Source organism: Hippoglossus hippoglossus, chromosome 16, assembly GCF_009819705.1.
Source record: "Hippoglossus hippoglossus isolate fHipHip1 chromosome 16, fHipHip1.pri, whole genome shotgun sequence".
In the NCBI taxonomy this organism is placed as follows: domain Eukaryota; kingdom Metazoa; phylum Chordata; class Actinopteri; order Pleuronectiformes; family Pleuronectidae; genus Hippoglossus; species Hippoglossus hippoglossus.
The window spans coordinates 25611053-26087785 of NC_047166.1; the positions used below are offsets into that span (position 1 = coordinate 25611053).

Genomic DNA, 476733 nt, shown 5'->3' on the forward strand with positions numbered 1-476733 from the left:
AAAATGTCCGGTATTTCACAATTAATTGACAGCAACATATGTATTATCAAAACAGTATGGATGTATCAAACCTACAGATACACAGTTTGGGCACTCAAACTTTTTGCTTTATTTGACAGAATAAATGCAGACATACTAGGTGCATACCAGTGCCTTTAGAGAATACAGTTCACATAGACCTACTTTTTCCTTTCACAGTATCTGATGTAAAACCTTTGTCTCCTTTCCTCAAACTTAGGATGCGAATGGCAGAGAGAACCTGCATAAGCCTCCTTTTATCAAGTCTGATCTATTCCACCGAGGCAGAGTGAAGTCGTTTCAAACCCTCTCCCTGCCTGTGGTCACTGGTGCAATAAACAGCCCTCTCAGGGACGCAGTAGCAGGAATTCAACAGAGAGCACTCACTTAGTGGCATTGATTTCAGTTTAAAGAATGAAGAGTCATTTGATACAAGTCTGCTTCGACTCTAAAAAGTAAATACTTTTGTCATTTCGCAATTTGGTACAGTCAAGTACACTTAATTTCAGAGCTTTAATATAAAAATAATTTTATTTTGAAGCCAGTTGTTAAAATGAGAAACAACCTTTTTTATTATGTGGTGAATCTTCATGATTGTGTTTGGAAAAACACCATGGCAGAATCTTCTTCATTAAGTTTTCTGTAATTACAGGTAATTTATACATTGATATCAGTTACTTAAGTAATCAATCAAACTTATGTGATTCATTCACCAAGGGACAATTTGAAATTCATTGTCCCCAGTTAAATATGTGTAGACACTAGTATTGTTGAACAGGCTTAAATTAATCAAAAACTATCTGTGAATACCAACGAGCCTTCGAATCTACATACAACAACATACAATATTAGAATAAGAATAAAAGAGTGGCACATAGGTCGACCATTACTGTATTACTGGTGGTTTTCCAACTGTATTTCTGATGAGGTCATTTGAAATAATATTTATTCTGTGAGGCCGGTTACATCAGTCTCTCATTGTTTACTCCCGATCCTTTTTCCCAGGGGGCAAATCCAGGCCACCACAGCAGCAGCAAAGTAACATGGTAATAAAATCAGCAGATTAGTTCACAATAATAACAGGTGATATTTTAACATGTCAAAAGAGGCATACCCCCCTTCCCACCAAAGAAAAGTAGTCAATCTTCCCCATCTTTAGGAGAGCAAAGTAATTACAGAATTTGGGGAGAGGAATCGAAATGTACTTTAAAACTGTACAGTAACAAGATTAGTGGATTTAGCCAAAGTCAGGGCTTTCTATGTGTGTGTGGGTCTCCGTAACTCCTGAGGAGGAAGACGGAGATGCCTGGCCCTACCACAGCCTTCCCTTGGCTTGATGTATCATTACCCTGTGACTGTGATAATGGATTTAAGGAATGCCTGAGGACAGATGGCAGTTCAGATCATCAGAGGAAGGCCATGGTTGAAGAAGGCTATATGCTCTCTTCAATTCCAGTGTCCAGAAGTGCTTAAACCCAGTCCAATATTAATTTTTGTCATCAAGACTAACATTTTTGAGTCATCATGCAGAAAGAAAAAGGCACATTGGGAGTATTTTTTCAATCATCAAAGCTTTAGAGGTGTACTTGATAATTAGGGCTAGTTAAGTTAATTAATGACATCAAATGTATTGTGATCTTGGTAAAGTTGAAATAAAGTGGTTCCTTTTTCATCTGTTGTGAACAAAGACAAGTGAAGAACAACATGAAAATGTGGGAAAGATACCAGGCTTATTAATGCAGGAATTGCATGACAGGAATAGCAACTTCATGGTGTATGTGCTTCCATGTGTGTGTTGTTGTGTGCTCTGTACACAAACATGGCAGACAGCGTGTCTAATGGGGAACTTATTGAAGCTGGCAGCACAAGCGTCATCTCCAGTCTGTTCTGTATTGCTGATATAAAACTGTTACTAAGCAGGCGTTCAATGTTGTAGCACATTACCATCTGTTACTATCGCTTTGCTTTAAACTGTGGGGGAAGATTTTATATTTTTTCTTGTCAACCCCCCTCCCCAGACACACACACAAACACACACACATACACACTCTCTGCCTCCTACCAGCGTGTATGATCGCTGAACATCTCCAGAAATAATCTCTAATTGCATGGATCATAGCAGAGCTAATTATCACCTACAGATCTGATGCAGAATGCAGGTAATGTCAAACAATCATGGCTGATAAAAAAATAATTACAAAGTCTATATCTGAGTGGAGTCAGGGTATACTTGTCTTTCCACATGGCTTTTGCATTATTTACCATTCTGGCATGTTTATTTCTGAGTTAATACTTTAATTCTAATGGGTATTTCTTTGTCTTATGAAGATCAAGACATTTGTGCTGACCTGCCACCACTAAAAGTGCAAGGAATAAAATAAACGATATATTGGATAGAAACTATCCTCAACAAGACTCTGAGTGCACAATACAGCCCAGCGGTGCTTTGAGCTAAATGCTAATGTCAAATATTGACATGCTTACAATGACAATACTAACATGAGTTGTTAACAATGATAACAAATTGATAATTCATACAAACGTGAAAGTCTGCACCAACCGTATCACTCTTCTACACCTAAATTGGCAAGTATATGCAGGTTTTTGAAACACAGGTAAACCTGCCAAAAAGTATGCCAGTAGAGGTTTGCGTTCATGTCTAAACCTGAAACGCTCTCTCACTTGCTGTTTGCCAAATTAGAGCTGGAGTCCGTAACACAGTCATTTGACGTGAAAGTGAATACCGATTGAATCCTCTCCTATTGCAGACAAAAGCCAGAAGGTAATAGTTTTTTTGACCAGTGGAAAAGAGGCATTATATACAGTCTGTACCTTCATGACAATGCATGCAACATTTGCACGAGAGGAAAAGTCGGCGATCACCAGAGTCTTCAGGATTCATCCTCTAGGAGACATGAATGTCCCTACAAAATGTCATATGACATCGATGATCAGTCTAGACCAAAGTGACGGACCAACCAGCTGACTAACATCCTTATTGCCTCCCCGCCAGCGTGGCTAAAAAAATCTAATTTCATTATCTCAGGACAGGATTATCTTAGGGTTAGGGTTAATAGGGTTACTTTTCTTATGTCTTATATTGGGAGTACCTAAGTCATAATGTTGCAGTTTATCAAATATCAAATGAAATACTGGCTCAGACTAAAAGCATGTCACCGTGTGGGAAGCCTCCAGCTGTGTCACCAGAAAACCTTCACAGGCACCAGTAGGATCTGATAGAGGATCCACAGAGATAGATTATTTTTGGATTTAAATCACCAAAGTGGTCCCATAGAAGTGTAATGTGCAGCAGAAGATATATTATTTTACTATTGTTAAATTGAAAATGCAGATCCCGTCCATTTTAAATGGTCTAAAAGGCTGGAAAGCGTTTTTGTTCTCAACAGCCGAGAAGTGCAATGATGTACTTTGGCAGTTTTTTGGGGGGATGGTAATGAGAAGAATACACTCAGCCTGTATTTTAGGACTTTCTAAATGCAAGTAGCTGGGCTGACTCACTCCTCAGTAATTTCACGAATCTTTACATCCGGGAAGACTTTGTTGCCCCTATAAACTGTAACTATATATAACACCTGGCAAAAGAAGGCAAAAGCCTGGCTGTTCTCAGCTGCTTAAGGGATTTACAGTAAGTGACCATCAATGCTTTCACAACAATCAGGCTTAAGTTGTTGGATCAATCATGTGGTGTATTGAGAATATGTTTCCTGCAGATCATTGAGAATGATTTTGATTAAGATAAATTGAACTATAAGTATTTCTCACTACACTGCTGCTCCCACCAGTGATACAGAGTCAGACAGACTTAGATTAGATCCATTATTACGCTTGGATGGGTGGTGGTGGGGGGGTGGGGGGGTCAAGACAAGAGGACAGACACAATCAGACTTTTCCTAAAGTGAGAGGAGCAACGGATTGGAGATGCACACAGATCACTGCTCTGTCAGTCTATGTGTGATGGGTTATGGTGGCTACGTATTTGCATGTATATGGAGTTTGTGTGTGCTTGTGTGTGTGCATGTGTGTGAGTGTGTCATTTCTTCCCTCCTGAATCAATTTTCTCCAGGATGTGCCAAGGACAGCAGGGCAGCAGTTTGATTTGTAAAGCCTTAACAGGAGTGTGTCTGAGAGCCTTGGTGGAAGTGCACCTGAGCCCGGTGGGATGACGATAGCAATACCTCAATAAAACCCTGATATCTCAAGGTTTGCACTTTTAGAAAAAAAAAACTAATATGTGTTCTGCAACAATAATACAAGAAATATGAGTGAAGGTAGAGGACTACCGAGCTACCTTCAACCACGAGGCCTGTGACCCTGCAGAGTGTGATGAAAAAATGTCTGCATGATGCATAGAGGTGGCGATGATATTGTTGTAGTTTAAGGACAAGAACATAAATGGTGAAATAATCTACATCAGTTAGTGCTGAAGGCTACAGAGAAATACATGTTTTGTTGCCATTCATTTGAAGACTAAGCAGAGAAAAGATGAGAGAGTTCAGATGCTGGATCAAAAGAAAATGCAGCTGTTGACAGGATTTGGGATCTGTGCAGTTGTCAGGTGACACCACACACACACACCATGTGAGAGATAAAAATGTCTTGCAAGTAGCTGTGGCTGTAATAACATATTGTGAGACATGATGGGAATATAATATCATAATGACTCATTTCTGTTTCATAGAGCTGCAGTCCTACTCCCGTTTTCTCTTTCATTCCCTTTACTCCATGGATTTTTCTTGATTTTCAAATTAAGAAATAGTGAGGGCTACATTCATCGCCCTGTAGCATTGGGGAAGGGTAATAAATGCCCAATTTGTTATAATTGCAGTGCTGTACCTTGTATGGTGTGTTTTATTGTCTTAGAGATCCACCTGGTGTTAGAATTATACTATGCTGCAGCTGCTCCGGGGGGACCACACTGACTAAATGAAACTGATTATGGAAACAAATTGAGCTTCACTACCCTGCTCTCTACACTCCGTGCGTCATCCCTGTGTTTTTCATTTGAGTTAATCTCAGGTTAGCCTCTGGTGGAGGCGGTCTGTGCATAAAGGTGGAGGTGCCTGCTCTTTCTACTGACAAATATGATACATGTTGGTCACTACTTGTGGTTCTCAGTCTGTGTGTTTATCTGCAGGCGTAGCCTCTTGATAAACAGCACTAGCCAGTTACAGTTAGGCAGAAAGCTTGTATCACTCAATTAAAAGGTCATTCCAAAAAAGGATTCCATCGGATTTATCAAATGGTTTTATCTTGTCCTCTTAAACCTCATAGGAAACTGATTGATCTGAGGAAAGTGTGCAGTAGTCATATGGTGTCCCTAAACTGAATACCAGTCAGTAGTGGAAAAAATGTTAGAGCATATCTGGTGATAAGATAGGAAGCCATTTCTTTTAATTAGTGATTAGAATGGACTATTAGGGCCATATTGAAAATTAAATTTTGAGATTTTGAGAATAAATTAATATTATGAGAATGAAGCTGTAATATCACAAAAATAAATTCTTAATATTATGAGAATAAAATCATAAATTACCAAAATTAAGTCATTATTTAACAAGAAAATACAAAAACAAAACTTTTTTAGGAAATAAGGAAATAATGCAAAAATATATGAAATCTCCTTTGAATATCATAAAGATGTACAATAAGCAATATATCCTTTTACACAAAATAGGCTGTTTTTGTCTTTCTTCAGAAGGACAGTTTCTTGCCTAATCTTTTCAAAGTCCTGATACTTCTCCACACTATTTATTTTAAAGCAGGCGACAGGCTGATCTTATGATATTTCCCCTCTGAAATGACATGTTCACAGAGAGGGGTGTGTCTGTATGAACAGAGATAAGATTAAAAAACACAAAGAAGGCTTAAATTAAGAGAACTGGAGGAAGGAAAGAACTAAAGCCATTAATACAGATAGAGTAAGAAAGTCATCATATTGATTAAAGACGAAAAGATGTTCTGATTTCAGGCAATGGGATTCACTCACTGAATGTAGGTGATTCAGCAACCCCAGATGAAAGAAGAGCCATTTGGGAGACGCTGCCTCTCTTCCATCATTATCGCACTGGAGGCAATAGGAGTGTGAATCTCAAAAAACAACTGAAGTATACAGATGGATGTCTTCCCATTACGGGTCATTATAGCTTCCTGTGGGCCAAATATCTACTAATGTGAGTGTGGAATGGAGCTGCGAATTTCTATTGTGCTTCTGTTACAAAAAGTTGTGTAAGTGGTATTATGTGGTTGTTCAGAACCATTACGTCTGTTTAATATTTTATATTAAGATAAACATATGAAGCTGATCACAAGAGCAACAATCATATCATTTAACTGGAATGTAGTCCCCTCTGCAGTGAGGACACGGTCACAAGTTTAAAATACAAACTTCCAAGCTCTGTCACATCAAATAGAGTCAACGATGAGGAAGAGAAAGAAGCAATGGAGGGAAAGAGGAATTTGCTCACCGCAGACACTTCTGATCTATTAGTCTTGGCTACACGTCAAGTTCAATTGAGCAAACACACCTAAGACTCCATCAAGTCCCACAGAGACCAGCACCGCTCTGTGTGAATGAATCTGAATATACATTATCTGCTTCTCAATGAGGTGTCTGCTAGCAATGTATCTGGATTCCAGACACATACAGTATGTGTGTGCAGCTATGAACCGACCCGCCACCTTTACTCCAGGCTGTGCAGAGGCTTATGGAAAACGCAGTGGAGTGAAGACATGACAACAGGACCTCCGCGCTCCGTAAAACAACCCACCTCTGGGGGGAATCCCATGATGCTTCGCCTACACACTTGAGACCTCAGGAGGAAACTCTCATGGCGATTGCTTTCTGGTGAAATGTCACACCAATATTCCTTGTGTAAAAGATTAGTTTCCTCTGTATCTCTCAGAGCCACTGGGGACTGATGCATCATTTGGAGGAGCTCATTACTCTTTCATGGACAGCTCTCACAGCACTCAACACACACGCGCACACACACACACACACTAACACACACAGAGGCACTCTCACACATTCACTCATAAGGTCACCAGTAATTAAGCTTCTCACAGCAGCGGAGATGGATGGTTAATATTTCCTCAGAAAGTACGCTCTGTTGTGGATGCCAGGATGAGGCTTTACGACATGAGTCAGCCAGGACTTAGATTTTCTTTTGTCTTAAGCTATGAACCTATTTGCTTGTGTCTAGTGGTGTCACTGCACTGTTAAAGACAACAAAGAGAGTGGACTCTGAGTGGATGTGGAGTTAATGGCATTCTGTCACTGCTGATCAGGAGTTGACACCATCAGGGACACATCTCCTCCTATATTCCTAAAACGAAAAAAGTAGAAGTTACATTCTGCTATCATTTAATTCCTTTTTCGTCTTCCCTTATCTGTCCCTCATACACATAAATGTAGAATATATTTTGTTCCTCTCTTCCTTCCTGTTACTGCCTTTCATTATCTATCCTATTTGGCCCCAATGTTTCCATCCTCCACCAAAAACCTTCTTTTTGTGAATAAATGAATAAACATGGACCCAAATAGAAATGTGTCCATGACACACCACTGTCTTTTCTTCTACATGTTTGTCTTGAATGTCAGAGGTCTCCAATAATACAAAATAATAATCAGTGAACAGCACCGTACTGCACTGTTTTTGAGACAGGCCATCACTTTGCTACTGATTATACATTTTATGAAGTGTAATCTCATTTTAATAGTTTTATAGTATTGTATAGTTGTACAGTCTGTGCTTTGTTATGGCAGTGAAGAGTGGGAGTCCCTGCAGAGATATGCAGGGATCTTTTCATATTCATTTAGGCAGAGGAGAAGTGCTTTTGATGAAGTTGTAACTACAATGATTGTTGCATACATATCATTTAAAATATTCGTGACTTTAATGAGTACAATAATTATTTCTGGACCTGACTGAATCACTTTGAGCTATCCTGCCTCAGTCTTTATGTTTTAAGAGGATGTTTTACCATTTCAATTGCATTAAATTAATTTGTATAGCACATTATCTCAAGGCAGTGCTAAGCCATAGCTCTGTGCAGCTAGGGAAGGAGGCCAACCATAGCCCCACAACTCTTGCTGGGACAAGTGGCTTAGCTTGGTGGGCCTTAGCAATGTGAGGGCTTGATCCACCAGAGGGAGCTGCCCACAGGCAAACAGCTCTTTTCCATGCATGTTTGAACTCTGGCATGCTGCTGACCACTTGTCTCTGGTGACAGGTTCTCAAAAGTCAGGAGAGGAAGCGGATTTAGTGCATGGTGTACCTCTACATCCCTCTCAAACTGAGAGGTGGAAACCATGAGGTTTTGAGAGAGGATAATTGTTATGTCCCCATCTGCAAGCTAGGGGATGAGGGGGGTAACACATAGACTAAAAAAAACCAGGAGTAAAAAAAGCAAAGAGTGTGGAGGAACGGAGTGTTACCAGCAAATAATATAATTTGTATTTAACCAAAACAAACTCCAAAAGTGAAAAGGGTGGAACTTAAAACTACTTCCTGAAGAAGAGAAAGCAAGATGGTTAGTTATTTAATAACACTATTAACAACAATTGACTATTTTAGGCCGGGGCATAGGGGAGGGCCGGGCTGCCTGCCAGGGCCCTAAACACTCCCTCCATCCCTTTGAATCTTGTCAGTCCTCCTCAGGGTATTTAGAAAATGCAACTGCCTTTATTTCTGATGTCCTTGGTTAGGGCTGACCTTCCTTGGCTGAGAGGAGACTGGTGAACCTGCAGGGAGACAGACACTATTTTAATGTACTATTTTTAGCATCTCATTGCCACACTTGTTTGCAAATAAACACAAAAAAAGCTAAAGTTGCTGGTATCTAATCAGCCTATAAAAGGTTGTCAGCTTGAACAAACTTGAAACTTGAACCCTACCCTTTGATTGAATGTTTGATGCTCTACCGACTACAAAGGCTTCTGCTTTGAGACTGCCGGCCATCTTAACTGGCGATACGCTGGTATAAGGAATCACAGCTCTCGTAACAAGGAGGCAGAGAAACTGGCTGGTGAGGAAGTGTGTTAGCTCATGTAGCCGTAAGCAATATGCCAGAACGGGGACTCAGCCAACGGAACCAGGAAAGGAAGCACAGTGAAGAGAGAGAGAAAAATCCTTGCTGGTAACAGACAGATAAGGGAAACAGCAATCCAGGGAGGGTACCTGAAGACAGATGCCCAATCAAATAACAGGTAAGTGGTAATAATGCTGTAATGCACATGCTTTCATACACATTCTCAAGGGATTCCATGCCAAAACAGTTTTTTTGGGGTTAACCGCTCTTAAACAAATATCCACACACCTTGACTGTGGGGGGGATCATTCCCTGCACATATAATCTTGATACCATAGAGAACACTGTTAACAGTGCATTTGTTTCTTTATTCAACTTGCACGATGAAAATTGAACAAGAAAATTAGGAGACAGAGACAGCTCACCTTCAAAATAAAAGTTTTGGGTTGTGAGGAGTACTGGCTGCGCAATACTCACCTAAAGTGACATTTTCAATATACATCATAAAAACTTCAGATGAATTATACTTCATGTAGGGACTAATAAACCTGGGGAAACAATGTTAAACATCAGAGATACTATTCTCAAAATCTTATAAGTTGTCTTCAGAGTCTTAAAAAAATAAAAATGGTGACACAACAACTTTGTGATTCCAATGCCAACTGTTTATTGTACACACAGGTTCAAAATATATATATTCTCATAAAACCGGTAGCTGATGACGTTGCAGTTTTATATAGTAATAATCACAACTTCTGAGTCATTTTGCCCAAATCACCTGAAAACAAAAAGTTGCTTTTAAGCACAATTGATCAGTGAAAATCATAAAATGATCCTTGACATAGGCTCCTGGAATATAATTACCTGATTATCATACAGGGACTTTAAAGTACATATCTAAAACAATTAAGTGGCGTGGCAAAACCATAACCTTACTCCACCTAATTGAAGAAAGGGGATGTATTCACTATACTTGCTCCATTGCCAGGCACTGTGTGTATTGTACGAGTCAACTGGCTGCAGCTCTTTCTGCTTCCCACTCAGATAGTGGCAGCATTAGCATATCATGAGTAAAATGTGTTTTTAAGACTTGTTTTGTAAGGCTGCATGTTAGGGGTATAAAAAAGGACATCTATGCTGTTTTTCTATTTTGTCATATATGCAGTCAAACCTGGAACATTCAGTACAATTCAGTACAGTTGCTTTCAGTAGTGTAACATGTAACTGCATTTACATAATGTCTAAAAAAATAAAGAGTACTATATTAGATATTTTCTTGAGTTTTGTTGTTACATTAATCGAAAATGTTTCTGTTAATTTTCAATCCCACAGAAATTCAGAATTTCCTTTGACTTAATGGTTAAATTAGGTTGTCAATAGCGTCATATTTTGGGCATGTATCAGCATCTTGGTTGTCTCAAAAAGGGTCAAAAGAAACTTGCTGCTCAAACCCTGTTTCCTCTGCTTTATCTGAACGTTTAGCAGGGCAAGTAAATCATTTGCAGCAGGAAGTCATTAATCATCACCCATCTGATGCTATTGAAACAATTCTTTGAAATAACCCTCAATGACAACTACTGATACTTTGATCTACTCTAAGTTTCCCTGGTAACAGCAAGAAAGGGTCATGCATTTCATTCATTATAAGTATCTATAATTTATTAGACTGTTTTGTTGGCGACTAACAACCAGGAGCCTAATTCAACATCAAAAGACAAATGATAATGAATTCATCCTCAACACATGAGAGTTCTGCTCCAGTGGAGATGAGCAGGTGCAGTAGAGATGCATTTAGACAGAGGCTGTTGACATAAGCTTGTCATCCTTCTGTGTGTGTGTTTAATGTGTGTATATATATATATATATATGTTGTAAGTAAGTGGATTATCAGCATGACAAGATAAGGAAAATCCCCAGAGGACATTAATTGCAACCTTGTGTGTTTTTTAGGGACTGTTGTAGGATTGGTCTTGGATTAAAATTAATAGGTCAGTATATGTAAATTGTAAATACTATATATTATCAACTACTCCCAGTGGTGTTCAGCCATGTGGACAGTTTTGAATTTATTGGTATAGGTTTTAAGATATTCATCTCTGAGCTGTTCATATTCAACGATGGAGGTAAATTAATTTGTTTGTCATGCTCAAATATTACGTTAAAAAAAATCAACAGCAGTAGATTTTTTTTCACTCTTGATTATACTAGAATTGTCACTGCAATGCAATTCTCACAAAGGTACATTTTTTAAATAGATGATGTTTTTAAAAAGTTTACTTTGATATATCAGCTCTTGGCAACTAGAGTATGGTTAAGGAGGATATGGCATAATAATATGGATAATGTAGCAATAAAGATATTTATTTTAAAATCACTTCTTTGTGTGAAACGGCTTCCTTACATTACAAAAGCTAAACATTGATACACCTCTCTATTTATGTCAGACGCTGTCTTTCTCATTGATGTTGTTAATATTGTTATTTTGAATGTTATTTTGTTCAGCTTCACGTGGCATCTATTGCACTTCTGTCCGTCCTGAGAGTCCTCACATGTGACTCTCTAAGGTAACTATGTCTTCTTCCCCCTTTTTATAGGTGTTTTTTGGTAGTTTTTCCTTACTCTTGTTGAGGGTTAAGGACAGGGCATGGTGCACCTTGTTAAGACCTATGAGACAAATTGTGATTTGTGAATATGGGCTATACAAATAAAATTTGATTGATTGAATGTCTGTGACTGACCAAATAAAGTTAAACCGTAGTAAACCGGGGAGCGTTTACAGTCAGCATTCCGAACCCATCGTAACATCTTTCCTGCTAGATTTACAGACTTTTCAAACCCTGTTAGTAGCTTAACTTTTGCTATACCTTCTGGAGAAGAGTCTAATTACCAACTTTTCAGACAAACTTTAGCTACTGTTCATTAAAAGTAGTTCACAGTGTTTCCACAATGGTTTTCATCATTGACCTCAATTTTGCACAGTTGACCTGTATCAAAGTTCAAACTGTCATCTGATCAGTGAACCCATAGACCAAAACTCAATAAATAAACCTTTTATTAAACAGGGTAGATTTCCTCTCCATATTTTTCTCTCTAGTAGCAGAGTTTTCACAGTGCATCTCTCATGCATCACAGGCTTTTGGCAGTTAAAAGAGGCACAAGAGCCAAAAGAAGCAAAAGAGCCAAAAGAAGTGTGACCATTTTTCAAGTGTGCTGTGGTTGAAAGCTGCTTGATAACTTGGCAAATGAAGAAAAACAGTGTGTGTGTGTGTGTGTGTGTGTGTGTGTGTGTGTGTGTGTGTGAGTGTGTGAGTGTTTGTGTGTACTGTGCCATATGCTTGGATGGACATCTCAAACTGGTCAAGTACTGTATGTGCTGGCAGGTAATTGGTTTCTTATTGAAGGGGGATTCGAATCTCTCTTACGCAGGTCACCCATCCCATCTCCACTTGGTTTCTAGTGAGTCAACGAGCACCCATGGCTCTCACCCTGGATCTCTCCATTATCTTTGGCTTGTTGTCAATCGCTCTCATTACTTCAGACTACATCAAGCCTCTGACTCCTCTCACAAGCTAATTACAAGCACTATCATCTCATCTTCAAATTTGATGCAAAGTGAGACAATGGACAAGAAGATGGAAAGAGGGGTGGAGAGAGAGCTGGAGTAGCATTTCAGTGGAGAGAAAAATAGTGAAAGGATGTTTGAGAAGCGAGGGAGGGAATGAGGATGAGGAATGGGCTGAGCCATGCAATAATTCAAACAAAGGGATTCTGTAAAAGGAACTGTACATGGCAGATAATTGCAGCCACAAGAGCCAATTTGTGAGACAGCTGACAATTGATGCTGACATTCATTTGATGTGCCACCCACCAACCTATCTGCTTGGGTGTTTCAAGATACTGTGTCTTTAATGTACCTCTGATTTATATGACAGAGACAAGACACTGTTCTCACAAACCCTTCTCATAAAATGAATTTATTACAGCACTTTCATTTTTTCATGTTAAACTAAGAGTGCACTCTCATTTGCAGTCAGTGAATAAGGAATCCCAGCAAACATCAACAGTATGGCTACATAAAAGTAGTGAACTGTGAGCACCTAGAGAACGTTAGTTTAGAGTACGTTAAAATCAAATGTAATCTCAACAGAAGAGGTGCTATCGTGAAAAAGATTTTGAGCGTCATTTAAGTATCAAGCACAAACCTCTCATATTTGGGGTTTTGTTGACTTAGACCTATGACACTCGCTGGACTCTCATATGGAGATTCCTGTAATCCGCTCTGCAGCCACTCTCCTCACTAACCTAAGAGCATAATACTGTGTTTAACACTGTGGTCTCTCTCACTCAGAGGACATTAATGCAACTCTTAAAAGTGTGAGACTAGGTTGAGGGTGACCTATGGTTCTCTCTTAGGTGTTATAAAACAGTCGTGTGGGTAGACAGGCGAGGCCTGGCTGCCACAGCTCTATCACAGAGCAGCCTGATGGTATTACAGGGATTTTACTTGAAATAAAATCATTTTCTAGCTAAAGCCCCAATGTGTCCCCAGCCATAATGGGCCAGATATTAAATACTGCACCGACCAGGGAAAATTTATTTTTAAATTAGTTTTAAAAACTTTAATATCTGATGAAATTTGAAGAAATTGTGAGATTCTAGTTAGATTTTAAACATTGTTTACTTGAGAGACTTTGGTATACAGCAGGGGATGAATACATAGTTTGGGAATAATTATGCTTTTACTTAGCCCACTTTTTCTTTGTTTTTCTTATTCCTAATGCCTGGGCCACACTGCCGGGCATGATCCGTATGGTTCAGCAATGGTTCAGCCACGGTAGCAGTGCTGTTCTTCTAGAGATTCAAGGTCTCGACTGTTTTCTCACTGTACTAGTTCACAGCAAAATAGACAGTCAAAATTATCTTTCACCACAGTTTCAATGTTTATCTGTTGAATATGTCAAAACATAAATATTTGCAACACTTCCTGTACCTGTTTTAAAGTAAAAGCATTCCAGTATTTCTGTTGACTGAATCCATTTGCTTGTTATAAAAAAGTTGAAACAACTGCAGCACGGCTGTCACGTGCCACTCATGCAGTCAGTGTGGCCCATGCGTTATATTCTCGTTTCTTTTGAAATACATTGGTCCTGATTGGAATAGTCCGGTGTTAAGTGGTAAGGTCAATGTTAAAGATTCAGGACCCAAATTGCAGACACCCGACAAAGGCAGGTTGGTGTGATAAAGATGGTAATTTAAAGTAAATACAGAGTTCCCTATCGTATTGAGGTTATCTGTCCACAAGATACATATTCAATATACCTGATGTGGTATAATTATTTAATACATACTAGCAGTACTGGCATGCACTAGTACATAAACCATAGTTCAGTCAGACAACTCACGTTCAAACGTTTATTGCAGCAGTAGAACAGGTTTAGTGTTTGGCGTCTAGGCTCCAACTTAATCACTCCCCCATAATTACACAGGAATGATGGGAGTGATGAGCAAATACTTGTAACCCCCCAAAACTGCACGAAATTGGAGCATTATGTATTGATCGGTATCTGTTTTGTGTGCGCCATTCGCCGCCGCAGTGTGGCCATCCTCCGTAGGCGCATTGGCCTGCAGGAGACCTACTTCCTAGTGAGATTGCTATGTGCGCGCCATTCACCGCCACGGTGTGGCCATTCGCTGTAGGCACATTGACCTGCAGGAGACCGACTTCCTAGTGAGATTGCTATGCGCGCATTTTCAGAGGCAGTATCAGAAAGATGCTCTATATGAATATTATTTAAAAAGCTTTCACATGCAGATTTATCCAAAACCAATCTCTGAACTGTACAGGTCCTCGTAAAAAGATGTAAAAGACAAGTTCACACTCTTGGGATTGGTAAAAAACGGACCATCCTTGACTTTAACACTAAAAATATCGGAGAAATGTTCATTGGTTCTGTGCATGAGAAATTCTGAGTGGCGCCTGAGAATGTAATTAATTTCCTTTTTAATCAGTTCTTTTTGGAGGGAAACATAGTCATTATAGCTACATTGTAAAATAGCATCAAGGGCATCGTACTTTAGTTCTAACGCTTCCAATTTAGCTATGCGTTCCTTATTTCGGACTGATGTATACAGTGTAGTGTTGTTTCTAACGAAGCCCTTCACTGCCCCAACAATAACCTTGGGTCAGAAACCGAGTCCCTGTTGAACTCTAGAAACTCGAGGAGTTTAATCCTGAATTGTGCCTTGTATGCTTTGTCACCAGACGTGACCTCCAAGCGCCCCCTCTCCTGCATCACCGATAGAAAAAACAACAAAACAAAAACGAAAATGAAAAGAGTAGAGCTTGGTGAAAGAGCAGATCTCAAAAATTCTGAGTTAACCTGACTGTGGCCGAGAAAGATTTACTTTGAAAGTTCACTGGCCAAGAGTCTAGTAATTAAATAAAAACGGCTGCTCAAATCATTGGTTTCCATGGAGAGAGGTATAGCAGGCATTTAAATGTTTTTGATGCACTGCAACGCAGAGTTAAGCACCTCCTGGATCCATAAAGGAGAGCACAGCAGGGTATCCGATTCCGAACGGGATCTTGGTCGCATGAAGCAGCTGTTTGCATTCAAGGAATGAGTGACATCGATCCTGAGCAGCTTTTGAAAAATCTTGGTAGAAGCTTATTCTTTTACCCTTCCAGCGTACATCCCCGATTTCCCTGGCCGCATTTCTCGAGCTTTCTTTTTGCTGGAACCTTAGGAAATGTACGATCAAAGGTCCTGGGGGAGCCCCAGTCTTTATTGCAGCCAATGCACTGTGAGCGCGCTCCACATCCAGACCTCCTGGAAAGTCGGTTTTGAAGAATCTTCTGGAGTGTACCCCTTAGAATTGATGTAGCGTCCTTGCCCTCGGAACGCTCTGGGAATCCATAAATGCGTAAATTCAACCGTCTTTCCCTGTCCTTTAATTCGACCAGTTCTGCACTTAACTTCTCAACTTCGGAGGCTAGAGCCAGCGGGCAGTCCCGGCGCTGTTTCTCCCCATCCTCCAGCATGTCGAGTTGGGCTTCTGTGCTGGATATCCGAGTGAGCACGTCGGCTAATTTCTCCTCAACTGCAGAAACGACCCTCCGCGTTTCCAACAATTCATTACGGATGTCCTTGAAGTGTCTTGCTTGGTCCTCCGACAGCTTATGCAGAAGCTGCATTTTAAATGAAGATGGAATGACTGCTAAGTCTGGTGTTATGTTAATTAAAGTGAAGTGTCACAGATGTCAAGAGAAAAAGGCATAATAATTGGTAATGACGCTGGAGCCCCTCTTTCAAGCAGCCATCTTCTCCGTGACGCCCAATCTAAGGCTGTTCTGTCAATAGTTTTCTAAAAACAATAAATATAGCAACTTCTGATCAACCCATATCCATGTCAGGCTTAAAACACAAACGTCCGCCTTAAGCCCCGCCCACTTCAGATTTAAGTCTGAGTACGGATACGGATACGGGTAATTTAGTTGGTTGAACAGATACAGATACAGATACAGATAATGGTGTACTCGCTCATCCCTAGTTACAATGTAACCTACATATTTACAGATGCTCTTGTTGGCAGGCAGAAATTCCAAACTCGAAAATACTATACAGAGGTATAGACAAACTGACAAAGAGGAACTAGGAGCACAACGACTAAATGCACAACAATGGCAGGGATAATTGGTCACAGGTGAAACACATCAGAAAGTAGACAATGACAGGAGGTTAAATCACCAAGAAACAGATCAAGAAAGTAACTTCAAAGAAAAAAAGAAAATGATAATAGATTGAATTCAAATAAAGATTTCAAAAGTCGCTTTTGAGTTTTATATATATAAAGTTATATATAGTTATATATATATATATAAAACTCAAAAGCTAACAGCTGTTTTACTCTCATGACATGATCCAAAACTGTAAATCCTGAAATGATTGTCTGTCACAACAGTAAAAAAAACATATTGAACTTATAATTATAATGTAAGTATAATACAATATCATCATCAGATGTAAATGAATATAAATATCATCAGAACTAAATACAAGTATAAAATTTGTAGACACGAGAGACATAGCGACAGATAGTGAGACAAGCAGACCATATCCAAAATGATTTGAATCACATTTCCCCAGAGCATTCATCTCGCTCCGGTGAATTAACGGTTGGTTGACTTACAATTAGGTGACTCAACATTTAAATGAAGGATGGCAAGTAATGCTTTGGATTTACGCCACATACGAAGGATGTTAGGAAATTCAAAACAATGCACGAGAACAGATATAGAATATATATATATATATAGAAGATATATAGTGACATAGTGGTGGCGGACAAAGAACAGAAAATGGCATTAGTGATAGATGTGGCAGTCCCAGTGGACAGTGACATCAGGAAAAAGGAGCATGAGAAGATTAAGAAGTACCAAGGGCTGAAAGAACAGCTAAAACAGATGTGGAAGGTGAAATGCAATGAGATCCCTGTGGTGGTAGGAGCATTAGGGGCTGTGACCCCAAAACTGAGAGAGTGGCTCCAGCAGATCCCAGGTACAACATCTGAAGTCTCTTCCAGAAAACCACAGTCCTAGAAACAGCTCAAATACTGCACAGAAGGCTCAAACTCCCAGGCCTCTGGTAGAGGACCCGAGCTTGAGAAAGACATACCACCCCATGGATGCGAGGGGAATTTATATATATATAAATTGTGACACAATCAGCTGGAAGCAACGTGCTTAACACGTTTAATTGATTATCACACTATCAGCCAAAAACACACTTTCTTCTACCAATGACTTTAACAGCTCATATTTTTATGAAGTCACTTTTATATTGTATATGCACATCTATACATATATGTATATGTGTAATGTTTCAGTGGTGGAGGAAAATCTCAAATATTTTACTAGTCAAAATAAATAGACAAAAATGTCAAAATCAGTTCCACATTAATTGTATTTTGCTCAAGTATTAAACGAAAAGTACTTGCCAAAAGTAGCTTATATCTTAATGCAAGACTCTACTACATCTTATGGCTGAGTCTCGGTGGTGGTCTATTCTGAATCCAATTAAGGTTGAAGTAGGAGAGGGAGGGTTGAAGGAGGCGGGGTGTAATGTTACCTGCCTGCTCTGATTGGTTCAGTGAATCATTCCCCTATTGTTATTGATGACGTTTGAAAATATAAAAAACAATGTAGAAATGTAACTCAGTGTATTGTAATGTAGTGAAGATATTTCATGATATATGTGATGGAGTAAAATTGCCCACTAAATCTACGTTTGATACAAATAAATAAACATTTTACTTATGTAGAACAAGGTAAATGTACTTTGTTTCATCTCTTCACTGTAATGTTTTACATATATTTGTACTTGTTACCCTCAATGTTTATACTAATGTATAGTGTGCATTGGACTTCTGGGGTTTCATACTACTGGACTACTTGGATTAAGGCAAAGTATATTCTTTAATAAGCTTCTCTGCTAGATTACTATTGTATCTGCTGTCTTAGGTTAACTAGATTGATAGTTTGTACTGTTTGGTCTTACCTTGAATTGTATGAGCTAGGATTTTGTTTATTGATTTTGTTCATAGTTTCACTCAAGTGAGTGAGAGTTAAAAGGGAACCAGCTAAGGTTAAAGTGCTTGATTTTTATTCCAATTCTGTTAAGGACTAAGTTCTATTTTACTTTCTACCTTTTGAGGAAAATAGTCTTTGTCCATAATCGGTTTTTGGCAAATTAGGAGATTTTGTGAAACTCACCTGATCACTGATTAAAGTGACAAGTTTCTCTTGTGTTGAACTCTGCTGAGTAGCTATTAGTGGGCCATTACCACCTGGTGCCTGATTGACTCATGAGCAGGGGGTGTGGTCAGCACAGCTGTAGCCAACCATCATCACCTCTGGTTTAAAAAGCATGAATTGTTTGAAGCGTCAGCGTCTGTGAAGACTCATCGTATGAAGACTCGGAGGATAAAGACAAAGGAGTCTTTCGTTGGAGGCTGAGGGGGAGGCAGAGCATAAAGCTGCTGTTTCTTTTTATTTGAATATGTGTATACTTTCCGTGCGCATTACTACTCGTAGATACTATAGGCCTTGCACTCGTTCACACCAATACCGTAACCTTTCCTCTCTTATCTATCCCACCCGTTCCACACATACCCAACATCTTGTCACAGGGGGCCTATGGAACTGCCAGTCAGCTACCCGCAAGACAGACTCCATCTCTGGCTTTGCTACACAGCAATCGCTTGACTTCCTTGCTCTCACTGAGACTTGGATCACACCGGACAACACATCCACCCCAGCTGCTCTCTCCTCTGCCTTCTCTTTCACCCACACACCCAGACCCACTGGTAGGGGTGGTGGTACAGGTTTACTCATCTCCCGCAAATGGAGTTTTTCTCTCTACCCGCTTCCGCTTTTTACCCCAACATCTTTTGAATTTCATGCTGTGACAGTTACTCATCCGGTACAATTAACTATTGTTGTTCTCTACCGTCCACCAGGTTGTTTGGGAGATTTCTTGCAGGAATTAGACGTCCTCCTGTCAAACTTCCCAGAAAACGGGCCTCCGCTTATCCTTCTGGGTGACTTTAACATCCAGACAGAGAAGTCATCTGACCTGTTACTTTTACTGTCTTCTTTTGCTCTCTCACTCAGTCCTTCCCCTCCTACTCACAAAGCCGGTAACCATCTTGACTATATTTTCACCAGAAACTGTTCAACATCTAACCTCACTGTAACCCCACTTAATGTCTCCGACCACTTCTTTATCTCTTACTCTCTCCCACTATCTCAAACTGACAACCCTACCACATCAACAGACTCTGTACCTGTCCGTCGCAACATTCGTTCCCTCTCTCCCGCCTCTCTAGCCTCCTCTGTTTTATCAGCCCTCCCTTCCACTGACTCCTTCTCACTCATGCATCCTAACTCTGCCACAGACATTCTCCTTTCTACTTTGTCCTCCTCTCTTGACTCTCTCTTTCCTCTTACGTCACGACAGTGCCGTGGTTGTCTGACTCGTTGCGTGCCGACAGAGCCACTATGCGAGCATCAGAAAGGAAATGGCGGAAATCTAAACACCCGGACGACCTGCTCACTTATCAGTCTCTTCTCTCCTCTTTCTCTGCCTCTTTTTCCACAGCCAAAAGCTCTTTTTACCTAACTAGAATTCAATCCTCATTTTCTAACCCCAAAAAACTCTTCATCTTTTCCAACCTCCTTGACCCCCCCAGTCCCCCTCCGCCTTCCTCCCTTCTACCAAGCCACTTTGTCAACTACTTTACAAAAAAGATAGATGACATACGCTCCTCATTTTCTAATCCTCCTTCTATAACTACACTTCCATCAACTTCATCTTCATCCCCTTCGCTTTCTTCTTTCACCCCCCTGTCTCCCAATCAAGTTCTTACCTTGGTAACCTCCGCCCGCCCGACCACCTGCCCCCTTGACCCCATCCCATCTCACATTCTCCAGTCTATCGCTCCTGACCTTCTTCCTTTTCTCACCCATCTCATCAACACTACCCTGTCAACTGGCTGTTTCCCTAACTCTCTGAAGGAGGCAAGAGTAAATCCTCTCCTGAAAAAACCCACCCTCGACCTGTCTGATGTAAATAACTACAGACCTGTCTCTCTTCTTCCCTTTGTTTCCAAAACTCTCGAGCGCGCTATCTTTAATCAACTCTCCTCCTATCTTAACCACAATAACCTTCTTGACCCTCACCAGTCTGGTTTCAAGGCAGGCCACTCAACTGAGACGGCCCTCCTTGCTGTCTCTGAGCAACTTCACACTGCTAGAGCAGCCTCTCTCTCCTCTGTCCTTATCTTTCTAGACCTCTCTGCTGCATTTGACACAGTGAACCACCAGATCCTTACTTCCTCCCTTCAGGACCTGGGTGTCTCAGGCTCTGCTCTCTCCCTGCTCTCATCCTACCTCAACGGCCGCACTTATCCGGTAACTTGGAGAGGATCTGTGTCGGAACCTTGTCCTCTCACTACTGGGGTCCCTCAAGGTTCCGTCCTGGGTCCCCTCCTCTTCTCTCTGTACATCACTCACATGGCTTTTCCTACCATAGCTATGCTGATGACACCCAACTAATCCTCTCTTTTCCCCAATCTGAAACACAGGTAGCAGCACGAATCTCTGCCTGTCTGACTGACATCTCTCAGTGGATGTCTGCACACCACCTGAAAATTAACCTTGACAAGACTGAACTACTTTTCCTTCCAGGGAAAGACTCTCCCACCCATGACCTGACTATTAACTTTGACAACTCCGTGTTAACCCCCACTCAGACTGCTAGGAACCTGGGTGTGACACTCGACAGCCAACTCTCCCTTACTGCCAACATTACTGTAACAACACGTTCCTGTCGATTCATGCTGTACAACATCAGGAGAATACGCCACCTTCTCACTCAGAAGGCGGTGCAGGTTCTGGTCCAGGCCCTGGTCATCTCACGCCTAGACTATTGTAACTCCCTCCTGGCAGGTCTACCTGCTAGTGCCATCCGACCTCTGCAGCTCATCCAGAATGCAGCAGCTCGACTGGTTTTTAACCTAAATTCACTCACACTACTCTGCTCCTCCGCTCCCTTCACTGGTTACCAGTGGCTGCCCGCATCCGTTTCAAAACATTAGTACTTGCGTACCGTGCTGCGAACGGATCAGGTCCAGTCTACATCCAGGACATGGTCAAACGTTACACCCCAGCCCGTTCACTCTGCTCTGCTTCGGCCAATCGGCTTGTTGCTCCCTCACTGTGAGCTAACCACTCATCAAAATCACGACTGTTTGCTGTCCTGGCTCCTAAATGGTGGAATGAGCTCCCCATTGACATCCGGACATCAGAAAGTCTACACATCTTCCGCCGCAAACTAAAAACACACCTCTTCCAACTATACCTTGAATAACATTTTTAAAACTAACAATTTAGTAGCACTTAAAATGGCACTTACTTATAGCACTTTGTAGTTTTGCTTTTTTGAAGAAATTGTACTCTCTCTATTCTTGTTGTTCTGGGTTTGTACCCTCATGGTTGAATGCACTTATTGTAAGTCGCTTTGGATAAAAGCGTCGGCTAAATGAAATGTAATGTAAAAATCAACAAAGTAACACTACCTATCTTGCTACAGGCCTTTTTAGAGTGGCCCCAAAATAAAAACCCATGGAAGCCAGAGTTTTAACATTAAGGAAATGACCTCCAGATCTAACAATGCTACGAAATGCAAAACAGTGAAGGCACAAACATTAACACCAGTGGCTTCCAAATGCACTAAACACTGTCGCCTCACAGCTAGCATGGTCCCAGCCAGTACGTATCTTGGGTTAGCCAAGGTCTTTCTGTGTGCAGTTTGCATGTTCTTCCAGAGTTTGTCGCACAGTCCAAAGACATGTAGTTTACGTTTAGGTTCATCTGTGATTCTAAATTGACTTTGGTGTGAATTTTATTTGCCCTGAAATATGCTGGCGACTTGTCCATTTTTTAAGTTGTAGCACATGTTTTTTCTTTGTGAGTATCGGGGGCCACTCTGTTTGTCACCATCATGGATTTGAAGTGTGAGAAACCACAGGTTAATTTAATAATTTTAATAAGGATTACACTCCATTTGTATTTAGCTTTAGGGTCTTGACACTGTGTGTGTAGTATTAAATTAAGAATCTATTTTAGTTTCGAGGAAAGTGTCAGATCAATTAAATGTGTAATTTTGTCATTGTGGAAGAGAGAGAGAGTGGCAGAGAGACGGAGAGGGAGAGCTGCAGTCTTCCATGAGAGCTCTGCCAGAGTCAGATAAGTCATACATGTATAATCCTGCAGCTTTAATCACAGCAGCCCGTCAGTCTGCATGCCAGACAGTCAAAGCAAACAGAGCAGCCACTCACTGACATGACACGCTGCTGCTTCATTAAAATCTTGTGACAGCAGATTTGATTCCTGTGCAAGTCATGGGGATTGAAGACTATAATTTGCACACAGGTAAGGTCTGGTCTGATCAGATCTGTCCATCTGAGCAAACTCAGTTTATAACTGTTTTAAATTTCAGCCCATCAGTAGCTCGGTTATGAAAAACTGCTGAGAAAATTGAATAAGGGAAAGATCATGTAATTATTAACATGGTCAATTTGTGCCATGATCAAAATACTTTGTTTAACAGTGGCAGATGCAGCAGCCTGCACGCAAACTGGCCACATGCTGTTCATGAAGGTGTGCCAGTCACCAACACATACAGTTACAACAACAACAAGTCCCTCCAGTGCTGGCCAGCAAACAGCAAGCAAGACGGGCACAGACGAATTTTAACAGCATATTGATTCCACAACCTCATCAAGCATCTCTTCCTCAAGTGCTTCTTTGGAAAGCACTTGAGGCAGGCACCCCTCTGTCTGGATCTGAGAGAGAGAGTTTCCATCCTTTAAGTCCCACCACCCTGTATAATTTTCCATTTATCATCCATCCAGTCCTTCCCTCCTATCCCTGAAGGCTGAAACTCTGCATCGTGTTCATGTTGATAAGATCAATAATAAATGTTCAATAATTACTGCATTTCCATTGACCATTTTTAACCAGACTTCCAGTGGCTGATCTAGGATTTTCTAAATTAGGGGCCATAAAGGGGCCACAGAGGGGCCAATTATAATTCCAATATCCATGCACAATTCGTGATTCAGTAAGGTGCACATTTAAGTCAGTCCTTGTTGCTCTACAGCTTTGAGCAAAGCCAAACATCAAATATATTTCGTTCCTTGTCCATGCACATTGTTAACTTTAAAAAAGCTTGGACAAATATTGTACAGATTTTTATATCTATTGTTATTGTTAGTAAGGCACTTATTTACAAAAAAAAGTACTGACAGGAGAGGGGCCCCTTCTGGGGCCAATCAGATTTTAGCTGGAGCCAGTGCCCCGTGGCCCCACCCTTGGATCTGCCGCTGCACACTTTCCATGCTGTGATCATCAGTATTTGTAATTTTACCTACTCCAATTACTCAAATATCCATTATTTGATTAAATACAATTTTTTTTTTAGATAAAACTCCTTTATACATTTCAGTATTATGTGACCGCAAAAAAAACTTTGAAAAAGACTGAAAATATTCCTTTCACGCTCATATTCCTGCATGCTTCCCTAACCCCCAGCGAAACAGGTTTCCCTACCTGACAATATTAAATCTTCTCAATTATACGGTTGGGTTGCTGCCGGCTGCTCGTCTGGGAAAGCCTATTGTTTTGATGAAAAATGTAATCAAGATACTGTCTCTTACTCTCTGCAGTGGCCTCTTGTTACATCCTCTTATTGCTTCTCTGCCCCCACTGATAGTTCAACACACACTGGCACACATCTGACTTTTATGTGCTGTATTTGTGTACAGAGCCTCATTCTACATACTCAAATGTAAGTACAACTGCACAGGCAAGTGTACAACCTATTGCACACATGTAAACCTATAAATGTGCTGTAGTGGAGTCGCTTGTTAAGAAAATGTTTTATACAAATTCAGATGTGTCTTTATCTTTGTTATGATGCAGATAAAATAAAAAGCCAGTAGCCGATGCATTTACACAATGTGTAAATCCTCAAACGTGATTGGTCAAACTGGAAACAGAAATCAGGAGGATTCTGGCCCCAAAATCTTGTCCAACGTCTACAGATTCTGTATAATCTGTATTAGAGATTATACTGAAAGTAGTCCGTTCTCCGAACGTTGTTCCAGTCCACACAGCAAGTCATTTATTGTTCCTTAGCCTCTCTGCAAGATGGTTGCCAGCATTTGCATTTTCATATCTAAATTGCAAATCTTCTTTAGTCGATTTCACTGGCACATTATCCACATCTCAAGCTTTGCTGAACTGATGCCAATGAAAAAAATAAGTAGTAAATCTTTGTGCAAAGTCGGTGCGGAGAGCAGTCAGTTTGTCTTACTTTTGAATTGTAGCTCTTTAAAGTGCCAAACTTTTAAAGTGCAGTTTTAAGGGGCCTGTATTTAGAACTGCTTGTCAAAGGGTTGAACAGTTTCAAAACCTCCTGAAGTACTTAAAACATTTTTCACCCTGAAAGTCTCATGGTAGAGTAGTCAGCTGCATGATCTTTCTTGCTCCACACAAAGACATTGTTTTCCATGCACAGTGAAATTTCCCAAAGGTGATGAGCTGTATGTTTCAATTGCAGTATTAGTGCTGTATTTTAGAAAAAGAAAAAACTCCCTCATCAACTGGAAAAAACCTCTAGAACCAGACTCCATGTGGGCGGCCATATGCCTCTGTTAGGACCAGGTTTTCCACCTCTTTTTGTGCTCTGTGTTTTCCCTTCCCCCACTTGTTTCTCCTTTCCTGTGGCTATACCTGGAGCTTGGCGGGGCCTCCTGTCGAATACCTGCGCAACTGAGCTTCATCTTCTCATCACTCCACCTCTCAGTCTACAAAACCTCAGCTCATCTCCCCTGTCATCGCCAGATCGTCCGTTCACCAGTGTGGTAACATATCTCGGCTTTGTGATTTCACCTCTCCTGCTTTTTGCTGCTTATTTACCCTGTGCTCCCTTTTTGCCACAGAACCAGCTGCGCACCATTCGTTTGTTCACCTTTATCTGCTCCGGCCTCACCCTGCCAGGACCTTTGGATCCCCACTGCCTGCCACCACCACCCCAGCTCCAGCTATTGAACAATAAACCTTTTTGTTACTACCATCTTTTTGCTGTGTTTGTGTTCTGCACTTTGGATCTGCAAGAAACAGATCATAACAGAACGATCTGGCCAACATGGACCCAGCAGACACACACCTGACTCCACCCAACTACACCACGCCTTAACCAGTCAAGGATTTCTTCTCGGACAGCATGAACAGCTTCTCCAGGCCCTCACGGACAATAACCGCTCTCTGGTAAATCAAGTTTCAGAAATAAGTCTCATTACTTACCTCTCTGTGTGCCTCATCAGCAGCTGCTGCTTCGCCACCTAATCCTGCTCCCCAGCCCCAATACCTCCTGCTCCTACTGCTAGTCAAGATTCCCTGGTTTCCAACCCCGAGCCCTTTGCTGGAGATCTGAAAACGGTTTTGGGGTTTCCTGCTCCAGTGTGGTATGGTTTTTCAACAACGTCCCTCATTGTTTCCAGCTGACTGATCTAAGGTACATTATGTTTTGGGATTGTTGAGAGGGAGAGCTTTGGCGTGGGCAGAAGCAGTGTATACACCTTTGTCTCTTGCTACAGTGACTTAAGAGGAATTTGTTTCTAATTTAAAAAATCTTTGATCATCCTGATTGCCATGGCTCTGCATCCAAACGTTTAGGTGAGGTATTTAGCAAGGACAGAGCACTTTCTCTACCCTCTCATAGACCTTATGATTGTGCTATTGACCTGCTCCTTGGTTCCACTCTGCCCGCTAGCCGTTTATATAATCTCTCGCACCCTGAACGAGAGGCCATGGAAAGTTATATTAAAGAATCCCTAGCAGCTGGAATAATCCGCCCATCCTCTTCCCCTCTCTGTGCTGGTTTTTTCTTTGTCGAGAAGAAGGATAAGACTCTCCGCCCTTGCATTAACCTGAATAACATCACTATCAAGAACAAATACCCCCTTCCACTAATCAGCTCTGCTTTTGAACCCCAATGCAATGCTTACCATCTTGTGCGGATTCGGGATGGGGATGAATGGAAGACGGCTTTTAACACACCCCTAGGGCATTTTGAATATCTTGTTATGCCTTTTGGGTTGACTAATGCTCCAGCAGTTTTTCAGGGACTGGTGAATGATGTCCTTCGTGACTTCCTTGACCGTTTTTTTATTTATTTAGATGACATCCTCATTTTCTCCAAAGATCTCAGTGAACATGTGTCCCATGTCCGGCTAGTTCTCCATAGACTATTAGAAAATAAGCTTTTTGTCAAAGCAGAGAAGTGAGTTTCACACCAGCTCTGTCAGTTTCCTGGGGTACATCATCGAGGGTGGGCAGGTGAAGACGGACCCAGAAAAGATCAAAGCAATATCTGAGTGGCTCACACCCACTACTCGCAAGAAATTGAAGAGCTTTCTTGGTTTTGCAAACTTCTATCGCAGATTCATCAAGGGTTTCAGTCAAGTGGCAGCTCCCCTCACTAAACTAACTTCTTCCTCTGTGCAGTTTTCCTGGACACCGGAGGCAGAGGCAGCATTTTGCAAGCTCAAGAATCTCTTCATCTCTGCTCCGGAGCTAGTTTAACCAGATCCCTCTCTGCAGTTTGTAGTGGAAGTGGATGCCTCGGATACTGGGGTAGGAGCAGTTCTATCTCAACGTTCTGGTCCAGATCACAAGCTTCACCCATGTGCCTATTATTCTCGTCGCTTATCTCCTGCTGAAAGGAATTACGATGTTGGGAACAGGGAATTGTTAGTTGTCAAGTTAGCATTAGAAGAGTGGAGACATTGGCTGGAGGGGGCGGAGCAACCATTCGTGGTTTGGACTGATCACAAAATTTAGAATACATTCAGTCAGCTAAGAGGCTAAACTCCAGACAAGCTCGGTGGGCTTTGTTTTCAGTCGTTTAAATTTTTCACTAAGTTACCGCCCAGGTAAACGAAACACCAAGCCGGATGCTCTCTCCCGACAACATGAGTGAGGTGTCCAATGCAAGTTCAGAAACCATCCTGCTCCCTCCTGTGTTGTCGCAGCAGTCAAATGGGAGATTGAAGCAGTGATCAGACGGGCACAACAGAATCAACCTGATCCAGGTACAGGCCCACCTAACCATCTTTTCGTCCCAGATTCTGTCCGTTCTCAGGTCCTACAGTGGGCTCACACCTCTAGGTTTGCCTGCCACCCTGGAATTAGCTGCACTCTCTCTCTCCTGAAGAGACACTTCTGGTGGCCCACAATGGATGAAGATACTCGTTCATATGTTGCTGCCTGTTCTGTGTGTGCGAGGAGCAAGGCGTCCCGCCGGCCTTCTGCGTCCACTTTCGGTTCCTAACCGTCCCTGGTCACACATCGCCTTGGATTTTTTCACTGGTATGCCTCCCTCACATGGTAACACAGTTGTTCGTACCATTGTGGATTGATTTTCCAAGGCTGTCCATTTTCATGCCCTGCCCAAGTTACCATCTGCTCAGGAGACTGCTAACCTATTAACTAACCATGTTTTCCGTGTACACGGCATACCAGTTGACATCATTTCTGACAGGGGTCCCCAGTTCATGTGTGGAAGGCATTTTACCAGGCCCTTGGAGCCAAGGTCAGCCTATCTTCTGGATTCCACCCACAGACCAATGGACAAACTGAAAGGGCTAATCAGGACCTGGAGTCTGCCCTGCGCTGCATCTCTGCACTCAACCATTCAACCTGGAGTTCTCACCTGACCTGGATTGAATATGCCCAAATACCTTAACCAACGCGGCCACAGATATGTCCCCTTTTGAGGCTTCTCTGGGTTATCAACCACCTGTTTCCCTCCCAGGAGAGCGATTTGGCTGTACCCTCCGTGCAGCATCACCTTCGTCGCTGTAGGAAGGTCTGGAAGGACACCCGCTCAGCTCTCCTTCGCTCTGTGGAAGCCAACAAACGCCTCACTGACATACGTAGGATTCCTGCTCCTGCTTATAAGCCAGGTCAGTCTGTGTGGCTTTCCTCCAAAGACATTCCCTTGAAGTCAGTATCCAAGAAGTTAGCCCCTCGTTTCATAGGACCATTTGTCATTGAAAAGATAATTGATCCCTCTGCTGTCGAAGCTGCCCAATACTTTGAGAATACATCCCACCTTTCATGTTTCACAGTTAAAACCAGTTTCCTCTAGCCCTCTGTGCCCTCCAGCCAAACCCCCTCGACCCGCCCGGATTATTGACGATCACCCAGCTTTCTCCGTGCGTCGCCTTCTGGACGTCCGTCGGCATGGCAGAGGCCTGCAATATCTGGTCGACTGGGAGGGTCATGGTCCCGAAGAGCGCTCCTGGGTGCCCCGGTCATATATTCTGGACCCTCAAATGATCAGGGCCTTCCATCGTGCCCATCCGGACAAACCGGGGGGGGGGGGGTCGCCATTAGGGGGGGTTACTGTTAGGACCAGGTTTTCCACCTCCTCCTGTGCTCAGTGTTTTCCCTTCCCCCCCTGTTTCTCCCCTGTGTGGCTTCTACCTGGAGCTGGGAGGAGCCTCCTGTGGTATACCTGCGCAGCTGACATTCATCTCCTCATCAACCCCACCTCACTCTATAAGACCTCAGCTCATCTCCCCTGTCGTCGCCAGATCGTCCGTTCACCAGTGTGGTAACTAATCTCTGCTCCTTGTGACTACATGTCTCTTGTTTTGTTATACTTATTTGCCCCGTGCTCCCTTTGCCACAGAATCAGCTGCGCACCTTCCGTTTGTTCAACTTTATCTGCTCCGGCCTCACCCTGCCTGGACTTTTGGATCCCCACTGCCTGCCACCACCACCCCAGCTCCAGCTTTGAACAATAAACCTTTTTTACTACCATCCACCAGCTGTGTTCGTGTTCTGCATTTTGGGTCTGCTAAGAAAACAGTTCATAACAGAATGAGTCCTCAAGCTTGTTTCTCCTGCAAAGATAGATTGCCATCTTTGCTTGACCCAAAACAAAGTTCAAGAGTTGACATTTTATTTTAACTGTTGCACTTGTATCCCAGGATGAACATTTGATTTGAGAAAACTTCATCAAACAAGTGAGACAGAAACAGTGAAGCGAGCCGGCCACACTCCAGAAAACAATGAAAAACGGTCTCCCTCTGTGGACAGAAGGGACAGGTAGCAGCAACATCTGAATTGATAACAGAAACAAACGCGTTTACAGCAACAACTCCGTGTAGAACCCTCCACTGTAAGTCACCACCCCTCTTTGTCAACGGTGGTTTATAAAGTGCTCTCCACTCAGGCCTCTGAGCCTCTGTCAGGGCCAGATGAGCCCTCCATGGAGAGTCACTTCGGTCTTCTAGTCCAGTGGTTCTCAACTGGTCTGGCTTCGGGACCCACCATCACCCCTTAATGACAAGCCGCGACCCAAATGGAGGAACATTTTCAAATTCTCAAATTTATTTAATGAAAAGATGGTGCAGTTTGAACCTGAGATAGTACAGATTATCACAGTATGCCAACACAAAAAAAAAATTCATGATAAACCAAAACGACCAGCAGAAGGCGATGCTAGAGAGGGAAATATTCCCTTTTACACTCAATTAGCTGCATTTTAATTATAAACCCAAAAGTGCATCTTAAGGACACAAGGTAAAACAACATACATAACAATTCAGTAACTTCAGCCTTTTTTAACAGACTCAACAGTGCTTTCATGCACAAACTTGAAATAAAAAAGTCCAACTACTGAGAAGTAGTTTAAAAAAGACCCAAATTATGTAGCTTTAGCTAAGAATACTCACTCACTGAATCTATGACAACCAACAAAACTGATCCTATTCACATTCCTTAACAAATACTGTTAAGGAGTGAATAGACGGCAGTCCGCTGCACAAAAAAATCCCCTTCAAAATAAAAGCACAGGATTTTTTTTCTTAACATTTTTTTTTGCACCGTTGAGAATCACTGTTCTAGTCTGTTCTAGTTAAGAAGTTTAACTAATAGATAATACATTGTTTTACCTGCCATGGTGCTCAGTGTGTTATAAGAGGCATTTTTTAACTTTAACAAAAAACCTTCACATTTAAAGACAGGAAAAATGTTTACATCAGGAAGAGGATCATTGATGTCAGGCTGAATTAGTCCATCACAGTGAGCAGTGATCAACAAAAGTTCAGGGTGTGTTAGCTGCTGTTTCCAGCCTCTCAGCAGGAGGCTGACCACCCTGACTGACCTGATCCCCAAACGTGAGGCCAGACCTGCAGCGTTGTCCAGGTGAGGGCCACACACCTCCACCACATGGCCCAGTGTGAGGACTTTGGCTGTCCTTTGTAAAAACCTGGAAGGTTGTCCAACTTACATCCATTTGTATTCATTAGAAACGACTCAACGCCAGGCCCAGCCCACCACACCGCTCTAGTATGGCAAAGGCTACGGGTCTCCAGACCAGGTCGCCAGGTCCAGTTAGGAGTCTTTTGACAAACTGGAGCCTGAAAGCGGCCCCCCTGCTTGCCGAGTGGACAAGTCCATGTCCCCCCTCCTCCTTAGGCAGAAAGAGGACACTCTGTGGGACCCAGTGCAGACGGTCCCAGAAGAAATCCACCATCACAGCCTGTATTCTGGCCAGCAGACGTGCTGGGGGGTCCACACATGCCAGTCGGTACCATAGCATGGAGGACACCAGGTTGTTAATGATAAGGGTGCGGCCTTTAAAAGACATGTGTGGGCGAAGCCACTTCCATTTTGTAAGTCGTCCTTCTACCTTCTCTAAAACATTGTTCCAATTTTTACTCATGAAGGTTTCATCCCCAAGATAAATACCCAGATATCTCAGACCTTCTTTATTCCAGGTCAACCCCCCAGGTAACACAAGCTCTCTGCTCAGCTCAGTTCCCACTGCTAAAGCTTCACTTTTTTCCCGGTTAGTTTTTGCAGATGATATTTTGCCGAATTGATTAACAGTTTCAACTAGTATATCGATGTCATCTTGTTTTTTAACAAGGACTATGACATCGTCAGCATAAGCAGATACTTTGAAAGCTTGTAGACACCCTGGGAGATTTACACCTGACAGCTGTACCCTCAGTTTGTGCAGGAGTGGCTCTATAGCTAGAGAGTACAGCATGCCAGATAGGGAGCAGCCCTGTCTGATTCCTCTCTGAACTTTGAAAGGAGAGCTTAAACCACCATTAATCTTTAAAACGCTCTCAATGTCACTCTACAATGTCCGGATCATGGCTATGAGACCAGGGCTGAACCCAAACACCAGCAGCATCTGCCACAAGTATCTGTGTTCAACCCGTTCAAAAACCTTTTCTTGATCTATAGAAATAAGACCAAGTTCACAGCCCAATGAACCAGAGAGGTCCAAAATATCACGAGTCAGAGTAATGTTATCAGATATCAGCCTGCTGGGCGCACAATAGGTCTGGTCTACATGAATGACATGCCCCATCACTTTTCTCAGCCTTGTGGCCAACACTTTGGACAAAAGTTTATAATCAGTGCAGAGCAGAGCTACTGGTCGCCAGTTCTTTAACTCCTGAAGATCTCCTTTTTTAGGGAGAAGGGTGAGGACCACTGTCATGCAGCTCAAAGGTAGCTGTCCAACAGCAGATCTCTTCCAATCACAGGCCAGAAAACTTTGTAAAAATGCGCAGGAAGTCCATTGGGTAGACCCCTGAAGAACGCCTGTGCCACCTCTGGTCTTTCTTGGAACTCCATCTTGAAAAGTTTCTCATAAAAACTGACAGCATATCTGCAGACTCCTGCAGCAGCTGCCCTGTGTTGGACCGCAGGGAGTCCATGAGTCTTTTTTGCCCATTCTTATGTTCAAGGCCAAAGAAAAAGTGAGAGGGAGCATCCATCTTGGCAACATGCTGGAACCGGAAGCAAACCAGAGCACCTTGAGCAGAAAAACCCAACAGGTCTGACAGAGCTGACTTTTTGTTTTTGAGAACATGTGTTCTCCGTCTCAGGTGGATTCTGCTAATTCTTGCAGATCCACTATTTCTCTCTCCAGAGCTTTCATAGACCTGGTCATGTCCCTTGTGACATTGAAAGTGTACTGTAGGCACAGATGCTTAATTTGACCCTTTCCTATATCCCACCACTGTTGTAATGAGGTGTAGTCAGATTTTGTTCTGGAATAATTGTTCCAAAACAAACTGAAAGAATTTTGAAAACATTGTCTGAAAGCAAGGCTACATTGAAATGCCAGTAACTACTGCTGCATTTTATATTTTTGATAGAAACTGAAACCTGAACAAGTAAATGGTCTGAAATGCCAAATGGGTGTATGGAACAACTCTGAAGAGCATTGGCCTGATGTTTGAAGCAGTAAAATCTGTCCAGCCGAGCCATAGATAGCGTGTTGTCACTAGTATGGACCCAAGTGTACTGACGCTGAGTGTGATGAAGAAGCCTCCAGGTGTCACATAGATCATTTTGTTCAATCAGGTTGACAAGACACCTCCTGGAGGCTCCATGAGGTTCTGCATGGTTTCTGTCCAGAGTTGCATTAGCTGTACAGTTAAAGTCGCCACCCAGGAACATGTGCCCTTCACCACTACACGAGTTAACAACAGAGTTTTAAGTGTTTAACAGAGTTACTCTTTCTGTGCCTACAGTCGGAGCATAAACATTAATAAAGGTTATTTTTACATTTTCAAACACAGCTTGTATTTTTAGCAAGCGACCTTCTACAATTTCCTCTGTAGCAGAGGAAACAGGTAGAAAGTCTTTGGAAAACAAGATGGCCACTCCACCACTGTTACTGCTCTTATGGCTGAAGAAAACCTCCCCATTCCACTCCTTCCTCCACGCAGCTTCGCTCTCAGCTGTGCTGTGTGTTTCCTGGAGAAAGACAACATTTAGCTTCCTGATCCTACACAGACTGAACAGAGCAGCTCTCTTCACATCTTCTCTGGCACCATTTATATTTAAAGAGCCCAGCTTTATGTCACACATGTTGAGGATAAGGCTGAAGTTAAACCAAACGTAGAGGATCACACAGACAGAGGAGAACAGACAGGGTTTAACCATCAATGGCCATTTGTGCTCGGCCTTTGGACATTCATTTTCTGAGGCTGAACACTTCCTGATCAGTAAAGGTTGGTTGGTCGTTACCTTCTGTGTTTCTCATAAAGACTCTGAGTTAAGGAACAGTTTTAGATCTGGGAAGAGGCAGGGGGCTCGGTGCGGAAGCAGCGGAACCACCACCGGCCGAGGCAGGCGGGGGGCCCACTCCGGAGGCTTCACTTCATCGTACCTGATGTTACATACACAGCGTAATTGAATTCATCAATTTTAAACCTGGAGACGGGGGCACATTAGAGATTATGACCTTTTTAACAGGATTAGCCAGTGACAACACAGGTGTGAAAGAGCCCTGAATCACAACTCCACTTTCCAGTAGCTGGTTTGCTTTGTCTATGCTGTCTAGAAAAATCACCACAGTGCTGTTCATTCTTGAAGCAGACTTCACGCTATCATAGTCAACAACCTCACCTACAGCCAGACTGACCTCTTCGACAGAGCAGTCCACAGCCGGACACAGTTTGATGCCGTGTTAGTTTGTGGAGGCCGAAGCCTCCACCTGCAGCAGCCATGCTGCACAAACACACTGGCAGCTACCAACTAAACTGCTACTACACACACTTCTACTATAAGGAAAGAAGGAAGAGCAAAGAAAAGGTAGAAAAATCTAACAAACTGACCTGTTTTCCCCGACACTCACCCCCAGCATGCACTCTGACACACACACACAGAGACAGACAGAATTTTGAAAACAACTTTATTAGGTACTATTTTCGACAATTCACATTGAAACACCTAATAAATTATTTTAAATTACACATTTAGCTTTAAATAAATAAAAGAATCACACAAGATAATCAGCACAAACGAGTTCTCGACTTGTCACAGAACATAAAACATCTTGAAAACACCACAGATCATTAAAAGAGTCCAGGTCACCTGCTGCTTTATAAAAACTAAAATCAACTAACAGTCTGGATCTAATCATGTTGACACAGACAGGGACCGACTCAATGTGGAGGTTCTGCTCTACCTTCCTCTTCCTGGTTATGTACACCGACTTCCTGGTTATGTACAGCCTGCCCTAAAACAAAGTTTAAAAGCTGGCTTTTTTGTTTTTGTTTGCGAGTGTATTTAAAACCATAGATAAAAACCTCTTTAAAACTGGTAAAAACAGAAACAAATCAGAGAGACGGTGACACTCATAAAAACAGTGAAAGATTGTTTCCTTCGCACTACAAAATGGGCATTTGTCTTCCACTGTGTCCTTGATTATGGAGACAAAGGCGTTCACCGCCGTGATGCCGTGGAGCAACCTCCATTGGAGGTCCCCATGTCTCTTACTCAGTGGAGGTTTATACAATGACCTCCACTGAGGTCCGGTTTTTTGGGCTTCACCAAAATAGCTCCTCCAAGGAGTGTCAGTCCGTCCATTCAGTTTTTTTATGTTAAGTGTTTTTACCATTAGCCCATAAAGAGTTTTTCCGGAAGCTCCCTCCAGGGAGACTGGGCGAGCTGGCTGCACCAGAGGTCCAGAAAAGTCTTTTTCATCCAGTGCCAGGAAAGTGGCGGGGAAAGGGTCCTCCACATTGGGGGAAATGGAACCATCTTTAAAGAGTTTAAAAGCAAGATGTCCTGATCTGCCAGTCTTCTCCTCCAGTGGTCAAGTACCCTCTCCATTGTTCTTTCGGATTTAATTCCCAGTTTGTTGGCCAGCCCTGTGGGGTCTTCTAGTCCAGGCCCGGCTAGCTCCACCACCTGGCCCAGCGTGGAGACCCCCGCAGCCTGCAGCACTCTGGACAGGGTGACTTGTGCCCAGCGGGGCTGATCTAAAACGGTCCCATACAGGACAGGCTCCTGCAGCAGCCAGTGCAGGGAGTCCCCCTGTTGCCTTCGCTCTTTTTTTAACAGGTTCCAAACTTTAAAAACACTCTTGTAAAAACCAGGAAGAAATGGTGAGACTATCTTGTTATCGTTCATTAAAAACAGAATAAAATCCAGACCCAGGCTGTTAGAATGTTGCAGGATGCACCGGGATAGAGGTCTCCACAGAGCGTCCCTTGGCCCGGTCAGCAATCTCTGGATGAACTGGAGGCGGAAGGCAGCGCCCCTGCTGGCCAGATGAACCAGGCCCTGCCCCCATTCCTCCTTAGGAAGGAAAAGGACACTCTGTGGGATCCAGTGCATCCTGCCACAAAAGAAATCTATTAAAACCCGTTGTACCTCTGCCAGGAGAGAAGGTGGAGGATCGACACAGGCCAGCCGGTGTCACAGGGTAGATGAGACCAGGTTGTTCGCTATTAGTGTCCGGCCTCTATATGACATCTTGGGCAACAGCCACTTCCATTTTTTCCAATCGACCTTTAACCATCTGTAGGACATTGTCCCAATTTTTACCAATGTGGGTCTCATCTCCCAGGAAGACTCCGAGGTATTTGAGTCCTCCTTTCTTCCACACCAGACCTCCAGGCAGCCTGAGCTGATTCCCCAGCCTTGCTCTTCCCCCAGTTCACCTTTGCAGAAGAGATAAAACCAAAATTATTTACAGTGTCAGATAAAATATCAATGTCTTTTTGTGTATTTACGAGGATGATGAGATCATCTGCATACACAGATAATTTAAAAGATACACTGCACTGGGGAAAACACACACCTTTTAAAACCTTCCTTAGCTTATGGAGCAGAGGCTCGATGGCCAGAGAGTACAACATACCAGAGAGAGAGCAGCCCTGCCTCACCCCCCTCTCGATGTTAAAAGGAGCACTCAGCCCACCATTTATTTTCAGAACACTTGCAATGTCTGTATAGAAAACCCGGATCATGGCTATAAAGCCTGGGTTGAACCCAAAAGCAGCCAGAGTCTGCCATAAGTACTGGTGCTCAACCCGGTCAAAAGCCTTTTCCTGGTCTATGGAAATAAGACCAGTCTCTATTGCCAATGAACTGGAGAGGTCCAAAACATCTTGAATCAAAATGACTGTCACTTATGAGCCTGCCTGGCACACAGTAAGTCTGGTCAGGGTGGATGACGGACGCCATTACCTCCCTCAATCTGAGGGCCAGAGCTTTGGACAGGATTTTGTAATCTGTGCACAACAGAGAGACCGGCCTCCAGTTCTTCAATTCTTGTAGGTCTCCCTTCTTCGGCAGCAGGGTGATGACGGCCCTCCTGCAGCTCAGAGGTAGCCTTCCATTTTGTAGACTGTCATTGACTCCCTCGAGCAGATCCTGTCCTAAGATGTTCCAGAAGGACTTAAAAAAATCAGCAGGAAGGCCGTCTATCCCTGGAGCTTTGCCGCTCTGCAGGCTCATGGTGGCTCTGTGCAGCTCTTCCATTGTTATATCTGCGGCAAGCTCCGTGTTGTTGCTCCTGCTTACCTGAGGGAGACCATTCAGAAAGCTGCTGTGCACATCTAGATTACTTGACCACTCACTCTTAAAGAGGTCTCTATAGAAACCGATAGCACACTTCCTGATCTCAGACGAGTCTGAGACTTCAGAGCCGCTACCCGTTCGTAAACAGTGAATGGTCTTCCTTTGTCCATTTTTCTGCTCCAACCAAAGAAGAACTGGGAGGGGGCATCAATCTGTGAGATGTTCATAAACCGTGACTTGACCAGAGCTCCCTGTGCTGAGACGCCCAGCAGGTTGGCTATAGCCGACTGTTTGGACTTGAGGGAGTCTAAATGCCCTCGATTTCCTGTAGAAGCTGCTAAAGACTGCAATTCTTCTACCTGTCTCTCCAGATCCCTCATTGTCCGGGTTAAATCTCTGACATTGTGAGTGAACTGCTGGCAAAGTTGTTTAATTTGTGTCTTTCCAATATCCCACCACTGCTGAATGCTACTGAAGGCAGACCTGCTCTCTCTGTGGGAAAATCAAAACAACTTAAAAGCATTTCTAAAAGCCTATCGTTTAAAAGGGCTGTGTTAAAATGCCAATAGGCGCTCTTTAAACAAACATTTTTGATAAAAATGGAGCAGGAGACTAAACAATGATCAGTAAAACCCACAGGCTGAATAAAACACCTTTTAAAAATATTTAAATGGTATTTAAAACAATAGAGTCGATCCAGTCTAGCCAGGGATAAAACATTGTCTTTTCAATGGCTCCATGTGTATTGTCTGTGATTGCTGTTAAAAACCCTCCACACATCAGACAGCTCATGTGCCTCAGTCAGTTGGTTCAGTCTGAGACATGATGCGGGATGTGGCTCTAAGTGATTTCTGTCTAAAGTGGGATTTCCTGTGCAGTTAAAATCACCTCCTAAAAACATAAAACCATCACCACTACAGGTTTTAACAGTATCATCCAAAATGTTTAAAAAGTCCATCCTGTCCACCCCATTAGTGGGCGCATAGACATTTAAAAACACCAGCTTGACATTCTCATATTCAGTTTGAACCTTTAATGAAACACCTGGAATGATCTCTTCCACATTAAAGGAAAGTGGTAAAAAACTCCTGGCAAAAAGAATCCCCACCCCCCCACTGCAGCTGGACTTGTGGCTTAAAACAGCTTCCCCATTAAAAGCCCTCCTCCAGTCACTCTCATTGTCTCCGGTGCTGTGGGTTTCTTGTAAAAACATCACATCTATTCTGTTAATATCCATGAGTTTAAAAACAGCCGCTCTTTTAAAATCAGCTCTGGCTCCATTCACATTTAAAGTGCTGATTTTAAAATCACACATGGATAAAAGAAAAAGAAAAACAGTCAGAAAACAGGTCAGTAAAAGAGAAGAGTAAAAAGGGCTTTTTAGAACTCGTCATCGTCGTTTAACATTTGGCCTTTAACTCTCAGCACGAGTTTCCTGAGTCTGTAGATCTCCTGGTCCGTTAAAAGCTCGTCGCTGCCTGTTTGGAGGACTTTAAAAACAGTTTGAGGTCAGAGAAGTGGTCCTCCACCGAGGGCAGCCTCTGGCCTTTAGTGGTTTCTAAGAAGGTTTTTATGTCAGAGGGGGGGTAGAGACCGTGCGCGTCTTCCTGAGAGGAGAGATCGCTCCCCTGGCTGCACTTCCCCCCGCGGCTTGCTTTGGCCTCGCTGTGCCCAGACCCTGAGTTCTTCCTCTTCTGGGTCATTGTGAACAGTTCATCATCACTCATGTCTTCATCCAGCCCCTCACACATCATTTCAACACTGCTCTTTAACTGATTCTCCTCAGTAACGTTCTTTTCGCTCACTTCATTTACGGTTACGTTTTTTTCCGCAGCCGGAGCTGCCGCTGCCGCAGCCGGCCGCTGCGCTCCACCCTTCCCCGGGCAGGAGCGCACCAGGTGCCCCTCCTCCCCGCACTCAAAGCACTTCATTGTCTCTGATGACACAAAAGTCATATAGTTGAACCCTTCTATTTTGAAAGAGAAGGACAGGTTCAGATCCCTGGTGTTGTCTTTTAGGACCATGAACACCTGCCTTTGGTGACTAACCACATGTTTCAGTTTGGGGGATTTACTCCCAAGAGACACCATCTTGATCTGGGACACGATCTGACCGTATCGGGACAGTTCCTTCATCAGAGTCTCGTTCTTAATAAAAGGGGGTGCGTTGGAGATCGTCACCCTCGTGGCTGGGTTAACAAGTGGGAGAACAGGGTTAAAAGTGTCGTGGATCACCACTCCTTTCTCCACCACCTCGCTCACCTTCGCCGTATTGTCCAAGAACATGACGATAGCTCCATTCATCCGGGCGGCCGACTTGACCGAGTCACACCCGACCACCTCCCCCACAGCCAGTGCGGCCTCTGCCACACTACATGCCACCAAGGGGGATCACCTTGATGGCATGCCGGCGAGTCAGCCTTTCAAAATCGGCTGCCACAGGCATGCTGCATGGTAGCACACACACACACACACACACTCACTCCGCAAACTAATCTAAACAGAAAAACAACAACTAGACAATTAAGGACAAACAAATAAACCTAAACGATCAAGCTCAGTAAAGTTTGTATTAAACTCACTATAACTTCCGCACTCACACACAGCTCTCAGCTCCACGCACACTCCGCCATGACAGAGAGAGAGAGAGAGAGAGACTTTGGGAGGGAAGCAAGATGTTCAGTATGTTCTTATCTGGGATAGTTAAGCTTTATTTCTGGACAGTGGGAGGAAGTTGAGATGTGTCATCCATCTTTAAAAACAATCTATGATATATATACACATGTAAATAAACAGACACATTCAGACATAAAACCGCTGGGTTTGTCACACTATGTTTTCCTTCATCTACTCAGCGTGTTAGATTATATTTTATGTCAGCTTTTAACATTAATCATGCTTGCTTTATTCTACTCAGAGCTGATTAAGGACTTTCAGAGCAACACTCAGAGTTTGACTCTGGGAACAATTTAGAACTCTTCAGACAATCAATCATATATAAATTTTTGTCTGTATTTTTGCAGCCCTTGGAATGCTCAGTCATCCGAGGCCTGGATTTCTTGCCTGTAGTGCTAAAGAAATGGCAACGACAACATGGTTTGTTGCCACTATGTTTTTTATCACAAAAACTAAAAGCTAGTAAGAGAGGTTGGAAATATAAATATAAATTGTCTTCTGCTTATCAGGGCTTGTCCCTCTCCCTAGTCACGCTCTTCAGTTCTTCCTGGGGCATCTCAAGGCATTCTTAGGTCAGATGGGATATGTAGTCCCTCCAGCAAGTTCTGGGTCTATCATCCAGAGGTGGCAAAAGTACTTACATTGTTAACTTAAATAGAAGTACAGATACAGATAATGATACCCCTTTACTCAAGTAAAAGTAGGAAAGTACAGGCTCTGAAATGTACCTCAGTACAAAAGTCAAAATGAATTTTTAACTTCAATGATACACGATGCCTATTTTGATAACTCGACAAAACGTCCCTGCCGGACCTGCGCATCTCCCGAGGCAGGGGGCACGCGAGTGAGCGAGAGGTGCGCCGTGCGTAAAAGCACACGGTGCGCCAACCTTTACTGCTAATGCAATGGATGGGGAATGTCTTGCTTCTCCGAATCTGTTCCTTCGTAATCGGCAATGTTTCCTGGTTCACTGTCACTGCTGGTATTTTTCTCTGTATCAAAAACTGTACACTCACTCGACGCCTTTTCTCTGCAGTTGACGTTCCCTCTCTGTGTTGTTACGTCTTTTATGTCGTGACTTCATCCGTGGAGGTTGAAACAAGTAACGAGCCAGTTTTGAGAATGTAGGGAGTAAAAGTAAAAAGTCGTCAGGGAAATAAATACTCAAGGAAAGTACAGATGAAAAATCGACTTAAGTACTGTAGTGGAAAATTCAACTGACCAGTGTCTAAGGTATTGGAAATCCCCCTGACCAGGTGTCTCACTGCTGTGATACTGTCTACCTGACAGGATGGAACCCTTATTTGGCAGTGTCTCACTGCTATGACCTTGATCAACAGGGTGCATGCCCTTATTTGGTGATGTTTTTCTTCCAACTGCTACAGCGGACGGACAGACACAGATGATCTCATGTCTTTTTTCATATTATGTTTTATGAAACGCCTCTTTGTATAAGTTCTGGCTTTTGTGAACTTGCGGCCAGTTCCATTTTGAGCACCCGTGCTTGTTGTGTAACCTCTGCAGAGCTTACTATTATAAAGACTCAAAGGCAACTCCAGTCTGAGAATTTCATTATTTCAAATCTCAAGATGAATTTCCATCACAGTAAAGTAGCGAAGTATTTGTACTTCGTTACTTCCCACCTCTGCTATCATCAGTCTCCTCCTGGTTGGGCGTGCACGGTAAACCCACCCAAACCACCTCAACTGTCCCCTTTTAACATGAAGGAGCAGTGGTCAAATTCAGAGCTCGCTCTGGATGTCTAGACTCCTTGCCCTGCATGCAGGCTTAATGCAGCCGTTCTACCGGACAACCCGTGGGTAATGAGTAAAATAAGGAGGTCGCAAATACAAGGGGCTGAAATAAGTTTTCTCCATCGGCTGGCTGGGCTCAGCCTCAGAGGTTGGAAATATTAGTAAATAAATATCCATGTAAAATGCTACGAGTATCAGCAAGGAATGGGTCTGTCTCCGCCACTGTTTAAATACTCTTCTTACACTGCTCATTTGTGGTGTGACACAATTTTTGTTATGTAATAATATTGAGTAATTATCTAAAGGTTCAGTGTGTAGAATTTAGTGACAACTAGTGGTGACGTTTCGTGTGGCAGCTGAATACCCTTCACCTCATGCTTGCCTTCCAAGCATGAAGGAGAACCTAATGGTTCAGTTGTCATAAAAACTCAAAAGCTGTTTGTCGAAGTCTGGGCGACACATAGCGTAAAAACATAGCGGCCTCCGTACAGAGACAGACATTCTAGGATAAAGAAAACAACAATTTGCACAATTTAGATGATTACACACTAGGGAAAATATCACAAGGATTGTTTTATAGCAATTTCTTTCAATAGATCCCTTTCTCCTAAATCTCAGACACTGGACCTATAAGAGAAAGAATCATTGACGTTAGAAATGTCATTTTTCAGGCCCTGCTGCTGATCAAGGTCTGATTTGATAAATTAACCCTTATCATTAAATACAGTGTGTACTGCATACGGATGCCAAGGTGAACTAAGAGTGGATTTTGTTTAAGAATAGGCAAAATCTTGTGGCATAAACAACTTTATTGTCAGACCAACATATTTTGGCATGCGTCTGTAATCAGGGTCATTATGAATCACATTACAAGGTGCATTGAAATGTAAGTTTATTTATGGCGTCATCAGCCTTGCAGCTGCTATTGACAGAAAAATACTGCAAAATGAACATTCTACAAAAGTGACTTTGATAGGTTGAGTTGTTCACAGCCCATTCAACAAATAGTGCCCCCTTCAGTATGAGCTGTAAAATTGTTCCCTTTAACCCCACAGGACATCATTTACTTTAAAACTACACTGTCAGGTATAGAAGCTGTATCAAGCTTTCTCTGTTTGCTTTAGTTCAGGTTTATCATACTAGAACTCCTGACTCCTGACACTGAAATTATTAAAAGTAAACCTATATGTTCTACAGAAAAACTATGGCTGAAGGGTTTTCCTTCAACTAGAAGGTCGGGTGTTCGATCCCCATTCTTCCCCGTCTGCATGCCGAAGTGTCCTTGGGCAAGACGCTGAACCCCAAATTGCCCCTCATAGAACAAAACAGTGCTGCTAATAGATGCACTGTATAAATGTGAATGGGTGAATGGCAATCAATCTAATTTTATTTGTGTAGCCCATATTCACAATTAGTCTCATAGGGCTAGTGCAACATCCTCTGTCCTTAACCCTCAACATGAAAAAAACAAGGAAAAACTACCAAAACAAAACCCCTATTAACAGGGGTAAAAACGTAGAAACCTCAGAGAGATCTACGTGTGAGGATCCCTCTCCCAGGACGGACAGATGTGCAATAGATGCCATATTTGTGTGTCCTCCAACTGATCAACATACATGGGACTCATCAATTAATCAGTCTGTCTCTCTTTTATGAGCTTCGCTCCTGCTGTATCTCTTCCTCTGGAGGCTCCGCTGCTGCCTTTTGAATCCAGGGTGAGTTGATTGGCCAACTAGTCTCAGCTGATCCAATCCCCTCTCCCTGGTTCACCTGGAGGTGCTCACTGAGCCTCCTCCACATATATATTCATGTATATTGTAAAAAGGAAAAGGACAAATAATTATATTGCACAAAATATTTCCCTTTAATACTTAAAGATCGTTGTTAACATGCTAATCAAGCCTATTATAACTGAAAAAATACACTTGAGGATAGTCTTAGTTTGGTTAAACAATAATGTACAACAGCTCGGACAACAAGTAACTGACCCAGTGACTTCCTGTATGACTCATTATGGATGGCTGACCAGGGAGATAGCTGACCCAATAAGGTCAGGCAGCAGACGTCTGTCCAGCAGCAGACAGTGTGTCGATAGTCAACGCAGAGTGTAGCCACAATGTGCCATTTTTAGGTCGATAATGCTCTAGATCTGCATGGACTCCCTGTGATCAACTGTTCCACAGTTCTACCTTAATGAGCCTGTGTGTGTGTGTGTGTGTAGGGTGGACAGGCTCTGCGAGTGTCTGTCTGTTCCTCTGTCGGTGTGTGAGGGTGACTTTGAGTGTGTGTGTTGTGTGGTCCCACATACAGTGTGCGTGTTTTCAATCTTGTGTGTCTCACACTGCTAATTGTGAATTCTTGTACACATTCTGCACCCTTTACAGACAAGCTAATAACCTTTTCTGCCCCATGACCCCCATTACCAAGTTCAAAACATTCTCATGCACACAATTAATAAGTTGTCAAGTTGTCACAAAAGTTTTAATAAGGCTAACCTTTGTACTCTATTTTAAGTCATGAAAATATCTCAAACCTTATAAACCACATGCCATCAGTTTTAAACATCTCCAACTGCATGTCAGGTGACCTCAAGTGGGGTCTTGACCTCAAAGTTGAGAAACTCTACACACTATATACTGTTAATTCTCAAAATGTAATGTAGGTCTTACATTTAATAACACACAGGTCTTGCAAGAGCAACAACAAATCACTTGAATTATCTACAGAGGATGTGAGCAGTTAGTCTGAGGTCTGACATGAGGTAAAGACGAAGGTCAAAGTAATCCACAGAGATGTCTGAAGTGGTCATCAAGTGATTTCTATTAAGTGCAGAGCAGAAAACCACAGCAGGGACAACCTGACAGAAATATGTCACTATGATAATAAAATATGGAATTCATGAATCATGAATGTTAATGCTGAGTCACGCCTGGTGTCTGTGTTGAATTTCAGTGTGACCAGTACAAGTCCCACAAACCTCAGAGCAACCCCCCTCTGCATCTTAGAAGTGTGGGGAGCCCATGATAGTGATCTCTTCCATCAGTCTCACTGCTACAGCTTTATTATCATTCATTCTTTGCTTTGGTGGTTTGACCCCTCTGACCCTGGACGACGTGGATCTATTCTTAGCTCTGTCTTGCCCTGCATCCAAAGCATGCAGGGAGCAGATTTTAATTATATTGATCACAGAGAGGGGATATTGTCTGTCTTGCGTGATAGGAATCCAATTATTCCCTGTGCCCTTCAGCTGAAAATTAGCATTGACAGTGTGACTCACTTCATGACCCCTTTTGATGGCCGCACTGTCAAGAGACACTGTATAGGCATTTATTTATTCTTCTACTTTTTAAGCTTGACAGGCTGCACTTTCAAAAACTGCCTGCCTCACTTTCACTTGGTACTGATTATCAAAAATGCAGAGCATTTTTTCCAAATCTGGTTTTGGGACTCTGGGGTAAAGCTTTTTTTTTTCAAGAAACCAAGTTGGCATTGTTTCCAATTATCACAAATAACAGTTAATCAGCTGCTTAATCATTGACTGTAGACAACTGGTTCCACAGCAGGAGGAATTCCTTTACAAATAAAGTGGGCTGTAATAATGCCCGACACTGTGTTACTTTTGTGTTTCTTCTCTGCAAAATTTAAGTGTGTAATTACGATAGAGGCGTGTGGCAGTAGACCATGCCACAGGGCTCTCACCACAGCAGCCAGAGACAAACCATTCGGTTCTTAACATCTTTTATTAATCCAGACACACACTTCAACAAACATAAATACACGTAAAGTGACTAGCTCTACAGCTCAGTCCTGCCTGGGCTCTTCGTGAGTCTGCCAGTGTCTGGTGTGTCTCAGTTCCTGAGTGTTCTCCCGAGGCAGCTCACACGCTGCCTTTTAAGCATGAGGACCAATCAGCTAACAGCTCTCACCTGTGCTGATTGATCCTCTGTGGTGCAGGTGAAGGTGCTCTCCCAGCCCCCTCACCTCCACAAGGCGTTTCAGAAAAATCCTCTGCAGACAGCAACAGAACATAATGTGACCACTCCAATGAAAACCAAATTGTGAGGCTTTCTGCTTATAGTATAGTATTATAAATGGCATGTGCCAACAACCTAGACATTTTTTTAGCACCAAATGTGAATAGAGCATTCCTTTATCAGCACAATCAGAGTTAAAGCTTATAGCTTCGATGAAGGAAGGAGATATAACTGTCAGAATAATCACCTCTGATACAGGTAGCCTCTTCTCTAAGGCCCTGAAGCAACATCCTCTCTGTCACTAGAAACAGGAGGATATAAGGGAAACTTGACCTTTATAGTAATTTGGAGAAATTCCAGGTCTAAAAGATAACACCTTTGTGAAATAGGCAACCAGTCTTCTCATATGCCATCTTTGTTTGTGTTATTCTACAGCCACGGTATCACAATTAATTTGACAGTAATACTATAGAGGCTTAAGTTAATCTTTTACCTCTTTTACCTCTTAATTAGCACTCTGTGCCTGGGAAGAAACTTTTACTACTTGTGACTTGCATTTTTTCTATTATACAGATCTAAATAAGTGTTGCGAGTAGTTCTTTGTTGTTGCCATCCAAATGTATGTGTCCACTAGGAGGTGATATCATGAATCTGACAGATTTTTCATTGGGATTACAGCTGCTGTGTTCAGAAGAATGTTCTTATCTTCTCACTGATTAGAGCACGACAGCAGACCCTGCACACACAACAGAGTTAGAGGCAAAGCACATCACATTTAAAACTCTGACATCAAGCTTTCATCTGTATAGTTTCACAGCTTTGTAATGGATAATGGCATGGTAATTAAAGTTTAGGTTGCAAAAAAAACAATGGGTTAGGGTCAATGGTCAGCGGCCATTGAATTAAAGCCGTTTCCGATAATTAGTTATTATTTTTAAAGTTTAAAGACATTTTGGAAAGTTGTGTTTTTAAAATCTTCTTTATGACAAACACTTGATAAACAGCAAAACATTTTACAAATCTGAGGGCATTACATTACATTACATTTCATTTAGCTGACGCTTTCATCCAAAGCGACTTACAATAAGTGCATTCAACCATGAGGGTACAAACCCTGAACAACAAGAATCAAGTAAGTACAATTTGCTTCAAAAAAGCCAAACTACAAAGTGCTATATGTAAGTGACATATAAGTGCAACAAAAATTTTTGTATTTGATTTTTTTTTTTCGGAAGAGATGTGTCTTTAGTCACAGACAGTCGTGATTTTGTTGAGTGGCTAGCTGTCCCTCGCAGTGAGGGAGCAGCAAGCTGATTGGAAGATGCAGAGCGGAGTGGACGGGCTGTGTTGTAAAGTTTGACCATGTCCTGGATGTAGACTGGACCCGATCCGTTCACAACATGGTACGCAAGTACTAGTGTTTTGAATCGGATGTGGACAGCTACTGGTAACCAGTGAAGGGAGTGGAGTAGTGTGAGTGAACTTACAGTAGTTTGGATGAAGACCAGTCAAGCTGCTGCATTCTGGATGAGCTGCAGAGGACGGATAGCACAAGCAGGCAGACCAGGCAGGAGGGAGTTGCAGTAGTCTACACTGCACGAAAAGCCGAATTTTCGCCACTGCAAACACCTGCAAACTCGCCTAATTCGTGGCAGTTAGTGCCCGTTTACAGGATGCGAATTCCGCGTTCGCTCTGTGACACAAACGGGCAGAAACATACCCCCGGTGTCGCAGTGGTGGGGGCCGGTGTAAAGGTGTGATCTAATTAGCATATGAATCGCAGCGAAATCGCTTGTGAGAACTTATCTCACTTCACCATTGGATGAAACCACAGACCTTTGAAACGAAAAGTCACTTGTGATTGGCTGGTAGATCTGTTGCTATTGGTCACCCTGGGTCATTATAATACACACGTGGGTAAACCCCTCCCACACAATATTAATAATTAATATAGTTATTATTACTAATAATTTATATATTCATATATATTATTAATTATTAGTAAGCCTTTACCAAAAGCACTGCAGTTACTGAAGACTATACATTCATTCATGTGATGCTTGATGTTACATGTTGAACATATTGTAGAGGGAAAAAAACATTAACCAGGTATATGTTGAGTCAAAGCTTTATTTACATACAGCACAAATAATGTAAAAACACAACTGGCCTAGCCAGTGAAAAACTAATCAGGTGAAGCTTGAAATGTCTCTTTGCCGCCTCTGGGTCATAACTTCTTTGTGGGACTCTGTCTGAATCTGCTCCAGTGTGTAGACGTCTGTGGTGTGTAGCTGTGAGATTCAGTGTAGCTTCTGGTCTTCTTTGAAGTGTGGCACACAGGTCGGTGAGCTCCTGGCTGTGGAAGGATGGATCCATGTCATCTGTCCCGCTTCAATCAGCTGTAAACACAATCAGTACAATTAGCACAGTTCAATGACAATTAGCACAGTTCAATGACAACATACACCTATACATGTAACTGAAAAATGATCTAATGAATCTAATCTTACCCTCTTTCTTCTCTGTCGACTCCTGAACTTCTCAATGCTGCTGCAAGAGCTGCAAGGTCCGGTTGGATGTATGGGAAGTTCCTTCATACTGGCTCATAGTACGTCTTAGTAAATCATAGTACAGGCAGCTGGAAAACAACATGAGTAACATGAGTATATTATTAATAAACGGAAATAGCCTCGCTACATCACCGTTGGAAGATCCACAGCAAAAAAACACAATTACTAAACAGTTACTAACATACAATGGCGTCATTTTCCACACTGCAAATCCGGACTTGCAGCGAGAGTCTCGGCCAAATGTGCAGTGACTGCCTCGTTGTGTGTGGGGGGGAGCTCAGGCTGTGAAAACACAATGATGAAATAGATCAGATAAAGTAAGCTCTTACCATAATTTTGGGATTGTGCGCCCGTCTTCTCCGCCTCGACTCGTCCACACTGGGCCCGCGGCTTTACTTTCCAACGCACTCATCCTCTCCTCCAGGGAAACAGTGTCGTGTCGACTTCAGCAAGTTTTTTACACCGAAAACAGAGTCAGTCATCGGACCACGCAAAACACGAGCCGCTAGTTTCTTGTCTGCAGGAGACAGACGCTTAATTCACGAGGCTGTGATTGGACCAGCCCCAACGTGATGACGTTAACGACTGATGTGGCATGTAGCTGAGTGTGACGTTTTCAGAGTAAAACTTCACAAATTACCTTTTCACTTTTGAAGCAGCGGTTATAACAGTTTTTAAATTGTACTTTACATTTATATGGGATGAGTATGTGACTGAGGACCAGTTTATTCTTTCTGGTGTTAAGTTAATGTACTTACATGATTCTTGCTGTTCTGTGTTTGTACCCTCATAGTTGAATGAACTTATTGTAAGTCACTTTGGAAAAAAGTGTTGAGTGTTTTAATGGAATACTGAGAAAGTTTAATAACAACGATAGGACAATTGAAGTTCAAAATATGAGGCAATTTCAGCAGAGTCAACTGCTTAGTATGCCATGGACATGTAAATATGGTGCTGAGTTTGCCAGTATTTTGGGAGGACAAATGGTTGGAACTTTGACACAACTGATATGCTTTATGTGAAGCACAGTGTTTTGGTGTCAGCAGAAAGACTTCTCTTAGAAAACTGTACAGTGGTGCCACTCTCTCCATTCCAACATATTATCTTGGATGAGGTTGATAGACAAATGTTGAAATAAATTGCACTGTTTCAAATTTTTTTCATAGCATTGACCTTTGCTCATGGTATACAATGTAATTCATTATAGCACACTTACTTACATACAGGTGCATCTCAATAAATTAGAATATCATGGAAAAGTTCATTTTTTTCGATAATTCAATTCAAAAAGTGAAACTCATATTATATAGATTCATTACACACAGAGTGAAATATTTCAAGTGTTTATTTCTTTTAATTTTGATGATTATGGCTTACAGCTAATGAAAACCCAAAATTCTGTATCTCAGAAAATTTGAATATTACATAAGACCAATAAAACAGAGGATTTTTTATACAGAAATGTAAGCCTACTGAAAAGTATGTTAATATATATGCACTCAATACTTGGTCGGGGCTCCTCTTGCATGAATTACTGCATCAATGCGGCGTGGCTTGGAGGCGATCAGCCTGTGGCACTGCTGAGGTGTTATGGAAACCCAGGTTGCTTTGATAGCGGCCTTCAGCTCGTCTGCATTGTTGGGTCTGGTGTCTCTCATCTTCCTCTTGACAATACCCCATAGATTCCTGTGAACAGCCGTCAACCTGAAATTCTACCGAAATTTGCAGCTACACTAATTGACACAAATTCTTCTTTTCATGCAGTGTTATGTCTGTCTAAACACTTGTAGATATAGATCACTAAAAAGCCAACCGAACAGCATTACTCTTAGTTTCGATGCTGGTAATATAATCCTGGTAAAACTGTGATTTGCATACAAGAATTTTGATGGAACAATTACTTATTTCATCCACCATGAATAAATCCAAGTTTGACTTGCAGTGATGCTGATTGTTTATTTAAAACTGTAGATTGGCCCATCTTTTGTAACTGCTCTGGATATACTGGGGAGTAAGTATCTTACAGCAATAAAATCTATAGTGAAGTGGATGTTTATCTAGTAAATTTGAGCAATGCTATAGATGATTCATGTTTTTAAGATACCTTATCAGTTTGTGATTTCCGTCGATATGCCATAAACTGTTCGGTGCTGGTACAGAGTAACTACTGCGCCTTTGTGGGTTCAGCTGAAGTGTGCGCATCAAAACACCATTAGGATCTGTCGTGTTCTTTTATCCCGAGATATGAGAAGAGCCGGTCTCGGTTTGGTTCAACAAGTATTTATTCAGAAGCAATGAAAAGGTACAGCATAGCTATGTGCACATAGCTATGGGCACTCAATACACAGCCTCGGCTTTCTAGTAGCACGGGGTAGTCAAGAGTCGCCCCGAACGGACGGCGGGTACAGTACTTATAATAGTAGGTATAACTTCATTGGTCAATAACGAGGGGGAGTCACCATGGTTTAGACCTTGGCTCTCCCTTGCTGGTGCGCAGGCGTGGTCCCAGCCTCTTGGCACTGGAATCCGCGAATGATGAGGAGCCGCTCCCAGGTTCGCCCCTCCTCTGACAGTAGCTGGGAAAATCTTCACATTCTGACAGTGTTTGGTTTCATGTTTTACAGACAGGCCTTCAGCTGAAGCCTTGTGGGTCTTCAGTATTTTTGCAGATATGGTGTTGTTGTTCATTGGAGTGAGAAACCTTGTTCCTGCGTTATCGGCTGTATGTTCTGTGTGCGTAAGCATGCGCATTTTCTAGACAAAACAACGCCTTTCCTATCTGTCCTTCAGACCCTAGTGGCAGCTGCTTGAATTCTTTCTAAGGGTATGTCACAGTTTCTTATGAAAACAGTGCATTCATGTATGTGTGATGTTTGAATAAAGCTAATGGAGTTTAGGCTGTAATATAGTAAGTTAGGTATGAGAACAAGTTAAAGTACAGTGTATTGTATGCCACAGATGTACAGTCTCCACAACAGGCATTATCAGACAGGTGCGAGACTGAACTGCGATGTGACGCACACACACACACTAACCAACTTCAAGATTAAAACCAGCCAGCAACGGCTACTAAAGGTCACTATGTGAAGGCCACACATTCAGCCCAAACTGCCCCTGCCCCCACCCCTGTCTAACATAGTGCATTTGTTTAGAGTTCAGTTTCATTGCCATCTTCACAGACACACACACAAAGAAAAACATAGATTTTAGTCTTAACAGATCCACGTGCCTCATGGATTCCTGAACACGTTGTCCTATATACAGGACAAAGCACAGATAAGGTGTACTCAAAATAAGTTAACCATTCCTGAATCTGGCAGTAAAATCACAAACAGCCAAAATCTGGAATAGCAGTCTAAAAAGCAGCTTCTATTTGACATTTTGAATAAATCAGTAGGCCAAATCCCAATTTATTGGTGAATAATCCCAGAACAAATAAATGGGTAATGACTACTAACACTTACTTTGTATGTGTATGCCTTGTGCATTCAGGTGCCCAACCATCATTTTGTATCCAGAGTTGGGATGATGCTGCAGAATTCGGGTCACAATTGCATCCAGATCTTCAATGGAGTTAATAAGTCATGGACTCTGACCATCCAAAAGAACAAGAAAAAAGTCAAAAGAGACAACAAACGACAACCTGCTGTCTAAGGATCTTTCCCATTGTATGAGTTTATAAATGTCAAACTAATTCAACTGTGCTTAATAGGTGTCACATCTGCCTTTTTTATGTTTCACTCCAGAAATAGTTTATCTGACAAACTGAAGAGGCTAATTCGTGGCAACCATGGTCCATGTGTATGAACTAACGCAGCAACATAAAGTCGCTAATCGCAAGGAAGAAATAAATTCAGTCTTCATTCAGCATTATAGGCAATTAGGACACTACTTCATTCATCAAAAACTACCACACACACACACATATATATATATATATATATATATATATATATATATATATATATTGTTGTGCCATAATGCATTAAACGTGATACCATAAAATGGTGTGCCTTTCGGCATTCAATAAATTTGGTTATCAAAATAAAATATTAAATATTAATATTAGATAATAACTTTAATTGATTAAAGTTACCTCGGGGCACCACCCTTCAAAGGAAGGGAAAAGATAGCCAATTTATTGAATAAGTCTCAAAGGTTCTAACTACAAATTTGGAACTCTGATTAACAATTAAATTAATAACTATAACCAAAATTACCATATAGATAGTTAGCTAAGTTGAAGGATATGGAGTTTTTGACAGTGTAGAGGTTGGCAAAATTCACTTATGCGACATTAATGAAAAACATTTGTGAAAGAAAAACATTTATTATGAATATAATAAAGTATAAAAACACAAATTACTAACGGTCTAATTGCTAAACAAAGATAGGTATGTCTGTGTGAGGCAGCGGGCTTTCGAAATGGTGGCTGGCCAAAGAGATAACACCCGTCCCCCACCTATTGGAATGTTTACGACCTGTAGAGATAATGAGGTGAAGAGTTATGCGTGTGTCTGTGTGTGTGCCAAGTTAGAGAAAGTTACTTGATTGGATGCAACGAAAGACTGTGAAGAGCATAACAGACTAACATTACTTTCTCAATAACTTGTACCCAAAATATCACAACACCACAAATCAAACTTATAAACCTCACACAGAATCGAATAAACAGTCTTGCTTAGCCTAGTATAATTATTAAGCCCAGTTGTGTTACCCGTCCGCGGAAAGGGGAAAAAGGAAGTTGCTGTGCAGTTCGCAGTTTTGTGTCATCTTGCTGGTTTCTGTTGAGTTCAGTTGCTGTTTGAAGTTCTTACAGCAGGACATCGAGTCGCTGCTTGAAGGGTTGGCAGAGCTTGGAGTGCAAAGAGGTTTCCTTGGTAAGATGAGCTGGAAGCTGCACCTTGGTGCTCCTCTCGAAGAGTTGGATGGGAAGACAGCCTTCCCTCCTCTAGAAGGATTGTAGGAAGAGGCAGGAAGAGGCTCGACAGCCTTCTCTCCGTTGAGGGAGTGTAGAAAGAGAGAGAAGAGCTCGAATAAACAGTCTTTATATTGGCCCGGTGACCTCACAGGTCATGGGGTCCAGAGTGACCAATGGGAGTTGAAACCTGTGTCCCTGGGGGGGGGGTTTCACCCTCTGTGTGAAGTTGATGCCCTCTGGGAGACTGAGTTCCTTGCTCTGGTTTTTGATGGCCCCTGGGAGACTGAGTCCTGGGGGAACATGCGGCTTCAGGCTTTGATGGCACATGTAGGCCGAAGTGTGGTTTCACAAAAAACCATGGCCCAACAATATATATAAGACCATTCCTTATATAAAGAGTTAATATTGTAGGGGTATAATGTACAATGTTACAATTAAGTTAATACTAAACGCAGTACAATTACCTTATCCCATACTGTGCCATCCTCCAACGAATAGTTCTCTCGCTCAGACTGAACAGGTGTGTTATGTCCCCAGCAGTGTGCCCCAAATGGAGGTGAGCTTTGATAATATCGTGGGGCAAAAAAAATAACGGACGTCCAAAGGTTGCGTCTTCTTCTTCTGTCTCTGAGAGGATGCAGAGTTGGCGGGCAACTTCTTGAAGACTGTCCAACACTGCTGGGACAACTTCCACATCCATTTCAGTGTTGAGCTGAGCTACATCGTTCACCAATCTATCCAGACGAAACTGAATATAGTCCTTGGGTGCATGGTTCTCTACATCGTTCGCTAATGATTCTTAAACCGTTTGCGATGCCTCGTAAAAAAGACGACATTTATAAACTGGTCAACAGTCAGCATTGAAAGGCAGAAGTAGTAGAACTGGATCATCACTTTCCTGTGACCAATCCTGCATGAGACTGAGGTTAGGACTGCCTTTCTCATTAGCATACGGACACAGAAATAAATAAATGTGGAAATATATTTAAGACATTTATTTATTTATTTCTGTATTTATTTATTTCTGTATTTATTTATACATTTATTAATTAATTAATTTATACTTAAGTCATGTATCGTCCTCCATACAGGAGTGAGCAATATTGACACCTGAATAACAGAGGCTCCTGTGAGCCAACCTGAAAGGTAAGATACCAAAAGGGATTTTCTTAGTTGCCTCATTTATAGACAAACTACGAAAGCGTATTGCATTCACTTGAGAAGAAAAGAAAAAAACTCTGTGTTACGACCCTGAGGTCGTGTGAAAGGTTCTATACATCGGTGTATGTGCTGTTATCTACTGTGCCTGTGGTGTGGATCTCTCTCCCTCCCTCTCTCTCTCTCTCCTATGATGCTTGTTGTGTTTCAGGTGTGTCTGGCTCGATGACTGACTGAGTGGATGAGTGACTGTGAGTGTGTAGGTTTGTTTCCAGGGAGCTGATTGGTTTTAGCCTCCAAGCTTGCAGGATAAGAGGACGGTTTCCCCCAGCTCCTGCGGTCTCTCCTTTTGCCACTGCCAGCCAGGCCTCCAGCCTGAATTGCCTTGTAAAGTGTCTTAAAATCTGTTGTTAGTGTACCAGCCCGGTTTGGTAGGGGTGGGTAGCATTTCTGTTTAACCCATGTTTTCTCCTGTATTTGGATGAGGAGATAGGTTAGTAGCATGACTGGGTTTTCTCCTGGGCGGGGTCGTATCATGAATTGGATGCTCGTCCGTTTCTTTTTTTGGGTGCATTTTCGTTTCATTCGATAAGTTGTGGCAGATAATATGTGTTCTTCTGGTTGCCAGTTTTTTTGGTTCAGATTGATAGGATGGCGTTTCAATTGGATGATTTTGCCACAGATCCCTCTGTAAAAAAGATGGATACATGTAAAAAAGCTAATTTGTGGATTGTTGCCGATTTATTCGAGGTACAAGTGCCTTTAAATGCAAAAAAAGCAGATTTAAAATGAATTTTGGTTAAAAAACTAGGGGAGAAGGGTGGGTTTCCTGAGTGTCATGTGGCTACTGGGGAAGATGTGGAGGGCAAAGCGATGCCACGTTCCCCACCTCACCATGGATCCCATGATTAAGGCTGGCATGACGGCCGAGGAGCTCCACTTGGTGCTCCGTATTAAGGAGGTGGTGCTGAGGAACAAAGAGTTGGAGCGGGAGGCAATGCACCTGCGGGTGCGAGCTCTGGAGTTGGAGTGGGAACCCCCGTTTGCGGTAACATCACCTACCCTCTTCCATCAGGATAGCTTTGATGTCAGCAAACATGTGGCACTTGTTCCTCCGTTTAGAGAAACAGAGGTTGATTCCTACTTTTGTGCATTTGAGCGTATTGCATCTGCTTTACGCTGGCCTAAGGATGTTTGGCCAATATTGTTGCAATGCAAATTGGTAGGTAAAGCGCAGGAAGTCTGTATTAGTCTTACTTTAGACCAGAGCCTAGATTATGAGGTGATAAAATCTACCGTTCTTCGTGCATATGAATTAGTTCCTGAGGCTTATCGCCAGAAATTTAGGAACTGTAGAAGAACTGTCAACCAAACTTATGGTGAGTTTGCACATGAAAAGAGCACATTATTTGATAAATGGTGTCAGGCTACTGAAACTAAGGATTTTGTTCAGTTGCGTGAACTTGTGCTTCTTGAGGAGTTTAAGAAATGCTTGCCTGAAAATATTGTGGCGTACTTAAATGACCAAAAGGTGTTGACCTTATCGCAAGCAGCAGTGTTGGCCGATGAATTTGCCTTGACGCATAAGAATGTGTTTTCCTCATCTGTGCCCCGTGATGGGGCAGTTGTATGTGAAAGACGAATCACCTCGGAGTCCCAGGCACCAGTTTCCCGTGATAAGCGTGCTTGTTTCTACTGCCATGAAAGTGGACATTTGATCGCTGATTGTCCGGTGTTAAAGAAGAAGGAAGAGATTAAGAGGTCAGAGAGTCCCTCCGCTATCGGGCTGAATCAAACAATGCCTAGGGTAGCTCAGATAGAACAGGAGGACGAAATTGACGCTGACTTTAAACCGTTCGTCTCAGATGGTTATGTGTTTATGCCAGAGGGTGGAGCTAGCCCTGTGCCCGTTAAAACATTACGAGATACCAGTGCGAAACATTCTCTCATTCGTGCTGGTGTGCTACCCTTTTCGAAGCAAACGTACTCTGGCTCAGATATACTGGTATGGGGTGTTAAAATGAGTGTTTTACGTTTGCCTGTTCATACTACGCAGCTGTCCTCTCCCATTGTGTCTGGCCTTGTACGAGTTGGTTTGCGATCCCAGTTGCAAATACAGGTGGTTGACTTAATTCTCGGGAATGATGTTGCAGGAGTAAAAGTGTTCCCCTCCCCCGAGGTTGTTGAAACCCCCACCGTGGTTACGTGTGACTCACCCTCCATTTTCCCTGCGTGCTCCGTTACGCGTGCCAGGGCTCGTTAACTAGGTGATGTGGTGCATCTTTCTGATACTTTCATGGTACATGATAATGTTGTGGTAGATAGTTCTGTTTTGGGTGACGCCCCAACAACATTGGAAAACACGTATAATCACATGTTGACGACTCCAAAGTAGAACTAATTAAGGCCCAACAGAGTGACTGTACCTTAGTAAGTAGTTTATCTGCAGCTTTAGAAAACAGAAAGGAGCGGCCTGGCACTTACTTCTTTGAGGATGGTGTCCTCATGCGGAGGTGGTCTTCTGGGCCTGACAGTGACCACAATACAGTCCGACAACTAGTTGTGCCAACTCCCTTTCGTGTTCAAGTGTTGAGTTTAGCCCATGATCATAGTCTGTCAGGACATTTGGGGAATTGCAAAACGTATCGGCGCATCCTCAGGTATTTTTTCTGGCCAGGGTTAAAATCCAAAGTGGCAGTGTTTTGCCGATCATGTCATATTTGCCAGGTAGTGGGAAAACCTAACCAAACGATCCCTCCTGCTCACTCACACCCTATCCCTGTAATGGGAGAACCGTTTGAACACATGTTGATTGATTGTGTAGGACCACTTCCTAAAACTAAATCCGGCAACCAGTATATCCTCACTGTGATGTGTGCTGCCACTCGCTATCCTGAAGCTGTGCCCTTACGCATGTTAAAGGCCAAGGCTATTATAAAAGCACTAGTGACATTTTTTACCACATTTGGTATACCTAAGCATATCCAAAGTGACCAAGGCTCCAACTTTATGTCAAAGATCTTTGCTCAGGTAATGTTCCAGTTGTCTGTTAAGCACCGTACTTCCGGTGCTTATCATCCTGAGAGCCAAGGGGCGCTGGAGAGATTTCACCAAACATTAAAGTCCATGCTTCGCAAGTACTGTCTCGAGTCCAGTAGGGAATGGGATGAGGGCCTGCCACTGCTGCTGTTTGCTGTGCGTGAAACCACGCAACAATCACTGCGTTTTAGTCCGGCTGATCTTGTTTTCGGACACACTGCGCGGTCCATTGCGTTTACTCAGGGAAAAGTGGCTGGCTGACAAACGAAATGTGACTCACAACATTCTAGATTATGTCAGCTCTTTCAAAGAGAAGTTGTACCATGCTTGTGAAACAGCTCGACAGTCTCTTGCCTCTGTTCAGTCCAAAATGAAAACAGAAAACTGTGTTGAGAAAGTTCCAGCCTGGTGATAAGGTTCTGGTTTTGTTACCAGTTAGTGGTTCTGGCCTGCAGGCTAAATTTGACAGTCATTTTATGTGATTAAAACCCCCGATCGAATCAAGTAATCCAGAGTATGTCCTGTAAACATGTTAAAATGTTATTTCTCACACAACACCAATCTGTCTCCCATAGTCTCTGTTTCTGTGGTTGTGGCGCCACTCCCCAGCAGTGAGGGGGATGAAGTGAGTGAGGGACGAGTTTCAGTTCCCTGTGCTCGCCTGAAGAATTCAGACATTTTGTCCAAATTGGATGAGTTTCTGTCACATTTGGCTGAGCCAGCTCCTGGCGATGTGGTAAGGCTTATTCATAGTTATTCTAACATTTTTGGTGATATCCCCACAGAGACCCATGTCCTTTGTCATGATATTTATGTTGGTGAGCACCAACCCATAAAACAACATGCTTACAGAGTGAACCCTACCAAACGAGCGATAATGCAGCAGGAAGTTGAGTATCTCCTCCAGAATGGATTTGCTGTGCCTAGCTCCATTGCGTGGAGTTCTCCATCCTTGTTGGTGCCAAAATCTGATCAAAGTTTCCGATTTTGTAATGACTTTATAAGGCTTAACTTTATCACCAAACCAGATTCCTTTTCATTGCCTACGGATTGAGGACTGTATTGATCGTGTGGAACCTGCAAAATTGTAACAAAACTTGACCTGCTTAGTGGATTTTGCAGAAACTTTGCTGATATTGTTGCTCCTCTAACTACCCTGTCCAGTCCCTCTAAGCCCTATGTGTTGACTTCTTTTTGTCAGGAAGCTCTGGAGTCTGCTGAGACTCTTCTTTGTAACGCATAGGGAATATGTGTACGATGGCGCCGAGGAAGGCTGCCGTGTCTCAAGCTCCCCCACAGCTCTGCTCTTTTTTCAGTTTTTTTGTTATTTATTCTACTTTATTTTGCATTGTGCACTCTGACAAAGCGAGCCCTATCATAAGTTATGATAGAGAACAACTTCTGCTCATCGGGTTGATGGTGAAAAACACTTTTTCACCGCCACCAGCAAACAAAGGAGAATACCCATGGCGCTGTTTACCTGGAGCACGGAAGCGACGAAGGAAACAAGGGTCGCGGGCCGGCGTCCTAGTCTGGCTGAGGAAACGTGAGAACCGGCCTCCACTACCAAGTATTCTTCTGGCTAATGTTCAGTCTCTGGATAACAAGCTGGACGAACGTCGGAGCAGGATGGCTTTTCAACGGGACATTAAGTCTGCGTTTATTGTGGCCGGTGATTTTAACACCAAGATGAGGAAAGTCCTGCCGCGATACCATCAACACATCAGCTGTCCTACGTGTGGAGCGAACACGCTTGACCATGTTTACACTCCCTTCCGGGATGCGTATAAGGCCCTCTCTCGCCCCCCATTCGGCAAATCGGATCACGTCTCAGTTCTGCTGCTGCCTTCCTATAGGCAGAAACTCAAACGTGACAGGCCGGTGACTCGGACCATTCAGCGGTGGACAAACCAATCAGACTCGGCTCTACGGGACTGCTTCAGCACGACGGAGTGGTGCGTGTTCCAGGATGACAACATCAACACGTACACGGTCATCTGCTACATCAGCAAATGCATCGATGACGTCGTACCCAGGATTACTGTACGAACATTCCCAAACCAGGAGCCCTGGATTAATGGTGACGTCCATGCAAAACTCAAAGCACGGACTGATGCCTACATCTCAGGTGATCTGGAGGAGTACAGGAAGTCCAGCTACGCGCTCCGGAGTGCTATTAGCAGTGCCAAGAGACTTTACAGGGACAAGGTGGAGTCTCACTACAAGGGCTCCAACACAAGGAACATGTGGGCTGGACTCAAAACCATCTCTGACTACAAAGGAAAGACCAGCAGTGCTGATGTAGTGTCTGCATCTCTCCCAGAGGATCTGAATACTTTTTATGCACGCTTTGAGAGCAACTCCCTGGCTGTGGAGATACAAGAGGCCCAGGAGGACCGCTGCCCCCATGTAATATCCAGGGCAGACGTGTGGAGATCTCTTAACCGGATCAACACACGCAAGGCAGCTGGACCTGATGGCATTCCTGGCCGAGGTCTCAAGGTGTGTGCAGATCAGCTGGCAGATGTGTTCACAGACATTTTCAACCTGTCACTGCTCCAGTCTGTAGTCCCTGCATGTTTCAAGGAGACCATCATCATCCCTGTTCCCAAGAAAACTAAAATCCTCTGCCTCAACGACTACCGCCCAGTAGCACTCACCTCCACCATCATGAAGTGTTTTGAGCGGCTAGTCAAACCCTTCATCACCTCCTCCCTCCCTGACTCTCTGGACCCTCTTCAGTTTGCCTACAGGCCAAATAGGTCGACTGCAGATGCCATCTCCCTCACCCTTCACACTGCCCTCTCCCACCTGGACCAGAGGGACACATATGTGAGAATGCTGTTCATTGACTACAGTTCAGCATTCAACACCATCGTGCCCCTGAAGCTCGTCACCAAGCTCAGAGACCTTGGGCTCAACATCGCCCTCCGTGAGTGGATCCTGAACTTCCTGATGGGCAGACCACAGGCGGTGCGGATAGGCAGCACCATCCTCCACCCTGACTCTAAACACGGGTGCCCCCCAGGGATGCGTGCTCAGTCCTCTCCTGTACTCTCTGTTCACGCATGACTGCGTGGCCACCAACAGCTCCAACACCATCGTTAAGTTTGCTGATGACACGACTGTCATAGGCCTGATCACCGGCGACGATGAGAAGGCCTACAGAGAGGAGGTCAGAGCCCTGACATCTTGGTGCCAGGACAACAACCTCCATCTCCATCTGATCGTGGACTACAGGAAGAGACAAGGAATAGAACACACCCCCCTCTCCATCAACGGGACTACGGTGGAGTGAGTCAGCAGCTTCAGGTTCCTTGGGGTCCACATCAGTGATGACCTGACCTGGACCAACCACACAGACTCCATCAGGAAGACGGCCAGACAGCGGCTCTTCTTCCTCCGCAGGCTGCGGAGGCTCAACATGGATGCCAGGATTCTCTGCAATTGCTACAGGTGCACCATAGAGAGTATCCTGACTGGCTGCATCACCGCCTGGTATGGCAGCTGCACCGCCCTGAACCGTAAGGCTTTACAGAGGGTGGTGAAGTCTGCCCAGCACATCACCAGGATGGAGCTGCCAGCTACCATGGACCTCTACACCCAGCAGTGTAGGAAGAAGGCTGACCGGATCATCAAAGACCCCTATCACCCCAGCCATAAACTGTTTTGCCTGCTGCTGCCTGCCCAGTCTGTTTCTTCTCTAAGAAGTTCAACAAACATCAACTGAATTACAGTACAATTGAGAAGGAAGCTTTAGCTTTACTCCTAGCCCCTTCAACACTTCAAGGTCTATGTCGGTTCCACTCCCCTGCCTGTGGTTGTGTATTCAGAACCACAACCCCTTAGTATTCCTGTCCCAAATGCGTAACAACAACCAGCGTTTAAGGCGTTGGCCTCTGCTATTGCAAAACTTTAATATTGAAATTCGGCATAAGAGAGGGAAAGATAATGTTATGGCTGATGCCCTTTCGCGTTCCTGTGACCTGTGAAATCGAACATTTCTTTGGGGGAGAAATGTTCGATCTTTAAGGGGGGAGGTGTTACGATCCTGAGGTCGTGTGAAAGGTTCTATACATCAGTGTATGTGCTGTTATCTACTGTGCCTGTGGTGTGGATCTCTCTCCCTCTCTCTCTCTCTGCTGTGATGCTTGTGTGTGATGTGTTTCAGGTGTGTCTGGCTCGGGAGACTCATGCATCATGTTGCGACTGGGTTTTCTCCTGGGCGGGATCATAACACTGTTTATCTGAATTAATGACATGATTATCTCGGAAATTCCGGGAAAATTTTTCATGGAATAATTTTTTTTAAATAACGATAGGCTACCTCAAAATCCTGAAAGAGGCTCTCATTTGTTGGAGACTTGGTGTTCGTGGTAGCAACAATGTCCCGTCTGTTTAATTTAATCCAGTTTTAGGCTTGAGACATTGGGAGATACTTGTGTCTCTAAGTAATATAGATGGTATTTTTATTAGTTTGTCGACTTTGTGCAGGCACTCAGGACTCTGCGGTCATTCAGACAGAAAGAACATTCTGATCTGCTGGACATTGCGGATTTCCTCCAGGATCAGTTAAACCAATATGGCATGCTTCACGGATACAAGATGATGCATCTGAAATGCATTCAGGCCGGCGCAAGGTGACTCAAGAGACAACCAGGCATTTGCTGAAAATACTGGATCCCCACGGAGTGCAACTGAGACGCCAGAATCACCTTCGGTGACCTTTGTATCAGAAACCAGTGTTCTACTTTTGTCCGGGGGGTGACCACAGCGGGGATCCAATGTCGGTTTAAGTGGTTGACAGAGGTATTGTCTTTAAGTAATGATTAACAGATTAAATTGGATTACGTTCACTGGATTACCAAATTGTGGATCCCTGATGCCGAACTGACTGTGGTGAGACTGTGCGTTTCGATAGCGCGAGTATCGTGGTTTCTCCCCTGTTAATATTATTTCGCCTTAGTTTGGACAATCATTCAGTGGACTATTTCATTTATAAATGTTATTCTTGTACTTTCTGTTAACCCGGTGAACTATTGTATTTTTTTGTGACCTGTTTTGTTTTGTTTTGTATGAAATATATTGCTGGTTGGCCTTGGTGTTAAAGTGTCAGGTGTGAATTAATTTGTGTGGGACTTAATATACGGTGTTTACCTATCAAACTGTGTTTTTTCGTCAACTGAGAATTTTGCTTTAGTTACTGCGAGACAAACACAGGTGTTTTCTCCATACTTTAGGATTTGGTGACCATTTTGTGTCTACTGTCTAGTGTTTTCTCTGTCAGCTGCTCAACATTTTCTGTTGTGTTTTTCTGTTGCTTGTCTGACCTCATTGCGTCTGTCTGTTTATCAGCTCCCTGTGACGTATAATGTGTCTTCGACCCCAGAGCACAACGCAGTATGGAAAGTTCAAGTGTGTTTATTTCTCTTATAACGCTGGATAGAGGATGCGGTGTACATGACGGAGGGAGAAAGATATATCTCCATGATGTCGCCATTGGTGAGGGAAGGCAGGAGGACCGGGGAGTTGAATCCTGGAGGCACAACGAAAAGAACAGTGAGAATACAGTCTTGAGTAACACAAGGAAACTAACTCTGAATACACAATGCAGAGTGGCCAAGAACAAGTGACTACCACTGTAGCGTTGAAGACGAACTGGCAATGACTGGGAGGACGACCAGGTTAAATATCCTGCCGGTGATCAGCGAATGAGCTGCAGGTGAGGTGGTGAGCTGTCCCTGGCCGCACCTCTGCAGAGTCATCAGAGGGAGATGGCACACACCTGCGGAGGGGAGACAAAACAGGGGAAGGGGAAAAACACTAGGAGAGGAGCTGTGACACTCCCCCTGCCATTTCTGTGAACATGTCATCTCCATTGGTCAGATGCTCTGTGAACAGGTAAAATCTTAACACTCCCACTTTATGTATCTCATAGAGTTCTCCCACACTAATACAGCCATCAAGGTATGCTTCCTGAAAGTCAACAATATCATGACTAAACTCCTCCCACTTTCCCTTTCTCGATTTCTCATTGGGAAAAATAGCCTCTTAGCATGTGACAGAATGTCTTTTTTTGTAGCTCTCTTGGAAATATCAAGAAGTCTGGTTCCTTCACCATTGCGTTTTCTCACCTGTCTCTTATCATGCATCCACCCAACTCTATTTTTCTTGTCGTCTTCGAGGCCCATTTATTATTTCATAGATGCATCTTTGTCGGTTGCATCATTCCTCAGAATCTTGAAGTCTGTCTTCGTAGCTTTTTGTGTCCATTTCTCTTTTTAGTTTTCAAACAAGGACACTCTTTTTTAATCAACTCTTGTTCCACTTTTTTCCATACAGAAACGCCTTCTGGCAATCCTATTAACATATGCTGGAATTTAAGCAGCCATAGTGGCATCATCCATTTCTTCTACTGAGCTGTAAATCTGAAATGAAAACGAAACAACACATTAAGACATAATGGTTAACTTAAATCTAAGAGACTGGCTTAAAAATATATCTGTAGTATAACGGATGATGATAGTATGATGATATATCAGTGGTTTAAAGTCGAAAAAACTGCTGCAATGTGTATTTCCATTACCTCTTGTTGTGCATATGATACATTAAGCGTGACACCATTAAATGGTGTGCCTTTGGGCATTCAATGAATTTGGTTATCAAAAAAAATATTAATATTAAATAACTTTAATTGATTAAAGTTACCTCGGGGCACCACCCTTCAAAGGAAGGGAAAAGATAGCCAATTTATTGATTAAGTCTCATGACATAAGTCTACAAATTTGGAACTCTGATCAGTAATTAAATTAATAACTATAACCAAAATTACTATATAGATAGTTAGCAAAGTTGAAGGATAGAGAGTTTTTGAAATTGTAGAGGTTGGCAAAATTCACACTGCAACATAAATGAAGTAAACATTTGTGAAAGAAAAACATTTATTATGAAGATAATAAAGTATAAAAACACAAATTACTAAAGGTGTACTTACTATATAAATATGTGTATGTGAGTGTGTGTGTGTGTCTGTGTGTGTGTGTCTGTGTGAGTGAGTGGGCTTTCGAAATGGCGGCTGGCCACTTTGAAGACAGGACCCCTGGTGATGTTTACAACATGTGGCTGAGGTCAGAGAGATGTGTGGGGAGATATGTGTGTGTGTGTGTGTGTGTGTGTGTGTGTGTGTGTTGGGTTAGGGTTAGGGTTTGGTACCAGGTTAGAGAAAGTAGCTAGTTGCATGCAAATAAAGACTGTGAAGAGCATAACATAACTAACATTAACTTTCAAATAACTTATAACCAAAATATCACAGCAACACAAATCAAACTTCACACGGAATCGAATAGTCTTTGCTTAGCCTAGTATAATAATTAAGCCCAGTTGTGTTACCCATCCATGAAAAGGGAAAAAAGGTTGATGTACTGTTCGAAGTCCAGTGAAGTCGTCTTGCTGGTTTGTGGCTCTGGTTTTGTGGTTCTGCTGTGCAATGCAGCTCTTGTGCTGAGGTTGTTAGGCAAGCTCTCGCGTTGCTGCCTTTGGAAGGTTTTTAGCAGTCTGTTCCAGGCAGGCCTGCTTGAAGGTAGTGTTGGGCCATGGTTTTGTGTGAAACCACACTTCGGCCTACATGTGCCATCAAACCCTGAAGCCGCATTAAAAACCAGAGCAAGGAACTCAGTCTCCCAGCAGGCAACAACTTCACACAGAGGGGTGGAAAACCCCCCCAGGGACACAGGTTTCAACTCCCATTGGTCACTCTGGACCCCATGACCTGTGAGGTCACCGGGCCAATATAAGCCAGGTTCTCCAGCTTCTTGCTCGATCTCTCTTTTTCTACACTCCCTCCAAGGAGAGAAGGCGGTCGAGCCTCTTCATCCTCTTCCTACGATCCTTCCACAGGAGGGAAGGCTGTGGAGCCTCTTCTCCAGCTCACATCTTCTCTTCCCATCCAACTCTTCGAGAGGAGCACAAAGGTGCAGCTTCCAGCTCATCTCAGCAAGGAAACCTCCTCGCCCTTGTTAAGACTAAAATCTATGTTCTTCTTTGAATATGTGTCTGTGAAGATGGCAATGAAACTGAACTAAACAAGTGCAGTATGTTAGACAGGGGTGGGGGCAGGGGCAGTTTGGGCTGAATCTGAATAGGTGGGAAAATGTGTGGCCTTCACATAGTGACTGATAGTAGCCGTTGCTGGCTGGTTTTAATCTTGAAGTTGATTGTTGTGTGTGTGTGTGCGTCACATCGCAGTTCAGTCTTGCACCTGTCTGATAATGCCTGTTTGAGAAGACTGTACATCTGTGGCAGACAATACACTGTACTTTAACTTGTTCTCATACCTAACTTACTATATTACAGCATAAACTCCATTAGCTTTATTTCAAAAATCACACATAGATGAATGCACTGTTTTCTTAAAAAACTGTGACATACCCTTAGAAAGAATTCAAGCAGCGGCCACTAGGGTCTGAAGGACAGATAGGAAAGGCGTTGTTTTGTCTAGAAAATGCGCATGCCATACTGAAAGCTCACAAGCTGTCAGCCGATTCAAGGCTTGTTTTAAAACACCAAACCAAACACTGTCAGAATGTGAAGATTTGTCAGCTACTGTCAAAGGAGGGACGAAACTGGGAGCGGCTCCTCATCATTGGCGAATTCCAGTGCCTTGAGGCTGGGACCAGCCTGTGACTCCCCCTCCTGCTGAAGTTCTACCTATTATTATAAATATTGCACCCACCGTCCGCTCGGGGCGACTCTTGACTTCCCTGGCGGTATTAGGCGGCTTGCGGGTTGTACGTTGAGTGCCCATAGCTATGTAGTAGCTGTTCATTGCTTCTAAATAAATACTTTTTTGAACCAGACCGACTCTACCATCTCTACCTAAGGAAAAAAGAACACGACACCCTCCAAGCTCTACCAACGTCCTAGCAGCGATGCGATGTCCTGCAGGAAAACTTCAGCCAGCAACTGAGCTATACCGCTCAACCGAAACCAGCAAGACGACACAAAACTGCGAACTGCACAGCAACTTCCTTTTTCCCCTTTCCACGGACTGGTAACACAACTGGGCTTAATAATTATACTAGGCTAAGCAAGACTGTTTATTCGATTCTGTGTGAGGTTTATAAGTTTGATTTGTGGTGTTGTGATATTTTGGGTACAAGTTATTGAGAAAGTAATGTTAGTCTGTTATGCTCTTCACAGTCTTTCGTTGCATCCAATCTAGTAACTTCCTCTAATTTGGCACACACACAGACACACGCATAACTCTTCACCTCATTAGCTCTACAGGTCGTAAACATTCCAATAGGTGGGGGACGGGTGTTATCTCTTTGGCCAGCCACCATCTTGAAAGCACGCTGACTCACACAGACACACACACATGTATACACACATACCTATCTTTGTTTAGCAATTAGACCGTTAGTAATTTGTGTTTTTATACTTTATTATATTCATAATAAATGTTTTTCTTTCACAAATGTTTTTTATTAATGTTGCATAAGTGAATTTCGCCAACCTCTACACTGTCAAGAACCCCATATCTTTCAACTTAGCTAACTATCTATATGGTAATTTTGGTTATAGTTATTAATTTAATTGTTAATCAGAGTTCCAAAATTTGTAGTTAGAACCTTAATCTATGAGACTTAATCAATAAATTGGCTATCTTTTCCCTTCCTTTGAAGGGTGGTGCCCCGAGGTAACTTTAATCAATTAAAGCTATTATTTAATATTAATAATAAAATATTAATATCTAATATTTTATTTTGATAACCAAATTTATTGAATGCCGAAAGGCACACCATTTTATGGTATCACGTTTGATGCATTATGGCACAACAGTAGGTAGAGCTTGGGTAGGGAGGAAGTTTCCCTCGCTGGGTGAGCTGGAAAGCTACATCTCTCCTCCATGGAGAGTTGAGTCGAAAGAGGAATAAGAGAGGGGGACCTGGGCTTATATTGGCCTGGTGACCTCATGGGTCATGGGGCCTAGAGTGACCAATAGTGGTTGACAGTTGTGTCCAGGGCGCGTTTTAACACCTCTGTGTGAAGTTGAAGCACCCAAATACCAGGTCCCAACACTCTCTTCTGCCTCTCTCTGGTGCTCCAGATAGAACAGGCTGTTTTCGCCTGCCTCTTTAATTATTTACAGAGTTTCAATACGGAGTTTTAATATGGAGTAACGTAGACTTTACTCCGTATTGAGCACACCGACACGGCACGTCAGAAGAAATAAAGCGTAACCGCTGGTCTCAAACAGTAACGTTAGGAGGAATGTGCACGGACACATTCTCTTCCTTGCATCCCTCCACGCTGCAGTGTTTCTTCAGTGTTGTTTGTCGTGGTTAGCCTGTGGTAGCTAACAAGCTGCTAGCTCAGCAACAAGTCTGCTTTGTGTCGCATTCGGTGTGGAGGGGTGGTGGTGGGGAGCGGGGGTGGTGGTTTCGGAGGCTGGACTGGTACCGGCCAGGTGGGGCTGAGAGACAAGTGCAAACCCATATGACTCATACAGGAGAGGAAGTACGAAATGAGACGTTTCAATAACATATTTCTTAGAATGGACTGAGTGAAAAAGTCCGCGGAGTGACTGTTTTCATACTTTGAGGATCCCTACTGACCCCTTTCCAGTAATTACGGATAGTAAAATCCCAGAAAATGTATTTTACATAATATGGGCCCTTTAGGATGGTCATCTGAAAATTCAAAAGTGCAACTGCTTTAAATATCTCAAAACTGCAATCAGATATTTCATATAAAAGCATAAAAATATAATTATGTTTTATAAATACTGCAGACCATGATTAGTTATATTTCATATTATGAATTTCATGGGGATATGATAGGTGAAGGAAATATATTAAAATTTGTTGTCCATTATTCAAACATTTTGTTTGTTATTCTTTTGTAGTTCACTGCTATTTATACAGAAGGCGAGTATGACAGTTTTGAGTGACGCAATACATCATGGTGCTAATACAAGAAACGTTACATGTAGCACGCTGAACAAGGGCTGTATGCGAAACGGCCAAAATGTAACTTCATCAAAATACTAGACAGGTTTATATATTATGCCTAAAGGGAGACAGTTTGCTGTGACTGTCGTTAGCTCTCTTTTGAGAAAAACTTCCCTTTCCTGTATTGACACCGTAGAACTTGAAATCATTTAGCACTGTTGCAGGGTCAGGCTGATGCAGCAGCCACCTTACTCCATGCAGGTGAGAGCTTCTGGCAGGACTGAGGTAACGTGTTAATTCAGAAAAACAGCACTTTTTTCTTTCTCAAGTGAATGATATATGCTTCCGTAGCAAACACTTGCTCTTACTGATTACCCAAAGATTGTCAGTATTTGTAATATATCATCTATGTAATTAGCTGGGTCTGGGAGATTAAGTAAGAGATGATACACATAAAAAGGATACTCGATGTTCCAGCTCTATGGATACCATTAAAGAGTGGGGAGGATTTCAGAGCAATGGCTATAGCAAAGAGCAGTGGAGAGAGGGGGGGGGCCTTAACCCTCACTGTGTTCCTTTCATAAGAGGGAAGTAGTCAGACCACTGAGAATTAGTTGTCACACAAGCAGTGGGGGCAGAGTAGAAAAGTTCAATCTAAGAAATAACCAAATTTCCCCAAAACAGAAAACAAATAGTCACACTCAACCCGATCAAAGGCTTTCTCCACGTCCAATGATAATGACTGTTTTAGCAGCCTGAGAAGTGTCAGGAATAGGCACAATATGTAAGAGCCTTAGGACAGGATTTAGATAATGAATGCCGCCCTCTAGCAAAACCAGTTTGATAGGGAAGCTACCTAACTAGGGTAAATTTGGGTAATCTGTGTCATGTTTCTCTATTTAGACTTCTGCGATTTATTCTGTTTTACAGATACGATCAACATATTATGACAGGGACAAAGGACAGGGTTGCTTGCACGAAAAAAAGATCTATGCTGGACTCAGGCAGGTAATGTCTAAAATTCATGTGATGATAATCTTATGTTGGGCTTGTGTACATGGATGGATACCTGGTGACACTTGGTTAATTTGGTCAAAGTTAAATATTTGTATTAGCGTCCCCCACCATTATTCCATCTCTACCTTCTATGTAAAGTCCCTTGAGATCATGTATATTACGATTTGATGCTATACAAATAAAATCTAATTGAATTTAATTAAACTGTAAGACCACACTTGAAAAAATATGAAATGAATGTACTGCATTAAATCATAGCTCACTTCCTCACTGCTCGCTCTCTATCCATAGTGAATGTATATGCAGTTATATGATGTTCTGTCTGTGTAACAGCAACATATCAAAGGTAGAAGAGACGTCATCGTCCGTTGCTTAATGGAGTAACTTGGAGAGGAACTCATCAAGGCCAACTTTTTGATTGGTATAGTCAATAGTTAAAAACAGTCCATAGTCCAAAGTCATCTGATTTCAAATGTTTTTGACATCATTTCAGCAAGGAAGCCAAAGAGGACTTCTCTCAACCCTGACTATGTCGGTCAAAAAGAGGTTCTTGATGTGTGTTGCAAATGTTTACCTTTTGCTCAAAGGCCTAAAACAACAGAATTTGTTGGGAATTAACTTATTGCATTTCTATTCTGTATTTCTTACAAAGCTATTGCACTTTACAGTGATACTTCATTGAAAATGTAATCTCTGCAGATGTACATGTTTGTCTCTTTAGTCAGACTGTCTGAGTGATTTTCTGAAAGCTCTTGAAATTGTATTGAAACAATCGTATTGACAAACGTAGCTCATGTTAAAAATGCAACAAATCCATAGTATAATAGTGCTGTAAAGTAGGTCAAATAATATGTAAATATTACTTAGAAATGTCTGGATATAAAGTAAATAAAAGCTAGTTAATTTCAATACTTTCTAAGTACAATTTACTAGCAAAATGTGAGTACATTTTATACCTAAGGGTGAAATTTGCCAGTAAAATCTACTTAAGTATTCTTTATCTACCAAGTCTTACTAGTAAGTAAACTTTACTTGAGGATTTCCCAATTAAAAATTCCAAAGAATTTCTGCGTGGAAATTATACCAAGCTTTTTTTAAGTAAATGTCACTCCAAATTTTTTTCAGTGTAATTGTGGTAAATTTGTAAAAACTGAGGGCTATTGAGAAAACATTCGAGGCTGCAGCCCCAGAATTCACCGCCTATGTCGGCCCCTGCCACAGTATGGTCATTTCTGCATATTATTATATATAATGCAGTAATTGCTAATTCAAGGCTTCTGCAAATTCCTTGAAAAATGACATTTTCACCAGATTGGCTATAAGATTGACATTTGTTAAGTTATTAGGGGAATAAATTGATTTATATTTTGCTACTGTTACAGCTGGCTCTATGCTGCACAAAGGAGGGGAGATGCACGCCTTCCTAACTTAAGTAAAGCAATAGAAATCAGGCAGTTTTAACAGTAAAAATAATCATGGGGTTTGTTAAACAGTATCAATGTTGTGTGAGACTGTGACAGCGACCTCTGACAACTGAAGATCAGTTTATAACCAGGAAGTCTGTCCAGGTGCTCCTAGTTAGAATTTCCCCCTTCGCTCCTCCCAGCCAAGATCCTGAAAGAGACACAAAGCAGACCCAGTACCAAGGCCGAGACTATAATCATACTACCAACACATGTGACACATCCGCTGGTACTGAGTGGGAGGCCTTTATAGTATACTTTCCTTACAATTCCCAACAATTGTATATCTTTCTTGTCTTTTCTCCCTATTTAAAACATAACCTGGCCATTGATGACTTGATTGAGCCAACCATGTATTCCATACAGCACCAGCATTGTTCACAAAATGTTGTGTTCCGACCTAATCAAAGTCAAAGTAAACGTAATTCTGCCGGATTTACATGTAATTTGCTTGTAAGATAAGATGTGAAAAAAAGGTGAACCATCTTTTTATGTTGATGGGTCACAGAGGGAAGTGAATGTGAGAACTCTGCACTGTCATACTGCATTTACTATACTTTAATTAAATTGCCTCAAAATTAAGATTCAATTAGTCATTGGTCAATAGGTTTTAAAAAAGGGCCAACCTCTTGCAAAATATGGGGATGGAGTCATGGTAGCAAGGTCCTGGCCAAAACATGCCCCCCACTCATCATGAGTCAGTCTCAGCTGTCAATCATGACATTGCGCCTTATAGATTTAAATATGTCAACAATGAGCACTTGAACATACGTCAGTGTAATGAGAGAGTGTAAAGGGACAATAACCATTTTTAGAAAATATTTTCTGATGTGTACTTTAACAATTTAGTTTGGTCCATGTCCCATCCACTTACATGCAGGAGGCATGGTTTATGACCTTCACTGCAGCTAGCCATGGTGATTGAGACCTTCTGAAGGTGGATGTCTGATGTAAGTTTGATTATTACTTTTACCAGGACCAACACATGCTTGTGAACTATAACACAGAAAAAGCTCAAAGCTTTTCCCTATTTATTTAACAATTTAGTCAAAAGGCATCCAGTGTCTTTTCAGGAGGCAGTGATGGAAGGAATAGCCTTTTCACTTCACTTGTACCTCACTTGTCTGTTTCTCTACACTGTTTATTCAAGAACAATGTAGAGAAATTGAGAGATGGCGCAGGGTCAGCCTGATGATCAGGGGCTGTGGCTTTTCCACGATTCAAAGACTATGTAATGTAACTACTCAGACAGTTTGTTTCTTTTGAAGAATACATAAAGGCAGAGATGTTACACAAAAGTACCAAGTGAACATAACAGAGGCAAATGGCCATTATACTGCATAAATGTATAAGATTGTGTGAGCATAGTCTATACAAAAGGCTTAGGGTTAGGGTAGATACATAGATTATACATTTCAATACTGACAAATGTATTATCTCATATTGTCTATAGAGTCCAAGGAGACAAATTTGAAACATAATGATTTGCAGCTGCTTAACCTGTTCTGTGTGTGTTTGGCAGAACTATAGACTCACAATAGTGTCACAATGACATTTAAAGTCTTAAGATGTTATGACACAAGTGGACATTACATGCTATGAAAATGTATTCCTTAAAACAAAGAAGAAACACAGTGTGTGTTACATTTCCCATTGACTAAGAAGAGTTTTCTGTCTTTCATTTAATTCATCAAATTATTAAAATAATTGTGCTTCAGTGACAAACTATTTTTTAATGAAATTATTGTGGCATTCAGGCTAAGAGGATCAGGTTGTGTTGACAACAATTACAATAGGAAGATGTCTGATAAATGCAAATTTTAACTTAACTGATTGTCAGTTCAAAACACGGATTTAAGACTCCCTGAGTCTTACATTGTTATGTTCAACACTCAGTTAGCAGCAGACCTGTGAGAGGTCAATAGATAATAGCATGTCTCGTTACTGCTCGAGGGTTGGCATTAAGTATGCAAATCACCATCTAGAAAGCAGAACTTAGAAACCTTAACAGCTTTGTCAGCTCAAAACTAGAGCGCACATTTGATCAGGAAAGGATGATAAAGTGTCTCTAATAGCATAGATTCAGTCCTTGTAGATCTGTGATTAATAAAGAATATATTACAAGTGCAGAACAACAACATATTGCTGCAATGGACATAAACCCTGCGGACGTTTTCCAACTTAATGCTGCATAAATTTAGCTTGTTTTGGAAACAAAAGAGAATCCTGCCAAGCAGATTGTAGGTGTATCCTCAACATTAGAATAATATAAATGTTCCCCAGAGAGAATTAAGGTTACATATAGCTTATAGGGATCAGTAAAAAGAGCTGTTGGCCTAATAGCTTTCTGCACAATTTTAAAATGATTTCAGGATGGCATGGGAACATGATTGATATAATTCAAGGAAAGGTCGCATATCTATTCGAGGGAATATACAGTATATAGTTTCCAATTTCACTCCCACATCCTACCTACTGTTTGACCTTATTTTTAAAGTCTAGTGGTTTTTGTTTGTGTGAAATAAGTTGGTCTGCAGTGAGCTGTACTCTTTTCAGCAGGGGAGGTTAGAGGACAGCTGTCATGACTCACCTGTATTTATCTCAATGCCTCCACCACTGGCCTATTCTATTTCCTCAGTCTTCAGCTCAGATACCTCTTCCAACATTTGTTCCAGTGGCTCTACTCGCTCTCACCCTCCCCCTTTCTTGATCCCTCTCCTCTGTTGCCCCCTCTTGATGTGCCTCCTCTCCCTTTCTGAACCCCACATTTTCCTCACTCTCTCTTTATTTGACTTGATTTATCTGGAGTCTTGTTTTTGACCCATCAAAAACCTTTAGTTTCACTCTCCACAAAGCCTCATGAGGGACCTAAGCAGAGGATTTTGATTGAAGTGAATAGTGAAGTGTGTGTGTGTGTGTGTGTGTGTGTGTGTGTGTGTGTGTGTGTGTGTGTGTGTGTGTGTGTGGATCTGTTCAGTACTGTCAGGCAAACACGTCATTTTCATTCTCAAAGACAGAGAAAACCACCTGTGAACATTGTACAAACCTTTAATATATAAACCCAAAAATGGATGCTTGTCAAGTTTAAACTAAAGCAATTTCCTTTACCTAGAAAGCTGTTATTTGGATTATACATGCAGGGGTTTCACCCAGCACCTCAGTGTGTCACCAAGACAAACAAATGGATTTGAATGTCACACTTTCTAAGAATCCTCCAGACCATGACAGCCATTGTTTAGGTGTATTATACTCCCTCGATGGGGAGGGCTTCTTCTTTTTTTATTCTCACTCACGTGTAGCTCTACAAAAGGGAAAAGCCACAGCCACTGTTCTTATCTGTGATCGTCTTAGGTCTAGAAAGACTAAATGCCACGGTTATAGACAGGTTTCAGTGTAATGCCATGTTGAAATGTGAACTGATACTGTGGTGAGAAACCAACCAGGACTGAGTGAGTATGATAAGATTCATATGAAGATGTTTCTGTGCCTTAAACTTCAGGAATCATGAAACAAATCACAAAAAGGAATTAGGGAACCTCTGGTTCAGGCCATGTGTGCATATTTAACTATTTGGTTACAGCCTGGATTTGGTGAAGTAGATTCCACTATGTGTTTAGAGCTGTTTTGAAATGTGTAAAATTTGTCCATGCCTCATCGCTTTCCTTTTCAGTTGCACATGCAGCATGTTTGGAGTTGCAGTGTGTAACTTGGTGTTTTTAGAAAACCACGCACCACAAACTCTTTGCTCGTAACTAGTTTAACAGAACGACATGAGAACCTTCAATTGCTAATAATGTTACTGTTTTTGCAGCAAACTTCACTTGTCTGTGCACTTGTTGTCATTAGCGTTTTTACTTCATGTTGCTGCCACTTCTAACCAGAATTCCATTTGTCATGTTAACTGACTGCAGCCAACAGAAGTCAAACAACATGAGAGTAGCAAGTGGTTTTGAAAATGAAAGGACATGTGCTGCACACAAAATACACTTTCAATAATGCACTGACTTGATTACAGAAAATAATTTGAAGTCAAATGCATGAATGAATAATTACACAGTAGAATTCAATAAGATAAGATAGATAAGATAAAAACATTATTGATCACACTGCGAGGAAATTCTGTTGTTACATCAGCAGACAAGTCAGAATGAGGTCGATAAGAGAATGAAAAATATCAAAAAAAGGCAATAGAATAAAATAAAATAAATTGAAGTAGTTTGTACATTATATACACCTTTCGCGCCAGTGGTTTGTATAGAAATGTTATAAAGTAAAGTGCAGTGGCAAAGGATAATTGCACGAGCAAGTAGAAACGTTTGTACATAAGAAAATAAATGTGTACTTAAGAAAAACTGTTTAAACACAAATGTGCAAAAAGTTATTTTCTATTAGAATAGTGCAAATAGTATAAGTAGAGTGACATGAGTGCAGAATTTTTATTTCATTTCGGATGGTCTTGTAGAGTCTGAGAGCAGTGGGAATAAAGGACCTGGAGAAGTGTTGCTTCTTGCACTGTGGGTGGAGCAGCCTGCAGCAGTCGTGTATGGGGTGAGAGGTGTTCGCTTATATCCTCCTCTCACCCACTTCCTCAGTGAAATCCAGAGTGCACCCCAGGACCGAGCTGGCTCTTCTAACCAGTTTGTTCAGTCTTTTTCTGTCCTTCTCAGTGCATCTGCACACCCAGCATACAATGGCGTAGAACACTGCAGAAGCCACCACAGTGTAAAAAGTCGTTAATAGTGTCCTGCTATTTGTATCTCTCATGCACAGCAGCATTAAGATCCATTCTCCATCCAGACTGCCTCTGACCTTGGCTTAGAGATCAGTGTTGGAAAGCAACCATCGACTGTATATAAAGAAAGCAACTCATGAAATGGATTTGTTTCCAGGCCCATTTGTCAACAACAAACTATCTATTCATTTCTCTTTGTGTCAGCGGGATGTTCTCTGTTTCTCTGAGTCAAGTTCCTGAGATCATGCCAATCTCATGCAAGTAACGTGACTTTGTGGTAAAACTCTGCTCATTGCAGTCTTATGGTGGCTTATGGTAGAAAAGATGTTAGTTCACAGACCACCAGATCACTCTTGAAGGTACAGAGACATTAGTTCCTTAGCAGCCTGGCACAAGCTCCTCAAATGGTGACTTGGACCCAGAGGGGCATACAGGCAGTGCAGGGCTCATGGTGCCTCAGCATGAGCAGAAATTTATGTACAGCTGTATGCACACACGTTAAGTCAAGAAGAATGGGTAGGGACAATAGGGACCGATGACAATGTGTTGCTGAATTAACCCTGCCAATAGCAACAGCATCAGTTGTAAGCAGCAGCAATGACTTGTCAGATTTGTGTGTTTTCTGCTAAATGTTATAATTAAGAGTGAAAGCCCAGAGTATATGGGGAACTATGAACTATGATTTGGCAAAACTCAACTTTAAACTGCATTATGAATTGACCAGTTATAGCAGTTGCAAAAGGGCCTCATAGGGGAGCTGGTGATGGTCAATGTGAAAGGGTGAGTTAGTCTGAAGATTTCTAGTGTCACATAATTGAAAATGTTTTCATTGGACAAAATTTATATCAGCTGATGTATTTGAATTCCACTGGTTGAGACAAAATGAAAACTGCGACTGAAGTTAAGCGTGAGTTTGAGCATCGCTGTGACTCTGTCATGAAACTGTGCTTGTTGCCGGAGTCAAAATAAAAGAACAGAGCTGCAGAATCTCACATGAGATTTGAAAATTGCTGACATAAGAAGATTTTCTTGAAGATCTATCACTTCAAAATTTCTATTTCTAGAAAAAAATATTTATATCAGTTATGAGTAAGTAATGATACAAGTCCAGTTTCAGGAAAGTCACAGCATATTTACAAACACATTCAATAAAACTTTCTGCAAGATCGGGCTCTAAATGTGTTCATGTGTTTGAACAGATGTGCATATGAATAGGAAAAAAGAGATAAGGAACAAGTGTGTATGTCATTTTAACCATCTGACAAAAAATGCACCAGCCAATGATAATCTGCCCCTTGTAAACAGTCACCAACACACAAGGTGTAAATCCACAGAATGCTGTGTCCCTGGCACTCAGTATATATTAAACTTACACCAACATCTCCTCAGTGATGCTTGAAAATAAGATTTAAGGAATGAACGATGTAATAAAAATCCCAAACATAATGTTGTTTTTAATTGCAGCATGGTCAGCAACTTGACTGCTGACAGTCATCAGTTTTACCCTCTCTACCTTCTCCTCCAGTAACTACTAAACCACACTGTCAAAATGCACTTCACACTGTTGGAACATGAACATAGAAACTCAAACTGAAACAAAGGAATACATTACAGCTGAATAAGATCTGCCATGAGCCAAACTATCTGCCATAAAACACCAGCTTCATTCTCAAGGCCGCCTGTGTGTGAAAAACCCATTACTGTAAACAGTCCAGCTGGTAATCCATTCAGAGGCCCTGGAGCTTCAGTATGTATCAGCGCAGTGCAGAGCTGAGTTGCTTTAACAGGTCCTGTGACGCTTGTGAAGGTCTGAAAAAGTCCATCACCTTGATGTAATCAGCCCGAGATCCCTCAAAGTCCCTCCACTCCCCATGGATGGGCTATTTTTAGCTATGCATGCTGTCGTCATGGAAGGCAATGTTGAATTCTCAGTCTCTCAATCTCTCTGACATGTTTGGCTGCATTCCCAGCAAATCTGGTAAAAATTAAGTTTGGTAGGCTTGCTGATACCTTTGTCTCCCAGAAGATGAATTATGAAATCATGGTGATTCCCGGACATTATAGCTCTTACAGCATTAACAGCAGGTTGAAATTTTCATTTATCCAGCCAAATATCTTAACATCTACCAAATGGAAAGACAGATCTTTTTTTATGTAGAGACATTAATGCTTCCCAGATGATGTATCCTAAAGACTTCAGATATTCATGTAACACCACCGTTGTGAATTCTGTGAAATGTCTTAACATCTGGAGAACTAAGCTTGCTGTTGAATTTGTGACACACATTCATCCCTCATGATGAATTCAAATAATTTGGTGATCCCTTTATCACCATCTGGGTCAAAATCTAATTTGTCCAATACCTTAGTTTGTGACTGCAACACTAAGGACCTTTCATCTGCCTCATCTGTACTTTGTATTAAGTGCTAATAGCAAATGCTAGCATGCAAACAAGCTAAACTAACTTACTCAAACATCAAAACTGTGAACCTGTAACTATGTTGACATTAATATTTCGCTCAACGCAGCCTTATAGCATGGCAGTAGACCTTTAGTCTTGTTTCATTGCAATTCGTGTTTAATTCAAAGACCTGCTATACACACATCTATCAAAATTATAGCATGATGACATAAACCAAAATAATCAAATAAGCCTATGATGATATAAAGTATCTGTTCGTCCTGGGATCATATTCCTCCTCCAAATGGTTCATGAGTCTTCAGAAGACACTCTCCCTGCCACAACTTTCATCACATTAATTGTTAATTGTTAATTAATTGTAAGAAACCAATTGAGATGCGTCATCTTGTTTTTTCGAGGGGGTTCCAAACACTTTCATACAGAATAGTACAAGGCACAATAACATGGAGCACAACAGTTATGAAACAAATAGATAGATAACCTTTATTTAGACAGGGTATAAACCAATTGAGAGCAGAGCTCTCGTTTACATTGGTGCCCTTACAATACAGTACAAAAATTACAATACAGAGGAGTAAAAATGTCTTAAAAAAGGGATGGGATAGCCACATCAAGAAAAAGAGGAGCATTCATCAACTAATACTTCCTTTAACAAAAACGTAAACTAAAGGTTAAAAAACGATCTAGCCTAATTGAGTCCTGTAGTTAATTCTATATATGAGGAGCGTGGTATCTGAATGCAGTTTACCCAGTTGTGCATGTAGGGTTTGTCAAGAGTTATGTGTTGTTGAAAACGAGTGAGGTGATCCATATTTCTAACTTTTAAAAGGGATGATAAATAAAATGATAGCTTATTAAGCATAACTTTGTAAATATAAATAAAACTGTGCTGTTCCCTACGTGTGGCAAGTGAAGACCACGCTGCTTTCTGGTACAAGGTACAATGATGGGTCGGATAACTGTCACCTGTAATAAACCTTAGGGAACTGTGATATAAAGCATCCAGTGGCTTGAGAGTATTTGTAGCAGCATGCATGTCAATCACATCTGTGCAGTCTAGCACTGATAAAAATGTTGCCTGCACAATCTGCAATCTATTTGTGAAAGTAAAACACTGCCTATTTCTATAAAAGAAACCCAATTTAGATTTCAGCTTCTTCGATAGCTCATTAATGTGAGTTTCAAAAGATAGTTTGTCTTCCAGCCAGATACCCAGATATTTATAATTTTGAACTCTTTTAATTTCAACCCCAGTTTTTGTACTGATATTTAAAATCAGGGTTAAGTTATGACACTAATTTTGTCAGTGCTTTGTCAATGGATGGCGCTGAAGAGTATATGACTGTGTCATCGGGATAAAAATGAATGGAGCTATTAATGATTGATGCTCCTAGGTCATTTACATACAGTGAGAACAGCAAAGGACCTAAAATGGAGCCTTGTGGAACTCCTTTTATTACATCAAGGAAGCCTGATTTATGGCCATCTGCCACTATTGCTTGAGTACTGTCATTAAGACATTTAAACCAGTTACATGCCTCTGTGTTAAAACCAATTGCTCTAAGTTTGTCTAAAAGTCTGATCCACTGTGTCGAATGCTTTAGATAAGTCATTCACCAACTTACATGCTGCTGTCAAAGTGCTGTGACCAGGTCTGAAGCCAGACTGATGATGCTTTAAAATTCAATGCTGAGATAAAAACTTACGCAGTTGAGTATAGATGAGTTTTTTTTAGATAGGGTGGTAATTATTTGGATCACTGGAATCACCGCCTTTGTGTAGAGGCAGTACATGTGTTAAATAACAACAAACAAGAGAAAGAAATAAGGACAGGAAGAACAAAAGACCAAAGTTACAACCATAGAGTAGACACAATCAGAAGAGAGAGAAAAATATCCATCTATAAATAGATAAGGAATTCAGGAAATTGTGGCAATGTCCGATTCCACCGGGGTCTCCCAAACACCGCCAGAGATGAAACTGTTGCTTTTCAGCATCTTTATTCAATAACGTGACCAAACATAAACTCACAAAAACTAAACAAAACTTGCCAGATATTTAAGTTGGCGTCTCAGCTTTTCAGCTCCGCTCAACTCAGTCTCTGTCATGAGTCTCTCCCGTGTTCCTCCCGAGTCTCAGTCCTTCTGTGTCTGTGTCTCTCCCTCTGGAGGCTCCGCTGCTGCCTTTTTATTCCAGGGACAGTTGATTGGCCTGGAGGTGCTCTCTGAGCCTTCTCCACAGAAATACAATAAATCATGGAACAGTGACATCATTACCGAAAACATAAGCAATTTCTTTTACGGTGAGTAAACAAAACATTTTTTAATAAGCTAAATGGTGAGAGAGAGCGGATATTTAAATGTAACTTATCACAATCGGAAGGAGCACGAAACACCAAAGTTAATTCTTGCATGGTTTCATAGATAAGAATGTCGTAGGGTTATCACCACAGACTGTATATAAAGAGGTCATCACTTAGTCTTCCCATTGACCCCTGACCAGCCCCACTCCCTGACACTTTTACCTGGCTGGTCATTGAGGTCTTTAGCGTAGCTGTCACTTTCCATATAAGGAGAACGCCTACGTTGCTGATTCATTCATTAAATGCCCCGTGGTAACACGCATTGTAACGCTGCCCTCTACTGGTCATGTCGGAACCTCTCTGTCATTCCTTTGGTATGTAGTAGTCTAAAATTCTCACTAGTGTTAAATGTGGCTCTTTAGCTGTATATTCATGTCGCCACCTGTAAACACCAGGTACGATCCCCCTGAGCATTGTTTGGCATAGACAGTATATAAAGTTCTTTCTGCAGAGGTAGGCACCACTGCTTGGTATTTTAATGCCTGTTTTGATTCTGGTGTCGAATTGCATATACAATGAAAACAAGATGGGTCATTATGTGGGACAACACATAATAGAAGAGCGGAGGAGGACACACAATTATTGATATGGACTTTAAACAACCTGTCAGATAAGTATGAAGAGAACCATTTCAGAGCAGTGCCAGAGATACTGACCCAGTTTCGTAATCTGTCAATTAGAAATGCATGATTAATTGTGTCGAAGGCAGCAGATAAATTAAGAAGAATTCAAATGGAGAATTCACCTTGTCTGCCCTCATTAAAATGTCATTAGCAACATTAGCCAGGTTTAAATTTGTCAAATATGTTATTTCCCTCCACTAGCTTGAGCAGCTGGTGGGCAACGACCTTTTCAAGAATATTTGACAAGACTAGAGCTCTTAGAGACTAGGGCTCTGTGGGATAAATAAGACTTTTTTAAAAATGCATTAAAACATTCATAGCTTTCACCCAAGTCTTTCAGATGCAAAGGAACATGTTGTCAAGCTGTCGCTCATCATCTAAAATTAGTTCATTCCACAAACAAAAAGAACAATTAAGTCATTGTGCACCAAACCTCACAGTTTTATTATGTGGGCCTATCTGAAAGCGCAGTTGTGGGTGGCGTTTTTGAAGGGTTAGGTAATTTTTGTTTTTTCCTAAGAGAGAGAAGGGGGCAAAGTAATCATGTTCTCAATGTTACACAATACTTGTAGGGATACACTACTTGGCTAAATGGTTAATTTACTCCTAACTAATGCTTTGCTTCACATGTAACTATTAATAGAGACTCCTAATGGGGATTGTCTACGGTGCCAGCAGCGAAGGGCCAGTGTGCAAGAACAGAGCGAAAGTAAGCATGATTCGAGGACAGCTGAAATGTTTCTGCTGCTCTTTCTCTCTGTTTCCCCTCTGCACACTTCTTCTCGTCCTTTGAGATCGTTCACTAAATGTACTCTGCCTCTTCCCTCTTCCATTCCCTTGTTTCTCCCCCATTCCAGCATCACAGCTTTTTTTCTCTGTTCATACTGTGTTTTGTTTTGTTATCTTCAACACCTTGCGACTGAACAATAAAGAGGCCAATCACAGTCAATTTGAAAAGTGAACTCCCTCCACCTCTTATTACAGAGGCAGAGGGAATGCAAGAGAGGGGAAAATTTGAAAACAGCTGGTGCAACACTTACATCTAGTGGTGGTACTTTAAATGGCAACTAAGAACCACGTAACCCATGCACACATGGTTTAACCATGACCAACCCTCTCAGTGTCTGAGCTGTTATAAGAACCCATCTGTCCAGGATAAGATGATGGCATTCACAGGGATAAAGCAGCTATTTAGAATCACTTAAATAAGTCAAATGGGCCATGGAAAGGCAGCAGTGACTTTTCCTCCACTCTGTATACGTAACCATGTCTGCCTGTCCTGACCCCTGGCTGTCCTACTGTGGGATGTTCCAAAATAAGTTCATAACATGGCTGTTCCCTCTATATATCTGCGCTGACTCGTAAAGCTCATCAAGGTCCATTTTTCTCTGAACTCATCAGCCTTAACCGCTGTCGCCAGTGTAACAACTGCTTCATCACTCTGTCCCTGTTTGATTCAATCTGAGTTTGTCATCGTGTTTTTTACTGTGTGTGCTTTTGTGAATCTCATCCTCAAAAGAACAAGGATCTACAACTTCATTGCACACTCACACAAAATGCTACTAGAAAGTTACTCCAATCCTCTCTCGGCAATACAAGTGGTTGCCTCTTCTTTTCCTTTGCCGTGCATAATTTAACACAAGTTACTTCAGCCCCCTCAGGACCAGCTTTTGCACATCTTTCATTCTTGTTTTGTCAGTCTTGCTTTTTTCTTTTTTCTTTTTTCTTTCATTCCACAACTTTACTCACATGTTAACTGTCTTTATCACAGATTTAAAGCCTATTCTCTCCCAAACAGCAGTGGTAAGACATGAGCATCACTCTTCTTTAGAACCAGAGGAAGAAGGCTGACCAACAACATCAACACCAGGCCTCCATTACTCTCCTATCTCTCTCATGGCATCCACAAGCCTCGCTCTAAAAGTCCTCTTTGGGCAGGGGGATTTCTGTTCTCCTAAATACACGTGCAACAACACGATTCTGCTGACAGCTGTTTGAAGTTGTTCCAAGGCGAGGGCTACTACTGCTGCTGTGTTTAGGAAAAAACATTTAAAGGACATTAGGCGGCTTGGATCTGACTTCAAATGGAAACTCAATCAGGGTGTGAAAAGCCTCTGACTGTGCAGCAGCTCGCACTATTCGCTGTTACTTTGAGGCTGGTTCTATTTGAGACAGACGGCCAGTAAAAGGCCATCGAGTTGTGAGGATCGACCTTGTAAACATTCGATTTGTGGTCGAGACAAGTGGTGGGAGATGTTTGCTGTTGGTTGGATTTCATGTGCCAAGTTCATGATTGTAAACCCGACCTGAAATGTGATAAATAATCAGGGTGAGATGAGTTGAGGTGGACTAGAGGGTGGGCTAGAGTGCACGAAACTAAAGGTTATTATGTACTAGAAGGTAATTATTAAATGGGTGAAAGAGTTAAGATGACTACGTTTGTTTTGGACTGAGTTGACTTGAGCTGAGACAGTCTGGCTGGGCCTGTGCTGAGTTGGGAGGAACTAAAAACTGCTGAGTTTTGCTAAACTGGTATGAGCTAAATCTCTCTGGTTTGGGATGGCCTGGGTAATGCTGGCTGGGCTACATACAGCTGGGGTGATGAGATTTTCACCTCTTTTTCAGGGATGAGAGCACAAGCCTGATGATGTCATTGTCATGGTAACAGCAGTCACTGTTTGAGACTACAGATTCAGACCTTGCACTAGTTACAGGAAGCTGCAGCAATCCATCAAAACTCTAAATCCTTTATTATCATACCCTGGGGATGATAAAATCCTACCTCCTACCTCCTATGCATTCATCCCGTCATTAAAAGACCTAAGGCTACTCCACAGGTCTCTGATGTGCACGTGTATATAATATATACATGCATATTGCATATACATATATACGTGTGTGCCTGTGTGAAATCATGCATGCATCAGTGTGCATGTCATGACTGTATGTGTAAGAGAGATGGAAGTAGGAGATTTGCCTCATTACCTTCGCCACCAGCCAGAATCCCCCTTGTGCTAGACTCACAGCCAGATGCTGGGGGCCTGGTGGCCCAGGTCCTGACTAGACAGCTGCCTGCATAGATGCCTGACACATTCATGAGGACTGGTGGCAGTAGATAAGACCAAATTTCTTCTGCCCCTTAACTTATCTCACATACACAGACGTATGCATGTGCATATGAAGTTGAGCAAAGGCTGACCTGCTACAGTGATCCTTGATATGTGATGGTTGTACAACATGTTGAACCAGTCTATGAATGTTTTTAATAATGTGATTTGTTACAGAATCATTTCACTCTTTTAAGATTCTTCAAAATGCAACTCAATCCTCAGTCTGAACTATTTTTTGATTCTTTCATGGATTTATTGTCTCACATTGTGCTTTCCTTCTAAAATTGTCTTAAATTGGGTCACAAATTCAATATTGTGCATTTTGACCTCAACTTCATTTGGATGACAGGTCATAGCATCTGCTATGTTGTAACTAAAATGAAGGGAGACTGTTCTTGAAAAGGAAACAGAGGGACTGAAATTACATCCCATGCAGATTTGCGCAGCCTACACTGGATGTGTGGTCACTAAAGATTTGTTCAGACACACAATCCGCTGCCAATAGCCAAGGGGGTAAAGTAATCAATTAGGTTCACATGGTATTGCAGTAATTATGTACTCCAATTTACTCCTGGAGGGTGGAGAAGGGAAAGAGACGGGAAAGGGGGTTGGGGTGAGGGAGGGGGGTTGGGAATTTCATGCTACTCCAAACCACTTCCATCCATGTATCTCTCAGATCGTATCACATTATAGCACCAGTACACCAATTCAAACTGGCACGGAGGAAACCAGGTCCATATTACCTCCTAATTGGTCATTTCCAGGGAAAGCCTTGGTTTTCAAAACCTACTTCCAGGACAGGGCTTTCTTAAACAAGCCAGGGCTTAAGACAGAGGCTACATCTGGGCGGCAGGCAGCCCGACAAGCAGGCTTTGATTGGGTTTGTCCCAGTAGTAAGTGGACTGATTGCAGGGTAGGCAACACATTACATCAGCTTTTAGTTTCCTATTAAGCTTATTTCTGAGGAGAAAGGTATATGCTGCAGCAGCTTCAAAATGAATGGGGAGACAGACAGGCTGAAGGCATTTCAATCACAGTGTCCTTGACTGTGAAACTACACAATTCACTGGTGCTACTGATTATAGGGCTTGCCCCCCTAACATAAGGTCTTAAGTGAATAGCACAATATAGTGGAATATTTTGTAATGGGGAAAAAACTGTATAACGCTTAGCTTACCACAGTTTACTTGCCTGTATAACTATCTGTTGATTACAGGCATAGACAACAGGTCATAGAAAGACATTCTTTGCTTTCCCTCACACATATAGATGCAACAGAGGAACCTAAAAATAATTAATAAAAAAAAAAACAGATTTCATGCAGAGGGGCCTTAATATGTAGTAATATTTAACACGGATATATCCAGTGCAGCCGTTGTGCAGAAGTATGCACACGTAAACACGTCTCTGCTGGGCATCCTGTGCTGCCAGATTTTAATCATATAACTGGCTATTGAATTTCTAGCTGCAGGTTACGGGTGATGAGCAGATCCATATCTAATAGATGCTAATGTGTAATTCCTGTGTGACTTCTCAGTGTGTGTGTATGCATGCATGTGTGTGTGTTTGTGTTCAGGTGCTTGGTTTGGTGTGTGCTATAATGACTCCAGGGAAATATGAGGTTACAGTGGTGATTGTCAAACAGTCAGTGAATCAGTGAACAGTAGGTGAACGTGGATCTTATTTCAGCCATATTTTATTGGCACAGGGACATGCTGAGCACTGGGGGGCAGTGTACTGTAGGACTGAACTCACCCAGCCCATCACATTCTACATGGGTGAGCAGGTCTAACAATAGACTGACTGTTACACTGTTAGAGCCCGAGCTCTCCTCACCTCCATCAGCGGAAATCACTGACGGAATTTCTACAACTGGCCAAACACTGAGTGAGGCAGCCTCAGTGCTAAAATCCTCAACAGTAAAATCCATCCACTTCACAGAGTTACACCAGTGTATGAAGAATTAAAAGGTTAACCAAACACATGTGAGCCTGGACAGCGTGTTTAGAAAGTCACACATCACGCAGAGCATAATGAATTTCTCAAATTAATTAAGTACAATGTGACCACACTAGGTCATATAAGGCAGTTTTGTGTAATTTCTTAGAAACATGAAGTCAAGAATATGAATAACTGTCCGAAGTTGTCATGGGTGTGTACATATGTGTGTTCTTCTGGGTACAGCTCTACTGTAATAACATCGGCAGGTGGCCCAGCTAGCCTTTTACCCACCCCATCCCCTCTGCCTTCCTCCCACTGCTCCACCGCAATGGAAAGCAGGTGTCCGACCCTGGTCTGGGGACAGAATTGAATTAATGTGCGAAAACAAATTACTCCATCAGCAGCGTCTAGAGGGGCCACAGTGACAGGCCTGCAGTCTGGTACAGCCCAAAGCTGAGCGTGCTGTCACCTGACACTGGGCCGACCAGGCTAATATCCACACCTATTACACAAGGATTCATGGGAAAACAACAGCTGGTGCCAAAGGTGAGGATGAGAAAGAAGGGAAAAGAGGAGAGCGGGGAGGAGAGCGGAGGTTAGGGAGGACAAAGCTATATTCTAAAAATCACCTGGAGATCTCATTTAGCACATAGCTGCCTGTTTGTCTGTGGTGATCATTGAAAAAAGAGCGATTATCCCTCTCGATCTGCTAGGCTTTGAGGAAATGTTTTGTCTAATTGGAAGCGACGGTAGTCAATACACAGGCGGGATCCTTCCCTTGAATGACATGCCCAGCTCTAATACTGTCTCCAATTTCAGGATTACCCTGATAATAACTGAGGCAGCCATTTCCAATACACATACGCACACACTCACGGACAGACTCACCATACACACAGACAGTTCTGGCACTGACTCTGTAGCAGGGCACACAGAGTAAATGTCTGAAATCATTAACTGCATTGCCTCCAATGAGGCTCTGTTGGCAGGGTGCTCATGAGAACCATCTAGAGGAGCTGTAAAAATGACAAAGTCAATATTGAAGATGACCGCAATTACAGGCTTTCAGGGGACTGAGGAGTCGTTGGTTTTCCTGAGTGAGAAGTGAGTCTGAATGTGTGCTGTGAACCTTTCTTTATCGTGTCTTTTATTATGGGTTAGCCCACATTTTGTTCTTGGATTAAAAAGTTACAAATAGCACTTTTAATCACAACATGTACAAATGAAATGTCCAGTGTCACTTTCTGGCACATTGTATTGTCCTCTGTCTCATTATCCTGTCTCCACACAGTTCATGCTCCCCGTTCACCATTCAAATAAAAAGCCTGCTATCAGCAGCCTGATCTAGAATGCAGGATGGCTATATTTACAATTGTTTCCCACTGGTTTCTAGGCAACCAAGGGCTTTCCCCCATGATGAATGCCAAGCTTTGAGATGCCCCCCCCACCCCTCTCAATCCTTGCTCTTTTTCACCCCCACCACCACTGCAGCTACCACTAACCCCTGGTAATCATATCATCTCATATTATTATACCCTTTTCCCCCGAAATAAAGCAGCTGACCAGAAATGACATCCATGAGACTCTCTCGCCCTTAACTCGCCCTCTGAAAACTCTTTTCTAATATTTAATGATTTGTAACAAGCCTACAGTTCCAACTCAACTCAACTTTCTGTCACCTCAAATATGAGCCAGGGAGATGGATGGGTTCAGACAGAGGCCATTGTATCCCATAAAGCTAACAGCCAAACTTTGATATTAAAGATTAAGCTCCCTTCAGGTTGGCACAACATGGCAGAGCGGCCCCATAATTTCAGCCCCCTAATTTGTGAAAAAATGTGTGGAATGACATCAGCAGCTATCAAAACAAGAAAGAGCTGGGGAGGGGGGGATGGAGGGTGTCCTGGGGATTCTCGCTGGCCGACAATGACTGATTGAGTCAGGGTGTGGTGGTGATGAGCTTTAATGTTGGGATATATCTGGGCTGCAGTTTGACCAGCTCAGACAGACATGGGGGTCCAGGGGATCGGTGGGGATCAGGTGAGAGTTGGGGGTCTCTTTAGCATCTTTGTCCTCCTTTTCCCAACCGGAATGTAGAAGATGTTTGAAAATCAGTGGTTCAACATGCATGAGATGCCAGGGGGTCGAAGTGAGGGGGGAGTAAGGGGCAGTTATCAGCTCTGATAGCATTATCTGGGAGCAAACAAGGAACGCACTGGGTTGTGATGTATAGGGGTTGCAGAGGTTGGACTGTGGTGCGGAGTGGCCTAGCCACTGTGTTACGTACAAGCCTGTCTGCATTTTCAGACTAATCTAAAGTTATCAGCACCGCACCTACAGTCAAATCAGTCATAATACATGCTCGACACAGAGAGTTCATCTGCTGAGTTGAGTAGATCTGTCTGGATCAGTGGGGAGGACATCAACAAGTAGTGGACATAGAGTTTTTAAAGACGCCCTTCCTCTTACTTGACTATCAGGTCAAACACTACCAACTTTATTTAATTTGCTGTAATAATAATAATAATAATAATATAGGATCACAGTAACACTTTAAGTTGTAATCACTGTTACTAGTCATACAGGAAAAAATCAAAAGTTTTAACCAAATATAAAAATGAATTCTTTACCTTTTCAGATTTCTTGAGTGATTATAATGGTATTAGCATTTGGAAGTATTTACACGAAGGAAGGATTTGATAGATCACCAAACTACCATCTTTTCATTTCTCTATCTGTGTTGCTCCTACTATCTCTCATCACTAAATTTATGTCCTCCCACAGAGGTCATCAACAGGGTTACACGTTTGGCATTCCCAACAGTGATGAAGTAGAGGGAATGAGAGAGAAGAGGAGGGGGGAGTAAAGGGAAAGAAAAGAAGTGAATAGCAGGTTTAGGGTGTGAGGGAGAATGAGAGCGCAGGAGGGAGAAGGAGAGATAACAAGTGGGAGAAAAGTGCTGATGGCCGTAGGTCAAATGCCTGAAAGCAGGAGTCAATAAAATGGAGGCCCACCTTAAAATGTGATAAGGAATTGCCCTAAGTGTGGACTATATATCACAACACCAACCCGGCTCTAACTGCCATGTTTTGACCATTGATGGAAGTTTTCCACACACGTGGCAGGTGTTTTTCAGCTTTAAAAAGTGCACATTTCATTCCCTGACCAGAGATCAGGTTAGTATTCTGGTCCTGCAGCTAAGGATCATTCATCATTCTGACCAGTGAAGATTAAAAGTCGGTCTCACTTCTGTTGATAGAGAAATGTCATACAATGAAACACAAGAATGTAATAGAAATAACATTATCCTCAATTTTTCAAAAGTCAGATTCAGTCAGTGCATATTTATCTATGCAATGCATCTTTTCTAGAACTTAATCCAAAGTTAACCCACACATAACTACGGAGGGAACAGGGGCACAACTGTTTGGCTTTCATTTCAAAAACCCCTCTCAAAGCCCTCTAATCACCGACTTACATCAAAACATTCAGGAGTCTGGCTTAATTAGCCAAAATCAACTGGGGCTAAACTGCATTTCTGTGCTGAACATAGTGGAATTCACATTCCACGTCAGGGCAAAGAACAACACCACACAAACTGTCAGGCCACATCAGCTTCCCCTGCTCTGTCTTTAGTTTAAGTTTGTTCCATTGTTTCATATTAATCAGAAACACCACAATTAATTTGATCAGCTTAATCATCCTCATCAGTAAATACTCAGAACTGGATTCTGTTGGCAAGGCTGTTCCTGTAGTATGAACAAAGACATTACAGGGAAGGGAAACTGCATTGCACTCATCACTACCATGACTTACACAAACCCCATGGTTGTTGCCTTTAGCACATCAGATTTGCATGTGATTTCATTAAAAAAAAAGAAATTTTTCCACTGACAACACTGACTTTATTTTCAGTTCCTGGCGCTGTGCTGTATGTCAGCTCTCAACTTGAGACCTCAGAGTTAATTCAGATTGAGAGAGAGGGCCCCAGGGGAAGTAATAGATATCTCAATGTGGTATCAGTTGTTCTTTTGTGGCCAAATACGTCACAAGTTGACAGATGTTCGTTGCTCGGTTTGCCTTTGTTGTGAAGGATGTGTCAGGTTGTTGCAGAGGAACTACAGGGACTCAGAGGTTTGTCAGACAAATACATCATCAATAAATGTGATTGATGATGCTATCAACAGACCCTAAAGTGAATGAATTTATTACTGTCGTATCACTCAACCTCTCAGCCCTCAGCTGAACCACACACAGCCAGCCCTCCATGCACCTACCCATACGCATCCTCCCACACATGTACACACACAAGAAGAAGAAGAATTGTAACTCTCTCTCACTCACATACGCCCAAACAGATTTACACTTATGCCCCGAGCACACACATATTAATATAGTCAGGTTCACATACACACACACACACATACTTTAGCCTTGAACAGGAATCTATTTTTCACCAGAACCTTTCTTCAACAAGTCACCAAATTTGTCAGCCTGCAGCTTCAGTGTCCAGAGGATACACTAAGGGACTGTGAGAATGTGCCTACAAGCAAAAGAGCAGTATGAGAAACATACATATGGGTAAGGTAAATACAGAAAGAGACAACGAGAAGACAGAAAAAAGTGCAGAAAATATGAACACTTGGCCCCTGAGGTCCCAGGCAAATAAACACTCTCGCTGTTCGATCCCTCCAACTCTATCATACTGTAAATCTAGTGAACAAATTTAAAGGGCTAGGGTGTATGTGTGTGTTTAAGTCTTTGTGTGCGTGTGGGGCAGTCTAGTATTTCTACCGTGACTGAGATCCAGGAAACTGCTCCATCTGCTACCAATGTAGCCACTTCCATTAAATTTCCTCCCACAAAAGGGCATCACAGAGAGCCCATCACTTCTAAGTCTTTATCTTTGGCCTGCTTAAAGCCTCTCTGGAGGCGCCCCCGCCCCCCACCCCTCCAACTCACTGCACAACCCAACACGTATCTCCATCAATCAGATGAAAACCTATTTATTCTGCATACAAACACCAAGGGAGCAGTGCTTACAGCATTTTGCCTCTGAGAACACACTCGTAGGCAAGCACTCAAGGAAGAGTGCACACATATATACACACACACTCAGGGTTCAGAAAGTTGCCCTGCTCAAAAGACAAGAAAAACACTGCAGCTCGACCTGGGAGATACATAGAAGATAAGGTTCTCTGCTACTAGTAATGTTGCAAGTTTCAGCTCAGGTTGCTGCACATTGGACTCATCAGATTTAGTGCTATTGTCGGTTGATATCTGACACCTTGAGGGGTAGAAAACAACTGGAGACTGGAACTTTGATAGAAAAGTCTGCTGAAAGGTCGTAACCTCAACGTCAGGGCAGACAGCCTGCACATGACCCATTTCTCAAGTTCTGGGTGAACAGCAGTTCACTTATTTCAAAAATAGATTTTCATCGTGTGGACATGAAGCCAAACTCTGCCCACTCTGTCACTAACATTTTTGGTTCCGCTTCGTGGAAAGGAAAGACGGGGTGAACATTGACAAATAAACACCACTCAGAATAACAGACCCAGACTGAAGAGGCCAAGGCAGGCCCTCCTCCTCCTCCCTGCCCTTCTAACATTTATTCACCTCCTCAGTGGAAAGAAAAACAGGCTGTGGGTGAGGTCCATTTGGTGTAGGTGGCTGAGGAGGGCTAGGCAGCATGGTGACTGTGGAGCCCCAGCATCACTTCCTCACATCTGTACACTGTTAGAATAGAGAGGGGATTGGGAGGACGTGGGAGGACAAGGAGAGACAGACAGAAGACAAAACAAAGTGAGTATTACATGAAGGATGAATAGCTAATGTCTGATGGCAAGACAAACCAAACAAGCATTTAACACTTGGAAGAAAATGTGATGGCTACACCAAACATACAGTTTCCTAGTTTCAAATGTTTGCTGCAATTTAAACTTGAACTCCATGGCTGCTTCATTTGGCCCAGTAGTAACTCTGGCTCAGACACCTCTGAAGAATGTCACCCATGTGGGTGAGGGCGGCGGGGCTCAGCCAGGATGGATGGATGGCTGAGCAGTAGGGACTGAAATAGCAGAGGCATTTAAACAAGTTAACTAATCAGCGCTCATTATAGACGATGTCTAGCCAGAACACAAACAGAGGCTCAACGAAGGCTCAGGGTGAACTGACACTCTGCAACAACTGAGCAACTGAGGTTGTTAGCTGAGCGGGCACAGGCCGGGCACAGGCCGGGCTCAAGCCTCACTCGGTAAAAACTTAAATGGTGGCTATTAATAATATAGTATGGTACTGAATGTTTCAAGAACTTGCTCTATGCTGTTACAAGTGACGTTGGTTCCTTAAAATGTCATGGCAACATGAAAATATCAATATGAATATCTCTCTGAATCCATCCTAAAATAGAAATCACTGCATTTTTCCCTATGTGTTTCTGAGTGAATACTGTTTTTGGCAACAGTCTTTCAATATTTTTCAGTGTTACTACAGAAAACATATTAATTTTTAATACATGTGGGTTTTCAGTCATGAATAAAATATGTTACACTGAGCTTTTGTCAATTTTTTCCATTACAGTTACATTTTCTTTTGTATCTGCCTAATTCCAAAAATGTCTGTCATGGTCAGTCCTGGGACCAAATTGAGTTTTCTTTTACATCCTCGGATAAAATAAGTCAGTGGTCTGCAACCACCTTGGACAGAACCGGGTGCAGCGGGTGCTGCCTACAATCATGGCAACCACATTCTCAGAATCACTTCCGGTTGGCAAAAGTGCAGCATTTGTTTTGTTGCTGCAACGGTTTATATAAAACTGAATAACAGAGCTTTTATTTTTGAAATTTGTGAACTTGGGTCTGAAGATTGTGTCGGTTGCTTGAATACCTCTGAAATAGCCGACATTTTATGTATTAAAAAATAAATCATTCAAACATTTATAAGCCACAAACATCAAGAATAATTAAGAAAATTCAGTTTCATTTTATGAAAAACATTAACTACAAAATCTTCATTGCAGATAAACCAGGTAGGATTTCTAACTTCATTCTGAGCCACAGACTGTAAATTAAAAACATTGCACACAACGTCCAGCCTGCAAACAATAACAAAGTGACAGTATATTGTAGAACTGTTTTAGCAGGGCTCACTAATGACAAGGAATAACTCTGAAGTAGACTAAGGAGCATTACCACAGGCCAAACTGACAGCCCCTCCCAAAACAAGGTTTGGGACGGACATCGCACTAGTTTATTGAAGTGTATGGCAAAGTATTGGTCAGCTGGTCAGTTTACCACTTTTGTCCATAAATATTCAGAAGTATCTTTGAAACTACTTGATGGAATTCCATGAAGTATCCTTACAAACACTCATGGCTCCCAAAGGATGATGCTTATGGACTTTGGCCATCCCCTAACTTTTACTATTGCATCAACACGAGGTTCTCGTTTGTGGGTTTAATTTGAAATGTCTCCACACCGACTATTTTAGAATATAGGACAAGATGGTGAATATACATACGTTTACAGGTCTTCTGCACAATTTAAGTTTTTTACATATTTTTTAAAATTATCGAATATAATTTTCTCTCTATAAGTTACGCATTTTTGAGCTCCGCTCCTAATACCCTTTGAGCCCCACGTGACCTTTCTCCTTATCTTAAAAGATAAAGAAGATAATGAGAGATTTCCAAACAAGTTTGGTGGCCAGGTATCAGGACTCTGGGATTGATAAAAAAAAATCATAATGTCTTCATTATGTAGCAGTCCATGGCTTCCAGAAAATGAAGACGGGTGCCAATAAACGTCACCTTTGTACTGGGCTGTCACTGTGAGCGTCGCTGATGGCACAGGCAGAAATGAGAGCAGGATAAGAAGAACATTTGAGACTAAGAAGCAGAACATACTTACAGGAGGTTCCACAAGGTAAACAAGGTGGCACAGGACGCATTTTGAAAGTATAGTTTATGTAAAAGATTGACTGTGGAATAATAAATGAAGGATAGCTGTGAATGTGAACAGTAAAGGATGACAATCCCTCCTTTGGCACAAATGTCATCAGCACGCAAAGGATTAGGGAGCGACTGTTTATTGACACAACAACCTGCCCTTATCATATCACAATCAATATTATATAGCTTCAGCTACATCACAGAGTAGTTAAACAGGTGTACTTTATATTCTGATCCCTCTTTGTCCACCACTTGCTCGTGCTGCAGGCCTCATTGCTCTAATTGACCTGTTAGCTCTTCTGTCATCAGCACTGGACCATTGGCCGATGGTGACTATGAGATGTCGAGGTCAACACGTTGATGTGGAAGCCAGATACCCTCCTTATCATTATCTTATCACAGGCACCTGCTCGCACAGAGGATGTGCTGCCCTACTCTGCTGTGGTGCTCTTTGAAAGCCCATAATGACAGCCATAACCTGAGGTGGTCATCGTTCAATCGACTATGGAAAATGCACATATCCATCACTGTCCCACACTTACATAGTGGAAACACACAAATTCATATCAACTGTGCCCACATGTACACATGCATGTAGACAAGCGGATGCACCCATACAAACACATTAATGCTCAGTCTCGTACATCTGGTGAAAGTGGAGATGTTTAGAGTCAACAGAGTGCAGACAGTGAAGCTACACAGCTGGCTCCAGTCTGGAAGAGAAGCTGCTTCGATGATATGAACTCCACCAACATACAAGTATACACAGTGCAATGTTCAGGCAGGAGGGAGGAATATACGTTAGGTCTCTATTGACACAGTACAATAACTGAAAGATCTATGTTTTCTGTCTAGGTCGGCACATGATACGGATTCATATGCACTTTTAGAAAGACCTAGATTGATTTTACTACCCCTGTTTACAACCCTTTTTACAAATTTTAAACATTTCCTCTTCTTTTCTCCTCCTACATTGACCAATGAATAAATCCAAACTATAATTAGTGCTTTTTACCAATAACCACTGCATCAGTTTACTTTATAAAAATCATCTAAAATCCGTCCACAGTACAAGCCCTACCTCAACAAATGGCTCAAAAGTACTGAATAAAATAAAATAAATCTATGTAAATATTCCTCTGATCCTGGAAACAATGGTTAAACTAGAAGCTAGAAGATGCTATTTAATAGCGATATCCTTTAATTCCATTATATAAAACAGGGTCAACATAAAGTCTGAGCAGCAGTGAAATGCTGCAGTTGTTGCTTAGACTATTACAATCACTCTTTTATTGGGGCTTATCTAATGACACTGATAAAGCAATCGACAGAGGGGAAACAGATTGATTTCATTGAGTAGATATAGACTGAGCAGGAGACATTTAATCAGGAAGCCAGAGTGAAAAGAGGTTCAAAGTCATTCCAAGATGCAAATATGCAGTAGCTCTGATAACACCTCACAGCTTCATGTTTATTTGTTTTCAGGAGTATTCACCATTAGAGGGCACCACTGGTACTGTTTTCTCTAAACAAGTCAACATGACAGGCTGACATGCAGCAGATAATACTGAGGACATGGGACAAAGTCTCTCCAGTGGTGTTTCTATTGTTGGTTAACGAAGATGAACTCTATTTTGAACTCTTTTGTGTACATCCATCTCAACACCCAACACCCATTTGTATTGCCTCACTGCTTCTGAACTTGCAGATACATACAGCTATTATCTGAATGAACTTGGGTGAGGACAGCTAGACAAGATGTGTGATAAACCTGTAAGATATGATAAGAAACTACCATGCTGACTGTGCTGTAGGCAGATGAAGATGCACAGGATTTTTTGAATGCTCATGTTTTATTGCATTTGCTCACAGCTGAAAGACATCTAGATAAAGAACCACTTTCGCCTCCCTCTGTGCATCTGCCGCAGTATTTGCTTCCAAACTGTTCGTGCAGCCCCAGAAATTCTGGGGTTGCACAAGGTTAATAAAACTTTTTGGGGATTTTTTTCACATATTGTAACAATTTTGACTGTAAAGCCCAGATGGCGTTCTATTTTATTAAACAAGATTCATTTTCCACTCATGAGTTGACGTGCTAGGAGGCCGCTCTCTGTCCAACTATGACAGGTTGTAGTGTGTTCAGCTGGATTAGCCATGGCATTTCATCATGCTGATTTATGCCTTACATAAAGAGACACTGACACGGATTCATCCTGACAAATGTACATGTATGTAATAAAGATATAAGTCTAAAGCCATAACAGGATTTCCTATTCCACGGAACTACAAAATAGACAAATGCTTGCCAGTTTAATGATGTTTACAGTCACAGAAAATAATTTTTAACAATCGCCAAGAAATGTGAGGTATCCTGGATGAATTATGGATCATGTTTTTCTTTAAATGCTCTTTAACATACTGTAGTCAGCCTGCACATACACTCTACAAATCATCACACATACTGTACAGTTTATCTAAACATCCGTTGCAGGCAAAATGTGTGTGGCTTACAACGTGCAAGACCCCAGCACTGGCAAACGGGGAAGTGCTGACAACGCTTCTTTGTGACGTAACAATGAAAACTTTGTGTGTTTCACCTTGAAAACATCATCTACTCAGGGTCGAAGCCCACTGCCACTGCCCCTGTCTGTGCTCAAAACAAAAAACCTTGAGTAAGAAACATTTCAACATTTAAAGATAAGAGTCTGTGAGGATGAACCGAGCCAAGAAAGTAAATGGTGTCCTGCTTTTCTGCACCTACCCTCCTATCAGGCCTAGGATGAGCTCCAAATAAAACAATCTTCCCCCTGCCTGGAACGCTTCTTAGGCTTTATTGTGAGCAAAGGTCTGCAGCAGCTGGCACTGAGAGGTCCGACACTGAAATAATCTTATCTGCCATCAGCTATAAATATTTGACAGAGGAGGGGGAGAGGAAGAGATGAGGACTGACGAAGAGGCATAAGCAGCAGTGCAGGCAGAGGCGATGGAGTGGCAGTGCTGTGTCCTTCTGGAAGCCTGGTGACAACTGCGTCTGGGGGACTCCTAACAAATTAAAAGTCAGACCAAACTGTGGATTTACTCGTCATTTCAGAGCAGGAACAAATTAAGATGCATGTCTTGGCTGGCCAGTCAAACGAGCAGCACAGCACACACTGTACTTCCTTTACACCCTGTGTTCCTCATCACTGCCACAAGTTCATTCTTCTGTATGGAAACACAGGTGGTACCACAAATAAACACTATAAAACTGTCTGGACAGCTTATATTTGTACAGCACTCCCATAACACTCCTAATCAAAGGAAACAACCACCAAAACACATTTCAGGTGGTCCCTGTGCGTGTGTGTGCGTGTGTGTGTGTGTGTGTGAGAGAGAGAGAGAGAGAGAGAGAGAGAGAGAGAGAGAGAGAGAGAGAGAGAGAGAGAGAGAGAAACTGAAGGGGTCACTCTATTCTTACATCCAGCTACGTCATATTGTTCTTAATTCATTCCATACTACGTACCAACCCGTTCTGTTTCCCTCTACAGCTTGTGCTCCAAACCCTCACACAAAAGAAGAAGATTATAGGAAGAGTGGAAAAAACAAAACTAATTACCCAAGGTATTTCAACCAGCCAATGCTGCTTAAAATGTAATTACATGGGTTTAGAGCTCTGGCTGAGGCTAGGGTGGCTGCAAATCTCACATAGGCAGACGGTGTCCCAGTGTAAAATCGGACTGCTTCTGAAAATGACAGCAGGAGGGAGACATGGGGTGGATGAGGAGATGAGTATCATGACACTGTCGACAACTTGAAAGGAAGTGGAAAAGAAGTCAAGGCTTTCTGAGCTTGATCGACAAATGATCACTTTTACAACTGGAGAGAACATTTAAATGAACAGTTTCACATTTTGGGAAGTTTGCTAATTTGCTTTCTAGATGAAAATATTGAGATGGATGAATGACATCAGCAGTAGCTTATTAGCTCCACCTTCTAGCACCTGTAAAACACACTAATAACAAGTTATATCATTTATTTGATGTGTAAAAGAAAGTTTACAGTTTTACAAGGAATTTATGTGGCAAACTTGGTTAAGAACAATAACTTACTGGAGTCGCTGCACGTAAATTCCCCATAAACCAACAAATGAGCTATAACATGCTGATTAGTGAGCTTTACTGGTACAGACCTAAGTTAGCTGTTTCCCCCCACTTTCAGTCTTTATGCAAAGCTAAGTTAACCCTCCACTACTTTTAACGAACAGCAGTAATAGAGTAATAGGGTTTTTTTACCTTCCTTTCCTAAATGTTTATTGATGCTGTGCTCTCTGAAGAGGGCCAACACATGTATCGCTGCCAACAAGCCTATAACTGCCTTTAAAAACAAATAAATGTTAGCTTTAAAACCCAATGAAATGTTTGACACCTTTAAAAACTTAATTCTAAAACACCACAACACAGGTAGCGACGTTTTACAAGGACATCTACTCGTTTAATCACCAATTAACTACTGTAAACTGTTATCTTTGGGTGAATGCACCTTTGAACTTTATCACAGGTGAGGAGACACACACAAAGGGTGGTAAAGCAATAAATTAGGGTAGCTATTTGACAAAAGGCAGATACCAGTCTGTATAAGGCAGAGGTGAAGGCTGCACAAAGAGGGAGCTGATAAGAGCAGCTCATCTTTCCTCAGACTGGCAGTTAGGGGTAAGCTCTCTCTAAAACTGGAGGTGGCAGCTCTCTTGTTTTTCACCCGTAATAAACAAAAATGTAGTAAATGGATTGTAAAAAAACTGTATTTTATTAATGCAGTGAGATTTTCCTCTCACAACCAGTAGAATCCTTGGTAATCAGAGCCTCCAGGCAACCTTACCCAAGATCTAATTCATTTATGTGTAGGAGTAAAAGATCCAAACATTTCATAAAAGCATCCACCTTAGCCATAGCTTAACCTTCTCTCAGGGGGCAGGCTTATGCAACATGACAGTAAAACTCCAGCCATAAACTACTGTTTACGTCCCGGCTGTAAAAGAAAGGTGTGTTTCCTCTGCCCAGTTTACTGCATGTCCTCTGTAGTCCTTCCATCGTTTCACAGTCTTTAATAAGAACGTCTGTAAAACGAATCAAATGCAAATGTTTGGAATAGAAAGCAAACACGAGCCACTCTGCTTGTGCAACGTGCAATTCATGTGAATTAATTGCACTGTTAAAAAGAAATATGAGTGTGTTCCATGTGTTGCTCAAATTTCACCCATAGTGACCTCCCTTTAACGTGGTTTGTTCTGTGACTGCAACTTGAAAACACAACTCTTACGTCAACTTCAAATGTTTCTCTGTCAGTGAAGTTTGCGTCTACATCTACAACTCTTTTCCATCATCTCCCACTTGGCAACATGTGTTCAGGCTTAGATTAAACAGGAGAAAATAAGGAGAAAATATGTTAGCAGTTATTGGAAGTGACAAAGAAGCAACCCACTCTCTTTCAGTCAGCTCCTGTCTCCTGTGTGATGATATATGCAGAGGGGGAAATGCTCCAAAAGCAACAAAAATCAGTATTTAAAGTGTCACGGTGCGATTAGAATTGCATTAAAAAATCTATGTAAATATGCCAAGTCCCTCGACAGCCTCAGCAGTGCAGAACAGGACTTCCTCCTGGAGAATGTAGATGGAGTTTTGGAGAAGATGAAGCACACAGGCCAGGGACTGGGAGGTGATTTAATACAGCTAGCATTTAGAACAATAAAGCACATACAAAGCAGCCACTTGGACCGTGCTTCAAAGACCAGTGTGTTAAACACTTGCAGAGAGACATTCTTTGGAATCATGATCATTTGAAATAGCGGGAAAGAAGAATTAGGGAGGAAGTTGAGGAGGAGGAGGAGGAGGAGGTGGAGGAGGAAGGCAGAGAGGGAGAAGAAGAGGAAGCCAAATGCACAAAACTGTCAACCTGATAATACTGCAGCAACATAAAAGAGAAGGAGAGTTTGCTGTCAGTTTTCATTGTGATTCAATTTAATCTGCCGAGTTCATCTCCTCATCCCGTCGTCCTCGTGTCTTCCTGTCACCCGAGCAGCCCACATGATCTACGCACCGCTGTTGCCTTTCGAATTAACGATAATTCAATGCAGGTCAGCAAATGTCCTGTGGCTCTAAGTGACCTGCTGCACAGAACAGAAGTGCTGATTCAGCGGCGGGTAGACAACCCATCTTTTGCCAGAACTGCACTCTGTCTCTCATCAGGTGGCTCAGTTCAGTTCCTGTACCAAATCTAAAACTCTGGCAGCCCGCTTGTGGATCTGCTGGACCTACTGGCACTGAGATCTAAGAGCCTGTACACAATATAATGTGAAATAATAAACTTCCTCAAAGTATCAGTTCTGTAAGTCAAAGCCAGATTAGCATGTGGTTTAAGGGGGCTTTTGTTTAAGAAATTAATGGCAGATTGTTAGGGACACGTCATTATTAAAAACAGATCAAACATATCTGCAGTTCTGTTTGGACTGAACTCGATTACAGTCGCACCTTGGACAACAGAGGGCACCAGCTGTATTTTCTCTGATTGTATTACACAGAGATGGGGAAACACTATATGCTGATATCCAAAAAAATGTAATTGTGGTTTGAATAAGGTTATCCTCAATGGGAGGAACATAGTTGAGACTATTCTTTATCCACCCACTTCAAATGAACATAATTTCATTATGCAAATAGAAGAAATGAATAACGTAAGTCTTGTTAATTGAACTGTCCAAATCTCTGTGTTTGGGAGGTATGGGGGTATTGTTTTTCCATTCGATTTATTTCAATATTTTGATTCAAGCACAAAAATGCGCTTTATGTGGATTCAAAGGGGGAACAGGACACATTCTGTAATATCTTCCAGTAACTAAACCTTTGTTCTAAATGCTACTGCGGCAAGATCAGGGTGTTTTCCCCTCTAATTATTTTACCAGTCCCACTTGCTTACTCTCCAAGTGATTAATCAAAGTTAAGAAAAGCCAACCATCAACTGCGGCATGTTTCGCATTTCCTCCTGCTGGTGGAGGATCCGTCTCGGGCCTGGCTGCTTGGCCTTATTACAAGTTAATTGAAACCTTGTTTAGAAATACCAAGGTCAACATTTCCAGCCATGTTATCCCAATTAGTCTGCAATGAATCCCTTTAAACAGGGGGTATTGAGTGGCCGACCCAATGTGCTACTTGAATTCCCGGCGGGACACCCACATTCAGAGCCTGGGAATGAGAGAGGGTGACTGGACTCCCTCCAGTCAGACACTGGGGGAGAGAGGAGGAGGGGAGAAAGGGTACTTGGTACTGCCACTTCTCTGTGTCTCCATTTCCTGTATGAGTAATTTTATTACAGGAATTCTTTCAGGCTTTGATTGTGTTTGTGTTGTCAGCGTTAAGTTACAAATTAAAACATTTTATATAAATCAAAACCCTCTGTACAGTAGGCACACAGGAGTGGTACGTTTATACTCAGGACCACGTGCAGCCCACAAAACAATTTATAAATGCAACTCAGAAATCCAAAAAACGATTACTCTTTTCTGTGTTAAAAGAAAATAACAAAATTAGTATGTCCTAACAGTCCTAACCTGTCAGGGTGGTCCCTTCTGGCTGTGTGGCTGCACCGATCAGGGTGAATGCAGCATTACGTGTCATCGCTGACAAGCATCGTGGTGACTGTAGAGGAGAATGTAAGTAGATGCAGAATGTTGTGCTTCCCAATGGAAATGGAGGAACAATTATTTTTTTGTTGAAGTAAATGGCCAGTCGTGCCTAGTTTGAGGGGAAAATAAATAAACAGGCCGATCTTGAGCATCATCACAGCTCAAAACATACCTAACTGGATGAGTTGCAAGGACAAATGCAGTTTTGGGCCAAAACAGTAGTTTTTCAAGCTTTCAAGTTTTGTGTTAAGCTAATAGCTGAGAAATTAGAACCTCAATGAGAAGAGGAATTTAGGAAAAAGGCCTTGTTTGTGCTGTGAAGCTACTAAAACCAGACAAAGTAAATTTTTTACAAAATTGGTCTTTGAATGACAGATTACTGATATGGTATAAGATATTGGAAAAACAATGAAGAACACAGTCCTGTGATAAAACAAAAGACAGAGAAGTTTGATACGAGGGAGGAATTGCTTTCACAATCTATTCTATGGCAAGTGTAACTGGAAAGAGGTAACAGTGTGCATTTGCCAAAAAAAGGCTGTTATTCCATCTGAATATGGTTGTGAGTTTGCACAACTCAGGTATTAGGTGAGAGGTTTCAGCAGTTCCGCAGCATAACCACTGCGGTGTGCACCGGGGGTAAGGAGACATGAACTAAGATGTACATCTCTGCTGTGAGCAGTTCTGTTGAAACCTATGTCTCGCTAAGACTGAAACCAGCTGTGAGTAGCAACATCATCACTACCATCTGCGATCAGACACCTCGCTAAAGAAACATACAGTATGTCCAGGATTAGAGATATTAGGCCCAATACCATTTCACCCCTTAGCCCTTCCTCTTCGTTTTGTGCATTCACGTGTAGGGGTAGGCTGTCCCATTGATTCACCTGCATTAGCATAGATGTTATTAGGATATTATAGGTTTGTCACTTTAGTAACTGCAAACAATAGCATTGGTTTATTTAAGATCTCAACAATGTTATTAGAATGACATCCCCGGCAAAACTTTTGTCTCGTCTGTTTACATCGATGACTACTGATGACGTGTTGGGTTTTCGCGACGACTACTGATGATGTAACGGCTTCTTGAAGGGCTGTCCCAATTTGTAGGGGAAGATTTCAACCACTACCCCTTGTAACTCCGTTTCAAGGGGCAAGATAACCCCCTTGAAAGGAGGGGGTAGAGGTAGAGAGAAGGGGTAAAATGGGATTCGACCTAAGTGTCATATATGTGTTCAATAACTTAGTATGGCCCTTACAAGATGTTATAAAAATTTAAATAGCCCTATAGGCAAAAGGTTCCCATCCCTGCATTAAACTCATACCACTGTCAATCCAGTGTGTCTGCCTCAGTTCTCTTAACTGGTGAATTAATGTCAAAATGTCCCAATAATCAATAACAACTGCAATCAATGTTTCCGACAGAGAGACATTTTTTTGTTACACATGGCATTTGTTTATGTATCTACAGTGCAGGATAGACAAACACAGAGGTTGTCATGTGGAATTTCAATCCAACTACACGCTTTATCAGCTGATTCCACTGATTAGAGAGGAGGAAAGACACAATCATTGAAATCAGCTGGTCAGAATGAGAACCAGCTCACTCACAGCCGTCAGTCACACATAATCACTTCTCATTGTTATAGTAGGAAGAACGTTTTTAAAAACACATAAGCGTATTGCTGCCATGCTGGAAGTAGAACGTTATAACATTAAATGTATCAGGTTATACCATTTGGTAAAAACATACAACTTGACTCGTTATAACATAAAAAGTATTGGAATATATTGTAGATTATTTATTTAATTTAATGTGAAAGTTTTATGTTTTAATGTTGTATGTTTTATGTTTTAACAGTGACTTATTACGTTATAACATGATACTCATCTGTGTTTTTTCTTTTTCTGGCATGGCAACACTACGCGTCCGTATAAAAATGATCTTCATGTTCTTGTGACTAGTTTTTTATTTGTACTGTATTAGGATTGAATTTACTATGCATGCATTTTTCATAGTAGGGAATGTACGTATGTGTTTTGAAAGACAGAAAACCTACGCAGAAGTTTAATGTTAACCATGGGCTCTAATTAAAGAAACTGGCTTAGGTAGGAAGTGCGGAGGAATACTTATCCATAAAAGTGTAGGCTGTAGCATCATAAATCTATATAGATATATGTATACATATTATTTACTCATATACAAGCACATCCACACACATAAGTAACTGAAACAAGACTGAGAGTCTAGAGTCAATATCCACAGTTTTGTTAGGTTGTTCTTTGGATTTACTTACTGCTAACAACAACATTCTAACAATGACTATGTGTAAAGTTGGCCAGGTATAATGTTTACTCTAGAAACAATCTTAGTTTAGCCTTTTAGCACGCTAACCTTTGCCTGCTACCATTAAACACAAAGTAAATGGTAAATGGTCTGTATTTATATAGCGCTTTTCTAGTCTTGATGACCACTCAAGACGATTAACAGTAAAGTGCAGCTAAGGCCGATGCAAATGGTATTCAATTTGCAGGTATTTGTCATAAAAAAAATACATTTTGTGTGGACCAAAGTGGTAAACTGACAGAACAATGCTGCCATCAAAGCCATGCCACTTCCATTGCTAAAAACAGCCCAACCGTGATTTCAGCATGCTTTTGTCAAGACAAATCATATCAAGTTTTATTTGTATAGGCTTATCACAAATTTGCCTCAAGGGGCTTAACAATCTGTACAGCATACGATTCCTTTTGTCCTTGGACCCTCAAATCAAACCTTCGTCAGGTATTAAGCGGAAGAAACATTGGCAGAGCAGAGACAACATCGTAGATCAGGTTGGGATGTTCATTCCCTAAAACCCAGATTGTGCGAGGAAGGGAATTCTGCATTTAAAAAAACATATGCCCATTGCATAATTAAATATGCAGATGATGATCCCCTTTAGCTACGTCTCACAGGAGCAGCAGACTTCCAGGTGCTTCTAACAGATTGGACCTGAGCCACAGGACTTCCTCTCCACTACGAAGAGCTGGACAGAGGACAGACCACACAAACACACAGGAGGCAAAACCAAGCTGAGGCTGAGGAGGAGGCTGGGCTGGGACTCCTGGGACTGTAATGTGATAATTTATATGAATTGAGTATGATAATGTGATGATTCAGCACAATTCAGTCAAATATATTTGCATCCCTGCATAGTTTACCTAGCACAGATGTCCAATCATGAACAAAATAAGACACACACACACAGAGGGAATCAACAACAGATGCCATGAGGATATTATTTGTATGTGTAAGATTAAAGTGTTCATTTCTGAAAGCCTTGTGAAGTCAGTCACATTCTTACATTGATGAATCCCACTAGAGTCTGCTTGCATGCTGTAAGCACAAACACTCCTGATAGCTGATTACAGCTCTCAGAACAAGTTGTTGCATCTGGAAAGGAGCAATGCAGTCATTTCTTTAAAATGTCACGCAGATTGTTTTAGACATTTTCCTTTGATTGTTCTCCAAGCAAGAGATGTTTTCTGATTTCTGCTAACAGTCATGTACTATATTACTCAGTGCTGCAAGAATATCCTGTGAGGGAGAAAAAAAAAGTTATTCAGTCTTCAGTAAAATGTGGCTGATCTCATCTGCTTCAAGACACTCTTCACCAGAGATATGCATAACGTCTTCAGTGTATACACTTGAGTTTTGGTGTATATGTGAAATGGCAACAGAACACGCATCCAATAAAAATTGACCAATGTTCATTTATTTATACACAATGATATGTTACTAATTTCTCACCCCAAATGTCAACAAATAAAATATTAAAGATAATTTTTACCCTATATTATTGTTCTATTCTACCTTTGCATGAGACAGTTGAGTCTCTGACTTATAATAGCTGCATGTTCTTTAAAGTGACAGTTCACCGAAAGATGAACATTCACTCATTATCTACTCACCACTCTGCCAATGGAGGGGTGGGTGAAATGTTTGAGTTCACAACACCTCTGGAGTTTCAGGGGTAAACAGACCTCTTCTTCAGACGTAATAAAACAACAGAAAAAAAACATAACAAGCCTCCATACTGCTTGTGTGGTGTCATCCAAGTATCCGCAAGCCCCGACATACATATTCTATTCGAAACTAGGTCATTTATACCATTCTTTAAGCCTAAATGTCCACTACAGGAAGTGCCAATGCTTGCGGACGAAGCCACCCCACCTGTGCCCTTGGGTGAGAGTGTGTGTGATATTCCGGTGAGCTTGTGCGTATGTGAACACGCATCCGAAAAAAAACACGGTGTAAATGATGCCATTTCGAGTTGAATATGAATGTCGGGGCTTGCGGACACTTGGATGACACCAAACGAGCAGTATGAAGGCTTGTTATGGGTTATTTGTCTATTTCAGGAAACTCGAAAAGTGTTTTGTGGGCTCAAACACTTAACTCACCCCTCCACCGGCATAGTGGTGGGTAGATAATGAGTGAATTTTCATTTTTCGGTGAACTATCCCTTTAAGTCCCACCACCATAACCTCTCTCTTCTGATTGGTCAATTTCCTCAGTGCTTTGTTTGTACCGCCTCATTCTCTTACCATTCTGGATGTTCTGAAAGCAAAAATGTAAAACATAATTAATGGTAATTGCAACTTCTAAAATTCATTTATAAATGTTGGAGCTTGATTCCAATGTGAAATGTGAGGAAGGACAATATGAAGATCTGCACAAAGATTACAGCTGGATGTCCCTGTTGGGTAAATATTACACTAATGTCCTATTGTTTGATATAATGGCAGAATAAAGTCTTTCAATTAATCTCTCTGTGAAATATATTTTCGCCACTTAATAGTTGTAAAATTAAGTCAAATCAGGAGTGAGTTTGAAAAAATCAGCTGTCAGGAGCAGATGCTAATGTTTCTTGTAAAATATTGTTATGCATTGAATAACTGTAAAGCTGCACTGTCTGTTATATGTATGCTGGAGTCAATAAAATGCCTATAATAATCCTCTAGTAGAATGTTTTAGGAGAAAAGAAATCTGTGACAAATTCCATCACCTCATTGTGAAAATGGAAAAAAAACAAATGAAACATTAGAAACGTAGTGTTCACAGCAGTATGACGCCTTAGCCTTTGTCTCCCTGGGATTACTTTTACATACATTTACCATTATTTCAAACATTGGCCATGTTTAATATGGTCCTCTGACATTGTAACATTATATATATATCATTGAAAATCGGAAAAAGTATAATAGTTCCTCTTTAAATAAACCATTACCCCTCTTGATGTGGAGATGACTTCATAATTCATACTATAATAAATGGATTACATTTAGGGGTGTTGTGAAGAAAAATGAAGGTAAATGGTATGAGCTCAATGAACTATACCGCTTCCATATTATTGATGTTAACTTTTGAAAAGAAAATATTTTTGCTGTAATTCTCCTTCAGTTGAGCGAAGCCAGAAGCTTCCATCACAGACAAGAAACTGCAGCGTGAGCAGAGACCGCGTGTGAGGACCGCGTGAGTAAGTACAACACAGGGATAATCATTCCAGCAACAATCAATATCAGTATCTCTGTGATGTGAGTAATTGCATGGAGTGGAGCAGTTACAGGGAGTTCCCTGCTGTGAGCTCATAACAGTGTCATTACCTTGCCTTTAAGCCAGCCATGTTGAGCTCCACGGCTTCTCCTTTCACTGCCACTCCAAATACACAGATCACTGCACAAGGTTAAGAAAGCAGGGCCTGTGTATTTTGGCAGGTGGAATATGTTCTGAAAGAGCAACAAATCTGCTAAATTTAGTTTTTCAATGGTGGAGGGAGCAGAAGGAACCAAGGCCTGTGTCGGTGAACTCCAGGACCAAAGGAGTGAGGCACAAACTACTACATGACAGAGATGATAGAGGAGGTACACACCATATGCTGTCCCTGCAGCAGTGCTAGCATAGATAGTGGCTAACATCATCTTACAAATGAACTACAATTTAAAGTTCCAATATGAAATCTCTGATCTGTCATTCATGTGGCAGCTCATCTTAACCTCCCACCACAGTGACAGTATAAGGGCTGACATCTCCTTCCTGCACACGGCACAGGCCGCTTTGTAGATTTACGGCCGGGCGTGGAAGCAGCAGCTGGCTGTGCCGCGCAAGAGGGAAGCTAATCTTGTTTACATTCAATCTGCTATTTCCTCCCCTGTGAAACCTTGAGAGAGCAGAGTCATGTAATACTTGTATTCAAAATAAGTGTAGCAGAAATGGGCCTACTGGCAGCGTACAGTGAAAGTTTTTTGTGGCACAGCCAAGAGGGCCTGCGGCAAAAAAGCAATCGATACACCCAATATTCCAGCTTGTACTCTTGAGTCACAATAACCCACATTTGGACCTACACCACAAGCCCTCGACCTGCTCCAGAGAAAATAGGGAAACCTACTTTATGTGTCCATGTCGATTTGAGCGGGTTGGTTAATGTGATGAAGTGTAACATTTGTTTGTGTGCGCTGAGGTGTGTGTATGTCTGTGTATGTCAGCGTGTATATCTTAATACAAGGTTAAGAAAATATAATAACACTATCGTTTCACATTGCACAGTACACACTGGATATTCAGCAGCTCAATCACAATACCTGGGAGTGACAACTTGTCATTTTGGTATTATGACGATTATGGGTGCTTGATGGTTGTATTATGAAACACAGAGGTGCTTAACTCTGAAGTAGACATAGCAGGTTTGCCTTCTGAAAATCCACACTGGGTCAGGTTAACTTCCTTCTTCTTTGTCCTGCTCTGATCAGAATAGCTCAGCCTGAGGTCTTGTAAACATGTTTTTTTGGAAAGACTTGCTTTCTGTTTGGCTGTCTGACTGCTGGATGTGTTTTTTCCTTTCGAGCAGATGCCGGCTGTATTGGAGAAGGCAGCTCTGCCAGAAATGGAGGCCTGCAGGAAACCAGCAGCCAAAACTGCAGCCATCACAGCCCTCTGGTGGGCTCTGGAATGAAACAATTGAAACTTCCTAAAAAGGTGAGAAGCAGTTCAGAGCATAAAGAAGGGTTTTGAAAGAAAAACCTAACATCTTGTTGTAGAAGCGAGCCGGCGGTTTGAAGTGCCCACAGCACAGTGGGGAAGAACACAGAGGAAGCACGCCACTGCTGCAATAGAGTCAAGCCCAGTTCCTAACCAGGCGTAGCTAACCATAAATGAAAACTATGGCTGGGAATACACCTCCCTCAGGTGCCTCATGCCTTTGATTTTTCCAGGACTGCTTACTTTTGCCCAGAATCCCCAAAGCTCCCCTCCCTCTTTTCATGGAAGTTTGTTGGATTTATGGAAGGTCTGGTACCTTAGCAGCACTTTCCCAATGAAGGCACACACACAGTGCACGCACATTGTACAGATGGATCTCTCGAAAGAAAAAAAAATACATCTGACTATGCAATGAAACCAGCTGCAGCCGCTAGAGTTACCACTCTCCCCCTTGTCCAGGGTTGAGAAGAAACAATCAAAATGTGGTAAAACAAAACAATAAAGTAAGTTGAGAAAGAGTTCATATCACATTAAGTGGTTGTTTTGTGTCAGTACCTTGGGAAAAAACATAAAGCTGATAATATAAGCAACAAATAAAAGGAAATAGGGATAAAATAAGGGGAAAAAACACAACGGAAAAGCATTCTTTTTACAGAAATTGAAACCATGCAATCACCACATTAAAGGGCTCTCATTCTTAAGACAACCACTGGTATGCAGTGTGGGTGCCAGGGCAGTGTTTTCCATTAGATTTCTCTGTTTTTTCAGTTGATCTGGCAAATTAACTTACACAAGATGCAGCCTGGAAAGGAGCATAGCAGCAAATTGCATTTATCAAAAACACTCACTGGGACTGTTTACTTTATGTGATCTAATAACAAAAAAAGCTCATGCTGGGAGTGTTTCAGTGATTGCATATGGATATAAGAGAACAGTAAGCCCAAAGTACAACTGCCCAGACCACATGAAGAAGGGCCACATTTAAACCCCATCACCGTCATGTTGTTTATCACTTCAACTTACTCATGGTATCTTTTGTGAGACAGTTTCTCCCATGCTGGCTTGCCTGATAGGGATGTGATTGCTCATGCTCATTGTTAAATTCTTTGATGATAACCAGGCTTTTAAAAGCTGTAGGTCATATCCTCACTGACCATTTAACAAGATTTAGACACTTTCAACTATCATTTCCAGATCAAAGTCTTGTTTTATTGAAAGCTTAGCACTGGAACAAACTTTTTTCTTCTTCCGAAGGTTTTCTACAGCTATGCTCTTTGTTGACTTATGGTCAGTGCAGCAGCAATTTCCTCCAACCGCCACTTGGTAAACCTCTGAAAAGATTATATGAGCTAGTTTTTTAAAAAGTGCTGTTTCAGTTGCCATTCCCCTCCACCAAAGAGAAAAGACATAAAATAACACACCTAGGGATACATTAATGGTGGACCTCCCTTCATTTCCTCACAGTGGTGTCCAGAAAACATATGCAGTAACTGCCATGGCTCAAACTTTTGGATGACATCTCTTGTCGGATAAATGAAACAGACACATGGGATCTCACACAGGACAAGGAACAAAACACTAAAGAGCAGGATCTTAAGTGTTTCAGTAAAAGACAAAGGCCTCCAAACAAGAACAAGGATGACCCTGTAAAATACATCACCATTACACGCTATTACCCTTCTCTCTTCCCTCACGGCCTTGATGCAGAAACGCATGATGAACTTTGCAGATTTGTTGAATCTAAATCAAACATATTTTGCTCCTCAAATTATTTCTGCGTTACATATGTTGAATCTGTAGTTTAAAATGGTTTATAGAGAGAGACAGAGATAGATAGATAGATACTGTATACATCCCAACCATTTTAAATTGAAACTGTAACACCCTCGTTCTAGCTCCACCTAGCTCTAGCTCGTCTGTGTCAGTCCATCTTAGTCGCAGCCAATTCAGGTTATTGAGGGTCATGGTCCTACAGTTTTTATGGATCTCTTTAAATCATCAAGCGCTTAGCAAAACAGGCTAAGGGTCCAAACAGTAAAACAATGCAGTCAGGTAAGTAATGGTGCATTTATGCTCTATAGGCCACAGACCACCCAGCCAGCAGCAGCAGCAGATCATTCCTGTCTGCAGCAGTTTAGGTTAAAATAAGTGGACGGACCTGAAAGTACTGGTCATCAGCTCTTGTTGAAAAGTCTGTTGAGGAACAGCGAACTCTAAATCACTGAAAAGAGAGAAGATGAAGATTAATTGTTTTGTGTTTTCTCTCGCAGTCATTTTCCTTCTCATTATTTTTGCGTCTAAAAATAATAAATTTCCATTTTTACTGGTCCCAAAGGGCAAATTCTGTTACCACTTGCCCCTCTCCCCAGGGAGGTAACAGGTCAGGAACAGTCCCTGGGCAGCATTCCTGGAAATTGTAGGGATTAGTGTTTTGCTCAAGGACACTTCGGCAGGGTGGAAGCCTGCCAGTGTTGGTCTTGAAGGACTGCAAACCCCTAGGCCACTCCAGTGGTGGAGGAAGTACTCAACATTTGACTGAAGTAGAAATATAAATAAAAAGACAAAAATGTTCTCAACTTAAAGCTAAATTACAACATTAACATTTCTACTTTAGTAAAAGTAAATATGTACTTGCTTTTCAATCTACCTGCTTATTCCACAAACTGTCTTTCTGTCCGTCTGTATATGGAAAGCATATCTCGCAAATCATTTAACTTATCATCTTCATACTTCAGCATGTTTATTGTGAACTGCCTGAGACTGCATTGCTGAATTTGGTAAGATTGGGATTTTCGATACATTTAATATTGATAAAAATGGAATTAATGGGTGACCCTAGCTTGTAGCAGTCAGTGGGGGAGGGGCAGTGGGCCTTCAGTCTGTGGACCAAGTTGAACATGTCTTCTTCTATGTCCTTGGATAAACTACAGCTGTGGTTGGCAACTGGGTCAAACCACAGGTCAAAATCGCTACCACATCATTTTGATAATTGGATTCTTTTTATTTCACCATAACGGCCTGAGAAACAGACACACAGGTGCTAATCTCTGTCATGGCAACAATTTTCGTTTGTTAATTTGTCTTCCATTTGTTGCTGTAATGGTTCATATTGAGCTGCATTGTAGAGGTTTTATTAAGAAAAGTTGTGAACTTGGGTCTGAACATGGTGTTGATTGCTTAACAGATCTCTGAGACAGCCGACATGCAATGTGTGAAAAAATTACATCAGTTGAGATCTTTCAAACTTAAATAAAATATTATAGTAATAAAGGAAATTCAGTTTCATTTGATGAAAAACATTGACTTTAAAATCTTCATTGCAGATAAACAGGTCAACAGCCGGATTCCTAACAGGCAGGTTTAGAATAGGCACTGCACTAGTATATTTAAAGCATTCAAAGTAAAGTGTATAGCCCATTCCCTCTCGGGAGTGATCTCTTCTAAATCCATTACAGGTGTTTCTTCATGAGTGATGGTGCCACTGCAGGCGCACTTCGCACTCATTGAAGGAGGCGGGGTCTAATATTACATTGTGTGATGCATATGTGTTTCTATAATTTTGCACATTTTGTAACTTTTCCGATTAAACTTGTTTAGCCACTAGACTGTATATCTCCTGCCCTCAGACACAGATCTGTGTGACTAACCCCCTAGGTGGTTAGTCACACAGATCTGTGTCTGTGTCTGAGATGAGAGTTGCTCTCTGACCCTCCTCAGACCAACACTGAATAGGAATAGGATAAGTGCAGTGAAGATAAGCCAGTGTGGGAAAAGTAAAAACTCCCTCAGTAGGCAGCAAGCACCCAAACCACAAATTTCTGTTGGAAACATGAAAACTACTCATGATGAGAATTAACTGCACAGACTGAAGACTCTAGCTTCTTGTCCACTATCCCTAGCTTATGTCTCCCTGCATGGCAGCTCTGAAGTGCTTTATAGATTCTGAAAAGATTAAAGTTCATGAGGGGCTCTAAACGTTTTGCAAGAGCTGCCGGCCCAGCAGCATTCTTTGGACGTAAATGTAAGCAAGTACTGCAAGGAAATATACACTCCCCTCTTCCACAGCTCTGAGGCATTTTGCATCACAAAGGTTAATTTAATATCAGTGAAGCCACTGTGGACCGGAATGATTATCATATGCCATATTCTCCAAGCGAGACCTGATTTTATTGTGTTGACTTTTAGAGAGTGGAAGGCCCAGTGGAATCAAAGCTCACCGTCAAATATCTAGCCAGGCCAGAATCAGCCAGTTTCGCATGACCTCCCCCGTCACAGACTATATTCCCAGCTTTCATCTCCCAGTGGATTTCCCTCATAAAATTCAGATAGCACAGGCCCTTCAAGGTTGATTTGAGGATGTAGACTATCTCATCCTCATTGAGCTGTGTAATGAAAACAGACTAGGTTTATTTTTCCAGTGATTAAGATTCTCCAAAATATCAGATGCAGAGAGGCTCCTAATGGAATAAAAAAAGCACTTGGTACAGTTTAATTTGGTTTGCAGTTATGGAGCAGCAGGTGCTGTCACCGGTGGTCTGTCTTAATTCTAGGAGTTGTAAAACATGGAAGCAAGTAGTCATGTTTGAAATCATTTCATCCATCAAAGCCTGGTTTATTTTCACAATTCCGAGATGGGGTTTGGAAATTGAGATGGCCTGTCTGCAGCGTCAGCCTCAGTACCTGAAAGTGCCCTCTTGAATGTGTCAGGGGAGATGATGGATATTTTCTTGATTTAAACCGACTTAAACGGTCCACTGTTCAATGTCACTCAGTGTCTCAACCGCTAACTCTTGATCCCATTCTAAGCCACCTACTCCGGCAATAAGTCAGCCCTTTAACAAATCCGGCAGCCAGTTAGTCGGCCAACCAGTCCAACAGTGGCAAACAAGTGTAAGAAGGTTTATGAATCAAATGTCCCCTGGCTGATGGCTGGCTGTTGAGGACATGAGTCACACACACCAGAGTGGCAATGGCAGAGAGCGGAGCAGACGAGGATGCATGGAAGAAGGGGAAATTCCCATTAAGGGGTGGCCAAGGAGCTGAACACGGCCAAGCGCTCCAGCAGAATGTGCACTTCATTAGTGGGAATGTGCCGAGGAGAACCAGACTGGGCCAAGTTCTTTGAGGCACGGGAAAAGCTAATAAAAGTCCAAGCCAAGGAACTATACAAGTACACTTGAACCAAGAGACAGAGCAATGCAGCAGGACAGCAGAGGTCTCATCAGAAAAATGACCAGAGAGGCATAAATGCTTGCTTCAGTATTCCAGTGGTCTGGTTTGTCCGTGTTTGTGACATCATTTGTCGGAGTTAACAGAAAGACAGGGTTTCAGGGCAACAGGGAAATGTAACACCATGAGCAATTTTTATGTCGTGATTCCCTGCAGAGTCATGCAAATTCTACAAAGACGTCCCTACAGTATCCAAATGTCCAGATTTTGTTCATTGTTTTGTTCTGGGCTGGAATTTCTTAGCTTGCTTTACACCTCTGCAGTGCATACCAGGACCCCCGGCACTGTAGGTTAACACAGCTCCCACAACCCACCCAGCTGCCTGAGCCCAGAGAGATCACATAAAACACAAGCTGTTTCATTGCCTATACGCATAGGGCTACACTTACACCACACATTGCTGCTTTGACTAATGTAAAGAGAATTTCTGTTACTGCAAAAACTGTTAGTTAGGGCACAGTCATTAAGAGGAAGAAAGAGAGCGGGTCTCTGATGTGGAAGCGAAATATTTGTGGAATTCCAACAAGCTGGAATGAAAAGTGCTTTCAAATGGAGGATCATTGTTGAAGGTGTGATTCACTCTATTTCAAGAGAGAAAACAAATACTATAATAGATGTACACTGAAGAGCCAAGACAAATCATCAGGAGTTGGTGTTTTTTGTTGTTGAAGCCCTGCACATTAAAAGGCAGTATAGCTGAGAACTTCTAGGCAGGATCTCCCTCTTCTGCAGTGAGCAGGGCTCGGCCGACAGTCTCTGGGTTCGAGCTCACAGCACCTGGACAGTTACAGATCCCTGCAGCCCACCTCAACTGCTTGGACATACCATGCACCACAGGAGCCCGATTCTCCACTACCCTCCAGCCTCCCCTTCCATCTCCCTCCAAACACTTAGTCCATGTTTATTCTCTCAAATAGTCACAAAAGGACGGGGCCATCGAGTACTGTATCTTTTTACAACGTGGTGACATCACTTGTAAAAGCAGCGAGGTAAACACATGGAGCTTAGGCTCCCAGTGTTTCAGGTTTACAGTTCCCAGCCTGTCCATCCAATGGGGCCCGATGTCACCCCTGGTGAGCCCCGCACCGCTGTCTGACTCCTGACTGGGGTTAGCAACATTGCTCACATTGGTTTCACAGCCCAATTAAATCAGCTCAATGGACACGCTTGCACTGGACTGTTAATTCAGTCAGTGAGGAGCTGGGAAAATGTATTTTTTTCTCACTTACAGGCTGAGTCAAACAATAATTGAGATAATGAATAGTAATACCATCCAATTTATCATGATGAAAACAGGAACCAGCTAATATGAATGGCCTGTTTCTAATGTTATGCATCTCAAATACAATTTTGTTTGTATTTGAGAAGCATAACATTAAAAACAGGCCATCCATGTTATTATGTGATGCATTTTAGAGGTACACGGCTCCAAATGCCATTATGACCTGGGACCTCATTTATAAAACAATGCACAGGATTCATACCAAAAGTTTAAGTGTGAACAAAAGCCAAAAATGTCGTATGCCAAAAAATAATCAGATTTATAAAACCGTGCGTACGCACACCTGAACGCAATGTTTCCTTTACAAGACACAGTCCACCTGCAGCGTGCGTATGTGCATCTGCCTCATATTCTGCCCTCTACACACTCACATTCAATCATAAATGATCTATGCAAAGCAACTAATGAATATGAGATGACCCTGGTGATCAATGGGTTTCTAATAAACCATTGCACCAAGGAAGAGGAAGAAGAAGTGCAACATTTCTGAAGTGGAGGTTTAGATGAAAAAGACATATTACTTGGTGGTAACGTGTTGCTTCTGTGGTTAGTCCAGTGACTGAGAGTGAATACAGCAGAAAGAACAGAGTCTGGAATAAAAAAGAACATTGCTTTGCACCGTCAGAATGTGAGGGAACTTGTTACAGCAGATCAAAGATCACAGCTCTGGAGAATCTAAATCAGCTGATGATTCAGTCATCATCATGGGAAGTATTTATGTTCACTGCAATTGGACTGATTACTTCACATCTAAAAAGATTGATCGCAACAATCAGTGCTTTCCTAACCTCCACCCTGGGACATCTTTTGGAAATGAAATTTTGAAGTTGAATACAGTTTATTTAATTTTTGTAAGTGGTCTCCACTTTGCTCTGTGCGCTCTATCTGCCTGATAGCACAATCATGTTCACCGCATCAATTTTAAACAGACACATCATAATAAAATTGAAGTCGTACTTGGTGATGTATGCGAAGTGTTGAAAGACATTAGAAACTATTAATCCCTCAGTTCTGCAACTCTGCTGTCTAATGGTACAGTCGGTAATTTGCTTTGAGTAGTCTTTTACAATTGAAGGTTCATATGGAACAGTTATGTCGTGCGAGAACAAATAACACAACCACTGCTGGTTTAAATGTTTATGATAAATTGGATTTATATTCTGCTCCAATTCACCACCTCACGACCGCATCGCCACTTTCCCATGTTCGTATGCATGCAGTTATCACACATGGTGCGCACCTTCTCCCATGATGTTTGTTTTTATAGATCCCAACTCTTGCATGAGAAGTGGCGTCCACATCTTTCAGACCCTATTTTTTGCGTACACAACAGTTATAAATGAGGCCTCAGATCTTTATGATAAGAAGTCAAATGAGTAATTGAATTGACAAATAGTCTATCTAAGCCAGTTGAGTCTATAAGCTTGCAGTTTCACTTGTCTTTTCAATGTGCTTTTCGATATCTGATCTTTTGAGGGCATTTCTGGTTAGCCACACTTGGCCTGAAAATGTCTGTTATGCACCTCATGTGGTTGCATTTAATTCAGTTTGTTCATTTTCCTCCAGCCCTCTATGTTTCTCAGATGAATAATGGGACTGGACAGTGTCCAGACAATGTAGAATTCCACTGACAATGAAATCTGACCACCTCAGATGTGGTGTACTTTATTGTAGGTACTGCTGAATTGGGAGTGTCCTGAACTGTCTGTCAAGTGATCCTGGACTGACAGAAAAAAAACTGATCACGGGAATCATAGCACAAGCTTAGTCAACATGAGTAAACAACTTAAGCGTTAACTTTGATAAACACTCCTGGACCATGTATTTAATTTGATTGATCTCTCCTTGTACAACCATGGCTGCTACGATTGCTCTTTTTTCATGTGGCGCAAAGGAGAAGTGAATGGGACTTGACTGTAAGTGAAGCCAGTGAGGATCAGCTGATCTCCAGCTGTGGAGTCATAGACATGGGGCTGATTTTTGCTGGTTACTGGGCCACTGGGCTGCAGTCAGCACTGTAATGAGCAGCATTTGCTCTGCTTCCTCCCTGCGGTCACTTTTACAGCATCTGTTGACTGTTGCTGCCCCCCCCCCTCCCTTATTCCATACCACGTCAGCCTCCAACCAAAAGTCCCAGATACACAACAGCTAAATAAAAACACACAAATTAGCCATGTGGACCATGATAAACATTACCAGCTCCCCAGTCCCAGCCAGCTGCAGCTTGCTAAAGTTACATGTGCTGAACTTCAACTCCACAGCAAAAGCCTTCTTCATAAACTCTGCTCCTCTGAGAAGGGAACTTCCGCTCTGCCACTTCAAATCTCTACAGCATATAGACTATGATGAATGAGCATACAAAGAATTTGTTGTGAAGAAGTCTTATTCGATTTGATCCGATTTTTTATTTTCCCTTTTTGGCCACTTGAAGGCAGCAGAAACAAGTTGTTAACATAACACTGACATATCAGATTTTAAATCGATATAGAATACTTGTTGGCACACTGTTACTTATTAATACATCCAGTAGATATGGAGCAACTTGACTATTCCTTTGGCATCATGTTTCTATCAACAAGGAGACTGTACTTTTAGCTCTGTTTTTAGTCTCCACTAACTTCCGATAAACATATCAGCCTTCGCTATTTGTATTTGCTTGTTGCTAAATCACTCTCTCTGCCGTTTGGTGCAGAGCAGGTATCATTTTTTGAGCAACTTGCTACCTACTGCGGCAAGCAGTTGGTAATTGCTATATGTCGATGTCGCAAAGTGCTGTAAAAAGTAGAATGTTATAATATGATTAAGACATATACAGTATATGTCTACATAGTGTAACTAAGGTCGGAATACTTTACATATCTTCATTTCTTTATCGCTTATTCTGAGTATGAACTGATCGGGTTAATATCGGAATATTGGTGTCCATGTAAATGTGGTGTTCATGGAATTTCTAATGAGCTGAAAGACGCTGCACAGAGCTGAGGTAACTGCAGAGACAAGTGGTAAATCTCTGTGGGTTCATTAATTTGCGTGACACCTCGCAACCACTTAAAAGTCAATCACTCAGTAGTTAAGTAGTGAACAAGAAACGACACAGACATCAGACATAAACTAGAAGGGCAGGGCTCAGGAATGTTTGTAATATCTCAGCTGTGTCAGTGTTACAGTACAATAAAACCCTACACTACCCATCTTTCAATCTGTTACAAACTGACCTTCATGGGTCACCGTGAACTACCAAACCTACTGGGCCAGATTCTATTTAAAAAATCTACTGACTTTATGGGCTTATTTATAATTACCCAGTGCACTGTTACCGAGGGAGCAACAATGAATTTCCATGTTTAAACCACTAATACATCCACCATGAGCATTAGCAGAGATTTATAAATCTGAAAAGTCTGAATAATTGTGGATATGGAACTTTTTTTTATAGCTTTTTTAACGGCCCCCAGTGCTGAGCAACCAGCTCCCGGGCCCCTGGAGCCCCCAGCAAGCCCTACATGAACATCATAAGGACTGCCTTCCCCTTCCTCCTCTCCTGCCTGGGCTCTTGTTGTCCCTCTCCACATGTGAAATCAATACCACATCATTTATGGCCAATTCTCATTCGTACCATCAAATCTGGAACATATTGCCAAAAGTATTACCCTGTTTTTTCTCCTTTAAGATAAAACCCTCGGCATGAACAAAAAAAAGGAAAGATAGCACAAGGGAATAACATGACACCACATTTAAATGAAGTCAAAGATCGCCCTTTCAAATTGTGTCTCTGCATAATAATGCAATTCCTATGCTTAGTAGGAATTGCATAGTGGGTTCTTGAGAAGCATTTTTAATTTCATGCCCAAATGGTAAGGACGTGTGATGAGAGCTGCCATTGATTGTTAATGTGGATGTGCGAGGTCCACCACCAGCTCTCTGCCCTCTCAGAGGTGTTTAATAATAGAGCCTATTGGTCCATCCTGCCCAGCTCTTTGACTGAGATTATGTGCTTCACAGACCAACCCTTGGGCCCTTAACTTTCATAAAACATAATCCTGGAACACACTTCCACCATCCATCACTCTGACGCACACTGCATGCAGAGACACATTTTTCATTACATGGACAAGTAAAATTCAAGACTTTTAGTAAACATTAAATCTAAACCAAATCCAAAGCGCTTTTCTACACAGGCAGTTTTCTCCACCTGTATTGTTCATGACTGTGTTGTGTGAATATTGAACACATCAGCAATAGTAGTGGTATGGCCATGTGAATGCTGGAGCCACTATTTGAACCTCCACAGAGGTGAGAAATGTGTGATTTGTGAGCAGTTGTAACACTGCATCACACCTCTCGCTGCAAGACCCTGAACGTCCAATTACAGCATTTGAACACCAGTGACTAGAGAGTGTTTCCATCCAAAAGAGTAAGCAAGGGAATGTGGTTTTCTCTCCGTGGTGGTATAAGAAGTATTTTACCAGAACCTGGGCACCAATCTAGAGTCCATGTAAAAACAAAGTAGCCTGTTTTTCTGTGCATTTCCACTCTGATCCGACACAGCAGCACACAACACTCTCATGGTCTTGATCCAGGAGGACATTTTCCATCCACTTCAAACAAATATTCAAGTTGTGACTCGACTTCCTCTTGGTTTTTACGACAAAGCACCAGTGTTAGTATAAAACAGGTCATTGGGACCTCCCCGGGATGGATTTGGTGGAGCTGTGCAACCTGCCAACATCCACAGCTGCCAAGGTGCCCCCCTCCCCCCACCAGTAACTCCACTCTCACCCATATGTCGTAAACAGCTTAAACCCCTATTAAAAGCACAAATAATTTCACAACTAAGTAGACATTTATAAAACAATATTTCCTGTCTGTGTATGACTGTACTGCCTGGGCTGTGTAACTGTATGGATGCAGAAGCTGTAATGTATTCCTGGTGGTGGTCAAACTTTTCCCAGGCTACAAGTTGTGAACATGCATCCCATAAAGGCATCAGTGAAAGATGGTGATTTACTGGGCTGGAAGCAAAGTGATTACAGTGTGACTGATGAGAGAGCAAACGCAACCTCCCCAAAGACTGCACCTGTGCACATTAACATTAACTCACTGTGTGCGTGAGTTAGCAGGATTGTATGTGCGCCATGTAATAATGCCTGAAAGCTTTTTGCATGCTTGTGTGTCTGCATGCACGTCCACACACTAAATGCAACCATACATGCCTCCAAACTATTAATTCAAACCATATTTGAGGAGAAATCCATCATTGACACAAAAGTCCATTCAATAAAGATTATGCTATTTCAGTTCAAAGAGTGGGAGGGAAATGAGAGGGAGGGTAGAAACAAGGCCGGACTCCAGCCAGCAGAGATATTTTTAACATTGAGAAAGAAAAAAAAACAATCAGCCTCTGAGTCTTTTACGAGAGTAATATCTCATTGGCAGAATAATGATAACACACAGAGGAAATATCTCTCTTTGTGGGTACATTTAATTATATTGTCCTCTGCTCTTATGAGATTCCAAGACAAGTGCCTGTCTATAGTGTAGCTCTCCCAAAGGCCCTTCACAGCCAATGGTCCCACTTGTAATAGCCTCAGGATCTGCTCTCGTTTTTGAAGTGGAAAGCCATTTCCTGACTCTCGTTCTAATGTGCATACGTCTGGCACATCACAAAGGGAGAGAAAGGCAGGGGAATAAAGAAATTATATGAAATCACACAGGATGAACATTATTGTTGTTGCTGTTGATGTGGGAAAATGACTCGGTCCATTGCATTATTCATTCCTCATCTTACAGAAATGCTTTTAAAGGCGGCTCGATTTCACTAAATCATGACTAGTAGTCTGGATCAACAACCTCTGAGAGTCATTTGTCTACCCCTCGATCCCTCTATAACCATATCCCTCCATCTTTCCACTGCTTCTTCATTTGTCATTTGTCCCTCCTTCCATTCTTCCATTCCGCCATTTCTTCATCTTTCTTCCTTCCACCCAAGCACTGTTAAGTCTCTCCATCTCTTGCTTTCATCACTCTATCTTTGCTCTGTTTCCACCCTTCCACCTCACCCACACGTACTGGACAGATGCAGCAGTCACTAGGACCTTTTAAAAATGTCAGTTCTGACTGACTGGATGAGACGCTCTACGCTCTGCTGCTTTATCCCTCCAGTGCACTGCAGTAACTTTGTAAACGTCTCTCATCAGCCTATTAACAACACTTGAGCGTGGCCAGGAAACAGGTGCTGGGAGAGTTTTACTGTCCATCACCTCACCAGCAGGAGCTGATCTGCCACAGGGAGTTCAGGCAGTAGAGTTGTACCTTTGAACGCTTTGGGCCCACAAAGACACAACTTAGAAAGTGGTATGTGGTAGTGTGGTTATGTGGTTATGTGAATTAAAATATTCTGGTTTTCGTGTGACCTGTCAGAGCAGCTTTAAAGCAAAAGTTCAAACTTTTTTTATGTTATATCCATTCTTTTCCAACAATTCTTCACACTTCCATCCTAGTATGTCTAGGTCTCAATGCTCTTCTATCATTTCAACCTTTGCTCCATCTCTGCATTTCACCACAGGCTTGGCAGACAATTTTGCTGCACTTTCTTCTTCCACCTATGAATTTTCACATAGTAAAAACAGACTGACCATGCTATAAACATGTTAGTTAAGGTTTATATTAACTCTTGTGAGTGTGCACTCATATAAACGCTGGTATGGTGTGGACTTTTAGGCTACCAGACTGTCAGTTAAACGAGCTGCCGATTTAACAGAGATCAGATGTCTGATCAGGCATTTTTTTTCGAGGCACACTTATGATCATGCACAGATCCCTATTTTTGCTCTGTCTCCTCACTTCTCCGGCACTCTGCTTGCCATCACACAAGACAACAAATAACTGAAGATGTCATGTTAATGGCAGGGAGCTATACAGAAGTGCCTGGCCAGCAGACAACTGAAAGGAAGCTATTTGCTGACAAATGGGATTTGGTGCTGGGCTTGAGCAGCATTAACTGGTGGGTTTTATTGGTTGAGGGAGCACGATATCATGGCGGTTTTCTTCCCTATGTCTCTCTGGCAAAGTGGATGACGTTGCATTTGGTCACGCAAAGGTGCTGAGCACTGTTAAACAGATGGCAGGAGACCAGTGAAGAGAGTGGCAATGGACAGCAGATGGAGAAGAGATCATGCAGGAGACCAGAGAAATGCAGTGTATATAAACTACACACTGGCAGTACCCGATCCCTCATCACAACCCACTCACGCTTGATGGGGTTATATTCTTGTTTTTCTCATGTACAAAGTTTTGGGTGAGATTTATACATATACTTAAATCTGTGTGTTCTCATAAAAGATGAATTGATCATTTAGTTGAACACTTCTTATTTCCTACAGAGCAGAGTAATGTAGTGTAAGGCATGTAGTGTATTTCTAAAGGCTGATCATTTTATAAATGTTAATCCTTTCCTAATGTCAGTGCCCCATTATGACCAATCATCCCATTTCTAAAGCCAACAAGCAAGCACTCATCACTTAATGACAGCTGAAGGTAATGCCATGGGTTGCAGAAATTGTAATTTAAGTTTGAACCAATAGGGGGCACTGTTGTATAGTGAAGCAAGAGGGCAGAGCATGTCACAGTTGAGTTACAGTGTGCGCTGCACTGTCCAGGAAAGTGAGGTTCTGCACAATGTCATCCCCAGCTGGCCTTTCAAACCAGTTTAGAGACAAAGTTTCAATTCACCTAATTTATTTAGACTGGTGAAAATATGTGTGACTTCATTTATTTTTATTTGATTGGTGTGCGTGTGTTTTTTAATCCTGTAATTGTCTTTTTCCAAATTCAGTAAAGAAACTGAAAATATCAGCACTGACATCAGCTTCATTACCAATGTGAACAATATTACAGTGATATTTAGGTAATCAGTAAAATTACCTAAATAAAAACTTGTACAGAGCTTTAGGGGTTCCTCAAATTAGAGGTTTGTAGAACACAGCTGCATAAATAAATACATTTATTTTAGATAGGTTGTCTTAAATACTTCGTCCTACACTGCATTTTTATAAAGGCCAAAAACTTGTCGAAACATGCAGAAGGTTTAGTGCTATATGAATGGCACAATACACCACATTAATACAATGTAAACTGCAAAATAATATATTTCAATAGCAGATTGTATCACATGCACAGCAGACATGTTTACTATTATTTACTATTTTCTATTTCCCTTTATATTTATGAATGATTTGCATGATAATCATTTCAATTAGTCAGTTGTATTTATTGTACCTAATTTATTATGAATTTATTTAAAACAGACTGTATTTAAAAAAAAATTAAAAACATTTGCAGAAGTGCACAGTTTAAGTAAAAAAAACAACCTGTGATGTTAAGGAAAATGTGACAAGAGGGTCTTTGAATGAAAAACATCCATCCTGAGAGCTGCTGCTGCGGGAAAAGATGAGTGAGACTGTAGGTGGGGATGTGGGGGCTTCGAAACCGCAGCAGGCAGGTAAGAGTCACAGGTTCACCTCCCCCCTGCTCTTACAATGTGGACCCGACATCCTGTCTGCCAGCACGCACACAGCAAGACAGCACAGAGACACGAACCCAGTCAGCCTCCAGAAACAGGCAGCAGCTCTACGCTCCCTGCAGGACCCTTCATGTGAGTACAGCACGGCCGAGCTGTGCCACTGGAAAGTAAGGTGACGCTCTGTGACAGGATATATAAAGGTCCAATATACTCATCTGTATATTATATCAATGATACCAGATAGTCACGTATTAGGTGCTGAGACATTGGATATAGATTAATAGCGCAACGCCAGGTTGTCATGACACCATGTTATAGCTATTCTATTGAAGTAGAAGGAAAGAAAGAAAGAAAGAAAGAAAGAAAGAAAGAAAGAAAGAAAGAAAGAAAGAAAGAAAGAAAAAAAGAAAGAAAGAACGTAAAAACAATTCAATATGTTGGTCTCTGATTAAAATGTTTCCTTTAACTGAGCTTTATTTATGATTCTGATTTTACATTATGAATCTATCATAGATATAGTTATTGTGTTTTTTTACAATAGTGGTTATTGCCTTAATGAGTTCGATATGTACTGATGTGTATTTTGAAACATCCACACTATAATATCTCACATTACACATCAATAATATCGTTTTTATATCAAAATCATTATCAGGAAAATTTCTAAATAATTCATACAACGTCCAAAGTTAATTCCTAGTGTCTGAATCTTTTGTGCAAACTCATGAGTGCTCTAGTTGTTTCTTAATAATCCAGCTAGTCCTCTCTTCTGTCACCGTGTTATTGGAAGAGGAGTGTCGGCCATTACAGGCTTGGCAGCTGCACTGAGCTGCAACACTGATACTCCGTGGGAGTCAGATTATCATAGAGAATGATGGCGGCTTCGGGGGACTCAGAGAAGGGCCAAAGGGCAAGGCACTAACTTTCTGGCTCCGACATTACTCTGACTATAAAGAATACAGTAATAGTATCGCGCAAATTGCTCTGCCTGTAAAATAAAATCCAGAGGCCGCATACAAATGACCTGTAAGGAACATTAAAAAGACTGCATATGAGATACCCCCCCCCCCCCCCCCCCCCTTCAAAAAAAGCTTGATTCCCACAGGAAGATGGAAAATATTCTACATCTTTTCTCAGATTTTAATGAATTTCGACAATATAGATTACAGCGACAAATCCAAATTGAATCATTGGTGATTGGATTATAGACCAGCCCAAGAGATTTTTTTCTCCAAAAAAATCACTGGCTGTTTTAATGGCCTTTTTACAGGGACCAAAAATAAACACAATTTACATTGTTATAAATTTCCAGAGTGAAAGGGATATGTTGAGAAGGGGCCATCATCTGGGCTATAATGTAGAAATGTGGGGGTTTGTGTGTCTTCTAATCTGTCTACAATTGTTCAGTGTTTTGACAGTGAAAACAGAGGCCTGGGTGATATGAAACCGAATGAAAACCACAAGCATGTTGTGTGCAGAGAGAGTTGTGCAGCGCAAAGAAAATGAAAATGAGGCTCGGTGAGACTAAACGTCACTGACAAGTCACTGTGGCTGTTATCTCTAACATCAGGGACTGAGAGGAGGCTGCAGCGCCCATCCGATTATTAACAAGACTTCAATGTGCTTGAATGTGTCAGGAGGGATCCGCTGCACCAAGGACATGTAAAATCTTATTATCTTTCCACTATTAGTCCAAGAGAAGTAAAAGTATTTATTTTTTTATATTATTGCCAAGCATGGATTCCAGCACATTGACGCAGTCTTTTTTAATGACAGAGAATAAGTTGCTATAAATTGCTCTAATCGTCTGTTCTGTCAGAGCCGCAAACACTTTGGTGATAGGGACACGGTTTGTTATTTTTTGAACCACCATTAGGCGGCGCTGCAGACTTGTACTCTGTGCAGAGACACAACTGCAGCAGCTGAAGCCTCCTGTCAGTCCTGCTGCACGGAACATTTATGAATTGCATATTTGTGTTAAAAGCGAAAGTTGTCCACCAGTCGCTTTGTCATTCATATAAATTATAAGGATGTTAGGTAAAAATTAAAACAACCATTTATGGACCGTTTCGGCATTTCAAAACAGAAATATAAGTTCACTTTTATTAAATGAAATATAGCGAAATACATTATAAATTCACACCCAGTGAGTTTTTCGGTGGCAGAGTAAATAAGTTAACAACCTGTAGAAGTAAAAAAAGCATAATTTCTCTGTCAATGGAGAACTTAGATTTTTGACTCTGGTGTTGAAAGTCTTAATTATTTTATACTTAAATCTGTGGCCAGAAACTAACCACAGTGTATTAAAGTGCGCTTTAATTAATTTAATAGATTTAAAAAAAAATAACATAAAATAAAATTGTAACTACTAGCCTAGGAATATTTTTAATTCAAACAAAAATATTTTATTTCTGATTAAGGTTGACCTTTGTTCATACATACATGCCCTCAGTATATTACAGGGTTTTTACTGCACACAATTGATCAAACATAATAAAAAGTCACTCCACTTATGGGGGCTGTGTTGAAGGATTTGTGTTGTAATAAACCTGTGTAGGTGTAAACAAAACAGGTCAAACTATCCAGACGAGCTGAGTGATGTTTTCATGAAGATGTGATGAAGATAATTTAATTCATGTTTCCACACGAAAACACATCAAAGTTAAAGAAGAAAAAAAGAGCAGATCCTTTGCATAAGAAATTAAAAGGCGTTTACTGTTTGTATTTATTCACCATGCTGCTGATCTCAGGGATGTTTTTATTTGTCTGAAACCTCAGATTTTTTATTCTAACCACCATGAAATGCTACGATTTAATGTGGTTTACCCTCCGTTTTAGCAAACGAGTCAAAATTGGTTTAAATAAAACCTTGTAAGTGGCTCGAGTGTTTTCCAAAAGCACGTTTTCTAAAGCGTCGAGGCGGAGGGAAAAATGATCAGGGTTTCCTCCTGCGCTTCCAATCGGGTCCCCGAAAAAAGGTATCACACTTGGCTATATGGTGTATGAGAGGTGTCAGTGGAGGCAGGTTGAGCTGCACAGGCTTCTCCGTGGTCTGGAGCCCTAGTTGCTATCCAAACACAAATAAACAGAGGAGGAACATTGGAGTTAATGATAGAGGACGGGGGGTGGAGGCGTGTCGGGGGGCGGGCTGAGCGCTGCGGAGCCCCGGAGCCCTGAAAAGTGAAGGACCGGAGCGCATTACGCACACTTCCAGCCCTCGCTCTGGAGGAGACTCCCACACCGCTGCTGTCTCCCCCTCCAAACTTCTTCGTCTCTTTTCCACAACTTGTCACATCTCTGCAAAGGCTCGAGACATCAGAGTTGGTTGCATGGCTACATGAGAGTTTCGTGGACTTGGAACTTGGAAAACTTTCAGCGGCGCTTTATTGGAGCTCGTCGCCTCTATAGTAACTGTGGATTACTGACATACCGCAGGACCTTTGGCAGCTATTTATTGGGGTAAGATTGTGTTTGGCAGGGTGTGTGTTAGTCTTTTGCAATGAAGGGGACCAACCTGACTCAGCCCACTTGTTCTAACTTTCTAACTGAGCTGTAAACCAAATATATCAATCTGTCAGTAAACAAAAATGTCAGCTTTTCACTGACAAACACTAAATCATATGTTTCTCGGGGTGATTATTGCTTCGTGATGATCACCAGCTTCGAGGTCAGAGTTCACCCACGTTTTGACATCACCGGTGTCGGTCCACAGCACGTAACAGAGCTGAGACAAGCGGTGGCCTTAGACTTGTCACGACTTACAGAAATGTAAAACCCTCTGCCAGAGAAGGGGTTTTGAGGAACACGACAGGGCACTTAGACTGCTGTCAAAGTGTGCATGCAGGTCCAAAGGTTGTTGAAAGAAGAACAGGTTGAACAAAGTTGTGCAGACGCACAAGAACAGCAAGTGCCTGCATGGTGACTTATGTTGCACCCGTGCAAAATTACACTTATGCCATGCAGGCTACTGTGTGTGAGAGGGAGAGCAGCGTGGAGAGGGGAGTTTCATGTCTGTGGAACAAATGTAAGGTCATGAATGTACTGTCACTCACAGGTGAGACTAATACCAGTCCACACAGTCTCAGGTTCATCAGGCGTTGTTGAAACATTGTGTTAAAATATAAAAACGACCCTAAGCTTTTTACTTCAGTATCCAAGTATAGATAACCTTTAACCCCTTTTCTTATTTTTCGTCTAAATCTAAAGGTCAGCTCACTGTTGCACCGCTGGCTCACTGCCAGTCCCGCTTTTACCATCCGGAGTCCTGAATTTACATGATGGATTTTTTTTCCTGTGTGGGAAAACATTACTTCTCATCCCCACAAACATGGAACATGTTCCTGCAAATCTCTTGCATTGTCAGCTCATATTGTCCTAAATTGTGGGGACATGGGCAGCTTCTGCTTTTATTTAATACAAACATTAAACTACAGGTTAAAAATGTCCTCAAGTTCCCTTGCACAGGAGGAAAACCATTGCTATACAATAAACAAGCAGCATAAAATAAAAAAGAGCTAAGAGCAAAATACTAGTGCCTATAAAAAAAATTCTGGCTGCACCCACAAAAATATAAATAAAAAAAACGTGGATTTCCAGCGAAGATTGAAGTGACTTTCTTGTGGTTAATATAGCCAGCATTTGTTTTGCTCTGACTCATGTTCCTGCTCTTAATAACATATTTGATGACTGCTGGCAACATTTCAAACTTACAAATCGACATAGCCTACAGAGCACTTGTTTTGCATTGTGAACCACCAACTACAGCCGTCAAATACAACTTGTCTTCTCTAATTGCATTATATGAGATTTAGTGTTCCATTCAGAGTGAACTAAATGTGTAATTTGCAGTGTTAATTGGAGCCATATGAGTAATTTTACACCCACCTCTTTTAGTTACAGTTTCGATGACTGGTGTGTTTCTCAAAATTCCTTTGAAGCGCATCTTCTTTTTTTAAAAGAGCAAACATTGTTTTTGTTATAATGCGGAAAATACGAGTTTATATGATGTCAGTGGTTCTGCTGAGGAAAAACAGGGTTTTACACATCATTGCCAGAACAGAACAACACGGCAGCACATTAGCTGTTCACTTAATTTACCTAATTAAGTTTTTTTTTATTTAAGTAATTAATGTGTGCCATAATTTGGGTATACACGATTCATGTTGGATGTTAAATTGATAAATTAAAATACAAAACATAAGATTTTGTCTCTGGTAAAATAGTTGTAGAAAGGCAAACAGGTGGTTTTACTAACTGAGGGTCACACATTGCCTGCCTGCGAAGCCACATAATTACCGGCTCTAATGTGGCATATAAACACAACGCTCATCTTTTTCTTTCCTCCCCAGGGTTACCACCGTGTCTTCTGCAGAGGTCTGAGTCGAGATGGGGAGCAAAGCCCTGCACGCTCCGATCCCCCTGCACCCGGCCCTCCAGCTCACAAACTACTCCTTCCTGCAGGCCGTCAACACGTTCCCAGCTGACCAGCTGCAGGGACTGTACGGCCTCAGCGCGGTGCAAACCATGCACATGAACCACTGGACTCTTGGTTACCCGCACATTCAAGGACTGAGGTCGACGATCACGGAGATGGCAGCTGCGCAGGGTCTGGTCGACCCCAGGCTTCCCTTCCCAGCGATACCCTTCTCAGCCGCAGCGCAGCTCTTTCATCCAAAACAGGCAGCCATGGGGCACGGCATCCCGTCGCTGCACAAGGACAGGCCGAGGTTTGACTTCGCCAACCTGGCCCTCGCTGCCACTCAGGAGGACCCGCCGAAAGCTGCGGATCTGGCGAAGTTGGCGTCGGGGCTAGGGGGAACGATCTCCGAGCTGAGCAAGCTGTCCCCGGAAAGAAAACCCACCCGGGGCAGACTCCCGTCCAAAACTAAAAAGGAATTTATTTGCAAGTTCTGCGGCAGACATTTCACCAAGTCCTACAACCTCCTCATCCACGAGAGGACCCACACAGACGAACGACCGTATACCTGTGATATTTGCCACAAGGCTTTCCGAAGACAAGACCATCTCCGAGACCACAGGTAAGACAATTCCTACAGATACTGTTTTCATTACGCACGGCGTTAGGAGGGGGTCACAAATTCACAGCAGCATTCCTGAGTGTGCAAGCGATTTAAATGCAAATAACCTTTATTTATTTATCTAAATTACATCGTCACAACGGGCTATTAGAAACACATTCTTCATTCTAGACATAGAGACGTGTCCGGCCTGTTCCCAGAGTTTTCTCCATGAGGGCGCCAAAGGACTTTTACGCACAAAGTTGGACAATCACAACGTGCGCAGTGGAGATTTTCCTGTGACTCTGGGGTTTTGTAAAAGCTACAAGCAAATCCGTGCATGAGCAGGCATCTGATGAAGTGTTATTTCTGCTTTTACAGATACATCCACTCCAAGGAAAAACCATTCAAATGTCAAGAATGTGGGAAAGGATTCTGTCAGTCTCGAACTCTAGCCGTCCATAAAACCTTACATATGCAGGTAAGCTGAAAATATTACCAGTCACCACGATGTTATCCTCACGGAACTATATGACAAGCGTTATGATCAAAATTCAATCATTAAACACGGTCTACTGCATGCACGGGGATATTGTTAAGTCTCTCAAATTAGCCAGTTGTCAAATGAAAACAGGAAAATGTGAGTGACAAATACGCATACAAGTTATATAGAAATGACTGTGTAAATTAGTGTGAGTTATATCTGACACAATAGCGGATTTATTTATTTTAGTTCTACACAATGAAAGGGAATAATTCTTTGCTTGCTTTAAATCTAAACAGGAGTCTCCCCACAAATGCCCCACATGCGGAAGAACCTTTAATCAAAGAAGTAACCTGAAAACTCACCTTCTCACCCATACAGACATCAAGCCCTACAGCTGTGGCCGCTGCGGAAAGGTGTTTCGGCGCAACTGTGACTTGCGACGGCACAGTTTGACGCACAGCCCACATCAGGACTACTAGCCTGGACAGACTAACAAAATAACAATGGACAAAAAAGCAGGAAGACAAGTCAGCGACTTCTCCTTTTTCTTCTTCTGGTTTTTTCTTTTTTTCCAAATGGTTCAAAGACAGTCTCCAAATCAGGACACGTTCACTGGCGCACAGTTTGGAGCTTGGTTGCACATCAAATGGGACAGCAGCGGAGCCATGGCCATTTCCAGCTTTCACACCCACCTGTAAATATCAAGACCATGTACATAATGTTGTTTTTTATTTTCCTCTCTGGCCTTGAAATTATAAAGTTGTCAAAAAACAGTCATAAGTTTAAAGTATGTTAAATTGTATTTTAGAAATAAATATTTCCATTATACATCTGTGTTTGCTCTGTTTTTATTTCTTGCTCTGCATACCTTGCACGCGACACCATGTTATTGAACCACAGATTATATTTAGATTAAACCATTTACTATGATCATCAAGTTAATAGTCTATAAAGCCAGCAGGCGGTAGGAGATTAATGTTGGCCTTTTATCATTGGACCAGCATTTATCAGTTGCATGAATGACAGCAATGTCCTTTAGGGGCGTTTTTGGCTTTTCAAGTCTTTCGAACATAAAAATAATTTTTAATAAGCAAACAAATGTCTCATAGTGAGTGATAATAGATTTTAAGAATTTCATTTTTAAATAAAATGATGTGTAAATAACGTTCAACTCTTCAGCATCATCTGCCACCCACATTCATGTTTTACACGTCTGAGGTTCTTAAGCTACATTATTATTGATACATTTCTGGAGCCTACAGAGACTGATGAGTATAAAATTGGCAGCATTAACCAGCCTTTTCAAGATGGGACATGACCGACAGTCTATACAAAACACATTATTGTTGGGGGAAATTATCAAGGGTCATTAATTCATCACTTTTACTACAAACAGAAAATGGCACCTGTTTTTCTGGTCCCTGGATGAAAATGTATCAAATCAATGCCGCTCAGATGAAGAGTTTTACTTTGGTGCAACTCAGTTATACATATTAAAATGTAGACTTATTTGAGCTATACTTTGGTTTAGGATTAAATTATTAATCTACACAGTGGGTAATAATTCACGGGGAAATGATTAAACACCAGGTTTAGACAGATTTGTGTTAATAATATTAATGAATAGATTTGGATTGTATCCATCTAACCTTTGATTGGGGGTTAAAACAATTTACTCCCAATCACAGCCTGAAGGAGCTGATCTATACGTTTTTAATATTGTTATTATCATCATTATTATTCGGTGGAGACAGAGTGAAACATCTTCCTCTCACAGTGTTGGCCTTCAGGCCTGTAGTTTCACAATTTCACCACTCATCACCGGCTGCAGAAAGCTCGTTTAAAACATGATTTTCATCTGACAGAAAAATTAACTGGTTGAAAAAATTGCGTTCATTTACTGGATTCTTTAATGGACTTGAAAAATAGGGTCTGTAACAAGTGGTTACACAAACATCAAGGCGCACGTTGCTGCTGAAAGGCCATTAAATACAACCGAGTTTATTACGGACTGCAGGCTGGTATTTTCCTAATTAGATTCTAAATGGAAAGACAACAAAGTGTAAAGTCAGAGCAAAGCAAGCCCATATTTACACAAAGCAAGGGAGTGCATCATATCAAATAATCATGTTTAATCATCAGAACATATAAATTAATAGCTACCAACGATACAAATATAGAAAGCTGAATAAGGATATATACGTGATGTAATAATAATAATAATAATAATAATAATAATTTGTGTTCTTATTTTTATTTGCGTTTTTGATTTTATTTACTTGAATTTATTTTGAAGATAAATCTATAATTATACTGCGATGATCTAAATTGATTTGCTAAACAAAATCTTATTCTACTTTTTGTTATTAGTTGCAACTAATCTTAAATAAAGGAAATTCTGGAGCCTAATATGATCTCGTAATGCTGGATGGACTGGACTATGTAATTCCCATCAGGTTTGCATAAGGTAAAAAAGTATTCAGTGCCGGTTTTAAAGGAATCCACCGTCAACAGATTTGACGTGCTCTCGCAGAGGAACAAAACTGTTAAACATTGTACAGGTCGTTAAGCTTTAGTTTTTATTTTTATTATTTGTTGACTGCCTTGATGGAATCTGGACAGTGTTAAGGACGTTGATCTATTATTTAAACTCAAATGTGTATATCTCCACTGGAAATAAAAAACACCAGATTGATCAATGAAATGCCTTTCACTCTGTCAGGAAGACAAGAGAAAGAGAAAGTGAGACAACTTGATCAACTCTACCGACTTTACTATCGACTCTACTCGTCAGGACACCGAAGTGACTTCTTGGTGTCACCGAAACCGTGACTGCAACAATGGTGGAAACCCTGTACATTTCTCTCACACACACACACACACACACACACACACACACACACACACACACACACACACACACACACACACACACACACACACACACACAAGAAGCTTCACCTGTCTGGTTGCTGCAGGGGGGGAAGCTGCACTGACAGTGAACATTAGACATTTCAAACCTCGGGACTCGACAAACTAGGACTGGGTGCAGGTGAAGCATCGACAGCATGGTAAAAGGTTAGAGACACATATCAAACATACTCCACTATTCCCAAAGCACCGGGATCTAACGCCAAACCTGAGGTGTCTGCAGGTTCCTGCGCTTCACTGCTCAGATTTGATATCATCTGCACATGACCTTCCACGGCCTGTGACGGACACTTTATAATTTCTGCTCCAATTCCACTGCGACCATCATTCTGAGAAATCACTTTAATTTTAAACTTTGCATCATCTAGTTAAATGTTCGACTTTTCGTGTGGTCCAATTTAGTTATATATTTCAGAACTGCCGAACAACTAAAAGGAAACAGCTAATGGGCATCAGGGTAATTGCATTCAAATGTTTATTAAATGTTTAATAAACCATGTGATTTATGATTACAAGGCAAAGCACGATCCTAAAACAACAAAAGGGAAACAATTCCTTTAACTTTAGCATCCATGTTATTTATATTTTACATTTGTAACACGCTGGCTCCTGTTATAAAAATATCAAGAAAAAGCAGCCCACTCTGACTCTATTCGGTCAGGTGCGAAGTTTATTCGCGTCTGTCTCAGCTAAGGTGAGCGTGCACATCCATGTGCGCGCCAGAGGCAGGACACAGACAACAGCATTACCACGTGGAATGATGCGTTCAGGAGCTCCTCCTAAATCCTCATCAACACAGGGAGTACGTGTTGTGACCGCTCGATTAGAAATACTGAAAGGCGTGACTTTGACACACAAGCTACGTGCACAAATTGTATGTCATTCAACTGCAAGTATGGCTCATGATTCCGTGCTAAAGTCAATTAAAAAGACTTCATGTGCACCCGATATTTGTGTGATGCTGTTGCGGATTTATTTTTAGCCGTATCCGAAATCAGCTCTGTAATGATTTTGTCACCCACTCATGTTTCACAAGGAATTAATCGTGTCTCGTGTGCAACTCTTTTGCTTTAGTATAAACGTGCACTGGAAGTGAAGCCCACATTTCCTACAGGACGGAAAGGCAACACCAGGCATACGGAAGCCGCGATGATGTTGACGCATGACGTTTGAGCTGAAGTTGTAGGAGAGATGTGGCTAATGGTAACGGGACGAGTAGGTTCTATTAAAACCTCGAAGTGAAGTAATTGCCACAAGACATAGACGGGGGTGAAGTAAGGAGATGTTTTTCTATTGTTCCTCGTGGCCAAAGGTTTTATTCAGCTGAAACGAACGCACTTTGGAGCACTTCTTCTCGGTTAGCTTAGCTTCTTTGCTCTGATGCTACAATGTACACAGCTAGAATGACAGAAGAGCATTGATAGCCACTCTAGCGTTAACTGTCAGTAAAATACTCTACTACGCAGTTTGATTAGGTTACTTTGCTATGCATTTAGAGTGGCGAACTGCTGGTAGCTGGATGCTGGCACATTAGCAAGCAGACCAACTAGGGCACAGCTGTGAATCAAAACAAAACCACATACAAGAAGAACCACTGAAATTCATTCAGTTTATACTATTGTTAGTCGTTAAATGCACATTTCCGTGATATAACATGTATGTTAGGTTCACAGAGACCTGACCTCGTGAGGTAATGAAGCACAACAATGTGCACTTCATGCTATAAAACAGTTACATACATTGTAGTGCTGAATTTGAGCTTGAAGCTAGTTTGTTTCAATTTCAATAACAATTGTATAACATTATATTTGACATATTAGTGGAATATGAGGCAAAAGTACATTTTGTCTGGTCCCAACTGCAGAGATGCACAGATGTACATACTGTAGCTTGTATTATGGCTCCATTCCATTCAATGGAATTATGCTGGTGAGGGGGCATGCACTTCACTGTTGATTTGAGAAAGGTCGCTGCTGAATGGAATGCAGACATCATTATTGATGTAACTTTAACCTGTCGTCCCATTCTATGATGATTTAGAAATATCTCCCATGAAAAATATGAAAACAAATATGCTTAATATCTGCATCTGACCAAAGCTTTAGGAGCAGTTGTGTTTCTTATAAGATGGTCAAATGAAACAACATGTTGAATCATCACATAATTTTGTCCAATGTTTGTTATGTGTTCAAGACAGGGACAAGATGTTGGAGTCCTATGTCACACCGCTCCTAATGAGCTATGTAAACAAGTATATAAAGAATCTGAAGCCATCTGACCTGCAGCTGTCTCTTTGGGGAGGAGATGTGGTGCTCAGCAAGTTAGACCTGAAACTGGATGTACTGGAACAGGTACAGTATACTGCACGTAACCTCTGCTTTTCTCTCTTTTGAGTCTTTTGCAAGTCCAAGAGAGTACTTGTTGGAATGACAGACATTGCATTTTCTCCTCATAATGTGGAAAACCCCCAGGTACAGAGGAAGGTTTGTTACTGTAGCTTTGAGCTCACCATTGTTTTGTAGCTCAATGATTTCATGTGGTTGGTTCTCAGGCACATCAGCTGGTTCCACATTAAACAGTGTAGCAAACCTGCCTTTTTGTTGACATTTCATATCCTGATAGCGCCGCCCAAATGCTTGAAAGTTGTTTGCATTTGCAAACTCACCAGCAGTCAGATGTCATGGCAGGCTTCTATTTACTTGCAGAGTAAGAAGTAATACAATGGTAACTCTTTCCAGTTGCACATGCCACATCATGCATGGCTTGCAAAGACATCTTGAAAACTTGATAATTCTCATTCCAATTTCTGCCCAATAATTAATCTCATTATTAAGAGAGCCAGACCCTGAAATTAAGTTAAAATGCAAATACCATGCAATATTAACTTGCAATTATAAAATCCTGATCTTATTATGAGATTTCTTTCATAATTATGAGAGACACATATGTCATAAGGTCTCAACAGGGCGCGATGGCTCACTGTGTGGTTGGCCCAGATCGTCCTATTTTTTGGTATTTTTGGCCAGGCCTCCACTTTCCCACAGTTAATTTAACATGATTTCTTTTTGTTTTTGTTTTTATTCATAAAAACATTTTGCTTAACCTTAACTCTGGTGTGGCATCTTCCTTTTATGTTGCCATCACTGGGTTGAGCCAAGCAAACATTTGAGGTTGTGGCCGTAACACTAGCAAACAGCAGCAAACAGAGAATCTTTACTGTCATTTGGAGGAGGTTTGATAGATTTACTCAGATATTTTGCTCTGCAGTCTTATTTTGACACAGTGTTCTTTTTACACTTGTAATGTCTGGATTAGATCAATCTACCATGAGTTAAAAGAATTTTCTCTTGAGAGGGCTCTGACTGCTTCTGAAGACCAGACCAAAATACTACCCAACCCAAAAGAGATTGTGATGAAAGTTCTTATTGGAAGCAGCTTTAAGCCAACCGACAGTGGGAATCGTATGCAGATTTGATGTGAAATGCCATATCGAAAACTGTCCTCCCTTTGACTTTGTTTTATTGCATTTAATTTGGACAATGCCTCTTTTAAAATGTGCAATTAGAAATCATCTTCCTAATAGAGTAAATTGTAATGAAACATTGTGTGGTTTACTGCAAATCCATGACAGCTTTTTTCAGAAATCTGTTTCCTTACTAGTTTTTGGCCTTAGACTTACAGAGAAGGCATTTGAAGCCTGTGTATAGGCAGTCTGGTTTCATGGGACTCGTTCTCACACCAAGTGGTTCAAGATGCAGAACAGTGATTTGTCTGCCCCTGAGAAAATCTGACTGATTTTGTTAAAAGTGTGACCTATGTGTAATATGTAGCTGTTTTTTTTAATTATCCTCTCATCTTCAAATGTTAGTTTAAAAGTACTGTAATGGATGGATTATAAGGCTCCAAATACTCTTGAAACAATAACATCAGTGTTGACTCAATAACAAATGTAATATCATGGCGATGATTCTTTTAATAATCATGTGTTGTTTTCATCTTTTTATTTCTTTGCACATAGGAGTTAAAGCTGCCCTTTACATTCATGAGTGGTCATATCCATGAACTGCGTATCCATGTCCCCTGGACTAAGCTGGGTTCCGAGCCTGTAGTCATCACCCATCAACACCATGGAGTGCATTCTCAAGCTGAGGGATGGAGCACAGGTGAGTTCTTAGCTGGTATAAGAAACATAATATATTCCCCTACAGGTATAGAACAGGGCTGGCCAGATCTGCCTGTTATTTTTGCTAAATTCCTCTCACAGCAAAGCTTTCTCAGTCATTTTTGGCCTTTGCTTTGAACAAACACAAGTGTTTTCGTCAGTCACCTTTTCAGTCAACGGTTTCTTAGATCAGCTACACCAGTATCACTGCTTACTCAAGTAGTTTTGGTGATAAGGCAAGGTGCAGTCATTTGATATAATATAACAAATTGTTTCTGGACTGTGAATCGGGCATAATGACAAGTATGAAGTTGAGAACATTAGTCTCAGTCTATAAGTTGGGAGAATTTGTTTGGGACTTTTTGTTTTTACTGAAGCTACCATTTCTAGCAACAGAGCTCATTTATATTATTCACATTTGCTATAGTATATTATGGTTTATTATATAGTGTACTATATAGGGTAGGGTATCATTGGTTTTTTTTCTGATTCTGGTCCCAGAAATGATACTTTTTTCTGAAATACAACACAAATGGCATTTGGCAGTGAGAACAGCTTTTTTTTGCTAAGTCAAATTGGAAGTTGAAATTTAAACATTAAATGTAAATGGTTATAAGCATATATAAAGCAAATAATAAAATAAAAATAGGTGCACAACTCATACCAAATTTAACGAACTAAATCTAAATGAAACTTAACCCAACGAAAACTATTCAAATAATGCGTTTACAGTGGTTAATACAGCAAAATACTCCAGCTCCAAACTCATCCTCAACTTTCTCTCCACCACTGCCGACTGATGTGCTTGGCATGGGGTCACACAAGCAGTCAAACACGGTGCATCCCACTGCTTTCAAATGTATCCCATGCGTTGCCGGGTAATTCATTAAGTTTGCTGTGTTCCTTACACAGAATTGTAACAAATTCAAACATTTGCTGCACCTCCTAGTGTCGGAATCCTTTCAGGTGAAATACACCCACACTTTGAAAGTTTAGCATTAGGCATTTTAATGTTGTGTCAACTCGAATTTGAGGTAGCTACTAGCTAGGGCCATGTAGAGAGTGTGTTGCCACCAAAGTTAAGAGTAATCTTAAGTAGGCACGTGCAGTAATGCTTATTTTGCCTGTAAGAAGGGCAACTGCTACATAGCTCACGCACCGAAATGGGGCACCAAAATCTCAGGTAGGTCCGGCAGGTACTGGCTGTGAAGGATCTCGTGCCTGATTGGCATCAGATTTCAGTGCCCACCCTAGTACAGTATATGGTAGGCACTTCATAAGCAGGGTTTAAAACATGTTGATTTGACAAAGTTAAACAGTAGTTGCTTTTGTCTTTCTTATGCCTGCATAATTATTCAGGTGAGAATGCATTTTTTTTAAAAAGGAGAGCAGAAGAAATTAATCAGTGCCTGATTGAGGCAAAATGATGAATTTATGCCAGTGATGGGTTGTAATCTATATTTTCAAAAGCTTCTGGGGGTAAAAGGCACATTGGCAAATTATGTAATGACTGGTTGCAATGAGGAACACATTTCAGAATTTTCGGGATGAAAGTGTTTTTGCCGCCCATACTACCAGAATTAAGTATTAGCAAAGGCTCTTGCAATTTATCAAGAGACTCATCTGCCTTTATTTTGAGACAGATGGATTTCAGCATAAAACCTATATCAGTTATTGTCTTCCCCATATTTTTGTTATTTAAAAAAAGGATGGTTCCACTTTGTCAATATGTTTTCCCTTAAGTAAACCACAGTACACCCACTCAGTATATTTGTCCCTTTAAAACAGGGACAGCTTCATTGACCACTGACCAGAAATATTCAGAGAAACTCAAAACTGTAAGGTGACTTTACTGACTTTGATCAGTGCTATTTACTGCTGCACCATCTTAAACATATCATTGTTCTGTTTTATTTAATAAGCAGTGAAATTCTCATGGATAGGATTTTAAACTATTTCATGAGCAAAATGAGACTATATCTGTCAAATCTGGCTGCTACAAGATGCAATGTAGAGTTTTTGACCCGTAGGAGCACTATGGAGTTTTTTTTTATGATTGCATATACTTTTTGTGTCTCATGAGCAATCTGCTCACAAAGGCAGAGAATAATTGAGCACTGTAAGCTAATAAACACATGTACACAATGTAATTAGTCTACTTTTAAGACAAATTGGGCTTTACACTGTGTTTTGTTAGCAGTGCAGAATGTAAACAGAAACTTATTTGCTTGCAAAAATAACACAGGGCACCATTTAGCAACAAGGAAGATATTTTGTTCTTATTGATTAAGTCCTGTCATCATCAGGGGCATAAATCTCAGAACAGTTCTTACTAGAGACATATTAATAATATTTATTCATAAATACATTTTTGAAGTGTGGTATATGAAAGGCATCTTACATGTATTTTTGCATGAGAGCCTGGTCCTACTTTTGCCACCCATGTGGTTTGCAAAATTGAGTGTAACTCAGCACTGGCCCTTTATGGAAAGGTTGAGGTTTCAAGGCCAGATGTCCCAGAAGAAACACATTTCAAGGGAAGTCAATTACAGCTAATTACATAGACTGCGGCAAAAAGATTTGTAACACTTGAGCTGCCCAGAACTAATGGTAAATATCAAACTATGCAGGTGGCTACTGGTCATGCGATCAGGTTTCTTGTTCAATGGAAATCTAAACTTTTTTTTATGGTTCATGTGCCAGTGCTGGTGTAATGCATAGTCTCAAAACAGCAGTTTGTTACATATGTTTTTAAAAGACTTCTAGTCAAGTAAAGAATTTTGGTGAATTGCAAATGACATTTGGACAAATAATTTAGCGGTATGTACACCCATGAGACATAATTTGGAGCAATGCCAGACCTACAACAGAAGTCCTTCTAGCATGTGGAATTTAAATGAGCTGCTTCAATTCTGTCTTATGTGAGTGGGAGGCTGAAGGCTGACTACTGTGTTCTTAGGCCAAGAAAATGCTGTCAGTTTTCTTATATACTTTAGATTTGTGTAATTTAGTAACTTGTATTACCTTTATTTCATCTTAATTACACAGTACCATTGTTTGTACTTCAGAAAAACAACAATATTTGTTATGTCATCTCTGTGGTGGCAGTTTCCTACCCCAAAGAGAATTTCCTTGATTGAAGAGGCAGGCATATAGTTCTTTGTCACATTAGCTTCACAGGAACAATATTGTATTTCCCTAAAAGTTAGATATTATTCTAATACATGTCAGGCCCTGTTCCAAATTGAATCAGATCTTAGCAGTGATGCAGAGAGGTGCATAACTTTAGGCAATGACAGTTGTCCTTGAAGCACTCAAGTAATTTAAGTAATGGCCATGTGATTTAAAAGAGATGTGTATCTGTGCATGGAAAATGTTACACTCTAAATTTAGTATATTACTAGTGTTTCTTGCCCAGTAGAGACAGGGTATTTGGGCCTCATGTGGCCAAAGTGTGGAAATGATAAATTATATAATTAACTGGTTTGTTTCATAATTACTGTTCAAGCCGAAGCGCTTGCCTGTAAAAACATCCGTACATCTTTTGAAGTTCATTAAGGGTTGTGTAATTTGACCCAAATTATTTGGACCTTTTTAAATGTTCGTATTTCTCCTTGAGAGGAACTGGGTAATATTAGGGATATTGAGATTGTTTAATAGGGCCCATCTGCAAAGCACCAAGAGCGACTCACAATTATAGTTTCCAGCAAATGTGGAAATTTGGGAGTTCGGCAACAGTTGGAGATTACAGCTCCTGCTGACAGTGTAATTGCTTGAAATAAGCTGTAATGAAGATTTGTAGTGCAGAACGTATAGTGAAAAAAAAAAAGTCAACTTGTTCTAACATTAATTTCTCAAACCAGAGGCCATATGCAAACTAATGCATTGTGTATATATATATATATATATATATATATATATATATATATATATATATATATATATATATACACGTGTGGATATGTATCTGTCTACCTTTACCTGACATATAGACTGTTCACATGTTTTCTTCAGTACACTCTGTTTTAAAGGTGTTTAAAGTAACACCTTTATTTAGTTTTTAGATCTAAAATTAGATTAAGTCCTGGTTTGTGTCTAAGAACTAAAGTATGTGACAAGAGATTGGTCATGGGGAAAGAGTTTTAGAGTTGTCAACTTAATTTCTTTCTGATGTGCAAAGATGCACTTATTTTGGCCCCTTGGAAATGGTTCATCAAGTGAATGAACAGTTTGATCTGAGCACATTCTAGATTAAAAAGCACAGGATAAAACAATGGTTTTAAAATCTGTTATTCTATATGCAGGCCCTGTATGGAAATTGGAGTTATTAATTGAACATATGGTCTCCATCTAGTATCTTATTTGCCCCATGGAAATCTCATGGAACGAGTTAGCAATTTTCAGTTTTACCAGCTTCACACTGAACTGTTCACATTCGAGACAGATTTTCTATGTATTTGGTATTTTCTTCATTAGGTTGTGTTGTCTTTTTAATGTTTTCTATCAGATGTGGTGGACTGGAGCTGGTATGTGATGCTGAGCATTTGGTTTAAAGCATTACTGCCCTAAAGCTTCACTCTATAATGAGGAGATGGATAAAACCTTTGGTAGGAGGTAGAATTAATTCTGTGGTTGTTTTAGGAATTTTACTCTTGTATTTGTAGCTAGTTGTAGCAGTAACAGAAATTGGCAAGACTGAACTCAGGCTTTAATGAAAGACCTAACAGCTAACATTGATGTAATGTTGCAAAATTACGGGCACATTTTCTTTTCTTCTTGACATCTCGGTAAACTGATCCAGATGTCGAGGATGAGGTGTGATCAGCAAAGACAGAGAGGAACTGGCTGGATAACTGTTACAGTGGATCATAACACTCTCAGGCACTCTTTCTTTTTTACGAGACAAAGATAAGGGCTAGGGTTTACAGAGGAGAGACTTTCTGGTTTTGGCTCGGCCCGCTGCTTGATCTGGGAGTTTTATGGCTGCTGAGTGCATTTGCCACTGATGTGGAGGTTGTGATTGATGCATTGCCTCAAGATGATTTGGGGAGGTGCCTCTGAGACTTCTTGGTTTGGCATATGGTCCAGCTAGGCCCTTTCTTCTGTTAGATTCCTTCCAAACTATTTTTAGGACTTAACATAACTAAACTTCATTGCTCCCTAATAATGGGTAAAACGTGAATTAGGGATCCCCTGCTTGAAGACTTATTAAAAACCCGAAGTTGTTATTCTGTGATTTCCATCACTATATACCAGGTAGACAAATCACCTACCTGGCTTTAACCTTGGAATTAAAAAAGAGAAATCTATAGATGTGATATATAAGTTTTGAATACCAAACACACAGGTTTGATATTCAGTATATTGGATATTGATAGGCTCATATTGTGATATGGAAAAACACTTTTTTTTTTGTGAATTCGAATGCATCGTTGATTCCCTGTTGTGGACATATTCAGCGATGCCATCTCATCGACAACCCACTAAAATGGAAGCTGTTCCCAGCTTCTGTGTGCACACTGTTCTAGTGTATATCATGCTTTCCTTTCTGCTTTAATATCAGATTGTAATAATTGTTGTCACAGTGTGAACATGTTATATAGTGACAATTAAAACAAGTACTGTATTAGTTTCATTAAATATACAATCAAATGTCCCTTCACTGTCAGCCCTCATAGTGTCCAGCCCCCTCTGACAGAATGAGATCCAGTCTGTTTGTGCCTAAGCTCATCTTTCATAAGTCAGAAAAACATTCAGGGAAAATTTGAAGAATTAAAAGAAAACAGCCTGTGGGAGTCTGCAATCAGATAGCACAAGCTGGATAATCTCTGTCCCAATTCCATCCGGAAATCTTGCCTTTGATTCTCCGGCTCGCAGGGAGCAAATGGCTTACAGAGATTGCACCATAAATCTGTCTGATCATCAGCACAGCGGTGCCTTGTCTTCAAGACTGAGGAGACAGAGGGTGAAGACATGTAGCTTTAGCAAATCTATTTTCCTTGAATCCAACCCCCTAAAGCAGCAACAAAACCCATCTCTAACTGTAAATAATAAAAACACGGAGTGATGTTGGCACACTGTGGATTCCTCTGGCAGGTTGGAAGCCAGTGCATGCGTTCTGATGAGACAAAAAGAACTGTTGAGAGACAGAAGTAGACTGAATGGGTATAGGGATAATGCTCATGCTGTAAATATCTGTCCCCTCATTCAAGTTCTCAGCATAGAGTCACCCATTTTGCTGGTAACTGTTTGGCATGCCAAACTGATTTATAGCATCTGCAGAAGGCCCTACACAAGTGTGTAATTCCAGTGTAGGGACTTGCACTCACCCACCATTACTTGTGAGTCAACGGAGGCTACACAACCCGCAGTGTTACACTGCTTTGTCTTTGAGGTCTGGCGGAGGTTTGGATCCTAGTGGAATGAGGTTACTTCAGCTTTTCAGACAGTCCTCAGACACAGGAAAGCAGTAAGGGGGGAAAAATTAAACCCATCAGCCTACTACATCCACTGAGTAAAGTAGTGATACACTCTGCGCAACAGCTGCTGCTTGTACCTGCTCTCAGGCCATCCGGTCTAAAGCTGTTCCTCGGTGAAACCTATTACTTGCTGGGTGCTTCCGGTGATATTACAGTCAGTGTCAGTTAAGGCCAATGTTCGCTTTATCAGTGCTTTCTTTAGACAGAAATTGTTGGAAGATGTTGTGTAACAATCAGGAACACAATTTACTGAATGAGTCTTAAATCTAAATCAAAACTCTAAGAAGTTAAATTTAGGAAAGGTGTTTTCTACTTTATATTGCTATTAAAAATCAATGTTTTTATGTTGTGAGTCAGTATGACACAGCTGGCTATCATTTAATAAAAAATATTTTCATGCCTTTATTGTCCATTGGTCCGTACTATTCTTGCAAACAAATTATCTCAAGATAGGTCAGGGTCAGGGTCGCTGTGACCTCACAAATCACACCTTTTACCTTGTGAACACACTATCTCAGGTACACCTCTCGGGAATCCTCTCAAATTTGGTTAAGATTTTCGATTTAGAATTTAGTGGTCAAAGGTCACTGTGACCAAACAAAATCCTTCCTTTTTCTTGTGAATGAGTTTTTTTAAGAATGCCTTGACAGAATCCTTTTAAATTTGGCACAAATGTTCACTTGGATTCACAGCCTAACTGATTATATTAGGGTGGTCTAAGGTCAAGGTCACGGTGGCCTCACATAACATTTTTTCGGCCCCTTGAACATGATATCTAAAGTCTGCCTTCATAGAATTTCTTCAAATTTTAACTAAGATTTCAGTTGTCAAAGGTCACTGTGAACTCATATAAGTCTGAAAAAAACCACATGTGGGCTGAAACTGCACCGGTGGGCGGAGGCATGGAACTGACGCCATAATTTTTGTTATTTATTATTGAAGCTGTGACCATAGACTAAGGCCAGTTTTGGGTAATTTTTCATTTTTTGCTTTAACTAGATTTAAAGTGATGGATATTTCTTTTCTTTGGGTGTCACAGAAATTCTCACATAGGATTAACATGGTAAAAATGTATAAAGTGGCACAATTTAACATTGTTTACTAACGAGTTTCACAGCTTTTCTGAGATTATTCAACTTGTAAAATTAATTGATGCCCACATTTAGTTCAACTTTTTTTCTAATTTAAATATTTAAACAGACGCCATTACCTCTTTGCCTTTTTAAATGAAACACTTTCTCTTTTTTGAACTTAGGAGAAGATGGAGAATACGTAATCTACATTCTGCCGCACTAATTAATGCCTACCGCCAGTTGATGTAATCGGATGTTAGCGACCACCAGCGGATGTTAGGGACATCTCTTCAGTTGTGTACCTTAGTGTCATCAGTTGTTTCGGCCTTTTAATCACAAGACACCCTCTTCTAAGACAGGCCCACCACAGGTTGATCAGACCTGGATGCATGTCCCTAGCATCTTAGGGCCCATTCGGTATCTTTCCTCCTGATCCAGAGCCATTGGCTACAGTGTTCTGCAGTGTGCAATGTTTCTTTTATGGTCTGGCACAGGACATGTCCATGATGGGACTATAAGCCGCTTGTCCACGTCCAACAACATCTCCCAGTCTCTGGCTTTCTCCAACTGACCACTCCTGGTCAGTGGAGGAGGCCCTTTCTAATGTTCTTTTATATGGTCAAATTGGCACAACCTTTCCACAAAACATTGAGATATCTCAATTCGTTGCAATTGTGGGTCCTATGCTGTGTCCGAAATCACTCACTAATCACTATATGGTCCACTAAATAGTGGGTTCCAAATTTTGTAGTGCTTTCCAAATGTTTAGTGAAACCAAGCAATGCCATGCATTGTGCTCGCACTGGAAGTACGAGAGGAGAAAGGGCAGCAGGAACAACCCGACCTGTCATACAGATGTAAATTTACGAGCCGAGCAGCGCATTACAGCACAAACTGCAGTAAATGTTTATTTATACATTGAAAGATAGTCATTCAACGTGTGCAATGCAATAAGAAGGAATAACATTAACGATGTAATAAAAAATTTAAAAAAATCCTCAATATCTGTGTCAGTACTAAATGGGGGTACTATGGTACATGTATTTGTCCTTAAAAGTTGGGTACACAAAACAAGATTTTCGCAGTTCGGTACACCATGTACACATTTACTATCACAATCTATTAAGTTTTGACAAACTTATGTAAGAATGTAAATTTTTTTGCACAAGTTTCAGTCATAGCATTTTGGCTGCACACCAGTGATTCTGCAGTGGTTCCTGCAAGCTAGAAGTGTTGAAAGCATACACTGATTTTTAAAATGTACAACTCACTATACATTTTCTGCAAGGGCAGAACCTGAGACTTCTCTGCTCACATTGTGATCATCAACAATGTGGACTTCACACTGTACCCATGCACCTGAATTCATCACAAAAAATATATAATACAATGGTAAATCTTTAAGCTATGGAGGAATACTGATCTTATTGTGTTGGTAGAGTCAGATTCCATGTATGGAATAATATCATAATATGAATACTTGTATAACATGTCACTCCTAATTGTGGGGGATTGAAGGCATATTAGATGCATGTTAGAGGCGTCGCTGTGAATACAGCGGCGGATCCCCTGCTGTGTTTTCACATCAGATTCTACCGACTTTCTGCAGACTTTATACTAGGGGACCAGGTGGAGAAAGTTCGCAGGTAATCCTGAGCCTTTCACATGGACATTTTGCACTCAAACATGCACCTCCTCCTGAAGAAAATGCATAGAATTTCTAGAATTCATTGCATGTCTGAAAGCAGCTTCTGTGTTTGGGAATTCCCCCACGTGTGTCAAGATGTGTGTGTCTTTTTGTACACGCCTGTGTATGTGTATATCGGCTCTGTGTGGAATGTTTTATTGTTGCTAACACATTGCAGTTATTAGCATTAGGGGGTAGATGTGCCAGTGTAAGCAGCATGCCTCACATGCTCAGCCCAGGCTTGTGGTTAGATGATGGAGACATCTGAAGGAACAGAGCCCCTCAGATCTAAATCAAGAAGAATTTCTCCCTCTTTTTCATTCTCTCTCTTGGTTGTTTTTTCACTCCACTTTCCTGTTTTCTCTCTTGTATTTTTCTTTTTTCTGCCTTGGCTTTTTGTTCTCTTAATGTTGTTATCTTCTTTTCACTAGTGAGGCAACATTTGGGTATGTCAAGTGCAATAATAGCAGGGACCAGCAGGAACATGGTATGTTAATATCAAGAGGTCACTGGGCAGAATGTGAATGGGGGCCAATGAAAAGAAAATGGAGACTGGTCAGCCAGGTTCCAAATTTCATCACCTACAACACCTACATCACAATTAGTCATTTGCCTGTCTGAATTACTAATTCTCATGGGATTAGATTTACTATGACTTAAAATCCTTCGTTTGAACAACATTTGTGAAAAGCAAAGATTGTATGCTATGGAAGGCTCCTGCCTCCTCCTGCCTTAGCTCTATCTATGCTTTGTTATGGTTTACTAATAACCTATTTACTATTTTAGGAAAATAATTTGCAATTACATAGCAAAGAAACTGATTTCAGCATTACACTGGCTTGAGATTTAATGCAGAATTATCCACACTTTAACTGGAGCAGCAAAAGCTACTGTACTTAAAACACAAGATTGGTGGCTGCTGCTGTTACCTGAAAACTTCTTGTAAGACTAAAAGTGTCTTGGAGATCAAACCTGTACTACGGAATGCGATAAGTCCACAGTTGTGTGAAAATGCACTCGAACAAGTCATATTTTGCAATGGACAATAGCCACACTAATTAAACCATGTTGAACCTTATAGATGGGTTTCCGAGTGACATCAGCAGTGACATGCATACACAGGCAAGGCGTAGACCGTCTTAAAATGAATGAGAGTTTTGGTGGTGATTGATATCAAAAGTTGTTTTTGTACCTAAAACTGTGTGATTTGCAAAAAAAATAATTATTTGTGGAAAATTATCATTATTCAAAGAAATAAGCCTGTATGTTAGCTTAGAGCAGAATTAGCTGTTAGCCACATGATCTGGTCAGAGCTCTGGATTTTATGAAGTCTGCGGATGGTTTCAGACGGAAACAGCAGTTGTAGGGTCAGACAGCTCCTACTGTTTAAGGCTGATAAATGAATATTCTGTGTTTGACATGTGTTTAGCGTTTCATGTTGGGAATCAGTTACAGAGGATAGCCAAGCAGACTGTTGGCTTTGAAAGCAGGATTTTCATACATGCTAATGTTACAAAGACAATAACCACAGGACATCACAACGTTACTTTTTTGTGCTAATACTGTGTTTAAGTTTAACCCGTGCTGTCAGATGATATTTTTGGACACACAGGTCATGTCTCTGTGCCTGTGGTGTCTCTGTGCCTTTCATATCTTTGTGAATAGCCTCATGTAGCATTATCACTCACTGCTGTTTCTCACTAGATTATGTATCATTTGTCAAAGGTAGTGTGTGGTTAACATTTTTTGGAGCAATGCAACATTGTGTGTCATATACAAATTAACTTCCGAACAGTAGTATCTCAGGTCTCCAGCAGCTGTCTTATTTCTAAATGATCAAATTGATCAGCGTTTTTTATGTGCATATTGATTTTGTGCCCGATCCTGTGTGGGCTTTGTCCATTATATGAAAGACAAAAATCAATCAATCAAATTTTATTTCTATAGCCCCTATTCACAAATCACAATTTGATGCAACATCTTCTGGCCTTATCCCTCAACAAGAGTAAGGAAAAACTACCAAAACAACCCCTATTAACAGGGGAAAAAAATGGAAAATCAACAAAATTACAATATTTACGACATTGATTAGAAGAAACTGTTTTTAACATAGTGGAAAGGTGTGTCTATGTTTAAAGTATTTATACATAAGAAATTGTCTGATATAGATAAAGGCAGCAGCAATGACAATTGTAAAGGAAGAGTTTTAGCCAGTAATGGTATGAGTAGGCATGTTGTATACAGTCCCTGACAAAAGTCTTGTCACTTATCCATTTTGTAGAAACAACAGCTTATAACCTGACTTTTAATTTATCCATTGGTTTTAGAAATGGCTCATATGAAAGCTAAAACCCTCCCAAATTATGTTTAATATACCAAAATAAATTTGCTTCACTGAAGAAAGATTGATCATTTAATGAACACAGAAAGGTCAGATTTTGGCAAGACAAAAGTTTTGTCACCTACAGAGAGTAATGTGAAAATTGAACAAATAATTTACTTCAAATACAAAAATATGTTGCATAACATCAGTGAATTAAGTAGTGGTGCTGTGAGATCCATATTTAATATCTTGTATGACTTCCATGAGCTTGAAGGACTGCATCCATGCGGTTCGACAATGATTCATACAATTTATTGATGAAGTCATCAGGAATAGCAAAGAAAGCAGTCTTACATGCCTCCCAGAGTTCATCAAGATTCTTTGGTTTCGTCTTCCATGCTTCCTCTTTCATTCTACCCCAGACATGCTCAATGATGTTCATGTCTGGTGACTGGGCTGGCCAGTCCTGGAGCACCTTGATCTTCTTCGCCTTGAGGAACTTTGATGTAGAGATGGAAGTATGCGATGGAGCACCATCCTGCTGCAAAATTTGACCCCTTGTATGGTTGGGAATGTAAGAGGTAGCTAATACTTCTTGATATTTTAGGCTATTGATATTGCCTTCCACCCTGCAAATCTCTCGCACACCCCCATACTGGATGTAACCCCAGACCATGATTTTTACGCCACCAAACTTAACTGTTTTCTGGGTGAATCTCAGATCCATGCGGGCTCCAGTAGGTCTCCTGCAATATTTGCGGCGGCTGTGATGTAATTCAACCGAAGATTCATCTGAGAAATCCACCTTCTGCCACTTTTCCAGCGTCCATCCTTTTAGCAGGCTATGGGCCTTGGCAAATGCCACACGTTTTTTTAATTGCCTTTTGTTTAGTGCTGGTTTCTGGGCACTGATTCGACCATGGAGGCCATTTCGAGACAGAATTCTACTAACTGTCCTGGTTGACACGGGGACTTGAGGTGACCAGGCCTGGTGGAGCTCTGCTGCAGTGGAAAAGGGGCTGGCCTTGGATTTTCGAGCCAACAAACGGTCCTCCCGAGCAGTTGTCTTGCGGGGTCTGCCGGACCTGGGCTTGTCAAAAACATCTCCAGTCTCTTCACATCTTTTTCTTATTCTTTGTACTTGACGCTGAGACACATTGAAGGTGTCAGCCACCTCAGCAGTGGATCTGGTCTTCAGCCTCTTGATAATCAACGCTTTGGTCTCAGGGTGAATCTTAGGCATGTTGTCAGAGGTCAAGTTGCAGTTGATGTGAAGGTCTGGTGTGCTGGGGTTCTTTTTATACACACCCACTAATTGATTGATCAATTATTGATCACAGGTGAGGCTGTAATCTAGGATTGGGTGCATCATATGACAAGGCGACAAGACTTTTGTCTTTGCAAAAACTGACTCAGTGGGCTTTACCAAGCTGTGAACGTTAGAATGCTTTTCAGCAGTTTCGTTTGGCACCAAAACATTATTTCAAAAGCTGTTGGGATTGAAATTAGCCATTTCTTGTAAAAAAAATTTTATTACAAATATATTTGAGGGGCACTTAAGGTCAACTTGTACCCAAGCGACAAGACTTTTGTCAGGGACTGTATGTAAGCAATCTTGTTGTCATAGTCAATGATAAGCTGACACCATGATCACGATCCACCATCTCCATCCACAATCCACCATTACGATCCACCACCACGATCCCGATAAGATCAATTAGAGCTGGTCCAAGATAGACCCGAGCCAGCTCTACCTATAACATTTATCAAAAAAGAAGGTTTTAACCCTACTCTTAAATGTAGAGAGGATGTCTGCCCCCCGAACTGAAACTGCGATGATTCCACAGGAGAGGAGCTTGGTAGCTGAAGACTCTGGCTCCTACTCTACTTTTAGAGACATAGGGATGACAAGTAAACCTGAATTCTGGGAATGCAGTGCTCTAGTGGGGTGATACTGTATTATATATGGTATGATGGTGCCATATTATTAAGGGCAAGAAAAAGGCAATGCCATCCGGAGTATCTATAGCATTAGATAATGCATCTCTGAGGTGTTAAGGGCCAAGTATTACAACCTCTGTTTTATAGGAGAAAATGGTGGGTCATCCAGGTTTTTATGTCCTTGAAACATGCTTGAAGTTTAGTCAATTGATTAAATTGTTCTGGTTGTATTGGGTGTCGTCCTCGTAAGTGAAAATGAACACTTTGTGTCCTGATAATGTCTCTTTTGCTGGGCCTCAGTGAAAGGAAATGGACCACAACTGCAGCCAACTATATCATATAAGATAATGCAAGTACAATGGCTGAACAAGATGCCCAGATGAAATACTGAGAAATCAGAAGTCCTTATATTGCTCCCTGTGGGACTGGTCTGTAACTGGGGTCTCTGTTTGTTGTTATTCTGGGTATGCTGGATGCAGATATTAAACACAGCCATTTTGACTTGGGTACAGTGGAGGCATTCTTGGCAGAGACCTCCAGCATGACATCACCAGTGCTGTCATTGTGATTCCTCTCTCCTTAGAGTGAAATAGTTTTGTAATTGTGCATTCTCATTTTGGCAGATACATTGGAATCTTTTCCATGTCCCCATTCCCTGCTCTTTAATGAAGATGTTAGATTTCAGCTTCTGAAAGTAAGAAGGCAAATGCTTGGAAAATTAACCCTTAGTTGTCATCGTAACATTTTGAAGGATGAAAATGTTCTAAGCGATACTTTGGATGTTGAAGACCTTGTAAACAGGCCACCCCCTTTAATATCAATCTTAACAAATCCCGAAACCCTGTCTATTCTCTGTTGTGGTTGCAGTAGTTATGGGTATTAAGATTTTGAAAATCATAAATAACATTTATTTAGTTAAAAATACAACTGGGATTGATACATATTTTTGGACTGTGATGATTTGTCAAGGATATGTTGTTTCTATAGCAATTTAAAAAATATAGTATATCACAATAGTGGGAAGAAAATGTACTTATATGTATAATATTTATTTTATATAGGAATCATAATAACTTTGCTTTGGACATTGTAGAGCAACACTTTAATTTCCACTGTACATTTAAGTGTGGTTAAAGTGGCAGTCTTGTAGATTTCCATTACAATTCATCATTATTAAGTCACTATCTATGGACAACTGAGGTAACGCTGGTGATTGAGTCTACGGCCCACTGATGACACATTTCAGTATTTATGTTTGCCCAATTATGAACTGTGTTTTTGTTCTCACATTCCTGGGAAAAGTGAAGTATTAAGTTGCTGCTAATGCTAATTAAACATTTCCTACTGCTACAGATTCACATTAAGATTCCTGTATTCTATGAAGTGGTCACAGGAAATGCAAAGTGTTCATCTGTGAGCACAGCACTTACTGCAATCATTCATCAAAAGTGAATCAGCAATACAAGACGACATTCATTTTCTGTAGAAATATTGCAGGGAGTAATGAAGCATGAGGGGATAACCACAATGAGTTAGATGAAGAGCTGCAGGTGACAGGCTGCACACATCCAATTTCTCAGTGAGGTAACCAGGTCATTTCATTGTGCCCTGCTATTTGCAGACTTATTCTGTGTGCAGAATAATGTCAGACCATGGTTGCTAACATAATAATCAAAGGGCAGATTATTGTGTTAACTATTTATTAAAATGACAATCGTTGGTTCGACTACAGGTCAAAGAATATTGTGGGCAGCAATGACATGACACTTCTTAGTCATTGTTTTGTTTAGAAATTATTATTATTTTCTGGGCTTTTACTATCCGTAATTACTTGATAGGGGTCAGTAGGTACCCTCAAAGTATGAAAACAGTCACTCCGCGTACTTTTTCACTCCATTCTAAGAAATATGTTATTGAAACGTTGCATTTCGTACTTCCTCGTCCGTATGATGTCATCTTGAAATCGCAATCTTCTCTCAGCCCCACCCAGCTGGTACCAGTCCAGCCTCCGAACCCACCACCCCGTAGACGTTACCTCGTCCTGAAACTGTAACTCGGGACTGTAACTCGGGAATGAAAATCCGTACTGAAACTCTGGATTTACTAGTACAGTGGCCGACTGTCCTTCTAAAACATGAACGAACATGAGGACGGTGTAACTTACCGTTCAGAAACATCCTGTTGTAACCGATTGTGAATATGTGGCTGGTTTTCTATAGATGTATCCAAACATAACAACGTGACTTTCAGCTGTGTTTACCAGAGAGATCGTCAATGCGCCAGAATAAGGCCGGTGATAGGCCTGGTCGCGTGTCACTCAAAGTGCAGTCAGCCAATCAGAGCAGGGGCTCTGATTGGCTGGCTGACTGTTTGTGTGAATGAAGTGTGTGCTCATAAAGTAAACAAATATATTTGGTTTTGAGACTTTCATTGTTTACATTGGCTCTGATAATTAATGAGGCAGGCGAAAACAGCCTGTTCTGTCTGGAACACCAGAGAGAGGCAGAAGAGAGGACATGGAAATACACATTGCAGTAGTTTTTTAGACTTTAAACCACTGATATATCATCTTAGGGGGACCAATACTTCAAATTAAGTCCCAGAAAGATGTAAAATATGGGCCCTTTAAATTCAGTTTACATAATCCAGCACTTTGTTTATATTTCAGGACTCCACACATCTATGTGGATTTTCTCTCTCAGTTGTGGATACGATTACTTTAGAGAGGGGAAAAGAAAAGGAGCGTTGTCATTGAGATAATTATTCAGAGTGTCACAAAATGTGATATTCATCTGGGTTCATTTTGGTCTTTAATCCCTCCAGTCTGACATGGATTCCAGCTGCACAGCTCTACTGTGCTTTCAAGTATGGGTCATTATATTTAGGCCGTGTGAGACTGTACATCTATTTGTGTGGTGTGGTATTCAAGTGTTTTTAGTATATGTGGTGTAGTGTGTTGGTATACAAAATGCAGATGATAATAGTAAAGACCTTTGGCACACGGGAAAGAGTGTGTGAAACAGCGCTGACTGGCAACAGCCTTCCTGATTCTACCTCTATTTGAGGAGAAAATGAAACCCCTGTCTGTAATCACAGCGTAATGGCTTTCTACATTTGTTGCAGTTTCATTAAAAACCCATTAGCAGCTAATTTTTAGTTGAGCTGATGGATGCCTTTGAAGCCAAGGGACATTAAAGAAAAGGTCATTTGAGTCAAATGCGATGAGCTCCATTTTCTTCAGCTCACATTCCAGTTGGGTTGTCATCAATGGGTCGAGCAGCTTAAGTGTAAAAGCGGTGGCTGCATACCACCTGACATTACTGGAACTCTCCCAAACTGTGACTGTATGTTTGAAACAGTTAGCCACTTCTCTTGTGTCGGTCATCTCAGTGCCAGCTGGAAACCATTCTAATGAGAACCAGGGTCATTGCTGTTAAAATAAGCTTCAGACTACCTGGATATAGATTGGTTGAGAAGGTCTAGAGGAATGAACATGATGACAATGAAAAACAAGAAACAACTGTATAAAAAGATCTTAGAAGGAAACAAAGGAACCAAAGTTTCTAAGATTAAGATGACATGAGAACAAGAGAGGACCAGTAGAACTGAGAATAGATGTACTGTTTCAAAAGCAGTGTGCTCTATGGTGTATGTGAGGCATGTGTATCATGTGTAGTGGTGGAGTGTCCTCAGTATTGTTATGGAAAAACAATTTGAAAACCATCACATCCACAGTGTCCCATTCCCTGGCAGCAAGTATTAAGCTGTTTTCAGACATGACCTGCAGATAAAGTCTGGAGAATTGGGTCCGGACTTAGCCCGTAATTTGCTTTTCACACATGCACAATGCAGTGGTAGGTTCTCCGCACAGACACGTTCACAACAGTAACAAATCCTCTTATTCTCTGTGTGTGTGTTAATTCTGCTGCGGAAATCACATGATTTTCTTGACAACACACACACACACACTGTTGGCAGCTCTTATCGCCACAAACTCTCTAGACATATATGTGTATATTAATGATTTGGAGGAGGGGCTTTGTCTGAGATAAGGAGCTATTGGGTTACCTTCACGTATTTGCTCACTCGGTAGGCGTTTACCCTCCACTGCCTGGCCTCCAATCTCCAGTCCTGCTACTTTGATATCAGCATGGGTTCACCAGAAACCTGCAGAGGAAAAACAACAATAACAAAACGTGTGTTTATCCATCAGTGATCCTCTGCATGCACCCATTAATTTGCTGAAACTGTCTGAAATTGAGTGGTTTTAAAAAGTGTTTGGGTTTCAAAGATCAAGCAGTTGCAGGAAAGGCAGTCTGCTGAAATTGAGAAATTACTTTTGTAATTCGTGGAGGGGAAAAAAATAAAGAAACTGCCATATTTAATTTTTCAGAAATGTGCATTGGGCAATAAAAACAAACTGCCAATTTTCAAGGACAAAACCTCAAATTGCAATGAGGCCACTATTATATTTTTCTCTAACACGTTATACTGAGTAATGTATATCATATATTGTGTAATCTAAAATTGGTGTAATTTTAATGTTGAGCTTATATTTGAAACAGTTTACATTGATTCCCAGAAACCAAAGAATTTGGCAACGTCAGGTTATGTTTATGTCCTATTAGGTGTCCACACATCACAATGTTAAAATTTGTGCTTGCTGTGACCTGAAATGATCCACTCATCAGAAATCTTAAGGTTTTCTTATCACAGTTTACATATAAATTGCATTGCCAATGGCAGTTTTGATTATACTGGTTTCTTGTGTCTGTAAGTTGAAGCTTGTTTATTTGTTCTTGTAAAACTGTGACAGTATTTGCAAAGGTGCAGTTTCAAATCGCTAGAGGTGGTGGTTCAGCTAATGTGTTGAACAGCTCAGATGAGGGTCGGCCCTCCAGACAGGCTTAACACACTGCCTCTTGGTTCCCCGACTGAGCCAGACGTGTAATGGGACAGAGGTCAGATCTGGCTTTCCTGTGCCCTAACCCTCCATGGGTGCCCACTTACCCTCTGAGTAGGGGGTCCCCCTAACTTGTCACTCACACTGCCAGAACCTGCTTCTTTTTTCTGTGTCTCTGTTCTTGTCTCATTATCTCCAAGTCATTCTCACTGTCTCCCAACTACTCTTTGTCTGACTGTTCCACTTTCTTATTCAGTTTTTTCCCCCTTATCTCTTTGTTTCTGTTCCCTTTTCCTTTTTTGCTACCGTCATATTTGGTCAACAGCTGAGTTGACATGCCTACAGGGGAAGAACCCCCCTTTCCCTGGTCCTTCTGTCTTTCTCTCCTTCCCTATCCCTCCCTCTCTGTCCTGCACCCTGTTGTGGCATTGAAGGTATCAGTTTACCCGGCAGCAGCTGAGGCAGGCTTCATTTGTCCCAGGGCTTCCTTCTGAAAAGGCATTTTTTGCCTCTGGAGAATTGCTCATTGCCCACACTGACATTGCATGCTTAATTGCGCTACGTCCAAATTTGGCAGTCTTTTCCTTTAGTGGCAGTTTGAGTTGTTGAACTGTTGAAATGTAGTCTTGGCCTGCAGGGATAGGAATTCCTTTAGGTATAGATATGAGAGTCAACAAGGGAGAGAGACTAATGTGAGTTTCTAATGTGCTCAAGTAGCATATAGTTATATATTAACACCTTAACATGTGAGCATGTATTATTAAAAACTAACCACATCTGAATAACATTTTTCATTTTTAATTAGATTTTTCTATTTTAGATACAACTTTTAAAGTTGAATGACGAGTTCACAAATGAAGTGTGAATATGAGCAAGTTATTTACACATTATTATTTGCCAATCTCTGTTCTTTGGAACCTTAATGAAGTATTTATTATTCCTCCTCTTGTGTTTACCAATTCCCACCACTCACTGATGGAGAAAAGGGGCTTGCATAGTGCAGCTCTACCGCAAAGACCCTTGCTGAAGTAAAGTGCAAATGTTTCTGCCAGAACCTCTCTCGTCTCTTTTGGCAATTGCATGTTTATTTTACCGCACTGGGGAATCTTGTTTCTCTGTAAATGTGTCCACAACTCAAATTATGCAAAGTATGTTTAAAACCTAATCTTCGTTACTTAACCACACAGAGAGAAAGGGTTTCATTATAATTAAATATTGTCAGAACCAGGGAATGTGTGTTTATTTCAATGTGTGTATATAATATGTACAGCATGTGTCTTTCCTGAAAGGTGTGGCTGATGGTTTTTCTTTGCTCATTTAAGTTTGTGTGAATGAAGTGTGTGCTCATAAAGTAAACAAATATATTTGGTTTTGAGACTTTCATTGTTTACATTAGTCAGCGAAGGGGTGACTCCTGTGACACTCTGCTACACCGATCTGATATTTAAATGCTAAACATATGTGATCGCCTGTTTCTTTGTCTGAATTGTCTGACCAACTTACCGCCCAGGCTGCAGATATCTCTAATCAATGCCATACTGAGGGTTAACACACTCGACTCTCAACTCGCCCTCACTTGTCTACTTTAGAGTGGTTCTGTTTGGGTTCCTTTCTTTTTCCCTTGTATGGTAAACTTTTTTTGTATTCTGCATTTCATTTTTATCCACCATTCTGTGCTGCAGACTTATGTCTACAGTGACTTTGAATATGTGGTATTTATTCAACTGTACATAGTCATATTTTAATATGATGTGAAAATGCTTTTCTTCTGATCATTTATGATTGAAGAGTTTTTTCAGCAGTTTTGTCTGCGTTCCAAAATGGACAAATATTTGTCCTCTGCATTCAAAAACAGATTTGACAAATTATTATTCCCAGTCAGTCCCATTTTAGTCTCTGCTAAAACATGGAAACACGATTACCAAAACACTAGAAATTTTGATGGAGCTTCTCCAGAGTTGGTCACATGATCACTTAAGATACTTAAGTTGGTCACATGAGTTGGTCACATGATCACTTAAGATACTTAAGTGATCATGTGACCAACTCTGGAGAAGCTCCATCAAAATTTCCACGGCCAGATTGTCATATTTTCCAGAGTGTTTTGGTCTCGTATCGAGAGCCTTGATTTCTATAATTTAAGCTTGTATGTGTTCAAACATACTGGGAACATTATGAAATAATAATACAAAACATGCCAATTACCTTTGTGCATTTGAGAAGCTGAAGATGTAGTTTTCAGTAAATTTCAGCTACATCCACACAAAAACAGTTTAGTTCTAAAATGGCTTCCACACTACTCTGTTCCAATACGTTTGGAAACGTTTAGTTTAGTTGGAAACCTCTGGGGTTTCATTTTGGTTGGTATAGACAAAACTGAGACAGTGATGCAAAAGATGTTGCGAAATCATCTTTCCCCTCCTGATACCTTTCACTATAAAGTGACTTTCTTTTCTGGAAGAAAACAGTATCATCCTCGACTACCAGTGGTGGATGCAACATAAATCACAAATTACAAGTTGCTGACCTTACTGTCTTCGCTAGCTGCTTTTGTGCAGTTAAATGCCTCACTTTGTAATGCTACAACTGCAGGCACAGGAGTGAGCTATTATTCCAACAATCTAATGATTTTCATGGACATGCACAGGCCCATGTTCGTATGGTATCCATTGGCAGGCGTGAGTATGGATGGAGATTATTTCTGATACATGGCTAAAAACTTTTGTGTGGAGACAACCACCTTTTTCTTTTAACAACAGTCTCATAGCTCCTCCACCTCATGTCACAGAGCACCCACTAGGCTGAGGCACTCAACAAGCTGAACCAATAAATAACCTCCTCATCCAGAACCTTGGCTCACTGTGTTTATCTCCTGGCTCATCTCTGAAGGGGAAGTCCATTTAATCGTCACACACCCACACACACACACACCCCCACACACACTCACACACTCACACACATGGACTTACATTCCTGGGCTTAACGGGTTGATGGTCTCTGAGTGCAGGTGACGTGCTGTTGTGGAGGAGAGTCTCCCCCTTCTCATCCATGGACCAGAGTTTATTTGCAGAACCCATTGTTAAATGGGATGGGAGCAAAGGGTGTGTGTGTGTGTGTGTGTGTGTGTGCGTGTGCGTGTGCGTGCGTGTGTGCGTGCGTGTGTGCGTGCGCGTGCGTGCGTGTGCGTGTGCGCGCGTGCGTGCATGTGCGTGTGCGCGCGTGTGTGCGGTGGTATATGGTAGATGCTCCGCCAACCAGTTCTCTGCACATTGCACATGTAGCAATACAATATCAGCTTGCATGGCCACCAATAATTAAATTTCCCTCCTTAACCAGATAAAGTTTTGTTAGATTGGATGTGTAACATTTTTTGGCATAGATAGAATTTCCATACTTTGTTTGGTAATCAGTCTTGCTCATCTGTCTTTAACCCAGATTTCTTATGCCTTTTTCCTGTGTGTGTGTGTGTGTGTGTGTGTGCATGTGCGTGCGCGCGCACAATTTTTGTTAAGTACTTTATAAACTTCACTGATTTATAAAGTAAACTACACTCCACTTATTATTATCTTTGTGACCATAAATACCATAACAACTTTAGAAAACTAGGCTATGCTTTGTCAAGAAAAATTTGACAGTGTGGTTACTCTGATTGCAACCTAATAAGCACAAGATCATCTGATGAATACAAAAATATTGTAATAAAAAAAGATTATATTGCTTAAGAGACTTTAACATTAAAGTATAACTTACTAATCTAGGATTAATTAAATGATTGCGAGAACAAATTTAAGTTTACCACTTATGTAGTTCTTTGTTGAGAACTTCATTAACTATCCTCACCGGTTTTCTTGTTTGTTTTTTCTTTAGGATGACCACGAGAGCGGCTCTAGCTCCACCAGTCGCAGTGTCTCAGACAGCTCCAAGGCTGTGGCTAAGCCCCGCCGCCTCCAGCAGGCTGCCCCCAGCGACCCAGACCTACCCCCAGGTAAATGATGGCTCTGGGGCCTCTGAGGCTATTCAACCTCCTTCTACAGTGAATGACCACCTGGGCAGGCTCGGCCTTGGTGGGGGAGGACAGGGCCACGGAGTGAGACTGAGATTACGGCTTATTTACTCTACTGAGATATCTTGGTTTTGTTTTCTACTCTCTCAGAAAGCTAATGGGACAAAATAATCGAGTTTAATTGGAATCTTGTCTTGCTCAATGCCTGCAAAGGTCAGTATAAGTAACTTAAATGAATATAGTACCTGATTACACTGTGAAAATATTAGTTTTGGAACTCAGCAGCACTGCATTTTTCACATGTATAAATCAGCCAGGGAGGATGTGTCACTGATAAATCACACAGTGATGGGTCTTATCAACAAGGCCACTTGACCACATGCTTCCTACAGGGCCATGGATTCCATGCCTGCCTTAGACCAGCACTTTACAACACCTCACAAAAAGGGGCTTGTTTGATTGGGTCTGGATAACAGCCTTTTAAAATTATTTATGACCTCTTTTTATATCAAATTGTAACTCTATTTGTCTCAAAGAAAAGGACATACACTGTCCTCATATTAGCTAGTAAACAATTATCTATGTCTATGCTGGCACCAAAAAGTAAAATTTAATACAATGCATTTCTATGTAAAAGTGTAAAATGATGCTTAGCTTTAGCAGTCTTTTTGAAATGCTACACAAACACAAAAAGTACGTATTTACTTCACAGGCACAACTCTGCAGCTTGATATAACAAACTTTGCAGAGAAAATCAAATATAAAGAAAAAAGTTGTGACTTTTAGAGAGACAAAAAGAAAGAACCTAGGAGATAGGCGGGGGTCTTGAGCTTTAAAATCCAGGTCACAGGCATCCAACCTTAAGGCTCACTCCCAGAGAACTATTATGCATGAACATACGAACCTTGCCTCCTATCTGGTTGTATCTGGGGAGGATCAATTTCCAGGCTTGACATGAGATAATATCTCCCTCCAGCTGTTAAAGCAGGGTGCCTCACACCCCAGCATCTCCCTTTGGACCTGCCTCCAACAGACCTCTGTGTGTGTGTGTGTGTGTGTGTGTGTGTGTGTGTGTGTGTGTGTGTGTGTGTGTGTGTGTGTGTGTGTGTGTGTGTGTGTGTGTGTGTGTGGTTGTGTGGTTGTGTGTGCGTGTGTGTGTGGTTGTGTGTGCGTGCGGGTGTGTGCGTGCGGGTGTGTGCGTGCGTATGTCTATCTATAGTTATGAGGGCCAAATGTGGTTCAATACCATCATTGTGAGGACATTTTGACATACTGAGGACATTTTGCCTGGTCCTCACAATTTCAAAGTCTTGTTTGAGGGTTAAGACTTGGTTTTAGGGTTAGAATTAGGTTGGGATTAGGCATTTAGTTGTGATGGTTAAGGTTAGGGTAAGGGGCTAGGGAATGCATTATGTCAATGAGTGTCCTCACAAGTATAGAGAGACGTGCATGTGTGTGTGTGCATGTGCACATACGTTTGCCTGTGTGCACTTTGAGTGTGTGTGTGTGTATCTGTTTTTAGTGTTACCGTGTTAATTTGTGTGCACACCTCACACTGTTCCAGCAGTGGACCTTGTTTCAACCCATTAAAGGCTGTAAAGACAACTCTGGGGTCAGAGGTTGCGGCACCTCAATAACAGCGAGGAAGCAGATGAATGCTGTAATCCCGGCCTTCCTAATTAAACGGTAGAGGTTAAAAGGTAGATGAGGTAAAACTAACCTGCTATGACTCAGACAGAGGATATTTTGCTAAGAATAAGATACAAAGCAAACCTGTCAGGAGTATTTAATGTAGTTTAGGAAGTTTGAGGGCACAGCACAGCATTTTATCACATAGAACACAAGTAACCTAATCTATTTGATGTATAAATTTACCACTACTAATAATAATATTGATAATAACGATGATAATAATGATTAGAATAATAATCATAGTAATAATAATAATAATAATAATAATAATAGAACTGGTAATGTTATTTAAGTAGCACTTTTGAAAAACAGTTTTGTGCTGCACAGACATAAAATCTGAACATAAATTTAAACAAGTTAATGCAAGCGACAATGGATAAAACACCTAATTGAAAGCCATTTAATAAAAATGTGTCTTCAAAAGTCTTGTAAAAGATGACACTGAGGTAGCTTGTCTGATTAGCAAAGGAAGGTTCTTCTACAGTTGTGGAGCCCTTACGGTGAGTTCCCTATCAACCTTTTTCTAATGTCTCGCCCTGGGTACAGAGAGTTACAGTTGATTAGCAGATGGAAGTGTTTGTGCATGGGTGTAACGGATGAGCAGGTCTGCTAGGTAAGGCGGCTTAAGGCCATTCAGTCATTTAAAAACAAGGAATAACACTTTAAAATGAATTCTGAAAACCACAGGAAACCAATGCAATGAGGTTAGAATGGGCCTTTATGCTCATAACTTGGATATCTTGTAATAGCCCCACAGCTGCTGTGTTTTGTTGAAGTTGAAGGCGGTTGATTTATTTCTGGAGCTGCAGTTGTTGTCTGTTTGTTTGTTGGTTGGTTTGTGTGCATTTTATCAGCAGGATTAGGCAAAAAGTACTGAACCAGATTGAACCAAACTTAAAACCAAAATGATGGGTCATGGGTAGGGCTGGGCGATATGACTTCAAATCAATACCCCGATTATTTCAATCTTTTACCTTGATGTTGATCGATGACATGTTAAGTGAGCGCAGATCAGCAGGGTAGTGAGGAGGGAGGACATGGGGCAGGGTAATATGGCACGGTACAAGGTGCCTAGTCCACCGCTGCAAAATTAGCGTAGCATAAACCCGACAGTTTGTGAATGTACGCATTAGGGAAGGTATCAACCGAATTAACTGACTTGAGCAAGATTTAGCTGGTTAGAGGTTATAAATGTTGATTTTGATACTTTTTCGGCTAATTGCCCAGCCCTAGTTATGGGCCACGGAAGAACCCCTACGTTTTTTAATAATTTTCCTTAACATTGAGCACATTTAGGTGATAATAAAGCAATAAAAATGTTGGGTTTATCTTGACATCAGCAAAAATAAAAAATAAACTCTGATCATGGATTGGAGGCAAAAACAGATGGCCATCTTTATTTTTAAGCCGCATACATGTGTCTTCAAATTTGAATTTACTTGCATCTCAAGGCACATTGTATCTCGGAAGGTAGTGATCAACAAAAGCAGTTACATATGGAGTGGCAGCAAGTGTCAGGGTTTATAAGTGTGTACACTATGTGTTAAGGTGTGTTAGCACAAACACCATCACAGGGCAATGGACAGTCTTCTTTGTCAGCGTGTAGGTCGACAAACCACTGTTTTGCATCTGGTCTCCTCCCCTTCAAAACAGCCAAATCAAAACACAGCCGACACTAAAAAACAAGCCACCAGCAATTATCCAGTCATTTGGCCCTAAGCCCTCACATGCTGACTGAATTTATCCTCCCTGTTCTCCCTGTGGTGGAAAATAAAGAAGTTAATTCATATGCCATTGGATTGGTAGCCACACAAAGACCAAAAACCAAGTGCTTCCACCTTGAGCGATTCTGTGAGTGATTATGTTTACTGCTGCTTTGCGGGGGTCCAGTGGCCACCGTTTGTGAAAAGCACATTTCTGCGATTTAGGGGATTCCTGCGTTGGCCCTTTTCACGTTGTGAAACCATGCTTTGTTTCATATGAGATCAAAGAGATTTAACCGTGGAAGTCTCACTTTTAGTCTAGGTTTCTGTGAGCTTGTTTGTCATATGTGAAAACTTAATTTAGACATTTGATTGAAATATGAATGGATTATCTGCATCTGCAGGTATCATGTTAATGCTTTAAGTTGTTCCACACCTACGTAGTGTACTTGTACAGCTATCCACCAACAGTCATCGTTTTCTATGGGAGTACCAGAGCAAGGGGAACAATTTACAGACTGAACTAAGACCTGCATACATCTAAATGTATGGCATTGTGTCCAGTTGTTGTGTATGCATGCACGGTTGTGTAAGTATGTGTGTGATTGGTGGAGATTGAGATTTACATGGACTAAAATGCAAACACACTCCTGAGATAAATCTATGGTCCAGTGCTACTGATGTCCTGGTACTGGGGCCTTAACTCAGAAACTGAATATAGCATCTGTTGTGGTATTACTGGAAAATGCTACTTATGGATAGAGAATATCCCACATTGGTAAAGGTTGGAGCTTTCTCCAGCTGGAGCTTTCTTCTGTTCTGGAGACCTGCTGTACCATGCATGGTTGGGTTATGTGAAACTACTGTTTTATCTCCTGTTTCTTTTTAAGGGGTCCTTGAGCTATTAATTAAGTGTGAGTATTTCTGGTTTTCTTGATATTATGACAAATTGAACAGGAATATAGAATTTTTGAACTACTGTACACTCTTTGAAAGTGCTTTGTTCCACACACTATTGTATGTGTCCTCTTGGTTATAGTACTAAATGTACAAATTACATTTCAGAATAAGACCACAGGACCAACCTACAGTATATTTATTGTCTGATGGACTGGTCAGTCTTTCTATCCATGTCTAATAACTGGCAAGGCTACTAGCTGCTAATACTTTCCATACACATGAAAAATGGTGAGCATGGACAGTATAGTGTTTCTTTCCTGTATTGCTCAAAAGAGAGTACTTGGCCTGTTCTTAGATCACATAAAGGAGCTGGTTTTTCCAGTCATTTTATGGTTGAGCAGTTTTAAATGTGCTCCTTCCCTGTGGGCCATAGCACAGGTGCTGGCTGTGTCAATTGTTTACAGAAGTTCAGAGCAGTGCGATGACTCGCTGTGAGATGGATTAGGGCTCTGGTGTTGGTGCAAGGCAAAAGTAGGTATAACAAGTGTAAGAGAGTGCAAGAGAGAAATAAAGGCATCCTGACATGGGCAAATTAGATCCAGAGAGCCAAATAGCAGGGGGTAAAATGCTGGTTTTACTGCTCAGGCTGCAGGTGTGACAGCAGCTTTCTTACTGACCCCAGATTTAAAGGCACACGCACACGCACACAAACGTGCATGCACAGCCACATTCATGCATGCAAGAAAGCAACCAGGCACCCACTCATACTCAAACGAGCACATGCATATATGCAAGCATGCAGGCCCATGCACAGATGTCATGAACAGGCATTGCGTTTATGAGTTGAGTTTATATTATGTCATCCTCTCTTAATGCCAGTCTGTTTGGTCAGGCAACAAATTCATGAGAATTTTGTCAATTGGATTATGCTAATGTAGAGTCAGCCGAATGTGCAAGAGGCCCAACAGTTAACCGATTCATATAAATATTTTCATCAACAGAGCCATTTAGTTCTGCCTAATTATCGTTTCTGTTATGCCCTGGGCCAGGCATGTAGATACAGGAAGACAAACATTTGGTTTGGAAAATAAGGGAAAAGCTTTAAAGGTTTATATGTTTTCAGTTGTAGTGACGGTGCTTAACAGTACATGGGAGGAATGAATAATGCCATTGGTCCTGTGGTTAGGAGAATATATTGCTGTATATTTTCATATTTTATGGTCGAAACTCCCCTGTCTGCAATATTTTAAGTTCTTTCTTACTTTGTTGAGTAATAACCTTACCGTGTATGTTTTTCCTGCAAAGCTTCTGTTTCTGAGCGTCACTGTGGCCACAGAAAGGTACTGGTAACACTGCAGGATGGCTCCCCCAGCTCTGCTGAAACCCAAGCTATCGAACTGCTCTTTCTCTCCTGTTTTCTCTTGGTTACTGCATCCCTCTGCTTCTTCACCACAAAACCACCATCCCTCTACTTTTCACCTTCACTATAAAATCTATTCTAACACTCTATATTCTGTCTTTTTTTAACATTTGTGCAAATTGCTCTTGGTCTCATCATCAACATCGCAAAATTTCCAAACCCTTCTCTGTGATTCTTTTCATGTCCCTAAATTAATATTTTAAAAGGTATTAAATCAACTTGTCAAGTCATTGCACTATGAAATGAAAAGGCATTGAATGTTTTTCTTACAGATGACGAACACTCAATAAATTTGTGGGCTTTTTTTCTGCTCATGTTTGGCAGAATTCTTCACTCCCTCAGAACCTCAGCATGTCCACTCATCCTTTAATAAATAATTTCTATAATTGTATTAAATCATGTGTTTTGAATGTGTGAATACATGTGTTAGCTCATGCAATGAAGCTTGCGTTTGTTAAGTAAACATACAGGTTCCTCAGTGGTTTAACAGACTTGGGAGGGATATATTTGAATCAACATATACATAGTTTTGTGTTAAACATGACTTAGCCCCTGAGAGGATAGCCCTTCAGAGATTCATAAATTCACTCAGGATTTGTAGCACTGCTCAGGCAGGGTGAGTAGTAAAAATGTTTTCTTATGGATTCTTAGCTACTTTAACTCTACACGTTCAAGGCATAGTTTGTGGCAAAAACTAACATGTCAGGACCTCCTCTTATTTACGAGCACATGCAATGACATGGATCAGTGGTACTGAGCTTAGATTTTCAGAGAATGCAGATCAGAATTTTTCTTTTTTTACTTTGACACTAAGTTAATGTGTCCTGCTAACTCAGTTGGCACTGGCAGTTTACCTATCTGAAACTTATAATCTCTGATACAGCAGTCCTGCAATAAATCCTCCCTGAATGTTGTATTTTAATTGAAATTGTTCTAGAGAGTTTCAAGCAGTTTGTGATGCTGTTCAATAGTACAACGTTACTCAGACTGGATTTTTCTTTCTTTTTACATCGGAAGGAGTTATGTACAGTGTACCCTGTGTGTACACTGTATGTACCCAATGCTGACTTGATAACTTTAAATTGAATGATGCCATTTCATAGTGACATTACCATGACGTCATTTATACCATATGATGACAAATTATAAGTTAATCTAAATCAACTATACATCATGTCTGGAATCTTATTTGTTGCAAAAGTTCCTGCATAACTACACAGTTTATTACTACCGGATTATATTCCATTTGAAGACATGATGATGACTATCATATGATCATTATTTACATTGCATACCATTTAGCTGACGCTTTTATCCAAAGCGGCTTTCAATTAGTGCATTCAACTATCAATTATTTTTCAAGCTATATAAGCATTAGGTTGTGTCTTTAGGATGCAGAGATGCATTTCTTCACTGTGCATGATGTCATTTTCTGACTTCTGAGATTGACTCTCTTGCCCAATTATTTGGCGATATCTTGGAAAAGGTTTGGTGAAAATCTGTCCATGTTGAGCTGTTTTTACACACACGCACGCACACGTGAAAACTTTCCTCTTCTCCTACTGGACTACATTTGTTTTATCCAGGTGTATCCAATAAACTGGCAGCTGAATGTACTGTACATTCCAGTGAATATATACTAATATAATCTAGCCACTGTGCCCTCCTCTGTAAATGCATGTCTCTCGTGAAATAAGTTATGAACATCTTTTGATATCATTATGAAGTATTTTTTAACATGTTTCTCATGTGTGATTACTTGTTCGTAGGTTACGTGCAGAGTCTGATCAGGCGAGTGGTGAACAACGTCAATATTGTGGTGAACAACCTGATCCTTAAGTATGTGGAAGATGACATTGTGCTGTCGGTCAACATTACCTCAGCAGAGTGCTACACCGTGGACGATATGTGGGAGAGGGCTTTCATGGACATCACTGGTGAGAAATGGCTGCTTACATTCCTTGGTAGTGGGATTAACTAGTAAATCCACTAAGACAAGAACCTATATACTACAGTAAGTGTTCAGTTGTGTTAGTTCAAACTAAGGTCAAACAGACATCTCAGGATGGAACATTAACATGATGATAAAATATATGAAGTAAAATAAATAATTAAATGCTCCAATTACTCTGTGCTGTTTATCAAGTGTCTGATTATCAACAATACAGAATGCTTCTGTGGTTGCTTGCATTGAGCATTTCAACAAATAGTGCCACCCACCCGCTCAATAGTGTTTTTTTTTTACTGAAGTTAAAAAGAACACCACAGTGTAAGATAATCTGCCAGAAGAACTTGTAGGAGTGTCTGTAGGAGTGTGTATGCTTGTGTGTTTGTGTGTTTGTGTGTCTGTGTGTGTCTGCTCATCGCTCTTCACACACAAACTGACAATCATATTTATATGTTTATTTATTAATCGATGGTGTCAAATCATGAATGGTTCTGGTCACTTGAACCCTGTGTGCTTCTCGTGTTGTGTGTGGCAGGTGAACTGTGTGCAGACAAAATGTTGGACTATTTTTCAATATATTTAAAAACATAAATAAACTTCAAGTACTGGACAAATTCTAATAACCTCTGATTACTATTGGTGTTCATTGTTAAAGTGCAAAGTGAGTGCAGGCCAGCGATGTAGTAGAGAGGCAGGACACTCTGACATAACACTCCAGCACTGTAAAAAGATACAGTGACAACAATGTGTGTCTGCCCCAATCCTGAAACCGTGACTGCAATAATGGTGGAAACCCTGTACATTTCTCTCACACACACACACACACACACACACACACACACACACACACACACACACACACACACACACACACACACACACACACACACACTTTATGAGAGTATTGGAGATGCACAGTCCTAACTTTCAGAGCCTGCTCTCTTTTAGTGCATATAATTACATTTGTTTGTGTTTAATGATATTGTAAGATGTTGTATGTTGACATGTTTAGTTAGTGTCAAGCACAATGGGTCAGCCTCTTATGTTCAATACAAAATGATACATTTTCTCCTCTCTTTTCTCTCTATTTAGCTCCAGAGCTGGTCCTAAGGAAAGTGATCAACTTTGCAGACTGTACTGTCTGCTTGGACAAGCGGAATGCTAGCGGCAAGATTGAGTTTTACCAGGACCCACTGCTGTACAAATGCTCTTTCAGAACACGCCTTCATTTTACCTATGACAACATCAATTCCAAGATCCCATCTGTCATCAAAGTGAGCAGCTTACATTTTTTTAAATAACTTGATGAGCGACCAAGAAATAGTTATTTCTTATAGGTTCATTTGCTGTAACTTTGCTATCATCCAAACATGCCATACATGCAAGGGATGGAAAAGATTTAAAATGTGTCATAGCAGCTTAGAGTTGTCAAAGGAATATATGACTTACTGCTCTTCTCAAATCTTTGCAAATTTCTCTTTATAATTTCAGTCCATTGTTCTAAGAAGTGACATTCTGGATATATAAGGAAAACAGCTATTTGTTTTTCCAAGATTTTACTTTGTATACCAAAAAAACAGTTTTTGTTTTAGACTTTTAAGTGCTTTTTATAGAGATGTAAAAAAAATTACCAACACTGTATTCTCTTGCTAGCTTGTGCAATTTCGTCAATATTTGTTCCAAAAAACATGTTCAAGTACAATACACAACCAATATTGAGAATCAGTTCCACAATGTCCTACTAATTGCAACAGTTTTATTCAGAATAAACACGCTTCTCTCGTTACAGAATCATCACAGGCAGTCACTGTCATTTTCCTGCTCTGTGACAGTGGAACAGTGATATATATATCTGTTTCTTGGCCATCCTTAGTTGTTCCTTAATGTGGTAGAGATTTCTTTATGTTGTCAGATCTTAACTATTTGTGATGCAAAAGTAGCTTGCTGCTGCATATTTAGTGGTTAGGCCTGTGGCCCATTTTAAAGATATAATTTAACAATTCAAAATTCAAAATGTAATAACTTGCTTTCTCTTCCCTGTGCTTTCTCAGATCCAGACCATGGTGGAGAGCCTGAAATTGTCCATTACTGATCAGCAGCTACCTATGTTTATCCGCATTTTACAGCTGATCATTGCCCTCTACTATGGAGAAATCGGAGGACACAAGGAAAGCGAGGGAGAAGAGGGCAGTGGTCATGTCAGGGAGGCTGGAGGAATTTTACCTGGTGAGTGAGGTCTGTTAGGGAAGGTCTGATAGGTGACTGTTGACCCATAGACACATAGTTTTGTTTTGTTTTTGATCAATTGATAAACAAAATTATTATTAACGTTTTAAAAATACCTGAGCTGAATTTCTTCAGAGCTGCTTTTTGTAGAATTTTTTTCACTCAATGACGTGCAGTGGCTAAAACTTGCATTTCTAAGTATAGTTAGTAAGATATATTTGGCTGTATTGCTAATATATATTTTATATGTTTTGTCTTTATATTTTTATATGTTCACTTACTAAATGGTTCATGAGGTAGTCCTTCTTTTTGTTATCGCTGAGGTTCCTCCTTTGTGCTGAAACTAATCTGCTTGTAGCTCTGAACATGTTTATCCATGTACAAAGCAAGGGCAAGGACAGCAAAATAAATCAATAATTTTGCTATAGGCATCATTTTAATTTATCAAAATGAATTAAAACATTTTATATTAAGGTCTCTGGGTGAAAAGATGGTGAATTTGTGTAATAATATCTCCTACAGCAGTCTTATCTCTCAGACAAAGCTCTGAAGTGAGCCATTCCACCATCTGCAAAGCTTTGACATTTTTCTAGACAGCTCATGATGCTCTGCATGTTGCCTTGTTGTGTTCAGGGGCTATGTCTGTCCATATGCTGCTGTTGTTCCTAAATGGGACATTAAACATCACTTTGACCATGGTGTGCGCTCCTCCTGCTTTTTCCACAAACAAAAGCCAGAGCGTGTAACTCAACACAGACGGTTGTCGTCAGGTCTGAACCTCTCCATGTGGACAAAGGCAGGAGAGAGGAGGATGAAGGGAAGAAATAGGATGAATCAAACACAGGCCCATCTCTGTCTTTTTGACTGGAGCACCATACGAAATCCCACTCCACATTTCCAGGAGCTCAGCGAAATACATACATGGAGTTACCTTCTCTCAGGCATACTATGCAAAGCCATCTGAAGCATTTGTAAGCATCAAGTACAAGCTAAAGACACACACCCCCACACACACACACATATATAAAGCGCTTTGAGTGGTCATCAAGACTAGGAAAGCGCTATATAAATACAAACCATTTACCATTTACATATACATAGACCACATTGTCTCCTTTTAAACCTGCAGCCAACACCTTTGGAAAAAAACCCACTTTTTTCTTCATCTCACCGTCCCCCGATTGTTCATCCTCATCAACCAGATAGAACAGGATCAAATCCCAAGTCCTGCTGGGCTAAATCAGCCTCTGTAGAACCAGGAGCAAATTACGGTGGAGGGGAAGTGGTGGGCAGAGGGGAAGCAAGCAGCCCAACACAAAACAGCCCATTTGTTCACTCCCTCTAACTTGCTCCCTGTTGGCCTGGAACTTAAACTGCAAGTTATTGGCGCAGCTTCCAGTTCAGTGTCCCATGCCAGATGTAAGAGTGAGTGTCATGCTACTGCTATGTGGAGTCTCAGAGAATGAATTAATATCCCATCACAAAAATATAGCATGGGGACCTGCTCTTGGAACCTGAGCATCTAGTTATGCTGGAAGTAATCGTCAGAGTCAAGAAGTTGAAGGGGGGCACTTCTGTGTGTATGTTTGTTGGGATGGGGTTTGGGAGCCTTTTGGGCTTGTTCACAAACATATGGTTTTTCAGTTTATTCATGTCAGATTTAAGAAATAAAGGTGCAGTTTTTTGGACAATAGTGGGAGAATTACAGCTTAAATGATTTATTTGTAATATGAAAATACAGTATCTCATGTCTTTTTTAACTAGTAAAGAAAGCCTTTTACCACAGATTGGTTCTGAGTGCTACAACATTTATGTATGTTGATGCTCACAGTAACTGACTTGGCTTACATGACCATTATTTATTTTTAGTTGGTTGTAGTGTCTAGTAAACAATCATTGTCAAACAATTAGTAGAACATGATTCTGGCTCCACTTCTTCAAGACTGCATTTGTTGTTGTGTTTGTTTCTTTTTCACTCTTACTTCGACCTGGCCTTTGTGCATGCGTGCGTATGCATATACACATGTTTGTTTGTGTGGATATGTGGACAAAAGATTGAGGATGGATTTAGTCTGAATCCACTCTGCACTGTTTTAATAAGCTCTGACCTTCATTTGAAAGCTGGTCTTTCTAGAACATTTCAAAGTGAATATTAATTTTTGCCCCTATGTGAAGGGGTTTTCTTTTTGCCAATTAACAAAGCGGAAAAAGCCCTGTAATGCGTTTATGTTTCCATGATTCACTGTGGCTGCATGTTCTTGTTTGAATCTCTCTCTTTTAGGTAGGAGCCAATGACTCCTTAAAGGGATAGTTCACTGAAAAATTAAAATGCACTCATCATCTACTCGCCGATGAAGGGGTGGGTGTAGTGTTTGAGTCTACAAAACACTTCTGGAGTTTAAGGGGTAAAATTTGTTGCAGCAGAATCCAATACAATTGAAGTCAATGTCATACACTTCAGACTTAATAAAACACATAACAGAAAACTTGCATCCATACTGCTCGTTTGGTGTCATCCAAGTGTCCGCAAGCGCCAACATTCAAATTTGATTCGAAAAGGCGTCATTTACACCGTGTTTTTATTCCTAAATGTCCTCTGATATCCTCCTACGAGGTGTGTTCACAGACCCTCGGACACACCATCTTGGTGCTACGTCTGCTAACTTAGCAACTTCCAGTTGACTTTTAGGCTTAAAACATGGTGTAAATGACCTCGTTTCAAGTTGAATATGAATGTCAGGGCTTGTGGACACTTGGGTGAAACCACACGAGCAGTATGGAGGCATGTTGTGTTGTTTCTGTTGTTTTATTACGTCTGAAGTGTATGTCGACATTGAATTCAATTGTATCGGATTCGGCTGTAACAACGTTTTCCCCTTAAACTCCAGAAGTGTTTTGTGGACTCCAACACTTCACCACCCCTCCATCGGCATAGTGGGGATAGATGATGAGTGAATTTAAATTTTTAGGTGAACTATCCTTTAATGAAAAGCACTAATAAGTGACTGAGTAGGACAGTGGCGGACAGACCATCAGGAGAACTACGACTGTTCACGAGTGTCTTTTTTTTTTGCCATGAACAGTCAACTTGAGCAGTGATGATATGACAAACAGGAATGAGTTGACAGACCACTTGCATCAATCGCAACTCTTACTTTAGCTTTAAATAATGGCTACCTCACTGAACTGTTGTGGCTTGCAGGCATGTGTGTTTCCACACCGTTGCTGCTGCAGCGCTGCTGCCAGCCATGTCTTTCAACATTTAGTTTGCTATGGTCTGCCTTGGATGATGGCCATCAATAATAACAATCATCCATTGTTGATGAGCAGTTGGAAAAATGAAGCGTTTTTAACAGAAAGCAGTCGCATGGCTTTTGTTTACCCTCCTTTAGAGATTGAGAGAGTGAGCACACTGTAAAACTGCTGCCCTTCACCCTGTGATTTATCAACTTATTGACATTATTATAACCTACAATAGGTTTGTGTTATGACAATGTAGCATACATTAGCCTATATTTTCTCCTGTAATATGCATTTGCTATCTTGTTTAAAAAAAAAGATAATTTACAATATTTATTTTGTGTCTGTAGATAAGTCACAAATGCTTATATTATCTCATCTGAATAACTGAATAATCTTCCAAGATGAACATAGTGACCAACATTATAGCAACTCTGCTACTTGTTAGATCATCAAATAGGGTAAGCCTACAAAATTAGTGGGCTGAGGGTTTGCGTGAGGATGACCAGGGATGGAGTTGCATTCCCAGCCTGAATTATTGTTTCAGTCTGCCCGGGGTATGAGAAACTTGTGTGTCACTAACCAAAGCAACCTTTCAGTCACGAAAAGATGGCTAGTATTCCTACTGTCTGATATTCAATGAAGTCACTGAAATTTCAGCAGTTGAAAACACAGATGACTAACATTCTTAAATGGAGCAGCTGGTCACGACATCGAAAGCTGTTCAGTTTCAACAAGTATGTGAAGAATTATGAACGGAGGAGTGTGGCTGCTGAAGTGTGCCAGGGTGTGTGTATGTGACCATGTGTATGAATGCTGGGAGTAGTTGTTTGTCCAGCGGTGTAGGTAGATGTTTAGTGCTCTGTAAAGTGATGGATTTTGTAGAATAGCTCACCCTCTCTGTCTTTAGAAGGTCATACAATGGAATTGACCATCAGACAGTTATCAGCTAAGGAATGTCCTCTTAATGAACCTCAAGTGGCCCCCTTATGCTCTCCCAGGCAGACTTTATAGGGCCTCTTCTCTTTATAATCTCACTTATCATCTCTTCTTCTTCCCTCTCACTATTTAGTATTGGTGTGAAGATATGTACGCCCTTGAATTCAGACCCCTATTGACATGTTTTGCAGAGTTGTTTTGTCTCCTGCGTCACATTTTAGTTTGTACTTTTGTACTTTAGTAAGATGCCCTGAATATCTATTAAACTGTGAGAATGTACATGTACTGTATACACACGACTAAACATACACTCAGCACGTGCATTAGATGACAAGAAGAACTGAATACCTGATCACTGAGCTGTGGCTCAGTGATCAGGTATTCAGTTCACCTCTCCCTCTCCCTCTATAAACATGGAGGGACATCTACTGGCCTGCGAGGGCACTGCCTTTCTCAATCCTCCCTTCTTACTATCTCTGTCCCTTAGCTCTTCACTAACTTGCACCTTCACTCCCTTGCAAGCTTAGACATACACCACTGCCTGCAGACTTTGGACTCATGGAAACCAACTTTGCCCTTACATATCCTATTACATAGTGCTTTGAGCTCTGTGCATGGACACACTGATGTGGCTCGTTGTCCCCGAAAACAATGCAGTGAAACTCTGATTGCTCTCATGGTCAATTAGAAACCAGTTTTGGTTGTATGTTACACCTGTAGGGTGATAGAGCTTTACTCCGGAGCAGCATATATTTTGACCAGCCCACATCACTCTCTGGGAATTTTTCAGGACTTCTTTGGATTAATACTTCAAAGTCCCCTTAAGCCGGTCTGTTTTGATCACTTGATTGGTAATTGTGCTTTTATTTTGATTGCCCTGCATTTCAAACATAGGCTTCATCAGGCAGTGATGTGAAGCGAAAGAGCTTAACTTGTTGAACTGACATCTCAAAGGCTTCGTGGAGTGAAAACAAAAAGGAAAAAAGAGAAAGGACAGACACATAGGACAGGGATGTTGGAGGGGGTTGACTAATAAACTTTAACACAGGATTTCAAACTGCCAATTCACAAAGTGAAAGATTGAATTAAAATATGTCATAATTTTCACCGCCTTAGCCTCTGGGATTCCTAAGATGTGACCTCACGGACAATATTGTTTTTACACAGAGGACGTGAGGCCACGAGGAATGGGATTGCACATACTTGTGTATTGACATCAGCTTCCTCTCTCCCTGTGTGTATGGAAACAGACACGATGGGATGAGTTCAGAGGAAGGGATCAGGGACTGGGGCGGTGCGTGGAGGTTTTGGGGAACCTGTGAACCCCCAGATTGTTTGCTAAGAAACAGGAGAAAGAAAATAGAATAGAAAGGCTTCTACAAACTTCTGCTTTTCCTTTGTTGTGGACACCACTACAGTGCCAGTCCACTGACTAACATCCTATTGGTCATCCACATACTTACTTCCTTACATTTGCTTATGTTTTCAGATGCTGTCATAATTGTCCCACTGATGGCATTAAACTCCTTTTTCTTTAGTCCTTGTTTTCCTAATGTCCCATTTTGTGCATATTTATACAAACTTACCCTCTTCACCTGATGGTGAGGCCCTTGCCTTACAGAAGCCAGAGCTTCATTCAACCCCTTGCACTCTGTCTAGGCGTAGACAGTGAGACCAATCACCCCACCTCCTTCATCTTAGTTTGTCTAGTCCCACAGTCACCTGCACCCTCAGCCAAGCTCAATTTGTGCTGATGACCATAGTAACTCAGCCTCTCTTTTGGACATTATTTCAGTCTGTTGGTTCTGTATAAATATATGACCCTCGTTGAAAGCGTTTGTGGATGTGGTGTTGCTGTGTCCAGCTCAAACAGCCCTGACCACAATGATCCACTGGGCCCAGTCAAGGCTCACCTCTGTCAGGAGGCTGGCTGACAGGCTGTTCCCTCTGGCCTCAACTGGAATGGGCTTCCCCTCGCTCTCTCCGTAGAGTTCATGCAGCACAAAAATACTCATGCACACCTGCATTCTGGAGCATTGGCAGCAACTACTGTGGAACTGCCTTGGTTAGGCTGTTTTTGTGCATTCAGTTGACAGCTGAAACAAGTTGCTTGTATTAAACTCCCCTGAAGGCATGGACAAATTCATCTAGTGTGCTGCATTGGGCAAAGACTTCAATTATCAACGATTTTGTCTGTGTTTGACCAGTTTGTTCTCAGAATTGATTTACATGTATCTGTTGGAGTTAAATACTATTGAATGGGACTTGAGTGGTCTTTTATCTGAACCCTGATTTGAATGTAATATAAATTTGGCAACTCTATGTAACACGTTTCTTTCTTAGACAAGATAATGGCCCTATGTTTTTGTCTGATTCTTATTTAGGGTACTTATACACATTTTTATTAAATCTACATTTTGTGCTTTTAGTGATGAAAGTGTGACTTGCAACTTTTTTAATATTTATTTTAAGAATCTCAAAAGGACTTTATTGAGGTAAAAACAGACCTACATGCACTAACCCTGACTCATTAACTGCCTACATTTGCATTACAACTAATTATGACTTCTCTCCTCTTCAGCGATGGATGTGGATGTTGAAAGCCCAGAGACCACCACAGACCTTTACATGCAGTCTGGGTGTCCTGAAGATGGAGACGAAGGCTGGGTGTCCTGGGCGTGGTCATTTGTCCCAGCCATTGTAAGCATAGAGGAGGAAAGTGAGGAAGATCTCTACCAGCAGAGAGAGGCTGGAAGCATCCCCAACAGCCCCCAGCAAAACGCATACAAAGATCCCATTGTTTCCATAGGCTTCTACTGCACCAAAGCTTCGGTCACCTTTAAGGTAAATCAGCTACAGTTTTATATAAAGTTTTTCCACATGTAGACTTTGTTTTTTTTTAGAACAAGGTAGGCTTTATGTCAAATATAAGTAAATTGCTCAGTATTCTGCATCGTGCTGCATAATGATGTGGTATGAATGTTATTGAGAAATGCTCTCGAAATAATAAAATGTATTTCAGTTAAACATACATTATATACTGTTGCAAAGAATCCACACATTTTCACATCCAAACAAACATAAAAGTATGGGTAGATGGTGAAGACGAGAAGGTCAATGTCTTTAATGTGTTCTTTACACAAATGTGGCTTTAATGCTAAATATATTCTGCAGATAATGATATATAATGATGATTTACAATTTCCTTAATTTAAGATATCATTTTGATATTTTTTAGTTTACGTTGATATATTACTATTTATTTACTCATACTGCCCACCCCTACTTATATTTTGTGGTTATTTTAAGTTTGAGTCTTTAAGACATCTTGATCATTGAAGTTTCAGTCCTCTTTGTCTCTGTCTTAGGGACATGGGTAGTTTAACCACTAACTGGCGTCTTGGGTCACGTTAATGTCTTAAACATTATACATGGTAAGATGACTATTCAGAAATGGATCCCAAACTTTAATCCTGCCGGCTCACATTTAGAATGGTTGGAATTCATCTGTGTTTCCCCTCAGGTTCAGGCACCTCAGATCACATTACTAACTGTGTGTGTGTGTGTGTGTGTGTGTGTGTGTGTGTGTGTGTGTGTGTGTGTGTGTGTGTGTGTGTGTGTGTGTGTGTGTGCTAAGGGGAGGTATGTCTCATGACAAACAGACCTTGGTACTTTTCTAATAATGTTTAAACTGTTCCTGTATTGTTTGAGTTCTTTTAATCAATTAATTGCCTCTCATCTGGAGTAATTGCAGACAGCTGAAAGGATGGTTTTTTAAACGTTCTTGCCGCTTTCCTACAAGGAAGTGTTTAGTTTGAGGGAATTTCATGTCTTTGAACAGCCACTGCCTGAACCTGAGTTTGACATGCACGTGAAATCAGAGAGGTATTTTTAGATTGCTGACGCATTACTCCTTAGATCTGTTTGATCAGAGAAATTGGCAGTACATTGTTATGACTTTTACACACATAATGCATAGTTTTGCACTAACCATTTTCCCCCCTTTTTTTTCATTTTTGCAAACCTGCCAAATTCTCATTCAATGCCAGACTTCATACCATATTTTATTTTATGAAACATTGAGTTTTTAATTTGGTATTTTCATTGATTTCCACAATCGCAAATTTCTAGTCTTTCTTTTTTTTATTACTTTTCTTCCATGTTACATTTCTCAGTAATTGATAGAAAGACAAACTATTCACATCCAACATTATAACATTTTCAAGATGCTTCATAAAGAATCATTTCATTTATGTTGGACTCTCACAGCCTTTAAATGGGTGGAAAAATAATTAGGGAGAGGAAGCAGTAGCAGCAGCCCTGTATATTACTGACCATATTAAGCATTTGTGTCGGTGTGCCAATGCTATACTGCTGCTCTGTCCTGTCTGCTGTGTTGTTTTAGGCCCAAAATGCCCTGCCAATCTAGTTTGGGCAATGCCGAGGTGACCAGATTGTTATGGGATAAACATTGAGTATGTATGTCTCTATCTGATTGGTTTTAATTCTGTGTCAGTGCCACTGTGCACTAACGCTTTGGCTGCTCCCAGGAACATTGTGGTTGGGGTGGGGTGGCTCCTGCACGTGAGTAAACCATCAGAATTGAAAGAGGGGAAGGGAGCTAGGGTGAGAGAGTCTGCTCCATCACTAGGGATAATAAGGCACAGCTGCCTGTAGCTCTGCACCTGCTTCCTGTGTTCAAGTTGAATGGGTTTGTGCCTGCACAGTTCTACACGCACGTTTGTAGACTGGCCAACCTCAAAATCATCACAGCTATGTACCCTTCTCACTCTAGCCAGCTAAATTTAACCAAGTACTCTCTCTCTCTCTTCATCTACCTCCACACTATCTCTACACTCGATGAACAATTCCTCTTCTTTTATCAAGTTGTATGAATTGTCAATGACCAGTCCCTTGTACATTATCATTTTTCCACTTGATGTTTTGAGTGCTTCAGACATTTTTTGATTGCCATCCTCAATGAAGCCAGAGAGGGCCTCCCCTTAAAATCACAGAGGAGCGACTGTCATGTGGTTTGATGAATGTCTTTGGCCTGAATCCAAACTTGGAAGAGAAAACAACCAAAAAGTCCCAAGGCTCCAGTCCAGTTTCTGATCTAAGAAATGTCATCTGTACTTGTTTGGTTGTTATTGTTTCTGGTTTTAAGCATTATTTTTTGGGGGCCTCATTGTCCCTCACATCCAAAGAGTTACATAGCCTTTGTTTATTTTTCAAATCATGCATCTGTTTCAGCAGGGAATTGTGGGTACTCACGCACACACACAATGGGTTTTTCCAGTTTTAAGTGTTGCTTCGTTGTGACATCTGTATTGTTGCTGCTGATCTATTTTGAGCTGACACAATTTCCTCTTTACTCATTTAGTGCTATACATTTTTTTTTAGCTTTGATCTGGTTTAATGTTTGTTTTAATCACCTAATCTGCTTTTTGAATCCTGTTTGGTTTCAAAGCCTTTTCATCCAGGGCAAGCTTAGACCTTTTACTTCATATTTGTTTTCTATTTGAGTTGATCTCTAATCAGTCTGAGGAATATTAAATGGCTGTGGTCTGTCTTCCTTCTGTCTCAGCTGACAGAGACTCATTCAGAGAGCAGCTACTACAGTCCACAGAAGGTCAAATCCAGAGAGGTCCTGTGCCTGGAGCAACAGGGAATCACTATTGAGGTAATTATTTCCCTGTCTGCTTTTAATTGTACGACTGATAGTGATTTATGGATTTTTATCTTTTACTATTTTATTTATATTGCAACTTTTAATTTGTCATTTGTCTATATTGCATATAATAAACAGTGATTTGCTAAATAAAGATGGACAGCTTTTTGTTTCAGTAAATAACCAACAGCCTCATGTAAGATGTTAGAAACTCGCACCTGGTCCAATAACCAAGCTAAAGGCGAATGTAAAAGTTTACATATACATTAGTTCATTTTGACCATCTTTAAGAGTAGAAACCATATTGATGAAGTTGATGAAACTTATTTTTGTAAAAAAACAACAAAAGGCCACAACCAACCAACACATTTTTGAAAAGCATTCTTGTTGCCCATCGTTAGAACAGACAAACCAAGTTCGCTGTCCTTTCTGTTTTTCCATCAATATTAATATTCTCCCTCCTTATTTACTTTTAGACAGGGGTTCCCTCCCTCAAGTACATTTATAAAGCCCATCCAGGTCACTAATCTGGGGCCTGTTGTGAACATATTGGAATCTGTGTTTGAATCGAGCCCAAGTCTGATCATTTCCGCATTTCCCCCTCAGTGTAGAAAATATTTTAAACCTTTTTCTCTGATTACCTGGTTGGAGTAGTAAAGGGGTTTTCTGCTCCTAAGCGTTCTACCAGATGTGAGAAATCTGAGAGATTTCCAATTCCAATTTCTATAATTTATGCTTCTTCTTGAAGAGAGGGAAAGCAATCTGAACTGGGACCAAAAGTGAGAGCATTGAAAGGCAAAGGGATGGCTAGGAAAAGTAAGCCTTGTAATTATTTTGTGGTGAAACGTAAAGGTTTATTGGCGGGCTCTCCTTTGAGCTGTCTGCTGGGTAAAGCAAAAGGCATGGTGAGTTAGGGACAACCCCACCTTGATGGTTACAGGGCCTGCTGGACTACTACCACACACACATGCATACACCACTATCGAGGGAACGTGGGAGCTGTCTGACCCCTGCTCTTTTTATTCCAATGAAATGAACCCCCGACCAAGGTCATGGTGGAAAACCTTGTTTGTGATAAATAAATAATTTTGCCACATTTTGATTTTGATTTAAAAAGGTAATTCTGTGAAATTGATTTGATTGGGGAACTGCAATGTTACTAATCACATCCTGTGTGTTCTCTTTGGAGAAGAAATAGTTTTGAAGCTCCATCTGTTCAGTTCTGATGTACCTCATACTGTCACATCCTCATTCAAATAGATTTACCTTCCATATAAAGTTATTCATATTTGTTTTATTTGATTGATACATTTTCTGTTTAAATTTTTTACCGGTCAAAGTTTTTCCTTCGGTCTTTATTCCAGGTTCTGATGATGGGGGAGCCCTTCTTTGATTGTCAGATTGGCATTGTTGGCTGCCGTGCCCTTTGCTTGAAAAGCATCATGGGAGTACGAGATTTTGAGGAAAACATGAACCGAAGTGAAGAGGTAAAAACAATCTGAAAAATAAAACATTAGTATGAAAATTCAAAGAAAATTTTAAATATAAGTATAGACTTACACCTAAACGTTGTCTCCTGCTGCATATAAGAGCTTTCAGAAGGAATTATGATGATAATGTGATTTGATTTGAAATTCATCATATTTAATAATTTTGCCACATATAATACTGTGTTAACATCAATTTCGTTGACATCAGTGTATTTAATCCATTGTGTTAACTGTGCGTATCAAAGGTTGTTATTATTAACCAATATTGATATCAAATAGATTTGGGAAGATTTTGTATGTAGAATGAGCTGGTTTGTGTTTTTGCAACATCTGAAATAATTTGTATTTTATTTTCTGAGCGTCCTTTATTTATTCTTCTCCTCATTCTCCTCTTTGTCCTGCTTCCCTTCAGGAGACAGTATTCTTCAGCTGTGGGGACAGCCTAAGCAGTAAAGGAATGACTTACCTGACCAACTCCCTGTTTGACTACCGCAGCCCAGAGAACAACGGAGTCAGGGCTGAGTTCATACTAGAGACTGCTAATCACAAGGTTACAAAATGAACTCCTTAACACTATTGCTACCGTCCCCCTGCTGTACAGAAGAATGTTGTTTTAGTATTTATTTTGGAATCTTTGGTGGTTGAAGATGCTGTTTTTGCTCAGATTGAAATGTTTAGTGCATACAGTGTAAATCGAGTCAGACCAGACATGAAAGATTCAGAGCAGCTCCACAGCTTCATCAGAAACAGTTTTCTTGTAGTAACTCCAGCCAATATTACAGGTTGTCTGTGACATCACAAATTCAATTCAGTTATGGTGAGAGAACTTACCACAAAACATTTGAAAGACACCCACAGACTAAATCATATGGCAAAAATTGGATGGATGGAAAGATTAGTAGGAAACCAGTTTTCAGACTCATCAGCTGACATAGACTCTATAGAGCTGTAATCTTGGATCTTTGTGCTGAACAGAGTCCAGTATTCAATCCAACAGAACCAAACAATCCATGTTCAAACACAAGTACTCACCACTCTTGGTTAATTATCCGACCTTTAAATTTCACCCCTTTTTTTCATTTCAGGCACTGTCCTCTCTGTCGTACTCACTCTCACTCACTGCATTAACCGCATCAGCAACACATTACCATTTTCTTTTATCAGTGATATCACTGCTGTGGCCACCAAACAATCGTCTTTCTTCATCTCCACCTCACTAACTAACACTTCGAAGTCGATGTCACAAAGTTGCGCTTCTTCTCATCAATTGATGACATAATTCACCATAGAAACCCATTGGTCAGCAAGAGAACTGATTATTTATGAGGAGCTTTGCATTGACCATTTATGGAGTGTGATTTATAAAGGGAACATAGATATTGTGAATTTCTCAGTGGTCAAGTAAATATTCATGATGCAACAACATTTTAAGACATACTTTTCCCTGTTATCATCTATATAAAGGCTCATCACTGCCAAAAAGAGATTAAAGATTCTTCCTAACACACATCCCTATTGATACGGTAAGCAAGTGGAAGTGACCTGCTAAAACGAGCACAGTTATTTCTTTGAGTTTAATCTGAAAAATAACAGCAGTGTAATGTTTAGCAATATCTAGTGGTTTTAAATGAAAACAATATTTTTTTTAACTCTAACGCCTAACCCTTACCACTATTTAAATTTAAATTTTAAAGTCATTCCAATTTAAATCCCTACCACTTGATTATTTCTGTCAGTCAACCAGCTGCTGGCTGCAGTAAAGGATTGCTATCTGAAGAGTAGTGTTAAAGCCATTATTCCTGATAACTCAGCTCACTTCATCAGTCTCACAGCTCTCATGTTGACTCTGCTAAGAAACGCTCATGACCCTCAATGAAGCAATTGTTTGGACATCCATCCATCCATCCATCCATCTATTCATAGTTGATAGTAGAGGGGTCAAAGGTTTAGTAGTACTTCATTAGTGGTTTTGAAACAAGCTGTTGGCTTTGATCCAAAAGCATGCCAGAGCCATTAGATATCCCTTAATAAATATTACTCATTAACCCGCTTCTCTGATAAGGCTCCATTGAAATGTCTGTTTAGAGATCTAGTTGGTAAGTCTGGGGTGGAGGTGTTAACTGACTGTGTGTCATTCAATCCCTCTTGTTCTTTTCCTTCCTTGTTCACTAATTCTCACTGTGTGCCATTGGTTTTGTTGTGCAGTAGAAAAATACTTTCAATTATTGCTCAGAATAGGGTCAATAGCTCTTGACCTGCAGACAAATAAATGATGAATTATAACATTACACACCCATTTAGGTCAAAAATAAGATAATGCAGAATGCAGGTCAAATGTAAACACTAAAGAATAATAATATAATAAAAAGACATAAGCTTTGTGATAGTGCCCATTTATAAAGTTCTTCAAGAGCAACAACTTTGCAACTGGATAATAAAAACAATTTCTGATGGAATAACAAGAAAATAAAACTAATACTGTATTGCCAGTAAAAGAGGGTAGTAAATAAATTTCGGTTAAATCAGGATAACCTCTCTTATAAGAATATATTTCAATAAGATATTTAAGATCTCAGGCATCACACTACCGTATTTGTGACAAAAACATTGAGATATAAAGCAAAGAGAGAGGCCAAGAAGAGCGTTGTTAGAAAACTTAAACTAAAAGTTTTCAATTAAAAACTGTACATTCTTCATTAAATTAGTGGTTTTAAAAGCTGCACCCTGCTGTCCTATTAAATATTTCCATAACATTCCACAATTTTAGTTTGAAAGTATCAGAATTGATTTCTTATGAAAAAGTCCCATCTTTAGTAGATACTAAAACCTGATAATAGGATATTAAGATACATATTTTCAGTGGCATGCATGCAGGCACCAGCTCAATAAGGGAAATGTTCAATAATTTTAGAAATAACTTATCACACAATGATGAACAGACTTAATATTTAGTTATTACTTTCCCATCCAGGGTAAAGTTTTGAAAAGATGGTAAATTATACTAACTTGAACATTTTCAATTTTGTAAAATATAAAAAATGTTATATCCAACTCAGTAGATCAACCACATCATAACATTTTCAAATAGCTGATTAGACCCCCTTTGCCATATCCACTATGACCCCCAGTCCCTGCCACCCTTGAAGGCTATCAGCTTGTTTGCTACCTTACTGCTGAATGTTTACCTAACTCTGCCTTTGTTTGACAGGAGACCTACACGGAGATAGCGGGCATGCAGCGCTTCGGTGCTTTTTATATGGATTATCTCTACACAATGGAGAACAGCAGTGGCAAAGGTATTGTCTGATTCATTCCTTCTTACAGAGCTTGTTTGCTCACCTAACCACCTTACCTTTTCTTTATATCCATCTTGTTCTCCTGTAGTCTGACTTGTTCTCTCTTTTTTGCTCTGTCTACCTATTCTCTCTCTCGCGCGCTCTCTATTATTTCTCTCACTCTTCTCTTCTCTCCTCTCTGTTAAACAAGCCCCCTGGAGACTTGAAGAAAGAGCTTGTCTTGTTTGAGTCACAGCCACCTGGTCCTTGACCCTTCCTGTCCTCACACTCACCCCAAACTTACCTGGAGGGCAACTGTCAGAAGTGTTTAGTCTGTGCTGACACGTATTTGAGTTTCTTTCTCCCCGCTGCTTGTTGAAACACTGTTTCTCCCTGTCTCTTTTACCTGTAAGCTCTTAAGAAAGTGAATAGGCTCCTTTTGCCTAATTAGGTGTCACTCTCCCCGGTAGAAACCTTAAGACGGCAGGATTTCTCATTCCAAGCAGCAGCACTCAAGAATGTTTATTCAAGACTTAAAGATCTGAAGTTCCCATTAAGAGATAAAACATTCTCTCTGCAGTTTGAAATGTTAGATTTGGCCCACCAATGTCTCCGTGCTTTAGTGTGGTTGAGCATTTCATGCTGCTACTCTTAATGGGACCCTGTATTGTGTCTAATTGCAAAAGTGTAACAGGATAGATGTTTCATGGATGTTATGCAAATATGGAGTTAGATACCCATGCTTCCCAAGGTGTATATCACCAGGTAGTGATGATTAAGTAACCTTTCAAAATAATACAAAAAAAGGAAGAAATGTTTGAACCAATTCAATAACATGAACAGAAATTTTGATTTATTAGTCTAGTCACCTGTGTTGTTTCACCTGCCTTCATCTTTCTTTCATTTTGCTTCTCACTGCCTTTCCCCTTTCTGACTAGGCTATTGTTTCCTCCTGCTTTCAGCTATAGATAATAATCTAAATTAAAAACAACATCGATACTTTCATACTGAGATGTCAATGTCATTTCTGACAGCAGGATAAGTGTCAGCCTCTTCTCCTGTGGTTACCCTTGACAATTGGAATGCTTGTCTTGTGTCAGTGTTTCTCTTCTTCTAGGATGTGCACCAGATACCATGAAAACTAAAGAAATGATTCTCCATTGCCAAAAAACAAACCTAAATCTGAGGCAATTGGAATACTAACTGACACCTGATCACTCTTACCATTGACTTCATATTAGGGTAAAAGTGCAGATAACTTCACTAAACTTAGGATGTTAATTGCCTCAGTTTTAGATCATTTCAGCCTCTTTCCATCATCCCACTGATCATTCTAACTGCAGCCATATGGTTGATATTAGGCCTAATCCACTACAGCCAAATCTCACTGAAGAAGGGAAGGGGAAGTGGCATTGCCCATTGCCCTTTATAAATCTCCATATTTCAGGGGGGAGTTCCACCCCGTCCTCCAGCTCTTTCAGCTTAAAACATTAAATTCATAGTATTGACTCTCATAGTTGTAATACTGTTTAGTGCAGTTGTGGAATGTAATGGAAATAAAGCAAGTTTTGACCCTTTGTCCTCTTCCTCTCTCACTGCCATTCATCCACCCCCTTCTTTTATTTGTAATTTCTCCTTTTTATTGCTGGGGAGCTAAGTCTTTTAAGTGGACCCCTGGAACAGGGGCCTGCGATGAATGAAAGGACAGCTGTGAGAGAGAAGCGGACATTTGGAATATTCATCATTCTAGTGGTTCACAGCAATGTGATCTGCTCCCTGCTGCTGCATTACACCGCTTACAAATAGTGGTTTAATGAAGCAGCATTATAAAAATGTATTTTTGACACACAGATGATACTATGCTATACTTGTACTGAAAATGTTATATAACAACTCATAGCTCTGTGCATGAAGTACAATAGTTGATATGTCTACTGTACTTTCTTACTTTTAAATTTTACTAGAGATTGACAGAAGAATCTTCAAGTTTTTAACAGCTTACTGTATATTATATATATTTTAGATATTTAAATATATCTTACAATGTTTGTGTTCATAGGCACCCAGGACTTCACAGTTGTGAATATGGAGGAGGTAGTGCCCATTGTTCAAGAAACATCCATCAAGAGGATGGTGGTTGGACCTCTGGATGTCAGGCTGCACAGCAGTGCTGTCCACCGCATCCTCAAGATGGTCACCTGTTCCATGGACCACGAGTATGAACCCTATCATAAACCGCAGCAAGGTCAGACATCTCATTCTAACATCCGCTCTATCTGTTTTAGTGGGCTGACTTTACAGCTAATAGTCAGGTAGAAACTAGTAGTACACTGTAACTAACAGTTCCTTACACTCAACTAACACACTCTTGAATGCTGTCGCTTAACTTTGCTCGTCTTTTCTGCTCTATTCTTTTGTCTTTTACTTTATTCTATTCTACAGCATTCTTTTCGGACAGTAATCAGAAACTGCAACCGTCTGCACTTTACAGTATTCTCATCACATTGTTATTTCCTTGCACAACTCATCTTTCAACACACAGCTGTACATGAAAGTAGTGGCCTTTTGGACCACATGAGGGAGGTTAAGCCAAACACCTTTGTTAGTGATCGTGTCTGCAGAGCTATTGGTGAGCTCATTCCTGAGATGTTGTGAAAGAACATGGAATGTGCGTCTGTGTGTAATATCTGTAGCAATAACTCTCATTTTTGCGAAACGATAACATCCGTAGGTTTCGGTTGTTTCAGCATCTGTGATAGATAATAGATGATGGGATAATTATGAAAGAGCTTTTGACTAAAACTGGGTAGGTCACTTTGTTCTTTTATGATTCTATATGTGTCTGTGCTCTCTTGCATTCTGGAAAAAGGTCAGTATAGTTAGACTGGGGGGGGGGGAGCAACTGCAAAATTGAAAGTACAAAAAAAAGATGAAAGCAAAGTAGCTAGGAGTGATAAAATAGCACATGCCTTATGTATTCTGCTGAATGATCCTCTCCTCAAATTTGATGCATTTTGAGTACAATAATATTTTAATTAGATTTGCAGAACTTTTCAGTTCAAACGAAAACATCAGCCTCATAAATCATTAAAACAATGTGATATCAATGTATTTTTGAAATGAGAAGTAGAAATTTGGCACCTTTACTAGCAGAGTTTGCACCCATATCAATGAGCTGCTCTGAACTCGATGTCTTGAGGACAGTGTTGGTGTGCTTGTCAGGAGGTCAAAACATGACTTTCTTTTTACTCATCTTATCCCGTCCTTCTCGGCTCCTTTTCCTACCTGCCATGAGCTAAGGAAGATTTACTTTCCTTCCAAAGACTCACTGTAAGTGGAAGCCAATTTGGCTGGTGTCAATTAGATGGTGTTTTTGGGTGGAACAAAGACGTTGAGAGTCAGATCTGTGAAGTGGAACAGTAAAGTACAGGGCATGTTTAGACGGCAACATTTAGTTTATGCAAGCCTTCAAACACATTATATTTACGTGCTTTTCATAGGGTGTGTTCTTATGTATGTAACCATGCCCATGTGAACCATGTGATCTGCATGTTTGTTGCAATTTGAATGTTGACTGTAGACATTGACTGGAGCCCTGGCATATGATTAGATTGGACATGGCATTGCCAGATGAACCTGATGCTGGCTGTGGCAATAGGCCAAATATCAAAACAGCTTTGGGTTCATGTTCTCAGCCCACCTTCGAGCTGGGAATGTAGCCCAAAAGAACATTTGCTGAACTGAATCAAGACTTGTCCTGGGACCTGAGCCATGGCCGTTCAGTAACTTAGGGCTCAGGCTTTGGTCCACCTCAGCCCCTGGACATGGTTTAGTGGTTTAATGCTTTGGCCACTCCTTACTTTGGTTAGCACTGACCTTACTAGCCTCTATTCCATGTTGATTTGGTTCACTTCATTTTCTGCCTTTCCGGATGTTTCTGGTTATTGATTGAATGAGTGGTTTTATGAGAGGGACAGAAAACAAAGCTACTGGGAAACAGGCACTGTAATGAATCTCTTGGAGATGTTAGTACTTTTATAGTGCTAGTTTATTTAATTTGTGTATAAGGTGGTGGTTTTTGTTGGCAAAGACCTTTTTATTGTTTTATTGCTGCAGGCATAGAGGAGAGAAGAAACTGGTGTGCTTTACAACTAACCTCTTTCTCTGTCAAACAATCTTTGGTTTTCAAATCTAAGTGCCTTTTACCTTTCTCACTCCCTCACTTCATTTCAAATTATACACCACAGGGCGCATACTTGTGGTTAGATTCACTTGTTTAAAACAAAGGAAAACCACTTGTTTTTGTAGTCTTGTGAGGATTCTTACACTCTACCCTCTCCTATAACTTTGCAATATTTTAAGATTTTTGTTCCAAAGCTAACATTTTTCTTTTTCTTCTGTCATAATCACAGAAGTGAATGAGGAGACCCATGGTCCAGCTAAATCAGAGGATATATCAAGCTTGGAGGAATTCATCCCAACGAGACTCACTTGTCTTACTCTGCTCCAAGTCTCAGTCACTGTCTCCATGGCAGAGTTCAACCTCCTTCAGTCACTAATGCCTGTAATCATGGGACACAAAGTAATGCACACAGAAATACTTCCTCAAATTAATAATAATATGTATTTAAGACCTATGTCGATATTTTGGCTTTAGACTACAAGAAGAGAATCATGTTTGACATGTAGTCCCATTTTTAATCCATTGTCGCCTTTTTTATATTTTGAATCACCCAGGCAGCACCAGGACCAGTCTATGTGCCAGTTTTTCAGCCAGTGCGTCCTCTACCTTCTGTGCATTTTGAGGTAGAGAGGGTGAATGTTGAACACTCAGTGCCCATGTACGCTCCAGAGTTGGTCAGCACTGTCAGCAGCCTCAGCCAGCCTTCTGACAACCTGCTACATCACTGCTATGCACACCTCTACCTCAAGGTGAGCAGGACAATATTAAACTCTACACTGATTCATAATGAGAAAACCTTCCTTTTCAAATCCCAGCTCTCTTTCATTAGTCATACAGCAAATAATACACAATGATTCCTGAGCATTTTGTTATTCTTTTATTCAACATTATCAGTGTGGTTTCAAGTGAATAATTTCTACATTAGAGTTCATGTGCTACATCTGCACCTGACTTTTTCTAACAGCTCAGTTAGATCTGTTTATCTTCAACTCAATTGTCAGTTGCTGTGATAAGAAGGTAATCAGATGATTATTTTTATTATATTTTTATTATTTTATTTGTTCAAACCTGTACATCTTGCATTTATTTTATATGTACTTATTTTGTTGTCTTACTGAAAAGTTCTTTGATGTTTGAGTCAGTTGAGAAACTATACTGGGTATTCGATCATGTGCATGTAAATCTTTTTCTGCTCCAGCACACCTATGTCCCTCCTTTGTTGTTTTAACTAGTACATTTTTTTTTCCTGTTTTGTTAATTAATTTTTTTTTTTACATTTGTCTCTTTATCTGTCAAATGCTCTTCCACCAGTTTGCACTGTTTGGTTTTCATGTAATGTACAGGTTTTTTTTTGTTTTCTACACTTGCTAGGGAAAACAAAGCATTTTCTGCAGCAATTACAACTTCTAATCCCTCCAAAAACCCAGGAAGGACCCAGCTATAGCCCAAATCCAGAGGTCAACCGCATGGCCACAGTCTTCAGTGTAACCTTACATACCCCTAATGACCCTTTTAACGACCTTGATGACCCTTTTTTACATGGTCATAAAAATCTCACCACTGAGCTTCCTGATGAGAACCAGTCCATCTCTGTTCTATTTCATGGTTTTCACCTCAGAAAATGGATAGGATACTTCAGGCTTGTGGTGTTCAGCTGTGCCTTAACCATGTTCCTGTGTGGATCACATAGTTTTGACTTTGGTAGTGTGAAGTTCGGATGATAATATTAATTGTCAATAGATCGTTTCTTAGATATAATGTTAAAACAAGTTAAGTGTATTCTTAAGTACTGTTTTGCACTTGGTACTGCTCAGTTCATGACAAAGCACATAATATATATGATATTTTATTATTATCAGCATTGTCCCATTAATTGTTCACATAAACACATTTGATTAATCCTATAATCATTGCAAGTAAAGCTGAAAGTAGATACTGGTTATGGTATCTACAGTAAAGGCACTTCTCTAACCCACTTTTCCTTTCAAATGTACTTATAGATAAATATGCATTAAAGACATTATAACCTTTGTCATAGAATAAATATGTATATATAGAGCAAAGTCAGCTAATCCGCTTTTAGGAAGCCTGGATAACAGATATGGAGTAATTTGGGGTTTGTTAAGTTGTTTGCTGGATGTCATGCTGGTAGTCCTTATCACAGGGTCACTGCAGGGTTAACAGTCGGTTTGTCAGTGGCCAGGGATCATTCTGACCAATCACCCAATCAGCAGCTCTTTCTGCCAAAGCACTAATTCTACCTCTGGATTTTGGAAGTGGGACCATGACAGGGTGAAGGCCTTTCCGGCCATAATTCACCCAATTTAGAAAGTGATTTTAAAAAGCTACACGCTGAATCTGTGTTTTATTGATATTGGTTGTCAGAGTTAAGGTGTCTGTCTTGTGGGTAGCACTTAGCAATTGTTTTACTTTCCCATGCTTGTTGACAAGAACACAGTCAGGCTGTATGTTATACAAGGAGGCCACTTGAATAAATAGACCTATCACAGTTGAAAACTGTCTATTTTAATAACTAAAATGTATAATATGTACTCGTATATTATTACATCTATTGGCCATGTGTCCAGTTATAAATGAATATGCATCTGGGTCTGTAAGAGCACAGATTTAAGCTGCAACTGCTCAGGTGAAGACAGGGTCAAATAGGTTTAGTTGTGATTGAAATGAGAGAAGAGAATTGTTGGTGTTGCGCTTCTGTTTTCTTTGCAGAGGTATAATATATATCTATTTAATTGACATACAATATACTATGCTGAATTTTCATGTATATCCCCACTACCTTCTACTTCCAGGTGTTTGGGTTTCAGGCGGGCTTGACATGCCAGGACAGTACAGGGGCTTCCCTGCCACTTATACCCATTATCCCTTCCTTCAGCACTGCATTCTATGCAAAGCAGATTCAGATGCCTGCATACTGGTAAGTTTGTAGCTCTTGTACTATGGATGGGAATTTGAGTGGGCATCGAGGCACGTAGAGTCTGCTTTATGGACTAAAATGATTAGATGGGAACTATCAGTAACTGAAATTGAGTTGTATTTTACATATAGGGGGAAAAACAATAACATGTGAAAGGAAAACAACAATAATATATAAGCAGCTATTTGCACTGGCATCAACAGACTGGCAAAAGATCTGCAACATCTTGCTGCTCACATAAAAGCTCTCCCAAATATAGTCTGCTCTGTCCCTTCCTGTAGTTGACTGTCACTCCAGTCTGTTGTTGAGTTGGACTTGTATACCTATACTTGTATACTTTAATATTGTCACTGTATAAGTAGTTTACTGTTCTACTGTGCAGAAAAACACAATTGGCTGAGGACATTTTGTTAGATCTACGATTGGTGTTGTATCAAGGTGATTAACTTCTTGATTAAGATAACGATCAACACAGTCATCAAATTAGAAACTAATGCAAATGTAAGGCCATTTTTTCGCTGTGTGATGACTAAACTGACTTGGGTAGACTCAACTACAATGAATGGAGGGACCTATTATATTCTTGAAGTACCGAGCATTTACCATTAAACACAGTGGGTGACTCATTTTTTTGCATATTCTGTAAGGGTTAAGGTGTGTACTTCCTGTGCGTATTGGTGCTTGGGAGTATTTATAAGGATGTTTGGCTGACTGTATACAAGTATTTGTTATTGTGTGCGTGCCTGCGTATTGTTCTTTGAGTAACAGATTGCAGCCTCTTGTGGCCAGTCCATCAGTAGGTATTTAAAGTGATAGCTGAGACATTTCTTCAGCAGTCACTGGGGAAAACAGAGTCGTTGGGTAACAACTCCAACAATTTCTCACACGTTTGAAACACATGAAAAACTTTTAAGAGGTGAAAAAAGGTTTGGAGTTGACGACAGGACATGAAAAGAAGTTGGAGGTGGAACAGTTGGACAAATGGAGGATTTAAAAGCAGATAATTGCAGACAGAATCGAAAGAAGAAAAAGGGGACAACTTGAGTAGCAGAATAGACGAAAATATGGAAGATTAGTAGATGAAAGATGAGAGGACAGTACTTTACAAAGGACAGTACTGTAAGACTGCAGGTGCAGTGAATGAGAATAAAGTTTGGTAGCATGAATCAAGAGAAATAAAAAATGGAAAAACTATTTCAGATGATAAATTGTGTCACAGTAAGTTTACAGTATGGCTGTACATAAAAAATGTTGCAATGAAAACCTATCTGTACACCTCTGCTGTTATATAAAGGTGCCTATGTACTGAATGGCTCTGTTGAGTGTACTTCTTTATAGTAGCTTCCTCAGTTTGCCCTCTGCACACTGAATCAACCTTTGTCAATGTCAATTTTATTTATATAGCACATTTAAAACAACTTGGTTGACCAAAGTGCTTTACAGGTGTAATGGTACAACAAAAGGACAGTAAAACGTAATACATCCTAGTACAAGTAATACAAATAAAATACATTACAAATGTAAAATAATAAAAATAAAAATAAAAAATATATATAGATATACGATAAGATAAATAAAATCAGCTGCGATAAAACGTACTCAACTCGAGGAGAAAGCCTGGGAGAACAGGTGTGTTTTTAGTAGTGATTTAAGGTGTGTTAGAGACGGGGCAGATCTAATGTGAAGTGGTAGGTTGATCCACAGGTTTGGGGCGGCACTGCGAAGGCGCGATCACCTCTGGTCACTAGCCTTGTCTGAGGTTTATCAAGGAGCAGTTGAGTGGCTGATCTCAGTTCCCTAACTGGAGTGTGCATAAAGAGAAGTTCGGATAAGTAAGACGGTGCCAGTCCGTTAAGAGATTTAAAAGTTAAAAGTAAGATTTTAAATGGAGGTAGAGAAACAAATAAATGACTCTGAAATCCTGAGATGTGACACACACACACACACACACACACACACACACACACACACACACACACACACACACACACACACACACACACACACACACACACACACACACACACACACACTTCTTTTACAGCCGGAAACCTGTGCGAGAGGTACTGCCATGGGAATATGATTTCCACCCATTATTTTAGATTGAAACATGTCTAATATCTTTCGATGGTTTTGATATCTCCTGACTTCTTCTCCTGGCAAACATTGTGTATACTGTACAGTGGTCAGCTGGCTTATAGGGAAACATAATACCTTCATTCAAAAATTGGAATGTGAGTGAGTTTGTACAGAATGTGATTCCTCGTGTTCTCTTCACCCAATAAGAGACTGCTAGCTGCTTGTTTGATCTTTAGTCCCCCCCTTCTCAGCCCTATACCTGCCTCATATAGTGGGTTCAGATGTCAAAAGGATGTTATTTTTCTTTCTGACATCACTAGATGTTTCTCCAGAGAACATTCCAGATCCATGCCCTTCCATAGATTTTCTTTCAGCTGGGACCAGTCCTTGGGAATAATATACTCAACCTCTCATAGAGTCTCTGTGACACATTAAGAAAGTGTTTTTTTTTCTTCGTTGGAAGCAGACCTCTGATGGAATACAGTATGCACATGTCCAGTAACAGTAAGCATCAGGATACCTTATCCTGGTGTGAGATGTTAGTCTACTTGATGACATTATGATCATACCTTAAAACATATGGAAATGTTATTTTTGTAAGATAATGTTGCTGCCCTTAATATGATAATTTCAACTTCGTCTCATTTTCTTCATCCCCAGTTTACATTTAATTTGATGTTTCCGACTCTTGGACAGGTTAGAACCACTTTTCACATTTTCAACAGCCTCTTTCCTGTAGATGAAAATGGGACTGGGTGCATTGTGCAGGGTTAGGAGTTGTCATTTCTGACTTGGAGTGACTCATATTTGACCCTCTCTGTCTAAGCGGGAGGCTGTCTTGCTTCCTGACCTGTTTTTTTGCTTCAGTCAAAATCTAATTAACACGACCTGACAGTTTACCCTCAGAGGAATGATGATGAGCAAGTTTGACAGAGAAACAGAAACAATGGTTAAGAGAAATATAATAGCAATCGAGGGGCTGCGTAACAACCAGCAATGGTAGTACATAAACAGTATTATGAACTGATTTGTCTCCTATAGCGCTCTTTGTGTATGAATGTGGATCATCCCCAAGTAAATACTTTGTTTCAATCGACTTTATTCTGAGTATATTTTAGCCATTGGATTCCCTTTTAGTACTCGCAGCACAAGTGTATTACAGATCGCACATACAGTCAGACAATCGGTTCCTGTCTGTTGAAAGCTGAGCCCCATAGAGTGACACACTGGGTCACTGGAGCAGCCAAAAGATGAACTCCACCAGGTGGTAGCATTTAATTTGACTGTACTGATGTTTGCTTTGGGACTGCTCCTAAGTGCTGACGTAACTCCGACAACACCCCTTTCCATGATGTTTTGTTCTCTGAGCAGACACTGAGCAAAGCTGAACAAGCATTTGAAGTTTTTAAGAAATATGAAAGAAAGGGGGAAGCCTGAAACCTTAGTGAAGTTGAAGGAGAGAGAAATAAGAGAAATAAGAGCTGTCTTCTGTTGGTCTGTCAGTCTTCAGTAGTTTTCTTATGCTGCTCAGCTTTTCCATTACCAGTATAAAGGTAGCTTTAGATTTGTCTCACTGTGGACTCAATTAAAGGGGAATTGTGACTGACAGAAGAGAAGACTGTAGCTTTGAGTAGGGAAGTAGAGAAAGTGATGTCATATGCACACATTTTGCATCCCTCTCGTCTGTTCTCCACTCTCTCTCTCTCTTACACTCTTTCTCTTTGACACGCACACATGTACACACAAACATTTCTGTCACCATGCAGCCACGATGGAGAGGCATGGGCGTCTGTGAAGACCCAGCACCTCTCCTGATGAGCTGGCCCGGAGTGTATACTGTAGCTCATGTTTCCTTCAGTCACACCACAAAGGCTCCTGCTTCTCCCAGTGGGCAGCAAGAGGCCTTTGTTGGGGAAAGTAAATTGCCTTGACATCTTCTCCTTGCCAGCCTTGTCTTTTACTGCACATTTAGAAATGTGTGTGTGAGAACTTGGATGCAGTCAGTTAGACTAACTTTGTTTTCTCACTTTCAAGCAAATTGAAATTTTAAGAAATTATAATTTTTTCAGTGTGATTACAGACTCTAACTTGTGGTTTCTCATATTGAAGGAATAAAAAAGTCACTGTACAACAGAGCAGTCGAACCAATATATCAGCAATAGATTTCAAGAGTAGATTATCTGTAGTGATACAAGCCTTGTTTTGTCAATGTGGAAATGTCTGAATAAAAACTGGACACTGGAAACTGAACAACAACCTGTGTGTAATTTCCATGTGTCATTTTGTTGTTCTCACTGTAATTGTGTTGCTTCGCGAGACTGACACCTGTGACACCGTGTCAAGGCATCACTGCAGTAATTATTCGACTGCAAGTGAGTATTCACTGTTGTTGAACAGTAAACTTAGATGCATGTTTACTCACTGTCACTAGATCCCCGGTTGGGGTGTAGAGGTAGATTCCTCCAGTAGGAACCAGACACTAAAATACGATTTCTCAACAAAAAAAAGCATCACTAACTCAGCCAAAGAACTATTTTCTTAAATTGGCATTTACTGATCATTTACTAATTCTGAACAATCGTAATGTGGCATTGTAGCAGTTTCATGTAAGGCCATTTACACATTTGTGTAGTCACATAACTTTTGCTTCCTGATGTAGTGCACAAAAATATCTTTAAAACTGAAGACAAAAGAAGAGTGCAAGAGATATAATCAAGGGATAATAATTTAGAATGATATATTGGACGCCTAGATATCTGTGCCATTACCATATTTAATACCTTTCCTACCAGTAGATTCTGAAGTACTGCTAACCATAAACAATCATTAGTAATGTTAATGTAATGTCGAAAAATATCAAACTCTCCTCTCTTAGTACATGCTATCATGAACTAACCAAGCAGTCTTTTTTCTTTTTTTTTTGTTGCAAAAAGCCAAACTCCTCAGAAATGAACTTTTTTCCTTCTTCTTTTTTCCTTTCCCAGTAAATTAAAGCACAGCTGAGATGCATCAGGCTGTACTTATCCCTAATGAAAGGCAATGTATGGGGCCACCAACCCCACAGGGACTCTACAGAGAGCCTCAACTGGCTTGGCTGTTAAACCTGTTATCCCAGATAAAATCAGTTCCTGCAGAAAGGCAGGGAGAGGGAAGAAGGTGACGTTAAGGAGTTTTTTTTTTTTTTTTACAAGTGCAACCTGCATCGATCCCCCCAAAACCAAACCTTACTCAGACACATGAACATATATGCACTCACACCATATATCCTTTATGCAGGGCCACCTGACAGCCAAGGCTGGGGCTCACCAGCAAACCAGCAGCAGTACAGTGTGACTTGTTGCACTGCAGGCCATAATTTAGCCCCACACCAGCTTTTATGTGGCGTTTTTAGCAGCCTCTGTTCCACACTCAGCTATTTCTGAGGGGATAATTTCCTAAAGCATGTGGCATTACAGGTGCATGTTATATAGGCACAAAAAACTGACTTTCCTTGTGAATGTTTCTGAATAGAAAAGAATGTTGGTTTTCCCTTGATATCTAATTATTGGTCGACTCTAACTCCATTGCCTTGTTAATAGTTAGTTCAGACTTTAGCACCACCTGTAGGATTTTTTAATGGGAAGTTAAGAAGTCCATTACCATGTCTGGACCAGTAGTCTAGACTTCTTTGATTTATGAACGCTGCTTTAGGCATCTGAGGCATGAGGCTTCTGGTGTGATTGTAATGCCTCATTACTCCTGTTCATAGTTAGTCATAGCAAGCAGCTCCTGGTCTATGTCTCCAAGGACAGCCAAGAGCAGGAGGACAAATACTTTCTGTGCCCTTCAGTAGTGAACCTCAGAGATTGAAGTCAAATTTACATGAACAGCATTCATTGGTGAGAACACTGACGTTGGCTGTTAAATGAATCCACTCACAGTTTTCGCAGGCATTATCATCAACAAGTTGAACTGGTATAATGATTTTGGCTTATGCAAACTTATTTGAGAGTGGCTGTTGGAGAAGTCAGTTTCTATCTGCAGTTGTCTGACATATGACACATTATGTGAAAGATGACACACACACAGCGTCTGCATCAGTTGTTGTGGCCCTCAAACAACTTTGATTTTGATTTATAATGATCTAATCACTTGCATCACTCATTAAGGTCTTATCTGACATGTCTGTGTAGCTAGTGTTAAAGCTTTTATGATTAAAGATAATTGGATGACCTTAAATCATTGTGTGGAAACTGTGGTCATGCTAAGCTGTGAGTTGTAGTTCGGAGGCTTTAAGAGCAGCAGAGTATTTATTTTGTTGAACAAGGCAACACATGGACTTGACCTTTGGCTGTATTTGAAGAAACATGGTACTGTTTTCAGAAAGAGTTACATTATTAAGCTGAATTTATGTAGCCACACACTGCCACAAGTAGGATTTATGTATTAGCAGGTGTATATTAAAAGCCTGGAATGGTATATGATGTCATATTGTTCCACTTTTCACTCTGAATCAGTGCAAAGATCTGTGGGCTGCAAGGTATAACATTATATTTTTTGTGGCGCAGTATTTTGGCCAACTTTGTGGTAAAGATTTTCTTCTCCTCTACATCTGGTGTCAGACAGTTTTATTTGGTTTTATGGCTGACAGAGATCAATGGAAGTATTTAGAAACCTAATTTTAAGGAAATTGCATCAGCGAATGAGACACTTGTGATTGACGTTTCAGTTCTAATGGAAGCTTCCACGTAATTCTTTCATTATTCAAATGCTCAGTGCTAGAGAAATCATAGTCACTCTGCTGCAGAGGCATCTTACTTTCCCATATGATTATAACTGTCATTTGGAAGCTTAAATCAACATGGGTTTTAACTCAGCCCTTAAGTATATATTATAGGCTGTAATGTTTTCAAGAGGCAATATTTTTGCTGCCCAAGAATATCCTCTGAATTTTAACTATACCATAAAATATACTTGGATTGGATTGGTGAAAGTTAAGATAGTAGATTCCCAAACAGCTTCAGTTGACTGAAAGACTATGTATGCCTGAATTAGTCATCTGAGGAACTGAAGCTTGAGGGATGGAAAACAGTGGGAAATAAGGAAGGATAGATGGATTATCAGCTCTGAGTGGATTATCATCTACTGTGGTGTGCATTCCACTGTCCTCTCCTCCCCACCAGGCCTCAGCACTGCTCTATCACTTCCCAGAAACAAGCTCATCCAATTTTCACTGCTTAAGCAACAATCTGCTGTTGGTAATGAGGTACAGGAAACATTGTTGTCAGCCTGATAAAATATGAATCCAAGCTTTATTTAACCAGGCAACTTGGGGGAATGAAAACTCACTGGAGTCTGTATTCTTACTGTCAGTGACCATCTGCATGAAGGTCAAAGGCCTTGGGAGAATAATTCTGAAAGCAACTTATCTGGATCCAAATAACGGACAGCCGGTGCTTCCGTTGAGTGCTACATTTGTTGTTATGGCAACGGTGCATAAAAAAGCCTACAGCAAAATCTGAAAGTATAAATGTGACATTAGGTCTGTAGTCTCTGGACAGAGATCTATTATCTCTGTTTGTCCTTATAAGGAACCGCATATACTCCACAGCTGGACATGTTGGACAGAGGCAGGAAGCTACATGCACACATAGACACACCATTATACACACACACACACACACACACACACACACACACACACACACACACACACACACACACACACACACACACACACACACACACACACACACACACACACACACACACACACACACAGACCTCTTGATGTGTTTTCCTTTAACGCCTGATGAACCACGTCATTGCCATTTTCTCGCCTTCCAGTCTGCAGCTGTCTGCACAACTTGATTAAAACATTTCTTAGTAGTAATCCCTGTGTAATGAAGCCCTCTCCTGAGAATGCATCTGACAGTGTGTGTGTGCGTGTGCGAGGTTGTGCACAAATGTGTTTTAGGTCAAAGTTGCTCCAGATGGGAGGAAGAGAAGAAGTGTTTGTGTGTGTGAGCGAGAGAGAGAGATAGAGTGTGTGTGAAGTGTTTCTCTCTATGAAGAGTGGGGACTGTGAAGGACTGATGACTGAGAAATGCACACATGGAACACCTTTGACCCTGGGGAACCACAAAACTCTGAGCTGTGGGCAGGAATACAGTCGCTACCACCCACTATCTCATACCCAGCTCCAGCACAGATACTTTACAGTTGTGGTAGTTAGGTTAGAAGGTGGTTGTCATTATTGGGTTTGGGAGATTAGATAAACTTGTAATCACTTAATTGTACATTTTAGAAGAAGAATAGTTTTACATAAAGAAAAACTCAGTGTAAAGAGTGCAATGTGAAGTAAAGATAACACAATATCTGAAGGTAAAAAGAATAGAAAAGAAAAGAAAAGAATAAAAAATGAGGCAGGAGCTATTTCTTAAGCCAAGGAGCCTACTGTGATGCATCTCTACTGTGGATTGACTTTTTCCAAGTAATGTGACTCAAAGGGCTGTCATATGTGTGCTGGAAACATTGATTTAATATTACTTCAACTTGGAAAATTCTCTTTATTGATCCCCTTTGTTCTTTACCTCCTAATAGGTTTGATTGGTGTATGTCAGTTAGAGCTACTATTGAAAACAGTATTTACAGTTTTTTAAATCATGCTCAGCTGCAGCTGTTAGTACATTTCACATCAAGCCAATGATATGGACCATCTATAGTCAATGAAACAAAATACTTAAACATATATCATAAGAAACTTCAAGACATAATAATAAATGAATAGTAAGTAGTTTATATTCCGCAGGCACATTATGTGGGAGCATATAGTAAACAGTATTGCTGGATGTAAGGTAAACTGTTAGCTTTTCACCAATTCTCAATACTTGACAGCTGGGTGGGTGCCGGAGGGGATATGTCATGTCCTGACAATTCTTGTTTACGTCTCAATAATTTTTCATCAAGCTCGTCAATTTTCCTTTTTTGGTTGATTTTTTTTGCTCAAATCTTCAATGGTAGTATTTCCTTCTTCTTTCTTCCAGTTGACATTTAGATGGTAAAATGACAAGTTTTCCCATCCACCAGTGTGAGGTTCTTGCATGATTTATAATGTTCATTTGGAGGTTTTGTGAGAAACTGTAGTGAGTCTTTTGTAGTAAGATAAAAGAGGGGATTTGAGAGAATCCCATAATTCACTTTGGTTATTTTCAAGAAGGGTCAGTGACCTTGACTTGGAGGGATGGGAATTTCTTCAACACTTCACATCAGTCTGCACCATAAGGAGAGAAAAATAGTAACGGTACAAGCTGCCAGTCTTTGCTTCCCTCCATTCTCCAAACAATTCCCTCCAAAGACACTCAAAAAACCTGGAAACAATAGTGGTAAAGGATTTTGTTGATTTTTTTCAGTTGGGGAATGTTTGTATAGGTTACTTAAGATTGGGTGTGACAGTGAATGATTTGTAGAAACTAGAGATAACTTATCAGTGGTCCGAAGACGGTGGCTATCTGTTGTATCTATTAGACAAATATGTCAGCCCCTAATGAATTACATTGATCTTGCTGTCAGACAAGTTAAAGTCCAGAGAAAGTAGCACATTGTGAAGATGGTTAAAAGTGATTAACTATCTTGTTGATTTTTTTATTTTTATTCTGCCATCTTGAGTCTGGTGTATTATTATCTTTCGGAGTTGTTTTAACTTTTAATTTTATTGGAGTAGCATGTTCCAGTTCCTGTGGATTTTTTTATTACAGTACAGGATATTTGTAATGACAGAAGTGCACACAGGTTCCATGCTTGTATTCTAAAACGCTGTGTAAACTATTTGGTAAACCATTTGGTAATGTTCCTTCAACATATAGACACTTCCACACCATCACGGGTAGCAGCCTGCCAGAGACACTCTAATTGGGCCTAATTCACAGTGCGTACGCACAAATATGTGCTCAAACCTTGCGTACGAACGTTTGGTGCACAAATCTGGAATTCATCAATATGTTCTTTCCTCAGACCATGCATATGCACAATTGATGAAGGCCCGGCTGTCCTACAAAATGTAAACCCACACCCTTTTAACTAAATGCATAGTATATTAAAACTCCATTTATTAAAAAAGAAATGTAATAGACAACAATAATTTGATTTAATAATACATTGACCAAATGTATTAAATAACTATGAAAGTAACGCCCTCATCATTTATTGTCACAATTAATATCTTCAACTATACCAGTACCAGAGTTAGTTTACTTAGTTTACAAAAGAGTGTATGAGATGTGCATAATAAAATCTGTTTTGGCTTTCATTAAATTGTTTATTGGCCTAAAATTGATTGGTCATTCCCAACAATTTCTAGTGCCATGAAAGTGTGCATCTATAGCTGATATTTATTTATGAATTGGTAGCATATTAAAGGGCATGCAGAGTATATAAATGACTCTTCCAGGAGAAGAGGTAGGAAAGGAGAGAGATGTACTTCTCCAGGAGAAGTGATAAGAAAGAGAGAGAGGGTGGTTTATAGGCTCGGTGACCTCATGGGTCCTAAAGGACACAGTAACCAATAGTAGCCAAAGTTGGGTTCAGGGCAGGTGAAAGACCCAAGGAGGCTGAGTTCTGGAAGCTCTCCTTTGTCTTCAGTACAAAGTAGACATGTGGTCAAACTTTGGGTACACAACTCTGTCCGTATATTGTTCACCAATAGTAGGTCCCAACAGAGTCTTGTTTACATCCCTCCCATGGCTGCTGCATCTTGAGCTTCTGACATCATCACCTCAGTGTCCACAAGACTCAAGGCTCTTATAGCTTTAAGCATGATGCCCTAACAACATCTCTGCCCACTTTCAAGCCGTTTTCAAACATAACCTGCGGGTAAAGTCCAGAGAATTGGATACAGTGTTTACCCGCAGTGTGCAGTTTCACACATGCACAGTTTGCCTGTATTCATTTCTGTGCTTGTGTTTGGCCTCTGTAAAGCAACAATCACAGTTATTTAAATGGAGTCCAAGCTGTGACTAGTGTATTTCCTTGAATAAAAATAGTCCTATGTATTCAAACACCAGTACTACACAATATGAAGCTGTGCCTCCTCCGCTCCCTGCAAATATTTAACAATAACACCCTCTTTTAGACAAATGAATGAATTCAGCCAACAAACGCTGGAGTGCTTTGAAATGGGTAGGCTACATGAAGTGTTGCAAATTTGTATGTTTGTGACATATTCGACAGATAAATATTAAAACTCCGGTGAAAGATCATTTTCACTGTCTATTCTGTTGTGAACCACGAGGAATGTTTGTCTGTCAAATACATCACAAGCATACATATTTGCAACACTTCATGTACCTGTTTCAAAATAAAATCACTCCAGCATTTCTGTTGACTGAATAAATTAATTTGTTTTTAGCAAGGCTTTGATTGTTATCGCAAGAACGGAAGATGCACGTCTTCATATTGTAGAGACCTGGCAATAGTTGAGAACATAACCCGACTTTTGTTCGAGAAAATACAGTAGATATACCAGCAGACATGCTGCCAGTGTAGACAACAGACAACTGTGCTTCACCTGTTTGCTGTTTCAAAGTGTCAGAACGGAGGTACTGTGGATAACGACATGTGTCATGAAAGTCGCCACAGTCACTTGTTGAGCGGCACGATGAAGGATACAGGATTGACATATTGTGTGTTGTGTTGAAAAACAACAAACTGAGTCCCCCCTCAATAAATTTAATTTATTAGTAATATTTTATTATTATCAGGCTCTGAGCCATTTTTGGAAGAAACAAAATATTTTGTAGGTCACCTCTGTGAAGTCTACTTACTTGTAGATATCACTCAGTCATTTTAATTACAAAAAATAATTTGCTGTCCCTGTAGTATGTCCACATTTGAGCATGAACATAGAGGAAACAGACTATGAAAAGAGCACCACAGCTGCTATGGTACTCATGAGTCTGACTCATGCCATCTGCACAACACTTTGCCCTGTTTTGCCTGAGTTTTAACAGGGACACTGGACACAGAAAGACTTTGTGCCAGCCTGTCAGCCAGTTACCTAGCTAAGCAGTCAGCAAGTCAGGCCAACTGGCCTGTCCTAGCCCCAGTCTAGTTCTTCGTCACTCCGTCATGGCACCAGCAGGGGACAGGTCAGGAAATGAGGCCTAATGTTGTTGAAATACACCAGAGGAAAGCATATTTCATCCGCTGAAACTGAAACACCTATTTTTTCATAACTCTTGACTAATTTTGATTTCCTCTTAACATATTCCTGGTGGCCTCTGTGTTCTAATGAAAAAGTTATTGACTTAAAGGACTACTGTGAGTTCACAGACTGCCTATTCAATGAGGCACTAAAGTTCAAGCCAAGGAACTGATCCCCTAAATTATGAGCTAGGATCCAAAATGGATTGTGGGCCCAACTCTGGTGGGTCTCTACTTTATGAGACTAGAAGCATTCTTTAATGAGTTTTGCTGCCTAGACTACAGACTCTGTTTCTAATGTGGATACTGCACTGTAGCAATTTAAGGCATTTTGTTAGTTGCCCCATGCATATGTGTTTGTAGTTATTTGTTTCCGCTGTTAATGCTACAGGTATTTGTACTGCTTTATTTACCTCTTGGACACTTATTTCCCTCAAGGTAACAGTGAGAGAGTTGCCTGCCAGAACGATGTTTACCTTGTTGCAGCAAGAAACACTGACTGTGCCATATGCTTAATGAAATCCAATGAGCGCCTGGCTGTCCTCCCATCCAGCATTCCCAAAACACCCTAATGAGAGTTTCTGCTTCTCATTTAGCTCCAAGATTCCAGTTGCTGTCCGCAAAGAATTGGGCATAATATAATAAAAACAGGTGCATAATTAAAGTTTTAGACGACCACATGCACATGACAGCTCCCCTAAAACGCTATAAACACTCGAATAAGCCAACAAACTTTCATCCCTTGCCAATCCTTCCATTGAAGTGGCTTTGCCGGCACATTTGCTCTGCATGTGGGGACATTGTTGTTGCTGGGTCTCTTTCACTTTCTTTTGTTCAGCACTGAAGTGTACAAAGACACACACACACACTCACAGATGTGCAAACATACACACAGATGCAAACACGCACACACAGGCATGCAGGCAATTGAACACAAGAACACACATGAAAAACGACTTGATTGATGTCTTGCTGTATAGAATACAACAGTAGTAATTTTTAATAGGAGAGAAGCATGACATTGCATGGTTCACCATGGTGCCAAATGCACCACATGTTGCTTGGTAATTCAAAATGTGTGCTATCAAGGTAAACTCATTGACCCTGTCAGTTTGACCCTGGAGTTTCTTTTTTTGCTCACTGCCTTTGTTTTCTCTGCACGCTTACATCTCTCTTTATCAAACTCACTTTCTGTCTCATACTAGTCCCCCCGAGACAGCAGGCAGCTCAGAACTCTGGACCTGCCTGTGAGCAGCTAACAGCTCATGTCACCCTACTGAACCACCCAGGAGCAGAAGAAAGGGAAAGATAAAGAGACGTGGAGAGGAGAGGGAAGCAGAGGAATTAAACGATTACAGATTTGCTGAGCAGAGTGAAAGACCCCGTGACATATCCCATACTCTGAACTGGGACCAGACCAAAATGGATGTGTGATTAAATGAACTGTGATGCTCGTTCCTGACACGATGCAGCCATCCCTGGAATTAGTCATGGTTCTATTTTCATCAAAAGTACCACTCAGAGGGCAGTGCCTCTTGGCTTCCATTACAGTTTATAGTGAATACCCTCTCCCCACCCGCAACCTTCAAAATAATACATGTGTATTTGGGGAGGGGGTACTCTCAAACTCTCTGCACAGCAAAGAAGAATACATAAGTGGAACCAAGGAGGCTTGTTTTGTAATGTTTCGAGAGTTCGGGATCACTGTGGGTTTTTCTTGAGGACGCAGAGGGAGGGAGGGACAAGGGGAAGGAGAGAAGTAAAGATCAGATCAATAGTCATCACCATGACTACTAATCTCAAATTCCTCAATCTCTACACTTGTGTATAATGCCATGCCTTTGTTAGTGTGTGTATGAGTGTTGGGAAATCCTTCGATCTGCTGGTACTGATGTCATAGATGGGATCTTAAGAACTAAGGAGCCTCAACTCCTTAACTGTGTGTGTGTGTGTGTGTGTGTGTGTGTGTGTGTGTGTGTGTGTGTGTGTGTGTGTGTGTGTGTGTGTGTGTGATTGCGTGTGTGTTTGTGATGATAGATGGAAGCATGGTCCACTGAGGTTCTGATAGACAGGGGCCTGGAGGACTCCATCTGACTGTGCTGTTACCTCATCCCCCTGAACACTCAACTCATCAGTACACACAAACTCTCTCTCTACACTCTTGGAGACAGATGAAATGTCAAATGCGTAGAGATTATTTTCAGGGTCTGGTGTCTGGGCTGTATGTATCTTCACATAAATCATCATCACAGTTTGGACAGAGGGGAGAGAAGGGTCGGTGGCAAAGAAGCAAACTATGCCTACCTGCCAAGTAACTAAGGAAAGCTTGGCTTGAACTAAGTGCTCTCAATTCGGTGTTGGAATGTAGTTCTACCTATTTGGCCCTTTGTGCTATCGGGCTGTTTTATACTGCGATGTGATATTGATGGATTTGTGGATTCTTTTATTTATTACTGTTGTGTGTCCTGACTCTGTGTCTCCTTTACTCTATCCACTATGCTTTATCTAACCACTACCTCTTCTCTCTCTTGTCCTTTGTTTGCAGGAGCAAAAGGTCTTTGGTCCCCACCACAGAGTGTATTTTCGAGCTTCCCCATTTCACTGTACAGGCCACAAGGGCCCAGACGCTTTTGCTACAAGCAATCTGTCAGAGTTGGACACACAGCATGACGAATGGAACCCCACTGACACTCAGCGAAAGCCTGCTCAATGAGGTGTACAAAGCTCCAGGTAAACAACATGCTACATGTACATACACCATATGAAGTTAACTGAGAATCCCTTGTACACAATCATCAATTTTCATGAATTTCTTTTACCTGACCAAGTTAATAATCTGCTGAAAATTGCTGAAATCGTAGCCTAATGGCTGTCTAACAGAAAGCCCACACAACAGTGAGACAGACGGTCTCCACATATCTTTACAGCATTCAAATTCACATTTGTATGCTTGAGACTAGTGTGTAGTTAATGTGTCTGCATGTAAAATGACCTCTGACCCTTCCACTTGCACCATGCTTTTGCATTGGATTTCCTTCCAACAGACAAGTGAATACTGTAGGTGTCTAAAGAGAAAGTTATTGAGTTCATCTCATAGAGGAGCAGAGGCTGTTTTCCAGTGCATGTGTTTGTCATTGCTTAACATTGCAATAGGCTCTTTGTGTTTTTTTTTCCAGTTGTTCTCATAATGCAGTCGATATTTGAGTGAAGCAATTATAATTCTTCTATGGCAAGAAAAAAAAAAAACACCACACAAGATTCTTGTGTTTTTTAACAGCTTGTTCTGTATTTGACTATGAAAAGTCATAGAACAAAGAACAGACTAAATCATCTGGTCTCTTTTAGACCATTGTATTAGATGTTAACACGTTTATCATAGTAGATGATTTATTGAAATCTCCTTTTTCTCATTAAGTACATTTACTACTTTTTGTTTGTTTAGTCCTATATAAACTAAAGCTTGTTGTTCATACCAGTACATTTTCAAAGGAGATATATAAACTGGCTAGAGCTTGAAGTGATTTGACCCTCTCATGAAAAGCTTTATAGTTGTTTCTCAGGACTCAGCACATCATAGACTACCATTCAGTCAGAACAAGTCAACCAGACACTGTGCCCGTAGCTCATAGATTCTATACCATTGATGCAAACACATCCAGAACTCAAGGTCTCTAATATACTCATTCAGACATTTTGACATCAGCTTGTCTTGTGCCTGCTGTGGGGTAAAGGACTTGCAGCCCAGGGTAAATTAACTCAGTTTTATTCTTTATATCGCCTAGGATGCCTGTATGGTCAAATAATAAATTTTGCCCCTTGTTAAAGAAAGGGAGGGGAGCCCAGATTCAATAAAACAGTAGCGTTTCTCATGACGGTAGCATCTGGACAGTCCTCTGGAGGGCCAGGGATTTTCCAACTCATTAGGATCACGTTGTTTGGTATGCCGTCAACATTCTCCTTCGGCCAAGCCAGTCAAGCTACCTTTTTCACCGTTGTGTAGCCGCCAAAATTTATGAAACTGGTCTCCCGTGGAGTGAAGTCAAATATTCCTCTCTCCTCACTCTGCCTTTCTCTTGGAATGGTGCTTGACTAGTAACATAGAGAAACATCTGGTTCATGTGCTGGCAGGTTAGATAAAGAGCACTGGGGGAAAGAGTTCGAGCTTAGAAGGAAAGAGTGAAGGGGAATAGGTGATGTGTTGTGTAAGTAGATGTTTAGTTGGAAAAAAAGCAGCAATAATTCCGATGATATAACCAAAGATGTCTATGCTGTATCGGCTTTTGAAATTGTCACACTCATAGGCCTTCAGGAAGATGTTAGTTGTTCCAGTTCCTCTCAGTGGTTGTTGTGACAGGTTAATTGTAAAGGAGGAATGGAAAAAGATGAGCTGAAAGAAGAGAAATGAGCAAAGTTAACAGAGATGTAAAGTGTTGTGGTATCTGGTGTATCTGCCTCACACCCAGTGCAACCCTGCTGAATCATTTTGATTCCTGTGGGCACTGTGAATGTGTCCACACCATAACGTCATACTAGGGCGTTGCAGGCTGTTCTTTGCCAACTACCTGCCTTCCTACTCACTGCTCTTCCATGCTTTGCTGTGAGTTGTTTCTTTAACTTAGACTTACCTGGTATGATTTCTATAAAGACCTTAGTATCACATTTCCTGATGAAAATCTTACTGGAGACTGTTCTCTTTATTTTACATTCTTTCAATCTATCTAAAGACAAATAGGGAGACGTGACTGTTAAACTGCTGACACTGTGCCATTTGTTTGGCCCTGTGTGTGGTAACAGTGGTTGTTCTCCAGAGTGACTTTGCAGGCTGACTGGCTGCAACTGTTTGTAAGTCTTGAAAACGTTCACAAGATTCAGATTTGCATCCAGATGTAAGTTCTGTTTGTTCTTGCGTCTGCAGCCAGCAGTCAACGGGGCCATGGCCAGGAGAGAGCTGACATCCGCACACACACTCAGCATGACAAACAAAAGCTGTTAGTTTTGAACATGTGCTTTTTTCATTCCTTTTGGAATTTTCCTCCTTTGTATTCCTTTTGATGTAAGACGGCTTTTCAATAGTGAAAGGTGTTTCATATTGAGGTCTAGCTGATAACACAGATGGTAAGTGTCCTTCTGGGGGGGGAGCCGTTTGGGTATGACATTTTATTCCCTGTCCAAAGAAAATTCTTTAATTCAGCAAGGCGGAATAACTAAGATAACAAAGCTTCGGTCTTAATCTGAAAGGACTGACAGATTGTAAAATGTTTTTCAAAATAATTGGTGAACCTAGATTAAAGCGTCAGTCAGAGACTTTAAATCATCACAACTGACTGGAACACAGCTGCTAGGATTAGTCAAACTTTGTGTTTGTGCTGCTCACTGACAGCTAAAGCAGCAATCCAGTGAGCAGCACATGCAAAATTGTCTCTGTTGGTCTGCAATTCCGGAGAAGAATGAGGGAAATCAGAAAAAAAACATAAAATCTTAATTTCTTGAAATCAGGCAGTCAGTCACTGTCTGTTGCCTGACAGCTTGGTTTGTCAAACTACTGTCTGTAGGACAGCGTTGATTTTGTTATTTTCTGTGGTGACGCTTTATTCCAGCTTTCTCCGTTTACATTCCAGTGAAGCTCACACTAGTGTTGTATTTTATTGGAGAGCTCTGCAGAAAACAGTATATCAAATTTTATGTTTCTGGGTGTCTGGTAAAAATGGAGAGGGGTTCATAGGGGGGGTGTGTTTGTGCACACATTAGTGCATTCCTTCTTACAGTATGTGCCCCCTAACCGTAAACCTCTTTAGCTATACCCTGCTTCATTACTACCATTTTTTGATTTAACACGCTGTTTTCTTATATCCTGTTTTCTTTTTCTTTTCTTTTACTCTTTCATATCTGCTCAGTTCTATAGTACTAACCTAATTTTATTTTATTCAACTTTATCCATCTGTCACTTTTCTGTCTCCTTTTTTTCTCTTTCCTCTGTATTTTAGAATACATTGTTGGTCTTGTCTAATTCGTTTTCCTCTAATCCTCTTTTCCTCCTCTTCTCCTGTGATTGTAGTGGCCTTCCTTTCCTATAGCATTTCTCTGTTTATATTTCTAGGATCTTTTCGTGGTTTGCAGTAGGGATTATTGTAGTACCAGTACCATCAAAAGAAGAAGGGACCAGCAAGTAATTCTTCCTACCACTACCACAATAAGTGTATGATGATTGTGTTTCTAAAAAAGCTATTTTGTTCATTACTCACTCTTAAGCGCATTGTCTTAATAACTATTTGGACAGTCAGTGGCTCCGCACATTTGAACTACCTCTCCTTGGTTTCTGTTACAGATTACATTATTCCAGAATCATGTAGAAAAAATGCGTACAAAAACCAATCAAGAGAAATCTGGAGGTTTACATATTATTGACAACAGTGTCAATAAATTGCAGAATAATGGCTGACAGTCATAGCTCTTGTTTCATTGTTATATATTTATAGATGGTTATTACTTGCCAGTTTTCTCACTCAGCGTTTAAATATATGTTCACAATCAAATTTGATCATTGATCATGGATCCAAGTGAATTACATTTTGAACAAATCTAATCTGCACATTGCAGTGAGCAATAGCTTATATGTATGTTTTTTATTGCATTCTTCATCTTTTGCCTGTTGATGATAGCTTTATTGGATTTTGATTCATGCACTCACGTCCCCAATGGACGTAAGTCTTTCAATTTCAACAGATGTGTTTATAGTTCAGTACGCTGTGATGATTCACAGAGTGCACTTAAACCTGCAGATAGTACAACCTGTCTTGGAGATTCTTTGTCTCGTTGATCAAACAGTTACAAACAATTGCAAGTGTTGGTTGTGTCCTTGCAGCCATGACATGGCAAACCCCCCAGATGACACACAAATTCATTCCTTTTAAACACAAGGATTAAACAATTTTTCTTGAGGAAAATCTATTTAAACTTCACTGCTATATCAGAGTGACAGTTTTAAGTTTTTTTTCTTAGTTTTTCACTAAGTAAGCTTTTCCTGAGCATTGGCCTCCCTAAATGATGTAATATGGGCTCAGTGCAGGATCTGCAACCGAGTTGGCCAAAGGAAGCTGAACAGAAACTATGACCTGGGCTACTTGCTCTAAGTAATTTAAATACTTCCCTATAGATTGGAAAGGCTTGAGCACAATTTTTGGTCCTTGCATTTGCTTCCCTGTTTTAACGTCTTGTGAAAGGCTGTATTTGGAAAGACAAAGGGTAATTAAAATCAGCATAAAATTGGTGTTTCCACCATTAATGGACTCAGCCTTAATTCAGCTACCACCACAGCTGGTTTCCTGACCACACAGCTCCATGGTGGTCTAAACTAGGATGGCGGGGGCTAGAAGTTGGTTGGTGGTGGTCACCAGGCATGCTCCAGATGATTGCTGGGTGATATACGAGCTGTGACATTAAACTTTAGCTTGACAGATATGGAGGGAAAGAACAGTTAGTGGAAGAGAGAGTAAATAATATAATGAGAAGAATGAAAAATGAGAGAGTGAAGGAAAATGAAGGGTGAAGTGAAAAGTGAGAGAGAGAAAGAAATGGAGAAATCTTGCTGCCCAGAAACAGAACTGACTTTTGGTTCTCTTTATTAAATCCAGCTTTTGCACCTAATTGAGTGTCAGGTTCTAGACGTACACACGTGCGCACGCACACACACACACGCACACACACACACACACACACACACACACACACACACACACACACACACACACACACACACACACACGCGCGCACGCGCAGACACGCAGGTGCATTTGCACATAGGCATGCTTAGCTCCCAGTTTCGCAAATCCGATATGTACTCCTGCACTCACATAGGAACCCATTTAAGGCAAATGACAACAAGAATGTTTGGATACAGAGAGCTTATGCTCCCATTGCATAGCGACTAGAAACATGTTAATAATAATAGTACGGGACTTATGCTCTCATAACAGTATCGTTATTAAAACAAGTCTTTTGTTTTAACAAGTTCCCCCTACACAAACAATGGGGGATAGAGTGGTTGGAAAATAGAGAAAAGTGTGGAAAAACAACAGAAGACTCTTCAAGGTTACATCAGGGAGCCTTATTTATCCTTTTCTTCACACTGATAGCTCCCATTCCTTGGATACAAATGCAGTCTCCTAGAAGACCACGTCAACAACAGTTTTTATGCACTTTTGCACTGCATGAAATAGGCTGCTCCTGTCATGGCCAGCAGTTCACTGCCCTGTGATCTAACTGCCTTCAGGAGCATGGGTTTGACGCAAATCCCCCTGTGACGCTGTGGCATAATAAGTGTCGGTAATTGCTCTGTGTTATTGGAGGGGAAGAAAGTGTTCATTTTCATATCACTCTGTCACCTCCATAAGCTGATGCCTGGTATGCTGCGCATTTAATGTTGTCTGGTTGCAGAACTTACCCGTCTATCTTTTCTCCCTCCTTGTTCCCTTTCTTGGTGGGCTTCTCTCTTTCCTGTAATGCAGTTGATTGTAACACAGTCCTGGCTATGACACTCAGCGGGCAAGGTTGCGGTCCGCTCAATTTTCCAGTGTTTTCCTGTGCAGATTTTGGTTGACACGGTTTTCTTACTCACACCCTGAATTTGCAGGTTTGCCCTGTCATAGAATGGGTCCATACACTTACCCCGGAAAGAAAATTTTGATAGTTCCCTTTCATTGTTCCACAATGAAAGTGAAAGAAGGAAGGACAAGAGCCTTTTTTATGGTTTGTGGTTGTCACAAATGTCAGTAAAGAGATGGGAAGCTTAATGAAAACCCTGAGATGTCTGTTTCAGAGTAGCCTGGCCCCTCACTGAAGTATCCATACTTCTTTGAAGAGGTAAGTTATTGGTTTGAGAGAAATTTCTGCCTGTCTACTTGTCTGCTTCATGGATTGACATCAGAGTAGGAAGAAAGCAGGAGCAAAAGGAAAGAAAGAGGGCTATTTTTTCCATACACAACCTTATTTCTAACATGAAAAACACGTTGTGTCAGCATTAGAGAGCTGATAAATAAATCTTGGATGGAACTTGAGACGATTCTTGTCAAAGAAAACTTCAATGCAGACGGTCCTCACCCCACTCCTGGCAGATTGTGATGATGTTTTAAGTCAATCCAGACTCAGACCCTTCTCTTTTCCTTTGTCTTTGCTAAGCTCTTTGCTCTTTATCTGTCGCTCATTTCATTCCAGAGCAAATGAGAGAAGCCAGAGGATTTAAAACAAAAGAAAAGTTTGATGTGTTGTCTCACAATTAGTTGTTGGGTTACATTAATATTTATATGTTTAATGGAATGAGAGAAATGTCAAGTGACTATGGTTTGTTCCAACAAACACTTTGCACAGTGTACTGTGTACGCACAAACTCCTCTCATAGTTGGTGATTTCAAAAACTCATCAGGCTTGCAGTTTGTCACCATGATTTTCCATTCATTATTCCCCTTTTCCTCACAGTGTCCACTGGCTTCTGGGGAAAGATGATATTTGAAGTGGAGTGTGCAACTGAGTGTTCCAAGGATTTTTTTTCTCCCCTGTAGCCCACTTTTCTGTCATGGGTAATAAGATGTGATTCCAGGCATGTTGGAGAACATGGATGATCCCTATACAGAATCTGGATCCCTGAGTTTCATAACAACTTTTTTTGTTCTCCTGATATGAATCATTGATGGTTTTTCAGAGAAATCTTTCCACTTACCACTAAATCTAATATACCATTGGCACGGTATAGTAAGTAAATGGTAGTTGAGATCATCATGATATATCATGCTTTTTAGAAACCTGGCTGGTCGTTGGTAGTTGAGTAGGGCAGTTTACTTAGCTGGCCAGCCATGGGCACAGCAAAGTCAAATTAAGCTTTCGTCATTTAGTGTGGTGTGTAACCTGAAATATGATATGAATTACCCCAGCAGTCATTGTGTATGAAACGTGACCACAGTAAACAATTCTAGGTGTGTCATCAACACATAATGTGTTATACAAACCAAGGAAGACATGCCATGCAATGCAGAGTGCAGTTGTAGTATGTTATTAATTATTGTGTTATATATTTTGCGAATTGTCAGCATTTACAGATATTCGTCATGCTGAGAAACAAATAACTGTTGGGTTATCAGGAAACCTTTTAATAAACAAGTAATTCAATCTTTAATAACTTTAAGATCTCATGTGCACCCAAAGCAATGAACATCAGTGAGACATGAAACAAAATACACTATATATAGCATGGGCTCCACATCACCCATAGACTGCTGTGAATGATACAAAACCTTGAATCAATGTCAACCCTATATAAATCTGTTTGTGTTTATGTCATTTGGTGCCTGCACAGCTGGCTCCCTACTGTGAGTCAACTGTCCCATCGGAGCATTGTAACCCCCACTAAAGTGCCTCAGCAGCACCAAATCACCAGTCACTTCTTGGCTTCGCATTCAGCCTCTGCATCGCTGACCCATAAATATTGATCTCTTAGATTATTGACAAACAAGAATGCTGGGCTCGGTTTCTCTTTAGTTCTCATCCATAAGGCTAGAGGAGCCTGAGAAAAAGTGCAAGCGTGAGTTATAGAGGTGCAGAGATCTTGAGAGTCGAAGAGAAGAAGCAGTAATCCAGAGTTACATTTCAGTGATGGAGGGGCTGGTTTAGCGTCATTAGTTGTGGTCTGTAGTTTCAGGCGTCTCTCTCATGGTGGAACCACAGTGGCATTCCATCCTGGCTGCGACTTCAAAGTCAGAATGCCCCTGTTTCTTATGCTAAACAGATTTGTCAGGGTAGCATTAGGCTGGGGATATGGGAGATTGAGAGGCAGGCCCTTTTATACAGAACTGTGTTTTAATGGCCTATCTTACCACTGGCTAATTGTCTTCTTACAAGTGGCTCTGTGTCACAGCACATGTTTTGCCATGACTCTTTGCACATCTGTCTCTCCCCTTTTCTCTTACCCTCTCTCATCTTTCTCACTTGTTTTACACATGGCCCATCCCCCAACCCCTCCACTGTCTTCCAAACCCCTTTGCCTAGGCCCATTAGTGTTGGCCAAATTGCTTCCGCATGATGACTCCTTAATTGTGGTAATTCAGTGGCAGAGAGAACCATGGTTTGAAAGTGCAGAGAACATGTGTCACTGCTTTAGTGGGCAGACAGAAAGACAGTTAGCACCTGGAGGGGATGATAATCATGAAAATTAGACCCCCAGCCTCCACCACCAGCAGCTCTTACTCCCCATCACTGTCTTTACACCACAACCTTTATAGGCAGCGTGTACCACTTGCACACCCCACTACACTACAACCTCTGCCCAGCGAGCTGGAAGCAGCTTGGCTGGGCTTCATCATTTGGGGAAGCATTTATCTCTCTCTCCCCCTCTCTGTCCATTCACTGTGAGGGTTCTTATGTTCAAAATATCGACAGTCTATGAGAAGCCATTCGTCTGCTGTTTTTGTGGTCATTTAGCAATGGAAGCAATCACTTCTTATGTAAACTGTCCAGTCGCTGTACCATTCATCTAGAAACAGCTGTTGCTGCTACGTGAAATCTGAAATGCATCTCTTCCTGATGGCAAGTGGAGTTTCCCTGCAATTACTATAACCTAGTCCAGCATCAGGATACCACATTAACTATAACTGCTTTTATTTATTGGCTGTTTTGTGTGTTTTCTATGAAAATATTTAAAGTTTTCTTTAACCAACAGAATACCTTTAAAGTACTTGTTAAGTTACCTTTATGTTTGCCCTTTAAGTCTGCTCTCAGAATCAAGTCCTGATCATATAAAAATTGGATTTTGTTAAAAGTGATAAGTCTCCCTGCAATCTTGTGTTTGTCTGCTGCCGGAGCTGCTCTGTTCTCAGCTTTAACTGCAGAACAAACCATTCACCTTGTCTGTTTTCCTGTCCCACTCTCTGCATGTGTCTGTATTTTTTCTATGTGTCAGTACTGGGCAAGGTTCCAGCAGACCTCCTGCTCCTACTTACTGTTTCTACTTCAGCCCCTCCTGACTTGGGAGAGACAGTTATTGTTTCTACATCAGCACTTAATGGCTCAGCTGGCTGCTTTTGGTCTACCCAACTTGTCAATGTCCACCTATTTTTTAATACGCCCCCTAGCTGCTGTGGGACCACTGCCAGACTTTTCGCGCTTTACGGTCTCTTTGTCTCTGTCTGTCTACCTGCCCTTTAGGGTTTGGTTATTGTGTTCATCCTCATCCAATCGTCATCACATATACAACTGATACCTAATGAATTAATACATGCCAAGGACCTGTTTTCTAAAAAATACCGGAATGCTGCTCTCACGTCTCATGCAGTTTGGGGTGGTAACTTGAATCAAAACACTGATTTAATGTTTTTTTTTAGCAGAAGTCACAAACTTAAATCTTCTTCAGTCTCCAGTCTTGTGCATTAGCTCTTTGTAACATTCTCTTTTCCTTTTTTTTATACTATAACATTTCCATGTTCTCACTTGAACACCCTGTCTTATTCATCAAAATGAGGTTCGAGGTTATTATCATAATGTTTTGTTAATGTAGGCTAACACAAACATTGTAAATGTAGAATTGTCTGCTCCAACATCATAGGAAGACAATTTTCCCATACTATTCTTCAAAGCACTGAAGGCAGGACATGTTGGAATGTGTAAAGCATGGCTTTTAAGTCTGCAGATGTCCTACACACACACACACACACACTGAGACATATGCACGCCATATATTGAGGTATGCAGGAAGCAAAAAGGCAGCCTCCATATCCCATCAATTTTTTTATATTCTTTCTTTCTTTTTCTTTCGATTCCTCAGCATTTATTGCCTGACTTCACATCCCTTCTTCAATTCATTTTATTTCCACACTCTTCTCAGTGTTCGGGATGGCAAATCCAGCTGCCCATGGCTGCCCTCTCAGTCTTTGATGGAGTGCTGTAGCCTTTGGCCCCTAGCTGTGTGGTTATGTACTCTTTGCACCTGCCCTTGCTTGACAAGTAACAGCACCACACACATTCACTCACTTACTCACTCAGTCACACACAGAAATGCACCAACACATACATCTGGCTGTAACACACACTCACTACATAATAATACACACATACCGAATACCCCTCCTCAAGGCTACAAACTACCAACCAATGAGTTTTTTTTCTCCATTTGTACCCCACTTGTTTTTATAGTCCAACAGCTGGACAAAACATTGTCCAGAGTCCTCCCACCCAACAGCCACCACCCCAGCAGGTGTTCTGTGCCCTTTAGGACATCTGTGTGGGCAAGAGGGATATGTTATAGTGATACCCCTAGTGCCATTTATCAAAGAGCAACCAGAGTAGAGGGAATGGCCCTTGTCGTGTTCCAGATTGGTTTGCACTTTTAACATCTCCATCCTAACTACAAAGAATAAGGGAACCAGGGAATAGTTGCTCTGTGTGGAACCTACTCATCACTGTTCATTTGTCTTTGTCAGCACTGTCAAAAAAGGCCAAATCATCACTGGACCTCGTTAGCATGGAGGCTAAGGTAGATGGGTCATGTGTTTTAAGGTTCACTGAGGCAATAACATCGACGAATATCTGCTGCGGTCCTTGTATTTAAGCTTTATTATATCCATTGGGAGAGGGGAGCTTAGCTTTTATAGTACCTGTGTCATTTCTGTCTTTCCCTCTGGTACTAGATAGCATCAAATAACCCAAATGTCTATCTGTGTATATGTGTGTATCTGTATATGCATTGTCCATGAGCTTGAACATACACGCTTCTTATTTTTCTGGTATGAAAATACGATAATGGCTAAACTCAGGAAAAACTTTCAGGAAATTACTAAAAAAGATTTACCGTTGTTTTTGTAGAGTTCTATTATACTACATCAAAGGTTTATTTCTGAGTTGAGTGAGGACATCAAGAGGAACATTTATTTCTCAATGCAAGAAGCGCAAAGGAGAGTCAAAGTCATCCTTGTGGTGTTAAATCAATCGATGGAGACACATCATGCTTTTTTTTTTTTACATTTGTGTCATTTGTTTATAGTAATTATACAAAGGTCGGTATAAGCATGGACAGTTAATTAGAAAATTAATTAATATTAATGCCTGCAATATACACTGTATAGAACTGTCAATCTGGTTCCAAGTTCCAGTTACTTAATTTAGTTCTGGGAGGAAGTAATTCCCAAGGAACGGTTGTCTTATAGACAGAGGAAGCTGGAAGAGAGGCAGGTAACCAAAGCCTCAGAGAGACATGCAGCACTTCTCTGTTTGACCTGCAGATATATTAAGTGGTAGGCAGGGATACAGAATGAGGGTTATTAACATTCCCATCTTACATCTGGGTGGATAGATGACCTCTCAGACAGCAGGTGAAGAAGTTGCTTGGTAATTTGTCTGCGAGAGGGAGCGGAGGGAAGTCAGTGGTTAGGGATTTTAGCAATTGCCAGTAATTCCCCTGGTTAAATGTGCTGCGTGTATGTGTCTAGTTGAATCTCACCCTTTTCCACATCGGCTGGTGTTTAACATTAAAACATGCATTTGAACTATTTAGTTGATTTGGGATTAACAACAAAGTGTGGTATCAAGCAAACACAGAAGTTTTCTAAATCTTTATTTATGCAACATTTAATACAAATCTTAACAGTAATGATTTGTCTGAACAGGCAGAGAAAAGGAGAAGATATGGGCTAGGATGAAAGAATAGTTTGGAAAACAATACAGGTAGAGGAGTACTAAGAATTGTAAGAGAGCAGAGAGTGGTGAGTGAAAAAAGTCTTACGATGTCCAGACTATAGTTTCAGGGACTGTTGCCAAATAATGACCTGTTGTGCTTTCATAGCCTCTCTTGTGGCAGCACTCATCTGTGCCTTATTAATGCAATACCTTCTCACTCACCGGTAAGCAATAAATCCATGGTAGCCAATAAATCTGTTCCATTTCTTCTCTATCAATTTTTATGCGTGTATGTTTATATTTAACTTTTTGAGCTTCTCTCTGCTGTTTGTTCTGCCACTATGTCTTATTGATCTTAGTGTCACTGGGCCAGTTTACATCTGCTACAGTCTTTATTCTTTCAGTCTTGAGCATCAGCTGACTGGCAGAAATCATTAGTTCCTTTTACACTGAGAGGTGTCCTTCATTTCCATTCTTCATCTGATAACATTTCCATGTTCTCATGTGAATGCGCAGATTAAGCCCCACTCAGCTGTGAACTCAGTCAGAAAGTACTGTGGACACTTTTAGGAAATGAAGTGCTCACTATACGAGTGGATTATTCTGAGAAGTAAAGCCTTATTGGAACAGGTGATGTAAGAATTTAATGTGATTCCCTCGGACAGTTCCAGCTCACTGGAAGAATGTAACTTGATGGATGGATCCTCTTCTCTCTCAACAGGCGGTTTGGCACAGAACTCCCTTTACTCCACAGTATCTTTCCGCCATCCAGTTATTTATCCTTCTTTGTCCTGTTATGTGTTTGAAATAGCCTCTCACCATAGAAATAACATTGACATATCATAATGGCAAGTATGTAATCCCCCACTACTCCTTACCACAGTGCAAACTGTTTCATTTTGGAAAGATGGCAGACGAAAGGTTCCTCCAAACCAGACTGTCATTAAGAGAAATAATCATAGAGTGAAGTGCAGTTGAGGCTCCTGTGATGTAATGCTGGTGTTAGGTGAGTTGTAGTTGACACAGATGGATACAGACAGGACTGTATTGGATATTCTTTTGGAAATATATATCCTCTAAAATGGCCTGTTACTCAAACACCCAATAGTCCCTGTAATTGAACCTAAAATGTTCAAGTCATTGTACTCTGTAGATTTACTGGGAGCCTATAAAACATTTGGACAAACATTTGAGAATTTAAGGGTTTTTACCTCCTCTAATATCCTTCCTGTGCATGTTTTAAAATTAACATGGCTATGATGTTGAGACTTTACTCTTGTAAATCAAAATCCCATCATTGTAGTGTAAATTCTTTCACAGGAAGCTCTCTATATCCAGAGGAATCATTTTTTATTTTTTATTTTTTATTTTTGTTTGACATATTTATCCTACTAAGAATGAGATTGGAAACTGAGGACACCACAGTTGTCCTGCCAGAGCCGATAAACACAATACACTTCATGTCATGTTGGTCATATCTGCTTTAAAGAGCACCTGGTTTTTCCACAACTTTGGGAGAGAAGGAAATGGAAAGAAAGGGGTCAAGAGTAATTAAAGGCCAATCAAGTGTTAGACTAAGCCACAAGCAGCAGTGTTTACACCTGCCGGACTGCACTTCATTTTCACTTTTTCCCCCCTTTTTTTTATTAGGTGTGAAATCTCTGGGCCCGTCACCGACTCTCGAGGGCTCGGTCCAAAACCTGGAGCTGAAGTTCTGCAGCCGTGCGACGGTGAAATGCGCCTCAGGAACCCTGGGAGCTGTAAAAGTCTGCGCCAGGACCCCAGGTGTGTGCAGCTGTGCCCTGTTAAAACTTTACTGCCTGTGTAGGAGGGATAGAGTGAGACCGGCTAGACTCTTCTTTTACTTTCTTTAACTTTTATGTTTACACATTCAGTCTCTATGCCTTTTTTTCTTCTCCTCAATCTTAATGTTAATTTCTGTCCGGCAGTGTGATTCAGTCGTTGTTTTCTCCTAGGTTACTGTCACTGCCCAGGGATGTTGTTGGAGCTAGTGTCATCACAGAGTTTACCGCGTCAAACTTGACACATGATGTCAGGCAGATGATAAGATGTATTGCACCTCTCAAAAAAGAAATACAAATACTCTTTTTAGCTGTTTTAGCATTTGGTTGCATAAAATGATTTACAAATAAGGAGTTTAACTTTTAAGGTAACTAAATCACTGTTGAATTAGTGCATGTCCATCCTATTCCTGTTGTTCCGTTTTCTTCTAAAATATATTTCACTGATATCACCTGTAGTCCCAAAAATGTTGACACTAATTATTGACTAGTATTATAATTTATTTTAACATGGACACTCTGTATTTTTTAGTGAAAATCAGACCTTGAGTCACTGAGTGATTCAGGTGAAAGGGATTTTTTGATTCCATGAAGCACTCAAGACAAACTCTTGTTTGTGTATTTTTAATGCTCATGGCCACAATTTTAAAACAAGACGTCTAAATTGATTTTGTTTTGTTTTTCAGGTTCAGGAGATGGGGTGAAGGACAAGCTGGTTCCTCTCATTCAGGGGCCATCTGACACCAAAGAACTCCATATGAGTCGCTGGCTTAATGAGATCCGCAAACCTGAATCTTTGCTTGCTCCTGACCTGCTCGCCTTTTCTGTTCTGGTCCCTCAGCAAGGAGACAGTTGCAGGAACTCAGGTAGAAGATATTTAAATCTCCTGTCCTCTCCTCACCTCTCCTGTCCTCTCCTCTACATTGTCTTTTTTAAGCTCATTTTTGAGTTGTGGTTCTGTTGTTTGAATTTATGACAGGTACTAACTAGTAATCCATATTCCAGCTTAGTCGTTGGTGATCTAATGCCAAAGTCTTGGTTTGTTTAGATCATCATATTTTCATATAATGTCACACACTCTTTACTTTCAGTTATCTGTTTAGTAAAGCCAATAAGTGTTTTTCCTGTCGAGTATCCTTGAAGCCAGGTTGGCAACTCAGTGTCACTTCACAGGCAGCACGAGTTCTCTAAACAGCAGTGACACTTTGTCAGCACTGGGCTGAGCTGGCTGACAACAGCTAACCACTCGAGCATACCTGTTGAAGGGTACACTGATGTCAGGTTGCAGCATGTGATTGTGTCTCTAGACCAGTGCTTCCCAAATGGTGTGCCGTGGGATTTTGAGAGATGTGTACAAAATTATTATTGCAATACTATCATACTACTACAGGGCTTCAGAATGTGACCATTTAAATCTGTGAAGTGCTACTAAAAACTTTCCTTGGTCACACCCGTGCGGCAAACATTTAGCTGGTGTGTCTCTGTATTTGATCAGAGTCGTGTTGCTTCGTCATCGCATCTTCTCTGCGGACTTCACACACACACACACACACACACACACACACACACACACACACACACACACACACACACACACACACACACACACACACACACACACACACACACAGTTTGTTGGATGCACCTAAATGATGTACTGGTACACCAGTAAAAGTTAGTCTGGAGCCCTGATACAAAAGGTTATGAATTACTTTTTAATTTATTATATCAGTTATGATACAGATGACAGTGTGAAGGAGAGCAACTTCAAAAGAGAGGAATGCAGGTAAAGTGGATGAAAACAATGGTTTTGCATGAGTAAGAATTCAGGTATGCCTTGCGATTTTTGCTTGGCCTGCGGTGGGCCTTGGGCAGAAAAAGTTTAAAAACCACTGCTCTCAAAGTGTAGTGGTGTCAGTAGCACTTCTAAAAGACTAAAAATACTATTCAGATTTCGAAGCTCAAAGTTTTAATGTACTTTATGTAGTAAGTTGTAAATTGAATGATGGCAAATCAGTGCATCTCTGTATCTACAGCAATAGCCTGGTTTGTCCTCACCTATTCAGGACAGTCTCCAACATTTTTAGGCTAACATTGCTCCAGATGTGTTCTCTTCTGTGAATTAGGCCATGAATATCATAAGGTCATCACTAATTTCTCCTCCCCAACTGCAAAGAGTTCTTTGATATGACAGTCCTAGATAAGACCAATACCTTTGGAAGTAGTAATTGACTCTCTCCCACTGTCAAAAAATAGATACAAATTTTCTCAAAATGGTCCCAAATGTATTGTAGTATCTAAACAATGAATAAAAAAACAAGATTTGCAAATGTGTACTACTATTTGTGTGTAATTTTAGGTTCAAATACCAAGCGGTTTGAATGCATGTAAAACACTAATATTTACTTACTTATTTCTAACTTCAACGGAACAGGTCTGATCATTTTTGCTTTTGAAACACAAAGCTGCCTGTTTACACAACCATCTTCTTTTTAAACTTATCAACAAATGTAAACAAATTGTTCAATGTGTGTGCACGGATCACCTGACATGCACAGATCAGATTACATTTGTTTGATGAGTCTCCAGCTGCACTCAGATGGACTGTGCATGCTGTGTTCACTTGCTAATGGAAAACTGAGAAATCTTTGCTTTCGCCTAATTTGTGTGTGCTTTCAAAGTGGGAAATTAGTTTTTCTAAATACTAATAGTTGCGTGTCACCCCACTACAGACTCTATAACTATGCAGCTGTCTTTAAATGTATTTATGTATATGGTTTATATAAGCCACTGCTAGGTGGGGGACAAATAACATACAAATAATGCACAAATCATTTTACACAATTGTAAATCTTTTTATTTTTTTTTGTAAAACACATAAGTCTAATGTCTCTGTACTAAAAGTCAACAAAGGCGACTAATTCTAAGTTTGCTGCCGTTCCACAACCCCTTCCTGCCCCAACAGCAGATACAGGAGAAGCTTGGGATGAGTGTAAAACAATACACCTCCAGTACGTCCAGCACTTGTTTTTAAAGTTGTTTTCAGAGTCACAACTGTACATCACTTTTAATACAGGGATGGGGAGATTCATTGTATGGCCTTGACTCACGTAAACCCCCGAACCGGGTGCTGAATCATATCAGGCCCCTGCACTTTAAACATGTCAGTGCTGAGATGGAGATAAGGCTGGCCTCAGCTGGTTTCAGACTGTGAGGAGAAGACACAGCTGTAGTTCAGGGTGTTGTGAAGTAAAAAGATAAGTACATTTTAGAGACAGTAGATCTGGGAGGTCATCCCTAACCAGGAATTCCATTGCTGTTTGAATATCACCCAGTCAATCATTGTCCCATTGCTGTGGAACCGAGCACCAAGACAGTGCTATAAATTGAAAATGTAAGGCAGGGAAAAGCTTACATTTCATAGGCAACTCATAGTTTGACGAATGTGAGCACTCACAGAATATACTTTTCAGGAAGTTGCAATGACATGGGAGAAGATTTTCGAAAGTAAAGCTGTATGTCTGACGAGGGTTGTTCCACCCTTCACAGCCTCACAAACAGATATTTTTAGGAACACCGCACAGCCTCTTACTTTGATTTAGAGAGCGTATTATTTCTGTTAAACAATGGCTCATAAAGACAGTACATACAGTACATTTTAACATTTTAAAACCTGATCTGAACACAAACCAGAAGACCAATGAGAAGCCATAAAAGGGTGAGAGCGAATGAAGGTGTAAGAGAGGCGGGGGCTGAGTCCCAGAAGCACTGCGTATATCTCCAGCAGATGTGGAGCAGTGGAGGCCTGTACTCCTTCTCATCACTGCCTCAGTACTCCCTTTTTTTCCATCATCTGCATTTAGTGTTCTACTTTTCTTGCTGGTTTTATTTTTGATTTAATTTTATTTAATCACAAATCAATAATGTTCTCACATTATCTGTGTATATGTCTCTGTTCATTTGTTTTTAGTAGTTTGACAAGAGATTGATTCATCATTTGGTGGCTTAATCATTGCATTTATACATAGAAAATAGACTAAATGGGTGCAAGCATTAACATTTTATTGTATGACTGTTATATTTTGAACAAAAAGCACTTCAGTGCAGCTGACACAGACACACGCACTCTGCCAGAAATCTTTCTTTTATCTACAACATACCTGTCAATGCAGTCAAAGCTGGAAACAGCAGTGTGGCTTGACAATAACAGTTTCACCAGACTCTCTTTCTCTCTCTCTCTGTGTGTGTGTGTGCGTGTGCGTGTGCGTGTTTGGTGTACGCACATGCATGTGCGCTGCTGATGGAAAGCCTTAGTGTGTCTGCACACACGCATTGTTGGTGTCTACTTCTTGGTCTGTGTTTTTTATGGTGGTGAGACTTACATCAAAGCCTTTGGTAAGTCCACATGTCCCATGTCCCTGCTGTCAAGCAGTGGGTGAGTGGGAGCCTGTTAGAGCAGTGTTAATGGAATGATGGATGCACCGCCTCATTTAGCCAGAGATGAAAAGTGGAATAGCACCATTCTAAATGGGCTGAACCCTTTTTTCCCATAGGACTGACTCAGAGGTTCAGCATTTTGTGCTCATGACATTTCTGAATTGTTAGGGCTTTTGGCCTTGACATAAAGCACATTTTGTTCGTCCCATGTGGCTCTATTGATTCCATTTAGCAAAATCTTAATCATTGATTTAATCTAGATCCTTTTATATTCTATTTTACATTTGATTAGTCACTTCTGGTTTTTGTAGGAGACCAACGTAAGTTGCAGTGCTGTGGGATGTCAACCCAATTCTCAAAGTAAAATGTTTACTCAAAGAATGGCAGTTGACACCAAGCTACCAGTCAGTGAATTGAGAGTTGTGTTTGAATATTTATGTGTATATATATTGTATATGATATAATGACTTGGGGCTTTCACACGCGTCATTTTTTCCCCATTTTTTAGTATGGGATTAATCATGCCCTTTATTGTTTTCCCCACTGGTCATGTATGTGTGATTTCTGTATCGTCTCATTTCTTAGAGGATGTGACAGGTTCTTGAATCACCAGGACCTCCCTTGTGGATCTTCTAAGCCAGCACAGAAGCTGTTTCTCCATGGCTTATTTTTTCAGTTTTTACAGATCAGAAGTCACTATCTCTGAGGTCATTTTGAATACAATATGTTTGGTGAAATAGCCTTTTATACGAACAGCCAATCACACAGTTCCCATTGAGGTCTTGAGCACTTAGTCTGGGCCGCTTTCTATGACGCAGTTGCCTGTCTGAAATATTTTTAGAACAAACCTCAAAGCAAATTGAGGAATGTTATTTTGCTCTGTGCTGAAACAATTGTATTTTAAATCATTTAATGCATGGTCCAGCATTTTAATGCAACATTGAAATATTCTAATTTTCTCTGTCTTTTTACTCTCCTTCTGTCTTTCACTTTTTCTAACTCTTTCATGCAAAGTTCATTCACTAACGGGATGAGCTGCTTTTAAATATGGCCAGTGACATCTGTTTTCTGTCTAATTGTTTACCAGTGAATTAAAACGAAATTCCAATTTACTTAGAAAATGAAGAGAGGGTTGAGTGGCTAGGGGTGGCGGTTGGATGTTGGAGTCCATACACACTTGTAGAGCTCCTGCAGATCCAGACTCATGTGTTTTCATTTAACAGAGTTGAGGTTGTAACATTCTAATAAATTAAACACTATTAAAGGCGTGGGTTTAACGCAGAAGAACTGAGCAGCTCTGCTTTGAAATAAACTCTTTTATAGATCCAAAGGCCTAAAGTAATTTCAGATCTTGCTGTTAACCCTTTGCCTTGCAATGCTACAGTCCCTCATGATTTCTCCTAATTGAGCAGTTATTGCAGATTGACCCAACAATGATTAGACGTTTTGGCAGTTGTGGAGTCCAACCATAGTCAAATATTCACCCCATTTTCTTTCCCATATTCTCCCCTTTTATATGAACCAAACATATTTCATGCCTTTGCTTTGTTATGACACATTGAATAATGAGAAATCTGTGCCATTATAAAATTTAAATGAAAAAACAGGATGGAGCAAAACATAGAGGAAAGCGAGCCAGCTGTAGGAGGAGTCAGACTTGTGGCGCTCAGGAGGTGAAGCAGTTGCTGCAATACGACTGGTAAGCTTGATCAGAAGGGCACGGGTTATTCATCCACATGGACTATGTTATACTCTGACTGGTATTAGGTCTATAAATTATTTGTGAATTTAATCATAGTAGAGCTGTGCCTTAAGGATCAGTAGGGCTAGAAATCCTTGGCCGTATCACTCATGCTCCACTGCATGTAAATTATCAGTGCTACTCAAGAGACAGCTTGATCATTTTGATCCCTGGACAGTGGCTGGCTGACGATCCTCCTTGGCTTTGTCTTGAGCCTGTCACTGCTGATGGATGGGAAAGACTAAGGGGGCCTTGGACGGGGCCAGTGTGAGGGAGCAGAGGGCTAGAGGGTGTGTGAGGAGCTGGGGTGTACGCTGAACTTCAGTGCAAGCGGCAGGCTGCAGGTGTTCCTCTCACCCTCCACCACCATGACTTGCACTAAAGAAGGGGGGACCAATGGGTTGGGTGGGCTTTATGATCATAGAGAAGACGAAAAGAGAGGGAGAATAAGGGATAGCATGTGTTTTCCCCAGGCACGGCAGCAGCTGTGAGACAATGATTTATGCTTTTCTCAGAGCTCTGGGATCTCAAAATGTTACATTTAATCAAGCACACTGAGAGCAGAGCAAATGTTAAAGATGTTCCCTATAAAACCCTCCAGTTTTGATCTCTTTACCATACCATGGGAGCTGTGGGAATAGGGGAACAAAGTGATCTTTAATCGTAATTTAAACATATTGGAGGGAATTATGAAAGCTACATGGAATTAATCCTCTGAGAATTTCCCGGGCATTGTAATACTGAACATATTTAGTTCTCTAATACATATTAAAGCTGTTTTCTCCTCAATTACTGTTTGTATAGTAGACAGATGGATGGAAGAAAATATGTTTTAAGTGTGCAGAATTAAATCCAACCTTCAACAGGTCGGTCTTCAACACTGACGTTAACATAATTTCCAGTATTTATCTATCCGACTTTAAAACTCCATGTAGGTGTTTATCATTTTCAATCCAGTTTAAGTTTTTAATCAAGGTTGTTTGGTTAAATTTTGCCATATACAAAAACAACAGAAAATGCCTTTTGTTTAAGCACAGCATTCCAGCACACTTGTCATATGTTGGATTTTCAAAAGCTTATCTTTCCTTTGGTTCAGTTTTATAACACTCTAAGTAATCGGTTTTCACGGGTGTAAAAGGCTCGCCACAGTCTTTTGCAACAGAATGCCACCACTTTGATGTTTCACAATAGACAAGTACAGTAGCATCTTATTTAATGTTGACTTTAATGTAACCTTTGAATGGGATGCACTGACACCGTAGATGGGTGTGAATTTTGGGATCTCCCTTGGTAGACGCCTCCATTACAATCTTTCAAAGGCCTGCCGTACTTTCATACATCCATCTATCATGCTCTTTTTTCCCTCCTTTGCATGTGTTCACTCACTCCATTAAGTGTTAAATCAACAGTCTGGCTTTGTCACAGGCAGCAGCTTGATGTCTTTAAGCTGCTGGCCTGAACTTTTTTGGCTGTTAGATCCACAGTAGACAAAAAGGTACTAAAAATACATTTATTGTACATGCTTGTGAGAAAGTGCAAGTATGTCATGCAAATGTGCTGCTGTTTAAAACTCCATACATATTGAAATGGTTCCACACTATTTTAGATAGAGTAGTTCAGGTACATAAAACTGTACCAATCGACTTTGTTTATTTGTCTTTGTGCACTGTATCTTCCTCAATAATCAGTTAAATCTTCACAGCAGCCACTCTCACCATGCCTCTTCTGTCAGTGTGTGTGAAGCAGAGCAAGTAATGTGGAGATTAGACCCGAGGGAACCCACTCAGGATTGGCTATTGGGGTCAATCATGGCCCATTACTGGAGCTGTTCATCTGGGAAGTATTGAGCTACTTAGGCCACTCTCACAGTGCTTAAAGCCTGACTGGAGTGTGAGGCTGAGGGGCAGGGGGCAGATATTCGGTACAAGGGGATGACAGCTAAGGCTAGAGATAGGGTTGGGGTGGAGCGTGACTGGGGCTAAAGCTGCTGCTCAAGCTAGCCTCCACTCTTACATGATATCACAGCTTCCATGTGGCCATTTGGCACTTTCAATTATAAATCCTTCCTGAGAATCATTCAGTTTATTGCAGTTAGAGATTCAAATTGGACAGAGTGCTTGGATTGGAAAAGAGATGAAAGCAAATGCCACTTTAACTGTGTCTGTGGGGAAGTTGGTCATGGCAACAGTAAAGCAACAGAATACACCGATAATGAATGGATAATGAAACTGAGATAATGGACAAAAAACTGCCAACTGAGGAACTTTCCATGCCAATATTGAACAAACACCAGAAGAAATGATGTAAACATAAATCAAACTGCAAAATATAGATTGTCATAGGGCGGTGGTAATAAATAATGTTTATTAGTTCTCCATCACACAACTGAAGCTGCAGAGACACACGCCTAAGGTGCATTTAAAGGGAACACATTGGTCAAAGCCTGAGAAGCCTGCTGTTCTCTTGAGTTAGCTGTCAATAGCTGTTCTAAGACATAATCTCCAGAGAATGTGCACACAATCGAGTATAGACTCTCTTCGGAATAAGCCTTTACATATGAATAATGCAGCAGGAGATTCTCCGTTCAGACGCGTTTACAACGACACAAATCTCCTGAATGTTCAGGCTAGGTGTGGTGCAGCATGCAGAGGTAGGATATAACGTATTAATTCTGCTGTGGAAATCACATACAGCACATCAACACCGGAATCGATATAACCAAAAGCTCTTGATTCTCGCTGTCGGTCTAATCGGACATCGTCGTCTGTTTCTTCTTTATGTATGGCACCTCTTTTTCATCCTGAGATTATTTTTTTCCAGTTTTGCATCAGTTGCATCCGTTCAGAGTTTTTACTAGGGGGTTGGCAGTAGTAACTCCAGTGAATGTCCTGAGCCTCTCACTCTGCCATTTGTGTTATGTCACATACAGCTCCTCTGGATAATGTCAAGTGAGTAAGAATAAGGAGAAAGTAGTGTAGTTTTTATAACCATATTGTCTATGTTGTGTATGTGCTGTCAATGAGAGGTGGCTTTCTGACTGTTTGCTAAAGCGGGCACTAGTAATCCCTCGTTCACGAACTGTTTATACTTTATCCAGTTCTGAGCTTAGTAGCATGGGTGGACAAGGTCATTTTAGTTAACCTTATCTAATTGAATGTTGTCACTGGATCAAAGGTCGCCACATTCCACACACTCAGATCAAACATCACACAGCACAATCAAAACAATTGGCTTCCCTGGATCACCTTATCAGAGGCTTCGGGTTTTATTCTCACAAATTAGAGGGGATAATGTCCACACTAACTAAAAGGCCTGAACATTGTCTTTAGTTATCTACATTTCTATTAGTTTATTAGATTTAGTTGTACATACAAAAGTTTCAAACTATCTGGATAGATTTTTTCCACTTATATGTATTCTATCTAATAAGGTACTTATGCAAAGTAATTGGATATGTTTTCATTAGTTTGAGATAACATAATTTATATCACTGATTTATACGTTCTCCTTTGATGCTTCATGATAAACTGTACAGATTACTGTACAGGCTGATGTGATGAGCTGTGGTTTAGCTGTTGCCCTGTGATGAATTTCCCTTTCTGATGCCGTCCCATCTTTCCAGAGATAAACACTGATTTGTGGTGGCTCCCTGTGCATTTTACCACCGTTTATCTGTGTAACTGTGTCTGCAAGCCATGCCTATTCCTTTCATCTCTCATTATTGCTGTTCAAGCTGTGAGTGAGAGCAGCCAACAGCTCCTTGAGATATTAGAGGTTGGTTACTGATTCATACTCTGCCAGGCCTAAAGTCACATATAGGCTAACCAGTGTTCAGGCAGATGCAGAATTGACCTAGCAAAGCAGTATTGAAGCAAGCTGGCTGGAATTCTCTGCCGGTAGCCAAACCAGTATGAGTCTCGCCGCTTGAGTGCCCATCAGAAAACACACTGTGGGCGTGGGAAGGGGATGAGAGCCCATTAGCTTCTTCACAGCTCAGCTGCCATGCATCATCTCCTCCCTCCAGCCCTCCCATCGTTGTTTCTCCTGTTCCCCTTACAGTATACTCCTCTACCTCCTCTCCCCTCCTCTTTTTCACTCCACACACACTTTCCCATGCTGCACTGTTGCTCAAATCAGTGCACACAATGTCCAAAGCTTCACTGAACTGCAGCAGCACTAGCTTCTCCAAACAAAAAAGGGAAAAACTAAAAGTCAGTGGACAGAGTACAGTCACATATAAAACAGTAGTGTGGAGAGTAAAAAGATGATAAAAGGTTTGAGGGGAAAGAGGAGTTGAAATGTGCGGGGTAGGGGTGATAAGTGTAAGAGCTCATATTCTTGGAAATTTCTTTTGATGCTGATGTGGGGATTATGACTGGATTACTGTGTTAATATGCATTCAATTAAGATAATTAAGCCTATGGTAGTTGTGGGGGTTGTGATGTACGCTTGGCAGGACGGTGGTGGTGAGAAAGATTTCTCACAACTCTCATAGAATGAAAAAGGCTAAGTAATTAACACAATCAGCCGGTAGGAACCAGACCGGGGGTGGGGTGGGCGGTGGGGTGTTCAGTGAGGCTCAGTAAAGAATGGAATGTGACACAACCCACACTAATGTTGAATTCTCCCATATTACTGGCGTATTCTTTCATACTCTCATTCACACACTAAGGAGGTTCTCAATAGTACCAATTACAAGGTCTTTGACCTTTTTTCAGGGTTGGCTTGTGTTCAGAAACACTGTTGGAGCCAGCAAAAAGCACACTTAGGCATCATCTCTTTCTTAGTGAGAAAAAGAAAAGAAAAACATCAAGTTAATTCTGCACGTTTATGTCTGCCATATATCCTGGTTCTCTGTTGTTCAGAGTGTATTTCCTTTTAAAACTACCCAAAACCATTGTTTTTGTGTCATTGACAGACAGACTGAAGAACGGCCTCTCAGAGTCCACACTCTATCATCACGTATTTACCCTCCTAAATATGGAAGCAGTTCCCCTCCTTAGAGTTCTGTAACTCTTCTTGTTTTGTATGCAACGTTCTCATTTGTCTTCAGAGCCCGTCTCAGACCACACAAGAACATCTTTGGCCAACCAAGAGTGATGCCGTGGACTAAGTATATGCAGGTTTAACCAGCTGACTAAGTGAAAATGAAACATTTTTTAAAGCTCTAATTTTATAAAAACTCCAGCGAAGATGAAATGTGCATGTGTTAGTGTTTATGTTACAGCTTGTGATAGTTATAATATCATTGACTGACCAGCTAATATGTCATGAATAATTTACTAACTTTACAAATCCCAATGCGGAGAGCATCTTCAGTTGCACATTACTTTGTAAATAATTATGCACATGAGCAAAATGTGGTTTAAAGGTTTAAATCACAACAGAAGGTTTTTATAGTCTGTTTTGGAGCTACACATTTCTTTTTAAAGATTAAACTCAGGCTCATGTCACTTGTCCTATGTCATCGACCTCAGCAGTTCAACTGAACAAGCTTTGATCTAACAGTGTTACTGGCTTGCAGCCTGTTAGACCAGGTATATGTAAGTTTAGACGTAGCTGAGTTTAAATCTAGTGTTGTAGTTACACCATAACTAAAGATATATTCCACCATACAGCTTAGTTACAGTGTTGTGCTATAGCTATAATTCAAAATGTCCACCTCCCTAAGCAGCTGTAGCAAATTCTTTATAAACTGTTTCCAAGCTAGATTCATTGGAACACACCTCATGGCTGAGGGGAGCATCCTGCTCCCTTTGCCCCCTCCGACACTCATGGTAACCGGAGCCTGAGTGTTTCAGGAGGCCACACAAGGTCTTTGACTTGGTCATTTTCAACTCAAGTAAACTTTTATGGCCAGTTGTCATTCTCTGACTCTCAGCACTTATTTTGTTCCCTGTGCCTCCTTTTCTCTTTTTTCTTTTTAGTTTTTTTCTTCTCTCACATTATGAGCCATACCACCACCACCACCAACAACTGACCTTGTTGTATGGTATGCTTCACCCAAACCGGTGTTTTAGATTTATCACTCACTCTGGTCACAGTTGGCAGCATCAGCACTTTGTAGTGATTGATTTCTTTTGATTATATTTTTACAGATTTATTTTATTTTCACAAGAAATAGTAAGGCCAAAATGAATCTTTTCCAAAACCAAAAGGATGTCATATTCTCATGATTCATAAACACACTTTGGACATAAAGAGGGAGGGAGATGGAGACAGGCCGACAGGCAACATCCTCATTACCAACGTTAAATAAGAAAACATTTTACCAAGAAATATGATCTGATGTTTTGAAAGCTGTGGCTAATATGTGTCTGTATCCACAGTGTGTATTAACTTAATCAGCTCAGACTGCACAGACTGTTTTCGACTGGGTTAGCGCTTTGACCCCTAGGCTAGAGGCTACATCCTTGCTTCTGTGAGGCTGAGCTTCACAGCCAAGGTGCTGTGCTCAGGGACCTTGGACCTCAGAGTCTCCTTTCAGCTCTGTGGTTGCACCATTAGGGCTTTGCTTTTCTGGTGTGCCTGAGGAAGGTATACAACGGCCCTGATAGGGTTCATACAGAATGTGTGGTTTGACACGTTTGTGTCCTCATGAGCTGTGTGGGTATATTGTGACTGTTAAATACATGGTGAACTTTTCTGGTATCAATATGTTCCTGTCAGATCTCTAAGCACTCTCTGTTCTGTTGGGGGAGAACCAGGCATAAAACTCCTTGAAATTAGGAGGCACACTGGCCTGTTACTAGTAGGAAGTGAATTTACCTGATTGAAGGGGAGATGAAAGGAGTGGGATACACTTTAAGCTCCCGGTTGTTGTGTGTCTTTATATGTAGAAAATGGGTATGTGTTTTTTTACCAATGTGTTGAACAGTATTTTAAACTACTACAGATGGTAGCAATTCCTGCTGTGCCCCTGTTGGTCAGTAGCAGCCAGAGGCTCCTGCACAGAGTTAAAGGGTCAAGTTTTTACTCCACTGAAACTCATTCATCGTTCACACTGCTGCAGAATGGAGCACTTGGAATCATTGTACAAATCCACTGGGTTTTGTTGTACAGCACAGGTTATCTGAATGTGGATGTGGGATCAAGTATTGGGAAAAAGCACAGACTCCTGATTGACTGCTGAATGAGTCCGCTCTGTTTTAAAGTGTCACTGTGAGGCCTGGCTCCTGGAGAGGCAGACGATCTCTGGCCAGGTGCAGACACTAAATCCAGTCTGCTTCTCCAAACAGGGAGACAGATGACTTGTCTACATGTGTGGTGCATGCAGTGGTCCCAAATACACAGTGGCCTGTTACCTCACACAGAAAATTGGATATGACTGTGCTCTTACTCAATAAATAACCTATGACTTATCAATGGATAGTAGATATGAGTGGACATAGATGAACATCCTACATCAGTATTGATAAATAAGATTTAAAAAAAGTCTTTGTCCCGACCAAACAGCATCTCCAATACCCTGAAAAGCTGGCCATAAGTTCAGGCCTCAACACACTGTGTTACATTAGAATACGATTTAGTTTTTGTTTCACAAGCACTTAAAATAAAAGCTTTAAGCTTGACGACTTAGTTTTTAATCATGTTGTGTTTTATCTCTACATAAACTCGTTTCTACCAACAAGTATTTTCGTCAACAATACAGATTCAACATTTTAAAGGACACACTGCCCCTTGTGGATTTGATGGAAATCCATTTGGTGGTCTAACCGTTAGTTGACCCCCATCCTGGTTACCATTACACTTTGGCATGTGTTAAAAATATTACTCTCCCTCAGTATAAGTTATAGGTTTTTTGCTCTTTTATTCTTGCTATATCTACACATTGATCTCGTTCTCATTTTCTCTCTGATAAATTGCCATATTTAGTGACTGCACCATTGTCCTCTTAGTGCACTTTACATATTTTTCATATGCCATCACTTTGGTGCTTGTTATAAATCATTAGAATTCAACAACAAAAGCCTTTTATCTATCCAGACATGTTCTAATGCTGAGTTTTGTTGTGGTGCAGTCTGCACAAAACTGTCTTGCTTTGTCACGTATATGTCTGCGTATATTTTGTGACGCAAGTGTGTTTTTTCCGGGTCTGTCTGCTTTTTTGTTGCTGAGCTTCCTGGCTCTTGTTAAATTTACCGACATTATAGGGTCACTGAATCACTCTCACCCTTTTACCTCCATCTGTGTCTGACAGGCAGACACCCCGCCTGTATGAGAAAGGGCTGAAACAGGCAAGGAGTCAGCGACGTGTCACAATCCTAAGAAGGTGCAGGGTACCTATAATGAACTAATAAGCCAGGCTAATCTGTAAGCCCTGTGATAGCCAACACTCTCCCACCAATTCTGCCACCTCCAATGTGTTGGTGACGCCATTTCAGCGCCACTGCTTCTGGATCCCTCTTAGCCTCTAGGCCAGTCAGTCAGTCGCCCTGTCAGACAAATCTTACCATTTCATCAGTTTTGTTTAAGAGACTCTTTAATGCCCATTGATTAAGGTGTCAAAGGTCATACTGTCATGCTTGTCCACAACATGTAAGGGGGGTGTAAGGTGGGATGGTGGAGAGGAGAGGGGGTGCAACAGTGTGATAAGACGCAGACGGGGGGAACTCGGTAAAGGGACCTTATCACCAAGTCACATGGTGGATTTATGACTCAGTAGAACTGCAGAGTTGCAGTTGAAGTGCTGTATCAAGTTGCAGCAACCATTCAACTTCTGTGGACCCAGACCAACTTAAGTGTTATGCAAACGATTTTGTTTCTATGTTTTTTGTTTTTTGTCAAGTTAAAATAATTAAATACAGTCTACGCAGCAGACAGATTAATAATGAAACATTCTTGCATGAATGCACTTATATTTTATTTCATACACTTAAAAAACAGTAAATGTTGCATGTGCAAAATTCTTACAAATCACTCACAACTTCATTAACATGTTTGGTCTTATTTGATGCACATTTTAAGGTAGAATTGTCGAGAATTGTTTTGATGAATTGTCAGCTGAGCTTGATAAATGTTCTCCATGAGCTCCTCTAAGCAACTGACTGAAGATTTGAAAATGAAACTAATTGATGCCTACAAAGAAGGGGAAGCTACGAAAAGAAATCAAAGCTTGCCAGCCTGAAATTTGCTCTGTCCGAGTGTCAATTAAAACTGCAGTTAAGAGGAATTGTGGAAGTCTTGATAAGATCTGAAACACCTAGAAGGTATTCAGATAAAACTGCAGGACTTTTTGCCAGAAAGGTGAGGGATATGCCGGAAGGTTTAGCTGGCACATGAGTGGTCGTGCACTGTTTACTTAGCAGACTTGCTTGCACAAAAAGGGCTTTATATGGATGAGACATAAGAAGGAAACTATGGTTTCATCTTATAAATCAGATGAGAAAATAGCAAAATGTATATTTTTTGGAAACAAGTGCTGTGGACAGATGGAATTAAAACCTCTTGGGTTAAAGGTGTATTTAGACCTGGGTTTGATGAAAAGAAAACCTTGCCAACTGTTGAGGTAATGTAGCAACCAATGCAGGATTCCACTAAAATCAGCAATTTCTGGATACAAATGTAATAAAATCACTCAAGAAAGTGAAACTGAAAAGAAGCAGGCATCAGAAATAGGACAATGATCCAAAGTATATATTTAAAATCCACCTTTAACTCAATACAGGCCAAAGCTTTGGGAACAGCCCTCACAGCAAAAAGTATTTGCAAGCTGTGCCAAAGTATGGGTTACTAAATACTGACTAAGTTGCATTTTCCACCTTGAATGTTTAATTTTGTTCAATTTTTTTAGGTTTATCAATTTAAAAGTAACAGTGAATTAACATTCGAAAAAGGTAATATGTATGTCCATTTCCTGCAGGTGAAGCTTTTACTGAACTATGGAAACGCTTGCATATAACTATTTATATCAATATATTACAAGATACTTAAAGGTTCAGTGTGTAAGATTTGGTTGAAAGGGATCTATTGGCAGAAATTGAACATAAAATAATACCCCTTTGTGACGTGTACTATTGTGTAATTAAATTGTTGGTTGTTGTTTTTTTACCCTAAAATGGGCCCTTTATATTTAAATGCATTATCTTTACATCAGGAGCTGGTCCTTTCTACGGAGGCGGCCATGTTTTTTACAGTAGTTCAAACTGGACAAACTAAACACCTTTTACATTTTTATGACAACTGAAGGCTACCACAGATTCTCTTTCATGTTTGGAAGGGGAGGGTGAGGGGAGGGGTATTCAGCTGCAACATGCAACTTCACCACTAGATTCTACACACTGAACCTTTAAGTTCTTCAAATATTAATTTTAATTTAGATATTTAACAAATACGAACACCTCATCCCAGAGTTAAAGCATCTTACCCTGCCTAGCAAAAAAGCATTGAATTGCTCTACCCCATCACAAGTTATATACAATCATTTTACATTTTTACTAAACTGTACTTTTTTCTCCAAATTTTTTTAACCTTATCCATGTAAAAGAGGAAAATGAAAGAAAGAATGTGTAATAACACCTTACATCCTTTTTTGTTCTAGGCTTATTTGTTGATGGATGAGTGATTGGATGAACCATCTATCACTGTCTAGGTATCTGCTGCTGAAGCTATTCAGAGGAAGAACAAAAACATATTTTTAGTGCCGTTCGTTGTTCTTCTTTCAGTGAAGAAATACTCTGATATGACTGATGCTCGAGTTGCATCTACACTGGTCTGGCAGGGCTGACGTTGCCCAGTTCTGTGATGTCATTCTACCCCCCTGCAGTGACAAGCTTACACTGCTGTTCACACCTCTCTTATCAGCCGTTAATCTGTCTCTGCTATCAGGAACCTTCACAGAAGCTTCCTCTGTGGTCACAGAGACAGAAAGACAGAGATGGACCCTTTACAAGGAAGAGATAATTCAGCAAATATACGTATCTGTAAATATAGAAGCATAATATACGTTTAGATGGTTGATACAGTATTGAACTGTTATTTTAAAAATTGTAGGTTACCATGATTTTATTCTGTCTGCCTAAATCCAATGTAATCTTTGAAATCCAGTGATCTGAGTTGAGAAGAACTTGTAAAAGGAAGTTGCTTTAAGTCGGACATCCAGCAGATCCCCTCAGCTGGTGTCCCACAGTAGGTGGTAGGGTGAACTTGTGAGCGCAGAGCAGCCTGTCAGGGAGCTATAGTGGTATCAGAGATGTAGAGTGGCATTTCAGACAGATTGTTGAACCCCTGTCCTTGTCCCAGGTGTGAACATGAGGTCACCTCATCAGGGGAGGGAAAGCAGCAGGGTACTGGAGACGGTTGTCAGACAGACAATGATTAGATGGTCTCACTCCATTGGCTGAATGGCAGTATGGATAATGCACCACAGCTTCACACTGGCTCACCTCTAGTACTTATTATACTGTATATTGTAAGCTTTGCTCATGTATGTAAATAAATTACAGAATATTTAAAACCTTTTTCAAGGTACCCAGAAAATTATGACTTACCTTTAATATGTTGCATCATGAGTCACTTAAACCGTTTTCAGCTGTGACCTTTGGAGGATCTCCAGAAATTGGTCCACACTTTCCCTAGAGGTTGTCTTTCACACACGCAGGAGGTTATCCGTAGCACGGCAAGGAAATGTGTGTGTTCAGGTCAGGGTTGATGCAGCAGGCAAAGGCAGGACATAATGTATTTGTTCCGCTGCCGAGATCACGTGTTTTTGTTTCTACTACATCATCACCGGTGTCAGCCCACATCACCAATAGCTCTCTTGACATCTTTATCAGTGTCCTTTACGTGTCTGGCACAGCTTTTTCCTCCTGAGATCTTTGTTTTCTTTTGTTTGTTTATTTTCACTTTTGTGTCTGTCGCGTGTTAGAAACGTCATCAACACAGCAACTCGTCCGTGTTGAATCCTGTGGAGGATCTCCCGGTGTGTTCTCACATCGGCTCCTCTGGACATTCTGCAGACTTTTACTTGAGGGCTGGCCAGAGAAACTTTTCAGAAGGTACACAGGCACTCACTCAGACATTTGCGATCAAATATACTGCCCCTCCTGAGAATGTCTGGAGAATCTCCGGAGTTCAGTGCATGTGTGAAAGCAGCTTTAGTGTAACATTCATGTGAAAGGCACACTGGGTGAGATACAGTTGTTTTTATGTTACAGATGTTGTTCATTTGTTTACTTTCAATAGTTTTTTCCTTCAAAGAAGGCTCTCTGACTCAGGATTCCTCTGAGATTCCTTTGTGCTTGCACGATTACACTGATTTGTTTATTGCCCACGCTTTGTTGGGATGACACAGCGTTTGGGTGTGGGGAGTGCGTGCTGAGTTTGGTTGGCATTGGTTTTGTTTTGGTAGCAAGTACTACAGTAATATTACAAGGGTTTATATGAGTGTGTGTCTGTACTTTGCCACATGTGTTGCACTGGTCACTGTGCTTTTCATCTTTGTGGTTTGCCATTTGCCGGCTGCCATTTAGACAGGCAGTGTGCAAAAAGAGTATGAGGCAGAGATAAATGTTAAACATTGGAGAGTTCAATATGGGGTATCAGGGCAGACATACAGAAAGGCTGAGACATCTGGACTGGCAAAGTATCACTGGAAACTGGGAATTGGACAGTGTGTGTCTTAGTACGAACCAGTGCAGAATGTTAGAACAAAAACATATGAGCAGTAAACAAGAGTGTAACAGGGATATCTTTTTTTTTAAATGTGAAATAAGATTTTAAAACTCCCATAATTTTTTTTTTCCATTAGTGTCTTCCTGAAATATTTTTATCCAGTACAGCTATTGGTTGCCTTTATGTAGTGGCCATATGCTTGAGGTTTACAGAGGTGCAAGAAAGTGCCCAGATTTAAGATGTAAGAGGCAAAACAAACCTACACAATATGTGTGATAGGCAACAGATGTGACCGTTGTGGTTGGAGGCCAGTGTCACTATCCAGGAGGTCATACTAACTTGTGGTATTTAGAGAAAACTTCTTCTTATCCAGTTCATGACCCAGCAGCTTGCTGTATCAGTATCATCTTCAGGCTTGTTTAAGGAACTGGTCACTACAGAGACACCAGGATGCCTCCCTCTGGGACCTGTGGTTTTTAGTGGGACAGCTCCGTGGGGGTCCAGTAGTTCTTATTTTGTGTCTTTGTGTGCAGTGTCATTCAAAGGACAGTGCAGGCTGACAGGCTTAAACAATTTTAGTACATGTATGTAAATGAAAGTTTGATTGTTTTTAAAATGCTTTTGCTTTTGTTAGTCTCGTGATTGGAAATTTTGATAATTCAACCCTTAACGTCTTTAAGCGTACAGATAACAGTTAGTTAGGTGCTCTAAATGAACATCTTTAATGTTATTTCCTCCTCTCTCAACAGTTGTTATATGTAATAACATCTTAAAAGCTGTTCACACGTTCTTATTTCTACTTTCTCCTGTCAAACATTTCCCCCTTCCTCTTTCTTTTCTTCAATCCTTCTTTGAAACTTTAAGTTTGGTCTTGCCTCATCTTTTTTTTTCTCTTTCTCCTCTGTCACCTAAACTTTCACCACCCCTTGTCCCTGTTCGATTCCCACTACTCCAGAAGTTTTTAATGAGTAAGCCTCTATAAGCTTTTTCAGGTCCTTGCTACATCACTGCCCCCTTGTGGCGTGCTCTTCATTAGCCCCCCCCCCCCCTATTTCTCTCTGTAATTGAGCCACTTAATCATTCCAATTGTTGTTTTCCTCGGAAGAAATAACAAAGACATACTGTCATAACTTGTTGGGAGCTCAGTCATAGTTGATGAGAGAGACTCAGGAGCATTTATCTTTTTTTCATGATCATGCAAATATTCAAAGTCAATTTCCAAATGGAGTGGACTTTCACTCAGGGAAGAACAAACATGCAAGATGGTTAATTCTCATAACACATATAGCTTCACTCTTTTTTCCTATCTGTGTGTGTGTGTGTGTGTGTGTGTGTGTGTGCGTGCGTGCGTGCGCGTGCGTGCGTGCGTGCGTGCGTGCGTGCACATCCATAAAGTTGTATAAATGCTGGAATGTGGCCATTCAGAGGTCCTCTGCTCTACAAATAAATATTTGGTGATGACAATATTGGAGATATGTTAAACATGAGGAGGGTAATTTTCTAGTCAAATAAACCTCAACTCTGGTGGTTGTGACGGGGGCACAGATGTGTCTGTGTTTCTGACAGATGGAAAGAAAGCAAGAATGATGGAGATAGATAGAAGGTTAGAGCACGTCCACATTACCCGTTACTGAAATGTACAGAAAATATATCTGTGTATTCTGAAATTAAAGCATAGAACAAATAAATAATAAAGATGTTTTAAATAAATCAACCCTTCAGTTTTAAATCATGCAATTGAAATGATTAAAGATATTTATAATGTTACTCACATTAAAGAGTGATAACTCCTGCCTGTTTGTTTCCATGCACCGTCCTACCACCAAATTTATTCCTGCAAGTGCATAACTATAGACTGCACCCTCAGAAATGACTCTGTAGACTATAGACTGTCAACATTTAGCTTCAGTAAGTTAACGCTGCATAAGCTTTATACAAGAAATTTCCTAAAATCCAATGATATATCATAATCTATACAGAGAAATAGATGTGAAGGGAAAATGAGAAACTGCGACAGTGGGGGAGGCTTTGTTTGATGTCAGCTGTCCTCTCTAAAGTTCAGGTGTAACATGTTGAAACTTTAATTTTGATCTCCCCTCCCCCAAACGTCTCTTACATATTTGACTGAGGAAAATTAGACTGTATTTTTTAACTCTGACTCTGCTCTATAAATGAGTTACTTTCCAACCATGGCTCATTTTTGTGTGATTTAATTTAATTTAATTGGTATAGCTTATAAGAGAAAATAAATGTGTCTCTCTAGCTACGTTAATTGAAAAATGTTTATGCTGTGTTTCTCTTTCATCAAATGTAATAAGGGCATGTTATTTTAGTTAAAATAAATGTCATGGACACATCAGGGCAAATATCTTCCTCCAGGTCTTCCCAGGGGGACCTGAAGGCCCCTAGGGCAGGTGATTCATGTAACTCCTCTAGTATGACCTGGGACTACCCAGACAGCATCATTGTCTCCTCTCAACATGAAGCATCAGTGGCTTGATGCAGAGGTCCTCCCACATTGTTTGACACTTGTCTCTGGGATCTATTGCAACATGCAATAGGTAAGGGACAATATTGAAAACTGATGGCATTTCTTTGTTACTCTGTTGCTTTTTACTTTAATTTGGATTACTGCACACAATATGTTGTGTATTATGTACCATTTAGCCCCCATGGTAACACATTTTAAGCAGGTCATATAGAACCAGCCAGTTGTTTTATTTATGTTCACACTCCCCTAACTTAATGGTAGATTGTGATGACAGGGGTGAAGACCATAAAACAGCCTGAGTATCAATGAATCCTAAATCTGAAGAGGTGATGATATTTAGTACAATTAGGATTATTTGAAGAATTTGTAAACATCCCAATTTTTATGACAAAAAATGTTGCTGAAGGTTGGAAAAGCTCCTGAAGATTGCCACTAAAAGTATTACCAAAGACATTTATTTCATAATTTTAAGGTGACCCATTATTTTGTAATTTAGTTTCTGTGCATAATGTGGATTTGTTCACATATCCATATTATGTTACATATCTGTATGTATGTAACAGTATACAGTATGCCCACCCAAGACCGTGTCAGAGCCAGACATTGCATTATAAATGGGTGTATGCAGCTGTAATATACTGTAATGAAGCTGATGTTTAGATCATTTCGCACACAGGCACATGGAGTAATCAGTTCTGTAATGCAGACTCCTATGTTCATAATGTCCATTGGTCATGACTCAGCGAGTGAGTAAAACATCTAAATGTGTCTTAGTTCATATTTGTTTTTATTCACAATGAATGAGCACCTCTCGTGCCCTGTCCAGATGCTCTCTGGCCCAGCAGCAGACCTGCACCGCTGCAGAGGGGTGTATCGATGATACAGCTGCCCTCACATACACTGTATGGATCAAGTGGGCTATGGGTGGGAGGTGGTTATGGGAAATGTGTCAGACGACACAATAGCATGCGTGCCTAAGGAGATGCCATGGTTTATTTGAACGGCAATTCTACTTAACATTTTTGAAAGTGTGAGTAGCTATTTATTGTTTAGCTGTGAGTCTGTCAGTGAGATTCTTATTTCATGACTTGTCTGATAGGTCCAAGAAAAATAAACCCACACCTGAGCCGGGTTTATAGGTCTGTCTGACGTCAGGCCCATTATCCACTGCACTGACTGCACATTTTATATTACACTACAATCTGGCGTGTGTATGCGTGTGTGTGAGGCTATACGTAATGTCTGTGTGTTTGTGTACTAAATGTGTATCTAAAAGTATAAGTTAGTTTTTGTTCATGCGCAAGATTCATGAAGTTGGTCACAGTCTACCGAGCAGCAGAAAAACCATGTGGCATATAGTGTGACTACTGTTTTGTTAAGTTGAAGCATGTCTGAAGTACAGAATAGAGTCTACAATGATACCTACCATAAATAACAACAATTCAGGAAGAAGTGGAAATTTGTTTAGTACTGGATGTGGTTTTGTCCCCTGTGGCTGTGTGGAACATTTGTGTACAATATCATGTAAGTATATACTTGTGTGTTTGAATACTGTATATCTCTGCACATTGCACATGTGGATTTTATGCAGTGTGAAAATCTGTGCACAAAGAAGTGTTACTATATATATTTTGTAATGCATGCACAAATTATTTGTCAGTGTATGTTCCTCACTGTTCCGGTCATGAAGCTGAAGCCAGGTACATGACATCATGCGGGTCAGGTCCATGACTTGGATGCTTTGCTGCGGCAGAGCTCTCTATTTTGCAACACTATCTCCCCTCTGTTTCAACATTGTTTCAGGGTCCTGACCTCGCAGCAACCAAAACACGAGCTGAATACAATCCTTTAAAGTTAGGTAATGCACAGAGGAACCTTGTTGATCATCCCTTGGGCCTGAAATGAGAGATTGGTTCATTTTAGCCTGTTGTCTAGTCTTTATTATTTAGCTCCTCTGGAGCTGAAAAGATGACTGGCTGCACCAAGCCCAGGGCCTGGATTCCCAAAAGCATGTCACCTCCAAGATCATATCAGCCCATTTACTTACAGTGAAAGTGAGACAATCCTCACACTCAAATCATGGTTTCCCCTGGTCCGGAGAGACTTGGGTAGTTAATTTGCCAATGCATGCTGAACAGGATTTCAGAGATTGTCTAATGTAATATTATACTTTCAATTTGAAACACTGGAGCATAATGCACCAAAAAGAGAGTCAGTTTCCGAAATGAATCTACTCTGACTGAAAACTCTTTCCTGGTGTGAAGATCATGAATTATACCTCTCTGTAAGATGTAGAATAAACTCTGGAATGGTGACCACTCTCTCACACAAGTTTACTGTTTTGACATTTAATCAATAGTTGCTGGAATGACAGGGCTTTTAGCGCACAGCGTGAGTAATGGATCTGAAAGTGAGACATTTTGATGGGACTTGGGGCTCTGATGGACAGATAAGTGAATGAATGGAATGGATTGGTTGTGATGAATGTCTCAATCAGTGTCTGACTTTTTGTGAACATTTACCGTGTGTACTTGAGTTAAACTGAAACATGGGGAAACGGTCAAAAAAGAAAGAAAAACAAAGGAAGACATGAGTAAGGGATCAGTTTGTGGTCAGCTTGTATTTAAAAAATTATCCTTTCTTCTCCCTTCCCTCCCCATGCCAATGAGTGATGCTTGGGCGGACAGAGGACTCGTAGACTCACAGGATAAAGGTTGATAATCATGTTCCACCAGTGTAACTCCTTTGATGTGGATTGTTGTTGTTTCTGTGGGGCTCTCTGCCTGTACGCATCCCCCATTCAGCAGCTGTGCACCAGGCAGCCAGCTTTAAGAGCACAGAGGGAGAGACTGAGGAGCGTACACACACACACACACACACACACACACACGCACACACGCACACGCACACACACGAACTTCACTAGATATACAAACCTATATGTACTCAAATTGAAAGCAATTCATACTTGAGCTCCATCTCTAACTAATTGTTTTAATTAATTTTTCAAATTGGACATGGGGTTTCGTGGGCAACTGGGCATGCATTACTAATATGTCATAAGACCACAGTTTACATACAGACACTCACATATACAGTCTCAACATCATCATGCATTGAGCTGAACCATCTTGTACTGGGATTGCAGCTGGTGCTGAGGATAATTCTCTGTTTGTTCTCATAAAGGACACAGTTGGCATTTTTTTCTTTCTTTTAAAAATAAATTATATATTATGCACTAATATGTGCATCTACTTAAGGTTGTATAATTTTCAGATGCACAGAGATGTAAAATGCACTTGCAGACCTACCCGGAAAAAATACACTTATTTCTTATCACACTCATTCCTGCACACATGGTGTGTACACACGGGCACAGACACATAGTGCAGCATGTGGAAGGTGCAGGTGCCTCCAAGCACCAGTGACCAGGCTCATTGTAATGGGCAGCTCCCTACATAGCTGAGATAGTGTGCATAGACATAACAGTGAAGATTAAAGCAGGTTGGGAAGAGGTGGTATAAACATGCAGGGCATGGCAGTAGTTGAAAGGAAGGTTTGGTGTTGCCATCTGTTTCATCCTTTAGCCATACAAGTCTTTAACCTTGAGGGGGAATAAAACCCAGGGCATGATGGGTTTGCAGATGGATGGCCCTGCATCAGCTTGCCAGACTGCTCACTCACAATTGATTATTCTTCTTTAGTTGTTTCACAGCTCAGATGAAGACAAAAATGGGTAAAAAAATATTGTTTTAGAAATGAGGGCAAATTACTTCTTCAACTTGTTCTTTAGAGCTCTCTAAATCTCATTCTTGTTATTTAACCTTCTCTCTCGCGCGCGCGCTTCCCACTCCCCCTCCCTTTCCTGTGCAGTTCCTCGTGCTTCAGGCAGTTGTGTTCATTAACCCTGGGTGTAATTATTTTTGTTTTAGTCTCATATTGCTGACATTTCAACTCCGGGGCTCCTCAATCAGGATTAACCCAAACCGCAAGAAATCACACTTCACAGCCCCTTCTACAGCAGCGCTTGTTGCCTCCAATTTCACTCAAATTAAAGGTTTATTTTATTTAGCTGTTTTTTTCACTCGGGCCCTGTGCCGTGAGAAAACAAACCAGTCTGCTGGCCTTTGATTTGCAAGTTGCTCATGGCTTTCCCAGTATCCCCAGTATAAGATTGCATAGGTGGTAGCAGTGTGACCATCTGCTAAGGAATATTTTCTCATGCCTGTAATATATACACTGATATATATGTAATGATATATATGAGTAACATATACTACACTCTTAATGTGTTATTAGCTGGAAATTATGTGTATTTAAATTCCAGTGTGTAATGTAAATACAGCAGATTTAAAGTTACAACCTAGTATATACATGCTTGGCCATCTCAAAGCTGTGTTTCCCTTTGTTTGCCTTAAGGGCCCGAAGGTCCACAGGAACCCTCAGCTTGTCTTCCTGCCCCTGGGGCACTTAGCCTCAACACAGTAGTAATAAACTCTCATCACTCTGAATCAGGATTTTGTGTGTGTCAGTCTGTTACTATAAGTGTGTGTGTGTGTGTGTGTGTGTGTGTGTGTGTGTGTGTGTGTGTGTGTGTGTGTGTGTGTGTGTGTGTGTGTGTGTGTGTGTGAGTGCTTGTGCAGCAACGGTAGTCATACACCAAGCCATAGTTGTAAAATCTCTTCAGTTTGAGTGGTCTTCCAGGGGTCCCTGACTCCTCTCGCTGTGTGTGGTTTGACCTGCTGTGGCCCTCCAGCCACCCACATGCCTACTTAGATAAACAGGCAGTAAACACAGGCGGTCTTTGCACCTCTTTCTTCCCCTCTCAACATATACAAGGACTGCAGATGAAAGGAGGAGTTCCCGACACTCGTAGCCAGAGATTAACTTCCACCAGCCCCCACTGGCTCTTAATTAAAAGTTCAGCTACCAGGTTCACAAAGCTGCTAATAATAGTAGAGCACCCATCTTACGTCACCTGTCCAAAGTCTCATAAATGCTCTTGCTGTTGCTGCCAGTGTCAGAACTGATTTTGCCAACTAAGTCACTGTCAGTATATTACATTTTGTATCTCCCACAGTTAAAGGCCTGCTGAAAGTGGACTTTGTAGATAGCATGCTAAGCTAGAGCCTACTCATGGTCACATGAGCAGAAAGCTTTTCCTCTATCTCATCTCCTGCTCTCACATGTAAATTGTGTGGGTCAGTATTCCTCAAGGTGGTACGAATGCTCTATTTGTGATGGGTCTGGACAGAGAACCTTTTCATCAAGTTTAAGATTTCCATGGTGAACCTTTTTTTGTTTGGAACACCTTGGGATTTGTCTCGTTGCCATGGCCAAATATGTCATCTTCACTTTTCCACTTGCCAAAAGACTTCCTAAAGAAAAGGAGACGGATTGTTGGCAAGCTGGCTCTCTCTGTCTGTGGCGTCTCAACGTTGCATGCATAAAGAATAGTGCCAAGGTGTTATGAGATGAACAACAGTCTACTGAATAAGTCCAGTGCTGAGCTGTTCTTGTTCTGTCTGACAGCCGTATGTGCATGCTGTCTCTATCAGTATAGTGTGTATGTCGTCATATGGACATTTTCATGAGAGTGTGTGTGCTTTAAAGAGCCTAGACAGCAAGAGAGAGAAATAATTGGACCAAGAGTGGGTCTTTGTCCCTATTGATGTAGACTGTGTCCTGATGATAACTCTGAGATTAGAGGTTGAAGGACAAGCGCAGCCTCTCTAGCAGCACCAGCAGCTGCTGCTTTTTACCTTCAAAGACTTGTCCTTCCTTCCTCCCCTTCTTATGCTCGTCCTCATCATCCCCATATATCTTTCCCACCTTCTCTCCCTCTCTCTTTTCCCTTAACTCACCTCTTTCCTCCCATCATTTCCTTTCCTTGTCCCTTTCCCTCCCTTGTCTTAATTCCTATCTTCCAACAATCTTCCGCTCCCTCTCCTCCCTATCTGTCTTGTTTGTCAGTACTAAGTCAGTCTGGGAAGAATTTCAAGTGTGTTTGGAGTAGCTGAGTCATCACTGCTTTTGTGCAGTGATTTGTTAATGTAGGGCAGCTGATAGTAGTTTGGATGTCCTCTGTTGCAGGTGGCCCAAGCATTCTTTATTTGTGTGTGCATGCACAAGCACAATCTGTATGTGTGATGTCTGTCTGTATTAAATGCAGTTCTGATGGGTATAAACAATTCTCCCTTATCATCAGTGCTTGTGCCGATAGGAGTGACATCCTCCAACAACAAGACACTCACTTGGCCTTTACGTTCAGTGAAGCATCATTCAACTGTTGAACTAATAACAGGCCATAGATACAAAGGAGCTCTTCCTCTCAAGCTTCAAGGGACACACGCATTCATGCATGTTTGTACTTCTTCCATCTTTGTGAGGACACACATAGATATAATGAAGGTCCTACTCTACCCCAGTAGTCCTAACCCCTGACCGTACTGTAACAAGATCTTTATGGATGTAAAACAGCCCAGAAAAATGTCTCTGAATATGTTTTCCCATCTGCAAACTTCTAATTGTTCTCTTGTAATCATTCTATCTCTGTTTGAGCTAATCCCTAACATTGACACCACAGTGACCCTCTTCCTGGATAAGGAAATCCAGCCAATCAGAACTAACGTTTCATCATACTGTACACCCCTTCATCCCTCTTTTGTCCCAGCATTGCAGCTAAAATAGCTCATCCTGAAACCATTAGACCAAATTGCTAAATGGTTCAAATGTGCAACCACTTAAGACTATGTCTTTAAGAGGAGTAATCTTCAATCTACTGTGGCAAGCGAGAAGAGGATGAGGTGGATAGTGATATATATATATATATATATAGTGCGAAATCTAGTTTATGGGAATGAGAGAGATTGATGCAGTGATAGTTATTGCAGTTAATACAGAAAAAAACTAATTTCTCTTACATATGCACCAAATAGTATTATATGACCTAGATTTGATAATCCAGTAGATACATTACAGTTGTTCATCTCATCTTTTGAACTCAGATTCAGACAAAGACTGTCAGCTCGCCTGTGTAGAGTAATACTTGTACGGAGTGCTATCAGAGTGAAACACTGGTCCACTGGCAAAGATGCTGCTTTGTTCCCTCTGTGAAAACATCTGGTTGTTAAAACCACAATCATTTTCATTTGGGTTTATTTTAATATTATTTCTCTTGTTATAAGAAGATACTAATACCCTCAGTTGATCTTGAAGGTTTTTTTATATTCTCAAATCACTCGTGTTGTATGGGTTTTCCCAGGCAAAAATTCTCTGGTGAACAGAAAATTGTTTTTTTCCCTCTGTTTCTGGCAGCAGCTACAACGTTTTCTTTGGAATAAATATAAGAGCTCAGTAGCTACCATAGCAGCAATCAACTGAATATCCAAGAAAAAATAAATTTAAATCCTGGCCATGTTTTTTTATTGATCTCCGAGGAGCACAATACAATAATGCCTTTTCAGTGATCGCTTATCACCTAAACTGTTGCCGAAGTTAAGAGTATTTAAAATGAGCTTGGCTTCACTCATGGACCAAACAAGCAAATTGCCTGATGGAAATATGCAGACCAGTCGACTGGGTTACAGCCACACCAGTAGACACATACTGTACTTAGACTGGCATGCAGACCAAAGCAGATTTGACATCTTGAAATTGGATCTGGTCCCTGATTGTCCTCATTGCTCCACAGAAAGCTGACGCAAAATGCAGTTGTTGTGAAAGATAGGTGGATCATACAGCTTAAGGGAAGGGGATACGTTTTGGAAAAGGGATGTCACACAAGGCTTATTCAAATGTCTTACAAAAGATATGTGAATTAAATGAACTTCAATCAATTGAATTCAACAAAATACAGAATATAGACTTCTCACACAAGTGTGCAACATCAGAAATAACATGTCAATTAGTGATTTGTCCCAGCTATACTTTTTTATTTTTTGTGTTTCATTTTTTGCCTATAATCAGGTTCGAGCTATAATCAACACCGTCTAATGATGAAAACAAAACCAGCACATAGTTTGTATGGGTCATCATTTATTCAAGTATAACAAATATTTTAGAACCTCCAAAGTCGATTTTGAAATTATATTGGATCTGCTTTGTGTATCCACATTAAATACATCTGGAGGAAAAACAACAAAAAAGGAAGAGTGGAAGTTTCCTGAAGTTTCCATTGATTCATTTATTTAGTTTCCATCCGTTTATTTATTTAAAGATTTTAATATGACCAAATAAACCAAAGTACCCAAAATGTCAAAATAAGTATGACCAAAAAGTAACATTTCAAACAGAGGTTTTCTCAGACAGCACCCTTGAGATGGACAATGCCAATCTGCATGTTGTATGTGACACATTTTTCGCATACAAACCTTTTCTAGTCCTTGGGTTGTATTGGTTTCATATTACCAACTCTTATGTTCATATCTACAATAAACAACCCATTTTGACTGTAAATCATTATACTTAATTAGCATCTGATCCTATGTTAAATCTTTCTAGTAACCTTTCTAATAATAAAAAGTGTTTTGCACTTTTTTTGTAACCTAATTGAGCTGAACTTTATTAAGATAATTATTTGGTTAATTTATACTAACCCAAACTAACTTAATGTAAAAGTGTGGGACATTTATTTTGAAACCCCTCAAATTGAAGTCATTGCACAAAGTAGCAGTTTTGTTTAAGGTCAAAACTATCTGTTATCATTTTTATCAATCTGGAGAGAACATAGGGCCAAAGTATTTTTACTTTAAAACTTAACTCTACAATAAAATTTGAATCTGGACATTATATAGCAACAATAATAGTATCACTAACCACTAAGAAAAGCTTCCTCTTGTATGTCTTCTTCTGATTCCAGCCTTGATTCATCATCAACATTACAAAATCACTGTAGGCTGACACAAATACCATGATGAAAAACAACACTAGGGGCCATGGCGCAGTCATTATTTGACATGAGTATGTGCCAGTTACCTGCAACAGTCAATCAATAAAATACTGAATGCATACAAGTGATATTTCATGTATGACATAGTAATGTGTAACATTATGTCTGGTGAAATATTGCCATGGTCAGTTTTTCCATAGGAGCTCTTGGCCAAAAGCATATGAAGTAAAGAAATTATCACATGTGGTGATGTACCTCTGGAAACCTGCTGTCATGTCCAGGACCACACTTTTGGCCTGGTTCTTTTCTGGAGCTCAACCAGCAGGTTTGCTTGTATACAGCTGCATGTTCCAGGCCTAGTGACCTTTGAAAGGGACCAGTTATTAATCCACTTTATAGTCTGGACTGACACTGCAGATGCTGCACCCACATGACCCAAACCTCTTGGCTCCCAGCAAGCTTACCGTGCTGACGACTGCCAAGTCAGGTATCTTGAGTGTCAAAACATACACAACATTTGAAATGTCTGCCAGTTCCATCCTGACACAACATGAAGAAAAAAAAGAACCTGACCAGATTTTGCGTGATAAACCAGAGGTGGATTTATTTCTGGATCTGTATAAACTAGACAGAATCATTAGACCAATAAAGTCTGTTTGCTCTACCCACATGGGGTTACTGGGAAATACGGGAGGCAGGTGAGGTCTGTGTGTGTGCATCTAAGTGCGATTGCATGTACAAATGCAGTTGTATAGGGTTTTGGGGATGGAAGTTTGTTTGTTGAGTTTATGGTTGGATATGTTCCTAAAATCTCAATTTTATACACCTTGCTCTTAATTACATTCTCACCCAATTTATTTTTATTACGACAGATGAACAGGATTTGAATAAGTCGAGGACCTCATGAAACCCTGTTCAATCAAGAAATTAAATATTTTTCCACATGTCAAATATTTATGAATTGGTCAACACAAGTAGGAGTGCTGCTTTTTATTTCATAACTTCTTTTTGTCATATATGCCTTAAAATGTTGCCTTTTGCAATAAGCCTATTTGTTACAGTTTATTTCTCATAACATTACTTGGAAGGAACCGCAGCTAATGACAGACATAAAATTGCTTGACTCCCCCCTCTACTCATGACAAACTGAGAGAACTCCGCTTGAACTGTAGAGAAAGCCCATGAGTCAGCTGAATGATAGCAGTGATAAGGAGTTTTCAAGGTAACTATGTAAAACTGAAACTGCCTGTGGGAAAGCAGCAGCAGAAGCAGAAGTCTGTTTATTTTAATGAGCTCAGAAGTGTCTCTCCTGTTCCCCTTACATTACATTGGGGCTCATTTAAAGTTCACACAGTGCACTCTATGTCCATGATGGATATGGTTAATGATACATTAATGCAATCAGGACCAGGTCTGTTTTGTCTGTCATTAAGAAGGCTAGCTATCTTGCTGACAAGGGCCAGTTCACATTTGGTCGTGACTTTAAGCATTTTTCTTCAATGTGATTTGAAGTAAGGGAGACAGAAAGAGAGTGTATTTCTGTGGGCATATAAGAGAAATGGTATGGGGAAAAAGAGGATAGGGAGGGAGATAACAGCTGGAGTAGACCAAATCAGGGCCTGCTTGGGTTTCAGTAGGGTTACAGGCAGCAATTGTTCAGTATCTGCTTGTCTTTTCAACACCATGAGAGTTGATGTGAATTTATGAACGCTAGGAATCAACTAGAAGGGGAAATGTGTAGCTAAAGGGTCTCTTATCAACATCTGGAGCTCCACATAGCTGATGTTCTGCTGCTTCTAACCCTCCATCTGGCCTTACTACTGGTTTACAGAACATTGTCAGGAGGTGCATAAGTCCATTTTCCCATGGTCAAATATTTAACCTGTGGTCTGTTTTATGCAGTTTAAGATGCTTTTGTAGGATTCGTTCCAAATGTATGAAGACTGAATCAAATTATAGACAAAATATGTTGGACTTTATCATGCAAAGGCACTTGTTAAAATAATGTCGAAAATTGGGGGGAAAAAGGCTCAGCCCTGACAGATCTCTCTGTGTGAATAAGATACAGCCCTTTGCTCACTATGCATATAACCATCCATGCAGACATGTTGACTTGCACAAATTCTGGATTGTATATACACACATGCATACTGTATATTGGTGTGTGCACAGTATGTACATTTACACTCACCAAGAACTTCATCAGGAACATCTGTACACCTGCGTTTTCAGTAAGTTATCCAATCAGCATCAGTGTAATACATAAAATCCTGCAGATACAGGTCAGGAGCTTCAGTTAATGTTCACATCAAACATCAAAAATCGCAGAAAAATGTGATCTCAGTGTCTTTGACTGTGACATGATTGTTTATGATAGATGGGCTGGTTTGAGTCCTTCTGAAGTGCTCTCCTGAACAGTCTCTTGAGTTTTTAGTCCAAATGGAACATCCTGTTAACAGCATTTCTTTGGTTCGAAACACCTTGTTTTCAGAATGTACAATGCATAAAATGTAGGAACTCATCAGGTTCCACTTGTCACCCTTGGACAGAAATCTGAGGTTGCAGTGGTTCACCAAAATGTAACAGATGGTAAAATGTGGCCTGGTCAGATTAATCAGAATTTCTGCTGAAATATTTGGCCTCAACAGTATGAATCGATGGACCCAACCTGCCTTGTGTCAACAGTCCAGGCTGCTGCTGGTGGTAATCTTTGGGCCCATTAATACCAATCATGGTCCACCACATTTTGAGTATTGTTGCTGACCAAGTGCTTTTTTATGGCCACAGTTTACCATCTTCTAATGGCTACTTCCAGCAGGTTAATTCTCCATGTCACTCAGCAAAAGTCGTCTCAAACTGGTTTCATGAACATGACAGTGACTTCAGTGAACTTCAGTGGCCTCCCCAGTCACCAGCTATGAATCCAACAGAGCACCTTTGAGAGGACGGAGAAAAGGATATTGGCAGCATGAATGTGCAGCTGATCAATTTGCAGCAATTATGTGAAGCAATCATGTCAACATGGATCAGAATCTCAAATAAATGTTTCAGACATCTTGTGGAATCTTTGTCAAGAAGAAGATAGAAGACTGTTTTGAGAGAAAAAAGGTAGCCTTAGTATTAGTGTCGTGTTCCAGATGAAGTGCCCAGTATGTGCACATGGATTATGTGGTGGATTTATGCATCAGTGACCTTTAAAACATTCATTTCATGTGGACACATGCATGGTAAAACTGCTATTCAAGAGTTGGGTGTCTATGATATATCCGGTTCACAGGGCTTTGCATGTATGGAGACTTACTGTAGTCATCCCATAAATCATACGGATCCATGGCCAAATTCTGAGGTCTGCTCACTTATATTGTAGATTAGAAAACAACATAAAACATATTCCTCATCATCCACTGTTTTATATGTTCGGTCTGTACTGTATCTCTGCCAACTGTCTTTATATTTCTCTGTTTTTCTTGATCTCTTTCTGTATGTGTGTCTTTGATTCTGTCTTTCACTCAATTTTTTAGGTGTTCCTCTGCTTTTTGCACTTTCTCTACCTGGCTGAATCAACCATAGTCAACCTTCATGAGGTTGATCTATACTGTCAGCTCTAGGCTACTGCAGTTGGGCCATGTTGCTGTACGCTTACATTCTCTTAAAACCACAGATATGCACAGACACATATAAACTGGCTTCCAGTACAGGGAGTAGCGTTGGCCCAGAGTGAGAGCAGGCTTTCTGTAGGCCTGGCTCTGTTTCCAGTCAAACCTTCCTGTGTCCTTCCTGAGCCCCTGGACTCCTGTGTTGCGGCATTGCCTCCAGGTTGCTACAAGGCAGGGGAACTGTAGTACAGTGAATGTGTGTCAGAGAGTGTTCTGTGTTTGAGAGCAACAAAGTGGTGTATGAGTCCATGTCAGCTCATTGTCATACACAAATACACACAAATAGAAACACTTCCTTATGTGTATTAAGACAAACACACACACATAAAATACAGAATACTGCACACACTGTTACTTGCACCCACCCACACACAGCTGAGTCCCTTTTTAGTGGTGTCATCAGCTCCACTCTGTTAGTTATAGACACTCACACTGAAACACACACACACCAGTAGAACACCTGTCGGGCTGCATAGCTTGCTCCAGGACACCTTTGAGTCATGAGCTCATCGGAAAAGCAATTAAAGGCAGCGTAGGCCCCGCACGCTGGCGTAATGTTTTGTTTTGCTACTTGGCTTCGAAATTAACCAAACCTGTCAGAAGTCATCTGGCTGACGCGGGCTGGGCTATATTTATTTATTTTCTGTTGGAGAAGCTGGACGCAGGGTCCCAGAACTGCCTCACGTCCAACAATGAAGTGATTCTGCGGGGGCGATTAGCTGGCTAGGGCATGAAACCTCCCCCCTCTGTCTATCTGGGGGGGTGGATGTTGAGTACCCCCCACCTCTCTTTGCCTGTTGTTATTCTGATGGTGGGGTCAAGGCCATGTTGTTGAGAGGTTGTGCCCTCTGTAACCCCAATCAGGGCTTTGGTCTCTACTGTGGGACTTGATTTTGAACTTGCACTGACCTATAACCACTCCCAGTTTATTGAATTTCATGCTTGCAGTGACGGAACAAAGCAGGTTTTACATTCAAATATGTCCATGTATAAACCATGTAACCGAATAAAAAAGACGTTATGTAGAGTTTTAGGGCTGTTGACCCACAATGCATATTTACAGAAGAACGTAGACAGGGCTTAAAGGTTCGATGCCTTCATTCAGTCTAGTAGCCTGAGGACAAATGTCAGACAGCCGTAAAACAACCCCGGCAACCCATGCCGTCCTTTAACTCTGTTGGCCTACACGGCAGAAAATAAAAACACCTTTGACATTAATAGGTCCACTCTGGGTGAGTCAAGGTAAGTGTGTCTTCGTAGATGCCGGCACATACATTCTGCAGTTGTGTGTATTTACAGAGTCTAGGCCAGTGACCAGTTTTCTGATGTTTTCTTGAAGAATCATTAAGGAAGTAAGAAAAACACCTTTGTTATCATTGTCATCACTTTGTGTAATTACCCATATGCCGCCCTGTTAGAGCAGAGAAAAACATCAGTTAACCTGCTGCTGAGGTCGCCCTCGAAGCATGCCAGGCCGTTTCACGGTGCTGCGTGCTTCAAAGGAGGTGTCACTCTCCGCAGTTATGTCAACACAATGATGAAACAAGAACACACAGTGTGGATGGTAAAACCTTGGTCTTCAAAGCCTCAAAAGCTAGGTCAACACATATTTTGTTTCTGTGTCCCTGTCAAACGGGCAGAGAGAGGGAAGAAAGGTTGTTTGCTCTGTTAATCTCAAAGACGAGAGCTTTTCGAGTGGTGTTGTGATGTATCAACATGGTCATGGCTGTCATTGGTAGAGGCCCGACAGACATGACACACAGCCACAATAAGATGTGGCTGTGTGTACTGGCACGACACTGAAAACACCACTGATACACTGCCAGTTACTTGAGTTTATCTATTTATTTAAGAACCATATTATTAGTCTGTTACACAATTTTCTTGTAATGAATTTTGCCTTTTGTATTTAAAATTTCCATACTGACTTCGGTACTTTGTCTTTTATCGATTTGGTCACCCTCATAACTTATCATAAGGTATAAGATGAAGGTGGGGTCTTTTTTGTCTCCACATAAATTTGAGAATGAAAAAGCTGGTGTTAATATATGTCAGTATGTATAAGACAGTGTACCAACTATAGTGTGTTAGTAGTGTGCCTTAAATTTGCATTGGCTACGTATTATTGCTGTGCAAAAACCACAAATAAGCTACTCATGTTTCTGCAATTAAGTATTTAATATTTTTATTTGCTCGTTTATCTCTGTAATAACTGTTAGATAAACAATCCATCTACTAGTTATATGATTTATTGCTCTATGACTCATTTCTGCAGAATGTGGTTTGTCGTGCTCTGTGCATCCCATAGACCACAATTTAGGGTCAATTTATGGAATAGATCTTCACTACATCTTCACCACTCAGCCCATTCCCAGACATTTGGGTCCTATAGTGCTCATGCTGTTCTGGGCTATGATGAAACCGCTTGAAGTTGGGCCCCAGCACTACAGCCACAGCCACAGCCAAAGCCAAAGCCTATTAAGCCACCACACTGTGGTATAAGAGTTCAAGCCACGGCTGAGGTTATGATTCCTCGTCAGGAGGAGAGGGAGAGAGGTGGATATACAGTACAATGAGTACACGACTGTTGTTAGGGAGACGATAAAGTTCGTAGGGGTAGAGGGATAGGGAAATAGTGGAGAGACAGAAGAATATAAGTGACGGAAAGTAAACAAAGTAGAAAGATAAATGAAGCAGTAGAGGAAGAACTGTGAGTCACTTTGACTTGATCCAATGAGAAAGTTTCCCTAGAGAAAGTTGTCCAGAAAGTTTTCTGTACCATTTAATAAACCATGGCTGAGGATTAAAGTGTACTTGGTGAATAATGATCTGATACACAGACAAGAGTACAGATAAATGCTTACACTATATAACATCATACTGTAGATGCATATGCACTTCAGACTTCACACCTTACATACATACATGTATGACAGTACTGGTGCATTTATTATCACTTATGCTTTCAGTCATACACATTTCCAGAAAACACACACACAAGCTCATAGGCCACAAATCACAGAACATGGTCAAATCGGAGCAGTTTTATTTGCATTGTTCACAGAGAATAATTCCTGCCAAATATGAGTGGGTTCAGGAGAGAATTTATAAATGTGCTTTCTATATGCTTTAGAGACACTTAAATGTTAGGTAAAGCAACAAGCAATCAGGCTTTGTCAGAGGTGAAATGCACACAGACTTTTACGCATTCCCATTTACTTACACACACACACACACACACACACACACACACACACGCTCACGCTCACTCAGCTTTGCCTCGGGGCCTGAAACTGAAGAAAGGGTTCTTGTCCAAAGCTCCATTAAACTGTTGAAAGTCCTTCTAGAGCTGAAACATCCTCCTATCGTCATGCTGGGACATTCCACGGCACGCCAAAGACCCTACTCTAATCCTGCCGGCATGGGAATCATTATTGATAGGATCCTAATGCATTACCTCAGGGCCCTCTTATTGTTGGTAAAGATTATTATTTAAGAGTAAACCAAAACCCAAAGAAAGTCTAGAGTTTCACAGAAATTTATCAAAAGAAAATGTTATTCTTGGCTCATTGCGATACCACTTTGAACAGAGCAATTGAAACAAAGACTGCTCCTTGCTGCTCTCCAACAAGCAGGCTTGATACCCACCAGCAGGTCATTAGGACACAGTGTACACTTTGCAGGAGTGGAAGAGCCTGAGTCTCAATCAGACCAGATTTGCTAAGTTAGTTTTGCTCATTGCTTATTTCCTTACATTTATTTGAGTGATCCATATAGGTGTCAGGCCTACTTTGCAGAAATAATTACAGCAGAAGCATCTGAACATTTTTGTCTTTGTCAGTTGACATCGTTTCCACTTCAGTTATTTATTCTTTTCATCTCTTGATCTGGAACCTATTGAATTAGTTGTCTTTAGCTGCACAATTAAGTCTGTGTGTGTGTGTGTGTGTGCGTTTGTCCAGGTGCAGTACTGCTGGTCAGTGTCCAGGGCATAGCCGTCAACATGGATCCAGTGTTCTGCACATGGCTGCTATACCAACCTCACAGAGGGAGCAGTAAGCACCAGGTATGTGATCCTCTCTTGTGTTCTTGGATAAGATATGGCAGCCTCTCTTAATGTTTGTGAATATTTAAACATGTTTAGCAATTAGTATTAAAAAAGTACTTGCAAAATATTCTACTTTTGAATTAATTCTAAGTTGCTCTTGATCAAGAGCCTGACACAAATGTAAATGTCTGTAATTCTGCCTCCTGTCCTTCCACCCTCCCTCTGCCTTGCCTTCTCTTTCCCAGCTACCCTTTTCCATGTGCTTTGCTCCCTGTCTTCCATCCAGTCTCTCTTTATTTATTTGACAGGGGTCATGGTGATGGTTATGGACATTGAAAGCTCTGTGCCCACACTACACACACTCCATCACACATACGCACACAGCAGACATGCTCAGTCTGATTGCCTTGGATATGGTACAGGTTCACCCCATAAAGGCACATAAATATATATATATATATATATATATATATATATAGTACTTGAAAGTATCATATTGTATTACTTTTATTATATTTCACGTTGTTGCTCTGTTTCATGACTCCTGCTGTTTGAAAGGGCTGTAGGTGTGCACGTGTGTGTGTGCCTGCGTGTGCGTGCGTGCGTGCGTGCGTGCGTGCGTGCGTGCGTGCGTGCGTGCGTGCGTGCGTGCGTGCGAGAGAGAGTTAATTGCACCAACTCCTCACTTTGGAGGTTATTGCTGTATGGGGTTTAACAGATGTTATGAGTTGGACTGCAGCCAGTGTGAAGGATACACAGCATGGACTGCTGTGTGTGTGGACATGCTGCAGCAAACATGTGGGCGTTTGCGCCTGTTCATGGGTTTGTCTCAGTAAGGCCATATACCTCAGCTGCCTGTCAAGGCCTCATCAAGGCCTGGCTGCATAGACAAGGTTTTCAGCTGAAGGCCATTCAACAGCCTGTGAAGGACAGTGGAGAGGACACTAACTGGTTAGGTTCAGAGTGGCAGGAAATAATGAGAAAGGAGGAACTTAGAGCAGAAAACTGGACAAAGACAGGGACAGAGGGGAAGACATGTGGGGAGGGCCCACAAGGGGTGGATGTAAAATGTCACAAACAATGAAGAGTGTAGATGTGTGATCGCTGGAGTTATCTCATATGATGTCATCAACCAGGTATGAGTGATGTTCACTGGTTAAGCCTGCTCTTAATATTGAGTAGTTAAAAGTTAGCTAAGCACATATGTATCATGAAGTGTTCAATTGAATGATCAAGTGAATAATATAAAGGTTTTTATACCATTTGACATATTTCTGCACAAGAATAATCAAAATGGTCATATGAATTGTGTTTATACTATTTTGGGGATGTTAAATTGGCCTTTTCTGTAAACATTAATTTGTTGTAATAGCCTCACATAGTATGTGTTTCTTATGGGTCTATTTGACAGTGTGATTCTAACTTTAAAATTCTCGGATTTTTAACAGACTGAAAATGATTTTAAAATCAAACCTGACTTTGGGTAACCAAACTACTGGCCTACAGTATTTTATTCAGCCAATGTTAAGTTGTAAGAACTAAGGAAGGATTTGGCGTTACACCTCAGTCGGTAGCTTCAAATACTAATGTAATTAGGGGGCTCATTTTTAATCTTACCACAACCAGCATTTGGGTCCTGACCCAGTCATTGAAAAACAACTGCATCAGTGCTTGTGTGTGTGTGCAGTATGTGGTTGGCCTGCAGCCTTCTGCAGCTGCACCATAGCCTAGTGGTGCTGCTGGCTGATGCTAATGGGGTTTCCTTATTTCAGACCAATCCTCCAATCTTCTGTCATTCAGCCACCTCTGTGTGTGTCTCTGAGTGTGTGTGCTTTTGGCCTGGCAGCAGCATGGAAGACTGCTCAAAAAACAGGGAGCTGTCACTAGTCCTTGTTGGTCTTGGATGCGTCAGTTGTGTTCCACTGCATTTTTATTTTTCCTTTTCTCTCTCTCTCTTCCTTTTTATATAGCACTACATTATACCCTCATCCATGTTTCCTGATTAACCCAAATCTTTAAGTTGCCTGAAGCTGTCTCTGGGTCATGACCCCATAACAACATTGTTAGCACATTACCGGGTAGTGTTAAAGTATTTCATTGTAAAGCTGAAAACATTCACTTTCTTTCAAGGACTGATTAAATGCACATTTGATGCATCCTTATAGTTCATATTTCATTGCCAGAATGACCTTGTAGGTGCTCCATCACACTGTGATGTCATTCCAGAATCCAGGTCCAGTTTCTTTGGCCAAGAGGAGAGAGGACGAGGTGTCAGTAGGGAGCACACCATTTGCCAAACAACCCTCCAATCAGGCCTCAGACTATGCCAGCAGCCCGGTCAAAACGAAGACAGTCACAGGTAGGTTTACTAATCCCAAGCTGTGCCATACTATGATATTGAATATATGTTGTTACATAACAGCCTAAACACCACATATCCAGGCATGTCCTCCTCTGGTTTTCCTCTTCTGGTTGTATTACTATTTGCGCTTTGTGGGCTCTGGATGCCCAGAATCAGTAAGTGACTTGGCTGTGCTAAGTGGATTCTTCTTCACTGCCCGTTTTCCACTCTCTAAACCCCCCATGATCAGAATGAACATCAGTCTGTCCACTTACACACATGCACAAACCCATAGAATGTACTATATTATTGATTACATTATTTGTTATATCCTAAGACACATGCACATAGAGGCAGGCCAGTCGTGTCATGTTAGCTTGCCTACTTAGATATTTCCTGAACTTTACAAATCAATGCTGTTGCTAAGTAGGGAACTCTGAACTTTTGGAATGGAGATCGACAAACAATAGAGATGAGGGTATAGATGCTGTTCCGCAACTTGTAAAGGATGTGACTGCTTGCTTTAGTGTCAGGACCACACAATGAAGCACACCAGCAGTATTTTTAATCTTTAAGGTATAAGCTATAAGAGGTTGGTCACTCACTCAATCACTCACACACACACACACACACACACACACACACACACACACACACACACACACACACACACACTAATACATGCATTCTTAGACTCCTACCTGGGAGGATGGCTGGAGCAGTCACTGTTTAGGAGCTGTCCATGACACAACGCAGACTCTTACTCACTGTACAAATGGTTTTCATTGAATACTCATATGGTTATTTATAAATTTAATTGCCCACCCCCTCACACTCATGTAGCTCTATAGAGATTTAATTAATGTCATCCAATAGAATGTCTTGGCTTGCTTCGTTTGACTGAATAAGTCACACAGTTTAAAATATGAATAAATAAATATGTTAAAAGGCTGTTCCAGTCTCTGTTGTTTGAGCCTCACAGTGTTTAGGCTCCAGGTCCTCTAAACACTTAAATGGTTGAAACGTTCTCTGCCAAAGCTTTGCAGTGACGAGTTAGGGGAAATAAAGCCAGTGGTCTTCTTTTTTCCTCCTTTCAAAGTTCCTGGGAAATGTGTTCCCAACAGGAGTGATAATTCCCTGTTTTGAATGAAGTCATCCTGTAGCTGTAAATAACATTGTATGTGTATGACGTTCCTCTGTGTCAAGTGTTTTGATAGGAAAAATGCTCCTATGACATTTCAGAGTCTAAAAAGGCCATTAGAGTTCTTTCCTTGCTTACTTTAAAAGCTCACAGCTGAAAGGCCTCACTGCCTTTTCCTCCTGGGTTTCCCACTGTTCCTCGTTTCATCCAATATGCTCTTAAGGCTTTTCCATACCACAGTGTCTTTGCCTAATCACATCTCAGAAGTATATTCTCTCATTAGAGTTTGTTAGTAAACGGTCACCTTGGCTCCAACACTGCACACAAAGCTACATCAGGCTGTAGCTTGTCAGCAACACTAAACTGACTAGAGTACACTGACTATCAATGTGTACGACTTCCTATCTACCAGCTCTCTATCTTTGTGACTGCTCCTCCATGTTGCTGTCTTTATTTTTGTATTTTTGTCTGTGAAGCTGTTTTACTGTTTGATGTCTGTTTTTTTCATGTTTTCATCATATTCTTTTTTTCATAGTTATGCCATCTGTATATTTTCATTCTCTCTTTCACATGACTTAAAACAAAGGTACACTGGATTTGGAATTAACCACTGGAATAAATCAATCAAAACAATTGCATACAGTCACAGACTGTTGGCTCAAAATGTTAAGTGGTCAACACAGAAACTATGTAAAAGCGATTAGTGGTGCCCATATTTGTATATGGCATCTCGTTGTTGGGATGCATTCGTTAGTTGGAAACATATACTAAGTGAGACTCCTTAGAATATTTCTCTTTGAAGTAAAAAGAAGACATTGGAACAGAGCTTACAAGTAAATGAATAGCATCTTCTCTGGGCATTACTGCAGTGTTACAGGAGTAGATGTAATGAAACGTTACAAATTGTTTCCGTGAGCAATCAGAATAGGAAAAGGGCAGGGGCATTTAACCCCTGTGGTTTTAATCATTGTGAAACTATAAGCCTTCCTGCAGTCAGAAGATCTTGATAAACTACAGCTCAACACCAAAGGAGATTACAGCATAGCAGGTACTTCGTTTCCATCATCCCACATCTCAAGTTTCACCCTATCCATGTTACATAATAATTTATCCTTCTTGCAATTAACTATTTGGTTTCTGTATATGTAAAGACAGTTTTACTTTATTGGCCATGAATGAAAAATAGGAACTCCTCAAATATTGGGTTATTGCATTGTGGTGATATTTGATCCAAAGTTAGACGTTAGTTATAAAGTGAAATTCTGTTCCACCTCATTTCTCCTAATGATCCATTGTTCGTGTGATTAATTGGGGGATGATAAATGGGATGTTAATTCTTCATATTCTGGCTGACCATGTTGGGGTACTTGGTGTATATACTAATTTAACAGGACATATAGTCCACCTTTTGATATTAGTTGTTTAATTCAGAATTTTCTGGAAAGTTGTTTTTACTGAGGCAGATCAGGTTAGTTTAAAAATTCATGTATGTTTTTACACCTTAACTGTACATAGTTAATAAGGGCTCTGAAATGGCCCACGGTCATGGGAATAACATATGTGGATTCTGTTGTTAGGGTGGATTTCCCCTTGTAAAACCCCTCCCCCTAGTCATTTCATGAGAAGAGTTGCTGACATTGAACATGTTATGATTGGAATTAGGCATTATATGCAGATGATTTATTAATTGCTTTACCATGTGTGCAGCACACTGTGGATAAGGGGCTGGATGTTTAAACAAGAGGGAGATAATGAGAGCTCGCTCATGTCAAACTATTATGAAAAAGCAAAAACACTGGCAGCGATCAGCTTTTCAATCCAACTCTTGTGAGTGCATCATCTTTTTATACTTTGTTGAATATTAAGTGAGCATTAAACTGACTTCTGCTTTGTATTGTCAACTCGAGGCATTTCATCTCTAAAGCCTTTTAGCCATCGTAAGTCATGTGATGGATGACATCTGAGCTCAAATGATTAGCTGAAGGGTAACGCTGATGTGGATGTAGTTCATAAATGACCAGGTCTTAATCTCCTCAGCTGTAAGAGGTACAAATTTGGTTCGTCTCTTGCATATATCTTCTCAGGGGATTCTATGGGGGTTTGTAACCACTGCGCCCATGATTTTATTTAGAAGAAACTTGTCTCGGACATTCAAGAGTAAAAACAAACAGTGGTAACACAGCAGCACACACCTTCTCCACATGTGTACAGATAGCATTCAACATTGAAATCCAATGACACACTCAGATATGGATATATAAATTTCAATCTTCAGTCAACATTCATTCCCATGCACAGGAATAAACTCTTGCGGCTGGCTTATGCTCAACAGGGGCAGCCAGCTATCTGGTGGACACTTGTGCAATTTCAATACTCAGCTATTTAGCCCCTCAATGCCTTGAGTCATCTTGTAAAAAGAGATTATATGTAACATTTTACAAATTATGGACCCTAGTTATGGACACTATTCTTGTCCTTGTGCAAGTCACTGAACCCCACATTGCCCCTGACAACTGCCTTCACTGTGTGAATGGTGTATGATAAAAAAAATGCCTCCATGTAGAAATACTGTGTTATTGTGTATGAATGTGACTTGCACTAAAGCACTTTGAGGGGTTGATATAACTAGAAAATTGCTAGTACCATTCACCACATATTTGTGCCCATTTGAGTGCCCATGGGCAATTTGGCCTTAAAATGAGCTCAGGTGCAATTTTGGTGCTTTGCTAAGGCAGCAGAAAGCAATTGCCTACTAAAAACGTAAAGACTACCTCTTTAACCGATTCCCTCTTGAGTCCAGAACACTAAGATTTGTTTTGCTCCAGGATACATACTGTTTTGGACCCTGCCACCACAAGACACTGAAGCTGACAACATCTACTCTAACCATGCATTGAGGTGGTAAATTTGAGAAGGTAATAGCTTACATGTCCGGATTATTGTTGTTTGAAGTACTGTTATGAAACCAAATGACCTAATATGCTGGATGTATGGAATATTGGTGTAGAGTGGTGTTCTGTTCCACTTGATTATAAACTGGTGAGAGCAGTCTTTTCCTGTGCCTATTGATTATCATAGTTTTCCACTGGAGCTATTGATTTCCCCTCAGAAATCACCTCTGGAATTATTAGAATAAATCATAACCCACTGGAAGAAAATCATTTTCAGAGTTTTTAGCAGTTCAAAGCCTCCTCAGAACAATTGCACTAGCTAGATGTCCCTGCTTCCAATTGGCCATTTGAACGCATGCCTGGCACTTTTATGATGTAAAGAGAGTGTTATGTTGTTTTGTTACCACATTCAGCCTAGCTACAGTTTCATAGTAATCAAGGGGGACTTTCCTGTAGGCTTTTGGAAGGTGCCTGTTAATGTGTAGGCAAATGTACAGAGACACACAGAACTAGTTCACTGCAGATCATTTCCCCAGAAAGCTCTGAGGGCAGGGTGATATCATATTATGGCGGTGGGGCTGCCCAGCTAAAATCTCAAGGTCGACATCCACTCAACTCTGTTTGGCAACAAAGTATTTCCCTCTGTCTCTCTTCCTCTCTCGTTTTGGTCATTGCACATGTTACATAAACAGGGTACGTGTTACAAGGCATCACAGACTTTCAGAACCAGCATTGGCTGAACTGGACCAAAGCCAGTTCCAGTTGATGACAGGAACTTTCACATGGTTAAATATATTAAAATACATTTTTATGTTTTTTTTTTATGTTAGACACACAGCTTGGCAATTAATATTGGATGTCCATCACATAAGGAATTGTATTTGTTCTTTCAAATAGGCATACTGTATACTCTGTAGATGCACTGTACAAATACTCATTTTAATCCTTGTCTAGGTGTTTTTATACTGTAGTTTTAACAAATGTCTCCCTTGTCATATCTATGTAGCCCTGGTTTGCCTAGGATATTTGATAGCTTCAGTCATTTTATCAGGATTTTTGTCACTGGTCAAAAATAGATGGTCAACTTAATATTCTTCTTCTCGAATCTGAACTTTTTGACGTCATTTAAAAAAAACTAAATACAACACTTCTTATTTAATTCCAATCATAGATTTTGTTTGAAGGTTGCTTAGTAACATCATCACAGAAGTGTTAACAATTGTTTTTTTTTGTCGTTAGACTTTATGAGGATGGCTGTGGAACGACGACTTTGAAAACAAGTCATTTCTCCTCAGCTTGAGGTCCATTTCTGTCTGCCCATACAATTACACCACAAATTGGTTCACATAAAACTAGCCTCTAAGTATTTTCTTTATTTGTCCCTAATGAATGATCTTGTTGGCAGCAGCACCATGTTTCTGATTGAGAGCCTCCCAAGTCCAGAGCTTCTCATTGTTCCCTAACATGTACCAGAGTAATGATCTCATTGGCTTTGCTTTTCAATTCTAAAATTAGCCGTTGGCGCTCTGAGGACATACCTCTTCTGCTGAGAAACCTATCCTCTGATCTGGCTCTCGTTCTTGAAGGTTGGAATGAGAACTGTTGTCTGTGTTCCTCTCTGCTAGTGATCTGAATGATGGAATTAGATGTATATTTCCCATTTACTGGGAGGATCTGAAAGAGATATCAAAGCACTTTTGCTTTGTTCATACTGTTAATCTGCAAGTTACAATACAATATCTGGTGGTTGCCAAGGCTGTGCTGCAAAAATGTTTTTGAACTGATGGCTTTTCTGTGATCTCAACCGTAGTGCGTCAAAAAAAGAGGAGGTGGGTACGGGAAAAAAGTCCAGGTTTCATGGTTGAGTGACACACAGTATATTCTTGAAAGACATCAATTTATATATTTTGATGAAAGAACCAGCAGAGAGAAACTAATATATACATGCTTATAAACATACATAAAATAGCAAGAGCACTGATGAGAGAACTTCAGGCAGAACTACACAGTCATACATAACAATAATCCAAGCCCAAGTAGCCTGATGGAAGTCAGGCAGGTTTTTATTGGCTGCTCTGCACTTTTCAGAAGGGGATAATATTTTCATTGTGGAGTTATTTATATAGTTAAATTTTTCTGGTAAAGTCAATAATTTATCAAGGTAATGATGGTTGGAGCAGGGAAAGAAAACAAGGAAAGGAGGAATAATGACATACGACCCCCATCAAGACCACCTCCACCCCCTCCCCAGAAGAATGATTATAGTCTGTAGGGGACTTCACTCGCAAGATTAGAATGTCTTTGGCCTCTACACTATGATGAGCCCATATACAAACCTTTCACTGACCTCCTGGACACATAGCACAGTAGTGGGGAATACATTTGTCCTTATATATCCCTTTTCTACGTTGGTGGATGATAAGGGCATTAGGGCTTTTGTGGATGTTGGCTGTGGTATTTGAAGTTGAAGTGAGAGGAGGAGAGGGAAGTTGGGGTTGATTTGTGGTTCATCAGACGTAGCGTGGATTAGTCCTCAGGCTCGAGGGGGTTTAGTTCAGATGACAGGAACGGGAGGGGATTGGAGACTGGGTTGAGATGATTGCACCCGGGACGTTTCAAAGGGATTTCGTGTCACTGAGAGAAGACGTGGCCTTTTGTTTTCATTCTTTATGTGTTGTGTCATGGTCTTGCAGGCAAACTCTCTCTTCTTTTCTCTTCTCTTCTAAGATCTCCTTTTAACTTTACTCTCTCGTTTTCTTCTCTCCTTCGTTTTTGGTTAAAGTATAAAGATTTTAAAGTGTGAATTGGATAGCAATGTTGTGTTTAATCTCTCTGACTTCTGATAGTCAATGTGCACTTACTTTAAAAGTCTTCTTCCATCGTTAATATGACTGGTTGAAGGACTTCCTGAAGCACAGCTGGCAGAAAGAGACGATACAACCTGTATGTGGATGCAGTCTGTGTAGAGAAGTAGAAATAGATGGGTTATATACAACTCTTCTCTCACCCTCATTGGCCTTACCCGTTCCTGTCAGCCTGGCCACACAATATTTCAATTTTTCATGACTGCTGTAGAAACACTGAACAAATGGAGGCACCTAAATATTTAAATAAACACTGACTTGCATCAAAAACAAATATGCAGGCACGTTTATTAAAGAACCTCATTACTGCCTTTGCGCACAGCTGTAACAGAATATACAACACTTCAACTCACTATAAACCATTTGAAATAGGGAAAGATAGCAGGCAGCATGGGGAAATGCCCTGAGATCATTCAGTGAGGTTGTTTATATGGTTGAATTGCTCAAACAATCAAAAAGGACAAATGGATGCTTTTTGCCATTGTTTTCAAGACTTAAAGCGATAGTTCACAGAAAAATAACTAACCAGTTCGAGCACAAAAATGGGACAAAACAATACTGACCCCTTTGCTTCATGAAACACAGCAAGGCGAGTGTAACCCACCTTTCAAGCCAAAACAAGCAGAGCAGCTAACCCATCCATCTTCATGCTTTCCAACTTTGAGAAGTCTTTCTATAGTAGGAATGGTCATGGGGACATCCTGGTGGGCAGCCACACTGGTGGGCCAGTGAACTGTCAAAAAATCCATAAAGGTTTTACCGGTGCTGTGAGTCTCTTTAGCCCTCTCTGTGTGCCTGTCAGTCAGGGTATGCACAAGTCCTAACGTATATGTCAAGGGCTGAATTTAATTCCAACTTGTCCAATTAAGTCCAACTTTGCAGTCCCCACCATTAGAAGGCCTTCACTCTTGCTGTTTTCTTCTGACTTTTTAGTCTTTGACTGTTCCTCAGCCATCCTCTGACAATGTGATTATGTTGAGGCATATACTGTACACCACCACCGTTAAATTCTTTCCATGCAAACATCACCACAGGTCTCTTGTTTGCAGTTCCAACCAATCCCTTTCCAAACCCTACACGGTCTGATGACGATGGAACTAGACTCCTTCTTCTACTTCCCATTGGGTCTATCTACACTGCTCAAAAAAATTAAGGGAACTCTAAAATAATGCATCAGATCTTGATCATCGAATTATTCAAGTTGAAAATATTTACTTATGTACATTGTATAATTTGTTAAGAACAAAATGACATAACAGTCAATGGAAACCAAAACCATCAACCCATTCAGAGCTGGATTCAAAACCACACTGAAAAACAAACAAAATGTAAGTCACACACTGATCCAACTTGCATGAATTTCATCACGGCAACTCATAATGTGACTCATTAGTTGTGTAGGGCCTCCTCATGCCTGTATGCACTCCCAACAACATCTGGGCATGCTCCTGATGAGTCGGCGGATGGTGTCCTGGGGGATCTCCTCCCAGACCTGGATCAGGGCATCCCATCCCATAGGTGCTCAACCGGATTAAGGTCAGGGAAACGTGAGGGCCAGTCAATGGCGTCAATGCCTTTGTCATCCAGGAACTGTACGCACACTCTGATCATATGAGACAGGGCATTGTCCTGCACCAGGAGGAACCGAGGCCCACGGCACCATCATATGGACTGACAATCGCTCTGAGGATTTCATGAATGTGCTGCTTAAGGCACTTTGTTTTTCTCCCAATGCACAGACTAAGAAGGATCACAGGATTTTTTTTTCAGCGCACATATGTAATGGACAGCAGCCTGTGAGAAATTATTGACCAGATTTGACAAATATTTATTAGATTAGGATTTAGAGTGAAAGTTTACTGGCACTGTTATGGTGTTAGTATTGATTGAATGACTGCGGGTGTATCAGAATGTGTGTGTGTGTATTCAATGGTAAGTTGCACATGAGTATGATGTGTGATTTTCACTAACCACACCACACACCCTCACACATTTTACAGCCATATTACAATGCAATGGTGGTGGTGTTATGTAGTACATCATGCAATGAGGCAACGCTGATTTGTTTCTCGCCCTAAAGTCAATGTGTTGTAATTGGGCTGGTCTTTGTGTTTTCTCTGATCACTTGACAAAAGCTGTGGGCTTGAAAAAATCCTAACCTTTACTTACTGGATGAAGTGATGGAGCTGGTAAAGAGGATACAAAAATTGCCATCACAACACTGAAGTTACACACCAGCTGAACACTAAGCCGTTTTCAGACATGACCTCCTGGCTACAGAGTTTACTCAGAGTTTGCCTTTCACACATGCACAATACAGCGGGAGGTTCTCTGTACAGACGTGTTCACAACAGCATCAAATCCTCTGCGTTATGCAGGCGAGAGGTGGAGCAGCCGGGTGCCACAGACACAGGCAGGAAGTGACGTATTTACTCTGTATTTACTCACATGATTTTCTTTGCAGCACCCCAACACTGTTGTCGGCACTTATCACCACAAACTCTTTTTACATTTTTGTCTGTGTCTTCTGTGTGTGTGTCACCACTTTTTCACCAGGAGGTATATGTTTTCTTTAGTTTTTTCATTTTTTTCATCTGTTGTTACAACCCCCCCACCTGCTCACGGTGAATCCAGAGCGGGATCCCCTGCTGTGTTCATACATCGACTTCTCCTGGATTTCTATTTTGACATTATACTATATGAGGCCAGGCAGATAAAGTCTGTAGAAACTGCAGAGCGTCTCAATCGTACATTTTCATTCAAACCTCCTCCGGAGAAAACACAGAGCAACTGCGGGGGCATTGCATGTCTGAAAGCAGCTTAAGTGAGAAAGACAAAGGGTGTGGTTGGAGAGTGACAGAACCAAACGGGAGAGGAAGGAGAGGGGAAGGGTGTATGGTCAGAGTTTGGCCAGTAAGATTTTAGCCTTATGGCCTAATAGAGGGTGAAAATAAGGACATGGCTGATATGGCACGAGGCTGGGGGAATAACCCCACTTTAAGAGGACTCTTAGGACTTGTTAGGCCTGGGCAGGTTTAAGAGCTTTGGGCACTCTTGTCATATTTCTCTTTCATTTGAATTTAGTCCTCTTGTGTTCACTCTGTCTTTCTCATTCTCTGTCCCTGCCTTCCTGTCTCTCTCTCAACCCGCTCTCTGCAGAAATGGCAGGCGCCAAGTCACTATAACAAGATATGGCAGTTTCATTCCAAATAATGACCCCAGGATTAACAAACAGAGTCCTGGAATGGTATTTAAAACTAAACGGAGAGCTGTGTGCAGACTGGTCTTGAATTGTTTCTGCTTATACTGTACTTTAGCACACTTTGTGATTGGCTTAGCAGACTTTCTCTGGGGAAGGACATTTTCAGTCAGGCCTACCCCCAATACCACCTTTGAGGCCTTGCCAGAAAGTAATAATTTCTAAGAATACATTTTTAAGGTAGAATTGAGTTCAGATGAATTGTCAGTAGTAGCTCAGCATCTTATGGCTTCCTTTTGCCCGTAGTAACATTTTAAGCACCGGCTTTCATATGCTGACATGTGTGGCCACATTTTCACATCTATTGATGCTTACTGTGTGTTATGCTTAATTAAATTTACATTTATGTGATTGCATAATGCACAGTAGATTCAGTATATATTCAATCTTCACATTTTATAGTGATGTAGTATTTTTGGTAGATAAAATTGACAAATCTTCCCATCTATTCAGTAATGCAAAATTACAAATTTTAAATCAAAAATTAACTCCTGAAGTCAGACAGCAGGATTCCACATACAGTACCTTTTTCTCAAGACGGGCTTCTGTCTAGCCTGTCTTCCATAACAGCCTGGATTAATTTAGTGCCTGCTATTGCAACTGTCGCAACTTTGAGACCAAGGCCTTTCATGCCCTCAGTTTGGCCAGACAGCCAACTATACAAAGCATCCCAGAGTTCTTCTATTTCACAATCATCAAGGCCACTGTCCTCCTGGGAAAACTCAAAGCTTTAGAAATGGTTATATACAATGTTCTAAACTATGCTTCACCACAGTTTCATCAGAAATTGAGAGTTCCTTGCACTTAATGTCATGTTTTTTGTGCTTACATGCTATTTGAATTGTGGGACCTAACATATACAGGTGTGTGCCTTTCTGAACTATATCCACTCAATTTACCACAGGTGGATTCCAGTCATGTTCTAGACAGATCTCAAAGAACATTACATTTACATTAGGCTGGACCTGACCACATTTTGTTGAGCAATTGGAATGGAATTTGTAAGTGACCTAAAAACATGCTTTCAATTTGTCATAATGGGTTAATGAGTGTAGAATAATGGGCAAAAACTGAATTTTATCACTTTGAAAATAAATAAAAAAGAACATTAAAGTGCAAAAAGTGAAGGTCTGAATATTTACTGAAGCCACTGTAATGTACACTGCATACATACTTACATAAGCTTGCATGTTCATAATGTAGCATTTCAACTCAAAGTAGTATGGTCATAGTTGTAATTTTTAAAAGTACACAGTCAAATAGTTTCCAACCTTTAGTAAAAGTAAACACTCATACCCTCATGTTGAGGGTCCCTGGGGTAGTTTCACTGGTATAAACAGCTGGGCAACATGACAGAGAGCAGCAGCGACAGAGCTCTGTCATGTCTGTGTGGATCCCCAGCTGAGCTGAATAGGAAATGGCTCTTTAATGCAGTGTGGCAGGAATATTAACAAATACCCAGCCCTCCGCAAGAGAACACTATTGACAACCCAATGATATCACAGCAGATTATGCAGTGCACTCTTCACATTTCTCAATGAAAGTCCATGAAACACAATCTTTCCTGTCAAAGTCAAAAGTCTTTCCTGCTGCCATCTGTGACTTTGTGGATATATGAAAGGGTATGAACATGGTTTCATACATTGCTTACAGAAACATTGTAGCTGACAAAAAAAACCGTGGGAGAAGGTAGATGGAAAATATGGGTTGGCAAGTACTGTGCATAGCAAGTAATGATCCACTGACTGTAGGCATCATGTAAAATACTGTCTATTTCACAGTCCCAAAGTGGCAGAGGCACGTGGATACTGAGTGTGAAATATTTTCACAAGAGTCCAGACATGATTAGCTTGGCCTTCCGTCTCCTCTCATGCTTTTACTTACACACACACATACACACCTGTGAGTATTAGTCACTTATCTAGAAACACACATATACAGCTTTCACACAGGTTGTTGGCAGGTTACCATAATGAACGAGGGTAACTAGCCTTCATCTTAGTCCATTTCCCTGGCAACACACTCTTGTTGCCATGCCAACCCATTTTTGTGTTGTAGTGACATTTGTGAGTATGGTATCTAAGGAAACATGGTGGTGCTGTGAAATCACCACCGTTCATGACAACTGTGGCATCGAGCTGCTGAGCAAGGCAGACTTTTAATTCATGGAATATGTCTTAATGTGTCTTCAGAGAGACCTCCCTTTCCTCACCTCTGATGCCCTGATGGCTTTAACATCCACAGGCCTCAGGCTAACCTGGCAGAATGTGTCTGTCTTAATGCCTTTGTCACAGTTCCTCTCTTTCTGCTTCTGTACGATTCTCTTAGGCCCAGTTTTGTCTTTTTCTGTTGGTCCGTCTTCTCTCTCACTGAACTGTCTCTTAGAAACTATAAGTTGGTTTCAACCTTCAGGTTTATATGGTTTTTGCTAATGCTTGAAGAGGGGGTTGTTGCTGTGTGATTTGTATGCCTGGTTGTTGCCATGAGTGTCAGGTCTGACATTCGGCTTTCGTCTGGACCACAGCAGGCATACTAGTACATGTCATGTCTAGGACAATCTGTGTGTGTGTGTGTGTGTGTGTGTGTGTGTGTGTGTGTGTGTGTGTGTGTGTGTGTGTGTGTGTGTGTGTGTGTGTGTGTGTGACTGACTCAGGTCTTACGGTTCCCTCATCCACTGTTAGACACAAGAATCCTGCCAACATTACATCACCTTAATGAAGTGTCAGTTAAACATCATTTAACATACTGTTGATACTGTACAACAAATGAAAATAACAATGTATTATGAAGAGAGGTAAGTAAAAGGATGAACGTTAGTTTTTGTATCTATTTCACACATCTGTGGGAGTTTTTTTCAACACAGGTCCAGAAGGTTGCACAAGCGTAATCTACATTAGTACTGGGTGCCCACTGTACTTAGAAATAATAAACCAGTGGAGAATGAATGGTTTAAGAAATGCTGTTTTAAAATAATATTTGAATCAATGTCTATTGTCTTAACACTTTCTGTCTTTCCCAGAATCACGTCCCCTGTCCATCCCAATGAAGGTGATGCCTGACACCTCCACATCAGAGTCATGGACAACCTCAGAGGAAAGAATGAAGGAGCTTATTGCCCATACCTGGGATGCCGTAAAACGCCTTACTGTTCAGGTATCAAGCTTTACTCTCCACCATTTTTGTTCTACTTGTGTGTAGCAGTAGGTATACAATATAATAATTTGCTCTACTTGTCTGATTTTGGAACAAAGTACTTTGATATTGCTCATCCGTGAGGGGTCCGCAAGATGCAAGCATAAGAAATATGAGTTTGTATGTTTTGAGTTTTGTCTGGTTACTCTGGGTCCCTCCCGAATTCAGGCATTCATTTCAGATAATTATAGACTCTATTACCTGTAAGATTAAGCCTGACTGTTTACTTGCCCCTATATGTAAGCCCTATGATAGGCTGACTAGCTGTCCAGGGTGTCTTCTCTCCAATTATCAGCTGGGATTGGCTCCAGCCACTCTTTGACCCTCAGTGGATAAGCAGGTATAGCTAATGGATGGATGAATGGACTTAAGCAGTATTGGCTGGCGCACACATCTGGTAGCAGCCTTCCACCTCTTTCTCTCCTCTGTTACAATTAAGTATTGAGGTTTAGCTCAACCCACCCGAGCTGAGCACTCTGTGGTTGTGGGCACATGCCTTCCACAAACCTCTGTAACTTGTTAGCCTATTAGCCTGTTTTACATACAGATGCATACGTAGTGTCTCGTGTCCCTTTGTGGCAGACTGACTTTCTGGTTGACTGTTTGGCTGGCTGTATGTCCCTTTTCATCTCTTGAAGTCTCACTGGATCGTTAAATGTCCCCATTGTGGGCCAGTTAGCTCAGCCCACATCACAACCAGCACCTTCAGAAATACATCAGGAGCCAGTGACAATTCTGTAACAAGGATCCTCTTCATGCAATAAGGACTGCATGTAGCAATCACACACGTGTGCTCATGTGGTACATTATTGATTGGACAATTTGGACGTCTTTGTTTACAATGGTGTGCTGGATTCAGTTTTGACTGCTCTTCTACAATGTGCAAGCATTACTGGACTGAAGGCAGTGGCCACATTTACCCAGACTATCATTTTCTTATTTTTGTTGCTCAAATATCCATTGGTATTGTTTGCCACTGCAAACATCAATAACAACAATTCTGATGATTAGAGTCTTGTATTGAGACCATTGGTCAAACTATTGGTCAGATCCCTACAGCAATCATAACTTAAGTGGTTCCAGTTTTCAGAACATTACCATTCATCACAGGATGACAGACATCATCAGGTTTAGTTGCGGTAACGTGGATACTCGCATTAGAGGGAATTTAAAGTACACTAAACAGCTAATTTAGTATTTAATTGGAATATACAGTATATGGCTTTCATGTTGTGTTGCATGTAAACAATAAGCAATGATTCACAAGCCCAACAACCAATTCTATTTCCTCTTAATTCTTATTGCTAGGACCACACAAACTCATGTCAGTCAAACATGAGAGAGCATGACACATGTGAATTGAAGTCATTCTCCAGAGCCCACTTCCCATGTTAGGCCGTTGAGCTGTTTACAGTACATCGACAAAAATGAACTCAACCTTCTAATAGTTTGCTAAGCCCGTCATTGCCTCCACTTTCCTCTGTCCCCTTTGGCTGTGCAACTGGGACCACACCATGTACTGCAGCAGTAATTAGTAAACAGTCTGTCCTGTCGACATGGGAGCAGGGGCGAAACAAACTGGACAAACTGACAGCTGATACCCCAGGCCTTGGATTTCCCCAAATTTAAACCTCTCCATTTATTTGAGTGTGGTGCAAACAGACAAACAGCTGCCTGGGTTACAAAAGTGTAATTCATTATTCATTATTATATTATGTATTAGTCTACAGTTCCTGAGACAACTTAATTCTGTTTAAACAAAGTAGGGATACGAGATAGCTAACGATTATGAAAATTGTTTTGAAAAATCTTTTACTCTTGGTCTGAGATACAGCCATGATGCTGTGACATAAATTATTCCCTACAAAACTTTCACAGCAGGAGGTAGAGGTCCTGCCAAGATCCTAGACTGTGGGTTAATTTTAATACAAGTAGATAAGAAAATGCTAACAATGAAGAAAGGAAAGTGTGAGGTACAGATGCTTTTTTTATTTGTCTTGCTCAATGACAGATATTGTTAGCTTTGATTGGTGATGTTCTGTCATACACAGGACACTACCTGGCGCAGATTATCATCTGTGCATATCTGTCTCCATTTGTAAGACCCTCTTCCCCTTGCTACCTTGTTACCTTGCAAGGAATGATAGGGGATTTTTTTATCCTGCAAATAGAATGGCTCAATCCATTCAAAGCCATCAGAGAGCTTATTTTAATTTGGTCATCAAACTGTCAATGATGCTGAGAAATGGACAGTTAAACCAAGTAGCTCAAAGAGAGAAAACAGGGATCCCACAGTTTTAAACCGTTGTGATGATTAGCAGCGATAGACAAAGAGAGAAGAATGAAAGAAAATTAGAGAAAGACAGAGACAGAAATCTATTCACACACTTATAGCAAAAGCACCAGTGGCTTTCTCATACCAGGTCAGAGGGACATAGCATCCAAACTGAGGCCCTCACATCCAAGGTGGGGAAGTCTCCTTGACATATCATACAACACAAAAGGGATGTTTGTTCTCGGAAGAGACAGTTAATTCTGTGGTCATGCAAAGCTTTCATATGTGTAGGTGGTGCTTTTTTAGTAGTCACTTCACATTAGGGCTCAGGGGCAGTGCCGCAATTTTCACCCTGGCCAGGGTGGCCTGGCAGATCTTTGCATGGCCACTTGCCCTCAGCCTTAAAGGGGACATATCATGAAAATTCCACTTTGTTAGTGCTTCTACAGGTTAATGTGGGTATCTGGCATGTCTACCAACCCCAAAACTCTGGGAAAAAAACACTTGCGCGTTTTGTTATGGTTCCTCTAAGTCAGAAACGTCATGCTTGAGTGACTCGAATGAGCTTCCTGTGTATTGTGTCGTCACAATACACTGGAAGTCTCCCTACATGGCCTTGGCCCACCCCCCACCTCATCCCCCCCGCCCCCCCACACTCGTCACGCCGGGTTTACACCGGACGCGCAAGCGCTGCGCCGCACAGCACCGTTCTCAAGCGCGCAGCCGCCTGGCTGTTCACATGGGACACACATTTCTCCGCGCTGGTCAGCCCCATAGACTGTATATATAAGGTCAGCCCGCGATTCTGCTTTCTCCGCTTGTTGTTGTACCCGTTGAATGTCGGGGTTTGGGGGTAAATGATGGTCTTCATAGCCCCCCCCCCCCCCCCCCCCCACCCCTCTCTTTCTCTCTCTGTCTGTCTGCTTGTGTGCTTGTAGTGGATGGGCAGAGGGGGACATTTAATTATGTGATTGTGAAAATTAAAACTCCAGGACAACAGAAGGGGAATACAAAGTATGGGATGCATATTTGATAATTTATATCATATAAAATATGTAATTTATATCGTTTAAAATCATGGGGGGAGAGGGGGGGGGGGGGGGGGGGGGGGGAGCTGGCTCACTAGCATTTAAAGGAACAGGCACTCAAAACAGGTCACTCTGTGGAGGGCTGTTTTATACAGGGTAAAAAGGGTGCTGTTTTATATGATCCTTGTGGTATTTTGACCAAAGTATGTTACAGACATTTCATTAAGACCCCAAGGAACCATATCAACTTGTGGTAAAATGGGCATGCTATGTCCCCTTTAAAGTTTTGACCCTTTGCTTTAACTTTTTTGACATTTTCCAACCTATTGCTGTGTTGCTCCTCACATGCAGTGCATCTTTTTAATTTGTCACTTCACATTGTGTGTTCTTTCCACTTCTGTTCTTCTCTGTCTTCTGCTTATTACCTGCCTGCCCCTCTCCCCCACTGCTCACCCGTACCCTTTTTCATCCTGTCATCTCCCCTTCTTTAGCCCATTCTAGCTATGGACACCTATGTTCTCTATGGGCCTCGATAATAATTGCAAGTGATTAGGATGGTTATTCTATTTCAAGAATTTTGCAATAATTCCTTCTATTTAACACATGAATGTGTTCAGCATTGGCAAAGAAGCACGTTGCTACCAAAACTGAAATGGGATCTGCTGAAACAGAGAGACCGTTGCCATGGAAAAATGAAGTAACACTGCTCCCTGCAGCTGCCATGCATTAATGAGTAGGATATTTTTTAGAGAGAAAAAGAGGAGCAAAAGCAGTGGGGTAGAAAATGTAAGGTGATGGAAAGGAAGGGGAGGTTATGAAGTGAGGACGGAGGAGAAAAAATGGGCAGTGGGTGCATTTTAAGGCAGGGGGAAAGTGAGAGAGAGAGATAGAATAGAGGATCATGTGTATGTTTGGTGTGGCTAAGAACAAACTGGCCAGATGGTTTCCATGAACAGCATCTGACCCTCGACTGGAGCGCCTTCTGCAGGAACATTACTTCATCCTCTGCCCCCTCCCTCCAACCGACCTAACTCTCATTCCACACCTCACCCTCTGTGTCTCTCAAATCCCACCATTTCCATACAATTTGTAATGTAAGTTTCATTAGGTTGACTTTTCAAACTTGACAGTCATGAAAGAGGTTGAGAGAGAAGAATGTATTATATATTCAATCCAAGCTAAAGTTAGTTTGTGAGCAAATAGAAAGAAGAAAAGAAAGAAGAAAAGAGAAGGATACAAGGGCAGGTACTGAGGGAATATGAGAGAGAGAGTGATAGAAAGGCTGTACATTCACTCCAGATTATGCACCTCTCTGGTGTCAGCTGATGTAACCCCCCCCCCCACACACACACACACAATAAAACAGCTGATGTGTCTTTAGCTGTTTAATGGGTGAGAACATTGAGGTTCTGTGTGTGTTTAAACATACACATATACAAGGGTGCAATTGTGTGTGTGTGTGTGTGTGTGTGTGTGTGTGTGTGTGTGTGTGTGTGTGTGTGTGTGTGTGTGTGTGTGTGTGTGTGTGTGTGTGTGTGTGTGTGTGTGTGTGTGGCTAGAATCACCTTCCATGATCTGCTGCTGTGACAATACTACTACAATAATACTCTGATGACCTCATAGTCATTATAGACACTTAAATTTGACCCCTTTCAGCACGCTGCACTGGAGAGGTGCTCACCAAGATTCTCTTGTGTCTGTAATGTCTTGAGATCTGGAAGTGATTTTCATTGAGATAAAAAACTCTGATGTTCTGCAACATTTTTACAGCAGCTACAATTTCAAGATTGGGATGTTTTCAAAGTTGGTGGGTGAAAAGGATGTGTGGTTTCCCCCCTGATCTTCTGAACGTGTTTTGGAAAGGTTGTTTGGAGGTGATTCTGGTTAAATTGTTGGAGCATGCAGCCATGCTTTATTTTTGGACAGAAGAAGAAGCCACGCCAAAAAGACAAGGCAAATCAGACCAGCTGAGGTTCGGTTTCGACTTCTCGATTGGTTCACACCACACAAATGTTAGTGAAATTTTGCCTAAGCCAATAAAAGGTTTTTACATCTGTAGTCTATCACTGTCTGATCCAACTGACCTAATAGTACATACTGCATATCATAAACACACCCTTTCACTTCAGCTAGCCCATAATTATCTGGTCAAAAAGGTAAACTAATCCAATCCTATTTCATACTTCTTACCAAATTACAGTCCAAGTGGCTTTGTATGTGAAGGCCTTTCAGTAAGCTCATAGCTGTATCATAAATCTTTTTGAATTTACCTGCTCTCTCATGAACCTAAAATCGTACCTTTAGCCTGTCCATTCAATTCAATTCAACCACTCCCAAAAAGACAGACAATCTCTTGCACAATAATATAAACCACCCAGTCCTACTTGTTCTTAGCTGTTCTCATACCTCAGCTATCACATCAGAGTAGTCAGTCATGACCACCCTGTTTAAGTGAATCCTCAGCACTAGTTTGGCATGGCTTATAGACCCCATCTGTAGTTCTAGGGTGGTGGAGAGGGGGGTTGTTTGAGATCAGGGGTAGGAGTAGGCAAGGCAGGCCAGGCCAGCCGTGCTCCTAAGGCCACTGTTGGATCAATAAACGCAGCGATCAAAGTCGCAATTAACCCACCGCGCTAACACAAATAGCCGGGCCAGCAGAAACAAACAAAGCCCTCATGTCACCTAAAGCGTTTATTTTTGCAGATTTCCACCTCGGCCAGAAAGACCTCCAGTGCTTGTCAGCTTCTGTAAGCAGTGTTATAAGAGAGGAATGCAGAGCCACAGGGATGGCTGGCTGCCTGGCTGTGCTGCTGTGCCAGGCCGCAAGCTTATTGCTTGTGGTGGCATGTGGGTGAGACCTAGCCTATCTGTTGTCAGGAGGCATCATGCATAGATGCCTTTCTCATAGACATCAGGGAGAAAAGCTGCTTTCTGTGGTTGCAGGAAAAACTTAAGTTGTATACATCTATTCACCACAACACACATCTGCAGAGTGTCATCTTCAGAAACACACATTAATCATGTTCATTTACACGGAGACACTATTTACACTATTACACCCACCATTCCAAATGAGCTTTTGGACAGAGCATAGATGCAGGAGGATAAGCAGAGGAAGGGGGAGCAAAAGGTTAACAGTGGGTGGGGTATCCAGAGATCCTTTCGACTGGCCATTTACGAAACTATGTCCCATCTGGTGCAGTCACAGGAAGATTACATTTGGAGAGCTATCAGGTTCTTAAAAACAAAGGAATGTGCTTTCCGCTTGCTGCCGATCTCTCCACTGAGATTTTTCTGCTCCAGAGTTGCAAATGTTTTCACCAGGGATGCTGGGAGGGTGTTTCTAATTTCCTCTCCACTATCACTGGGTGATTTCCTGTGTGTCATGGTGTGCTTGTTGTGTGTAGAGAAGATTGTGTTGGTGGATTTGTGCTTGAACTTGCATATTTGTGTGCAAGTGCATGTGCTTCACTTGTTGTGGGGTCCCTCCACAGCGAGGTGATCTTGGCCTGCAGGGTTTGTGCTGTGCTGAGGTCTGAACCCAACAGAGGCCTTCAAGTTTCTGTTCGCTGCAGTTATATGAAAACAATAATCCTAACAGCAGATCTGACCACAGCACCACAGGACAGATGTCAGACCCGTATTTTATTATTTGAGTCCAAGTTAGATTATTGCATTAGAAATTGGGTTTAGTGCTGTCAGGATTAGCAAGACAGATGAAAATATATTTTTCCTTCATTCCCGACTGGAGGTCACTTGTTGCTGATTATCTGCCCAAACAATTCTGAAGTGTGAGGGGTTTAGAAAATAATGTTAATGCTACGGATTGAGTTGGAGCCTCCACGATCTTGAATCATAAATATCAAACATGTTTGATAATCAGCTCTGACAAAAACCTGCAATAGTGAGAGAGAGAGCGAGAGAGAGAGGGAGCGCGAACTGACCGAGAAGCGTCACCAACCAGATGTTGGGTACTTGTACAGCTGCGACTAAAAACAACAATACATTTCCAACTCACCCCCAGCTCGTGCTGCACAATGTATATGCCTTCTCAGCCATAATTTCATCCATAGTTCCATCTTACATTTTTATTCGCTGCAAAACAGATCACACAACTTCGCTCCTCCTCCATGTTTGTTTTTCTTCTGAAGTCACGTTCAATCATGCAAGTGTTCCACACTCTAGTTCAGAAGGTGGCGGTAATACGCCCAAAAGTTGTTGCCAACTGCCAACTTCTTCTTCAAAAGAAGTAGATATTGCAAATTTCTGTGAAATTTCAAGTCCCTGGAATCGCCTCTGTGAAATCTTTGCTACAAATGGTGTCTGTGTGGTCTGACATTCTCGCCAAATCGTCCAGTCTGTCCATTTTGATGATTATAAGGTTCAATCTGTCATTATGTCAGGTAGTCTCCCACATTAAAAAAATCGGTGAAGAGTTGAAAATCCTTTAAAGCGCAGCAGCCATTAGTAGCATGAGCACTAGGCATTATATCAGGGTTATAGAATACAGCCGATGTGTAGACCCAGGTTTTTGAGTTAACAAACAGTACTTCACAAAGGAAAAAGATGCTTAGTATAGCACAAGCTCACACATATATGGCGTGAAGGATTAACCACCCATTTATACAATGGAGTGTTATCCACTCTCTGAAGTACTTCTTCTCTTAATTCTGTCACTTTGTGTTTAAAACATTTAATTGTACCTTTAATAATGATTGTGAGATCTGATATCTTTCAGCTGAAGTTGTTCCTCAGAGTAGACAGACTGTCCTCCATGTAACTCACTGTTCTGTCATTTACTATCAAGGCCCAGCGGATCCTAAGAGCCTCCTGTGGTTATATAGGCCATTTCCACATGGCCTAACCTGTAAAGCCTAAGTTTGTTTGGCCTTCCACTTCCTCTCTATTAGAACCTGTTCGGTTGGAACCAGATAAACCATCTTCAGAAAGACTCAAGGGAGAAATGCTTCTCAAGACAGATTATACACTCCCACTTCAGGAAGAGAAGAAGAGCAGGAAGCAAGGGATGCTTTTTGGGGGTATTAAGACTGAAAGATTCAAAACAGGGTCCACATATGTGCGTGGATTCTGAACACTATCTGATGGTGCGGGACAGCGATGTCTGAGCAGAACTTGCCACAAAAAAAATGGAACAAACCCTTACTCAGAACTCTGTGATCTGATGCCAGGCAGGGATGAGAGTGAAGAAATAGACAAAGACAAAAAAATCTTTTGGCATCTAACAATTTAAACAAAGTACTCTTTAAATGGATATGTTTCAGAATTTTTAATGTTTCAAGATTTTTCGTTCTTCTGTTCTTGTAGTGTTTATTTACTCCTGACAGCATATGTTGGCTTCCTGATCCAGAGTCCAGATTGAATTAATGCTAAAGTGATTGTAGATCAAAGTGTAATAAGATCCTTGTTCATCTAGAGGCCTAAGAAGAAGGGATCAAGGCCTAAGTCTCAGGATAAGCAATGGTCACCTACCAAATAACAGGCTGTCACTCAAGAACCATTGGCACGCTCACTCTTTGAGGCCTTGAGCGCTTTACTGGAGCCTGTGTTTGTCAGTGTGTATACTGTGACTTATACATCTGAAGAGCACTACCCTATCATGCTACATGATATACTGATTCCTATATTATTTCCAGCCAACCTCTGTCCTCTGATGGCTGTGTGTTTTCAGATCTTTCCCTCTCGTGTCAGAATGATTGAGCCAGATAACAGACATTTTCTCTACATACTAAGGATTAAGCGATGAAAGGCTGCAATCAGTACAATTCTTGATAAGTACAAACAACACACGTGATCTTTGCTTTGTCTCGGATTCAGTGCCAAACAGCAATATCCTCACCATATTGAAGGGGAGTTTTCCGTCACTTCAGATTTTTGATGCATTTTATGATGATTTCACTCTGGGCAAACATAAAAGGTATTGTAAAGAATGCTGCAGCCAGCTCGTTGCACTGAAGTTATTCAACCCCCAGCAGTAGTACAGTGAGATATAACCTTATACCTTAAGCCCTTAAGCAGTGTTGAATTCATTGCTTTCTTATCTGCCATCCTTCAGAGGAAGTGGTAAGCACAGTGCCAAGTATCAGGGAGGCTATTAGACTGGATGAGGGCTCTTACTTTCTGATTATCTCTTTTTCTTTAAACAACTGATGACTACAGTTGCAAGGAGGAACTGTGTGTGTGTGTGCGTGTGTCTGTGCGTGTGTGCGTTCATGCATGCGTGCGCCTGTGTACATTTCTATGTGTGCCATTTGAGCATGTTTTCACAGAGAAAGCCCAGCATATGCAGCCTCATAAGGAGTTGATTGGCTTCAGTCTTATTTTTAACGGGGATTTCCTGGATAAAATTGAAAAGTGTTTCCGCTGTTTTTGAAGTATATTAATAGTGTGCTGCAAGTGATACACCATACCCCTGAATGCACACAGAAACACACTCACTCTGTCCCACAGTGGTTTTTCCTGTATGAGTGTGTCATTGGAGGCAGTGTGTAACTGAAGTGCAGTCCCAGGCTGCTGACAGTTAACTCCATTTGTTATGTTAATAGATCTAGTTTCACTTTGACAGGACATGATGTCATTGGACCAAAGGAATGAAGAATCATGACTCTTTGACACCCCTTTCCCCACTGAAACCTCTATAACAACATACTATATATGGACACACCTGCGGATCTTGAACTTGTAACCAACAGTCAGCTTTGACTCGAATCCAGATCTTTATTATAATCCCCAATCCATAATATGTCTCAGCTTCAGATATCTTTCCCCTAATCAAAAGCGGAAGTGAAACCCACAAAATTGTAAAAACATAGGTCACACATTTCACACATTCACTAAAGTGCTACGCAACCCTATGTTTTTTTCTTTCATGCCTGATTCATTTCCAAAGGCCATTTATCTGTCATCCTTTGCTGCAGTTGTATTCCACATTAGCCCAAACCCCACAGAGGGTTTAAGTTGTGTAATAGTTATTCCACACTACAATTATTTTAATAACTTTCAGATACGATTTGTGCCCATTTCTATTTTTAAATTTCAACTCAGAATGTGACTATTCTTGGAAAAGCTGCCTTTCCATGGGTCTACCCCATCAAAAAAACATTTTCACTCTCCTTTTATGGATAAAGATATCATTTAATTAGTTGAGCCATGTGGGTATAACATTCAGCAAATGTGGCCGTTTGCTTCCCAAGAACATCAAAGAACAAACCAAGTTTTAGGTCAACCTTGCATCGGCTACCTGTCATTTTCATGCCCTGTGCATGGATTCTCTGTCACGCATACACAGAAAAATATACACAAACCTGGTATGTCCAGCAGCCTGCAGTAGGGGGACAGTGTCACAAAGGCTAACTGCTTCCAGGGTTGTGTTTATTGGCCTGTTACAGGGCTGTTAAACACAACTTTGTGGAATACCAAACACAGTCCCTTACAACCTGAATATTTACACCTGAAGTTGTGACATTAAATGCACATATACTCTCACTTTCCCCCTTTGACCTCCGAGTACAGGGGACTTTTTTTGTTGTGTGTGCAACAATGCCATACCTGTAATACAAACACTAGAATCTCCTCTCCTATCGCCAGTCTTGGAGAGTTGGACTCCAAATGCCAGGCTGATGCAGTGAGAGGGACTACAGGACAAAAGCCTGGGAGAGTAGAGGGATGGAGGGTTAGAGGGGCAGAGTTGTTCTCAGAGAAGAGATGGTGTTAGTTGGTTTGGCAGCAGTCACAGCAATGATGCATATTGGGCAGTCTGGCCTCAGACTATTTCTCTGTTTGAAAGTGCCAGCACTTTTCGGTAGTGCCAGTGCTCCTCAGCCTGTCCTTTGTTACCCCCTTTGTTTGGATTCTGTATGTCTGCTCCCTGTGTGTTTTTGTGTTTGTGTTTGTGTTTGTGTGTGTGTGTGTGTGTGTGTGTGTGTTTGTGTGTGTGCCACAATTTAAGCATTGGACCACAGAAGGGAAGCCTTGGATAAGTCTGTGAGGTTGACCTGCTGTTAGTGGTAGCCCAGAGAAAAAGGGTGGAGGATAGCCAGTCGGGTTTCACGAGTTTCTGATTTTATTTTCTTAAAAATGTGAAACAACCAGAGAACCCAGGATGGACATTTACAAATGGCTCTCAGTATGTTTGACTGGTAGACTGATTAATTTAAGATTTATTATAGCTTTTTTCTTCACTGTTTTATATAATGGCTTTAAATTACCTGCAATTTGCTTTGACTCTGAAAGCAGAGTGTTTCCACAGGAAAGACAACACGTCAATGAGCATGAATTCATTTGGATGGCAGTCATATTGAACTTTCCTGTTTTCTCAGTCTCATGCAGTGTTCACTAGGATCAGCCTTCCATTGTCCTTATGTAATAAAATAGCTTTTCTGGGTGTAGCAAAGGAAACTAATTCCATACACCAGATTGGGGTGCTTAGACTCTCTCAGTACCACCTCAATTGAGGTTCTCTTTTAGTTTTTTTCTCTCTCTTAGCAGGATAACTCATCCACTCACACAAAGCTATGCCATTGCTCATGGAACAAGGGATTCTAACTGGATTATTTTTTATGATTTCCCAATATAGTGACAGAGGGCATGTTTTTGAACATTTTCTCATGAACTATTGTCCTAATTCAAAAAATATCTGGCACATTTATGCAATGATTGTCTGTCACAGTGTGTGTTTTGTCCAGATCCAGATGCAGATTAAATATTCCAAAACATTTTCTATTATTAAAAAAACAAATTAAGACAATTGTGCAGTCTTGGCAGTGCTTTTGGGTTCTCACTATATTCTGATCATAATTGTTTACCATGTTTGTCTTGGATACAACATCTGCCAATAACTGTGTTGCTTCCTGGAGTAGGTGTAGATGTATTTCAATAAGTTGTGTGTTCATGGACTATCGACCACACAGACTTTAACATGATTTAGTCCAGACCCTGGGAACATATTTAATGAGCAATACAGTTATCCTCTGTTTGGTGTAGCACAGTGGTCGCAGACCCGTCGATCTACCGGTCGATCTCTAAAACCTTCACTGTCTATCCCCGTAACTCTCTGGACTCACTGGCTGCAGTTGCTCTGCAGATCAGCTGTGTGTCAGTTGTCTGTTGTTCACAAGCGCCGTGTGTCCGCTACTGGCGGCCGAGCTGCAGGTTTATCTACTGCATTTCCTTCAGTACAAGTCGGATTATGTACTAAACATAATGTCAGTACTCTACGATATGAAGACAGCATCTTCCGGTCTGTCGATAACAATCAAAGCCCCGTTAGAACAAATGAATGGATTCAGAAAGTGAAACGCTGGAGTGCTTTTACTTTGAAATGGGTTCAGGAAGTGTTGGAAATACATTTGTGACATAGACAGATAAACATTGTGGTTCACAGCAGAATAAACAGAGAAAATCATCCTACACCTGAGTTGCAATGTTTATCTGTTGAATTTATGTCACAAACAAATGTTTGCAACACTTTCTGTATGCGTTTCAAAATAAAAGCACTCCAGCGTTTCTGTTGACGGAATCCATTATTTTGCTTAAAAAGTGGTTTTGTTGTGAAATATTTGCAGGAACGGAAGATGCACGGCTTCATACTGTATAGTACCAGTATTTATTTGAGTACACAGGACTAATTTTATACAAGGAAATGTCATATTTGTGGCCGTATTCAAGATCAAAGCCTATGTAAAAACATTGTCCTGCAGTAGCAGCTCACTGCAGAACTTATTGTTGAACCGAGATGCTAAATATTGTGCATTGAACAGATGCTGTAGATATTAATTGATATTAATGTGAATATTGTGCATTGAATGAAGTTGCACAACTGCCTTTCTTTGTGTATATTAATGTTCATACATTTAGCCTTTACAGAAATTGCAAAAAATAATAAATGTGACCCTCCCAAGTGTTTTTTTTTTGGAAGATATCAGAGTGGTAGATCTCGGCTTACGTTTGGAATTAAAAAGTGATCTTGGGCTCGAAAAGGTTGGTGACCACTGGTGTAGCATTATTTACCTTGTGCTTCTGTGCCATCATCCTTATTTTATCATCTGTTTTGGAATCAGATATCCATTCATGGCTGCAACCTTTGGTCCCCTGTGTGTGAGATTCCCAATTCACTATTGTCCCATCTGCCTTTTGACCCAAACGTCCTCATGCAAGAGAAAATCAAGAATTTGCTTTATTCTCCAATTTCGACCTCAGCTACCAAAGAATACTTTTCTATCACCCAGAGTTGGCACCAACATGTCTTTTTATTTTCCATTACATACTTAGGCCCTTTGAATCATTCAGAGCCCTTTTGCCATTGTGTAAACATCTTGAAACAGTGGTCGCTGTGCCCAGTGAATGCCATTCAGTTTTTTCAACTCTTCCCTCTGTTGTCATCAGTAAGATGTTATCTGATTATTGTTAGTATTTTACTGTGTGATGTGGCAACTCTGTAGCTACCATACACTTGACATCATCTTTGGTTTTGTGTTGCCATGGAGAATATCAGTAAAGCATTATAAAGCCATATGCAAACTCCATTAAGGGGTATTAGTTTTTATTGTACACACTAACTACAGCAATTGTGCTATTAACCTATGTTTTAGGTTTCCATTTAATCTGCCTTGCTATTAACTAGACCTTTCCAAATGTAAATTTATTTTAAATTTTCCTAAATACAAATCCCACAATTGCCAATATAAAGTTTAAAGTAAAATTATATACGTGAAGACACTGACATCTGTATCTTCTTAAATGCAGACTGACCAGCTTTCTTTGGTATTTAAACATGGGTAACTTTCATCTGTGAACATTCATTTTAGTGTTTTAGTCTGACTCTTTTGATATATGATGACAGATTTAGTCAACCCTCAAACACTGTAGGGGAACTATAATAATTTAGTTAACAGTAGTTGTTCATTTAGCCTACTGTTGGTTTTTTGGTAGTAACACTGCTCTGAAATGACCAATTTGAAACAGCTAGTGTTTAAAAATTAGATTAAGTATTCATTATGATTGAGCTTAGTACATAAATCTTTATCTCTGACAGGAACAAGGCTAAGCTTTTACCAACTGTATGTACAGAGACGTAAATCTTCATGCATATCTTTGAAATAAATTTGTGATTGGTTCTGTTCTGTTTAATGGTAAAGGATCAGCACTTTTCTAGTCTCGATGAACACTCAAAGCACTTTACAGTACAGTTTTTGCAATTAACACATTCATACAGCGCATCTATGTGCAGCACTTTCTTTATCCCACAATACTAACACATTGCCAGCACAGTCATTCGGTACATTTTGGGGTTCAGTATCTTTCCCAAAGACACTCAGGCACGTGGAATGGGGGAGACTGAGATCGAACTGCCAACCTTCTGGTCAGTGGACGACCCGCTAATCTTGTGCCACATCTGCCCACACTACTGTACCGACGCACCCATTTACTAAGGATCTGTTATGTGAAATAATGTGCATGACTAACACAAGATGTCCAGCAGGAGAGCATTAGCCTCAGGCAGTGAGCTAAAGGTGCAGACCAGAGTCACAGTGTTAAACCCAGCGGTTTCCGTGTGTCTGCCTGCTTTACAGCTTAACCCTTCTAAGATCTGCAGCAGACCAGGCAGTGTCAATGGATTTTCATCCTGCGTGCCAGCACTTAAAAAGGCGAAAGCCTTATATGTCAGTGTGCAAAAGTGTTCAGATTTCAAACACCCTTTGAAGAATAATCAAAAGAGGAAACAGTATGAGATGAATGTGTAACCATATCGTTCACTCTTTTCATTCTTCCTCTCTTTCACAGTCTTTTTCTCTGTCTCTGCCGTTCTCTCTCGACTCTAATGAAAGCTGGTAGAACTGGGCTCCATATAAAGACCTCAGTCTGTCAGAGGTGCTTCAACAGAACAGGAGGCTGCACAACTGTATATGAACATTTCAATGGAGTGACGCAGAGTATCTGTCCGCACCTGCTGTCTGCCTGGACCTTGTACTCGTCTCATTTCTGTTAACTGGTCTTTTAAATCAGTGAAGCACTAGTGTAATGGAAAAAGACTCCAAAAAAACAGCAAGGCTCCAACAGATTTAACACTGCTCATACACCTACTAACCACCAGCTACTGGTTACTGACCTGATGTCTTGTAAACTTTGCCTTTTTTGAACAGAAATATGTGATGTAATGCAGCTGGAATGGGTCTCAATTCCTGTAAAAAAGACCTCTAAATTATTTAGGTTAAAGATTTAACAGTCAGAATTCTGCGAAGTTGTAAAAGGTGCTCTGTAACCTAGATATGGAATTTCACATTTAGTTTAAATGGGCATTCAAAGTGTCAAATTCTACTTTAAAAGGTTTTTGAAGACAATTCCATCCTCTCTAAAACAGCATTAAAACTAATATATATATTAGTATATACAGTAATGGTCTTTTAATAATATCAAATTAAGTAATAATTTATCATAGGCATCAAGCAGAACAACATGCATTACTAAATGTGGGATGAACTATTTCCATTTTCAAATTAAGGAAAGGTTTATCATGTTTAGTCTTTTCCAGCAACACCCACTGTGCACATGTTCTGTCTTAGCTCCTTTCCCTTGCAATGCAAGTTGTCTAGTGTTGAGTCAGAGCAGTGCCCTGAGTCCCTCGGCTCACTAAAAATGATTTTGGGAGGCTGACGTAGATGGCTGGTCAATGATCAAGTGACACTGAATTGATTAAAAATGATTTCATGTTTCTCTCCTCTCTCAAGTTGGAGCTGAAGTCATGCTGTGTGTTCCTGCCTAATGACAGCCTCCCCTCCCCGAGTACCATCATCTGTGGGGACATTCCCGGCACTGTCCGGAGCTGGTACCACAACCAAGCCTCCATGCCTGGGACTCTGGTAGTCTGCCTGCCCCAAATCAGTGTCCTCAGTGCTGGTCATAAGTACATGGAACCGCTGCAGGAGCTCCCCTTCGTGGTCTCCAAGCCAATCCTGGAGGAAGGTAGGTTTTGACTCTATCTATCTATATCTCTCTGTATGTATCTAACAATAGTGATACGTTCAATGGTTAAAAATGGGAGTCTAGGGAGGTACATTTCAATGGGAGGGGAAAGTATACCTAAGTTTTATGACGAATTAATGTGCTTTTATTAATAATTGAAATTAATTGTTTCATAATTGTAATGGGCTACATAATGTAAATTCATCATCATTATGGCTTTTTCAACGCTGAACAAACCTTTGGCCCACTACTACTCATTTACCATGACAAAAGACAAACAAACTTAAGTAGAGCGACTTTGAGAAATAGATCTTGCACATGTGGTTTGCTCACCTGCTATGGTTAACATAAGCAACACTCAGATGGTTGAGCAGTGTTTTCTCTTTAGAAGAAGAAAAAAAAAGGGCCACCCTCCTTTTCAATGACTTCAGTATTGGGCATACAGATTTTAAAAACAGGGGAGAAAGAAAAACGACAGCAAAAACAGTGACATCAGCAGCCATGTCAATGTTGCCGTTGAAATTAACAACCAGAGCTTTTAGTAATTCATTCCTACACTTTGAAAAGCTCTTCATCTCTCATTTTCAATGCTCTGGATCAAAGCGCACTACCCATGGTGCATGGCCCTGCACTAACGCACAAGTTTCCCTTCTCTGAAGTGCTCCCAGGGTGGCATCTTGTCTCAAATCCAAAGTTTTACACTACAACTTCACTTTACATTGTGTTTGAGTGGGACCCTCTGTCTGCTTATTGGGTGAAGAAAGTTTTTTTTTGAGACATGATACTACTGCATAGCTCTTCAATGTTTCTATGAAACTTTTTAACCCATGTACAACAGTTGGCTTTGATTTTAAAGGTGAATGGCAATATAGATTTTCTTGTCATGGTTAGACTGAGCATTGCTGACTTTTCAAAATATCCCTTAAATTTGCTTGCATGTTTCTTTGTCTTCCTTTTAATAATGACTTGGTATATACTCTTAGCTCTCCCTTCATGTGAGGGTCATGTCATTCTCTGTCAGTTTGCAATAATCATGATCATTCTCTCACCATTGCACCCCTTTCTCCTGTTTTTTTATATATTCTCCTTTTTTTCTTGTCTCTCATGGCTTTTACCAGGTGATGCCTTCCCATGGTCAATAAGCCTCAGTCAGTTCAGCGTGTACACACTACTGGGGCAGCAGCAAAGCCTGAGCCTATTGGAGCGTATGGGCTGTACCTCCACACTGGCTGTCACATCCCATAAGCTGCAGAGCTGCTCTGAAGGAAGGCACTCATTTGTAGTCTGTCTCCATGTTGATCTGCAGCCCGTCCACGTCAAGTGCTCCAACCCCCAGGTCAGCCAGACAGTCCTGAATCTCTTCTCAGTAGTCATTAGAGTTACACATATATACAAATCATTCCCTTGTAAACTTTCCTGAAATATGAACACACGGACCCTGGCAGGCACACCCTGCTTCTGCATGATTTTCTGATATAGTTTGACTCCCATAAACAAACTGCCTCATCTTCTTACCTTGTATAATTTTCAAGAAAATGAGAGTGTAAACAAGAGAGTGTTGCCTTGTTTGTTTTGGTCAAACAGTTTGAGGTCTGAGTGAAGGAGTGTAGGGAATTGCAAGACTTATCATCATTGCATTTTTACAGTGTGTTGTTATGTTTTGGTGAGAACATGACAAATATGGACAGAATGGATACAGAACATGTGTGTCTGCCGGTTAAGTCTCGGTGTGGTTTTTCCATTGTGTTCTTACAGGGATGTAATCACATCTATGTCTACCATTACACATTAGCTGCATCAAATTTGGTTCCTGTGTAAACTTAATTGGGGAGAACTTTCGAGTGGTCACACTGTTAATTGTCTCCAACCACAGTGATGGGCCATGGGGATATTGAAAGGAATTGGTACCAGAAACAAATGAAAGGTCTGATCTAGTGGTGAACTGCCCAGGACATGAGGAGAGCAGGACTGGGGCAAAGTTTCTTTTCTTTCTCCCTCTCTGTTCCCCGTTTTCAGTGACTGTGTCTACATGGCAAAGCTGGGAAGGTTTATTGCAATTATTTGATGACTCATTATTAGCATTTGAGGCCAATTAAAATGTATCTTCTCTCTTCTCTTCTCTTCTCTTCTCTTCTCTTCTCTTCTCTTCTCTTCTCTCCTCTTCCCATCTGTTCGCCGCTCCTCTTTCTTTCCCTCCACTGTAAATTTCTGCCTGAAGGAGGGTTATGAGTGAATGCCATTTCAAGTCGTGCAGCAGCTCTTTAAGAACTGCTGCCAGTAGAATATCTTTTATTCTCACACTCTTTTTTTGCAGACACATTTGAGCGCACCCACTTACTCTGAAACTACATAGACCCTCCATCTTTTTTGCTTTCCAACACATGTTCCTTTAATTTTCATTCAGAACACCCACAGTGCACTGTCACATATTAGAACAGAGTGGGACAAACACACAAGTCAGTTAAATTCTAGTTACAGAATGTAGAAACTAAACTCCACTTATGCCAGAAATTGTGTTATCTGTTGACCAGTCATTCTTCCTATTCCCTTAAACAAGTTAAAATACAAACTTAACTTTTGATTTAATGTTAGTCTCAAAAAATTTGTCTCTAATCTAAATTCACCTCTGTGTCAATGATTCATGTGGATATCAGAAAATAGAATGGGACCAGTAGCTGCAGTTCATGACCACAGACACGCACACACAAACAGCAACAGTTTGCTTTGATATTGGACAGATGACTGTACTGCATTTCAGTGAACACACACACATCTGTACACATGTACACACAGCATTAACACACATACTCAATATGTGAAGCTTTAATATAAACTATCCTCAGATAAATGCACATTAACGCTGACAATTTGTATGATTCCCCATCTTTCATCTGTGTGTATTTATGAATGACTGCAGAAGCCTCTGTACAGCCTCTGTCTCCAGTTTTTACTACTGCAGCCTAGCAGGCCTCCTGATCTGCAGATGACAGTTATCTGGAGGACTAAGCCCACCAAATGTTCTGCTCACTTCCTCTAGTGAGGAATTGTGGCATCTGTATTGTGAGCTCATGCAAATGTGTTTGTGTGTGGCCCAACCTACCCACCAGCCTGACAGCAGTAGCTGATGTGAACCAACTGACCTTATTATACCTTCGAGAAAGCAGGGGTATAAGCAGGAAAGAGAAAGGATGGTGCGGTCAGGATCTGCTACAGGTTGGGGTGCGTCATGTGAATTTGTCTACCCCTATGGCTTACACATGACATAGTTTGGGCACATAGATGTCAACTTAGAAAAAACATTAAATTTAATTGAATAGTCTGACCACTTGGATCGGCTTGATAGTCACTGACATCTGATACAGCTATTTGAGTCAATATCCGGCATCAGCATCGAGTCCATTCCTCCATAAAACTGTCATAAAACTAAAAGATGTACTAAAACAAAGATCATTTAATGACTCCAGACTCCATTATATATCTGACCGTCACTTTTACCTCTACTCTCTTCCTCCACATCTGCGGTTCAGGGCAAAAGGCCTTGTACTTCCACAACCCAGAGTCTCAGAGAGGGTAGGAGTCATATCTGTCCTGCCTACAGTGCAGTTTGGTTGGGTATGGCCCACAGCTGTTGGCCCTGTCCCTGCACGGCTGCTAGATTGGCGTTAGCAGCTCTTCCTGGATATATTTAAAATGCCTTAGCTGTAATGTATTGTGCTGGTTTTTATTTGATTCATGCTTATTTATGGAAGGCTGCTCTGTAATGTGTGTGCTAACAGACTTGCATGTGTGTGATCGAGCAATAACAAATCAGAATGTGTTTGGAGTAGGGAAAGCTATTTTGTGTGTGTGCTCATGGTGCACCTTCACTTTTGAGGGACACACAGTAGTGGGGGTCGGGGGGTTTCTTGGCTTCAGAATCAAAGCGTTTGATATCGAAAAATGTGCTCACTGAGAAAGAGTGACGCATTTCTACCTTTCTTTCCCTGCCTCTGTTCTTTAACAAACATTGTGTGAATGCATGAATAACTGAAGGCATCACATCACATTCCCCTGCCTTCCCTCATGTTTTCCACTCTTGTTTTTGGCTTTGTTGTTCTTTAAAGCCAAGGCCTCTTTTCATGTGTACACATGATAAATAGTTGAGAACACTTGACACTGAGCCTTCAGTTTTTCCTAACTGTGGTGAGTTTTTCAGGGGGAATTGATGACACAACTTAACTTTCCTCTGTGGGTGTTTCTTTGGAAGTTGTTGTTATGGATAACAAATTTGTACAGTGAAGCACATGTATGAGCATGCTGGGCCTTTGAAATAATTGACCATCGAATGGAAACATGAACACAGGTTTTACGTTATTTTGGTGAAATTCGGTCTCTCCAAATGACAAGTACAAAGTCTATAATAGTGTTGGAGAGTGAAAGAAGTGGGAATGGATAGTGGTCCATTTATGGCAAATAGTTCCTCCTTCTTGCTCTCCTCTCTCAACTTTAACTAGGTTTAGTGTCACATAACGATATAGCTGCCAAGCAAAATCATGCTAATGGCCTCAGAAGTCAGAACTACATGAGAACTCCCAAGTGCAGCTGTTTGAGTCAGACCTTGGCAAAAAAATACATTTGGATCTGCTTTCAAATATAAAGACTACTTCTGGTGTGTTAGGTTTATCTTTTAAGGCACTCAGTTGGCACAGTGAACTTCATGTGTCAAAATAATATTCTGTTATGTCTGTTTTTATGCATAGATATGTGTATGATTAGAAATAGTAGCTTGCCTTACATTAGAATCCTGTATTATAGTTTTTCTTGCCTTACACTACATTAGACTACATTTGATCACAATCAATGTGAAGTACATAATTCCTTCAAGATACTGCTGTATATATATATCTCTGTGACTTAAAGTTCTCGCTCTCTGTATGGAGCTTTTTTCCTATCTTTGGTCAAGAGCCTGCTCTTTCAGTTTGAGAGCTAACTTGTTGAATTTATGTTGTTTTCCCTCTATTTCTGTCACTCTTCAGGTTCAACTCTTGTATGAGCTCTTCCTGAGCTGGAGCTCTACGTGGGCCCGTCTTCATAGGCATGGCATCTTGCGTCAGACCTCCAGCATCCCAGAACCCCCTTCTGGTGCTGCACCATCCTCCCCAATTCGCAGCAGTGCTGGCACTGCCCTGCCTGACACCAGCACCTGCAGCCCCTCTGCAGATTTTGGCTCCCCCACTGAGGTTTGTTTTCTTCCTAAACCTACAAGTTTCACATATGTACATCTAAGTTGCAGACTCTTCTCATGAAAAAAACTTGCACCACCATCAAAGCATGACTTTCTGTCTCATTGTCAGTCTATTTTTTGGGTCGCTCCTTTGTTGTGCTACTTGACTATATAGCTACGATGACTTCACCCATCTATCAGTCAATTTTTCGTCTAATGTGCTGTGAGTCATACAGTAACACATGCTATGTCAGCCTTTGTTGTATACATAATTCTGCTGCTGATTTATGGTTTTTGGTTGTAGTTTTTATTGTTATGAGTAGCTGAGTCAGCGCTAACACGTGAATTTGTGTTTGGTATTTTGTTTGGGAAGGATTTTCAAGGCTGGAAAAATCTCCTCAGTGCTTATGTTTCTTTTAGTTTTTCTTACCCAGAGCAGATACCCCAGATACGCTGTGAGCTCTGTTTGATTCATGTAAGCTGGGGCTTGATTGAGAATAAACCTTCCCCATACTTTGGGAAAGAACAATAATGTGTATTTACATTTTTCAGCCATGTAAATTATAAAAACCCAGAGTATGAAGTATAGCTGTATATGTAGACATGTTCAAAGCCAATGGAAAAATTATAGTCAACGTTTTTAGGGGCAACAACAAAAGTTGAGTGTTACCTTTTCCTCTTGTCCTTAGGTAATAATGCTTACCCCAGACTTATGTAATATGGCAGGTGTTTTTTCTTCTGTCTAGTTAGTACCCTACAGTAGCAGCAACAGTGACAACTGGGGGTCCATGGCCTTTGGGTCGTAGCGCCCAGCCTTCTGTAATATGTGTATGTTTGTGTGAAGTAGGAATATAGAATGCATAAAAATATGATGTTGATAAGTGTTTATTTTCTCAAGTGTGTCAACTAGCCCAGGGTGTCATTTGCAGGGCCCTGTCTGCAGTGTGAGGCCCATTGCATCATAGTACAACCATCACACTGCCCTCAAAGGCAATAAAGTGTGGATATTTTAGTTCAGTGTTTAATGTGTCAGTGTGCATGTGTCAACATTTGTTTCTGAGTGATCAACATGAATGTGTTGTCATATGCATAATTTGTAAACCCAGCGAATTTGCAACAGTTCAGTACTGCAGTAAAGGCCCTGTGGTGTAGTGCGTCTCTAACAATGCCAGTGACCCCTTTCCACTTGTCATTGTTTAACTAAGTACAAACACTAGTAGAAGTGTTTAGTCCTCTGGGAGGCTGAGTGATTGAACAAGAATGTAGGAGCTGCTTGATAAATCTCAGCAGTAGTAGTCTCTCCAACAATGTTCCCCCACCCCCTGTCCCGCTCAGTTACGATAACCCCCTCAAAACATTTCTTTCCTCCTCTCCTATTTTATCAAACCAATATTCTATTACACTTTCATATACATTTGTTTGCAAGTTGATGCAGCAAACTGTTTATTCTCTCTTTTTTCTTCTCGTCTGTCTCTTGTCCCTTTCATGCCACTCTATTCATCGTAGCTTTAATTTCTATTTCATCTCATATTTATCCAATGCTGACAGCATTCTCTCATAAACCTTAGTCTGCCTTTGTCAACAAAATCTGAACTTGAGCATAGCCTGAAAAAATTATTTCCTGACTAAAGTATAAAAAACCCAACAAAGGCTCCTCTGAAAGTACTAATCATTCAAAAATAATAACCAACTGTTATTATGACACTCAGCAGTAGTTAATGACATGATTGACCAACATGACTTCGATAAACAGGTCTCTGCAGATTTTTTCACCTCTCTCATTTTGTCATTTCCTTTTTTAATTTTTTCTTTCTCCACAGTCTTCATTTACACTCTCCAAACTTTTACCATACTTTTAGTTTCCTCCAAACTATCTTTCCACTCTTCTTTGTTAATCTGCCTTTTCTTCCATCTTTCTTTGACACTTCCCAGCCTGCTGTTGTCTTCCAATGTTTGGGTCTCTCTGATGAGCAAAGACAAACTCCACAGAGAAAATAAACCCGGATCGTCAGCCCGTTTACAGCGCAGAGGCCCAGGAATTAAATTGTATACTTTACAACTTGGCTTGTAGAGGTGTGGGAAAATAGCTCCCTCTTACACTGTGTGTGTGGGTCTCTGTGTGTGTTTGGGGCCCCAATTTGGCAGCTTAAGAACGTGCCAGAGTCCACCTACACCACATCATCACATCTGTTCCTCAAGGCCTCACCTTGATGGGGGTGCTAACTATGTAACTTTTGCTAAGCTGTGACAACAGCATCCTGTGCAGCCACAACAGGTTCTTACGCGATGCTGTAACGTTTAACAGTCAGCTCACAGAGAAAACATAGCAATCACATATACAACAAACAAATTATCATCTCAGCTCAAAGCAGCAATCACACTTTCCACCCATGTCAAGTCTGTATATGACAAATCAAATTACTGTGACCAAACGGGTGGTTGGTAGTAGCTAGTGGACAACTGGGAGCTGGCCAACAGTTATTGATTTAACCCAATATGTGATATATTTGAACATTACGATCCACATCCTGTCCAGACACCTCTAGTACGCTTAGCTCTGTTTCTCATGATTCAAGAGGGAAAGGCTCCTTAATTCAGGGTTTAAAAAATGTTTTTTTTTCTGTGGTAAAATCAGCTCACAGTATATGAGACTGAGAGTAAAGTGACAGCAGCAGTTCTGGCTGGAAATTAGGAGCAGTCACATGTTCGATGCTCCAATGTAACCACGCTACAGTACACTGTGGGCTTCCCACTCGTCAGCGGCTGGCTCCTGTTTCCACACTTGACATTACATAGCCTAATCCGACCAAGTGGCCAGAATTCTAAACTAAATAGTCCTAACCACACACATGCACACATACACACATGCAGTGATATATTTTGACTCCAACTCAGGAACAATTAGTCCTCAAATGGCAGTTGACACTAAAATATCTCTTATTGAGACGGACTGAACACCATTAGTACTTGGCTCATATTACTCACTGCCAGTCACAGTTATTATACACACACACACACACACACACACACACACACACACACACACACACACACACACACACACACACACACACACACACACACACACACACACACCTTGACTGTTTGCTTCCATGGAAACGATGGAAACGTACGATTACACAGCAAGGCATATAATTGAAATGACTGCTGTCTCTGGAGTTATAAAGTGATTCAGCATTGTTATTCTTATCGTTTGTCTGTACAGAATTTAAGTTAGATCATTTTGAGGAGTTGTGAATACTAGTGCAGTCTGTGTTGTAAACATGCCTGTTTGGAATGGGCTGTTTGCTTGGTCGGTGGCAGCTTCTTTTCCTGAGCAACAGCAAGTAAAGACCAGCTGCGGGACTCAGTCTACAGAACCCTGGAACTGCACAGCGGCTAAGGAACAAAAGGCTGGAGAATCAGTTGTCTTCCTTGTTGTTGTGAACGCGCTGTTGTCGTCATCACTTACGTTGATGAGTCCCAGCCGCTGCTGCTACACAGGGCTGGTCGCCTGTTTATTCAAAGTTTATTAATATTGAATGTGTCGTGTGTGCACTTCCCTGTGCCCTTAACAATGCACAACGTGTGAAGCCGATAAGATGAATGGTTCTCAAGACATGCATTCCACATACACATGGGATTATAAATAGATGTATATTTAGATATATATGAATATTGTATATTTTTATGTTCTGAATTTGGGTATAGCTGTTTGAAATAGGGTAGCACTCTTTCAATGTCCTCCAGTCAAAGTTGATGCTTGTATTTATGGTGCATTCCTTATCTTTTTTTTAAATTTTTTGCTCACAGATTTAAAATCTCAAATATTAAAGAAAATGTTTAAACTGATATGACAAAACCTTTCTGACTTTTCTTTTGGAGCTAGTGCATGGAGCATATACACTAGTGTCTGGTTTGTCTGTAAAGTTGAATCTATTTTAGAATTGACATAATCAGTAATTTACTTCTAGTATTGTCGTTGTTATTGAGCTCCGCTGTCAGCCACCCTTAACTACACAAATGAATGAATCTCTCTTCCCCCCCCCCCCCCCCCAAAATAAAACACTTATGGAAAGAGGACATAATTTCCTCATCTGGATCCTCTTTAAAACACTGTAATCAGCCCAGCAGCTGTGCTTTCTAATTGAGATGGTTGATAACCACCTCACCAACCACAGCCAGGCTCGATAACCATGACACAATCTATCATTACAACACTGCAATGGGAGAAACTGTGGAAAAAGTGAAATCCTGCAAAACTGCCATATTGTCTGAGTCAACCAGGCAGATATATATTTGGAAAACAGATTTACCAGGAAGAGAGCGGAAGAAATAATAAAAAAGTCCCCAGTGCTTCGCCAAACCCCTAGTCATGAGATGAGAGCTCATAGAAGGCAGCCTCCTCCGCCGCATCCTGCTTGCCTCCACCTCACCCCCCACTTCAGCCCCCACCTCTGGTTTTCACTTCCCATTCTCTCCCAGGCTGCAAGACGTTTGTGTCTTGGCTCACTTGAGTGAAAGCAGCCCATATGGATGCTGGTGGCTTAGTTTGGGGTGAACATCAGTGACAGCTCCAGACAATGCCCCCCCACACACACATATGCTCAGCTTTGAGGAGAGCTCTGCTCACCAGACACTGATGTCATTTACTCTCCAGAGGGCTTGATTGCGGGTGGTTGCTTTGTTATGGCTGCATGCTATGCGACAACACTTTTCAAACACACACATTTACTGAACACATGGTCAAACATGCACACAAGCAGACAGCAAACAAACAGATGGAAGGCAAATATACCAGTTTGTAAGTAACATTTGTATTTTTGAAACACGTGTTTTTCAAAAAGAATTTAGATTTTGGTCTTTCCTTGAGTGTTTGACTTACCTCTCATCATGATAACTGCATTGCAAGGTGTTAATCACTCATACACAGAATTCAAGCATAGCATATTTATATAACAGCTCATTTTTGTAGATATGAATATTTTCAGTTTGTAAACAGGTTACCAGCCTAGACTAAACAGATCTTGTTTTGATTCCATAGGGTGACTCAGTACCTGCTGCAGACAACAGTCCATTCGCCGACACAGTGACTTTGGAGCAGAAAACAAGCAGTATCGGTGGTACCAGCGGGAAGGTTAGCCTGTGGATGCAGTGGATGTTACCCAAGGTCACCATTAAACTGTTTGCTCCTGACCCAACTGCCAAAAACACAGGTACATTAACCCAGACAAAACAACCATTCACTCTCATAATTCAGTGTCCAATTAACCTAACCCCAATGTGCATGTATTTGGACTGTTGAAGGCCCCCGCCGAACTGGGATCCAAACCAAGACACCTATTTGATATGAAAAAACAGTGCTAACCACAGCAGCACTGTGCAAAGTTAACCAAAATATTAAATGCTAATTTGTTTGTGTCCAATGTGAAAGACTATAGGAAGGTATTCAGTGTTTGTATGGATCCTCCCCGGCCTCTTTTCTCATTCAGTTATTAAACAATCAGAAGGGGAAAGCAGCTGGGGAGAAAAGAGGATTGTGGGAACAGAAAAATAAATAAATGGGCGATGAATCCCAAGTAAACTGCTTCTTGTTCCCTTTAGTTTAACTGGGGTGATGAAAGGCAAGTTATACATTAAATTGGAGATATTATTATACTATTTAGCATCTGCCAACCAGATCACCCAGCTTAAAGTCTTTAATTGTGTAAAAGGAATGTTGTGTAGGACCTCACAGAGATGGTTTTACTTTGACACATCCTAAATAGGCATTACTTTGGATTTTGGCTTAATATGCACCATCTGAGCTGCAAGATGAACTACCACTGGATTTTCTGGATTTTTTATGCAGCACATTAAGCATGTTATTGAAATCAAGAATTGTGTGTATGCATGCACACACAGATACCTAATACCACACCAGAGATACAGTATGACTGAAGACAATCTGCTATGATGTAATGTTTTTGAAAGCAATTCCAGATTTAATGGTTCGAGGGTATAATGTTATGCTATTATATGTTGGAAGGTTAGAAGGCTTTGCTAAAAGGCACAAGTCAGTGTTACACTTTCCTTCTTTTAAGATGAGCCATTTAAGACGAAGAGACTAAGCGTTTCCAATGGTCTTACAGGGTGGATTTAGAAAACTCATACATCAATATCAACACAATGTTCTGAGACTATGAGTTTCTGAGTATCTAACAACTTGGGAGAGTTCTTTCCACACATTATCCACAATAAAGCTGACAAGACTTGTGTTTCAATATTAATAAGCCATTAGGAACTTCTGTGTTTCTTAGAATCACCATAGGGCAACAGTACAACAGCAACCATAGTTTCACACGCATGAAGTCCATTTTCCCAAGCTAGTCTGTGATTGTGGGACTTTCTCAGTGGAAACAATGAGAGAGAACCAGCAGTTAAGCTCACAGGCTAGGTTCAGTGCAAAGTTAATCAGTTCTTAAAGCCTACTCACTTTGCCTGCTGAGGGTGGGTCTGCCTGCACACAAGGTGCATAGAGGCACACACATACATTTTTATGAATACATAGGTGTGTTTGTGAGTCTTGACCAGCTTCAAAAACACACTGTGCAGAAACTGACCACAGTAGTTGTATCAGGGCCAAAGGACCTGGACAGGGTTAGATGCAGTACAGGTCCTGGCTCACAGAAATGAAATTCACTCTCACATATAACACTTCCTCTCCTTAATTCCACGTTCTACTATGCTGCCTGTTTGCCAAGGATAAGTGTGGCCACACACCATGCTAAAAGAGATGGTAGACCATCTCATCTTTCACAGTTTGGCAAACCAAGGATCAAAACACAAATAAGATGCTTAATGAAGGGAATGCCTTTACATTGTGATTCACTTAATGATATTGCAATGCAGAAAATATTATTTTCTGTCTTTTGTGTGTCTCTGCCAGAGATCTGCGTCATCAGTGAACTAGAAGACCTGAGTGCCTCCGTAGATGTCCAGGATGTTTATACAAAGATCAAATGTAAAGTTGGCAGCTTCAACATCGACCACTACCGACGCAGGTACAGTACATCTAGTACATGTAAACACATCCACATATATATATATTTAGGTTATTACTTAACTTGGAGTAAGCTCAGGAGCAGGATTGGATTTAATGACAATGTCCCTTCTAACTAACGACAATACTGCTTTGGCTCATGTTGATGTTCTAACCCATGAGTCCTCATTACTACATTATTATACGAGTACTTAATACACATGAGTCAGACCACACCCATCTTCAGACCACATCTCAACTCACCTTGAGGGGTGACGTGGCAGTCGAGTGGTTAGTGAGCATATGACGTGGGTGGAAAAGCCCTGCATGTCATCCCCTTACTCTCTTTCGACACATTTCCTGTCTTTCTTTACTGTGCCCATCAAATAGCAGCATCAAAAACCCAGAGATGTAATATGAACTACAGAACTCCACAGACAATAACTCAAATAACTCAATTACTGTGTTAGTCCCCGCTACAGTAGGTGTCTTCTAGACCACATTTTGCCATAATGACACACACACACACACACACACACACACACACACACACACACACACACACACACACACACACACACACACACACACACACACAATGCCATGCTGTCATGCCAGTAATTATGTTAAACTAGCTGATGATTTCAATTTAGGGGCAGTCTCTCTATCCATGAGGTGACTGCCCCAACATGCATGTGCTCTCACAGTCCCAGAGTCTACACACGCACGCACACACATTTACCACCAAGACCACTAACACTTGGTCTGTTTCCACTTCTCTTCATATGGGTGATTTTTTGGATTATCACCTCAGTGTCATCGTCATCCCAGACAGCTGTTGTGGTGGTGACCACAGATTAACAGACAGATGGACAGACAGATGGACCAACAGACTAGACGGATGGGTTGAACAGGCTGCGGGCTGGCCCAACTGTGACTCACGTAGCTGAAGAGTTCAGTCAGTCACTCATTTTCTCTCAGCCTGCGGTGTCTGAATCAATTCACAGAAACATTAACACATTGTTAGGGGAGGAAAACCACCGGGCGATGTTCCATCCTTATGGTAGTCTCTCCCCACGTCAAGCTCCACTCAAAATGGGGTAATTTAGCTCTGGGTTCTGAAATTATTAAAGCACAGTGAAACTGTGATTAAAGATTTTTGGATCTTCTTCCATGCCTCACACACATATTCTTGCCATTGATTGGAGGGGCCTCGTTTTCCATATCTAAATCCCTTTTTTTCCTCCCTGTATTTCGTTGACTTTGCCTTGATCACATACATCTGTGATGGAGTCAGCAGCTCCAAGTGTGTGCACTGTGTACGTGCCTAAGGTCATGTTCTGTTGGGAAGAGAGGCAAGAGGAGGCAATTCTCCATGTCTTAATCTGAGGAGATAATGAAACAGCGATCTAGCAATCCACCATGTTGCATCCAGCGGACTGGAGAGTGTTTCGCTATGTTTTCAGGTCTGTGCCTGCCGAGACATGTTCCTATAAGTGCCTCCTTCTCTGATTGAGCCAGACATTGACAGGGAGAAGGACCTCTTGGGCTCTGCGCCCATATTTAAATCCATCATTAGCAATCAACACTCTCTCCACTGATTTGAAAATATAAATTAATTCTGATTTGCCAGATTTTAAAATCGACTTAGCCTGGTCCTAGGTATTTTAGTCCAGGTCAGAGTGGGACTCAGGTGACTGTTTTGGCTTTGAACCTGACTAGCAAGGTTTTCACAGACCTCCCTGTTTCACTGTAGTCATCTGATTTATCGTCTGTCAGACCACATGTGTTTTGTACAGTATAGAGAACCACCCCAAGCCATGATAATGTCTGTTATTAGACATTTTTGGGGCGTGAAGGTGTTGTGGGTCATATCATAGTTTTCTGTTCTCACAGGTGTGTGTCCAATTGCTTCTGAGACAGAGCCAACCTTAATCTCTGTAGTAGACCTATGCCTTCCCAAATAGATAATGGGTCAATTTTCTAATTTCTAGGTTATTTCAGTTTAATGTGCATTTAACAACGTGTTCTCAACATACTTTTAACAAACCAAAGTTCTGGCAGGGAGAGACACTGCAACATCCGCGCCAGGTTATAGTCATGGCTGTTTAGGACACAGTGGAAGACCTCTGGGCTCAGGGCCCACTCTAATCTGTATCATCCACGTATACAAGCGAGTCCACAGAGGCTGGAGTCCATATTAATCATTCTGAACAGATAATTGTTTGGTATTTCATCACCCACCCCAGGTGATTTGTGTGCAATGGGTCAGATTAAATCAAACCTGACAGACAAAATGTTTCATCTGGCCTAGCTATCTCACTTTTGGAAAATAAATGGAAAGTTAGATAGAGCAGGCAAATATCAATATATAATTGAATGCCCTGTTGTATCAAAAATAGGACAAGAAAAGGGTAAAGGAGGGAAGTAAATTGACAAAGGAGTTGTCAAGGAATACAATATATATATATATATATATACACTCCCCGGCCACTTTATTAGGTACACCTTGCTAGTACCGGGTTGGACCCCCTTTTGCCTTCAGAACTGCCTTTAATTCTTCGTAGCATGGATTCAACAAGGCGTGGTGTTTAAACGATGCTCAATTGGTACTAAGGGGACCAAAGTGTGCCAAGAAAGTATCCCCCACACCATTACACCACCACCACCATCCTGAACCGTTGATACAAGGCAGGATGGATCCATGCTTTCATGTTGTTTACGCCAAATTCTGACTCCACCATCTGAATGTCGCAGCTGAAATCGAGACTCATCAGACCAGGCAACGTTTTTCCAATCTTCTATTGTCCAATTTTGGTGAGCCTGTGCGAATTGTAGCCTCAGTTTCCTGTTCTTAGCTGACAGGAGTGGCACCCGGTGTGGTCTTCTGCTGCTGTAGCCCATCTGCTTCAAGGTTCGACAGTTTGTGCGTTCAGAGATAGTATTCTGCATACCTTGGTTGTAACGAGTGGTTATTTGAGTTACTGTTGCCTTTCTATCATCTCGAACCACTCTGCCCATTCTCCTCTGACCTCTGACATCAACAAGGCATTTTCATCCACACAACTGCCACTCACTGGATATTTTCTCTTTTTGGGACCATTCTCTTTAAACCCTAGAGGTGCGTGAAAATCCCAGTAGATCAGCAGTTTTTGAAATACTCAGACCAGCCCGTCTGGCACCAACAACCATGCCACGTTCAAAGTCACTTAAATCCCCTTTCTTCCCCATTCTGATGCTCAGTTTGAACTTCAGAAAGTCGTCTTCACCACATCTAGATGCCTAAATGCATTGAGTTGCTGCCATGTGATTGGCTGATTAGCTATTTGTATTAACAAGCAATTGAAAAGGTGTGCCTAATAAAGTGGCCGTTGAGTGTATATATATATATATATATATGTGTATGCATGGAGCAGAGGATGTAAATTAAAATTAGATAAGGATGCGAGGGAGTGATTGGATATTAAACTCTGTGGGTTTCCTATCCTGTTGGAAGTTGTGGTCTTCTAAACTTCCAACAGCTTCTTCTCCTTCATATTTTAGGCAGGTCTTGCCAAAAGGTGTACCTTTACCTATTCTGAAATGCAGGGACGACCCCCACCCTACCCAGAGAGAGTGGCGTCGGTGACAGTTCACCTTTTAGTCGCGCCAAGGAGCATCACACACAGATTGAAGTTGATGTCTTCCAGATGTTTTGCAAATGGCTGGGAGCGAAGGGTGCCTGGATGGGAGCAAAGAGAGAAGAGAGGAATTATGAGCTGGTGGGGGGTCTATATGTATTAGTTACTGTTACAGCCAAGTGGTGAGATTACAAAAATATTCACACTAACATAGTATGTTAGAAATATCTAACATACAGTACAAACACTAGAAAATGATGCATGCAAAACATGCATGCTCACAACTAAGCCCACTCCTCACTCACTGAACTTGTAATGCTCTGTTGAGGAGTAATGAAGAGGGAGGGGGAAATTCAAAGTGATAGATAGATAGATAGATAGATAGATAGATAGATAGATAGAGAGGGAGAGATACTTTAATTCAGATTATAGATTACAAAAATTCAGATATCCAGAAGTTTACGAATAAGACAGAGACACAATCTGATTGATAAGCTAAATAAATACTTCAAAAAAATAGAGGGAGAGAGGTGCAATGATGAAAGTCCTTAAAATGTCCTTCGGAGTAATGCTGTAAAGTATGTCATTGTAATCGTGTACATGAGTCATGAGCCACTGCCAGAGGCAGGAGTGTTCAACAGTCATAATGGCTGTGGGGACAAACAACCTCCTAATCCGTTCAGTCCTGCAGCGCAGCGAGATGAGCCGTCTGCTGAGGCTGCTTCAACCTGCCAGGATGTGGTGAACAGGATGGCTGTCATTGTCCAAGATGGCCTGCACTTCATTCTTTGTGCATCTCTCCACCACAGTCCCCAATTGGTCCATTTTTTTTGCAGTGACCGAGCCAGCCTTTTTTATCAGCCTGTCCAGCTGATATACTCCCTCCCCAGCAGACAGCCACGTAAAAAAGGACACTTACCACCACTGACTGGTAGAAAATACTGAGCCTCTCATTACATACAGTACATCAAACAACCTCAGCCTCCTGAGGAAGAAGAGCCTGCTCTGCCCCTTTCGGTAGAGGGCATCAGTAGAAGAAATAAGAAGAAATAGCATATGGCATTTCATTATATTACCTTTTTTTGTGATGCATGATTTTGCATTTTACATACTGTGTGTGTGTGTGTGTGTGTGTGTGTGTGTGTGTGTGTGTGTGTGTGTGTGTGTGTGTGTGTGTGTGTGTGTGTGTGTGTGTGTATTTTACATACTGTATGTTTTATGTTTTTGTGTTACTGCAAAGTGAGTGATTGTGTCTGTTTTCATTACTTCATTTGATTTCTGCTTTACAGGTGCTTCTCTGCTTCGATGAACACTTATAGAAATCTAATGTTACAAATCATAACTTTACGTTATTGAAATAAAACACCAATTTTATCACCATCTCAAAGAATTTTCTCAAATAGAAAGGAAATTGTAATTTTATGCTGAATTTGATGCATGCCACTAGGCTGTGAAAATTTGATAAGAATGTCAGTATCAGTCTGTGGTTAACTTATCTAAATGTAACTTAGTAAGTACTGTTGCCATTAAAGAGATATTATCAGGCACTGCCATTGCAGCATTAGTAGTCCCAGATGCCCAATTAAAGTTTGGCCGTGTGTGTCTCTCCAGGCCAGGGCATGACTGGCACTCAGGCCACTGTGAAGGACTCATTCTACAGTGCAAGGAGACAGCCGTGGTGAGGCTTCTGCCTGTGCCACAGCAGCAATAGCAGCCTTAGGCTTCTTTATACAGTGCCTCTGCCATTCTGCTGTTCCTAATCAAGGTCACTCATCTCTGCTGATACTGGACAGACAGGAACACAGAGGAAGTCATGATAAGGAAACAAGGTTTTGGCTATAACTCTGGTCTTAAACCTTAAAACCATACCTTATAATTTTGAGGAAAATGGGAAAAATATAGACATAAAATTTCATTCCCCTGTCTCTCCAGTGGCTCTGATTGGCTAAATAATCAAGCCAAGAAAATTGGGTGACAACCACTCGTGTGTTTGTGTCTGATCTGTGGGATCCAAAACTTAAACCAATACTGGGAAAGGGGTCTTTAGACTTTTGGACCTCACTGGGGTTGTGGGAGGAGACTTTGACATAGGCCTCCATTCTCTTGTTGAAGAAATCTTATTGTGGAGATGGTCTTATACTGGTACCTAACAAATGAAATTTGTATTTTACATAGTTCAACTAGTTACGCACTTGAATTATGCAATCAATACAATTAAACAACTTTTTTAAAATGTTGTTTAAAATGGAGTTTTTTTTATTCAAAACTCTTGTCACCCTTAAATGAAACAATTTGTCTAGTGTTATTTATGCTGGATAGTATAAGACCATTCCTCAGTTTTTAATTTATTCTGTCATTGATTTTTCCAAAAAATCATCCATGTTTCATGCTTTTCTTCCTTTTCTCCCCTTTCCTGTGTCTTTTTGTCGTCTCTGCTCCTCTCTGCTTCTGTTTTCTCTTCCTCCTCTTTCCCTCTCCTTGCCTCCAGTATGGAGGATGGTGTTCGGAGCTCAGGCAGCTGTGGAGGAGTGGTCCTCTCTTGCACTGACAAGCTGAACAGACGCACTGTGTTGGTTCGACCCGTCAGCAAGCAGGAATCTTTCAGCCACTTCTCTGGCTTTTTCCCTCCTGTAAGATTCCACTAGTTCTTTTTAGTTGATTCTGCGTATCCTCCATCAACAGTGGCCTAAAAGAAAAGGGATGTTTGCTCCTCAGAGATATTTGAGACACTAGTGCTCTAAATTGAATTCAAACAAGCCTTGTGTTGCTTTAAACATTTTTAAATGTTTAACTTTTTACATTTATATTAGAATGTTTCCCAATGAATCCATTATTTTATACTTTTAGCAATTTTTCAGTAAATACTTTTTATTTTATTGACAGGTAATAAGCCCACTGTTAATGGATGTTCTGCAGTTTTTACCTCCGAACAAATCTACCTTCCTTTTAATCACACAGTGATGTGTGAATGAATGTCTTTTAATGGGTATTTAAATGATAGTGTTCTCAAGTATTTGCTTGGAAAAACAGAACTAACTTAACTCTAAAAAAACTAAACAATTCAGCCTAAGAAAACAGCTGCAGCTCCATTAATTCCCTGTTATAAAGGGATTGATACCTTGATCCAATCTAAATTACTGCACAGAAAATGAATAGATTTGCTCAAGCCCTCCTGTATAGCAAGTAGCTTCAGCTTTACTTTTTAAAGTAATACACAGAGGGTGTTCCTTTTTTATTTTGGCTGAGTTCTAAGGTTAATTAAACCTGGCCTTAGAAATTCCAAATTTTAAATAGGGCATTGCTGATGGTAAATTTCTAGATCTACCAAAAGGATCTGTATCATGATTTGAATAGTTATGGTAAATATAGAGGTTTTTTTTTAGCCAAGCTTAACCATCATCACAGAAATCAGACAGAATTAACGCTGAACAGTTGAAGTTTTTCCTCTGTGTGTTGACACTTCATGAGTGTGATTTGTCCTGTCTCACCACTGGTCAGACGGCATCCAAAGTCCTGGAGGGCTCTCACCAGCAGCATGGCTTCCTGTCAATCACCTACACTCAGGCTGTCACCAAAAATGTCCGTCACAAACTCACCACTCGGTCTGAGCGGCCGACGCGCAGTAGTGCGACCACTGCCAACCAGCGGATGACCACCGATCCACTGGCCGACAGCTCACCTCAGTACCTGAGAGAAATCCTGCTGACAGCCCAGCCTTTTGATGTTGTGCTCTCCTGTCCATTACTGGCTACTGTAGCAGGGGTGCTCCAGGTAGAAAAGACTGTTGGTTCTAAAAACTGTGTAACTGCTGGAAAGAAATGTTTTTATTTTGTATTTTCTTGTCTTAGTTAACCTGTAATGTATTTTATTAGGTTTTTCCATGATCAGAATTAATTTCCTTATTTGAATCAGCCAAAAAACAACAAAACTTATGGTTAAGATCTTGTGAAATGATATATGCTTTCGACTTCATGTCTTTTTAGGCAAGGGTGCCAAGACGCTACAGAGAGCGTGGGAAGTCAGCTGGCCAACCAATGAGAAGCCACATGCTGACTTCTCGGTGTTTGCCTCTCATCTACATCAACACCAGTGTGATCAGGATCTTCTGTCCTGCAGTACAAGTCAAAGATCCAGCATCAGGTCAGACAACTACTTGTCTCGTTTGGAACTACACTTGTTTACATATGGTAAAATTTAACAACAATAGGACAACATTATGTCACAGGCTGTGTTTTCAAGACTGTGGTGCCTTTATAAGAAGTCCCTGTCATGGTTGAGAGACATAGCAGACCCACCACATTGTTTTGGTATTTTGCCGAGACATTTGCAAAAAGAAATATCTTAGGCTGTGAAGAGACAACCACAGTTATATACACTCCTACAGAATATAAAATCATTTTCAGAAATTAATTTATTCATTTAGAATTGTAATGACTAATGGTGGTAAGGCTGTACTTTTAAGTCCATGTAAGACAGAGTGCACACAGAACCCAATAGAATCCTTTTTTGTAATTCATAAAAGACGTGATTAAAAATGCTTTTTCATAATTTGATTTAATTCGATTTGTATAGCGCAAAATCATAACATACATCACCTCAAGGCACTTGACATAGTAAGATTGAGACCCTAAAAATTGGAGAAAGAAATAGAGAAACTCAATAAAATCCTTTTTAGTAATTCATGAAAGGCGTGATTAAAAATGCTGTTTGTGTGTGTGTCTATGTGTCTCTCTCTGTAGATCTCCAAGTGAAACAAGAGGACACCCTGGTATTAAAGATGGGTTCCCTCAGCATGGCTCCTCAGGCCGATAACCCACTGACCCGCACTGTGCTGCGAAAAGACATCTACCAGTAAGACACGTTCTCTTCTCACTGAAACTTGTGAGACTGTTGTTTTTGTGGTTGACAGGTAAATATATATTTAAATGATGAAAACTGTGGATTTATGGCTCTGTTAAAGGGATACATTTTTTTAAAATAATTTATTCAAAACAAGTGTTTTAAAATGATGCATATTTCATCACACACAACTATTAAGCCTGTAATTCATTTCTAAATTGATGCAAAACATTAAAGTTCCACAGATGCAAATAATATCCCTTGCATAGCATATTAATAATTATATTATTTAAACCTTTTTTACAACTATTCTACTACTACTGCTACTATCTTCTCTTGTGTTTACTCATGATAGCTTATACTATGTGTTTGTCTTATTTCTCTAATACAAGATGATGTTTTACATTCTAACTGTCATATTTGACACCTCATCACACTGAAATCTATCTTAAATCTCATCACACCTACATAGCTTTTTTACATTATGCTTCAAAATCGCACACACCGCTGACTGGTTGTATTAGAACAACAACAAACTTGAGACCACAGTTCATTAAGGGTGCCACTCAACTTTGTCTCACCTCAATCACACTCCAGAAAACCTGCTTGTGGTGTGTATGTGCCTGTACATGGGTGCACGTTCATTCCTTCATGATGTTTGCTGTCTCATGGGAGATTTTTGGGGTACAACAATTGACAGCGCTGCATTGTGGCTAAGGTGCCCCTGTAATGACAGAGAGCATTGAGTGACACCTTGGGGCACTGCTGGGCCCTACAGCTGAAACACAAAACTGTTGACACAAGCCTCCCATGCCATGTGGATCAAAGCTGCTCGGCAGGAAAAATCTAGACTTCTGAGAGAAATAGTTCAGTGCAAAACACATTTCCCTACTATAGGCAACTAAAAGAATCTGGATTGTGTCATAACTGCCTCTAAACCGCAGCCCCACAGCGTGTGTGTGAGAGAGAGAGGGAGCAGTTGTGCAAATGGGCAGATATGGAGCTGGCAAACACATGTAATGAGGGAGATAAAAGTGGTGCCTAATGCTTTGTGCAGCTGCAAGTGAGCTGACACAAGATGTAAAATGCAGAAAAAGAAGAAAGGAAGGTGGACAACAAAAGGAGACAAGAGGCCACTTTAGACGTTATTTCTGCCTTCAGTTAGTGGAAGTGTCATATGTAGAGAGAGTGTATAGAGCAGGGAGGCAGATGAGATCTAGGCCTACGGGCAATGTGTAACCAACAAGGCAAGACTGAGAGAACTACCACACTCTTTCCAACCATGTCCACATTTCTCCCAGAGTACCCAAGATGTCTTCCTCCCAGTCTTTCATTTACTCGTTTGATGTACTGGAGAAAGGAATGTATTGATCAGTAACCATAGCTACTGTTTTGCAGGGACTTTTCGGGGGTAATTTTTTATCCCCACTAGTTTCACAAAGTGTACTGCACTGAAATGTTTGTTGTTTGTTTTGGTACAAGTTAGCACAGCTAACTACTACATTACCATGGAAACTGTGCCTACATTTATCTTGTTGACATGTTTGCCATGTTATTATCATCTCAGATGATAAATGGTGATCTTGTAGGCATGGAAAATAAGCTTGAGTTTTTCTCAGAATTTTACAAAAGAAAACTGTTGGACCAGCCATGCAATTTCACCCCATACTGGCCAGTAATGTTGTTGGCTGTGTGACTCTGGTGCCCAAGTAGATTGCTTCACAAGATGCTCAGCCCTGACCTGAACACACATACCACCGTGTAGCCTTCTAGACATACACAGGCATGAAGTTTACACAGTCGGGCACATGTGTATTTGCAAACAAAAAACTTGCCCACACTCAGTCCAGCATTCGCCTCCAATTGTGCACTTTACCAAATACTCTACATGCAAAATGTACACAAAATACATATATGTATTCTCTCTCACAAACAGTAACAGCAGGCATGGTCATGTGTACAAATACACCCACATTCATTCACCCCCTTAACCTCTGCACACAGAAGCCAAAAACCACCACTTCCCTCTCTGCAGTGAAACCCAGGAATTATGTCCGACCGCTCTCTGTGTTCATCCTTCCATTCCTAACCATGCATTATCTCACCACCTTCCCTGTTCACATCTGCCCTCCAATTTCGGATGATCACACTTCTGAGTCACATGATTCAAAAGCCCTGTCATGTGCTTTGTCAGTGCTGAGCTATACTGTGTGTGTGCGTGTGTGTGTGCTCCCCCAAGTTGCATAAAGAAAATCATAGTCTGAGCCTGCAATCATGCAAACCAGTTTGTGTTTAGAATCTATAACCAACTGAAGCTATAGGAATAAATAGTTTCTTTCAAGCTTTCTAGCCATTTGTTGCGATTCTGCTTAAAGCTCACCACTAATGCCACACATTCTCAAAAGTGAATGACTGACCTAAGCAGCTCTGCTCTCTCTGTCTTCTATACATGAAATGATTACCTCACACTGTCCAGGGTTTACTGTAATAACACCCTGGGTAGAGTGAAGGGTAAAATAGCAAGCATGTGTAAATATCCTGAGCATATCTTGAAAGTCTTCTACAAACACGGTTTTTGACACTTCAAACCTCCCCAGCTTCCCTTTCAGCCTCAACATGTTTAGGGTACAGTGTGTATTTATAATGCAGTGTAGATGTATTTCTTCAAAGAAGGCAAAATAAACCAGTTTGACTGTAAAGCTGTAGAGCTAAGTTGATATTCCCCTCCAGATTCATTTGGTAACAATTAACACAGCTTCATTTGATCATATGATGTTAAATTTCGTTTCCCTGAAGGAGAAGGTCCCCAGGGGCCTCTTTACCAAGCAGGAATTATGACACAGTGCTTCAGGCTTCCCCTCTTTCTCCCTCTTCATCTTCAGCTACAAGGCCGCTGTCAATTTACACAGCTGAAATCATTTTCCTGTCTTGAAAAAGTCGGCTTTTTCCAAGTACATGAGAGTCGGCCCAGGGAATGTCCAGCATGCATTCAGCCCTGACTTTCTTGTGGTTTGGGCCCTCTGCAAAATCTCACAGATCTTTTACTCCCCACTCCTATTTTCTTTCATTGTCTCTCTGTCTCTCCTGGTTTTTCCAGTGAGAATTTTTTTCACTCATGGAACACTTAATTGAAAGCTTCTCGTGGGCTGGGGCGAAAGAGGACCACTCTTACAAATACCACAAGAAGATTGAGTTTCCCTATAGGGGCCAACATTCATGTTATTTCTCTGTGGGGTTAAAACAGTTTATGTGTTTGCCAATATCATTGCCTAAAATTGATTTTAAACTGCAATAACTTCAATCAATAAATGCTAAATAGGCATAACTTATGATAGGATAATACGGTTTATAATCAACAGTAAGAGATGTGTCTTATTAAAAATATATTGCTGTAGTTGTTATTTAAGCTGGACAGATATAATAGGTTAATATATAAATACTGAGTAAATATGTAGTTCATGTAGATGTTAGGTATTATTATAATTACTATGAAGCTTTAATGCCCTAATGCAATACTATAATGAGTCTGATGAAGGGCTCAAAAAAGGAATACTCCTTTGTCATAAAATGAAGGGAAGTAGTTGAGAATTTGAAAATAGGGCAGGTGATAGGAATTCAAATCCTGCTCACTCGCAAACTCGGGCAACAATTGCATAAAATGAGTTTGATTGTCAGATTGTATGTTTCAAAAATTGACGGACAAAACACTCACTGATGGAAGGGGGATTTCAAACAATCTTAAAAATGCTATCACTCCTACGCATGGCCTTTTAATGTTAGTGTTCGAACATGTAAGATATTTGATTCAACCTTCCTGATTCATTTGTGAGCAGAAGAGTTTTACCTAACAAATGATTGGTGTATTATCCATAAAACTATCCTCATTTAAATAATGGCATTTTTGTTAACTGAGCGCATGATTCTCCGTGTATGTGTGTGCTTGTGTTTGTATCTTAAAATAACTTGCTTATTTCCCGACATACCCACACCTAGATGACACAGCTCTAAATTCCATCACTTCCCCAAGTTACCTCATGTTCTGTCAAAGAGAGACTTGCGGAGCATCCCACTGCTGCAAAATATGGTTTTAGTTTTTTTGTTTTGATTAGTGCATATGCCTGCATTTCCCTGGTAACAGCGGATGAGGCTGCTGTGTCACTGGTGATGCAGCGCCAAGTCAACATGATGTGGCTGTATCAATGGTCTCTATTTCACTCCCTCCTCCTTTGTGTTTTTCTAAAACACTTTCCAAAGTATGACTGTTCTTGGTGTAGCGTTTTTGTACATCCCTCTTTGTACAAAAACGCAAAGAGGGATTTTCTCTCCCTACTTTGTTTCCTCATCCTATGTTTATTTTTCTAATCTTCATAACCCACTGATATATTTCTTTCTTCCTTTCCTTATTTCTTCCTTTCTTTCCTCCCCCTTCCTTCCCCCTATCTTTCTTTTTTAATGTTTCATGTGACGACCACTCCTACTCCTATTCATGTCTTATTCCTTTTTAACCTTCTCCCTGAAATCTCTTTCTTTCCTTTTTTTCATGTATTTGTTATTTCCTTCCACTCTGGCTTTTCCTCTCTGTTTCCCCAGCGTTGGTTAGACTGGTCCCAGTCCCAGCACACTATGGTCAGTAAGCCACCCCTTATTGCTGTTGAATGGTTGCCTGGTTAAGCCCATATATATGTTGTAATAAGTGGTTGTGATGGGGATCTCCCCTCCACAGATAAACACAGCCTGCTGAAGCCAGGACCTAGCCTGTTACTAATAAAATTCCCTGGCAGAACATTACATGCACCCTTCTCCCACAGTAGCATCCTTTCCATAGCAAGGGAAGTGTGGATGGGGGAAAAGAGGGATACAAGTCCCCTGAGAGGTGGGAAAGTGACAGAGCTGTACTGTCTTTACTACCACCCGACACTAGGAAATAACTTTTTTACTCTTTAAGTGATTTCACCTGATCAGAAAATGATAGGAAAGGAAATGTGTGTCTGTTTTTCTCACATGGACTCATACCTTTAGTATATTCATATACAGAATTTTTTTTAAATCAGCGGCAAACCTTTACAGAAAAGCCCTCTTTATAGGGACGGTGTGTACTTATAAAACGTGTGTATTTTAAATTACAACATTGAGTAAGCTAATTTGTGTTGTGAGCATATAAAATGTACAAGACGATGTTTATAAGATATGTAATTTGCAGCTGTGGTAAACTACCCCTCTGTAGTTTGCACTTCATTTGTGAAAACAGTTATTACATTGTACTAAAAGGATGCAGGTTTCAGAAGTGGCTTTCATAACATATAACCACTAATTATGACTTATTGCACACACAACTTAATCACAATATATCACGATAAACATTTAACCATATAGAAAATATGTGAAAAGATTGTTGGGTTCACTTCTTGGAACAGTCGGCTGTAATGGGTAATTTAGTTTAAGAGTTACAAGACATTAGATCTGTCCCATAATAAATACAAATTTAACTGGTTTTTAGTCAGGTTTATTCATTCAGTAGTAAAAGCAGAGGTAGCACTTCCATTTTTATTAATTTGAGGCAGTAGAAGTGAATGAGGGGTGAAAGCAGGGTGTAGAACAAAGCTACTTATAGACCTTCAGCACATCATCTCTGTTCAAAGGTGCAAACCTGTCACAGCATCAACAGTCACCTCAGTAAATTCACCAGCGGTCACTGGGGTTCACATACTGCTGCTGCTGCTGTGCTAGTGGTAGGATTAGGAGACCCTATGAGTTGTATGCATTATAATCTCTTGTCCTCACATTGGGGGAAAAACTATGAATGATCCTCTCAGGCGTCTGTGTGACAGCTGCAGCTCTCTTTCTTTATTTTCTTTAAATATGTAATGCCATTCTTTTTTATATGCTCTTCAGCTGGTCTCCTTCTGTCATGTCTTTCTCCTCGTCTTTCTTTTCCTCATAAAACCCCAAGTTCCCAGCAAATGATTCATTAGATGCTTCAGTGCACACTTGCCTCATCACTCACTTTAGTCGGCTGCCAAGTACCCCATTTCCCCGTTTGTTTACACCAGTGAAAAGTGTGCCGGCTTAGCTTCGCTGCTGCAGTGGAGGAGAAGAGCTGCTTGGGCCACACACAGTGACACCCAGGACCTACACTTATACTCTGATTTAGGAGTTGGTTTAAAAACTCCCCTAGCTGCCGAGCAGGTTTAATGATAAACTCCTCTCTGAGGCAGTGATGGCAATTGTGGTTATATCTGTATCAAAAGCATAAAAGAAGACTTTAATGTGATTCTTTTAAACTGCCTTTGCAGAGCAGCATAAATGAAGAGCCACATTCCTAAGTGAACATTTTGGATGGACCAGAATTAAGTTTTGTAATAGTATGGCTAAAAGAAGTTATGTTGGAAATAACTATCTGCTGGCGTAGTGTATTAGTACACAGTGCTTCAAGTGCACATGTGCACTGTGCACTTGAAGCACTGTATACACTACGCAGTGTAACATTATGCAGTAAAGATGTTGTCTGCCGGGATTGCCCAGCCAGACATGGGCCATTTGAAATAACGCTCTCTTTATCTATTTCTGTCTTTACTTTCAGGCTTTAAAAATATAATCAGAGGATCTTAATTCCATATAGTCTACCATCTCGCTATTCTAAATCTTGTCTTTTTGTGAAAATATGGCAGTGTGTCATTAACACAGAACTGTGGGCAAAACCAAACCGACTGAGTAAATCTCTTTAATTGCATTGGTCCTTTTTTGGTCAACTCGCTCTTCTGATCTTTTAGTTGGTTTATGTATATTGATGCTATTACTGCACCTCTCATGACTCTGAATATAAATACATGCTTTTTGCAAGAATTCCCTTTTGATACAACATGTTTGTCCTAAAGAGTCTTGTTTTATTGTGTTAAAGACAAATGTTCAATCATCATAATGTAATGCAGTTGTCAATCTAAGCTATTAGGACAGAAAACGGGAAATGGCACTGAGCCATGAAAATTTGTGAACCAGAGCCAAACAACAGAAGAGCCTTATAACAGACCCACCCAGCAGTCAAACAGAGGTAAAGTGGCTAATAGTGTGAGGTATGTCATCAATAGGAATGTCTCAAAAGGGGACCTAAAGCCTGTGCTTCATTCTTACTGTGCTCAGTTTGTGCCTCGGAGACAGCGAGACTTGTGGTTGAGATGATTAGCAATAGACCTGTCTTGGTCACTTGTAAATCATTTAGCTCCACTTGTTTCTATGCCTTTCTTTTAATCCTTTCTTCTACTCTCACACTTTAGATGTACACCCATGTTCTTCCTCTCCTCTCGGGAGAAAGAAGATAAAATAAGCAAAGATTTGAGGATCAGCCAGAATAAACATTGTTTTTTGTCAGTCCAGCAAATGAAACACCTGGTGCTGGTAAACGCAGAGGACATATTTCACATTGCCTTGACACTCAGGATTAATGCAACATGAAATTGTTTTAAATGGGGACAGCCGCACACGGAGTAAATCATACGCCTCTTTTTATAAAGTTTGCTCTGGAATTTATGTTTTAATTCAGACAGGAAAGGCTGCACAGGGCTGACTGATGAGACTGGAAATTCAGTTCATAAGGGCTCATGTTGAAACAGTTCTCAGACAATGTGTTTAGGAAGTTTAGACTCAGCCACTGAATACTGTCGTTTAAGGTGGATTATTTCCCCCTTTTACCATTTTTTTTTTTATTTTTTAGGTTAAGTGATATTTCTCTTTCTTTTCTATGGGAACCAGTGTGATTGATAGAGTTTTCTGTCTCCCAGTTGACACAGCAAACATATCATGCAGGCTGTTTTCCTAAAAAGAGAGAAAATCCCATTTCCCCTGAAAGAGAGACGGGAAGACTCGGTTTGTGTTTTAGTGGAGCTAGTGTTACTAGAGCATAACAGAGGGAACCAGATTAAAGTTAGTGGATGACCAGTTGATCTTTGAACCTGGCTGCTGTGTTCAGTCAAGTCAACCAGTGTCTTCATCTGTTTTCTTAAGAGTGTACTCCACACTATCCAGGCCCCCTACATGTTGCCTTGGCTATATGCTTTGGGTTATTGTCATGTTGAAAGTTAAACCATCAACCTAGTCTCCGGTCAACTAAAATCCACAGCAGGATTTCTTCAAGAAACTCTGTATTTGGCTGCAATCGTCCTTCCCTCAATTCTGACAAGCTTCCCCGAGAGGCACCCTCATGATGCTGCCTCCAATACTCTTCACTATAGGGATCGTATTAGCCAAATGATAAGCAGTACCTGATTTACCAGACATAGTGTTTGGAGTTCTGCCAAAGGGGTTAATTTTTTCTCTCGTCAGACCGAATCATCTTTTTCCTCATTCTTTCAAAGTCTTTTAAATGCCATTTGGCAAACGTAAAAAATGTCATGTGCCTTTTACTTAAAGTGGCTACCAGCCACTCTACCATAAAGGTCTGATTGATAATGTGCTTCTGAGATTGTTTTCAGTGGAGTGTTGAGTTCTTGGTCACTTCCCTGACCAAGTCCCTTCTTGTCTGGGCATTAAGTCTGGCTGGACGGCCAACTTTATTGTACAGAGCAAGTGTTCCTTGGACTCAGTTTCTGTCCAGAGTGAATGATGAAATGGAATCTGACCACTGGTTAATGAGTGTAGATTGATGGGCAGGAATCTATTTAAAAATAGATTAAACACAGTGTGCAAAAAGTAGAGGTCTCAATACTTTCTGATTGCTTTTTATTTAGCTCCGTATTATATTATATCATCTCTCTCTCTCTCTCTCTCTCTCTCTCTTTCTCTTTCCTCTTTCTCTCTCTCTCTCTCTCTCTCTCTCTCTCTCTTTCTCTCTCTCTCTCTCTCTCTCTCTCTCTCTCTCTCTCTCTCTCCTCCCTCTCTCTCTCTCTCTCTCTCTCTCTCTCTCTGTATCTCAAATTCCACTTATCAATCAGGGCAGAGTTCTTCTCCAGAGCTCTACACTTTGTGTTTAGCCACTGGTCTCTTGTTCTGTATATGAGAAGGGAGCTGTATACAGCTTATTGTGTGCTGTGTTGTGGTGTCTGCTGACTTCTGTGTACAGCCTGTGGTTCATTCCATAAATATCTGTGGCCTCTGTGATGTTATTCTCAGGCCCTCTACTCTGTGAGAAGATTGCACCACAACACTTGTATTCCTCTGCCTGCAGTTAGAGGTTTAGGGGGATTTGGAGGGAGAAAGCCTCAGCATGGGCCTGCTATACATTTTTATGGACATTTTTATGCATATGATTCCAATGTAGAGAAAGAGGAGGGGGAGAAACGGGTATTAGGACTCACCACAGGGGAATCAAACGAGTAAACCACAACTTATTTTCCTCTCTTTCTTGGCTCAAAGTGCAGTGGCTGTTGGGGATGCAATGTTGGCCTGTTGTTCTTTGGGTTCACTGGTCCAACACTTTGGTCCAGCCTGAAATGACTTCATCATTTTTGGAGAGATATCTAATACATTTGATGTGGACATATATCATTTAAAGATGATGAATACCTTAATCCTTTGTAAAAAAAAATCATTTTACATCCCCCATAGGCTGATATGATACATTTGTATGTACAGTAAGCTCTTTTATGTAATGGGTGGATAACAATAAATACATTTTACACTGTAATGATCCTTAAAGGTTAGGCCCTACATATTATTGTCTGGTTTTCTCCTGCACCACCTGCAGGTATACATTAACTTTTCATTCTTACCAGAAGATAAACCTTTTTAATTTTGGTAACAATATGTCCCTCCTGGTACTCGCATTCAAGCTGTGTGAGCGAGCTCTAAATCTGCGTATTACAGTTACTCCCTTCACGTGTGAACCCTTCCCAGTGCAAAGCCAACACACCCACTCTATGAATTCCCAACAACTGCCCTGTCTTTTTTTTCTTTTAACATCTGGCAGTTTTTCATCCCTTATTTGGTGGCACTCAAGGTGACAGAACGTATTTGAGAGCTTCCTGGAAACTGCTCTTGTGTTTTGGCACACTGCTCTCAGTCAAGTCAGAGTGCATGCTGACAAAGGCAAGAGGGATCACCCCTCAGCTGTCCTGCACTCATAAAAGGGCCTGATCCAGGGGTTGACCACCTGGCTTCAGGACTTCAGCCTCAATGAGTTGGCCTATATGTGTGTGAGAGTAAATGTTTCATCCTGAAGCAGGATACAAGGCTTCCAAGAATACACCCATACCACCAACCTAGGAAGCTCTGTGCTCAGCTGTAGCATGTAAAACACACACATACCAGTGCTACCCTGTCAAAGTGTGGTGTCCGTTTGTGTGTGTGTACATGCAATTGTATGTGCCTGTGTACTCCGACCTCAGCCTTGTGCGTTATGATGTTTTAGTTCCTTTTCTCCCTGCTCTTGACATGTTGATGTTCTGGCATCCTGTTTAGTTGGTTTGAAGCGGTCATTGTACTGACAGGGACACTCACTGGCCACTCAGACTGCAGTATGGAAGGCCAGGTGGACTGCAAGATGGAATTTAGGAATACTGGGAATAGTTACTTGATAGTCAGTGTGTCTCCACTTTGTCTAGTTTCTTTCCTCAGGATTTACTTAGAAATTGCTGAACTTGAGCTGTGTGTTGATATGTACAGCTAGTTTGAGTCAATACATTCAGAGAGAGAGTTGTTTGTGTGTCACTGCATTGTACTATTTCTTCAGCAAACATAAATCCATATAAATAGGTTATGTATACATAAAACCTTTTTTAAGCATGTCATATACATATTTTTGTAACTGTGTTCGGGGTCTGTAGTCTGCTGCCAAGTTACAGTTATCAGTAGGTTATACAGTAGAACATGTGACCAGAGCAGAGGCAATCTGAAGATCAGGTTGAAGTATGAAAGAACAAAAGTCTACTTTAAGAAAGAAACCCATGAGAAAACAATGGTGTCATTGCCTAATGCTTGTGTAATATGAGGCACATTACAACCGCAGGAGGTCCAAACAGACTTGAAAGTAGAGGTGCACAGGTTGGAACTGAAGTGGGTCTTAATCATCATCAGTTGTTTTTAATGCCTATCGCTCAATACTGAAAAGCTTAAATTATATTTGTAATCAACTCAATAATATTAAATACAATTCCCTCTAAGTTCACATGTTCTGTCTTGTTCTGCCACTCTTATATGCTCTTAACACACAGATATTCTTCTCTAGTAAACAAATGTAGGATGTGTAAAATAATATCCTTTGTTTTGCTGTTTTGGCCTTCAGGCAGTCACTTGTTCCATCTATCCCACCATTAGCAAGTAGACTGTTTATCCTTTAAGGGAATTTTTTGTAGCTTGTTGTTTCTGAAACACGTTTTATCTAATTTGTTGAAATTCTCTCAATTTCCCAAAAGCTGGTATCTGTGGCCCTCATAGGACTGTAACAAACACAACCAATCATTAAATTTGGTCCAACTAACACAACCTTCAGCCGGGGAGACGTACACTGAAAGGATAGAGAGATTAGCAAGCAAGTCAAGGAAAAGTCAGCCTCAAGCAGTTGTCAGTCAGTGCACATTCATGTGTTTTAAGGGTGAGAGGGCCGAAGGGAGGAGGTAGGATGTATCAGTTGCAGACTGGAGCCACAACTATCTGACATTGGGCGAGAGTCGGGGTACAGTCTGGACAGGTTGCCAGACAATATTAATGTACCTGAGGTAATATTTAATGCATCAATAACTGCATGTAGGTTCTATGTAGTACCACACCCCAGGTAAATTACAGTCAACATTTTGTGAAGATGTTTCTTTTTTTTAAATATCTGTATGACATGGAAGGGTCAGTATAGATTGCAGATCTTTCCCTGTCCCATATATTACACATGCAGAGTCTAATAAGTTATTTTGAATATTAGAGCAGTGCCTGTTCTAAACCTGCTTAGTTGGCCAGTGGTCAACAACCTTTTCGAGCCCAAGATCACTTTTTAATCCCAAATGTAAGCCGAGATCTACCACCCTGATATTTTCCAAAAAACCCACTTAGGAGGGTAATATTTATTATTTTTTGTCATTGCTGTTAAAGGAGCATAAATATACACATATAAAGGCAGTTATGCAACTTTATCTGTTAAATGCACAATATTTAGCTTCAGTTCAACAATAAGTTGTGCAGAGGAGCTGCTACTGCAGCACAATGTTTTTACATAGGCTTTGCCTTGAATATGGCCACAAATATGGCATTTCCATGTATAAAAGTAGTCCTGTGTACTTAAATAAATACCAGTACTAAACAGTATGAAGCCGTGCATCTTTTGGAACGCATACAGAAAGTGTTGCAACCATTTATGTTTGTGACATAAATTCAACAGGTAAACATTAAAACTCAGCTGAAAGAGGATTTTGTCTGTTTATTCTGCTGTGAACCACAATGTTTATCTGTCTATGTCACAAATGTGTTTCCAACACTTCCCGAACCCATTTCAAAGTAAAAGCACTCCAGCGTTTCACTTTCTGAATCCTTTCATTTGTTCTAACCGGGCTTCGATTGCTATCGACAGACCAAAAGATGCTGTCTTCATATCGTAGAGTCCTGACATTATGTTTAGTACATAATCCAACTTGTATTCAAGGAAGTTGATATGATTATGATATAACTCCCCCACCAGTAGCGGACGTACTGTCAGTGTGAACAACTGACAACCGACTCACATCTGGTCTGCGGAGCAACCGCAACCTGTGAGTCCTTTTTTTATTGTTTTTTTGCTGGACGTTGTTTGTAGAGTGAAGTTAGAAATCTTTGCGTTATTTTTCCATACATAATATATGTCAGTTATTTCAAAGGTGTGTTGAGTAGTAACCAACACAATCATCAGATCCAAGTTCACAACCTTTTATAATAAAAGCTCTGTTATTCAGCTCGATGTAGGTATTGCAGCGACAAAACAATTGATATGCTTTTACTTTGAAGGCAATTTGTCAAATAAGAGTGATTCTGCAATGACGGAGGGCAACATAAGTGCTGGTTGCTTGTTTATTTATTTTTTATTAATATTGAACATACTGCATGTCGTAGGGGTTCTTTATACACACAGACGTTTGTAGAATTAGTACTTACATGTACCCATATATGGGTCTATAATACCTGTAAGTGTTGTAATTTATAGACTGTGTATGTATGCGTGTGTACGTGTGCGTGTGTGAATGTCAGTCATATTACTTCAGCCACAGGTTTGAGAGAACCACAAAGGGAAATGTGAAGCCACCATGTAGACAACTCTACTGTGGTGGTCCCCTTTCTTCTCTCCATAACTTACCACACACACACACACACACACTCTCATATAAGACCTCCAGTCAACACCCCACCCCGTCACTTTATCATTGCACGCATGCACGGCTCTAGTTACACACATGTAAGCGCGGCAAAAATTATTAACTTTAGCAAATATGCTTTGCACCATATATTTCTGCTGAATTAAATGTCCAACTGTTGGCAAGACTTCTCTTCATTCCTCTGTGATGACGAGGATCCAGCTTTTAAAGAATCATTGTTCGCCCCTTGATAGGTTTCCATTAACTCTTGAGATGAGAAGGCAAATGAAAAGTTTGAAGGGAGCTTTTTTTCTCTCAGTTCACACAGGTCCTGCATAATGTGTAGCCTGGTAATGGATTGATATTATTAGTATTTTAAAGCCACATAAAAGTTTTTTTGTTTTAAAGAGAAGGCAGAGGGAGAGATCCAGCTGACATGCACATGTATGATATGTAGCACAGTGAGAGAGAAGGTTCACAAACCGATGTGATGCAGTCTCACTCTCACACACACACACAATCTGTAAACTTCCCTGTCCTGTCTATCGTTTCTGGGGGGCAGAAATACAAATACAACCTGCTTTTAGTGACAACTGTTAAGTGCAGTTACACTTCACAAGTTGATGCTGACAATGCTCATTGCAACAAGACTTTTGCATGTAAATGAGGAAACAGGAAAAATCTGAGGTAACATCTAGCATACTGTCATTTTCCCCTTCAGGTATTAAAAGGGTGGATTTAATTATGTGTGGGCTGCAAACAATTTGAGTTTATAATAGTAATTGGTTAAAAACATGTTTTTTTGTGTATTTTATTTATTTGACCTTTAAATAATCGCATAGTGTCTGAAAATTAAAAAAACAATGCTTTTACAGTTTGTTACTGAAGAGCAATTTATATTAAAGAAAATAAATCAATCTTCTTCTCTTTGAAAATAATAACTGAAGAACTGACAAAAGATTTGTTAAAGTACTAGATAAGTAAGCTGTATCAATAAGAGTGGTACATTTAAAATCTTAACTTTTTCCCTGTTTATTTTGTATTTTGCCACAGTTACTGTTTTATTTTTATTTGCACTTATTAGTTTTATGAAATAAAATCTAACTGTGCATGAACACTTGAGGGAAGGCTCACTTTTTATTATCTGTTTGCTCCATGGTTTGTATTTTTTCCCTTTTAAAAATAAATCTAATTTAAAATTGATCTTTGAAGCCCAACAAATAGTTTGATGTACTCTCTCCATGATGCTTTCTGCCATGAATTTATTTTTCTTTGCCTTTAATTAATTCCTCTTCCTCTCCACCCACCCGGCCTGTAGTTCAACTCCTCATTTGTATGCCTGTTTTGTATTTTTCCTCAGTGTGATTCAATCATCATGTGTCCCTACAACACACTTCTCCTTTTCTCCTCCTCCCACGTTCAATCACACAGGATGTTGTTTCCTGTCTTACCTTTTTAGCCTCTCTTTGCTTCTCCCCCTTCTCTTTACGTGCTCCCTTCTTCTCAGCCCTGTTTCTCCCTCCCTTGTTTCTCCTCTGTTCCTCTTCATGCTACACTTTCTTTCCATGTTCCTCAACCCCCTGTCTGTCGCCTAATCTCCCTCTCCTCTGCAGGATGTTTTTCTACATCTACCCTCTTCTGTTCTTCACCTCCCACTTTACTTTGCTCCTTGTTGCTCCCTCTCATCTGTCTCTCTCTGGTCAGCTTACAGGATGCTGTTCAGCATTTCCTGCCACCAGGGCTACCGGAAAGAGGCTGAACACAGGCTTGTTTGATGTGCCATCTCCTCTAATTTTTTACACCTGGACTCTTTGCTACACATTTTCTGCTCAACAGAAGCACTACTCAGACTCCTTCCTTCCTTCCTTCCTTCCTTCCTTCCTTCCTTCCTTCCTTGCTTCCTTCAGTTCTCCCATCCTTCCTCCCTTGCTTGCGTGATGCTTGCTTGCTTCCTTACTTGCTTGCTTGCTTGCCTCCTTTCTTCTTTTACTTTCTTCCGTCCTTGCTTACTTGCTTCCTTCATTCCTGCCTTTCTTGCTTGCTTCTTTTCTTGCTTCCATCCTTCATTCCTTCTTTTTCTGCTTGCTTGCTTCCATCATTCCCTACTTTCTTCTTTCCTTCTTTCCTTCTTTCCGTCTTTCCTTCTTTCCTTCTTTTATCCTTCCTTCCTTCCTTCCTTCCTTCCTTCCTTCCATTCCTTCTTTCCTTCCTACCTTCCTTCTGACACAGTTTGTCTCCATGCAGCCTTGTACCTTTAAGACCTAAGGGGTTATAAACGTCTATTCCACAGAGGCACAGGGGGCTGTCGTGTTTTCATCTCTCAGTTCCTTCTAATAAAACCAGGGCCCATGCAGCCCAGTTGCCAGCTCAGTGCAGACACCGCTGTAGCTCTGTTTTGCATGTTTTCTTTTATTAGTTTGTCCCTTTTTTCTTTCCATTTCTTTCTCTTTGTTTTTTTCCCCATTAAATGTTCTCAGTGCCTGCAGCTGTGTGGATGGCAGTCAGAAGTTTTGGCATTGTGTTGTTTGAATGCCATATTTTCACAGCACTGCCTGTTTAGAGTTGAGTGGTTTGTCAGGAGCCTGGCCCGCAAAGGCCACTTCCTCCTCACTGTTCTGTCGCTGTATCAAAACACTGACTGGAGGAGAAAAAGCAATAAGATATTAGGAGAGGGAGGAGTGATTGGAGGAGAAAATTTAAAGATAAGTTGAAACATAATGGGGAGGGAATTATGTGAAGATAAAGTGTAGATAAAGTATTAAAGACAGTGGAAAACAAGGAACAAAGGTGTGGTATTCAACATGAAGATTATCTTCCACACCTCTCATTATTTTTCATTGCAGTGTCTTCCTTTCCACTCATTCCCTGCAGAAACAGTCTTTACTCTCTATTACTTTCTATGAGTTTTATCTCTGTTAGCTTCTCTCCTTTTTATGGTTCTAACATTCTGCATGGCCCCTCCTCCTTATTGGAACAAGGTGCAGTGCCAGAAAATACACCAAACACCCAGACTCAGGCTGATTCCTAGAGAACACTGTCATTCCACATGTAAAGTATGACGGGCTCCAGATGAGGCTGATTGAACGCAGCCTTTATTCCAGCTCTGGCCTGATGAAGCTCTCTGATATGAAGCCGTTTCATCAACCTGTTTGACGGTTGTAGGGGATTCCAGTTACACCTAACCTCTTTTCATGTGAAGTTTCTGCCTGTTGGTCATAATCTTTGCTATATTTCCATACAGGAAGTGAGGACGGCTTTGGCTTCACTTAAACCACAAATCATTTGATTCATTTAACTAACAATTTAAGCAGTGGTATGTTGTGATGACATGTTTAACACTTCACACAACAGAGCCAGTCACAGCAATCTTTGGTTGTGATTTGTGTTCACATGTTTTGTGATATTTTAATTGGAGGAATTATAGTTTGTTTGCTTCTCTGTTGTAGATTGTTGATTCAGTTATAGGTGTTATGATGGCAGCCACATAATTTTTAAGTATCCTTAAGCATAGTAGCTCTTGAATAACTCAGACAAATCTTTTGAAAGGTCACATCAGAAAAAGCACAGACATGAAAGATAAATTAAACAATAGCTTACTGTTCTGCTGCCATTGCTTACTCAGACACTTTTTTGCTGGATTTTATATCAATAACTTTATTGATATAGCACATTTGCGCATTTGGACATGGGCGGCTGTGGCTGAGGGGTAGAGCGGTAGACTGCAACCAGAAGGTCAGCAATTCGATCCCAGTTATCCCTATCTGCATGTCGAAGTGTCCCTGGGCAAGATGCTGAACCCCGAATTACCCCTCATAGGAAAAAAAAGGGCTGCTCATAGATGCACTGTATGAATGTGTGTGTGAATGGGTGAATGGCAATAAACTGTACAAAGTGCTTCACAAATAGAAACAAGAATGTAATCTAAAATCAAATATGGTAAATAATATACTACAATATCTCAAATCAAACACAATAAGTGATATAATACATAATGTAAAAAAAACCAAAGCAAGAGATAAATATTACAATATAATTTTAAAATAAGAAACATAAATAATAGCTAAAAACAATCAAATAAAAGTAAGTTTTGAGAGACGATTTCAAAACAGAAACTTAAGTTTCAAATCTTAGTTCCAGTACGTATAACTTTCTCCCAGGTTTCTACTTAAACCATTTACCTTCAGTTTACATTGTCAGACTCAGATTTGTTGTATTAATCTTAGTCTACAGTCTTAATCTCCATCTTTTACCTCTAGTTTTTGCTACATTTGCATTTCTTGATTTTAAATATAGTTAGTCTTTTTGTTTAAGTCCTATTCTAATCAATTTCTTTACCTTTTCTCCATTCTTCCCTCCCTCTCCTCCTCAAATCAAAATCACTTGTGGAATCATATAAGAACACAGAGTTCACTCCCCCCATGTGATTTATTCAGATGGGGGGAGGGGGGGGTCTCTCATACAGAAATGTCACTTTTTATAAACACACTTGGCGGTATGGATAAATGCAAGATCCACTTCCGAATTATAAACACTGGCTCTGCAGTTCTTCACAGAGGAGGAGAAATTAGCTGATGTAGGAAGCATGTGTGCCCCAGATTATTGTAATTATTTTATGCTGTTTTTCCTTGCTGATATAAAACATTTGGACACTATCTCATGAGAAAGCGGTTGTATTCCTGAAGTCTTGGACAGCACCAAGCGTCTCATCTGCTCTCACATTCTATAAGTGCAACCTGGCTCCCCTTAAAGCTTGTGATTTAGACATAAGTTTTTAATTCTATTATGTAGGAGCTTCCAGCAGCAAGTCATTGTATTTTGTTTCATTCTGTCTTTTGTTGCTGGAAGGAAATTTGAATTAGAACAAAATGTTGTTTAAGGTCAAGGCAAACGTGTACAAGTAGGACCTACTGTTTTAGCTATCTGATTACATGTTTGTTCAGCCTGTCTTCTAAACCTGTAGCATACATTAACCTAATCAGATATGGTCATCATTTCCCTTACGTTGTTTCGGAAAATTTTCATTCTTTATCCAAAGAAGGATAAGACCTTGACATGTAATTCTGTTGCTTCAAACATTTGTCAGAATTCAATAATTGCTGTAAACAACTTGTAATCAACTTCAAAGTACTCTGCCAAAGACCTTCATCTCACAGATAAAAATGAGCATCTTCAAACATATACAAATGTCCATATGTACACTAATGTGAACCAGCTTAGCATTACTGAAACGCTTAATCAATATCAAGTGCAAAAAAACAGTAGTGGCTCTTGCTGTTGGTTCCATAAATGGAGTCTAATTTTACAGCTCCATAAAACACCCTCCTCGCCAGAGCATGAGCTGAACAATTTATGTGCCGAAGTTAATCACCAGGAATGCTCTGAAGACTGTAACCATCTTGGTTTCAGACTCATATCATAGGGTGGATTTTTATTGCATGTGCCTGTACATGCGAAGCATTATATTTTAATGTGTAATGCATTTACAGTTTTGGTATTTATGTGTGTTTTTATGCCTCTTATAAGATTTGGGAATAATGAGGAGTATCATTATCATGGTATTTTTGGGGTTATGGCCAAAATGTTTGAAAAGTACTGGTACATACATTTAAACACTTTTATAAAACAAATAATTATTAATGTTATTATAAGTGCGGTAATCAAGTGCAGTATTGTGAATTGTTATAAAATAATACAGTTATGCCAACCATCTAGAATTGTACTATTGTTTAACATGAAACCGGTAACCGTGTCCACCCTGGACGATATATCTGATGCAGCATGAGGACAATATAACAGCTGCATCAGTAGGAATAAATCATTTAATTGGGTGATTCTGATGAATGTTTGATTCACTTCAGGTGTTGTCTGTCACCATTAGACACAGCCAGTGCTTTGCAAGACACCAGTGACAGGGTTTGAATTTTGACTCCAGCAAAAGTATTATTTTCCTTTAGTTAGAGTTAAAGTAGCATTAAGGCATGTGTCTGTTCTTCTTAAACTTGAAGAAAATGAATGCATATGAGGGCAAGCCAGATCCTTGACCTCCCCTGCCATGTTCCTCACTGTAGCCAGTTATGAATAATCTACTCCACTCATGTGCTTAGCAATTAGTTAAAGATAAGGCCTTTCAAATTAAAATGGCGGTAAGATTACATCATTTTGAAATTGCTTGGTGGGGACACAAATCTGGTTTCAATCAGAGGTCTGAGGAAGTCAGCGAGGCATTCCCTTCACACCTCTGCATCAGGGACTTGCTGCTAAAACTCTGCCTGACATGTTTTATAAAAGCAGCATTATGTACAGTTTCACAGCAGGGAGGAAGCATCTCAAATCTGTTACTGCGAACAGAGGAAGTGATTTCACAAGCACTGACCCATTCATTTTCTTGGGGAAAATGGTAGCTTTGTCCTGCAGTGACGCGCACTCACATAGATGACTCGTAGTAATTCTCAGCAGCAGCTTCACGAGCGTCTACTGTAGAAGATCTAAGACAGACATAGTGTGCACACACAGATGCACACACAAACCTGTCAGTGATTTCTGCAGCAGCCACAACTCCAGTTTTCCCAAATGAGGATCCGTGGTGCCTTTCTGTGTGGATACTCCACAGATGTACCTACTGTATAAAAGAATCCAGTGAGAAGTCAGTGCCCCTAAAAAGTCAGAGACTGTCCCTGTTACTAAAGAATGTTCCATGCGTGGTTACATGCAAGCAGAAGCAGGAGAAGAGAGTTAAAGATATACAGACCTTGTGTGTGCGTGCATGCGTGTGTGCGTGTGTGTGTGTGTGTTAAAAGCTAAAGCTAAGCAGAACAGAAGCAGTGGAGATGAGGACAACATCTGTGCCGTTAGTTTGATGCAGAGTACTTGAGAGTGACTTCTAAGTTTGGAGTTGTGTCAACATTTTGACTGATGTTCCGCCAACGATATGTGATATTATATAGCTTTAAAAATACTTTTTGATGTAATGTGTTAATAAATGAGTCCGTATCCAGCATGTGATTGTAGCAAACTATATTTTTACTGCACAATGAATCATTGAGTATGATGAAGGATTAGCAGTCTAATTTGTATAGTCTCTGGCATGTGTGAATTCCATGAAATACACCAGTAGAAGCCAAAGGAAATATCTGTGTAATCTTCACACGTGGTGTCTTTGCAACAATGATGCAAGAAGCAGGTTTTGAATTAGTGCATGATGAGCATATTAATTAAACTGGCCAGACTGACATCTTTAACAGGCCATCATGGCAAGCACATGTTAGCCGGTTTCTTCAGAACTTTTCTGACATGGAAACTGCATGGAGATAAATGACTCCTGCAATCAAGATATGTTCAAATCAAAGTCCAAACACTAACTTTTCGTATATACCATGTCATTGTAAATAAGGAGGCTTCTTCCGTCGTACTTTCTCTTAAGGTTTTACTATCATGCACCAGTGTCATGATGATGGTGTGAACTTAAGATGAGCCCTGCTTATATTGTCAGGAGAGATTGTATAGGAGCAATACTTTCCTCGTCAGATCTTATTCAAATATGATACAACTAGTCGAGTATGAGTGTCTAAAAGTGCAATCAGCCTAATGGATAACAGGCTTCTGTTAGCAGCAGTGGAGATGAGTAATGCTGTCAGGCTAGAAACGCTACAAAAGCAAAGATTATTGAGTTTGGTCTTGGGAATTTGTCAGTACATATAAGCCTTGACACTATGCAGAAAAGTGGCTATTTCAATTTATTGTGCATCACGTCAGCAAAAAAATAAATTCAGTCATAGATAGTAATGTGTTGTCTTGTTCTTAAAATGTCCATAAGAAGACCTTTGTTACTGCTAATTGACAAAATGGAGGCTTTGTTACAACCTTGTTGTCTTGGAAATTTTGTTGTTTTGTATTTAGTATTTTTTACTTCTGTTAGAAAAGCTCCAGGCATCAAACATCTTTTTAGTAGCAACAGCATAAAAGTCCTCAAGTCTCTTATTCTGCTGACTTGCCTTCTTCCACAACATAATTTTCCCCTCTCACTCAAAGGGCTGCTCAGCAATCAAATTCAAAACCCTAATTACTGTAATTGGTAGATGCAAATTAACAGCAATTGGACTTGACTAGGGTTATAAATCCACATCTCAGAAGCTGCCGAACTTCTGGCAATTCAGAGTGGACCACCGTAGGCCGGGGTGCTTAACTTACTAAGTAATTGCAAGTTTCATGAATCATAATGCTTATGAATTCCCCCTCGGCACACAAACAGGCCCAGTGGGACTCCACTTTAAGCCACTGGGAGTCATGGTAAACTGATTGAGAAGCCAATGTGAAGCTTTGGCCTCTCCACAACAGAAATACCATGGAGAGTTGCTGGGTGCTAATGGTGTTTGGCTAATGACATTTCAAGCCACAGGGAAAGAACATCAAAACCCCATTTTCTTTTTTTAGAATGTAAGTATCTATGTTGGTTTCACACAACACTCCTTTTGGATGTTACTTTAGCGTTTGGAAAAGTGGTTACATTTATTTCAATGGCACAGCTAGCTTGTTTTTTCGTGTTTCCGAGGCATTTGTTCTTTCAGTTCAACTATAAATTAGTTGGGCTCTGCTCAAAACAAAAGAACATGAACATGAACACTCATGACTCGTAAAAATAGTACAAAGTACCACTTTGTACAGATCTATTTAGCTTGACTTGGTCAAATGAAGTCTGAGATCTCAACGAAATTTCTACTCAGTATGTATGTTTAACACAGAGAGCAGTAGCAGAGGGCCTCAGCTCTCTTTGACACATACTTACAGGAACAAACACACACATACACATTTACATCCACTTCTGCCCCTGTTGAACGTGTAAGTAGACATATATTACATGTGATTGTTGAGGAAATGAAGTGAAAAACAGGTCTGGGGTTGTGGGTTCAGGTTGCGGGTTTCAGAGTGACGAGATCCAGGAGCCAGCGGCACTTGGTATTACCCCGGTGCTTCCTGCCCCACTGGCCTGGGCCAGGGGATGTGGAGGGTGTGGTTGAGTGGGGGAGGTGGGAGGCCATTGAAAGGCAAGTGCCATGAGACACCCTGCCCCACAGGATCCTCTCGGCAAGAGGCTTTATTACAGCCCACGGCTCCCACACTCTTACCATCAAGCCCTGAACCTCAACCAGATCCCACTGTGGTTTGTTTTACAACCTTGAACCACTGTTAGCCTTCAAAACCTCAGCATGGTAATCAGGCTCTCACAAGATTCCACTTTCGCTCTTTTTCAACAAACGTTTTTTTCTTATTTACTCAATGGCTCTGTCTCAATAACACAAACTATATTTTCTTTTTCTTTTTACAAATCATTCTCTCCTATCATGCAAGTTTTATATTCCAAGTCTGCATGTTATTTCAACACAGCTGTGTGCAGCAGCAAAGTAAATCCCTTACTGGTTACACCTAATACCACCGTGGCAAGGACCAGCTGTGTGAGTCTGCATGAGCTTATTTGTTGTTTATCTTAATTAGCTAATTATTAACTTATTATTAACTGATGTGTTATTTGTGTGCCCAGAGGGTTCCTCCTCAAATCCGATGACCACTTCACCAAACAATCCCAAATCTGCAACAGGTTAAATACTCAGTCTTCCTTACAAGTCAGTCTCATACCACAAATCATGACTGATGCTCTGCCCAGCACATGCATAGACCCAAAGATTCCTGAACAGAAGAACATAAAGTGCAATTAATTGCCTATTTGCAAATTTGTCTGTCCATCTTCCAGAGGAATTGGTCACATGATAAGCCTTTTTCTCCATGATGACGTTCTAGTGAATCTCTCTTTCCAAGTTTTGCATTTTAGATACATAACATTGCCATGTCTTCACTATTTTGTGTGTTTTCCACTTGAGGAACTTGGGGCTTGAATTAGATGGAGTCTTTTACTTCGGGCCATAATAATATTGGATTGGAGCCCTCATATTTCAGCGCTGATGCAAAATCAGCCCAGTGGCTTTTCAGACTCAAATTGGATTTAAATTGTGTCAGAAGAGGGAGAGATGTTTTTTACAATAATAGCCGTCAATGCCATGAAACAGAGCATTTTTTGCTGCAGAGCTTTTGATCCATTTTTATAAATAGCAGAATTTTGTCATAAAAAAATAATGTTTCTGTGGTCTTTTCCTGCAATTAAAATAAGTTTGGCTCAGGAACAAGGGGAAAACTAAGTACTTGTGTTTGAGGAGAATTTCTCTCCCTCTTCAAACTCCAATCCAGGCCTCCCCCACCACCGCCTAGCCTTCCTCAGCCGAGAAGGCATGTCATCATGTACCATGTCACCACATGATAGTGGCAGGCAGATGTCTAGTAATGGCAGACCCAGAGACTCAGCAGAAGGGTGTGTTCCACCTGCCTTGCTCTGTATTTTATTTATTTTTTTCTATTTCAATGAATATGGTTGGCAGAGTGAGTGACATGCTTTCCCTTGGTATTTTCTGATTCCTCTAGGCCAAGCAGTGTGGTCTTTACATGACCAATCAGATACGTCAAACCACCAGTGTTTTCCCCCACATGTACAACAAGAAAATCTGGCTTCAATTATTATTGCACCCCAAAGGGAACTTCCAAAATTCCTCCCTTCCTCATTTGTCAAAAATGAAGCTCTCGTTTCCTGTGATTGGCTGAAATATGTCTTTTGATATTAAATCACACTGGTTTCCACTGGCTGCATGACCAAGACAAATGTTTATCATATTTATTTATGTCATTGGAGATGACCCTGCTGCTCAGCAATGCAGCGACTTGGCTGCAGACTCCCATGTAATGTTGATTATGAGTAAGAGAGTCTCCTAAATAAGCTGAAGTTAAGAGATAATTTGGAAAGCATATGAGGTAACTGTGGTTTGTTTAATGTGAAAAATACAGTTTGGGGTTGGGGAGGGTGATGGAGGTACTGTTACAAAAGCCCTAATGAATCTAGACTGACACATCCCACCCAAAACTTACAGGGCTCTAAGTTTGATTTATATTATACTCTGTTGATAAATGTGGTTCCAAATGTTGATTAAGGATCTGTTTCACTTGTTTGTATGTCAACAAATCCAGTTATGCACCTCTGATCTCCCATTGCCATTGTTTTTGTACTTGGTGCTTATTGTCATAACATCACGCTCTGGTAGAGGCCTTTCCAGTGTGGCTACGGAGGGGAAACGCTATATGAAAATTACCATTGACGTTGCAGAAACAAATAAAACTACTCATGCTGCCACTACATCTGTAGCCATTTTAAGCCCTTATTTATACCATTTAAGCTCTCATTTGAACTCACCAGCACAAATAAACATATCATAATGAACCAAAAGCCCTGATGTCATATGCAGATGTTGAATTTTGATTATTCCTGTTGCCTTGTTAATTTGTCAGGATCTTGTCTCTCACCGGCAAAATAGATGACATCATTTTTTCTTGGCACTGATGGGACAGTTTTACTCACTTGACTGTAGAAGTTCAGAGACAGCGCTGCCCACTCCTGACTTATCTCTACATCTTTTTTTACCATAGTTCAGTTTGTGTATTCTGTAGAAGTCCTGTGTTTCTGAAGACAGAAATAGAAAAAAGAGAGTCCGTAAGATTCCCACTCTCTACTACACTACTGTGTTATGAAGCCAGGGCCTTAAGCTTTGTTTACTGGCAATGATAAGATGGCATGAATCAGAACTTTATAAAAGGCAAATTATTTCACCTGAGGCCTGTTTGTCATAAATCCTCTTGTAAGAATTGTGTGGCACTAAACCACTGAGCAGGCAAAAGGAAGAATGAAGTCAATAGTTGTTGGGGCCCACTGCCAAGACCTTTTTACTGGCACTCTACAGACTACCTAGTTTACTCCTTGGGTCATGTGCTTTATTGTAAATGAGTACATTAAGTACACCCTGATCCATTGTGACCCCTGCAAGAACTAATTATTAATTTATACATGTACATGAACTTATGCTTGTTGAATGTAACGACACTACACCCTGCAATGTGTTGTGAACAAGGTACACTTTCCCAAAGTCTCAGCCTGACCTGGTCTTTCTAGGATTATTAGCATGCTACATGATTTTTATTGACCCAATCAAATAGCCTTTTCCCTCTCTTCCCTCCAGACGTGCACTGAACCTTGGCATCCTGCGTGATCCAGGTTCAGAGGTGGAGGACCGTCAGTACCAGGTCGATCTCCAGTCCATCACCATTGGAACAGCTCATTGGGAGCAACTTAAGCCAGAGAAGGAGGGAATAAAAGGTGGTGTATCAGCAGAGAGTGAGAGGAACTCGCAGAACCCAGCCCTGGAGTGGAACATGGCCAGCAGGTTAGGAGACACTAAAGCACCTACACAAGTCATCTGTTAACTGTCAACAATGTTAACTGCCCAGTGCATAAGAGGCCGTGAGCATAGGAAATGAATGAAAGCTGAAATAATACATTTAACTAGCTAGATATTTTTCTCAAAACTTCGAAGATCCAAGAATGGCCTTAATAATAATTGATTATTAACATAATCAGTAGAATACTTTCATTGGCATTTTTGTTAAACTGTTGTTTTGACTCCATTATCAAAATGCTCAATGGTATCCTTTTGTTTCGCAGCATTTTGGGGGGTAAAACGTGCATTATTTCATTATTTTTAGCCGCAGCTGCATGACTCAACACTGAAGTGGCAGTTGGTTGGTCCACAACTTTTGATCCAGAATGAAATATCTTAGCATAAATTCAATGAACATTTTGCACAGACATTCATGGTTTCCAGAAGATAATTACTAATGACTTTGGTAATCCCCTGACTTCTTGTCGTAACATTACCAGCAGGTCAGATAGTTCACCTATCCAAGGAAATATCTCAACATTTTCAAAATGGATTTGTACAAACAATTGATGTGCAAACCACAGACACATATATGGCTCCTTTATTATTTTTTTAAGTTGACTTTGGACATGTTCAAGATTTTTATTATTATTACAACTTGAGAAGCTTCGTCTTGACTGTCCTAACTCGACATTTGCCAAATTCACACGTATTTCTTGTGCTCAACCAGGTAATATCCTAGCTTATGAACATAGTCTATATCAGTCAGATCTCAGGATCTTGAGTTGCAGTTTACGCTACCTGCTCCTGCTGTTCCTGCTAGCATAGCCTCGGCTCAACGTCTTTTCCACCTAGCATCACTCTGCTTTAACTTAACAATTATATTTAGTCCACAATATATTCTTACACTTAGAGCATCACATCTCAGCCATCGAATCTCAGGATCCTGAGATGACAGGTAGGCTGGCTACCTACTCCTGCAAGCATCACTTTTCACCTTCCTTAGCCTTGTATCTAAGCTAGCAAAACATCATGCCATCTGTGCCGTGTGACTGTGCCTCTCTTCAGAAAGCTAATAAAAAGATTACTGACCTTAAGGAGGACATCCTTATGGTCGTGTGGATGTCCATGGACAATTATATACATGGACATCCACATAACCCGGTTATGGTGCAAGAAGAAGTTTTAAGAAGAAAAAGAAGAAGAAGACGCAGTAGATGGTGGTAATGCAGCTTGATGTTGGTTGCTACCTGCCAATAAACCAAACAAAGAAGAAGCAGGAGGACATCCGGCGGCTTTCGGATGAACTGTGCAATAGAGACTCTGTTTGAAAAGCAGAACAAAATACTCCAGCCAAAGATCCCTGACACAGTTCTCTGGGACCTGTCCCAGGCTTTCATCCTTCTCTACTCCAAACCACCAGTCCTCTTGGGCTGAGGTTGTAGTCCGCATGCGTAAGAGGGGATCTGGTGGGGCTGTTTCACCACCTCAACTTAATCTTTCCAACCGCTTCACTGCCTTGTCTGATGCATCTCTGGCACATCCAGCAGATTAGCCTGCGACACTTGATCTCCCCTCTCAGGATCACTCTTCAAAACTTGTGTAATACAGCGATTGACGGGTAAATCGACTCAGCGGAGGCTGTTCTCAAACGCTCTGGATCTCTTCCCTGTCCTGAGCTGGGAGAGAATACTTCATCCAAGTCTGGAGTCATTCCCTCCTCACAACGCTCACCTGCACAGTCACCACTTCCTCAGTCAATGGCTTTCACACACAACGTGGTGGCGGATCGGGTTGTGTCCTGCCCTGAGAACCCACAGGTGGTTTCTACTTGCCCCCTCTTCTCCACACAAACACTTATAGTGGCGATTCCATAATTAGGAAAGTCTACTTCTTTAATGCAGTCACTTATTGCATCCCTAGAGCCACAGTCGCAGTCATCCTTAAAGAGCTCCCGAGGCTATCGTGCTCACTCACATCATTCTTAACCCGAGTTATAGTTCAAGTGGGAACCAACAAACACGGCTTTCAAACGATTTCAATCACCTTTTTAACTTCCTGAAGACTTGCGGTAAATCTGTCTTTATATCTGGTCCTATGCCCACACTGGACCATGGAGTTGAGCCATACTCAGTCTCAAAAGCTGGCTCCAGTCCGCTTGCTTAGCGAACATTCTTGGCTTTGCTGACAATTTCAATCTGTTGTGGGAGCGCTCTACCTTCTTCATAAAGGATCCATGGGTAGCCGAAAGTGAGCAGCTAATTTGCAGCATGTTGTACATTCTGCTGCGCGAGACTGGATTTTTACTCTCCAGACCCACCCCCTGGAAACGACTTCCTCGTGTGTGGTACCTCGGAGTACTGCACCCACTAGCTCCCCCTATGGGCCGTATTAACCATCAATTAAGCAATATAAACAGCCTATGAAAAATATTACATTTCATATAACCACTGATTTATGCATGCAAAACAAACATACAAATATCCTGAATGAAGGTTGCACTTCTGACTCCCCTCAACTGGTGTACAGTATTCAATTCAATTCAATTTTATTTGTATAGCGCCAAATCATAATATGCATTATCACAAGGCATCATTAACTGGAAGGAACATCTAGTCCAGTGGTCATCAACCTTTTCGAGCCCAAGATCACATTTTAATTCTCAGTGTAAGCCGAGATCTACCACCCTGATATCTTCCAAAAAAAATGCTTAGGAGGGTCATATTTATTATTTTTGTAATTTTGGTTAAAGGCTCAATATAAAAGCATAAATATACACAAGGAAGGGCAGTTATGCAACTTTATCTATTCAATGCAGAATATTCACATTAATATCAATTCATATTTACAGCATCTGTCCAATGCAGAATATTTAGCTTCAGTTCAACAATAAGTTCTGCAGAGGAGCTGCTACTGCAGGACAATGTTTTTTACATAGGCTTTGCCTTGAATATGGCCACAAATATGACATTTCCTTGTATAAAAGTAGTCCTGTGTACTCAAATAAATACTAGTACTATACAGTATGAAGCCATGCATCATCTGCTCCTGCAAATATTTCACAATAAACCCCCTTTTTTTTAAATCAAAAGAATGGATTTGGTCAACAGAAAAGCTGGAGTGCTTTTATTTTGAAGCGCATACAGAAAGCATTGCAACCATTTATTTTTGTGACATAAATTCAACAGATAAACATCAAAATGCTGCTGCTTGAGTTTTTTAACAAAAAAAATGTAGGTCTCATATCACACCAATCTATTTCTATATATTTCTTTTATATTTCTAGTTATTACTGCTGATGTCCTTTTGCTGCTTTAATATTGCAAATTTCCCCATTGCGGGACTAATAAAGGACTTCTTATTCCTATCCCTTCACTGGTTGCCAGTTAAATTCAGGATTGTTTTTAAGAATCATTCAACAACTTTCAAAGCTAAATGTGGGCTGGCCCCTAGTTACATTACGAAGCTGTTGACTTCTTACACTCTTGGTCGCAAATTGAGATCGGCTAGCCTGTCCTTAATAGCTGTCCCTAGGTCAAGGCTGGCTACTCCGTCAGGGCCCCAAGGCTCTGGAACTCTCTGCCTGACGAGATTAGGCTCGCCAACTCACTACCTGTCTTTAAATCACTGCTGAAAACATACTTTTATAGGAACGAATTTTAAATCTCTGATTTGTAACCCTGGTGCCACTGTGTTGTTTTAATTCCCTTTCTTCCTTTTATCTTCCTTTTATTTCAACTATATTTTATATAGTTTCTTAAATGGGACAGCTTTTGACTGTTTCCTATGACAGTAGGGGTTCAGTTTAAAAAAGTCATAGAGGTAATGATGTCTGATCTACTGAGCGGGCCACATGGCTAGAGGTTTCTTCCAGTTAATGAGGGAGTTTTTTCTCTTCACAGTTGCCAAAGTGCTTGCTCATTGTGGGAACATTTGGGCTCCTCTATAATATTTATTATAGTAAAATAAATATTATGGTCTCGATTAATATATGATTTGGCGCTTAAAATTGAGGTGAATATGTCCCTGATATCCACTCACCTTTTTTATTTTTTTATTTTGTGAAGCACTTTATAACCTTGTTTAGATAAGTGCTATACAAATAAAGTTGTTATTATTGTTATTATTTCCATCCATTATCTACTCCGCTTATCCTTTGAGTATCACAGGCAACTGTAGCCAAACCCAGCTAACATTGGGCGAGAAGCGGGGTACACCCAGGACAGGCCGCCATACCATCACATGGCCAACATACTGAGAAAAACAACCATCTAATTCACACCTTCAGACTTAGTTGACAATTAATACCTGCATTTCTTAATTGGGAGTAAGCAGCAGGCACAAGAAGAACATGCAAAGTCCACACAGAAAGGCGTTTGTCAGCTGGCAGTTACAAACCTAGAGCTTTCTTGTTGTGAGGCAACCACTGCACCACCATGCCACCCTGAATGGAGTTTTATGACCTTGAATCTCATTCCTTATTGTAAATCATTACACCCTTTGGCAGGTGCTGTTTGTGTGATCTGCTGTGAATGTCTCATGATTCATCTCATCAGTCTTAATGTGAGAGCAGCATGTTGTTATTGAGTTAGCTCCCTATCATGGAGCCATCATGTACAGTGGTAATTACAAACCCTGTCATTTTTTTTATAGACTCAGGAGCTAAAACATGCATGAGTGTAACAGCCTGTTTGGCCCCACAACCTTTTTTTCCCACTCGTGTTTTAAGAGGGAACAGGCCCAAAACTCACAGAATCACAGGCAACGAGTCCAGATTTGTTCCCTGTCAACTAAAAATAAGCCTTGTGGAAGAGTTCAGTACAGAATCAACACGGGCCTGATTGAGACTGAGAGCTCACAGGTCATCACAGCTTAGTGAGGCTGACTGTGATACTCACACCTTTCACACAAACACAGACACACCCAGGTACACTGTAATACACATGCACACAAACCCTCATTCATTTTCATTATGAAAACTATTTTCTTTCCTCCTTTCAACACTTATATACATACTCCTATATGCACACAAATCTGTTCATGCACGTACACAAACACACATACTCACTGAATATTTGGAGCTCTGCCAGGAAAACACAGACTGCTGTTGGTGAAACTAATGCTGAGCCCTCTTCTCTCAGACTGCAATAAGATCCTTTATTGTGACAACCACTCAGGATTTATTTAAAGGAGACCCATTCTTACAGTTTCTTCTTCCTGCTTTGGGGTCTAGCTACTGTGTGCTTTTAACAACATTGGACATTGCTTGTCTAAGCAATGTCCACAAACATTAAAAAATGTCAGCCAACCTGTTCATGGTCTAAAAAGATGCATGGTAAAAGTGATTATGCATTAAAGCCAAACATGTTTGGTACTTTGAGTGAATGGAACAGAGCTTTTAGACTGGTTTATGTGTTCCACACATTATTGCTATGTGCTGCTGATAATAGCAATAACTAATAATTTCTTAAATCAAATTGTTTATTTCTCATTTTAGATTGTGCTTTCAGCCAAAATAAGTCAGAGTAAGCAAGTAAGTAGAGCTGTAGTGTTTTACCATTAGTCTGTGCTTATTTCAGTCTCCCCAATAGTTTTGACCAACTTAAAAATCTCATTGTTATGCTCTTCTTGACCTGTTAAAAAGCCCTTTTAAGTAGCAGACTTGGACCAATGTTAGCCTTCTACTCTCTTACTATACTGAGTCTGACAAGGCTGACTTAAGGCTGGCTTATTTGACCAAAGGGCTACTGAGGCTTGAACCACATTTGTTCTTTCTTGCTGTCATCATGTCTCTGTCAATGAATACACGGCTGCCTGGGCCCAGTGCCAAAGCCAGATTGTCTGAAAGGGCAATGAGGTGAGATTCTGGGCTCACACGTTGGGCTCCAGAAGATGCTAAATGCCTTTTCAGAAGGCCCAGCTTTCTTAAGTATGTATGGATTTGTACTCAGAACTTGATTATCTGATAACCTAAAAGGTAACTTAGCATTTACTTTTCTACTCGAAGGATTTAACACTACTGCTTTCACAGTGACTTTTTATAACTGCATCTATTAATCAGATGTTTTTTCTGAGGATCGCATCAAATTTTGTCTGTTGAAATGTCCACCGAATTCTTATTCCAACCCAACATAGATCTTTTTTTTTAGGGTTTCCTCTCATTTGTTTACATTTTTATATCCAAATATGTTAAACTCACACCAGTAAGCAGTCTCTGTTTGGTCGTGCTGGGAAAGTCAAAGTTGCTGCTGTCATTAAGGTTTGTGAATTTCCCTCCACACTCAGTTTTAGCTTCCAAACAAATCATTCAAGGTGGCTGTGGTTGCCTCTCTCCATGCTGTGGCAGGAACAGCAATGGAGGCCCTGTTGGAAAACAGGCTTTGCTGTACTACTGTGTGCGGCATGGTATACCCCAGCCACAGTCACCACCCAATCTAGTCACGACTGAGCATGTGATTTAGAAAGTTCAAAGTTCACAGCTTTGCTTGTCTGCTACAATAACCAGCAGTATACACCTCCTTGGTTGCAATTAGTTTTGACACGCACCACTTCCAAGTTTGCACCTTTCCCTCATTCCCTACATCGATATCCTCATCCCACCCACCTCTGTCCAGCTTTAGAATTGAGGCATGTTCACTTTGCAGTTTTTGGGGGGTCAGTTCCAGTAGTTGCGGATCCACAGTGGCCTCAGTTGGCTTCCTGAGGTTTTGGGAGGAAATTCCAGCACCATGGATCCACTGACAGGATCTGTCCTCGTCACAGTGTGTAGTTGCCGGCAAGGAAACACCCTGTGTCAGGGAGCTGTGAACTCTCCCATCTCCCCTCCTGTCAGCCACCCTGTGCTGGCCTCTCTCTTTTTGTCCATGCCACTGATATCTCCAGACACTGTCCATACTGTTTAATTTTGCATGTAAGAGAAATGTTTTTTTTCCATCTGTTTTGTCCACACCCGTTCGAAGGTGCACGCATTCATAGGCACACTGAATCCAGTCAGAGGACCCAATGTTATTTGTAAACCGAGACTTGCACCTCATAGCTTTGCTGGTGAATGATAGCACCTGTCCACTGTAACGGGACACTCGTTGTTTCAATCCCTGTCTGAGGGGAGATTAGCCAACACCAATTGGCCTCACAGATCATTTGACCTCTGAATTAGGCCTCTCTCTAGCTCTTAATGTAAAGAAATGTGTCAGAAAAGAATCCCTTAAGGGCACTGGTAATGCACATTTGTGTAGCAGAAGTGAATATGATATTGGATCTGGTTAAGTACTGTACTCTAGGCCACCTAGAAACAGGGCTTTTTATAATCCCGGCCAACTATAAATATTGGAAGCCGTACCCCTTGATTGTTTTAATAGCAGCAGATGTGGCAATTAACACCACCTTATAAAGCCCACTTGTGTATTTGTTTTACTGCTAACAAATGTTCCCACAAATATGACCTGATTGTGGGAATGAACATTAGTGAAATGGAGAGAGTTGATGTGAGAAGTTCTCAGTTTGATCTTGTGTATACAATTTAGGGGTGTTCTCAATTGAAACTTGTCAAATAATGTCTCACTCTCCCTTTAAAACCATATTCAAGCATGCAACTAAGATGTGTTAGACCAGAACTTTAAAAAAGACCAAAAATATTTCACAGGTCAGATCTGCAAAATCAATTTTGAAGTCTTGTATTTTGAGTTCAGCTTGTCATCCCACCGGTTTTATTTTGAAAAGCCACATCAAGTTTGAAATGTCTGCCTGTCAGCTAAAGGCATAACAATAGCTCAGTTGTGAGCATTTTGTGGTTTTGACTGTATTGTGTTGACTTGTAGATCTTAGACAGCTGGGACAGTTTTACAAAGATTTTACAACTGGTAACCATAACAGGTTATTAGTAAATAATGTGTGGTCCCTTATGGTTACTGTTTATTGCTGTTTAATGTTCAAATTACTTCAACACCAAGTGATACATATTTTAACTTTAAAATGTGTCCATCGAGTTGCTGTAAGGTAAATTATAATTAGGCCTACTATATATCTCCAACTGGAGAGCCGTTGTTTGTTATTATATTATGTTCTCCATATGTTGAAAATGGTCCCGTAGTTTTTTCTTAGATTTCAGAGAAAACTAGTAGCAACATACTACTTATGGAACTTGCCTGACGCACTATCAGTTAACAGTTTAATCCGGTTTGTATCTGTGGACAGTATTCGGAGGCACCAGGAGCGCCGGGCCATCCTGACGCCAATCCTGACTGACTTTTCTGTTCGAGTGACAGCAGCTCCAGCCATCATCTTCAGCAAGAGTCTCTCTCCAGACAGCGGAACGACAGAGGTCAGTTTTGACAAAGCTTTTTATGATTTCAGCAATACAGCGTTCTCTTAAAAGTATTCAAAGTAATTTTAGAATAGAATTTATCTGTACTGTGGCAAAATTAATAATAGAGGGTCCAGCGGAGAAAAGATTCACGTAGTCCCACAAAGAGGTTGTATATCCCCCCCCCCCCCCTGCTTTGTAGAGGTTGGTTCACTACTTTCACTGACATCTTGTGCCCTTTGACCATGACCTGTTACAGTCATGATTACAACCATTACTCTCACAATCCATTGATCATATGAAAATAGACATAGATTATGTCAGATGTCAGAAGTATTTACGTTTTGCCTCAGAACATACAGTAACATACTCATTAAGAATCCTTCAGCCAGTCTGCCATGTAATGGAGGCTTTTGACCCACAGAGTTCAAACCTTTCTGCTTATACAGCTGATGTTTTCTGGCACAGCTGCCTGAGACTTCCTGTCTTTTTGATGCTTTGTCCGACCACGCTAACGTGCCCCTTGACAATGCATAACAGCTAATCCATAGTTTATACTGACACACACAAACGCACACAAGCAGTTTTGTCTCAATGACTTCAGAGGACATTACAGTGACGTATTTATGTTATGGGGACATGCTTTCTGTCCCAATAAGACCACATCGATACCCATAATGTGATGTAGGTCCCCACAAAATCAGTATTTCCTACATTGCACAATCACACACACATGTGTTGTTGTTCTTCTATCTACGTGAAGACACTGACTTTAAACATTAAATGCTTAATCCTAGACTTTACACTCACCCTAATCTAAACATTAAAAAGGAGTCCTAAACTCAAACATGTCCTTACAAACACAGCCATACAAGACATGAGACACCAGCCAGTAACTATACACAGTGACAACACAAACAAAACAGGACTTAATATTGTAGATGAATTACATTTTCTGTCATACTCATTTTTAGCTAAATGTATATGATATCTTCATAAAATGACCAATGTATTAATAATAAATTATGTTGTCTATTATCTACTTTTACAATTTACATTTTACAATACTGAAATCTGCAATACTATGACTGACAATGCACTCAATTTGTTTCAGTAATCTAAATGAGAGAAAAAGCTAATTGTATTATTAATGTTGCAGAGGATACTGAATAAAATATTATAAGTCCCTTTATGCTTTTAAACAGTAGGTCTGAATAAACAATGTTTACACAGCAGTTGCCAATACCATTGTGTGTAGTTACTGTAGATGTGGCTTGTGTGTGGTTCAACCCAAAGTGTTAGTGAGTGATATCCTGTTGGATGTAGCCTCCAGGCAGAAGTTTAAACTGCTGGCTGTGGGTGTGTGTTTGGGGGGGAAGAGGGACAGAGTTGAAAGAGGGAACAACTGAGCTAAATGTAACAAGATAGAGGGGAGTTAAAAAGTAAATAGACTAAGACAAAGTAAAAAGCTTTAAAAAAAAGAAAAAAGAAGAAGAAGCAGTGCTTGAGTTCATAAACAATCCTGATGTGTTACTGAATGGTTTTCTTGCTTCCTCCACCCACTTCCCTCTTCTTCACCTCTCCCTGCACTGTCTCCTTCATCTGTTTAGGAGGTGGTTGTGTGCGGTCACTCTCTGGAGGTGAATGTCACCAGCAGTCTGGATTTTTACCTGAGCGTCAGCCAGCTGCAGCTCTTACAGCAGCTTGTCAGAGACAACACGGTGGGGATAGACACTCCTGAGAAAAGTGCTGAGGTGAATACTGCAACCAACAAATGAGTACAAACACATATGGGCACATGTATGATGACATTCACTTTCTAAAGCCACATACATGAGGATGTACATTTAAACTGGAATAACTTTACTTGGACACAGAGTCTCTGTTTTCTTTGTATTTAAGTATTTATACAAAAAACTGGGAAAAAATCATGTCACAAATTCCCCTACTTATAGTATTTAATCTTTTTTTCAGTTTGTCAGAAAAATGAAATGTTGTGCTCCAGTTAATTAGTTATATATATATATTCATTCATCACACCTTGGCCCAAGACCACCTTTCTCTCACTGATATAATGAATGGCTTGTTAATTTTTTTTGCTCAAACCTCCATCATGACCATTTTCATTATACAGTGCCCTAAACTATCGCCCCTGACTATTTGGGGTGAATCTAACACATTTAAATATTTACTCACTCGGAGCAAGGCAGTTCTCTAATGTGGCCTTAGTTTACTGTGATGTGCTCAGCTGCAGCTTTCAGGGCCCTTCCTAATGTTTACAGGACAGGGAGCACCCAGGCGCCATTTGCCCTGTCTGACCGCTTAATAAAGCTTTCTAATGGAACACAATATAAAAATATTTACCAGCTGTGGTGAGGATGCGAGTCATAGAAGAGTAAAGGGCACTGAGGAGAGAAGAGGAGGGGGATGCAATGAAATTTAAAGAGTTGACAGTGATTTTATTGTTATCTCTGCTTGGGATTCTTTCTGGAAGAATGTGTGTACGACCGCATAGTGACTGCATCCGATGACTCAGATCCTGTAAAGCATTGGTAAGAAAATAGCGGCAGGTGGGCCAAAACTGGCCCTGCAACTCAAAGTATATTCAGCCTCCCCATTGAAAGTTTTTGTGCATTACAAAACAATTGAATTTGCACCTCAAACACAAATACAGGAGATACCAGTCATAGTAATAACCTGCCATATGCGCTTTTAAAAAGCTGCTCTTCTATTCAGAAAAAGATAATTATGATACAATCCTTAAACAATCTCAAATAAAGTGATATACTCAAAACTAAAAAAAAATCATAAAACAATAGAGCATATAGGCCTCCAACCTCATGAAGGCCTCTACTAGTTTGATGATTTCTTTTATTCATTAATTTATTTTTTTATTTATATAGTCGCTCTTAAGGAGGGGCCTGCTGTGCATCTGTTCTTGATTTTAGTGATCTGTGAGCCCTCACCCCTGCTTGTAATGATTCATGGCTTGATTCTGTTGAGGGGCAGCTAACGGCTGCAGAGGGTTCATCCAGGTTTAAGGCAGGATGAGAAAATGCATCAGTTATTCTGGGAGGTCCACTGGCAACAGTTTAAAAAAGGTCATTTTGATTGGATTTAGTTTTTTCTTAAGGCAATGTAAACTGAGCATTTTTTCCTACATTTTCAGAAACAAATTCAGACATATGTCGTTTCAGATGGAGGAGCTGGGGTTTAAGGGTGTTGCTCAAGGGCATCGTGACAGTAGCTGCTATGTGTTAAGTCCTTCTTCCTCAGTCATGTTTCTCAGTTTATCTGGGAATTAGAACTGTCAAGTTTTTGTGAAGACATTTGTATCCAACTGCTATGTTAAGGCTGCCTTTAGATAGATTAAGTGAAATTGAAATGACCCCGTATCTGGAGTGATGCAATCCAGTGATCATCCATCTTCTGTAGAGAACAGAATATATGCATGGGAAAATACCTATTTTTCATTTAATATCAGCTTTTTGGGCACAGTTGTTGGGAACTCTCTTGTTTCACATTTTACTTGTATTATTCCATATTAATTTCAGGTGCATTACACCATGTTCTTGATGCATTCAGTTTTATAGTAGTGCCATTATAGAGTTTACCAGCATCATTAACACTGAGGTCACTTAGTGTATGTCCTCACCTTTGTGCAGCTGCACAGCACAGAGGTTACTCTGAATAAATGTGGTTTGGCTTTGGATTTTTGACACTCTTTGTAAAACCATTTGTACCTCAGGGTCGTAAGTCTTTTGGTGACGGCATCTCCCCGGCTGCTTGGCCCACACTCGGCAGCAGGGAGGTCAGTGTCAGTTAGAAATGATCGTTCCTGGTGCATTTTGGTCTGCAGAAGCTCATTCTTCAAGCTGCAGAGCCCTCTAGTGGCACATTTATCTACAGCATTGAGTTGTTACATGCTCAAGAGCCCTGGTCCTGAGGGCAGCGCGTCTTCACTTGCAGTCTGCCCAGCCAGCACCCTGTCTACCCCTTGCTAACACATTAGAAACATTGCAATCAAATAATCAGTAGTACAGTACGTGTGCGGAGTTGTAACTGAGTTGTTGTCCATAGCCAGTTTCTTCAATATCACAATCTGGATTTGGAACATGTGTCTGTTTTTGTGCTGCTTTGTTTTTAATTCAGTTTTAACTTAAGTAAAGATATTTATAGTATTTGACCGTTTTGTTTGTCCCTCCTTTATACAACCTGTTCAAAGAATTCCATTAAAAACAGGTCCCAATCTCAAGCATCTGGAACAGAGAAACTGTTTTGTTGTTTGTGTTTCAATAAAGTATCTCAGCTCTCAGCGCTGTCCCCAGTTAAACATTAAATTAAACACTGCCCCTTGCTCACTCTTTCTTAATTCCAAATCTTTTCCTCTCTTTTCCTCTCTTTTTTTTTACATTCTTCGACATTTTGAGAACATTCTGTGGGCCTTGAACAGATTCTATGCAGATTTCAAACAGTTTCCATTGCCCCTCACAGCTGTGTTTTATTGTCTGGGTTAATGAATTTGTTTTGTAGGGGCTTTTGGGTTCCCTGGCAGTGGTGAGGCAAGCCAGGCGCGTGGGCAATGTGTGCAAGCCTTGTGTGTGTGATTTCAGTGATTTCTAGACACTGGGTTGTGCTATGAGAATTTGTCCTCGTACACACATCTGCAATGACCCTTCCATACATACACATGGAGCAAGACCATTTTCCCATAATCCGTTATATTCAGTCATTGTGGGCTGGAGCCAGTTGTCCACAGTTTCCATATCAACTTCCTGAGATGCAAAGTACATGAAACATGATTTCTAAGCAGTCCATTAGCAGATTTGTTGCTATCTAAATCATTGCATTATTAGGATGTTTAACACAGCATTAGCTACGGTCTGTCCCAGTTCCACATCATTTCTGTATTTTTGGGTGAAGTTAATGATGATAAAATGACACTAAGTTTAGATCAGGCGGCTTTCCGCAGCAGGAGATGCCACAGTCAGAGAGCTATGAATAGATGATAGAGAACTTATCCCACAGCTCGGTCAATGGCAGTGTCACCTGGCAACACAGAAGTGTAACCCCCTCACACATGTGTACACACACACACACACACACACACACACACACACACACACACACACACACACACACACACACACACAATTACATACACACACACCCACCCCACATTCCCTGCATGGTAACTGTCTTTTGCCTTTTTTTGGGGGAGCCAGCACTTTAATGCTGCTTTATGACTGAACAGCTGACCCGAGTGTCTGGTTGTGTGTCTATGCTGTGTCTCAGCTCTTCTATGACGTATTTGTTCTTCAGAAAGAGTGAAAAGGAAGATGTAGAAAAGTCAGCTCCTCATTGCCTTTCTCTCAGCTCTCTCAACATCTTCCTTTACACACCATATTGTTGTTCTTATTCACCACCTCAATGCCATCCACCCCTTAAGGTAAGATCTCATTGTTGGCATCAATATCTGCCTGTTATTCAGTTGCCATAATGTCATCGTCCCAGAGTATTTTAGTGTTATCCCAACTGGTAGAGAGCAAGAATAGAGAATATTTTTTGTAAAAAGTTTCCCTCATCTCTCTCTCTCTCTCTCTCTCTCTCTCTCTCTCTCTCTCTCTCTCTCTCTCTATCGCTCTATCTCTCTCTCTCTGTCTGTCTGTCTGTCTGTCTCTCTCTCAGTCTCTCAGTCTCTCAGTCTCTCCCTCCCTTGACACACACACACAGAGGCAGCTCGGGTCAGCCATGTGCTAGTACCACAGTGTGAGAGGAAAATACCCTCTGGTGCAGGGGAAGTCCCGCTCTGCTTCATCCTCTACCTCATCCTGGGATGATTACACGCATGGGAAACAGGGCTTTAGACTTCCTCCAACTCTCATGCACACGGACACACGCACACAGATGCCAGTGCACACACAAACACATGCTAAGGCAGTACCCAGGTTCAGGACAAAGTATCTGGCATCACAGGAAACTCTAAATTAGAATTTTTAGTGGTCACAAATGGGTAAAAACATCTCACTCACCCATTACCTGCCTTATCTCTATTCTTTCTTTCATTCTCTCCCCCCTTCTCTGTGTTTTATTGTTTCCTTTCTTTTTGCCCCCCACTTTGTCTATCCTTCTCAATCGCCTGCATCTGTTTGTGCTCATCCATCCTTCTTTCATTCCCCTCATTGTCTTCTCTCATTCATCTAGTTTTTCCCCTTGTTTGACTGGCACAGTTCCTGGTTGGGCATGTTTCAGTTCATCCAGAGCTGGTTGGTTATTTATCAAGCTGACTGACAGTGGAAAGGGTTCCTCCTCTAGAGACCAATAGAATTTGATAGTGTAGGGGTTCTGATATTACTCGACTGTTACATTTGTGTCATCTTAAACGCCTGCACTACGGAAGCACACAGGTTGGAGTCACATGCAAAGCTGGACTAACGCTAATTTAGTGAGAGTCATGTAGGTCGTCAGCCGATCAAATCACTGTGAGAAGTGAATTTACAGGAGGCACGAGTACACTGGTCAGACCTTTTTGCACCTCAGTCTGTCATCCAAATGCTATTTAATGTTACACTGTGGGAAAATGGAAGCTTAGTGACCTATTATGCTCTGTTGTGTAACAATTTAACTCTCATTCATGTAGGAGTATTAGCCAGAATGCCGATAGCACATTAAATAGCTTATCTAAGCGACACTGTTGTTGTAAAGCTTGAGAGATGATGGTCAATTGAAATAGAATGCAAAAGAGTAAATTAGTACAAGAAATATCTGAGGAGATGAGACATGACACAGTGAGAAACAGAAAGTCTGAATCCGGTGTTTGCTTTGATTTCTGGTTCTGTGTAAAGCATTTGTCCATAAATGTGGGAGCTGACATTCCTGAGGGGTCAGCTCTTAACCAGTCAGCCTAGCTATTAACCCTCTCTGAGGGCCAGATCCCTTTCACCCTGACCCCTTTCCATCCTCCGTAACAGTATTTTCATTTGCCCTGTTGCTGCTAAGAGTAATAATAAATAACGCTCCTTGCATAGCCATCTCCTTTTCCATTTTGGCTGCCTCGTGTTGGTTAAGTAAGCGTTGTTGTCTCAGCTTATCTTAAACATACATATTTTCATAGCCAGTGTTCATCTCGCTGCCCTTCTTTTGTTATGAAAGCATATCTTTTTTTTTTCTGTCTTCTTTGTTCATGTCTCACTGACCCTCCTGTGAGAATCAACTGCTAATTGACAGCCAGTCATAACAACTCACCTTCGCTGTTCAGTCCCCGCACAACAACCAGCTTTCTACTCAAAGCATAACCGTGGCACATTCTTAAACTGGCCCCTTGGAAACTCTGTCTATTTGAGATCAGTAGCAGCTGAATTTGCTCTGTCCTCAATCAGTTTTGGCAAAATTGGCGTGAAAACTCCAGATAACATCACAAAGGTTGGAATTCTATTAGAGTCTTGAAACAAATGGCGCCTTTGAGGAGAGGGAGCGGGCCCCCAATGTGAACCCTGGGATCGGGTGTCGACTCAGGTAAGGAGGAGTCAGGAATACTCTCTCTGCCCGCAAGGGAAATAGGGTCATAGACTCAGGGGACTAGTAAAAGCAGGGCACACCAGGCCAGCTAGTACAGTCACGTATGCACACACACCATAGTAGACTTGGGTCAGTGAGAAAGCCCAGAATGTTTGTCTGAAGAGGTGAAAAGAGGAAACAGATTTATTTCGCTACACCTGTATAAGCAAGATTCCACCTAGAATAACAGGTGATGGAGAGTATTGGGTTCTTTCTCTGTAACTTGGATAGTGTAGTAAAAGTGTGTGTGTGTGTGTGTGTGTGGCATGTGGCTACACTAGCGTACAGTAGCTATTTTTTCCTCATTGTGATTTTTTCTAAAGTGTTCATCTTGGACTGCGCCCATTAAACTGAATATTTACACTAAGACAACTTCATTCCAGGCTATAGGAAGATTTGCCATGGGTGCAGAAGCATTTTTGCTAGTACTTTATGCTGATAGAAAATAGCTGATTTGTTTATCTGAAATGGCATGGCAAGTATTTTAGACCAAAAGATTAATCAGGTATTATCAGGTACTGTGTCACTGTTTCTTTAAGTGCATGTTTGAAGAACTAAAGATTACTAGCTGCTTTACATGAAAAGATATGTGAAAATGAAAGGCGTCTTTCTGCTTAAGGCTTGTGACTTGCCCTAAATCCAAACCATGTAAATTAAGTCTAGGCAATGCTTGATGTACAGTTAGAGTGAAACTGGATATTTCATTAAGTGGACCTGATCTCATACCTCACTTGTCTGTTAAATGTCAAAGATGAATCATCAATGAGTCCTCACATATTGCAACACTCAGAATGGTTATCCACGTAAAAGCAATTCCTGATTAGGTTTCAGCATAACATCGTTGGTATTACATGTTTTTTTTCGTTTTGGAGGTTAAAACTTGTAAATTGTTCCCTCCATGATAAACTCTGCTTCTGAATACCACCATTGTTGCGAAGTAATGTAGCTTTTAAACACCTGAGGTTGTTGTTTCTTGTCCAGCTGTCCTCTGGTGTTTTTTGTAGTAACCTTGACTTTTTTTTAATTTTATTTGATAACTTCTTTGTATTTCGTATTGATTTGTCCTTTGGCTTGTCCTTTGTGTTTCCCTTATTGAGGCCCTACCCGCTCAGATGAGAGTACAGGGGGTCTTGCATCATTCCCCTTTGAGAACCTAACTTACAGCACATAAGAGCTTGTGTCTCACTCGGTCCTGGGAGCACATCCAGGGAGAAATTAAAGGAAGATTACTTCATTCCTCTCCTTCTAATTTCAGCTCTGCAAATAGACACAGAGCCAGGATTGCTCTTGTCTTAACACCGCTCTTTGAATTAGTGTGCAATCTCGTGTGTGTGTGTCTGTGTGTGCGTACGCACACGTTGACAGTGGTGTGTGTGTGTGTGTGTGTGTGTGTGTGTGTGTGTGTGTGTGTGTGTGTGTGTGTGTGTGTGTGTGTGTTTGCACTCACTTCTAAATTCCTATATAGGCTTGTGCATGCTGCTAAGCGTGTTTGTGTGTGTTTGCACGTGCTGGCTCCCTAGGGTGTGGGCTGATCATGACAGCATCACTCACAGTCCTCAGCAGACCACCTGGGGTTCATCTGCCCTTGTCAACCCTGCACCTCCCACCCCGTCCTGCTCCAAACAGCCTCATCTCACCTCAGGTCACCATTGTTTTCCCTGCCGTTGCTGTTTCCCCATGACCTTGTTACTAAAGCGCAGAAAACAGTCATGACCGCCAGGCAGTGCAGGCAGTGCAGGCAGTTTCAGGCAGGCAGGCGTTTCAGGAGAGCACTCTATGACCTAATGAAATGCATCTCTGCTGCTTTTTAAAGTCTCTCAGAAGTCTGCTTTGGTAAACCGCCAAGCCCATGCTGAAGACAATGCAGTTTGAAGTCTCTTTTGTTGTTTGTTTTTTGAAAGCATAATGCCAAAGCTAATGATGTTAAGTTGAAAGTTTGGATAAGGGATGTTTTCTCTGTGTGTATGTTTGTGAGTTGTTTGCCACACTTTACCCACAAATATAAAGAGTGATTAAAATAGAGAATAATTATATTGTGTCAGCGATGTTTGCAGTACAGTCTTGTAATTGAATTGATTTTAAAATGCAAAAACAAATGATACTCTAAAGCATATACATACACATTCTCTTTCTCACAGTAGTGTTCACACACACACACACACAAACACACACACACTTTCACGCCTACAACTTTCAGATGCCATTGACAAGTCCACCTCATTCATCGACACTAGGCATGTGTAAACACTGACGCCTGACTATCAGATTCAAAAATTAGCCCCCACACAAATCTCAAAGCTAAATAGGGATGGTGATAGTTAATGAGAGCCAGTTGTTCTTTACTCCATTCCCATGGAAAGAAAGGAGAGATGATCAAGGGAAGAAAGTCTGATGATGACTCTGCTGCCGTGGAAGCCAGGGTCAGAGAAATTAAGACAGACCCCAGGGTGCTTCTGTCTCTCATTCACTTTCACTTCTGCTGTAGGGTGTCGCCTGATTACACCTTTCTCTACATCTGGCCTTCATCTTAATTTAATTAGTGACCGAATAAATTGTTAGGAGTCAGATTGCAGCTGTCAAGGGATCTAAGAGAAAGAGTCAATATACTATTTTCCTATTACATGTACTGAGGCAATTCATCCTTTAATCAGCCATTTTCAATCTTCCAAGTTCTCCATCTCAGCCCAATGATAACTTCATCATAAAATTGTATGTTTTTACTGTCCCAACTTTGTTGACCATATGGCTGATATCTTGTTTATCATTAATGATTGAAGTATTTGGTGATAAAGTCCATTCAGCAGCATCCTATTCCAGCCAAGAGATTATGTTGGACAAGCAGAGAAAGTCTGTGTATCATTTCTGAGTAGTTACATCATAGTGGTCAGGACACTTTTCCCCTGTGTTTGTTTTCACTAACACGATTTTGGTATTAATCTAGGAATTGTCTCCTCGCATTTTTAAACACTTCCCTCAATGAGTAATGCAACTACATTGCATCCTGATTATACAAACAGAAAGTGTTTTTGTAGTGATAGGGGGTAATTTCTTTGTGACCTCTCAGTCACCCCTAACCAAACTGTTGGTGGATCTGAATCAGGGTTTTGGTTTAGATTGGTGGATCTGTTGAGGATGACTGATGCAATAAGTCTCCAGTTGAGCTTATTGGGTGGTGTCTGTCAGACCCTTTAAATCATTCTTGACTACCATAGATTAGGAGCGGGGCATGGTGGGTTTGGCGAGCCTTTTCGAGGGCCTACTGTGGTAATGGGAAGGTCTTGGTATTAAACTCAACGTGTTGAGCACAACACTTCTGCCTGCAAAACGTTTTTCTACTAAGCAATGGCAATCTGCGTTCTCTTTGTGCCAAAATATTTGTAAGTAAACTAATGTCCTGTGCAGGCTTAGGAGAAAACAGGTTTTGAAGTTCAATCAATTATAGAAAAGAGTCTTTGGCCGCCACATATCCCAGAGCCAGGTTTTTGTTGAGCAGCATAGTGTAGTTCCCCATATGGACCACATTAACTCACTCTTTTCAAAATGTTTCTTTTCATTCTCCAGCCTTTATCAAATGGAAGAGCAGCATCTCTGCATTCTTGATTTCTTGTCTGATCATCTTTCCTTTGTTTTTTGAGGTGTTTCACAGGCGTTCCTCTATTTAAACCAGCCATGTCAAATCCAGTCCTCTCCTCACTTCTCCTCGAGTAGGTCTTTCGGGAAGGAAAGTGTTCCAACTGACCCAGCGCTATTGGAATGTAAACATGAATAGATTATTACTGTCACCCGGATATTTGCTTTCCCCTATATGTCATGTGGCATCATGGGAATAAGAGTCTCTGCCACGGTAGGCAAATATTCTCATATTGTTATTTCTCTAATTCTTAACAAATCACAGATAGAAGGATAAAGGCACCAGGGAAAGATACTTTGGGGCCTGCAGTGTGAGAAGAGAGGACAGAATGTGTAGGATATTGTCTCATATGCTCCTTTGCGAAACATGTTGTTGAACCCTGGAGGAGTAAGCGCACCAATCAGCTTTACTGGGAAGAGAGAGCTTGTTAAACTGGCCCCGCTCGGCGCCCAGAGTACACTGTTTAAAGTACAGTTGACAGTCACTCTGAAGCACTCTGCATTCATTTGCAAGCTCTGGGGTCGTGACCTTCCATTGCTTCTTTGTTGTGGTTCAGTTAAAGTGCATAGCAGGTTGCCTTTGTTATTGAAACAAAGTTGCAAGTATTAAATGACTTTCTTTGATGCCCCTTTTTTGTGACCACTGTTATGGCATACAAAGAGCAGTGACTTCATATTATGAATGTCTTCCCCCCTCTGTTCTTCACAAGAAAATGAGAGTTAACTATTATTGTTATTATTTTTGATTAAGTTGCGGTATTTCTCTATTGAGGTTTCTTCCACCGGCACAAAGGCACAGAGGCCTGCTATCAACTTTAGGGTTCTGGTAAACAATAGTGGGTAACACAGCAGGGGCGGAACCAGTAAACTCTGATGTTGTCAAGATACAACTGAATAGTTCTGTCTAAAAAGATAGTAAGTAATCTGACCTTATTCTTCAAAGGGAATTCCACAGTAGCAGAGAGAACGCGGGGTAAAATGTGCTAGGAGTCTTTCTATTCTAGAACATGAACAACAAACTGCTCTGCCACTGGTTTCATTTAGGTTCAAAAATTGCAACTAATTGCAGCTTGTTTTCTCTCTACAGTAACTGTCACTTCTGTCAAAGTTAAAAACAAGCATATATTTCACCATGATTTGAAAGACACAACCCCAGTTAAAACGTAATGCACGTGCTTACATTTTTTTTATTTTTTGGATGAAAACATGACATAGTTACAAGTCTGCCAACAATTTGTTTCTGGCTCTCAATGACAACTCTGTCCCCACATACTTCAATTTCTTTGAACAACTCTTTAATTCTGTAATAGTGTCAATAGTTGATGCTTTGACCCATCTCCACCAATTAACAAACTTCTTAATGTCACTCAGCCAACCTTTCTATTCACCAATACTTTGATTATGTCACTATCAGACATTTAACTATTTAAAAAAAGGTGTGCATATTTATATATTCTGTTTCTGCATTTGTGTTTCTACGATGTGCATTCAAATGCAGTTCATTCTTATTCATATCTCATTCAATGGCATGCAAGCTAGTAGCAGAAATATTTCTCAAAATCTTAGTTTTGCTCTGAAGTCTTTTGTGTTTCCCTTATATAGTTACCAGTCTTTTTTATGCCCCTTCTACTTTATTTCGTGCCCCTAAAGTGAACTTGTGCAGGTTGCTAACATTTTGTATATACTTTGACTGGATTCAGACTTCATTGGGGATATGTGGTTTTTAAATGGACCATTTTGAAATGAATGATAGTCACCTTTGCTACTTGCACTGTATTTATTATATTTTTTCCTACCGACTATCATGGATTTCCCTACTGTCTTAAAACATTCGGATTTTCATGTTCCCTGATCTCTGAACCTGAATTGCAACCTACTTTTCATTCATCTGGAAACAATCAACTGCATATGTGTTATTCAGATGTAAAAGCTATGTTGTCATATTCAACTAGCGAGCCAAAACTGTAAACGGGTGGCATTTGGATGATGTGACATTTGCTTCCACATATTAGCCTTCCTCTAGCCAAGCTGTTCTGAGTTACACTGACAGAAATAGGGGTCAGAAGTCGTACAGATGCGCTCTGATATGATTGGCACTTGGGAGACTTATGGTTTCACACTTTGGGCATTATCCTCCATTTTCCAGTATTTTCTGCCTAGGGACTGAGGGGATGACTTCATGACTGGCCGAATGGGGCTGGGGGGGTTGTGTGTATGTGTGTGTAGTCGCACGTTCATGATGATGATCAACCAAGTCCAGAGAAAGATTGCATTGGGATCTGGAAACAGCACTTCAGAGCAGCCATTATATACTATAATAGAAAGTAATGGTTGGAAAAAGGGGATTTCAGCTGGGACCAGGCCTGTATTTGCAGTAAATGTTTGTGTTCTGAATTTATTGCTATATGTCAGTGAATAAATTGGCAAAAGGTTAAAGCATATAGACTAGAGGCTGTGTTTTCTGTGAATACCTTTTCTCTTTTTTTCGATGTGTAAGCACTGTGAGTCTATAACTAAGGTCAGAAACACAAGTATTTATCCAGTTGTGTGTTTTAAAACTCTAACTGAGATCAAACCCTCAGAATGCAACTGACTTCATGTGTGTTTATGTGTACATGTCTGTGAACGCATTGATCGCATGTGTTGATTCAAACTATATGGACCAGTGTGTGCTGGGTACTGTATGTTTTCTCATTGTCTCTTTTCCTCTGCACCCCCCATTTGTGCTCCCTATTATCCCTCATTCCACTTGTAAGCACATCTAAAAATAGACCAAAAATTTGCTTAGGGGGCACTCTCTTAGTAGTGGTGGTTAAAAAAAAAGACGGGGTATTTGCTGTAATTGTAAATGCATGTGTACAGCCTCAGCTTGGGAAAGAGACAGAGAAGCGTAAAGAGTATCTGGCAGTTTCTCCTGGCGCTTGCTCTTTCCCAGCTGCACAGCAGCTTATTTGTCCCTTTCAACGTGGGGCGCTCCTTGGAGTGGTCATTTTTCCTTTGCCAAGTACCTTTTTGAAATACCTCCTTACCTCAATACAAGTTTCACCCGCTTAACACAACACACATGGAGACAGGTCCAGGCTCTTTTCTGCCTTCTCTCCCCTCCCCATTGCTTGGAAAATCTTACATTTCTACAGAAAAGGAGTGCACACATCCTGTCCTCATTAGGCCAGGGAAAGGAGAAGAATCTGGCAGAGCTGATTCTATAGAAGCCCCACACATGAGGCTGGCCGAACAGAACAGGCAGGCGGGCAGGCATGCTGCTGTGTTTTATATGGCTCTTGTTCTTAGCCTTTGATGACACTGTTTAGAATAGGAAATATCTAATAAGTCAAGTATTCTGTCTAATGTCCTGCCAGTGGGTTTAGTATTTGCCTAGAGGTCTTGAAACACTATCTCCACCACAGCAATAATATACATTTTAAATTCTCATGTAGCGGGTGGGAGGGAGTGATGTAGAGAAAGAGAGGGGGCATCTGAGAGAACATATTATAATAGCTACCATGTGCAGGTTGGAGCAGACAATGGTGGGATAGGATGGGACACACCTTGGTTGTTTTAAAAAAACTGCATTTGATCATTTTTTTATTTATCAAAATCATTTTTTCAAAAGGCAGCTGTAGGAAATTGAAGCTGACACTGTACCCATTAACATGTAAGAGAAACATGTTTGATATATTATTGGACATGATGATGATGAATATACCCCCAAGTTTCTTCATGGTGCACCTGTCAAGCGTGATAGAGCAATCAGAGGACTGTTCAAATTCATTGAACAGTAAATGTGCCTTCTTCACTTTTTCCATGTTTTCACTTCTGCCTTTTGTGGGGTTGGTTTGAAGTGGCTGCTTCTTAGAATCTACAAAGAATCTTCCATACTCAAGAATGTGTCAATTCCGGATTAAACATGTGCAGTAATAATAATCATTTTCATATTTTTTCTTATTTTTATTTTCAAATGTTTGTCTCATTGCTTTCCCATGAGAATCAGTGGCAGCTTCTTTATAGCCTGGAGCTTTTTATTGCCACAACGGCTGAAAGTCTCCCGATATCCGTTAGATGGAGTCAAGCAGAAAATCTCAGCTGCTTTATACACAATACCACAGTCAGTGCATGAAACAATTTGATTCGCTGGGGTAAGGCTCTTTTCTAAAGACATATCCAATATTGCAAGAAGTGCAAAATGATTTTTAGACCACAGAAAAAGTCCCAGAGCATGCCTTTAATGTCTGTGGTTATGTGATGCTCTCCCTCTTTGGTCTATTTGTCCATGGTCTCAATCAAGCAAGTTATTTGGTTTGTGTTCTCTTGAAAAGCCTAGATCCAAACAAGAAACAAATTTCCCCCCCCAAAAAAGAGAATAGAATCTTTTCATCCATTTGTTTGAGGCCTCCTACACCCTTCTGTAATCCTCACAAACCATATTGGTTTGGTTTGAGATAAGTTTGAATTAATGGAAATTGTGAATGAATTGTGTTCATAAAGATGTTGCACATGTTTAGCTGTTCGTTAAGTTACACAGGTAGCCGTTCTCTGTGTGTACATGACTGCATGCATGTTTCAATAACACACCACTTAGCATATTGATCAGTATTAATATTAGGCACAATTGACACACATTTGACTAGAAACACAAAAACTTGGGGCCTTTTGTCATTCTGCCTTCTTTTCACTTTGGTTGTTATTGAAAATCACCATTTGCTCCTATAACATAGACATTTAGCCCTTAGTCTACAAAGCTAGCAATGAAAGCACTATCTTTTACAATGATGCCCCAAACCCCGTCTTCAATTGGCTTCAATGTGAACATATCTTTATACCTTGTATACTCATTGTATTTATGTACAGGTGCGTCGACATGAGAAGAAGCATGGCAGTCGTGACCCTGCGACGGCTGTTGACATCTCATCACGTCACAGCGGAACTGGGCAGGACAGCGGCTTTGGCAGCGACAGTGCTCACATCCGCATCGTCCAAATAGAGCAGCAGAGTGGGGCCAGCCACCACTGTATCGCTAGGCCCTCCCACAAGTCCACCATCACCAAGAACCTCAACTTCATCCCATTTGACATCTTTCTCACGGCTAGTAGGCTGTCTATCATGACTTATTGCTCCAGTTCTTCAAAGGCCATTCCCTCATCATCTGACAGCCCCAGCTCACTGGAGAAGAAGGAGGCTGAGCATAAGGTAAACAAAACTGGGGGAACATAGAAGATGTCAGGTGATTCAGTACCTGGATCTGTCAGACATTCACTAGCATTCATTCCATACACAACAGCAAAATGTGTTTTTTATGTGACAATTGGCTTGGTGTATACAGGATTAAAAGTTCACATTTTCAACGTCATGAGTTTATGATACATTGTATAGTTGATGAGGATATTTTCATACAGTCTGTAGTACAACTAAATATTGTACTGCAACTTAAATGTGTACAGTACAATTAGTCATTGTTTTATATCCTTCAAACAGGATCTGTATGATGCAGGCAAGTTGAGCAATGATTCTTCTCCATCTGCTTTAGGTGGGAAAGAGTGCCCTCAACCAGCCTGAGATCCTGTCTGAGTCTCCTCAAGCCTCTGCATCGCCGACTCCAGAACCTGCTCCAGCTGCACAGGATTCCCTTGCTGGCCTGACAGCTGAGGACATCTTCAACAGCAACACCTCACAGCCAGCCTCCCCGCTCCTGAGAGGCAGCCTGCTCTCCATGAATAGTCTGCCTACTCCCAGTCGCTCCTCAGCCCGCCAGGCGCTGGGTGTGACCATAGTGAGGCAGCCAGGGAGAAGAGGGGCCGGGGACCAGGTGTTAGAACCTCTCCTGTATCTCCAGGTGATGCAACCATCTGCTCTTCTCAGCTGCCACCACCGCAAGCAGAGGATGGAGCTGTCTGTGTTTGACGTGGCCTTAAGAGGAGTAACTTCTGATTACAAGTGCCTTGGTGAGCTGAAGCACATTGAGATATCGGCTCTGTTTAAAAAAACAATACAGGGAAAGTTACTTTGCTACCAACCCATCATACCAACATATACAGACATAGCAGACTAGTAAATGTAAACTCTCTTAATGTTAAATATGTCAGCACAGTTTTTTATCTGTCATGTTGTCTTCCTTTCTCAGTGCTCTTTCTCTCCTCCTTTTTCTCTTTATCTTTTCATCCATCTCATGTTTTTGCAGACCCAGGAAAGACTCTTCCAGAATCTCTTGACTACAACGTGTTTTGGCTGCAGACAGTAGAAGGAGAAATAGACGGTAAAACGGGCATTCCTTCCCCACTGCTCTGCCTCCAGATCAAAGATTTCCTCAATGGACCAGGTGGGGATCCCACACACACACAGACAGATACACGCTGGCATGCACGCACACACTCACTAGTGTTTGATACAACTTCTGTACACTCACATTAACATGTTCGTTGACATGTGCACATAATTGGCATTCTTAATGATATTGTTCATTTCTACTGGAGGTCATGGATATGGCTAATATTTGTCACTTTTAATAGCAGACTACAAGCTGTTGATTTAAGTGTGTGGGAAACATCAGACATCCAGAATGCCTTTCACAGGGTCTGGTCTCTCTCTATTTTTAGACTGATATGATATCCATATGAGTAGCTTTAAGGTTGCTGACCTAAGGGTGTGGCTGACATTTTATCCAAACAGAACTGCAAGGAATAAAAGTGTGAGTGGGCTACAATGCGAAAGCACAACCTTCTTATTCATTTGAGGATTTCATGGAGTGTGTGTAGGCACAAGACATCCTTCAGTTCAGCTCCCTGAATCCAGCGGGCCAGATGTTGCAGATGCATACACACTAACACTCAACTTGGGATACACTTTGACATAAGGTCTGTCTTCCACATGCATCCAATCATGAACACATACTGTCCATGTTTACAAGAAGGAGCTCCAGGCTGGACACGAGTAGCCCCCTCGCCTACACGTATCCGTGCTGTCAGCAGAAAGCCCTCAGCTGCTCTGTCCTCATGGACTCACACAACACAATGTAGCTCTCTGTACACCACAGCAATCACACAAGGCTACCTCACACTAGCAATGTCCATCTACCCCTCTGCTCATTCCAGATGATGCAGGCAGCCAAATTACAATAATCGTGACCTTCCAGCGAGGCATTAATAACTTAAAAGTCCCATCAGGTTTCCTTCGTGTACGGTAAATAATATTTTAGTTCTCTCTGATTGGAATTCACTGTTCAGGAGAGGCATGTTGGTATAGTGAATAGAGAGACTTTCCTTCAATATAATGAGTATATCATTAATATTATAAATACAGACCATTTATATACTGACCTCTGATCTCCCCTTGGAGAGGTGCAAGAAAGACAAACAGCAGTAAGTCTAATATTGTTTCCATAGATTCAGAATGTTTAAATAGATTTTACATTACTTGGTATGTTTATCCATGAGAATTTTCAAGACCCAGAGTTGCTTTTGCAACTTGATATGGTTTATTAAGAGGATCACTGCCTGTTATATCTTTAAAGATAAATCACATTTGGCTGAGGTTATATGTGATTCCTGTATTCAGTTGAAGCACAGATCCCAACTGCAATTACAGTCAGGTGTTTCCCTTGAACTAGTAAAGAGCCGAGCTGCCCCTGTACCTCACACTCATTCTCCCCACATGCACACACATACAAACAGCATTCTCCCAAATGACTCACACATAATCCAGACTCACTGGGAGATCACCAGGTCAGGCTCTGCTGGAAATATCTGGAAGTGACCACACATGCTACTGGTCCCCTTTTACCCCCACCCACACACACACACATGCACACACAACAGTGTGTTGTTAGGTTAGATGACTCTGTTGGAGATAACTATCCTCCTCTGGGATGGAGTAGCAAAGAAAGAAGTTACAAAGAGCAGGAGTATCTGTGCATTGTTTCTGACTGTTATGGACTACACTCATTGCTGTTGCTTAGTCAGTACATGGAGATAAACATGAATCATTTTTGAGACTGAAATGTTTGCCAGTCTTAGTAGTAAAGCTTCATTGCCATTAGAAAGAATGTCAGTAAATGTCTTGACCTGGAAAGACATGTGTTTTTTCCTCTACTCAGTTCAGTTTAATTGTTTGGTTACACTTATTTTAAATATGAAACAAAAAAATAGTGAAAGGAAAAAGAATGGCTGGAGATGGGATTAGGAAGAAAATGTACAGTGTTTTATTTATCTGTCCCCTTTATTTTTTAGATATGCTTTATTTGCATGTGCAAGTCTTTATAAGTGTCTCTCGCTGTGATGTGTATGTATCATGTATGGCAGCTCTACTTTGATTCAACACTGCTTCACATTTGATTTATTTCAGTGAGGCGCAAACAGAGAGCAGACCGCCGTGAGGCCACGCATTGCTGTGTGTTTACAGCAATATGCTCGCAATTTCAGCAGCATTTATTCTGCAAGACCAATCAAAGCTGCCCTCCCAAGGATGCTGAGTGGGAAACACTTTTTCCATGTGCACTGTGAATTCAATGGTGTTTCAGCATTGACCCTCACACAGCAGCTGCTCATTACATACACACAGATTTACATATACACTGCTAATCCACGTGCAGATAGGAAGCCAGCATTTTTTCAGAACCAGGAGGGTTCAAGGTTTGACCAGCACGTTTATAAAAGAAGGCTAGGCTGGGTTAGTTTTTTCCAACATGAACAGGGTTCAGTGATTGACCAGTGAACACACAAACATTCATACACATACTTCATTCTCATTTTTCTTACTCAGTTCCAGTCTGAGAGAGGGTCATTGAACAAGTCCAGAGGTAACTGCTACCACTTGGAGATGAGAGATCATTCATGCCCTCTGCAGAGAAGCAGCAGGTGATAGATTAGCTCGAACAAATTGGAACCATTACTCTCCCGTGTGCCTGGTTCCCGTCAAGCTATGGGTTTGTAGAAATGTTGTCAGTTACTGTATACAAGCCTGTGCCCCTTCGACCGTCCAGAACCACTCTAATTTGAATCAGATGGCATTTGCGGTGCATGTCACTGGCCTTACTTGATATGAGGCTTTTTTGTGACAGTGGGATTCTGCAGATATACCTCAAAAAATGATTGGTACCTCAGACATCCACACATACTTTTCACATGTGGACCTTGTGTAATTGTACACTATGCCACCTGTTTCTGACACAGGCTCTCTCCTGTCAAGAGTCAAGCATGAAAGTCAGCTCGAGAAATCAAAAGTGGGCTGGGAATGAAAACAATGTTTGTGGTGTTTGCACACACGCACATTACCGACACCAGGTTCAAAGTGGGGTTGGCGTCATGTATGACCTTGCCAAAAAGGCACAGTAACCTGGGTAATAAGCATAGTTGATCTCCCTCACCACTTTGCAGAGTTATATATGTGTGTGTATGTGCCTCTGTCAGACCTTGATGTCCCACTTTCTGCAGTGCTAATAGAGGCTGACACCTGAGAAGGGCTAGTCTATGATTCCCCCCAGCCTGTTCACATTAAGGTCTGATATGAACACCAACCCCACCTCTTAACCTCCAGTCTTGATGCTTGCTCCTTGCACAGGCCTTCCACTGACAATCTTCTTAAAACACATAAAGTCTCAAAGCTGAAGCAAAGATTTTATTTCAATAAAAACACTTGTGTGTGACTGCCACTGTTGGTAAAGCCCTCCTTTAATGTACTATAGCTGGGCAATGAATGTACCAAATTTCTTTCAATTATTGATATTTTTTCTTTTTTTGTCAACAGACAAATCTTTTGATGGAAAGATTTGTCATAAACTGACTCAGTGTTCCTCTATTTCTGCAGCTCTCTGAACTTACTTTATGCCATTATTATATTTTTAAATCTGAACCATTTTTTAAACAATTAGAGATGTGGGAAAGATGATGTCAGACATACTGTACATCTGTTGGCAGCAGATTGCATAACCCAACCCTGTTAATGGAATGTCATTTTACTCCTCAGTCAGCTGTTACACACTTGATATTTTCGGAAAAAAACGTTCATATTTTGAAAAAAAACACTTGTTTAGGTACTTTTTGAGAGAGACACACACACACACACACGTTACCAATAACCATCCACATACTCACCTTGTCTCTTTCAGCACTTGCAATAGATCTGGATGCAGTAACCTCTGTCATGATTATTTGTCGTGTTTCAGTATTTCGAGGTAGTTATTGATTATCATTTGTGTTCCACCATAATATTGTATACAGGACAACAATATTTAGCCCGTTTTCGTGCAGAACATCAGAGTGTCCTTGCACGGTCTCTAGCAGTAATTTTAGTTGGTAAATGTGAGAGGGTTGTTTCAAACACCTGCATCTTCATCAGAAATAAGGAAGAGACTTTGATGACATACTTGTAGATATGGCCAACTCCCTTGCAACCATGGGTCCTCCCAACACAACCACGATATCCACTCACTGGTCTCATCATTTTTAATACAGAAATAATTCATCCAACATAGCTTGAATCGCCCAGCACATGTCCTTTTCTGGTGGCCTCTCCGCTCTCTGGCTCTGTGTCTCTGTGTGTCAGTCTGTGTCTGTGTGTCAGTCTCTCCGTGTAGCAGCTCTCTCTGCCACCTTTTAACCAGGGAGAGTAATTTGCCATCCAGACTTAGTTATGCTAATCACCCTCCCTGGTACAGTTAGAGGTGCTCTGGTAAACCTCCTCCAAAGTTGAGGACTGCTACAACTGGTGAAACTAGCTTGAAAGTAATAAATAATAATCATTTATTTGTGATGCTCTTTTTAAAACACACACTTACAGAGTGCTTCACATACCAGGTAAAGCACACACAAGCAAGATAAGGTACACATGACTTTATCCATACATACATACATACATACATACATACATACATACATACATACATACATACATACATACATACATACATATAAACATGCATACAAAAGTAACTATACATACACGAAAATAAATAGAGAGAATTCATAATAAAGGCTAACCTATAGAAATGAGTTTTCAGCAGCTGCTTAAAGCTAACCACAGATTCAGCAGATCTGATGGATTGGGGAAGGCTGTCTAACCCTAACCCGAAGTTTGGGAGCTACAACTGTAAACGCCCGGTCACCTCTGGATTTAAAATAAGAACGGGGAACAGATAAAAGGCATTGATCAGATAACCAGAGCAGCCGACCCCCAGCCTTGTGGCCCTACTCTTGTGAGTAGGGGCACAAGAGTAGGGGCCTTGTTTTGGTCAACAGCCTCATAGCTGCATTCTGTACCAACTGAAGTCTGGCTATTGATGAGTGAGTGGTGCAAGTGAAGAGGGAGTTGCAGTAGTCTAAACGAGAAAACAATATGTGTTAGGTACAATGATTGGTCAAATTTATTAAAAAAGTTGTGATTCAAAACCCAATAGTTCCCACAATGAGCAGCACTTTGGCGACTGTGGAGAGAAAAAACTCCCTCATTACCTGAAAAGAAACCTCTAGCAGAACCAGACTCAATGTGGGCAACATCTGCCTCGACCGGTTGGGGTGAGTGGAGAAAAATGGGGAGGAGAGGAGAGGGGGAGAGAGACCAGGGACAGTTGTGCACCATCAGGTTTAAGCCAGACTACTAAATATAGTTTTTTACAATGAAAACAATAAGAGTGTAAAGATGTTATTAATGATAATATATATTATATAATGATGCAACAACAATTCATATAATAGTAATAATAATAAATGTTGTCAGAGTTTCTGCAGCTCTGGAGTCAGAGATACCTGCAAAGAGAAAGAGAGAGAGAGAGAGAGACTATGGGAGGGGGAAAAAACACAACGTTTCTGTGATTGGACAACATTGCAAAGCAAGGCAGAATTCACAGGAATTGGTTGAAGTTTCATTAGTTGCTAAGATCAAGACATCCTGTAGAGACTGATGAATAGTTCAATATTGGTTGAGTGTTGAAATAATTTTGGATTAAAAGTTAAAAATGGATTATTCCAAGGTGCTGAGGGGTTAACACTGTCACTCCAGAACTGGGGTCTGCTGTGCAGGATGGTTTTTTTCACGCTGATGGCAGAAATAGATTTTGGGAAGAGGAACAATTGATAATCAGGACCAGGTCTCCCTGTGCGGAGAGCCAGGCAAAGCCCAGGCCCCATCACTGGCCCTGAGTGGGTGATCGGAGACAGCTTTGTGTGATTACAGATCAGGGAGGGGCTGTTGAGTTTGGGGGATGGAGTAATAGTAAAAATATAGGACAGAGGAAGCGAGAGGAAGCAGAAAGACGGGTTACATGAAACAGAGAGGGAAGAGGATGAAAGAATGAAAGAACATTGGAGGCAAGCAGAGGAACCTGGATGAACAGCTGCATACACGGTATTTATTCAACCACTGGAACATTTCCTGGTGATAAGTCAAGTGGAAATGATAAGCTACATTGCACAGTGAAATCCACCTTTCCATCTTTCCTCCAGCTCCCCTCTCCAGCCATCCTTCTATTTGACCAAGGGCCTTATTTCTACTAGATCAAATAACAAGAAAAGAAAACATTGAGGACAGAAAGTGTGCGTGTGTGTGCGTGAATTTGTGGTCCAGGAATTACTCATGTTGTGGGGACCTAAAATTGTTAACACATTTATGTGGACAAAAAGCAAGTCCCCATAACGCAAATCCTTAAATTTGAATGTGAAGACATGTTTAACGGTTTGGTTTAGGTTAGGTTTGGGTTCATGTTAATATTAGGGTAAGGGTTAGGACTGGACAAGTAGTTACTATGGTCAATGTTAAAGTAGGTCTCCAGGAAATGAATGTAAGCCAAGGTAATGTCCTCTGAACTCGTGGAGACATGTATGCGTGTGTGCGGGCCTCTCCTGGCAGCTCTCCTGGTCATGTCATCCGCTGCTCATACCTGGGAAGGAGACAGACAGGAGGCTTAAAACCCCCGAAAAGCCTCTAAACACTGGCTCCTTGATGAGACCATGAAAAACAGCTGCTGTTGTTTTTCAGCTGCTTCCTTCTCCCATCATCATGACCAAGTGGAAAAATGGGATAATGGAAGTGGTGTAAAACGGCATTGGGTTAAGTCATGTGTCTGTAAATTCCAGTCAAGTGTTTGAAGGCTGTACTGCATCAGAGTGAGGGAGAGGTAGAACAGGGGATGCTGACGAGTCTTGGATTTATGGGGCTGGAATGAAGAAAATAATCTCTTTTGCTCTGGAATGTAATGTTAAGATATGTCAGTGAGACAGCCAGTAATTGTGCGTGTGCATATAAGAAGGAGAAAGAGATTGAGACTGGACCAAGTTGGTATCTAACAGGTTGAGGTTAGAAGAGGAGAGAAGAGTTGACTAAGAGTTGATTTACGAGACGTTACCATGGCTGCATGGTAACGTCTCGTAGGGTAGGTGGCCATAGATCTTGCTCGGGTGCACTGATGAAGCCTGGCTTCAGCAAAGACCCCTGCCAACAGTGAATTCATTAACTTTTTTACTGAGTTTAACATAGTAAAAGGAGTCTCGCTTTAGCACTGAAAAAGACTGAACATTTTGTCACTAGATTGCTGAACATAAGAAATATCTTAGATATTTATTTCCCATTCACAAACACACAGAACCCTTCAGAGAGCAACGAAATGTGTATGTACTATTCTGTGTATCTCGGTCATGAGGTAGCCTTGTTTTTTTCCCTCCAACAGTAAAGTTGTTTTAGTTTTTTGTTTCTTTCTGCCCCATGTTCTTTATTATTCAGCCCCTAATACACAGGATCGGCACTTTTGTAATTTTAGAGCTGGATCAGAAACTGCCCATACAAAATTTAAAGAAATCCATCAGTGATCATTTTAGATTTTGTTTCTTGTCTTCACCGTTTCATGTCTCCCATCTTTTTTTAAATTCTTTGTCTTCCTTTCTTTCTGTCTCCAAAGCTGAGCTGAACGTAGAGCTATCACGTCCCCTGAAAATCAATCCTACCCTGGCGAAGCTGGAGCAGGCCAAAGCCTACCTGAAAAAAGTACTGCCAAACCATGTGTGGGATACCTCCAGTCATCAACAGTCTGCTTCCTCCACACCTCATTCCTCTCCTACGAGGATGCTGCCCAGACTCCCTCTCTCCCATTCAGACCCTCACCATCAGGCCTCAGCTCTGGGTAAAACCAGCAACATCAGGAGCCTGGCGTTGACCTTCCATAAGGTCTCTATCCACACTGCCCAGATTGTTATTGTCATGGAGACAGAGTCTCATCCAAAGAGGCCCAGCGTGACAGTGTCAGTGTCAGCCATGACAGGAAGTCTGAACATCAAGTCAGGGCCTCGGATAGAAGGTGAGTATAAGACAGACTGACATTGTGCTTATGTGGATTACAGGTGCAAAACCATAAAATGTTATGTTCAGCATTTTGCTGGGGTGAATTGTAATCAACTGAACACCGAAGCAAGCATCAAACTTAAAGTAGTTCTTCAAACCCTCTTAGACCCTTTTATTTATGTAATTTAATTGTTAATTATTAGTTATAGATTATACTAGCCAATGAAAAATGTTTTGCTGTCTGACCTTTCATCAGTCATTGGTTCAATTCAACTCATATCTAACTCTTAGTTGCGTAGCCTCTGATGATTGCTAAAACATTTCATTTGTTCTTTTCACCAACTCCCTACTCGTGCGTCAGAGCTCAGTAAATGACCCATATTGTATCACTTCAAAGTAACAAGGATCTGGACTCCCTTACTTTCTCTAATGTGAAAAGCAAAAAACATCAAACCAGTGATGTAATTCATCGTATTCTGCTTTATTTCAAGATATTGCCACTTGTTTCAGGGAAATTCTTGAAACAGGTGGAGCTGCATTGGAAACAACCGCAATGACTTCATCCTATTTGGCAGATTGTATCATATTTTAAAGAAACCACATAGACTCTGTAGTACACAACACCAAATGTACACACTTTCTTTTGTGGTGTGTCATTTTGTCTCGTATCCTAGCTCACCATGTGTGCCAACAGGAACTAGGCCAGGCCCTTTGAAAATAAAGTACAGTTATACAAAGCTCCAAATATCCAATAAAATTCTAGTGAAGAACAAATTGTTCTGTTTCTTTTCATTATGTTGTGCAACCAAACAAATATTTGATTTGGATAAGCTCTAAAGTGCTGTACCCAGTGTACCCAACGCTTACATTCGTTATATATTTATGATTAAATTATGTGTGTTATAACATGTTCCTTCAGGAATGTGTTTAATCAAGCAGCAGGTTGTGTTCTGATCATATGGATCTACTGTACATGGTTGTAGTTTTTGAATGTTTATTGATCAGTATCTCATTGTATAGCACTAAGTTAAACTTTCCAATGTCCACACTTGTTGTCATTCACTCATACTGTGAAAGTTTGGGACTAAATAACAGCAGTATTTGCAGTATTGCTGTTTTTTAGCAAAGTAGTCATCTGCCAAGAACAAGGTTTGCCAGTAAACTGTAAAGTGAGATGTTTGTGTTAGTCTTGGATCATGGGTTGCTGTGAGACTGTGTGTTTATTTGATTGCTTGGATTTGGTGTGTATTAGGGTTAGATATTTTCATGCACTAATGTATGAGTGTGAGTGAGATGTTTGTTTTCATGTTAGGACCAAACCCTGCCTTCATCAACACTGACTCTAATCCGGGAGGCATCACAGTGTTTCCATGATGACAATCAGATCTGCTAATACTAATATAAATTAAAACGCTTCCAATGTCTCTGCACCACTGGGTGTGAGTCAACGTGCTGTAACAGATGATCAGTTTGTTTTTCAGATTTTTTTTATTCTTTGGCACATCCTCAAAATTGGACATTTGATAGAAACACAAGGGTAAAAGAGAGCCAGGAGCTGGTGTGCTGCATGCAGTAGATGACAAGGAGCAAGTTGACTCATAATTTAGCAGGTAGATTGGTTTTTACCTCAGTGCTGCTGAGCAACACATTCTGTGTGTTGGTGGTGCGAAGTGACAAGGACAGACTTGGAACTGGGCTCTCTAAGCACCAGCATCTGTTTAGCAGATGTTGTCATATAGGGTTACTTCAGATAAAATGATTTTCAAAAATGTTAATTAAAACCTCAAACGATTTGCACTTTGTTTACGCGAATCTGCATAACTGCACGGTGATACATACTCAGCCCTCCTGCCCTGCTCTGCCCTGGTTTTCAATAGCTTCTCAGCTTTTATCCTTATTTCACAGTTTTGAAACAGTGTGTGCAGTGCAATGGAAGAAGAAATGAAAGCAGTCCCCTTCCACTCAGCTTCCATTAGAATTTACTCTACTATTCATAGTTAGAGCTCTATCCTTAGATACACTTTACAACAGATTTGTTATTAGTGGTTCTTTGATGCATTTTTAGTAAACACATTGAGTGGAGATTAGTGTGCAGTGACTCAATGGATATTGTTTTCTCCACCTTTTCCAGCTCCTTGAAAAAGACAGTCTCAGACACAAATAACAATGGTGGAATCAAGACCACTGCATCATTTCTCCTCGGTTTTGCTACAAACTCGGTGTCCTTATGGCTCAGAAAACACAAGATTCTGTATGTATGTTCTGAACAAGACATTATAATAACCTCATAAAACAAATACTGTCATCATGTGCAGTAAAAGTTTCATTCAGCTCCTCATATATCACATTTGAGTCCATAGATCTCATAGATCCATAGATCATTATAGAATCTGATATCTTAACACTTTGCCTCATCTCTGAGAGCATGGTCAAACTTAATGTGGAATAACACCTGTATATGTGTCCAGCAGAGAGCTTCAAAGTTTACGTAGAGGATCTTTTTTGAATAGGAAAAAGGTATTCAAAATAAATGTCTTAAGTTTTCCTGCTGAATAACATGTTCGTCTCACCCAGTTGTTTTTTCCCTCATGATAACTTAAGCAGTCTTATAGATCTCTGTCACAACACACATGGTTATTTTCCCAGAGGGCTTCTTCACATAGTGTTTCCAGATTTGTTGACATCGAAAGGAGACAAACTGTCTCAAATTACACAGACTGATCACAGCTGACAATAGATGTATCTGCTGACTCTTAGCCTTATTTGCACCACCTCCATCACTCACCACCGGGCGACCTCTCCAGCCCGCTCCATACCTCAGAAACGGATACTTTGGAATTCTAGGATGATAAAGGGTAGGATTCCTGTTCTGTAAGTTTGAGCATTTGAGCTGCCACAATAAGTCAGTGTGAATGGCCCCCCTGGGAGAAGCTGTACATGAGAGATGTAAGACAGGAGAATGTAGTATTACTGCCACTACTGTTGCTGCTTTTGTTGCACTGCTGCTTCTCAGTGGCAGACTGAGATTGATAGACCACATCCTGAGCAGACCTCAGGATGATGCCAGTTTGTAAGAGGAAGCACGAGGAGGAAGGGAAAGTAGTTACGAATGAGGGGAAGCAGGGAGGCGTTGCAGATAGAGAAGAAGAGGCAGAGATGAAATTAAGGAGATGTACAGATAGAAATGTGTGGAAAAACAGCAGAGTTGAGCAGAAAAAGGAGACCAAGGCTAAGAAAGATAATACATTTATGAGTTGAAGAAGGGAAAAAGTTGGAGAAAGGCGGAGAGGTAGAGAAATGAAGGAGAAATGGGCAGAGGAGGGAAAACAGAGGACTGGCAGATTACTCTGTGTGAGCGAGCACTAACAGGGGTCTCTTCAGTAGATGTCTTTGCATTCACCCCGCCCCACCCTGTCTTCATTAACGTACATTCATAGCTGCAGTGGGGTGAAGACCTTGTCATCCCACCACCCCCACTCCTCATCCATGGAACATCTGGGGCTCTGTACCTGGTCATGGCAGCTCCCCTCTGCCAGGGGACAAGATGGAGAGAGAGGGGATTAGGTTGACAGTGAGGTGTGTTACCAGATCCTGTGTTAATGAAAAGCAAGTGGAAGCCCCACATTCCTCCCTCCGTCCAGGACTCACCCCTCCCCAAGGTAGGGGGGCATTTATAGTTCAATGAAAGAAAGGTTGGGAGGTGGGCAAGAGAGAGAGAACAGATGTCTTAAGGTCCATGAAACAAGACCCTCCCTAATCTCTCAGCTCTCCGTCAGACTGCCCATAGAGTGCCCCCGATTTCCTATGAACATGTGCCTGCACGCACACACACACACACCAGTAACTCTGTTACTAATGTGCACTTTTTCATATGCATACAATAACACACACACACACACACACACACACACACACACACACACACACACACACACACACACACACACACACACACACACCTAAAGCTTTCCCCTTGGTCCTTTGCCTCTGTGGAACCCTTGCTTTTTCATGGTGATTTACTCCAGCACACTTGCAAAGGAAAACATATGTTCTTTGAATGAAGTGAAAACTACCTACTATTTATTCATGTCTCTTCTTTTTTTCCAAGTTTTATTTTGTTTCCCTGGCCCTGCTCATGTCTGTGCGTTTACTCTGCTGAAAGAAAGCCACTCTTTTCCATTTATCATATTACTTCTGTTCTGATAGTCGGGGAGACACAGAGCTGAGTGAAGCCAAACTTAAAAGAGATTTATCTTTGGAAATACACCCTGCTGTGATTTGGCAACTAAACCCATCTATAAATTGTTTTCACTGCATTACTAGTAGAAATATGTTACAGAGAAGACATGACACACACACATCCTGGAGGGGACATTTAATCTGAAGACGTTTGAAAGAATAACTTATTAGGGCTGTCATTACTGATTATTTTTGATTAGCTATCAATCAGACAAATATTACCTTGATTAACTGATACATCGTTTGCTTAGTTGATCAAAAGTGATCCAAAATAGTTTCCCAGAACACGACAGAAAAACTGGGGAATACCTCTATTTTTTCAGTATTATCTTTATGAAGATCAGATTTATTTCAGGATGTGGACTTCATTGATGTTGCTACTTAATACACTAGCAAATGATTGAATGCTGCTCTCTCTACTTTCTCACAAAAATATACTGCAGGTAATTTGGGAATGACCATAATACTTATCTACACAGAGTAAGGCACTCGTCGACCAGGAGCACAAAACTTTAATGACGACAAAAGTAAACTCAGGACTCAGATACATTTTCCTAATGCAGAACAAAACAATGTGAAAGCAGAATCAAAGGTTGTTTAAGGTCACATGGTCTCTGCACACTGAAGTTTCTTCTCAGCAACATTAATCTTTATTTCTTCTTTTACTGACCATTAGATTTCCAGGCTAATGTAACGCATAATATAAGGTCAGACTCGCTGTGTTGACTATTGAAAAATGAACACATATCTACCATATGTAATTTGCTTACGCATTGCAGCTGTCATTGAACACATATGTAACTCATCAACACTCATCAGTTACTGTATTTGTAACAGCTTGGATGACACACATCTCCCTGCACTGTGCCATTTTGGCTGACAGCGTCCCCTGCTACAAAACCAGTTTCCTCTAGTGTCCTATAGTGGTCTTGTGGTGAGTGAATAGTGTATTTCTGTGGTGAGTGACAGTATATTACTTCTATTACTCTTACCATCCCAAGCAGTCTTTGGGGGCCTCTGCTAGTTAGGTAATGACTCCTTTAGGTTTCGTCTAATTGATACCAGTTTGTCCCGGGGTATAAATCAACCAGGCAGTGGTCAGATAACGGCTGCCAGGGAGAAACCGACACGGTAAATCAGTCTTAGATCCTATCTAATCGTGTTTGCCAGAGATGTATTTCACTTGAGGAAGATTTCCATCCACCCTTTTCCCACCACCCACTTTGTTCCTCGGGTGTCATAGGTTTTACATTAGCCTGCAGAGGGTGTGCTTTTGTGCACCGTTTATTTGGACGGTGTGAGATATGCAGGTGTAAGTCAGTAATTGCGATCTGTTTTTGATCAAAGTATGTTCTGAATTAAGTTTCTTATTATTTTCAAACAATTTCTTGATTGTATCTCAAGTCACCCACAGAAGGAGCAAACTCCTGCTATATCAGTGTGTGTTGAGCTTATTTTTATTTTTGGCTAGTTCATTAATGTCATTGAACTTTTAGCCAATGTCATGGACATCAAAGAAAACTGTTTATGTACAAAATAGATCCATTCACCAGACATATCATGATCAATGGTTGACCTTATCCATCTTAGTTCCCGGTTCAAACATGTCAAGTGTGCAGTGAACAGCAGAACAGAAAACTAGCAGATATTTGTGTGTTGAGCAGAGTCACAACTGCAGGCGAGCTGCTGTACCAAGCCATTTTAAAGGCATAATTTGATTTTTTTTCATGGATAAAACTTTGTTTGAGTAACAGAGATGGGTTTTTAGGGATTTAATTGATGCCAGAAGAACTATCTCAATTTCACGCTCTTTCTCTTCTCTCACACTATCTCTAACTTATTTTCTTTCCCTCGATCATTCCCTCTCCCAGATTTTCTTGTTGGTTATTTTTTACACTTCATCTCTAGATATAATATTTACTTTATAATATACATTACACTGAACATGGACCAGGGAAAGACTATAAGATAAGGCTCTAAGGCTATAAGATCATCTCCAAGCAGTTTGATGTTGCTGTGACAACACATTTGCTGATACTATTGAGAAGTTAAAGGTCCACTGGGCCATAGCAACCTTGTTGGACGTGGTCTCAAGAGGAAAATTGACTACAGATTCAACAGGATACTTTGAAAGGTGGAAAAAGAACAGAGGAAGGAAGAAATACTTCAAAACAGATAGGTGGCCTCCAAGGTCAATGTACAGCAGTGACCAGTTACTCCAAATGTGACCTATTGAATAAGGACCCCACTTTTGAAAGAGAAATGACCAGAACTGGAGTTTGCCAGATCGCATGTGGGGGAAGCCACAATATTTCTGGGAGAATGTCCTTTGGACAGATTTCATCAAATGAGAGCTTTTTAGTAACTGTTGTGACTGTTCACAGAAGGAAAACTTAGGCTTTCAATGAAAAGAACACCATCCACTGCGAAACGTGGAGAAGTTGTGACTCAGCCTCAAATCATGGCTCCTCCAACAGGAGAATGATATAAAAGTTGCAACTAAAAGAACCCAAGAATAGATTAGAAAAAAACATTGGACCATTTATTCCTTACCTTGATCCTATCTATTAATAAAAAGTTAAGAATTGCAAATGGGAAAAGGCACCCATCAAAGCTGAGAGAATAGCAACTTACTCAACACACTCTTGGCCATGTCTTTATATACATATACCGCCTGCCCCATCTTCCAATACTTTTCCAGTTCAGCTTTTTCCTCAACATTCCTTCCTCTCCTTCCTGCTAATAAAGGTACTTCACAGCTCAGTGGTGTAATATCTCTGGGCTGTCTGCAGATATATCTCTGGAGACAACTTTTCATAGCTGTAATATGGTCATTCGTGGCAAAAGCAGAGTAGGAGAGAGGATGGAGAAATGTGCTTATGACTATTATTCAGCCTGGATGGAAGAATGGAGTTAGGGATGAAGAAAGAAAGGGATTCCCCTTGTTAAAACCACTCCCAATTTGGGTGATTTTTGGGAGTGCTAGCTCCTGTTGCTGGCTTTATTACCAGGATGCTGCGGTCAACTGGGATTTAAATGACGCGTGGTGAGACAGGAGAGAATGCAATGTGTACGTATACAGGCATTTGGGTGTACTTTTCTGTATGAACTGTACTTACACATGCATCTGCAATCTAAATGAGCTTGTGAGAGATTCTCCTTTTAACAAGCCAGTTAGGGAGTTCCCCTGGGCTGTCAGATAAATCTTAGCCATGAAAATAAACCCAATGTCCACAGTGCAGTAAGTAATCTGTAATTGCTCTCCCTGCACTGCAACACCAGAGGATGAGAAGCAGGTAAACTGTCAACTTGGACCAACAATGTCTTTCCTGGGAGATATGAGTCATACCAACATACTATTTCCCCCAAATAATTTATATAAGAGAAGCGCCCAGCCCCCCCATATTGTGTTGTTTGTCTTTTGTAGAAGTAGTTAGTTTGCCAAGCTTGAAAAGAGTCCTCTTCACATATCTTCCTCATATAGAGCTCTATGTCTCTCATACCTTCTGGTTCTGTCTCTCCCGACCTCTATGTCTATGTATATCTGTCTCCTCATTTATTACCTCCTCCCTTTGTATGACTTTCCATCACTCCCTCAAACCTCGTAGTCTTTCCTCAAAACACTGACGTACACAGCTCTCTATCTACAAGAAATCACAAAGCAGTACTAAAATAAATACATGTTCTCTTGTATAGGGCTCCTAAAGAAAAGGTCAGATATCAAAGGTTTACCATTCATTTACTTATATCACATAATGTGCCCTCTGGGTGTTTATTTTCAATTTTACACATAGTTACCATTTTTTGTGTTTTGAAAAAATAACAATGTTTGTTAAATAGTGTACAAACAACCTTTGTCTATAATGTGTACTACTGTTCAAATATTGAAAATAAAATCCCAAATTATAGTAACCATAACACCAAAACCTGTAGTGAGGGATTCAGACTTGAGTGAGAATTTCTAAAAAGGCATGTTTTAAGAGCCTCTTCTTAGGGCACTATTAGTCATTCAGGGTTGAGGTTTCCAAGTGGGCTGCTGCTGCTGTAGATTTAACTGACCAGTTCAACCCTCCCATGTCAACGACTGGTGGAAGAGGTTTCAGTCCAGTGATTTTTGGGACCACAAGGACAAGTTCAGAACAGCCTGTGATGACAGTGGCACATCACAAATTTAATGGAAAGGACAGAAAATGTTTTAAACTTTCCTACCAAATTGGGCTTTTCTGCTACTTTTGGTTCTTTCAGGTTGAGTGGGTGTTTGGCTCCACTGTCTGGATTGCATCAGGGATTTCTCACTGTCATAATACTAGCTAAATTTTTCAGTTTACCAAATCACAGAAGCTCTGACTTGAATCATCCAGTCTGTCAAGGAGACAGACTGGATGTATGTTGACTTATGTTGTTCATTGTTAGACTCATGGCTCCAGCTCCCCCCAAGCATGCTACGTGTATACTTGAACAAATATAAAAGTTTATATAAACTTAGTAAATTGTAGTTGTGTTATTATCCAAGAGTCATTGGTTTCACTAGCATCTGTGTATTGAACAGACTTAAATCCATCAATTTCTGGCCGAGAGCACTAAGCACTGCACTGGTTCCAACTTGTGTTGTGATCTGGGATTGTTAAATTACACAAAAAAAACCAACCATCATGTTCTGTTTTTCACATCCTCGTCTGTATGTCACGAAAGGCGCCATTCTCCTCAGCAGTAGAAAAGTGTCCTGGACTCGCCAATAAATCTCCAGCTAAGGACACTACCATCTTCTCTGTTTGACCGGTTGGTCAGTGGACCCAGTTGAATGTTCTTCAACCTACCTTCTCTGATAAACTACAATAGTGGTCATTAACTGCAGGGGTCACACCGCAGGTCTAAATCCACGCCAGATCATTTTGATATACAGTATATAAAACATTTTTCCATTTCACTATAACGGACTGAGACACAGACAGTCACACGTGCAGCAGGTGCTGAGCTCAGTCACAGCAACAAAATCCATAGAATCACTTCCTGTTTGCCAATTTTTCTTCAAAGTAAAAGATCAATGTTTGTTTTGTTAATGCAATGCTTTATAATGAGGGGAATTACAGAGCTTTTAATTTAATAAGTTGTGAACTTGGGTCTGAAGATTGTCGGGCAATGCTTAACAGACCTCTGAAATAGCTATTATGCAATGTTTGAAAAAGTATCAGTAGTTCAGTGAATCATTTAAACCTCTATATAAACCACACAAGTGAACAGTAAAGCAAATAAATGTTGATTTTATGAAAATATAGGGTAGTTTTGTAACTTCACTCTGCCGCATAGACTTTATATAAAATACTCTGCACAGAAAATCCAGCACACAAACAATAAAAAAGTGACAGTATATTGTCAAACTGTTTGAAGAGGGCTGACAAGGAATATTTCTCAAGTAGAATCTGGAGCATTACCAGAGTAAAGGTAGTAGTAGTTTTGATCTTGAGCATTTCTTTAAACCCTCTTTCTTCAGTTTCCAAGGTATCGTCATGAATTAGGAACCACTGTTACTTTATCCACAAATGATTTGGTACATTTATTTTATCATTATTTTGAACATATCAGTTACCTCATGTTTCCCTCTCTAGTTTTACCCTGTGCTCTATAAGTCATTAATTTCTACTACTTCTGTCTTCCTGGACGCAGTTCAGTCTTCCTCCGTGCTGCTGGAGCTGCAGGATTTGTTGGTGAGAACTGGGCTAAAGGACCGAAGCCATCTCCTGCTGGGGCCATTCTCCTGCAGCACCTCCCTGGAGGCTCAGTGGTGTCGGCACAGCGGCAGCCCTGGACCTGAGCCCGGGCCCCCTAAACTGCTGCTGGACCTGAAGGGCAACCTGCTGCAGGTTTGGCTATTAAATCAACTCAGCATATAATTTATCAACCCACACGGCTACAGTTTTAGAGGCCAGGGTCAGATCAGCACCTCTACAACTGGTTAGAATTGAATGTCTTGTTCAAGGACACTTACCCTGAGGGCTTGAGGGAGGCTCTGTTTAAAAGAACAGACTCCTACTTGAAGCAATGCTATTGCCCACTAAAATGTCACCTCAGCTGTGAGTGCCTCTGGTTTCCAAATTAATCCTTACAGTGTAGCTGACACCCACAGACACAGGTCATCACACTCTTAACACTCTATTGAAATTTGCTGAAGCCTCTTCAGTTCTGCCATGGCTTCTGTCCTCTTTGCAGCTGAAGTGATGACAGTAGGAATTGCATGCTGTAATTCCACTGTAGATTTGAGTCACATCTGCTGGTTAAGGAATGGAATATTATAAGGCTATTTTGGGGGGTGTGGTGTGGGATATATCTTATGTGTGCCTTTTTCCTGTGAGAAGTTACATAATGTCCACTCTGGAAATGTGACTAACTGAACACATTATTACTAATGTATTATTCCACATTACTTCTTCATGGGTAACCCCCTTCCCTATTTTGAATGTTTCCCTTAATGTTTTTATTGCATGCCTATTAACCGAAACATCACTCGCGACTCAACACTTAATACGTAATCATACATTTCCCTTTGCAAATATTGGCATGTTAATCAAGCGCTGTACAAAACCACTGGAATTCCCTCCGATTCCTTATTCTCATGCTTTCTTTCCAAAACCTTGAAAAAAAATCCCCAAATTTTCCTGTTTTTAGAGTTTAGTCATAACCCACCCTTGTGAGCTAGTGAGTGGCGGGGCAAGCAGGCAGGCAGCTCCATGTGTGAAGAGCTTTTGACTCAGATATTCCTCATCCTCAGTCCAAACCCCAGACAGACCCGCTTTGATGGCGCATGGGAAGGGGAATGCCACGGGTAAGTAAGAAGGATGTAAGGTTATGTTAGGTAATATTAGTAAGGATGTGAAGGGTTGATCATGAGGGTAACCCTGACCACTTCTCTTCTTGTTTTGGAAAATAATGTTTATTTATGGATCAGCTATAGGAGTCTGTGTCACTTAAGCTTTTTACTATATTTCTTTACTTCCCATACATTGCTCTCTTTTTTAATTCCAAAATCTTGCCCTGTCTTTACCGCCCTGTTTTCCTGTTTCTCTCATTTCTCATCCCACACTTTTTACTTGTTGTTGCATCCCATCCATCTTACCTTCTCTTGTTCTGTCTCAGGTCTTTTGGGGACAAGAGCATCTGAATTGCCTGAATCTTGTGGAGGAGCACCTCCGGGCATACCTTCACCTTCAGAAAGAGGATTCAGCCGATTACTGCTCCAAGGGCAAGCTCTACCACACACAGCTGCCTCCTTCTCCTGGCTCTCCCTCTCCTCAGACAGAGCACAGCTCAGATGACTTGCGTAATGGGCTTTTTCACTACATCCATGACTCAGGTGAATGTTTATACAGTGCATTTTGATCTCATGCAGAGAAGACATGTGCCTCATACTGTATCGTTGCCAGGCTTATATCATCATATATATTACTTTGAATGCTGTTTGAATTTATGCAAACTTTTAGTTTCACAGAAGAGCCTCTTGATTTTCAGCAGTAGTCCAAGCTCCCAAAGAGTGATTACCTGTTATGGTTGTTTTATCAGCTGGTATTCATATCAGTAATTACAAACAGACTAAATACATTTTTAAATACATCTATCTCAGTAAAATTATATTATTAGGACAAACATATTCCTGGTTGTTTCATGACAAGGTTTTCAGAATGGATGGAAGAGTGGTAAGCACTGGTCCCTGAATCCTTTCAAACTCAAAAGAGCCCTTGTGACAAAGTGAGATGTCACTCAAGATACACACAGACTTAAATGAGAGTGAGATCAAAGTCGTCTGTGGAAAGAAGTTTCATCAGACACGTCTGCCTGGTTCCACTCTGAGCAGCGTGCTGTTTATTCCCCCTCTTTGTGCTCTGTGTCTGCTGTCCCCTGCGTGCACACACACAGACACACACGGGAACATTGTACACAGAGGATCAAACTTCTCCTTGGCTGTGGACCAGCCGTCCACTCAGTCAGCTGTGGTTGAGTCTTTGTTTGTTGCACCGTTCCAGTGGGCTTTGATGCATTTACTATGCTGACTGAAGCAGGAGAATGTACAGTAGTGAGCTGGAACATAGGGGACAATCTGTCTGCAACATGTTGTCAGCAGTCAGGGAGGACAGGCCCCTGAGTACAGAGAACAGTGAGTGACCCCTCAGAGTCCTGACATAGGGATAGATAGTCAGAGGAGTGGATGAAAGCTGAATGGAAAGAAGGGTGGACGGATTCTCTCGGTCTCTCACTTTCTCCAGTTTTAAGCAAACGCAAATGAAAACAAATCCTCAAGAAAGTAGGCAGCTGCCTGCTACACATAAAGGGTCAAATCAGCCACAGACAGATTCTGCTGTCCCCAGAAATGTGTTTTCTGCAAAGAGCGTCTCAGAGCTTGTATCCTCAGGGGCCAAACAAAGCAGCAGTTCTCTGCTTGACTGTTTTTTTCAAATAAACATTTTTCCAAAGGACTTGAATCACAAACAGCAGCCAGGACTTTAGTCAAACACCACTCAGAAGTTTAGATCCAGTGTTATCCAGCTGTTGCAGGTGCAAGGCATGGTTCAATCAATGGTTATTTAGTCAATAGCAAAAATGTTTACTTGGCAACTTTGTATATATACAGCTTCTTACGCATATAAACATTCTGAGAGCGTGGAAACATCCACAGTGCTCTTTCGGGAGATACTGTTTTAGGGGGGTTGGATTCCATAATAGAAATTACCATAAAAACATCACTGCTCCAAAGATGTAAGATGCAAGTCAAATATAGCTCCAACGAAAGGTCAATTTCATAATATGAAAAGAATGATTGCATCAGATGTTTTCCACACGCATCTGAAAATATTCCAGGAAGCCAGTAAAGCCTCTATACAGGCTGTTTGTAATGGAATTCTGCAGGGAAATGTGTTTTATACTACTAGATGTAAGCAAAATATAAACTCCATCCAGTTCACCCTCTGCCTTTCAGTTGCACCTTCTTTTATCTGTTCCACTCTGTTATCATGCTTAATCTATTCCTCCTCTTTTCCATATTTCATCTTGCTTCATCCTCATGTCATTTTCATATTTTCCATGTCTATGTTTTCGATAAGCTTTTCCCTTTCTGTTTTTCTGCCATCCTTTAAAGCACAGTAGAAACCCTGTTTATAGATTATTGAAAGATTAAATTGAAAGTATTCTGACATTATGGATAATTCCTTGCAGCGTCCCAGAGATTACCAGGACCCCATGAGGTGATGTTCTACAGTGAAACAGAGGACAGCCCGGGGGTGATGCTTTGGAAGTACCCTGAACCCCGTGTCCTCACATTCGTCAGGATAACTCCTGTACCTTTCAACACCACAGAGGACCCTGAGATCAGCACAGCTGACCTGGGGGATGCCCTGCAGGTATGAATGGACACACATACTGTATCTCCTGATTAGAACAAAAAATGTTAACATGTTATATTCCCAACCCTTACCAGAGCTTGAGGTAAAGCAAAGACTAGTCATGTGTTGAGCTACATGTCTTTGCATCTTGTATAAGGATGCATAGCCTTCTGCAACTAGGGACAGGGGGTGAAAGAGACATAAAAAAAGAAGATAATCCACGTGTAACATCACCTGCAATGAAAGAGAAATAAACTGTCTTGGAACTGGGCTATGTTCCATTATGATTCCCATGACATGAGTCATGAGAACTCCCATACACTACGTGTTATTGAATGACAGAGACCCCTGCTGTTCCTCCAAACATGTAATACATGATCAGACAGCTGTGGAAGTCATTTTGCATGCTCTGGTGTGAATAGCCAGGTGTCTCCAGCCCCAGATGAGGTTATATTTTGGCAGGCTTCTGCAGCTACTGAGTCTTCAGGGCCTCACTGGGGGAGAGGACATCCCAGTTTTCCTCCTATCACTCATCCCCTGCCTTTCTTTCCAGCTTTTTATCCTCGAAGGAAAGCCGGTTCCCAAATCAAGTTCATCCTCCTCGATATTTGTATTTTTTTTCCATGGAGCTAAATTGTGTATTAGTTACATTTAGTCATATATTATTTAAATGTCCATTGTTGATGTGGATTTAAATTAAATTCAATGTACAGTAAGTTGAGAATGACAATGAGAAAGAACGGATAATTTATAAGCTACTGGGTTGGTAGAATGTCAAAAAATGCAAATGTAACACTGATGTAATACATTTATAGATGTTTATTTAATATTACATTGTAGCAATAACTGGTTAATATATATTCATAATTGATAACAGTTTTAAAATAAAGAAGAAATAAAATATACATAAAATAAAAATATATTTACTATAAAAAGTATATCCCAACTCATTCCTAATTAAGTAGAGTATTTATCAGAAGTTAATGTTATTATTCTGAAACGAATGGCCATGGCAAGTTTTATTACATTCTCAGCCCATTTCTAAGGACTTTTTAATTAAATGTTTAACCCTTAGGGCCAGCTTCCCTTTCTCGCTTTTCCTTCTGCTTCTTTCCTCCATCTGCAGCAGAAGTTTCTCATCTTTCTTTATCCTCCCTTTATCTCTCAGATTCTTTCCTGGACTCCCACAATCATTTCACTGACAGAACAGATGTTTTCTTCAGTCTGTTTATGTGTGCCGACCCAGGAGAGGGAAGATATTGGACGGTTATGCAGATGTCTGACTTCCCAGCAAGGCCCCACAGCTGTAAAGTCTGTAATGAGCAAAACGCCAAAGCGTTGAGCTGATTGGCTGCATATTGAGTTACAGCAGAGAACAGATAGAACTGATGTGTGTGGTGGAGGGAGGGCTAGAGGAGGAGGCAGTGATAGACTTGAGATAGAGGGAGAGGTTCTATAATGGGAGGAGATTGACAGGAAGGAAGAGTTGAACACAGATTGAGTGAGGGGATGGTAATGTGTGTGTGTGTGTGTGTTTGTGTGTGGGCGTGTGTGAGTGTGTGTACGTGCGTGCGTGCGTGTTTGAGTGCTGCTCCAAACGGATGCCTACAGACATGTTCTTATCTGCATGAGAGTATATTACACAGCAGGAGATGTGGAAGCAGTGGTTGATGAACATGTGGTTTCCACATCTTCCACTCCACTCCTCCTGTCATCTGGCATGGTCCTTTCTCCTCTGACAAGTCTGTTAAGAGGAATCAGGTGATGGGACTTATATGGGGGAATGTGGTGAAAAGAGGAAAGCTAAGAGAATTGTCAGTTCTCTAATATTAGTTAGCATCTATTTCAAAGAGAAATGAAGCATGCACTCACAGTAACCACCGTACAAGCCACGTGTGAGTACAGCAGCAGTGAGCCTCCTAATTCTACTGCTTGTGTTTCTGTGACATCCATATAAACATTCTGTCCACGCTAGGCAGCAAATATATCTGCAATGGGACACTTGGACAGTTATAGCAATGGACATGTTTCACAAAGGCACCGTTGATAAAATTAATGAAAAACATCACTAAAAGTGTATATGTTAACTGGTTTGAATCCATTGTTGAAAGCTTCTCTGATGCATTTGGTCAACACTGCTAAAAACAGGATCATGTATCATGGACTTCTTGAAAGAAGTGACTGTAAAGTAATTATGAGACATTGGATCCATGTACGGATATGTTACACAGTCTTATACTTACCTCATATTTTTGTCCAAACACTCACATAGCATTAAGCCAGCTGTGTGTGAGGCATGGGTTGGATTTGTGGGGGTTATTTTAACCGGACCTCTTGGTCATCAGCCAAAGTCATTGTGATCCCAGATTTAATTGATTTCAGCCTCTGAGACAATGATTATGCTTTCCTTCCACAAAACTTCAAAAGTTTGAATTAATTCTTTTTTATTTTCTTTTTTCTCCCAAGAAGTCAGTCCAACTACAGAGAACGGAAATGCAGCCATAACAGTAAAAAAAACGAGTAATGGCTCTGGAGAGAGAGAGAGAGAGAGAGAGAGAGAGAGAGAGAGAGAGAGAGAGAGAGAGAGAGAGAGGAGACATAATTTCTCAGGCCTCTAAAATTACCATGTGGCCAATGCAGAGATGGAGGCTGATAGATTTTGAGAAACGGAAACTTAGAGGCATAGGGGAAGAAAAAAGTAAGGAAGAAATACAGCATTAGTTAGTATTGAGCTGTCCTGTCAATTATCACCATTCGCTTATAATGTTTTTCCAATTTAAGGCTGTTAACCAGCAGGTGGAGGGTAAAAAACAAGATGAACACTATAAAAGTGGCTCTTCTTCACATTTTCTCCTTTCCCTCATTTTGTTACTCCTCCTCTCTCTCCTTTTGTCCTTTTGTTACACTCCCCCTCCTCCTTTCCTTTGCTCCCTCTCTTCAGCAGAGTGCGCTGACTAGATGAAGGGAGGGGAGAGGGGGGAGGGGGGGTTCGCCCGTCCCCAGAGCATATCATATTAACGTTTTATAAAATCAAGATTTCCTGCATTTAAATAGTTGTGGTTTCCCAACTGGTTCCAGCATCTCAGAGGGGGAATTCAAACATCCTTCCATTACTCTAAGTCAAATTGCTGCCTGCATTATTTTTACATACAGTAGAATGGGAGCGTCAGAGTGATGGGAGGGTGGCTGAGAAGTGACAGATTCCTGACAAAGCACCCACAGGTTCCCACCTGTAGAGGGCCCAAGTGATGAAGGGATAGAAGGAAAGAGGAAGGTGACTCATTCTCACCTTCTTACCGCGGTGTGGCCCAGTTCTCTGAATCATAAGCAGGTGTCCTTACTGCTCTTTTTTCCGTCCCTCTCATTTGTCTTCCCCCCCTTCTGCCTCTCTGTGGGGTTCTAAAGTCTGAGAAACAGGGAGTAAACACAGGAGCTATGATTCAGTCTGACCCAGACTCAGGGGGAGCAGGAGGAGGGGATGCAGAGTTTTAAAGTAGAGAACAACAACTTGAGTTCAGCCTCAGAATATAGTCTTAACACATTCTGTTCTGATGCATGTTCACATTTTCCTTGCACCCACGCAGGCTTTTCTCAATATACAAATGTTTAAATGTCATCATCCACTTTCTTTTTGAAGCCATTGCCCAAAATTTACTGACTTTTTCAGACAAACATCGCACCATCTGGTCCCCTGCTGTTGCTTTTGTGCATGGCACTGTGGAATAGCCTTTCATGTCCCTGCAGGGCTCTGTGCTGCCATCATGGCCTTGCTGGCCTGCGACGGATATCATAAAAGCTGGCCTAAGATGAACCTGTAATCTTCAGCCGCAACCATTGCTAAAGCTATTGTTTCTGCCATTGTTGTTATTAAACACAGGTCCACCCTCAGCTTTTTCTGGAATTTGTAGGAATATACCGCTTTTTGTTCCAAGTTAGAGTCGGAGGAGAGTCATTGGGGTATTTCATTGAGTGCGACACACTGCACCAGAAAGAGTGGCGGGCTATTTTAGCCAAGATAACTATTATTTTAGTGGGACAGCGCTCATGCCAGACCTGCATTAGTCACAGCTAATGCACTATGAAAATAAAAGACTATCCATGTGGTTAATTTGATCTTGAGTTCTTACACCTCATCCACCAAAATTCCAGCCCTTCTTTGAAAGTTTGGCATTGCAGAGGAAACCAAAAAAAAGATGAGCGCAACAATCTCAGCATGGGCTTATTCTTGATTTTCCACACTGATTAATGTTAACGTATATTAGCCCACCTGAGACAGCACTGCAGGAGTCATTTTCAGAACAATTTTCATTACATCTCCTGAGTAAACATTTGCTCAAGCTGATGTCAATTCAATTTGTCTGCTGGCTGATAAGAAGTAGCTAGCAGTGGATTCTTTAGACATATAAGCATCAGTGAAATAACAGAATACCTAATGGCAGTGTTGATATTGTTAATAAAAGTAATGGCAGACATGGCTGTGGATGTCAACAGCCGCAGCCTCAGAAGGAGCTCAGGGAGTCTTCAGTTGCAGAGACATATTCGAACTTCAGCAGTGATCACACCTGGGTTGATCATGGAAATTGAAATTACTTCTATATGTTCTGTGTTTACTTTAGTTAGCCTGCTTTTACTTAGTATTTTAGAGACTGTGATTGGTCTGTTGGTCCCAGAAAAGTTAACCCATGCAGAGCAATAGTTTGGCAGAAAGATTGGTACACAATGGCTCATACAGGCCTGAATGTAAATATATTTGTTCGGAATATTTAAACTGCTCCTCAACTTAGCCTTTCAGGCAATTTGACCCACCTTCAAGATGGAACCTTTAAGAGTATCCATGGGCTGATATTTTACCCTGAGGTCTCGCTGCCAGCCGTGCTTTGTCAAGTGCTTGAGTATAAGAAACACAGATTGGGCCCATCTAGCCAAGGGAATGTCAGCTATTCATGGTTACATGTTGTTTATCAGATAAGGTACACACACACAATCAGGCAGCGGAAACTGACACTGCCCAGACTGTATCATGCACTCACATACATAAGCACACCTGTGTATACACATATGTATACACGCGTATTGTCTTTCATACGTGCAATTACACATAGTCATCCTCTTGAACACATATATACAATACATCTGACATATACACAGGTCCCTTCTCCTCCCAAAAGCCAGTGCCAGACGTCCAACTCAACATAGCTAAAAGATTTAAGTCATTTTCTTTCTTTTTTTCCCCCCATCATCCCTACAACATTTGATGCACTGGTTATTGATTTCATCTTTACTCTCGTCCAAGGCCAAGGCCGCAATTCAAAGGAAACATGACGCAAATTCAACCATGCAAATGTATTCCACTGTACCATATATGTACCTCACCTATTAATTTCTCTATGCAGTCATATGTATAGAATATCACAGGTGGAAAAAACACACTTTGGGTTTTAGCAGTCCAGTTCTGGGAATTCTCTGTGGACTTTCTGTGAGTTTCCTCTTCGGTGGCTCAGTGTGGGGGTTGCGGGTGCACAACTCTGTCAGGTACAATTATGAGAAGTTGATTCCAGGAAAACTGGTGTGGCATTTACATGATGTAAGCTAGGGTTACTTCATCCATCAGGCCCACACATATAAATGTGCGGACACATACTCACACTCTTTGTGCACAATGCTTCCCTCACGTATGTGTACACACCGGCCTGTTGATAGTCCTGTGATTTTGGTAATTGTCCAGGGGGCTTCATACCTCTGGTTAACTGTTAGATTGTCAAAGACACATGTGCACAAACAAATACACACACACACACACACACACACACCCGCGCGCACACACACCCGCGCGCACACACACACCCACGCACACACACACGCGCACACACACACACACACACACGCACACACACACACACGCACACACACACACACGTCTTACAGCCTGGCATCCTTCAGGCGTGCTCCAGAGACACCCTGCCACTACTGATCCATCAGTAGCTGAGGTTTGCAGGTGGTCATGGGGACCTGAGCACCTGGTTTAGTTCACACAGGAGCACCAGACACATTTATGGTAATTTTGGTTCAATCTGAGAGGAACCAATGGAGCCTTACCAGTCATCACATAATGTGAGAACACTCACATAGTCTGATTGTTATTCAGTGTAAGAAACAGCTCGAGGTCTTCAATGTTAATGGCCCTCTTGTAGCACACAGTTGCACTGTGTTTAGTTATGCTGTGGTCATGCAGTGTTGTTATGGAGAGCTGTTGTCTGACTGCGTTGGTGGTCTGTGGTGAGAGTGTCATTTTTTCCGACTAGATGAGAAATTAAAGTTTGTCTGAAGTGAGTAAAATTCAAGGTTGTAATACAGACGTCATTAACATTCAGTCCCTCGTTCCCTCTCGAAGACAGGGATTCCCTGTGTTTTTCAAACAGGTCAGAAAAGTATCAGTGCTTGATGATTAGCAGACCACTGCAGTCGCTTAATGCTTTATGTTTAACTAGGGAATCAACCGCACTGAGTGTAATAACAAAGCCTTACAGTAATCCTTGAGCAGATGAGTAAGCAGGGTTACACTGGGAGGGTTACAATAGTCCGTCTGGAACTTAGCCTTAGCTTTGAGTGATGAACATCTGATGGATACAACACTAAGATATACACTGGTGTCCATTTTAAAAGGAGAATAGGGATCTACTGTAAAACACTGAAGTAAAATACTGTCATCTGATAAAAGGAATATCTGTGGGATCCAGTTATAGAAGATAGTATGATGTCCACAACAAAACCCTGCATAAAGAGGTCCTCTGGCATGTCACTGATAAGTATTCAGATATATTCAGCAGCACAAAGACCCACTAGAGTCTGTTTTAGTTTAAACTTTATTTCAGTACTCGCAGCATTCTGTGTCACCCTATAAGGCAACACAGGCCATTGTCTGTCCTAGTTCTGCCTGAACAAGAATAAAGCCACCACACCTGTACAATACTTTGCTGTTTGATGGATTTATTTGACTCCAGATGCATTGTTGTACAAGACATATGGCCACTGTGTTTGCTGCAAAAGTGCAGAGCAAGAAAGTTTTTATTTAGCTCAATCTCCATTAAGGACTTGACACAAGTATCTCTGCTGGATGCTGCTGTAGGAAAATACATATCTGGTGGTCACATTTTAAAATCTTTACTGTGTCTTTCTGTCCAGGTACCAAGCAGCCTGGAGTACTGGGATGAGCTCCAGCAGGCCTTCGTTCCATACCGGGAGTTCAGCCTGTCAGAGAGCAGTGCTTGCCAGCTGCAGCTCCCCAGCCTCAGCCTCACTGACCAACAGAAGGAGCTGGTGGCTTCAGACCTATGGAGGATAGTCCTCAATAATAATGGAGAGGGAGGAGATGAGCAAAGGTGAGGCAAAATGCTACATTTGATCTAGTTCTCTTTCTTTGTGCTTTTACCTAAATGTGTTGTGTCCGAGTCGTATATCAAGAGAGCATGTGTATGCCTACACATGGATATGTGTTTGGATCTTCAGCACATAGGCCGTCCTGTGTGAGGGAAAGCAGAGGGATAGAATGTGCACCCAGGCCGCTGAGCACAAAGAGCTAGTAATGTGTCCCTCGCCCCACATCTGGTGTGCAGGAACAGGGAGCGGGCTTGGAAGGCGTTCAGATTGGCCTAATGAGATTTCCCAGCACACCAAGTGCCTGTCAGGGCCCATCCGGATTCCTTCCTGCTTACCTTGAGTGTATCTAATCGAGGGGAAGCTCACGGGAAGCATGAGGAGTAAAGCCCCCTTTGGTTTGGCTGGGGCAGGCCAGGCCTGGGTTGGGCTTGGTTGAGCTGGGATGCAATGGTTTGGACTGGGCCAGTGATCTAACACCTCAGCGAACATGTTTTTACTCCCTTCTTCTCGCTACCACTGCTTCCTCTCTTCATCTCCCTCATGTCTCACCCAGAATTCTATTACATCTTCTGGGTTTCACCCATCTTTCATTTATTTAGTCTTTTCTTCCTCATTGTTTCCTCATCTCAATCTACTCCCCTCCTTTTTACCTCCTCTTGGGATTTAGGAAACTTTTAGTGGAAGAGAATTGCCAAGCCCACATTCTGTGTGGCTTAGAAAGCTCCAGAGGAACAGAAAGGAAAGAATAAGAAAACATCCAAGAGAAGAAACAGAGAAAAAACTCTACAGAGCCAGATTCATTGTAAAGCTAAATATACATCTGTGCTTCATTACAATCATACTCCAAACACTACATTTCCTTTATGTTTAAATTATTTGTCTTTTCTGATCAAAATCGATTCCCCTTTCCTCAGTCACTCGTTTCATCTGCCTTACTTTAGTTTCCACCAGAAAAATAACTTGGCTTCGCTGCCAACTGGAAGTAATGAAAATTGTCAACATATGATGCTTATCTTTTTAAGGAGCACTCTGCTGCACCAGCATTTTTCAGGTCTTGAGCGTTTCCTGCTGTAGCTTTTATAGTGGATCATGGTAGTAGCAAATTACAGAGCAAATGGTCATTCACTTCAATTATGTTCCATTCAACATCATCAACCATGACATGCAATTAATATCTAGAGATTCTTCTGAAAACTGTGTCAGTAATATTGTACCTAAACTCACTGGCTCAGACAGCGAAGAGGCCCCCTCCACATTGTTGTCTGAATAATTGTAGCGTTTGACTCATAGTAGGTTTCTGACATGGATGCCACACAATTTGTAACTGACTGGGCAAGAGACAAAAGCATTCAGCTACTAATAAGAATCAGACTATTTTAATTAGAATGAACTGAATTCTCGTGGTCATCATCCAGTGGTTTAGATGTTATAAAAGCAAGTTTTTGAAAATCAATTAATGAAAACTTTCAGACGCTGACTCAAAGTCCTACATTACTCACTTCCACCACTATTATTTCCATATGTCATAATTTCATATTCGCAAGGGTTCCACATCTTTCTTCATGTCTCTCCACTTTCAGTGTTATTTCAAAGTTACAGATGCTCTGTACATGTTATCAGCTCTCTGCTCTATCTCTCCAGTTTGGATAGTGAGTGTGGGTCGCAGGTACCCTGCGATCAGCTGGTGTCTCCAATGGCGCTGGCAGCTTGCACCCGTGTGGACTCCTGCTTTGCACCCTGGTTTGTCTCCTCCCTGGGTGTCTCCCTACAACTGGCACAGCTGGAAGTTCACCTCTGCCACCACCTAGAACAGCTGGGTACAGGTAGGATACAGAATTCACAGTCACTAAGTATAGTTAGAGAAAGTAACTTAAAACCAGTTTATATTTTATTGGTGAGAGAAAAAGTTCTGCCTTGTTCTTGTTTACTTTGCTTGATCATGATTTAAGCAAATTACAGATTAAATGCCTACTCAATTAAGTAAAACATTTATGGTGGACTGTATATTTTTGCACATATGCTTTAGATGTTTGGATTCATTTTATTTGGGGGCAGCTGTCTCAGGGGGTAGAGCAGGTCATCCTCTGACCAAAAGGTTGGCGGTTAGATCACAGTCTTCCCCATTCCGCATGCTGAAGTTTCCTTGGGCAAGATACTGAATCCCAAATTGCCCCTGACTGCTTTGCCATTCCCATAAAAGTGCTGCCCATAGAGGCATGGATGAATGGCAAAAAACTGTACTGAAAAGCACTTTGAGTGGTCATGAAGACTAGAAAAGGGCTATATAAATACAGACCATCTACAATTTTACCCCTTTTTTCCTGTAAAACAGTTTGTGTCTTACCCCTGATAGCCTTTAGTAAAAATAATGTGTCACTTTTCCAGTTCCATCTCGGCAACTTCGTCCCTTCCTGCCAGACAGGAAGTTACCTCAGGAGCAGGAGTTCATGGTGGTCGGCGCTCGGGAGCCAAGGGTCTTCTTGCGCCAGTGGAACAATGGACCACGTCACTGTCAGGAGTTTAGCTTTTCCACACAGGTGGACTGCAAGCTGCTGGAATACAGAAATTTAACACACCTTCAGCTTCTCCAGCCTTGTGTACTACAGGTAGAGCTCAGCCATATTTGGTGTATTACTGTATGCTCTGTGTATATACAAAACCTCAGAAAATGTGGAGAAAAATAATGGATATTTAGAATCTGATTTCTTGTATCTTTCAGGGTCAGGCTGCAGCCACCAGCTGCCCAGAGAGCACCACCTTGGATGTGAAAGTGTTTGTGGACCCTGTGTTTCTCAATATCAGCCAATTTACCATCCACACCATGGACACTGCCCTGCACAGCTGGCAACAGGTGACAGGAAGTTCAGGCTATTGAGAAAGCCACACACCTTTATATTGCACCACACTCCAAAGAATACAAAAATGCATAAGCTTCATGAACTGACGTGAAAAAATCTGACTAGTGGTAAAATATTCATTCTGATCTCAGAGCTTGGAAATAATCAAGCATGACAGATGTCCTGAAGTCTAAAGTTGTCTTTCCATGTATTGTTAATATCAGAAGCCAAATTGTCGATATCTATAGGTACTGAGCTAATCTCCAGGGTCACTGCTGAAAAGGAAGCATATTTCAAGGGATAAAAGTAATCAGTTATATGATCGATTAGGTTGCAAAGTATTGGAGGATGACTTGATTTTTGATTTGGAGGCTGGGGCTAGTAAACTTGTGGGGAAAATCCATTGAAATGTTTGCACATTTCGAGAATATACTGAAAGACGGCCTTTTGTCCCAGATGGAGTATCAGTTAAACAAACAAAGGGGATTTTATTTGAATGGTTTTTGGTTGTATGCCAATAGCAACGCAGGATGGACCTGCCGTTCAGTTTTCAGTAAACTCTGACTAAGAGGCTACACTGTCTCTGTTCTTAGGCGTCTATGCTCCTCGTCATCTCTCAGTTCTCAGTTCTCAGCTCTCAGCACTGCCTCTAGTAGCCAGGATATTTGTGTGTGAAGTGATGCCCATAAAAACACGGTAAAACTTGAGTGGTTACACCTGCCAAGATTTCATCTGGCCCTTGTCCTCCACCCACTTGTCTACTACACAGGCACAAGCACACACACACACACTGGCCTCTCTGCCTTTGTATGCCCTATCATGGCGGCTCAGCTCAGCTGTGGCTTTGCTGACTCATATATTGGCCTCTGGAGACTTGAGATACTCTCATGGATTTATATGCATGCAGACTCTCTCTGCCAGGTGAGAGAAATGTTTTTGTGGAAACAGCTGTGGTGTTTCACCTGTGAAAAGTCAAATCAAACAAGCTGTGTAGAATATTGTACTATAAAATGATTGTTCTGGCTAGCGGATTAATAACTTTGTTTCCCTTTAATGGTACTGACTCATCAAATGCAGTTAACCAACCGTATTGGATGGTGGGTTTTTCTTGACCCTTCGCTCCATCATTGCATCATTTAGCACAATTGAGTGAATACTCCCTATTTCTGCTGATTAATTCAGCCATAAATAAGACTTTAGGGCATCTGTGGTGTTGTCATTAAAGCACATATTGCAGCCTTACTAAAGTGTTTTAGACATGTGCATTCAAGGTATACATGGTTGGCTTTATTCAAAATGCCAAGTATAATGAGTTAGGTTATAAAGTGGTTATACACTCTTAGCCAAAGCTTTTGAATCCACAGTGTCTTGAAACCCCAAATAGAGGTATATAATGGTCACACATACAAACACGCACATAATACCATTATACACATGTACACGACACAGTTAACTCTCAAACAGACACTCAAAGCCTGATGGGTGGATTAACATGTTGACTGGAGTCAGATTGACTCATGAAAGTATTAAACTTGCTGTATCTTTTGATTGGTGTGAAATGCAGCAGCCTTGTCACTTATTCAGAACCTTTCATCTAACCCCAGCCTTCACCACTATGCTGAACACAAGGGAAAAACACACCATAATTATAAGGCAAATGTGCTGCATGTGGGTATGGTAGTTTTGTAATAAGGGGTAGAGAGAGGTCAAGTACAAAAGAATGATTCTTTATGAAATGATTTCCTTCAATATTTGGTCCATCTCGGAGTAACTTGTGAACATTTCAATTATGGAAAATATTGTTTCCCTTTTTGGGGTTTCCACTGAAACTTAATCTTGTATGTGGTGAACCCTGGATGGCTGTGATTAAGCACAAGATGTCTGGTGGTACAGGGATGGTTATGAAGGCCAGCACAATTGAGCTAAATATATCTTTGATGTGATCAAGGCTTACATTCCAGACCCTCATGCACAAATTGTCCATGCATAGAAAAACTTGATCCTTATTGAAAACGTAATGAGAAATGTTAACAGGCTCTGTGTCCCTCTGGAACAGAAGGATGTATCCCAACATGTGTAATTGTTTCAGTGATTTTCATGTTTCCTGGTGTCATGGCTGGCAGACATGCATGATGTGATGTGGCCTGCAGGGTCAGCATTCAGCCGTGGAAAAGAATCCTCTACAACCACACAACTGAAGCCTCACAGCCCAGGCATGGTCATACCAGACCACCACAACCAGACCAGCTGGAGCACTTTAGGTTTAATAGCAATAAATAGGAATAAAAGACACTTCTCGCTGTATGGTTGTAATTTACTCACATAATTTGTTATAACACATAGCTGCAGTCACAGTAACATTAACTGCTTTTGTATCCATGACAACATTACTGTCACCCTTCTCTTTGTCATAAATACTCATAATGGCTCAACGTGACAATGTATATTCCATCTATTATAATAATCAGGATGCTGCCAAGCCACCAGGCTCACCACCTCCTCACCTCAATGTGCTGTTTGGTCATATAAATATATATTATACATTTCATAGTTTCTAGGTTCTGATAAAAGAAAAATGAATATTGAATAGCATTTTATTTCTTTGGTTCTCTTTGCACTCGATAGCCCCATATGGGCACAACCTCAGACCCCCACCACTTTAACCTCAGGGCCCAGGCCTCCATTTTCAGTTCTCAGTCCCCAGCCCCACTTTCGATCTTTGCTCCCCCCCAGCTCCTAACCCCAGGGAAGTGGCTTTGGTGGAAAGCCACACAAAAGCCCAGTAGTATTTACACACTCGGCTTTCTCACAGAGTGTTCACAGGCGAAAATTTCCCTCCTGCTATTTTTTTCCCCTGTTCTTCCCATGTTTGAATCGTTCTCCGTTTCCCTTTGTAATAGCATAGAAGTGATAGAGAGATTGTTTTCCTGGTTGTAGCAGATGTGAGAGCGAGGGTCATCTGTATATGAATATATGGGTGATTTAAGACCTGATTAGTGTGTCATTCTGTCCCTTTTACAGGTTTCACAATTGGCTCCATGGTGTCTTGTTTCATGTGTCTTTGTCTTGAGTGGGTGTCATTATTTTCAATCTGTTTTATAGACATTTTACTGTACGTTGTCTTGTGTAAATGTTTGCCACTCTGCCATGAATATCTAGGCTAGACTTCTGTAAAAACTAAAGCCACAGTATCTGGATGGATTACTCCTTGAATGACTGTGTCTAATGATGAAGCTGTCATCTTCTGCTCTTTAACAAGGAATATGTGTTATATTCAAATTAAATATAATATCTTAATATTGGTCCATTTAAAGTCCCTGTATAAACATGGAGTGATTATGATTACTGCAGGGAGCTTTTCTGAGGTGTGTATCGTGTTGCCTCATAAATCAGAGCAGAAAGATGATACCATCAAAGAGTGGGCTTAGCAATGGCATCTTAAGATGGAAGCAGGAAGTTTGTAAATCGCAGTGTTGAATTCAGAAGGGAGCATAGATAGTGTTCCACTATAAAACTTGAAATGTTTTTTAACCCAGTGTCGCAGCTGTCCCATCTATATTTTCCTCTCTACCTCCCTCTCACACATACATCTATCATCACAATTTTAATGGTGTAAACTATCCCATCCGTTTTCAATAGCATCAACAACCCCAGGACCCTGAACGTGCTTGGCAGTCAAACTATGAGATTTTACTGCCAGCCTCTTTTAACCATCAACCATCAACCCCCCTGCCATTTAAAAGTGTACAGCAGACTGGGGTCCCTCTTTGTTGGGATAGTTGAGTGGTTATTGAGAAGCTGTCTGAACCTCAGTCATGTGTGTCAAGAGTCAGGGAGAGGTGTGCAGGAGAGATCCCATCAGGACCCGAGAGCCTTTGGAAGGAGCCCAAGTGAAACTTTAACATGCACTTGCATCACTCTCTATCCATCTCACATTCACACTATGTGCTGTTTCTATATTGTGTATTTGAAATCTTGTATGTCAGAGAGTTGACACACACCCTCTCCCTGTTAAACCAGTGTTTTCAATAGTAGGCCAATGAGCTCTTCTCTCTTGCATGCAAGGTGACGTGAATGGACAGCATCCCTGCACAACTTGCATGACTTGAGTTTTCTGTGAGGCTTTCTCATTGACCCGTTGCTGGAGTTGGGCCAGACTCCACCATACTGTTTTCCTCTAACAGGCCACAATATACTGATGACTCTTAGTAACAGGAATGCACTCGTAGTTGCCCACTTTTTTCAAAGCACAGAGGTAATGATAGGAAAAAGTAACTGAAATCTCTGAGCCTGCTTAACATTCTCAACAACCAACGGATAGATGCTCAAAGAGGGATGTGAAAAAGTTCCCTTTGGCCTCGAAGCACAGTGTAAGCTGCTCCAGCCTGGATAACTGTTGCTCTGTGATTTGATTCACTCCCCTGGTGAGGTTGTATTACTCCAGCAGATGATATCACTCATCTCATTTCTCTACTGGCTGACTGCTGCACTACCAATACTACAATAACATTTTTAATGTTAAAAAGACATACATTATTGACACCTGTATATGTGCTTATACACACTAGAAATATACTGTTCATTATACACCCAGCCTAAACATAAACACCTGGAAGTATGTACGTACTTCTTTAGTCACAAGCTCCTTTGCTCACGTCATGTTCTTCTTTGTCCTCCTCTTCATCCACCCGTACCCTCCACCTAACCCCTCACCCCCACTGTTATCCCTCAGAATGGGAACCCGGAGGCTGAGGATCTGGTCTACAGCCACTATGTGATCTGTAACGACACCCATGAAACACTGCGTTTTGGTCAGGTGGACACAGATGAGAACGTGCTGCTCGCCAGCCTCCACAGCCACCAGTACAGCTGGAGATCCCATAAGTCCCCTCAGGTAGTGCACTCTCACACAAACACACACACAGGCTACATAACCCACTGCAAGGGAAATATCTGATTGTTCTCATTCGTTTTTATTGGTGCTTTCATTCACACAATTAAGCATGCCCAAATACACACAACTTTATGCACTCATCTGTAGTATTAACACAAAGAGATGAATGCCCCTAAATATACTGTATATACATAAAACACACACACACACATATATATATATGTGAGTGTTTTATGTACATACAGTATACACACCTACATATAGGACTACAGAGTAGTGTGTTAACATGGTTAAACAAGATTAAAACAATATACACATAGAAACATATGGAACCCACTTAACCTTACACACACTCATTCTGGACCATGTTGTCTGAATACACATGCATTGCTTGCATGGGCACTCTACCAATATGTACAGACTGACTTACTCATACAAATCCACACTTATTTACTTTAGCATACAAATTCTATCCAAGTGCTCACAACAGTACATACTCACACCAGACACACCATCATCAGTGTGCAGCCACCATCTTTGTGCTTCTATTAGCGCTCTCAGACTGTGCCCTGACAGCACTGTTAAAGAAGATTGATTATATTTAACCCTTTGTGGTTTTGAGGTTGAATGGAGGGTGGGCTGGCGATCTGTGGCATATGTGTGTGTTTGGTGCGCACATGTTTCAGGACCCCCATGTGTTCCGTGGAGAGTGAGATAGTCAAGCTTGAGAAAAGACATGGCCATAATTGCTCACAGTAAGTCAGTAAGTCAAGTTGTATTAATCATCGGCCGTGGTTAATCTGTGCTCTTACCTCACTCTCGCTTACACGCACACACACACACTCACACTTGGATGCTCCAAGTCTGGCATATCGGCATAGCAAATACCACATCTCATTTTAGCAGTGAGTCAAAATGACCTCTGTATTTTTGGGAATGTTTTGGAAGAATGATTGTCCGAACAGGCCAAATATCATCATAGATAGGAATGTGATTTCAAGATGGTTCTGTCATATATTATTGCATTATGTGTTTGTGGTATATGAGATATGTGTTCTCAAGAAGACCATGATTTGTGAAACAAGATGAATAAGAAAAAGTGCAACTTTGCCAAAAACTTGATGATAAAATGCCTGCCAATGTGTCCGCCTCAGCAAATTGTAGCACACACTCCTAATTACATTTCAGGGTTATAAAAATAGTGACACTGATAAGAGAAAGGGTTGTATTTCTTTAATGGTTACTTGGTCCTACAAGTGTGTTTTTGTAGCTATTACAAATCAGTTTCCAGGCGGAGTCATAAGTGGTTGTGCTGTTTTGCTAATGTCCCATGATGGCTTGGAGTGTCTAAAACAACTCTGATCATCATGGGCCATCATTTCCCATTCCCCACACCCCCATCCCCTCCAACTCCACAGGCAACCTTTCCTCTTTGAATCTCTAAGCCTGCTCCCTACTTCAACCACAAGACCTTCTTCTTAACCCCTGACCTCTTGCTTATTTGTCAATTATATTGCCCACTTCACATCCTTCCCTGCACTTAAGATTTCCCATTTGTACTGTTATTGTATATTTTAATTTTTTTTTACCAAAGCTGTGAACTTAAAAAATAACATCTCCTACAATCCAGTCCCCTCCTAACCTCCCACACATCCAAACATTGTCCTATTATCTCTGTTTTTCCACCACCATTGAGAATTGTTATGTATGTAATTTTCAATTGGGTCTTGATTTGAATACCTTTGTCTCCAAAAAGTGGAGTCACATTACTGGGTGTTTGAATAATACATCTCAACTCTGTGGAGAAAGACTTGACTGCTCTGTCCTCACATTGGTGCAGTCAGCAGACCTGAGCTTTCAACCATTTTCAAGTTGTCTGAATCCAGTCATCCAAGTCTTTTTGCCGAACATAATGTAAAATAGACCAATATGTCATTCAGGGTGGTCCTTTCTGGCAGGTCACAGTAAGGTTGAATGAAACACACATGTACTTCTCTAGTGTCATTACTGACGAGCATTGTGGCAACTGTCTAGAAAAGAAGAGTAGATGTGAAAGTTTGCGTTTTCCAAAAGAAAGCGTCCAACAAAAAGATTTTGCCTAGTTTGCAGAGACACACTTGCACAAACGACCAATTTCAGGTTTTGTTCCAGCTGTAAACATGCCGCCAAACTGGATGAGATACAAGAAGAATTGCATTTGAATAAACTTGACTATCTTAAGCATAGTTTCACAAGACCACATTCCGACAGAGACAATGTTATACAGGCTAGTTTTACAGTCAGCAAGCTGATAGCTAAGAAGCTGAAACCTCATTTAGAAGCAGAATTTGTGAAGGAGCCTTGTTGCTACTGAGCAGCTGCAGCATCGGACAAACTAAATTGTGTATTTTGTGCAAAATCTGTGCATTTTTCTACTCTGCAAAACAAAAGACTGCTACAACATCTTGATATGCTGGTGATGTTGCAAAACTCTTTTAGGCATTTATCAAGAGGATTCAGAACAACTAAACAGAATAAACTTAACATATTTATTTTGCTGTTTAATGTGGAACCAGCAAGAATGCTCAAAGCTACAGTAACAACCTCCTTCTGCTTGAATTTAATAAACTCTATGTTTGTCCTTAAGTGTCCATCCCTTTTTTGGGACAAAAGTTGGAAAACCAGCTGCCAGTAGAATCATCATCATCACTACCATCAGACATCAGGTCCTGCATCGCATTACCGAGTTTAGTGTGACATGTGTTGAGTAATCTGGTATAGCCCTCAAAGGATAGTATAAAAATTGAAATGGCCCTTGGTAGAAAAAAGTTCCCTGCCCTAAGCCATAGTTTAGAAAACAGAATCGTGTAACATTCCCTTGACCTTGGCTCAGTGCAGGTCTCTCTTAATTCCTGATGCCTTACCAGCATTAGTTTGATGAGATCAGTAGACCTGGACAATCTCTGGCCTCCACACAGTTTTGGGGTCTCACTTGGACATTTGTGCCTTGCTTTTATGACTCTCCAACAACAGCATGCAACTTCCCAGCACTGTCATGGTCTCTTACTCAATCCCCTCCTGTGTTCTGGTGTTCACGAAAATTCTGGCTGAGCTCATTATTCCTTGTCTGGCTTGTCCTGTCACTGGCCTCCACCTGCGTATCTTGTTCTGTCTTGGACTCTGGCTAGAAGGTGACTTTGTCCTTTTAATCTCCATTACACCCAATTTAAGTTCAGTCTCTGCATCTGAGATTGTAGCCTTGGACCCTGAAGCCTTGCTCCAAATAGGGTGTAATCTTGTATTTAGCCACCCCAGTTCCTTCTCTTCTGGATTTATACAGTTCTCTTTGTGGACCTTTTACCCTCCTCACAGTTACACTCTAGATTAGCTCGCTCCCTTTATCCCATCACCGTAGCCCTCTTAAACGCCAAACCACCATTAGTACCATCACTCTGGTTAGTATTAATCTCTATCTTTCTCTCTCTCACACACACACACACACACATACACACACACACACACACACACACACACACACACACACACACACACACACACACACACACACACACACACACACACACAAATAAATACAAATGAATACTGAAGAACACACTCCCCACCTATTCTATAAATGGCCAATCTCTGGATCTGTCAAGAGGCCAAGCCATTATCCTGTCCTCATGGCCATGGTGAGATGTGTGTGTCCCACTTGGCCTGTCCCCTGGGAACACACATACTCACACACACTCCCACACATACACAGCCACAGGTACTAATTTGCAGTTGTAAGAAGGAGTAGAGATAAGGAAATAATGCACAGGGAAATGCAAGCCAATCACACAAAGTTGTCAAGGTAGATACTGTACCTGTAATATCATGCTCTTAAAGAGATAGTTCACTGAAAAATTTAAATTCACTCTATCTACTCACCACTATGCCGACGGAGGGGAGGGTGAAGTGTTTGAGTCCACAAGACACTTTAGGAGTCTCAGGGGTAAACAGTGATTCAGTCAAGGTGACCCCTTCTTCAGACGTAATAAAACAACAGAAACACAACAAGCCTTCATACGGCTCGTGTGGTGTCGCCCAAGTGTCCGCAAGCCCTGACATTCATATTTGACTAGAAACAAGGTCATTTACATCTTGCATTTAGCCTAAAAGTCCACTACAGGAAGTGGCGATGCTAGCAGACGTAGCCACACGAAGTCTGAAGAAGGGGTCCCATTTACCTCAATTGTATTAGATTCGGCTGCAACACTGTGTACCCCTGAGACTCCAGAAGTGTTTTGTGGACTCAAACACTTCACCCACCCCTCCATCAGCATAGTGGTGAGTAGATAATGAGTGAATTTGAATTTTTCGGTGAACTATCCCTTTAACACTGGGCTTAGTAGACTCTTCAGCCAAAAATGTGTCTGCTGCTATCTTTCTGTTCCTCCCACCCTTTCCATTTCTCTCTGTTCATGATGCACAAACAGTCCATAAAGGGAGTATAGTTGAGTAGATTTGCCAATCATGCTTTATTGTCATACAGTAAATCCTTTAATCCTCCCTTAATGCCTGCCCATAGACTTGCACAGAAAGTGTTCGTGTAGAGAGAAGGACCTTCCTACATGAACAGGCCTGCTGTTGTTTCAGCTTGAACCAAAACAGGGAGGCATATTTAACATCCTGCAATCTCCTGTGTGTACTTTTGTGTGTCCATGTGCAAAAGAGGAGAGCTTAATGTGTGTGATTCTGAGCAGTCTAACCAGTGTACACTTCCCGTAGTGTTGACATACCTCAGAATATCTGTCACTTCTCTCAGAAGAACACTCAAGCGGATTGTTTTTGCAGTGAAAAGTGAACCTTGGCTCAGGTCACACTCCCTCTCACTGCTCCTCTGTTTCTGCCCGTCTCCCTTCCCCGGTCTCTACCATCTTGTTTCTGCTTACAATTATGACCTTAAAATGCATTGAAAGGGTTGATTGAGGCAGTCATGTCCTTAGAGCCCACTGTCATCTTACCATAAGTGCAAACTCAGACCGACATATACACACATGATAAAATGTTTCCTTGGGCCTGGAATCTGTCAGGCCTCTCACTCTCATTTCTCTCTTTTGAGCACAGCATGCCTTCACACCCCAGCATTTACCAGCCAAGGTGAAGAAGTTTATCAACACACAAAATCTTTTATAGAGGGAGCAATACATAAAAATATATAGGTTGATTATTAGTTTTTTTATATATCAGGATGATCATGCCTATAACTACACTCTCTCTAGGTTATAGTTACAGTTTATGACTATCTCTAACACACAAACACACGCTGTCCTCACCCTGCTCTTTTTCAGGGCTCTGGTGTGTGGCGTGAATGGTTGAAATATCTGGCTGCTCTGTACAGGATGCAGCCTGGCTGATGGAAATCCCTGTGGTTAGTGTGGTTAGCAGGGAGAGGGGTGTAAAAAGCCCCCTGGATTTGGGAAGGACATTTTAAGTGCCTACAAGGAATATGCACAATTTGAATGAATTGTAATTTACTCAGGCAGCAGGCATCTACAGTAGAGCCCTCCCTCTCTCTCCCTGGATGTGTGTCTCTACGTTCGTACGTGCGTGTGCGTGTGTGTGTGTGTGTGTGTGTGCGTGTGCGTGTGTGTGTGTGTGTGTGTGGTATTGGGCCATTAGTATCTGTGTGTCAGTGTTATGTTGGTGTTTGCGTGTGTGGTTTCCAGGGGTAATGTGCTGTAGATAGCAGCCCAGGACTATTAGTTTGCGGTAAGATTGGGCGAGTTGTTGGAAGCACGCATGACAGGGAGGTATTTGGTAGTGTATGGAGAATATGAGAGAGGAGAGTGAGAGAACACTTTTAGATCAATGTACTGGCTGATTTTATTTATATGTGTAAGTTAATGTGTCAGCAACACAGCATATTATTTTTGTGTCCTGTTGCGTACTTGCCATAGGTGCTTTGCTATGTCCATCTAATACGACCTGAAACCCGGTTAAACTTTTACAGCTTATTATTCAAAATCAGAAAAATAAGGAAATCAAGTACTTAGTTCTTAAAATGTATCAGCTCTTTTTTCAAGTAGGATTTCATATTTCTCTATCCTGACCCATTGTTTAATAAACACTGCCCTCAAGTGAAGTGGCTGGTTTGGGCTGTTCCAAGATTGTGGCTTTAACTGCACTAGCTTAGGCTGACCCTCTGGGGGGATATTACTTTCAGTCAGGTTAACTCACATACTGACTGATCAGAGGGAGAATGTGAAGCCAGTGAAAGGGACTGCTGTCTTTCCTGTTGTTTATCCTCTGAGCTGGATTAGGTCCAGAAGGCAGACATGTACTTAAAGGTATTAGTTTAGGTTAAAAAAAGGAAGAAGAGAGTTGAAAAAAAAAGTTGTTGAAGTATTATCAGGGAAAGGTTAAACATTGGCTTTAACCTTTACATTTTGATCATGGTTTGTATGTGAGCTCACATTCATGTGGAGGAACATGAACTACTGATGAATGTAAATCGCCCACTGAGTCATTATTAATAGCTCATCAGAGTGTGACAGTACAGTCATTCATCCTGTGCTGTCACACTCTATCTACGCACTGAAACAACCATGATTCACCATGATTATTAAGGCAAATCCTCCGTCAAAAAAATGCTAGATAAATTGGCTGAATGATTAAAAATGAACTTGCATCATGTTCGGGTTATTTTAACATTTTGTGTCTATGGCAACAAAAAACAAATTGTGTGTGAGTCAATGTATCAGAAGCTAAGTCAGTCCTTAGAGAGGGGATCATAATTGTCTCAGTTTCCTTGGCAAGATAACTCAAAAAACATGGTTTGCAGCTTTATTTGGCTATGCACAATTCACATTCCAGGTCCAGGAATAACAACCTTATATAAAATTGCTCATGATCCAGTAATTATCTTCATATTCTCATCCTCTTACTCACTGATATGAATTATAAAAATGCTTCACTATTGCCTCTCATTCACCATTCAATGGCAGAAAGAGTTATAAATACACCACTGATTCTTCAGATCCGGAGTGGTACATATAGGTTATTAAACTTATCAAGTCTAAAAGTGAAGAAAACAAGTTGTTCAACTTTCTCCATCAGATCTTCAGACCTTTATTATCCAGATGATAACTCATAAATCACTGATGGAAACATTTACCCTATAAGGCTGAAGAAACCAGAGTGCTAATGCTAATTCAAAAATCCACCACACCTACTTGCTTTTGAGCATATAGAGAAAAATAAACACACCCAAAAACCTTAAAGTTTTCGGAATCACTTTATACTTCTTCCTTAAAACTCAGGTGATACACTCTGTTTTCCTATTAAATATCTTAAAATACCAACCTCAGTGGCCAACCCCATGCGTTAGAAGCAAAGTTGCTCCAATAAATGTGAAATGAACTAACCAAACCAAAGTGTTCCCAAACTGCTGACTCGAATGTGGCTGGGGTGTCTGCAATCTCAGGGTTATTATCCATCTTGAGCTAATTAAACAAGCCTAACTTTTACTGCAGGCATGATCTCTCGATCATGACTGGACCATTTTAATCACATTATGCATGCAGTTGGAAGACAGTAAAATAAGTGTAATCTGTAAAACAGCCCACCCTAACTTTAAGTAGAAGTGTTATTATGTTGATCGAGTGTTACATTTGAATTAATGAGAGATCAACAGGTTGCACCTGCAGCAGTGGCAGCAGGTTTGAGTATCGTTTCGGTCTTGTTACAGCCTTATCCGTAAAATACACATGGCAGCCTGCTCGGAGTTGCCAAATGGCATTTAAAGGTTTTCTAGAGCATGTGGAAGAATATCCTCTGTTCTGATGAGACCAAAAATAAATTCTTTGGGCCGAACACCAGGTACTGGTAATGACCTATAATGACATTTCTACAGTAAAGCTTGATGATGGCAAGATTATGCATCAGCAGAGAAACAGAAACTGCCCAAATCCACATGTGAACTTCTAAAAACGGAAAGTATCTCTGTGTTATTTGTATACAGTGTCTTGGCTTCTTCAAAGAATGACAAAAGTTATTTTGCCCATGGAGAACAATGATATTTCCTCAAAAAGGGTTGTATTTATATAATCTGACATCTTAAGCAGGTGGTTCTACAGTCCAATCATTTCACATTTCTTTATATATGGTAATATTTAAATTAGCTTCCTAGGCCACAGTCCTTATAGTTTAGCACTAAAGTTTCTTTAGCTTACACCTCTGATCGTCCCTATGGAATAAGGCTAAAAATCAACTATCTCAATCAAAGGGCTCAGATGCCTCAGCAGCCAGTCTGTTTATCCAATTTCATTTACCCCATTCCTTCAACTCTTTAAGAAATTAGGACTTCCCTTTAGTTAGTATTTGTTCTTAATAAATATCACAAAGATTGTTTTTCTGTGCTTGGAAAGCAAGCTTGATTGGTGATTAATAGGGTATGTCCCAAGTTCTTAGCCTCGTTTGTCACAGTTTGTTTTTCATACAAAAGTAAATTATGCGAACAACATTATGCATTAACCCTAACATTTCTGAAATCAGTGACTCTTGAATATTCTCGGAACCCATTCTCATCATTTTGCAACCCCCCCCCATTTGGTCCTTATCCAACCTTTTTAAAACAATGTACTACATTCCGCAGCTCTACACCGCAAATGTCCACCACAGACATTTCTTTTGTGAAAATCACAACAGGAAGGACAGTCATTCTTGCTCATCTTCTTTGTTTTCACTCTCACTGACATTGGTCTGTCATGTGTACATAGAGAGAGAGAGAGAGAATTATTCCACTGCCTTTGTAGTTATTCCTCCCAGAGGAAGATCTCCCTCTGAATAATAGAGATTAATTTAATTAAAATCTTGACAAGCGCTAAGCCATGAAAATATCATATTTGTTTTTCTTTGTAAATATTTTTAAACATGCTGTTTGTTAGCGGTTCAAAAGTTAAAGAGTGGTTTGAAACCCGGTTTGGCCAACAGAACTGTTTCTGGGTGGTGTTTACATGGCAAAAGTGTTGGTATGTTTGTACAACACTCTTTGCGTAAGACAGCAGATTTTAATATTAAATCAAGATCCCAGTTTTAACAAATTGAAGCGCCCATGTTCTACTGTGATGTCAGTTCAATAATGAAGTCTTTCCTTGTTGTCCATGTCTTTTGTTTGGACATAATGATCAACGTGACATAATAATCTTTTCTTTTTTGACCTTTTCAGAACTTAAGTTTATCTTTCAAGCTGATCATTATTTGATTTATTCAACACAGAAAGCACTGTATAGTCACTGGACAAAACACATTATCCAGGTGGAGGGTTTCTTTTGGATATCATTCCCTGTTGCCTTGACTGTGAGTCCGAACCACATTTGGGTCTTTTCCACTATGGGCAAGTAACAACCCAAAACCTACAACTACCCATGCTTCCCTCTAGATTTTAAGGACCTGTGAGGGTTTGGTTCTGCCTCGTGTTTCCAATGTATTTTACAAACCAGAGCATTTTGCATACTCACAAATGAAAATGTGATACTTGGATAAACTTTCTCATTTTGATGAGCTGTTTGAAAGCCAAGTACAGTTGTGGGACAGACAGCTATAGAATACGTGTATATAAGTTTGGTGTAAAATCAGCAAGCAATGTGGCCAGGGTTCAGCACCATGGACAGCACCTTGGTGCTATTTGACCAATCCCAGGGCACTGGGCTGGATGGCAGTTTTGGCCAAGTGGCACATGAAACAGGTCACATGACGCCTTAAGACCCAGACAGGCCTTTCAGAAGAAATAACTACAAAACTAAGATGGCTTGTATTGGACATAGCTTTATCCTCCAAATGTTTGAGAACCAAAAACATGTATCCATCCAGTTTACCAGCTATCAACCTGGCCAAGTTAGATAGAGGCACAAATGCACAAGCTTTACTGGCACTAGGTCACAAGCAGGATAAACCACAATTTACTGGGCTTCAGTTTTATTAAACAAACTGCCATTCTGTTATGAGTAGCTCTATAGGGTAACCAATGCTGCATTTGTTCTTTTAATGGCCGAGCTTGTGGTTTTGTTGTAGTGAAGCATACTTCTCTGCAGCGGTGGCAAAAGTACTCACATTCTTTACTTAAGTAGAAGTACAGATACTTGTGTAAAAAACGACTCGTAAAGTAGAAAAGTAGAAGTACTGATTCAACTCCTTTACTCAAGTAAAAGTAATAAAGTACAGGCTCTGAAAAGTACAAAAGTAAAAAGTAAGAATTATTTTTTAACTTCAATGATACATTATGCCTCTTTTGATAACTCGACAAAACGAAAAAAGTTCTAGGCACACAAAATAGGATAGTTTTCCTCTTTTGTTAACAACCTGCACTGTGCTGGTACAGAGAAAGAAAAAAAACCCTGGACACAGTCTAGCTAGTATGCATTGCATTGCCAAATTAGTGGAGGCATCAATTGCATTCATGTTGTTAAACTGCAGTCACCGTATAGAGCCGCTGGTATTTAAGAGGCACTCTAGTTGTGGTCATGGTATGGGTGGCTGAGGTCTTCCTTTGTCTAGTTAGCCTGTGATCAAGAACACGCCACTTTTGTCACTTGTGTGTGCAGTATGTGTGTTTGTCTGAAGAAATGTCTTTACAATGCACCAGTGGACTTATTGAAAGTTGGGATGAGCTAGTGTCATGTGAGCAAGAACAGAGATAAGCAGGTAGAAAGGATGTTTGGGTAGAAATTAGTTTAAAGATGCTGTGGGTGAAACTATGCATGCCTGTTTGTTAACTGTATGTGTTTTGTGTGTGGAGTATACTGTGTATGTCTTTCAATCATTTTGCTGTTATTTTGCTACAGAAGACTCGGGCAAGCTTTTCTGTGTTCTCAAACTGAAATGAGGTCTCTGTCCTTCCAGGGTTCCTCGACTACTGACCCCTTCATCCCCCCATTGTGTGGTTTTCAAACCTCTCTCCACTCAGACAGTATTCCTTTTGTTAGCTCCCTTCATTTGGTGCAAACACTTGCCACATCTGCATCTCCTGCAACTCTTGGGGCTCTAAAATGTCTAAGATGCCTTGGTAGAAACCAGAGCGAGAACTATGGAACAATGTTAGTCAAGCATAAACCTCTTAACGTCTCCTCTGTCAACCACGGATCCACACAATGCCTTCCCTCAGTACCTTTTTCCAGCTCTCAAACCGCTTCTTAGACTTGCAAATCTGGACTTTGAAGTAGCACTGCCCTGCTTCTTTTGTCAGGGAGAGGGAGCCAAGGAGGAGAGAAGCCTTGCAGACAGCTGTTAAAACCACCATAATTCTTTCATGTTAAATGGATTAGCCCTCACTGGCCTGGCAATGATGCTGTTGTGTTAAACTAATTTATGTTCTCTGCAGTCCAACTTTGCCTCCTTCTTTAATTTCTTTCTTATACCCATCATTTCTGAAGCACAAAGTCCAAATCTATATAATTTTGCTTTGCATCTGAGGGTAAACTTCTGTCTCATTTGTCTGGTGTCTAGCTCCCTGCTCCCAAAGATATTTCACCAGACAAGACAGGCCTCTGTTCTCACATCCCTCTATTCTCATCTAAGCCCAGATAGAATTAAATAACATGGGCAGAACGGATTATTTTAAAATGTGTGATATATGACATTGAGTTGACATTGTTTTCAAATTCTGAAACTTTCAAGCATTTATTTTAGAATTCAGACGAAATCAGTCCTCAAAGACTAGCCACAGCCCTTTTGAGCCTGTTATGGAAACTTTTGTGCAAAGCTACCAATGTTGTTTATACCTCTACTTCATGTCCCAATGTCCCCCCTATTATAGTCTGAGTGAGATGGAATGAAGGAGTGGTAGTAATGGCTAGACGACCAGCAACCACTGTGGCTATGTCAGCTCGACTCTGCAGCATCCAGGAATTCTGATTACATCTCCACTGTAGACACACATTTATTTTTTGGTTATTTGTGCCCAGGCACATTCCTGTGAGAGGACAGAAGACGGATAGCAGTTACAGTGACTCGTTCTGTCTGGGGGCGGGCAGGGTTTAGAGGACATGTGGTGTGTGTGTGTGTGTGCATGCATGTAAATTAGTTTTCATCTTCAGTCCATCTATGCTTGTGCCTTGTGCTGACACCAGAGTTGTTGAAGCAAAAACCTGAATTTGAAGTTTACCATTTGAATGAGGCATTGACTCTGTTTACATAGCTTTGGTTCTGACTGACTAATACCTTAACATCTTTACAAAAAATGTAGTTGGTAATAATTTTCTCCTGGGACCGGATTAAGCAATGGAACAGGCAATAGACATGACATCTCTCTACCCACAGCTTGTCAGGCGAGTAAGGATGGTAATTCTCAGAAGTTAACACTAATTCTGAGTGTGTCAGTCCAATGTTTGGGTTTTGTATTGCATTACTATAGCAACGGGCAAATCTGGGTGGTGGGGTTTTAGAAAGTTCATGTGGTCCTGATCTTGCGATACGGCCATACATGGTCCCAACATGATCGTGTGGATTGAACGTCGTCATTCTGACCCTCTGATATTTTGGTTTAATAGACAGGTGTTCCTTGTTATGTCTAGGTTAGTCAGTATCAACAGGGTCTTTATCATTATGTGTTCAACATTAAGCACCTGTAGGTTCTGTATGTATATAAGCAGCTTAGACTGCGGCAAAGCCAATAAACCAATTGATATCATGGTAATATACAAACCATATCAAACTACAGCCTTCATTATTGTCTGACCACTACAAGGCAAGTAACCCCTGTTACCATGACAATGGACATTAGACCAAAGAGGAATGGAAGTTATTTAGTTCAAGCAGGAATAGATAGTCCTGTTTCATTCAGATGATTCATCTCGATTGAAGTGGGATGAATAACATTTGTATTTTACATTCTTCAGATTGTAAATATCTACCCTTTATATTGCAATATCCCTCGCTAGTGTTTAAAACCATTTGCAGAATCATTTTTCTCGTTTTTATAGTACTTTTATATTTTATATTGTTAACTATTTTTATATTTTATATCTATGCTTGCACAAAACCTCACTAAACCACCCAATCGGTAGTAGCGACGGGCGGTGTGTACAAAGGGCAGGGACTTAATCAACGCCAGCACATTCCTCATCCATTTATTCCCTGTAAAAAACGATCCAGGTGCTCATGCAGGAGCTCGGTTCAGTTCAGTCTTTATTATTCTGTCTGAAATTTGGCTTGCAGCAGAACTAGACTGTGTCCAGTGATTTTTCTTTCTCTGTACCAGCACTGTGCAGGTTATTAACAAAAGAGGGAAACTCTCCTATCTTGTTTGTGCCTAGAACTGTTTTCGTTTTGTCAAGTTATCAAAAGAGGCATAATATATCATTGAAGTTAAAAAATAATTCTTACTATTTACTTTTGTACTTTTCAGAACCTATACTTTCTTACTTTTACTTGAGTAAAGGAGTTGAATCAGTACTTATACTTTTAACAGAGTCTTTTTTTACACAAGTATCTGTACTTATACTTAAGTATGTGAGTACCTTTGCCACCTCTGCATGTCTCTCACAGGGGCATAAAGGGAAACAAAGAGAGACAAAGATTTTATTTTTACATTTCTTTTACACCGAATACCCAACTTGGGAAATAATCATTATATCGGCTCGAAGTTGGTTTTCGACAAAAATCTTGAAATCATTTCCAGTTATTGATTGATGGTTTAGGAGTTCTTAAAATTCTTAGATTAAATAAACGTAATTTGCAGCTGATTTAACAATCTGAAAGCTGGTTTTGCTCTAAAGTTGTTTTGTCAAGATATTAGAGTAAGAGAATCACTCTTACTCTAGAGTTTAAAAAGATTTTAATGATTATTAAATTCCTCATCCTTATCAAAGTAAAGTTGGAGTAGATGCTGTTTGTTTTTACACTTTTTTTAAATTATTTTCCACTTATTTCAGTCAAGTATTGATTTGTCACTTTGGCAGCCTGGTCTTCTCAAGCCACAACACCTTCAGTATTGCCTGAGTTCTACATTCAGTTGAAAGCTCTTAGGCCAGTTTTAATCCATGTGTATAAAACTACCACATGTGGCTGACTGGGATTTCTCAGTGTCATTAAATCACAAAGAGGCAAAGCAGCTTCTTATTTTTCATTCTTGTCATCCTACGTATCCAGTTCATCTGTGTCACTGCTGTTTCTTTCTTTTCTTCCACCGCCTGAGTCAGAACAGTGATGATTTAAAACAAGCGCAGCAGTCGCTGTTTGAAGTTTGAGGAGCGACATTATTATGACTTCTCACTTAAAGGTCAAGTTTAGCCACAGGCATGATAAAGTAGATAGGAAAAAAGGGATTGATCGAGGGGTTAAAGGAGAGAGTGTTGAAATAACAGATTGGTCCTCACAGATGGTGCTGAGGCACAGCAATGGTCTCTGCCATAGGAGCATAATTAACACAAATCCAGTCCCACCTAAACTCTTCAAGACTGAGGCTAATACAAGAGCAATAAGAACTCATCTAGTACCAGGTCACTTACACTGCTTTTAGATTATGCACTGAACTCCAGAAATTCTCCTAAAATGATCCCGAGGGGCTGTATGTTAGGAGGGAAATGTCCAGTTAGTTAATCCCTGGAGTTTTTTCTGCCAGCATACTAGTAAAAACTAGTGGGCTAGTAAAAACTAGTGGGCTAGATAATGTCTGAGTGAGCCCATCCGAGAATAAACACTGCAAGTGAGTGGGATGTAAATCAAGCAAAACTGTGAAAAAGACAAAAAGAACACAAATATCTCAGGATTATAAAAAGGTGCCATACATGTACATGCTGACAAAGATGTCAACTTGAAAAGACAAATAGATTTGAGAGCTTTTGGCAATGAGGGCCAACGCTGCTGTTGATCTGCTGTGAAAATAAACAAGTGATTTCCATGCCTGGTTCCTGCATGCTCTACCCTGAGGCTACCTGAATGCTCCAGAGACTTTCCTATTGTTGTTAGCATGTTTGCACCGAACAGTCTCCTGCTGTACTGTTCCTGTATGAATGGCAAACTCCCTAAGAAAGTCCAGACCCAATTGCCCAAATTTTCCGTTCATGTCTGAAAACAGCTCAAAAGATAGACTGGGATCAAAATGGAATTATATCCCATTTTACAATTTGTTTTTCTCAAACCACCATGATCATACCTGCTCTTGATTATAATGTTAGTGCCACTCTGAGTCATGCAGTAGTTCTGTACTCTGAGACCAAACCTTAACTCTTACACCGCCCTGCCACTTTCCTTGCGAGTTAAGTCCACTGAGCGGGGGATCTGAGAAATTATGTAATTTCCACTCTGCCGACAGGGAGCAGGGATGATCTTTAAAAAAAATAAGTGCACTCAGGCTTTGATTAAGAATGTTTTTGTAAAGAAATCTGCCTTCAAACAGTGAGGAAAGACTGCAGTTGAGAGAAACGCAGAAGGTTTTGAACAGCCCCCCCCCCCCCCATGCTCTTTGACCTCAGGAGTCATTTGTTTTTCTTTAAACAGATTGGCTAAATGTTTGGTGCAGTGAAGCGACAAGTCAAAGTGTAAATTCTTCTGTGTTTCAGTGTTGTCACTGAAACTGTCCCTCCCCTGACCCCCTTGTGTCCCTTATCTTTTTAGACTCTTTCGCTCACATGTGTTGCCTCTTTGTCACTCTCCCATTCTCTTCCCTCCCCTTGTTACTGTTGCAAGTTTGAAGTTGTGTTGGCGGTGGGGCTGACATCGAGAGTTCAGCCAGGTGGAAGGTCAGCCATGCTGCCTTAGGGGAGAGAAGGCTTTAGATCCCTCCAAATATTTATGATTCTGCTCATATTGTGACCATAATCTAATAACAGCTCTCACATTGTTTGACAAATTAGTTTCCTTGTCATGTAGAGTTCAGCATCATGTAGAGAGAAGTGGAGTGCTCTTATTGACTTTATTTTGGTGCAGAAGTGTTGTTATACATTTCTCTTTTGTGCTGTGGGTAGAATTAGGTAGAGGGGGCCTGTCGATAAGGCTTCAGATATATACACTTCATGTCTTGATGTCATCATTCAGTGCATTGTATTTTATGTATTGTGTAATGGAGAAAGTAACTTAAACACTGGTCTGCAGACTGTCTGCACATATAGATGTATCTATCTTATCAATGATGTGTCTATGCCCATGTTCAGCCCTGCTGGCATGTTGTGTACCATAATACATGGAAGTGGAAAATGCTCTGTAAATTGTCACCACTGTAAAGTTGTTTTGAATGTCAAAAGACAGGACAGCCTCTGTATATTTCTGCCACACACATAGATGTTCTCCACACTGAAGTGATGGATGTAAAGCTGAAAAAGGTTGAGTACCAAACTATCTGCCTCTTATTTAGACGTGTGGAGAGCAGAGCCTTCCACATCCAACCGCACAAGTATACACTCACACACACACACATGCAGCCATAATGAGCTTCCACATCAGCTGTTTTCCACCAGTCAGTTTATTGTGTGCAACCTTCTATTTCTACCCTGTGCAGGAGCAGGCCTGTTCAGAACCAGTAAACAGGAACTTTGTTGTACTTCTCCCTCCTTTCAAAATCTTCTAAACAAAAATTCTTGTTGTTTACTTCCCTTTTGCATGGAGATAATTAAAAAACAAGGAGACTGTCCTGCTCTGTCTCTCTATCCTGCAGCTGCTGCACATTTGTATTGAGGGATGGGGGAACTGGCGCTGGTCAGAGGCCTTCAGCGTGGACAACGTAGGGACTCTGCTGAGGACCATTCAGTACAAAGGACGCACTGCCTCACTCATCATCAAGGTGGTGCAGCTCAGTGGTGTCCAGAAACAGGTACTGTTACTTTTGTTTTTTAAACATGCTTTATTTAATTTTAAACATCTTTCTTCCTCCTACAACCATAATCACATAAACATATATAATTTTATTTGGTACATCAAATAATGTCTGTATTTTAGATGAAAGATAATTGAGAAACAGTTACAGTCTTACAGTTGCTCTAATTTGACCAAAAGAAATTCAGTTGGTTTTTCTGGGTTCTTAATTTTTATCTCACCGTCTCATCTCAGCAACAGATGTAGTTTATTCAGTTGTCAGGTTTGGTATTTACTGTTAAAAATCTTTTGACTTAGAAAAAAATTCTAGCCACATCAAGGTGGACTCTTGGCAACTTTTTCATTGACAAGTGAAAATTTGTTGTCCATGTAAACCACAGGGGGACCAACATTTTTAACAATGCCGTGAATATATGGGATCCTGCAGATTATTTTGCTGCTAACCTGTAAAAGACCTTGCAAATGGTTTATTACCACAGAGGAAACAGCACCATGTTTGCTGTGTAATGCCTGTTGACTGCTGCTATAGAAATCTGGCCAGTTTCCCAGCACTTGTTTATGGATGAGCATTTTTAAAATCCAGTGTTGTGATTTAGTAGTTGCCCAGCTAACAACACTGTATTGTGTTTTTTTCAGTTTTTGTAATCTGTTTTATAGCACTAAAACACATGTTTATGAGCTGTAGGACCACCAAAAAAGCAATATCCCTCATCAATTCATCAAATAGATTACAGGAAATCATAAACCAGCCCAAATTTAACCATAAACCAGCGGTATTCTCCTTTTTATGCCAAGAATAGTAGTGAATAATGTTTGGATCTTTCCAAATTGCAAAAGGCAGGGTTGCTGTATTCCCAAAGATATAGAGATACCATCAGATTATAGCGGTGACAGTTTATTATACAAACAGTGTCAAGTGTGGTTCCTGTCACCCTCCCATCATATTAACAGCTATTCAACTCACATTGATATAGCAAAGGCAAAATAAGCTAGTAAATTTAAAATGTGTTAATCAAAGACTAAGTTGTCTGTTTTTTATTTATGTACTAACTGATTCATTGACTAGTCAGTGCTGAGAAATGTTCTTTATTACACCCATGCAACACGGGAGTGGTCAGATGAATTGATATCTGTAGCATTTGTCACAGCAATAGCTATGGAAGGACAAACCTTTCTGGATTTATAGGAAATTTAATTGTACATACAGTACTTTGACAGAAAAGACAGGTTTTTGGTCCATATGTGTCCGACATCTCATACTGGCTATACCAGTATTGGCTTGTGAAAAATGCCCATAAAACAAAAAAGAACCTGCATGGGATCTACAGGTAGAGTTGAGAAAATCAAACTCTGTTTATGTTTAAAGTTGAACCCTCTCTGTATTATGCCATGCACAATGCTGAATAGAAGGTGTAACAAAATCAGCTTCTGAGGACTTATAGGAGGGATTCTCCTCTTTTGTCATTTTTCTCCAGGTAATATTCTGTGGGCGGCAGGTAATGTGCAGCTACCTGTCTCAGGACATTGAGCTCCGAGTGGTGCAGCACTATGTGGGGCCTGACAGTCAGACAGTGGTTAGGGAACACTGTGATTGCCTGGAGGCTGGGGCCAAGTTGCCTTCCTATGTGCTGGAGGACACTGAGATGACAGAGCTGTGTGTGAGGGCTCGAGGAGATGAAGACTGGTCCCAGGATGTTCAGCTGGAGAGGAGGAACCGCGGCAGCAGCAGCTCTGTCGTACAGGTACACTACATGACCCTTAGGCTAACTGTAACCACAATTTGGCGCTGGAACTAATTTCCATGACCAGACTGAGCTGGTGCTTGTTTAGGGCTGTTTCCCCAAAGACCTGTCTACTTTTTACTGTTGGTTAGTTATTTGAGACATTAGTTAGTATTTTAATTGTTATTCACATGTTTGATTTTTACAGGCCTATTTTGTAAAACTTGTCTGCAGCTCTAATCTGTAAAACAATGGGCAATTCTACATTTTTATATCTGCCTTTGTTGTTAATGGCACAAGAGATTAAAGCTCGTGGAGTTAGCGTTCACATGGTTTGTCTCTAAATTTATCTCAGAATCCGATCTCCTAACAATAAGCACATGCGTATAGTCTGTAGTAGCTACAGAATTATGGAGTGGATTGTGCAGATGGAGGCTGGACGTACCACTTTGACCAACACAGGTAGACGCACACATTGCAAACATGACCACTTCCAGTCAGCTTTCCATCCACATACACACACATGTTTGGAAATGGTGACAAGACCACCAACTGTGACCGGATCCTCTTCTCCTGGGTGGCCACAGTGGCAGAGCTTGCATGTTGCTACTCACTGTTGGAGAACAAATTGAGATCTTTCCCTCAGATAGGCTTACAAAGGCCCCTAAAACATAACCCAACCATGTTGAGAGGGAGAAAATACAGTTTATGCTCTCTCATAACAACACTAACCATAACCAAACACTAGCTGATATGTGGGCACGGCAAGAGGCTTTGAAGGCATTTTCACACTGCTGGATTAGCGCCAGACGATCACATCTTCCCTCCATCCTTGCTGGTTTTGCACTTTTTAGTTTTTCTTCCTTCTCTCCATGTTCTTTCTTTGTTCCCTTCCTTTATAATGTTGTTAACGGCTAGCCATTTTACAGCTCCAGCTTCTGTGTGGGTCTGGACATCTCTGACTCCTCTCCAACCTCTGCTGTTATCTCTTCTCCTCAGATCAGCCATTCATTACACATATGGAGGCTTGGCTCCAAATGAGAGAGCTGCCTGGACTAGTAGCCGAATCCTTAGATCTCTCTATCTCTGTCTGCTTCCCATTTCACTCTGTTTTATCCCTTTCTTTTACTCTCTCGCCCCCACACACTGGCTCACCCATTGAACTTGTAGTTGTTAACTCATCCTCTTTATTTATTTCATCCTTTGGCATCCAGCTTGTCCACCTGTTCCACCCTCTAACTCTCACCTCTTTCGATGCCCGTCACCTTTCTCCTCTATATCCTGATTCTCTGTATCGGTAATCCATCTGAAGTAACTCCCCTCCCTCATATCTCACCTTCCTCCCTATCTGTTATTTCACCATTTTCTCGTCCATTTCTTTTGACAGAGCACAGCCGGTCATAATGACATTATCCCAGCCCTGAGTGTTTTTAGTGGATCAGGGTTATATGGCAGTGTGTGCCACTCCCCCCATACCAAAAAGCTGTTTTCTAATTAAGATCATATTCCCTCTGTTTCTTTTCTCTCCTCTGCTGTCCCCACCAGTAAATGAAGTCCCCGGTGTGTAGTAAACTAGGCCGCTTGTTACGTGCCTTGGCATCACTAGGCTTTACTGAGAACAGAGGAGTGAATGAGACAAACACCAGTGACACATTAAGAGTGCTCAGCCTTCGGTGGACATATCGTCAGTCTTTAAATCTTGCTAGATTTAACTGCCTGTAATGGCCCATTATCTAGCACTAACATCTGTCAGTCGCCTTAGCCATTATATTGTGTTACAGGCTTTATGGGAGACTTAACTTTAAACTACTGGCAGAAGCCAAGAAACAAAGTTTTATAGGACAAAACATGATAATTTGTCACCGATGGAGGCAATAAACATCCTGTCTGTGAGTGAGAGGCAGCAAATGCATTTAAGTGATCTGATATCCATATTTTACATTCTAATCACAAACAAGTTGCCCTTCAGCATTCCTGATCAGTCTTTCTCCTGTGAACCCTTTGAAATGTTGGTGAGATATGAGATGTACTGATAAAACTCCACCCTCCTATGTTCAGAATGACATCTTTAAAATATCTCTTGTTGCGATTTTTTGAATTGGACAGTTGGATCGATAATTACTGAGATCAATAATCTCCTTTCAGGTTCCTTGTTCCAGTGGTTCTTTACTCTATGTGTGGTGCACTCTCATCACCATTGAACCTGACTCTCACATGCAGCAGAGAGTGGTGGGTATCCTGCACACACACACTTACATAAACCAGTCCATTTTATTAGAATAGCTTAAATTCATTAATAAGCCCAAAAAATATAAACATAAAAATATTGTTTATCAGGAATCATGGCAATAAAATGATTGAACCTCTATGATTATTATCACACTCAGCTCACTATCTTTGTCACACTCAATGTGTTTGTGCACCAATTCTCACTGATGATTGCTGTGTGTGAACGCAATGTTTCAGGTTGTGTTCAGTCCACTTTTTGTCATGAGGAGCCACTTGCCGGATCCAGTCATTATCCACATAGAGAAGAGGAGTCTGGGACTGAGAGAGAGCCAGCTGATACATGGACAGGGCCACCAGGAGCCCCTGTTAAACACCGAGGCTGACCTCACCCACCATCTCACTTTCCAGGCCAGGTAAAAAACAAAAAAAGAATTCAAAAAACTATTCAAGCTTCGATACACTAATACCATGTAGTACATTGTGTTGTTATATTTTTAAGTTCTTACCCTTTAAAGCTTAAGTAGATCTCGTTAAAATAATCAGATAATTAACACTTTAGAATAAAGAGTTGTGACCCAGACTCACAATAATTTACCTTTCTAAACATCCCATGTTAACACAACTCAGGATCTCGCCTCAAGCCTGAGGCAGACCTTTATCTTCTGTCCAATCCTCTCTTTTCTGATCAGCAGGACAGATACACTGAACCATTTACATCTTTAAAGCCAGTGTTACATTATGCCATAAGCAACAAGCTCCTACTGCACAAAGGACAGAGTCTGACTCCCTGACATAATGGATTTGTCTCCATTTACAAAAGATGGAGAGACACCTACTTAAGATTCTCTCGCACAATGTTCTCGTTTCTGTGAGGCAAGATGGAGACATGATCCAGGGGGATCCAGGCACATTTTAGTAGAACAGGAAGCCAGCTTGGCAGCACCTGAGACACAGCTCAATTTCCAACATGTCAGGCTGGACCATAATTACACCTCATTTAGATACAGGCCCTAACAGAGAGCAGCTTTTTGGCCATGCATGGTCTCCATATTTTGTTTGTGTGTGGAGAGGATGTGTGTATGCACACATGTTTGCGTGGTTGGATGAGTAGTGTATGTGCACATGTGTCATTGAATTTGTGTGTGGTCTGTGTGTATGTGTCTGTCATTGTCTTTCTTAGCTGTGTGCCAGCATAAGTGTGACAGTCACCACTTCATCATGGGCAGAGTCTGTTACATACATCACTACTGCGGCTGTTACTCTGCCCCAGTTTGTCAGTCTGGGTTCTCACTTTCTCATATTATCCATATCCTCTTGTAAGAGACAGCTCTTTATACAATTCATCATAGTAGGCTCCACTTTAAGCTGCATCAATTGTTAAAATGTGTGGCTGCATCAAAATTTGCCCATAAAATAAATGTCATGTGTCTGTAAGTCATATGTAGGTTATATAGTTGAATAACATCACAACTATACTCTGTGTGTCATGTCTTGTACATACAGTGTATTTGACAGAAGTTATGGTCCAAATAGTCTTTCAGTAACACAAGTGTTTATGTTTCAGTATAGATGGCCCCAAAGGAAATAACTACCACATGTACATACTGTATTGTTGTTGCTCCTACTGTATTTGTTATCTGTAATTTATATTGCTGTATGCAAATCCACGTCAAAAAGATCATCCCTTGGTAGCAGCCCGTGGTGGCTGAATAAACAGAATAAACATCTAATTGACTCCCCCTGAGATAGTTTTTTGCTGTAACTGTTGTGTGTTTAGATATCTGGTTGCAAAGTTTGTTTTGATTTCAGCTGCCATAAAGGAACCACAGTGGCCATACAGTGACTGGGAATACATTTGGCCCCTTCATGCACACAAAAAACAAGCTCAGAAACAATTACGTGTCTTGTCTCTCTGGATTGCAAACAGTGTTTTCTCGATCCGTCTCTTGTCTTAACTGTCTCTCACCACACAAATTTACATACTCCACTTCCTTGGCCCCCCAACACAATCCATCCTTCATCCCTCGCCATCCTCACAAGTGCACACTGCAAGCCACAATTGGAAATGTACCTTTACACATGTACATATTTTGTACGCTCACACATGTACACAGACCCACCCCAACAACCACCAAATCTCTACCCCAAACCTCTGGGACAGATCCAATCTTGAATGTTCACTGGTCAGCAGCTCATCTTTCCTTCCTGTAATTACACATAGTTGTGGGCTCTAATAGACGAGGTAGAGCGCATAGCTGCGGTCTGCGACAAAAGAGTCACAGACAAGTCTGTTATGTCCTGCTCTCCTCATATTGGCCACCACATTAGAGAACTGAGGGTTACAATCAGAAGCCTCTTCCAGCTTCCCCCCTCAGGAGCTGCCCTGGATGAAAAGCTTCCTGTCAGCGCCTTGTCCCTCTCCTCTGTGTTGCCCCAGATCCATAAGCAACAGCCCCTGTGTTCCTTTTATAGCACAATAGGCTCTATTAATATACTCTTCCCTGGGGTGAGGAGGCTGCTTTGCTTTAGCCAAGTGGAACTGGATGCTGTCTAGTGCAAGAGAAGAAGCCATTACAGTGTTGGATTTAGTTATTTTTCTCCTTGTTGTAAAGACATAATTGACCAGTGTCTGGGGCTGAGATATCCAATAGGATTATATAGTGCCATTTAGCTTTTCCTGTGATCTTTGTAAATTACTGTTTGTAAGGCAAGACAGCATGTCAGGAGGAAAACTCCAAAGAAAAGGCATATTCAAACCGCTCAAAGTTTCAGGGTAAAAGCAGAGTTCAAGCAGAGGTCAATTTAATCGTTCTGAACAGAACAATGGCTATAGTCATTTGCTGTCAAGAGATGTCTTTCTCTATAGTGAAATAAAAAAGTACACTTGAATTGTTTCTGGCGTAGAATAAGTTAACATGCTTCCAAGCCAAATTTGCTCACAAAACACACAGCAGTGGTTCAAATCGTGTGCCTTTATCACCCCAAAGGTATGTAGGTTTTCATTTCAAGCAATCTGTAATCATACCATCCACCAGAGGAGATCATCAACTAAAGAGCTGGCTTGGCAGGAGGACCTGCATGTTGTTGGGTAAAAGTGGCACATGGTTGACGATCACTGAAAGTATTTATATTTAAAAACTATTTGGCTGTGAAGTGTCTACTTCAAAAGGAAAGTTAATGTATGTGTCACATTCATGCAGGTCTTGATAGAGAAATCTGTAATAATTTTGTGATCATATTCTGCCCCTCAGGGAAGATGAAGATGCTTCTTACTGCGCTGTGCCAATCTCCACCAACCTGATCAAACAAATAGTGAATAAGACTGAAAATGAGGACAACCTGAAAGACATCCTGGCTGATTTCTATGGTCCGAAGACCTCTACTGAGCTGCCGTGGCCCTACATCACCAAAGATACTGACAGGTACTGCTCTGCAAATTTTGTATAATGAATGTTCATATGTCTGTTCGGGTACATACAAATATCCTCAGACAAAGTATGATGATTATTTTGCGCTAAACTTTCATGACTACTCTTGCTCTGAATCTTGAATCTGCTTAGAGACTAATCTTGACCCCAGGTGAGTAGGATAAACAAGCTGAAACTAAACAGAGGATGGAAATAATGGTCAGAGTTGTGAGCCAAATTCCCATTCACAACATCAAAGGTCCATGAGCCATAACCATGACACCACTTGATTCTTTGTAACAAGTCCACATGTATACATCTTTTTAATATTTATTATCACACTTCTGCGGAAAGTTCATCTGGCTGGTTACGATTTTATAACATCATCAAGACCCAACAGTATGTTTGCTTTTGTTTTTTTGAAATAGTAGGCTCCTTACATCTTCTCTCCTCAAAGCACAGAGTTGTGCAAGCGAGTCTTTCGTGGGGGAGCTTCTCTTTATTGCTTACTCTGTTCACATAATAAAACAGTTAACTGCAAAGACAATGCAGAGCCATGCATCAGACATTAGCAGCAATCCCTCGGCAGTCCCCACAGACTGGAGGTTTAAGCTGTCATTCTGTCACAGTCCCATGTTCTTACACAAGTCACAAGGCCTTGCATCCAGTTAAAACTTGGCACAGGTTTACAAAACGTACAGTGTTTATACTGTATATGTGCATATCTCTGCAAGTGTGTATACAGTATGTGACCCATGCATAAGTTTACATATACTATCGGGCAGCACACAATTTTGGATCCCTCCACATGTGTCACTCTGGAACTCATCTTTTGTCACAGAGCAATCACATCTTGATAGCAGCGGTAGAGGACGTGGCCACATGCTCTCCCACAGGCTCCAAATTACAAAGAGAGCCTGTGGTTGCCTGGATTTCTCTGCTCTCTATACATACACAATCACCCACAGACTGTTGCCCAGCACATTTGTACACACTCATAACATTATGTTGCATATGCACACTACCATATGAATTGTTCACCTTTAAATGTCACATACAAGGTGTCAGCTCAGGGCTTCTATCTGCTGTCTGGTGTTGAGTTTCTCCATTAGTCAAGCCTGTCTCTTCCCTGTGAGACAAAAGCCCGAAGGCCAAAGCATATTTCCCATTCTGGAAAGTGGCAAAAACCCAGAAATCTGCTACTTAATGTTCTTAAGGAGCAAAAGGAAAAGAAATGGTAAGAGAAAAGGGGAAGAAGTGTTATTAAAAGATTAATAGCACTGATCACTATCTCTAAACACACTCAGAACTTGGACAGCAAGTGAAACCCACAGTTTAATTTGTATATTTTTCCTTATTGCTGACAACAGTGACACAGTTTGCTGTGTGGAGACTGTTCAGTCTCCATGGCACAGCAGGCGAACCAAACCAAAGGAAGTCCTTGGCAGAGAGTGTGTAAATATTGTGTCTTAAATGGACAGGGGAAGTTGAGAGTGGTAAATGTTATTTTTTCTTTCTATGGTTGATTTTTAGTGGCAGCAAGGCACCTCCACAATCATTAAACAAACATCTTGTAATGGTTGGGTTTAGGGTGAGCTCAGGCTTGAGGCCGTTTGTGTTCAGAGTGGTGTGCCTCTCAAACTTCACACTTTTAAAACTCTCAGCTCCAGTTCTGGCAGGTTCTGAAAGAAGCTGCTGAGCACATATCTTTCAATTAGCTTTTGAGTGAGCACTCTAATTTGATTAATGAGTCCTGCACTCTGCTGCCCTCAGCCTTGAGGTCACACACACAAACAGAGCAGTAACTTGCAAAGAATAACTATCCACAGTGGTTTTTGGTCCTGTTTCTCAGCAGGAAGTCTCTGGTTATGTGACAAGTTTGAGATGGCAGGTTGGTAGGTTGAGCAGAGTTGAAGCGGCCTTGAGGGAATGGGAAGACTGGGTCGTCTTTGATGGGTTTGAACTTCAGAGTAAGTCTGAGAGAACTGTTTGTTTGGCTCTCTTCTGGCACTCTGTACTGTTTAGGGCTCACAAGACCATGATTACCATGAAATGACTGCTGTGACAGTAGTTTGCTGGAAAAGTGGTTGTGTGTTTCTGTCTCACTGTCTGTCTGTCTGTGTGTCGATATGACCATGTGTGTTCCTAGATGGTTTGTCAACTGTTCTCTCTGTTTGTATTGCATAACCAATTCACAGACAGTTTTTGTTTAGCTTGTGTGACTGTTGTCAGTGGGTTAATGGTCTGCATATTACAACAGTCTGAGAATTGTTTGTTTATATATGACACATTTAAATACCTGTTTAAGGCTGCCTGTGGCTGAGTATTTGACAGTGTGTAAAACATGTCCACAGTACAAGAGCAGACAAAGGAAATGCTATAACTCCTGGTGATTGAGCAGAAACGTGTTGATTACCAGTCTGCACTGACAGTAATGGTTGTTTATCAATAATGCATTACAGGTAGCTGTGTGTCTGTCAAAATGTATATGTCATTATAGATGTATGGTATGTCTGAAATGTCACCCATAGCGCGACTGCTATAGCTTATGTAAGAAAAAACAGGCGAGGTTTGTTCAGCATGTCTCCCTGCTTGTCTGTGGTCTTGTCTGGACGGCAGCAAGACTATTTTATTGTAAAGACAAAGCTTCCAATGGCTCTGACTGTATAAGTGGATCAGGATTTTCTGTTTTAATAGTCCTTTTCATTGCCATTTTTTATCATCATTATTAGTTTAGATAAACAGAAAAGACGTCCCTTTTCTCCCAAATAACACCTAATTCCTGATAAGACCAAACTTGATATAGAAAAAAGTGTAATATGCAACATATACTGTAAAGACGTGTGATATAAAAAACAACACATATTCAATCCAGTCATTATCCTATTCTTCCTATTAATAACCATGTTAGTCTTACACTAACACAAATGACCAGCTATCTTGGAGTGATGGTGGCCATACCAAACACTCAGATTACAGTCATGCACACTGTCAAGTCATTCCTAAATTAATTACTCTCTCACTATTAAGTCAGGTCATCTCATGGCGCTGCTAGACATCTCCTTCATCCACTGGCCTCAGTAAGGTCTCTGAATATCCTTCCATTTTATAACAATTACACATGTGGCTGGAACAGACAGACATTCGTTAGCATTCGTTTCCTTACATTTCCTGTAAATCTTCACATAATTAACATAGTGTAGCTGAAGATGGGGAACAGTCACATCACTTTCTGTCAATATGGAAATCAGTTCGATATCTGGGGCTTCTGACATTCTCACATAGAGTACAATGGAGCGTGGTACAATTTCTTCATTGGATCAGTGTACTATGTTCTGTGAAATACTGTTTATCTGGGTCACTACAGTACTAGCTAAATATACTATTGCTATTATGGTGATTTCTTTGGTAACATATTCTCCCACGCAGGTCAGTGCTGGAGCCCCTTGCCCAGTGGGACAGTCCCATGCAGGTGAAATTGTCCTGCTGGAAACCTGGCCTAAACACCCTGCTGGTGGAGCTACTGCCCTGGGCTCTGTTAGCCAACCACTCCAAATGGGACCTCTGGCTTTTTGAGGGAGAGACCATTGTACTCCAGATACCAGCCGGCAAAGTCATTGTACCGCCCAACTTCAAGGTAGGATGCGATCTATCGTATTCTGAAACTTATACATTTAAAACTGTGACAATTGGAGCTACTGAGGCCAACATATCCACACTTTTGGTCTTAAGCTCCAAAACACATATCCTATATTTCCCATAATGTAGACTTCCCCTACAAGGTAAATTCCCTTGTCTTCCAAAATCCATGCATCTAATTATAATTTAGGCTTTCTTGTACAAATCTGTGGCATTTAGTCCAAAATCAAGATAACCCTGTGACAACCATGAGGGTTATTTCTTAGGCTTTAGATGTCTCCCTCCAGATCCACCGAAGATATTATACAACAGGACACGTAAACTACACTTCATAGTTCATATGTAATATGTATATACCACAAAAACAAGCTTTTTGTTCTAATTTTTCCTTTACTAACTAGATTTCTTATATAGCACTTACACACCATTTTCTATGCTATTGTATATTAAACGACTCATATTACATAAATGTTGATTTTTAAATGTTTCCAATCAGGACAAAAATAATTAAAACAAAACATTACCAGCTGTGCACTGAACAAGTCTCAGTTGGTTCAGGATCTTCAGATATCTTAATATTATAGTTTGGACGTAAGATATATTTTATTTTTAGATCAAGACCAGGAACTATTTCTTTTTGTGACATGACAGCTTTCAGGATGAAACCAGCTCTTTGCTCATTTTAGTCTGCACTAATCAAAAACAAAACCTGAGATAATGTACCAGAGCTGCATTTCAACTATATTCCCTGCCCTAAGTATTTATCTGCAGCCAAGCTCTGTCACCATATGCTGTAAGCATTTCTTCTCACTGGTTTCTGAGATCAGAAGAAGAGGGCTGCAGATGTTTTTTTCTAGGGCTTAGCTAGAAGGCAAAGTTTCAAAGAACAAGTGCTGATGAAATTGCCTGTGAAATTGAAACAGATAAAGTCATGTTTCCATAGCACCCTGCTATTTATCAATTAACAATAATTAAGAGAGTACTTGGTCTCTACTGTGACTCTGACAGTCGATTGGTTTGAGTGGGGGGGGGGGGACGTCACTCAAGCATCTGCAACACAATGATGGATTTTATAAACTCCTCAGTTGCCAGGACTGTTTGAAAAGCTTTGCAGGGAACATGGACACTGTCAGGGAATTTGGGCTGAGTCACTAGCAATGAGGCTACAGTTGACCCTAGTATGTGGCTGTTTCCAAAATGCAATCAAACACAGTCAGTTTTAATAATAAGATTTCCCTGACACGAGTGACAGTGATTTGACCTCTGATTCCTTTCTCCCTTTCTCATTCTCCTACTCTCACCCTTCACATATTTCCTGCTGTCCCCCCCTCTTTGCGCCCGTTGTACCCCAAATCCAGGAAGCCTTCCAGATCGGTATCTACTGGGGCCCTCACTAACACCGTCCACAGAAGTCGACAAGCATTCAAACTAGTCCATGACTTGACTTCTCCTCGATGAAAGAGGGATCAGTATCAGAGGTGGTCACTTTGGATGATGAGGGATGTGTAGAGGCAGACATCTCCCTGGGAGCCTTCCCTGGAAGACAGAAGGTGAGAAAAAAACAACGGCCAAAACTTAAAGCTGGATGAAAGGTTACATCACCACTCCTCTTTCCATGTCCTGATATTTAAAAAGGGTATTCCATTGGGTAGTGCAAAAAAACAGTTCACAAGAATTATCAAATCAAGACAAATTAGTCTTTTAATGGTTGTAATATTCAAATGCATTTTACATTTTCTTGTATGTTTATTTCATTACAATGTGGTTTTCAGCTTTTTTATTCATGAGCTTGTTTTCTACCACTATCCAGCTGTAATAAAAACCAAACAGTTTACTTGTTTAGATATATACTGATACCAGATCACAGATATAATATATGTTACTTAGTAAAACAGAAATAAAACACCATTTAAGTCAAATCAAGAAAGGTTTGTTTTATCAAACCAGGAGGGAATACAATTATTGCTTGAAATACTCGTTTAACGTCATTGAATTTTACATTAAGGCCATTGATGGTACCATGGAAATGTTTTTAGTACAATGAAATATAAAGTTATTTTTTTTAGTAGAGTAAACAGATAGCAAGTAAGTGATTTTTTTTGGATGCATCTTTCATTACTGCATCAAATTTATTAGCTCTTCATCTCACCACATTAAAATCATAACCAGATCTATCAAGTAAATGTAACTCTTTTTTTTATCATCCATAGCTGACAGTTTAATGACTGCTGTTTCCCCTGTAGCTGTGTCAGTTCTGTGTGTCGTCTGTGGTGAGAAACGGCATCCAGATCCTACAGATCGAGGACAGAACGATTCTTGTCAACAACACTCCTTACACAGTACAGTGCAGGCCTCTGCTGACTGACCACGCACTGGGAACTGGTGACCAGGTATGGGCATGTCACATGAGCACTTTTCTCTTATCTGTCAACCTGAAATATCTTGAAAGAAGTTATACTTTGATTTAATGAATTAATCAATTCTGGGTTATTTTGTTAAATATCAGACACCTAAATACAGAATCTTTTTTAGGTTTATTTCCCAGCACCTTTCTTAAAACATGCAAAACAACTGCTTGATAGAGTATTAGTCACAGGGCTTCTTGTAATTAACAGGAAGATATTAACTGCCCAGTGTCGAAGTCCCCACCATCTTAATTCATTGCTGCATCTCTCTAAAACAATTTGAAACTAGAATGGCACTCAGTGGAGAGCATACCTCCACCAAAGCCCAACAGTCCCCAATTTGTCAAGCTGCACCAGGTTGCACACACTTGTAGATATCTGGTCCCTTAATTTGCCAGATCTTTTTCATCAAGATCGATGAATTATTCCCTGGGAAAAAGGTAAAAATGTTGAAAAGCAACCTATCTCACAATGTTAAAGAACGTGCTCAAAATAATCCCTGTATTCACCCCCTGATCCGGATCCCCACCAAAATTGAATGGGTTCCTGCCTGACCCATACTGCATCGGTTTACTTGATTTCATGGAAATATGTTCAGGTGTTTTTTGTACTCTTGCTAACAAACAAACCAACAAACAAACAGACAGGGTTGAAAACAACCTCCTTGGCAGAGGTAAAAAAGCTTATCCTGGACCCATAGCTTCCATTCCATACTGTTACCTTATAACCATAGAGCCTGTGTCTGTATGTGTATGTGTGTGCGGTTTTATGGTCCTGCAGCATGTCAGTCCTGTCCAGCTGATGTTTCCATGGCTGTTTAGTCCTTACGCACATTACTCACACATCCAACACACCACCGCCACACACATGCACTGCAGGGATGTAGCAAGCCGTTTTCCATCAGCTCATCTCTCCTTTCAACATTCTCACAATATGGCAATGGCACTTCACAGGGACATTAGACAAACACCCAGAATTGAATGCAGGTTTCCCTTCTCACTTTCATCTGCTGCTTGTCCCCAAAGAGACTAACAATGTAGTGATGTCATCTAACGAGCCTTCAGATCCCCTTAAAGAAGGATGGCAGAGCTTGCCAGTTGCCACTAATTGACTGAAAAACTTTTTAAAAAGAAAAGAGCCCAACAGAAAAGAGCCCAACAAAAAATAGCGGGCACTGGGCTTAACAATAACACAGACCACAAACAAGGCTAGGAATGCCTTTTTAGTTGGTCTATTCATCATGCTTAGTGCCTAATCCCCACAGTCCTCAACTACTCCCTGCGCACAGGCTGCTAACCCATCACAGCAGGGCTTCTCTGCTACCAATTTAGCACTAAGCTGAGTGGGAGAAAGAGGAGAGTACAATAACAATGTGGTTTTACCATGTATCTTTTGTTATAGTCACTTGTGTCCTCTGTCTTTCCTTTTTTCTTTGCCTCCATGTCCCATTCTTATATCCGTTTTCTTTTGCAACTTTTGTCCACCCTCAAATTTTTTCATATTTGCTCTCCTCACCTCTTTTGTTTTCATATTCTTTCTTTTCCTTCCTCATTGTTTTCCCGTTTTTAAATATATTTTTTTCTCCCTTTATTTTCCTCTCCTCTGCCTTTCTCTTCCATTTCAACATGTTTATACTATGTCCTCTCTCCAGGCCTGTGAGATACAAGAGACGTCTGTGTTTAGCCTGGCTCCCTCTGAAGAGTCCTCCCTGGCCAAGCCCAGCTCAGTGCCATGCTGGGACCTCCTCCAAACCAATGTCCAGGGAAAGGTGGAGTACCCTTTGCCACTCAGATACATGCTCTTCAGCTTGTTTCCCAGGCCTGATGCCAGAGTTGGATCTGCAGCATGGAGCCTCCCTGCTCCCATCCATCCAGACTTCCCCAGGCAGAGTTTGTCTGTTCCTGTGGGACCAAGCTCTGGGTTTGGCCTTAGCAGCAGGTGGGTGAAGCAGAGCATTTGTGGTTTGCTGGCTGTGACAGTTCATTTAGAGCAGGGTTTGAACCCCAGCTGGCACAGGACATCAAGCGGTGAGGCACTGGAGCTAGTCACAGCTTGTTAAACATTGGAGATGGAGCAAAAGAAGAAATGCCCTCAACATTTCCACTGTCAATCCCTCAGCTTGTCTTGTGCGATTGATCTTTCTCAGTCAATATGATGTCTTTCTTTCTTCTTACTTTCTCTTTCTTTATTGGTTCTTTCTGTTTGAAAATCTAGATTTTTCTTTGAATCGCTTCAGCTACAGTAGTCTGATTAGATAGCTTTTGGGACAATTTCAGTAAAAATATAGTGGTATATACAATAAGTAGGCCAATGTGCATTTAATCATTCTCTTCACGAATACACCTCTGCGTTCTGGTTTTTGGCTGGCCAGCAACGTTTCCCTCATTTACTGTAGGAATTCTGATCTGTGTGTGGTTAGAAAGGGTTTGGAGCTTCCTGTGAAAAGTTTAGTTACGGGTTAGATTATTTATTTTTTCATTTGTTTTGCAGAGCCATAGTACTTACATATCAGGAACACCTTGGGGTGACCTACATCACTCTGAATGAGGACCCCTGTCCACGCATGCTGATCCACAACAAGTGTCCTATCCCTCTGCTGCTGAAGGAAACTGTCAAAGGTAAGAAGATCGATTGCTGACTGGAGCGGACACCTCTCCTCTCATCTCCTCCATTACCCAGATCTACTCAAGCCGTTCCATGTACTTTGCTCTGAACAGAACTTACTATTTTTTACTTGTAAAGCTCTTTGAGTGGTCATCAAGACTAGAAAAGCACTATATATATACAGACCATTTACCATTACTTACACTATTATCTGTTATATTATCTGTCATAGAAACTCCAAGGACTGAGGTGCACTGCCGTCCTCTGCCTGCCAACTGTTCTCTGCACCATGAGCTTCATCACCACTTTTCCAGTTTCCCTGAGTGTAGGCAGAAAGACATGTTGCCCACACTGCTGCTGAAAACCACCTCAGACCACAGCACCACTGACTGGACTGACCCCATAAATATCAACTGCCTCGGCACTCAGGTACAACAAGCATGCATGCACGGTATACAACAAAACTGAGTACACTCCAAGTCAGTGTCACTAAAATGTTAAGTAATTACAAATCCTGCTCTTTCATTTAAATTTTGTTTATAGCCAAAACAGAAATGAAGCTGATTAATTTGAAAAACAGAAACAAGGGAGATTTAATAGGGAATATTGTTTGCCACCATTTCCCGAGGATGACTACTGTGTTTTCTGTTATTCCTGTTGTTCAGCCTATACCTCCTAGCACTGCTGCTACTGTGTTTCATCTTGTGTTTGGTAGCCTGTTAACCATCTTGTATCCTCTCTTGTCATAGTGATGCAAATGGCAAGCACATTGGCAACTGTGGGAGGAAATTATTTTTATTGTTGTGCTGTAGTATTTTTTGTTGATTAGTGTCAGATCTGGAGTCAGAGATACCTGCAAAATATGAGAGAGAGAGAGAGAGAGAGAGAGAAACTATGACAAAAAGTGATGGGAGTTCCCCCAGCAGTGACAATACAAGGCTAGGATACTCTTTAAAGCTGCTTTCAGACATGCACTGGACTCCGCGGGTCCTCCGTAGATCCTCCGTATTTTCTCTGGAGGAGGTGCATGTGTGAACGCAAATCTCCGCCTGGCCTCCATGTATAAAGTCTGTAGAAATCCGGATGAAGTTGATGTGTGAAAACAGCAGGGATTCACCACGAGCGAGTGGGGTTGATGATGCTTCTAACACGCAGCAGAGGCAAAAATGAAAAAACAAACAAAAAGAAAACAAATATCTCCCAGTGAAAAAGCAGTGACACACACAAAGAAAACACCGACGAAGATGTCAAGACAGTTTGTGGTGATAAGAGCTGACGATGGTGTTGGGGTGCTGTAAATGTGATCACGTGATTTACGCAGCGGAGTTGATACATTACTTCCTGCCTCTGTCTGCTGCACCTGGCTGGTCCACCTCTCACCTGAAAGGATTTGTTGCTGTTGTGAACGTCTGTGCAGAAAACCTCCAGCTGTGTTGTGCATGAGTAAAAGGACGAGTAAACTTCGTAGCCAATTCTCCAGATTTTACCCGAAGGTCATGTCTGAAAACGGCTTAAATATATGATGGGGCTTGATTATTAAGGGCTTTGTATGTGACAAGCAGGATTTTTTATTCTATTCTGAATTTTACAGAGAGCTGATGCAGAGAAGCTAAGACAGACTTTTCACAGACTTACTGGGACATCCTGATAATAAAGAGTTACAGTAATCCAGTCTAGAGGTAACAAATGCATGGACTAGTTTCTCAGCATCCTTCTGAGACAGGATGTTCCTAATTTTCATAATAATGCGCAGGTGGAAGAAAGCTGTCCTAAAGACTTGTTTTATATGTGGGTCAAATGACATGTCCTGATCAAACATAACTCCAAGGTTCCTCACAGTGGAGCTAGGGGCCAAACTAACACCATCCAATGTGACTATCTGGTCAGACAGGGATTCTCTGAGATGTTTAGGGCCAATTACAATGAGCTCAGTTCTGGATTTAGAAGTAAAAAGTTCTGAGTCATCCAGGCCTTGATGTTCTTGAGAGATTTCTGGAGTTGAACTAAGTGATTAGATTCATCAGGCTTCATAGATATGTACAGCTGAGTGTTGTCTGCGTAACAATGGAAGTGTTTTCCTTTCTGATAATATTGCAGGAAACAGATACAAAGTGAGAGGTAACAGTCCAAGTACAGAACCTTGTGAAATTACATGACTAACTTTTGTTTGGATGGAGGAGTCGTTGTTAAAATGAACAAATTGTAATATACAATTTACAATTGTACAACTTAAACAATCCTAGTGCTCTGTTTAATCCTTAGTGTTCCAGTCTCTGTAAAAGAATCTTCAATCAATCAAATCGATCAAATTTTATTTGCATAGCCCTAAATCACAATTTGTCCAATAGGGCTTAACAAGGTGTGACATCCTCTGCCCTGAACCCTCAACAAGAGTAAGGAAAAACTACCAAAACAGGGGGAAAAAACCTAGAAACCTCAGAGAGAGCCACATGTGAGGACAGAAGTGCAATAGATGCGGCGTGTAACTGAACACATCAACAAAATAACAGTATTTACTACATTGATTAGAAGAAACCATTTGTAACATAATGGAAAATTGTGCCCATGTTTAATGTTTAATCTTATGATCTATAATGTCAAATGCAGCACTAAGATCCAGCAGGACACGTATAGAGACAGTGCTGTTTCTGTGCTGTGATGGATTCTAAATCCTGGTTGAAAGTCCCTAATCTTCAAACAGGCCATTCTTGTGCAATTAATCACACAATCCAGGTTCTTACTTGTTTAGGCAATTCTTCACCATGTTGGACCCAACCCAGGCCAAAACTGAGGAAGCTGTGGTGCGTGTGTGTGTGTTTTTGCTCTGGTCAGTGTAATATTGTGTGTTTAGTACGGTGTTACGGAGGTGGGTGTAAGGTTTGGTGTTGTGTCTAGCCAGCTGTAGGCTGGGGTTGAGGTTGAGGCCGTCTATCTCTGGTTACTGCGAGGTCTGAGTCTGACCTATGTGGTAGGGGTGAGAGGTTAAAGGTCAGACTTGTTATGACTGCTCAGCAAAGTGTTCAGCAGGGATCTGTTTCCTTTCGTAACATGAGGGACTGATCACTCTGGACCTAGAGTGGTGGAGGCTAAAGTCAGACACATGCATGCTCTGAAACACACATGAAGAATAATGTAAAGAATACTGAGCTGCAAATCTACTCTATGTTTATTAAAGGTGAAATGCGCCTCACTCCATCTTTGGCTGTTTGAGTGTCATTCCATCTCCCTACAGATTTGTTTTGTGATGTTGTTCAGGTGGTGTTCCTGCCTGGTTTTGGGTGTCTCTACATTGATGTCGTGCATGAGAGGGGTATCCTGGTTCTGTCTCTGGCACCAGAGGGCAGTGTGGACACTATAATCAACCAGCACAACAGGTATGTGTGTTCTTGTGCTCTGTGTTTATGCTTCCTACATATTGGAACCATAATAAATCATCTGTGCATGCACCACATACCACTTTGCCTTTTACTGTTTTAAAATTGCTTTATAATCATTAATTTATAATAATTTACATTTACATTTTCATGGAGCAGCAGTTACATGCAGAGATATACATCACTGTCACCACAGGAGGGTGCTCAAACCTTCTTATATTGTCTTGAGTGACATTAGTTATGCAGGAAAAACATGAGTAGAACATGATATTATGCCCTGTAACCTGAGAAAACACATGCTGATAGACAATACACAAACTAACTAGGAAATCACATTCATTCATTTGGCAACACATGTGCAGCATTTATAAAAATGGGTGATAAAACAGAACCAAATATGGAAATGCAGAGCAAATACTGCTTTCCTGCTGCACATGGCAGATTTATTTAGATGTTTACTTAACTTGATTGTGTTTTGTCTATTTGCAGGGGTATTCTTAAATTACAGTTGGTCGAGCTCTAAGGGTCACTGTATTACCGATTTAGTCCATTACATCAACACATTACTGCTTTGTAATTTGACAAAATAGAAAATGAATGTAATGACTTGAGGTAAATGTAAACAAATTACATCTGTGGTCATTGTTAATCTGCTGGTTCAGCACAAGCTAAATGATTTTGGCTTCTTTATTCTCTAATAATCAAACTAATCATGGTTAAAACTTAATTATATTTCACATGGAGTTTTTTTTACTTTTAGACAACAAAAATTATTTAAGTTATGACATCCTGCTAAACTTGCATTTTTTTTAATTAATTTCATCATGTCATTGTATTTTCACATTTATAATATCTGTATTGTTTTCAGGTCTTTGAAGCTGTCCTTCAGAGTTCTCCTGAGTGAGACCAGTGTGGCTTTGAGTGATGACATCACGAGTCCCTCTGGTTCTGTGGAGCTGCTTAGACTCACGTTGACTAAGCTGCTCTTCAGTCTGGCTCCAGAACCTACGTCCCTTCCCCTGGAGCTGAAAGTTGACCCTGGCCTGGAAACAGCATCCATCTCGGCTCTGATGCCTGATACCTCTCTGATTGAGGTCTTCTGCTCCACTCTGCAAATAGACAACCAGCTTTATAACCGGGCGAGTTTCCACTTCCCCGTGCTGCTGTGCCAGGATCAGAGAGGGGGAGTTGATCCCGGGGGTCCATGGAGCAGCGATGCCAGCCCCACAGATTCTCCTGAAGCCCTGGAGGAGTTCAAACACTCCTGTTTTCTGCAGCTCAGGGTGACGCTGGCTGGAGACAAATGCACTGTGGAGGAGGTTGGTTTGGATTAGCTTTTTCTTTGTCACAGTAGACTGCTGTTTGATAACCTGAACATTGACTTTGAATCAATTTGTCTTCTATCTGTCAGTATTTTATAAGCACTGTTTATCTACTCAAAGCACTGTAAGCACCTACCTGGGTATCTCTAACCCCAGTAATCATACAGTACACCCTAGCAACAACAGAAATAAAGTCAACACAAAGTATAGTATGTGGGATTATGCAATTTCTTTATTAGTTTAATTACATAACGAGTTTAACACATAGTAATAATTCAAATGGAAATTGTTTTACGACTGCATTGACACTTAAAAGGAAATCACCCTTTTTCGAAGACAGAATCAAAGTGTCCAAATCAATTACTTCTCTTTCCAGTCATTTCTCACAGTTCTCATTTTTTGTGCACATTCTCCTTAGGTCAACTTCCAGCTCCAGCCTGCCAGAGTCTACCTTGAAGACACCTTTGTTTACTACATTAAGACCCTGTTCTACACCTACATCCCTGATAGAGCTATAGCCTCAGCTACAGCAGAGAGCCAGAGGAGTAGAGAGTCTGGACCAGCCCCCACGCTCCCTGAACAGGTGCACCAATCATAATATCTTGTCTTTATTTAGTTACAATAGGGCTGATAATTCGAGTCACTTTATTTAATCACTCCATTCTCATTACTATTACAGTGCCTTACATATGAGAGACAGACAGACAGAGACCTCTAGAATTAATAGATTGATGAAATGCTCTATACGACTTCTGTCTTATTCCCTCTTTCCAAATTGTTATAATTTTAAGAATGAGTGATTGTTTGATACACTCTGGAACCTACTTCAGAATTAGTCCTTGACGTTAGTGAGTCCTTCTCAAGCAGTTCTTTAATATGCTTAATATGTCACTTTTTATTGTTTCTCTATGGTGCAGAGTGAAGTTAGAAAACTTTACATCAATCCTACCTGGTTTAGCTGCAATGAGGATTTTATAGTGTTTTTCATATCATGAAACAGAATTTGCTTTATCACTGCTCATATATGTATCTTATATCTAAGGTTGAATGATTTACTGGTGCTATATTTTTAATACATTACATCTTGGCTATTTCAAATGTCTGTTAAGCAATCCACATAATGTTCATACCCAAATTCATAACTTTTCAAAGTAACAGCTCTGCAATTGAGCTCAATATAAAGCATTTCGGCAACAAAACGAACCTTGTGTTTTTACGTTACATCGCTAAAGAGGAAGTAATTCTATGAATGTTGCTGTCATGACAGAGATCAACTCCTGCGGCACCCGTGAATAAGTGTCTCAGTCCAGTACGGCGAGATTAAAATAATCCGATTATCAGGTATATATATAATCCGGTAGATATTATTAGCACAGTGGCAGGTTAACCTTGGGGCAGACATACATGTAGCAGCATTCAACCTTATTATAGATAACAGCCTGCTTACATCATATCTGCTCACAATAAACCACTCTTATTGTCAAATCATGTAATGATGAAATAAATCTGTACGGGATAAATGATGATCTATATATTTTAGTATGGTTTTGTAATATTTGAAAAATCTTTCTTATGACTAATTTTGTAATATTCTCTAGGTGCTTCAGTCGCTGCAAGCGTTAGTCAACCCAGTGCGGCTGCAGAGGCTGACCATCCAGCCGGTCAACCTGCTGGTCAGCATCCATGCCTCCCTTAAGCTGTACATCGCCTCAGACCATACTCCACTCTCCTTCTCTCTGTTTGAGAGAGGGCCACTCTGCACCACAGCCAGGCAGCTTGTCCACGTTCTGGCAATGCACTATGCTGCTGGAGCCCTCTTCAGAGCTGGTAGGTCATTGACAGAGGAGACACAGCTTTTTATCTCTCTGAAAAACAACATGCAGCCATATCATAAGAGTTTGTGGTGCACATATTTTCAGTAACTACATGTACATTATTTCATGAAGAAGGACAGGATTTCTGCTTGAGTGAGAAATTCTATAAATTTACTCTCGCTAGGTCCAGAGTTGAGTTTTTGAAATGATTGCTCCTATTAGGGGGGGGGGCTCCTGTTACTCTGTGGCAGAAAGTGCAGTAAAAATATCCAGCAGCAAAACCCAAAAACTCGAATGGCTGGAAGCACGAGAGATTTAGATTCTCTTATGGACATAATTTATTGTGAGACTTCTGTTTCACACTCTGAGTGTAGGAAGGATGTTATGGTTAATCCGTGAATGACCACCAGGTCTAAGCCTGACTTTATCAGGCACTGTAAAGGTTCTCTTCCTCTCTCCCTCATTGTCCTCCTGTCAAGTCTAAGAGTCCACACATGGTCTGATTTAACTCAGACATTCCCACATCAGAAATCACCGTTCTGGCCAGATGCTTCCTTCCCGCTGTCTCTCATTAAAGCCCTCATTTCTGCTCGTATTTCAACACATCACCTTACCACGTTCTCCTCTTCCTGAGTCATCACGGAGAGAGGGACCTGGAAGCAATGCATTCTGGGCCTGATTAGCTTTAGAATGTATGGTACTACAATCACGCATACACCCACAGGCGTAAATCCCCAGTCTGCACATGCAAAGACTTATGGACATATGGATATTGAAAGGCATAAACTCCAGTATATGCATGTGTGTGTGTTTAAAAGCATGACTCAGCCCTGTAAACATCAGCTCCTGTCAGGACTTCATGCTTTACCAAAACCACAACTGGGAGACTTTGTAAAGCAGGAACGACCACTTGGCCCCACTGGAGTTTGTTACCTACCATTAGAGTCCATCACTCAAGAGCAAATTGACAGAGAATAAGATCAGAGCATTGAGAAATGGCTATTTGATTTTTGTGATGCAATTGTCAGTGCATAAATATCAATGAGCCTTGCCATCTGAAGGAGGCTCAATGGATGAATGAGAGAGGTGAGATTGTAGGAGACTGTAAATCTAACTGTGTCAAACTGTGCGTCTGTGTGCACAAGTTTGTGTGTTTGTAAATCTTTGAGTTATGAAGAAATAAATTCTTATAAATTTAACACAGTGTGAAACATCATAATGTCAAACACTTTGTACGTTATTCTGTAAATTCTTTAAGAGCATTTGCTCTTAAAGCTGTTTTTGGCACATAGAAGATAATGAAAGTGACTCTACTCAAGGGGCTCGTATCTTCAATGTTCCTCTCAGAGTAAATGTTCCAGATGTATTTTCTTTTTATTTCTGTAAAATGCTAAACTCATTTCAGGACTATAAAAAAATACTGTGGGATTATATATTATGTTTTACATGGCTACCTCCAACAACAATACAGTTAAAGTTGATTTATTTAAATATTTTCTTCCAGTCCAACTTTTTCTTGTGAAGCTAAACTGAGTGAGTTTCTCCAGCAAACACTAAAAGGGAAAGAAGACACTGCTGGCTGAAACGTCTCCTAGCATTGAGGAAATGGAGATCCAACACACTCCAGAATAGTTTATAAATTCTTTGTTCTTAGATGCCAGGAGGTTGAAGAAATATTTCTGACACTACTGATAAATTAATATAAAACAAAGCTCCCAGCATTTGACTGATTATACACTATCAAACAGTACAGTTTAATGTTCCAGCATATGTACATATTTGGCCATATGTGACGTTATTATTCACAATTGTACCCATCTGACATCCTGTGTCATTCATCAGGTTGGGTGGTGGGGTCTTTGGAGATCCTTGGCAGTCCTGCTAGCCTGGTGCGGAGTATCGGTAACGGCGTGTCAGACTTCTTCCGTCTGCCTTATGAGGGTCTGACCCGAGGACCTGGAGCCTTTGTCAGTGGGGTGTCCAGAGGGACCACCTCTTTCGTCAAACATATCTCAAAAGGTAACACAAATGTTCACAGTCTTTTAATTTTCTCTTAGAGTTAAACATTACTTGTGTTATCTGATAAACAGTTTTTATTTATATTGATTTTATATCGCTATCATGCCGATATAGCAGGTTTGTTAGAATAAACTTTGAGCTGTGTAATGAATTAAATAATGAAAGTGAAGAAAATACATATCTCAGTGCAGGAATACGCCTGAGGGGAAGGTGTTACTGGTTCATAAAGAAATAAGTACATATAAGTCATGTACTGACACAATTTCTCTTTTTTAATCTCTGATTGAATATTGTGGGGCTCTATCACTAACCATCAGAACTCATGATGTCATTTGCAAACTGTGAACATTGAATGTGAACATGGCACCATTGTGTTCAGGTACGCTGACGTCCATCACTAACTTAGCCACGAGTCTGGCCAGGAACATGGACCGGCTGTCTCTGGATGAGGAGCACTACACCAGGCAGGAGGAGTGGAGGCGACAGCTGCCGGAGAGTCTCGGGGACGGACTGAGGCAGGGGCTGTCACGACTCGGCATTAGCTTGTTAGGTAGGTGTACATACACACACACACTCACTTGTTTACCTCACACTATTAGTTGTTTTTTCAGTTGCATAAAAAAGTGGTTTGACAATAATACAATTTTGTAGTCCTGGTTTTTGAAAATTCAAACGGGTGTGAGCACTATGTTGCATTGTCTTTAAGTTACATTACAAGTAATAAATTAATTTCAAGAAATACTTATGACTAAAAAAGGCAGTAAATCAAGCCCGTGCTCTGCCCACATATATTTGCATGCACGCACACACGCACACACACACACACACACACACACACACACACACACACACACACACACAATTACAGAGAGCTTTGAGACAGAGCAATGGAGACAGCACAGCAGGGACTCAATAAACACCCAGAGGGCCGTAAAACTGTAACGAAATGTCAGAGCATCGAAACCAACAGCTGCTCGGATCTTTAGGTTACAGTGGATTATAATTTGTCGTTCATAGCATGAATGGTCAGACCTTTTCTGGAGGGTAAAAGCATTTCTGAATTCCTGTGATCCTTTGGACTCGGTATCTAAGTGAGGACCCACCATCTCTCTGAAAATCTGAAAATATCTAAAATCACCACCTTTCCCCCTTTGTTAAAGGTGTTTTAAATTCATCTGTACAACTTGCATATTTTCACTATGAATATTTTATTTCAATTTATTAACACAGCACATCAGACAAACAAAGGACCAAGACTTTTTCCTATATTTTGCAGGAGCGATAGCAGGCATTGTTGACCAGCCCATGCAGAACTTCCAGAGGAGCTGGGAGATGCAGAGCTCAGCTGGTAGCAAAGCCAAAGGCGTAATCTCTGGAGTGGGGAAAGGCATTGTGGGTGTTTTCACCAAACCCATCGGTGGAGCTGCTGAGCTGGTGTCTCAGACTGGATACGGTGAGTTCAGGATGTGCCAAAGATAAGTCCATGTTGAAAACAGTCATTGCTTTTTTTTAGAGCTGCTTTAGTACTGTAGGTTAAATTAGTGAGCAATTCTCATCATGATCAACACAAACTATGATGAACTCATTCTGGAAACCAAGAGCTCAGTCCACAATAATCTAATAACCGCACATGTGAATTAGAGTTAGTGTGTTAGTGAATCTGAAATGGAAAACACAACATCTCCCTTCCCTCCTCTCAGACCCAGACAGAAGTCACATGTTTATCAGGCCAGCCCTCCCGTCATTTAGCCGTGTGGCTAATCATACAAGAACCAACAGATTCAATTATGCTAAATGGTCTGTATTTGTATAGAGCTTTTCTAGTCTTGATGACCACTCAAAGCGCTGTACAGTACAGCTTTCTGCCATTCACCCATCCACACACACATTCATACAGCCATCAGAGGCAATTTGGGGTTCAGTATCTTGCCCGAGGACACTTAGGCATGAGGAATTGGGAACCGCCGACCTTCTGATCAGAGGTCAACCCCTCTACCCTCTGAGCCACATATGGGAAGTTAAGGCCCCTGGAGTTAGTATTTTATTAGGGGCAGAAGATGTGGGTAGGGGTGAGAAGTGGATCAGAGGGTTGTGTTTGTAAGTGCTAACAAGTCTACTACCAACAAGCTGAGCAGCTTCCTATAAGTGCTGTGACTCCCTGAGGACCTGACTCTGATCTATCTAATCCTCTGAGCTCACACAGTACAAACACAAACTTGTGCATATGCTCACTGCATCAGCAGAAACACACTCACCAGCACACACTCCGATACTCACTCTAACAGCACAGACGCACTAAAGGTCAATATACCAGTGATATATATTATAATTATACAGTATTGTGTATTAATTTGTGGAGTAATTCTGTCACACTCCATCCTCTCTTATGAAATGGATATATCGACACACATACTTCCACACACTGACTCAGAGTAAACAGTGTTGCAGAGTATCACTGCGCTGACATCATTAATGGGACCTACTGAGGTCTTTACGACTCTGTTTAACTGCTTGATGACTTCACTGACTCGCTGCTACACAAGGGTTATGACCTCACTCTGAAGTATGAGTATGGAATTTTATCTAATTTATTAGCTCATAGTAACCTTTAAGTTAGAAGGGTCTGTTTTATAAAATGGTAAAAGGTCGGTATTTATACAGTGCTTTTCTACACACATTCATAAAGTGCATCCATGAGCAGCACTTGTCTATCATACATCAATCATACACTTCCGGCACAGCCATCAGAGGAAATTTGGGGTATCTTGTCCAAGGACAACTGCAGCACCAGGGATGGTGGAGGCAGGGATCGAATCGCAGATCTTCTGATTAGTGGACGACCCGCTCTAACTCCCGAGCCACATCCATCCCCTTATCAATTTGATGTCGTACCCAAAGGCATGCGCACAATCCACACCACTGTCAAACAGAGAACATAAGGCACCCTTCAGTTACACTGATGCCGCCTGTTGTCTTTGTGTCTCTTCTAACAGGGATCCTCCATGGAGCAGGACTGTGGCAGCTTCCTAAACAACTCTACCTGCCTGTAGAGGAGAAGTCGGCTCAAGCCCCAAACAGCCACCTTAAATATGTCTGGTAAGCCCCAGTTATTAATCCTGCAGGCTCCTCCTTAAATTTTGTGCAGCTATTCCTCTAGAAATGCAACATGTGTTTTTGCCTTTACTTGTGTTGGACTCTCTCCAGAATCTGCTGTTCCACCTCTCATCATTTTTGCTGTTGTGTTTAAAATAACCTTGGAGAGTTTATTACCCACTTTCTCCCACAAAAAAGCCTGAAAGATATTTGACCTGATCCTACACATGGTAGCCAGCCTGCCCTGCTTTGTTCTCATTGAGCCATGGTAAAAGGTTTTTATAAGCACTCTGCCAAAGCCGCCAGCTAAAAATTGTGCTAGTTATTTAACTATGAGTTTATCCAGAGATCATTCCCTGTGCCATCAGATGGAGGAGGAACACCTCTCTGTGTGAGCTGTAATGGTTTGGAGAGACTCAGTTTACAGAGGTCACATGTTTGGGTACTGTGGAGTAAATCATCTCCAGCCCTGCATCAGATCGGAGTGTTCCGCAGATTCCAAGATTACAGTCAAACACTCAATGTAATCATACAAATGTATGAGGCCAGTGTGTGCAGAAGGTGATCAGGAGCCGTAGTAAATGCATTTGTGCTATTTTAAAATGTTTTTTTCTGAAGTTTGGTTTCCATAGTTATCAAACATTAGCTTCTAGTAGCAGTCTGCTATTGCCAACTGCAATAAATTATAAGTACAATATTTATTCTGGACATTCAGGGATGGACAAAGATACATCCAAATGTATTTTTGAAATAATATACCAAATACACTTTTGTTAAATGTATCAAAATAAAGTCCAAAATACAGTAACCACGCCATGTATCAAAACAAACTACTGTATTTTTATATTTTAAAAATACTACTTCCATATATTTATCAGCCTGTTTGATTTATCTCTTCAGCAGCACACTGACTCAGTTGAGTAAGTGGACCATTTTTGAAAGCAACAGCTAATGAGGCATGCCATAAATCTGACATGCAACCAGTCAACACATAGTTCAAATAGTCTGACCTACAGTACCTGTTTGGTAGGGACCGACCTTGCACTAGCAACACTGACAACAATGACAAACAAGTCATTCCTAATAAGACAACTGATAGCACCTTATCCAAAGAAAACTATTTCTAACTATGAATTGTTCAATCAATGAAAAAAAATCAATTGTTCAATAGCACAGTTATTTCAGAAATATTCTCACTAAACACAAAACAGCCCCCAGTAAGTTACACACTTTGACTTAGAGAAGTTGTGAGCTACAACAAATGCCAGTGGTGGATGGGATAACAACCTGTTGTTTCATGGCTTTGCAGCAGAACATTCTTTATGACAATAAGACACAAAACTAATTTAAACCATCTCTTTGCATTATAGAGTAATGTTATACAACAACTGGCTGTATAGTTCTTCTCCTGTGCACAGCCGACAAAAACTTAAGATATATGCTGAAAGTGCAAGGTAACATTAACTGTGAGGACTGCTAATGTTTCTTGGGTTAAATAGTATTCGTTAAATATTATTTAGCCTAGGATACTCAAACAAACACCAAAACCTAACAGGAACTGTTGAGAATTTATGCCAAAAATGGATGAGAGCTGGCAACCAACACATTTCTCACCTTGTGCTTCTTCTTTGGGTCTCGCTTCGTGCTGGATCATCAATTTTCTGAACCTCAATGTTCCGATCTCAACGAGCCTGGGCAAATAACTGAGTAAACGCCAATCAGAGGCTGCATGCATCAATTTACGTTTTATGAAATCATCACGTACACGTCTCACAGAAACTATTTTACAGTATTTCTTACCTACAAAAATACAAATTACAAAATACTATTTTGTATTTCAAATATGTAGTTCTAATACATGTATCATAAATACTGCCCATCCTTGTGGACATTTCACTTTAGTTTTCATTACCTGAGGAGTTAGCGATATGTTGCACTAATGTTAGAAGATGAAAAAAATATCAAAAATACATGAATTCTGAGATAATGCTTCCCTGTGGTTTCATTCATGCTGCATTGCAGTCAAACTGGTTTCCATCAGTCGTCCATCAGTTATTTTTACTACTGCAAGTAGCCCACACACCCCAGGGGTCAGGCAGTTAGAGCAGAGCAACACAGAGCAGAACCAAACTGTCACTACTGTAGCTGCTTCAACATCTGCTCTGCAATACACCTGCCCCCCCCCCAAAGTAAACAAAGTGTCAGAGGAACATGAGTGAACACTTCAGTTCCTCCTCACATGCACGTGTAATAGGAACCATGCAGAGAAAATGCAAAAAATGTAAATTACAGGATGTATGCACACACATGTGGTAACTTGTATCTGTGGGTTGATGTTAGTTTGACTCTTGTGTTTACATGGAAAGTGTGTGTCTGAAGTTAGGAGGTCTGCCCTACTATATGTGCAGTTATATGTACGCACATAATCCATTCACGGTGGTGGGGTAATATGGATGTGATTATTCCCTACAGTGTCCGGGTGATTAAGCATTAAATTACATCGGCCTCTTTTTTAACATTTAACCATAAAGTGAATTTCCAGTTATGTCATAACTTGTTTTTAATGTACATCACTCTCTGCTTGTTCTCCTGTGACCACAGGAAGATGCTTCAGTCTCTGGGGCGACCGGAGCTCCACATGGCCCTGGAGGTGACCATCGTGAGTGGTTCAGGTCAGGAGCACGCCGGCTGCCTGCTGCTCACCTCTGAGGTGCTGTTTGTGGTCAGTCTCAGTGAGGACACACAGCAGCAGGCTTTCCCCATCACAGAGGTAACTGACGGTCGTCAGCACATCATAAATCTCCTGTTCACACTCAACAACAGTTCCTGTGACAGTCCACTGAAGGTTTCTTTGGCAGTGTGGGTGTTGAATGTCCTGTTGTCTGCAGGTGGAGTGTCAGCAGGAGCCAGGGCAGGAAGGCCAGCTCACCCTCACTTTACAACAGCAGACAGTCACAAGTGACACAGAGGTGAGGCAGAAAGTAACAATAATATAGATATAGAACTCACAGAACTTCTATAAGGTGATTGTCAGTACATTATGTGCCAAGTATTTTCAATGTTTTTCAGAAACAAGGTATGCTTTGATTTGGTGGATATATAAAAAATGTAATTTCAGTTTATTTTTACCTCCGCCAAGGAGGTTATGTTTTCATCTGCATTTAATTGTTAGCAGGATTATACAAAAGCCACTTTCCATGTGATTCTGTGAAGGGGTGGGCATGACTGTGAGCTAAGCTCACATTTTGGTGTGGATCCAGGAATTTCTTTCACTTTCTTTGACATTGTGAGATAGGGCGGTTTTCTACATTTTACTTTATTTTATGTTTTAGTATTTATTCTTCATTTGTGCTATAGTGATTACTAATACAGAAATGGGTCTGAAGACCAACATATTTCCCCATATAGTTTTGAGTCATGTCAGTGTAAAGGGTCAGAACAATCCTTTAGTAACTAGGTCTGTCACTGATACAAATCTTTTTACATGTTGGTGGAACAGCTTGTTGCATAAAAATATGTTTTCAAGGCAACCACTCTACCATGTGTCCTTGATGGCATATGATAGGACACCATATGCAGCAGAATGAACTGTATTAGTCCCAGTGTAACAGTGATCATGTGTGTGTCCTCCCCAAGGGGGACGGTGTTCGTGAGCGTCTGTCAGAGCAGCAGTATCAGCGGCTGGTGGATTACGTGACAAGAGCCTCCCAGTTCCTCTCCCCCTCCACTGCCTCTCTCCAGCTGCAGCCACCAGTGACACTGGCTGAGCCACCGCCCACTGTCACCAAGTCTTACCGCTACCTGGTGGATCCTGCCTTCACCAAGGTGTTTGTCAGCAAGTTCCACATGGTAAAGAATAAAGCCTTGCACATTGGATTCCACTGATACACATTCAGTCAGTGGCTTTCTGAAATTCATACATATAAGATCAGACCTTTGTTCCAACTTAAAATATTTTTGGATACACACTACTTTGGCTCTGAAAAGATTATTTATGCAAACATAGCTGTTGAGTTAAAATAACATTTTTGTAAACTCCACCTGATTATCCACACCTTTAAAAGATACAAGAAACATTACACAGCTACAGAGGAAATATGACCATTCAGAATCTGTTTTAATCAAAGTGACATAAGTTAAGACATTCTTTTTTGCTCAGACATTTTGACTGTAGCCAACACTAAACAAGTATATGTGTCAAATTAAACCAAGGACTTGTTCAGTCGGTGTGAAACCTCTTCAGTGTTGCAGATAGAGACATCATTCTGTTTCCTTTCTATCCAAACTCTGTTTCACTCTACAGAATAAGGTCTTGGTGTTTACTGTCTCATGTACAAGTACAATATTATTTACATCTTGATGGAAGCTCAAGAATCCAGCTGTCAACCAAAATGTTTTTATAGATGTGACATAATTGTTGAAAATTTTTCTTTGTAACCTTACATTGATGCCAACATGATATTGTGCACTTTTGAGTGTAAATTAAGTCTATTGTGTTCAATGTATATAAATGTATATTAATATAGAAAAGTTTTATTAAAAAATATTAAACATAATATGAAGTGTGATTCTATTATTGAATGAACCTAAATATTTGTGCCAGTATAGTTTTCCATCAGACATCGTGAAACAGAGGTTAAAGGGTTAGTGGGTGTTTGTTACACTAGCTTTGAAACATTCTTACATCATGTGTAAACCCAACCTCACATTTCCAGTAGGAGCTCAGTTTTCACTCATTATGCTCCGATAACAGCCTCGGTCTGTGCCGGAGTCCATTCTTATACTTTGGTTTCATTGCTCACACCTCCTGCAGTCAACATGAGAGGGACCTTTGGTTTGGAGGCAGAATGTTGTGTGAAGCCATTGAAGAAGCACCATTCACTTACTGTTATATCTATTACACTTTGTACTCTCTGCTCTGGAGGAGCGGTGTGACCGTCTGTGGCTGAGCTGACTGTCTGCTGACCTGACGCTGCAGCAGGAGGAGTCTGCAGGGGAGAGCGGAAGACACAAATCACTGGGTGTTAAGCAGCAGCTCATTCAGTCCCTGAAGAGACATACAGGTTTTTATTCATGCATCAGAGAATTTTTACCTTAAAAGACCTCCTGTACGAAGTGATGATCTCCATCTGTGTGTCTAGGATTTCTCCTCTGTACCTCCCCATTAAAACACAATTTGCACTTCATTGGACTGGAACTATGTCCTGCGTTAGCACCACGCTTCATTTACATGTTCACGCAATGTGGACTCCTAATAACTCCTGCACAGAACATTGACATTTAATGGGCAGGCTGAAGTGACTGTTTTGGCCAGAGGTCGGTATAATGAGACAGTCCTGACGTGTGGGGAGGGGGTCGGTTTAACAAAGCTTTGACTTCAACTGTAGATTCATATCAGAGCCTTGGAAATAAAGCTTGAATCTTAGCATGGGAACAGCAAAGTGTCACTTCAGTGTTATGGTTTCCAGAATTCACCCTAACTACTTACTTTCCTAGAAGTTTGTGTGCGTGTGTGTGTGCGTACCTGAGGCTGTGGCAAATGAGGCTCCCAGCTGACTCTTCCTCCTCAGCAGCACCTCCTCTCTCTTCAGAGCTGCCATGTATTTGGAGTAGGACCACGACAGCTGAGGAAAAATATCGAGTCAAATCTAATGATTGTAAAACGGTTCAGTTCAGATGGAGGATTGTGTTTCTCTGGTTAGAACAGACACAGCCTTGTTCGGACTTCATGCTGTAATTTGGTTTATCTTCATCACTGCACTATTTTATATTATTTTTTCAGATGTTTACCAAATGAAATCGTTTCATTTCCTTTGTTCACACAGACACATCTTCAGCTACATCTTCACAATGTTTCCTAGAGATGAACATCAGAGCGCTCCTCACCGGCTGAGTGGCCGACGACAGCACTCTGCTCTGTGTCCTCTGCTCCCTTTTTCCACTTCTACCGCTTCTTCTCTCCGGTTCCTCTGTATCATCTGTGTCACTGTCCATGTCTTCTGCTTCTTTAAAACTTGATTCTTGTGTCTCCCACTCTTCCTGTACAAAAGATGTCAGGTTGAATGGATTTTATTTTTACCACAGATTTTAATGTTGAATAAATACAACCACATTTTTTCACCTGAGCTCTACTCCTCTCATCCTCCTCTTCATCCTCTTCCACTTTCCTCCTCTGTCTTCGCACTCTGGCTCTGTGTTTGACTCGTTTGTCCTGCAGTAGAGGAAGAAGTTGCTCCTCTTCGACGCTGCTGCACAGATCTTGAAATTTGGGCCAAAACTTCAGCAATTCGCTGAACACTGACATCTACATAAACAGAACAGAGAGAACTCGTATTAAGCACACATACAGGAACACATACAATGCTAACCATTCTCACACACACACACACACACACACACACACACACAAACAAACAAACAACCTGTGCTTCTCTGAAGATGTAAGGGCCAAGCTCGTGTCGTTTCTCCAGAATGTGCTGGGCCTGTTCAGGAGGGATATCTATCTGCAAGGTGGGGGGCATGGACGAGTTGATGAAACAGTTGATGATGGTGGAGATCTTCTGCTGGATGGTGGCCTCATCGCTGTGAGAGTGACAAAGGTCCTTCATACAGGAGGAGAGGTGACAGGAGAAATTAAAGGTAGAATATTAACATTTCCTCACTGCTCCTACAATGATGTGTTAATCAGCTGATTTGAGGGTTGTGCAAAGAATTAAGTTAAAGAAAGCAGTTTTTAAATAGAAAATTAAAATAGGGGAGAAAATAAAGATGAGAGAAATCAAAATGGTATATGACAAAAACCTCAGATCAGATTTAGATCCAAACTACAACAAGTACATTGCACCATTTATTTTTTTACCTTATACCTCTGGACCTCGAGCCAAAAGAGCATGTCATTCTCCAGGAAGTCTCCCTTCAGGGAGACAAAGTGCTGGAACTGCGTACAAGTGACAGGGTTGAGTAAGATCTGTCGAAACAGGAGAATCTCTTTGGAGGAACTCATCCATGAGCTGCTGGCCTGAAGGGGACGAAACAGAGATTGTTAAAGAATTCATTCAAAAACTATTGTGTAAACATTATAACAAGAGAGAAAACATTGTAAATAGAGCAGGAGTAATATAGACAGTGTGGGACCTGTGAGCTACAGTCTTAGCTCACAGTAAACTGAGATAATGACACTCTGTACTGAGAAAAGCTCTTCTTTGCCAATGATGAGATAATGATCTGAGAGATGAGTCATAACCATGTATAAAAACTCTGTCCTGTAATCATCCTGCTTAAAAAGTGAAATGCTCATGTTTAATATCCCAGTTCTACTGTGGAGGCTGCATAGCTGCGTGGAAAACACTCCTAAGATGTTTAAAAGAAAGTTGGTTATGCTGATGCTTTAATCTTATTTATCCTGGATCCAATTTGGGATTTTAGGGCCAAAATGGTATTTAACAAAGCCAGAGCTTGAAGCCAAGTCATGAACTAAATCCCACATGCTTTCAGCCCAGAAAATGCCTTTTTTCTCTCCTTTCAAAAATATCCAGCTTCCCCAGAGGATTTCTTCTTACCTTCCAGGATTTTCTCCTGGATCCGCGTCGGTGGTGGACGTGCTGTGAGAGCCTGCCTGCTGCTTGGTGCTACCACACAGACACACACACACACAGACAGGTCAAAAGTCAGAAGCTGAGTAAACTGAGATTAACAGGGACACTGAATACCTCTCTGATCTACACTGCACACTGCTCTTTGGCGTTGTGAGTAACTGAAGCTCTTGCTGATTTTTTTAAACCTTTAACCTTAACGCAGTCTTCAGTTCTTCTGACCTCCTCTTAAAAAGATCTCTCTGCTGTCACGTCTGTCTCCCAGCCCCAACCTCCTCTGTCCTTGTCTTCATCTCTGCACCATCTTTTCCACACTGCCCCTCCTCTCCTCCTCCTCCTGAGAGTAATGCTAAACTACGTCAACCAACAGGATGCGTGGGACCAAACATGGCAAACTTGATAACATAATGAGGCAGAGCAGCAGAATCTGCTGTGTTTGTGTTGACACTTGATGAGGCAACCTGAGAGTGCGACTGGATAGTGACAGCATTTAGTGGTTTCTCACATAGCAGGGCTGCTTACGTGTGTCTAATTTCTTATCTCTGTTCACTCTCAGCAGCAGGGATCTAATACTTATATGCCACAGTAGCATTGAGTAGCATCACTATACTGTGGCTGTGGCTGAGGGGGTAATTTGTACAAGGTCTTGTTTAACTGTGTAACACATTGATAATCATATGTGTTTGCATGCTAAAATTTGCTAATTGGAAAATGTTCAAATTAAAGTAGTTCATTTCTGACATGTTGTCGAAGGTTGATGGAAAGGTTTTCTACAGATGATGCTGAAGAAAAGGTCACAGTGATGTCAAAGAAATTAATTCAATAGATGTTTCAATAGATGTAAAAACATTTACATCTAAACAATATGTATGTGTTTGGATCAAAAAATTATTATGATTAAAGTACCTAAACTACTTTGTTCTGACACTAACAATTTGTAAATGTCATACTGTCACCATCTGGATAATAACCATTGTTATCCAGGGCAGCAATATCCAAATAGTCTCCTTTCAGCTGGCAGTCTTCTACAAACACATTGAAAGTGGTAAGAGGTGCTTCTACCTGTGGTCTGTGTTTCTGTCGCTCTGTAAACTCTGCGGTGGACAAAAACTGAGGCAGCCATGTTTTCTCTATGTGATTCCTGATGATGTCCTGGATCTCCACAACAACCCGGTTTGAGAGACACTCCAGCTTCAGACGCTCCAGCCCACCAGCCAGGTACAATATCTACACACACACACACACACACACACACACACACACACACACACACACACACACACACACACACACACACACACACACACACACACACACACAAAGAAAAAGAAACAGTAGAAATACAGTCAAAGCCTCAGCAGGTGCAGATGTTGCATGTGTGTTTGATATGAATGTAAAGATTCCTATAAAACCACATTAAGAACACATGAGGTGGACGACAAACTGTGAAAAAAAAAACTGCCCCCCCAGAAACGCGGCTGAAAACTGCTCTCCTCCCTTATTCCTGCTGTGCTCTTCATCATTCCTACAATTGCTGCATTCTCTTCATCTTCCCTGTCTGCTTTCTGTCTTCATACATCGATCTGGCCATCTCTCCCTTTTTATATTTCATTTATATTTTCTCTCATCTCATTTGCACGCACACAGGCATGCCTGCCTCACTCATATGCAGGCTCCAGAAATGAGAACCAGTCGTGGCACTGGAGCAGGAGTCAGCAGATGAAAGGGGGCCAATCTGTGACTGGATGACTGAGTGGTTGAAGGAGTAAAGGGCCAAAGCAGTAAAGCTGTCAGTCTCTACATTGCTCATGCAGACGAAAACCAACACCGAGATGCAAGAGCAGCAGCCAGCCCCCGTCCCACAGAATTAGGAGCACTACAACTGGCATCTTCATTCAAATAAGCAGCTATAATGATTATGATGGTATGAGACGGTTTATGAGATGAGGATGACAAATGATAAAGGTACTGCAGCAGAGTTCAATCCATGTCAACAAGTACAGTGAATGTTTCTGTACGAGAACACAGTAAAATCAGGCTTCATCATCAGGAGCAAGAGCAGGTCGTCCACCAATCAGTTCAACTCCAAGCTGCCCCAGTCTGCGTGTCAACGTGTTATTGGGCCAGGCACTGTTCCCCATTTTGCACTTGATGGTTGTACAATTTCCATATCATAGAGAAATCATAGAGTAGCTCAGCTAATTTGAAAACAGTACAAGGGAACACCTGTACACACCTGCTGTGATTGAGAGTGTGAAAACTAAGAAACAAGCGAGTCCAGCTTCAGTCAAGTGCAAACGGCCAAGAGATAGCTCAGCTTGAGCTCTGACAGTATGCATGGAGGGTAACAACTTTATGGGTAATAGCGTGCAATAGCATGAGGCAAATAGCACTGCACACAACAGTACACAGCAACAGAGCAAAACATCAAGTTTTGGTTCAATATATAACTGTGGAGGCGGGACAAACTGGAATATGGCAGGCTGCCACAGTCTAGATAATTAATGGAAAACACTGGCCTGTTAGTGCAACTATCTGAAAACATTAGTACTTTATATAATTATTGAATGAAGTTGAATAACATCATGTTTAAAATCAATTTGGTGTACGCCTTAGAAAATGTTTTCCCTGTAACACACATGACATGACACAATTTGCTGTTATGCGGTAACAAATACAGCTAAGCTGCTACCTTTAATGTCTTGAAAAAGAGAATAAGGTTTCACTGCTACATGTCTTATCTAGTCCTCCTAACTTAACACACCATGCCCTCCTGCAGTAACCCTAGAATACAGAAACCCAATCTCAGACTATATGTCAGTAGAGATTTAATCTCATTAGGGCCCGAGCACCTCCGGTGGGAGGCCCTATTGTATTTCGAAGGATTTGTATTTCCCTTTTGGGGCTTTTTCAGGGCCTAGACATGCTCAAATCGTTACCAAAGTTTGCAGGGAATTCAAAACCCCAAAAAGTAATTGTATTCTGGAGTAATTTGAAATGGGCGTGGCAAAATGGCTCAACAGCGCATCTAAGGAAAAGCCCCTCAGTTAGCTTTCACCGATCTTCACATAAATCGTAGCCCAGGTGTATCATGACCAGACAAACAAAAAAGGTCAGAGGTGCAATTGGAAAAAAGCAACAGGAAGCCCGCCATTTTGGATTTAGTGGCCATTTTGGCCATTTCCTACATTTTTACTTTGACGTACTTGTCCCAGGGCTTTCATCAGATCAACTTCATATGGAGATACGTGTCATCACAACAAGATGGAGATGAAAACTACCTCAAACATCGATTTTTCGCCACACCGTGTGACCGTGGCGTGGCGTCAAAGTTTGATTACACACCATCAAAACACGAGGTTCTGTATCTCAGATATATTTGGTTCAATCGAGTCCAAACTAGACATGTAAGACAAGAGTCCCGGCCTGATGACATCTACACAGAAATTATGAATTAAAATCACAGCGCCCCCTGGTGGAAACAGGAAATGTCTTGTTTTTGGAACGTCTTACACTTGGAAGTATTCCTCCTCATCCACTTACTGCAACCATGTCAAACTATGTCAAATGGGTCTCAAGACATTGATAATGTAGGCATAAGATTACTGTGAGTATTCGTCAAACGCCATATTAGTGGCGTGGCGTCGAAGTTCATCAACTCGCCGTGACACACGAAATTGCTATAACTTCGGTGTTCGAGGTTCAACCTCCCTCAAACTACATTTGTGTAGCAACAGCCCCCCCCCTGCAGACATTCCGATGGTTTTAAGGAATGGGTGTGGCAAAATAACTGACTAGCGCCCCCTAAAGGACAGCCCCGGCACTACGATTGGCCGACATCTACAAAAATCGATCGGGACATGTGTCTTTTCATGACAAACAAAAAAGTATCTTGGATAGATATGCTAGACCAAACAGGAAGACCGCCATTTTGGCTTTGGTGAATGTCATCTAAAAAAAAAATAATACGGACAGACGGACAGATTTTATTTTATTTTTTTTCGTCCGTCTGTCTGTCCGTATTATTATTTTATTATTATTTTATTATTATTTACAGACGTACGTATTTTTTTTTACAAAAAAATGGCATTTCCTCAAACCGTGTAAACGGTGCGGCGAAGGTTCATCCTTCGCCAAAGGAGACGATGTTGTCATAAGTCCAGTGTGCATTGTCCTATCACCGCCAAACTTCTGTCTCATGATCAGAGACCAAGCCTGAACAGCTCTATGTGTCAATATTTCCTCAGTGTCATAGCGCCACCTACTGATTTGCTATGAAACAGGAAGTACTTTATGAATCCACTCTGCATTATCCAGCCGGCACCCAAATGCTGACCTATAATCACAATCCTGACCTGAACAGCTCCATATATTAATATTAGTGCAGGGTCATAGCGCCACCTACTGATCAGTGTGAAAATGAAGTTGTTGTAACATTGTCCAATTGACACAAAATTGCTCACGCTACATCAGAGCCCCTACTTGAACAGATCTATTAGTCTGTATGTAATAATACTGATGGCGCCACCTACTGGCAACAGAAATTAAGCTTTGTTTTACAACTATCATTCGATTTCCATAAAATTTTCACAGTGTGATGTGCAATTGATAGCATGGACCGTAATGAGCAATTAGCAGGCAAGGATCGACATCGCGTGACGGACGCAGGAAGTGAAGCGTTTGTTCTTCCCGCAGAGCGCAAAACGCGTGCAACGCAGAGACGTGCGCTTGGTCATTGATCGCTCTCTCCACTAACCGCAACAGGCTTCAAAATGCCTGTGCTCGGGCCTGTTAGTGCTACAACGTAGCCCTAGTTGTCATTGTTACTGTTACTGGAGCGGAACGTCCTCTTCTTCCCTGGATCCAAATCACACTCCAGTCATTTCTCTTGTTTTAATTCTAACCATGTCATCTTATCCCTGTTCCCCAATGACAGTGTGCTGTCAGGACTGTCATCGAGTGTGCAGGATGTCAGAGAGTGTGTGAGAGCCACAGCAACTTCTGTTTATCACATGTGGATGCTGAGCCTCAGCTGGAGCTCACATCAAATGTTGGGATTGTCATGTCCTGGGTACCAAGTGTCTCTCAGCTCTCAGGATTGCTTTCCCAGGATGTTAACAATAATTCAAACCCTACACTCATAATACTGAACATGTGTTTCAAATTATGGAGGTGACGTACGTCATTCTGTTGTTCTGTGGAGGCAGGGCTTTCAGGGCCAAAGAAATACTTCCTGTTGAGGTATTTGGTTGCAATGTGAGAGGACCTCTCTTGTTTGACAGCCTTGTCTTTCTGAGGAGTCCTCCTGTACTGCTCCAAATCCAGCCAACATGTCAGATGAATACTGTGCGGACATACATTTAGAACACAATGTTAATTTTCACACAGCCTTCAGTGCAATGTACTATATACTTCAAGCACATTTTACATTTTAAAGTATATTAATCTATATGTTGTGTGGGGGGATATTGTAAATCTGAATAATAGAAATATATGTGTCACACAGCTGACCTGGCATCCTGATTTTGAAGGAAAGACATGAAGTGTCCAATCTCATGGTGCTGACGGAGTAAGGAACCCAGACGGTAACCTTGGTAATTTGGAGACACTCTGGACCAAGAGTCGAATGCTCGGGGGCCCTTTGAGAAGGAAGTAGAAGAGACAGTAGGAGAGAGAGAGAGCATGGACCTGGACTGCTGCACCTGTAGGAGTACAGCAGGAGGAGGCAGAGAGCAAGTGACAGGGAGAAAAAAGAGGTGGTCAAAATAAAAATCATTAACCACATCACATCATGCTCCTTCTAGACATTCTAATGTCAAATGGATCATTTCGGCTATAGAACAGCTGTATGACACCAATGTAAATGGTCCACTCATGCCAAGTAAAAAAAAGTCCTGACGCAAAAGATTATCTTCATTGTTACAAAGCAACGGCAAAAGGCAAAGAGGCCATTTTACATTCATGTTCATATGAGCTGTTTTATGTTCACATGAGTATGTTTATTTATGGTTAACCTAGCACCAACATTCCATGAGTGTGTGGCTAACTCGACCTCTTTCAGTCGACGCTCTGACTCCTCAAACACACTCTGGAGTTCCCTGTACTCCTCACTGTCAACCCTGTGTACCTCCTCCTGCACATGCACCTGCACACACAGACATGAAGCCAGTTAGAGCTGCAATCAATAGCTGATTAATGAACATGTACTTCTAAAGGAAATCCACTGACTCAACTATTTTAATCATCAATTGATATTTAAGGTCATTTGTGGTTTTCTAATATCGGAATGTTTCCTCTCTTGGTTTTCATCATAATACATAAGATATTTTGCGGAGTTGGACGATTAGTTGGACAAAAAAAGAACATAAAAAAAAATATATATGTACATAGAGCAAGAGGTGTTACTAAATGGTTTAATGAATGCTCATCAAAAACAGCAAACACTATGTACAGAGTGACTATGGCTGTACCATAGTTACCTTCTTGAAGGACTCTTTGTCCCTGCTGAGCAGCAGTGTCCATGGCTGCAGCAGGATGTTCAGTGTATTCTCCTCCACCTCGTCAAACAGCTCCTCAAAAGCCGGCATTAGTCGGTCGTACACCTTCTTTCTGACCTCCTTATCCACGCCAATGCTCCTCCTGGCAGAGGCGGACAGATATGTGGAGTATAGGAGCTGAGGAGAGGAGAGGAGAGCACCACCATTTGCATCATCATTGTTCAGTGCTCACATACTCAATATTCACTCACCAGTGATGCCTTCACACCACATCAATGTCCTCTAACCCTGTTGGCTGCAATACCATGGAAAGTTCATCCATACTTCATTCCTCTGGTGGACTAAAGGTTAACTGAAGGAAAATAGATTTGACTGGGAGGTACTCTGGACCATACCACACTGGTCCAGCTGTAGCCAGACAAAGTGGTTCTAGATGACTGGACTGGCGCAGACCTGGGCGGGATTGGACTCATGTTTTAAATCTCTCCAGCTACTGAGGGGTAAAGAGCAGTGGTGTATAAAGTACTTGAAAGCCATACTTGAGTAAAAGTACAGATATCTTACCTGAAAGTGACTCCTGTAAAAGTTAAAGTCCCCCGTAAGAAAATTACTTGAGTCAAAGTCTTAAAGGGGACATAGCATGCCCATTTTACCACAAGTTGATATGGTTCCTTGGGGTCTTAATGAAATGTCTGTAACATACTTTGGTCAAAATACCACAAGGATCATATAAAACAGCACCCTTTTTACCCTGTATAAAACAGCCCTCCACAGAGTGACCTGTTTTGAGTGCCTGTTCCTTTAAATGCTAATGAGCCAGCTCCCCCCTCCCCCCTCTCCCCCCATGATTTTAAACGATATAAATTACATATTTTATATGATATAAATTATCAAATATGCATCCCATACTTTGTATTCCCCTTGTTGTCCTGGAGTTTTAATTTTCCCAATCACATAATTAAATGTCCCCCTCTGCCCCCCCACTACAAGCACACAAGCAGACAGACAGAGAGAGAAAGAGAGGTGGGGGGGGGGGGGGGCTATGAAGACCATCATTTACCCCCGAACCCCGACATTCAACGGGTACAACAACAAGCGGAGAAAGCAGAATCGCGGGCTGACCTTATATATACAGTCTATAGGGCTGACCAGCGGAGAAATGCTCGTCCCGTGTGAACAGCCAGGCGGCTGCGCGCTTGGGAACGGCGCTGCGCTGCCTCGCAGCGGCGCTTCCGCGTCCGGTGTACCCCGGCGTAACTACTGTAACCCGGCGTAACTACTGTACCCCGGCGTAACTACTGTAACCCGGGGTACAGTAGAGCTGAACACTGCGGAAGTGCAGCGCCGTTCCCAAGCACGCAGCCGGGCTGTTCACACGGGACGAGCATTTCTCCGCGCTGGTCAGCCCCATAGACTGTATATATAAGGTCAGCCCGCGATTCTGCTTTCTCCGATTGTTGTTGTACCCGTTGAATGTCGGGGTTCGGGGGTTACAGTAGCGCTGAACACTGCGGAAGTCCTCCACACTGCTGGCTGTGTGGCGCTGACACAAATTCCAGCTCACGCACGGGAGAGCGAGCGGTCGCTCCCGAGCAGCTGCTGCAGCCTCCCAGTCCCAACGATCCAGACAAATGCCACATGTGAGTGAATCGCGGGCTGACCAGCGGAGAAATGCTCGTCCCGTGTGAACAGCCCGGCTGCGTGCTTGGGAACGGCGCTGCGCTGCCTCCGGTGTAAACCCGGAAGTAACGAGTGTGGGGGGACGGGGGGTGGGGTGGGCCAAGACCATGTAGGGAGACTTCCAGTTCCTTGTTACGACACAATACCCAGGAAGCTCAATCGAGTCGCTCAAGCATGACGTTTCTGACTTAGAGGAACTATAACAAAACGCGCGAGTGTTTTTTCCCCAGAGTTTTGGGGTTGGTAGACATGCCAGATACCCACATTAACCTGTAGAAGCACTAACAAAGTGGAATTTGCATGCTATGTCCCCTTTAAAGTAGCTCATATTAAATGTACTTAAGTATCAAAAGTATCTGGTGTTGAAATGTACTTAAGTATCAAAAGTAAAAGTACAAGTACCAAAATTAAAAATGCAAAGTGCTTTTTATAGTAGGTCTATACGAAACAAAACAATCAAAAATGTTTCTCTTGTGGCTTTATTTCAACTGACTGAAAAATCATAACAAAAATATACATATACTGTATAATTTTACACATTTTGAACCCCAGATGCTGAGGCAGCCCGACCAACCTCCGGACGCTTAGGGTCTCGCGCTGACCCCCCGACGGCAAACACGCCGCCGGGACTGCGCGTCTCCCGAAGCAGGGGGCAAGCGAGTGAGAGAGAGAGAGGTGAGCCGTGCGTAAAAGCGCGCGCTGCGCCAACCACCGCTACTCAAGTAACGAGCCAGTTTTGAGAATGTAAGGAGTAGAAAGTACAGAAATTTGTGTTCAAATGTAGGGAGTAAAAGTAAAAAGTCGTCAGGAAAATACATACTCAAGTAAAGTACAGATGTAGTAAAGAGTGTGCAAGGAGAGTGGGAGGCCAACAGAGCATACGTGCGTGTGTATGTCTGTCTCATTGCCTTTTTGATTACATTTTGGAACATATGTTTTCTCCAACTTAAATTTATTGTGATTGATGATTTTGCCTGGCGTCTGTTTGAAAGCAGGCCTCTTTATCACTCTGGATATTAAACTTGAAATTGGTTGTAAGTTTTAAATTGGCAATATGTTCTTTTTTTTCTCCACAAAAAATACGACTTACATGAATATAGCTCTTTTTTATTACTTGAAATTAGTTTGATGTTGTGCAGTTCGCCTTGGCGAGACTTCAAGAAACAGAGAAAAGACTCATGAAATCATAAACAATGTATTATTTGAACTAGTGTGCAGCTATCTTTGGCTAAATAATAGGTTAAGAGGAGTGTTTCATGACAGGAAAAACCCACAGATGCACCAAGGTACCAGAAACACAAACCTGCTGCACCAGCCTGCACTCAACTCCAGACACGTCTCAGGAAATAGACTATTACTATATCACTTACCCTATTTGTAAAAAAGAGACAAGACTATCTTTAGGAATTATTGCTTGTAGATAAAGATGCTTCCCATATCATATTTTAATTGCTTACACTTCAATTTATAAGACTGGTGACAGTGTTCGAGCTAATATAACCTCAGCTCTCCATCACACTATCTGTATCAGCAGATACCAGCTTAATATTTTGTCGAACTTAGTCAGGAAAATATTCATTTATTTGTGTGTGTGTGTGTGTGTGTGTGTGTGTGTGTGTGTGTGTGTGTGTGTGTGTGTGTGTGCGTGCTGACCTGTGCCTCCCTCTGTACTCTGTAGGGATCCAGACCCTCCTGGTAAAACAGTTCCTGGTAGTGCTGTAGGTCGGTCCAGAAGTAAACTGCATTCTCCCACAGCTGAGATGAGACAAAGGAATCACAGTGTCTGACCATTCCAATTTGAACTGCTCCCCACGTTGTGACTTAAGAGATGTTATCTACTATCTTGGATGTAGAACAGTCATAGCTGAATAGTATGGACCAAACAGAATGTGTATGTTATTTCCTGCATTAAAATCGAGGAGCTGTTGTTGTACCTGGTTTCCAGTTTGAACACAGAAGTGTGTGAAGAACAAGCCGGCGCGTGAGTCGACACAGAGAGCCTGTAACATGGTCTCCATTCTTCTGCTTCCCAGTAATTGACTTCTGCTACAATATGACTGAGGACATATAAACAGTCAAGTGTTTGGACAGTTCTTGTTCTTCAGGCTTTGACCTTTAATTTGAATGGTTTTACACAATCATTTGTATTATTGTTTCGAAGATATAGCCCTTCAAACTGTGCCCACAAAGTGTTCAGAAGTAATTGGATATGTTAGTCCATGCACAAAATAATCTCACATAAGGCTCAGAGTTGGTAGGAGTAGAAAGTTTCCTTTGAGATTGAGGTAAGAAGAATTGTTGTGCTATCATTTATAATAAAAAAATCTTAAAACTAGGATCACAACTTGATTGATTATTTTGTTGATTAAGCAGACAATGATTTTTCAGCAATTCATCAGTGAGTTGCTATTTTTTGTTTGATAAATTACTAACAGTATGCTATGATGAACTACGATGAACTTTGTTTCACAAAATGCTTCCTACCTTTAACTTTTCACTCATCCAGTCCTATCGAATCTATCTGCCCACTGTTCCTACCTGTGAATAGACAGTGATGGGGGGTCGGGACAAGGAGCTGTCAGGGACGAGGAGAGGCAGGGTCAACAAGTCACGGTGAGGCTGTCTGCCTGACAGAGGCCTGCTCCCCCACCCTGTCCACAGCCTCTTATTGGAGCTGTCATCATGGTCCTCCTGAGCAAACTGAGACTTCCAGAACCGTGGAGCCCTGTGGGGAAGAAGAAGAAATGATCATGGTCTATATAAAGCACAGAACGTTGGTAAAACTACATGACAATATGTGTTTTAACCAGCTGATGAAGGAGATAACACATAGGGCATTTTAGGTAAAGGTCTCCTCATATACATATATGGACAGACAGACAGACAGATACACACAAACAGACTTTTATTAGGAAGCTAAACACAGTGAAACGTGACAGTCACCAGTAGTAGAGCAGAGCATCAATGAGGCAGGGCTGAACTGAACACAGTTTCTCTTCTGTCCAGCAGGTGGAGGTGGTCAGTCCCAGTGTGGAGAGCAGCTCTGTGTTCAGACTGCTGTGACTGCTGCTCAGCAGATACCGGCCCCTCATCAGGACCAAGTGTCTGGAAAAAATTGGATCACATTTGATATTTTTTGTTTTCATTGTATTTTTAAAAGTTAAACATTGTATTTATTTTGGAGTCACAGTAGCTATCTATAGTGTTATGATCTTTGCATCAAACCATGATTACAATCATTGCAATCACGGTCTTCTGTTCAGTGAAAAAAGACCAGCTTGATGTTCACCTGTTCTTCCGCTCTGGCTGTACAGAATTCAGTTTTTCTATGTCCATCCAGAGATTAATCAGTTTCTCTCCAGGCGTTCCTCGCAAAAACTCCATGAACTCATCCAAGCCAGGTCTGTTGTCCAGACAACAGTTAACATGGCAACCAATATCACAGACATTTCCTCGGTCTTTGTCCCAACTCCCCACCTCCCTATTCCTCTTATCCCATTCTGTCTTCTCCTCCACTGCATTCCCCATCTTGTCTTCTTGAACTTTCGCTTGTATCCCCTCCAGTGGCTCTCTGCCTCCATTAGCTGAATGTTGGCAAACACATTCACACAATTTCTCCTCCTTGCTGGTGCAGTTTGTCTGCTCTGCTGACATGTTGAAACAGTCAGAAATGTTTCCCTGGCTCTCATCAGTCATAACGCTCAGGGCATTGTTAAGCACTTGTTTAACTATTTTGGCAGCCAGGCCCTCCAGCTGTGCCTCAACAGACTCAAAACTCTGGCCCCTGGATTCTTTGAGATATTGCATCTCTGAGCAGAGGTGCAGCTCTATTTGTGTGCTCTGGGGTTCCTGGGTTTTATTACATTTAAGGTTAGAGGAAGAGGAACATGATGAGAACAAAGCGGGAAAGGTACATGGGTTCTCTGGCTCAGAACAGCTGGAGAAACATCCGGATGATTCCTTGCATTTTGTATTGATGCGTTCCTTCTGGTCAGAAGGTAGATACGTCAAGTTGTACTTTGTCATTGACCCTAAAAGGGAAGGGAAAAAAAGACATCATAGGAGTCTTTAGCTTCATGACTAGACTTAACTCTACAGGTACAAATAGAAGGCAACAAGGTAAGTACCTTGTTTGGATGAAATGTTCTCTAGAGAACGTGAGCATGTAAGAACCTTTGGTGCATTGTTATTTTCTTTGTCAAATTGGGAGGAACAGCACATTGGTGGGGCTGACAGAATGATTCGACCTGAGCTGCTCCTCCTTCTCTGGATATAGATGTTTGGGTCCCACTGACACAACAACTTGGCCAGTCTGAAAAAAACAACCAAATAGAACTGATCCAGCACTTTTCAAAAAACGCACTGAGCACAATTTTATCTGAAATTATTCACATTATTAATATACACAAACAAAAAATACACAATTAAAAAATGTGACTGTTATTTCTCCTTCACTGCCTCTGTTTAAAGGATGCAGGTCAGCATGGGATGGTCAGTCATCTGATCTGTACAGGGATGTGGCCCTAAGGCCTCTCAATAGATGCATAAAGGATTAGATGCACGAAAAAAGTAGAGAAACATTCTTAAACACAACTACAAGGATTCTTTGAAGCTAGGCAATGAGACCGTACTGCTAGAGGTTATTGCTCTGTAAACATTACTCGTGATCATGAAAATCATGATATTATATGAATGTGATATATCAAAGCTGACTGGAGCCAGTTATATTTGGGAAAAAAATGCTTCAGCAGTTAAACATTCATCAAGGTTGTTGCAGAGCTGGAGTGAAGTTAGCAAAATAAAAGATATATCCATGAGAATTCAGACAGTCAGAAACTGACATATCTCAACACCAAGCTTAGTAAGAATATAGAGCAGGTTATGGTCAAACATCATGTAAACATTAAAATATTTAAAGCAATGTACATTACAGCAGGTAAAACTACATTTGTTCTGTAAGTGTGGTGGGTCCATACACAAGCTGAAAGCATGTGGAGTACCTGTATTCAATGTAGCAATCACTCTGAAGGAAAAGTGGCAATCTTTCCTCCATGATCCACTGGATTCCTTGTTTTCTGTCCAGACACTGCCAAGGTCAGGGAGACACAGTCAACCCTAAAAAGCTACAGCATATACCTCTGCTCGTCTTCTTCAAGCTATTGACTTTCACTTAAATGAATTACTGTCTGCTTACAGAGACAGTGAAGTGGTTGTCCAGAGGAGGAGTTCTGGTCAGCACAGAGGGGTCACCAGTCAGAAGCTGGGATTTGCTGTGGTGTAGAACGGTTATGATTCTTCTGGAGATAAACTCAGCTGCGCCGCTCACCAGCTCAAACAGACGCGTCTCCTGGTTGTACAGCACAGCCTCAGGAAAAGACTGGGACAAGATGTTTAAGAAGGGTTTAAGTGTTATTGAAAATATCCTATATCACTACAATATATCTTAAATCATACATTACATTTATACTTTACCGGCAGACTTAAGAAATCATTGAAGAAGTGAACTAATACATCATCAGTGGCCAGAGTGTGTACCTGTATGGAAATAAACATTTAACTCTGAAAGAGGCAAAATATGATAATAATCTAAACTGATTGACAGTCATGAGGTTCAGAACCATTAATACTTGTACTCACAAAATTGTCAGCAGTAAGATGTGGTAACTCTTTAAAGAAAAAGAAAAGGTTAAAGTAAGTTAAACTAACATCTGTTCAAATATATGAGTACATATAACTTACGTTTTGTTCTTACCTGCTGAAACTAGTCCACACATGTTCACCTCTAAAATAAAACTGTCTGAAAAGCAGTTTGAAACAGGTGCAGAAAGTCAGGTCAGGAAGCTACATTCGGCCTCACTGAGCCAGACAGCAACCTCAGTGTAATTACAGACAAACTTCAGGTTGCTATGGAAGTGGATTCATTTCAAAACACAGGGGGCAGTAAAAGTTTAACTAGAGGAAACCAGGCAAAAATAAGTTTGTTGTTCCGTTGCTTCGAGACCTAAACCTTAGTTTATTATAATTTAGTTTTAAAAGTTACATTACTAGCAGTATCCAAGTTTGCTTACATGTAATAAAAGTAAGGAAACAATTTACATGTACTTTGTTGTAGCTGTTAAGACAAGGTGCAATTACACCACTAGATGGCAGCAAATACTGATCTATTCATACAGAGAACAATGGAGATCTGCAAAATGAGACAAGTGACACAGGAGTGTAAAAAATAAAATAATCACAAGATTTATTTAAAAACTGATCTGAAAAGACATTGGTAAAAGGTGAAAATCTCAGGAATTTCAAAAAACATTCTCTACACTTGAACACCGTATTGAGAATTACACCAACAGCTAAATTTAATCATTGTGCTGCTGGGAGCCTTCCTTCAAATTCATAATTAAAAACCCAGAAGAAAGAGTTGAGTTGAAAAAAGGTTCATACAGTACATAGACAGGTACAAAGACAAAATAATGAGCACAGAACAATATACTGGCAACGAATCAGTTTCCTTGTTGCAAAGCCTCATTCTCCCCATTAGGCAGAAAAAAAAGTGCTTAATGGACTTTGGCATAACAAGAAGGAATAGAGTTCACTTCTCATAGTCTCCTGACGTTTCTACGACTTTGAGCACTTCCTGGAAGAAGTATGTCCTTTTTGCGACGGCCAACAGACTGGCTGCCACACTCTCTAGATCCATGAAAAGTGCACAAGCAAGCGGTGCAAAACTTGAAACCACAGTCGGCTCTACTGCACACACCTTCCCCTTTCACCGAGTGACATCTTGCCGGATGCTGACATCTAGGGCAGGGCTTCAGGCACTCATCATTGAAGAGAGTTTTGGCAACCTGAAAGAAAAATAAGTTATATGACATGGCTCAAAGTAAATGTTTTAAATGAACATTTCAATGTATTATTTAATACATCCCAATAATAACAACACACACATGATTTTTTTCAGGCTGTGTGCTTTAGTGCATTTACTTTGAAAAATAATAATACAACATCAAAAATGCTATGTCCGAGCTTTAAGTTGTGTTTGTTTACATCAGTAATGAAATTTCCATGGGGGAGATGTTGCCAGGTGCCCAGATTTTAAAGGGATCAATCACTAAATATTTCTTAGGCAGCTGTGTGAAGTTTCAATGTAAGTCAATGCACTAAAAAGAGCTGACACATTGCTCTGGGTTAAATGAGATGCCATTTAGACTGAGGTGAAGTTGTCTGTCAATTAGGAGGTGACCATGCAAGTACAGATAATAAATAGATACTAAAAGGTGGTTGGCATTTAGTTGAAACCACATGTGCGCATAGGGAAACTGAAAAATGGAAAATGACCTGGTAGACTGTGGAGCACTAGTCTTATGGATGGATCTTGTGGATTATTTACACACTGAACAAAACACCATGACTGAAGAGTAAGTTAACGACCAAGAGAGGACTTTATAATAAATGTTACAGGAAATCTTTGGTGATGTTTTAAACTCACTTCTAGAAATTTCTCTCGTTTGCTGCTGCTGCCTGAATGTACGACACAGTGCTGTAGTCGGACTGAAGTGCTATTTCCTGACTGCGGGGTGCAGTAGCTTGAAGTCCTGGACTGAGCCTGAACCGTCTTGAGGGCCGACCTCTTTAGAAGAGTCAGTCTGGTCTCTGCGTCAGGGACATGGACTGCACCACTGAGCTGAAAGACAAAAGCAAAAAGTTTGAGGGTTATTTCAAATCACCACACACGCGTTAATGTGACAGTGGATGTTCTTCCTTTCACAGCTGATGCACAATTACTGCTTGAAGCAGACAGCAACAGGCACATTGTCACAGCAGTATACTGACAACACTATAGTGACTATATCAGCCAATAGTAACTAATATAGCAAATCTCCTACCTCAAGAGAGGCAGTCACTTCACTCAGGTAGCTTCTTATCCTGAAGGCAGCCCGCTTGTCCTGCCGGATAATTTCACTCCAGCTTTTGCACACCTGACCACACCTGTCAAATAAACAAATGCAGGTATGACACTAATATTTCCAGCCCTCACTGCACCTTGTCAAGCCTGATGGTTTGAGAAATAATCAGGTTTCACATTAAATTAATAAAACTATACAAAAGCAAGTTGTCAAAACTTTGAAGGTGAAATACAGATTTTTAATTAAAAACATGCATACATCTACAATTTGGACAAGAATAATGTCCTGTACTTTGGTCTGAGTTAAGCATCCATTATACATTTAAATGTGTATTAAACTGACAGGATTCTTTACAATTTATTGTGTACACTATAAGATTTTGAACATAAATGATTATGTGTGACAGTAGCATAAGATAAATCTGATAGGAATTGAGCTACTTGGTCATTGAATGTGCTGAGATATACAATTGATGAGTAGATAAGCTTTTGTTTGTTTTATAGCAGTGATGAGTTAAGTTTGTTGAAAACATGAATTCCTCACCTGTAGATGCTCTCAGAGGTCAGGTGACTGAGTACGACAGCCAGGATGTGCCTGAGGTTCCTCTTCTTCAGTTCTGTGAGTATGTCTATCTTCCCCACCCCCATCTTCCTGCCAATCAGTCCTGCCAATGGCATAGCTGTCCTAAATGTCACCGGGGTCTGAGCCAGTGCTGCCGTGGACTTCAACTGCTCCTTCAGGCTTGGACTTTGGCCAGCAAACATCTGAGCTTTCTGCTGGCACATAGCATGAACAAGCTGCAAAGCTGGAGTCAGTGAGAGATTTACTGGGGTTGTCCTGAGAGGGGTAACATCTGGATTAGCAGCTGTGCCTAAAGGTGTCATGTTTTCTGGCTTGGCTGAGGTGGCTCTGAGAGGGGTGGCATAATCTGGTTTTGAATAGGTCAAACCATCAAACATCATGCTATTATCACATTTAATAGAGAGAACCCTGCGAGGAGTAGCATCATCAGCAAAAACATCTTTAGAAGAGCTGTGGCACAGATTAAGATGTTCATGTTTTCTGTCTGCTGGGTCTTCCTCCGACTGAGAGCCCCCTTCTTTTAGCGTGGAGAGCCTGTGCTGACGCTGCAAACGGGAGTGCCGCTTTGCCTCCGCCAGATTTGGGGTTTCACAGTTTCTTCTGGAGGCAGGGAGCAGCAGCTCCTGGAATGAGCCATCGTGGTCCACTGAGGAGTCTTGGGAACTGAAACCACTGTCTTCAAACACCAACCTATTGCAGGGTTAGAAGGGAGTTAATGCCAGCATGCTTTCTGATTAATTAAAAGAACATTATTTTATTCATAGCTTCAAGTATTTGGCTGGAAAAATTACAAATACATGGTGAAAGTCAAATCTTAAAAAAAAGCATTTACCTGATGTACCTGGGTGTATGTGAGGAGGATGGAGTGCAAAATAAGTCATTGAGGTCATTTGTCACAACACTGACTGGTGATTGAGAGTTTTCCTTGGATGAGACAGGCAGAGATTTTCTAGAGTTCGGAGTCTCAATATTTATTTGATCAGCGGCAGAAAAGCTCTTACTGAAATCTGCACTTGAGAGGGAACCTATTGTCTCAAAATCAGCAGGATGACCAGAGTGGAGTTTACCATCTTCAAGAGTAGAGGTCCTCATCTGTGAAAAAAGGAGACGGCGTTTCCTGCCAGATAAAGGCAGGTCCTGTTTTAGGTTTAAAGTGCTTGATGCCAAAGCCCCCATCACTGAGTCTAGAGAGTCAAACGATGCACTGAGCCAGTGATCAGACCGGATACTGATGGTGGAAGATTCAGTCCTTCTGTTGCACAGTGATCTTGTGCTGTCAGTTTTGACATCTGTGTTAGGTTTGCACATCAGAAGTCTGTGTCGCAGTGAGGCATCTCTTTTATACACTTTTGGAGTTTCACACCAACTAACTGTTGATGGCCGCTGTGTTGCCCTGGAGTCCTTGTCCAAAAACCTGACTGACTCTCTGCTCCTCTCTTTCGGTGTGACAGGAAGTCTGAGGTTCTCTTTGGGCGTCTCATTGAATTCAACAGGTGACAAAGACCTACAGAAGTCCACTCCACTGATGCTCTGTGGACTGTGGAATAACCCTGAGTATCCACTGTCAAAGCAGTCATCATAACAGTGCTGCTCTTTGCACCTGGCAGGGTAAACATTTGATTCAGGGGTGTACTGCATTTTCCTCCTCCGATGTGCTAACTTTGCCCCAGAACCACGAGGTGAGGTGACCTGCAAACAAAACAAAAAAAGCAATAAATAATATATCAACTTAAGCATGGCATTAAATAACACAGCACAGAATTCAGCATCCTTGCCTGGTTACTAACTCATAATTTAAGTGTCACCTGAGAGATTATGTAAAAACATGGCAAATTGGCACAAAGCTAAGCCATCTTAACTGCTGCATGTGTTTGTAAAGTTTCTAATTAGGCACCATTTTTGGACTCTTTTTGTGATAGATGATAAAAGAAAAACGTGGAGTCAGTCTTCCAGTGGTTCCCTGTGTACAGAGGCATCAGTCTGAATCAGATCCTGACAGAAACTCACAGTCTGCTTCATCAGCGTTGCTATGAGAGCGCGTGTTGTTGATGTTAATGCGCGTGCTCTTTGTGATGCCGCTATAAAGTGAGCTCGAGCCGCCAACTCAACGTGTCCTGACTCGTTCTCCACTGCTGCCAGTGGACCCCCGGGATTCCTACGTTCATTCCCTGTGAACACTGAGCCAACACCAGCTAACGAGACAGCAGCTGGTTCATTGGGTGACCATTCATCTTAGTGTGCACGTTCTGATGAGCAAAATGACGTTAGACACAAAGACAACCAAGCATGAGATGTAAAGCCTTGAAATGGGTTTCACAAATAACCTTACTTACGCTAAACTCGTACTGTTACGTAACAAACGTGTTAATGTAATGAGCACGATGTGAGACACCTGCGTTAATGAGAAATCCACACGTTGACAAACGTAAGCTCCGTGCGTGTAACAAACACAATATAAACACATACACCTAATAGCCACATGTCAGCTTGGTGTTTGCATCGACTTATATAAAATTACCTTTACACCACATAACGTGTGCAATGCATTCAACATAGTAGGGAGCCACACGCTTCCTGAATGGTAATGGTTCACCAAACTGCATAAAAACACATACTATCGTGCATTTATACCTGGATTTTGAAAAGGATAAAAACTTACTTGTAGATGAAAGTGGGCCAATGTGAAGCCGGTGTTGTTTGGTCGGGATCAGCTGAAGGCCTTAGTCTGCGCCCCTGCTCTTTATTTATGTTTGCTTCATGCTGGCCCACAGTCACCGAGCAGCCACGTTTTCAAATTTGGAGCCCGCTGTGGACGGTGTCACGTGTTTCCGGTTCAGCGTGCAGCTGGAGAGACAGCAAGCTCGTAGAGGCACTTCCGGTGGCAAAAGACACTGCCACTGATTTGTAAAGGCAGTTGCCGCGATTTGAGGCAGCTGTCACTGCTGCCGCCCTGTTTGAGGGCAACTACCGCTGTTTGTGACTTATTCCCTGAGATGTATACCTAGTTTAGAATGTTTATAAGCGTGTAACTGTTCTGAGCACCAAGAATAAGGCTCATTTCTGTGTCACATTTGTACCGATTCTGCTTAAATGCTGTTAATGCTTTGCCTGTGTTTTGTGTCATTGAAACTCACACTGCTGCCAGGCTGCATTAGGGCACCTGCCACGGCAGCTCCCACCTTTGTTTGGAGGCAGCTACCCTTGCTGCCAGGCTGTTTGGAGGCAGATGCCTTTGTATCGTGCTGTCTGATCGTGATAATAATGGGGGATCCTGTAATTTGTTGGCATCTGATAGTGGTGGTGGACCATGATCGAGTTGGCAGCTGATGGTGGATCCCTGATGGCAGCAGTGGATCATGACTGTTGTCTATGGTGGCATCCGATCTTGATGATGGATCATGATCGTGGTGGCTGCTGACCATGGATTATGATTACAACAAGACTGCTTGATATACAATATTTCTCCTCAGATACTCGACCATTACTGACAATATTCCATCAATTCATTGACCTTCCATTATGCTACAAAGTGTTTATTCTAATCAATGCTGCAAATACCCGTAGCTTTCTGATGTTCTCCATTACACGTGGCATCTATTGCACTTCTGTCCGTCCTGGGAGAGGGATCCTCACATGTGGCTCTCTCTGAGGTTTCTACTTCTTTTTACCCTTTTTAAAAGTTTTTTTTTTGTAGTTTTTCCTTACTCTTGTTGAGGGGTTAAGGGCAGAGGATGTCACACCTTGTTAAAGCCCTATGAGACAAAATGTGATTTGTGAATATGGGCTATACAAATAAAATTTGATTGATTGATTGATTGACTATGGTGGCATCCTATCGTGATGGTGGATCCTGATCGTGCTGGCTGCTGACCATGGACTATGATTACAACAAGACTTCTTGATATATGTCTATATGTCTACTCAGATACTCTACCATTACTGACAATAATACATCAATTCAGTTACCTTCCATTAGGCTACAAACTGTTTATTGTAATCAATGCCGCAATTATCCTGGAAAAATAGTGTTAAAGCATATAAGAAAGCCCTCCACAAAGCAAGAGCTGCCTATTACTCCGCACTGTAGCCAGGCTGATAGAGTCACACCTCCATCAAACCCAGTATTCCTCGATCCCTAAATAGCAATATCTTTATGACCTTCTTCAATGACAAAATTCTAACTATTAGAAATAAAACCAACCATCTCCTGCCCTCAATTGGCACTAATACCCTACCAAGAACAGAAATCTCAGAAACGGCTGAGAATCTAACCAATTATTTAGACAGCTTCTCTCTGATCACCCTTGATCAGCTGACCAAAATAATCTCATGTTCTAAACCAACAACTTGTATCTTACAAAATTACTTAAAGAAATTCTGCCCCTAATTGATAGTACGTTACTGAACACAATCAATCTGTCATTATCATCAGGATATGTACCACAGTCCTTTAAACTAGCAGTAATCAAACCCCTTCTCAAAAAACCCACCCTAGACCCGGAGGTTTTAGCCAATTACAGACCGATATCTAACCTCCCCTTCCTGTCTAAAATCCTTGAAAAGGTTGTAACCAATCAGCTGTGTCAGTTTCTCCAGGAAATTAATGTATATGAAGACTTTCAGTCAGGGTTTAGAGCTAATCACAGCACGGAGACAGCCTTGGCAAAAGTCACTAATGACCTTCTAATAGCTTCAGATCAGGGATTTGTGTCTGATCTCGTTCTGTTAGATCTTAGTGCAGCATTCGATACAATTGACCATCACATTTTATTACAGAGACTAGAACAGTTAATTAGCATTAAAGGAACCGCCCTAAACTGGTTTAAATCCTATGTTTCAGATCGATTCCATGTCGTGCAAATTTATGATGAGTCATCTGTGCGCACCAAAGTTAACCACGGTGTTCCACAGGTCTCTGTGCTCAAACTCTGTAAATTTCCATTGCTATGCGGATGATACCCACAGTTATACTTGTCAATAAAACCTGAACAATGTAATCAATTAACTAAACTCCAAGCATGTCTCAAGGACATAAAAACCTGGATGACCCGCAATTTTCTCTTAATACAGTAAGATAAAACAGAGGTTCTAATACTTGGCCCTAAACACCTTAGAGATACATTATCTAATGATATAGCTGCGCTAGACGACATTGTCCTTGCTTCCAATGAAACAGTCAGGAACTTGGGAGTGATCTTCAATCCTGATTTGTCCTTTAATTCTCACTTAAAACTAATTTCTAGGACCGCCTTCTTTCACTTGCGTAACATCTCAAAAATCAGACATGTCCTTTCTCAAAAAGATGCAGAAAAACTAGTCCACGCCTTTGTTACATCCAGACTTGATTATTGTAATTCCTTATTATCAGGCTGCAGCAGTAAGTCGTTAAAGACTCTGCAGCTTGTCCAAAATGCTGCAGCACGTGTCCTGACAAGTACCAGGAAAAGAGACCACATTTCTCCTGTATTAGCCTCACTAAACTGGCTCCTCCTCACCTTCCATGCCCTTAATAATATCAATCAATCAATCAATCAAATTTTATTTGTATAGCCCATATTCACAAATCACAATTTATCTCATAGGGCTTTAACAGGGTGTGACACCCTCTGCCCTTAACCCTCAACAAGAGTAAGGAAAAACTACTAAAAAACCCTTTTAACAGGGTAAAATAATATGGCATCATTATACCTTAAAGCAGGGGTCTTCAACGTTTTTCAGGCCAAGGACCCCCAAACTGATAGAGAGATGGAGCAGGGACCCCCTACTATATATATTGTATAAATTTGTGTTTTATATTAAACTGGGCCTAGTGCCATGTATAAACATAGCTACCCTGTTATTGTAAGCTATTCAAATAATACACAGGTTCATATATTCATGTTTTTATTATTGTGTGTCGCTGAATGTGTGCATTGCTGAGTGAAAGATAACGTCTTCTGTCTCCATTTATCCGTTCGCTACCATTACTTTCTGTGCTCGTGTGTACTGTATTTTAAAACAGCCGAATTCCCCCAAAAATATTTTCTCTACTAAATATCCAGATATATCAGTTTTCATCTGAAAAAAAGTTTTTGGGGGTTTAGTCAAACTTGAACAAGACTTCTTAGATGCCACAAGATGCACATGTGCCACACTTAAGACTCCTAACAGCGACACAGAACAAATAACATAATAATGTTTTTTTCAAAGCCAAAGAAATCCAGTCTCCATGGAAAAAGAAGGGCTACCCACATTAGGTTTCCCTAAAGATCAAGGAGAACAAGGTAAAGATGTTCTTTTTTTCTCTTAAGTTTTGTGTCCTCATATTGCTTAGTAATTGTTTTTTTTTAACTGCATTTAAAAATTAAGTGATATTACTGTTGGATACGTGTAGGCTATATTATATGTTCTGCCGTCAAAACACTTTTGAGGACATCATTATTACTTTGCACTGTAACAATGTGAAACAGGTGACAAGTGGACATTTAACTGCACTACCATCTGTACATTCCTGTATTTCCATATGTATATTTATGTAGCCTATTGTGCATATCTTTATCTGATTCAATATCTGGTCTTTTTCTGCAGATATGCAAATCAGGTAGTTTTTTCTTAAATGTATTTTTAGTTTCCATTTATCTGCAAAATTATTAGTAAATTTCTTTCATTCTCTTGTCTTTAGTCTAGCAGCTTTAGGTCTCGCAGTAGAGACAATTTCAAGGTGTGTTAGCCTATAGTGTTTTATAATACAAATACTGAGTCAGTTGTACTTTCCGATCCACAGAAAAGTCTCAGGGCAAATCATGTCAAGACTGCCAAGGTGATGTCAATCAATCAATCAATCAAATTGTATTTGTATAGCCCATATTCACAAATCACAATTTGTCTCATAGGGCTTTAACAGGGTGCGACATCCTCTGTTCTTAACCCTCAACAAGAGTAAGGAAAAACTACTAAAAACCCTTTTAACAGGGTAAAAAGAACGTAGAAACCTCAGAGAGAGCCACATGTGAGGGATCCCTCTCCCAGGACGGACAGAAGTGCAATAGATGTCAAGTGTAAAGGAGAACATCAGCAAGATAAAGGTTTTAGCAGCATTGATAAGGGTAAACATTTTGAAGCATAACTGAAGGTCAATGAATTGATGGATTATTGTCAGTAATGGTCAAGTATCTGAGGAGAAATACTATATATCAGGCAGTCCTGCTGCAATCATAGTCTATGGTCAGCAGCCAGCACGATCATGATCCACCATCAAGATCGGATGCCACTATATTCCACAGTCATTGTCCACTGCCGCCATTAGGATCCATCATCAGCTGCCACCTCGATCGTGGTCCACCACCATTATCAGATTCCAACACGATAAAGGATCCACCTTTATTATCATGATCAGCCAGCATGATGCAGAATCCGCCATACTGGATCCACCATTACGACCTCTGATACGCGATCCACAGATCCTAATCCACGATGTGACCACAGCTGCGGCCCTGGATCTGAGGACGATAAGGCAAAGGGACTCCGGGGAAGAAGTCAAGTCAGTAATATGTATTGATGAGATATGAATTACTTTGATGTGATAGCGATTGAGAAGAGGAAGGAGAAGCTGGAAAGAGAAGCTCCATGTGTCATGTGTCCCCCGACCTTCTAGACCTATAGCAGCATAACTAAGAGCAGGTCTAGGACAAGCCTGGACCAGCTCTAACTATAAGCTTTATCAAAAAGGAAGGTTTTAAGCCTACTCTTAAACGTACAGATGGTGTCTGCCTCCCGAATTGAAAGTGGGAGATGATTCCACAGGAGAGGAGCTTGATAGCTGAAAGCTCTGGCTCCTACTCTACTTTTAGAGACTTTAGGGACGACAAGTAAGCCTGAATTCTGGGAGCGCAGTGCTCTAGTGGGTTGATAAGGTACTAACAGCTCCTTAAGGTATAATGGTGCCATATTATTAAGGGCCTTGAAGGTGAGGAGGAGAATTTTAAATTCTATTCTAGATTTAACCGGAAGCCAGTGTAGCGAAGCTAATACTGGAGAAATGTGCTCTCTTTTCCTGGTACTTGTCAGGACACGTGCTGCAGCATTTTGGACAAGCTGCAGAGTCTTTAACGACTTACTGCTGCAGCCTGATAATAAGGAATTACAATAATCCAGTCTGGATGTAACAAAGGCGTGGACTAGTTTTTCGGCATCCTTTTGAGAAAGGACATGTCTGATTTTGGAGATATTACGCAAGTGGAAAAAGGCGGTCCTAGAAATTTGTTTTAAGTGTGAATTAAAGGATAAATCAGGATTGAAGATCACTCCCAAGTTCCTGACTGTTTCATTGGAAGCAAGGGCAATGTCGTCTAGCGCAGCTATATCATTAGATAATGTATCTCTAAGGTGTTTAGGGCCAAGTATTAGAACCTCTGTTTTATCTGACTTTAATAAGAGAAAATTGCGGGTCATCCAGGTTTTTATGTCCTTGAGACATGCTTGGAGTTTAGTTCATTGATTACATTGTTCAGGTTTTATTGACAAGTATAACTGGGTGTCATCCGCATAGCAGTGGAAATTTACCGAGTGTGTCCTGATAATGTTTCCGAGTGGAAGCATATATAATGAGAATAAAATTGGGCCGAGCACAGAGCCCTGTGGAACACCATGGTTAACTTTGGTGCGCGCAGATGACTCATCATTAATTTGCACGAATTGGGAGCGATCTGAAACATAGGATTTAAACCAGTTTAGGGCGGTTCCTTTAATGCTAATTAACTGTTCTAGTCTCTATAATAAAATGTGATGGTCAATAGTGTCGAATGCTGCACTAAGATCTAACAGCACGAGGACAGACACAAATCCCTGACCTGAAGCTATTAGAAGGTCATTAGTGACTTTTGCCAAGGCTGTCTCTGTGCTGTGATTAGCTCTAAACCCTGACTGAAAGTCTTCATATATATTATTTTCCTGGAGAAACTGACACAGCTGATTGGCTACAACTTTTTCTAGGATTTTAGACAGGAAGGGGAGGTTAGATATCGGTCTGTAATTGGCTAAAACCTCCGGGTCTAGGGTGGGTTTTTTGAGAAGGGGTTTGATTACAGCTAGTTTAAAGGACTGTGGTACATATCCTGATGATAATGACAGATTGATTGTGTTCAGTAACGTACTATCAATTAGGGGCAGAATTTCTGTAAGTAATTTTGTAGGAATGGGATCTAAGATACAAGTTGTTGGTTTAGAACATGAGATTATTTTGGTCAGCTGATCAAGGGTGATCAGAGAGAAGCTGTCTAAATAATTGGTAATATTCTCAGCAGTTTCTGAGATTTCTATTCTTGGTAGGGTATTAGTGCCAATTGAGGGCAGGAGATGTTTGATTTGATTTCTAATAGTTAGAATTTTATCATTAAAGAAATTCATAAAGATATTGTTATTTAGGGATCGAGGAATACTGGGTTCGGTGGAGGTGTGACTCTGTCAGCCTGGCTACAGTGCTGAAGAGAAACCTGGGGTTGTTTTTATTTTCTTCTATTAGTTTTGAGTAGTAGGCGGCTCTTGCTTTGTGGAGGGCCTTCTTATATGCTTTAACACTATTCTTCCAGTCTAGGAGATATTCAACACGGTTGCTGGAGCGCCACTTCCTTTCTAGTTGTCTTGATACTTGTTTTAACTCATGTGTCTTGGAATTATACCACGGAGCTAATTTACTATGTTTTATATGTTTCTTTTTTAGAGGCGCTATTGAGTCTAATGTTAATCGTAATGAGTCTACAGAGCTATCGACGAGATGGTCAATCTCAGTGGAGCTAGGGTTTTTAATG

At 40.9% G+C, this 476733-nt stretch overlaps 4 protein-coding genes across 8 annotated transcripts; 2 read left to right on the forward strand and 2 right to left on the reverse strand.

Moving 5' to 3' along the window:
- Nucleotides 1-123514: 123514 nt before the first annotated feature.
- On the forward strand, nucleotides 123515-130736 carry osr2 (odd-skipped related transciption factor 2). Of its 3 annotated transcripts, none has more exons than XM_034610508.1 (4): nucleotides 123515-123555; nucleotides 128772-129461; nucleotides 129822-129921; nucleotides 130224-130736. In XM_034610508.1, exons 2-4 carry the CDS (start codon nucleotides 128809-128811, stop codon nucleotides 130404-130406), a joined length of 936 nt encoding a protein of 311 aa, XP_034466399.1. In that variant the 5' UTR covers nucleotides 123515-123555; nucleotides 128772-128808; the 3' UTR covers nucleotides 130407-130736. The 3 variants fall into 3 exon arrangements, with proteins under 3 accessions (XP_034466399.1, XP_034466398.1, XP_034466400.1); XM_034610507.1 differs by lacking the exon at nucleotides 123515-123555 and adding an exon at nucleotides 126646-126882; XM_034610509.1 differs by lacking the exon at nucleotides 123515-123555 and adding an exon at nucleotides 126646-126882 and having other exon boundaries at nucleotides 130306-130736.
- Nucleotides 130737-135062: 4326 nt separating this feature from the next.
- LOC117776523 (vacuolar protein sorting-associated protein 13B-like) lies at nucleotides 135063-447207 on the forward strand. Its single transcript, XM_034610493.1, is given in 70 exon segments — nucleotides 135063-135209; nucleotides 136877-136975; nucleotides 136977-137021; nucleotides 159294-159411; nucleotides 166914-167081; nucleotides 168185-168366; nucleotides 169144-169318; nucleotides 176079-176341; nucleotides 179085-179180; nucleotides 180533-180655; nucleotides 181071-181208; nucleotides 183867-183954; nucleotides 185993-186178; nucleotides 188346-188515; nucleotides 188671-188865; nucleotides 190930-191054; nucleotides 205858-206042; nucleotides 219615-219749; nucleotides 220453-220632; nucleotides 257556-257659; nucleotides 259868-260000; nucleotides 273157-273290; nucleotides 289376-289610; nucleotides 290729-290946; nucleotides 294626-294829; nucleotides 299858-300029; nucleotides 301742-301856; nucleotides 307943-308084; nucleotides 308953-309225; nucleotides 309438-309594; nucleotides 310194-310305; nucleotides 335639-335842; nucleotides 344030-344156; nucleotides 345749-345892; nucleotides 360174-360512; nucleotides 360850-361264; nucleotides 361501-361638; nucleotides 369202-369597; nucleotides 379485-379681; nucleotides 380952-381168; nucleotides 383022-383206; nucleotides 390371-390567; nucleotides 392207-392388; nucleotides 392951-393171; nucleotides 393285-393416; nucleotides 398135-398296; nucleotides 414912-415067; nucleotides 416545-416811; nucleotides 418936-419019; nucleotides 419257-419432; nucleotides 422271-422441; nucleotides 425856-426063; nucleotides 427424-427456; nucleotides 427458-427518; nucleotides 427521-427615; nucleotides 428309-428455; nucleotides 430122-430408; nucleotides 430961-431088; nucleotides 431307-431503; nucleotides 434330-434448; nucleotides 435317-435767; nucleotides 436189-436353; nucleotides 437369-437597; nucleotides 439427-439603; nucleotides 439983-440153; nucleotides 440880-441056; nucleotides 442597-442699; nucleotides 445298-445466; nucleotides 445585-445665; nucleotides 446333-447207. Coding segments are annotated over 70 exon segments (12174 nt in total). The 3' UTR covers nucleotides 446582-447207.
- A 4-nt stretch (nucleotides 447208-447211) lies between these two features.
- LOC117776524 (regulator of G-protein signaling 22) lies at nucleotides 447212-464275 on the reverse strand. The gene is made up of 23 exons (XM_034610494.1): nucleotides 464218-464275; nucleotides 464103-464131; nucleotides 463938-464000; nucleotides 463660-463842; nucleotides 463466-463551; nucleotides 462713-462777; nucleotides 461755-462496; nucleotides 461409-461570; nucleotides 461004-461190; nucleotides 460400-460522; nucleotides 460119-460220; nucleotides 456768-456962; nucleotides 456341-456433; nucleotides 455800-455990; nucleotides 455470-455632; nucleotides 451351-451515; nucleotides 450256-450324; nucleotides 449556-449714; nucleotides 449119-449298; nucleotides 448818-449000; nucleotides 448583-448735; nucleotides 448221-448320; nucleotides 447212-447684 (listed from the first exon to the last, which is right to left on the reverse strand). The coding sequence occupies exons 1-23, from the start codon at nucleotides 464237-464239 to the stop codon at nucleotides 447575-447577; spliced, it is 3525 nt and encodes a 1174-aa protein (XP_034466385.1). The 5' UTR covers nucleotides 464240-464275; the 3' UTR covers nucleotides 447212-447574.
- A 405-nt stretch (nucleotides 464276-464680) lies between these two features.
- Nucleotides 464681-469811, reverse strand: fbxo43 (F-box protein 43). Of its 3 annotated transcripts, none has more exons than XM_034610502.1 (7): nucleotides 469608-469775; nucleotides 468956-469194; nucleotides 467790-468637; nucleotides 466910-467638; nucleotides 466346-466448; nucleotides 465949-466143; nucleotides 464681-465307 (listed from the first exon to the last, which is right to left on the reverse strand). In XM_034610502.1, exons 2-7 carry the CDS (start codon nucleotides 468965-468967, stop codon nucleotides 465059-465061), a joined length of 2136 nt encoding a protein of 711 aa, XP_034466393.1. In that variant the 5' UTR covers nucleotides 468968-469194; nucleotides 469608-469775; the 3' UTR covers nucleotides 464681-465058. The 3 variants fall into 3 exon arrangements, with proteins under 3 accessions (XP_034466393.1, XP_034466392.1, XP_034466394.1); XM_034610501.1 differs by having other exon boundaries at nucleotides 467781-468637; nucleotides 469608-469774; XM_034610503.1 differs by lacking the exon at nucleotides 468956-469194 and having other exon boundaries at nucleotides 467781-468637; nucleotides 469608-469811.
- Nucleotides 469812-476733: the final 6922 nt, after the last annotated feature.

What these genes read in the sequence shown, in the direction of transcription:
- osr2 (XM_034610508.1), top strand. Translation starts at nt 128,809, where the DNA reads ATGGGGAGCAAAGCCCTGCACGCTCCGATCCCCCTGCACCCGGCCCTC. An exon ending in GACCATCTCCGAGACCACAG is followed by an intron (nt 129,462 to 129,821) that starts GTAAGACAATTC and finishes CTGCTTTTACAG; the next exon opens with ATACATCCACTCCAAGGAAA. An exon ending in ATAAAACCTTACATATGCAG is followed by an intron (nt 129,922 to 130,223) that starts GTAAGCTGAAAA and finishes AAATCTAAACAG; the next exon opens with GAGTCTCCCCACAAATGCCC.
- fbxo43 (XM_034610501.1), bottom strand. An exon ending in ACCTCTGAGAGCATCTACAG is followed by an intron (nt 466,449 to 466,909) that starts GTGAGGAATTCA and finishes TTTATTTGACAG; the next exon opens with GTGTGGTCAGGTGTGCAAAA. An exon ending in AACGAGAGAAATTTCTAGAA is followed by an intron (nt 465,308 to 465,948) that starts GTGAGTTTAAAA and finishes TTTTTCTTTCAG; the next exon opens with GTTGCCAAAACTCTCTTCAA.
- LOC117776524 (XM_034610494.1), bottom strand. Translation starts at nt 464,239, where the DNA reads ATGTGTGGACTAGTTTCAGCAG. An exon ending in GTGTGGACTAGTTTCAGCAG is followed by an intron (nt 464,132 to 464,217) that starts GTAAGAACAAAA and finishes TTTTCTTTAAAG; the next exon opens with AGTTACCACATCTTACTGCT. An exon ending in ATCTTACTGCTGACAATTTT is followed by an intron (nt 464,001 to 464,102) that starts GTGAGTACAAGT and finishes ATTTCCATACAG; the next exon opens with GTACACACTCTGGCCACTGA.